The following is a 447,844-nucleotide window of genomic DNA, read 5'->3' as shown; positions in this document are numbered from 1 at the left end:
ACTTGCGAGATAAATGAAGACAAAAAATTTACGTTGTTAATATGTCATTTGGAGTTGAGTACATATGCTAGCGGCAGAGGATGCATGTGACCGGCCGTTTTATGTGTGTCGGTAATTTGCTGTTCAATTCTTTTACCGCGCAAAATTGAAGTTAAATTGACCAATTAACCTGAAAAGTGCTGCACTCTGCTGGCAGTTTTGGGGAACTATTAAATTCATCTGCCGCCTTTTCTGACGATCAACGAATTTAATCAGTCGTGTCACGCGTGAGTACGTAGCAGCGGCGAGAACATGCGTTAGTACAATCGCGTGATTACGAACCAGGCCGCGGTTAATAAGTCATCGGAAGACGTGAAAACTGAAGTGGTGGGGATAAGTTGCCTGTTGCATTCGTGCGAAAGTCAGACAAACGGACTCTGGAAGCGTAAGTATACAGAAATCACACCTAGCGTCTGTACGTTTGTAGCAAAATCTCGTCGAGGTTATGGTTATACTTATCACGCTTTCCATCAATCGAGCCGCGAGAAAGATTAAAGAGAAGACAAAGGAGAGCATCTGTATCAAATATCTCCAACCGCCGACTAGAGTTGGCTTGAAAATTAATTATAACTAAGACCAAAGTCAACTGAGAGAAACGACAGATAGATTCAAGCTGTCGTCCCGACGACGTTGAGTCGAGGGTTGTCGAAGCGTTGCATCATCACCATTTCATTTCGCCAATCTCTCGAGGACCGATGAGTACATAGCCTATACCTAGATGCTAAACACATCACGGCTGTTCTCATTTCGTTATTATTCGACAATGGCCTTGTGCCTCGATCGCGGTCGTTTCGGACGTTTGAAATTTGAGACGAGAGGCACAGAGAGACGCTCAATTTCGATGGAGAGATTCACGGAGTGACAATCTCGCCGCAAAACGTGCTTCTCTCTACAGCACGAAGCGGCGAGTCCCCCTTTCTGTGTAAATACAAAATACTTGCACGTACACGTTTTATTTACGTGCATACCATCCCCACCGTTTCGCACGCGTTCTCGATCTTGGACGCGTCGTATCGACCAGTCGTCTTGATCGCTCTGGGCCACCTGCCAGCGTTGTTCTTCGCGATTCCTCGTCTTGCAGAGTTGAGTGCGGAGAGTTCCTCGATCCCTTGCTTAGTCGTGATCGGACCGTCGGAACGAACGCTTCGCGGATCGTTGAACTCCCGAAAGTTTGCCGACGTGTTATTAGCGCGAGCTGGCCTTTCGAACACGTGAAGAACGTCTATCCACCTCACCTTCCTCACGTTTTTCCGATACATTCTCTTGGTGATATTCGTACAATCGATTGATAGCGAGACGAAACGTGATCTAGATATCGCGGCTGCAGAGAAGTATGGATATTATTATTGATGAGAGAATAATAAGAGTGATAAGACGAATCGTTCACCTGCACCGAGATCAGCAGGATCAATAATAATCCTCAACTGATTATTTTCAAAGATTCGTCGATATTTCAAGCCAGTGTCCCTTTTCCACTTTCTTTTGTTTAACCTTTGAATTCGGGGTACGTCGCTAACCGCTCTCTCAAATCAATTCGATCTCTCGCAGCCAGTCAATCATCGTCACCAATATCTGTGTATCTGCGTGTAAGGTCGAAAGATTGTCGCCGGGCTCTTATTGCGAGTCCGATTGCGAGTCCTTATCAGTTCTGCAGAAGTATAAAGACCACCAAAATCTCATTTTCATTTGTAATGTGTGAGGAACTGCAGCATTGAAAACATCAGGTTACCATGGACGGTTTAGTCGAGCTCTTTTTGTTCTGTGGAGCTCTCTACTACATATTCAACTGGAGGTGAGTTTGGGCCATTCGATTAATTGATCGATTGGCCTTTCGTTTGAAACGGAAATTAAAAATTCACCACAGGAATAGTATATTGTGCAACAAGGAAGTAAATTCAATCTTTTCGGGCCGAGTGTAAATTTGCAATACGAGTCGTAGGTGAGTCCAGGACGAATATTGCAAACACGCGAGTCGAAAAAACCGTTGCCTCCTTGTTGCACACGATTCTTTACATCGCAAGAGAATTATGCGAGTTTTTTCACGACGCACGAAAGGTGAGGTGAGAATCGCGTAATGTCAGATTTATTCACGACTGCGCATGCACGCAGTACAGAAAATACCAATTTTAACTCTTCAACGTATGCGCACTAGCAGACTCACTTTACCGCCGTAGAAAACTGGTACTTTTTGTACGGAAAACACGCATGGAAAAACGCGTAAAACATACTCGCTTTATGTGAGATAAATTTCTCATCGTCCATGACAATAATTTATAATATATATAGTATATATACATAATTTAAGACAAAGCCAACGACGAAGAAATAACGTGCTTGATGGACAGCTTTATTATGATGTAGTATTTTTCACGGACAATTAAATCGTCGAACATCGTTTGCGACATCTTGCTGTTGTATAATCTTATTAACACTGCAGTGGCGGGTGATGATGACATAATGAAATAGGCAAATTACTGACAGCGGAAGAAGACCTAGATCTAATTAGAATTTTTCATCGTTGTTATTCCTATATCGCCGCGGTGTCTACTCCTCTGTAGATACGCTGCATAATCTATTGTATAAACTGACTGCAATCGTCGTTCCCTGCTCTTTTCCCATTAAGCCAATCACATCGATGCGGTGTGCCAGCCACTCGAATTAGATTTACAACGTTTATTTATCTCCACGTACTCGAAACTGCTTTCCTTTATTTTACTAATCTTCTCCTTCGTCGTTCTGAGGTAAAGGTTCACACATAGTTGTAACTTTTCTCCTTTTATTCCTCGCCTTGAATATACGTCAATCGTCTTTGGAATTTATCTTGGAGAGTAAAAAACCAATTAAGTATCGGTTTAAAAATGACATAATTCAATAATTAGGAGCAGCGCATATTTTATTATACCCATATATTATACTGCACGAAACCTTTCTGACCTTTCGATCATTTCGTCTTACTGGAGTGTTACATTTCTTTTTTTCGATTAACAAAAACTGGCATTCGGTGAAAATTTGACGAGATAGCGCAGCATCGGGTCGCTCCAAATACATGCGGCTATCATTCCCCTTTATCGCGTTCTTGTACGCAATTAGGTATAATAACGCGTGATGTCAAAATTGTATCCACCGCATTACTGCAGAGAGACGAAGCGCATCCGATTTCTTTGATGCAATTTATTTATGGTTTGAAGATCCGTATTATTATTGTTGTTGTTGTTGTTGTTGTTGTTGTTGTTGTAGTATCGTAAAGTTATATCGACAGGACATGTCGCGCATTGTTGAAACACGATAATCCGTACAATACGAACTTGCATGCGTGCGACGCACAATTGATTTTTAATTAAACAATATGTACGAGGTTGCTTAGATTTGTTGTTACATGTTTTTGGTTTTTGACTTTTTTTTTTTCATCATGACCTTAACGAAAAAGTAATCGGTGCTTGAGGACTCGGGTGTTATCGGATGGGGGGGGGGCATGATTGCGTAAACAAACAATAAATTACACAATAAATTGGTCGCGAAGCCTTCGGATATAGATGTAAACAGCTTCGATGTACAACGAACGACTTGAGCTAAGCGATCGTATATCACTTCTTGCGGTCGCCAATATTAGTTTGCATTGCACTGCAGGAAATATTAAATTATACAACATGTATAATATATACATGTACGGGTAAAAAATAATTTCCATGTCGGTTTCACCGCATTTGGTTAAAAGTAATTATATGTATTTCCTCCTGGCTGAAAGTTCAATTTTAACCATCCTTCGATCATTCCAAACGTATATTTACTCCGTGTCATGTATGCAACAAATGTGTTATTGTACGGTGCGTCGTTCACAAGCGAAGAAATGTGCTGACATAAATATAGTAAACCGTACATAAGAAATGGAACTTTCATTTTCTTCGCGAAACTATTGCAAGACTATAGTGTATACATGCATAGACGAACGCACACACCACTGCATGTACGCGTATTATTTATGTAAACGAAAGTGTTTCGCAAAGCCATCGATTTCCTGCTTCTCGAAACTTCGAACTGTGTACAATAAACACATTCGATGAGTGTTGAATTATACCAAAGTCATGAACGCGGACATTTCGGGGCTCCGTATTATCTTACTAACAGCGTGCACGTTTAATTTTCCTAATTGCCGTGTCTATATGATATTATGAACCGAGCCTGTAAGTCACATCGTGGAGTTTATAAATTCGATGAACATTATCTTCGATATTATTCTTATCGATATTTTCATTTATCTTTGTAATGCATTTCACGAATGCCGACTGCGTAAGCTCCGCACCTTATGCTTAATGCATACCTCATAATCTCTCGCAACAAAAATGATTACCTGGTGAAATTTATCTTTACCCATCTACGTATGTACACATACATGCGCATACCTATTTGTATACCGATTATTGCTTCCTACCTATTGAAATTTTTGTAAACATAATGGTATTCAGGTGTATAACATGCAATTGATAATTTGAGAGATCATTTGTTTGACATTAACCTTTTGACTCACAGTTGTAAGTATTTTTACTATCTATTTGGTATGCATTTCTTTTTTTTTTAGTATATGTTTAGAGAACCTTTCAACATATTCCTTTGTCATTTTTTGCTATTTCTGATAATATACTAATAGGTTTTCAATGCTCGAGAATAATTGTTGCGATTTAATGTTAATTATTATTGTTCGAGACAAATTGAGTGAAAAAAATGGTGAAAATTGAAGGAATAATCCATATCCGAAAAAGTTATCCCTCTAAACGCATGCATGTTTTACTTAAATTATAAGTTTTTCGGTTCATTGATTACGAGTCTGAAATTGGATTTTAAAAATTCAAGTTGACACATCCAGTATGGGTGACGGAAATTTCAAATTCGATTGAATCTGGAGAATAAACTCTGTTGAAAGGTTTTTCGGGTCGCTGATTACGAATCTGAAGTCGGATTTTGAAAATACAATATGGCGAATCCAATCAACGACCCCGAAAACAAATCAAATTAGCAATTAATCAAATTTAAAATTTTCGTTCGTTGATTTCAGATTCGTAATCAGTGACCCCAAAAACCCCTGAATAAAGGGTTAGACTCATATCGAGCTTCAGGAACCATCATGTTCTTCCACGATCGGAGAAAAGGGAGATGAAAAAAAAGACGATGTATAACAATCTAATAAAAGCCAAGCAACCTTTATAGGATCACACCATCATCATTATCGTCATCATCATTACGAGTAGCAGCGATAGTAAAAAGTTAAGTCAGATGTCAGTGCGTTCTGTTATGCTCTCCTCCCCCCTTCTGTCGTCGACAAATTTTCCATAAATCACGTAACAATTCCAACACGTTTACGCAGTCGCGTATATTTGTAATATGTGCATTATCATTAGTGGTGGTGCACTTTGCTCGTTCGTCTCGTGCAAGACACGTGTTGCTTCTCTCTTTCTTACTTATCGCTCCAAGCTAACGAGCGTTCGATCGTTGATATTTAATATATTTTTTATTCCACCACTTGAGGACTATGTTCCGCAAAGAGTGATAACAAATGAATTAATGACAGCAATTAATTTTGTACGATCAACGCGTTTCGTCGTATCAGAAAGGAGAAGAAATCACGGATCTCTCATTATTTTTGAGAATCTAAACAGGCGTATATCAAATAATATCGCTTCGATCATTGTACACGCTTATAAATTGTTTTCTAAGTCGGAACATATCCCTTTGTATTTATCTTCAATTGTTGCCGAAACGGCTTCGTCGCACTGAATTATACAAAATGATGAAAAAACGCCGTCGATTTGCGTACACGCGCTTGGATTCTTACAAGGAAGGTATCCCAGGTCGATCTCTTCGATTTTATTTCGTTTGTGATGTGTTGTAGTAGACCAAAACTAAACGACACGTATCTTTTTTTATCTGCCGTTAAATACTCGAAGGGTGTGAAACCACCGTTCGAAGTAAGGCACGTCAAGGGGCGGTTTAGCAGTTTTTCTTCTAATTGATAAAATGACATTTTTCATTTCGCGTTGTGAGAAAACTTTTCCAGTCGGATTGGTTAAAAAATATTATGTTCTTGTGGGTGAAACTGCCAAATCGCCCCTTGACATGCCTAACTTTGGAGGACGGTTTCACCCCATTAAAATGTTTAAGGGCAGATAAAAAAAAATACATTTGGCTTAATTTTTAGTCTACTATAATTTATTACAAATGAAATCAAATCGGAGATATATACGTTCCTTGCTAGATACGCGAATGACTGAATGCGCTGGTCGATCGACGACGAGAAGTGAGTGGATCACGCCACTCTGAACAAACGGTACATATAACCCACAGCTTGTAGGTATACCACCGGAGTCTACTCTCTTCGAAATCGCGGTGATGCACCTCCCAGTCCATGTTGTTTCCTTCCTGCAACAGCCTTCTTGAGCAGTTCGCTCGTCTCTTACACGGAAAGAACAATATTACAGATTATACATCTTCTGTGGTGAATATATGGACAGCACGGTTTTCGAGTTAAATCTACAGCTAATGTGGCAAGACTTACAAATCCGATAATAAGAGTTACAAAACCAATGTAGTAAGAGTTACAATATGCTTGGATAGATCTAGCGTAATTGATGTAGATTTGACTCCCAAAAAGAGAATATATATATATGTAAAATATATGTATATGTAAAATATGTACGGCATACATTCACCACACGGATGTAAAATCTGCATAAAATATTTTCCCCTGACTTCCTTTATCTCCTGTCCATTTCGCCTTTCTTTCTCTCTCTTTCTGGTTCTTCGTTGTAGACTAGCGTTCTGGTCTTATATCCTTTAAAATTTAGTCTGTGCTATTTGTCGCACTACTTTCATCCCGGACATATATTATCTGCACTGCGAAAAGTGTCTTGCGTTGGTTTATTATGGTGTTCGTTCCCACCCATCAGCTGGACGGCCGTATAGTATATACGTAGGGGTCAGTAAACCTTGGCGAACATTATCGCACCCACATCATTCAGGTATATTTGTCATACGTATTACAGTCACGGACCTTCGCTAAGGTTTATTGAATTGATGTAAGTAGAAAGCAGGAGTTAGTATAGCGTTGGGGGAGGGGGTACAGTTTGGACGGTATAAAATCATAGGTATTGTAAGGATTTTTTTTCTTCTCTTTTTCCAAGAAAATGGAAACACTTGGAGCAATTTGAGTTTCAGGGCTTTATTATTTATATGTTCAAGAACATTTTGGAATCGTTTCATTGAAATTAATATCAAAATGGTGGCATGGCGCGTATGTTGGTTGATATAAGTTAAATTTACTAAATCTGAGTTCGGTGAGGTTTTATTAACAACAGTTTACTAAATTTCAAGTAATCCTAAAGTTGCAAAACAACGACTTTTTCCAAAGATCGAATCGTTACAATATCGTTACAAACTTCAGCCTGCTGAAATTTCTCTCTTACACCCTCCACGAAAAAAAAAAAAAAAAAATAAATGATTTGATTTACTCCCGGTACAATCGTTGATCGCGTTTAAATGTTTCTCCTTATTTGTTCCAGAGCTAACAATATGGTCGACGTACTGTCTACGCGACTCCAGGAGGTTTACGCGCAATGGGAAGCACGGACTGAAATGGCAACGACCGAAACGTTGGATTCCGGCTCGCGACTCTCCTACGATGGTAAGTTTTCACAATCACGTACGTTAGACCGTATCAAAAGATTCGACTATTTATTTTTTGTTTCAAATGACGAAAAAAGATGCTGTCCAAGTTTCATCTCTCAATATTAATATGTAGGTGTCTCACTGCGATTTTCTATTTCCCATTTAAATAAGATGAGAAATTTTTGTCCTTAACTTTGGAATTGTATAACTCGTTAACTCATTGGTGTACTGATAAGACCGGAAAGCAATTTGTAAGGAATCGAACGCTCTTCAAAAAAGGTCTGTTATCATTTTATGACAAATCTACTCTTTGAAGAGTTATTTAAGGTCAAAAGGTATTTACGGTAGCTGCATTCTGCACTTGATAAAAACTGAAAAAGATAATTTACACCCTAATTGCGGGCCGCTGGAATTGCACATGAGATATACAAATTTGATCTCCTACACGGCAGCATTTATCGATCACGAGGCAAACGCGTGTTCCTATAGAAATGCATACGTATAAAATATGAAATCAAAAACTTAGTCGATGTATATATTGGATTTATAGATCTAATCCATGCGATCGATATTATGTAGGTCATAGTACCGAGAGTCGGACGATCGTTATCAATGATGCGATATAATTTGAAGGTAAAAAAGTTGAAAACATGAAACGTTAAATTATAATCTTCGATCAGAGTTCAACAATTTCGGTTTCTTCATTGGCGAGGCTGTATTATATATATATATACATACACACACACATATATATATATATATATGTATATATCGCCTCTCAGCAGTTTCAAATTGATGCTGTAATAGTAGAGAAAAAAAAAATCATTCCCGCGTCCACACTACGTGTGCGTATAACGTGTAACCTTTTGAGTTGATCATCTTGGAATTAGTAACGTTTTCGTAACGATTCATGCTGAGGAAAAAAATCGTTTTTTCGCGATTTTGGAACTGTTTGAAATTCGGTAAATCGTAATAAAACAATACATACTGAAATTTTACAATCTTATTTCCTTCAAAATCATTGAAAAAATAACAAAAACTATTGAGTTTTTCACCAATGTTTCGTTACGATAACGTTACTAACATCAACCTCGTGTTGATATTGGGTCAGGCGGGTGCAGTGGTTCAAGTTCGTCTCTTAATAGTCGTCGGGGAGGAGTTAAAGCTGCGACGTTTATCACAATTCCTACGAGCTATTAGTAAATATCGTCGATGTCACTAACGTTAATTCGTATACTACACGTTCTCTTGGTTTTTCAAATGAAAAACTCTCCAATGATTATCTTAAAATCGAAAAGCCAAACTGTAATCTATGATTAATAAATAAGCTGTTGGGTAGCTCATTACTTAAATTTTTTTTTTTTTTATTTACTGTGCTACTCGAAAGTTAGTGAGAAATCTTGAAAAAAAATCAAAAACCCGCAGAGCTAGGAAAATATTTAGAGGTCGCTATCAATTATTGAAACATTTTTAATTTGTTTTTACATTTAGTTTTTTTTTTTTTCGTTTCCTAGCCCAATTAATCGTTTACCGATCAACAGCAAACTGCGTCTAAAAATTCCGCTGTTGGCTGTTCTCGTCTTTCATCTGAAAGATTGACCGTCTCGGAGTTTGGATAACAGTTTTTGCTACCGAAAGAGTAGTATCACATCACCTAAATGTCCCCTTTTCGTTTGTAGTACTGATATTTAAGAACGATGATTAAGTGGAGCACGATATAAACTGATATATAAATGTATATAAATCCGTAAGGCGTACACACAAAAGTAACTAGAAAATATTAGATTAATTGATAGCGACCTTTGAGTATTTTCCTACTTCCTCCAGGTTTTACGAAAATTCTTTTCTTCAATATTTTTGTCACAAATTCTTCTAGCAACACCTTACAAAAAAAAAACATTTATAAAATCAGGAACAGATACTATGCGTATTATTTTTCACACGACTCTAGATGAAACGTTTCCTATAATCGTAACACGCAACAACGTTCCTTAAAATAATTTTTCTTTCAGGACTGCGAAGAGCCGGTCAACAATATCAGAAGAGAAAAACTCAGAGTAGAGAACAGGCGAGGAAAGTCCGGGACAATAATCTCTACAGGATCAAGGAGTCTGAACCCGTAGCGCCGACACCTCCGCCCAAAATTGTACCGTTTCTGAATCGCTGCTGCGGACAGTGCAACCCTTCTTCAACGGTCAGTAGCACTCGTCCATATGTTCCTCGGTTTTAGTTAACGGCGTCCAGTGGTCCTAGAAATGTCCTTGAATTTTTTCTCGTCCTTAAAAAGTCCTGGAAATATTCTACATTTAAGGTTTACTGCGAATAATGTTCATTTATTCTTGTTCCCCGATGAACTGTTTTTATAAAGTACATTCCCGCCTCGAATCGCGTTTTTGCTGAAATGTTGTGGAAATCTCCTTGAATTTGTTACGGATTTTTTACCAGACACCACGGAGTGACAAACATTAGTCGAAAAATCATCCGTCTTAGAATCACTGTAGCCAGAACCTCGATTATCCGAATTAATTGGGACCGAGCCTGGTTCGGATAACCGAAATGCAATTTTTATCTTAAGGTATAACGATATGTACAGCACAAATTTAAATCTACAAACAGGCCGTATTATACATCTAAATACATATTAATCCTCTTTCAAACACCGAACGCTTACTTTATTACTTTCGTTTTATATGATCGTCTATTGTCAATTAACGAATGGCTGCTCCACATTTTTCAGCCAGCAACAACCTATATTTCGCACTAAAAATGTACTTTTTGAACCGACGATCGGATAAATCAAACCATGGTTCGGATGATCGACGTTCTACTGTACGTAAAATTCAGCAGAGCTTACGAAGAAACCGAAATTACATCGCCAACGAACGTTTCAACGTAGAACAAAGGTCTAAAGTAGCCGTTGATTCGACGAGTTGTTGTCAACTGCAGCGTACCTAGAATAAATTGAAGGAAAAAAAGGCGTAATTGAAGTCTGCGTAATTGACAATTAGGATTAGCGGCCTCTCCTGCGTTGTCGCTGATAATAATCGGTTCAAATTACCCGTCGCACGCAATGCATGAGCGTGTATTAACACATGTATTTTATACACACACGCACACTTATAGAAAGATAAATAATACAAATATACCGTGATACAAAACGAAACGACTGTCGACATCTCTGAGAATAATCGTGAAACCGTGTGTCAAATTGATGATTTCTATCGAGCCAACCGTTGTTTATACAGATACATGTATACGGTATAGATAATTTTGCTTCCCACGCGTGAAATCTTGACGAGACACTTTGCTCGTGAGTATCCGAACTCTGTAACTTTCTCCGTAGTATATGTATATCGTACCTGCAGACATTATACCGTAGAGCTTCGCGTTATATACCTAATGCGTATTTGTTATGCAATTTGGCTCTCGCTATTGTTATTATTGGCTCTCAAGTCACGAGGCTCGGAGTCGAGGCGCACCTTTCGCGGTGAGATTAGCTCTGCAGATTCTAAAATTAAACTGTATATATCTGTAATATTTGAATCAGAGTCCATGCGTGTAATACAGCTGTGAAGTTTGAAAATATTAATTTAAAGATTCTGCGAATTTCATGAAATGTGACCCCCTTGATTGTACCTTAACACACAAATTTCTCGCATTCACGAATTTCATGACATTTTGCAGCGGGACACGCGTTACGTAAGTTTCGTACGATTGTTATTACGAAACGTCGAGACACCTTAAGGCCATATGTCGTATGTGCCGAATAGTTACGCGTATAATGTAACCAACGCGAACGTGAAAATCGTAAAACGGAATACGGGGGAATAAAGACGATAAATGCGGTGAAAAGTTTTCACCGCACCGTCGCGTTAAACTCGCGTCACTTACTCTCGCTTTAACTTGACCAATCTGAACTGGTTTTATTTGGGATAGGAGGATGGGACGCGTTTAAAAATAAACAGTAACTCCTTCGTGTGGTGTGAATCGGTTCCCAAAAGTGCTGCTGCCGAGGAGACGTCGAAGCATCGAGAGCATGTCTCTGAATACTCGGGTTTTCCACCGGCATTAATTATCGTTATGAAATTGGCAAATTATCCGCCCAAATTATGCACGATGAATCGAAGAATTTTATGTCACGCTGTTCACGCTGGCTCCGTATTGTCGTCGTACACGGCTATCCGGAAAGAGTGAGTAGAAATAATGTTGTTCGGTGTGATGATCATCACGTATCATCGTAACCAGTGCCCGCGTAATTTAAACTACAGGGAGTCAAGTTAACGTTAACTCTGAACAGATTTCTAGGGTGTGTAAATTTCCGGTGCTGCTTGCAAGTAGAATTTGAAAAAGTTGAAGGTGGTGAACACTTTGAACACCGACTGGGAAAGATACGGCTGAAGATGTGAAACTACACATTCCGAACTATAAGAAAATGTTTGGTTTCAAAGCTTATCGCGTTTTCCAAGAACTTTGTACCGCTGTCTACGAACGATTGTGAATAAAACGTTGGGTCCAATGTGATCACGTACGATTCATTACACTACGAACAACTGGGTGGTACCAAATCCTTCAAAGCCTTCTACAGGCCTTGGGATGAGTCTCCGACCATGGGTGTGTTACCTTAAAATACTTGTCTTGGCAGCCCCTATACCTTCTAGAATTCTGGCCAGAGTTAACATTAACACCTTGTATAGCCGAAGTAAACGGGACGCGCGAGGACGAGGACCTAATTCAATTACCAACCCCTCAAATCACTAGTAGAGTGATACAAGTTGTGTGTGTGTATTTGCATTCGTGCAAGTAAGTGAATAAATGAATGAATGAGTAAATGAATGACTGACTGACTGACTGACTTACTCACTGAATGAGCGAATGAACGAATACGTTTCACAGCTGCCTCGTATTCTTCTCTAATTGACGAGTATTGAATTATAGGGGGTCCTGCAACCTGTGCCGTCACACCAATAGTAACGATCGTCAACTGTGTTTCAGAATACATTGGTCAGCAGTGCACAGAAACACTATCAAACTACCGGCACAAACATATTGCTAGTCGATCCTGGGCCCAGTCTAGTCTCGAAAATCTTCTGTCACATAGCGAATGTTTATGCCTTCAAGAAATACGATTATCCCAGAGTAACGCAGACTGTAAGTTTAATTTGTTCTTTGATTTTTTCTAATTTTTCTCAGCATTCATGATGAAATGATTGCAAATTAAACGCACAGGAATAGGAATACAAAATTTGAATTGTCATCAGGTACTTACCGATGAAAGATTAAAAGAAGCGATAAAGCAGGCAGCTGATGAATCGGTCAAGGATGATGGAGTTACCGTACTGGAGGCCTTGGCCAAAGCGGAGGAGAGAGCTAGGACGATACTTGCGCAAATGCAGAGTAGTTTGAGCGACGCGTTGCTCAGGTTAACCGCATGGACCCTTTACAAAGTCTTGCCGTGCTTCATTCAGTCTGCCGTCGTACAACCGATCCAAATAGATATGCTGAAGAAAGCAAACGACTGCGGCTTACCACTGATATTTTTACCTCTTCATAGAAGTCACCTCGATTATGTTATGATTAGTTTCATTCTACTCAGCAATGACATCAGAAATCCGCTCATCGCTGCTGGGGATAATTTGAAGATACCGTTCTTTGGGTGAGATATCGAGATGCATTGTAGTCTCAGATCAAATAAGTATTATTTACTATTGCCCTTTCATTCGTCGTCGAAATGTGTGAGAATATCCTACCTAAATTAGAACGTTCCTTCTCATTGTCAATCATAACGATCCTCTTTGTTTTGTTTCCCTTGCACGCTTCTTTGTCGCAGAAAGTTTTAAAGGTAAATTCGGCGATATTAGTGTAATTCAACATTGGTCCAATGTTTCCCTTTTTTTTTTTTTATGGATGCACATTTTTCTTGCTCTAAAATAGATGGCTTCTGAGCGGCCTGGGAGCCTTTTACATAAAGAGGAGGATCGATCCGGTCCTCGGACGTAAAGACATGCTGTATCGTGCGGTACTTCACACATACCTTGTCGAGAGTCTCAGAGCCGGTCACAACATTGAATTCTTTATCGAAGGAGGTCGTACGCGAACGGGTAAACCTTGCATGCCAAAGGTTGGAATTCTGAGTGTTATACTCGATGCTTATATGGATGGAACTATCGACGATGCGTTAATTGTGCCGGTATCTATGAACTATGAGCGACTGGTGGACGGGAACTTTGTCAGGGAGCAGCTAGGTCAACCAAAGAAAATGGAAACCTTTGGCACAGCTATTAGCGCTTTGTGGTCAACTCTGATGGGAAACTATGGAATAGTCAAAGTAGACTTCAGCCAGCCGTTTTCATTGAGGGTAAGAACGTGAGCTGCCAAAACTCGGAACACTTTAGCCTATAGGTTCGCAGTATTAACGTGTATTTATTGTTTGTAATCAGGAAATGCTCAAGTCTTTGCAAGCACAGCAAAATAAATTGACGGTGCAGTCCGCAGCATCAAGGCCGTTAAAGTCTACCGTATCCAGTTCATCTCTCTATGGTACCGACGTTGTTTCTGAAGAATATCGTCAGCTTGTCGACTGTATCGCGAAACATGTTATTCACGGTGGGTGACAGTCTAAACTTTGATATACGAATTGTCATAAGCAAAGTATCTGATTCTAACAAGTCCCATTGGTGTTGACAGATTGTGCCAAGTCGACACCTATAATGTCCACTAACGTCGTCGCGTTTTTGCTATTGAACAAATTTAGAGATGGATGTACTTTGGACAGGCTAGTAGAATCTTTTGACTCTATTAGGCAGGAGCTGGAATGGAGTCAGAGAAATATTGCATTTTGCGGAGAAAGCATCGACATCATTAATCACGCGGTGAGTTCTTGAACTACCAGTGAAATAAGTATAGAAACTCGTAAATAATTCCGTGGAAATTGATCGGTATGCTACAGTTATTGATCAATTGGAAATTTTTATCTCGCAGCTCGATATACTTGGACCTGGCCTTGTCAAACAACAGAGGCAAGAGGTAACGGACACGGTAGAAGGTCAGGCCATCAGAAATGAAGTTATCGTTGCAATCAGGCCTGTCTCCATTCTACCGAACGTCATCGAATTGTCATATTACAGTAACAGCATGCTTGTGCATTACGTCCTTGACAGCGTAGTCGGTGAGTGAGATAACAAGTGATATCGAAGTCTTTAAGATGTATTGTTATAATGGATTGTACAAAGAATAGAATCAATTGAAATGAAAGTTTCAAACTCCTGCTTATTATTTTCAGTTACCGCGCTGTATGGGAGCTTACATTCCCAGATCAACGACCCTCAGGCAATAGCTAATAACAATATAACTGTATTTCAAGATACTTTATTGGAAAAGGCTTTGAAAGTTTGCGACATACTAAAGTATGAATTTATATTCTGTCGACCTTGTCAAGATTTAGAAACTCTCCTCATAGAAACGATCAACAACCTAACCACAACGAGTATAATTACATTGAAAGAGGTGAGCCTGCTAATTTGATCCTAAATAGTTATATCGCTGTGATATCAATTTTTTTCAAGTACCTATTCATCAATTCAGGAAGCTTACACAGAGGAGGAACTATGGAGCAGAAGATACGCCCGGAATCTAGATGATAGCTCTGATGAAGAATATGCTGTGACTAATAGAACCAAAAAAATTGAATATAAGGTGAGTCTGTTGTTTTGTTGAGCAATAGGAACGAGTGAAAAACAATTATCTTATATGCAACTGTTGAATTATTTTCAGCTAAATTTAGACACTGAATGCTCGAGGCGAATGGAGTTTCTCCACACGTTATTACGTCCCTTTGTTGATACGTACACCATGAGTGCTTTTGCATTACGAAAATTGGTTGGAAGGTCTTTAACTGAAAGAGACCTTCTGTACGAAGTATTGGCTGAAATTAAGACAGGCCTGGATCGTGGTATAGTCAATTACGGTAATGAACGGTATAATGTTATTGATCCTTAGAATGAAATGATGGAAATGACTGATAAGAATAATAAATGAATTGAATTGCTTGAATTTTTTAGGTGAAAGTCTGTGCGTTGATCCGATAAAGAATTCATTTAAACTGTTTGAAAAGTGGGAGGTACTGGAATGCCATCCTCAAGAGAATGTTAAAATTTATTATCTTAAGGAAGAATACGACAACGACAAGGCAGCTAACCAAATATACGAGAGTATCGCAACTTTCAAGTGGACTAGAAACATTGATTAGTTAATAATTGAACATTTGGTGATAATACGATACGATAAGCGTTGTAATTTTATTATTCTCTCTAATATAGCAAATACGACCTCACAGTTTCACTCTGTCCCTGCTAAGTTATGTACAGTGGATTATAAAGATTTGATCACCTTTCTGCGTAACGCAAATTTCCGTATTGAAAGACTTACATCAGGATGATATAAAATCTTGCCTAATTGTAAGATTTCAATTGAACTGACTGAGTGATCAGTTTTTTACACTCCGCTGTGTACTTGAATCCAGAGACGGGGTCACTCTATAATCGTAAGGAATGTTAGACTACTATTTATTTCATAGTTACGTCATATGGGGTCTTTAAATTTTGTTTTCGACTATGCTGCAATCGTCAAACATTTATTTACTGTACAAGATGCAAGGTTAATGTACCTTACAATCAGACAAGTCGGTATTGGCAGCGTCAAAAAATAATGTTCGACATTAAACTGGATATGATGTTACTTTTCTTTTTTGTGTCTTGAAGAAAATGGAAAAGCATTGATTTGTCATTTTTCACTTTCTTCATCGCTCACGCAGGAGTTGGACATCGAATTTTGATACACAACACGTGCAAGTCTTATAAAAAGCAGGAAGGCTGTCCATAGGCCTGCTTAACTTATAAGTACCTTTTACAATAAAGTGTAAACTGTAACGCACGCACACAATACTTTATCTCGGGTCCATTAATCAACGGAACGAGTACACTTGGATAAATCACTTGCAGTTAGTCACACGATATTTTATAAATATTAGTTATGACACCGTTGCGGACATATTGAACTGCTTTATGTTCATTTAACAAAAAGATTAGTGCAGCTTTAAATACCGTTGAATTTTTCCTAAATTATTACTCTGCGCGAAACTAACAGAATGTGCAAAAAAGTGATTAATGACTTGTGAACAGTGAATCGTAATGGTGACGATTCTTTCAGTCTTCCTTCTTTTGTGACTCACGTATGTACGTATAGGTATGCCATGTATACTGTATCTATCGATTTCTTTTAACTTTATAAGTGGGATGAATAATTTCCTGTGTCAAGAAGGATGAAATATTCTCGAAGCATATTCAAAAATGCGGTTGAAAAAATAAAACAATATTGTGATAAGATCTGAGGTATCTAATATAGTTGTAATATAGTCACCACGATATTATAATTAACCGTAAAAACCACGCATATTGTTAATTGTTGAATACAATATTACTATTGCGAAACAAAAGTTTATACATATTATCGTAATGTTAATAACTAATTAAGTTTTGTTATACATATATATTTCACAACGTTGAAAAGGTTAAAATAAATTTATACATTATCGAACTATTGCATGTTCGCGATGTTAGCATACCTACTTGTTTTTTTTTTTTTGCTTTTATCGTTTACTTTCTTTTTCAAAAGGTTTCTTGAAGTTTTTTCCCGTATCGATTGTTGGAACATCTCACAGATGAACAATAATCCGGCCAGAGTTGAGCCAATGAGCAACAGGTAAAACCCCCCTTTGACATTATTTAACGATACACTTGGGTCCCTGTCGAAATTGAATCTGCGCATATTAATTTTTGCCTGTGTAGTTTCAGCATTTCTCGTCAATAGTTCAGCAAAGCCTGACTGCATTACGAACTGCACGAATTTGTTGAAGACCGGCACTGCTGCGTGACCTTTGACATACTGCATTGACACTTGATATGTCAAAGTGGGTGGCAGCTGACGCACATTCTCCACCACCGAAGTCGCCACATCCTTCAACCCGTTCAAATAGTGGACACGCATTTTGTTAGTTGCGACCGCCATGCCTGTGGGAATTTCCTTGTAGCACTCCGTTATGGACTTGCAAGGGACGTATCGCTCCAGTATTTTCTTTTGGATCTTGTCTTCTTCGTCAAAGTATGGCACAGCGGCAGCCAGCATTCCTTGAACATACATCAATGTTGATTTGGGATTGACAAGAAGGTCCAAGACTGTAATTATGACTCGTTTATATTTATTCCTGACAATGGAGAAAATATTACTTTGTGTTGTCGCTCAGTCATATTAAACTCAACTACGGAAGACGAGCGTTTTTCCATTTGGAACAGAATTTTTGACTTGCTTTGACACACGTTATTCATCGTGGTTGCTTCGCTTCGACTTCACATAAACGAAATGTCACGCGACCTGAGTGCTTGACAATATCGTTTCATTACCAAGTTTCAAATCTGTATCAACGAGTTCTTCCTGGCTGTTTATCTGTGCTTTCATCACAGGATTAGCCAGACGCCCGAATAGAGCAGTTTTGTAAGCAGTGGACAAATGTAGGCACAGAAGTAGCCAGCAGCTCCAGATTCCGCGAATCTTTTTCGGCACCTTGTAATCAGCCTGCTCCAGAAAACTTCCCCACACATGAAGAGTCCAATGACGGTGTCCAGCTAACTTCATTGTAATTGCCACTGTGCACATTCCTGCGAACGACAATACCCAAAGTGCCAGAGAAAATCCATCTGCCAAAACAGTAAAGCTGGACTTTTCACCCTCTCGAGGAACGTTCCAGACCAAATCATCCTGTCCCAGACAAAAGTGAAAAGTTTAAGGGAGAATTATCTCTTCTCGCGGTGAGTCGGTCGACTGTAATTCTTCGAAATGTTTACTACTATGTAGGGTGGGCCCTTAAAAACGTCTTTTTTGAATAACTACGCATCTGAACCCAAAATTTGATAATTCAAAACGGCAGATACAACACGGAGAACCGTAATTCAAAAACTCACTCGATTTTAGGTGACATTCAGTACTCAAGGACTCTTGAAGTCGCTGATTACGAATCTATATTTGAAATTACAAAATTTAAAATGATGGATCCAATATGGCAACATCAACTGATATTTGGGATTTTGGTCCACCATTTTGAATTTTGTAATCTCAAGTTCAGATTCATAATCAGCGAGCTCAAAAGTCCTGGAGTACTGAATCTCACTTAAAATCGAGTGAGTTTTGGATTTTGGTGCACAATATTGGATTCGCCATTTTCAATTTTCTGATTTTGAGTTCAGATTCGTAATCAGCAACCCAAGAAACTACCAAATTTTATGAAAATTCATTCGGTGGATTTAATGTGCCCCTGAAAGTTTTGAATGGGGAAATCCACCTTCTTACAGGCACGGGTTGGTGTTAGGGAAAAAATTAATGAAAAAATTAGGGAATTATTTTTGAAGTAGTCGAAACCGATTTGGGGGGTGAGCCGGTCGTAAATCAAAAATTACCTTTTTAAAGACCACCCGAATTGGATGAGAAATAAGGGATTCGATGGGAGGGAAATGAAAAGTACCTCAAAGTATGGTGGCGTGATGTCGTATTTTTCGATATCCGAACGTAAGGGGCTCCAGCTGCCCGCCCAGGCTTCACTCAGCTCTTTTGTCGTGTTCAGGGGGTGATAATTACCATTAATTTTCAATCCAATTTTATCGTAAATCATTTGGATCAAGATAAGCTCAATGCCAAACTGCTGGCCTTTTTCATGCACCTCTGGTGGATAGATGAAAGGTTCCCAAATGTTGAAGCTGACATTGATCCAGCAATTTTCAAATTTTTCTGGCATCATTCCGGGTCGAAGGTTAGTTTCTTTTTCAAACTGTAATGTCCTCGTGAACACACCAAGTCTTATAGTATTCTTTGTTGTTGGAGGTCCGCAATAATTGCGCGGATGGTAGGGCCGCCAAGTGTAAACTTCAGTTGTGGCTAAAATTTTGTTTTGCCAGTGTTATACAACAATTATTTTATGCACAAATGCCACAAGTTTTCTTTTCTGTGCTACCTCCTGTCAAAAACTACAAAGTAGTCGAGTTGTTGCCGGAGGTAGGGCAAAAACTTTATTTAGATTGCATTTACAATTGGTGATAGATATTTTCTAAGACATTTCGTACCTGTTGGGTCGTTAGAAACGACCAATATGACGACTTTGTACACAAACTTCGCCCACAATTTCTTCATCACACTGACAGCCTCCGCTTTGGTTCCAGCAATACTGATGTACAATCCTCTGGGGTTCCACATGCCTCCCGCTTCCCCAAAACTGACCAAAGGTTCGATAAACTTGGACAAATCGATATCCAGTAAAACGTAGACCATTGGTTTTTGAAACACGTGCAGCCTATCAAAATTTCGCGCGCCTAGAATCAGCGTGACGATGTTCCTCGTTTCCAAGTTAAAGACTTCCTTTACAATTTGTCTAAGGTGATAATTATTCACCGAATCGTCGGTGATGATGCACAGCATTTTCTCCTCTGGGATGTAAATCTCTACCAGTTGATCCACTATTATTGCCAAATCTGAACCAAGTCTAGATAATCCTTGAATAGTCTCCCCAAACTCGGAATCTATCCCACGGTTTATTACAAACTCCGCATATCTGGTATCATTGCTTTTCCCAGTACTAAAGAATACTTGAGCAATGGCAATAATCTTGATAATTGTTGCCATACGAAGCGTTTCCGTTCTCAGTACTGTAGTCATTGCGACATCTCGTTACTCGCTCTGGATTCCAAATACAATTTGCAGTGTAAACTGAGCGAGGAATGTTTCGTCCTGAAAGCTTTTCACAACCCCATCCGTCATTTACATACCTATCAGTTCCCCAAATAACTATCGTTTTGGTGTCAGTTGACTGACTATTAATCCCCTAAATCGATCCATTGTGAGCAACAAGCTAAAATACATGGATCATCGCGCTCTATACCTATAATTTGATGCATTTTATTGTACGACAGTTACGTGTTTGATATGGCATGTAGTCGCTAATGGACGTTACAGCTGCGCATAATCGAAAATGTATGTATTCAGATATTGAAATAATAGCTTGGACATATGGCATCGTAAAATCTATACATGCTATCGGGAATGATCTAAGCAGTTTTATCCGACGATTTCATATGGTATTGCGGTTATATTTTCGTTACAAGCTTCCGTTTTTTTTTTTTTTTTATCTTTGTCGCTGTGTGAAGATCGAATCTGTTGCAACCATTTACACACGTATTATCATGCTGAGGATTTATTATTCGAATACACACGTATCTGCTAAGTATGTGCAAATAAGGGAAATTGAAATGTGCTACATTGTTTGCCACGAAGAAAAAGTTCTCAGGACACTCTCGGGAGATTCTGATCGCTTATTTATCAATCTTATTCGGAATTATTTTCTTTGAAAAATAGTGGAACATCTCGTACAAAAATGATAATCCGGCTATCGTTAAACCCACGGCAAGCAGATAAAACCCTTCTCTGACATCGGAAAATGATAACGGTTTCTTTTCCGTAAAATCACGTTTGCGCGCATTAATTATTATCTTCTGCAAGAATTCCGTTTCTTTAACCAAATGTTCAGCAAAACCAGCTTGTAATAACATCAGCACGTATTTGTCAAAGATTGGTGAGACCGCGTGACCCTTTGCATAAATCATCGAGACTTTGTACGTGAAACGACCTGGTATGTAATGAATATTCTCGATCATTGATAGTGTAACATTTTCCATTGTGTTCAAATAATTTGCGTGCATTTTATCGGTCAATACTGCTCTGCCTTCCGGGATTTTCATATAGCATTTTTCGATCGTTTCGCAAGGGATGTACCGTGCCAAGATCTTCTTTACTGTTTCATCCTTTTTGTCCAAGTATTCTTCCATGTCAGTTAGGAAGCCTGAAATATATATTGAAAATAATACGGAATACTATTGCAATAATCGCACATGACTGGAAAATATTGTCAACAGTTTTTCCGCTACGAAAGTTATTCCCTGTTTTTCGATTTACCGAGTTTCAGGTCTGCATCATCAACGAGTTCCTCTACACTGCTTATCTGGTGTATCAGGGGATGAGTCAAAAGACTGACGAGCGCAGTTCTGTAAGCGGCGGCCAAATGAAGACAGAGGAGTAACCACCAGATCCAGATCGTCCGGGTATTTCGAGGCAAACGGTCAGCCGACTGTTCCCAAAAGCTGCCCCAAACGATCAAAGCCCAGTGTCGGTTTCCGGCTGCCATCAACGTGACCGCAACTACGAGCATGGCTACTCCTGTGCTTCCCCACAGAGCAGGCGAGAATCTACTGATCATGCCTTCCAATCCGTGACTCTTGCCCCGGCGAGGGACAATCCACGTTGATATACCCTGCACCAATCGGCTGGACATTACGGAACCTATCGAGCCTTTGCTAAGGGTAAGTCTACGGGAATGATATTATTACAGTACCTCAAAGTATGGTTGCGAGACGTCCCATCTTCCGAGAATCACGCTCCTAGGCATATGGCTACCAGCGCTGGCCTCGCCATCCATTGAATTTAATCGCGCGGGGCGATAATGGCTTGTTAAATTCAAACCAATTTTATCGTAAACCATTTGAATCAATTTCGTTTCTATCCCCACACGCTGTTTTTTCTCGGATTTCTCTTGCGGGTAAACGTAGGGTTCCCATGGAATAAAGCTAACGTTGATCACGCAGTTACCAAACTTTTCAGGGATCATTCCAGGCTGCAGAGCGGTTTCTTTTTCAAACTTTAAAGTTTCCGTGAACGTTCCAAGCCGTACAAGATTTCTCGATATCGGAGGTCCGCAATAAGTGTATGGATAATAAGGTCGCCAAGTGTAAGCTTCGATCGCGTCTGGAACGGAACGTATTTTTTTCACTTTGTCAATTAGCATGTATTTGGCTGTGAACAATTTGGTGAAATTCCATACCCGAGGTATTGCCACGAATAACCAAGACGATCACCTTGTAGACAAATTTCTCCCACAAATTTTTCATTAACCGCGCAGCGTCCTCTTTACTTTCGGCAACACCGATCCACAATCCTCGAGGGTTCCAAGTACTTCCTATCTCTCCGAATTCGATTAAAGTCCCTAAAACTTCGGACAAGTCTACGCCGAGTATAATGTAACCGTTTGGTTTTTGGAAAATATCCCGCTTGTCGAACTTTCGCCCACCTGCGATCATGACGATCACGTTCGTCGTTTCCAGCGTGGAAATTTCTTTCAGAGAATAGTCGAGATTGTAATTCTCCGTCGAATTTCCGGCGATAATACATAAAATTTTCTCTGTCATGTAAATCTCTGCTATTTCGTGCACGATTGTCGCAAAGTCTGGACCAAAATGGGGTACATATTTCATTACATCTACAGGTGTCAAATTTCCGGCATAATTCGTCGAAAATTTTCCATATTTAGTGACGGTGTTTCCCTCAATGGTTGACACGATATTAGAGAAAGAAATAAGCGTATTAACAACCGTCACTAAAGAGAGTAATCTTAATCTCGGTGAAACCATGATGTATATTCGTCGATTGTGAAACCAACGGTGTTCAAGATCACTGCCGGTACAATCACTTACGGTAAACTGTTCGAACAGTTTTTATTCTCGAAGCTTTCGTTATTTAAGTGGGCGATTCTTATAAGTTTCGCATAAAACATGTCAATGATTTATTCAAAGCATCATAGCCTTTCATATCAGTTAACGGACTGTTTCATTAGAATATCGTGAGTCGACTTGATAGATCTACGATTGAGTTCAATTTGGTTTTTTCGTTAGATATAAGCAAGTTTTCGCAGAATTAAAGTGTTTCAGGTAGAACATTTATTAGTGATATATTGTTGCACAACCACACACACTGTCATGATATGCGTGTGCACAAAATCTGGATGAGTTTCATAATAATCTCGTAAAAAAGAAATTTACAACATGTTTATTACTACTTTATGAATCAATCCTATCGCAGAGAGAGAAAAAGAGAGAGAGAGAGAGAGAGAAATTCACCAATATTAAAAAAGTCAGCCTTAAATTTTAAAAAATGTGGAGAATTGGGTTCTGATTGAATTCTGATTGACAGTACTCTAGTCTTATTATTCGAATTCAAAGGTATCTACGAAGTATGCAATGAAGGGAAATTGAAAAGTGCCACATTGTTTGCCTCGAAGAAAAAGTTTCCAAGTCATTCTCAGGAGATTCTTATCGTTTATTTACCAATCTGATTCGGAATTATTTTCTTTGAAAAATATTGGAACGTCTCGTAGAAGAATGACAATCCGGCCACCGTTAAACCCACGGCAAGCAGATAAAACCCTTCTCTGACATTTGCAAATGATAATGGTTTCTTGTCCGCGAAATTACGTTTGCGTGCATTAGTGATCTTCTGCAAGAATTCCGTTTCTCTGACCAAATGTTCAGCAAAACCAGCTTGTAATAACATCAGCACGTATTTGTCAAAGATTGGTGAGACCGCGTGACCCTTTGCATAAATCATCGCAACTTTGTATGTGTCATGAGTTGTTAGGTGACGAATATTCTCGAGCATTGATACCGTCACATTTTCCATTGTGTTCAAATAATTTGCGTACATTGTGTTGATCCATACTGCTCTGCCTTCCGGGACTTCCATAAAGCATTTTTTGATACTTTTGCAAGGGATGTACCGTGCCAAGATCTTCCTTTGTGTTTCATCATTTTTGTCCAAGTATTTTTCCACCTCAATCCGCATGCCTGCGATACATATTTTGAATAATGCGGGACTAATATTTGTACGTGTCTCAAGAATACGTTCAACAGTTTCTCTGCTATAATAGTTATTCCCTATTTTTCGATTTACCGAGTTTCAGGCCTGCATCATCAACGAGTTCCTCTACACTGTTTATCTGGTGTATCAGGGGATTTGTCAAAAGACTGACGAGTGCAGTTCTGTAAGCGGCTGCCAAATGAAGACACAGAAGTAACCACAAGATCCAGATGACACGGGTATTCCGGGGCAAGCGGTCAGCCGACTGCTCCCAAACGCTGCCCCAGACATTCAGAGCCCAGTGTCGGTTTCCGGCTGCCATCAACGTGACCGCAACTACGAGCATGGCTACTCCTGTGCTTCCCCACAAAGCAGGCGAGAATCTACTGATCATGCCTTCCAATCCGTAACTCTTGCCCCGGCGAGGGAGAATCCACGTTGATGAATCCTGCATCAATCGGCTCGACATTACAGAATTTGACGAGCCTCAGCTAGGATTAAGTCTGCTAGAATGACATTATTACAGTACCTCGAAGTATGGTTGTGAGATGTCCCACCGTCTGAGACGCGAACTCGAAGGTATCTGGCAACCAACGAAGGCCTCGGTGTCCATTGTATCCAATGCCACGGCAAGATAATAGCTCTTTATTTTCAAACCAATTTTATCGTAAACCATTCGAATCAATCTCATTTCGATGCCCGCATTTTTATCTTTCTCGTATTCCTCTTGTGGGTAAACATAGGGTTCCCATGGAATAAAGGTTACGTTTATCGAACAGTTGGTTAACTTTTCAGGGATCATTCCAGGCTGCAGATCGGTTTCTTTTTCAAACTTTAATGCTTTCGTGAAGGATCCGAGCCGTACAAGATTTCTTGATATTGGAGGTCCGCAATAAGTGTATGGATGATAAGGTCGCCAAGTGTAAGCTTCGGTCGCGTCTGGAACGGAATGATTTTTTTTTTCACTTAGTCAATTACCATGTATCTATGTATTTGGCTATGAACAGTTTGGTGAAATTTCATACCCGAGGCATTGCCACGAATAACCAAGACGATCACCTTGTAGACAAAGTTCTCCCACAAACGTTTCATTAACCGCGCAGCGTCCTCTTTACTTTCAGCAATACCGATCCACAATCCTCGAGGGTTCCAAGTACTTCCTACCTCTCCGAATCCGATTAAAGTCTCTAAAACCTCGGGTAAGTCGACGCCCAGCAAAATATAACCGTTTGGTTTTTGAAAGATTGCGTGTTGCATATCGAGATGACGTGCACCAGGGATTATGGTGATCACATTTCTGGTCCCCGACTTCATGAAGTATTTAATGATACCGTCGGAACATTTATTGCCCGTTTCATTTTTGGCAACAATAGACAAAATTTCTCCGCTTTGCGTGTAAAGCTCCACTATTTGGTTTAACATTGTCGCCATGTCCAGGCCACATTGCGATTCACGTTTCCCGATCCATTTTGAAGCTGCTCTCTCATCACTGTCCGTCGCAATTTTTTTTACGCTACCATTTACGTCGATAGCTACGACAACACGAAGGAAACTGAAAATCTCCAACATTATTGTACAGAGACAGACTGATCCTCCTTTTAATTTCATCGCGAAAAGAACTCCGTGTCGTTTCTTAGACTCGGGAATTCAATTTTGCCAAGTAAACTGTACGAACAATAATCCATCCTCCGAATTTTTATATATACCAACAAATCCTCGAAACTTTCATCATTATGCGTGGATCAATTATTCAAGGAACTTAGTGTCAACATCGGCCACGAAACTATTTGTTTTCAGGGATAAGACAGCGCGTGTGAGTATAGTAATGGATGGTAAAAGCCACCAGCCATGGGCAAACTTTGATTCGTACTCGGTCCTTACACCGTGATTACTGATTGTAAAATACTACACAAAAGAATGGTAATTGAAATTTAAGATTCAGCATCCGCAGCAATTCCCATGTAAAAATGTATTTTTCTCTGCCATCCGTTATAAACTCCCGTACAATGAAACACAATTACAAAACACGTGTACAATGTAAAATATCTGTAAAACGAAGGCGTAAACACGCTATTACATCCACTTCGGACTCTTCGGTGTACATGTCGGCATTCTTTAATCTGTGGTCATTTCAAATGCCAATCGCAACAGCAGATCTTTGGGCCTTGAACATGCGGGCGTAATTGACTCGGAGCAAAAGAGGTTTGTTATTTTTTTTTTCATTGCATAAGGTGAAAAAATTATAACAAAACACATGGTGTTCGAGATGATAATTTAAACATCTGAAAAGTGTAATTTGCGTTTGTTGTTCACGTTTCGTTCTTGAGTGCGATCAAAATAGTAAAAATAGAAAGCCCCCTCCCCGAATACGAAAAAGTAAATCAGAAATTTTCCTCGGGTTTTGTTAGCAAATTCCAATAATGAAATGAAAAGTTGAGCTCGAACGCATTAACGTACCACGTATACTAATATTTAATTCACATAACTTGAGTGCCGACTAAAATCGAGGAAACGCAGAAACTTTTAAGTGGTGGCAATAAGTGGGAAAAGAATAATCACCGAATAAGTGCAAAGTGGCCTAGTACTTGACCGTCGCAGATATCGGATAGCTCCGTCGCATTCCCATGCATTTTTCTCTGTCCACGAACAAGGCGTCCACTTTAGCCTTCAGGTCGGACTCCAAATTGGCTCTCGTCCTCAGGAGTTGTTGGTGCTGGGCTTCGCTTTGCTGCATCTTCATGTGCATACCGCCAATCATTCCATTAATCGCCTCCACCTCGCTGATCATACTGGAACGTGTTTATCGGATGATCGTGAATTATGAAAATCAACAACCACTGTAATTGAATAAAGGTAGTGATCATTTATCGATCGTTCACCAACCAGAGCTGGGCGTAATCACGGCAAAGTTCAAGCTCGGGCCGATGTGTTCTTGCCTCGAGGCGAGTGTGGGCCACCTTTAGAGCCGAACTTTTGTCGGCTATCGCTTTACCCATGAGCTCGAGGTTTTTTTCTATTTCAAATATTTCCCTCTGAATCTACAACGTGTAAAGCGAGAAAACGTAAGCATCCTTATTGTGACAATTAATTGATATCTACGAACGTGTTTAATACCTTGTGCAAATGTATTTGCAGCTTGCTCTTTGCCTCCAGCATTTCGGCCGATCTACGCGCCAACGCGTTATTCGTGTTGCTCCACGCATCCCACATTTCCTGCGCCACCGCGTTTATGGTGATTTCAATTTCACTTCGGAGTTTACAGGACCTGGACCGTTCAGCCTGTGATCTTTTCACCGTACTGTTCGAAGCCTCGGCCCAAGACTCAGCCTCGGTGATACTGCAAAATCGTAATTGCGGTTGTGCGCTGCTTTTTCCAATGAAGGTGCGTGGCATTTTCGAGTCCTTACCATGGGTCATATTTTTCAATCCCACCGTAATACTGCAGGCCTCGGCTGAAGTTATTCAGCTGATGACACATGGTGTCTATTCCAAGAGCCCCTTCCTTGTTCTTTATGTCCACTTCTAGCTGATTCTGCGACGCTCGGCCGTTTCTTAACTGCGTGAAGAAAAAATCGGATCGGAGATTCAAGTTTTTGAATTCTCTTATCCTTGTTTCAAATTCTTGTCAAGGCCATACCTGGTCAATGCATTTGTCCGTGAATTGTTCGAGCGTTTTTTGACCATTTCTCACCGTCTCGATCTCCTTCAATAACGCTTGTTCAGTTTCATCGTGAACCAACTCTGTCCCTGCGAACGTAGAATAGGACGTGTTGATCGCGAGGATACGCCATATATTTCTTTTTTTTAGAACGGAATTACCCATACTTAGTGCTCACCTTTTCTCGACTCTCTGTGATAGAGGCACTCTTGGGCGATGTGTAGCTGACCGTCCAAGTCTTGAATAGCCTTCTGCAATACCCTGCGACACTCTTGCATCCTATCGTTTTCCATAATCAATCGCTGAATCTCCAAAGCAAGTTCGTTCCTCCAGAATGTTACGTCAGTTATCCTTTCCCCAATCTTCCGACCCGTGTCTCTTTGTCCACCTTGGACCTTCTCATCAGCCAGCCTGACGCAAAATCGCATAATCCCATGAACGGATTACCTTTCATATTTCCATGACCGTACTTGATCTATACTTACCTCATGAGCTGGACAGTGTCGGCTCGAAGTTTTTCGGAAAAATTCTTATTGGAATCAGCCTCGTTGTAAAACCTGATTTGATTTTGAACCCATTCGTAAGGTGTGTATCTAGTGTAAAGCGCCGCACGTGCAGCATGCGCAGGGTTCCTTTCAAACCCTGTGACCAAGTTTGGAAAGCGAAGAGGTTCGGTTGCCATTCCATTCGGGGTGTAACACGGGTCGACCATTTGACTCGTCAGTGGTTGACTAGGTCTGATCGCAACAACTTGGAATTATTCAGTGCGCAATTTGGATCACCTACGGAAATTATGTTGATGCCTATGCTGCGGGCCTCAGAGATTTTACTAACAAAGGCATCACTTCGATATTTTCGTAGCCTAAAGTTGGTCGCCACGGATGTGGCCTTGGGGTTCTGTAATATTCTCCGGTTCGAACAGGAATCGGAGGCCCAGATATTTGCTCCATACAGGGCAGTGCTCTGACTGAACTCCATGGTTGGAGTTGCTGTTCGGAAGAAGGTGAAAAATACGTTGGTTGCTATTCTCCGGTTATAAACTAATTTCAATTCGAATAGAAGCATAGTTTTATGTACCGTGTACATCACCGTTTCCTGTTCCTTTTTTGGTTCTTCCTTAACAGTTGCCATTGCGTTGAGTTTTATTTTACTTCTAAAAGAATAACTTGTAATTTGTCACTCCTTTTCCGTTCCAGCCTGATCGTCTTGTATACTTCACGTATTTAACATTGGCATGTGTCGGAGATTACGATGATGGCAGAAAAAATTCCAACTTTCATTTATTCTCTGACAGTCTTTTCGCTCAATTTCATAGATTCATTTCACTTTTCTGTGAACTTCATTACCAGAAGTGTCAACCGGTCCTTTTCAGTTATTTCAGCACAATCTCCCATCCGACATGCAGACAAACGATGAAGGCGACGATATTAACGTCAGTCTCGAATGCAAATGTATGACAAACAGACGTGATGATTTCCTTTTCTTCCATAGATCACAGTTGCCGAAAAAGTTTCGAGCACCGTGAAAAGCTCGAGGAGCAGAGCATTGACTAGGAGCGTTATCGGAAGTGCGGATAGGTCTACAGATGTACATTCCAACTCAATAGAACACGACTTCGTGCGGATATCGCCGAGTTATATAGAATTCAAAGATGCCTGCGAGGGGATGACCTTTCGCCAACTGATAGTCATACAAAACACAGGCAAACATTCCGCCCATGTTCGCATCTGTTCGCCGAATTCAATAGTAAGTGAGATTACACAGAAGAGCGCAAGTTTGGTTAAACTGCAATTACCTTTTCCCACTTGCATAGGCATTCCAAATCAAGACGCTCCAAGGCGGTGTCTTTCTGAGCCCTGGATTAAGAATATTGCGGTGGGTTCATTATTCATACAAAAGGAACTCAGTCTTGCATGCCATGATTCCCATTTACATCAATTGGACTTACATCGATTACCACGTTATCTGCACCTTGGCGAAAGAAAACTTGTCCATCGAGCCAATTTCCTTGGACTTTGGTATCGTGGACATCGGCTCCACATCGGGCATCAAGATATTGACTCTAAAAAATGAGGGTGGAAAAAGTACGAGGTATTATAAGTTGACGGTGTGTTCGAGGAAAACGTTTCATCGTCTCGTGCTAAACTCTCCGTCGGTTGTAGTTCACGAAAATCAATTTGTCTGTCTTGACAGGTTTGCAGTTGATTTGGGACCCAATGAAATGGAGCTCTCGGTTAGACCGTTGAAAGGTGTAGTGCGAACACGGTCAAAAATGGCTCTTCGCGTCGAGCTAATCGGTGTAGAGGAAGGATCTTTTTGCGGAGAGTTCTGGTGAGTATATATTATGAAATTGAAGCTATTACGGCTTTGAGTCAACTGTTTTCCTCTGCAGGATCAAGTCGACACCAAATATACAGGTGCCGGTACGGGTGAATATAATTATTCCACGTTTGGTAGTTTACCATCCAAACACAACCGGCGACTTTACTCTGATAGACTTTTCACCAACATTTACCAATACCGTGCGACACGATACGCTGATCTTGAGGAACCATTCGGCCCAAGTATCGAATTTCGTTGTCCTTGGAGAAATAGAAAATGATTTGATACCTATTAACGTGGGTATACACCTGAATAACTTTTCCTGCTCAATCGTATCATAGTTAGTAGAATGTAACTACTATAAATCCATTTTGCAGAATATCAATTTGAAGAAACATCCAGAGTTCGAAGTTTTCAAGATACATCCACTTGAGGGTAGAATGGATCCATTTGAAGGGCGGATTTTCAACATCACGTAAGGGTACCTCCAATCTTTATTCAGTTACATACGATTGATGAATTTTATTCCCTGACCATCCGTATAGATTCTCGCCGACAAACAAGGTTCTGAAAAATGTAGACGAATTTCGAAAAGACGAGAGCAGAGACTTCATGATCTTTGTACGAATATTCAGAATTCACTGTACCGAAGTAAAAGACATTATAAGTATGCCTATTCTATAGTTATATCGTGTAAAATTTGAAGAAAAAAACTTACAAAGTGTTTCCCGTGAATTTCATACAGGAGAAGAAATTAGCTTGGACGACCGAGTGGAGGAACCTCTTGAGAAGGTGCAGTTACGTAAGCGACCTGATATTACGATTAACCGAATACGGCATAAAACCTGCTTCATGCGGGATAAATTTATTTTCTGTCTAGTGGAACCGAGGTCCGCGGAATCTTTGGCAGTATCGGATAACGAACCTCTAGAGCCATCCGGATACGAAACCGTCCGCCTGTGTCTCTATGGAGCAGCGGAAGAAGCTCGCTTGGATTTTGTACCCAACGAATTGCACTTTGGAGATGTAACATCAGGAGCAGTTGTACATCGAGAGCTTACGATAATAAATCCATCTAGATGGAAACCTGTAGTGTATAAGTTTGCGACAAACTCTGCTGTTCGCTGTCAACCTCGGACAGAGCGCATAGGGCCGCAAAAAAGCTTGCAAGTTTTGATCACTTTTACTGGAAATTATGGTGGTATTCTTATTTCTATTCTGACGATATCTTTCTAACTAAGAACAACGCATCATCGTTTCGCCTAATTTTTCGATTTCACATTGCAGCCAAAGTTCCGTTCAGGCTCATCTTTGAAATAGCTGTAGAATCCTGCGATCTGACCAAGTTAAAGTATTCCTATATCGCTGGAAAATCCTGCTCGATACTAGCTTGGTATAATTCAATTATTCCGCCAACGAAAGATGTAAAGAAAAAACTTTGTCAAGGTTCGTCCGAACATGATGTTGTCAGTTATACCGGGGACATTTCTCTGTGTTTATTGTAAAACTCTACAATGATCTGATTTTTTCATGAACAAGTCTATTTTATGCACAGAGCATACTCCAAAAAATCATGCAATTTCGTTCAATTTCCATGCAGGTCCCACGTCATGTGAAATTATTGGCGACGGAGCATTTTTGAATCAAGGTCCGTTTGAATACAAAGTGGAATATCACCGCCAACTTGAATTGTATATGAAGAATGATCTTCCTCCTGAGTTGGACAATAAGTACGCGTTAACTCCAGCAGAGGCTGCATTGAAGTCCTATCACCGGCGTTATTGGACTAATTATATACAGTCGAAGAGAATTGGAAAAGAGAAAACAGATTCGAAACGTTCGACGGCAGGCTCGAATGGCCTAAAAGATTGTAAAAATTTGCTTACGGCTAAATTACCGAAAATAAGTGAGCAGTCTGTAGCTCTGAAAATGTTGAACCAGGCAAAGCTGCACAAGGTTAATAAGGCTAGAGACGAAATGCTTGTCCCACTCTCGCCGTTGCAGATTTACAATGTTAAGATTGCTCCGACTGTCCTCGGTTATGGATTGGTTAGTCTGGATTTTACTTTTAACACTTGAAGTAACGGATTCCGGATTCATCCAATCAATGCAACCTTGATAACGCAGGTAGCTCCTAAAAGTACAAACTATCGAACTTTACGCATAGAGAACTTGAACGACTTTCCAGTAATGCTACGCCTAGTCAGCCTGGTATCAAAGTCGATTAGTTTTCCAAACGGTTCATTGATAATTCTTCATGCTGGTGGGCAGGTTACTAAGATAGTTGAATACCGAGCGCAAAGAATCGGGAAGTTCAACACGTATATTAATTACATCATCAACGATAATCATTCGTTCGCAATGACTGTTACCGCCAATGTTATCGTCAAGTTTTTGAGCCTTAATTTACGCGATATAACTTTCGGCCACCAATATTTGCGACAAGAGGCCTACCAACCGATCGTTTCATATGTTGAAATAAGAAACAAGTTGGATGCAACGACAAGTTTCAGGTAGACTTGCCGTTCAAATTTTCTAACTCAACCAAGATCTGAAATACCATGCTGGTTAAATTCTGGAATGTATTGCTTACAGCTGGGACATACATTCGAACACTGGATTTACGATATATCCATTGACTGGAGAAGTTCGAGGTAATCACACATTGTTTGCCGAAGTGTCTTACGAGTTGATCTCTTCGAAATCCAATAATACGGAAGCTGTGTTGACCAGCGAGTCTGGTACCTGGATCAATCTCAAATTGAATGCCATACTGAAGAAACCAGATGTTGCATTCATAAATGATACCCTCAACTTGGACCCAATACCGTTAAATGTAACCACTACCGCCGTTGCAGTTCTCCATAATGCTGAGTTCAGCCAGGTCGTATTTCAAATCAACCCGTCGGCATTAATTTATGGCTGCGAAGTTTACCCACAACACGGGGTTATTTCGCCACGCGGCATTGTTGTCCTGGAAGTTAGTGAATAGATATAATTATCAATAAAAAAAAGTACTCGCGTATATTATAGACATTAGAGATTCGAATTAATCCGTTGATCTCACCGTTTCTTCGTGAAGATCAGATTGAGATTCGACGCATGCTTTAAATTCTCAATTACGATTGACGTTCTCGTACAAACGTACATAAAACTGGAGCTAAAATTACTCGGTGAAGTCTCATATCCGATGCTGAAACTTTCCCCAGAGAAAATTTACATGAATCGAATTAGTGCAGACGCGTTTGCTAGTCACTTACTCACCGCTCGTAACTACGGAAAAACTCTCGCCAAAGTACAGTTCCTCTTGGACGAATACCCTGAATATTCTGTTTCGCTTTCTCCGTGTAGAAGAGATCCTTGTATAGGTATTAAACAAGAAGCACACCCACCTACTACGGTGGTCCTTAAAAAGGTCATTTTTGAATTTCTCACCCCCTCCCCCAAATCAGTTCAAAATAATTGAAACGTAATTCCCTCATTTTTTCAGTTTCTTTTATCTCAATTCCAACGCGTGCCCCAAAGGGAGTGAATTTTCTCATTCAACTCTTTCAAGGGCACATTAAATCTAGCGAATGGATTTCGATAAGATTTGGTATGCGGGGAGGTTCTTGAGTCGTTACGTTGAGTCGAATCTGAACGTAAAATTTGAAAATTCAAAATGGTATATCCAATATAGTAACTTCAACTGATTTCTGGGATTTTGGTCTGCCATGTTCGATCCGCTATTTTGAATTTTCTAGTTTCGAGTTTGCATTCGTAATCACCGACTCAACAACCCCCCCCCGTACCAAATTTTGTAAAAATCTGTTCGGTAGATTCAATGTGCTTCTGAAGGGATTAAATGGGAAAATCCACCCTTTTGCGGACACGTGTTAGAGTTGAGATGAAAATTTGAAAAAATTTTGGGGGTGAACTGGTCGAAATTAAAAAAAGACATTTTTACGAATCACACTAATACCTACATACTCAAAATATAGAAAAGATGAGAAAGAATGTGATATTCTTTAGATGGCGAAGGATTGACTTTATTACCTGGTGATTCTGTGTCATTTTACCTGCACTTTGCACCGATTGATCTGGCCAGATATGCTTTTTACCTACCGATTGTAGTGAACGAAGTATTAGGCCCCGTTTTGATTGAGAACCCCAAGTCTATCGCACCCTCTGAGTTCCTGAAGACACGTGAGATGTATTATGTTCATTACCCTGGAATACAGATTACTGAACTACCACAACTCATCCCAACAATTTTCATTGACTGTACTGTTTCGGAACATGTTTTATCATTCAGTCAACATGTATTCCATTTCGATACCACCACAAATAAGGTAGCATTGCCAATTATCATTAATTGTCGCAATATTCTGGGGATCGAGCCGATTGAAGTTTTTGTTACAGGTAATGGAACAATTACGAGTTTTCAACCAGACTCATGACGATGTTTCCTTCCTTATTCGCATCGACGAATTCTCTCAGCCTAACTCTCCCTTTTCCATCGCATGGCTGTCTGGTATCGAACCAACAATCACGCCTCTGTCAATTGTCTCTACTTTGCCTCCCAATAAGGAGATTATATTCCGAATTGAGTTCAAAGCTGTGATACAGGGAAATTTCGAAATTGAAGCTCCTATATTCATCAGGGGCGAGCTAGAAGGCAATATGTTCAATAGCCTCCTCATCGACGGAAGCAACATTGCGAACTGCATGTTTCCTGACAAACCCGATTTGTACTTTGCCCCCTTGCCGCTGTGTACTCAAGCCGAGCAAAAGTTGACATTAAAAGTCAGAAAGTGTCAAAACTGCTTTGAGATTGTACCCGCTGTGATGAAACCCCTAAATGTAGTTGGAACTTATGCTGTCGACTGTATTCAGGTCAAGTTTATCGGTGGAAAGATTGTGGACGGTAAAAACAGGTACATCATTACTGTCCCCTTGTCCGCCATAGTTCAATCTTACCCAATATGAAATATGATTGTCTCATTATATCATTAGCAATGAAGATCTGAGCGTTTCTGTACAGTTCCGTAGTGAGTTTCCAGTGGCTTTTACCACAAGAATAGAATTTCTTATAGAGGAAAGAGTTGTTTGTTCGGTTAATGTCTGCGCCACCGCTGATAACTGCATTCTAACAACTTATGGCTTTTTGCGAGGCACGCTTAAGCACGATGGATTAACCAGTCTCCAAGAAAGAACTTCGGTCCCTTCTATAACGTCGCGTAGCGATGGAAGCTCGTCGTTAACGAAACAAGAGTCAACGTTGCCTCGAAAATACGTGCGTGTATCTTGTAAATTGAAAACGAAAAGTCCAAAAGCGGTTCAACTTTTTTGGTAATCGAACTAGTACTGCGACTGACGTATACTGCTTACATAATTTCAGATGGAAACACCGTCGACAAAACTTAATCCCAATCTTCACTCCAGCATGAATGCTGTGAGTGAAAAATCGTGGCGAGTTTATGGACCAAAATTAAATGCTGTCCGAGGCGAGGATGAGAAACCTGCATTGATGAATGACGACAGCAGCGATCTGGCTTCACTCAGCTCAAAACTCTTAGGACCCCTGCTTCCACTTTCGGATCGGCATGTCAAATTGTCCAAAGATCTGTACCCTTACTTTCCGATGCCGAAGAAAGCAAAGTCAGCCCAATTATGGATTTTGTCAAAAATTGGAATTACCTTTGCCAAGTTTTTAAGATTATTACTACGGTTTCATGCATTCCATATGTTGTAGTGATAACGACAGTCACATGCAGCGAACCCTCACTGCAACGGAACAATGGATGTATTCTGGTCCGTTTAAATTCAATTTTTATGCAAGCATCGTCGATGGTACTACTGCGGTATTGTCCGGTGTATGTACAACGACATCTAGATTTAAGGATAAACGATCAACCCATGCGGTCAATCAGTCATTCATAGATTTGTTAATATCACTCGCCGGACCATGCGTTCTGAAATACATTGGGGACGTGTAAGATATGATCTATAATGCATTCATACTATTTATAATGCTTAGTTTTGAGGGAGACAAACCGCACTTTCACTTTGATAATACATTCTTATTTTCTTGTTAGTTCTAATATACCTGAAGACCCCGTGAAAAGAGTTAACTACGTTCTTAAGCTGTACACGAACGTTTTAGACTTCTTGGCTGTTCAAGGTGCGCTTTTAGCCCATGTAAATCCCCAGTTCCTACTCAGTTTCAATGATTATTTACTATACGATACCTGGAGTGAACGAAATTCGGTAAGCTTCAATATTCAAGTGACTCATAACACGCTGTCTTGTATTTTGCCCAATTGTTATGGGTTCTTTGAAAATTTCAATTTTAACATCACTCAGGCTGCAGCTGAACCACCGTCAGAAATGGCAAATACATTACAACGTGAAAAAATTCCGAAAGAATTATTCCAATCTCGTAGCATGCAATGCTGGCTTGACGTAGCCTTGCAAACTTTCAAGATCCTGGTCTTAAAGCGAATAAGTGTGAGGGATTCTGAGAGCAAAACCGTCAGTCCTCAGAATCGAAGTAATTCAGGCACCGTAACCTTAGAATCGAACACTGTGAGGTACATGATGCACTTGATGTCATTTTAATCGAATATCAAAGATGCCGAAGGCCTGTCATATCTTAACGTGTTCCAGCGTACTCGAATACCCCACAAACAAAACGAGTTTTACAGGGGAGTCGAAGGACACCTCTCGATACACAGTCGAAGAAATCATTCTATTGAACTGGCTGCAGCATCATTTCAATCAGCAAAGATCCGAGGAATGGATGAAAGATGACAAAGCCAACATGAACCCTCGTCAAAGAATGGATGTTCTCCAACCGCGAACAATATCAAACTTTGAGAGCGATCTTTCCGATAGCCTGGTGCTCATTGCTGTTACCGCAGCTCACTGTCCATACCTTATTCGAGACCATTTTAAAAATATCTACATCGCTCCACAAAATATGGAAGAAGTATGTAATTCTTTTTCACTTTGCAAAAGTGTACATAGACAGAAGAGGTTTTTCTTGCAAGGCATTACTTTTTGGTTTCACGCGCATCATAGAAGAGATGACTTTTAAAAAATTTGCTCCTCACAGCTGACATTAAAATTCTGTCACCTTCCCAATACAGATATTTCATAATGGCATCTGTCTCACTGCTGCTTGGCGAAGAGTTCGTATCGGATTTATGATTACCGCTGCTCAAATTGTCAACCCAAACTGTGTACAAATGGTGATGCTCGTCACCCATCTTTATTCCATTCTTCCAACTCTTCGGCCCAGTAAGCAGGTACTGAACAAAGAATTTCTGTATCACACCGATATGGAATAATTTGTATACTTTAGTCTATACGTTTTACAGCTACAGTTTTGCTGTCCGTTAACGGAAACCATCACTCGTCAGATAACAATTCAGAATGCATCGGATTTTCCTGTTAGTTACATCGTTGAGTTCATTGGCAACGAGATGAATTTCTTTACCGCCTTAGTCCAAAAATCAATAATCAGCATTAACAACCAGGCCTCTGGAAAATTGAGAATTCGATATCATGCTAGGAAAATTATTGAAACCAGGGGTACATTGTTCTTGCTCATAGCAAAACTGCAAATTTTTATATTTTGATAACGGTGGAATTCTATTTCCCTAGCTTTTCTTATTCTGTGCGGTTCTTCCGTCGCGCCGCACTTTGCACAGAATCATGTTTTCGAATTAGAGGGATGCACGAGCTATCTGGGCATCACAAATAACTACGATATCGAAGGAATACTTTACAAAGTCTGCGAGGAGACTTTAAACATTTCCGTCCCTTTTAAAGAGGCAGCTGAATACAATATTTCATTTGCCGAGGAACAGCCTACAGTCCCCGGTTAAATACTGCGTTATATTAATTTTCCAATCGCCTGCTAATAAGTCATTTTAACAACGAACAATATATTTAGCATCTCTGAAATTGAGTGGGTGGGCGGATTTGAGGAACAGAAAAGTACCTCGTCGCTTATTTCTCAATCAGAAAACTATTATTGCCAAGGAGAATGCATACCAAGCTCATTTGTCAATGACTGTCGCGTGTATCGCCCCGACTAAACGATCTTTCTGGATTGTTTTCGAATCTGGAATCGGTGACTTTATTATTCAAGTTGGTTCTCGTAAATTATATCGATTAATGATTTGAATATCAGTTTTTAAAAATCGCTACGATAGAAAAACAATGTTTGAATACTGGATAATATTTAATTTTGCCACAGATAAATTCAACTTCGAAGAAATCAACAACAGATTACGTTGCTGTTGAATGGGAACGTGAAATATGTGTGTGCAACAATTTACCTCAGGAATCATCCAGCAGCTGCCCATTGAATATCGAAGTAGCAATACCCGTTAGAAATGTTCAGCTATGGAAATGCATAATCGAAATGTTCCAGAAAACTTTAGATTCAAAAGAATGTTTATTCTGGTCTCATCATTTAGGTAATTTGCCGTAAAGAAAAGACAATCGTTCAAGCTATTTCATTTGAAATTATTTCCTGAAAAATCAGATACCGATATCGGTTTACGACTAATTCACTGGCTTATGGGCGATTACAATGATTCAGCAGCAAAAGAGTTCATGCACATATTCAATACATCTGTGGTTTACGATGTTACGACCACGGATGATGGAAACCTCATTGTCCCCAAAAAACTTGCTGTACAAGGTTTCTGGTCGATTTCATTTTATTTACACATTCCCAGTTTCTCGTTGAAAATATGTCCTTTAAATCTCGACTATTCGTGTATTTTTGCAGATGTACGAACTCGTGGAACAGAAATTAATATGTCAGTTCATATTTCGGAAACTACGCCTCAGTTCTACGAGACATCGATAAGACTGTCTTCTCCCGATGGCATGGAGCACCGTTCTTATAAGATTGACTTTCTTTGCAAAACGCCATTACCAGCTTCAATTGATCTCAAAACAAGCAATTATCGCAATAGAAGGGAGAAATAATTATTTTTTCAAAATGCGCACATCTTCCTCCATCAGTTTTCATTATTTGCATTTGCTTTAACGTCGCATCTTTGAGAAAAGTAGTATACTACTACTATTATATGTATGTACGTATAATTACTTCAAGTCAATAGTAACACGAAAAGGAATTATATTCAGTATAGCATTGGAGTTATAATTTACGAATCGACTAATCTAATAATTGTGCCATTACTTGTCCTCCTCACTGGTTCCTCCGGCATGGTTTAAATCCCAATAGTGTTCTCCGTAACCGCCATTCGTGTTTCCCCATCTCACCTGCAGCGATGAAAAAAAAAAATATATGATACAACACAATTTTCGGTGACTAATCAAGTACGCTTTTTTAATACTCATCAATTAACTCTCACTTTTCCCTGATGACGATTATTCTTCAAGTCCTTCTGCTCAAATCGCTGTTCCCATTCACGCGGATTCTCACAAACATGTCCAAATTCTATTTTATTTGGAGTTGGTTGTTCGGAAAAAATGTCTCTACACGGATCGAATTGTTCAATCCCTTACGATTAGTCTGGCAATCCAAGAAACATATTTATTGTGAAATAGGTGAAAAAAACTTACTGAAAGAATTGGCCTTTTTGTAGAAGATAAGCAATTGCGTTTCTTGGCATCTCAACAGCTGCTCCTTTCTGCACCGCATCCATATCTGTTTTGCATTTTTTTATCTTTACTATACATGCTCGTTTCTAATGTATATAACTTGCTAGTATTCTGAATAAGTTTTTCTCAATTGACTTTTACAGTTGTGGAAAGGTATTGTTATTACTGATCACCAAATACGTCACATAGTTATCACGCTACCTGATGGATCAACTTCATCCGGATCATCTTCAGCAATAGGTTTGCCACTAATTCGAATTTTGGTGTTGAAAATGAAAATTATCAAGTAAATACACACAGATTTTTCGACGATTTGCATTTTGTAAGTAAAATTTACTGGGATAAATTGACAGAGATCTGTTCCGGACCAAAGTCGGAATAAATCTGAGGTATTTTTCTTGACTCGTAGCACTAAGTTTTTGTATAACATGCTCTACTAGGCCCGTTATTGTGAAAGGCTATGCCACTTTGTATATGTGTGCTTATGAAAGGAAGGAAAGTAATTCAACAAGAAATTGATCTTCTGAAACTGGGTCTTAGAGAGTCCTGACAATATATTTTATAATATCACGTTTTGCATTCATGGAGTACATAATAATGTGTGATTTGATCATTTGTGTGTTGCATTATAAAAAGAACAATAACTCCCGAACTTAACTCTTAATTATATATACGTATGAACTCATTATATAAAGTACACAGAAAATTCAGTGAATAAATACAATCATACAAAAAAAACTTTATAAACATATTTTTAAGCAAATTAAAACTAAATTCACAAACTCTAAGTGAAAATTTACCTACAAATAGTTTCAAAATATCATATTTGTGATAGTTTTCATTGTCAGACCCGGTTAGTCATCATATACAAAGTCGTTATTAACATTACACATAATATTTCAACAATCTTTTCGCACTCACTTTGCGACTCTTTACGGTGGGCTAATAAAGCAAATTCATTTTTAAACTTTTGAAATATCTAATTGCAAGGATTTCAAACTATTTTTCAAACAATACTGGATGGGTGTTCTTGGCGCATTTAACCATTGATTGAATCAACTTAACAAAGCCGGTATCTTTTGGCTTTTCCAAGCCACGTAGAAGCCTATTTTTCATCACTGCCACAAACTCTCGATTGCTAAGCTGACCATCCACTGAATAGGGGGGAAAAGAAAACAATTAAACTTTTGCAAGGTTTTATCTTTAATTTTGCGACTCCGTTACTCACTGTTTTCATCGAATATCGTGTAGACAACCTGTATAACATGATCACTCAAGTCGACGTGGGCAACCGTCTTTGCGACGTGTTTCAACGTTGCTAAAATTTAGGAGATTAGTCACTCCGGGATGTGATCTATTTACAATCAATTCACAAAATTCGATGTGATAATCAAATTTTCATACCTTGATCTATCGATGCTCCAGCTATGTGATAAAATGTCAAAGCGGTATCAACGTCGTTAATGTTGTTCAAAAAATGGAAAAAGCTCAGATAGTCTTCCTTACTTACGCCCTTGGGATTCTCTCTGAAACTAAGATACATCAAGGTTTAATTGATTTTCAACAGCAAAATCATTATGAAATTAGTATAATTGATACATACGTTTTTTTAACTCGTTTCAGCATCCGTGCTTTTTTCTTTTCCGGGTAGCCTGCGTACGCCAAAAGTAATTCGGTAAAATCTACCTCGGAAATATTACCATTCTCATCAGGATTTCTACGCTCAAACTGTAAGTAAAGAAAGGATAAAGTCAACGAGCAGCTGCTTTCATTGATGAATTTGCGCGACCGTTTAGCGAAGAAGAAATTGTTCCAAATACCTCGAGACTGAGAATTTCTTTCTGCAGCTGTTGCTGAAAATCCAAAAACTTTTCTATCGTCAACTTTTGCTTCATGTTAGGACCAAAGAAGTACGTCGTCAATGCAGAGTTTACACCCTGTTTCAAGAACCAGAACGATATGAGAATAACAATTACTGCTGAACATTCATGTTCCATTCGTTACCTTGAATGTATTGCCGGTATTTGCGTGGTCTCTGTGACGATTGCCAATGCTGGTCTGCTGGCGAATTAATGTCGCAACTTTTCCAAACTCCTCTGAATCAACATCACCATCTCCGTTAAGATCAAACATCCGGAAGGCTATTTCAAAATGACGTCTCGAAGCTGCGAGTAAAATATGATAGAAGTTTACAACTTTACATTTTCCTAGATACGCGTCTGAATAATCGTGAGGTGATTAAATCATCGTTACAAGTAATGCCGATAGTACTCACTTGATAGCACTGTTAGGAGAAATATGTAATCGGAAAATGTAATGAGCCCAGCACTTCCCAGTTTATAAAAAATACTGTCCTCATCCAATTCCAGTTCTAATTTCGTATGAATATTCTGAGAACAGTAATCGATATCTCAGTTTATTATTCAGAGGAAAATTTGAAGGGATTTTACTTTGTTAATAAATATTCTCTATCATCAGTTCAAAACTTCATAACGTACCTTAGGGTCGTAACGTTTATACTGATCTAACCCCAGGCCTGAAACATGATGCCATAATGCTTTTGAGGATACAAGACCAGAGTGTAGATTGAATAATTACATATATTAAAGCTTATTATTAGAGATGTTAATGCTGATAAGCGGTGTTCATGCAGACATTGAAATTTTATACAAATCGAAGGTCCCCATGATCTAAGGTAACATAAGCACCAAAGAAATTCTCTTGACAAATTGGTAAAAAGAATTGTAATAGCATTTTTAACATTCTTTTTTTAAGTAACGTGCAAGGAAAAAGAATTATATTCAAGGAGGTAAAATAAAATTCAGGTCAGCCTACAGTGTATATAACAGTGAGGTGAAAAACATTTTGTTCGATCGAACAAATGGTACAGATCGTCTTTTCCCGCAACCTTAGAATACGCAAAAATAAAAAGAAGTATAAATTGTGGAAACGGTAATGAACAATAACTTGTTAATTACCATCGGGTTGCTTAAGGCCGGGTGTCATTGACCTTAGGAAATCGTCAGGGGTCATAAACACCTCGTGAGCATCGTTGGCTGGATTTGTGACTTGGAGGGTAGCAAAATACCGAAAGACCTTATCAGGTGTAGAAAAATGCCTCATGCGGTTTTCATATTCAATAATCTGTTCATTAACAATACGACTTGATTTTAATGAATAGGACATATTTTTTAAACGTGATTATCATTTACAGATAACGTATACCTTTGAGTACAAAAATTTGCGTTAGACAAAGGATGATTACAGTGTCATTTCAAAAGTAAAAATAAAAATTTTAATACGAAGAAGCTATCGTCAAATAGTAGTTACATATTTTTTTTTATTCGCAGATGCATTATTATTCTACTTTCCACAAAGGCATTGAAGTGAAATGACTCAATTCACCTGAAGCATTATCTGGAAGTTATCTAGCTGCTGAAAGGAAGTGGTAGGTATGTGATACCGATCATTGAAAAGAGCGTAGTATATCAAGTATAAGTGTTGCAATAGTGTGGTTAATGCATTTCTTGGTACTGTTAGTATATTATAGAGCAAGAATGAGCTTAAAAAGTGGTTCAGTATCTCAATGCAAGACATAGATGAGCATTGATCATTGAATGCACCGTTTTGTTGTTCCAAATGACAATTATATATCACTTTACAGGGTTATTGTGTATCATTGCAGAACACCTTTCTTGTTATCTTTGAGTACGCAACATCGTGTTGAGGGAAATTGAAAACCATGGCTCGAGAAAAAGAAGAAAGAGAGAGAGAGAGAGAGAGATATCTAATCGTCATTCGAACACAGCTCGAAGTTGTGTCAATAATAAGATTTTCAAACTGTTGTTTTTCGATGTTACCATCCGGTTGTTTCATGCCGGGTGTAATGGCTCTGAGAAAATCGTCCGGAGTCATGTAGACTTCAGTGCCTTCTTGACTAGTAACTCTTACTGTTGCAAAGTATCGAAATATCTTATCTGGAGTTGAATAGGCACGCATCCTATTCTCGTATTCTATTATCTGCAATACATTTCAGCGTCGGTCTTAATATCCATTTATAAACGGATTAGACGATTGAACAACAAAATTAAACCTAATTGGTAATTGGTGAAGAAAAAAAAGTTGATAAAATACACTTTTACTTGAGAATTTGAATTAATATATTGTTTCAAAAATGTCCATATAATTCCAGCTTTGTCGTGGAGTCCAATATGTAATCCCCCCCCTAATAGAGTTGTATCCTATACCTTACGATCTCTGAAACCAACTTTTTCCCGCTTATGTTTTTTCTTTTTCTGATCTTCTTGTCCACCCTGTTCAATACTTGTGCTCTCATTATTCTCAGTCAAAGCTTCGGCAGCATCCACCTTCGGCATCTTGGGAGTACTGAAGCTGTAATATTGCAAAGAAGACGTAAGAATCAAGGGTGTAAAAATCCTGTCTATCAATGGTTAAAGATTGGAAAAAAATTCGCATTCCCTTACTACCCCCAATCAATTGCGAATCCTATGAATCCAAATGTCAGAAACGCCATCCAAAATGACTTTAGCCATGGCATTGGATCCTTTTTGTGGCCAAAATTTCTATACCATCTTTGATGGGTGAGGTTGATGTCGCGCATTTGACTCTGGCATATTTGAGTCTGCGTTGGCTGATGAAATGAGGAAAAGGCATAACGTGAAAGTCTTTGGACGCCACAACGTCCCACCGACGAATTCATCAGCCTGAGAATAGACATTCTCGTTTATTCTGATCTGTAAAATGAAGAGATATAAGAATATTGCATCCTGTGTAACTGATTATAAATTAGGTGAAATGAAAACAACCAGAGACCGAGGAACGATAACGCAGTATAGTTTATAAATATGATGTCAAAATCGATTTTGGTGTTATCAAGTTTTGTCGACCTACAATCCGCTGGTTTATTGGTTATCAAGCGAATATTTCACAGCAGTGTTTCATTTCACAGGCAAGGTGTCATTCCCGCATCAGCTGTCTTCATCCACTACCAACCTTATGGCCAAAATAACGATCGACGATATGCAGAATATTGCTAACCTGCTGGCTTGCAGAACCACGATGCAGAACCCTATTCGAAACAGAGAGAAACCTTTCGAAACACCTCGCCTTCCACATTTCCCACCATCCAACCATTTTGATTGGTATTGCAAAGCATAGCCAATCAATCAGAATGCTTGGATAGTCGGAAATGTAAAAAGTGAAATTACATGACTGATCCCTGACCTTATATACAACATAACACCAACTACACATTGATGAACCGTTGAGATAAACGTATAAATAAATGTGGCGGGTCACGGATCACATTTGTTACGTCTAATGCTCTAGTCTCCATGGTCTTATGCGTGACAAACGATTCTAACCTACCTCTAAATCTTTCAACAGTTTTGAATTGACCACTTGTTGTGACGTTAACTGGCGGAACTTTTGTATTGGTTGGCTACGAAAAGCTGGGCTTAGCACACCTTGGATTTCAGATACCGATCTTTATGCACTATTCAGATCAGTGTCTATGTACAACGTGTACGGAACTGCGAATGAATCGTGCCGGGTGCGACGCACGTGGTCTTGACTTCTAATACTTTAGTAATTATTGCAAGTAAAACGTGATCAACGCGATGGACAATTGCAAGGTTTGCCGTGGTACGGTATTTTACAAAGAAGCGGGTTTTTATTTCTGCAGTGAATGCCAAACACAAAACGAGGTTTGATTTTTTGCCACATAACCTAGACATTGTATAGAATCAAACAAAACGGCGTACATGATTAACTCGCACCCACATGACGAAACCCTTGATTTGCCATTATAGAAATATGACATCTGTACTCAATATACGTCAATTGAATTTCAGGAAAGAAGAGAAGCAATCCTAGAGCAACGTTTCGAAGGAATACGCGTAACGCAACGTAAAATAGCCAATGACAATTCCGAGAAAACAGGTGAACAATCAATGAAAATGAAAAAATTGAAATAAGCAGCTGTAAATTCATTAGAATTAAAGAATTAGATCGCATATACATGTAATGCATTTCTTTTATTATTGCACAGACCAAAGCGCTCAGTGGTCGACGTGGGAACTGTACAATTTTGTGCTAATTGGTTTAACGGACGAGTTGATCGAGCTGGGTGCATCCTCAGATATTAAACTTACAGTCCTCCAATTGTGGGCATTCTACTTGGGGAAAGTAGAAGTGGCTTTTACATCTAAAATTTGTCGAAAAGTGCCCAAACTTGCCCGAAGATATCACAAAAGGTAAGCGTGTAAGGTGCTGGTGAATATCCTAGAATATCTATACTGCATTTGAAAGTAAATATTTTAATAGCTTAAAAAACTTCCCAAAATGATGCACATTGTTTCTGTGTTTTCAGGGATGCTGATATTATATATGGAAAGTTGAAGTCGCGCAAACGCAAGCGTAGCAGAGCAAGTAGCGCATCTTCCATCATCTCAAGTCAACTGAGTGAAGGTAGTTCCAATAGAGAGCTTTCCAAACACAAGGTAATTACTCAAAGTTTCTCAGTATAGTAAAAACTTATTTCTCAAGTCGATTGTCATAATTCTTTTTGAAATTCTAGAGGCTACTTTACAAGGCGGAATATGAAAGATTAGTGTCTTCACAAACTGGCTCGGAAAGTGATGCTCTCAGCCTTGTTAGCCAGAGTTTAGCCAGTATCCGATCAGGTGGTAGTCAGTCGTCCGTCTCTGTAGAGAAGTATGCTTTTTTCTTCATCAAGAAAGCCGTTTATCGATTCATGATTCTATCAGCATTCGCTGGAATATAGCTAAATAACGATTCATTTCACAGACTGAAGTACAGCAAGCATGCAAAAAGCGAGGCTAAGAGGGTTAAGCAATTGTCCAAGAAGCTTCCTAGAGCACAGAGAGTGAAGTATCAGCAAACGCATGTAACAACGAAGTATCGGACTGGTCCGTACGTTATAACGCCAATGAAAATTTGGGCCATCCTATATTTGGCTCTGAGAATTCACGATCAGAGTATACACTTAGCAGACATGTTAAGGTGAGTTTGGAATTGTTCATTGTAACAACGGACGATATATAAACTTATGTCTTCAGGTACAGTAGAGAAGGCCACCTGTCTTATTACAGACTTGACCATTTGTTACCGGCAGAAATTGCTTTAACCGAAAGCGATGTAAAGTTTTTAACTCAGAGCAATGAGATAACGCATAAAGGTATGCGGAGAACTTGCGCAGAGATGGCCAAGTTTTTATTTGTCTCTGAAATGAGTTGTCCCGACTTTCCACCGTTAATTCAGCGTTACTGCACGGATCTGAATTTACCAAGTAAGCAACCGAGCAAGTTGTAGGATCAGTGTCAGTCTGTTTGTAAATCTAGTGGTATGCATCACTGTTTAAAATATATATTTTACTCTTCCTTTCAGAGGGAATTCTCATTTACACTAAAAGGCTGGTCGCCCTTTCTGCTCCAACGATGGTTTTTACCCATTCTGATTCTTTGATTCCAAACTATGAAGGACGGGCAATGGCATTTATTATAGTTGTGCTAAAGATTCTTCTTGGAATGGACGGAATTACAGAGTATGAGATAAGCAGGATAGCTGAAAAAATCAACAGGTAAGATAAAAAGAGGAGTATAATTCAAATTAAAAGTATAATACACCAATAGTAATGGAAGCGCCGATGTACTAACATGATTAAAATCATCACATAAGCCATGGAAATATGATCAGTCAATTTTTATTATATTCTGATCACCAAAATCATGTTGTTTTCGTTTAAAAAATGTTGTTGATTAGATATTAAGACAATCTATAAATTAAACTCAAAATTTCTGTAAGCTTTGCAAAATAATTTGTTTTAACAAAATATCAAAATTAAAAAAAAATCTTTCAACAATGTTCCAACCTGTAAACTGTGCAATCCTCATTCCAAGCCTTTGGTGGAAAGTTTAGCCACATCCATTTGTGAACCAGCAATTGAGATGTCAGATTTAAAGAAAAAGTGTTGTATAATTGTACACGGCGGTTGCGGACAGTGCAGCGATACGGTGATGTGCGAAAAGCTTGATGGTTGTAAAAAAGCAGTCTGTCGTGGTTACAAAAAAATGATGGATGGTGGAAATGCTCTTGACGCGGTCGAAGCTGCTTTGTGGTGGCTAGAGTGTGACGAATTTTTTAACTGTGGATATGGTTCGGTCTTGAACCAGCTAGGTTTGTAGCTAACTTTCATTCTGGCCTGGTTACACGAGTTTAATATAAATTGCATTTCTTTGACTAAGGCGATGTTCAAATGGATGCAAGTATCATGGATGGGAATAGATTTGAGATCGGTTCCGTCGCAGCAGTATCAGATATCGAACATCCAATCAGTTTAGCTAAGTTTGTCCTTGAGAATTACCCAAACACTATTTTGGTCGGGGATGGTGCTAAGAAGTTGTCGAGGTGTACAGATATGCATTGGATTTCGGGAGGCAATATGGTTTCGCCAAAGGCCATTTTGGCTCTGCATTTATCTAATAATTGTAGTCAGGACCTGAAATACGATGTCGAAGATGTTCAAAGTGCCGATTTATTGAAAAGTAATCACTGAACATGGACGGTCAACTCGCTTGCTCTACATGTTAAATAAAACACGGTCATGTCTGCTAGAAAGCTGGGGGACCACTGGCTGCGTAGCATGGGACGGACAGTCGATGGCAGCAGGCACAACAACGGGTGGATTGAATGGGAAAATGGTTGGGAGGATAGGTGATTCGCCGTTTCTTGGCTGTGGAACATTTGCGAACAATTTAGCTGGCTGCTCAATGACTGGTCATGGAGAAACTATCGCTAAGCTCGGACTGTCCAGGAAAATCGTAGAGGAAGTAACGGCAGGTTCCTGTCCTGAGGATACTTTGAAGCTCAATATCGATGCAATGTATCACGAAACTAATTGCTCATCCGGCGGAATTGTTCTAAAAAAAAATGGTTGTTGGGGGGTGCATTTCTCCACGCCGAGAATGCCCTATGCTGTAGCAAAAAAAAATGTTGTTACATTCGGGGCTAAACCAAGCGAACGAAAAACTGTAAAGTATTTTGATCCGGACAGCAGGTTGCCATGTAGATGCAAATGAAGGAAATAAATCATTTTAAATCATGTGATTGTTTATTGAAAGATTTAGCATCTGGTCATGTTCTCGTGTATTCTTGCTGAAACGCTTAACATTACATCCATTAAAGTTTTCATCAATTCTATTTTGGTTGCAGCAAAGCAATGGCTGAAGATGAGCTGAATCCAAAGTTGTTCAGCTTCGGGGAGTGGCAGCGGTACATAGAATGCCGGTGCAATGTTTTGATGAGCAAACATTTTCCAACTAAATTTAAGAACGATTCAGATGCGTTCGGAGACACTGGGGTATACGTGAACTTCATAAAATCTGCGCTCTCGAGGAGAGAGGAAAAACCTGAGATTACAGACTATAAAAATGCTATTCCCAGAGAGCTAGCCAATGCTATGGAACAATGCATTACCAAACTAGGAGAAAACAGTCAATACTCCAAAGACGCTGATATATTTGCACCATCTTCTACTCCACAACATTCGTACCTAGAGCAACTTTTACAACATCCTATGTACGATTTTCCCGATATATTGAGATGCAATTTCAGTAATACTAAAGTTTACTACATGACTAAACCCGAAAAGTAAGTAGGCATGAAACGCGAGCAAGGAGGGTTAAAACAAAACTTGTGCCAACGTCGATTACTTTTTTTTACAGAATCGTTAAAATTGCCGCTGAATTCGGAATCGGGCTGCGGATTGTAAATTGCAGACTCCATTTCGTGCATAAACTGGTATCCCAGTTCGAGAAACAAAGACTCCCAAGCTTGGCCGAGTTGAACAAGTCTGTTACAGTGACGAGTTGCAGTGTAGAGAAAGAGAAGCATGTGGAGAAAAGTGAAGATTTATCTTTTTATTTAGAGAAGCAAAATTCGCAAGCATTCCGACTGAGTAGAGTAAATCAATCTTATTACGACAGTGTACAAGCAATGGTAGCAACCAACAGTCAGAGAAGACATTCCTACGAGCGAAAGTATGTAACAAGTTCTGATCTTCAACAAATTGACGAGTATGATCTGGACTTTGGATTTCGAGACGTTACACACGATGGAAAGTTACTCGTCCCTTCTGACCGGTATTCAGACAGCGATAACGAATCTGTAGATAATTGTGAGCAAGAAACCGAGAAAACATTTAGTGAGAAGTATAATTTAAATCTTTACGGTTGTGTTAACACAAACGGTAGTTATGATTGTCCCGACGAAGAGAGTATTAGAGTAGAAAAATTACAATCAATGTCTAAAAAAACGGAAGACCTCGTACGCGATTGTAAGGGCAGATTCGTTCAAGAGAATTCACCCAGAGCTATAAAAAAATCAGCGATTTGTAAATCACCGAGAGGTGTATTACCAAAAATGCAAAGTCACGAGTCAAAAAGCGTTGGGATTGGTCATGTTCCATCCAAAGTAAGAGGATCTCAGAGCTTTGAAACGTCGGGTGTTTCAGAAAGTGATTTGGACTCCTCGGAAAAGTTGTTCATACCCTCGAAAGATTACTGGATGTATCACTGTGTCTTCAGTCGAGTGAAGCCTAAAAATTTTGATCATTTCGAAACGGAATTGCCGGTAAGTTTTCAATGGTTGTTAAACGAGTGCTCGGATGTTGTTGAAATGTCAACGGAAGACTTGTACGAGCAGGTATGCTTGATAGAGACATACTTTGCCCATCTCCTAAGACCTGATAACATTGAGAAAAATTTGCACAGTGCTAAAGGCAGAGGGGAAAAAATCCGTCAGTGTAGAAAGAAATGGTGAACATAGGGTAAAACAAAGTTGATTATTTCAAAAATGTTCCGCTCTTAGCCAATAATGACCAATTGTTAGATTTTATTACGATCTTATGTAAATATAGGTATGTAGCATTCTCAAAAAGAATACACATTTTTGTACTTGTAAATACAAAACGTGGTATGAGGAGAAGAGAAAGAGAGAGATGGAGCGAAGAAGGTAGATTAAAAATAAGAGAAATCATTTTCAATCAATATCTTTGTTTATTCTTTCTATCAAAAGTCCGAATTATGTATTCCAATTTTTTCCCAGCAAGCGGCATGAGTGATCGCTAGTGATCGGTGTACAGTAGAACTTCAATTATCCGAACGTCGGCTCAAAAAGTGCATTTTTTGTGCTAAATATACATTGCTGGTCGCTAAAAAATGTGGCTTAGCCGTTTGTCAATTGACAATAGACGACTATATAAAACGAAAGTAAAAAATAAGCGTTCGGTGTTTGAAGGAGGATTAATACGTATTTAGATTTTTAGTACGGACTGTTTGTCGACTTAAATTTGTTTTGTATATATCACCCAACCTTAGGATAAAAATTGCATTTCGGTTATCCGTACTAGGCTCGGTCCCAATTAATTCGGATAATCAAGGTTCTCTAATTACTCCGGTGAGCATCCCTCAAATCCCCCCTCCTGATTGGTTGAGTTTACGAAAGGCAGGTGGCGCCGCAAGCAGGTCGAGCAACAGTTGAAAGTGTGTCCCTGGTGTCGGTCAGTACTCGGTAGCAGTCAGTAGTAAACAGTTACGGTAAGACGGCGGTTCGTCGATCTCTGGCGGTTTTCCGATTCGTGTCAGTAACGCGATATACCTGTGTACAATACCCATATCCACGTATGTATAATATTCGTAAATCTAGCAACGTGCTCCGAATGCGAGTGAAACAGTGCCGCTAATTGTGGACGACTGCGTATTTTTTAGTTCTGCTTCCGCCGCTGTGTTTCTGTGCAACGAGGGATTCACCCCGAGGCATATACTATAAAGGTACGATATTTTGTGATTCGCCCTACGCTTCCATCTCTCTTTCTTACTCTCTCACTCTCGCTCTGATCCGCGCTCCTCCTCGATGGCAACAATTTCATTGCAGGGACTAGCGAAACGAATCTATTACTCTACTAGGTATATACTATGGAGGATAGCTCCATAGTATGTACATTATGCACAAATTTATCGGATTTCTCCCTCGCCATCATCTCCTCCATGTTATGTTTACACTTGTCGATATTTTATATAAATTATATCGATGATGCAACGTCGAGTTTTAAAAGGACCTTTTTGCACTTTGACGTAATTATATACATTGTCGTGCCATCATTTTACTCCGAATTCCGCAAATTTTCGTTATGCTTTAGTGATGTCACGTGTTGTAAATGTCTCGATGCAACCCTTGTCACAAAATCGATCGGTCACGTTCTGTAACTAGAATAATTTTCGCAATTGCATTAAATTGTCGCCAAATGAAAAGAATAAGTACGTAAATATTTCATTTTTTCTATACCTCTAGGTAAGTTCCGTTCGAACGAGAGGTTTGACTCAAGTAAATCATCGTGGCTCTGACAATCTGCAAATCAGGCTCGCGCGTACGTTACGCATCTGATAAAATGATTTCTACGAATTTTTCGGAAAATGGAGACATTTCGTATAATTTTGTATAGTAAAAATTGTTCTCTCACGAAATTGTAAATATCCATAGTTTCGTATAAGAACTTTCGTGAAAATTTGTATCACAAGATACTACAATTTTTAGCGAAAATCAATAACTTTTTACGAAATGATACAAGATTTTTTAATTTTTCAAAAAATTCTTAGTGATAGAAATTTGCACCAGGGTGGTAGTTATACCGCGCATCCTCGTGTCCATCATCGCGTTTGCTTATTTACGCCGGCTGTCAATTTACCTCACTATACTCGCAATCAGCGAAGCCAAGAAAAGCGACTCGACGCGCAGGCCTCGGAAATTCCTTATATGTGAACGTATTTTCCTTAAAGGTGGTCTTCCTGTTCAACTGATCTCGCGAGTTTCCTCCGCACACGCGCTGTATTTTCGTTGGCGTCGTTCGTGCGGTTTGATAATGAAATTTTTAACACGAGGCTAACGCTCTACGTAATAAATAAGACAATGTTATTATTGGCTACCACATCGCGATTTGTGCTATCGGCGAGACGTACGAAAAAATTGTTTTTCGACCATTATCATTCGCCTTCCTCGTTGGAATACCAATCCGTAATTGTTCCTCCTCCGCTATACGCTGCACGCGATCGAGTTGAATTACTTACATTTTTTTTTCTTCTCACTATTCAAACATGCAAATATCGAAACGATAAAGTAAGAAAAGAAAGAAAAAAATCACGAATCCTGGACTCCTTGTTGTTTTTCTATCCTTTTTTTTTTTACCTCTCATTTCTGCTTGTAGACTAAAAGAGACGACTTTTACAGCCGTCTATACTACCAGATAATTAGCGTCGCTGGATATAAGTACGACGATGAGACAGTAGGTTACATGTTAAAACAAAGTCTAGGAACTTTTTATCCATACGTACGTATTGTACAAGTTAATCACATCCACGAGTATTTTCAAATTACAGCTGACTGTTATACCTGTATTACAGTTTTGTTTTCCCTTTTTTTAAATTTTTTTTTTTTTCTTTATTTTACATAATTCTTGCTCCGTCTATTATTTTAACGGTACTTACCGCTGCTGCCTATACAGTACTGAACTGTATACACATACCTATGTAGTTCGTTGAGTAAACGTTTGCTGAATGTCAAATTACACGACCCTGAAACTAAAACAATTTATACCGCAGCACGTTCGCGCTCTCTTTCTCTTTCAACACCCTAACTCCACCAACTTTTCCCTCGCTTGTTTTTTTAGCAAGTATATTTAGGCGGGTGGGTGCGAGGCAAAGTGTACGTATGTACGTAAGTACGTACCTACCTGCTGCAATTAGCTACTCCGTTGCTCGTTCCTCTCCTCAAGTTCGTTTTCACTTCAGTGCCGAGGTGACGGCTTGCAGGTACTTACATGAAATAGCGAGGAAAAAAGATTTGGAGAAAAAAAAAAAAAAAAAATCATCTCACGTAATCGAAAGAGAAAAGATTTAACGAAAAGAAGGAACATGTGCAGAAGATAGAAAAATAATCAATGAAACGTTATATTTATATGTATAATTGATTATTATCGGCGTTTTGAGAAATGTTCCGAACGTAATTATTATTCTTTAGTACTTTCATGTAATAATATTATGTTTTACAGCATCGTATATCGCGTCATTTGTAAAACAGACGAAATTTCCTACGACTGTAAACGAACCATGGTACATACAATATGTAGACACAGGTGTAAAAAAATGTAATGTTTTTTTTATTGATTATACAAATAAATTTCTTGCGAATGAAAGTTTTACGTAACTGTGGGTGTTGAACCGCACGTTATAATCTGCACACGATGTAGAAATATAGAGAATTTAGAACCGTTACCTTATATTACGATCCAAGCATAGAAAATCGTAAAAGACATGGATATTTTTTTAGCATTCAAGGCTTATTGTTAGCTCTCTGTGACACGTATATACCGTGATTCACGTATCGATGACGTCTATAGCTTATTCGTTTCGGAAGAAGCACCGTCCAATTAACGCGTGGTTGACGGTTAGTCGATAGTAACGATATTAAGCCGGACACCGAAACTGTAGCGAGTTGGCCGCGCGTGGCATTTTCTCGATACAATGGTATAAACTCCAATTAACGCTTGTCGTTCGTAATAAGTTAATCTTTTCAGCACGCTGAATCCAGCGTCGAGTCGCGTAGGTATACGCGTACTTACAGATTCGCGCAAATTCCGAACTACATATCAGCAATGAATATATCCGGGGACTGAATAACCGTATCATTTGTATGAGATGACGAAAAAAAATGTGCACGCACACACGCACACACAAATGACACGGTTATTCAATACATGTACCGCATATGTATTGACTGCATAGAAAAGGGAGTCTCCCCGTAAAAAATATTGTTCGGCCTGATTTCAGGCTCTCGTTTCTCGTCCCTTCGTATCTGCTCCAACAGCTCCAGCTTCTTGACTCGAAATACCGGGGTAGATCCAGATTACACGTATCCTCTCTATTAGCCAGACTTGTACGTACAGGTTGTGCATACACACGTAAATACAGTCCAGGGTAACCTGCAGCGTTACGGCTGTGCGAAAAACCGATGTCTTTATTCGCGGGAGAGCGGTATAATCAATATGAAGGAAGGGTCGTGCTCGTTTCTTGTTATACGTACCTGCGGCATATATATACACATACCTGTGTCAAAACTTGCACGTGTTGTGCTTCAAGTTCTTGCATATACGTAGATGTATACGTGTGTGGCAATTTAAACCTGCGATCAGTCACACATTATTGTGCTGAGTTAAGTTTTATTAAAAGATAGAATTCTGTGATTTTTGGGGTCGCTGATTGCGAATCTGAAAACAGACTTGAAAAATTTCAGGTCCTGGATCCGATATGGTGCGCGAAAATTTCAAATTTGATCGAATCCGGTGAAAAAAAGCTGTGCAGGAGTTTTTGGGGTCGCTGATTCGATTCGTCATGCTGAATTTTCAAAATCTGATTTCAAATTCGCAATCAGCGACCCCAACTATCCTTGGACAGAGTTTCTTTTCCGGATTTGATAGAATTTGAAATTTTGGTCCGCCATATCGGATCCGCTATCTTGAATTTTTTAAACCCGATTTCCGATTCGCAATTAGCGTCTCCAAAAACTTATAACTTATGTAAAATACGTGTATGTGTAGAGGAGTAACTTTACCGAAAATGAATTACGCCTTCGTTTTTTACGATTTTTTCCAATCAATTTGTTTCTAACAATAATAACTTAGATTATACCGCAGCAATTACTCTAGAGTATTGAAAACCTATTGTAGTATACGATCAGAAATAGCAAAAAAAACCGCATAGAAATATGTTGAAAAGTTTTCTAAATATATAAAAAATGGATTTAAAACAGATGGTAGGAATACTTACCACTATGACTCAAAGGGTTAAAAGACTCGATTTATATGGGAAATTGGAAGAATTATGTAAGAGAAATTGCTATTCACAAGACATTTAATGTAAAAGAGAGAAAGAGAGCGAACCAGAAGCTTATTAATTTGATTATAATTACACCAACAGTGCCGTGGGATTCTAATGTGCAAATGTTTGCGGTATATTTAATTATCATCATCATATTGCTTCAAGGATTTATCTATCCGCCTCCCTCTATTTACCGTATACTGCACGGGATTATTTATTTATTTTTTTCTTTTCCGCCCTGTTCTCAGCCTCGCATTACAAACACTCTGACGACCCTTTTTATTAATTGTTCCGCCTCGTGTCTATTCGTACGATTAGAATATTTCTCAATCATGTGTTTGGACTTCTCCTCGAAAGCATGACCTTTTTTTTTTTTTTTTTCGAAACCTGTTTAGCGTGTAGATTTCGATTATGTTGCATTATACGAGTACATACTCGCACGACAAGCACGCGCAAAAGATGTCTGATCGTGAGCGTGAACCTTGACGTGGATGTCCACGTGTTGCAACTTATAAGAGAAAGAAAGAATTAGCGACCAGTGGTGGCACAGTTTGAGCATCGGGGATACATGTTACATATACGGGGATCGCCTTGACCGAGTCAAGAACATAAGTAAAACGCCAGCCTGCCGTGAGCCTAGAGCGCATGTTAAAAATGATAATAACTTTTGTATATATACCTTGTACCTGCCGAAAGTGCTGCCCCCCCCCCCCCCCCTCCTCTCTGCCCTCTCCTCCCGCTCCCTCCGGACCCTTAATTATACACTTCACCTATTGCCAATTGCCGCGCGTACCAAGACGTGTGTGCCAGGCACTTACAACTAACTGACCCTCGTAAGTTGCCCGAGACACATACCTCATGGTATGTATTGTTCGAAACGGCTCAAACTAGGTCGAATAATTTCCTTCGCACCTTTTTATTTCACATATTGTTTGGGCACGTTCACCTTAACCCTTTGAGTCGTGGTGGTAAGTATTCTTGCCGCCTATTTGACATTCATTTTTTGAATTTATAGAGAATTTCAACATTTATTTTTGCGGTTTTTTGGTATTTCTGACGGTACGCTGACAGGTTATCAATACTCGAAGTATTGGAAGTTGTTACTGTTGGAAAGAAAGTGATTGAAAAAAAATTTGAAAATTGAAGGAATAATTCATCTTTGAGACAGTTACATCTCTCTACGCATACGCACGTTTTGCATAAATTACCAGTTTTCGGACTCGCTGATTACGAATCTGAAATCGGATTTTGAAAAATCAGTATGACGAATCTAATCGGCGACCCTGAATAGAGTTTTTCGATCGAGTTCGATCAAATTTTCAAATTAGAGTGCATCATACTGGATCTACCATCTTGAATATTGAAATCTTGATTCCAAACTCCACAAATTTTTATACTATCTTGTTATAAAAGTTGACTGAGCACAATAATGTGTAACATTTTTCGATATCTCTTTTCCTTTGTTTGGGTGTCGTAATTGTTCAATTAGATTTCATGATTTATGTAATTATAACTTAACTCCCAACGAATTCAATCATTGAATCACGTCGTTGGTGCAAAATTGATTAGCGTAGTCCTGCGTAGCGTATCGTATCGCGTTAATACTACATGTGTATATACACATATATATAGGTATACAAATGTATAACAGAATACGCTTAGAATCCGAACAAGTGTAAATTATATCTATGATCGTAAGTCTTCGCGCGTGTTTTCTTTTTCGCATTTATTCGCAGTTTTGCGGCAAGAAACTCTGCGCGTAAGAGATACATATATATGTGACGTGTATTACGTGACATTCGGTATTCCCATCGTTCGTTACGTCACGCCATGGTGATTGAAAGTGCATTAAACTCCGCGCATGCACGAGGATCACAGGCAGGTACAGAAAGACGACGAATGTAGCGAGAACTTGGCGTCCTCATACTCGGATGTACAAGATCATGTACAAGTTGGAACATAATATCAGCCTTATACCGTGAATGATATCGATTTAAAAGCGTCTAGACAAACGCGGATCACGACACCGTAGACTAGAAAACCGTGCTTATAGAGCCGAAGAAAATCGTTATTACAGTTTTATAACCCGCTAAGAGGTCAAAAGTCGTTTCAGGAACAGTCGTTCATTCCTCTTCTTATATCCGCTATCCGACATTGTACCGTGCGCGATTTAGATATTGTCCCGTAAGTCGGGGTGTCTCGCTGTCGCGTAAATCTGGGAAAAATTGGGCTATTTTAACCTGCGACGTAAACATCTGACGTCCAACTTTTAACCAATTTGCATGAAAAGGGAGGTGAATTTGTGAGTGAAGTTAGGTTGAAATCAGTTCTGAAAATATGTCTATTTTCGTTTGGAAAATCGGGAAATGTCAGGGAATTTTACATGTAATTGACGCGAGATCCGGGATCTGAAATCTTCTCGATACAGCGCGGCGATATTTCCGTATATACGGCTAGCTTCTTTCCAAATCGAAGCATCTCCTTCGGTCGACGCATGTAAGATTTCATTCGGATTTCGGATACCGGCTGCGTTATTCTTACGCGTTGGTCACTCTTCGTCGTTATAGCCATAGCCACGCAAACTATACGGCCGCGTTCAATTGACTATATTGAATCCGAATTCAACCGGATTTAGCTCTGCATTATTTCATCGCACCGCTGGCGACACAATAACAAGAGAGAAAAAATCTTCCGCTTTGCACACTCACTCTTTCCTCTTCTTTTTTTTTATTTTCGTCTTGCACGCAAGAATTCGTTCTTATACATATACTAACTTTTAATACGTTACGAAGTTATGCACGGAATTGGAAAGAACAATTCCCAGTCGATGGGAATGTAAATTCGTTATTTAACGCAGTCAATCTTTCCTCGAGATCAGTATTTTATATGTTGGACGGACGGTTGATGGCGCCTAATAACGTTTTACACATTATTTACAACACTTTGTTATACTCCGTTGAAAACAACTTTACTTACACCTCGGCGTGGTAATCGGCAAATCTAGGGGCAAAAGTGTAAGCAAGTACGTGCGTATATTGGAAGGCGCTGGCGCGATGGCGGCAGCAATCAAGCTCACGCTGTTCGCTTCTTCCGATGTATAAAGGGATGCAGGATGAATTATTCATCCAATTTCCAAGACTAAATTCCGCTCTCACAAGCCTTTGGCATTTTAGATCAATCGAGCAGCTGTATATAGGCATGTCATAGGGCAGCCAGAGTATTTCCTCCAGCCCTGTATCGCTACGTACTCATAACTCTCTCTCTCTCTCTCTCTCTCTCTCTCTGTCTTATCTATCTATCTATCTGTCTATCTGTCTATCTCCTTTTCCTGGAAAACCTTTTAAATGAAAGTTCCTGCAAGTCAAGACTTGTATGAACTTTGAGACCTCTTTTACCCATATCGAGCGTCAATTACGTATATCCGAAACCAGTGCCGTAATACAACTCTGTCGATTCACACGATCTATCAAAAATTAACTCACATGTCGAATCTAATTTGCCATCATTTCTTGACATGCTGGATATTTTTAGCCCACTCGTCTTCGCGTGATCACCGCGACAAAAATACAATTTTGTTTGTTTTCCTCTTCTTTCCAACGCGCATCTTCATTTCATAGCATAGCGTGTGTGGGTGTGTGTTTATGTGTATATATATTATATGTATATGCATATATATAATGTGGTGCAATAGAAATATTCGAGTATAAATAGCTTCCATATAGCCCGTGCAAAGTGGGGGGGGGGGGGGGGGGGGGGTGGTTCTCCTAGAATCTGAATTTAAGAAAAAAAAGCGAAGGAGAAGAAAGGAATTGTAAAATACATCGTGTAAAGAAAATGAAAAAATAGAGACGAGATGCGGCCAATTCTACTCTTAATGCTTCCCGTCAAATTGTCTAAACCAACCTAAAACCAGCTGTAACCGGTACATGTATTGTGTCACGACAATGTCAGTAGAATATAGGCGTCTAGCGTAAAAATAATTTTCCAAGCGTTATTTTTATCCACGTGCATGTAGTGTTGTATACAACCGTTTACTGTGTATGATTCATTTTTACCGGTTGCCTAATTATCGCGTTACAGATTTTCCAGCTTGAAGAGCAGCCAGGCTTCGAGCTTGAAGGAATTACCGTTCCTCGTAGGAATTACCGGCTCTACCGCGGCCACCCTGAGGATCACACAGCCGTTTCGAAAGGGTTACGTACAAAATATGACGCCTGGATAATACACAGAGACTGCAAGGTGAGCAGGTGGAAATTTGTTTCTTCCAAACGTCCGCATATTTAAGTAAAAACGTAAAACGCCAGAGAAATAATTAAGATATAATCAAAGGATACACCTTTTTCCCGCGTTCGTCGTGATCCTGTATTATAATGACCAGAAGTACCTACGCGCGTTGTAAACCGTGCAAAGAACCTCTTACTCAGCTCGTTTCCCCCCCTTTTTTCATCTCTTTCTTTCTTTGTCTTTATTTCGCTTACACCGCAGGCCCCATTACCCGATCCTTTGAAGACTTTTCAGAGTCTATCGAGCCTCTTCGCTACTGCACGGAAGCACGAACGAACGGCACTTGTATAAATGTATGCAATAAGTTCTTGCCAAGACCTTTTCAGTCTTCCCCTCTTTCTTTCCCCTCCTTCTCTTTCCGTGCTTACTTCCGCTGGCTCTTCCTCAACCTGTTGCTGTACAACTACGTCGTTGCTCTCTGAATCGACCACAACCGCAATAAAATGCCCAGGTTCTGTGCGCACAGTTTGTCCTGGACTCAATATCGTTATACTTATTCGCTTACGTAGCGAACATTTTTATTTTTTTTAAATTCATTTACAAAACCTACGTTCTTTTTATTTATTCGTTTATTTTCATTTCCCGATATTTGCCCCACGTACGTTGCGCTTATGCCATTTTAACGTTTTTGTGTACTACGGGAAAATTATTATCGGCAAATACGTATACACCTAGGTTATTTATACAATTTTTGAGATTGCGGTTGCCTATGCACAGGCGAATCATGGACAAATTAGCCTATACGTAGGCAATTTGTACGATTCACGCGATTGCAGTTGCCTGAGCACAGGCGGCTTTCGCCTTCCTATTCTATGGTGTATGTAAGCGTGGGCGAAAAACTGTCGGTAATGTGGTGAATTATTGCACAATATTGATGAAATTTATACACGTTGTCGTTGATTTTTGTCACAGGCACGATATAAGCGGAGAATAGTGCCGACCGGAAAGGGGAAAATTCCTCCCACGGAGGGACGGAGAGATCCGATTGTTTCAAGACGCGTCACGCGGGCGTTGTCGGCCTTTGGGGGGCCCCGCCGCAGCGGCCCCCCAGCACAGGGCCGAATACGAATTGTCGGAGCGGAGCCTTGATCGGTAGATCGAAGACCGCACCGGTAACAGCGATACCGCCTCCGTCTAAACACAACATGAAGAACCCTTCGGGAATTATGAGACAGTCGAGCCTCACGAAGCTTGGCTCGATGATTAACACGGCTGTGAATAAAAGGAGTGGTAAGTAAGCCATCGTGCGTAATTTTTTCGATACCTTCTATTCGCTCTTTTTTTTTTTCCTCCGTCGATAACGATTATACCGCGGTACGCAACGTCAACTTCGGTTGTCTACTGCTTAGGCGTTGTCACGAGATCATTTATTATTATCACTTGCGCGCTCGGTTACGCGTTTTATTACCTGAGGCGAGTACGATCCGTGATAAGTAATACGTATACATAGATTAAATTTACCGGCAGATAACGCTTGGATAAGTATTGTCAATTCGGCGTGCGTAGTCGAATTATTGTTAGTTAAAATATGGGATGCCAGATCGGCATCATGTAATGTAAGTTGCCTATGAGCAGGCGAGGCACTGCGTCACGCATCAATTATACCTATGAAACGTAACCGCGAATACATAATACTTATAATTACATGCCCATTTCGTTTGTCATATAACGCACGCGTGCATGCGTGTGTTTTTTTTTTTTTTTTTTTTTATGAAGTTACGTTTGTGCGGATCAAAAGCTTAAGACTTTTCGAGTCGAGTTTTTGTGGATGCGCAACAGGGGTCCCCTAATTATGGGCAATTCAGGATACAAGTCCACTCTGTGAGCAGATCCGAGTTTCGCATCAGCCACGTGCTAAAAACTGAACAGCAGAGCTGCTCAGAGTCGATCTCATGGTGCGCATTCACGAAAACGCACGATATACGAATACGTCGGAGACCTTGTATGGATATCCTGTTAGCACGATTGCACCTAGTGACCACTGTGTGTTTACATTTTGTCCCGGTTTTAACACGTTTCAAATGAAATATCGAACGTATATAACGTATTGCGTGCACGAGCGCGTGCATATGTGTGTATGTACGCACGCATCTGTATAGATACTATGATTCAATCGTAGGTATAAAAAAAAATTAAAGATAATTTTTAAGTAGACCGCGAAGAGGCGGAAATACTTTGGAATATCGCGTAGCAAACGTTACTCGGTCCGCAATTTCTCCACTCGTCGGAGTAAATTCTTAGCGTCACTTACATCATGTAATCACACGTATAGTACATATTTCTTAGTTGGTATAAGAATGAAGATTGAGTCGCCCTCTTGAAAGCGAAAAATTGTTGTTATCGTCACTATTGTGTTGATATTGTCATGTTCAATTTGCCTGAAAGTTCGGGGCTTATGTATACACATACGTTGTCTGTCCTGGCGGCGTGTATTACTGCTATTATCATGTATATGTATGTGTATAATATGTCGGAAACCATAGCCTTTGAGACTCTCGTAAGGTCAAATCGCGTGCGCTGACTCTGATCGCGGTTTCAGAACGTGTTCTCGGTGGTAAAGATGAACACTAGAGGCCGTTTAAGATCCGTTTCAGTAGATCATTCTAATTGTTGTGACGACGTAAGTGCGGGAGCTTCGTTCAACCGTGGACCACCAATTAAAAATCCAAAGATTTCACATGACACCGAGAGAAATTTTCGTGAGTAATTGTAACTATTATAACAGTGTACGAATCAGGATGCTTGTCTTTTTTTTCTCTCCCTCCCTACTACTTTTACATTCTGAACACGAAGGCGTTCGATTTGGAAGGGTTTCAAATTTTTCTCATTAAATTTGTTCGAAAGTTTATAAATTATCGTGTTCGGCGACACCTTATCGGTATAACATAAATGATCTCCTATGTGATTTCGTATTTCGTTTTCTAACTACTCGTCTATACGCCAACTGGGAATAGCTTGGTTCGAGGCATAGGTAGGTAGGTAGGTATACATATAAGGTAAATAAATAACATGGAACATGGTTCGACGCTAAGTCGCGCCAAGTCTTGTTGTTAGAGCTTTGATAATTAGCTGATATTTGCTAATTTCTTCGGTAACGTAAGCGCCTCTACCGATCCGCAACTCGAGACAGATCGTGCCTGGGTTACCAGTCGGTCCCTGGACCAGATCCATAATTTCACGAACATCAGTCGAAAACTGCCCGTAAAAGAAAAATCATATACCGTAAATTATAAACTAGAAACTTGTCGAATGAATATAGAATAAATTTAATAATGATAATAATAATTGTTATTTGACGTGGGTGGTAACGATCTCAACTATTGATATTTATATGTAGTACATAGACAAATGTAGGAGCTAAAAGTGTTCGAAACGCATTCGTATTTTTATTGTACTCGAACAGTTTCGACGAATGGAATTGTCATCCCCTTGAAAATTGGTTATATTTATACACGCAGGACAATACACGATAAATAAGATATTTATCGTTGTATATGATGCATCTGCCAATGTTCATAGCACGTGTTAAAAGACAATTTTTCATAAAAGTGCTAAATTATCACAATGTAAAGTGAAAGTTTTCCACATTCAAAAAAGTTCTGCTGACGCGTGAAAAACTTGTAAACAAATTAGAAAAGAGAAAATTGGTTTTCTTGGAATAATTCAGCGATAATAAACGTATCATACTGTTATTCACACATAAAAGTCATGGAAAGTTTTCCGCACGGTCTGAAAGCCCCGCTAACAAGAAATGGTCCGTTATTTTCATCCCTGGAGGAGTTACACGAAAAATTGACACAGTTGTTAGGTTTGTCACTTATATACCTACAGTTTTCTTCGTATAACTGATTCATCAACTGCTTCTTTTGCATCATTACTATAGTTATTATTATTGCCTATTCAGAAATGTTGCGTGACAAAACGATCGGTGAGAATACAGAAATATAAATCAAAGATGTCAGGTCCAAGAATTATTTTATTTCTGGTAAATATTAGCATTGTACAGTTAGCTGTGAGCAGTGCAGTCGAAACAAGGAAATTATGACCTGTAATTAATGGTTTATAAGGTACGTCGATAACGAATCGAGTTCCATTTTACTGAACAACATGTTATCATAATTTAAGGTTGTTCGGACATTAGAGCAATGTAACGATAAAAAACTGAATTAATATGTTATTCATTGGTAGTAAATACTTATAAAATAATTTTCTGAAAAAGATCTGACGTGTAGTTTTTGTGTAATTAATTATTAAAAATTAGATATTTACCATGAAGTTAATATGGAATCTTGTTTAAAATGCACGTTATTGATACAATTTGACCACAACTGCTAAATATAACAATACAATAAATTGTAATTTATATTAATCTCCTCTCGTTGATTACGCAAAAAATATACAAAACGTATACTGGCGTGGATTTTGGTAAATATTTTAATCTAAATAATCGAAAATTCACGACAATATCAGTCATACTTGAATGACATATCTGAATCGTAAAACTGTGGTAACGTTGGATAAAAAAACGTGCCAATTTTTAAATTCAATCATTCAATCATGTGTTTTGTACCATTTCATAAATTTTTACCATTACAAATCGTCCGTTGCGTCGAAATTAAGTTGTTTCATTATTCATTCACACTAGCAACAATAATGTATAGCAGTTAGATGCACTGTTGCCGGATTTATTTTATACGGAAAAATATCGAGTCGAACGACATTTATTTAACATGTATATTTAAGTTATTAACTTACATGTTCCAATTTTTTATTTAATAGAAAAAAAATCTACATTTTATTATGACTTACGAAGTACTGTCCCAACAACCTTAAATTATAGCTTTCGAACCATTCGTTTGATAATATTGTTAGTTTCGTCAGGTCGGACAGGTTGCATTCATGGCGAAGTTGACGGAAGAATTTCAAAACTTTTACCCCTGGAAGCATCTTTTTATCTATTAAACTACTTTCTTGGTAAAAACTACAGAGTTTTTTGGATCCACATCGTCCCTGAAATATTTTTAGGCCTAATAAAGATATAAAATTCATTTATTTATGCATTGGAGAAATCGGAGGTGTAAGGAAGCGAATGAAATTTGTATTTTTTTCACGAAAAACAGCATTTTCTGCTAGTCCATCATGAGAATTCGATTGCCAATTTTAGTCCAAACTTAATATACGTAAAGAAAAAAATGTCGCATGTTTGCCTGCCACCTTAGATCTGGCATATTGAATTTTCGAATTTCAAGTTCATATTCGTAATCAGCGACCCCAAAAGCACATGTGTGCAAAATTTCAAGTGAATCGAATGTAAGGAAAAATGTAGGCATGAAAGGGTTAACAGTCTTCGGTAAACGGTGGCGATAACGCGCATTCGGTTCGAAAAGCGCGGGCTGACGGAACCTCGTGAAAGTTCGTGAAAGTTCGTGTGAAAAAAGTGAGGATGAGAAGATGGCGCGAGTGGTCGAAGAACACCGTGGTTTGGCCCGTGGCAGCAACAGCAACAGCAGCAGCAGCGGCGGCGGCCGAGGAACGAATAGAACGAAGGAACGAATCAAAGGTGGCGTGACGTCATCGTACGTACCGATAGTTGTTATGCACACTCGTGAGTTCCGCCATTGAACGTCGTTGAATATTCGGCACCGTATTAATATGTGACAGGGATCCGCGAGCATCGGGTTATTATCGAGTGATTATCGGGTATACAGGCCGCCCTTCTGTCCCAACAATTGTAACAAATAGAATACGCGTGTGTGAAAAAAAATCCGGTTGCCGAAATGGCCGGTAAGTAGATAGGACTCACTCCGTCTCTCGGAGCTTTCACGCAGGGTTTTTTTCCCTCCGTCACCTTATCGCCGAATGTTGGAGAGAGAGAGAGAGAGAAAGAGAGCGAGAGAGAACGCTCGGCTGCGCGTTTAATACGCTGTTTTTAAATAGTAAACTATAATACAGGAAATATTTTCAGGTGGTGCGTTGCTCTGTCGCGTTTGTTTAAATAGTAATAAACCACTGGCCGAAATCCTTGATGCAATCGTCCCGTCGCAACTCACGAGAAAAACCGCGTTTTTTGCATAACGGGCCTGCCCTACTCGGTATTTGATTGTAACCCGAGAAAAATAAAAAAAATTTACCATTTGACGGGCGCCTGTGCTCGCGTGTGTTGACGCTGGTGTGCCGCTTCTGCTGCTGTTGCTGCTGCTGCTGTTGCCGCTGCTTCTCCTTCCTCTTGTTCTTCTTCTTCTACTACGCTACTACTACTACTACTACATAATTCTCCGCTTGCATCCGATCCAGATCTTCCGCGAAACTAAATGTTTTCGTCGGCTACGCCACGAAACAAATAAAAAACAAAAAAATAAACTACGGAACAGACGAAAACGTGGTAGAGAAACAAACAAAAATAAACAAACAAAAAAAAAAAATGGATAGCGGAGAACCGTCAAGTAGGATGATTGTTGTTGCTCTTTTCTTTGATTATAGTCATTTTCATACGTATTATATATATGTGTGTATATAGATTTTTTTTTCGTTCCAATTTCTCTTGATGCTAACTTACCATCGCATTGTAAATATTCCATTGTTACATTTGAAGAAGGCAATTTTCATATATTTTTTTTCATATTTTATTCTCCATTACAATTTATTGCTAATACAAGAAACTCAGTCTCCGGATCATTATTACAATGCCTATACAGAGAGCTAATGATAATGATGCATATAGATACACGTACAGTGCTATGTAAACAGAAGTTGTTCCATACTCATGCAAGGTGGTTTTCTTTGATACATACATGCGCATGCTCCATTACAGGCAACGGTGATATACAGTGGTGCTTCTCGCAAGTCAAGGGAACTCTCGAAGACGACGTTACGGAAGGTGAGTGATACCGTCGCTAGAGTTTATTTATACACACTTATATTATTATCCCTCCTTCTCTTTTCATTTTTCGTTTGTCGCATCTCGTCGTCGCACTCACTCAATGACTATTGAACGCAAGTTCGTTCCGTTGGCATCTAACGAAATGTCACATCTGCATGTAACGAGCCTTAGATTTGAGAGATACAAATAATCCGATGTTAGGATGTCGCTTGTACCTACGCGCGGTAGGTACTAACGTTCATTGTCGGTTGTTTTCTAAAATTTGTATATCTATCTATGATACAAATTGTTTTATCTCCCTGCTTAACTCTCGTGCCACGTTGTCCACACGTACGTAGTGCAAGGTTATCGTGATTATTTTTTCTTCGCTTTCTTATTTTGTATCTATGTTTTTCAATCGCGCAGTTACTTTTTTTATTTTTCAGTCTATCGCTTTTATCTTATCAAATTTGGTATGCGAAGCGACTCTTATCTAACTTGCACAATACTTCATCGGGAGTAATACAAAAATAGAATTAAAACGTGTGCACATTACTTGAAATTCAAACAAAATGATAAGCAATGTCCTTTGTGCAACGATTCGGTTTATAATATTTCACTTGTTCACTTGTTCTGAAAAAATTCTGCTGCAAACGACCATGAGAGTACAAAAACCTTCATTATGATATTGTTGTTTTCCAGCTGACATAATCTCATGTGTCGAGTTTAATCACGATGGGGACCTTCTTGCGACCGGTGACAAAGGAGGACGAGTCGTCATTTTTCAGAGGGATCCGATTGTGAGTTGAATATTAAATGTTCATATCCGTGTAAGATATTTCGATTCTATTATTGTATGTAAATTTGACCATGCTAACATCCGCACTTCTCAGCTCGAAATAAAGAAAAACGATTAGACTCACCTAGCTCAACTTACAAAAACTATAATAAATTGTACCGATTATTGGACTGCGTAATTTATATGACCGATGTCAGGTGAAAAAATTGAACAGTGATCCGCGAAAATGTACTAAAATCAGAGTGTTTCATCATAACCAGAATATCGATATGTAACTCCAAAATAAATCTATGAGGTATTTAAGCTTTTTCTTCATATTTTTATGTAAATACATGCTGTTCCACTAATTTCAAATTTGTACAAAATAATGGCTTAACATATTTTCATTGTTCCGTGTGCAGGATAATGTACCAAACGATCAGAGCAATAATACCACTATTGTATTTTCCTGGAAAAAAAAAAAAACTCCCCAATTTATCTTTTACTTGGTATAAAAGTAATCAAAATTCCGCCCACCTGAAATCTTGAATTCCATTCAACATCTACTCCTTAAAAAGTTTATACACGTACTTTTAATGTAGCAAAGCCATTCAGAGAACTGTTTGAAAATATACCAACACCTTATTACCGATTCTTCATTGTCTCATTACACTCTTGAAATAGTAGGACCGTAAAAGATACCGTTATCCTTACCGTGGCACTAACCTGTTCAATCATCACTTATAGATTTTTACAATCAAAGAACTGCGCTACATCGATATAATAAGGAAGCTGACATCGGAATATAGACATTAGTTTTGCTACAAAGGTTCCCTCATTTTGCATATATTTTCTTTTCTCCTTGGCAAGCCGTGACCTTCTTTTTAATATTACTATCCAACTATAGGCGCGCGAACCTGAAGCTAGCAGCCAGAGTTAACAGCCAAACGTGTTAAACTTATTGGAATTGGAAAAATGCAATTTGGTTTTATCTCCGTAATTCTATAAAAGTATTGTTGGTTCAGGGTATTGCAAAAAAATTTTGTTTTTCTAACATCGCCTGCTTATTCGAATGAAAATCAGACGTTTGGCTGCTAGCTTCAGCCTCGTTATAAATACGATTTTATAATCAAAATGATCAATCGTTGAAAGTTGTCTAATATTTTCTTTTTTTTTTTTTATTAATGTGGTGTTTGTTCTATTTTTGTTCATTCTCCGATGTGCAGAGTAAAAACAGTATACCTCGAAGAGGCGAGTACAACGTATACAGTACCTTCCAAAGTCACGAACCTGAGTTCGATTACTTAAAATCATTAGAGATAGAAGAAAAAATAAATAAAATCAGATGGTTAAAGAGGAAGAATCCTGCACACTTTCTACTATCAACAAACGACAAAACAATCAAATTATGGAAGGTCAGCGAGAGAGACAAGAGGGTCGAAGGGTATAATACTAAGGAGGAAAATGGGGCTATTAAGGATCCAGCTTGTATTACTGCTCTCAGGGTAAGAATTCAACCTAGTCTCTTTCTACAAGCTATTATTTTCTTTTCATTACTTTCTACGGTCCAACCGAAAATTGCTTTCAGACACATCGCATAATTTCAGTTGGGGTTGTAAAAATAAATCGGCATTCCGTTCGTGGGCCAGAAATGAAAACTTGCCAAAAAAAACTAAAGTATACACATGCCAGCGAACAATTGAGTGAATAGTCTTAATTTGTCGACTGAACGTTAATTGAAGCAAGTTTTGTTTTTTTCTTCTCGTTATCACAAGCATTGATACAGAGACGAAAATTGGAAAACTTTAAAAACTGTTCTCTTCCGTAGCGACATTCTGGTAGCTTGGTAAAAAGTACTTGCACGTTATGCGATTTTATTAAAATCTTTTTAGTCATGTGCATTTAAATTAATTTTCTGTAACGACATTTACATGTTAAAGCCAAAGTACGAAAAACAAAACAATAACTGTCACAAAGTCTTCCTGCATCTAAATTCTCAGTATGACAAATTATGAGACATCAGGATGTAGGAAAGCGCGTTTGCCTGGCACGTGCGCAGAGGTCAAGTATGCGCATCACATTAGTATAATATAAATACGTTACACCATCATCTTATTCCAATTAAAAATAATTCTTTTCATGCAGAATTATCTCCTATTTTTTATTTTACCTATTTTTAGAACGTGCATAGTACTTTCCAAACATTGTAATATCGGATTAGCATGTAATTCGTCTTTCTCAACTCATCATCACGCGATAAAATACTGCATCGGCATAATGTCGATTGAGAAAGGAATGCTCGTTTGATAATGCGAAATCCTCGCATTAACAGAATAATTGATCGTAAATTATAGAAAGGTAGATATTGTCCAACGATAAGCTGGTGTATAAACGTGTCTATTTTATCAAAATAGTAATTGACAACAAGTATAGAACAAAGGAATTTCACACTTTTCCTGAGGTCAGATTTCTATTACAAACCATCAATGAAGTGATAGATTTTATGCAAGAACATAAGCACATAATTGAGACATGTGATTTAATAAATTTTTTTCCCCAGGTACCTACCATAAAACCAATGGAGCTAATGGTCGAAGCATCACCTAGACGGATATTTGCTAATGCGCACACCTACCATATAAACAGTATCAGTGTTAATAGTGACCAGGAGACATATCTCAGCGCCGATGATCTTAGAATAAATCTCTGGCATCTTGAAATCACCGATCAGAGCTTCAGTATCCTTTCTTTTTTCCCACGAGAAAAACAAAAAAAAAAAATTACCGTGACAGCAGATGTAAATTTTAAACCGTAGGAGCAACAAATCAATATCAATCTCTAGTATTTTTTCCTAACCACACAATAAACAGACATCGTAGATATTAAACCGACCAACATGGAAGAGCTGACAGAAGTTATAACTGCCGCTGAATTTCATCCGGCCGAGTGCAACCTCTTAGTTTACAGCAGTAGCAAAGGTACCATTAGGCTATGCGACATGAGAGCAGCTGCGCTATGCGATCGGCACAGCAAACTTTTTGAAGAGCCTGAGGATCCAACAAACAGGAGTTTTTTCTCTGAGATAATATCCAGCATCAGTGACGTCAAGCTTAGCAATTCTGGTAGATATATGATCTCCAGGGACTACCTTAGTGTCAAGGTCTGGGACCTGCACATGGAAACGAAGCCAATAGAGTGTTATTATGTACGTTTATTGTCGGTTATTTATTTATTCATTTTCTTTTATCTAATTTATCATTGTATACTTCGACAATCTCAATATAACCCTCTGTCGTTTTGAATCTTTATTTATTGCGTGCTTAGTTCTATACTCATTCGTAATTGTTCTTCTTTTGTTTAGGTCCACGACTATCTCCGGTCTAAGCTGTGTTCGTTGTACGAGAATGACTGCATATTTGACAAATTTGAGTGTTGTTGGAGCGGCAACGACTCAGCCATCATGACGGGCTCCTACAATAATTTTTTCAGAGTATTTGACCGCTCTACGAAGCGAGACCTAACATTGGAAGCAGCACGAGATATAGCCAAGCCTAAGACACTGCTCAAGCCACGCAAGGTTCGTTTTGTAATTCAATGTTTAGTCACACGGTGGTAAGTTCTTTTTCATCGTCCAATAGAAAATTATGTTAATAACGTGGGAATATCTGTTACAGGTATGCACCGGTGGTAAACGTAAGAAGGATGAGATTAGTGTAGATTGTCTGGACTTTAATAAAAAGATTCTTCATACGGCGTGGCATCCGTCTGAAAATGTTGTCGCAGTAGCAGCCACCAACAATCTCTTTCTATTTCAAGACAAGCTTTAGCACATCTGCATGCAGGTATATATCAAAACTGTATACATTTATCAGACCCCCCTTGAATATTCCTTGTTTAAAATGTGATCGCTTTTTTCTTTTAACGGAAATGGTATAAAAGACCGTTGAGAACGAGTGTTGAGTAACAAATATTGCATTATACAGGTAGCGTTCACTGATTCTTTATAAAACGGCACTCGTATTCTTGTGCCAGCTTTTCATTTGTCGGGTTTCAAATATGATTGAAAAATTATTCGACAGAATTCATTAATCGTCAACAATTTGCCAGGATCTCTTCGAATGTGTACTTAGATTTTCGATACTGTCATGGAGTATTTACCAATTAGATTCGATTTTCATTGTTTTTCACAATTCTGAATTTTCGTTTTCGTACTATTCCTTTTTTGCTCTCTCTTATTTTCTAGATAATACAGCGCTACATACTGACGTGAGAAAGTGTCACGCGGAGTCGAATTTTGTGGCACGGAGGAGCAGTGTGTGCGTGCGCCCGACGCGTGCCTCTCTTGGCGTGCAAAACGCGGTGTTGTGTGCTTTGTGTTTAATAGCACGAATTTGCGCGGACAAAAGTTGAATCGCCTTGCCGATGGTTGACCGAGACTGAAATATCGGATGTAAATAGCCAGCATCTATCCATCCATCCATCCATCCCTGCCTCTCGTAGCGGCTCGCACTTATCATATTCGCAGTAAACGACGTAATACTGCGCGCTCAGTTCCCTGCAGGTCAGCCAAGTCTGCCAGCTCAAATTACAAATTTTACACGAAGGAATAAAATTTAGAGAAAAAAAAACGTGAACTTTTTCACATACCCCATATAATTCATCTGTCAACCAACTGTCTCTCTGTATTCGACGTACAGCTGCACATTATTATTATTATTATTATTATTATTATTATCACTATCATTATTATTATTAATATTGTTGTTTTTATTTTTTTATTAATTTCGATTCTTTCATCGTCGGAATAACCCAGGAAATGATTACGAGGTACGAATCTGCAGTATTGCTTTGTCTAGTTTACTTTACACACAACACACACATCCACAAAATAAAAGCGTAAAAGAATCAATCAACACAAATGCAAACAATCAACTTGAGGTTTAAATAGATTGATTTATATAGGGTACAAAAACATTATGTATAATTTGTTAATGCGTCGTAATAGAAATACTATTATATGTATAGTCTAATTTTTCGTATTGTAAAGCATAATTTACTAGCGTGAGATGGCGAAATAATACGGTTATCCAGTTTTTCCCCGTTACATCGTTCGTACCTATAAATATTGACATATAACGAGGATAACATTTTATTTCAACTACTACTGCATCAAGTCAATCAAATTCGATTCATTTCATCTTTTTTTTTTTTTTTTATACGTACGTAAATCAACCCGGAACATGTCGTGAATTCATACCGTGTACACTGAACATTTTCCTTGTATATATGGTTGTAATTGGTTAACCATTCGACATCAGTCAACTTGCGCGTCATCTCGCAAATGTCGGTTATATATATATATGTACATGTATATGTGTGTATGTATATATATGTATATATATATAATTATATGTGTTGTCTTTTTTTCGGACAAGAAGGAACAAGAAACTGATTGGACACTCGAGATAATATGACCAAGCGAAATTGAAAGAAATCCATAAATATTGAGAAACGCTTTACGTTTGCAGATATTTTTTGTTAGGATGATTTTTCGGGAGAGGGAAAAATCTGAAAAAAGACAAAGTAGAACAGTAAGTGATCTTGAAACGATGTTGAGTTTCAAACTATGGATGGATTTCACAGTGAATGATTCGTTATTAAAAGAAAGAAAAAAAAAAGAAAATCCATTTCGTCTATAAATACACCGCATAGATATTTTACCCCAAACGCGATTGTGAGAATGAAAACCAGACAAAACTAATCCTGCATCATTCCGGATCGGTAACTAGTTATTACATATATTGCGAAAGTAAACGGGTTAATTCTCGAATTCGTAATATAATATGTGTACCAATATTGAAGGCAAATGAGATGAAAAATTGAGATGACTAGAAAGAAACAAACGAAACGCACTTTCAAATGAAAAATAATAAATTAATGAATAAATAATACGTAAAGACACTAGAATTTATGCATTTGACTTGTGTAAGCTGGACTTGCAAATGATGAAAAGAGCATTGTGTATGATAGAATGGTTCCTAGTTGTTGTTCATAATGTCCTGTGTTTCATTGCGTTATCAGTGGGGCACCAGTTTAAACAATGTTAGTACCTGTGGATGGGAATAAGAAAGACAGAATTGAGAAAAGTAAACCGGAAAGAACGATAGTTAGTAATATTCTTCACTTAAATTCTCCAAACGAGTTTTGGCAACTTAGAAGGAAACAAAATGCTGAACCTCAAATTTCGGCTGTCAAAAATTTCTGGAATACGAAACTTTTTCTTTGATCAATCACCCTCTTAGCGGTTTATTAGTTTTTTACAAAAATTTTGTTAGTTTCCACAATTGTGATTCATATTCAAGTACATACTTTCAAACGAATTAACACCAATGCAATTTTTTCATCAAAATTGGCGAATGGGAAATGATCGGCAGCTTGAGTTTAAAAAAAAAAAGTGCAGATAATGCGAATCACGTCCTAAATTTTATCGAACAAGTCGATTTCATCAAACTATTAAATACAGTACGAGGATTTGAAATGGTACTGTGATGTACCTGTACGTTAAAATGCGTTTGAAATTAACTATGTGTTTCAATTGTATAACATCAAAATTAATGTCTCAAACTGAGAAAAGAAGACATAATTTGAATTAGCATACCAATTGAAATTTATTCGACGTGTTTTTTTTTTTTGAATAATTTTCACTTGTAGATTATTTACAAGATGTTCCCAATTTCACCATTAATAACTTTTTTCAATTATACAGTGGTTGATATGCGATCTTTTCTTTTTTCTTATTTTTTTTTTTAATTGAATTAAATAAACCGTTCATTTTAGACCAACCAATGTGACTGGCATTCTTGAAACCTTTGCTCCATTAATTCACATTCATTTAAGTATTCCAGTAATTTCGCATAGCTTTACATTATTGTAATCACTTGTTGTTAAGATGTATTCGTTGCTTTGGAAATCCTTGTTTGGACTTAAATTTTTTAGATTGCTCTACCGCTGCCAGCTTTTCAGCAGATCTATTTGTCTGTCTGTTATTTGTTGTAAAGCGTTTGAATGAATTTTTTGTTTCAACACAAACGCATACATCCTCGTGGTTAATGAAATTAGCTCGATATGGACTAACAATAATCAGGTGTACCCAGTGATATTTAGCGACGAAAGTGGAAGGAAACAAAATCCTTAAATGGTGAAGAACGTAGATTACAATGAAAAGGCAGTCGTGTACTAAAATATAAGTAATCGAATATTGTAGGGAAGAAAAAAAGAAATGAAAAAAAAAAAAAATAGAAAAAAAATGAAGCAACTGGTAAAAAATCGGTAATTACTTTCTAACAATAATCATTGATTAAGATGTCCAAGACAAGATCGCAAGACTCTCACCTACTTCGCGTAATTGTTAGAAGGTGGAGTGCGGCGATATTTTTGTATCAGGTATTATTATTATATTTTGCTTTTCTTTTTTTCTCTTATTAATTTTGTTAACTGCTGTTCAGCAGGCCTAGTTACAGTAATAATGATCTGACTGGTCGTCTGTAGCCAAAATATGTAAGTAACTGATTAACTAATTAATTAATTCATTAGGTATGTAGATTAAATAAATTGGGCTAACGTGAAAGAAGGAAAAACTTTTATTCGCAGTGTAGGTCAGAATTGTGAAAAATTATTTTTTTTTTATAGAAAATCAATTCTGAACATATTTACGTTTGCAGTAAAGGATTAAAAAAAATTTTTTAAAAACTAAACCAAGTAAAAAAGTAACGCTGATGATAGATATTGAATTTAATTGACTGTAAGAATTTTTTCCATTGCAACAATTTAATTTTCAGTGTAAATATAGTATGGAACGAATGAGGTACAAAATTGATACTATTCCTTTTTCCCTCAGTCGCAGTTTTATGAAGCAATGAAAGTAATGTGATGAACTTCATCCATGTCGACTGTGTTTGAAATTAAAGTCTTGCTTCTGCACCTTGTGTCTGTTTTAACATTTTACACACACACACACACACACGCTCATGTATATGAACTGACTATCAAGGTGGTGGGGAAAAAAAAATTCTGTAACCTCATGCCAGGTTGGTCTTCAAAATATTGATTGGCACATTTTTTCCGGGCCCCACCCCCAAATCAGTTTCGAATAAATAAATAAATAACACATGTATACACAAGAGTTTATAAGGATTGATTGAGAGAAAATATAGTGTTGAAAATGCAGCTAAATGAGACTCAAGTAGAACGATTATCGTTTTGCCTTATGATAATTTACGTAATAAAAGAAACATTGAATAAATGGTCGCAAAAGTAATGCAAATAAATTATTGGTAACTACTACTACCAATAGTTGCAATATTGGTCAATATTTTTAGCAAAATAATTGTGTACTTTATTAATCAAATCAAAATCCAAAAATGTGTAAGAAAATTAATAAATATGGGAACGATGACAGTTTCATGAAACAAATATCGATTGTAAGTCACAATAATGCTCTGTAGTTAGCTTCACAAGGACTTCAATACAAAGGCGAAAATAAAAACACATGGAAAAAGTCGCAGCAGTCAACCCATGTATGAATGAAAATGAAACGATAACGATGATGAATTATAATTTTGCGTGAAATTGAAAATTAATACAACACCGACGCATGGGTACAAAAAGGAAATAATCATAAAGAATAAGTAAATAAAGAATTGGACAAACAGATACCCCAAATCAGCTGTTGGAATCATTTGGAAGATGTCAGTCATGTTAATGTAATCTAAGGTGTTACAAAGAAAAAACAATAAATCTTCGTAAAAATAATGAAAATAACTTTTTTTATACATCTACGTTTTATTTCACTCTTATTATTGTTTCTTTGTTGAACTTTTCAGTTCTCATATGCTTTGCGACAAATTTCATTCGGGGGTAATGTGTTGTCATATTTTAATTATACGTGAATAATGATATATAGGGAGACTAAAGATGAATAATATTAATAATAATAATAATAGTAACAACAACAACAACAATTGATACCCTTCCTGCCATCGGCAAGGCAGTCGTCGGCAGTCGTTTATTGAAACATAATACTGTGTACATGCTGCTTAGAAATACTTGACGATCTTTTCACAAAGATTAGTGTTATTTTTTGGTGCACGTATACACATGTGTACGTGCATTCTCGTATCATCTTTTACTTTAGTTGATCAAAATGATTAACACTGCGACAAGAAAACTCTGAACACCGACTTCTTACGACGCCGATACAAGTTTACATATGCGCGCATATATTGTGTAAAACGTGGATTTGTATAGGTGATTGATAAAAGTAGAAAATTGATGAAAGGCGCATATCGCGAAAATGACAAATAAACTTGTGCCATACAAACAATATGTCTAACGAGTGATATATTCTTATCATAAAGTTTCCATCATTTGTGTAAAATACTCCAGATTACCACACGTGATGATAAACTCCGAATGCAAAGAAAATTAAGTGAAAAATTGTAAGTCGATCGTTTTTGTTATCTGCGGTTTTGGTTTGCGTTATCCATTCTCAAGTAAATTGTACAATAATTTGGATTTCAAAAGCTTAATTTATCAGTATTAGATTATTTCAAATGGCAAGGTGGCTTAAAAAGTGTATTTTTGGAGAAAAATAATTAAATAAATAGAATAACGTAACAATAAAGATAAAAAGAAATTGTAATAATAATAAATTAAATTCAATTAATCTTCTAAATTATGTAAGTAGTATAGGCTTGGAAATAAGGTTCGACGATGGGAAATTTCAAGGAAATACTATTACACATGGCTATCACACAATTACATATTATCATAATATTCATACATAATTTTAGCATTATTATTATTATTGTCGACTATAGTCAAATAGTTGAATAACATTATACTAGGTGCTCCAAATATTTTGTTACATGTATCGATGAAAAAGAAAGATGAAAAATGTTGCTGCCACAGTTTACTCGATAAAACATTTAAGGTAGATGAAAGTAAATGAAACTGTATAATTAAAATTTGAAAAATAATATAGAGCTCCAGGTAGCGAGATTTTTGGGACACCCTGTACAATGATTATAACATATACATGTATGCATAATTGCAGATTAAATATTAGGCATACGCAGTTAATGAATGCAGTGTCAAAATTGAAGATAATTATAAGAAATCTTTCTACAGAGACATGGAATTTAGCAAAAGGTAAAAGAAAACAATCCAAAAAAAAAAAAATCGCTAAAAGTACTGCAACCTGTAGTAATACGTGTAATAATAATAACGCCGATTGATTAATTTTAATATGCAAGTATAAAAGACATTTGTATCATAACAACTACACATATATTATGATTATAACAAGATGCATTTTTGGATGAATTATTTTTGCTGAATATAATTTAAAGGAAAAAAGATTAAGAGAATTTTCTGTACTCTCTGTATGACTATTACCATGCCGTTAACTGGCTGGGGAAATGTCAACAATAACGTTGACTATACTTATTGTTAAGTATATTTATTTTTCGGTCAACGACACTGAAAATAAATTTTCCACTAGAAACAAGGATTATTTCCTGCAGGGAAATTTGAAAAGAAAATTGGTCGATCTTTCAAACAAGTTTCCCGAAATAATTTTTAACAAATCTTATTAATTGTTATAAATACAAAAATTGAGACGTGATAATAATAACAAGAACATAGTCAAGTCTACGAGAGGCCGGATATTATTTGTTGTATAATTGACGATGATTACAGCAGAGACAAAAGTTCGACGAATAAAAAAAAAAAACTCTATATCAACTGAGTGTTATACGAGTGGGACGAGTGGGTAAAATCACGGGGTAAAATGCTTCTGTCTGTAAAATATTTATTTTAAATCATATGTTGCATAGCCAATCGAAATAGATTCAACATTAATAATGAAATTGCGAATTTGCATAATAAAGCAACGAATAAAATGCGGCTACCGAAATTTTTCAATCTCAATATTGATTGATTATTATCCTATACGTATATTGTACAATACAGGCAGATGGTTCGTGCTGCGCACAATAAATAAATCGGGAGTGCACTTCTGTCATTCTCGGTCTGCGCCGTGATTGGACGGAGAACACGCTCAGCCGATCACGGTCCAGAGTAAGAGAGACAGAGTACCCGAATTGCCTTTACCCCGGCCGCGCATGCGAGCATTGGATGCTATCCCTGTGTGTAGAACAGTGTTGCCAGACGACTGTCCCACAAATCTCCTAGGGTAATTGAAATCCTTCGAGATTCTCCTAACCCACACAGAAAATCCGCCTAAAATTATTAACCGTCAAAACGAACTTGAATCAAGTTTGTACAATATGACGTATATAATTAGCATGTAGAAGTAAAATCCACCTTTCAGAATAACCTTTTCCTATACAGGTGAAGCAGGAATAATATCAAATATATTAAACAAGAAGCGATAAGTTTACTGACAAGCAAGTAGCTGAAGAGTTGGCGATGCAAGTACGATAAATGCGATAATTAACAATAGTTACAGCCAGAGAAAGGTTAAGCCAGAGAGTTAACAATTAACGGAACGTTTTCCGAATAAGCGGGAAATATGAGCAAGCTCGCGATACTAAAGGTAATGATTAACACGGTTTTACGATAGATAGGCAGAGCAGAAGAGATACACTGTACTTAAATTAAGCGGTAAGCAAATAAATCATAAAATGTGAGAAGCGATTATAACACATGCGAAATACAACAATTGAAATAGTTATCACATTACCAGAATAATCAGAAATAGGCAGACAAGGAATTATGAATTACAAGGTAGATTCAAGCGACAGGTCGAATAGAAAATTATTATAAAATATAGAGAATAAAAGATAATACGTAGTCTATAGTTTGCGGTAAGTGCGAGAGAAAGATAGATAATATTCGGTACGATAAAAGGCAATTCAAGATAAGACAAACAATATTCAAGATAATTAATAGGCAACGTACGGCAAACCAAATAGACTACGGACAACTACGATCAGCGATATTAGCGAAGAAAATAGTGAAAAAGATGTTATGCGATACGGCACAATACTCCAATGTCAAATGAACGACGAACGGGACCGCGCAGCGATATAAGATCGCTCCCGCGGTACTCTCACTAAGATACAATAATCAACGATAATAGGTAAAGAGACAGATAGAAATTAATCAGAGAAAATATAACAAAATAGCAATGCTCAATAGCTAAGATAAAAATTGATCCTTTAACGGAACGCGCTGCTAGACAGCGATATTAGACATTCAAATATTCTAAAAGAGAAAGATAATAAGATAAACAATAGTCACTACAATGCGTAAGTAATAATCAACCAGTCGCGAAGTTACTTGCAATAAGACAGAGAAAGGGACAGGATAAGAGATACGAGAGAATAAGGTACGAGCCCAGGTGGCTCAAGCAGACCAACTGCAAGGCAAAGCGAAAAGATACGAGCCCAATTGGCTCAAGCAGACCAACTGCAAGGTAAAGAGAGAAAGAGATAAAGGTAAAGGTACGATATATTGCAAGTAATCTCGTGGTTTCACAAAATAGAAAAGGAACCTCACTTACGTAAAAGAAGATCTAACAGGTGCGAGAGAAAGCGATGCGATAGCGGTAATCAAAGCGATAATGGGAACACTGGTACAATTAACAAAGCTGAAGGTCGGATTAATAAAGGCGCTAGTACGAAACTGGAAGTCGAGTTACAAAAGGCACGTCTGCTATGTTTGGTAACTGAACGTAGAGTGTGACGAGATGAGCGATGATCCTGATTTTCGTCGAGCTGCTGTCACGTGATTCTTCCCAAAATTTGCGGTATTTTAATTGGACCAGCAAGTCGCGTGGCCTGGTCCACGGATAGGTGGCGATAATCCCTCGCCGCTTGTTTTTCTTTTCCCTCGACGACAGGTATCGAGGTATCGGGACGTCGGAAGGTGGTTAGAGATGTTTTCCTTCAGCTATGCGGTATCGTTGGTGAGAGGGGGGGGGGGTCGTACTGCTCAGGTATTGCGATATTGAGGTGTGCGGCAATGTTACGTCACCGGTCTCCTGGACTTGCGACCGACTGTAACTCACTCCTTGCTTTACTGGTACTCCCCGTTGTAGCTATTTCGTCGGCGCTGCATCCCGGCCCTCGCTCATGGAAGCCTTCATGCCGGAACGATCTGGTGGTGATGGCCCTCAACCCGGATCCCCACACTAGATCCACCAGATCCACGTGGTCAGCATATCATTAGCCTATTCCACGCCGCAGTCCTTCGATAAGACGGTTCGTTAAGAGAAAACCGTCTTCTATTGGATAGTCAACGACTTAGTAGATGTTAGGGTCGGTTCAGCTCCAGGCTGATAAGTATCGTCGACGGGAGGCTTCGTTGTGTTTTTGACGCACAGCCCTGTACGCCGCCTGACGATGCATCCGAGCGGTAGAAGCATTCGTTCGTGGTTCGGCTCCTGGCCGATAAGTCTCAAATAGTTGGAGGTGCTGTTGTGCATCACGCACGACCCTTTTCGACAACTAGATAGGCATCCATCGGGAGTGGTTTCAGCGGTATTCGTTCGTCTGTAGTCGGTGGTGTTGATGTTGAGCTGGTACGTGACCCCTGTCAGGCAGTGTCCTGGTATCTTGACGTGAAGGTCTCGCGGATGGTTCTCGAAGAGCATTACAGAATTAGAAAATAGCATACAATTAGCTTAGTAAAGGGAAATCAACTTAAAGATAATTAGTCGTTCATTTTTGGAGTATTGGCCTCAGACGTGCTTTCGTTATTTTTAGCGATATTTGTACCTAGGGGAATGCGATAATTAAATAAAGTGACGGGGTACGAAATACCTCGTCACAACTCCCCCCTCCTTACGGAGGACCGAGGAGGTCCTTTGCCATTAGGAAACCATTATGTTGACTACTTACTTTTGCATGTGACTAGATGATCGTTAGAGATGTTAGAGATAGTTGCGATAGATAGGATTGAAATGGAAAATCCATGCGATACTTGACTTAGTTGAGAGACTTTGGAGTACGGCCTGCTGATTCTTGGCGAAACATAGTTTTCCAAGTTCTACTGTTGACCTGATCGGTTGTGAGTGAAGGAAGCGAAAGGATGAGCTAAATTTTTGCGAGAAGGTAGAGAGTTGATTGATTCGATTGCTTGGTTGAAGGGTGTTGTTGCAGAGGAGTTCAGACAATTTATGCGGTATAGAGCGATATTGAAATATTGGCCTCATGTAAGATGTTATTCTGGGTAAAGCGACCAAAGAAAAATTTGTAAGCGTTATTTTTAAGATAATTGCGATACAAGGGGTTTTGACCCCAAGTTGTCACTGCGTTATATGACTAGACATCGCGACGATGACGCGGTAGGATTTAGGCGTTTATCTTACCGAACGCGGGGTTTTAATTGTTGGACGTTATTTTGTAACCAATTTACGAGAGGGGGTTAATTGATCCCGTAACGATGAATATGACAGACTTCAGGAGTGGATCGTGGGCGCACCGTGAGTGATAGGATATAGGTGATAAGACGGTTCACTGTTACTATAGCAACGAGAAAATAATTGTGTAGCGGTAATAGGATAGTTTATTCACAAAAGCCTAGCGGCAAAAAAAAAGAAAGAGAACAATTTTTCGATAATAATAAAAAAAAATATGCGACAAGAAGAAAAAAATTTGCGATAATAATAAAAAAATACTATGCGATAAGAAAAAAAAAATTGCGATAAAAAAATTGCGATAATAAAAAAAGTTTGCGAGAGAAAAAAAAAACGGTAACCCTGACGAGAGGTTGCGGTAATTGCGGTAATAAAAAAAATTGAAAAAAAATTTTTGCGGTAATAAAAAAAGTAAAAATAAATTGCGGTAATACAAATAAAAAAATTGCGGTAATGAATTAGCGAGAAATAACGAAAAATTAGCGAGAAGAAAAAAAAATTTTGTGGAAGCTAAAGAGAAGACGGTCTTAAAATAGTCGGAAATCGCGGTTCCCCTTTCGTGTGGCTCCATCACTGGTTTCCCGCACACCGATTCGGGCACGTCACCTTAGTATATCCGACTTTGCCACATCGGAAACAGTATAGACCGGTCGCGGATTCAGGACAATTCGCATATCGGTGACCGGATTTTCTACACCTGTAACAGATCAGCGTACCTTTCGGGCTTGGCCGAAAGGGGTTACCGGCGAACTCAGGAGAGTTATTCGCGATGCTCGCGGTATCCGTCTGAGCCGTGGTAGCAGTAGGAGTGGTTGGCGCACTGGTATCGTTTCGACTATTGAATCGAGGTGCCTTAGCACGCGGTTGTGCACTTCGACCGTTGGGTCGGTTACCCTGTGTGCCACGATTAGGTGTTGATTGAGCGAATTGGGTCGCGTTGGCTAGTCCCGTCTCGGGTTCCGGGCCTTCCTCGAAAAAGTTAAGTGCTGAGCAATGATTGCGAGAAGGCCTAGGATTTCTTTGCCCGCGGTAAGCTAATTCGGGTAATACCGATCGTTCCGGGGTTGGCGGTGCTTGATAATTATTTGCTACGCGGAAGCTGATTTCTATCCGACTCGCAATGTCTTCTAATTGACCAAGGTCCTGTAATTCGTCTCGTCGAATTGAAACCTGTAATCGCGGTAATAAGTTGCGGTATGCGTAATCTAGCTGTTCCTCTTCCGACCACGCGGGCCTCAATCTGTCGAAATACGCTCTCATATATGTTAAATAATCGGCGACTGACTCGAATTCGCCCTGGGTTCGTCTACGAATTTCCTCCCTCAATGCGAACTGCAATTCCGGATTGACAAATCTACGGCGCCATGCGGCCTTAAATTCTGCAAAGGAACGCCACGTTTCGCGTTTGTTGCAGAACCAATAAATTGCGACACCTGATAAGAAGAAGGGGATACTATTCAAAATATCCTCGTCGCGAATGTTAATGAGCGATCGGCCCTCGTCTATACGTGCGAGAAATGCTTCGGCGTCCTCGTTACGCGTTCCCGAAAACTTGAGATTCCATTTCCTCATAACCTCATACGCGGCTAACGCGGTCGGTCTGGACGGTGATGCGAAGTTGCTGTTCATGCTCGGTCGCGGGAAGTTATATTGGCCGTCCTCGAAACCCTGGTTGCGGAAGGCAGGTCTCCGCAGCGGCGGTGCGTCGCGATATTCATAAGGGGGAGAATCCCCTGTGCGGTAGTCGAATGGTGGCGGATTCACCGGATGATACTCCCGTGATCTCAACGGCGGCTGCTGAACGGGCGCCGGCTTAGCCGGTGCGTCATATTAATTCAATTGTTTCACAAACCATTTTCTTGGTAAAATACACTTATATTTTATTCACATTGACATTGATTTTCAGTCACCGGCAATACAGTAAATTCATATTTTATCCACAAAAGTGATGTTGAATCTCATAAGATGGTGGAATTTTTGTACAGTACAGTTTGGATTAAAGATTATGAAGAAGCTAAACAGCGTACAGCTAAATTACAGGAAGTAATTCAGCAGGAGCGGCAAGGAAGTAATTCAGAAGGAACACCAATTTTCAACCAACGAATGGAAGCTTAGATTGATGAAAAAAAGAAAAGTAAGCACAGAAGGAATTGAAGTGGACAGCAAGTGCAGGACCTGTCATTAAATCAACATGAAGGAATTCGCCTGTCTACTAGACAATGTCTATATATATATAGATACTAGGGGCTGATTTTGCCAATGTTCATTAAAATGTTAGTAACCTCTGTGTGATTTGCTTCGTTCGATTTACACATGGCCGTAAATTGATTACATAAATTCTCAAATTCCTCAAAATATGGTATATCATATATATATATATGATATACCATATTTTCAGGAATTTGAGAATTTGAGAACGACACTTTGCACACGAGCTAGAGGAGTGGTGTGCGTTTCCCATATTTTTCTCGACTCCGAGACAGTGCTTCGAAAAGTGCTCCGAAAGTGAAAAATAATTACGACGTTTGAAATAACAAGTAAGTAAGTTGAATTTTGCAGTAATTAGGAATTATCAATGCAGATTGACTTCAGAAAAAATTGTAGAATAGATTTCATTATTTTCTAAAAAAGAATAACATAACCTGTAAATTGTAGTGTTGCTCCGAAGAACCCACAAAGTTGCTTCCACAAATATAATTATTCATTAATTTCATTAATAATTCATTTCTACTATTAAGTCTATTATTTACGCTGTTTCACCGGATGATACTCCCGTGATCTCAACGGCGGCTGCTGAACGGGCGCCGGCTTAGCCGGTGCATCATTGCCGGGAAGGAATTCTGGCGGTATATTTCGCGGGCTAATTCGGCTAGGTTGCGGTTCCGGTGGCTGCTTCCGAATCGCGCCGGTTGCTGACGTATCGGGGTTACGGTTCGCCGGTCGCGTCACGTCACGAATTTCCTCGTCGGTATAAGACGCGGGGTTGATCGGTTGCGTCTGTGTAGGTAACGTCATACTGTCGCTGTCGTCTGTCGGTGTAGCCATACAATCGTCGTCGAGAGCAGGGGGGTCGTCCATGCTTAGGCCGTGTTGTTTACAGTAATTCGTCAGCCGCTGACGACGGACCGGTAATATGCCTGCTGTTGACAACGATCGTCCTTCTAGTGCGGTGTTTAACTCGGCGTCGGTCAAGGAGTCTACCCACGCCTTAGCGGACGTGTGTATTGACATAAGAAGTGTTGACTAGCGATAGGTGACCCGAAGAGAAAGAAATTGCGGTATTGTCAGATTATTGAATTGCCATTTTGTAACCAATATTTTTATATATTTGAGGGTAAGAACGATATAACGATAATTGGTTACCCTACGGCGCAGTCGCTAACCTAAATAATTAGATAGAGAGAGATACTAAGGGAGAAAGATACAATTGTTGGGCGCCAGACGCACATGCGTCAACAATAGATAATTAGAGAAAAAGACAAAGGTAAAGGTAAAGGTAATAGATAAAGGTAAGGTCAGGTTCTACGACGGTTTTGCACAGTTCGCTCAGAGAGACAAGATAATGGTAGAGGGGCGGAGTCGAATCCAATAGATAAAATAAGAAACAGGTGAAGCAGGAATAATATCAAATATATTAAACAAGAAGCGATAAGTTTACTGACAAGCAAGTAGCTGAAGAGTTGGCGATGCAAGTACGATAAATGCGATAATTAACAATAGTTACAGCCAGAGAAAGGTTAAGCCAGAGAGTTAACAATTAACGGAACGTTTTCCGAATAAGCGGGAAATATGAGCAAGCTCGCGATACTAAAGGTAATGATTAACACGGTTTTACGATAGATAGGCAGAGCAGAAAAAGATATACTGTACTTAAATTAAGCGGTAAGCAAATAAAAATTGGGAGAAATGTCTACATACATTGAAATTGCAAAGAAAGATATCTCTCTATCTAATAAAAAAGTTTCAAACAAATGAACGTAGAAAAAGATTATAATAACAATAGTAAAAAAAAGATTATAATAACAATAGTAAAAAAAGATTATAATAACAATAGTATACGCATGAAGTTGGCGGTGGGCCGAGATCCCGAAAACAAAACAAAAAGCATCTAGGAAACCCTTTGACAGCTGTCATCGGCTGTTTATGACAAATATCTTCATAGGTATCTGTTAACGACGCGCAAAAAATGACAATGCAAATGAAAATTATCAAGATGATTCCCGACGGGAATTGTCTTTTTCGCGCGTTGGCGTATTGTGTACACGGGACTCAAGATCGACACGCAGAGGTGAGACTAAGTATCGTTTCAAATATAGTGGATAATTGGTCTACATTTGCGGGTTTTATTACAGGTAATGAGTCAAACGGTGCTGTGATTAGGTCACCTGGTGATTACAAATCACACATAAAGAAAAATGGAATATATGGGGGAGAAGCAGAATTAGCTGCAGCTGCGGACATTTTTAAAATATGTTTAATCGTGTATCGCGAAGAACAAATTCATCCACACCGGATCGGATCACGAAATGGAACACAATTCTCGCTACTCTTCACCGGCGACGGAGACAGTGGACACTTTGATGTCTTGCAGAACCAAAATAAAATTCAGATAGTGAGTAATAAGTACGAAAAGTAACAATCAAATAATAGTAAATCTAAATATATCACCAAACAGTCAAAAGGACAGCCAGGATTTACAACGACAATGGAGAATTTCAAGCGAGTTTCAACAGGAGGAGTTTCAAGCAGCAGACAAGGCGATGAAGATGGTGGATGGTCGGAAGTATCAAAAAAGAAAGAGGAAAATAAAATTGTAAGTGCGAAGAACCAAATAAGCCATAGAATAATATCCATCAAATATTCGTATAACTAGGTAAGAGGACAACCAGGATCGATATTGACCACAAGAGAAGGAGGTGTTTTGCGGAATGAACAGCAACGCAAATATAGAGAAAAAAATAATATAAAGAAGGTGATTTTGGAGAATAACCGGCAGAGCGGTAGTAAAAATAATTCAACGAAGGGTGTAGAAGAATTGGAAGAATCGATTGTGATGATTGATAAGGAAAATAAATCAAGAGGACGACCAACCAATGTGATGGACATAGAAGAGCGAAAAATTAGACGACGAGAACAGCAGCGAAAATATAGGGAAGCGAACAAAAAATATCATACTGGCTTTTCAACCAACGAACAGAAAGGAGGAGTTTCAACCAGCAGACAAGGCGATGGAGACGGTGGATGGTCGGACGTATCACAAAAGAAAAAGGAAAATAAAATTGTGATGATTGATTTGGAAAATAAATCAAGAGGACGACCAACCAATGTGATGGACATAGAAGAGCGAAAAATTAGACGACGAGAACAGCAGCGAAAATATAGGGAAGCGAACAAAAAATATCATACTGGCTATTCAACCAACGAACAGAAAGGAGGAGCTTCAACCAGCAGACAAGGCGATGGAGACGGTGGATGGTCGGACGTATCACAAAAGAAAAAGGAAAATAAAATTGTAAGTGCGAATAACCAAATAAGCCAGAGAAGAATAATAAACAAATATTTCTATAACCAGGCAAGAGGACGACCAGGATCTATGTTAACCACAAAAGAAAAACGTGTTTTGCGGAGTGAACAGCAACGCAAATATAGAGAAAAAAATAATATAAAGAAGGTGATTTTGGAAAATAACGGGCAGAGCGGTAACAAAAATAATTCAGCAAGTCAAGGAGATAGATCGATACCAATAGAGAAGGAACACCAATTTTCAACCAACGAATGGAAGCTTAGATTGATGAAAAAAAGAAAAGCAAGCATAGAAGGAATTGAAGTGGATAGCAAGAGACAACGAGATAAAACGACAGACGAAAACGTGTGTCGACGACTTATAAGCAAGAATAACGTGTCGGAAATTCATGTTTGTGATGAAATATTAAGGGACAGTGATACGTTGAAATCGATGGAGAAGGAACTGTGTGTATTCAGCCAAACAATAGAAGATAACAGAGACAGGTTGGAATTAGACAGAAACAGAGAACGAGTGGAAGCAATGAACAGTGAATCAATCATTGCTGAGCATCGTTACAACGGGGATATTGAAAAAGGCACTTTTAAAACTGTAGAACAACTACACATGGGTGAAATGAACGTAAAATGTAAACATTGCAATGCAGAAAGGTTCAAATATGAAACAGGAAGGGTGGCAAATAATTGCTGTCATGGAGGAAAAATAACATTACCACCATTAACGGAATATCCTGATGTACTTCAACGTCTGCGAGAAGGGAATGACGAAGTATCAAGACACTTCAGACAACATATACGATCATATAATGACGCGTTTGCGTTTGCATCATTTAATTGTACCGTGGCAGATATGGGGAATTCAGGACCATATGTGATGAAAATAATCGGGGATGTGAGTTACAAAATATCTACAAGTTTAGAGACCGCAAACAATAACCGACCGAGATATGGACAAATTTACATCTACGACGTACAAACTCAGCTAGCGCTGAGAGAAAATGATGCAAGAAGAGCAAATCTGTTAGAAATTATTAGTAGACTGATAATAGATATCAATCCTTATGCAGCAAATTTTAAAACAACGTACGAGCGATTTGTTAAGGGAGAAAGCCTGGTGAGATTAAACTTTATAGCACTCAAGGAAGACGATAGACGGCGGTACAATGCGCCACAACGGCTATCAAAGAACGTACAAACGTGAAGGCGCACGTCCGAGAAATACAAAGTAAAGAAAACGAGATAAGGCAGAATTGGAAATCATTCAAAGGGGTTGGTTGACCATATACAAATATATTGCTTCGCGATTCTGCTTGTTTTGTGATTCTCATATAATATGTTCAATTATGATGTCTCTCTATCTAATAAAAAAGTTTCAAACAAATGAACGTAGAAAAAGATTATAATAACAATAGTAAAAAAAGATTATAATAACAATAGTAAAAAAAGATTATAATAACAATAGTATACGCATGAAGTTGGCGGTGGGGTGAGATCACGAAAACAAAACAAAAAGCATCTAGCAAACCCTTTGACAGCTGTCATCGGCTGTTTATGACAGTCTTTGACAAATATCTTTATAGGTATCTGTTTCTGACGCGCAAAAAATGAACATGCAAACGAAAATTATCAAGATGATTCCCGACGGGAATTGTCTTTTTCGCGCGTTGACGTATCGTGTATACGGCACTCAGGATCGACACGCAGAGGTGAGACTGAGTATCGTTTCAAATATAGTGGATAATTGGTCTACATTTGCGGGTTTTATTACAGGTAATGAGTCAAACGGTGCTGTGATTAGGTCACCTGGTGATTACAAATCACACATAAAGAAAAATGGAATATATGGGGGAGAAGCAGAATTAGCTGCAGCTGCGGACATTTTTAAAATATGTTTAATCGTGTATCGCGAAGAACAAATTCATCCACACCGGATCGGATCACGAAATGGAACACAATTCTCGCTACTCTTCACCGGCGACGGAGACAGTGGACACTTTGATGTCTTGCAGAACCAAAATAAAATTCAGATAGTGAGTAATAAGTACGAAAAGTAACAATCAAATAATAGTAAATCTAAATATATCACCAAACAGTCAAAAGGACAGCCAGGATTTACAACGACAATGGAGAATTTCAAGCGAGTTTCAACAGGAGGAGTTTCAAGCAGCAGACAAGGCGATGAAGATGGTGGATGGTCGGAAGTATCAAAAAAGAAAGAGGAAAATAAAATTGTAAGTGCGAAGAACCAAATAAGCCATAGAATAATATCCATCAAATATTCGTATAACTAGGTAAGAGGACAACCAGGATCGATATTGACCACAAGAGAAGGAGGTGTTTTGCGGAATGAACAGCAACGCAAATATAGAGAAAAAAATAATATAAAGAAGGTGATTTTGGAGAATAACCGGCAGAGCGGTAGTAAAAATAATTCAACGAAGGGTGTAGAAGAATTGGAAGAATCGATTGTGATGATTGATAAGGAAAATAAATCAAGAGGACGACCAACCAATGTGATGGACATAGAAGAGCGAAAAATTAGACGACGAGAACAGCAGCGAAAATATAGGGAAGCGAACAAAAAATATCATACTGGCTTTTCAACCAACGAACAGAAAGGAGGAGTTTCAACCAGCAGACAAGGCGATGGAGACGGTGGATGGTCGGACGTATCACAAAAGAAAAAGGAAAATAAAATTGTGATGATTGATTTGGAAAATAAATCAAGAGGACGACCAACCAATGTGATGGACATAGAAGAGCGAAAAATTAGACGACGAGAACAGCAGCGAAAATATAGGGAAGCGAACAAAAAATATCATACTGGCTATTCAACCAACGAACAGAAAGGAGGAGCTTCAACCAGCAGACAAGGCGATGGAGACGGTGGATGGTCGGACGTATCACAAAAGAAAAAGGAAAATAAAATTGTAAGTGCGAATAACCAAATAAGCCAGAGAAGAATAATAAACAAATATTTCTATAACCAGGCAAGAGGACGACCAGGATCTATGTTAACCACAAAAGAAAAACGTGTTTTGCGGAGTGAACAGCAACGCAAATATAGAGAAAAAAATAATATAAAGAAGGTGATTTTGGAAAATAACGGGCAGAGCGGTAACAAAAATAATTCAGCAAGTCAAGGAGATAGATCGATACCAATAGAGAAGGAACACCAATTTTCAACCAACGAATGGAAGCTTAGATTGATGAAAAAAAGAAAAGCAAGCATAGAAGGAATTGAAGTGGATAGCAAGAGACAACGAGATAAAACGACAGACGAAAACGTGTGTCGACGACTTATAAGCAAGAATAACGTGTCGGAAATTCATGTTTGTGATGAAATATTAAGGGACAGTGATACGTTGAAATCGATGGAGAAGGAACTGTGTGTATTCAGCCAAACAATAGAAGATAACAGAGACAGGTTGGAATTAGACAGAAACAGAGAACGAGTGGAAGCAATGAACAGTGAATCAATCATTGCTGAGCATCGTTACAACGGGGATATTGAAAAAGGCACTTTTAAAACTGTAGAACAACTACACATGGGTGAAATGAACGTAAAATGTAAACATTGCAATGCAGAAAGGTTCAAATATGAAACAGGAAGGGTGGCAAATAATTGCTGTCATGGAGGAAAAATAACATTACCACCATTAACGGAATATCCTGATGTACTTCAACGTCTGCGAGAAGGGAATGACGAAGTATCAAGACACTTCAGACAACATATACGATCATATAATGACGCGTTTGCGTTTGCATCATTTAATTGTACCGTGGCAGATATGGGGAATTCAGGACCATATGTGATGAAAATAATCGGGGATGTGAGTTACAAAATATCTACAAGTTTAGAGACCGCAAACAATAACCGACCGAGATATGGACAAATTTACATCTACGACGTACAAACTCAGCTAGCGCTGAGAGAAAATGATGCAAGAAGAGCAAATCTGTTAGAAATTATTAGTAGACTGATAATAGATATCAATCCTTATGCAGCAAATTTTAAAACAACGTACGAGCGATTTGTTAAGGGAGAAAGCCTGGTGAGATTAAACTTTATAGCACTCAAGGAAGACGATAGACGGCGGTACAATGCGCCACAACGGCTATCAAAGAACGTACAAACGTGAAGGCGCACGTCCGAGAAATACAAAGTAAAGAAAACGAGATAAGGCAGAATTGGAAATCATTCAAAGGGGTTGGTTGACCATATACAAATATATTGCTTCGCGATTCTGCTTGTTTTGTGATTCTCATATAATATGTTCAATTATGATGTCTCTCTATCTAATAAAAAAGTTTCAAACAAATGAACGTAGAAAAAGATTATAATAACAATAGTAAAAAAAGATTATAATAACAATAGTAAAAAAAGATTATAATAACAATAGTATACGCATGAAGTTGGCGGTGGGGTGAGATCACGAAAACAAAACAAAAAGCATCTAGCAAACCCTTTGACAGCTGTCATCGGCTGTTTATGACAGTCTTTGACAAATATCTTTATAGGTATCTGTTTCTGACGCGCAAAAAATGAACATGCAAACGAAAATTATCAAGATGATTCCCGACGGGAATTGTCTTTTTCGCGCGTTGACGTATCGTGTATACGGCACTCAGGATCGACACGCAGAGGTGAGACTGAGTATCGTTTCAAATATAGTGGATAATTGGTCTACATTTGCGGGTTTTATTACAGGTAATGAGTCAAACGGTGCTGTGATTAGGTCACCTGGTGATTACAAATCACATATGTATAAAAAACAATAAATGTTGTTGCGCAAGAAGGTTAATATGGTAACCTCGCTGAAGAAACCAAAACACAGCGATCTAGCGAATCAATAACAATTTTGATTACAACAAGGGATCAACCCTGCCACACACTAGACTGAGCAGTTTATAAGGTCAGGATGTTTAGGTCGTCTCGTATTATCCCTGAGTTTTTCTATTGTTGCTATTCGAGAGGTACGTCGGTTAATCCCTGCGGTATCCAAGTGTTTTTATGTTCGCGATAGTTATGGCAGTTATGTTGTGCGATATTTAAATATTTTTCGACCTTGCGTTATGGATGGCGGTTAAGCCGTGCGATATTTAGATAATTTTCAAATTTGCGTTATTAGTGGCGGTTAAGCCGTGCGATATTTAGATAATTTTCAAATTTGCGTTATTAATGGCGGTTAGGCCGTGCGATATTTAGATAATCTTTAAATTTGCGTTATTGTTGGCGGTTGAACCGTGCGATATTTAAATAGTTTTCAGGTTTACGTTATTGATGGCGGTTAAGCCGTGCGATATTTAAATAGTTTTTAGTTTTCGATATTTTAATTTAGCGATATCTAGGCTGTATTCGGTCGCAATATGGAATTCTAATATTCGAACTTTGGTTTATATCCAATCTTGGTCGCAGTAATCAATTGATTTAAATATGTTGCTCAATTTGTCTGAGTTCCTCGCAATTTTGTTAATTTTTGGGGTTTCTGGGGTTCGTGTTCGGTCTCTTACTTTTCTCTGGTGCATTGACAGTATACGATAAACTTTGCTTTCACCACTGAATAAGATAATCCCTCTTTATTGGCGTGGCCCCACGTTGGGCGCCATTTTGTAACCAATATTTTTATATATTTGAGGGTAAGAACGATATAACGATAATTGGTTACCCTACGGCGCAGTCGCTAACCTAAATAATTAGATAGAGAGAGATACTAAGGGAGAAAGATACAATTGTTGGGCGCCAGACGCACATGCGTCAACAATAGATAATTAGAGAAAAAGACAAAGGTAAAGGTAAAGGTAATAGATAAAGGTAAGGTCAGGTTCTACGACGGTTTTGCACAGTTCGCTCAGAGAGACAAGATAATGGTAGAGGGGCGGAGTCGAATCCAATAGATAAAATAAGAAACAGGTGAAGCAGGAATAATATCAAATATATTAAACAAGAAGCGATAAGTTTACTGACAAGCAAGTAGCTGAAGAGTTGGCGATGCAAGTACGATAAATGCGATAATTAACAATAGTTACAGCCAGAGAAAGGTTAAGCCAGAGAGTTAACAATTAACGGAACGTTTTCCGAATAAACGGGAAATATGAGCAAGCTCGCGATACTAAAGGTAATGATTAACACGGTTTTACGATAGATAGGCAGAGCAGAAGAGATACACTGTACTTAAATTAAGCGGTAAGCAAATAAATCATAAAATGTGAGAAGCGATTATAACACATGCGAAATACAACAATTGAAATAGTTATCACATTACCAGAATAATCAGAAATAGGCAGACAAGGAATTATGAATTACAAGGTAGATTCAAGCGACAGGTCGAATAGAAAATTATTATAAAATATAGAGAATAAAAGATAATACGTAGTCTATAGTTTGCGGTAAGTGCGAGAGAAAGATAGATAATATTCGGTACGATAAAAGGCAATTCAAGATAAGACAAACAATATTCAAGATAATTAATAGGCAACGTACGGCAAACCAAATAGACTACGGACAACTACGATCAGCGATATTAGCGAAGAAAATAGTGAAAAAGATGTTATGCGATACGGCACAATACTCCAATGTCAAATGAACGACGAACGGGACCGCGCAGCGATATAAGATCGCTCCCGCGGTACTCTCACTAAGATACAATAATCAACGATAATAGGTAAAGAGACAGATAGAAATTAATCAGAGAAAATATAACAAAATAGCAATGCTCAATAGCTAAGATAAAAATTGATCCTTTAACGGAACGCGCTGCTAGACAGCGATATTAGACATTCAAATATTCTAAAAGAGAAAGATAATAAGATAAACAGTAGTCACTCCAATGCGTAAGCAATAGTCAATCAGTCGCGAAGTTACTTGCAATAAGACAGAGAAAGGGACAAGATAAGAAATACGAGAGAATAAGGTACGAGCCCAGGTGGCTCAAGCAGACCAACTGCAAGGCAAAGCGAAAAGATACGAGCCCAATTGGCTCAAGCAGACCAACTGCAAGGTAAAGAGAGAAAGAGATAAAGGTAAAGGTACGATATATTGCAAGTAATCTCGTGGTTTCACAAAATAGAAAAGGAACCTCACTTACGTAAAAGAAGATCTAACAGGTGCGAGAGAAAGCGATGCGATAGCGGTAATCAAAGCGATAATGGGAACACTGGTACAATTAACAAAGCTGAAGGTCGGATTAATAAAGGCGCTAGTACGAAACTGGAAGTCGAGTTACAAAAGGCACGTCTGCTATGTTTGGTAACTGAACGTAGAGTGTGACGAGATGAGCGATGATCCTGATTTTCGTCGAGCTGCTGTCACGTGATTCTTCCCAAAATTTGCGGTATTTTAATTGGACCAGCAGGTCGCGTGGCCTGGTCCACGGATAGGTGGCGATAATCCCTCGCCGCTTGTTTTTCTTTTCCCTCGACGACAGGTATCGAGGTATCGGGACGTCGGAAGGTGGTTAGAGATGTTTTCCTTCAGCTATGCGGTATCGTTGGTGAGAGGGGGGGGGGGTCGTACTGCTCAGGTATTGCGATATTGAGGTGTGCGGCAATGTTACGTCACCGGTCTCCTGGACTTGCGACCGACTGTAACTCACTCCTTGCTTTACTGGTACTCCCCGTTGTAGCTATTTCGTCGGCGCTGCATCCCGGCCCTCGCTCATGGAAGCCCTCATGCCGGAACGATCTGGTGGTGATGGCCCTCAACCCGGATCCCCACACTAGATCCACCAGATCCACGTGGTCAGCATATCATTAGCCTATTCCACGCCGCAGTCCTTCGATAAGACGGTTCGTTAAGAGAAAACCGTCTTCTATTGGATAGTCAACGACTTAGTAGATGTTAGGGTCGGTTCAGCTCCAGGCTGATAAGTATCGTCGACGGGAGGCTTCGTTGTGTTTTTGACGCACAGCCCTGTACGCCGCCTGACGATGCATCCGAGCGGTAGAAGCATTCGTTCGTGGTTCGGCTCCTGGCCGATAAGTCTCAAATAGTTGGAGGTGCTGTTGTGCATCACGCACGACCCTTTTCGACAACTAGATAGGCATCCATCGGGAGTGGTTTCAGCGGTATTCGTTCGTCTGTAGTCGGTGGTGTTGATGTTGAGCTGGTACGTGACCCCTGTCAGGCAGTGTCCTGGTATCTTGACGTGAAGGTCTCGCGGATGGTTCTCGAAGAGCATTACAGAATTAGAAAATAGCATACAATTAGCTTAGTAAAGGGAAATCAACTTAAAGATAATTAGTCGTTCATTTTTGGAGTATTGGCCTCAGACGTGCTTTCGTTATTTTTAGCGATATTTGTACCTAGGGGAATGCGATAATTAAATAAAGTGACGGGGTACGAAATACCACGTCACAATACATAATACACTAAAAGAATTTGATTTATCGACTTGAGGCTGTTGCGTGTTAACTTTTTTCTTTATTCCTAAATACCTGTAGGCTTACAACTGAGAGTACAAAATACAGGCATCGACACTACAATTCAACATATCTGTAAAGATCTTGTTAACAGGCAATCTATGGCAAAGTCATCTTTAATTGAACATACAGATTGTTCTGTGAGTATTTTGGTTACAATAGAAACTCAACTGTCACGTCCGAATTCAAGTTAAAACAATTTACATTTTAAATAAGAATCGTTTATTTTCTAAAACCTTAGATAAAAGGATCAAAACTTTTGACCATCGACAATGTGTACTCACAACTTATAGTCTTGTCATTTTGAATAGGTCATGTACTATATAGTATCTATATATTGTAACGTGGCAGTTTTACTGCGCGTTCCATACGGCTCCCCGAACTCTAGACGGACCACAGACTTAGGGAGCACGCGAAGTAGACCGCGGCTCATTTCGAAAAAGAGCGCCAGGACAATAGTCACGCATCCGAGACTCTAAGAGGGGACCATCGCCGGTTTAGCGAATAAGACTTTTCAGGATTTTTGTTTATTTTTTTTTGGGTGGCGAGTAAATGCGGCTTCGGACAGGGGATCGGCAGCAAATTCGAACGATGTTACCGGATGGCAATCGCGGCGGATCGCAACGAAAGGAGGGCCTCGCGCGAGGCTACGGAGAGAGCGTCAACGGAGAGCTCTGCCGCGAGGGAATCCAAGGCGGACGAGATTCCCGTTGGTGGCCGGCGAGCCGTAGCCCCCCCCTCCGTCGCCCAACTGACGACAGGTGCCCTCGCGAAGTCATCACCCCGCCACTGTCAAGCTACGGGGTACACGAGACTGGTCAGCCAATCAACACCCCGCGACAGCGGAATCCAACGATAGCGATACGCTAGATTGTAAGAATTGCGTAACGAGAACCCCAATGCGCGCGGGAAGATTTTGACTAGGGTTGACGCCTATGTTCGGGGCATGTTCGAATTGCGGCTCCGATTTGCAGGACCCGGCACTTGAGTCCTGGCGACAGTTGAGGTAGTAGCGTGGCGAGCAAATTTAAATTAGAAAAAAAAAGAGCAAAGATAGCGTGCGACTGTTATGGCGGAGACGGACGTCGGTGGATTTTTGGTGTGGCTGAGGAGCGGTAAGCGCTTATAATTCTTTGCGGGCATATTTCGAGCGCCAGTTAAATTGGCACACCGATAAACGGTCGGCCCACGCAATTTTAGAGTTAGAGTAGCGCTCGAAATCTGTTTGCCGATCTCCTTGAGGATGACCGTAGCCTGAGTTTCCGCGATAACGCGTAGAGTCACGGGTTCGCGTGGGGAACAATTTCGGAGTGAAATTGAGTGTGGCCAAATTCCGCTGCACAGGGTCTCGTCGAGTCTGCGTACGTAAAAAGGGTGGTGAACTTAGAGGGAATAGAGACTTCGACTTGAGCTCGGATGCGTCATAATACGCTATACACTCGCGCGATTAGAAAAGCTTTCTAGAGCGATTAATTTGGTCGCGATTAGCGCGTCGAGGCACGTCCTTTTTGATTTAGTTTATGAATTATAGTGCATCAGCAAAGTGGCGACTAGCGCCCGTAGAAATAAGATACCAGCTAGATTTAATCAGAACTGCGATTAGCGCGTCGAGTACGATCTAGATTACGTTTTTGTTTAGCAGTTTATAATTAAGTGACGATTAGCGTCGTAGTTGAGGCCGATCGCGGGCAGCGCGTCGAGTCCGATTTTGTTTTTGGTTTTTGCGAGTTAAGATATTGTTAAGACGGCGACTAGCGCAAGAAGGCCGTAGAGGTCTCCTAGATTTATTCATTTTTTTTAATTTTTTTTTGATTTTGTTTGTTTCTCCCTTTCTTATTTCTTTTGGATTAAATTTAACACGTTGTATTTGGAATCGCGAAGGACGACTTGCGCAGTCGTATGATTATTTTTATTTTTAATTTTTTTTTGTACCATCGCTAACGAGAAATATATTATTGGAATTTTATAGTGATTTGGCCAAACCACGCATTGGCTTATTTGTGTTACATCTCCCTCTACCCAAAATTTACCCCTCCCCTCTCCGCGGTACTGAGCTATCGAGTATATGGTCGCGATATTTCGCATTACCGATTTCGAGGCGTGTTACTCACGCCAGGCGCCCAACAAATCTCGCGGTATTGTTTTAGGTCCAGGGTACATCGTGGACGCCGATTTATTGTGTACGAGGTAAGTTCTCGGTCATTTTCTCCGAGTGATCGAGGTGCAGAAAAATCCACGTCACAATATATATGATATACCATATTTTCAGGAATTTGAGAATTTATGTAATCAATTTACGGCCATGTGTAAATCGAACGAAGCAAATCACACAGAGGTTACTAACATTTTAATGAACATTGGCAAAATCAATGACAATATTAATACTGATGCAATTGAATCATGTCAAAACGTTGTAAAAAGTGAACAATGCTATGAGGATAGAGTCAAAGAAGAAATTCACGTTGTCAAGAATGAAGTACAATTTGGTGTTAATGAGGTAACACTTTTTTTATAGATGTTACAAAGTACTTTACGTCAAAATGAAAATATTAACCCTTGCATCATATGCTTAAAGGTCGTATCGATAGTAGATACTGTTGCTGCTCATCGGTATAAATTAGTAGATGAACTACAAACCCAACTTCAAGACAGCAGTACAGTTTGGATTAAACATTGTGAAGTAGCTAAACAGCGTACAGCTAAATTACAGGAAGTAATTCAGCAGGAGCGGCAAAAAATATTGTCAAGTGCTCAAGTAAGCCAACTCAATTTGAAAAATCATATATTTTTGGAATTATGGAAAAAAATTTCTTTTTTTATTTGTGAACATAACAAAATTGAATTAGAATATTCATACTGTTGTTAAATTTGAATTGTAATAAATGTATTTACCAGGTGTTAGAACAATTAGTTGCAAATGCTAGTGTAAATCATGATGAATTTTTGGAGTCCCAACGAAGTAAATCCAGGCAATTTAATCATGAATTGCAGCATAAACTTGAGGAACAGAGTTTAAGAGCCACTCGGTGGGCAACTGATGTCGCTGCTAAATTACGCATAACACTACATCAAGTTGATAAATTCATTACTGAAGACGTCCAGAGAGATATTCCCACAGGTACTGCAGGATTAGTGAAGCACTAGTTACGTTGTCAATAGCCTTTTTCACATCAATTTTTTTTAAATTGAGCTAGTTTTCACAAGTTGAAACGATGTTTTGAATTAGATCTCTTTAATCATTATTCTATATTCCAAAAGTAGTTAACTTGTGCTTTAGCTAGCTACAATAAATAACATTGATGAATACTAATCGTAGGAAGTACACCAGTGAAAACGGAGTATCGCTATCCAAAAGAGCTCGCTGAAACCTCACCCCATCAGCGAATAATTCAACACTTTCGTGCCTCAATAAACGACACCGTCACCAATAATGAGGTCAGTGCTGTTATGTCATATTAATTCAATTGTTTCACAAACCATTTTCTTGGTAAAATACACTTATATTTTATTCACATTGACATTGATTTTCAGTCACCGGCAATACAGTAAATTCATATTTTATCCACAAAAGTGATGTTGAATCTCATAAGATGGTGGAATTTTTGGAAATATTTGGCTCCTTTAAAGACCTGCCACAACGAAAACAACAGAGAAGAGCATGTAAAATCTCGAGTTGTTCAACCAAAGCGGATAATACTTACATTTAAGTCGTCTGATCTACTCGATCGAAGTGTTTTTGGGACGGATAACTAAATGAAGTCCACCCTTTCGATTGTTGTGTTTATTATTCAATTTTATTTGCTTAGGCTGGCCAAAAGCACACTATCAGGTAGAAATCTACTTCTGATAGCTTTGAATTTTATAAATCAGATATAATAAGACTTTGTTTTTAGCATATATAAAAGATTAGTCAATTAATTTTATAAATATTGTGTGTAGGGTAAAAGTGTTTGAGGAAGGTGTGGCAAGTAACCGATTTATACATATTTGAAAAATTTCCTCTCATCCTAGTACAGTGTATCTTCAAACTATTTTCATTCCTTCCCCCTGATTACCACATCTCGGTATAAATATGAGAAAGTAAACTTGGATCATAAAAATAATATATTATCAAGCTCTGTAAATTTTGAACGCAATATATGGAAAGAAAAATTTTATAAACATATCGTCAAAATACCTTCAATATTACCATTTCAATTAAACTACGCTAATCTGATATAAGAGAAAAAGTTTCATGTTAATATGTCAAAAATTAGTACCATAAATATCATATATATATTGATTTTATGAAGGCAGTTGTTCATTATTATACCTTCATAAATAATTTTTCTAATTGTAAATCTGATATAATGTAAATTGCAACCTTCTTTTATGCATGCAGAAAGATATTGTTGTTAAGATAAATCACATTAAAAATATATACTTACATGCGCAATGTCTCTGAATTAATCATTCGGTCGGCTCGTTAAATGTTAATGGTAAATTTTTTAAATAACTGGCGGGATCGTTTTCCAAGCCAATCAGTAGCGCGATTCTGTAACTCGTTATGCTGTCGTTATGGACTCATAACGACAAGTTTCGTTATGCTACCGACCGCGTCGCTATTATAACGACAAATGCGATTCTGTACACTATTCTTAGCGAGTTTTGTCGTTATTAATAACGAAAAGTGTCGTTATGATGTCGTTACGGTGCGAGCGGATAGCGAGGCTCAGAGACCCCCTCGTTACGCTATAACGACGATTATAACGACACTTTGCACACGAGCTAGAGGAGTGGTGTGCGTTTCCCATATTTTTCTCAACTCTGAGACAGTGCTTCGAAAAGTGCTCCGAATGTGAAAAATAATTACGACGTTTGAAATAACAAGTAAGTAAGTTGAATTTTGCAGTAATTAGGAATTATCAATGCAGATTGACTTCAGAAAAAATTGTAGAATAGATTTCATTATTTTCTAAAAAAGAATAACATAACCTATAAATTGTAGTGTTGCTCCGAAGAACCCACAAAGTTGCTTCCACAAATATAATTATTCATTAATTTCATTAATAATTCATTTCTACTATTAAGTCTATTATTTACGCTGTTTCTTTGATTATCTTCAATCTCAAAGGATCATGGCTATCGAATACCTTGCTTGGGATGTATTCGTTCTTGAGGAAAGATTACGTCGACTCGAACGTCGTGTGGAAAGAAGGCGACTGAGAGATGCTCAGAATCCTTTTCAGCTACCACGAGAAGAGTTTCTCAGCCTTTTTCGCCTGCCTCAAGAAGCTGTGATGAATCTTGGTTAACACCTCAGCAAAGCAGCATAGGTTCAGTTTGAGTTTTATATACATAATATGCAATAGCGTACCGAGGGGGTCTCGGAGCCTCGCTATCCACTCGCACCGTAACGACGTCATAACGACACTTTTCGTTACTAATAACGACAAAACTCGCTAAGAATAGTGTACAGAATCGCATTTGTCGTTATAATAGCGACGCGGTCGGTAGCATAACGAAACTTGTCGTTATGAGTCCATAACGACAGCATAACGAGTTACAGAATCGCGCTACTGGTACGGTCAGTCGATTTCCGAACACGCCCTAAACTTGTACAAAAAAATAAACAAAGGCAGCAAAAATTTTTGAGTTGGCGAGCGACGCGTAAATCCGGCAATTTCTTAAATTTCTCCTGAAAAAACTCCTGGATACTTTTTCCGCCAATTTTTTCTCCATAAGCTTCAAATTGCTCCGAAATTTAGGAGGAATTTATCTAATCTGGCAACACTGGCTGCCGCAATATTCGCCGCGCGTGGCCGAACGTCCAGCGAATCACGGCTCTGTGCAACGTTGCCGGTTACTCGGCATCTGACGCCGGGACGCGATGTTGACGAACTTTTAAACTACGAACAAAAAGAAAAATTGAGAGAGAATGCGGCGTTTGCCGGCCGGCTTCATGGCGTTCGCAGTGTGTAGGTATACGCTTGGTATACGTACGACGTACTTGCGTTTGTGTACGTAACGACATACGGACTCACATGCGTCGCATGGGTTTCGTTGTCGACACCTTCACTCGATATACCCCTACATCCATACCTACATCCTCACAGACTTAGCTAAGCCAAGCCTTTAGCTACATAACATAAGGTTACGTAACGAAAATACAATCAGTTGACCGGTACCGCAGAAGTATCGCGTTTTCATTCTCCGTTGATTATCAGTAGATAATTTACACTTGCCAATACTCATTCATACATACGTTACACGCACATCTTGTTCACTGGCTGCACTCCACGTTACGGAGAGCTTCGATTGTCTCTTGAGCAGGCGACGCGCGGGTAAGAAAAATTTCTCCATAAACGGGTGAATCGATGTGAATTATTGAGAGCTCACACATTGCTTACATACGAATCGCATCAAAATAGATGCAGGACATATTCCACATTGCATATCTGGAGAAATCCTCTCACGCGTAGCTCTACGTACGTACGTACATGCATATACTTTTTAAAGTATTTTCACACCCACGAAGTATAATACGTGCATGCATACATATACGCAATGCTTGTGCGATGTTACCGTATGAAGCAAACCTTACTGATAAAGGGTTCGCGTCGTTTTGTGGTTTGTCCGCTTCGAGCTAGTTTCTGATATCGGCAGTGTGAAACTTTGCTCGCAAAGCGATTGTTCCATTTTCGTTTTTCCATGTTCTTGATCATATTATCGCTCTCTCGATTAATTGAATAACAACACGCGTCGCCTACCCACCCATACTCTCTTGTCGGTTTATTTACGTGTGTTTTGTGAACGTAGAAAAGGAGACGCCACCTCCGACGAAAGTACATCTTCCCCCTTGAAAAACTAACAAGTATAAACTGTCACTGTAAAGCTGTCGTCTGGGATTCAAACGCGTTCGAGCAAATGGGAATAGTTAAAGGAATGAAAATTGAATAATAAAACAATCGTCTCAAAAAGGGGAACACGAGAGCAATACGCGAATAGAGAGATATAAAGGTTAGAGATTCGGTTTATACTGCGGGCAGCGTCGGTCAAGGGCGTTCTTTTTAACTCACCTTGTGATTGATATAAACCATGGGTAAAACGCCGAAGAAGGCGGTACCCGAGGGTGATGAGAGGAATAGGTACGTTCGGAGATTAAAAACGGCATCCGCTTCGTCGAGACAAGTTGATATCGCTGTGAATTTACCCGCGGCGCGTTCCGTGCAGCCTGAATACGAGAATACGAACAGGTTTGTAAAATCCAAGCCATCAACAAAACCCAACCTGTACACATAATTCTCTGCTGATTATACCTTGTCCAGGCTTATCTTCTCCATTTTTTATGGGAACAGACTTCCAAACTTTTGTTATATACCTTTTCCACACCCCAGTTGAACTGACATCGTACAACTCATCGTCGTTTAATATCGCTTTCCCACAGTGTCGTTACCCGTAGCACTCATTCCAGGATAAAGACGAATACGTATTTAACTATTTGTAAAATTACCTATCGTTTGTTTTGCATTTCCATCCTTGTATCTATCGTCGTATAGAATTATTGCATCGAACGTTTGGTCGATACAAGGAAGCCTTTATATTTATGGCGGCTGTCTGATGATGTTTCAACACATTGATTTCCATGATTATCGGTAAAGGCAAAGAAATTCAATTTCGATCTATGTGAAATACAAAACCTTGGTGGTACAGATATAATTTTAAACTATGACCTCTCATCCCCTGAAATCGAATGACGTAGTTCACGCATTCTATTGAAAACTGTTTTTTTTTTTCTGCCTCATTACTTATCGAAATCCACATACGTTACAGACAAGATTCATCTAAAGGAATTAATTACTGTTTCAGAGGAAAGCAACAATCGACGAATGTTCAGAAAAGTTTCAAAGCAGCTGGCACTAGCAAGACTTTCAAGGTATGTCAGTGAATGACAATTTTGTCTTTACTTTCGTCATTGTTCTCACTGTCCTAAGAAATGCTAATTTTAGTCTGAAATTTAACAGTCCCATTCTTCGATATCCAAGCGTTGATGGAAGTTTCTTAATTAGCCGGGGATACCGAAGCTATTATTGTAACGAATAGTGAAATATATAATCAGCTCAAGGAATGCAAAGTTCTGTCTTACAATGAATGCCAAACATACAAAGTGAACAAACTTTCCTCGATAATAATTTATGTTAGTGAAACAGCAAGTAGCATCAGTTTGACTACCAACGTGGAAAGCTCAAAGTGTGTAGAATTTAATTTTTTTTAAAATCGTCTGATCTACGTAACGATTTTTAAGGTACTAATTGAGTATGTGATTGCTGTTTTTGATAAATTGAAAAATTTGGATTTTTTTAGGAGAGAAGATCACTACTAATCATGGATCAATGTCAATAGCAATTATCAAATATATACGACCTACACTTTGAGGTCAACCCGAACACTGTATCTAAAGCCTGATTAACAACTGAGCATGCTTATCTATATCCATTTTTATTATACGTTTCACTTGTCACACGTGGTATGAATGTGCCAGTACACTTCGGCCGGTCTTTGGAGTACGTTGTAGTACAAGTTTTATTAAAGTGATATCCAAAACGTTTCATTCTTGATTGATGTATTATTCACTGTTAACGATCTCACAATATCATTTTTCTAAGTATAGCTTGTGCAAGACTTATTACATTTATTGTTATGATTTAATTAATTTGATATTACTTGACCTCTTCTTGCTCGTTTTTTACTATAGTTTATCGATCTATCTTTTTATAAATAACTTCACACATTAAAATATCTCTGTTTGGATACGAAACGTTTCTCCCAACTCCACACAAGTACAGCTGTGCAAACAACCGTCAGGTAGATTAATATTGTTGAGTAATAGATATTTTTGTTGCTGAGTGTCTAACTGAACCTACCAGCCGCAAGTTGATATTGATCTGGCGTAGGGATAAGAGGAAATTGTCCTACGCACGGTCGCAACTATTTTAATTTCATTTGTTACAGAGCAAGCTTCGAAGTCCTTCTGTCAAACTTTCGATGTCTCGTTTGCCAAAATCTACGAACAAGCCAATATCGATTGAAAAAGAAACAAATAAAACCGTGATTTCATCGAAAAACCTAAAAAGCCGAACTATCGTTATGCAGCCGAAGTCGGAAGAAAGCGAGTCACAGACGAGTGAAAATGTCAGTGAGCAGTACATCGTTGATGAAGTTGATTTTACTGTAAAAGGTAAAAGAAGTGGTTCAGTAGTACAGGATGACGCAAATGAAGAAAGCACTGTAGACGAATCACATGCGCAACAAATGGAAAAAGAAAATGAAAAGAAACAAGATAATGAAAGTGTGAACATTAGCCAAATGGAGAAGGAAGGAGAACGTGAAACTGAAAAAGTAGCCGAAAAAGAAAAAGGAGATGATATTCAAGAGGAAATTGGAGAACATTATTCAGAAAATTGCAGAATTAATGAACGCGAGATCAAAGCGCAGCTCACTGATGACGCAATCAGCCAGATATTAGAAAACGATGATTCTAAGGAGGAAATGGAGGAGTATGAAGCAAAAATGAATTTGTCGATAGATAGCAGTCCTCTTAAAACAAATTTGAAAACGGAATTGAATAGTTCATGTGAAGAGCCTCCAGCAATTGATGAAGAACCAACAGATGCCGATAAAGAGAATGGCCACGTTGCAGCCGACGATAGAGAAGATCAGAGCGAAGCTCCTACCGAGACAGAAAATTATTCCGTCGATGTAGTGGAGTCCACAACTTCAGAAATGTCTGAAGCATCGGAACCAGCCCAAATGGAATCCGAGAATGCGAGGACTAAGGAGAATCAGTTGCTACTGAAAGATGATGTGTCTTTTGTATCCTTTGATGCCTCAATAATGCTGAAAGATGTTCAAGTTCGATTGAACGATTGTCTGAAGGACAATTCCCAACTCTACGAACTGACAAATGAAGAACGTTCAATGTCCGAGCCGCTGTGCAAGGATTCATCTTTTGGGAGAACTCTCAGAAATATTTCTGGAAGACATTCAATCAATCGAATGCGTCACGTCACACTAAGAAACAGACTATCGCCTAATAGTTCTCTTTATGTGAACATGTCTTCGGTTTCCCTACCCGATGAAGATATTCGCGATCACAAGATAGTTCGCCATCGGGCTGGACTAACGCAGAACACTTTGACTTGCAACGGTGGCACGCCCTCAGATCGAAAGCGTAAACTCGAACCGGAAGTCTCCAGTGAACCTAAGAAAGTTAAAACTGATTGCGAAAGCAGCTTGTTGAATACTTCGATTGGTATTCTTCAGGGATTGCGCAGGCCAATTCAGGTCTCAACGCCAAATGTTGGGGGCTACAAATTCAAATCAGATAAGCTCGATGTGAGCGGAATTGGAAGTAACGATGAAAAGATCCAAACCCAGGAAGGGTCGGGAATCGTGAAACAGTGGTGCAGTATAATGTAGAGGGCTACATATCTCGTAGAAACGGAGATTTTTGTTTTTATAAAGGTCATGAAGAAGCCGATAAGATATTTTTTGAACCTTGGTCAAATTATCTGTTATCTTTATGCAGTAGAAATATTTTTCACATAAAATCAAACTGCTACACACTGATGATACGAGGAATTAAGAAGATCTGATGTTGCATATTTCATTATTTGCATTTAAAAAGGATTTTGTTTGTCAGTGAAATACACACCTTTGATTTAAAGCAACAAAACCTAAAATTCTGCGCGTAACTGTAAATGTGGAAGTTTTTTAAGGTACGTTTAGAATTGACACAGAGTTCAGACAAGTCAGTTTCAACCATTAATTTAAGTATCACTGATAATCAAAATATATACAATCATTTTCACAGAGTTTCAAAACAAGTTTATTTTAATGAGAGGCCTTGGAACCACTTCAAATTTCGCAATTCATACAATCATTTGTGCCGTGATATCTTTTTGGAAACTGAGTTTTTATCACCACACGTTATTTTGCCAAAATCGAAACAGAATGTAAAAATCATGCTCGAGTACTTGGAATGCAAAAATGAGATTTATCCGTACCTGCCCAAAGTCCTACATATGCCTTGAGATGGCTAAATAAAAAATGAATTACATCTATGTGGATGTGGTGCAAGTATAATACATAATACTATTTGGCCAATGATCTTGGATTTATGATTTAATTCGAAATTTACATATTAAATATTAATATTACTTTCTATTTTTTTTTTAAAGGAATAAGATTTGTCAACCATAATCATTAATCTAAACAGATATTTCATTTCCTGCGTTTCATCTGCAATTACTTATTTTAAAAGTCATATCTGATAGCTGGCATCTACATATATACATACATTTTACTATTTTATCACCATGACATTATAATAATTGCATTTATTACAATTGATACTGATTAAAAATTATCATTTTAGTTAAAACAATGAGAGGCTAACTGTAGAAATTCTTTTCAAATCTATGTCATTTGATGAAACATTGTCACGTAATTTGACATAATACAAGACAGTAAATGAGCAGGACGATAATTTCATTTCATTGAAAGCTGTTGTTTCATTTCATTCATGTGTCCAAATCTATATTGTATGCGTGCACAGTCTTCATCATACACTTATACAGTCGGAAATTTGTAGTTACAAATTTTTTTAAACATCGCCTTGGTATAACAAATTAATAGTACCATATTGCACCACAGCTCGTCAAGTCTTCCTACCAAAAGAAACTCATAAGCGTGTCAACGCGTGTTATAAGAACCCTCTTAATACTACTGCGATATTTAAAGAAAATTCAGGGCGTGTAGAAAATGCAATTTACATGCTGTTATTATTACTGCTATCAAGTAATAGTAAGTTAATAGTATACGCTAGGGTGGTTCGTTTAAAAAAAAACTTTTTTTTTTTTTAAGGTCCCTTCAAAAAATTTGTGACGAATACTGAAAAAAAAAAAACAGTCGTAAAACCTGGAAGAAGTATGAAATTATTTAGAGGTCGTCACCGATTATTATAACATATTTTTATTTACTCTTATGTGTGTACCTTGCGGACGTATATGTATATATTAGTTAATTTTTTTTGTATCGTGGTTCAATTAATAGTTCACCATTCAACAGCAAATTGGACCTAAAAATTCCGCAGTTGGCTGTTCTAGTTTTTTACCCGAAAGATTGAGCGTCTCTGAGAAATTTGGATAACAGTTTTTGTTACCGAAAGAGGAGTATCACATCAACTTAATGTCCCTATGTCGTTTTCAGTACTGATTTTTGTGAACAATGATTAATTGGACCACGATACGAAAAAAATTAACTGATATTTTTTAAAGCTTTAAATATTTTCATGCCTCCTCCGGGCTGTACAATAATTTGTTTCTCAGTATTCGTCACAAATTTTTGGAGTATAACGTTGGAAAAGAAAAGTTTAAAAATAAATCACCCTAGTATACATACAAATATGTATATATATATATTTATATATATATATTTTTTATACTACCTACAGTGCTTGTAGAAGTTGGAAAACTGGAAGAGTGATGTGGATCGGCACGATGGTATTATTATTAGTATGGGTAATACTAAAAATAGAATGTGAAATGTACGCGGATTTCATTTTCAAAATATAGAATAATAATACATAATTATCGATTAGTTGATGCATTGTATTACGTGTATTTTCTTTTTAAATTAGCCACCTTTTATTTGTTTATTGCTAGGTTAATATCCAAGTTCTTACTTAATCAGAATATTCCCTAGTTAACGTTAACAATTTTTGACAGTAATCATTAGCTCCATAAAATAGCAATTACTCAATTTGTTTATATTTTATATCATTTGCGTAAAAACATTACACGGTCAAGAGTAATGTTTGTTTCACACAGAGTGATTGGAGATATGTAAGAATTTTATCGAACTAAAGGTCAACTTTTGAAAGTTTGACATCTATTTAAATTGCATGTTAAATTTTATATCTATACGACAGTATGGGCGGTGTCAAAATTTTCTGTTTTTATACTCTCTGCTTTCTTCAACTGCATTTTCACTTTAGGTATGCCAAATACTAGTGGTCTAAGATTTTTCTATGAATTATTATTAGCAGGTATTAGCAGAGACTGATATTATAGATACATTTGCCTGTTTTAGATGCCGAATAACATACCTAACCCAGGTATAGATACAATATTGTACGTCTCTGAATATTATATTTTATACTCGCTCCGATATTATTTCTTTTTTCATTCGAATAATTAAGGAGCCGCAGTGTAACGAAGGGTAAAAATAAATTATCTGTAAATACAAGTTAAAAGAATGCTTTCATTTTTCGTAAAAAAAAGTAGGGAACAATAATATTGAAAATTATTATGGTTCATCTCATACATCTTGTTCGTCTTATGTTACATACCTATATATGTAATATGTAATATGTGTATATATATATATATATATATATATATATATATACATAGATATAAAATTTAAGTTACTTTCTCTATAAATTTTTTTTGGACCGCACGCCAAGTCAGCAAAAAAATTTAACAAAAGAAGAAATCTTGGCGTGCATTTCACTATAACGCAGTCTCTGGTAAGATGGGATAAGCCGATGAATGAAAGAATAGCGTCGCCACCGCATTCGTGTCATTTTAGCGTCACGTGACACCTTGCCAAATTCCGATCATGCCGTGTCTCTCCGGTAACCAGAGGCCGCCACTCTAGTTCAACCAACCCCAAACTGTATCAGCGGACGGATGTGTGTGTGTGTGCAAGTGTGGCTGTGTTAGGATAAGCAAGAAGGATGCTTCGCTCAGTTTAGTGTGCGAAATGCGTGCCTTCGACGCTTGCCGTTTTGCAGAGTAGACAGAGACAGAGAGAAGGAGATACGTACGTACGGACACATGTGACGGTGTAAAATAGAATATCGGTCGGGAATTATATATCAACAAGTAAGTAACGATTGATAACGTGCGAAATTGATACCGTTCAACGTGACTAAGATCGGTGAACAAAGCTCAACGGTGTTACGTGATCTCGGTTTATTTATACCAAAGATTGCGGGGCTAAATATGTGAAGCCTGGAAGAGGTAGTACGGTGCTGCGGCCTGCTGGGGCGGTGATCTCTTTCGCAAGTGTGTGCGTGCTTTTGTGTGTTTCCACGCGGTGTGAACTGTACAACATACGTTGATACGCGTACGTTTCGCATCACGGCAGCGTTACTTTGTGGGGGAAATACGCCCTGACTAAACTACATACCTCGCGTCGTTCACCCTTCCCATTGTAAAGTACCTGCAGTTAAGTGGAAATACTCGACCGATCACCGTACCAAGGTTCGCTCGTGGCCTTAGCGCGAGGTGAACGATACAAATTGTGCATACATATTGTACATATGTCGTTACTCACACACCTTCGTACGGCACGCGATTTCTTTATTCCACATTCGCTAATCTAGCTGTGAATGAGCGATTCTTTTACACGTGTACGCAGAGGCGTCGTAAATACGCATAAATCATCGCGTCGGTGTGAAGAAAACAGCTCTGCGCCAGTGCATCGGCATCCGCGTGAATCAGTGTCCGAGGCATGCCGCGTCCCACAAGGATTGTTAATTCACCGTTAAAATACACAGTATTCACCTCGATATTCGGCAGGATTTTACCCGACGATATATAACGTACGTATTTTATTATCTATGCTCGGAAAACGCCTCGGTATTATAGCGTAAGTATTGCATCTGGAGACTTGCGCTAGCACCGACCGACCAACCACTTTGCCCGTCAGCATGTTACGTGTGCGAATTTCTGATCTAGCCAATTTACCGAAGAACTTTTGATTTTACAACGGATTAATGATCTTGCGAATCAGTCTATAGGGCCGCAACCGTTTGCAAATTCTTGATGAAATTCGCGTAGGTGGGACAGGTATCCTGGGAACTGAACCGGGATTATACCATAAATAATCGAAGCGGTGCTAAACATAACCTCTAACTTACCCACGCGTGCTATGCGTACACACACCATTTTATCTTCCTTATCGAGTCATTGGGAAAATTGTTAACTTACTGTTGTAGGTTTAGGATTAATAAGATGCCTGTTTAGTCATTAGTCGATGAAAAAGAATGTATAACAAAGAAATTAAACCTAACCCACGTTACCACGTTTTCTATCCTCGTAGTGTTGTCTTTCGCATCACGTGCAAGAAATTCACCCGAATTTCCTTATCGCTGAAAATATTTTCTCCAAAGCGGACAACGATCTATGTTACGACTATGCGTGTTTACAGATATACATATGCTCGTTATTTGCGGTATACAAACTGAGGTATCGTATAGAAACCTTGTAATTTGTAATGCGAATCAACGCTTATGGATAAAAATAAATGCTACACAGTTGGTGCGGTTACTTAAACATTAAATTTAAGCAAAGATGTCTCGTATTTTATTCTGATCAAGGAATTTAAAATATTTTTTCTTACCGCAATAAAAACCTTGGTCGTTTTTTTTGTAGATTACTAAACAGAGTGCAGTTGCATTATAACAACAAACCTGGACGGGTCATGGAAACTGGATTTTTAAATTTTCGCGACGAGGAACACTTCTCAGGTTTCTCTTTGCCACTTGATCAGGTGAGATTAATACATGCGGGAATTAATATTTCTCGTACGTTAATGGTACATTATTTGTTGACATTGTATAAACATGTCGCACGATTTCGCAAGTCAAACTCATTTGTCTTACGTATTTACCCGATTGTCGTTTTAGCATAGTTATCGACAGTATTAATCCATCCCCGAATATGTTTAGCGAACAGTAACTGAATCACCATGATGATGATTATAATGATGGTAATAATACTTATATAAATAATTTTGCAGCATGATATGCTGGAAGAATCACACAGCTCACTCATGGAGTTAATGCAAGATGACTTCCACTGTAACTTAGACTCGCGCATCGATCCTTCCGCAGTTCTTTGGGGCACCGAGCAAGAGTAAGTAGATCATACATTGTTCTGCTTTTCCACCTATGGGGCTTACCGTTAGGACTGAAACATTTTTTTTCTTATTGTCATTACTTTTTTCATTTATTTCTGAAGCCATATTGTTTAAACGGAAAGACTTATTAATCGATTAATACTCATTTGAATCAATTTCAAGCCATTTCAAATACTTGTAAAATCTTCGTATTGTCATGCTTTATTTGCTGATGTATCACTATTCACATTCAGATTGAACGGCGACATGGCTGTATTGCCCGACTCTGGGGTGGCAACAGTTTACCCAAAAATGGAACACATCAAGGAAGACTTTGCCAAAATGCTAACCGATTGGCAGGAACATATAGGTTCACTACAGGTGAATTTATTGTTCAAATTAATTGAATCAAAATCTCAAATTTCAGTAGTAAAAATGTATACGTTTGATTTTCTCAGGCCTCAGATCTGGAGGAAGATATGGATGTGAAAGATATGGTGGGGCTCGACATAGACGTGCCTAAAATAGTGGCTGTTGATGTTCAGGATAACATTTTCGAAACTGAACCATCAGTGTTGAAGATAAGCAAGGGGAAAAAAAACCCCAGCTCTTTTGTTAAAGTAAAAATCGAAAGACCAGACTCTCCGCAAAACGTAGACTCTTACCCAACAGGTTCGTATTTCCACGGTCGTTATCATTACAGTATAGAGTGTACTGTAAAGTGCCACCCATGATAACAATTCACTTGGTCTCCGTGTGAATCTTGGTGATAGATGAAAATAATTTCTATTCAATGTCGCAGAGAATACGAAGGTCGAGAATTGGGTCTGTCCGGACTTGAAACAGCCGAAAATAGAGGGAAACACAACTATGGAATATAGTTGTCCTGTCAAACTCAAAACAAATGTGGATAGGACAGATGTTGTGTTGAAATACTTAAAAGTCGAAAAAGAGGAAACAAACCACATTGGAGAGACTGAGATGGAAGACTGCATAGACGTGGAAACTGTGTCTGAACAAGTACCCGGTAATTATTGCACATGTCAAAATAATTTCTCTGTACCGAATATTTGGAGATTTTAGCACTTCGATGCTTCGCGTAGTCTGGTCAATAATCGTCCTTTGGTTAACCAGTACTAGAAGCTGGAGATGTAAAGAGTCTTCTGGAACAATTCGAGGCATCAGAGGCTGTCACTCCGAAGTCATCGGTAAGCGGGTATGGAAAAGGAGGGATCTTGCCAGGCGAGACTTTGGCCCCCTGCAAAAGTAAATCTATCACACCTGCTGGCAGGTCTCTCTTGTCACCGTTAAAGAAACCGGCAGAAGTCGTAGACTCGACGCTACATCAAAATATAATGGATTCCTTACCTAAGGAAGTGATCGATAGGATAAAGGTAAATTAGTCTAACTCTCGTAATTGGCAGATGTACGAAATGGTGCATATCTGCTGCTGAATTATCATTCGTGGTCAAGAGGTCAATTAACAGATGAATATATTCAACAATAGGCATCTGGACGCAAAAGAGTTATACCTTTGATTCCTGCAATACCAACAAAAAAATGTACTCGAAGTAGCGGCACTCGTATGCAAGATGCAGCAGCTACGCTTTCTCGTAACAAACTACTGAAAATCGTAAGTGCTCCAAAATTCAGCCCCAGCCAGCGTAGTACAAAAGATATTTCTGAGAAAAAATTTCGATCTCCCACAGGTAACTTATAATACAAATGGAAATGGTAGAGTCGATGGTTCGGTTCAATTGGATCACGATTACTGTAGCAGCGTGGGCTCAGCATTGAGGAGTTTAGAGAGTAATGCCGAGTATAATGGACAATGCAACAGCGAAAGTGATAAATGTGCGTTACCAACCAAAGACGAAAGCCTGAAACAAACGTCGAATAACCAAGCAAGCGTTTGCGGTAACAATTTAGAAACTTGTCGAATTGTGGCGGGTAAGAAAATATCACCTAAATATCATGGTGGAGACAGCTGGATTGATCAGAACTCTAAAAAGGACAGTGGCTTAGAGTCAGGGGACGTGAGTGATGCTAGTGAAGAATCACCACCTACGACAAATCTCTCGAATAAGGCTAAGAGCAATGAAGGAACTATAGAACGACAGAAGGAGCAATCACAAGACAGCGTCCTGAAGCAGAGCAATAATGTTGTTGTGAATAAACTAAGTACAAGTAAGTCTGTGATTAAACCATCTCCTGTACATGAGATGAAAATACGTTCTGCGTTAGCGACAAGTATTCTGCAACTGCGAAAAGGTGTCCTGACAAAGACAAAGCCTGTCCTAGATATCGGAAATGGGAGGAGAGCTGGTGCATACATGTTCGGAATTGAAAGTGGTAATCCTAAGGTGAAGCAGATGGTATCGGTGTTGAAGAAGCCACCCGTTTCAACCTCGACTCTGATTAGTAATGTGAACGAAAGTATAGTCACTACTACGAACAGTTCTAACAATGAAGTGCAGAACATTATCGTTCAGGATTTGGAACAACAAGGAAGTGGAGAGGAAGAGATGAAGAAACCAGCACGAAGAAAACTTAATCTTGCCGAGTATCGCAGTAGGCGAGACAAAAATCGCAGCGACAATAGCAGGACCAATTCACCCATTCAACCTATGACTCTGATTTATATTCATCATGTATCTACGACTACAGAACCAATAAAAGACGATCCGGAAAATCCTGTGTGGTCAGAAAGAGAGATAGTCTCTGTATTGAAACCTAAAGCTGAAATTGAAGAGGCGAAAAATAGGCCTAAAATGCCTACTGAAGATGCTGGAATACAGACAAACGAAACAGTCTTTGAAAACCCAGCTAAAACCAATAATATTATTAACGAGAACAGGTACATTTTGCTTGAACTTAAACGTTTATCATGTAATTTCAAAGTATTATGATAACCCTGAGTCTCTTCAATGTCTGAGACACTTGTTTAAAATGAAATAATGAAAATGTTTTTTAAGAGATAGGTATTTCCAAAGTTTTGAGATTAAGATTACATTCCAAATGACAAATAATCTCTGTACCTATTCTATCTTCTGGTCGGAAAAAACTTGAATCACTTCCCTAGTCTATTTTAAATTATTAATTTTGGGAATTTGGAAATTTATATGCCTCCCAAAAAAAAAATTCTGATTAAAATTAATATAGATCCGGTATCTCACACGTTGCAAGGAGTAAGTGGTATGGTCAAGAAAATTCATGACAATTCTTTTGATACTATTTAATTTTGATATCATCCACACTGCCGTACTCTTATAACTGGTGTGATATCAAATATTTTCAGGACAAGTCAAGTAAGAGACAGAAAGAATCGACAATACAGGCGGCGAAGGAATAGTTCTAGCTCAAGTCGTTCTAGATCGCGGAGTAGAAGTAAAAGCAGAAGTAGAAGCACGTCGCATAGACGAGGCGCCACACGAAGAAGAAGATTCAGTCACAGACGTAGCTCGGTCAGCTCCACTAGCAGCTGGTCCTCTCGTTCTCGATCTAGGTCTAGATCAACATCGCGATCTCTCTCCACGTCTAGGTCACGCTCCAGGTCATCCAGATCCAGGTCTAGGTCTAGGTCCAGATCTAGGTCCAGGTCAAGGTCTTCAAGATATTCGAGTTGCTCAAGGTATTTTTAAAGGAACCTAAAGAAAGTAGCCAGCATGGCAGTTTAGCTTTAATTCCACGGAATGTAACTGGGATCTGCGGTATTGGTTTTCAAATCTGAAAGAAAATTTTTATGTACCATAATTTTACCACGGAAAAACAAGATTCTGACTTGTGAACATAAAATGGCGATTGTAGGTCTTCGACTCCGTCGAATTCTGGAAAAGGTAAAAGGTCAGGTCAACGAAGACAGCCAATGCGCAATCATGGTCCGAGTTATTATAGACACAGGCGGAACTCCTCTGATAGCAGTCACAGCTACCGAAGCTGGAGGAGGTAAACACATTGTTTCAATTCTGTTGTGAAGAGTTCCGAATACCAAAGTGAGGAATCAAAATCTCCTACCTGTTTTTCTAATACCCATGTCTGTTCGTTCTTTTATCCTATTTATAATATAATCTTGGTCTAATGCGCTTAGAATTAAATAATTGTCTCCGGCATAGCACACGTGTATGCTTATAGTCATCGAGTTTAAAAAGTTGGATGCCAATATAGTTACGGAAAAAGGAGTAACGACAATCAACGTCACTACAACTGAATGCATTATTGCTTTATTGACGTATTCATGGTTTTTTTCATACAAGTTAGGTCATACGATTGAAACATGTACGTGTGGTTAGAAAGTGGACACACTTTTTCGAACAAGAATCATAAAAAACATAACAAAATTTTTCATAGAAACACAAAGTTTGCATCATACATGAATATCTTGTACATCTGATTCAGAGGTACGAAACTGGTGTGGTAGTATACTTGGGAGAATTGATGTGACGTAAAAGCCATCAAATTGGTAGTGGAAGGTTTGACCGTTATATTATTCATGCTTTCGATTTTCTCACAATTGAGTGAGCATGTAACGTTGGAAGAATTTCCTTGTCAATAATATTCCCGCTACCGGTGTTGCTTTGAATTTTGTATATTGAACAATTGTTTAAAATTTCAGCTTCTAAGCATTGCCTAGTCATTACACATCCATTTATAACGCAAAACTCTTCAATCATCCAGGTCGTCTTCTACTCTTCGAAGAAAACCATATGACACATGGACTGACAGAGAGAAACAGAGGCAAGTAGAAGAACGCCGAGTCATTTATGTCGGCAGATTGGAAGAGGGTGTTTTGAAGGCTGACCTACGCAGAAGATTTGAACAATTTGGTCCAGTTGTTGATATCAGCGTACACTTTCGGGAACATGGGTAAGCCTCTCTAATGAACTATTTGATCAGGCATTTTATTAATTTGAAATATTGACTTATCTATGGCACATATGCTGGTCATGTTTCACAATCACTTTCGTGATGCAAATATGATTTTTTTTTTTTTTCACCTCACAGAGATAATTATGGATTCGTCACATTTGCATACAAAACCGACGCGTATGAAGCTGTTGAACATGGGAATGATGACCCGATGCAACCTAGTTATGACCTCTGCTTTGGTGGCCGTAGAGCTTTTTGTAAAGTTAAATATGCAGACCTTGGTAAGAAAATTTTCGACTAAATGTTGCAGTTGGTGAAAATCAACTTAAGAAAATATCATTAATAACTCTTGTTTAATGCTGAGTACAGATGGGATTGCGAGCAATTCGTTTGGCGGAGGAAGGAGTGGCTCTAAGTTAGATCAGGATAACTCGTTTGATCTTTTATTGAAAGAAGCTCAGGCTAAGCTACGCAAAAGAAAGGTTTGACACACGTATCATTTATTCATAGTAAGTTCTAACTTAGTACACGATGATAAACATATACCGCAACAACTATTATGATTGTATAAAAAGAATAGAGGAACAAAAGGTTCCAAGAAAAAAACAAAAATATTGAAAAAACAAAAAAAATCGGGAAAGCAAGAAAATTATGAACATAATTCATATATGATAGAAATGTAGGTGATTGTAGTATTTAAATGAAAAAAACGTGCGCACAGATGCGCATGTAATATCGCCAAACTCGCGTTTCTGATATACTGTATATTTAATCATTAAGCACGCCCTTTACATTTATTGCTATGAACGGAAACCATTTTAATAGTAAAGGTTTAAATGTGTTTTAGGTAGAATTTTTAGGTACACAAGTAATTAATTATTACCGATACTAATGTGTACTCATCGGTTCTCTGTCAGACTACACAATTTGTTATACTACTACTCTATATCTTTGGTTGACTTAGACGTTTTTACCACAGGACTATGTATCGGCCATTTCATTGCAATACTGCAATATTATCTTGAATTGACTTTCTGACCAGATTCATCTGCTAAATTTAATACACGTGCACACGTATGATTAAGGAGGTTGAAAGCCTCTGCAGTTACGGAAAAAGGAGTGGTTCGCTCTCATGTGATGTTGACTTCCTAGTCATCCGCATTACATAACTTTTTGCATATCTGTTTACATCTTGTCAATACGTTTCTTCGCGATGTCTCTGTCACAAGATGTCAGATGGGTTGCAACTTTAATTCTATTTCATCTGGAAGCACGTTGACAACTTCTTTAAAATTTCAAAATTTCTACATATTTCCTGTTATCTCAACTTGAGCAATCAATCCCCGCAACAGTCCGCGAACCTCTAGTTAGAATGATGTAATTTATGGTCTACTTTAGAGATTCAAATTAACTACAAAAATTATTACATTCTAACAGTTATTTTGCATATTTTGCATTATTGAAAATTTATTTACAAGCGTGAATGATGTTAGTCTTACCTAGATTAGAAATTTTTTATTATTAACAGCCCGTAAATGGCATGAATACAAAATGCTCTGTTCACGTATTATGTTTACGATATTTTTGCCACTATTTATTTATCAATATCGCCAATATTATTATTTTTTTGAGCACCTTACCGGAAATGTGTCCTGCTGTCGATGTATTACAAAGAATAATCATATGTATATGTGAACACGTGGCATTTCACCAATAAAACGTATGTATACATGCCGTGCAACTGTTCTTGTATGTTATTATCGTTAGGTAGATATGGATTAACTGATATCGTATTGGCGATTGAACGTATTTATTGCGTAGTTATAATTGAATCATCGATCGTCAAACCCCCAGAAGTAACGTCAGAAGATTATAGTTGTAACCATGAACTGGTTGAAGTGTAAGACGAAATTTAGGCAAATAAGTAGAATTTAGAGTGATAATAAACGATGAGGATAAATTTTGCCATGACTCATTCATCGCGATATCTCATCGTTGACGATTACTTGATAAAAAAAAAAAAAAAAAAAAATGTAAGTTAATAGAAACAAAAAGATATCCTATTAATTGCTCCGAATCGTGAACCTTTCAGTGGTACAATTGATATCTATTATCACAGGTTTGAAGTTTTATCGTATGTCGTAGAATCGTATTTAACTGATTTCTTGTTGAAAAATACACAGAAAAAAATAAAATAAAATCAAGTAATTAAGAAGTACTCACAGTCTGATTCACTGCTACGTACAAACTCAAGAGTCTAGCTAATCTTAATCTTATGATCTGTTAAAAGAGACACAGATTATATTTGAACTTACATGCAAATGCTCATCTTATTCCTTATATTACAATATTCTCAGAGCTGAAGACTACATTTATATTGTAGATGAAAATAATAAATGAAGTAATGTATCCGTTTTTCCTCTCCTTTATTTATTTCACTTTAGTTACATACACCCTGTGTATACCACTTGAAGCCGGGTCAGTCGCTCCGTTTCAGGCGACTTCACAGGTTGTGTTAATAATCACTGTAACTTGGCTTTTACCGCGCGTGCGAGTCGTGCGTTACATGAAATATTCACAGTATAAATTAGGATATAAAATAGTATAAAACAGAAATAGAATACAAACTACAGTATTGGACAACATAAATAACATTTTAATTTGACAATCGTAAACAGCGTTAGGGCAATTTTCATTTGAAGTATGCTGTGGAGAAAATTGGGCTAATTTGTTTATTCAAATTCCGAAACTGATGTCGGTCATTTTTTTTTCCATGACCGATACGCCAAAGGGGATCTCTATCTTGCAACTGTTATTTTAAAAAATAAAATAACTTATTCCTCCCACATTATTTCCTCAGTTTGTCAATCAGCATTCACTTTCAATACTGTCTTTGTATTTTTGCACGCCCATGAATACAAATAATTTTATTTAGGATTAGGTACAGAATTTTTTTTGTACTATTTAATATCAACCATTTTATGCAGTAGTAAATTTAGCCTAAACAAAGTGGAAGCAAATAAAGTGTAATAATAAAAACTAGCTGACTGCAATGCTGTACATTGAAGTGCGGACGAGCCAATAAATACATTTACAATAAATATAAATTGCAATGACTACGAATAGCAAACTCTAGATTTTAACGATTTATTTATTTCATATGAATAGTACAAAACCCTAGGCTCGTAATTGCGAAGTCACCAAGGGTAATTGTTTGTTACATTTTGTACAATGTTTGAATAATTACATGTAACATAAACACACGCATTAATACTATATACACGTGCGTATGTGTATGCATATATGTAATCACGATTGGAATAATTATACGTTTCGTTTCCTTTTTGAGACAGCTGTATGTTTTCTAAATTATATTTCGACACAATAGTAACGGCGCATCTTACAACTTCAGACTTCCTATCGTCTTTGCCTGCTTATCCAGGGCTTGACATTCATGAATATCTGGATTCTTCGTGAACGTAAAATTTCAAAGGCTGGCTCACAAACCAATTCTTTGATTAGTCAAAAGCATGGCTCAACTATTTTTCAATATATACAGCTTGGTAGCAATCTTGAATTTCATTAGTTATGAATTATGTAATAAATAATTTATCTTGTCGCGTTGTCAATTAATTCTATACACACTGACAGACAAGAGTAAGTGACTTCCATCTAGACAAGAATCTATGTCAAGAAATATGATTGGAATTCATTTCTCTTATACGTTTTCTTACTTTCCCATTCATGGCACAGTCTGGAAACCTGTGTGTGTGTGTGTGTGTGTGTATATATATACCTATGTATATAATTATTATTAGGAACGTCGTCTTATTGCTTAGAAATTTTTTTTTTTTTTAATTTGTAATGTTTCCTAAAACACGAGTTTCAGCGAACATTCGAAAGTAATTGACCAATTTTAATTTTCGCAATTGATTGATTCAGATTTACAAAAGTTCATTGAAAATTGGATGGTTCAATATGCTCGAGCGAATACTTAAAACTTTCTATTTGGATGGTAGATCCCTGACTCATTAAAGTGGGGAAATGTGTTGCACCTATATTCAAACGTTGAAGTAACATTTTGAAACTCGTTTCACTTTAAATCTCGCCCTGCAAACTGCAATTTTTATTAAAAATAATATCGTATGATATACTTAACATTAATGATTTTAGCGTATTATTTCCGAACAATCAGACCTGGGCATTGAAAATAAAAATGCTGGTATAATACAATTATAATGTGATCATACTCATGAGTTTTAGTTGCTGCTTTAGCCCACTCAGAGTGCAGGTTGGTAAAATTTACCGGTATTTCTATTCGGCAAAAACTAAAGAATAGCACTTGAGTGCAGTAAATCGCAATAGCCATTATTTGCCTTTATAAAATGAATGAAAACTTTGAAGGGAATGGTTCACAACATAGGAAACGTCACTTCTTTCATAGCGGTTTTACTTATTTCGTAGGAACAAAGTTATTTTTCGATAAATAATAATTCGTATATTGTCACTACCGCCTGTACATGCAGTAACAGTATTATACTGTAAAGAACGCATCCCGTAAACATATTCTCAATACGTTAATTTGGTCGGTGATATGGCACGGTTACAATTTTATGTAATATACATATATATATATATATATATATATATATATATATATATATATATATATATATAATATTAATCAAATTTTACAATAAATAATATTAACGGGAAGGTTTTTTCTCCCAATAACACGTAAAAAAGGAAAAATATAATTAACACAATTCATGTTCTCGTTTAGCATACAGCTTTTAAAAACGATGGCTTGTAAATTTATGGCAGAGAGTAATTTTCCGTGTTTTTATTGCGGCAAAGTGCAGCTCTCCATCATTTGACTCTCATGAGGTATGGAAGCTTTTCAATGATGATTATTGACGCGAGTTCACAACCTACATAAGTGATACATTGAACTTAAGACTACTGATAAAATAAATCTCAATTCACGGAACCCGTTAAAAAATCTTCTTCAGCGTGATTAAATCGTAAAAATCTAACTATAAGACGCATAGTTTAGGCAATGAATATTTGTTATCGCAGTATCGTAAATAAAGTTACGCTTCTTAACTTATGCACAGAATCGAGCATATGTATAAAAGGAATGATTTTTCTGTATTCTAGTTTTAACCATTCATCAAGTTTTAGGTAGAGAGCATTTTTTATGTGTCCATTTTGACAACGAAATCGCGAGTGTGATGAAATAAAAGAGAAAGAAAACTAAATCCGTCCAGAGTTCTCATGACAATTGACCATATTACTAAAATGATCTGATCTACTGTACACACCTCCGTAAAACAGAATAGGAGAAAGTTTTGTAACCATTGCCAACTGGTCGGTAGTGTTGCTGTAATTATATTATTATTGTTACTATTATTATTATTTTCTCGCTTATGCTGTAAGTCGATCAATACGGTATAGGAAATTCGCTGATTGAAATAATGCATTTATTATATTCTTATAGGGTATATTTTGTTGTATACTTGTGTAACGATGCAAAAAAAAAATCTCATTTTCAATGCTAATTACTAACAAGTTCGATCTGTCTATATTTTTTACGCAGGTTGCTCACGGAATCTTTGAACAAAACCGGATCAAGCCTCATATTCGAGCGCAGCAATGGCATGTACCCAAATACAGCGACGAACGTGTTCATGCACGTTTGTCTTTGTATAAAATGATCTGGGTCGTTCCAGGGAGATCTGCGAACAGGAAATTAAGAAAAAAAATTTGGAAAAAAGGATTAAATACTGATAGAGTACTACTGAGGTTAAATAATAATAACATTTGTATTACAAACCTGATTCCGGCAACTGTTGTATCCTTGTATAGCTTACGTTGCGTAACTTTAATAGGAGGTCGTCTTGTCACATGACTGACTAAAAAGTTCATCAGTATATCTTCACAATTTTGCGACTGTGCAACAGTTTTGTGCAATGTCGAGCTCAACAGCTCGGTATATAAAGTGTTATAATAACGATGGTAGAAAGCTGCCCCTGTTAATACTATACTGTAGTCGTTGGTCCACTTGCTGGTGTAACCCCATGATCGCTGAAGAGAAAAAGATAATAACAATTCATGGTTTAAAAAACGTATAACTATCGCACTTGTGTTCAAAGTATTAAAAATGCAAAATTTCTTCATACCTTGGAGTCGTCCCAGTAATGCGACCTTGCAGGATAACCTACGATCCTTTCAGGAAAATACCGCCAAACGGTAAACGCAAAATCAATTTCATCAGTGTTGAGAGTAGCATCCTCATCTAAGGATAATACAGCACTTGTTGTCATCAATTTCTGTGGATAAAAACGGTGAGATATTCCGTTAGCTGCCACGACGTGTATCGAAGCTCTTATTCCTTGCCAACGCGGCCTCCTTGGAAGAGGAATATCCGTGTTCCACATGAGTATGATCTGGAATCGATTAGCAAAAATAGTCGTAATGATAAGAAGAAACGGCAAATAGAATTAGTTCATCTCCTTCCCAATTAAAAAAAATCATTCACGTTATGCCTCACCTTGTCCAAGTATTTACTCTTAGCCACGCTTCTGAGTAGGCGGTATAGGACTGCTGTAGATCCGAGCTGAGAGTATATTATCGCAGTGAAAGTGTTGCCGGGTTCACAATTGGAAAACGGAAGCTCCTGCTGGCTGTCTGTAAACTGCGGTAGCGTCACCAGAGCTCCGGGACTCGAATTCCATACCGATCCTTCTCGTTTCCCTTCCCAAGGTAATCTTTCTCGGAGAGTCTGCAAGATAAGTAAACAATCAGTTTGTTGCATACTTATGAGTATGGAAGTTGGGCGGAGCCATTTATAAAGATAACATTATTTTGATTTGAGCATTTGGAATAAGTTCATTCTTTTATTATTGGATAAACTTACCTCAAATACAGTGAAAATGATTTTTTCAACAGAAGAGAAGTAACGTTCCCATAAAAACTGAGTTTGTTGTCTGTACTTCAAGATATCTGCATTCGAAACGGATCTCACAATGTCTGGGATCTGTAACCAAACGTGAATAGTTTGCACCTAAAGCTGGTGACAAAAGAATCCCTATGTCTATAATAATGGCAATTTGTACAAATATTACGATAGTTTTGTGACTAACCTGAAGCAAGAGGCGTTCGTCAGAAAATATTACTGCTTGCTCCCAATTAATGCGCTCATGAAACGGAAGAGCCCATCCATTACTTAGTATTACTGGAATGCAGCCTGCTCGGAGAGCTTCTAGAAATCTGAAGCTGCCCAGTCTTCTTCCGCGTGGGACCAGGCAGAATGTGGAATTCATCAATAGTATCTCATAGTCGTACCTGTAAGTGGAAACAAATATATTCAAATGTGGTAAGTATACGAATGGTGATTTAGAACACTGTCATCACTTCTCCAGGTTTTGTAGTACCAGAATTCAATTGTTTCTAGAGTCAAGAACTCGAAATGTAATGAAAAATTATACTTACATGTCATACTCTTGATTATCCTGCTGGCAATGTTCATCCTGTAACTCCCTCCAAGATTTGCCATGCCTACACGTTGTTACAAAGACTAAATCTTTCCCATTGTGAAGATGATATAGGGCATTTCGAGTTTCCGAGCCGATACCATGGACGTATCGCTTGCCTTTGAACGCTGCTACGTATTTTTTATTGGTAGGAAAATGGTTCTCAGGTGCTTGACCAGGTTCGCCACCTCGTTCCGGATGTTGTTTACCAAATAGTGGAATTGATATGTCGAAATTTGGTCGTAATTTGAATTGCGACATGCTAGCCTTTGCCAAAATAGCATATCCAAGATCAAAGCTGAGCGATTCCTCGGCATAATCCGGCCATGTCCCAGAATATAAGTTAAAAATCAAATGATTCCTTCCGTTGTTCCAGTAGGTCAATCGCAACAATTTGGACGGAAGATTGTGAACGAATTCTGCGGATAGCGGATCCCTGTCGAGGGTATCGAGACCTAATACAAACAGGCAGGCTCGAGAAGGATCTGTTGTGTAGTATCGAGACTCAGTGATGACATTCAATATCTTCTGATAAAGAGGACTGATATTGTCTTCTATGGGATAAACGTAAACGGTGAAACCTTGTCTGCACCTTGTAAAGTCGAAGCAAGTTTCCATCCGACATTGATTGGTGTTACGAGAAACAAGAAGTAGATTATTAATTCCCGTTGATTTCAAGTCTTTGTCGTAAAACTCCTCATTCAAAGTTAAGTACGAAGGCAATTTTTCGTGAGGTTCCTGTTTTTTCACAGTCCACTTTTCACTTTTTAAACGATAACCACCAAAGTAGCAATAAGCAAGAAATGCACAGGTAATGAAGAGCAGTAAATAGCGTTTTTTTGCTTGCATTGCTATGCCACACACATTCACAATAAATATATGTATAATTTCATTTCACACTCTGTCCCATGCTTCATTTGTTGATGTACCAGAAGTGACAATATTTTATTTTATTATTGCTATCAATTCAGCAATAAACCCAATGTTTAAACGTAGAGTGGTTAAAGAGCAGGTTGCTTAAGGACATCGCTGGAAACAGAAAAAAAATCACAAATTATCATCACTACTATAGGTCACAAAAGAATTTTCCAAATGTGAAGCGAGTAAATAGAATTGTTTACCAGTCATCTTTTTACATTAAAAAGAAACACTAGGCCTAGGAGAGGATTTGCTCTGGTTACGCATCAACAAGACTATCTTGAATTTGTACAATAGTGCCGAAGAAAGGATGTCGTCAGCCGCTGTGCGTTTCCGGCATTCCTGGTAAGAAATTATAAAAAACAAATCTATATTAAAAATTATCACAGACAGTGAATAAAAAATACAGATTTCGAATTAGGAACGTCTATATATCAGATTATTTGTAGACACGTAGAACAGAAATAAAGGCTAACCTCATAGTACAGCGTGTCATTTTTTATTTTTTTTGCAGATCCAATGAAGAATTTAGACAGGAGAAGTTCGTTGTATCACGGACATCAACTTCGCGAAGGAAACACGGTACGAGGAAACTTTAAGGATGATGGTAATGATAGGGATTTGCGGTTTCGACTAGGAGGTTCCTTAAACATCTCGGTGATCAAGATATTGGTCAGAGTGTTTACGAAACTCAAAGAGAAATGCCGAGACGACGATGAGGAAAAACAAAGGTAATTTTTGTTTTAGGTTAGAAAGTTCTTGACTTGGATAAAAATATACAAATTTTGACTGATCACCAAGCACGGTGCAAAGGCATTTAACCATCGTATATACGCGCGACGATTTTTGACGAAGCACTTTCATTAGCCAGCATCGAACAATACAGTCATCGGTTAGTTACATGCGTTCGTACGAAGTGAAATTTATTGTCATACGTTTAGTAAATTTAGAAAAATTTCTTCTCTGAAGGGAGAATGACGATCGGCCTTACATTAAGAGGTGGGAAGTTTCGATTTTAGCAGTCGCGTTTTTTACAAGACCAAAATTCATCTCTTTGCAATTTATACTTTCACGTTAAAAAAAGGTCAACTTTCTACTAAATGCACGGTAATTATTAATCTGATGATGTTCCGCTATTACAGATACACGGATAATTGACCAAATTTGGATACAGTGTCGCTGACTGACTATGACTGAACTCTAGAACTGAGTTTAACCGATGCGCGGAGATGCGAGTCGCCGAACTACGTGTGGCACACACGAGAGCCACGAGAGGTTAAATTGTGTTGACACATCTAAACGAAATCAACGCCAGGCGAATGGGTTCCAACCGTCGATAAAATATATCTTTACTGGCCGATAACGTAGCGGCGAGCACAGACGCAGATGGAGAGATTCCAACGTCAGGCTGATATAGAAGTTAGTAACGTTGTTGCGATTCATGCCGTGGAAAAACTGTTCTTTCGCGATTTTGGATTTACCTGAAATACAGTAATCCGTAATAAAACTGAACACACTCATATTTTGTGATCTTATTTCGTTCGTAGTGATTTCTTCCCCAATATTTCGTTACGATAACGTTGCTAACTTGAACATTGAGTGTCAGGTTCGAGGGACAGAAACCCCATTCATTTTAGAACGGAATCGTGCAGGACATTGCAAACACACCAGATGCTTCTTTTCTACGTATGATGATTAATAATGTTTGACTATATCCAATACAAATATATGTCTGGCAGTATTTGATACCTGATCTCCGAGTGATAAAGCGACATACACAAAATTTCGAAAATGAAAATGATATTCAGAAAGCGATTAGCAGTCGCTTGCAATCCATAGATACGATGAATGCCGTGACGACGGCACAGTGCTCGAAATAGTGATGATTGATTCAAACGCGTTCGGCGGTCGGATTCAATCTATGGCACTGAGTATATATGAGAAATAATCGACGAAGGACTTTTAATTCGAGTTAGTCTGATTCCGCATGTATTTTTGTACTCGTTCGAAACGCAATTCAATCGGTATCGGCATCGATTTGAAAGACCCTTCCGAGGCTAAGAAAACCCCGAGGAAGCTAGAGAAAACATTTGAAGTATTTTAGAACCAACGGCTCAGAAGATACGAAGGAATTTCTTCGATTTTTTGGGGTAATTCATGTTCGATGCTCGCCGCGCCTCAAGACTTCACGGATTGGGTTCCTCTCGAAAATTATTTCGATATATAACATCAAACAATCGATTCTAGCATTATTCAGAATCGTCGAAATTTTAGAAAAGTATCTCGGTTGATCTTGCTCTTTTTGTGAGCAAATAATTTTTCCTCTACAATCGATTTGTATGAGCCTTTACAGATTGATTGGGATTTCAGGAAAGCGTAGAAGACATCTTGAACGGCAAGAGACCAAAGACTAACAAAATGCGAAGGAAATATGGGGAAAAAAATTGATTCTTCATTCGTTTTAATCCTCGTTACATCAAATGGGATAGATACTAACATAAATCAGACATCATACGTCGTATTCTACAGAGGTGTGTTGGACCTGTACGAAGGTCAACACCTGAGCTGTATTTGTAAACTACGATAATCACTAACTGATATAGTATTTTTCGTATTCGACTAAAGATAATGTATACTGTACACCTAGTTCTTCAAATTATGCTGAAATATCTTAAGAAATGATTATTCATATTTTCGTATTTATTATTGTCTTCCAATTTGATTCTGCTTGTGAACATGTTGAATTGTTACACACTGACACCACGACACTTATAATTTCGCAATATTGTACAAATATTATATTGAATAAACTGCACTGAACTAGGTACGAAACTTAATGACTATTAATTTGAACTATTTTACCCCACCTCAGTGGAAGTCCTGTGCACATTTTATGTGTTTCAAAAGTAACTTTCGATACAATGCTAGCTGCGAGTCCACACTGCCGACGATCAATTTCTCTCGCAAGCTCATGTCGTTGGAGTGGTACAAAACATTTATTACGGCAGGTTTCAGAATCAGCAAATTTTGACCTGATATCCATAGGCCTTGCTATTTTTTTGACCGCAAAATTTCTGGTCTGAGATTCGATTTGTTTGAACCTTCCCTGACTAATTGGACCACCAAAAACTCAGAAAACGCATCGAAAAGAGCGTGGGATCAACAGGAGAGAAATGACGAAGGCAAAAGCACCTGCTGAAAAATGTCGAAAACACGGGATCTCGTTTTTCGGCTCTAACTTTCGATGCGTTGACGCAGCGTATTGGGACTGCGCCCAATGGATTTCTCTAGCAAAATTACGTCGGAATAGTGCCACAATTAATTTATTCCAGCACTTTTGAAAATCGCGAAAATTTTCGCCAAAAATACAAAGGGGTCAACCTTCCTTTTTTTTGATCAAAAAATTTTTCGTCCCAGAATTCATTCGTATGACTCTTTCCCGACCAATTGGACCCCAAGGAACTCAGAAAACGCAGCAAAAGGAGCGTGGGATCAACGGAAGAGAAGATACAAGGAAAAAAGCACCTGCTGAAAAATGTCAAAAATTCAGGTTTTCGTTTTTTGGCTGTAACTTTCGATGCGTTGATCGCAGCGTATTGGGACTGCGCCCAATCGATTTCTCTAGCAAAATTACGTCGGAATAGTGCCACAATTAATTTATTCCAGCACTTTTGAAAATCGCGAAAATTTTCGCCAAAAATACAAAGGGGTTAACCTTCCTTTTTTTTTTACCGAAAAATGTTTCGTCTCAGAATTCATTCGTATGACGCTTTTCCGACCAATTGGACCCCAAGGAACTCAGAAAACGCAGCAAAAAGAGCGTGGGATCAACAGGAGAGAAATGACGAAGGAAAAAGCACCTGCTGAAAAATGTAGAAAACACAGGTTCTCGTTTTTCGGCTCTAACTTTTGATGCGTTGATCGCAGCGTATTGGGACTGCGCCCAATCGATTTCTCTCGCAAAATTACGTCGGAATAGTGCCACAATTAATTTATTCCAGCACTTTTGAAAATCGCGAAAATTATCGCCAAAAATACAAAGGGGTTAACCTTCCTTTTTTTTTGACCAAAAAATTTTTCGTCTCAGAATTCATTCGTATGACTCTTTTCCAATCAATTGGACCCCAAGGAACTCAGAAAACGCAGCGGAAAGAGCGTGCGATCAACAGGAGAGAAATGACGAAGGAAAAAGCACCTGCTGAAAAATGTCGAAAACACAGGTTCTCGTTTTTCGGCTCTAACTTCTGATGCGTTGATCGCAGCGTATTGGGACTGCGCCCAATCGATTTCTCTCGCAAAATTACGTCGGAATAAGACCACAATTAATTTATTCCAGCACTTTTGAAAATCGCGAAAATTTTCGCCAAAAATACAAAGGGGTTAACCTTCCTTTTTTTTTGACCAAAAAATTTTTCGTCTCAGAATTGATTCGTATGACTCTTTTCCGACCAATTGGACCCCAAGGAACTCAGAAAACGCAGCGAAAAGAGCGCGCGATCAACAGGAGAGAAATGACGAAGCAAAAAGCACCTGCTGAAAAATGTCGAAAACACAGGTTCTCGTTTTTCGGCTCTAACTTTTGATGCGTTGATCGCAGCGTATTGAGACTGCGCCCAATCGATTTCTCTCGCAAAATTACGTCAGAATAGTGCCACAATTAATTTATTGCAGCACTTTTGAAAATCACGAAAATTTTCGCCAAAAAGACAAAGGGGTTAACCTTCCTTTTTTTTTGACCAAAAAATTTTTCGTCTCAGAATTCATTCGTATGACTCTTTTCCGACCAATTGGACCCCAAGGAACTCAGAAAACGCAGCGAAAAGAGCGCGGGATCAACAGGAGAGAAATGACGAAGGAAAAAGCACCTGCTGAAAAATGTCGAAAACACAGGTTCTCGTTTTTCGGCTCTAACTTTTGATGCGTTGATCGCAGCGTATTGGGACTGCGCCCAATCGATTTCTCTCGCAAAATTACGTCGGAATAGGGCCACAATTAATTTATTCCAGCACTTTTGAAAATCGCGAAAATTTTCGCCAAAAATACAAAGGGGTTAACCTTCCTTTTTTTTTGATCAAAAAATTTTTCGTCTCAGAATTGATTCGTATGACTCTTTTCCGACCAATTGGACCCCAAGGAACTCAGAAAACGCAGCGAGAAGAGCGCGCGATCAACAGGAGAGAAATGACGAAGCAAAAAGCACCTGCTGAAAAATGTCGAAAACACAGGTTCTCGTTTTTCGGCTCTAACTTTTGATGCGTTGATCGCAGCGTATTGGGACTGCGCCCAATCGATTTCTCTCGCAAAATTACGTCAGAATAGTGCCACAATTAATTTATTGCAGCACTTTTGAAAATCACGAAAATTTTCGCCAAAAAGACAAAGGGGTTAACCTTCCTTTTTTTTTGACCAAAAAATTTTTCGTCTCAGAATTCATTCGTATGACTCTTTTCCGACCAATTGGACCCCAAGGAACTCAGAAAACGCAGCAAAAAGAGCGTGGGATCAACAGGAGAGAAATGACGAAGGAAAAAGCACCTGCTGAAAAATGTCGAAAACACAGGTTCTCGTTTTTCGGCTCTAACTTTTGATGCGTTGATCGCAGCGTATTGGGACTGCGCCCAATCGATTTCTCTCGCAAAATTACGTCAGAATAGTGCCACAATTAATTTATTGCAGCACTTTTGAAAATCACGAAAATTTTCGCCAAAAATACAAAGGGGTTAACCTTCCTTTTTTTTTGACCAAAAAATTTTTCGTCTCAGAATTCATTCGTATGACTCTTTTCCGACCAATTGGACCCCAAGGAACTCAGAAAACGCAGCGAAAAGAGCGTGGGATCTACAGGAGAGAAATGACGAAGGAAAAAGCACCTGCTGAAAAATGTCGAAAACACAGGTTCTCGTTTTTCGGCTCTAACTTTTGATGCGTTGATCGCAGCGTATTGGGACTGCGCCCAATCGATTTCTCTCGCAAAATTACGTCAGAATAGTGTCACAATTAATTTATTGAAGCACTTTTGAAAATCACGAAAATTTTCGCCAAAAAGACAAAGGGGTTAACCTTCCTTTTTTTTTGACCAAAAAATTTTTCGTCTCAGAATTCATTCGTATGACTCTTTTCCGACCAATTGGACCCCAAGGAACTCAGAAAACGCAGCGAAAAGAGCGCGCGATCAACAGGAGAGAAATGACGAAGCAAAAAGCACCTGCTGAAAAATGTCGAAAACACAGGTTCTCGTTTTTCGGCTCTAACTTTTGATGCGTTGATCGCAGCGTATTGGGACTGCGCCCAATCGATTTCTCTCGCAAAATTACGTCAGAATAGTGCCACAATTAATTTATTGCAGCACTTTTGAAAATCACGAAAATTTTCGCCAAAAAGACAAAGGGGTTAACCTTCCTTTTTTTTTAACCAAAAAATTTTTCGTCTCAGAATTCATTCGTATGACTCTTTTCCGACCAATTGGACCCCAAGGAACTCAGAAAACGCAGCGAAAAGAGCGTGGGATCAACAGGAGAGAAATGACGAAGGAAAAAGCACCTGCTGAAAAATGTCGAAAACACAGGTTCTCGTTTTTCGGCTCTAACTTTTGATGCGTTGATCGCAGCGTATTGGGACTGCGCCCAATCGATTTCTCTCGCAAAATTACGTCAGAATAGTGCCACAATTAATTTATTGCAGCACTTTTGAAAATCACGAAAATTTTCGCCAAAAAGACAAAGGGGTTAACCTTCCTTTTTTTTTTGACCAAAAAATTTTTCGTCTCAGAATTCATTCGTATGACTCTTTTCCGACCAATTGGACCCCAAGGAACTCAGAAAACGCAGCGAAAAGAGCGTGGGATCAACAGGAGAGAAATGACGAAGGAAAAAGCACCTGCTGAAAAATGTCGAAAACACAGGTTCTCGTTTTTCGGCTCTAACTTTTGATGCGTTGATCGCAGCGTATTGGGACTGCGCCCAATCGATTTCTCTCGCAAAATTACGTCAGAATAGTGCCACAATTAATTTATTGCAGCACTTTTGAAAATCACGAAAATTTTCGCCAAAAAGACAAAGGGGTTAACCTTCCTTTTTTTTTGACCAAAAAATTTTTCGTCTCAGAATTCATTCGTATGACTCTTTTCCGACCAATTGGACCCCAAGGAACTCAGAAAACGCAGCGAAAAGAGCGTGGGATCAACAGGAGAGAAATGACGAAGGAAAAAGCACCTGCTGAAAAATGTCGAAAACACAGGTTCTCGTTTTTCGGCTCTAACTTTTGATGCGTTGATCGCAGCGTATTGGGACTGCGCCCAATCGATTTCTCTCGCAAAATTACGTCGGAATAGGGCCACAATTAATTTATTCCAGCACTTTTGAAAATCGCGAAAATTATCGCCAAAAATACAAAGGGGTTAACCTTCCTTTTTTTTTTACCAAAAAATTTTTCGTCTCAGAATTCATTCGTATGACTCTTTTCCAATCAATTGGACCCCAAGGAACTCAGAAAACGCAGCGAAAAGAGCGTGCGATCAACAGGAGAGAAATGACGAAGGAAAAAGCACCTGCTGAAAAATGTCGAAAACACAGGTTCTCGTTTTTCGGCTCTAACTTCTGATGCGTTGATCGCAGCGTATTGAGACTGCGCCCAATCGATTTCTCTCGCAAAATTACGTCGAAATAGTGCCACAATTAATTTATTCCAGCACTTTTGAAAATCGCGAAAATTTTCGCCAAAAAGACAAAGGGGTTAACCTTCCTTTTTTTTTGACCAAAAAATTTTTCGTCTCAGAATTCATTCGTATGACTCTTTTCCGACCAATTGGACCCCAAGGAACTCAGAAAACGCAGCGAAAAGAGCGTGGGATCAACAGGAGAGAAATGACGAAGGAAAAAGCACCTGCTGAAAAATGTCGAAAACACAGGTTCTCGTTTTTCGGCTCTAACTTTTGATGCGTTGATCGCAGCGTATTGGGACTGCGCCCAATCGATTTCTCTCGCAAAATTACGTCAGAATAGTGCCACAATTAATTTATTGCAGCACTTTTGAAAATCACGAAAATTTTCGCCAAAAAGACAAAGGGGTTAACCTTCCTTTTTTTTTTGACCAAAAAATTTTTCGTCTCAGAATTCATTCGTATGACTCTTTTCCGACCAATTGGACCCCAAGGAACTCAGAAAACGCAGCGAAAAGAGCGTGGGATCAACAGGAGAGAAATGACGAAGGAAAAAGCACCTGCTGAAAAATGTCGAAAACACAGGTTCTCGTTTTTCGGCTCTAACTTCTGATGCGTTGATCGCAGCGTATTGAGACTGCGCCCAATCGATTTCTCTCGCAAAATTACGTCGAAATAGTGCCACAATTAATTTATTCCAGCACTTTTGAAAATCGCGAAAATTTTCGCCAAAAAGACAAAGGGGTTAACCTTCCTTTTTTTTTGACCAAAAAATTTTTCGTCTCAGAATTCATTCGTATGACTCTTTTCCGACCAATTGGACCCCAAGGAACTCAGAAAACGCAGCGAAAAGAGCGTGGGATCAACAGGAGAGAAATGACGAAGGAAAAAGCACCTGCTGAAAAATGTCGAAAACACAGGTTCTCGTTTTTCGGCTCTAACTTTTGATGCGTTGATCGCAGCGTATTGGGACTGCGCCCAATCGATTTCTCTCGCAAAATTACGTCAGAATAGTGCCACAATTAATTTATTGCAGCACTTTTGAAAATCACGAAAATTTTCGCCAAAAAGACAAAGGGGTTAACCTTCCTTTTTTTTTTGACCAAAAAATTTTTCGTCTCAGAATTCATTCGTATGACTCTTTTCCGACCAATTGGACCCCAAGGAACTCAGAAAACGCAGCGAAAAGAGCGTGGGATCAACAGGAGAGAAATGACGAAGGAAAAAGCACCTGCTGAAAAATGTCGAAAACACAGGTTCTCGTTTTTCGGCTCTAACTTTTGATGCGTTGATCGCAGCGTATTGGGACTGCGCCCAATCGATTTCTCTCGCAAAATTACGTCAGAATAGTGCCACAATTAATTTATTGCAGCACTTTTGAAAATCACGAAAATTTTCGCCAAAAAGACAAAGGGGTTAACCTTCCTTTTTTTTTGACCAAAAAATTTTTCGTCTCAGAATTCATTCGTATGACTCTTTTCCGACCAATTGGACCCCAAGGAACTCAGAAAACGCAGCGAAAAGAGCGTGGGATCAACAGGAGAGAAATGACGAAGGAAAAAGCACCTGCTGAAAAATGTCGAAAACACAGGTTCTCGTTTTTCGGCTCTAACTTTTGATGCGTTGATCGCAGCGTATTGGGACTGCGCCCAATCGATTTCTCTCGCAAAATTACGTCGGAATAGGGCCACAATTAATTTATTCCAGCACTTTTGAAAATCGCGAAAATTATCGCCAAAAATACAAAGGGGTTAACCTTCCTTTTTTTTTTACCAAAAAATTTTTCGTCTCAGAATTCATTCGTATGACTCTTTTCCAATCAATTGGACCCCAAGGAACTCAGAAAACGCAGCGAAAAGAGCGTGCGATCAACAGGAGAGAAATGACGAAGGAAAAAGCACCTGCTGAAAAATGTCGAAAACACAGGTTCTCGTTTTTCGGCTCTAACTTCTGATGCGTTGATCGCAGCGTATTGAGACTGCGCCCAATCGATTTCTCTCGCAAAATTACGTCGAAATAGTGCCACAAATAATTTATTCCAGCACTTTTGAAAATCACGAAAATTTTCGCCAAAAAGACAAAGGGGTTAACCTTCCTTTTTTTTTGACCAAAAAATTTTTCGTCTCAGAATTCATTCGTATGACTCTTTTCCGACCAATTGGACCCCAAGGAACTCAGAAAACGCAGCGAAAAGAGCGTGGGATCAACAGGAGAGAAATGACGAAGGAAAAAGCACCTGCTGAAAAATGTCGAAAACACAGGTTCTCGTTTTTCGGCTCTAACTTTTGATGCGTTGATCGCAGCGTATTGGGACTGCGCCCAATCGATTTCTCTCGCAAAATTACGTCGGAATAGGGCCACAATTAATTTATTCCAGCACTTTTGAAAATCGCGAAAATTATCGCCAAAAATACAAAGGGGTTAACCTTCCTTTTTTTTTTACCAAAAAATTTTTCGTCTCAGAATTCATTCGTATGACTCTTTTCCAATCAATTGGACCCCAAGGAACTCAGAAAACGCAGCGAAAAGAGCGTGCGATCAACAGGAGAGAAATGACGAAGGAAAAAGCACCTGCTGAAAAATGTCGAAAACACAGGTTCTCGTTTTTCGGCTCTAACTTCTGATGCGTTGATCGCAGCGTATTGAGACTGCGCCCAATCGATTTCTCTCGCAAAATTACGTCGAAATAGTGCCACAATTAATTTATTCCAGCACTTTTGAAAATCGCGAAAATTTTCGCCAAAAAGACAAAGGGGTTAACCTTCCTTTTTTTTTGACCAAAAAATTTTTCGTCTCAGAATTCATTCGTATGACTCTTTTCCGACCAATTGGACCCCAAGGAACTCAGAAAACGCAGCGAAAAGAGCGTGGGATCAACAGGAGAGAAATGACGAAGGAAAAAGCACCTGCTGAAAAATGTCGAAAACACAGGTTCTCGTTTTTCGGCTCTAACTTTTGATGCGTTGATCGCAGCGTATTGGGACTGCGCCCAATCGATTTCTCTCGCAAAATTACGTCAGAATAGTGCCACAATTAATTTATTGCAGCACTTTTGAAAATCACGAAAATTTTCGCCAAAAAGACAAAGGGGTTAACCTTCCTTTTTTTTTTGACCAAAAAATTTTTCGTCTCAGAATTCATTCGTATGACTCTTTTCCGACCAATTGGACCCCAAGGAACTCAGAAAACGCAGCGAAAAGAGCGTGGGATCAACAGGAGAGAAATGACGAAGGAAAAAGCACCTGCTGAAAAATGTCGAAAACACAGGTTCTCGTTTTTCGGCTCTAACTTTTGATGCGTTGATCGCAGCGTATTGGGACTGCGCCCAATCGATTTCTCTCGCAAAATTACGTCAGAATAGTGCCACAATTAATTTATTGCAGCACTTTTGAAAATCACGAAAATTTTCGCCAAAAAGACAAAGGGGTTAACCTTCCTTTTTTTTTGACCAAAAAATTTTTCGTCTCAGAATTCATTCGTATGACTCTTTTCCGACCAATTGGACCCCAAGGAACTCAGAAAACGCAGCGAAAAGAGCGTGGGATCAACAGGAGAGAAATGACGAAGGAAAAAGCACCTGCTGAAAAATGTCGAAAACACAGGTTCTCGTTTTTCGGCTCTAACTTTTGATGCGTTGATCGCAGCGTATTGGGACTGCGCCCAATCGATTTCTCTCGCAAAATTACGTCGGAATAGGGCCACAATTAATTTATTCCAGCACTTTTGAAAATCGCGAAAATTATCGCCAAAAATACAAAGGGGTTAACCTTCCTTTTTTTTTTACCAAAAAATTTTTCGTCTCAGAATTCATTCGTATGACTCTTTTCCAATCAATTGGACCCCAAGGAACTCAGAAAACGCAGCGAAAAGAGCGTGCGATCAACAGGAGAGAAATGACGAAGGAAAAAGCACCTGCTGAAAAATGTCGAAAACACAGGTTCTCGTTTTTCGGCTCTAACTTCTGATGCGTTGATCGCAGCGTATTGAGACTGCGCCCAATCGATTTCTCTCGCAAAATTACGTCGAAATAGTGCCACAAATAATTTATTCCAGCACTTTTGAAAATCGCGAAAATTTTCGCCAAAAATACAAAGGGGTTAACCTTCCTTTTTTTTTGACCAAAAAATTTTTCGTCTCAGAATTGATTCGTATGACTCTTTTCCGACCAATTGGACCCCAAGGAACTCAGAAAACGCAGCGAAAAGAGCGTGGGATCAACAGGAGAGAAATGACGAAGGAAAAAGCACCTGCTGAAAAATGTCGAAAACACAGGTTCTCGTTTTTCGGCTCTAACTTTTGATGCGTTGATCGCAGCGTATTGGGACTGCGCCCAATCGATTTCTCTCGCAAAATTACGTCAGAATAGTGCCACAATTAATTTATTGCAGCACTTTTGAAAATCACGAAAATTTTCGCCAAAAAGACAAAGGGGTTAACCTTCCTTTTTTTTTGACCAAAAAATTTTTCGTCTCAGAATTCATTCGTATGACTCTTTTCCGACCAATTGGACCCCAAGGAACTCAGAAAACGCAGCGAAAAGAGCGTGGGATCAACAGGAGAGAAATGACGAAGGAAAAAGCACCTGCTGAAAAATGTCGAAAACACAGGTTCTCGTTTTTCGGCTCTAACTTTTGATGCGTTGATCGCAGCGTATTGGGACTGCGCCCAATCGATTTCTCTCGCAAAATTACGTCGGAATAGGGCCACAATTAATTTATTCCAGCACTTTTGAAAATCGCGAAAATTATCGCCAAAAATACAAAGGGGTTAACCTTCCTTTTTTTTTTACCAAAAAATTTTTCGTCTCAGAATTCATTCGTATGACTCTTTTCCAATCAATTGGACCCCAAGGAACTCAGAAAACGCAGCGAAAAGAGCGTGCGATCAACAGGAGAGAAATGACGAAGGAAAAAGCACCTGCTGAAAAATGTCGAAAACACAGGTTCTCGTTTTTCGGCTCTAACTTCTGATGCGTTGATCGCAGCGTATTGAGACTGCGCCCAATCGATTTCTCTCGCAAAATTACGTCGAAATAGTGCCACAAATAATTTATTCCAGCACTTTTGAAAATCGCGAAAATTTTCGCCAAAAATACAAAGGGGTTAACCTTCCTTTTTTTTTGACCAAAAAATTTTTCGTCTCAGAATTGATTCGTATGACTCTTTTCCGACCAATTGGACCCCAAGGAACTCAGAAAACGCAGCGAAAAGAGCGCGCGATCAACAGGAGAGAAATGACGAAGCAAAAAGCACCTGCTGAAAAATGTCGAAAACACAGGTTCTCGTTTTTCGGCTCTAACTTTTGATGCGTTGATCGCAGCGTATTGGGACTGCGCCCAATCGATTCCTCTCGCAAAATTACGTCAGAATAGTGCCACAATTAATTTATTGCAGCACTTTTGAAAATCACGAAAATTTTCGCCAAAAAGACAAAGGGGTTAACCTTCCTTTTTTTTTGACCAAAAAATTTTTCGTCTCAGAATTGATTCGTATGACTCTTTTCCGACCAATTGGACCCCAAGGAACTCAGAAAACGCAGCGAAAACAGCGCGCGATCAACAGGAGAGAAATGACGAAGCAAAAAGCACCTGCTGAAAAATGTCGAAAACACAGGTTCTCGTTTTTCGGCTCTAACTTTTGATGCGTTGATCGCAGCGTATTGGGACTGCGCCCAATCGATTTCTCTCGCAAAATTACGTCGGAATAGGGCCACAATTAATTTATTCCAGCACTTTTGAAAATCGCGAAAATTATCGCCAAAAATACAAAGGGGTTAACCTTCCTTTTTTTTTTACCAAAAAATTTTTCGTCTCAGAATTCATTCGTATGACTCTTTTCCAATCAATTGGACCCCAAGGAACTCAGAAAACGCAGCGAAAAGAGCGTGCGATCAACAGGAGAGAAATGACGAAGGAAAAAGCACCTGCTGAAAAATGTCGAAAACACAGGTTCTCGTTTTTCGGCTCTAACTTCTGATGCGTTGATCGCAGCGTATTGAGACTGCGCCCAATCGATTTCTCTCGCAAAATTACGTCGAAATAGTGCCACAAATAATTTATTCCAGCACTTTTGAAAATCGCGAAAATTTTCGCCAAAAATACAAAGGGGTTAACCTTCCTTTTTTTTTGACCAAAAAATTTTTCGTCTCAGAATTGATTCGTATGACTCTTTTCCGACCAATTGGACCCCAAGGAACTCAGAAAACGCAGCGAAAAGAGCGTGGGATCAACAGGAGAGAAATGACGAAGGAAAAAGCACCTGCTGAAAAATGTCGAAAACACAGGTTCTCGTTTTTCGGCTCTAACTTTTGATGCGTTGATCGCAGCGTATTGGGACTGCGCCCAATCGATTTCTCTCGCAAAATTACGTCAGAATAGTGCCACAATTAATTTATTGCAGCACTTTTGAAAATCACGAAAATTTTCGCCAAAAAGACAAAGGGGTTAACCTTCCTTTTTTTTTGACCAAAAAATTTTTCGTCTCAGAATTCATTCGTATGACTCTTTTCCGACCAATTGGACCCCAAGGAACTCAGAAAACGCAGCGAAAAGAGCGTGGGATCAACAGGAGAGAAATGACGAAGGAAAAAGCACCTGCTGAAAAATGTCGAAAACACAGGTTCTCGTTTTTCGGCTCTAACTTTTGATGCGTTGATCGCAGCGTATTGGGACTGCGCCCAATCGATTTCTCTCGCAAAATTACGTCGGAATAGGGCCACAATTAATTTATTCCAGCACTTTTGAAAATCGCGAAAATTATCGCCAAAAATACAAAGGGGTTAACCTTCCTTTTTTTTTTACCAAAAAATTTTTCGTCTCAGAATTCATTCGTATGACTCTTTTCCAATCAATTGGACCCCAAGGAACTCAGAAAACGCAGCGAAAAGAGCGTGCGATCAACAGGAGAGAAATGACGAAGGAAAAAGCACCTGCTGAAAAATGTCGAAAACACAGGTTCTCGTTTTTCGGCTCTAACTTCTGATGCGTTGATCGCAGCGTATTGAGACTGCGCCCAATCGATTTCTCTCGCAAAATTACGTCGAAATAGTGCCACAAATAATTTATTCCAGCACTTTTGAAAATCGCGAAAATTTTCGCCAAAAATACAAAGGGGTTAACCTTCCTTTTTTTTTGACCAAAAAATTTTTCGTCTCAGAATTGATTCGTATGACTCTTTTCCGACCAATTGGACCCCAAGGAACTCAGAAAACGCAGCGAAAAGAGCGCGCGATCAACAGGAGAGAAATGACGAAGCAAAAAGCACCTGCTGAAAAATGTCGAAAACACAGGTTCTCGTTTTTCGGCTCTAACTTTTGATGCGTTGATCGCAGCGTATTGGGACTGCGCCCAATCGATTCCTCTCGCAAAATTACGTCAGAATAGTGCCACAATTAATTTATTGCAGCACTTTTGAAAATCACGAAAATTTTCGCCAAAAAGACAAAGGGGTTAACCTTCCTTTTTTTTTGACCAAAAAATTTTTCGTCTCAGAATTGATTCGTATGACTCTTTTCCGACCAATTGGACCCCAAGGAACTCAGAAAACGCAGCGAAAACAGCGCGCGATCAACAGGAGAGAAATGACGAAGCAAAAAGCACCTGCTGAAAAATGTCGAAAACACAGGTTCTCGTTTTTCGGCTCTAACTTTTGATGCGTTGATCGCAGCGTATTGGGACTGCGCCCAATCGATTCCTCTCGCAAAATTACGTCAGAATAGTGCCACAATTAATTTATTGCAGCACTTTTGAAAATCACGAAAATTTTCGCCAAAAAGACAAAGGGGTTAACCTTCCTTTTTTTTTGACCAAAAAATTTTTCGTCTCAGAATTCATTCGTATGACTCTTTTCCGACCAATTGGACCCCAAGGAACTCAGAAAACGCAGCGAAAAGAGCGTGGGATCAACAGGAGAGAAATGACGAAGGAAAAAGCACCTGCTGAAAAATGTCGAAAACACAGGTTCTCGTTTTTCGGCTCTAACTTCTGATGCGTTGATCGCAGCGTATTGGGACTGCGCCCAATCGATTTCTCTCGCAAAATTACGTCGGAATAGGGCCACAATTAATTTATTCCAGCACTTTTGAGAATCGCGAAAATTATGGCCAAAAATACAAAGGGGTTAACCTTCCTTTTTTTTTGACCAAAAAATTTTTCGTCTCAGAATTCATTCGTATGACTCTTTTCCGATCAATTGGACCCCAAGGAACTCAGAAAACGCAGCGAAAAGAGCGCGCGATCAACAGGAGAGAAATGACGAAGCAAAAAGCACCTGCTGAAAAATGTCGAAAACACAGGTTCTCGTTTTTTTCGCTCTGACTTTTGATGCGTTGATCGCAGCGTATTGGGACTGCGCCCAATCGATTTCTCTCGCAAAATTACGTCGGAATAGTGCCACAATTAATTTATTCCAGCACTTTTGAAAATCGCGAAAATTTTCGCCAAAAATACAAAGGGGTTAACCTTCCTTTATTTTTGACCAAAAAATTTTTCGTCTCAGAATTCATTCGTATGACTCTTTTCCAATCAATTGGACCCCAAGGAACTCAAAAAACGCAGCGAAAAGAGCGTGCGATCAACAGGAGAGAAATGACGAAGGAAAAAGCACCTGCTGAAAAATGTCGAAAACACAGGTTCTCGTTTTTCGGCTCTAACTTTTGATGCGTTGATCGCAGCGTATTGGGACTGCGCCCAATCGATTTCTCTCGCAAAATTACGTCAGAATAGTGCCACAATTAATTTATTGCAGCACTTTTGAAAATCACGAAAATTTTCGCCAAAAAGACAAAGGGGTTAACCTTCCTTTTTTTTTGACCAAAAAATTTTTCGTCTCAGAATACATTCGTATGACTCTTTTCCGACCAATTGGACCCCAAGGAACTCAGAAAACGCAGCGAAAAGAGCGTGGGATCAACAGGAGAGAAATGACGAAGGAAAAAGCACCTGCTGAAAAATGTCGAAAACACAGGTTCTCGTTTTTCGGCTCTAACTTTTGATGCGTTGATCGCAGCGTATTGGGACTGCGCCCAATCGATTTCTCTCGCAAAATTACGTCAGAATAGTGCCACAATTAATTTATTGCAGCACTTTTGAAAATCGCGAAAATTTTCGCCAAAAATACAAAGGGGTTAACCTTCCTTTATTTTTGACCAAAAAATTTTTCGTCTCAGAATTCATTCGTATGACTCTTTTCCAATCAATTGGACCCCAAGGAACTCAAAAAACGCAGCGAAAAGAGCGTGCGATCAACAGGAGAGAAATGACGAAGGAAAAAGCACCTGCTGAAAAATGTCGAAAACACAGGTTCTCGTTTTTCGGCTCTAACTTTTGATGCGTTGATCGCAGCGTATTGGGACTGCGCCCAATCGATTTCTCTCGCAAAATTACGTCAGAATAGTGCCACAATTAATTTATTGCAGCACTTTTGAAAATCACGAAAATTTTCGCCAAAAAGACAAAGGGGTTAACCTTCCTTTTTTTTTGACCAAAAAATTTTTCGTCTCAGAATTCATTCGTATGACTCTTTTCCGACCAATTGGACCCCAAGGAACTCAGAAAACGCAGCGAAAAGAGCGTGGGATCAACAGGAGAGAAATGACGAAGGAAAAAGCACCTGCTGAAAAACGTCGAAAACACAGGTTCTCGTTTTTCGGCTCTAACTTTTGATGCGTTGATCGCAGCGTATTGGGACTGCGCCCAATCGATTTCTCTCGCAAAATTACGTCGGAATAGGGCCACAATTAATTTATTCCAGCACTTTTGAAAATCGCGAAAATTATCGCCAAAAATACAAAGGGGTTAACCTTCCTTTTTTTTTTACCAAAAAATTTTTCGTCTCAGAATTCATTCGTATGACTCTTTTCCAATCAATTGGACCCCAAGGAACTCAGAAAACGCAGCGAAAAGAGCGTGCGATCAACAGGAGAGAAATGACGAAGGAAAAAGCACCTGCTGAAAAATGTCGAAAACACAGGTTCTCGTTTTTCGGCTCTAACTTCTGATGCGTTGATCGCAGCGTATTGAGACTGCGCCCAATCGATTTCTCTCGCAAAATTACGTCGAAATAGTGCCACAAATAATTTATTCCAGCACTTTTGAAAATCGCGAAAATTTTCGCCAAAAATACAAAGGGGTTAACCTTCCTTTTTTTTTGACCAAAAAATTTTTCGTCTCAGAATTGATTCGTATGACTCTTTTCCGACCAATTGGACCCCAAGGAACTCAGAAAACGCAGCGAAAAGAGCGCGCGATCAACAGGAGAGAAATGACGAAGCAAAAAGCACCTGCTGAAAAATGTCGAAAACACAGGTTCTCGTTTTTCGGCTCTAACTTTTGATGCGTTGATCGCAGCGTATTGGGACTACGCCCAATCGATTCCTCTCGCAAAATTACGTCAGAATAGTGCCACAATTAATTTATTGCAGCACTTTTGAAAATCACGAAAATTTTCGCCAAAAAGACAAAGGGGTTAACCTTCCTTTTTTTTTGACCAAAAAATTTTTCGTCTCAGAATTGATTCGTATGACTCTTTTCCGACCAATTGGACCCCAAGGAACTCAGAAAACGCAGCGAAAAGAGCGCGCGATCAACAGGAGAGAAATGACGAAGCAAAAAGCACCTGCTGAAAAATGTCGAAAACACAGGTTCTCGTTTTTCGGCTCTAACTTTTGATGCGTTGATCGCAGCGTATTGGGACTGCGCCCAATCGATTTCTCTCGCAAAATTACGTCAGAATAGTGCCACAATTAATTTATTGCAGCACTTTTGAAAATCACGAAAATTTTCGCCAAAAAGACAAAGGGGTTAACCTTCCTTTTTTTTTGACCAAAAAATTTTTCGTCTCAGAATTCATTCGTATGACTCTTTTCCGACCAATTGGACCCCAAGGAACTCAGAAAACGCAGCGAAAAGAGCGTGGGATCAACAGGAGAGAAATGACGAAGGAAAAAGCACCTGCTGAAAAATGTCGAAAACACAGGTTCTCGTTTTTCGGCTCCGACTTTTGATGCGTTGATCGCAGCGTATTGGGACTGCACCCAATCGATTTCTCTCGCAAAATTACGTCAGAATAGTGCCACAATTAATTTATTGCAGCACTTTTGAAAATCACGAAAATTTTCGCCAAAAAGACAAAGGGGTTAACCTTCCTTTTTTTTTTGACCAAAAAATTTTTCGTCTCAGAATTCATTCGTATGACTCTTTTCCGACCAATTGGACCCCAAGGAACTCAGAAAACGCAGCGAAAAGAGCGTGGGATCAACAGGAGAGAAATGACGAAGGAAAAAGCACCTGCTGAAAAATGTCGAAAACACAGGTTCTCGTTTTTCGGCTCTAACTTCTGATGCGTTGATCGCAGCGTATTGGGACTGCGCCCAATCGATTTCTCTCGCAAAATTACGTCGGAATAGGGCCACAATTAATTTATTCCAGCACTTTTGAAAATCGCGAAAATTATGGCCAAAAATACAAAGGGGTTAACCTTCCTTTTTTTTTGACCAAAAAATTTTTCGTCTCAGAATTGATTCGTATGACTCTTTTCCGACCAATTCGACCCCAAGGAACTCAGAAAACGCAGCGAAAAGAGCGTGGGATCAACAGGAGAGAAATGACGAAGGAAAAAGCACCTGCTGAAAAATGTCGAAAACACAGGGTCTCGTTTTTCGGCTCTAACTTTTGATGCGTTGATCGCAGCGTATTGGGACTGCGCCCAATCGATTTCTCTCGCAAAATTACGTCAGAATAGTGCCACAATTAATTTATTGCAGCACTTTTGAAAATCACGAAAATTTTCGCCAAAAAGACAAAGGGGTTAACCTTCCTTTTTTTTTGACCAAAAAATTTTTCGTCTCAGAATTGATTCGTATGACTCTTTTCCGACCAATTGGACCCCAAGGAACTCAGAAAACGCAGCGAAAAGAGCGCGCGATCAACAGGAGAGAAATGACGAAGCAAAAAGCACCTGCTGAAAAATGTCGAAAACACAGGTTCTCGTTTTTCGGCTCTAACTTTTGATGCGTTGATCGCAGCGTATTGGGACTGCGCCCAATCGATTCCTCTCGCAAAATTACGTCGTAATAGGGCCACAATTAATTTATTCCAGCACTTTTGAAAATCGCGAAAATTATCGCCAAAAATACAAAGGGGTTAACCTTCCTTTTTTTTTGACCAAAAAATTTTTCGTCTCAGAATTCATTCGTATGACTCTTTTCCAATCAATTGGACCCCAAGGAACTCAGAAAACGCAGCGAAAAGAGCGTGCGATCAACACGAGAGAAATGACGAAGGAAAAAGCACCTGCTGAAAAATGTCGAAAACACAGGTTCTCGTTTTTCGGCTCTAACTTTTGATGCGTTGATCGCAGCGTATTGGGACTGCGCCCAATCGATTTCTCTCGCAAAATCACGTCAGAACAGTGCCACAATTAATTTATTGCAGCACTTTTGAAAATCACGAAAATTTTCGCCAAAAAGACAAAGGGGTTAACCATCCTTTTTTCTTTGACCAAAAAATTTTTCGTCTCAGAATTGATTCGTATGACTCTTTTCCGACCAATTGGACCCCAAGGAACTCAGAAAACGCAGCGAAAAGAGCGCGCGATCAACAGGAGAGAAATGACGAAGCAAAAAGCACCTGCTGAAAAATGTCGAAAACACAGGTTCTCGTTTTTCGGCTCTAACTTTTGATGCGTTGATCGCAGCGTATTGGGACTGCGCCCAATCGATTTCTCTCGCAAAATTACGTCAGAATAGTGCCACAATTAATTTATTGCAGCACTTTTGAAAATCACGAAAATTTTCGCCAAAAAGACAAAGGGGTTAACCTTCCTTTTTTTTTGACCAAAAAATTTTTCGTCTCAGAATTCATTCGTATGACTCTTTTCCGACCAATTGGACCCCAAGGAACTCAGAAAACGCAGCGAAAAGAGCGTGGGATCAACAGGAGAGAAATGACGAAGGAAAAAGCACCTGCTGAAAAATGTCGAAAACACAGGTTCTCGTTTTTCGGCTCCAACTTTTGATGCGTTGATCGCAGCGTATTGGGACTGCACCCAATCGATTTCTCTCGCAAAATTACGTCAGAATAGTGCCACAATTAATTTATTGCAGCACTTTTGAAAATCACGAAAATTTTCGCCAAAAAGACAAAGGGGTTAACCTTCCTTTTTTTTTTGACCAAAAAATTTTTCGTCTCAGAATTCATTCGTATGACTCTTTTCCGACCAATTGGACCCCAAGGAACTCAGAAAACGCAGCGAAAAGAGCGTGGGATCAACAGGAGAGAAATGACGAAGGAAAAAGCACCTGCTGAAAAATGTCGAAAACACAGGTTCTCGTTTTTCGGCTCTAACTTCTGATGCGTTGATCGCAGCGTATTGGGACTGCGCCCAATCGATTTCTCTCGCAAAATTACGTCGGAATAGTGCCACAATTAATTTATTGCAGCACTTTTGAAAATCACGAAAATTTTCGCCAAAAAGACAAAGGGGTTAACCTTCCTTTTTTTTTGACCAAAAAATTTTTCGTCTCAGAATTCATTCGTATGACTCTTTTCCGACCAATTGGACCCCAAGGAACTCAGAAAACGCAGCGAAAAGAGCGTGGGATCAACAGGAGAGAAATGACGAAGGAAAAAGCACCTGCTGAAAAATGTCGAAAACACAGGTTCTCGTTTTTCGGCTCCAACTTTTGATGCGTTGATCGCAGCGTATTGGGACTGCACCCAATCGATTTCTCTCGCAAAATTACGTCAGAATAGTGCCACAATTAATTTATTGCAGCACTTTTGAAAATCACGAAAATTTTCGCCAAAAAGACAAAGGGGTTAACCTTCCTTTTTTTTTTGACCAAAAAATTTTTCGTCTCAGAATTCATTCGTATGACTCTTTTCCGACCAATTGGACCCCAAGGAACTCAGAAAACGCAGCGAAAAGAGCGTGGGATCAACAGGAGAGAAATGACGAAGGAAAAAGCACCTGCTGAAAAATGTCGAAAACACAGGTTCTCGTTTTTCGGCTCTAACTTCTGATGCGTTGATCGCAGCGTATTGGGACTGCGCCCAATCGATTTCTCTCGCAAAATTACGTCGGAATAGGGCCACAATTAATTTATTCCAGCACTATTGAAAATCGCGAAAATTATGGCCAAAAATACAAAGGGGTTAACCTTCCTTTTTTTTTGACCAAAAAATTTTTCGTCTCAGAATTGATTCGTATGACTCTTTTCCGACCAATTCGACCCCAAGGAACTCAGAAAACGCAGCGAAAAGAGCGTGGGATCAACAGGAGAGAAATGACGAAGGAAAAAGCACCTGCTGAAAAATGTCGAAAACACAGGGTCTCGTTTTTCGGCTCTAACTTTTGATGCGTTGATCGCAGCGTATTGGGACTGCGCCCAATCGATTTCTCTCGCAAAATTACGTCAGAATAGTGCCACAATTAATTTATTGCAGCACTTTTGAAAATCACGAAAATTTTCGCCAAAAAGACAAAGGGGTTAACCTTCCTTTTTTTTTGACCAAAAAATTTTTCGTCTCAGAATTGATTCGTATGACTCTTTTCCGACCAATTGGACCCCAAGGAACTCAGAAAACGCAGCGAAAAGAGCGCGCGATCAACAGGAGAGAAATGACGAAGCAAAAAGCACCTGCTGAAAAATGTCGAAAACACAGGTTCTCGTTTTTCGGCTCTAACTTTTGATGCGTTGATCGCAGCGTATTGGGACTGCGCCCAATCGATTCCTCTCGCAAAATTACGTCGTAATAGGGCCACAATTAATTTATTCCAGCACTTTTGAAAATCGCGAAAATTATCGCCAAAAATACAAAGGGGTTAACCTTCCTTTTTTTTTGACCAAAAAATTTTTCGTCTCAGAATTCATTCGTATGACTCTTTTCCAATCAATTGGACCCCAAGGAACTCAGAAAACGCAGCGAAAAGAGCGTGCGATCAACAGGAGAGAAATGACGAAGGAAAAAGCACCTGCTGAAAAATGTCGAAAACACAGGTTCTCGTTTTTCGGCTCTAACTTTTGATGCGTTGATCGCAGCGTATTGGGACTGCGCCCAATCGATTTCTCTCGCAAAATCACGTCAGAACAGTGCCACAATTAATTTATTGCAGCACTTTTGAAAATCACGAAAATTTTCGCCAAAAAGACAAAGGGGTTAACCATCCTTTTTTCTTTGACCAAAAAATTTTTCGTCTCAGAATTGATTCGTATGACTCTTTTCCGACCAATTGGACCCCAAGGAACTCAGAAAACGCAGCGAAAAGAGCGCGCGATCAACAGGAGAGAAATGACGAAGCAAAAAGCACCTGCTGAAAAATGTCGAAAACACAGGTTCTCGTTTTTCGGCTCTAACTTTTGATGCGTTGATCGCAGCGTATTGGGACTGCGCCCAATCGATTTCTCTCGCAAAATTACGTCAGAATAGTGCCACAATTAATTTATTGCAGCACTTTTGAAAATCGCGAAAATTTTCGCCAAAAATACAAAGGGGTTAACCTTCCTTTATTTTTGACCAAAAAATTTTTCGTCTCAGAATTCATTCGTATGACTCTTTTCCAATCAATTGGACCCCAAGGAACTCAAAAAACGCAGCGAAAAGAGCGTGCGATCAACAGGAGAGAAATGACGAAGGAAAAAGCACCTGCTGAAAAATGTCGAAAACACAGGTTCTCGTTTTTCGGCTCTAACTTTTGATGCGTTGATCGCAGCGTATTGGGACTGCGCCCAATCGATTTCTCTCGCAAAATTACGTCAGAATAGTGCCACAATTAATTTATTGCAGCACTTTTGAAAATCACGAAAATTTTCGCCAAAAAGACAAAGGGGTTAACCTTCCTTTTTTTTTGACCAAAAAATTTTTCGTCTCAGAATTCATTCGTATGACTCTTTTCCGACCAATTGGACCCCAAGGAACTCAGAAAACGCAGCGAAAAGAGCGTGGGATCAACAGGAGAGAAATGACGAAGGAAAAAGCACCTGCTGAAAAATGTCGAAAACACAGGTTCTCGTTTTTCGGCTCTAACTTTTGATGCGTTGATCGCAGCGTATTGGGACTGCGCCCAATCGATTTCTCTCGCAAAATTACGTCGGAATAGGGCCACAATTAATTTATTCCAGCACTTTTGAAAATCGCGAAAATTATCGCCAAAAATACAAAGGGGTTAACCTTCCTTTTTTTTTTACCAAAAAATTTTTCGTCTCAGAATTCATTCGTATGACTCTTTTCCAATCAATTGGACCCCAAGGAACTCAGAAAACGCAGCGAAAAGAGCGTGCGATCAACAGGAGAGAAATGACGAAGGAAAAAGCACCTGCTGAAAAATGTCGAAAACACAGGTTCTCGTTTTTCGGCTCTAACTTCTGATGCGTTGATCGCAGCGTATTGAGACTGCGCCCAATCGATTTCTCTCGCAAAATTACGTCGAAATAGTGCCACAAATAATTTATTCCAGCACTTTTGAAAATCGCGAAAATTTTCGCCAAAAATACAAAGGGGTTAACCTTCCTTTTTTTTTGACCAAAAAATTTTTCGTCTCAGAATTGATTCGTATGACTCTTTTCCGACCAATTGGACCCCAAGGAACTCAGAAAACGCAGCGAAAAGAGCGCGCGATCAACAGGAGAGAAATGACGAAGCAAAAAGCACCTGCTGAAAAATGTCGAAAACACAGGTTCTCGTTTTTCGGCTCTAACTTTTGATGCGTTGATCGCAGCGTATTGGGACTGCGCCCAATCGATTCCTCTCGCAAAATTACGTCAGAATAGTGCCACAATTAATTTATTGCAGCACTTTTGAAAATCACGAAAATTTTCGCCAAAAAGACAAAGGGGTTAACCTTTCTTTTTTTTTGACCAAAAAATTTTTCGTCTCAGAATTGATTCGTATGACTCTTTTCCGACCAATTGGACCCCAAGGAACTCAGAAAACGCAGCGAAAAGAGCGCGCGATCAACAGGAGAGAAATGACGAAGCAAAAAGCACCTGCTGAAAAATGTCGAAAACACAGGTTCTCGTTTTTCGGCTCTAACTTTTGATGCGTTGATCGCAGCGTATTGGGACTGCGCCCAATCGATTCCTCTCGCAAAATTACGTCGGAATAGGGCCACAATTAATTTATTCCAGCACTTTTGAAAATCGCGAAAATTATCGCCAAAAATACAAAGGGGTTAACCTTCCTTTTTTTTTGACCAAAAAATTTTTCGTCTCAGAATTCATTCGTATGACTCTTTTCCAATCAATTGGACCCCAAGGAACTCAGAAAACGCAGCGAAAAGAGCGTGCGATCAACAGGAGAGAAATGACGAAGGAAAAAGCACCTGCTGAAAAATGTCGAAAACACAGGTTCTCGTTTTTCGGCTCTAACTTTTGATGCGTTGATCGCAGCGTATTGGGACTGCGCCCAATCGATTTCTCTCGCAAAATCACGTCAGAACAGTGCCACAATTAATTTATTGCAGCACTTTTGAAAATCACGAAAATTTTCGCCAAAAAGACAAAGGGGTTAACCATCCTTTTTTCTTTGACCAAAAAATTTTTCGTCTCAGAATTGATTCGTATGACTCTTTTCCGACCAATTGGACCCCAAGGAACTCAGAAAACGCAGCGAAAAGAGCGCGCGATCAACAGGAGAGAAATGACGAAGCAAAAAGCACCTGCTGAAAAATGTCGAAAACACAGGTTCTCGTTTTTCGGCTCTAACTTTTGATGCGTTGATCGCAGCGTATTGGGACTGCGCCCAATCGATTTCTCTCGCAAAATTACGTCAGAATAGTGCCACAATTAATTTATTGCAGCACTTTTGAAAATCACGAAAATTTTCGCCAAAAAGACAAAGGGGTTAACCTTCCTTTTTTTTTGACCAAAAAATTTTTCGTCTCAGAATTCATTCGTATGACTCTTTTCCGACCAATTGGACCCCAAGGAACTCAGAAAACGCAGCGAAAAGAGCGTGGGATCAACAGGAGAGAAATGACGAAGGAAAAAGCACCTGCTGAAAAATGTCGAAAACACAGGTTCTCGTTTTTCGGCTCCAACTTTTGATGCGTTGATCGCAGCGTATTGGGACTGCACCCAATCGATTTCTCTCGCAAAATTACGTCAGAATAGTGCCACAATTAATTTATTGCAGCACTTTTGAAAATCACGAAAATTTTCGCCAAAAAGACAAAGGGGTTAACCTTCCTTTTTTTTTGACCAAAAAATTTTTCGTCTCAGAATTCATTCGTATGACTCTTTTCCGACCAATTGGACCCCAAGGAACTCAGAAAACGCAGCGAAAAGAGCGTGGGATCAACAGGAGAGAAATGACGAAGGAAAAAGCACCTGCTGAAAAATGTCGAAAACACAGGTTCTCGTTTTTCGGCTCTAACTTCTGATGCGTTGATCGCAGCGTATTGGGACTGCGCCCAATCGATTTCTCTCGCAAAATTACGTCGGAATAGGGCCACAATTAATTTATTCCAGCACTTTTGAAAATCGCGAAAATTATGGCCAAAAATACAAAGGGGTTAACCTTCCTTTTTTTTTGACCAAAAAATTTTTCGTCTCAGAATTGATTCGTATGACTCTTTTCCGACCAATTCGACCCCAAGGAACTCAGAAAACGCAGCGAAAAGAGCGTGGGATCAACAGGAGAGAAATGACGAAGGAAAAAGCACCTGCTGAAAAATGTCGAAAACACAGGGTCTCGTTTTTCGGCTCTAACTTTTGATGCGTTGATCGCAGCGTATTGGGACTGCGCCCAATCGATTTCTCTCGCAAAATTACGTCAGAATAGTGCCACAATTAATTTATTGCAGCACTTTTGAAAATCACGAAAATTTTCGCCAAAAAGACAAAGGGGTTAACCTTCCTTTATTTTTGACCAAAAAATTTTTCGTCTCAGAATTCATTCGTATGACTCTTTTCCGACCAATTGGACCCCAAGGAACTCAGAAAACGCAGCGAAAAGAGCGTGGGATCAACAGGAGAGAAATGACGAAGGAAAAAGCACCTGCTGAAAAATGTCGAAAACACAGGTTCTCGTTTTTCGGCTCCAACTTTTGATGCGTTGATCGCAGCGTATTGGGACTGCACCCAATCGATTTCTCTCGCAAAATTACGTCAGAATAGTGCCACAATTAATTTATTGCAGCACTTTTGAAAATCACGAAAATTTTCGCCAAAAAGACAAAGGGGTTAACCTTCCTTTTTTTTTTGACCAAAAAATTTTTCGTCTCAGAATTCATTCGTATGACTCTTTTCCGACCAATTGGACCCCAAGGAACTCAGAAAACGCAGCGAAAAGAGCGTGGGATCAACAGGAGAGAAATGACGAAGGAAAAAGCACCTGCTGAAAAATGTCGAAAACACAGGTTCTCGTTTTTCGGCTCTAACTTCTGATGCGTTGATCGCAGCGTATTGGGACTGCGCCCAATCGATTTCTCTCGCAAAATTACGTCGGAATAGGGCCACAATTAATTTATTCCAGCACTATTGAAAATCGCGAAAATTATGGCCAAAAATACAAAGGGGTTAACCTTCCTTTTTTTTTGACCAAAAAATTTTTCGTCTCAGAATTCATTCGTATGACTCTTTTCCGACCAATTCGACCCCAAGGAACTCAGAAAACGCAGCGAAAAGAGCGTGGGATCAACAGGAGAGAAATGACGAAGGAAAAAGCACCTGCTGAAAAATGTCGAAAACACAGGGTCTCGTTTTTCGGCTCTCACTTTTGATGCGTTGATCGCAGCGTATTGGGACTGCGCCCAATAGATTTCTCTCGCAAAATTACGTCGGAATAGGGCCACAATTAATTTATTCCAGCACTTTTGAAAATCGCGAAAATTATCGCCAAAAATACAAAGGGGTTAACCTTCCTTTTTTTTTTACCAAAAAATTTTTCGTCCCAGAATTCATTCGTATGACTCTTTTCCGATCAATTGGACCCCAAGGAACTCAGAAAACGCAGCGAAAAGAGCGCGCGATCAACAGGAGAGAAATGACGAAGCAAAAAGCACCTGCTGAAAAATGTCGAAAACACAGGTTCTCGTTTTTTTCGCTCTGACTTTTGATGCGTTGATCGCAGCGTATTGGGACTGCGCCCAATCGATTTCTCTCGCAAAATTACGTCGGAATAGTGCCACAATTAATTTATTCCAGCACTTTTGAAAATCGCGAAAATTTTCGCCAAAAATACAAAGGGGTTAACCTTCCTTTATTTTTGACCAAAAAATTTTTCGTCTCAGAATTCATTCGTATGACTCTTTTCCAATCAATTGGACCCCAAGGAACTCAAAAAACGCAGCGAAAAGAGCGTGCGATCAACAGGAGAGAAATGACGAAGGAAAAAGCACCTGCTGAAAAATGTCGAAAACACAGGTTCTCGTTTTTCGGCTCTAACTTTTGATGCGTTGATCGCAGCGTATTGGGACTGCGCCCAATCGATTTCTCTCGCAAAATTACGTCGGAAAAGTGCCAGAAAGAATTTATTGCAGCACTCTTCAAAATCGCGAAAATTTTCGCCAAAAATGCAAAGGGGTTAGCCTTACTTTTTTCTTTATTTTTGGAGCCGAAAATATTGGTCTCAGATTCGATTTGTAAGACTTTTTCCTGACTAATCGGACCACCAGGAACTCAGAAAACGCAGCGAAAAGAGCGCGGGATCAACAGGAGAGAAATTACGAAGGCAATCTTCCGTCTTGCGCCAAAAATGCCTTACTTCTGCTCCGTGGAAAAAATTTTTAGTCTCAGCTTTGATCCATGTGACTTTTTCTTGGTCACCCAGGATTGCAGAAAACCCACTAAACAGACCAATGGAACAAAAGCAGAAAAATGGACGTTATCTTGATATTTTAAAAATTTTCGTCGTAACGCAGTGTGAAAACTCTGGCTTTGACTCATAGTCTTCAAATTACACACCACTGTCAGCGGTATCGGAATTACCACAAATGCATTTGAGATCGAAGGAGTAGAAACGTTCAACTTGAGCATGCTCATGTACTACTTTTCATTCTCACGCATTCATCTCATGTCATATAACATAATAGCCCCTGAATTGCTGGAGTTACGAATCAAGAGTTGATCCCGAGGCGTACGCATATTGCGCATGACTTTTTGTATTTGAAACTTGAGAGTGTGAGCTCAGGCTGAAAAACGTACTCACAGTAGAGTCGATAGCACACGAAATGGAAAATTTGCGAATCATAGCCACGCATATGTCGATATACGCATGTCGCGACGTGTTTGCCACATGATAATGAGGCTATTGATTGACCGTAGGCGTCGAGGCGGTGTCCCTACGGAAGAATCGCATTGTGGAAAAACGTGGGATTCGTAGCGCATTGAAAAGAAAATTTTCACCAATATTCTGGTATACGATGAATAGAATTAAAATATCAAGAGTTCCCCAAGATCTACCAGCTCGACCGAAGCGTATCGGCTACTGGCAAATACTCGTTGACGTATACAATGAATTCGCAGCAGAGACAAGTATCCACGGTCTAAAATACACCACGCAAAGAAAATTAAAGACAGACGGGTTCGTATAATTTTACAATACAACTTTTGCTCATTTTTATTACTTTTTTTCAAATTTAGCCTTGTAGATCTAACACATGTTCTCACTTTTTTATGTTATGCAACTCAGTACAGATATTCCCAAGGTGAAGCCAAATGATCGTTAAATATTTTATACCACGGATCTGACCAACGTCCGGTAGTTTTTCTTATATCATTTCTCAATACCACGTTGATCGTTCAGCCAGTTGCGTAATCTTTGTATAAGTTATACACACGCGATAGCACAGTATCCATAAAACAGTAAATAAATCTAGCATTACTTTGTGCATGTGAGTTTTGCTTTGATTCGTTACGCGTATGAGCACGGCAACGAAAGTAGAGCTTGATCAAATTTTAGACGGAATGACTGTTGACATCTCGGAACGGCGAGACTTGGTCAAATTTAAAATTACAAATTTTAATCAGCAGAACCCGACCGAGATACAGAAATCTTGGTTCAAACGGTATTTGCAGTTTCTGCAGACGTATTATCATTTGTCGCGATTATTATGTGTATGTATGGCAGTTATTATAGTTATTTTATATATGTATACGATGGCCGATTGAAGGTCGTTAAAATTGAGGTCGCATGTGCGACAGATATCTAGTGTATAACTGCTACTGGCAATACTTATACTCTAATATAAATATGCGTATGCGCCCATGATGACGACAAGGAAGCAACGAAGGCAGGTTCTATTCAGGATCAGATGTGTACATTCATTTCATAGGCAACTATACATATTAACTATAATATTCCAGAACTATCGGTACAATAATTGGTAGGGGAGGAGTAACGTAAATATAACAAAAATAACTCACTGAATTGATACGTTAATAGGTTTCTGAATTAATGAGAATCAACTAAATTGTAGAAGATTTGGTCAAGTTGATTTGAATTGATTTGAATTCGTGTCAGAATTATCTGTTCACAGGGGGAAAAAAATGAAGTGGAATTTAAAAAAAAGTGAATTTGAAATTCACCTGTTATTAAAATAAATTATCGAGAATTACGGTGAAAAAACCTGAAATTCATGAATTGAAATGAATCAAGTTGAATTGTAGAAGTTTACCTGAATTGCAAAAATTAATTCGAAATAAAACAAAAGTCAAGTTGAATTTACACGAATCAATTTAAACGAATTGAACTCAAAAAAATGATATTGTCACTCAAATCTTGAGTTATTTTTCCTTCGGACTTAAAGGCTATAATTAGAGGCAGTAGCGGATGCAGCGGCCGATGTTATACCTATACATATACGTATAGATATGTATAGAAGCAGACTGCAATTCACCTCCGCCAATCTTTATACGTAGTTGAATACCCAACACTTGACCCTTGTATGGGTTTGCAACGACAGATGTGCCGCTGGGGGTCGAGACTCCATGTGGCAGACAGATTAGACGCAAGCTTGCTGCTTCTTCCCAAGAGTGGGTTCTGTACATGATGTAGGCGGCTGCTGTACGACTGGTACATATCAAGGGAAGAAATGGAACAGCGCTTCGTGTTGCACATCTGCGCGAGTTGCAAAAGTTATAACCTTGGAATAAATTAATCGTCGAGTTTTGGTACAGCAGGAACTTGTAAAACTTCACCGTAAATCATAACTGCGTCATAGACGCGCGTGTTTAACAATAAGCGATATCTTGCGATTAGTCACCGGTTCCAGGGACCGAGAACAACGGTCGCGGTAGGTGGGAAGAGAAATCAGTTTTAGTCAATATTTCGCTCAAGTAAATATTCGCGTGACTCATGCGTGTATATATCTTTCGCCGAAAGCTTGAAGCGATATCATCGCTTGAAAGTATTCTATTCTTTGACGAAGAAAACTTATCGCGGAAAACCTTTCATAAAAGGGAAGAAAATATATACGTTACAGGCCAAAGGTGTTATATATACACGAACGATTCGGCAGCCTGTTGTTCTTGGGAAGGTAATAGAAAAACGGTTTCAATGTCACCGTTTTAAACGAACAACGAACTTACGTAACGTACATACAGGGTGAGGAAAAAGTACGGAAACCCCTTTCATTCAAAAATAGTGAACCTCGAAGTTTGACTTCAAGATCAACTTTAAAAGCTAATCAGATCGTCTCGACAAAACCTGACAACTTTTGTGCGAACCATCTTCCGTGAGATGCGGATCCTCAAAACTATCCGAGTCATTGTTACCAACCATACTTTCGGCCTTTATTTGACCCGTAGATGTCACGTTGACTCTGGACACACATTTAAACGTAAAATTTTGCGCTCTTTGGGGGTTCCCATTTGAAAAATCAGAGACGAACGCAAAATTACCTTGATGATGATGTTCAAAGTTAAATCAAGGGTCACCATTGAATCTTCTTTTCACCGAACACCGCAAGATTTCTAGGGGTTTCCATACTTTTTCCTCACCCTGTATACGTACAGCGTAAGGCTGCAGGTTCTGGCATACGTTAAATCACAACTAGCTGAAAGATAAAAAAGTGATTAATGTCAAGACTCGTGCACATGATAATGCTTGGGGTTCTGAAGACGATCAAAATAGACTGAATATGAGTACAAATTATACGTGTTATAGAGCAGACCTCTCGTTGACCCGAACGAATCCTTCTACCCTTTCTGACCCAACTTGCTTGCTATTGCAACAGGTTTATTTGGCTAACAATCGTGAGCATATCCATAGTATGCGCCGGGCTGTTGTCCAGCCGCTTCTACGAAAGACATCACGCGGCTAGCATGAGGACGACCGTTGTGAGCACTCAACATCCTGCATGGGACCTTCAATTGCCCGCCGTAACCTTGTGCCACGGCACAATGGCGACGAGACAGAAGTTGGAAAGTTATCTTAACTCGCATGAAACGTGAGTCGCTCCCCCACTAGTCCCTTTTCTATCATATACTATAACAGTTCCCTGATATCCTCCGCAAGTCTCTCGTTTTACAATAAATTCCTGATGCTATAATATTTCAGATTGAAGCCGAAAGATGTTCCGCGGGAGGAATTGATAAACGCCGTGAGACAAGTGAGGAAGGCGATCGAGCCATCGAATACGTTTCCCAGGGAGCTTGAAGTCATGCAAGAGCTCCTAAACTCGAACGCTCTGCAGATTCACGAATTCCTCGAGAAAGTTGGCCCGAACTGTAGCGAATACCTAATCGTGTGCAAAAGGGCGAATCGCGAGGTGCCCTGCAAAAGCTTAATGTCCCCTTCGCTGACCCCTTATGGGCTATGCTGCTCGTTTAACTACCACCACGCCTCATCCGCAAGGAGAAGGTAAACTTTACTCAGGTGCGAATTGATAGGAATGACAAGTTCTTATCGCGGCACGTCAAACCTCAACTTATACTAATCGATTAACCATATCTTTGAGACAGCGGACTGCCCGCTAATGGAGCTCAGAATTGACCCTGGATATCGAAAGATTACATTGAACGTGTATGTAATTACTACGGTCAGAAGTGGGGGGACGAGAAATAGGTAGACACGTAAAATATAAAACAGAGTGTAGGACATATTGTGTCCCCTTTGAATGACGTAAATTTGAAAAAAAGTAAAAAAACGAACACGCGTTAGGAGAGGAAAGGTTGACTGAGCAGAATGATGCTAAACATTATGCAAAATAAGAGAGGAGAGTATACGTAGTGTGATTATTATTACTCAAAAACTATTACACTCGGATGTAATGATGCAATAGTTTTACTAACTAGGAGCCGTTGACAATCAACTTTAGGAGAGAGACGAACAGAGACAGAGAAAGAGAATACACGTGTAAGTGTGTGGCCGGTGCAACTGGAGAGTGGCGAACGAAACCTAAGAAAGACTTGACGGATTGAATTACGCGGAAAGGCCGGCAACGCGTTACTCGGTTATTAATCTGACGCGTGTTGAATACGTGGTAGAATGTACAAGCATTATTTCGCCGACAAGCTGAACGTGTCCGAAAACGCATCAGAGTTTCGAATTAAAGTTACACTCCGAAGAATTGACTATAAAATTAAAAATCGTTGGAGTAAAGCGGAAGTGTGAGAATTTAAATTAGGATTATAGAAATAAAAAACTACATACCGCTCTGAAATCACATTGATGCCCTGAATTTTCTTTATCGTAGATTCAATGCAGGCTATATTCTGTGAATTGTGAACAACGACTGCAGCAATCGGTCAGCAAGGTCTTTATTTTCTTTCTACGTAGCAGGGCAAAGTTCAAAGAGAAACTCATGGAGCGAACTTGAAAGGAAACCGCAACTCTGATTGCGTATTATTTTAGTATATCGTAACAAGAACAAACAAGAAACGGTGAAGTGTAGCACGACGCGTGGCTAAATAAGTGCTTGCACGGACGGAGAGTTGGTTTCGTTTTGCGAATAGCTGTTATTAGTTACAACGAAGCACGGTATTTCCGTTGACGTAATATATCAAGTAATTATTCCCAAGTATATCGACGTAGTGTAAGATTGTTATAAATAGGGCCCGGATTAATATTTATTTATTTAAATTATTTTCAATCCTGATTTGGTTTTCTACACAAAGTTTGATGTTCGGAGAGATATTTCTGTTTTTCAAGTCTATATTACATGTACATATATTGTAATTTTTAATGCAAATGACGCGAACCAACCGAGCGCAGGTTCGCAGCCGAAGAGTCGAAGGATCAGGAACATCACTCAGTGACTTACGGGGCGCGATTTCTTCTCTCATTCCTGATGAACCCGCTGCAGGAGGATCGACTCTCGTCGGCGTTCTACGGCGACGGAATAAAGGTCCTGATCCACGAGCCCCTAAATTACCCGGGTCCCGCGGCTTTGGAATTCGTCGCGCCGTCGGGCCACGAGACGATCGCCAGCGTGAACGGAAATCGACTAACGAGTAGCAGCGAAGTGCTAAGTATCGGGCAGGATGTTAGAAGATGCGTAATTGTGGACGAGTCTTCGCCCCCTTATCGCAAAAGCAACTGTTACGTGTCGTGCCGCGAGCGCATAATCAGGAACATATGTCGGTGTCAGACCTTCTACTCTCTCACTAACGAGCGGGACTTCAAGTTTTGCAATTTTTCCCACATGATATGCCTGTCGAAGAATATGATCGGCTCCAGCTCTCTGAAACCCAGCGACCCCGAGTGTCGGTGCATACCGGAATGCGAGGAGACGAGCTACAGCGTAGAGACGACGACGATACCGCTCAACGCCCCGGAGTTCGCTCCTTCTCCATTCTAGTGAGTGGATTAGCATGGTTGCTCATTTGAATTCGCCGCGCGGAAAAATAATCACATACCTAGTACACGCCTCATGGGGATATATCAATTTTTTTTTCTCCATCTACAATTCAAACAGCAAGGACGTAAACCGAATCCCGAACGCAACTGCGTTGCACATAACGCTCGCCTCGCAAGTGATGACGCTCCAGCGCAGGGACGTAGTTCAATCTTGGATCAATCTACTTTGTGAGTAACTTACGATAAGGCGAAAGGTCTCACGCCTACGCACGTTCTCTAAACTCTTCAAATTCCTGCCCTGCAATATGCTTTTTCAGCTTCCCTGGGGGGAGTGTTCAGTCTCTTCTTGGGCTGCAGTTTCATTTCGCTGGTTGAGATTTTATACTTCTTCTGTATCTGCTTGCCGAACAAACTGAGAATGAGAAGAAATCGCAATCCAACTACTAAAAGGTAATTTACTAGGATTACTGCATCTGGGTATCTGCGAATACTTTTTTCAAGCCTACTATGCAAGGTAGTATTGTAAGTGCAACGAGGATGGAATTCGTGTTATAATCTTACTATCGCCAAGGTACTACTTATGTCAAGTAATCGCGATGTCCAAACCTAACTTCGAGCTTGCAATAATTATTTTGTAACACCGTCACTTTGAATCAACGTTTCTATCTAATCTAACCAATGCTGGTTCGTCTTTATCTAATTTTGATAGATTCGTAGCAGGAAATCAGTATCTGGCACTTAAATCGCTCAGGTACTATCATTTCCTGGAGAATTTATATTTTATTCAATTCCCCAATTATTTCCAAGTATTTCTATGTACCAATAACAATCGCTTTGATATACAGAATAATCATTATTTATACATTTCCCGGTATTGATAAATAAAATTTCACGCAGCATGTATCACGTAAACATGTGTAAACATGTTTTTTTTTTTTCCTTTCATTGTCTGGAAATATATCTGTGTGAAAACTGGTTGGTATTTCATTGAGGTATAATTATTAGCAATAAAAGAGTGTTGATGGAAAATAATAATTTCATTCTTTCATACAGCAAGTCATCATTTATAAAAGTAGCATAGTACTCCCTTGGTTAACGAGTTACATACGTCATGACCTGTTTCATGATCCTCACCCGTTATTCTTCAGAATCAGTTGTGTAGGTTTAAAGTTTAACGTCAATTAATTCTTTCAATACAATTATAATTTACGCACCGTTTCAAGCTTTGAATTTCAAACCAAGCGCCTGAAGAATGAATGATAAAATGTCTGTGCTTTCTTCGATCTGCAAAAGAGGTATAATTGCATCAAATATTGAGCTAGTTTTCTATTATTATTTAAAATGACAGAGTTGTTTCTTTAATCGATTCCGTACAAATTTGCGTAAATTATAGCATTGTCCACTCACCACCTTGGCTGTTGGTTTGCCACCTCCATGTCCAGCTTTGGTCTCTATTCTAGCTAGAATAGGGTTCTCTTGTTGAGGTAATTTTCCCAACTCATTTTGAAGAGTCGCGATGAGTTTAAGGCTATGCAAAGGTACAACTCTATCGTCATGGTCGGCTGTAAGCAACAAAGTTGCTGGATACTGTTGCTCCTTATTTTTCAAACTGACGTTGTGCAGAGGTGAGTATTTCAACAGATTAGAAAAGTGTTTCTCTTCGTCTGAACTACCATAGTCAGACACCCAAGCATATCCGATGGTAAACTTATGAAAGCGCAGCATATCCATCACTCTGAAAGAAAAAACATATTCGTTCAACGAAAAGCAGCAAAATATTACAAGGGATAAGAAGACGATGACTAGCGAAATGAAATTTTTGGTCACGACAAATTGACTCCTACCCGACTTGAGCGATGGCTGCTCCAAATAGATCTGGTCTCTGATTAATACATGCTGCGACCAATAATCCTCCATTGCTGCCACCTTGAATAATCAGTTTTTTCGATGTTGTGTATCCATTACTGATTAAATACTCAGCTGCAGATTGAAAATCGTCAAACACATTTTGTTTGTTTAGGAATCGACCTCCATTATGCCACTTTTCACCATATTCACTGTAAAATTATACACCATCTATGTATATTGTCACAGGAATCTTACATCCGTTCTTACATGTGTCTCCATATCAGTTGCTGTTGTAATGACAATATTATTCACAAAAAAAAATGTCAAATTGTATTACCCGCCACCTCTGATGTTCGGAATCGCAAGCACTCCGTTCATGTGCTGGACAAATACCAGTCTGGTGACGCTGAAGGTTGGTTGAATGCTAACGTTAAATCCACCGTACCCATAGAGAAGAGCAGGCATTGAGCCGTCCAATACGGCACCCTGGAATAGATGGTAAGAAGTTTCCCAAAAAATTTTTAAATAATAAATATTTTCGTCAAAAGTAAGAGGAAACTGCAGATATAAAGAATCAAGAGGTACTTTATTACCTTTTGCATAACAATGAACATGGGCACTTTAGTTCCATCCTTGCTAGTGTAGAAAACTTGTTTAGTCTGATATAAATCTGGATCAAAGTTTTTCACTTTAATATCACGGTGTATCTGAAAATATCAAGTAAATTTGTACTTGTGAGATAACTTGTCTGTCGTACACGCAATAGACCTGTTAGGATACGACTCGACAGTTCACCTTTGGTTCAGCGTCATCTTTCAGGTCCATGGTGTATATTATACCAGGGGTGAGAAAACTCGTGAATTGATAAAATATTTCAGAATATTTTTTGTCACCAGAAAAGCCAACTATCGTTCCGACATCAATTGGGAAAGTACGGAGTAGCTGTCCAGTTTCCAAAGAATATAATTGAAGTACGTTCTGCAAATAAATGTAGTGCCCGTTGTAGTTCAGGTCAGAAAAATAAAAGTAGATAAAACTTTACAAACCGAGTCAATAACGTACACGTTTACAATTTCAATGATTTATTACCTTGACATCTTCGATATAGCAAGCGACAAACTTATTACCGTCCACTGCGCTAGCCCAATCCAAAACGTTATGGGGATCTTCTGGCAATAGTTCGCCCCATTTGGACTGCTCCCAATCATGCAGATCAATTGTTATCAGCTTGTAATTGGGAGAATTTTTATTTGTGCGAAAAACAGCTTTGGATCCCAGATTGGTGATGTACTATGACATAAATTTTGACAATACGTATTGTAGATGGAAAAAGACTATCAATCGTATTAGGATCAATTTCCAGTATACCAACTTCGTAATCAGCATCCAGCTTATCCACAACTTTAGTGAGCGGTAGTTTTCCACTGATTTTAGTTCCCGGCTTCAGTTCTGCGAAATACACTAAATTGTCTTTACAATCCTTCAGGGGCATAACAATCAACCAATTTCCACAATCACTTACTTCTGCGCCACTAAGAAAGGAAGGAATATCTGTTAATTATTCGTCGATAAATAATACCAATGATCAGTGAACCCACTTAGACTTTCTTTACGGTGTACGAAATAAATACTAAGAGCCACACTGTACCAATGAAGCATGTGCGTTAAAAATTTAGGCTTGTTTGCTAGTTACATTAAAATTATTGATCTACAAAATTCCCCTCACATTCTCCACAAGGGCTGATCTGGAAATTCAATAACCAAAATATCCTCGGACTGTGGAGTGCCAACGGAGTGGTAATAGAGCTTTTGATGCTCAATGCCTTGAATTTCTGATCCATCAGTTTTTCCTTTCTGTTCAGGATATCGGCAGTAGAAAATACCCTTGTTATCGTGGGTCCAAGCTATTGGTGAAAACTTGACCTTTTCTAAAACTTCCGGGTATTTTTCGCCTGAAGATAATATCGGTCAAAATTAAATTGCACTTGATGCACATTACTCTATGCTATTGTTAAAACTTTCAAACTTCTATTAATCAGATGTAATAAGGAGGTGCGAAGATCAAAATAGAGGAAATAAAACCAGCGTAAACTGTTGAGCAGTGAAAGACAACCTGATAATAAGTATATGCAAAAGTCTGAAGACCCATGTGAAAACCAAAAGGCGTAAAATCTGTTACAACAGCTACTCAACCTGCTGCTACAGCAAAATAATAGTATTTCTTTTAAGAATCGATGAGCTTGTGTACTGTACCCGTGACTGTGTTAATGAAATGGATCGTTTTCCAATCCGAGCCACTGCTTGAAAGCCCGTAAGCAAAGATACCACCATCTTCGCTAAATTTACTACTACTTATAGCAACAGTTCCATCTTGGGACAGAGTATTAGGATCTAGAAATACGCTTGGCTCTGCGTCTATTGAGCTTTGCACGTATAGGACGCTGTAAATGGACAATTTTATTGTCTTACTTATAACATGATCGGTCAGGCAACAACTATAACAATGTGACCTTGCGAGATTCATATTCTGATAAACTGAGATCTAATATTCAAGATCAAGTGTTAAAAAATTACATTTTGTAACGACAAAGTATACAAGTGGCAACGATTGAGCATAGTTTGAATATAAAACAATATTTCATCGGCGAACAATGATTTTTTTCACACAAGAGAAAACAACAATACAAAAAATGACATTAACCAAAGCTAAGTCAACTTAGATAAGATGTTGCATGTATAGTACATATAACTGAGAATTTTTACACATCACGAGTATTTGATACTATAGTTTACAATAAGCATACGCAAACTAAGGCAAACCTCTGATTTTGTAATCCGGTATTTTTGTAGAAGTAATATTTTTCTCCGTGCTTAGCAGGGCAGGAATACTTTGGAAAATCCCAAAGCTGTTTCAAACGATCATGTATATTTTCACGTACTGGACAAGCGTCTAAATATGGCCTTGTTATAGCATTTTGAGCTTCTACGAAGGCTTTAGTCTCCTCCGAGTCTGGATCTTCCAGCCATCTGTACGGATCTACAATCTGTAAAAAAAAATGTTTTCAGTCTGGAAGAAGGTAAGGATAACGGACGTTGAATACTAGTCGTGAAAAGAGGAAGAATCATACGCATGATGGATCAAATAACTACTATTGCACAAGAAAAGTGTAGGGTATTGAAGAACCTAACCTTAGTTCCGTGATAATCGTCGACGATACTTTCGTCACGACGAGCTTCGGGATATGAAAACTTTGTCATGATTTTACAATCACGTCGTTCAGTGTACGATGTAAAGTCAGGTTTCACCTGCCGGTATAAAAATTTCATAAATTTCTGCGTTCCCCTTTAATAAGAAAGTGAGTACCGTTACCACGCAACAGTGGAGCAGCAGTTTTCGATGTTCGAAACTGCTGAAAATAAGGTTAGGTATATCTAACAAGTTACATCTGACAATAGTAAAAATGGTACTTATGTACCGGCGAATAGAGCCTATCTGCTTTCGCGATATGCAGGGATCGTAAGTGATTCCAGCTAACTAGGGCGGCCTCTGCTCTTCTATTTATAGCTGTACCGATACTACTTTTTATAAAGACTCGTGTACGCGACAATAAACACTTAATCCCATCGGCGGCCGGCAGCTGGAGCGGGGCGACCATCGCGAACGGGAATTAATCACTTTTCGCGTACATCGATGCGCACATACTTGTGTGTAGGATATCAGATGAACCGAGCACGGAGTAAAATCTCTGCAATCAGCAATGAGGATCCTATCTTCGTTAATTGAAGCGTATTGCCCTTGTTCTACAGTACGTGGTACCCTGGTGAAAATTTCAACTACTACGAATTTTTACAGAAATTGGAACATATATTATTTTTTACAAAATTGTAAATATGCGTAGTTTTTCGTAAGGAATTGTTAACTTTCGTTAAAAATTCTACCAGCTTGTAGAATTTTTACTGAAAAGGTAGAAATTTTCTTGAAAATCTACAAATTTTTATGACAAAATATGCATATTTATTATTTTTTATGAAAACAATTTTTTGACGCTAAATGTCCCGATTTCCCTAAAAACACGTAGAAAATCGTTGCAAATGCATACGACTCATAGCGCAGCGAGAAACGTAATTCGTATAGTTTCTTCACCTACAGGATAACGGCTATGAAACTCACCTCAGACAACACCAATCAACACGAATTTTGAGCATGATCTGAATCAACGCTTCCTCATCACATCGAGGCGAAAACATCAGTAATAAAACAAAACATGGCAAAAAAAAAAAAAAAGTAATTCCGAATGAGGATGGGGCGAAACGATACGGAAGAAAAGGCTAGCGCTGATAACGCACTAGCAGTCGGGTACCCGATGATATTGCGTAACGCCCCGCGATTATGGTATCCCTCCATTAAATTACAATCTGTTACATTTTGATTGTACTTATACTGTACGCAAATTTTAGATAAAATCAGGCTAGTGGAAGGGATAAAATTATACTCCTATACGTGAAAATGATGTATAATTATTATAAAAATCAGCTGCAGAATAGGTAAATCTTTCTTTAAAGGTAGTACGTATGCATGTTTAATACATGTTTAATACTAGCAGCCCGTCGCGCGCGGCTCCGTTCGCTAATATTTTCAAATGCTTATCGTGACAAAATTATTAGACTTTTTGAGCCGAGACGTTGGAAACTCTTGATCATGAATTTCTTCTGTCTGTCAGAGTTCATTCGGCGTTCGCACAAGTGTGTGATCCTCTTCCGACTTGGCTTGCAAACATCGTTATATCGTCAAAAGTATTGATCTCGTTGTAACGACATACAGCCTAAAACCTACCCAAACGTTGCACCTATCTACAGAAAAAAAAGAATCAAAACTGGTTCACTAACTTTTGGAGTTATAAGCGAACATACGGACAGATAGACATTTTTATTGTATACATATTATATGTAGATAAGAGATGTAGAAACGAAGAAGATGAAAATATACGCGTATATGTACACCGAAGAATCTCGTTGGCATGTAAACATTTGTACGTGTGGTAAATTGCGAGAGATTACTGGGGTAGACAGTATCGCAATTTACATAGACGGACGTGTAGCTGTCTCATTTTATCGCTTTGCATGCGCTCGTCTCTGTGGCCTTTGGCACGCATTTGGTTCCCGCACCTCGGAGTTGAGCCCCCCGCGAAAGTTCCGCGCAGTGTTGCCAGATTAGGAGAACTCCTCCTAAATTTTGGAGGATTGAAAGCTTCCGGAGAAAAAAACATGAAGAAAAAATATCGAGGATTCGCTCGTCAACTTTGCAGTTTTTACTGCCTTTGTTTGTTATTATTCTGTGCGACAAGTACGGTGTGCGAAAGACAAGTTCTGTCGGTATAGCAAATGCCAGAATTGCTGGTAGGGTTGAGCATTTCAGATAGAGCGGGCAGCTTATACCGAAAAGTGGATTTTATTTTTACGTACCAATTATACACGTCGTATTGTGCGAACATCGTTTAAGGTCGTTTTGTCGGTTAAAAACTAAAGCAAGATGTAGGAGAATCTCGGAGGATTTTAAAGTTATCCTGGGAGATTAGTGCGACAGCAATCTGGCAACACTGGTAATCATCCGCGGGGTGTTCGAACGCGCCGCGTTGTGTCGAATGGCACAAAAAATGAAGCAGAGTCGAACGCAGATTCCCATTGCGGTTGCGCAGCGGCCACGCGCAAATCAGCTGCACTTTGCGCCCTGTGTTCGTGCTCCACGAGCGAACCTAGATAACCTCTTTAAACGGCTCCGCCCACAGGGCAGGTTAATATAACGGAGATCGAAAGGAGCTGAGAATACATTATACATGTGAGAGTTCGAAAAGCAAGGAGCGAATCTGCCGACGGCAGAAAATCCACGTTCTAAACGACAAAGAGGAACTTGGTTCTTCGCGCAAAGCCCGAGGAGCGTTATTCTGGGATTCCTGGGACATTGACGCCGGCGCTCGTCACAGATCGCGGATCGATCTATCGAATTAAGGAGTTCCTACCGACGCTTCGTTGCTTCCTACCTTCAATCTGTCAGCACACGGAGGAATGCAAAAGGATTGCCGAGACTGTCTGGGTATCAGGTACCGTATCAATACGTTGGACCAAACCTGGAAGTGGCTGCACCAAACCATAGCCCTGCATGATTACCTGATCGCAATAACGGCCACCCAGTCGGACGTATCACCTGCGCCCTGCGGCTGCTAGGTCTGCGCAAATCCATCATCACTGCCCCAATCATCCATCCTACATCTCTGCGCGGACCTTGGATTCATCGCTGTGAACGCCAGCAAATCATATAAATACACTGTACTCGTACAACCCCTCAAAGACTAAGCTGATCTAAAGCCCAAAAAGACTGAAAATATATAAATAAATAAACAAATAAATAAATAAATAAATAAACAAACAAATAAACAAGTCAATAATTAATACAACATAAAGAAGATGTTTATAAGTACAACCTGACACGTGATCAAGTCTAAGTAAATAATAATAAAGAGTATTGGTGTAAGAGAAATTCGGACAAAGAAACAAACATGAGCTTCGTCATAAAAAACGGAGCAGCCGCTGCAAGATCTGTGAGGCTGGTCGGTAACTTGATCAACGTTTGCGGCTCGTCGGTTCGTTGCGCTTCTACTCAATCTGGGAATGACATTTCCGAAGATGCGATACGAAAATCTGTATACATTTCGCAGTCCACCGATATATTCACAAATCTAGCCCTGGAGGATTGGTTCTATCGCAACTATGACTTCGCCGATAATCACATACTACTTTTATGGAGAAACGAGCCGTGTGTAGTCGTAGGGAGACATCAAAATCCTTGGCTGGAGTCCAACATGGCAGCGATAGACGAAAATGGAATATCTTTGGCAAGACGCAACAGCGGAGGTGGCACGGTTTACCACGATATGGGCAATCTTAATTTGTCCTTTTTCACCCCGCGTCAACGGTACAATCGTCGTTACAACCTGGATGTCATTTGCAGAGCATTGTACAGACAGTGGGGCATCAAGGCTAACGTTAACAAGCGCGAGGATGTCGTCGTTGACGGTGAATTCAAGGTACGATACTTCTGGCTGGAAACAAAAAAGCCTAAACAAATGAAAAACATATATCATTCGCTACATCTTTGTATATAATTGGAAGTTCTTATATGGAAGATTTTTTCAGCAGCTAATTCTGACCCTCGATTTGTACTCATTTCTTTTCCATTTCGAAACTATAAACAGCTATAGCTATGTTTTTTCCAATTATTTATGTTTCCCTGTTTCATTCCCAAAATTATTTTAGCAGGTTTCTGGCTCCGCTGCCAAACTGGGAAGGCCTAATGCTTATCACCATTGTACATTGCTGGTGAACGTGAACAAGCCCAACTTGAGTTTGGCCCTTGAGAAAAAAGAGGTAAAATTAATATTAAAATATTTAATTTATAACAAATATGTGCAAATTGTTGAGGACAAATACCAGTTGCAATAATTTATATTGATATTTGCAGTCGACAGTTTTTCAGAAATCCTACTACTCGCAGCTTCTTATTGACTTTCAGCAAAGAACATATTCTTCATAACATGACATACATTATCAATAAACTCTGACCCACTGATTATTGTGTTATATCGTAACGACGCAGAGCAGGTTTAGAATCCCGCAACTATTTCATAGTAGATATGCAGGCCAAAGCTATTTGTGCTCATAGAATTCTAGAAACAACCGAAATAAAACTGAATGGATTCAAAACCGAGCGCCTCACGTTTCACTTCGTCACGAAAATATCTGCTACACCGTTCAAGCTGATCTAATCACGATTTGTTATATCTTTCGAGTAAAATTTCTAGATGTTTAAAGAAAATTTGATTTACTTGATCTGGGTGTCGTTGAATGTGAATCTATTCCTTCAGGGGTATTGTGATTGATCAATTTCTCAATATTAACTTCATCTTTTTTAGTGTTAAAATTGGTCGAGAAAACTCGTACTCTATTTATATACAAGGTTGAATTGCCTTCACAGGCATATTTTAAAAATATTTTCTGACTCCAAGTGTAAAATCAACAGTCGTTTCACGTAAAAGGTCAACTTGTAGTTGGTACATTATGTATAATGATACTTTGTAATAATTCTTGCTATGTATGTACGCAACTCTGCTCTTAAAATTAGTCAAGTCTTACATAATACACGAAAGAATAATTAGACCTACGAACAGCTGTTAGATGGTTATCTCTGAACTTGCAAAGACCGTTGAATAAACAACATGATCCTGTGTCTAGACCGTGGTGAAACTTTTGGTCAGAAAATGAAATAAAAGTGGAAAAAAGTGTGCTGCGATTACAATTTATCACGTACGCATATGTTATCTTTACACTGTTTTGTCTCTACTTAAGTAAACACAGTTGTAGTTCTGCTTTATAAATTTCAATGCCTTCCAAGTGCTAATGTTGTTGAGCCTTTGCTAACAAATTGTTACATTTCCATATTCTCGGTGAAAAGCTGATGTTACAAATTCAAGGTGTTCGTTGATGCGGGAATGTGGAAGATTTGGAATGATTGTTATTGCGTTGGCGAGATCTTACCTAAATTGTCCTACAATAAAGAAATGTTCTTCGACTAGTTAGAAATCTTGGTCGCGTTTATTGCTCATTTTTATGATTCTCATGCTTTATGTCCTGAGTGAAATTCCAAATTCCATTACAGATATTTGCCTGTTACTATAATTTACTTTGTAACAATCTTTTATATCGTTTATTACTTGGTTGCAGAAAGGAATAACAACAAACGCGACAGAGTCTGTCCGTTCTTTTGTGAAGAATTTAACCGACATCAACATGCACATTCATCCAGATAACTTACTCAGCGCTATAGGCTGGGAATATCTCAGAACGCGAGCAGTGACCTTAGAGGATGGGGGCCAAGATCTGGTACAGCAACAAAAAGGGTTTCAGATGATCAATCCCACTGAGGATTGGTTTCCAGGTACAACGGAATCTCAAGTTTTCCTTATCACGAATGAAACTGGCAGGCAAACGGATCTTTAGAGTATCAAGCTCCTCATACATTAATGCTGCTGGGCCAACAAATTCGTTTCAACTTTATATAACAATAATTCCTTGGGTATTGCGAGCCAACCAATGTAGTCTAAAGTAGGCAATAACAGAAAATTGAAAGATAGAGTTGCCGGTTGTTTCTCAAATAAAGACAAGTTAAATATATCACAGCACATAACAAGAGAGACACTGAATTGCCTATTACCAAAATTCTACTTTATCTTGTGAAATCTTATTGTTAATAAATGACAGATATCGCCACCTGACGCTCTATAAGTATGTATTCGTCTTGGACGAAAAATCACGGCAATCCCTTAATCTTGATCTTATGAAAATAATATAGACGGGCAAAATTTATCTCCCTTTCAGGTATAACAATGCTACGCGACGAATTTGCTTCGTGGGAATGGACTTTCGGAAAGACACCGAAATTCAGCGTAACCCAACAACTGGAGCTGTCAACGATACACGGAGAGGTGCACGAGCTGACATTGACATTGGACATTGAGAATGGTATCGTCGAAGAGATTAAGATGAGCCTACCGACTAGCTTGAAGGTAGCGAATTTTCGCGAAGACGCCAGCGTCGTGACTAGCTTAAAAGGTTCACGATATTCCGAGGATACGGTAAACAGAGTTGCTAAAGCTATTGGTTGTAAAAAAATAAGGCAATTACCGCAATCGATGAATATGAGCAACATGGCTGCATCTCAGTAATAATAGTTTGCCTCAGAATGTCTATATTGTACTGGTTACATAGGTAATAACAAAAATAAAAATGTACACAGTAACCATCGGAACAATGTTGTTTCTTCCAAGGGTCAAGGAACTGATTCGTTGTAAATATTGTGAATGATTAAGTATTGATCTACTTTACCGATTAGTGGGTTCTCCTTGCGATTACGATTATTTCAAAGTATTTTTGTCATATCTGTATAACTAATTCGGGCCTATGACGAACATGCTAATTTATTAAACTGCATAATCATTAAATTCGTTTATTCGTCCGACAGTGGATTTTATATCAATCGTTATTTTGCTACTTGATTATTAAATGATATATTAGAGTTGTTCGACAAGTTTCGCTGTATAATATTAGCAGGAGTTCATGTATAATGATTTAGTGTATCGTATTTGCAATAATATTACGTATGTTATGACAATAATAAATATATTTACCTAAACCGTGCAGGTATTCTTTTTTTCAACGAAAACAAAATGTGGGAATAGCTAAACTCTTTTCATCCACCTGCGTTACGCACGAGGTAACTGTTTGGAATACCGGACTCTATAAGAATATGACGGTAAATTTTTCCACGTAAAGAAGTTATGGCTTACACAAGAAAAACAAATTTTCAATCGAAAACTGCCGGATTCAAATGTCGGAATTCCTAATACGTATATCGATGGCTTGTAACTCTGCGGTTCCTCGACTACATTATCATTTCCCACTCGTGGATATATCATTAAAGTGATGCAATGGTGATAATCAGAGTTTGCACGTCAGTCACCCGAAGATTAACTCTTCGTGTTTTTGAGGTCGGCCACGAAGAAAGCCATTCATTTTTATTCCTATATACGGGCATAGATACAACGGGTGGCAGCTGTTGTACCACCGAGTAACGATGAATAATTAATTAGAAAAGGTTACGAATCAGTTGGGACTACAAAAAAAAAAAATAAATTAATACCTTTTGTCGGGAAACACCTTTCCAGCTTGTTTCGCTTTATCAAACCCGATTGCTGCTGCGTAAATACACGAATACGTACAAAGAAAACACGGTAGATTGATGACACGAATAAAAGAGGCGTGAATACAGATGCGAAGACGCTGAATAGACATTACCATTACGGGCAATATCAATGAATTTAAAGCACAAGCGTCAACCCTAGTAAGATCTTATCAGAGGTCGAAATTAGTTACGTTAACGTAAGGAAGTATTGGGGAAATATTCGTTATTGGGCAACTTTAGAATAACTTTCGGAAAGATCGCTTGTCGGAGTATCAGTATGTTTCCTTTATTATGCTTTACTAAATTTACGCGATTCTAAAGGTGCGGAATGACTATTTTTAATGAACACGCATCGTTATGGTGATGTTACTAACTTCAACCTCGTGATTTTATGCGCTACGTGACATACATGACTACAAAAATACTCTGCGTTTTGAATCGATGGACAGACATATAATTTACATGCATACTGAAATTATACATATAGTTCGAAAATTTATTGCATTTGGTAGTAGCATGTCTCGTTATAAATTTCTTGTCAAATTCAGAGTATGTAAAAACGATTCCAAAGAACGTTCTGAATGAAGAATGAATAAAAAAAAATAAAATAAAATAAGGAAACCAGGAAGCACTTGCAGATCCTGAAAAAAGAGGTATAAAAAAGACAATTAATAGTAATGAAAATAAAAAGTTTCACTTGCAGTAAAATTCAATCATATAATCATCAGCTTTACTTGCGTGTGAACAAACGTTTGAAATGAATATAAACAAAAACTCGACATTTGACTTATCAAAAGTAATTAAACCCTAACTTCCTAACTAATCGTCAGCCATAACGACGCTTCGAACGAGGATAAATAACCAATTAATATGTTACTTCTTTCTGAAAACTGAAATGAGATATTATCTTCTTTGATAATACCTGGTTTAACGAATCGTTAAACTTTCGATTCCAACCTGCACCCTTACAATTGATTGCGCGTCGCGCGTCGTATCTGGATATCGATATTCGAAGCCTCTACTCGGAAACTAATTGGGACACTAATTGCCGCATACGTATACATAGTTATATGTTTGTATAAATGAAGAAAATACGTGAGAAATCGTGTACGAAAAACAGTTCAACATCGTAGTTCACCCAACCTTGGCTGTATATTTATCTATAAAAATATAACGACATGATTTTAATGTGAATTTTTATTCACTCCTATTTCATTGGCTATTATATTATAGGTACAATAACATGCTTTTCCTCGATATTCCTGTGATCAATGAAATTCATGTAGTCAGTAGAAAACAATTTTATTCTTCATTCTTCCGTATAATTTTTCGCCAACGTGACTACTGTCACGCTATCCTCAACCCAATGACAAAAGCGAGCAGTTTTAAGGCCGAGAAAACGACACCGAACCTCCTTGATGATCGGTTTATCCGTACGTTGCTCCCTTGCAGTCGATTAGAAGAGAGTATCATTGATGTAAAAAATAATATATGCATATATAAACGTCTAGTCAGGCCTCTCAAGCAACGCGCCCCTCAAGGTTCCAATCAAAGTCCAATCCTTCAAAAAGTCAACAACGTCGGTCAGATAAACGGAAGTGATGTAGGCAGGCCAATGTGCGAGTGAAACGGATCACTTTGCAAAGCCTTGATACCACGTACATGGTATGCAATCCTGATTATCCGAAACTCGCAGCGGTGATGTATAGTAATTAATTGATAATGAAACTTCAAATCTCCGGGGTTAGTAACGTTAATTGTGACATGAAAATCAATGACGAATGAGAAGAGGCACAATTTCTACCTTGAATAAAGCTTATAGGTATGTATCTGGTTACAAAAGAAGAGAAATAATCGGTAAAAATGTATTTCATAGTTTAGTGAACGGCAGACCTTCGCCCACTCGGCGGCAACCTTAAAAAAATATCACGTATAATACACATATACAGGTATCATTAATCAACGAGAGGGCATCGACCATTTGGCGGAAAAATTTCATCTCAACATATCATATCTTTACATTATGTAGGTATATTTTCACGCCCGTTGGACGACGAATAATGTACTTGAAAGAAACGTGAAAAATATTTGAGAAAATTTTCAATATATTACACAACGTGCGGTACGTATAAATACGCGATACATTCGACTGCGGAGTTCAGGGTTTACCCTAACGTTCCTAAAACAGCTCACCGTGAACATGTTCGACCGAAGGTTATGCATATCATATACCTGGTAGCTTGTTCGACGAGATTCCCACCGTACGTAGCGAGAAAGTGTACACAGGTAGGTTATATCCATGTATGCACTTGTACGTGTAATACATTGGGTCACGGCTTTCCACAATTACAGTCCTTGTCTAGCTTCTACGTTCTACCCAAAGTTAAATTCTGACTCGACAAGCCGGGGGTCAAGTCCCGCACAGACGGGTATAAGAAGATTATCGTGATTATTGCACTAGCTGACAGTAAGCCGTAACGAAATAACAAATATATAGGCTCAAATCCCGAAAGTCGTTGTAAATATAAGAAAATAGTCATGGTTTCCCCAATGTTTCGTTGCGATAACTTTACTAACTTTAACCGCGTACCACAGGAGATGGTTAATTAAGGAGTGTCCTGGTCGATTTCGACGTTGACGTATTGTATGTAGGTGGGGATTCTCACAAGGAAGGTATCCTAGGTAGATCTCCCCGATTCGACTTCTTTTGTAATATGTTATAGTAGACTGAAAACTAAGCGACACGTATTTTTTTAGTATCTGCCATTAAGCTCTTTAAGGGGGTGAAACCAGCCTCTGAAGCAAGGCGTGTCAAGTCAGTTAGGGACCATTTTATTCAAGTGTAGTTAAATGAAAATCGGAATAATCAAGAGCCAAGATGCGTTGGCGACCTGTTGCTGGAGAAGGTGGCGGCAAAGAGGAAGACCGTGATGAATTGAAAAGTGAGAAGGACGACTCGGTGTCATGACGAATTCTAGGGGAGAAGGGACACGGAGGAACTGACGTCGTCAGTCGTCGGTAAAAAAAAAACAATATTAACACATTTCCATTTGACGCAGAAACAAAGAAATGGGACGAATGGATTCTAGAAAATCCCAAAGGTAAACCCGTAGAATTCATGCCATTTCTTTATTTCTGCCTCGAACGAAAACGTCTTGGAGTGTTTTTGTTAAGAATTGCGTATAGGATAGGGCTGTTGCGCTTTTTTCGCGCTTCAGATACCTGAACTTCGATATCTGGAGATACATACGACAACGTCGAAATGAAGTAAGGCATTCCCTAAATGTATATGTATAATATACCTATGTAAATACACAGAGATAAAAATCTAGCGTGTTTAGGTGAAATACGCAAACAGAGCGTGTCGCTGTTACGTTATCATAGAAACGATTGTTGTTATTGTTGTTGTTGTTGTTGTTGTTGTTGTTATTGATATTTTGTCAGTTCAGTGAACGTGATATAGTGGTGAAACTTACAGGTCCGTAAGCGCGTTAATTAAGCATGTATACCGTATGAGGAAATACCGGCGCCGTTATCATTAACGTGAGTCGACAGGCACTCAGGCATTCGCAGATGTTTAAGGATGATATAATTGTACCTAGCCGTATAATTTCGATACATACGTCAATGGCTGCTCTGTGGCGGAAATTAATCGCAAGTATATTATACATACGTATAGTTATCTCATTCGGGATGCTGCTAGACGAGTTTTCGAGATATTCTGATCTTTTTCATATACTACGTCGCATCAACTCACACGTAACAGCTCGTATAACCCACGCGTGGTGTTTATAAGATAGTCACCGTAGTAGATCGTTATCACGGTAGTTCCCCATTGCATTATACGTCAGCAGCAATATTGTAGTATACACATAAATATCTATATATATGTGTACATATTTTTTTTTTCAGTGCGAATCCCTCGTAAAACTGTTGTTCACGATGAAAAAAAAAATCCCCTGAAAATTTGATCTCGATCGGATAAGATTTATAGGTTCCCCTTTCGAGTTTTCGTTTTTACATTGACATAACACGTAAAAAAAATGCTCACCTCAACTCCCCGTCTATTTCGCGTGAAAATATAGAAGAAAATGAAAAATATCAAGAGACCATTTTTGTAGGCGACAATATTTTATCTATAATATATTAAATCTTATCCGATCGAGAAAAAATTTTTAAGGGATTTTTTTTTTTACATCATCGGCACTGAAATAAAAACACTTGTTTTGGTGAGCCACTCTAATATATATATTATTAGATATTAACCATCTCATCTGACAATCAGACTACAACACTTGGAATATTCTCGACTGGCCACGCCTGTAACACGGGTTATGTCTATTACATATACATACCTATATACATTTATATAGATATATCTGTATGCCTATAACGCGTCGTTAGACGAATTTGTCGTGACGTACATGGGCTACCGTCGCACGATCGGCGGTTAATTACAGTATTACATGCCCATAAGCACCTGCATTTAAGGTATACAAGCAGCATGGTATGTTTAATGAAAGAAAAGACGCGGCATGCGGTTGCAATAGCGTTTCTTCACTCTAAATTACTTCTCGAGATTATGAAACTATATACATATACATGTTACATACACACGCACGGGCACGCACAGGCCGTATATACCATATTTCTATACATTATGCCCGATATACGTCGCGTGTCTAATGGCATGAGGTCGGAAGCACCGTTTTGTGGCTCTTTGCTGTTGAAAAAAGCAAAAGGGCGTATGTTGTTGTTTTTTTTTTTTTTTTTTTTTTTTCTTTCTTTTTATTGTGTATCTAAGCTTGAAACATAAAAGTATGGTCGGAAACGTTGAAATTGAATATCGGTTTAATTAAGAGCAAAATAGCAAAAGAGCAAATTGACGATTTGGATAATCAACGTTCAGAAAATCGACATCCTCATTCTATAACTTTGTTTGTTTCAATTTTTTGTGCATTCTAGTAGGCTTTAAAGCGTTTGCATATTGAAAAAAAAATTGCAGTTACAATCTTCTGTCTTTATCTTCGAGCATTTTATTCCAAGACTTCTGAATTTTTACAGATTTCCATTTATCCACGCGTCTTGATTGGCTTTCAGAGCATTTGCAAAAATAAGACATGGCGGTTACGAGTTTCTGTTTTGATCTTTTATTAATGCATACTTATTAATGGAAAAAGGTTGCATCTGCCTAACATATGACCTTTTGCCTTTATTTTTTCAAGCGTTTGATTTCAATTGAATTATACGTTTTGAACATTTTCCGAGCTAATGGTGAAAAAAAAAAGTGACACGTCATTTTGCTACTAAACTCACATTTTTGGTTGGTACCGCCTTACGCCGTTAGACAGGCGATGTAACTATGTATGATATATTTAAAAGACAAAACTTTCGTTTTTCACGTATATTTTTTCTTACAACAATATTACATTATATTACGATATTATATGCAGTATAACGAAACAAAATCTTACAGAGCAATATATTATATTCTACAGGGTGTACCTCGTTTCCGTCGAATCAAAGAAAGGGCAAAAGAGACGAAGCTGAAGTTGGTAACGTTACTTTCACGGAACATCAGCGAAAACTTCATTAATTGTTCAATTTTAGAATAATTTTCAACAAGCTGTCTTTGCAAAATATGAATCTGTGTTGTTTTTTGTGGTTTACTAAATTACCGACAGTGCCGTAGGTATGAAGTAACAATTTTTCCTAATCACGCATCGTTACAATAACGTTACTAACTTCAACCGGCTCGTCAAGAGAGAGAGAGAGAGAGAGAGAGAGAGAGAGAGAGAGAGAGAGAGAGAGAGAGAGAGAGAGAGAGAGAGAGAGAGAGAGAGAGAGAGAGAGAGAGAGAGAGAGAGAGAGAGAGAGAGAGAGAGAGAGAGAGAGAGAGAGAGAGAGAGAGAGAGAGAGAGAGAGAGAGAGAGAGAGAGAGAGAGAGAGAGAGAGAGAGAGAGAGAGAGAGAGAGAGAGTGCAAAGATGAAGAGTAGGTATCGTCGAAATTATAAATACATGTACCACGTTAATTGATTTTCTTTACTGGCCGTTCTCAACCGATTCCGTACGATTTCCATTTCCTACACCGCGATAGGTGCTTACGCAACTATCGGTTCTTGCGGAACTTCGTTCAAATCGACACGACAGAGGGTGCGGTGGGATAGGAGCTCGAATTCAGGATGACGTCCCTGTAGGGTGGGGGAGGAGTACCAGGGCAGGCAGGATGACCTCCGAGAAGCGATATCCTCTGGGAAGCGTTGTCGCGGGTAGCGCCAAGGTTGCGCCTCGGTATTTTCGGGCATCTCCAGCATCCTGAGATCATGCCGGTCACCCAGATGTACGTGAAGAGCATGCTGGTCACGAAGCCGACGGAGAAGCCTACGGCGAATATCCATAGGGGGGAAACGTCGGCTAAGGCGTGAAGTAACCCGTCGCGGTCGATGATCGTTTCGCTCTTCGATTTGTTTCCAGCGCCGATCACCGGAGGCGGCGGATCCGTTATCCACGTGATCGTTGGACTCAGCATGACTCCGTATTCCCGATCCCGGTCCTGATTTTGATCCTGTGGCCGCGTCGCGTCGATCATCTTTTCAAACTTCTTCATCGTTCGACCTGCCGGTTTCTCGCCCCCCGTTTTCCTCGATCTGTTGCACGGCGAATCGAAGACGATGCTCCGATCTTCGAGGTGCGATAACAGCCTCTTCATGTCCCCGCAGGACCAAGGATTGCTGTTTGTGTTATTCGTACGTTATACAGAAATACACGTTGTACGTAACTTACAAGGCAGGTATCCCAGGTCGATATCTCCGATCTGAGTTCTTTTGTAACACGTTATAGTATACTAAAAACTAAGCGACGTGTATTTTTTTTCGATCCGCCATTAAACACTTTAAGGTGGTTAAACCACTCTCCAAAGTGAGGTATGTCAAGGGGCGATTTCGCAGTTTCACCCACAAGAGCATAACATTTTTTTAACCAGTCCAACTGGAAAAGTTTTCTCATAACGAGAAGTGAAAAATATAATTTTTTCAATTAAAAAAGAAGAAAATTGCCAAATCACCCCTTGACATACCTTACTTTGGTGGGGTTGTTTCACCCCCTTAAAGTTTTTAATGGCAGATAAAAATATATACTACATACTATAATATGTTACTAAAAAAATCAAATCGAAGAAATCGACCTGGGATACTTTCCTCGTTAGTACAGGTACTTGAATTATTTTTACTACGAATGTGTAATTGGAAAAATTGCAATAAATTACAACCGAGGTGTTGTACGTATCGTATGCTGATCGACTGCGGATGAAAACAAAAAGCTTACTTATTATTTCAAAGAAATTCAATAAAAATTACCAAGCATCATTTTCCCAAAATAACGAAAATTCTATACCGAACATGATCACAGGAATTCATCTTCTCCGATTCGTGTAATTATTTTCCGATACAGAAGTGACGGTATGTACCTACTTACAGTAGCGCTTTGTTTGGTTCTTAAATCGAAAAAATGTCACGGTTTTTAATTATCTGTTCCTTGAAATGAACGGAAAACCGCGTAGTACTTGATGGGCGATATTTCATCCGGATATACGATATATCAGCTAAATCATTCAACTCAATCAGAAACTCATTAGTACCTCAGGAATTCAGGATACAATTATATTGGAATGAACTGCGCAAGCGTATAGATATACAGGTACACACATACATAGATGTAGAATAAATGCAGGATCGTCTTACTTGTCCAAATTGATGACCTGCAGCGTGGGTAGAATTTCAATTTCCCGATAGTCAATTTGCATCATAAAGTTGTTCGAAAGATCAAGCTTCCGGAGATTTTTCAGCCCCGCGAAAGCCTGCCGGTTTACATGGCTTATCTGGCAATCGCTGAGTCCCAATTCCTGGAAATAATTGAGAAACTCTCATCTTATCATTCAGTCGTATCATCTGCATAGCGTGACGTGATACAGGGTGTGCCATTTTAAAAAATATGCTCAAATATGTCGGAAACCAAGCATTGTTTCTAGAAATAGAAGAACAAAACATTTGAGCCCAGTATGAATGTCCTAACTTGATTTTTACCATCCGTTGTAACGATGCAAAGTTTTCCATTTAAAATGCACGTAATTTATATCTTCGGATATTATTATTTTACTGAGACATCTAACCTTTGACGAAAGAAATTGATTTCACATAGAATTGACAATGGCCGACGGTACTTTCGAGGGGAAAAAAAGAAAAAATGTATTGGCCATTCCGAGGCATTTTTACCCTGCGAATTTTAATATTTCTTTTTCTATTAATTCAATTAAAATGATGGAAAAAAATTAAAGATATCAATCGTATATGACGTTTATTACGTATTCAGGTTATTTAGAAATATAATATCAAGAATCTTAGGTTCTATCGAAGTCATCAAAGAGATATTAAGGTAACAAGGTAGCAATCATCCGCTATTAATTTAAAACAAAGAATAATATTCAAATCAGCAGGATTAAAATGCCTTAGAACGGTAAATACATTTTTTTCTTTTTCCCCCCCTTGAATGTACACTCGATCCCCGTCAACTTCGTGTAAAGTTAATTTTTTTCGTCTAAGATTAGACGTCTCAGTAAGAAACTAAACATTAGAATATAAAAATTACGTGTATTTTAGATGGAAAACTTGGCGTCGTTACAGCGGATAGTAAAAATCAATTTAGGACATTCATACTGGGCTGAAAATTTTTGTTTCTACATTTAGAAACAAACGAGGGGGCGACAGAATCGAAATTCGACCATCGGGCAAATAAGATCTGTGCCGATTTTTGAGTTCTTAAAATCTGCAGCGTCGCGCACGGTGCGTGATTATACGTATATCGATATGTCTAGTTGATTGTTGTTGTTCTAAATCTGCGATCACTGATTCACTGGCCGTGTGATCGCAGGGTGTTTAATCGATACCGACGCCCATGCTTCCCGGCATAGCGCTAATTATTAAAACACCCAACATCGGTAAGTAATATCACCTTGAGGATTTTCCATCTTCATAATATTTATACTTTTGTACGTGATTTTTTCGATTACCGAACGGCGATAATGACGACGATGATAATAATTAAGCGTATATAAAATGCAACGCAGCGCCCAAGCAATTAGAAAGAAATTTAAAACGTTATCGGTTGAATTGATCGTCTGGAAATGACGAGCAAGAAGATATTAATATCCAAATGCGGCCGGTCCCCTGAAATGCGAGACTTATTGTTAATTCCCATTGGAATAACTTTTGCCACTGCAATATGTATCGTGCGGTGAAAAACATTATCATATATACGCGTATCGTTGAGAAATGCGTACACCTATAGACGTATACTGTGTATTATTGAAAATTGACACTTCGAAATCACCAAATTTTCAAATAGTCAACTTTCGACAATACTCCTCTCGTAATTAATGATTTGCACATACGCACATCATTTATTAGACGGCTTTGTCCGTCTTACGTGGCTTCTCGTCATAAGCAAGGATTCAAAAGGGTAAACACATCATCTACACATTACATTCCCATACATACACTGTGCGTTATTAAATATTATATACGTACATGGGACATTCCAACTCGAATTTGCAGCCCATGTACCTCACCCCCTTAGATTTTGATAATTTTTTAGTACGATGTTGCAATCGGAATTTTTTTGCATATTTTTTTGGCCACCAGTGAATTTTCGAAATATTTAAAAACAATTCCGAGACCCTTTTCGGTCGGTTGCGGCATAGTACTGAAAAATTATTAAAATCTAAAGGGGTGAGATACATAGGTTTCAAATTTGACGTGGAACGTCATGTCCACTTTATATTTTTGTTACTTGTTACATTTCTGACGATGATTACGACACAATTTTTTTTTTTTAAACATTAACACTTAAATTGTCATATCTGCATTTAATTAGTAAATTTCATTTTATTTTCACTCGGTAATACGTTTAAAAATAATGGCTGAATCAATTCAACAATTTTAGTGGATCTGCTGGGACATCTTTTTTTAACCGTGCATACTCACCGAAATGGAATTTGAGTGTAAGTCTGGGATCCGGGTGCCAAATCGATTTCCATTGAGATGAAGAATCCGCAAACTTCGGCTGTCGACGAACGTATCCCAGAGAACGTAATACAGATGATTCCTGGACAAATCGAGGACCGCGAGATCGTCGATATTCGCGAATGCAAACGAACCAATTTCACTTATCGAGTTGTCGGACAAGTTCAAATACTTTAAGTTCACAAGGCCGGTGTTCTAAAAGTAGCAAAAAAACATAAATAAAAACCCACACCGCGGCCTTCATCATCATAATATAGGCAGAGTTGATTCATCTGGGATATTCCCTCGATATGCGACAACTTGTTACAGGCACGTTTGCCCAAATTTTCGACAATTGGTTGTCTGCGTGACGCATAACTGACACCACTCTAAACGACCACAAACCATAACGATCCTTAACTCTGGGAAACATCGTGGGTTAAATTTCGTCGTCGTGCAATCAAACAAAGTATAATGTAATACGAACAAGTTTTTCAAACCGTGGAATTCTAAAGTCAATTCACAGACGTCGTTACAAGAATACATTACATGGTTTGTATAGGCTATACACGCCTGTATGTACTTTGTACTAAGTATACACCATTCGTGCAAATTTAGCACAGAACGGACAACGCGTCTCGATTCATTTAAATTTCGTTACTCATTTTTTTATTCTCTTTGTTGGAGTGCATTATTTTATCCCCTCTAGTTCCGAATACACTATTATTAGCGAGTGATAGATTCTTGCGGTGCTCTTCCTAATTGTCTTCGCTTCGAATGTCAATCGGTTATAAGTTAATAAGGAAACGTAAAAAAATAAAGTCTACGGGTCGTCATAGATATCTCGAGAATATTTCCAAATTTTATGTACACATGTATTAGGATATGTTATACGTGTATACTTCCGTGCAACGGTTGACATTTAGGAGAAAATTAATACAAGCCTTGATTTATTTGCGCAGTAATTGAAAGGCGGGAAATAATATACAAGGTGCTTCGTTGTAGGTAAACGTGGGTGTATAATTGTAGGAAATTGATCGATCTGATTTATAAACGAGTATATAATTGTAACATACGTTGCGCAAAGGAATTGTATACCTCGACTGTACGCGAAATTGGGAAGCGGAGGATGATACGCGATAAAGATGACGAAATCTTTGTATCATGCGAACCTGATGAATGATACAGGATGTTAAAATTTCGAAGATTTGACCCTGAAGTTTATCGTTTAAGCGGGTAGATGGAATGTAAAAAAAGAAAAAGAAGAAACACGAAAATAAATTCACACGACCTTACGGCCTGCGACTCATTTAAATCGACGTTTCTTCGATGATGATGGTAATAATTATACGCGAAGATAGAATTAGAAATGAATTTGCTCGTTACTTGTTTCACACCTTTTGTAAATATATAGATACGAATGGCAAATACTAAATACTTTATACCTACTGCCGTATTTATACATGCATCGAACCGTGACCGTCGGCATCAAATTGTTTCTAATTGTTGGTTGAGCATATGACAATAGCTAATATTCACACGCATGCGTCGATGGTAAATATTGAATCGCTGACCTGTGTTTAAGGGTGAGGTGGAGGTTAATTAACCCTTTCAGTCATGGAAGCCCCTATATTGCACCCTTTCTTTTTCCATGTAAAACCCTGATTTTTTAATGCATTTTCAGGTGAAAAAATACTTAATCTTTGGAATGCTTGTTATTTTTTGCGAATCCATAATTGTTTGTAATTGTTATAAATAAACATATACAAAAAAAAAAAACGTATTTTCGTGAATGTAATTCGTTAGCGGAAAAAATTTGTCGGTAAACGTACACTGAAAACGCTTGGAATTCATCGGTTGACAAACAGAGATCTCGGAATGACCATTACAAAATTCAACGCATAGGGGTAGTTTTCACCCTCCTTAGTTGTGCATGTAGATAGTATCGGGGTTTGCACCTATTCTCGGTCTAAAATCGTATTGTCTGAAAACAAATATTCATATAAATCTGGTTCAAGACACTGTCTAGAACAAAGATGATTCACCCTATTTTTACACCCCATTGTAACGGTTGTTTTTAGTTTTATTACGTTTTAAAAATTGACCAACAGGACTCTCCTTTCACAGGAATTTGTTTTAGCACGCAGATCAACTTGTACTACCCACCGCAGAAAAAAAAAAATTGTTTTTATTCGGGCCAGACTAATACATAATATTATTATACAGACAGCACAAGTAGTTTGTTCGATAATGGCTGTGAGGCGCCACCGTCGCTTTCCGAGCGTTATCGGTGCGTCAACGAAATTCTGCGTCCAACTTAGAAACCTGCAAGCAACCAAGTATTATTGACGCGATGCGAATCGCTCGGAGCCTGCTCACCTTAAGTTCGTAATTCAAAAGCGCCGAGATCGAGTTGTTCGAAAGATCGAGGGCCTGAACGGCGTTAGAGACGCCAGTTTGCACGCTGTACAAATGCCGAGAGGTACAGCTGGCCCGTCTCAGTCTGTACCACATGTCGCAAACGCAAAAGCTACTGCAAAACGCGTCACTTTTTACATCCGACTTGACACCGGCGATACCGACGACGATAATGTGACCGATCAAAAAATACAACGGCGCAACCTTCATTCTTGCCACACTGCCGTCGATATTGTTATTATTATTATTGTTGTTGTTTCTCTTACAATTTTCCACAAAATCGCGTTTCGCTTTCAAATTCCGCACCTATCGACGACCGACCGCACAGATATGACACAAAAAAGTAGGTGAACGCACTTCGATGTCACACGATTATTTCTCACTACCTGTAACAATAACCACCGCCAACTTCCGTCGGTACGATTCACACGAAAGCGCGGATGGACAGAGACGGAGAGGAGCAAAAACAGAGACAGCGAATGCCCCTGTAATCTTATCTCGGTTAACAGGTCCCCCGTATCGTCAGACCTATGCGTCACACTCTGAGAATACAAATACAGTAACGTCGGAGCGGTGTTACGGATATTTGGATATTTCTACCGCAAAATCTATCTATATGCATAAATATACGCAGACTCTTTTGCCGAATACTTATCGCAATCGTAGAATACGCGACTCTTTCGCTCGTGAATCGGGTGGTCAGAGTAGGGTGGATCGAAAATCAACTTTTTCAGAATCTAAAATTCCAATAAGGCGCAAAAGTTGTGTTATCTCACAACTAGAAACGCAGTATTTTTTTGTTTATTTATTTTTGTGGAGAGTTTCGGTCTCCCAACCTTGGCTTGAATGTTTTACTCTTTATTTATAAAAGGAAATTTTTCGTAACTTGATTTAGTCGCTCCACAATATTTTCATGCGTAACGCTACTTAATCGTCAACGATCTTTATACAGACATATGTTTAAAAAAAGCTTGAGATTGTCAGAACGACGTTTGCTTTTCTTAGAATAAGAATAAAAAATAATCAAATTGCGCAAGTTTTTGCGAATGCGCTTATGCAGTTTTTACTTCCTTTTCGCACACATCGGAAATCATCCGGGACTTACCGCGTGGAGTTTGCTGCACATCGAATCCGACCCGTTCCCACACAACCATCCTTTGAATCCACGCGGTGGATCCTGGATAATTTCCGACGTGTACGGAAATGAACTAATTGCTACACAAGCGCATTCGCAAAAACTTGCCCAATTTATTTATTTTTTATTCATATTGTAAGAAAAACAAACATCGTTCTGATAATCTCAGACTTTTTTTTTTTAACATATGTCCGTATAAAATTCTTTGAAAATTAAGCAGTATTATCCATGAACAAAATTCAGAGCGACTAAACCGAGTTTAGAAAAATTACCTTTTACAAATATATATAAAAACATTCAAGCCAAAGTTGACAGACCAAAACATCCACGAAAAAAAATAATTTTTTAAACAAATACCGTGTTTCTAGTTATGAGCTCCTATCGCGCCCGATCAGAATATAAAGTTCTAAGAAAAATTAATTTCGATCTACTCTAGTTCAATAAATTACCCTGAATACAATTTTTTCAATCATAATTATAGACATATACGTACAACAAATGCAGTTAGGGAAGAAGAGGGGACGGAGGAGGAGGAGGAGGAAGGGGAGAAAGCAGTTACAGCACACCGTATCCTCGTTCATAGCTATCATCATCGTTAGCGTATATCGTCGTAATACGCTGCGGCATAATTATACTTTTCGTTAGGCGTGAAAAATATTTTTCGGACGAATACCGGCGAGGAATCTTATTCGTTATTTTTTACATTTTTTCTCGAACCGAACGAACGAAACATGTTGTTCATCTTCCGTCGCATATTAGCTATTCACGTACGTAACTATGTATGTATGAATGTATATATATACGTACATATCGCATCGCATCTGCGTGCAGCAGCGTCTACAGGTATAATATAAGCACTCGTCATGCCAATACTAGCTCGCAATATTGCACGGCGCGTATGCGCAGGGAACAGTTTACAATTAGTTGCAGTGACGGGCTGCAAGGTCGAAGTGAAGAATCTCATATCGTCTCGCAAAAAATATTTAATACACGCAGGTACGCGCTGTATACGTACACATATGCTCGTAGAGAGTATACACACACATGTTTGTCAATATATCTTCTATTCTTCTCGTAATGAGTGTTCTTGATGGTGATTGGGAAATCTGGAGTCACTGATTAGTAGACATTCTAATTGTAATCGGTAACAATTTCGAACAATTCATATTTCGTTATTCTATTTTCGCATGATTGAAATTTCGGTATATCGGCCGTTCCAAATACTGACCCTTTCATCCTTTAACCCCGATCCCGTCATAATTGGTGCCATTTCGTTTTACTTTTGAGAACGAAACGTGATACGCAGAACCGATGAATGCTGATCAGACGTATTTAACGTTATGTAAATTTTCTTTACACGAAGCGGATACAATAATTATGCATACACTGTACATACATCGGTATTTTTATATACGCAGGTACGCAGGGTATATGATGCACGTATGCACGGAACCTTCGCGTTGATTCTTATCGAACAGCGAACATTTCGACCAGCTGCACGGGAGAGCTGATTGTGCGAGAAAAGATGCAAAATTTATTTATAACGTGTATATAAATATCTATACGTGCTATGCTACATGTACAGGCTATATATACAGGCTGTGCGTACCGAATTGAAATGGCCAATGAATGATTCAACGAATGATAATCCCCTGGCCTTTGGCCCGTCCCTATTTACGAATTTCTCTAAATACATACTTACCCACGACGTACAGGTATATCGCTATACAATGCAATACGCGAGCTCGGCGTGATCAATATACCCGGCATTATATGCATGTATCGATAGACGGTATAATAGCTGCTTATATGCGATACGATTTACGTACACACACGTATGTTTCTTTGTACGTATCACACGGAGAAAAGACACATCGATTATGCAAATTCCGGTTGACCAGGGTGTGTAGGGAAAATTTAAAATACGGTGGTGTCATCGTTGCGATATATTATACCACGTACACGATGCGTCGCGAGCGAAACCGTCGCACAGGTGTGTTGTATTATGCGTGCATGCAGATATATAGATATACATATACATATGTACACACACACACACACACACACATATATATATATATATATATACCGGAAAACAACAAGCACAACATACATGAAATACAGTGTATATACGTGCATATGTAACACTAGCTTAGCTGCGACGGACATTTCACTCCAGATTTTAACGCAGTTACTGAATTGCAACAGTAGATGAATTATAAAAAATTGTCATTTCATTAACAGAGGTCGTCCGGCTCACCGCACATTCTGTAGGTATTATGCATACACACCCATTACGGTATGCTGAATGATACTATTTTACATTCGCGTATTGTAGGCTTGTGCGTATTCCATCACATATATTATAGCGTAAAGTGTAAATACGGAATAATTGACAATGAGAGAGACTGTAGCACGATGTTGAGGTCCGAGTTCCTCCGCTCTTTTCCATTTATAATACAATGTGTATATGATATGTGTGGTTGTTCGACAGATTGCACGTCACATTCTTGATGTCGACGCAAGTGGAAAAATTACAAATCACATTTACGAGGAAAATCACATTAATCGTTCAACATCTTTTTATACATGCATATAATATATTTCATATACATGCACGTGTGTGTGTGTGTGTACATATAATTATTATCAAACTAACCGTCGAGTTAATTGTCACGCGTCATCAAAAGACAGAGGACGTTATATATTATACCTGTTGTACACATATGGACTTTAATTCAAAGACGGCCAGTTTTCATCGGCCGGTTCGATTACGTTGGTAACGCAGCTCGCAAGAAAGGTGTCCCAGGTCGATATCTCCGATTTGATTTCTTTTGTAATATGTCACGGTAGACTAAAAACTAGGCGGCATGTATTTTTTTTTTTTTATTTCTTATCTGCAATTAGACAGATTAAGGGGGTGAAACCACCCTCCAAAGTAAGGCATGTCAAGGGGCGATTTGGCAATTTTTTTTCTTTTTAATTGGATTATGACATTTTTCAGTTCTAGTTGTGAGAAAACTTTTCCACTTGGATTGATTGAAAAAATGTCATGTTCTTGTGGGTGAAACTGCGAAATCGCTCCTCGACACGCCTTACTTTGGAGGGTAATTTCAATCTCTTAAAGTGTCTGATGGCAGATAAAAAAAAAAAATAATACATGCCGCATAGTTTTTAGTTTACTACAACACATTAGAAGAGAAATCAAATCGAAGATATCGACCTGGGATACCTTCCTTGTCAGCCTGCGTTGCCACCGTAATCGACTCGACCGAAAAACTAGTCGTATGTGAATTAATTGATGTCCACGTTTGTACGTTTTACGGCAAACTTTTTTCTTTTCTTGACTTTTTTTCTGTATCTAATTCACGAAGCAGTATATTATTCGCTACTATACATACGTGATAAACTCATAAGCTCGATCGTGTGGTGCAACGTGTATTGTGTTACATGCACACGATGTTGCCGCATGATATTTATCCTCCAAATTGAGCATCTTTGTTGACTAAGCTGTAACATCACAGATTGGAGTATCAAGATTGAGGTATTCCCACTCTCGTTACCGCTTTTAAACTCGACCTTGTCTCGTAGAATATTCAAACCACAAACTTGAGACTCGAATCTATCATACCAGTGCCAGCATTAATTAGGTGCAGATGTACATACACACATAAATACGTGCAGAACAGTTGTATAAACCAGGTTTACACGGGCATGCGGGTTTTGGGATTTTTTACATCGGAAAATCATGATCAACAAAAAATATAAACTAAAACGCATCGCAAAATCTCGTGCAGCGAGCTGTTTCGAGCGTGCATTACGTCACATACGACATCCGTTTTAATGGTAAATAGCAAATATTTTCGAAGCATGTAAGCTTTTTTTCTTTATTTGTTTATTTTCGTTCATTATGTAATCGGAGGAAGCGATCAAGCCTGTTCGCATTTAAGTTCAGTCGTACGTACATACACGCGCATAATTATACGTATAGGTATATGGGTATACGTGTGCATGCGGTGAACGTGGTCAATCCTCGTAACAGGCATAACTCTTTCAGTGCATATCGATATTATATTAGTATACAGCAACAAAATAAAAACAACAACAACAACAACAACAACAACAACAACAACAACAACAACAACAACAACATCAATAGTAACATGAATCATCATAATGACGTCGGGTCTAATTGCAAGAAGTTATAATGACTTTACAACCATAGGCTCTCAAGGGCAGGAGACCGCTTCAACGAACAGGTCAGGTTACAGATATCGTCCATGCCCTGGGTACTTTAACACATACCTACAATATACACCGCGTATGTATAAACCGGCAGTGAAAATTGGTATGAGCATAGAATTTCTTGGCAAGTGACGAAATGTCTAGAAAGGAGGGAAAAAATACTCCCTTCGTATGACACATAATTTTAACTATAAACGTGCAGGTATGCGTCTGGTCAGCGGATGAATATTATGCACCGTATCGTTATGCATACGATTTACTCGTGGACAGGTAAATACAATATACGTTTATCGCATTTGCGCAATTCACACAAGCAACAAACCGATTGTTATGCCTAAAATAATATTTACACACCATCGCAGCGTAAGCCACGGTACATACGAATACCTATACGCGCCTGCATATATATGTACATACATATATATGCATATACATATGCATACATGCGCATATAAGTATTTGTATGTACTGCGACACATATAAAATCAGCAGTGTATAGCATGCGTCAGCAGTTTGACTCAAATTCCGTAACGATTCCGTAACACAAGAACGATGATAATAATATACCCTTGATTCGTTGTTATACAAACGTCTATTAAACCTTGAGATATTTTTTTTCGGACATTTCTCGTACAAACACAATAGTTGTAATCATTGAAATAAGAACTGTTGCATGCATTTCAGAAGAAGAAAAATATTAATAATAATAATAATAATAATGACAACAATGATAAAAATTATAAAACTAATAATAATGACGATTTTGTCTATATTTTGCTGATTTTAAAATGCGTCAAGAGAATTTGCGGTAATAGGCTGACAATGAGTCATTTATTAACTATGCAGTCAATGCGCCCGATCAAACTGACAATCTCAAATATATACATACATTGGACGGAAAGTTCGAGTAATTCTGTATATTTCCTTGACGCATTGACCTAACTAATTAGCATGCAGGTATATTTGAGGTAAACCCATTCTCCATAGAACTATAAAATCTGCGAGTATCTGAACACCGAGCATATTCAACGAATAACAAAAGAGAGTGGCTATAAACCAGATGCGTATAACGTGCGGTATAAAGAACTGGGTACTTATGGGTGTGCGTGTATACGACTATGTATAATATCAAGGCACAGTTTGCAGACGATCAACCGCGAGTAACCGGTGCCAGCGACCTGCAAGTCATCGAGAGAGCTAAACTTGAACGGATCAACGTTTATATTATTAAACGTTATGCTCGAGCCGCGGCAAGTGTCTCTCGATTTGCAACAGAAATAGATATGCAAGGAGAGTTCTGGAGACAATTTTCTATTACCGACACGTACCGACGTTTCGCCCGAGGCTCAAAACCCTTGCCGCGCTGACAGAGGTGATGACGCTGTCGCGGAAAAGGGTTTGGGTCTCCGGCGAAATGTCGGTAAGCGTCGGTGTTAGAAATCTCTGCCCGGAACTCTCTCTGTACGTCTACTAACCGATCCGCAGGCTTTCCTAGTACATTGTAGTAGGTATGAATTACGTAACACGCATCCGTTTCGCATTTCCAGCGTGTACGCATAAAATATACGATAGCAGATTAGACCGTCGGGTGACCGAAGTTTAGTATTTATGCTATGCGACACACGTGTGTGTCAAGGGTTGCGCGTTTTGCAGCTCACGGCACCTGTGACTTCCCTTGTATACAATAGACAATGCGATCGGACTCATGCATATTATATGGGCATATACATCACAGACACTTGGATATTCAAATTTTTTACACGTACGTATCGATGCACGCGCGCAATATTTACAATAAAAATACGAATATCAACATTTCCGAAAACAGGATAGGCATTATGAATAATATACGTGTACGTGATTGTACGTACGCCAAGACTTGTACATAATGATAACAACCAGTAAATGAATCGTACAGTGCGGTATGTAACTGAAGTTTATCCGTATTCTACTCACGTGTTATGATTATAATTACATGAAGTAATTTGTACGGTGTAATAAAATTTGATAAAACTACAGAACCAGCGACGCGCGTCATTACGTACAGGCCAAGACCTTGACGTTCCGGTAAAACTAAACAACACTCACCAATTTCCGCAATTCTGAAACCATTTCAGTCATTTAATGGAAGGCATTTTTCCCTAGCGAACTTAATCAGTATGGTATAGCAGAAAAAATCATTCTTTCGTATACGTTTATGGAACTATAATAACGCATCGTACCTATGTTACGCATAGCCTAAGCTGTTTGTGTAACTGATCAAAAAAATATCCTATGAAATGGAAATAAAAAAAAAACCAATCGATCGAAAATTCTTGAAGAAATATCGCGAAAAAACGTGTGACCTTTGAACATTTTTGTGCGCATAGTATAATAATCACGGAAGTTTCGTATATTTTTTCACCAAATACCTTTTATTTGGCACGGAGTCGCACAATGAACCACGATTTCAAGCACGTATATATTATGCATAATAGAATCATTGACCAATTCGAACTTCAGTCGCGAATTGACGTACGAGAATTATAAAAGGTGAAGCATGGGTGAAGCGTCGAAGAATGTGACGATCGTATTACGTATTTGTATCGGCATATGAAATTATACGTGGAATACAAAAAGAAGAACGATAAAGCGAAAAAAAAGGAAACGAGTAAACAAAGATTTACCATAACGAGTAGATGGCGATAAACTGACCAAAAATGTTGGAAAAAGAACAAATACGAGAAAGAAGTATCTGCTGTATCCCTGTTTATATTAACAACAACAACAACAACAACAACAACAACAACAACAACAATGATAACAATAACTACAATAACAATAATAATAATAAAGCACGTCTTCGTGTTAAAAATTACTTTACGAAATCGTCCCGTTAGCAAGTTATTGGACGGGATCGTCGCACAGGTGTGTGCCTGCATCATTCATCTAGCTTTGTACGTACGTACATAGATAGACGAGTGCTTGTGCACCCAGAGAAAGTACAAGAAACCCGTTCGGTCGCCGTTCAAATTGACGACTGGCAAATCGAGAGACGACAAATTCGCGGGCATCTGGCAAGTCCGCGTGACGCAGACCGACGCATACCGGGTCATCGAGTGACGGGATTGACGGGAGTGACGGGAGCAACGGGAGTGGACGAGAGTCTGGCGTGTTTCGCGGGAGCCAATGAGAGCGGTGGATTGTGGTGTGACAAGTGGGGCGGTCGGGGTGGGGAGGTTCATAGACGGTTTGCGATTATCACTGGCTGGATGCGTGATGAATAAATACCCTAGGGAGCGTTTAACGCGAGCGGAACGCCGCGAGATGCGCGGGGCTAACGCGATTCACTGATTGACGTGGGAGAAACGAAGTTTCAGGTAGAAACAAAGATGGGGCGGGAGGGAGAGCGAGGCGAGGAAAGAAAGAAGGAAAGAGCGGGGCGCATGGGGCGGCGAATTTTTTCCAAAACTCTTCAGCCCCAGCGTATCTACCTGGATAATTCGAATTCTGGCACGATGACAGGCCCAGCGAGGCGCGACGCATGCGCGTTAGACCGAAATTCGTTCAAAACGGATTGTTAGTTCGCAAAGAGAGCGGCGCGTGTCGATCGCGGCTGCCGGAGCCCCTCCGCCTCCACCATTGTTGATATAAGGGAGGCGATTCGGCGAGTCTGGTCACCTTTCGAGTCGCAGTCTCACAGCGTTCACCTCGGCGCCCGCACAAGTCGCCGCGTTGCGTTCATTCACAGTTTTCTCACTTCGACGCGTATGCAGTTGTAGAGAGATATACGGTAACCACCGCATCGATCGAACTCGATACGAATATACGAACTTGCGGTGTCCAACAGCGATAAACGCCCACCTACGTGTGTATACCGTGCATGGAAAGTAAGAGAAGTAAAAGTGTGATTTGTACGGTGTGTGACCATCCTTCGATCAGTATAATCGTCATGAATTCCTACGGAGAGCTGTCGAGCAACGTGGAGACGAGCAGGTCAGTTTGTTTCTCAAGCCTTGATAATTTCCTTCGAAGATCGAATCGACGACATCCTTCTCCACCACCGCACCTAACTTCTCTTGGTACATAACTGCTCCGCGGCATCGTTCTCTCTAACTTTTAACCAACCTCGTCACCGAATCCCTTGGGCAAATCGGAACGCTCGGATAATATCGGCATAAATCTTACGCGTCAGACGCCACCATCCGTCATCCGTAGGTTGAGGGGTTAGGATAAGGCCAGTAGTAGTTCTGCTACTGCAGCCATTTCTCTGTCTCGTATTTGTGTTACGAAGCTGTCCGAGCTTACGTGTGTTGGCCTTTTTTTCATACCGATGAAACATTTTGATCGGAACGCTTTCGTTCTACGTACGTACGTCAAGTAGTTATTTATTTGTTTTCTTTTTTTCTGCTAAAATTTGTACCCTACATGGATTGACTGCGACTGAAATTGTTCCACCCAATGACCAAGGGCGGTGGTAACCGGAGTGCGTCATCGTCGTCGACGACTGATCGCATGACAGATAAGTTTCCACGGTTACGTTTTCTCACCGCAGACTTAGCTCAACGTCATTCGGATCCTCGAGAAATTGGAAATCAACGTAACGCGTCTCCTCACCGTTGAAAATTTGTATTGTAACGATCCGTTCCCTCTAATGCCTTTTTAACTATCCTGTAATTAACGCAAGGTTAAAATTCAATGTTTTATAGCCGTAAAAAAAAGGATTAACCCCCCCCCCCCACTTTATTCATATTTTTACCAATCTCTTAGTATCATTCTCGCGACTTTTGACGCCACTATTTTCAGACATTTCGTCTCAGTTCTCTTTCCGCATTGCTCCGTCACCTTCATCCTCTCCTTTTCCCGTAAACAAAATCTAGTCTCCTCTTTTTTCCTCTGCCTCTCGGATCCAGCAGCAGCAGTCTTACAAGAGCAACGTGGCTATGAATTACACAAGTGTAGGAAGTAATTGTAGCAACGATGTGACAGATCCGCGTGTATGAATGGAGGGGTATATTTGTAAATTTGAATATAATATCATTTCGTTATCCTCGGGCCGGTTTCATCACTTTGTTTTTCTGCTTATTTCGCACACACCTACGAGCCTCAGAGATCTGGGATAATCTCCACTTGCGAGATTTAATCATCAATCGCCTCAAAATATACGTCAGCGTTTCGCACGCGTGTAATAATCTCCGTCCAGCGATGGTTGGTTCATTTTTTCTCCTATTTCTCATTTTTTCTGCGAACAGTGACGTACAGTACGCGTAGTTTATAGCAGCGAGACCCTCGTGCAGTTACCGCTCAAGTATCGATGTCACGTAGCCCAGTTGTTAGGGGCAGCAGCCTACCTCACGATCAACCAACCAACCAACCAATCGTTCGTTCGCTTACAATCAAGAACGACGACGATTATGTCATATCCAATGTCGAAACGAACCTCTGCGTCTCGACGCTATCTGTGATTATCATCGACTGGTATGGCCAATTTTCGAACAATTATTACATACAACGACGCGTTTGTACTTGGCACTTTCTAGAAAATTACTAATTTCATCAGTTACAATCAATGAATCGTAGGTGTTTCAAGAATATATCGGTTAATAAGAATATATCAGAAGGAATTCCTGCATCTTCAACTTCTTTACGTACCTGTGACGGAAGAAAAGTAATTATCCGCAGCTGTGCGGATGAAAAGTACGTAAAAGCACACGGCAAATGAAACCGTAGAATAAATAGATATAGAATACGCCATGATTCGTGACTGACGTAGTCGTGACACACTTTGCAGTTCGCTCATCCTCAGCTATAATGGCAAACTACATACTACGGCGGTGCACGTGTACTTTATTACAGTATTATATCCGTTATACATAATATTGACATTTTCGCTATCTTCGGCGACACAAAATTTTGCTTGATTATAAGATTTTTGCATCACGTGCCGTATAGCTTGGAATTTGACTTGAACGATGTGCATACTTGAAGCGGTATCGTGTCTTCGATCAAGAGAGTGAAGTTCGTAAGGTTCATGTAACGATTTTTTTTCTTAATTATTATTTCGAAACTGTAGGATCGTCTCAAATTGAGTAATGTACTTTTAAAAAGCAGCGTGTATTTAGATTTTAGAAATTAAACTCGTTTAAAGTCGTTCTAAATATCGAGAAACATGATTTTAGTTTCAATATTTCATTACATTAACGTTACTAACTTCAATCTGGTCGTCAATTGTGATTGTACACGAGCCGACGGTACGGCAGATGTATTTTTAAAAAGCAGCGTGTATTCAGATTTTAGAAATTAAACTCGTTTAAAGTCGTTCTAAATATCGAGAAACATGATTTTAGTTTCAATATTTCATTACATTAACGTTACTAACTTCAATCTGGTCGTCAATTGTGATTGTACACGAGCCGACGGTACGGCAGATGTATTTTTAAAAAGCAGCGTGTATTCAGATTTTAGAAATTAAACTCGTTTAAAGTCGTTCTAAATATCGAGAAACATGATTTTAGTTTCAATATTTCATTACATTAACGTTACTAACTTCAATCTGGTCGTCAATTGTGATTGTACACGAGCCGACGGTACGGCAGAGAGATTGATAGATCGATCTTCGATGTCTAGCAGGTGTAGACTAGACGTGGCTTACAATTAGACTGATACGACGACAGCTATAACGATAATAATCCCCGATGATATCCTTTCGTTTCAACCGCTGCCCACGGGATCATTACGTCTGTGGACCGATGATCAAATTTCTTCATTTTATTTATAAACTTCTTCGTGTTTTAGTTTCATAGAGAGACGCATGTGTTGTTATGTAACGCACAGGCACACATAGATACATATACGTATGTTCACGCGACAAATTATATAGATTCCCGTAGTGTTGACAAAAGTCGCGACTTGTTTCCATTTTGTGTACATATATTATACATTGATATGTGTACATATAAGAGAGAGAGATAACAATACCTAAATCTCGGGTGTGTAGTAAATGGTGAGGCCCTTATTATCCGTAACAATAACAATTGTCAGAATATGGAATTATTACTCGATACAGGAACTCTCGGTTTTTTAAAGAATCCATCGCGTATTGCGTGGTGTGAAATGACGATGGGGAATATATCGCCCGTTTGTGAGAAAAGAATGGGAAAAAAGTCCGTATATAACATATAATGTGAATAGAAAGAAAGGACGAAGAAGCTTTCTCTTTACACTCTTTTGTGTAACTTGATATAGCACGAAACTCTTTACTATCCCCCCCCCCCCCCTCCCTCCCTATCGGGCCATTATGCGGTACCGACATTTCTAAATTAGTTTCCATACATTTTCTTCTTTTTTTTTTCTAACAATACCTGACCGTAATTGTGTACATCAGAAATATAATCCTCAATCAACGAATGCGCCGTGTCACGTCTTCCAAAGAGAACAATCCATTTCAAGCCATTTGCACTGCTCTCACATACGAATTCGAAGACCCGCGAGTTAATGAGATGCATATTTATTTATCCGCATCTAAATTGAGGACAAAGTATATAAAACTTGATTCTCTTGATTTCCACGCAAGTATTAGGAAGGGTATATGTCATAATAAACAAAGACGATCATCGGATTTTACGCTGCCGGCCACGTGGATATAAATAACAATCCCGATGCATTTTCACTCGCGCTCGTTTGAGTATTCACGGAATCAGCTGAATACATGTGTGGAAATGAACGTAGCCGTTGACTTTACGTGGACAAAGAAGTTTTAAATTTATTTTCGGGAAATTTCACCGCAGTATAATCCCGGACATCTTTTTTCCTTATAACGATATCCGCGTGTCATTATTATTACACAACCTCTTTCCGCGAATATTGTTACGCCTGATTATTGTAGCCTTGATATCCGTACGGCGAAATATAATAAATTGGGAGATTAAAAGAGAAAAGGAAAATAAAATGTCAAGTTGCACGGGTGCCGTGCATGTTGTTAATGCTAGGGTACGTTCACTTCGCTGTATTTACTGGCGTCGAGTCGTTTTCTGCGTTGTTGAGAGTCGCTTTTTTCAAGCGGAGTGAAAGGAGTAGAAGAAGGAAGAAAAAACGACGATAAAAATGAACCAGGTTATCGACGAAAAGAAAATAGAAAACGTCACGGGGGAACGCGGGTGGGGAGGCCGTGTAACGAACCCCGATAATCCCCCTGAGAAATATAGAAATATTTCATAAAGTGACGAGAAAACTCGCGACGATATTGCAAAAAGAAAGCGACAGGGTGGAAGAAAAAACGACGATAAATAGTAGAACCCACGTTTTCTTTCTCCCTTGCATCAGATTTCGTGGAAATTGTAAGCGGTCATTTTTCGTCAAACTGGAAGTTTGGTTGTGTACATACGTACGTACATGCATGAAATTCCCGAAATTGGAATAACGCGCGAATCACAAGCGAGCATCCTTCCTTAATTCAACTAATTGTACAACCTGATTGAGAAAAAAAATCTGCAAATACTCACAAGATCAAAGAATCAACTTCTGCTTCGTTACGCGATACTCGTAATTCATTAACGGCGAGCCATTATAGGTTAATCCATAGCCTTGGAAATATTAGAGTTGCATGTAGTGGCCATGAGAGGATTTTCGCACATGGCATAAACGTGTGTACGATATAATTATATTCACAGACAGATTTCACTACGCGTAATTCACAACCAGAGTCCCGTAGGCATGCATATGAACACCGTAATGAACACAAATTCCAGCTTCCGTTAAAAGAGCTACACAGCTTCTGCGAGTATAAGGTATACCTATTTATGCCTATAACAGTACATACCCAAGGACCGAAGACGCCGAGTAGTCCGTGACTGGCGGCGCTTCGTCTCCACAGTTTTGTAATAATTATCGATATCTACACGTTGAAAAACTCGCGTTGCATAAGGCGCCGGCCGTCTACCTACCTACCTTCCTATCGATCTATCTATCTATCTGTTCGCGCTTCGTTGTCCCCACGTGTATTCATACATATAGGTAGGTGTTCAATGGTATATCCATTTCTGGTGTACACCGCAGATTTCTATTCGGTTGCCTTGCGACTTTGGGAAATTTTCACTGCCCGTTTCATGCCGCCGTCGCATTAGTTGCGATGTATAATTGAAAAGAGTTACTCGTTTAGGTTTGTTCAATAAGCACTAATGTGTGTTGTTAGTATTATTATCATCAACCCCTTAGGCCTGTATACGCATAAAATAGTTTGTTACTCATGATAATCAACGACTCCTCCGACCAGGCATAAACGATAAATTGTTAACCAAATGATTTACGCAAGAAATTTGCCCTTAAGAATTTAAGGCTATGCATACGGGGAATGACGTAAGTTATGATACGCACTCTCTCATCGTCAGGCAGTACGTGCCCGCTTTGTAGACTAATGTTCACTCAAAACCAGCCTCTCTCTCTCTCTCGCGCCTATATTTTGGGCAAACCATGGTGCGTGCAAATATCACTCGACCTTGCATTCATCGGGCTTCACTCACTCGCGTGTGCTCTCTCTCTCTCTCTCTCTATCCATGGGGTAAACGAAGGCGTGTGCCCACTATTCACGTACTCTATTCAATATTCTATCTACGTTACACAGTGCAGACGCTATGACAACACAAGTACAAGTTGACAATTCGTAGGTATACGCAATAGCATCGTCACCGGCACAAATACAATAAACCCTTTGAGTCACACATTATTGTGCCGAGTCAACTTTTACAAGAAGATAGTATTATATGGTTTTTCGGGTCGCTGATTATGATTCTGAAATTGGATTTTGAAAATTCGATGTGGCAGATCCAATTACTTGTAATTTATACATATGTATACGCGTAGAGGGGTAACTTTCTCGGAAATGAATTATTACTTCAATTTTTGCAATGTTTGTCAATCAATTTGTTTCTAACAATAATAATGTACATTATATCGCAATAATTACTCTCGAGTTTATTACGATATAATCGATATCAAAGGGTTAAAGTCAACTTACACATTATACGTACATACATACAGGTTTTTCGAAACTGAACTCGATAATCGATTAAAGAATAGAGGCAAAATAAGGTGGCATCGTCACCTTGTCCTGATTACACGCTCACGATGGTAGTAGTTTCGGAAAAAGAAATTGAAAACGGAGGACGGGAATCACCTACAGCGGACAGCGGAACTGTATCGAGGACTTATCTGTGCCGTTATATCGCGTTGGTGTCATTAGCTGGTCAGACAAACGTAATCGCATAAGTCGTGAGCTCGTCGCGCAAAAGTGATAACTCACAATCAGCTTTTCTCGCATTACATCTGCCATGTACAGTGTTGATTTTATGACTTGCGCCCCGCCGTCTGAATACAATCTTTAAAGTTCTAAAGGCCACTGTTACACGCGGTCAGTTCGTGATGGCGATTACACGCGCTGATATGACATACCTGTACGAAAATCTATGTAACGTTGACGCGCATGCACAGGTGTGATGATAAAATATCGTGAATCGATAGGCCGACTTCCTTCCATCCAGCTATGAATGCACCCACTTACTACTAGAGCGTTGGAGTACAAGACTTCATCCATGAAATACGAATAATGGGTATCTCAAGAATTAGCAGTCATGGATTTAAGTTACCTCGTTTGTTTAGTTATTATTTAATTAATCAATTAAGGGAGGTTAATTGGCTGCGATAAACTATGACCTTTGCCTGAATAACGACTCGAACTCTCCAGTTTTCAATCGTAATCTAACGTTCCAGTACCAGTAATTTCACGTATCTGTGGGGCCATTTTAATAATAATAATAATAATAATAATAATGTTTATTCGCGGGAAAAATCCTTTTAAAATTAAATATAATATATATATATGTGTGTGACACTTTTAACTGATTTTATAAATTTTAATCATTACTGGATGTATGAGGGATTCTACTCTATACACGAATCATTGAGCGAAAATGAAAAATTCGGACGATCCAGAAACGAACGTAGATATTAACATAAGCGGTTGCATTCCAATTACAACCGATCATATTTATTTTGAAATTGTAACTTGAAAAGATTTAAGTAGGGAGAGTGTTAGAACTGAAATTTTCCCAACAATTTTGTTACAGGACAAGTCTGCGACGCCTGGCGAGGCATGAAGAGACGGAATTCAGCAATGCCAGCATCCTAAACAGTATGGAAAAGTTTGTGAGGACGGTGAACGAGATGGAAGAGACGATCCTGGTGCCAAGCAGGCTGCTAGACTTAGCGGTCGGGGATTCCAACGACACCGTGTCGATGAAGGGAAAGGGTGGCTCGTCGATAAAAGATGCGATGGCAAACACAGACCTCTATCAACTTTACAACATCGTGAACAAGGTTAAGGTGGAGCTTTTGTGGTCCCAGGAATCCCAGGAAGAATTGAAGAACGCAACTACAGCTACCAGCGAAAGACTAGCAGTTGGTCACGTACGACGTCCCAGCACCACATCTATGCAAAGCATCCACAGTGCAGCTTCGATAATCAGCTCAAGCTCGGACTCGGATTCTGATACAGGTATAGAAAATGATTCTGGTATGGAAAGCGAAGAGCCCAGCGATCGTCTGGCTAACATCGCCGCGGACAACTTCAGGCGCCATTTGAGGGGTCTCCACAATAGCATTCACCAAATGACTGAGGCTGCCACCTATCTGACTCTCCGTTACCAAGCCGATGTCGGTGGGGCAGTTTGATTCTCTTAATATGTTGTTATTGTTGTTGTTGTTGTCATTATTATCATTATTATTATTATTATTTCAATTTTAATATTATTCGTCGTTGTATCGTATGAATGTGTATGTCTACGTAGTTGTATCCGATGGTGCTTGAAGCACCAGTACGTATGTACGGTAGATGGTTCATTTCGACCGTCAACTCAAGGCATTCGCTGTTTTACAACTTTTGAAATATCCACCATTGAATATAATACTATAATTGGATGAAAAAAAGAGGGAAAAAAAAAAGGATTTACAAAGATTAGTTCGACATTATAAATTCCAATGATTTATTTTTTATATATTTTCTATTTATTATTTCATATAGTCTTTCACGGATCTTATCCGATGTTGAATTGTCCAAATTTTATCATTCGGTTTATTGTTTTCGTAGATATTTCATCGCTCCTACTTAACAAGTTGAACACACAGACATGAGTTCAATTTAAAACTTGTAAAATCGTTAGTGCCTTTGCGAGGATATAGTTGTTCTATGTTTGCGTTATTTACAAACAAAAATTAGCTTACTATGAAGAGAAATTGTTTACTGATGAAAAGCAAAGAAAGAAATCGGAAAACCGCACACACACACAAACACACACCAAAATGCATTAATTTATGAAGAATAACATGTATATCAAAGTTTCATAAGTCATACGTGCAAGTCATGCTTTTGAAATCTGTCACGTTGAGATCATTGAAACAGAACTTCTGTATTCTACCCTTGGAGCTGTTTTCATTAGAACCTGTCAATATAATCATAAAATATACAATTTCCGCTTTTTTTTTCTTTTCTTTTTTTATATCTCATTCCATGTTAACGTTTATCAGTCAACTCAAGTTCATACTTGAAAAATGATACCAATTTATATAAATTGGGAGAAATAAAAAAGAGTTATGATAAGAAGGAAATCCATGAAACTTTCATATTTAGCCATGTTTGTTGCCCCATCTACCTCAAGCTTATAAATCAGAGGTTAAAAGCCTAATAAAAACAATGAAATAAAGTCTAAAAAGTTGTCCGTCAATATTTCTGTATCTATTGAAATGCATATTTAATATCGATAATACAAGCTGTATGACTTTGTTTCTTCTTTTCGTCAACTTCTACCTGTACATGATGTTCTAAGAAAGAAAATAAAATGAACAATTCCGATTTGGACTTGTGAGGAAAACAAAACTGTCAAAGTTTGAATTTCAAGAAAATAATGCGTAGCACAGGGTTGGTGGGTCTAACAAACTTTCAAATGTATGCAATTCGTTAATTTTCACCTTTAGGTTTTGAATGTATGAACGACTACGTAGATTTTGAACAACTGCATTTCATTCAACTGCAAGCAGTATATTGACATTTCCATTCAGTTATTTTACTCCCCAATGAGCAAAATATCGGCTTTGTTGAATAATTGAGTCAAGATCTCTATAAACCATAAAAGGAGGGTTCCGTCTCATCGATTGATTTTCACAAATTCCAACCCGTTGTCAGTACATGCTATACATATACGTTATTAAATCAAATTCTTCATGTGATTATAATAATAATAATTTCATAAGTGAGAGAATTAACGTATTGTAAATAAGGTTAGGGTATATTATTATAATATGATCATTATTTATTTTTTATCGCATTATTATTTTTTAAGTAAGAGAACGTAAATTGTAAACATATATGTATACACTATATGTATACATTATATGCTTATAATACGACTATTGTTTTGCGCAGGCATTCTTGCATATTGATATGAAAATTTGAACTTCGATCTTTTACGCAAGCAAACATGACATATATATTCAAAAGCATTTTTTTTTTATATTCATTCAATACTTTCATTTATCATATTTCGTCAACCTAATTGTAAGCTTTAATTAATTAATCATTAACTATGCTTGGTGTCAATAATGACAATGACGTTATTTAAAATTTATAATGTAAAGAAAGTTTCGGATTACCGTACCAACTACTTATATTTATCATTTTCTATGTGAAAGCCTGTGCATAAAAATTTATATTAGAGCAAAGATCGAACTGTTGTTGCAGCATACCGTTATTTGATTTTATTTATTTTCTTTTTGTTTGATTGAAATATTTATGACCTCTTTCTTTTGCTCTTGTATATAATTTGTATATATGAACATGTAATATATAAATCACCTAAGTAGGTACATTACAACGTCACACTATTCTACCTTTTATACAAATTTAATTACATACACGAAATTCTGCTTTTCTGTCAAATGTATAATTTAAAAAGCAAGAACAAAATAAAACAGGGAAAGAACACCGCATATAAAACAGCATCCGATTACACGTCGAGAGATAAAATATGTGTAACGATTATCGATAACTACATGCATAAATGTGTCCGGTACTGTTCGCGGTGAGACGAATTGTCAAGTTTTCTCTAACAATTAAAGTTAAACAAAATATGTTCATTTCAACACGAATTTTAAAAGTATAATAAATGTTATGTAGATTTTACACTATGACGAAACTTCATTTCAGAATCCTACTCGTCTTTTACTTATGTCAATTTTCCATATCATTATTTCGCTGACCTTCGCTACAGCTAAAAGATCTCTTGAAGTCTTACTTAAATATTATAATTATAAGATTCAGTATTACATTCATCGTTGCATGCTTTTAAATAGCTTGCCAGTGTTATTTACTCTACAGGATCAACATCTTGCAAGATTGAAGTTAGTAACGTTATCGTAACGAAACATTGGGAAAATAATCACTATTGTCTTAATTTTACAATAATTTTTAAGGAACTAAGATTTCTTAATACGGGTGTTTTATTTTATTACGATTTATTGAATTTGAGATAATTGCAAAATCGCGAAATACCGGTCTTTCTTCAGCATGAATCGTTACGATAACGTTACTAACTTAAGTATGATAAGATCTCGTCATTAGAATGTCGGAGCGTTCTTGATCAATCGGAGCTTCAGGTACACTCCGTATTCGAAAAAATTTGCTGGCAATCATTTCATTTGGCTCTGTTCAGCGAACGAGGCCGACTTTCGAGGATGACATACGTCGTCTAGTTAATCGTTCACGTATGTAGACGGATAAGAGGCATAAGCAGTTACGAATCATGCGACTTACCGGAGTCGTAACTCGTCGATGATCCTGCATCCTCAACTCCATGATATTCCGTAATCCATGCGTAATCCATAAATTCACATTATCATTTCACTTCACGCACACTAGCAAAAACTAAGCCTGGACTTGTTCTTTTGTCTCTTTTATACAGGCGAACAGAAACAAAGCACTGTCGATATGACGCGGCAGAATCCCGCCGAAAGTGAATCGTTGCAAGGTTCAGTCAATAGATAGGTCGATACCTAGATTATTTTTATCATTACTCACATGCAGTTAATGCTCATTTGCATAAAAACCGCCTATCATCAACCTCACAATTACCCTCAGTAGCAAATCTCTGAAAAATGACGAAAATTAACTCGGAATCGAGTCGTAAAATAAAGATTACCACGTTATCGGTCGATCATTCTAATAATTTTTTCCGAATTCGGTCGTCACGCAGCAAACGCGTACACAAGATGTATCCTTAGGTGCCTTCAAAACGTCATAAACCCTTCAATACAATAGAATCCGATATTTCGTAGACAAACATTGTCGGAAAGATGTCTTATTACCCCCGAAAAAGATTCGAGATCGTTCTATTGCGCAACTCTTTCACGATTCGAAAACTCTCATCACATGCACTTTAGTCACACCAACCACCCAAAACTTGTGTATTAACTCAGCTAACGATTTTTTACACAGTATTTCACGTGGACCTGACGATAACCATTTTTATACACATACAATTAAGGATTTACAGCGAAGCGGACAGGGAAGACGGAATGCCCGGGTGTCGGCTACACTAACACTGATTTCAAACTACATTCGATGCAACAGTGTTTTGTTTAACGTTTCTTCCTTCGATATATCGTTCGGCCACGTTAAGACGCATCAATCCGCAACTTCTCTCCAATGAATTCAAACTTCAACAGTTCAACCATGAATCAGACATACGTATAAAAATAATTACCTCACCCTAGCTCTAATCATTGACTGGCTGTAATTGAACTGATACATTTCATTTAATTTCCTTGGGATGATGGATACACTGTCGAATGAAACAATACAAATCAGAAAATCGATCAAGATGGCAGAGAAACAGTCTTTTATTTTACAAATTTTGTAAAATATTTAGATGAATACCATCAATTAGTAATTTCTCGCTTTTTTTTAACAATTCCTTTTTTTTTTTCCCTAACGGCCAACTTCACTTTGAAATAAGTTAGCACTTGTTATTAAATTTATATTTTCAGCAATACCACTATCGCTTTCAACTTAATTTATAATTCGAGAAAGAATCATTTGAATACAAAGATTACAGTCTTAAAGAAAGTATAGAAAATTTTAGGTCTTATATGGCATAATGTGTACAAAGTTAAAAAATCGTCTAGTAATCGTCAGATTACGTATCTTATTATTTACAAAACTATTACACGTCTGATAGATCGTCTGAATTAAACGCTTACCATTTTTATAACTGCGTGGTCTCATATTTTACTGCAAAATCGACCTATTGTCGTATAATATAATTAATATAACGTTAAAAATACATAGGGCTAAAATAAAATATACTAATTTCTTCCGCAAACATGTTGAAATCAGCTGATATCGACAGCGGCAATAAGCTCTTTGATGTTAGTGTACTCGGGATCACTGCTAAATATTTCCAAGAGTTCGGCAAAGTTCGGGCGATCCGCGGCTGAGTATGACCAGCAGCGTTTCATTACCGTGTAAATATGCTCCGGACATTTATCCGGTTTTTCAAGACGTTCGCCATTCTCGACCAGTTGAATTACCTACAACCATGGAGAAAGTAATAGTCACATCAATTTTCTTGAACGATCCTTTTTATCGTTTAATGAAAGTAAACTTACATCTACTCCGCGTCGATCTCCGTACGGCTGATCTCCGTAAGAAAACATTTCCCACAGCGTAACCCCAAAACTCCATACATCGCTTGCGTTAGAAAATGTACCGAAGTTGTATGATTCCGGGGCATACCTGGTGATGGTCAAAATTTCAAAGAATTGAGATCAAAGGTAAAAAACTGGTGATCAATATTTTATATTTCAGTAGAAATAATAAATACAGATACACGAGTGACCATATCGTCATCATCGTCCAATGACTTTTGGCACATATTTGTATGTGTAAGGCATCAGAATTTTAAGAGTTACCACTTTATTGGCCACTTTCCACCCTCGCTAGCCCTGTAGTAATCGTTGGAACCAAACGTTCGTGAAAGCCCAAAGTCACTGATCTTGGCTTGATGTCTGGAAGCAAGTAGAATATTTCGTGCAGCCAAATCCCTATGCACAAGTCGGAGTTCCTCCACGTATTTCATACCTGAAAGAATACTATAGCGTTTAAAAGTCGAGACGCCAACTGGTCGACAATTATACCAGTGAAAAATGCGTTTCCTCACCACAAGCAATCTGCGATGCCCATATTTTCAATTCGTAGTTCGGATTTACTCGGTCGGGAAATTCTAGAAGATATGCCAGCATCGAGCCGAGTGGAACTAATTCTTGAACCTGAAATACAGGTAAAATTGTTTCCACAACTTGCTAGTGCTACAGATATCAGGTACAAATTAATCAAAAATTTAAATACATTCAATTATACCATGAGCAAGGGTGGTCCTAAGGAAAGCCCGATGAGCCTGACTATGCAATGATGGTTGAGAGACATCATAACGCGCGCCTCTCTCAGAAATTCGGCACGAGTGGCTTCGCTGTGAGATTCATGAAGTGTCTTGATTGCAACTGGTTCCCGAACACCTGTCGGAGCATCATACACTCCTTCGTAGACTGATCCGAATTCACCTTCGCCAAGGACGCCTCCAAGGATCAAATTTTCTCCCGGAATGAACTCTGCGAATATAAATTCACTTGAATGCATTGGAATACATTGCTGTATGCGAAAAAAACTACGATCCAATCACTGGAATATGCATTACCTTGGATTTCCCGTGCTTCTGAATTCAAATTAGCATCAAAGTTTGTCTCATTAGCCGTGACTGGGATATTGTAAGATGAAGATTCGTCAATGTCAATATTTTGAACAGAGTCAGGCTGAGTTGAAAAAGATGTGGTCTCTAGTAGTGTTGCATCTCTAGAAAATTTGCCTCTCTTAGCCGTTGACTGTCTCGATTTATTGAGTGTGTTCTATCAAAGAAAACATATTTTCACGAACGAAGAGACAATACAAAACGCCTGCACGCTCTTCCTCAGTTAATTTCTACTCACCCCATTAAATATAGACGAAGGCATTTCAGGAACCGGTGGTCTTGGTATTGGAGCAATAGGATGAAGCAGAGGCCCAGGGAGGCCATCGGGCATACACTGATAATATTCTACGACGTGTTCCAGGGAAACGAGGTAGGGGCCATTATCAATAAACAACAAGTCCCCCTGTACTAATGCAATAGAACATTAAAATAACGTGAAGAATGAAAATGGGCGAAAACACAAGCCAAGGTTACATCTAAAACTGCGTAATGATAAATACTTTAATTAACTGTCTGCATAGTGATTGATTTAATCATTTTTACAAGAATACAATGTACGTGCAATAAGCATGGCTGACCTTTCTTTGTATTTGGAAATGGTACGCTTGCTTGTGGTACATAACTGTGAGTACGTAACCACCGCGGTGACGATCGCTAAACCGAACTAAAAATGATCCGTCAACGTCACCATGTTTGTGTAAAAGAGCGACTGCCTCGGTTCTATCTAGTGTTCCGTGGTACCAATTGCAGCGTTTTTCTTTTGGAGCAGGTCCCTGATAATCGCCTGAAGAAAATAAGCGGTAACCAAATAATTTATGGCTAACATTGTTGACTTTTAAGTATTTCTCACAATACCCTAACAACTTACACAACAGCTTTGCACATTCCACATGACCGTTTCGCTTAGCAAGATCAGCCGGTATATCATCTTCCATAGTGCGAGGATTGACAGGCGCGTTCATGGAAAGTAATACTTGTATCACCGTATTGTGTCCCCTACTAGCTGCTTCATGCAGAGGAACCATACCTGAAAAATATGCTAATAGAGTGGAGTATTTCGATCTTTCTATACTTGTTTTATGAACAAAACCGTCCTGATCAGTGTTATCGAATAGTCAATGAAGTATTTAGTATACATGCCACCAGGACTTACCTGTCTTTGTGTTTCTTGCCTGAATATTTGCTCCACCCGTTATTAGTATTCGAACGGTACTTGGTAAATTACTTTGACATGCATACTGAAACGCAACACAAAAAAGAAACCAAGAGTAACAACGTGAGAACACAAAATAATGAACCAGGTGATTTGGAAAACTATTGAAAACGAACATCAAGTACTGAGTGTATAATGACACAAACTAAAAATCACAATACCAATATGAAATTTATTGAACAAGAGGTAAAGTGTGAATATTCACAAAGGTACAGTGTAAAAATGTATAATAACTATCTTGGGATGGTAAGAATCGTTAATAATTCTTATCAAAATTGTGACGGAAATGAAACATGTAAGGGTGACAACAGCTCTACAGATGAAAAAAAAAAAAAACAATCAAATCCCACTCCACATTATTTCAGACTCACGTGTAGGGGTGTATAGCCAGCAGAATCCCTGCAATTAACGCTGGCTTTATTTTGAATCAGTTTTCGAAGAATTTCATCCGCTCCATTCATTGCTGCTAAATGTACAGCAGTTTGACCCAGTTGATTTTTGGCATCCAGACTTCTATACCCGCACTTCAGCAGCTCTGAGACTATAGTGTAATTTCTCTGTACGGAATTTATAGAAGTGTTCAATATCATCGACAAGCACTGATAAATGAATAAACTAGTAGTAGCTAGTTAATTCTACCTGAACAGTCGCTCTGTGAAGAAGGTTCGTTCGTCCATGCCGCCTGGTATCGTGGGGTGGCGGTTTACCAATGCGAGGGTTGCGCAAAACCGTTTCAAGACCATGATGACTATCTTGATAATATTCGATCAGAGTATCCAACCCATGAATTGTTGTTTCATCATCTGTTGGTGTTTCATAAAAAATTAACCAAACTGCGACAAAAATTATAAGAATACATATGGAATGTGTAAATCGGTAGGTAGATAATCTTTACGATTGTCGAGTCGCAGCATGTTACTTACCTATTGAGAAAAAAGCATCCTCCTCATGTTTCCTAATTTGATAATGAATCACTTCACCATTGTGGAGAACAGATAAGACGTAATCCCCCAAGGACGAGCTACTGTTTCTTACTAAAAATGTGCCATCCTCTGTTCCTTCTGAAAAATTAATATTATCAGAAAAGGGATAAGCACAAGACAACTTCTTTTTTCTTCTTTCACTATTATTCCAATTTCAATAACCATTAACACATTATTACAATTAAAACTTCAAATCACACAAAAGGATTTTATAAAAACAAACAAAGTTGATACACTGTTCTTTTTATTGAATCTCTCAAAAAAATATCTCTTTGAACACTCACTATGATTTATAACATACAAAGAGGTGCAAATCATTACGAGGTTCGATACTGACACATAGAATAAATGGAATAAAAGATGTTCAGTGTTCACGGAACAACAGGACGCCAAATGATGACCATAAATCACCAATAAATTAACTAAGGTACCACATGCAAAAAGTACAATTACAACATCTATCGATTTCAATACAACAAATTGCTAAATTCTTTAAATGGCATCACTGAGGGTGTACGTACATGCGAGTGTTGAAAAATTGTTTACAAACTTGGTTAGAAAATTGACTCAGTGGCAAGGGGTATTTTCAAACAAATTTTGTCGATAACTACACATGGATAATCATGAAGTATATGACATTAGGTCGGAAGCTTACAAAGTCGAAGCCGTCTCAACCAAGTCTGACATTAGTGTTTCCGAGCTTTGGTACTCTGGGTATGTTTCAAGACGCCGGAAAGCTAGACATTTTTCACAAGCTGTAAGTGAAATTTGAACGTAAGAAAATGAGACAGAGATTATAAAACGCACCGGGTCTCGTTCCTTCTGTTAAAAATGTTTCGAGACGAGCAGCAAAGTATCAAACATTCAACAAAACAGGTTAGAAGAATAAAATATATATATTAAGTTGCGTGAGTTTAGTTGAGGAGCAAATAAATAATATCCTGATTCTGAATTAAGCTGAAACAATAGTGTAATATGGAAGATAAAATGGCCAAAGAGCATTGTTGTGACATATCCAAGGAGGGCGATCGATGATGCAAATCGATGCAAATCACTATCCGTTAAATGCCGAGTAACGTTTTACGCACGTAGGCATAAAAACGTATGCACACTTAATAATCCACAAATAAATTCCGCATTACCTTCCTTCAACATATTTTCCGCATCTTGACGAGAAAGATCTTCGTGATACCACGCTATGTTTTCCTCGCTGCCCATTCTTAGGGTGTTTTCCAAGTAAAATAATACTACACACACGCATGCACGAACGACGGACACAATATGATGTTCATTAATTCATAACGCAGATCGTATAGTGTTACGACGGTGGTAATGAACAAACTGACAAACGATCCGTTCAAATATAATACATACGTAGCGTGAACGGTAACATTTTACACCAGTTGTCCAGTGATTCATCGAAGTAACAATGATTAATTTGATATTTCAGTTTCGATACTCATGAACCTCATGAACAAGTAACGTCGCGTTTATCCAACACAGTCCATAGGTATGAACGTGTCTACTGCCAGCCAGTTAACACTGAAGGCTGAAGGAATCTGTATGTATGCACGAAGGTATGCACGCGGGTGTGTAAGAATACGCAAATGCGTCCGTACAGTCTATGAAGGCTTACTTCGTGCCTACGTGAAGTAGCCTTTGACCTTCGAATTACTTGAAAACTTTCTACGCCAAAAATTGCTACCGATGCTATTATTTATTACTCACTTCTACTCGGTTTTCGAGATAGGAAAATTTGATAATTGCTACTAATTGCTCCTGAATCGCTAGTAAACGCTCCGCAAATCTCGTAATTTGATCTCTCATAGTTTTCGAGAATACTGGGACAAGAAGGAGAGACTGGCTTGGAAGTTACGTCGAAGAGCGGCGGATTCGAAATAGTATCCGGAACAAATTATGTTGATTCGGTCCAACCGACAATCGCATCTCAAGTTGCTCCTCGATTTCTTTTCAATTATCTACCAATTTCGTCATATGCTCCCTCACAGTTTCTAGAAATGTCGGCAAAACGGCACGAACTCGTCGCGTGACAGAGGGTTGGCCGGGCTGAGTTCAGAAGCCTTACCCGAGTGAACTCGGATATCATACTGTCTCTGTCTAACACATCAGATTACACAAAGGCACAGCGATACTCGAGTCATTCGAGTAAGGTTTCTGAACTCTGCCCTGAAGTTCTAGCGGGTCGGCTGGATGTTATAAGCAGTGTTGCCAGCGCGGATTGCCGTAATCCCGCCAAAAACCGTTAGACTCGTCTGAATTATTTCTCATCAAAAATCACCGGACCAGCTACGTTTTAGGCCAAAAAGAAACACCGAACTTCGAAAACCGAATTTGACAAAGCGATCAAGAGGCGTACATACAACCCAACTGGAAACGACCAGATTTAGCGGGAATACCACCAGGTTGGCAACACTGCTCTCTCGTTCTTCTTTGGTTCTTACCACGTCCTTACTTACATCGGGGTCGTATTTCAAATTTCTGCAAATTGCGTTCGGACGAGCTTGTAAAAATATAACAATCAATATGTTATTTGAACATCTGGGGCGACCCATTAAATTCCACCTAGTGAACGTGAGTGATAAAGAGAAACTTGAATTAAGCCGGCTCATAACGGTGAGTGTGTTTTGCGTAATACAAAATTCAATGATAAATTCAAATGTTCAGCAAAAATTGAGCATCATGTTGCACTTCCCAAGTAACTTTTCCCCGTACAGCGTCGTAGCTCATTATTTTGACTTGTCCAAATCAACACTTGACTCGATTCAGAAATCTCCTCAAATTCGCAACCGTCAGATTGTATAAACTTTCTACAACAGTAATTATCGTACAACAAGCACATCTTGGACATTCGGAATTATTTTGGAATATGTTCAGCTTCAACAGTTGCTTCCGCAATTGTCACATAAATCTAACCGTCACAAATAAATCCGAGGAACAGTTTCCAGTCAGCGATTACGTTCATCGGTCAATGATCATTTGCAATTTTAGTCCCAAACTTCAATTAGTTCTAAGATATGTCGGAGGACCCTTTGGAACTCACCGCATCAAAACAATGATAGAAACGCTTTGGCATTGGTAATAGCAAACCGTAATCTTCCATCAAGGAGCTTTCCCTGAATCTGAGCAAGCTACTTGTAGATGACTGACACTGATTTCTGGACCAACGTGAAATCTGTTGTGTATCATTTAATTGTTAAGAATAATCACGTTTATAGTGTATTTGGAAGTCTAAATTTCTAACACGTAATGGAATTTATTGAGGATACATTGCGAATCTTTCTGTTCTAAATGTTGAAATTTTGATGCAATTTTAATGTTTTTGTAATCATTTTGCTCGTTGATCTGATCCCTATGAATTGATGTACAAATTATGCTGGAGAACATTAGAATCAGATCAAAAACATGAGAGTTTAACCATTTAGAAAGATCCAATTATAAAACATTTTCTCAATTTGGTGGTACGTTAGCTTGTGTTGGCTAAAGTTGCTCGGATTTATTCTCTTACTTAGTCAGAGTGTTGTTTTATTCGTGTTTACTATCATCGGCGCAAATAATGTTGCTGGAGATATTTTAATTGATCTTTTTTCTTTTCCTAATTATTAATTTGATTCATCTAGTCAACACATCCTTATGAATGCATCGTTTGAATTGTTTATACAAGAGTCCTTGTACTTTTCTTATGATCCTCAGAGAGCCTCTAGAAAGGGACATTTTTTTCCTGTTTTTATCAGTTACAACCAAATTCAAATAACAATGAATACAGTTTTAGATCACCTGCAGTGTACTTTTCTTAAATCATGCTTCAAGCATAACAATGTTTCAGGCCAATGGAGGAGTCGTATCTGAAGACTCATTGATAAAATTTACTATCAGAAATCCTCATGTAGGAAACGAGGAAGTATATCATGTGAATTTCATACACAATTGCGTGAAGCAAAACAAGATCTTGGACATAACAAAATATAGGTAAATCAACTGATACTGAATAATTTGTTTTTTCCAAATCCAAGTTCCATTTTTATCCTTTCCAAGAATAGATAATGCGTGCAAACTGTCTTTTCGGTACAGTTTCCTCATACAACTTGTACATTTTCTATTATGTTGCATAATCTAGGCACGGAGCCATGGGGATTGGGTGTCCAATGAGCCAGTTCTTGAGAGGAAGCACATCCTGCATCGTGTAAGTTGCTATGGGGCAGTTTTTTTTACATAGTCAACGGTTTTTGAGTACAATCATAAAGTGGAGTGCCTATTGTATTTGTTACACTGAAAAACGTTGCTACGAAAAAAAAAAAAAAATCTCACATATACATTTCAACGCATTCACCGACCTTTTCTACCATTTTCCAATAACGCTGAAAATGTTGCACTCTGAATTACGTGAAAACGGCTTCATCGATTTGGATAAAAGTTGAATGAAAAATCGAGCATTGACTAGAGACGATCCGTGCAATTTTCTAAACCTTTAGGACTTCTGGTTATTGCATAGCAAGTTTTTCAAATTTGTAAGCATTATTTCATATAACTAGTAAATTCCAGTGAAATAGCTCGACAAATTTCAATGAAGTTTTCATGATAAATCAAGTATTTGGTAGAGTGTTGGAAAGTCCTGAAACTCATACCAAGTCTGGTTACATACGGAGCAGTAGTCCATACCATTTTGACCTGGGTCTGAACCTTGACCTCTCGGATTGGGCCCGCGATTTTTGATATGATTTTTCTCACTTGGAAAAGCACTCCGTAACTTTTTTTAGACTTTTTTTTACTTGGTTTGAATTTCCCATGAAATACTCCAGTACACAGGTTTGATCTTCTTTATCGCGAGACAGTACTTACTGGAAATGATTGGATATTAAGATATTAAGTAAGATCTGCGCTCAACTGTCGATGCTTTGTTCGCAATGATTTTGAACTTGGATAAAATAACTCATTTTCAATTTATCAGTCCTAAGTCGGCACGATTCATCGCCGATGACACAATGGAGCCATCTGTGTAATCTCTCTGGCAGTTGGCAGTCTTACGCTCGTTCTCGTTCGTTTACGCAATACTGCGAGTTGAGCATCGTGAGCAGGACCTCTGAGGTAACTGCGCAGATGGGACGCATCCTGACTCAAACGAACTGCAGACTGCGCCGCAGTCGCTTTCGCAGGCGGATTAAACTAACTACATTTGTTCTAGTCACTGCGTAAACGAATACACCCAGCAGGCATATGTGAAACAATGACGATAAAATTCCATTTGTTCATTAAGGTATTTTTCTGAAAAGGCCCGCTAAGTATACCTAACTCCGAGTTTTGTTTTATTTTGTCACCAACCAAGTTTAACCGAATACGTAAATATAAATTTAAATTTCGCAAGACTATTGGCTATGTATCTAGCCTCATCGAGAGTTCCGCAGTTCATGAAACCAATTTGAAATAGTCTAATAATTATGTCTAATTTGTATGTTTTTACTTATTTATGACTATGGAACACATGGCCGTAATTTTCATCCATTATATTATACGAAATGAATCAGTGTCCAAAAAATTTCCTTCACAATGTGACTATATACAGTTATATTTATATTGTAACAAAACAGTTCTTTTCTCGAAATTCATAAATTTATGCTGAAATTCATATCGCCGACATCGCTTGTTGAAAAATCTGTAAGAAACAACAATTTTCAGTTCTTTCATGTTTTCGTCGAATATTGTAGGAATTATTTTTACCAGGGGAATTACTGTTCAGCATGAAAAGTTCTGCAGGAGGAGAATAAACCAGACAATATTTGCTTAATAATTTATGTTTCTGTCCTTGCAGTGATTCTGATGCGTCAGAAGATAACAGACTAAATCAGCCAAGCTGCTCCACCCGGACAAGAGCTAGAAGATTTGTATCCAAGAGTAAACCTTTCATACAAGAAAGACTGACCAGAAAGAGTGAAAACGAAATAATTTCGTTGACTGACAGGTACGTTGAATTTTTCATGAATCTTTGAATAGAGAATTCAAGAATGGAATCTGTTTCCGGGACAGGGAACAGCAGAAATACATCCGCTAGCTGGAAAGGGTCAAAAGTAAAATATAGTTGGACCTATCTGTCATCTTGCGACCAGTTTTTTAAGATCAAAATTTTTATCTGTCTCCGATTTACCATTTACAGCAAACACGTTAATTAATTTTATCACATTATGGCATGAACCTCTGTCTTCAATTTTAATATTTAAAAATATGCCCTGGCGTGGCTTTGTATAAAAAAAGGAACAATATTTCCGAATATGAAGTGGACTGTAAGGTAGATTTTCAAGATATTTTATTTATTTAAGGGGAATTCCCTTTACACCATAAACAGTAATATATGTAACACAATACACATCTATGAAAAAGCAAAATTTGAATAGCAATGGGCCAATATTAAAATAGGTGAACAACCGCGATATCAGACAAAAGTAAGCATTTTGCGCTTGCAATAAGTTTTAATGGAAAATTCATTGCAAAAATAAGAATGAAAAATTCCCGGTTAGTTGTACTTGACAAGCCTTTTTGAATAAAATGAAGAATGAACCACAGTGCACGTCGATTGCTGTCAAAATTCGTTGCCATTGGACTTCTGAGAAAGTCTATTTAATTGAGGGACTTTTATCTTGCCATTTCTGCAATATTTCCATCCAGTAGGCCAACGAATAATTTCTCCCATGAAATACTCTAGTATACAGGTTTGATCTTCTTTATCGCGAGACAGTACTTACTGGAAATGATTGGATATTAAGATATTAAGTAAGATCTGCGCTCAACTGTCGATGCATTGTTCGCAATGATTTTGAACTTTGATGAAATAACTCATTTTCAATTTATCAGTCCTAACTCGACACGATTCATCGCCGATGACACATTGGAGCCTTCTGTGTAATCTCTCTGGCAGTTGGCAGTCTTACGCTCGTTCTCGTTCGTTTACGCAATACTGCGAGCAGAGCATCGTGAGCAGGACCTCTGAGGTAACTGCGCAGATGGGACGCATCCTGACTCAAACGAACTGCAGACTGCGCCGCAGTCGCTTTCGCAGGCGGATTAAACTAACTACATTTGTTCTAGTCACTGCGTAAACGAATGCACCCAGCAGGCATATGTGAAACAATGACGATAAAATTCCATTTGTTCATTAAGGTATTTTTCTGAAAAGGCCCGCTAAGTATACCTAACTCCGAGTTTTGTTTTATTTTGTCACCAACCAAGTTTAACCGAATACGTAAATATAAATTTAAATTTCGCAAGACTATTGGCTATGTATCTAGCCTCATCGAGAGTTCCGCAGTTCATGAAACCAATTTGAAATAGTCTAATAATTATGTCTAATTTGTATGTTTTTACTTATTTATGACTATGGAACACATGGCCGTAATTTTCATCCATTATATTATACAAATTGAATCAGTGTCCAAAAAATTTCCTTCACAATGTGACTATATACAGTTATATTTATATTGTAACAAAACAGTTCTTTTCTCGAAATTCATAAATTTATGCTGAAATTCATATCGCCGACATCGCTTGTTGAAAAATCTGTAAGAAACAACAATTTTCAGTTCTTTCATGTTTTCGTCGAATATTGTAGGAATTATTTTTACCAGGGGAATTACTGTTCAGCATGAAAAGTTCTGCAGGAGGAGAATAAACCAGACAATATTTGCTTAATAATTTATGTTTCTGTCCTTGCAGTGATTCTGATGCGTCAGAAGATAACAGACTAAATCAGCCAAGCTGCTCCACCCGGACAAGAGCTAGAAGATTTGTATCCAAGAGTAAACCTTTCATACAAGAAAGACTGACCAGAAAGAGTGAAAACGAAATAATTTCGTTGACTGACAGGTACGTTGAATTTTTCATGAATCTTTGAATAGAGAATTCAAGAATGGAATCTGTTTCCGGGACAGGGAACAGCAGAAATACATCCGCTAGCTGGAAAGGGTCAAAAGTAAAATATAGTTGGACCTATCTGTCATCTTGCGACCAGTTTTTTAAGATCAAAATTTTTATCTGTCTCCGATTTACCATTTACAGCAAACACGTTAATTAATTTTATCACATTATGGCATGAACCTCTGTCTTCAATTTTAATATTTAAAAATATGCCCTGGCGTGGCTTTGTATAAAAAAAGGAACAATATTTCCGAATATGAAGTGGACTGTAAGGTAGATTTTCAAGATATTTTATTTATTTAAGGGGAATTCCCTTTACACCATAAACAGTAATATATGTAACACAATACACATCTATGAAAAAGCAAAATTTGAATAGCAATGGGCCAATATTAAAATAGGTGAACAACCGCGATATCAGACAAAAGTAAGCATTTTGCGCTTGCAATAAGTTTTAATGGAAAATTCATTGCAAAAATAAGAATGAAAAATTCCCGGTTAGTTGTACTTGACAAGCCTTTTTGAATAAAATGAAGAATGAACCACAGTGCACGTCGATTGCTGTCAAAATTCGTTGCCATTGGACTTCTGAGAAAGTCTATTTAATTGAGGGACTTTTATCTTGCCATTTCTGCAATATTTCCATCCAGTAGGCCAACGAATAATTTCTCCCATGAAATACTCTAGTATACAGGTTTGATCTTCTTTATCGCGAGACAGTACTTACTGGAAATGATTGGATATTAAGATATTAAGTAAGATCTGCGCTCAACTGTCGATGCATTGTTCGCAATGATTTTGAACTTTGATGAAATAACTCATTTTCAATTTATCAGTCCTAACTCGACACGATTCATCGCCGATGACACATTGGAGCCTTCTGTGTAATCTCTCTGGCAGTTGGCAGTCTTACGCTCGTTCTCGTTCGTTTACGCAATACTGCGAGCAGAGCATCGTGAGCAGGACCTCTGAGGTAACTGCGCAGATGGGACGCATCCTGACTCAAACGAACTGCAGACTGCGCCGCAGTCGCTTTCGCAGGCGGATTAAACTAACTACATTTGTTCTAGTCACTGCGTAAACGAATGCACCCAGCAGGCATATGTGAAACAATGACGATAAAATTCCATTTGTTCATTAAGGTATTTTTCTGAAAAGGCCCGCTAAGTATACCTAACTCCGAGTTTTGTTTTATTTTGTCACCAACCAAGTTTAACCGAATACGTAAATATAAATTTAAATTTCGCAAGACTATTGGCTATGTATCTAGCCTCATCGAGAGTTCCGCAGTTCATGAAACCAATTTGAAATAGTCTAATAATTATGTCTAATTTGTATGTTTTTACTTATTTATGACTATGGAACACATGGCCGTAATTTTCATCCATTATATTATACAAATTGAATCAGTGTCCAAAAAATTTCCTTCACAATGTGACTATATACAGTTATATTTATATTGTAACAAAACAGTTCTTTTCTCGAAATTCATAAATTTATGCTGAAATTCATATCGCCGACATCGCTTGTTGAAAAATCTGTAAGAAACAACAATTTTCAGTTCTTTCATGTTTTCGTCGAATATTGTAGGAATTATTTTTACCAGGGGAATTACTGTTCAGCATGAAAAGTTCTGCAGGAGGAGAATAAACCAGACAATATTTGCTTAATAATTTATGTTTCTGTCCTTGCAGTGATTCTGATGCGTCAGAAGATAACAGACTAAATCAGCCAAGCTGCTCCACCCGGACAAGAGCTAGAAGATTTGTATCCAAGAGTAAACCTTTCATACAAGAAAGACTGACCAGAAAGAGTGAAAACGAAATAATTTCGTTGACTGACAGGTACGTTGAATTTTTCATGAATCTTTGAATAGAGAATTCAAGAATGGAATCTGTTTCCGGGACAGGGAACAGCAGAAATACATCCGCTAGCTGGAAAGGGTCAAAAGTAAAATATAGTTGGACCTATCTGTCATCTTGCGACCAGTTTTTTAAGATCAAAATTTTTATCTGTCTCCGATTTACCATTTACAGCAAACACGTTAATTAATTTTATCACATTATGGCATGAACCTCTGTCTTCAATTTTAATATTTAAAAATATGCCCTGGCGTGGCTTTGTATAAAAAAAGGAACAATATTTCCGAATATGAAGTGGACTGTAAGGTAGATTTTCAAGATATTTTATTTATTTAAGGGGAATTCCCTTTACACCATAAACAGTAATATATGTAACACAATACACATCTATGAAAAAGCAAAATTTGAATAGCAATGGGCCAATATTAAAATAGGTGAACAACCGCGATATCAGACAAAAGTAAGCATTTTGCGCTTGCAATAAGTTTTAATGGAAAATTCATTGCAAAAATAAGAATGAAAAATTCCCGGTTAGTTGTACTTGACAAGCCTTTTTGAATAAAATGAAGAATGAACCACAGTGCACGTCGATTGCTGTCAAAATTCGTTGCCATTGGACTTCTGAGAAAGTCTATTTAATTGAGGGACTTTTATCTTGCCATTTCTGCAATATTTCCATCCAGTAGGCCAACGAATAATTTCTCCCATGAAATACTCTAGTATACAGGTTTGATCTTCTTTATCGCGAGACAGTACTTACTGGAAATGATTGGATATTAAGATATTAAGTAAGATCTGCGCTCAACTGTCGATGCATTGTTCGCAATGATTTTGAACTTTGATGAAATAACTCATTTTCAATTTATCAGTCCTAACTCGACACGATTCATCGCCGATGACACATTGGAGCCTTCTGTGTAATCTCTCTGGCAGTTGGCAGTCTTACGCTCGTTCTCGTTCGTTTACGCAATACTGCGAGCAGAGCATCGTGAGCAGGACCTCTGAGGTAACTGCGCAGATGGGACGCATCCTGACTCAAACGAACTGCAGACTGCGCCGCAGTCGCTTTCGCAGGCGGATTAAACTAACTACATTTGTTCTAGTCACTGCGTAAACGAATGCACCCAGCAGGCATATGTGAAACAATGACGATAAAATTCCATTTGTTCATTAAGGTATTTTTCTGAAAAGGCCCGCTAAGTATACCTAACTCCGAGTTTTGTTTTATTTTGTCACCAACCAAGTTTAACCGAATACGTAAATATAAATTTAAATTTCGCAAGACTATTGGCTATGTATCTAGCCTCATCGAGAGTTCCGCAGTTCATGAAACCAATTTGAAATAGTCTAACAATTATGTCTAATTTGTAGGTTTTTACTTATTTATGACTATGGAACACATGGCCGTAATTTTCATCCATTATATTATACGAAATGAATCAGTGTCCAAAAAATTTCCTTCACAATGTGACTATATACAGTTATATTTATATTGTAACAAAACAGTTCTTTTCTCGAAATTCATAAATTTATGCTGAAATTCATATCGCCGACATCGCTTGTTGAAAAATCTGTAAGAAACAACAATTTTCAGTTCTTTCATGTTTTCGTCGAATATTGTAGGAATTATTTTTACCAGGGGAATTACTGTTCAGCATGAAAAGTTCTGCAGGAGGAGAATAAACCAGACAATATTTGCTTAATAATTTATGTTTCTGTCCTTGCAGTGATTCTGATGCGTCAGAAGATAACAGACTAAATCAGCCAAGCTGCTCCACCCGGACAAGAGCTAGAAGATTTGTATCCAAGAGTAAACCTTTCATACAAGAAAGACTGACCAGAAAGAGTGAAAACGAAATAATTTCGTTGACTGACAGGTACGTTGAATTTTTCATGAATCTTTGAATAGAGAATTCAAGAATGGAATCTGTTTCCGGGACAGGGAACAGCAGAAATACATCCGCTAGCTGGAAAGGGTCAAAAGTAAAATATAGTTGGACCTATCTGTCATCTTGCGACCAGTTTTTTAAGATCAAAATTTTTATCTGTCTCCGATTTACCATTTACAGCAAACACGTTAATTAATTTTATCACATTATGGCATGAACCTCTGTCTTCAATTTTAATATTTAAAAATATGCCCTGGCGTGGCTTTGTATAAAAAAAGGAACAATATTTCCGAATATGAAGTGGACTGTAAGGTAGATTTTCAAGATATTTTATTTATTTAAGGGGAATTCCCTTTACACCATAAACAGTAATATATGTAACACAATACACATCTATGAAAAAGCAAAATTTGAATAGCAATGGGCCAATATTAAAATAGGTGAACAACCGCGATATCAGACAAAAGTAAGCATTTTGCGCTTGCAATAAGTTTTAATGGAAAATTCATTGCAAAAATAAGAATGAAAAATTCCCGGTTAGTTGTACTTGACAAGCCTTTTTGAATAAAATGAAGAATGAACCACAGTGCACGTCGATTGCTGTCAAAATTCGTTGCCATTGGACTTCTGAGAAAGTCTATTTAATTGAGGGACTTTTATCTTGCCATTTCTGCAATATTTCCATCCAGTAGGCCAACGAATAATTTCTCCCATGAAATACTCTAGTATACAGGTTTGATCTTCTTTATCGCGAGACAGTACTTACTGGAAATGATTGGATATTAAGATATTAAGTAAGATCTGCGCTCAACTGTCGATGCATTGTTCGCAATGATTTTGAACTTTGATGAAATAACTCATTTTCAATTTATCAGTCCTAACTCGACACGATTCATCGCCGATGACACATTGGAGCCTTCTGTGTAATCTCTCTGGCAGTTGGCAGTCTTACGCTCGTTCTCGTTCGTTTACGCAATACTGCGAGCAGAGCATCGTGAGCAGGACCTCTGAGGTAACTGCGCAGATGGGACGCATCCTGACTCAAACGAACTGCAGACTGCGCCGCAGTCGCTTTCGCAGGCGGATTAAACTAACTACATTTGTTCTAGTCACTGCGTAAACGAATGCACCCAGCAGGCATATGTGAAACAATGACGATAAAATTCCATTTGTTCATTAAGGTATTTTTCTGAAAAGGCCCGCTAAGTATACCTAACTCCGAGTTTTGTTTTATTTTGTCACCAACCAAGTTTAACCGAATACGTAAATATAAATTTAAATTTCGCAAGACTATTGGCTATGTATCTAGCCTCATCGAGAGTTCCGCAGTTCATGAAACCAATTTGAAATAGTCTAACAATTATGTCTAATTTGTAGGTTTTTACTTATTTATGACTATGGAACACATGGCCGTAATTTTCATCCATTATATTATACGAAATGAATCAGTGTCCAAAAAATTTCCTTCACAATGTGACTATATACAGTTATATTTATATTGTAACAAAACAGTTCTTTTCTCGAAATTCATAAATTTATGCTGAAATTCATATCGCCGACATCGCTTGTTGAAAAATCTGTAAGAAACAACAATTTTCAGTTCTTTCATGTTTTCGTCGAATATTGTAGGAATTATTTTTACCAGGGGAATTACTGTTCAGCATGAAAAGTTCTGCAGGAGGAGAATAAACCAGACAATATTTGCTTAATAATTTATGTTTCTGTCCTTGCAGTGATTCTGATGCGTCAGAGGCAAGACCTGACCTTCTTCTAAGATCGTAAGTAATACTCGTTCGACATGAAAAACATCATTTATTCACCAGTGATTGTTGTATTTTTCAAATTTCATTTTAGTAAGAACAAACTCCGTCCCAGTAATAAAATTTTGCCATCGAAAAGAAGACGACGTCGTTCCAAGTAATTTGATACTTGACATTTTATAATTGTGTGGATTTATTTGAAATTAAAATTTGCCAATTGTTCGCTTCACTTTATGCCACGTTAGTAGAGACCAGAATGATCATATTCTGTCCTGAAAGCTGAGAATTTGGAGTGCATCTCTGGATTATTATGTTTTTTTAATTGGGTGGCTGAGCTTCATTTCATACAGATTCGTTCTTGTAAACTCCGGATTGACCTGTTTATTAATAATTATACCATTTTCATTTCTACATAAAACAGATGATATGCAAAGGAAATGAAGAACACGATGTTGTACCTAAGTAATGCATAATTTCACTTCATTCCTACCATCTTAACTGTAAAAAAAAAATTATCATTAATCTGCATTTTCATTTTGTACCCAAAGCTGTGTATTTCCGTTTTCGTAAGAAATGACATAGGTGCGGCCTGAAATTTTTTTCGGCACATCATTTATCAGTTTCAGAATCAACATCACCGACCAAAGTATACTGCATATAAAGATACATCCTGATGCTTGTGCGATAGAAATCCGTTGATTTGACAAAGTTTACTTTATAACGTGTTTTTTATTTTTATGTTTCAAGCAGAAAGTACAATTTTCGGACCTGGGAAAAGCAAAAAATGGTGAATTACCTAATCGAAAACAACTTGATCAGCCAAGCACGCGGCAATAGAGTCTGGAAGCAGATGATCGATAAAGGGGTGAGCAAGGAATATATTGTTCGTCAAGTGTTTCCCACTATTTTAAGTAATAATCTGTGTGGTAGGATCAGATTCTGCCTGTGATAACCTCAATCGAAAGTACCAGAATTACACTTGGCAGATATCATGTTTTGAAGATATAGTAATTTAAGAAGTAAGCAAATACTGATGCCTGCACCAGATAAAAATAGGGCGATAAATTTACACACGAAACTAATGTTTCGGGTTTAAAGAGGTTCCGCAGTTTTGCCGAAGGTTATACCAAAATTCTCAAACAACAAAGGCTTGTTGATTAATTTCAATCTCAGCAAGTTGATGTTAAAGTTTCACGAATCTCAGAGATTTTGGTTGCAAATCTAATTCAAAGCTTATAGTGCCGCATTCGAAGAAGCTCCTCTCCCCAAAATTTTATGAGTGATTTTATAACACCTTTTATACTTTTGTACCTTAGTGATTAAGAGTCTACAAGCTTGGGCGGTATTGCCGGTTTGTTTAGTGATCACTTCGCAAGTGTATATGATGCTAGAGCTCTGGCTAATATCGAGCAACCAATCTGGTTGTCTCCGACCAGTATTTTCACAAGTACAAATAGAAAAGAATTTTCAACACTGGTGATGGTGATAAATTTAAGATTACGTTTTATGGCGATAAGAATAACTCTGCCGTGGGATTTTTGACTCGTGAATACTGATCTATCACACCTGACTACGTTATAATTTACTAAGCCTAGTTCAGAGTCTTGATATCGTCGGTAAGCCAGGTTTTCCTGATTCGCAGATATTATTAAGAGGGGATTTGATCACAAGTTTCAGTCTGACTCTGTATCTACAGATATGGTCAAGGCATTCGATAAAGTTAACCACTCACTTTTGCTAGGTAACAAACATTTCAGGACCCTGCTGCGTGCTGCCAAGATTAAAGAGTTGACATCATGGCTCGTATACGTTTTGTTCGTGATCGAACTCTGAAGATAATACACTTTGTCACAACAATAGCTAAAGACTTTGAAATGCTGATCCATGCAAACTGCAACAAGTTCATTACGGACAGGCTAGGGAACTTGTCCAATGATCACTCTGACAGACTCTACTTATTTCGATTTTCTATCTGTAGGTTCAAAAGCACTCTGCAGGTGCAGGGTGTTGACTTTCGAGTAGGCTTTGACTTACTGTTATGCTAATTTATAATATTCGTTCGGTTATACTTACTTTAGCTTTGATCTTTAATCTCTCTTCTGTAGTATTGATATCTTTTATTTTCCAAGTCTATACTGTGGCCTTCGTCACTTGTTTCTCTTTTTTCTATCGTCTTTGTAAGTGGGAGAAATATTGTGAACAATGAGTAAATAAATAAATAACTGATCTTCTCCACCGATAAATATTCTGGTGTGCTTAGATTGAAGTTTTCTTTTGAACGGAGTGAATTATACGAAATAAAATTTTTCGCGGGTATCGAATCTCCTTAACTTGTGAACGATGTATCTTATGTCGAAAATGCAATAGGCATAATGTTTTAGAATTTTATTCCCGACAAAACAGTCAACTTAAACATTTTTCACACAAGCCGTTATAGTTATCAAGTAATTAACGCCGAATTACAATTAAAACAATCAATTTATCGAACCAATTTTATGTTTTTAAATTATTTCCTTAACGCTGTTTCTGAAGAAAAATTTTCGAATAATAGAATCGGTCAATGAAACTAAATACTCAAGAATATTAAAATGCCAACTATTAGCCATTGCTACATATTCTACATTTTTCGGCAAACTATACACGATATTTCTTTTACATTGTGATCATCCTAAATTTGGTATGTGTCAAACGTTGTAGATATCTAGACCATTACAGTGAATGATTAAGTGTATTTTGGGTTCAGCTGCTGAAACACAGGACCTTTCACTCCCTCAACAACCACTTTCGGAAATCCATGCTGCCAAACATTCATCTCTATAAAATGGATAGCAAGAGCCTCGCAAAGTTCCTACGTCTTAAAATGTAGCTTTCCTCGTATCCAATAAAAAGACTTGTCTTTTTTCTACGTTTGAAATATATTTGTTCATTCTTTCTAAGCAATCCCCCAATAACAGTGGCTGCGTTCCTCATGTCCATGTTTTAAATGCCATCTCAGACCAGACACGACTTGAATTTTCATCATAGATTTCTTGCGTTTTGATTTGATTCTGGAGCTGAACATGAATTATTATGTCGCTAGAATACACCTGGCGAAAATTTTAGCATGAACACACATTTCATTTAGTTATTTGCATGAAAAATCTTTATTTAAGAAAGACGATCGACGGGGAAGGTGATTGACTGGAAAATTGCAAAATTATTTTCTTGCAATTCTGCACCGTTTCGACTGAGCCCAGCCAGTCATCATCAGGCTGATTATCTATATGTTGGCCTGCGATCTTCGAATTTCTTGAAAATTTTGCCACCAACAAACTCCTCCCAAATTACTCATAAATTCCTCTCTATTTTTTATTATTTGTTTCGACACGATTTTCGAGAAAATCGAATGGTCCAAGATTCCAAGTTATTTCCAGAGAACTCGGTCGGTACGTAGCGTTTGTATTTTAAATTCAAACTCTCCATACTGGCTAAGAGATGGCGGCTAACACACCGAAAGTCGTAGAATCACTCGCTCCAGACTTCATTCCGTTAGCTGTCCTTAGTAACCTCTAATCAATGACCGTTAGCTTCTTTCCATATGCCACCAGGAATTGTACATACGTGTGTGAATACCATACGTGTCAAATATCTGTCAGACACGTTGGATGCGTGCCGCGCTGGTTAGCTGACATATTTTGGACAATTCCAACTGATTATCGGTAAGAGAAGAGTAAATAAACTTTTTTCAACTTGACGATTATATAGACATGGAGTAATGGTCAATGTTAAGTACATGAGTATTAGTCGGTAACTAATTAGCTTGTACCAAAGTAAGGGAATATACCTTACCTTTCGTTACAATTAGCAGCATGGTGTAGAGTATTATTGAACAGTATGTTTGTTGAAAGTTTTACTAACTCCTGTTTAGTCTGTAATTGAACAGTAGACCTTTGTTATTTATTTTTCCATTTAATTACAGGTAGAAATGCGGCAACTAAAGGGAAAAACTAAAGAAACTAATAAGCAGAAGAAAGAGCGAAGGAAAGAATTCGTTGAAAACAAACAACGATTATTCACCATTGTTCTACCGACGTTTGCTGCAATATTTCTACTCATCGTTGTATATGTGTATCTGAAAACACGTCCAAAGCCCGTAGACTATTAAAATTATGATATCTACAGAATAATAACATTATCTAAAATAGCTCTAAGGATTTTTTAAAAGGAACTTACAATTATAATCAATCTGCATCTCATTACACGATATGCGGTGTAACGAATGAATACATTATTTACATAATTTCAGAACATGAACGTATTTGAATGCTGAAATATCGATAAATATCAGATGTTTGTAAAAGATGTTTTGTGGATTTTAATAACCTGAACGATAGTAATATAAAATTGAAATTCCAAGTCAACTACCCGGATCTTCTGTCTTTACATATTCTCGGCCTAAGCGGATATCGAATTGTGAAATGAAAAGAACCGTCGTCAGCACAGTATTTTACTATAAATTTTATACGTAACCTTACAGGGTCCAATTTAAATTGTAAGCATGAAGATTTAAATACAAATAAATTATTTCCCTACGATTTGATTTATTAAAATTTTTTATATATTAACTGAATCGGTACTTTACAAAACGATTTTGTACCGAATCTTTGTTCGATTTCGTTCAACGGAGAATTGTAAAAAAAATCCGTTTTCAAGGGCATAAAACCTTACGTTAAAATGTTGTAACGTTCACGATGAGTGGAGAAATGATGGTATAAAAATATAATTCTATCTGGCCGATCCTTTCATAAATTATAAGAATGCGGAATGGAGAAATGATGACCATTTAAATTTAGAGACGAAAGCCGCGCGTGAGAAGAGAAGCGCGCATGCGGCAATTTAGCGGCAATTCCGTGTCGACTGACAAGTGGCGCGCTCCGTGCGGCAATTCGACGTAAAATTCTCGTCTAGTGATGTGAAATCTGCGAAATCATTAGATTTGATCGAAGGTTTAGCTGGAACAGGGTGTGGGTGAGATTGCACGGAATAGAGGCTAAACATTGTAAACAAACGTATGTATGCATGTACCATGGACCTAGTATACCTATGTACCTACTCATCTCTGATATGTATGTACAGCCGACTGCCCGAATAATGGATTCCAATAAGTCAAACGCTTCGAGGGAAAACCTGAAGCAATTACCTCATGGAGAAGAAAAAGATGCGGAAAGCTTGTCTCAGATTTACGACGAAGGGTTTGCCCTGTTCAACAGCATAAATAAATCCCAGGAGGCAACAAATAGCCCCAAAATACAAGTAGGTTTTCCTACGCGGCGTTTCCCATAACCTACGCAGATGCGGTCTTAAATTTATTAATGTTTGTTATTGTTGTTTGTTTTGTTCGAAAAAAAAAGTCTGAAGTTAGGAGGGCGATGAGCATGTTCGAAGATGCAACCAGATTGGTATCCATGACGGATATGTTTAGCGTCAATGAGAGTTTCGAAGAAGTGGCGACGGCAAATATCAAATACTTTCTGCTGCCAGCTCTGCTTGGAACTCTGACGCTAAAGATTTGTGGAACGAGCGACCGATTGCACATTGTTGACGTAGCGGAGATCTATTACAACGATTTTCTGAAAAGGCTAGAGCATTATGGACTGATTGATTTTGTAATACCTGAGAAAAAGTCGAGCGAAGAAAATTCAGTGAGGAAACCAATGTCCAACGCCGAATTAATAACGTCCATGGTTTGTAATCAATGAGGAGTTTCTCAAGGGGCCTATTGTTTTGACTCGTCTAACCTTCCTGGTTTGTAGGTGTCGACAAGAAATACAAAACTGCAGAGGTTCAAGGAGCAGAAAGAGCTGGAAAGCAGACTGGAAACATTAAGTGAGAACATGCGCAACCCAAATATAGATGAAGAATCGAAGAGAGAGTACTACGTTACGTTAATCAAGTCGTATGTGAACCAAGCGTTGGATGATTTAAGTTCAATAGCTTCGGAGAGGCCAATAATAGAGCACATGATTAAAGTTGGGCACAGCGACCCCTTGGCTGCTCAAAACCCAAGAAAATCAAAATTGCCTGGAGTTAAACTGAAGCCGATCATTATTACGAGAGATGAGCTACAAAAACAAGTTTATGGAGCTGGCTATCCAAGTCTACCCGTTCTGACTGTGCAAGAATTTTACGATAAAAGAATCAGAGATGGCGAGTAAGTCGTCCAATATTAAAATAAATTGCTTCATTTTAGGAACGATAAAACCTAAGTACATCAATCTCAAGACTTGAATCTCACAATATTTGGTGCTTTCAGCTGGCCAGATCCGTCGCAGAGAAATCAAGTGAGTGGCAAGTGCCTACAGAATATTCCGCCCAACACGGATGAATTGAAGGAAGAAGATATTGAGGAGGAGCAAAAAGAAAACCAAGTCGAGAAAGACGATCCGCAGCTTCTTGCCCAAGCTCGTGCCATGGATGAATATAAAGATACTCATAGACGAGGTTGGGGGAACAGAAGCAACAGAAGCTAAATCCATAAAATATTCAGACTCTTATTTCATGCAAAGTGGTCCATCGGAATTGACTTTTCTATTTAGTACTGAACCATATTTATGGAAAGAATTCCAACGGTACTAACTTGAGGTAAAAAAAATGGAGAACATAATACCACGTCTTTATATGGAAAAAGTTAATAATTGTCAGTTCTGTAAGGTAGATTCAATTTGAGCATTACATTTTGTATGTGGCTTATAATATTTTTCAATTTTTCACTGCTGGAACATTTGTTTTGACAATCACTGTTTTCAGGTACTTAATAGCTGAATTCTGGATGCTTTCAAGATATCTAACTTATTATCAGACTGTTGGAATCACGTAGAATACTACTTGGATTGTACGGGATTTTTTTTCTTGTTCAAAATACGTACTAGTTGGAAGTTTGACACATGGAGAAATCAAAACATTTCTAGGAGAAAAAATTCGTGTTTGAGTAGCAGATCGTCTGAATCAATCATGATTTTTTATAACGTGTATCGATGTATGTACATTAAGAATATACCTTCTGATCTTTGATATTAAATGTGTGGTGAAAATATTTGAAACATTACTGTTACTACATTTGTTCTTGTTGCTTAGTATCGACCGGTTCGTGGAGTGAACGTTGTGAGAAAAGCGCACATTGACTCTCGCGAGGGAAACACAGGTCCCATGCATTGTAAGAAGAGAAGATTTTTCCCTCTTATCGTCGAATTATAATCTTCCTCCGATACTTTGCCGTCTCGATCGATATCAATTTTTTTCAGCAGCAGGTCTATCAAGTCCTAACATTAATAGAATAATGAGGCAAGATTGTAAATTTTTTCTGTCTCTAGTGTTAACTAGTATTGAATTTGAAGTATCGTTTAAAAATCACCTTCACTCCTTCGTCTGGATCGTCATCGGCTTGTTGCTTGATCAAACAGCCTCTCATCATCGGAAATATGGACTCTTTTCGTATCTTTTTCGTCCTCATGAAGTCGTAAACCTGACAGCCAAGCAAAACTGGTCTATTATGACAAGCGACGACTAAATAATATCTAATTACAGATTCATAATTAGATTCACCTTGTATCCAAATTTTATTTTCTCATCCAGCGATCCTCGCAAAACTTCTGAGAGTCCCAAATTCCACGAATCCATTGTGATCTGTATTTTGATTTCTTGCCATTAAGAATACACTACGTGTGTTACTATTAGGAGTGGCAACATAATTATTCAATATTATTCACCACTAGATCATTTTTCTTGTCAAACGCCGAGAATATTCTATCGATTAGATAATTTTCTGTAAAATCTAATCCAGCGTGTAGAAGATCTCGAAATCCCAACCTGTGTATGCAGCCAATTTCATTTGAAATTTTCCAATGTATCAGAGACAGAGCTGTTGAATGAATTGCAATAGAGTTTAGATATTGTTCATTTATCCAAGAATCTCGTATCCACTCATGACGTACACCTCACCTTCTACCTCCCTGGCATTAAAATGTGATTCCTTGTTGAGTTTTTTGAAAGCGTCAATGTTTTTTCTTTTAAAAACACATTCCTTCAAGGAATCATTTAGCATATCGCAAGGAAGTTCCTTAGGCATTCTTACGGCCGATTTATACCGCTCCTGAACGAATGTACAATTATTGACAGATGTTTTTATGATTGATTAAATATTATTTTTTCTCTCAGTCGGTGTAATTCTGGACCAAAAAATTTAAAACAAACAAATGCATGAGTAACAGGCATCAGATAAGGTAATTTGGGTATAAGATCTGTAATTAAATATGAACTAATTCAATCCAATTCTTTTTAATTTTATGTTTTTCTGGGTATAAGAAGAAAATTGCCATCAGTGTGGATAGTTGGATGCTGCTGTTTTGAATAAACGCTTTTTCCCACGATTTTTATACATCTAATCACACAACAACTCCAACGGCCCATTAGCTCAGTTGGTTAGAGCGTCGTGCTAATAACGCGAAGGTCGCGGGTTCGATCCCCTCATGGGCCATGATAATTTTTTATTTTACTTATTCATTAATTATTATCTGCGATTGGTAAATTGAAATATCATGTGTGTATATTTTCCCTTGCTATTGATCGGCATTAAGTGTAAATAGAAACATTACTTTCTGACTGAAATCATAATCGCATATCTCCTACATTTCGACCAAAGACGATGAGATTCGATCACATGATTTCGACTTGCAGCGTTCACTTTGAGAGTTCGTTATTTTTCAAACGCCTTGTCAAACGGTCCGCTAACCTCAAAGTTGATCGAAGAATAGCAAAGATACAACGGTTATCAGGATCTGCCATCTGAATCCTACAGAATAATTATTATAATTACCGTTACCAATATTAATGAAGTCGGCACCTCATCAGAGATTAGTTATGGTCGGCGATCGAGACGCGTAAGTAACCTAACCTAACCTCGAAACTTCCTTGAATAAGAAACATCGAAGATGCAATGAATAGTAACGAATGAAAGTAACTTTATAGGTTGAAAGAATTGTTACGATTGCGTCTAGTCGAATGCGGATGGAGAGATCAAGTAAAGATCATCTGCAAGGACCTGATAAAGGAAAATGGACAGGACATCGCGTACGACACATTGCTTTCAACGGTCACAAGTAGAGCACGAAGTCTTGTTCCTGATTCTGTTAAGAAAGAATTGCTGCAGAAGATTAAGAACCATCTTATGGCACAGGAAGAAAGTTTGAAAAGTTAACCACTATGATTAGTGCTTTAACAAAGCCGAGATTATTGGCTAATTCTGTCAGTCACAATTGAAAATACGAGTTTTCCGCTTTATCTCCAATATTTTTACCCAATCAACATTTTAAATCCAAGTGAAATATAGGTAATAATTATAATAAATTAGTTAATCCATTGACCTTGTTTCATATTTTATTATCCTTAAGATTCACACAGCACAGCTCTTTTTTTTTTTTTTATCAAATATATAATATACTACTCTGCAGATTTAAGCCCTAAAGTATCTATTATTTACAATTTTAACATTTCGCGAATATACGTAATAATTTTTATCGCACAAAGGTATCACATTCTGCATATCATATAGTATTAAATGTATAAGCGTTTTTGTGAATATTAATACGAACGCTATTTACAATCCCAGATAATGACTCTCCTGTCTCGGCTGCCAGTGACAATTTTTTTCTTATTACTGGATACCGTTAAAGTTGTAATTGATTCTGTGAAAATACACATATTATCATGGCAAACCAGAGTTTCAGAAGAAAGAGTAACAAGTGAAAATTTACAGGACTCAAGGTAATAACAAAATCCGAATGATATTGTATGATTGTGGTTACCATTATGGCAGCTGAATTTCCCAAGAATAAATACACCCCTCAGGTCCCACATACTGAGATACCCTTCAGCATCTCCAACCAGAAGCAGTTCAGTTCCACGCCAACATAAAGACGTCGGCTCCTTTTCTAGAATTGAGGAGTATATTTCCGTGCCAGTCGTCACATCCATGATTTTCAATGCATGGTCTTTTGTGCACGAAACTAACTGTTTGGATTCTGGATCAAATACCACAGCGTTCACTCTCGCCATGCGCCCTGAGATGGGAAGCACGATGTCGTATATTTTTTATGTAATATGGCTAGCCAGTAAGAGACAAATTACGACGAATAGAGATATTTAAATTAATTCACCCTTTACGGTAAACTGCAGAGAAAACTGTTCCAAACACCACAAGAAGAGTTCACCGTCTTCAGTTCCGCAGGCTAGCAGCTTGTCATCCCTATAACGCGAAGGAAAGTACTGTAGAAAAAGCCATTGTGGAAAATTCATAGATGTCGGTGATTACCACAAGTTTTTGAAAATATTCTTGTATAATGTTTTTACCCCGATATGTTGATGCATGTAATTTTTGCATCATGATCTAATTGAGCAAGCAGGCACTCTGCAGGTTTAATTTTCTTCCCTGAGCTACAACTTCGCCACACTTTGGCCGTGCAATCCCATGAGCCGGACACCAATATGTTACGTGACGAACTCCATGCTAGGCAAGAAACAGCATCCTCGTGCCCAGGCAGAGTATCGACTATTCGGCCGAATTCGATATCGTAAAAGATTCTGTGTCAACAAATCAAAAGAAGAACAAAAAAAAAATACAGTCAAAAATGGTTGACCGGAGGTGAGAAGTATAGACTCATTTCTCTTGTGCTCAGAGCAAAGACTTACATCGTGTTATCCCAACAGCCAGCGACAAGGATGTTGGATTGTGACGGAACTTTGTAAGATATACAAGATGACAAGGGCAGTGAGGAGAGAGGGACGCTGCGTGTTAATTTACTGGTTTTCATAGAGTACAACTTGAGCATTCCGTCGTGTCCTACGGAAATAAGATCATCTCCTGTTTCACCATCCATGAGATTTACACAGCTGACAGAGTCTTTATGAGATTGGAATACGACTGATTGTTGGAGTGTGAAAATTTCAGAGATCTTGGTTTCTACGGATAAGGTATCGTATTATACTTCAATACATATACTAGTAGTCAAATGAGAAATAATACATAACGTAAATAAATTCTCACCGGTGAACCGGCTTCCGTCATGCAAGCCTACTACTTTTTCACATACAACATGAGGTACAGACAGCATTCTTTTTGGATGTGGTAAGTCAAAAACTTGTTTAGGTATCTGACCAAATTCCATTATTTGTACCTCTAAACCGTGCCTGTCATTTATATCCTGAATAGTGTCTAAATCAACAGCTCCCTCATAACACAAATGGAAGAATACTATATGAAAATGCAAAATCGAAATATAAGTTTCATCCTGATGGATATTCTGTTATTCAATAACATGTGAGACAATGGGCGACTTGCAAAATCTTACCATTATTTGCTTCCACTGCTTGCGGACCTCTTTGTTTATATCCAAATACTAAATCAATCCAAGAATGGAGATTTTGCGACACGTATGGGCTCTCTAAAGCATCTCTTAATTGACGGACGAAATCCGCTGGATCTAGACGTTGGTAGGTCAAAATGTATCATCATAGAATCATTTTTGAGATGAGAATAACACACATTCAAAACGTGAAGAAAGGAGTGAGCAACAATACTGCTAATATTTTACCTTTAGCCCATGGGGGCAGTTGAACGTCATTAACTTTAGAACCGTCATGTCGATAACCAAAATCAATTCCGTAAATGTTTGCTAAAAAATCGCCAGCAGTCTCTGTATCATAAAACTCTGGGACCAGTTCTTTAAAGTCAGACATATTCACCAATACATTTTTCCACACATCAGCTACGCTGTCAGGTTGTATTAGAATACATGGTCATTATAAAGCCTTGCAAGTTTAGTGTACGATTGTTATCGATATGATGTAGGTATACGAGTGTTTTTTACCTAGACAAAGATTACCTCAAACTGTAAGTGCTTGCATTTATCTAGTATACAATAATGCAAAGCGCAACGTCGAACATATGCCGGGAACAGTGAATAAACTTCAAAAATTGATGGATCACATTAGAAAAAATAAATAACCTATCTGTTGCATAAAAAATTTGATTATTGACTAATGAAAAGCAGCTTTTGGCATGCTGCTGCTTCTCTTTGGTTTGGTAAGAAGTATGTTTTCTTCTAAAATGGTCTATTCTTCAAGTCACTGAGGAATCAATGGTTCTCATAAGTAAATTTTGGTAAATACCAAACGCAATAAGTATAAAACTCACGAATATTCTGACTTTGTTGTATTTAATAAATTTTTAGATTATAATATATACCTGTTGAACATTCTGTCGGGATGATCGAATCTACCATTTTGAAGACAGAGCATGTACTCTGGATATTTTCTTACTAAATAGAAGAGGACAAAACCCGGAGCACTGTAGTGAGATCCGTACAAAAATTTTGGTTCTGCCATTTCCAGGTATCTTTCCTGACGAAAATGAAAATTCGTCATGCACAAGCATGTAGGGATCTTATTTTAGAATACGTCTCTCTGGAGTACGCGATATGTACTTGCCTTCAGTCTTTCTAATCGAGTTGGTTCGAGCGCTCCAATTGGCTTTGTTAAATCTCTGTAAACAGCTGGATCGTTTAGATTTAAAAAACTTGAAGTATAATCTTGAATGATCCAGGGAAATACTGGATATTGCGTCAGATCGTGAAATGTTCTGTCTGCTAAACTGTAAAAATACGCGCGATAAAGAATAATTGAATTGTATAGCAGTACTTCTTGAAGAGTAGTGTATAGCAAATCCGTAATTTTCATATCTCTTTATCCACCTTGTTTAAAATGCTAGCTATTTGTATATATGTACCTGTTTATGTATATAAGATAATCGTAGTTAGACAAGCACCCATTTTGCCACTGCATTGTCATCTGGTTCTGCTGGACTGTTTCCAGAGAGACTTCCGACTGATCTAACAATCTCCGATACAGATTATCTCTGTCTATGTGAGATCTCATGGACAAAAATAGGTGTTCTTTCTTTGCCTCTGGCCCTCTCATTCTCCATACGATTTCCAGTCCCTAAAGAACGCAATACGGTTAAGTTAATGAATTACAATCGCATGTCCAACTGGGAATATTACCTTATTTCGCCTATTGATTTGAATATAGGAAAATCACTCACCACTTGCCGCAGCAAGAACCTTCTCTTGATTATCTGGCTGATATCTTTGAGTTGAATTTTCAAAACTGGATGCTACAATTGTATAACAGTATGCTATGAGTAATATTATCACCACGGACAATTAATTTTATGATTCTGAACTTTGTATTTTCACCTGATCCATGTTGTTGTAAGGTTGAAAGTAAATTCTAGATGAGGTCAACAAAACTCTTCCCGGATTGACGACAAGCGGTGATATTTTATCAGCTTGTAATTCAAGGACGGCTTGCTCGTAGAGATCTTCAAGCCATGACGTATCGAACGATACTCTCGACTGTCTCGAATGCACAATAGCAGTGATCTGAGAGTATAAATTCGATAATCATACGAGGCTATGGATCGAAAACTGAAAAAGTCATTAGGGCAATTTCTATTTAAAAAATACAGATCTCGTTACCATGGCATTCTGTTCCGCCGTAGGCAATGTAGTGGCACGCAATAGTTGCAATATTTGCGGAAGGCAATCCTCAATCGTTGCGTAATTGAAGCGAAACAAGAAGTGATTTTCTTTGTGGATAAACTTGTATGGTGCGAGGATGTTGCCCTGTAGCATCTCAACATACTGCTTACATTTCACAAAGAGAATATTGTCGTCGCTGAAGAAAGAAACGAAACCATACTAGTTAAAGCAAGAGTAATATACGCATATGTGTTCATCGAACATACAACGGGCAATGAAAAGTTACTAACCCGTGACTCCAGTCTTTAGAGCTCCATTTCTCAATGTTAATCAGTTCTTTCAGTTGGACTTTAATAAGCGGCTTGGTCAACTCCTTATTTACGAATACAAGAGATTTAGAGCACAGTTTCAGCCTTCCATCTATCCACTCATCGTAGGTCTCGCTCGCAGGAGAATTTACAATGGATTTTGCCGCTACGCTGTAATCTTCGAAAAATATCTCTCCTGGTTCAAGGAGGAGCATTGTGAATCTGTAACGAATGGAAAGATTCTGTTATTTTTGATCTGCGAAATGGTGCAATTTTTCATTCAACTTTTTTGACACGTATCCAGTAAAATAGACGTGCTATTTTGATGGAAGAAGTGTGAAATTTTTGATGTCATGAGTCAGAAATATTATCTACCTTTCCTTGTCCATTATATTATACGTTGGATTGTCATGAAGAAAAAAAATTAGCCCGAGTTATGTCTCTTTACGTTGTTATAAATTTTCGATTCGTAGTTTGTTGTTAAGTGAAGTCGCAGCACTTAAGTTAACATTTTGCATTCGCTTTGTTCATGTGTCAAAATTTCGTAGTAAAACTACCAGATCAACAGTTGGAGATGAATCAAGTTAGTCGAGTAACTTGGAGTAACTGTTTCCCTGCTTTTAGACTATTTTCCCTCTCTCTCTGTTTCTCAGGAGTGAAATAACTGACCTCTATTGGAGTTTAGTATAACTTTATTTGCGGCTGTTACTCGGTAAATTTGCCCCGACAAGGATATTCTACTAGTTGCAAGTTGGCCCCGTCGTTAATGCAGAATGCACATTGTTCTCGCTGCGCTCGCCTTGACAGATCGGCATTCGGATTTTGAGTCGTGAACCTCCACAAAGCAGGTCTTCCAATTGGGTGTAACAATGGTTTAAGCAGCAGAGGTCCCCCCCCCCCCCCCCCCCCTTGCTGTCGAAACGTGAAAAATCATTCATAAATCGGTACAACTCCGAGATGTTACGCAACCGACGCGTACGTACTACTACACACGGATGTCGAGTTATTGAGCGATTTTGAAAGGACGTTGTGCTGTTTTTGAAACCTGGGAAGTTTCCGCAGTTTACAGACATGCGACTCGGATTGTCGGAAAATTATACAAGTGTCATGCAACATTACAAGAATTATTCTCGACTTCGTTCCTTGTGATTAATATTTCCTGCACTCTTCGCACATGCTGTTTCCGTAATTTATTGATTCTGACATCGCGCCTGCCCGCATTATATTTCAACCGTCCGTTCTTCGGAATAGCCAGCAAAAAGCAACGGCAGTAATCCGCGAATAAAGTAACGTTGACGCGGCTAAACGAAAGGAAAATAATTAACCACCTTATAATTTGTAAACGCTAATCACTGGGATGAACCACGATTTAGTATTCCATCCATCGTAAACTGCACCTCTGGTCAGGCGTGATAAGCTTTCCAAGGCCCATGATAATAGGGCTTGTAACACGTGAGGAGTGCATTAGTACATTCGTACACACCGCGATCTCTGCATAGATACATGCATACATACGTACGCGTAACGTGGTTACGGCAGGTATGCATAGGTACGTATGATCGTAAACGTTCGGGAAAGGCTGCGCAAGCAGCGTGAGTAACCAAGAAAAGCGAAGTCTGAAGCATCTTCGCGGCGGCGTCGTCCGTCTCGCAGACACGGAACTGTAACAACATATATACCGGAGGTACGGAATCAACTGGCTAAGCATACGACAATCGCAGAGAGTACAAGTGATTCACTGCCATTCACCTCCGATACTTTAATAGCTATCTGTGACGGGTGTGGAACACGCAGCCCGAAACGGAAGTACACACATAACCATATATGCTCCGGGAACCGACGCCGACGCCGAGGAGGTCGAGGTCGACGAGGAATACCGAAGATAGCAGCAGCAGGGGACTCCTGAAAACTGTCCACAGAGTTCAAAGCGGGTGGATTTCGACTGGGGTGATGCGGGGATGTGGATGAGGATCGCCTCGGGAGGTGGTCGGGACGGCTGGAGTTCTTGCAGGATCTTGTTTGTACTGTTTCTGCTGCGCCCTCCGGCTGTTGGAAAAGTTGGCGCAAATCGTACAGATGCTGTCGTTGGTGGGTCATCGGTTGTTTCCCCCGATCACGTCACGAACGGCAATCCTGGGGACGCGACGTCGCCCACGGAATCTGGAAACGACAAGTGCCACAACGCTACCAATCTTGTCACAGGTGCTGTGAATAGTGAGCAATTTTTGACTTCCAATTAGCTTGGTAAACTTACCTATCTTTTCTCATTTCTATCAAGACGATTATGACATCAATAGTAACTACCGTTCCGTGGTATTGTTGAAACGAGGATAAGAATCTAAGGGAGCAGTTTCTTTTGCTTGTTGGCTGGTGATTTTGGTTTGTTCCTGCAGTACTTGGCCAAGTTATAACGTGTATTTTTTTTTTTATCAAAATTTCGTTCACACCAAAGGTATAAACCTGTGTCAATGGCTTTTCAGGCAGTGGAGATTTGACGGGGTTAAATCATGGGACGTACCCATATCCACCTCTGACCTCGGCAACATTTTTAATCGGTGCTTTCACGTGCCAACCGTATCATGGAGTTCACATCAATCACATCTACTTCCAACTGGCCAATGCGTTCTTCCTCTTATCGCATCTTGCACCCAGCGGCATACACGGTGTCCTGTATCTGCGGTGCACCCTCCTTATTGGGTGTGCGTTCTTTGCTCTCTGGGGCTGGGCGATCGCCTGCTGGCTGGATGCGGCTCTGTGGAACGCGACATTTGTAGCCATAAATTTTCTCCACATTTGTATGCTTCTCTACAGACTGCGACCGGTCAAATTTTCACGAGAAGTTGAGGAGGTCAGCATTATAATTGTACAATTTACTTTCATCAATGTGTGCTAAAATATATTATTTAAGTTGCAATTTTCTCAGAATGAAACATTCTCACTTGCCTATAGCATTGCACATAATTAATCAATCAAAGCTTGTAATACGAATGTGATGATGTTTCAGGTCTATGTTGCGGTGTTTCAACCGCTCAGGGTGTCGCGGCATCAATTCAAAAAAGTCCTGAACTGCATGAAAGGAATCCGTCAACTGAAGTATCAAGAAGTTTATGCTCAGGAGAAAGTCACCAAGGTCGACTCGCTTTCGTTGGTACTTTCTGGGAAGTAAGTATCTAAAATCTCACCAAGTAGTATCGTGCGAATGAGTTGTGTATAAGTTTGCTTTGTATTTTCATCTCTGTATTATTCGCACACAGTATAGAGTGCAATTTTTTATATTTTGATCACTCTTTCCAGACTGGTCGTCTCACAAAACGGGAGAGCGTTGCATATAGTTTTTCCACATCAATTTCTGGACTCACCCGAATGGTTTGGAGTTTCCACTGATGAATATTTTCAGGTAAAATATGCATCTATGTGTACCACGATTTCCTAATTAAACCAACTACGTTTGGTGCTGATTGTTTTCTAAATGGTTTGGCATTGGTAGAATCTTTTCGACTGTACTGTTACGATATAAGTGAGCGGAATATATCAAGAATGGATCATTTCAAAGGTGGTACCATCAGTAGCGAATATTTTTAAACACAGTACTTGAGTAAAGTAGTTTGATTCTGTAAGGTTTATTTGACTTTGTTTTTGAAACAGGTATCGATAACGGCAATGGAAGAGTCGAGGATACTTCTTTGGCACCGGGATAAACTAAAGTTGAGCATTATCACTGATCAATTTCTTCAAGCTGTGTTTGATCATATCCTAGGAAGAGACGTTGTCAAGAAATTAATGCAGGTAACTACTATTTATACACTGAGAGAAATGATACTAGGCAGGGAAGTATAGGTTACCAAAATTTTGCTATATACCTGGTAATTGTGTGACATACTGTCACAAGCAAATTAAAAAGACTCATTCAATACGTTAGCATTTGCAATTGAGATATATTTCTATCGGCATAAGTCAAAAATTTATCTAGTAACGTCCGTTCTTGAATCGGAAAAATTGTGATTGTGCAAATATAAATGTGAGTACTCATTGCGAGTGATAGGTGAGTGAGACAATGGCAGCTAGCAGTCTTCACCAGTATCAAAATGGACAGGTAGTCAATCTAGCCGGAGTGCCCAGAGCAGGAACAGGCTCTACGACGACTGATACCAATGATCTTGACACCAAACTCCAGCTGGTAGTGAAAAACACTGGGGACGGCAGCCAAGGAATTACTGCGCTTATTAACCGGCAGCTACAAGGTATGTATTTCTCTCCTTTTATCATTATTTTTCATTATTCACCAAGTTTGTTGTTTTCACTGTTTGTCAATGACGGAAGAAGTTTCTGTGAAATGATTGTTGGAGTAATTGAAAGCACTTCAGCCAACAATGCAAATAAGCTTCAAATTATGCCTGGAATGTACTGTTAACGATATTCTTTTCAAACAAACTTTTATATCTCTTTGATGGCCAAGTATCCATACATACATAAATACGTACAGGACACATATACACATATGTTTATGTACAGATATATGCGTGTAACTAAGTACTAGATGATCGTGGTATACTTATGTGTACAAGTTGTACACAGGTTTTTGAGACAAGTTGCGTTATCTGCACAAATATACTTTAGTATTACAAGTATAAATTTAATATCAACCGTGGACGTTCCCACGTGTACTTGATATCTGCTGTTTTGTTGGATGTACAAATCAGACACGTAATGACTGTAAGTATTTATTACGTAATACGTGATAATTCAGGCCACCAATTATTTAACGAGCTTGTGGCATTTTGACTTTGTTGCAATGCATTTTCATACACTTGTACTACGATCTAGTCGTGTGCATACCTGCACCTATAATGAATCACACAGATGTATATAAATTGAACACTCTCATCACATGCTTTAAGTAGGTGTTCATTTGAAGCTTGATGTCGCATCACTCTGGGGTTTGGCCTAGAGCTGAATTATTAATAATGCGGGTTGGTTTTTACAGGTCAATATTGAATATTCACAGTTTATTAAAATTTTTTGTCCATGGTTAATATCAAGGTAATTTTTCTGCCAACTTTCCAAACGTGATTCTTAATCCAGAAGAAAAGCTACCGGCATTGAATTGTACAATGTTTGTTAAGTAGACTATTTGTTTGGGTAAAAAATTGAATTCACAAAATTTTACAGAAGGTCAAACTGGAAGAATGATAGCATATCATAGAAGTAAATGCCTTGAGAACATTACGTGTTATCCACATTTCACGCCCCATTGAATCATTTCCACCTGTTATCATTTTATAATTTGCACCTGTTTTTATTTGGTTTCGGTATAGAAGAAAGAGTGCCGCTGCTGTATACGAGCCCCGAAGTGCTGAACAACGCCCTTCATCATCCTAGGCACCTTCACGCTCCGTACGTTCTCCCGTTGTGCCCGATTCGCAATAATAATTCCCCAGCAGAATCCCCAACACACACGTGTGGCACGTAACCCTGCCTCGCCTCATCACACCTTATGGTTCTTATTTTTTACCCGGTTGTTTAATTAGGTAAGTTTGCTGTTCGTTTTATTACGTTTTTGTCATACCCGCAACGCATATTTGGTTCATTCAAGATATCGACAAAAAGAAAGGTTTGTTGTATCATATTTGCATACTTATACATAATCTGTACTGTATAAATTTTTAATCAAGGAGTGGTTGATCTGTTATTGTACCGCGGTAGGCTTGTGCATTATATCCTTACATCTGGAAGAGCGTGGACTCTACTAGGTTCTTATAGATCCTATCAATGTCATAATGATGTTTCTCTTCTCTCCCTTTAGGCTTACCACGGATCAAATACTACTACTGTGGTAAGTTTTCAAGGAGGCTACCAACTAACATATACCAAATACGCATAGATTTCGCATTAAAACATGTGCCTATACTAATTTTCTATCTGGGTATCACTCCGAGTTACGGTATAAAATTTCTGGCATAGCAAAACATAGCAATCCCATGATGGTTTACAGCGACGACGGGTGATCCAAATGCCTGGCGATTGGGGAGGATTGAAGAGACTGATCACGAAACACCCGTCTAACAAGAGATGTCCAACCCTGGCAAGCCTGGTAGAAGAAACCAACAAAAAACCCGGTTACCAGCCCCCTCATGCCCTACAATGTGTATATACTATCTCCATTCTAAAATGGAATTAGTGTAATACAAGTGAAACAAAAACGCTACAGTGTTCAGATGTGCCTGGCTGCAGATGTTACGCTGCAGGCTATGGAACCGTGCGTGTGTGCGTACATATGTGTGTTGAGTTTTCTTGTTATGTTTATATTCTGAGAACTAGTCAAAATTTTGTGATCCAACATTATTATTCAATCGGCATACAGCTGTCATTGCGTTTGTATTATTGTAAATTACATTATATGTCTGTGCGTGTGTGACTACTTGATGCTTCCAGTTATTATTTCATATGTTTTTTAGTCAATTAAAGTGTATGATATCTCCACATTGTGAAAACGGTAATATGAATGATTTAACAGAGATTACATGGTATTGCTATTTTTGGTCTATCGGAACAGACAATGTGTATAAATAAATACATCCAATTGTTATAATACTCCAAAGGAATAATACATCGTTATTCATTATAGATACCCATAATTGAATGTAATGAGTCAAAGACTGGGTCGCATCCATGCTAATGAAAATTCTACCAACCTTGACAAACCGTAATCGACACTCATGACGAGGCAAATTTTTTTTTTGGGAACCGTAATGCACCTTGGCCGATTTGCACAACATCTGTCAACGCTTTTGTAAAAATTTACTAGTCCATCTTTTATGTATGATTCTGTGAATAGATGTATATAAATATCGTATTTTCTCTTGCGATCATTCACGAGTATGATAAACGGTGACATTGGCTAGTGGCAACCCTCATTTGTACAATTTTGTTACTTCGAATTGAGAGGTGAAGATTCTATTATTTAAGGCGCATGTTTTACAGGCGAGCCTGTTCTTAGTAAAGTCGAAGTCAAAAGCTGGATGGTGCGAAAGTTGATTTATTAGTAATCAGTTCGACAGCCATGGTTTTTTGGATTAAAAAAACCTAATATTTCCACTTTAAGAAAATATACCTATATCTTATTCCACCTATAACTCCGTTCAACGAGAGAATACGCTTACTTTGCGCATCGGCGAGTGAGGTAGGGAGAGAGTGGGTAGTGCGTAGCGCGCTCCCCAGTATCGTATACGCTCCCGGTCAGTACGCGGGACCAGATTCCGGTACGGAGCGGGCGGAGACTTGAACGAAACGGACGAGTTTTCTCGCGATCCTAAGACTATCTTCTCGTTGGATGGAATAGAGTAGAACTTTTTTTTCTTCTCACATACCTGATTGTTGCAGGAAAATCGTGAGGTAATTAAAAATGAAGTAGTAGATTGTGTACCAAGAAGGCAAGTACGGCTTTTTGCGTTGAGCGCAAAGTTTACAATATGAGTTATACGCGTGACAAAAAGACTCTGCCTACATGGTGCTCACAATACTTGATGTAACAAAAGTGTGGTTTACAATTTTTTTTATAGCAGAGTACAAAAAAGTACTTTTCAGTACAAGGATGTAACAGTGCACTTTTCTGTATTCTAATGCTCTTTTTGTACTACCGCAGAAACGATTACGTACGGAATGTAGGCGAAAAAAAAACGCGTAAACCATACTGCGTTACATTAAAAATATTAACGAATTTCATAGCTTCCGTTTAACATATTCATATCATATTTTATACCGAATTTTCATGGTTTCTGTAATCCAAGCTGACCTGTGAAAATCAGTTTTTATTGTAGAAACACAGATTTGTTACAGCATTCTCTATTAAAATTGAATTATACACTGTGGTGATGTGACTGCGATTGTGTTCTGCTGTCTTCTTTCATCTATAATCAGCAAATAAAATATCCTATGCGTATGCAGATTTGACACGTGTCAAGGCCATGTAATTCTTTGCCGCTTTTTACAACCTAACGGTTCTGGTGAAATCTGAAATTACAATTACATTTAATGAATAAACTTTCTCAAAATTACTATTAACTAGTCGTCCATAATATTACCGTTGAAGTTTAATGCGATACTCATACAGGTCAATGCAATTTTACCTTTCCTTACCTCTTTACGTTTTTGTTTGGTATTTTGGCCAAGTGCCTTTGGAGTTATCGGTGATTTAGACAGACGGATTTTCTTCGTTTTACTACCTATAATCTCGAGTGGTGGTTTCAGTCTGCTATTAACGTTCCCAGCGTGCATCGAATTACAATCATTATTTCTAAGTGTTGATCCAACATTGGACGGACCATCAGACGTTGAGGTAATTTTTCTGAAACAAGATAATATCACAAGCTTGTGGATATCAATTGATTTGGTAAAATTTCGATCAAAATTGGTGTCCACCGATTGGGATATAAAAAAACACATACACCGCACTCGCTCCTCGCTTATCCATTCTTTTCTGCAAGCTCATTAATTTTCTGCCCATATGCGTGCTGTTGTCAAATGTTCTTTGCGGTAGCGGCAGAGCGACTCGTTTGAATAATTCAACGAGTTCATTCCTCGTTGCTGATTTTAACTGAGGTTCTTCGACGCATCTCTGTGGGTTAAAGGAACGGTAAAGTACACAAGATGAGTATTTGTTACCGAAAAAAAACTTTGAGAATTGAAGACTAGTGAAATAATCGCAACTTACTTCCTTCAGCACTTGAATTAGAGCGTCCTCCGTCAACAACTCCGGGTGGAGCAGTTGATAGTTCTCCAAAGTTGTCATGATGCGCGTTTACGTACGCCGGGTTCGTATGCGTAGAGTATCACGGTATGTTATCAATGTTGGCATTCTTCCAATTTGCAGCGTACCGCGCACGCAGCTTTCCACTCGGTTAAATAATAACTAATCATAACTACGGCGGTCAACGTCTATGGTTGTGACAATGAGTTGTTACCAATGCAATATTGTGTGGTTGCACGACTACGGTGTGTTCACGGCACGGTCTTACATAGGCCTTGCACGACTGAAATTTCAGTGGTGGGGGTAGCCGCGTTATTGTCCAGATTTTTTTTGCCACTACTGACCACTACGCAGCGCTGTCAGTTATTCTATGAAAATCAAAAAGATTGGTTAGGATTCCGCCAAATAATAATTATAAGCTTATGAATAACTCGTAGCGCCGCTCTTGTGGCCATAAGTTGTACTTTTGTTTCGGACGTGAACTGACAACCCCCCACCACGTTCGTTGCAAGACCTGTATGTAAGACCGTGGACACAAGCTCTGATCTCCGGCGGGGTGGGAGTACTGGAGAGAGAGACAGCTCGGAGGTGAAGTGCTGTCTCTTACTACTAGTCACTGCGCGGGACAATGTAAACAAAAGTCTAATGTCACCGATTTGTAAAAAACACGTGCGAAAGAGACACTGATATCCGGTGTTCAAGCTTTTCGAAAGACTGCACCGGTGCAAGAGAGATGGCACTTCCACTAATCTCTCATGCCCGTGACAGGTTAGCTGACAAGTCGTCGCGTCAATTACAGCCGTCGCAGCCTGACTTCGCGATGACTACTCTGGTTAATTAAAAGGACTCGACTGGACGGTGGGCCATACTATACCGGTCTTCTGAGCCACGTCCAAGCTCTAAGAGGAAAACATTTGGCAAACACAAGCCCCTGGTTATCCGTAAGACATTTCACACCGAAATGTCAAGATGACGTTGGATCAAACAAGAGCAAATTTCGCAGTGCGATTGGTTTCCGCGGAATATTATCAGGCTATTCCGATACCCTCCTTGGATCCCGTTTATTCGGAATATCGCGGTGCCGAGATCAAACATGTACCTATTGTCAGAGTATTTGGATCGACTCTGAATGGTGCGTAAATTTCGTCGTAAGAACCCAGGAATCCAAATTGTTCCAATTCTTACTATACTTTCTGTTTAGGAGTGAAGACATGTTTACATGTGCACGGAGTGTTTCCATATTTTTATGTGCCGCACACAGGAGGTGATGACAGCGACAGGCTTGGCTATCGTTTGGCAGCATCTTTGGACGCTGCTATAAATGTTTCCCTGGGATCTGCATCTTCTCGGAATCAACATGTATTCAAAGTTCAACTTATATCCGGCATGTAAGTCTTGTCAGCTAATTGCAAAAGCATAAAAGCAAATTGGTCATTCTAATGTATTGGCTGTATTAAATTAATGCAGGCCACTCTACGGTTATCACGAAAAGGAACACCAGTACTTCAAGGTCTATTTCTATAATCCCACAATGGTCAAAAGAGCAGCTAATCTATTACAGGTACTTAATTGCAAAAATTAATGTGTTGAAATTTCGTATACTTTCCTATCAATTTTGAATCCATTTTTCTAGTCAATTACAGTCGCCTATTGTTACACTTTTGAAAGAAGAAAATCGTTAAAAATGAGATATTATACATGGTAATTTATTGAATAATGGCCATATCAGCGCTCCATTGTTCAAAAATCAGGTGGCCAGTATTCAATATGTGACCCTACTTATCTGGGTAAAAAAAGGGTAGCTTTACATGTATATATAAGATTAACAGCTCTGTTTAATAATACTGTAAATTTTAGAATGGTGCTGTATTTAGTGATCGCCTCCAGCCACACGAAGCACACATCCCATATGTCCAACAGTTTATGATAGATTACAATTTACACGGCATGAGCATGATAGAGCTGCGTCACGTCAGATATCGGTTGCCAATTAGAGCAGCATCTGGAACATACTCTGAAAATTGCTCTGAGGCCACTTCTCCATTCACCAACGAGCTGGATTACATGCCGCATGAAATCACACCACAAAGTACATGCAAGTTCGAAGTAGATACCTTGGCTTCAGATATTCTGAATCGAGTAGAAATTGAGGGGGAGCTGGCGCTTAATCCGGGATTGATGGCTATATGGGAGGAAGAAAAAGCAAGACGGGTGCAACTGGGTCTTAGCGGCGGTGATTCTCAGCTTGTCCAACCACAGAGCCCGACCAGACCAGTTTTCAAAGCCACTGAAAATGACATATACCAACAACAAAGACTAGCTCAAAGATTATTGACACTTTCACAGGTTATTTTCCAAGTATTTACATCTAGTCAATGTCCGTTTTCGTTTTCAACATTAGCTAACTTAAGTGAATGGCAAATTTGCGTCTAATGTACATTCTGTCCCACTTATCAAATTCTTTTGTCCGACTTATTCAAATTCAAATGTTGTACACCTTGCGTCTGTAATTGCAGATGGACAATAGCTCAATAACAGAAAGTGGAAGAAATCAGAGTTCATATCCTCTCGAAACAAATGCGGATAGTAATTTACTGAGTGCTTCTTATCTTGAGCACCACGTGGGGCCGCGTAGTAGAAGTATCGACGAAGAGTTGTCTAAGCGTCGAAGCGAACTAGTTTTTGATGACCTACCATTGGGCTCAGGGTCACTAGCGTCATTAACAGAGACTTTTACCCCATCCGCTGACTGTAGTGTACGTGAGTAAAGCTTCGATATTTTTTCAAAATTTAAACAGGCCCAGACTCACAATTCTCATATATGAGAATTGGGCCAGCTTCTCAGAACAGTATACAGATGGTTTTTGATCTGAGATTGAAATGTCAGTATTTTGCACTTAGAACATTAGCCAGAGTATTACATTTATATATGCTAATCTATCTAAATATATTTTTTAGTGGATCCCACAGATGTCCCCTTGTTGGATATATTGAATGAGTTGGCGGATGAAAATATCCCTGGCTTAAAGGTGGATGACGACAGTCTGCTGGGTTCACAACATACAATCAATGAAAATCATGGGAACAATGATTGCTCAGACGAAGACAAAGAAGATGACAATAACGACTTGAATCTAACGTTGTTGCAGTTAGATTCATTGAGTTGGTCACAAGGTGATGAGTGTTTGCAAAAATCACCAAATTCAAAAACAGATAAGGACATGTCTGACAAGTCGTCCACGTTCGATTATCTTCGTGATTTGTCAGTATTTGATGTTGATACTGACAATAATTCGGATACTGGTTCAACTTGTGACAATACAATTCCTCAGTGTGACGGACCTGCAGATTTCAGTTCGGAGGATTCGGACTTTGAACAGGACGTTACGCTGCAAAGACAAGAGAAACGTATTTGCGACTATAAATCTAAAGGTCGTAGCAATCAAGAAAAACTTGTGAACGTTACTCCTAGCAAACGAAGAAATGAGATTTGTGAAACCCCGAGATCACCTGCAAAAAGTAGAAAACTGAGTCTTCTATCATCCCCAAGGAATCAATTGCCAAAGGGCTCACCAATGCTAAACAGCCCAGGAGGTCGTCCATCCCGGAGTTACTCTCCGCTTAGTATAATTTTTACCTCTTCTCGCAACTTGACAAAAGTTCGACAGGTAAATCTTATGGCAACTATTGATGGAAACAAGTGTAGCAATCAAATGCAAGAAGTGCAGCAACTGAAGATTCCTGAAGTAATGATGAATGTGAGTGAAAACCAGAGAGAACATTGTCATTCAAGCTGTGGTACAGACCAAGAAGATATTTGCAATGTAACGTTTACACAGTACTTGGACACACAGCGGAAACGAAATGCCAGATTGATTTCAAGATGTGAAAGTATTGTTGAAGACACGATAAGAACTGGCAAGGAAGTTATTATCGTGCCTAAATTCAATCCTCCAAAGTTCGACAATATTGTTAAAACAATGGAGACTTATGGTATACCTGTATGCAGGAATAAAGATCCATTCTTTAGCAATTATATGGATGTGACCAATCGTAAGGAAGTCGCTCACAAAATACTTAAAGTACCAAGCAAAAGAGTTGTTGACCTGCCACAATTTGGACCAAATTTAGAAGGTGTCACCAGCATCAGATTCTGGCGAGCAATGAAAGTCGAAGAGGTTTATCCTTCCGGAGCCAATATTGAAAAATCCAAAGTCAGGCAAAACCTTGCTAGTCAAAATAAAACTGTGATCGTACCACTGGCCACGGCTCCACTGCCGCAAAGAGTAAAAATATGGTCAAGAGGAAAAGAATACTTGAAAAAAACATCGGTAACTAAAGATTTCAGTGACAGTGGAACCAAACTTGCTGTTGAACATTGTTATCACTCTGCATCATCAAAACACGACAAACACTCCACGTCTCAAGAAAGAATGACGAATGCCGCGAACCAGAATAATTACCAGCCGAATAAAAAAGGAAAAGATGTGACTGGGATGGATGCTTCTTTGCCGACTCATGATGTCGAGTTATCCAGACTACTTGGTATCTCTTGTGGTCAAATTGAAAGTTCCTCACAGACAGACCATTTTAAAATACCATGTGAAAATTTACAAGATATCAAACCACTCACTTCCGTGAGTATCAACATTGTCATTTTTTCTTCAATCACACCTTACCGGGCTGTTAATTAGTGCTAAATTTCTCAATTTCACCTTTTAACTATTTTCAGCATCAATTCTTGACAGTACTTTGCTTGGAGGTCCATGTAGCTACTCGCGGAGATCTTTTACCTGATCCCCAACATGATCCAATTCGAGCAATATTCTATGCCATTCACAATGACGCACCTGCTGCATCAGATTTTACGTCTACTGATAAAGGTGATGTATCAATTTCAATTTACAAGGCGGTACAAATCTGGAAAAATTACGTGGTATTGAAAGACTAAATTTCAATCTTACCAAACTGAACAATGCAGCCATATATTTGACTTCAATTAAATAAGAGAGTGCACTTGACAAAACTATTAATTTGTGGTATTTGCAAAGAACAGTGTCGATCGGGCATTTTTTCATTGTGTGTATTATTGCAACATGGAATGCAATTTGCACTATAGGTGTTCTGGTGAGCGATCCATCATACGACCCTTCAAAATCATCAGAGTACCTTAAAAAGTCTGGGGTAATGCATTCAGTTTCTTATGCACTCAGCGAAGAAGGTCTTTTCGAGAATCTTTTGACTGTTGTCAAGAAAACTGACCCAGATATTCTAGTTGGATGGGAACTGGAATCTTTGTCGTGGGGATACTTATTCCAGAGGGCGGCGAATATTGGCATCAATTTAGCACCGAAGGTCTCCAGAATTCCTGGCATCCAACGTGCATGGGAGCCACAAACGACCGAGTTGAGCATCTTGACGGAAATAAAAATGCCAGGCCGTATTGTGCTAGATGTTTGGAGAATCATGAGACATGAAATAGGTAAGGGGAAACATACATACGTTCATCCATCAATAAAGCTTGTTCACCGACAACTTGTAATACAAAATGGTTAGAAGTAAGAATGAGTATCCCCTAAGGCGAATTCAAATTTTAAAGTAACACATTGCCAGCTTTGCAGAGTTATACGTTTGAGAACATAATGTATCACGTGATGCATCAGAGACTGAGCCGTCCATCGTTTGCAACATTGACGCAGTGGTGGGAGCATCGGACAATCAAAGCACGATCTCTTGTTGTTGACCATTACATCACTAAGGTGGTGGGCATATTGAAAATTATCGAGCAACTCGATATCATTGGTGATTACTTTGCGTGTCCTACTTTCAAGAATATTAATGTGCAATAATGATATAATCGATACATTAAGGGCAACGATTCTTGTATGTTAGGCAAAACCACCGAATTCGCACGCCTTTATGGGATACAGTTTTTCGAAGTCTTTTCGCGTGGTTCGCAGTTTCAAGTCGAGTCCGTCATGCTAAGATTGGCAAAGCCGTCCAACTATGTACCGGTATCTCCATCTCCGCAACAACGAGCTACCATGCGTGCACCCGAATCCCTGCCACTTATAATGGAACCAGAATCTGTATTTTACAGCGACCCATTGATCGTACTGGACTTTCAAAGTCTTTACCCTAGCATCATCATTGCTCACAACTACTGCTTTTCAACATGCCTCGGACGTATTGAAAACATTGGCCAGTGAGTGTGTAACCCATGAATATTGAATTGCAGATATCGTCATGGATTGAAATTTTTCCCATGTCAAGGAACGTCTTCATTAACAGGGTCGATTGATTTACAATAGACTCCAATAGCATGAAAGACTTAACGATTAAAGTGTAAAATCGAGCACATCTGTCTGTTTTCCGTTTTACAACAGAGCTTGTCTGTTTGTAAAGATATAGACATGGGTCCTTGTTATATTGATATAGTTTTTTCTTCCAATAGGTCTGAACCCTTTGAATTTGGTGCAACAACATTGAAAGTAACTAAGCGCACAATTCAGAAATTGGGTAAGAATATAAACTTTTCACCCAGTGGCGTTGCTTTCGTCAAGCCAGAAATTCGAACGGGAATACTTCCTCGAATGCTGACCGAATACCTGGACACTAGATTAATGGTGAAAAAAGCCATGAAGGATCACTCACAAACCGCTCACACACTCCAAAGAGCTCTTAATTCTAGACAACGTGGATTGAAATTGCTTGCTAATGTAACGTTTGGATACACACATGCTAACTTTAGCGGACGGATGCCTTGTATCGAGGTAACATGATTTGAAGTGATATTTGACCCAAGAAGTGAAAATGCACACACAGCTTCTTTTACTTGGCATTTATATAGCAGAGCCTTCTATTCTGACAATAACGAAAATTCGCAAATTGATAAACACATTTCAATTGTTTACAAAGGTATTCTTTCTAGTGGACTTTATTCCATTCATGATGGGGGCAAATTCTCAATGATTAGGCTAGCTTCAAGAGATCTTGACCATCTGTGCATGTATTATGCTTTAAATGTTCTGAAATTTGCAGATCGGTGACAGCATCGTCAGCAAGGCGAGGGAAACCCTAGAGCGTGCAATAAAATTGGTAGAATCTACAAAGCGATGGAATGCCCGTGTCGTATATGGTGATACCGATTCTTTGTTCGTGCTATTGCCGGGCAGATCACGAAGAGAAGCATTTGAGGTGGGAGCTCAAATTGCAAGTGCTGTTACCTTGGAAAATCCGAAACCAATGAAACTGAAACTGGAAAAAATCATGCAGCCGTCGATATTGCAGGTTTGTCAGATCTCAACGATGCCCGTGTGTTCCGTTTACAGCAATGTTTATATAATATGTACCTGAAAAAATATTATCTTTCACACCTCAGACAAAAAAGCGATATTGTGGATATATGTACGAAAGTCCGGACCAAGAGAAACCGATTTACTTAGCGAAAGGCATAGAAACTGTTCGCAGAGATGGTTGTCCAGCAGTTTCCAAGGTAATTTCACTCTGCGCAGTCTTCGGCATATATTTTACATCAAAATTGTAGGCTTACGTGGACCTGTTGATTGTAAATATGTCGCTATCATTTTTCCAAGATTACTGCATATCATCACTTTTAACAGATTCTTGTATACTTTGACACAGATATTGGAGAAAAGTCTGAGAATTCTATTTGACACACGAGATGTATCACAAGTAAAAAGCTATGTGATACGACAATTAGACAAGATCCTTTGTGGCAGAGTATCCATTCAAGACCTAACGTTTGCCAAAGAATTTCGTGGCTTGCAGGGATACAAGTCAAGCGCGTGCGTGCCAGCCTTAGAGCTGACCAGAAGACTCACGATAAAAGATCCTCGTGCGATTCCACGCACCAGCGAACGTGTACCCTACATTATTGTTGCCGGTGCACCGAATCAGCCCTTATTTCAATGTGTACGCTCCCCATGGGAGTTGATCACGGACACAGGATTGCGACCCAATGCTCTGTACTACATAACGCGAGTGATCATACCACCACTAAATCGATGCTTCAATCTTCTTGGCGTTGACGTCAACGCATGGTAACAATGTTTTGTTATTCTATCTTTTGTAATTAAATAGAATTGTTGTACATACATACATTATGTCACATTATATCAAAGCATTGCCACATTATCATAATATGAAATATGCATGTATCTGGCAAAATTTCTCCCTGGCCTTGAGAAAAGTACATTTTGCAAGATGCAATAATAATGTATCACTGTCTCATTATTCTTCGTTTTTAGGTTTGAGGAGATGCCACACCGTCGAACGATATATAGCAATCCTGGTGGCACGTTGAAAGGAGAAGCGCAGAAGTCGACAATTTCACAGTATTTTGGAACAATGGCTTGCGCGGCGTGTGGACGTCCTTCTACCACAGGAATTTGCACAGAGTGTTCTGGAATACCAAATCAGACAATCGTTATCCTCCATGATAAGATACGCCAGCTGGAAAGATCCCGCTGCATCATCACAGCGGTAAGTGTGTTATTCTCTGGATTAGAATTAATATGCGTAAAATTTGATTAATTGTTTTTCGACGGCGGTGAAATTAAGACTTGCCACCATTAGCTGTTATTTCGTTGTTTCATTCACATATATTTGTAATATCTATACGTTTGTATGTACATACAATTTGTGCAACTTTTTATTGTAGATTTGCCAGTCGTGTGTCGGGAGAGCTAACTACATTGAGTGCGCGTCATTAGATTGTCCAACTTTGTATCGTCGGGTCCTATCAATCAAGGATCAATATCAAATTTCTAACGTGCGGGAAATCGTTGAGAAAGGAAACAGTCTACAACTTTAATTAGTTGAGCTCCATTGATTATCAGGATTAACTTCGACTACAGCATATTTAGAAAGCGTCGCATTCTTGTGTTTCTGTAGAAAGTGTTCTTAGCCAGAAAACATTTGGCATATCGGTATCGATATATATTTTTTACCAATAAAATACCTACGAAAAAAATCTGACATTGAGTTGTTAAATGCAGATATTTAATGTTAATATGCAATTACTAAAATGAAGGAGATATTAAAGATATAACGCCATAAAATTTTTGTACTAAAAAGTTGTTTTATTTACTTTGCTTATTTCTAGATACAAGATTGTTCGAGATCGCCTTTGCATCACTAATGCGAATGCAGGCCTATATTACACGTATTTATAGTGCTGTTCGTGTGTGTATGAGCACTGTACAATACAGTCGACACACAAGCTTGGAATAAAATACAGTAGTAAACATCGTTCAGCGACAGTTTCATATTTATTGTAGTTATCAAACAAGTGGATTATAGTTCGACGAAGTTCGCAACACAACACTGATAATATCATACTTTTTGTCTCTGGTTATCCGCGAAGTATCCATGTGCATCGTAAATAAAAATCGTCAATTGTTCGGTGATCGCGACTTCATTTAAATACAGAAAATATTTTATATCACCAAAAAGAATCTCAATTCAACAACTTGCGAATATCACTGTGCAGTGCAAGATGATGTCGTTGTCAGTACAATGGCAGCGGCAACAGTCATTGGATTTGTCGTTTTTTGAAAATGCGGGAGCATACCGCGGCAGGTTAATACGTTAACACATGCTGAACAGCAGGTTCGAGGTATTGTGGATAGGTAGGTATTCACTGGAGTGGTCCGTCGCACAACTGAAACATACATTATACTATTAATTTATGCCATCAACCATTTACCAATCGTCCTGAAAACTTTATACATACAAAACTGAAAAGAGCAATCTACAGGCGTACTGCTCATGAATTCTTAAGCTGTTATAAAAAAAATTGCGCCAACAGATTGAATAAATGTGATTTCCTCCATCAGTGGTGGGTGATGAAACTGACAACGTCATCATTTGTGGCTAAGAGAGTTTACTCATCACGCGGAGGTTCTGTTGTCAAAATTGTACTTGAATAGGATAATAGCGATATGAACAAATATTATCAATATCTGCCATGTGCAAATCATTGAACATTGGACATTGATCTTGTGATTGTAAAAAGTTTGATATCATTAACATCATTCGATTTAACATACTTACATCAAAAGATCAACCATCAGCCAAAGTGAAGCTGATGACAAGAACCGCTCCTTTATCGTCCTTCAACTGTTCAAATCAAAAATGAAATTAACCAAGGCTCACAGAGGATAATGGATAATTAACAAAGCAAACGTGCTATGTCTTTTGATCAAACAGAAGTAAGCGTGTACGACATGTATCCAACAAAATTTGTACAGACAATTTCTGAAATTTCTGAAATGTCTAAAATTGCAGGAAGTTTCAACATGGACTTAAAATACGTACCCAAGTGGAGAGAGATTCAATGTTACAGGTTTTCAGCGGTTTTTTTTATTGTTATTAAACACGTTGATTCACTCATGACAGGAACCAGTCCTGTATAATGAAAGAAAGAAATTGCAAACTTACTGTATGAGGCGAGATCAATTTCATCCGGAAGTTCAGTGATGTTGACGTCGAATCTTTCTTGAACGTCGTTCAAAATTTTTGCATCTCCTTCATCGCTGACTAATGTAATAGCAAGACCCTGTATCGCAACAAGCAAGAAGAAAACTGTCACCACAATCATAATTGTAAAATGGAAGGAGATTCTGAATCGATCGCGTTAAAAAAATTCCGCATAATCAGGAGAGAGTTCAAGAGTATATCATGGCGTGAATCAGTTAGAACACATGTTTCATCATTAAGCGGAAAAATTAAAAGGTTCAAATCTACATGATGCGATATTATTCGACTTACTTTTGTACCAAATCGTCCTGCACGAGCTACCCTGTGAAGGTAAGTGTCGGAGTCTTCAGGCATATCGTAGTTGAAAACTATGTTGACTCTTTCAATATCCATCCCACGACCAAATAAATTTGTAGCAACCAAGATACGCTGAGTACGGATAAATATAGTCAATATCAAGTACGATAAAGATTGTCGGTATTATCGCTATTTATCGATATAGTTCTTGCGAATTCACAATGGATGGTAGATAAATAGATAGTTATTTTATCCAGTTCAATATTTAATATGAAATATTTCATTAGAAGGAAGCAAAAACTGTTTAAAAAAAATTTTACCTTTTGAAAATCTTTGAATTGTTGATATCTTGAAAGCCGTTCCTCCTGGGTCATTCCTCGATGAATACCAATTGCTGGAAAGTTTTGCTCTGTCAGCAATTGAGCCAGGGCCATGCATCTTTGCACGGATTTCACGAATATCACAACCTATCATAAATGAAATTTTTAAATTGAGTTAAAGTGTAGAAGGTGAACTTAAAAAGGTTAGAGTATTTTGCCACAGCAAATTTTTGCAATTCAGAAGTGAAAAATAAACAACTACGTTTACTTGACTTTGTATGAGTGATGCATCATATCACATTATATATCTGTATTAAAATACATATTTACATTCAGTGAAACGGGCTTTTTACGCTAATGTAGGGGACAACCTGCAGCACTCAGCACAAGACACCAGTCCCCTTAATCATGGTGTCCAGTAAAATATCCGTAATATATTCGAGGACTCCCAGAAAAAAAAAAAAAAAAAAAAAAAAAAAAAAAAAAAACGAATGTAGAGGGCAGGGGGCACTGTACATATAATCAGCGTGACGTATGAGATATACGTTATTTCTGTTACAACCTGTTAGTAGGGGAAAATGAAAAATGCGATTCAAGGCGGGAATTGACATTATAAAAACAATTACTCAGTGAACACAAATAAATATATCATTCACTGGCACACTTCAAAAATAGTATATTTCCAGGACCACTGGACACCATGTCAAGTAGGTCAATGGGGTTGCTTCACCGAATCTCTACGGGATATACAGGGTCCATCAGTAGTGGGTGATGGAATGATGGAGTCATCATACTTGGCTAAGATAATTCACACATCATTTGGACCCAATAGTAAATCCGCCGTACGTGTATCAAACATGTCTAAAGAAGTTACTCAAGCGATGCAGGTGTAATTTATACAGGTAAATGAATGCGTATGTCATGAAAAGAAAACAATCGTACCTGATTAAACTCTAGAACATCCAACAGTTCAAACAATTTCTTATTCTTCTCATTCTCCTTCAGCTTGACATAATGCTGTTGTAGACCGTGTAAAGTGAGTTTGGCCTCGTCGTCCACATACACCTCCATCGGCTGCGCAAACAAGGTATTTATAAGACAACCTACACTAGCCTGATCTAATTCCAGCGCATATGGATGCTCAAATACTTCACAATCCGTGATCCACGGATCTATCGATTCAGCTTGAAGTCTGTTTCTCTCTATCAAGCTACGATATCAAGGTAATTATAGATACGTATCAGACCTCGTTAATCTCACCGGACAGAATCTTTTTAGCGTTCCGGTATCGCAACATAGAGAAAATGAATTGGTCTTTTCAAAATACCAATATAAGTCAAATATGTGATTCTTGAAGAATGAAGATTAAAGTGAACGTGGACCATACCGAAGTTATTTAATGTCGCGCAATTATAACCACTGTTTGAAATCAAAGTAGAATATATGATCTGAGATGAGTTTGTGTCCCAATATAAGAGAACTGAAACCACTTCATCGCCCCAATGGTCAGGTATCTGAAGTACAATTATTTACATACAGGCTCTGGGATAATCTGGCAGTTGGGTTTATCACACTAGTTACATACGGTCAGGCGATTCCATCTCTCGGCATTAGCGCCGACACAAATAGAGTGCGCACCCAGGAACGCTCAGCCACTCCCATTGCTGTAGTCTCCTTCCCGTAAACTTTCACTTCTCAAGCACGTGAACGGCATATTGGCATTCGCCAATGGCATTGGCCCATACTGTAGGGTTTTGTGGTTGACATGCTCGCTGGCTCAGAATCTTATTCATCAACTTTGAGCCATGAAAATAAACTCGAACGTTTTCTAACCGCGACGACAAAAACAACGCAGCACCATGTTATGTTTTTGGAAATTTAACGCGAGATTTGCTCCGACGAGTTGCTGTTTTGTAGTACCAATCAGTAATGCCGGACAGATACTAAGAGTCTAAAGTTATCGAGCTATTGGGTGAAGCCTCCGACATTAGACTTTATCCCTATCTAGGCGCGGTTGTTTCCCCAAGTGTCCTCTTGAGTCTTCTTTCTTGCTTTCTTCTATCTTGGAAGCGATGTCTTGAGGTCTTCTTGGCCCCCCACCCCACGAACCCGTGCGAGATCAATATTTTTCTTATGTAGTAAGAAACGATCCATGTGTTGACATCAGCACACTTCTGTTGGTTGTAGCGCGTTACAATTATGACAGAGTTATCATCTTTCCCGTGTTACCTAACGTGGTATTGACGTTTATAAAACCATAACCCGAATGCGATTGAACGTGACGAGATGGGATTCACAAATAGATGACTATGGGAGCAAAATTCATTGTTTCCAAGGTTTGAAGGATTGTTCTTATGAAGGATGCATGGACTTTGGAGGTCTGTTGATCAAGATTGATTTCTAGGACGTTTATGCATCGTCACGTCAATTAACGGTTCAACGCGACGATTTTTTAGATTCAACGGAGGCTTCTCCTATTCGCTGATGATCGAGGAAATATTTTTAACGAAACTCTGTTGCTACGACTGTGCGCGAGCGCGTCGTCAATCAACGGTCGAATCTGAGTGGAAATTCTCCTCAGACGTTCGTTTGGACGAGATCAACAATAATTTGGTCTGCCTAGCTAGCCTAACTCGCGGATGTGCGCAATAGAATATTCATGGCACGGTCTGAGCTCAGTCCTGGGTAAACGCAGAGCCAACGAAGAAGCGATCGAAGATCGAAGAGAGGAGGAAGTTTTTCTAATTACATCTTGCATGAACTTCTTGCAGACTGGACGTATATCCTTGGACAGGGTTGCGCTGAACATCATCACTTGTTTGCCGTGCGGAGTGCTCCTGAATATCTCTTGAACGTCACGCCGCATATCTGTGGTAAAATCGACCATTAGTATGCTAAAATTGTCTTCTAGTGTTAAAGAGTAGATATGGCTAGCAATTATTGTCAGAAAGTGGAATGCTTATTAGGCAATTTTTGACGTATTACGCAAATAGGTTTCAAAAATCAGAAAAGGAATAAGCATAGCATAAAGAGTCAATTCTCACCGAGTAATTCCAGCATCTTATCACACTCGTCTAAAACGAAGTGTTTCAGGTGTTTCAGATTGAGTTTCTTGTTGCGCACAAGTGCGAGAATACGCCCAGGTGTTCCCACCACGATATGAGGACAAGTATTTTTTAGTACCTCTTCATCTTTTTGTATCGGTAATCCTCCGAAGAAAACACCCACCTGCAAGTTAAGAATTTTTTGATGTTATTACACACTTATGTTAGAAAAGGGTGGGGGAAAAAAAAAAAAAAAAATTTATAAAACCCATCCTGTTTAGATTGTGCTTTAGAATCACCTTGACAGCTGGCATGTATTTACTGAATCTCTCGTACTCCTTGCTGATTTGAAAAGCCAATTCACGGGTGTGACACATGACCAAAACGTAAACCACATTCTCCGTTAGTTCCAACTGTTGTAAAGTTGCGAGCACAAAAACAGCAGTCTTTCCCATACCAGACTTGGCTTGGCAAAGGATGTCCATGCCCAGAACTGCTTGTGGGATGCATTCATGTTGCACTGCAATACAATAATTTTGCAACAATTTGCTTGTTAGGCCATGGTCTTGTATGGAACTTTAGAAAGATTAAGAGTGCTAAATCGAGTCAGAATACAGATAGATCGTTCATTACTAATCAGATGTCCCTATCTATAATATCATCATTCAGACTACAAAGTATCTCCCAACCGCTACCCCCTTAAATTGTTAAGTTACGGATTGAATTTGGGAAGGAGAATTCTTATGTAAGTTACTTGTACAAACATTCTAAAAATGTAAAATCTTCTGACCGACATATATCTATAAAATTATAATACCTTCGGATGGATGCTCAAAACCACAGTCGACAATGGCACGAAGTATCTCTGGTTTGAGGAGGAAATCACGAAACCCGCTGCTATGAATCGATACATATGTACCTTTGACTTCTTTTTTTGCAGATATGTCTCCGCTACCATCTACCACTTGTTCGGTTTGCTCATCATCCTCGTAGTCTAACAAGTCTTCATTGTCTGCCATTTTTTTGTATTATATTGATGCCTCCTGTATAAATTTTCTTTTATATATATAGTCCATTTTGTGATTAGAAACCAAATGCATCCTATAATATTTTTAGACGATGTATGTACCATTCAAGTCACGTAAAGTGAGTGAAAATCGAGTTCGATGGGTAAAACAAGAGTCTCTTTGGTAGAAGCAGAACCATTAACCAGAGCAATGTTCAAGCTTTAATTCTCGGATCTCGCATATAACGTCTGAATAATTGGAAATAATCTTCTAATTTAAATAACGTTTAATTTACTTTTCCATTACAGAACACAATTCTGTAAAAGTTTCTTCGTATAAAAAAAGTTTTATTGAATAGTTAGGAATTATAACATTTCATTATCTTTCCCCGTTCTAGCCACGTACACAGTACATGAATTTGCATTCGCCATCTTGTGTACGCGTCCGCACCGCCATCCTTCCATAACGTAGTAGACGAAAAAATTTGGAATTACGACCGCGAGCCACGTAGAAAAATTCATCGCAGTAACTAGGGCCAACATATCAATAATTGATGCACAAATATCCGTGAAACTAATCGCTAGTTTGAAACTGAAACATTATAGGAATATCGCCGAAAAGGAACCTTGTGAACGGAAACCAACTTGGGGTGACCGGCACCTGCCGGCACCATTTCAGTGATTCGACATTATTCGACATACCGCCATTACCGTCGTTTCGCTCATCTTCAGCAAGGTGGGCATATCAGAATATATTTGATTGAATATTGAATGGCCGGAAATATGTTCAGATACAAATATGATCGTTAAGCCTTCAAAATTAACAGCTAAATCAATTCAACGGAGATAATATTACTATAACACGCAGAAGACACAAAACTGGTACGTAGTATCAAGGATTAACGTTAAACAACCGCCGCGAATGTTAGCGTACAAATATAGTGTAATTTCAAAGAAACAACAATATCAGCTAAAAATTAAACAATTATTTTTTGCTTGGATCAAAGGATCGCGTGTTTTAAATAAGATTACAGTGATGAGAACCGGGTGTGATAACTTACCTCAATTGAAAATGCAAACTATGCAGGGTACGAGCATCAACTACGAAGATCAGGAAACGTCCAGGAACGGTGAGCTCGGCCCAGAGAGTGGGAAAACGGATGACGCGACAAGGGCGAACCGCTGTCCGTAAAGTATACAAACGTACCGGAAGATAACTGAGCAACGCCGGAACCGCTGTACTGCGGGGCAAAGAGGATTACGATACGCGACTTGTGTCCCCCGACTCACTAGATGACGCTCACGGCGACGGCTACGCAAACCTTCCACGGCTTCCAATCTGCCGAATCCTCTTTGCTGCGCGGCATAGATTGGATTCACGAGGCTCGCTGTCTTTAAAAATTCTTAGTCAGTGGTTTCCTATTGGCTATCCCGGCTATCCGCTATACATATTTATTATTACCCCCACTCTCCTGTACACTTGGTATACATTTATACCTATGTTGATCACTGATGTTTATAATCCATTTGTTATAAATTCATCGCGACGACTCCGAACATCGTTCACCATCGTTGTCATCGGTGCCGAAGCTTTTGGTTTGCTGTTGACTGCTGTTATGTTCCAATTGTCGTATAATTTTTTCTAATTTCCTACAGTGTTGTCCTATACTGCATTGCCCATCGGTCACGCAGATCCCCGCAGACTTTTATTGACAGACAGGAATACACTAATTGTAGAATTGTCGAAAATTGCGATGGCTGGTGCTTGCGGAATTAAGTCATCCACTCATCAGCACTAGGAACCTAAAGATACAACGTTCATAAATAAAATTGTCTGTGGTCTTGGTCAAAGATGGACGAAGCAAAGTTTTTAAAAAGGTAGAGTTTTTACTGGCTGATCAGCCTTCTATAGATTATCCTCCGATGCAAAATTATATGACAATGACAGCTGTTTCTGGAACATGTCCGGATAGAATAGGTGAAAGAACAGGAATTATTGTTCATTTCTTCCTTGCTCAGGCTGAATTTTTCTGTTTCAGGAAAGTGAGATCCGGCAACTTGGATGTTCATCCAACTGAAAAGGCTTTGGTAGTCAATTACGACGTGGAAGCATTGATTTTAGGAGAACTTGGTGACCCTATGCTAGGAGATCGCAAGGTATCGATACTCCACCTTCCCAGTCTATCCTCAACATAACCGTTGTCGACTATGCCCACACTGGACATCTATTGCATGTACCGACTCCCATGGAACTAGATTTGTGTTCTTTCATTGATTTCTTATTCGATGAGTGCACGGTATTGATGTGTGTACCTACTCATCAATTTGATCGATACATGGCAATAGTTATATATCTATTACTTATTATGTATGAGCTTGATCAAATACAAAGCGTCCTGACGGTGTGAACATGGTCGTCAATGATAAAAGTACAAGGGTAATCACCTTGTTAGTTACAGGTAAGATTATATATTCACATATATCGACTAATATTTTAGGAATGTCAAAAGATAATACGCTTGAAAAGTTTGAACGCTGATACAAACGTAGCTCTCCTCGCCAAAGAAGTTATGGAAAAATGCAGTTTGATTCATGGGTCCAAGTTACGAGAAGTTGAACAACTCATTTATTATCTGCAAACTCGTCGGACCAATGATGAAGGTAGGATAGTTCAGTGGAGAAATTTTTTATTCATATTCGTATAATTTTATTGATGAGTTTCTTTTAAATTGTTCTAGTTGAGGATGTGGGTATACAACTTTCACGGCCAGCATCTTCTCATGCAACAAACGCAGAGCGCAATGTTGACATCGAGAGAGCCATTATTAGCAACATTGACAGTTATATTGAACTTATGTACGAAGAGATACCAGGGAAAATTAGGGGTTCGTCTCTAATTCTACAGCTCGCCAGAGTTCCGGACAACTTGTTGGAATTGACAAAGAATGGTCAGTAACATGAAATGAAAAAGATATCAAATATATCGGGTATTCCCCCTTTTACTTTGTACTTTTTTAATACATTGCAAAACAACGATACAAAACAAGAGAGTACAATCAACAAGACTTGTGGGAAGTGATTTGGTTGAAAAATGTATCAAGCTTCTACAGATTTTCCTAGTGGTATTTACAAATTCCTATTTTCTCTTGTTCTCAGAATCCCTACTGAGTGCACTAGCGAGAGTTCTGAGAGAAGACTGGAGACGCAGTATCGAACTATCCACTAACATAGTCTACATATTCTTTTGTTTCTCAACTTACAGTCAGTTTCACAGCATAGTACTAGAATATAGGGTAAATTCAAAACGTTCTTCTCTCTTGTATAACGAGCAGCTTGTCCCGTACGTTTCAGATTTATAAAATTTTGGATCTATTTCATCAGATCGGCTCTCTATGTATGGACATAATTGACTTCGAGCTTGGGCGTTATGACCAGTGGAAAGAAGACATGGAGAAACGGCGTCGTCATTTTGAAAGTACAACAGGCCTCTCACTTTTTCCTACTGAAATTGGTAATAACTTGGATAAAAAAGCAATAGTCGGCGATGAGATCTGGAATGCAGATGGTCCCCTTGACTTTGAAGTTAAAAGAAGATCCGTCGAATTGACAAGTTCCGCTACGGACGTTGATGTTAATAAAATGAAAGAGGACATTGAAAAAAGTCGTAAAAAGTTTAAAAGTTTGACAAGAAAACAGGAACAGTTATTGCGAGGTAGGTGACAATGCTTTGTTCTTAAAGAAACAAGCTATTTAAATATGCATGTACTTTATGTTTAGTTGCCTTCTACCTATTATTGAACATTGCGGAGAACACAGAAGTGGAACGCAAAATGCGTAAGAAGAACGTCATTGGGATGCTCATCAAGACATTAGACAGAAGCAATACGGATTTGCTGATATTGGTTGTGACTTTTCTCAAGAAGTTGTCTATATTCCGCGAGAACAAGGACTTAATGGTATATCTTAACACCTGTGGCTCACAATTTTAATCATTCAAATATCCTCTGTGTTCTCAATTGCCAAAGTTGCATTGAACTTCTGTAATAATTTTAGGCGGATCTGAATGTAATTGAAAAATTACCGAGGCTACTACACAACAGTAATTCTGATCTAATTCAAAGCACTTTGAAGTTATCATTTAATCTTTCATTTGACACAAAATTGCGGTCAAAGATGATACGGGTAGGACTGTTACCAAAGCTGGTCACGCTGCTGATTCAAAGTAAGTTGATTGAAGCATCATACGAAAGTGTATCCTACGTTCTATGCGATGCGTCTTATAACAAGTCTGCTTTAATTTCCTTCCACAGGTGAGATCAAAAACAAAACTACAATACTCGGCTTGCTCTATCATCTCAGCATGGATGACAAAGTCAAGTCTATGTTTACATATACAGATTGCATTCCTATGGTACGTAGTAGGCAGTTACTTCAAGTCACTACTAATCGGGCCAAGGTACAGATCTAAAACATTGAATCTTGATATGCATAGGTTACCGACATGATTTTGGTGTCTAATGATAATCAAATAAAGCCGGAGTTGACTGCATTATGTATAAATTTGGCCGCCAATAAACGGAATGCTCAGCTAATGGTCGAGAACAACATTTTGCAGGGGTTGATTCGTCGTGCATTTAGAACTCAAGATCCGCTAGTGATGAAAATGATACGAAACATATCACAGCACGATTGCACCAAGGAGAGTTTCATTGTGGGTATTCCGTAGGAAATGTATGAGTATTTAGCCATCCACTGCCTTTTATATGACAGACTTTGTATGTTACAGGAATTTGTTGGCGACTTTGCAACGGCTCTGACTCAATCAGAATCGCAAGATTTCGTACTGGAAATTGTTGGAGTCCTTGGCAACTTGACACTTCCGGATCTTGACTATTCACAAATACTACGACGATGCAATCTAATACCTTGGATAAGGAACAACCTTGTGCCTGGTAAACAATTTCTGTTCCGTACAGAGTCTAAAGAATTAAGATTTGGAGAGCGTTTTTATGTGATTGTCAAACGCCAAAGTTGACATGCTTGTGTACTTCTTGGTAGGTAAAGCCCAAGACGATTTGGTACTGGAAGTAGTAATATTTTTGGGTACGGCAGCTTACGACGAAATGTGCGCCCGATTATTGTGCAAGGCCGATATTTTACTGTCCCTGGTGGAATTACTCAGAGGTTTGTTTCAGCCAGAAGGCAATAATTTAATAAATTTATAATTCATTCCGTCTACGCTTATGACTACAAAAAATTCTCTTCATAAACAGCAAAACAAGAGGATGATGAAATAGTACTACAAATAATTTACGTATTTTATCAAATTGCTAAACATGATTCTACAAGAGACTATTTGATTCGAGAGACTGGTAATGGTAAGTATATTTATTTTCTATTGATGCTTTCAAGTATTGTCACAATCCGTGATTGACTCGTTCGTCATTTATTTCCAGAAGCCCCTGGTTATTTGATAGACTTGATGCATGATAAAAATCCCATGATCCGAAAGGTATGCGATGCCTGCTTGGACGTTATTGCGGTAAGTTGTTTGTCGAAAGTTGTTCCCTCTTGTTCAAAGCTAGGACTAGGATTACACCAAAATAATATACTCGATTATTTCAGCTTTGCGACGAAGACTGGGCAGCTCGAATTAAAGTTGAGAAATTCCGATCACACAACCAACAATGGTTGGAGATGGTAGAGTCTATTACATTGGACCCTACAAATCACCTCATGCCAGACGAAGACGATAGCCTCCCACCATTTGCTAGTGGAGATCTTCTCAAACATACAATGCTCTTTCCAACCAGTAAATAATATTTACAAGCATTAAGTATATTTATCATATTGTAAAGCGTGGAAACAAATTATTTCAAAATATTTCCGGCAATTGATTTGAAACGACGTTTAATACATCTTCTTCCAGGTAATGCTGCTTTGTTTAATGCAGACGATGTCGATGTTGTGGCTAAAAGCTTATCGGAAGCTTCGGAGAATCCTAGCCGACCAGTCAGTCGGTAAGTTAAGAAAGATGGGCAGCTAAACAAAAGTAGCGCATGGGTAACCTATTATTTAATTTGTAAACAATTAACCGCAGTGATTTGATAATTACTGAAATACAATTTAGGTACACTAGAGATTTAGATGAGATGGGTGAACTAACAGCTGCCCGCTCCAGGTCCCGACTGTCCATTGGCTCTGGGATTGAGGACTTGTGTGTCTCGAAAATGAAGTGTAATGAATTCAATGCCTCTCACGTACTTATATAATGGCTGGTAATTTGAATAAATTTCTATTGCTGATCTCATTACATTATCACGTATATAGGTAGATATACAAGTAGAAGTAGCGATACGTTAAATTATTTATTCATACTTAGATATTGTACACACACACACGCATATACATATTGATTTATTTATTCCCTTTAGAATAACATTGACATTTGCAAATGTTATAAAATATGCAGACTTGCTTTTCTCTTGTTTTCAATAAAGCAATATTGTTTGAGAAATGAGGAAAATAACTATCTTACGATCATAGGTCCAATCAAGTTCCAGGTGATTAATCATCATAGCAACAATAAAATGCCCATGGATGTTTGGCTTTCGCCAGAAACCGGAGCTGGAATTGATCAGGTTTAGTTGTTACGGCAATCAAAGCTCAAAATTTGACAGTGTCTGTTTGCACGGTAGAGCGATTTGCAATATACAGAAGATGAATGTGATAGAATTGGAATCAGTCAGCAGCCCACTGTACAAGCATAGCATAGCTCCACGTTTTGATGATTTGCTGGCTAACTTTAATTCAACTCCATTGGGATCACTCTACAGTGCAAATAAGAACAGAGCAGAAACTTTGAACTCTGTTGATTGTGAAATTAAACTCTTTTATCTTACAGCATGTATCTTACAGTTTTAAATAAGTTTAGATTACTTATTACAATTATTTTGGACACATTGATATTGTCTAAATAAAAAACATTCCGCCATTGCAGAGCTGAGGCCGCTTCAAGAATAGCATATACGAAGATTTTGCTGTATTGACTATTGCCATCGATTACTATTTAGATGTGGAAGCGATAAGACAGAGATTCAAAATTGTGAGAAATTTCAATCGATGACAAGTGAACACGTGTTTGCTGACTAAAGCGCAATTCTACCGGGTTAGTAAAAACAAAATACAGGATAAATGGTTGATGGTAAGGAAATTATACATGTTTGGTTTTTCTCCTATCTAAAAATGATTAGTTGACAAACCGTGTCCAAGTGCACAGTTTGTAGCACGACGAGGCATTCAGTCATATTGAAACAACAGGTGTGTCTGCCAAAGTGAGATTACCCTGCTAAGAGGAGATCCCGAGACTGGTTGTTATTCAGCTTATAGAATGCTGCAGGAGCTCTTCTCGCGGAAGGGGTTCGACTTTTGTGAAGAGAATCCGACTAACAGGCAGTCCTCTTGCTCGTGTTCCGTGATATATTTCATTATATCCTCGACGGCCTTGCTGACGGTGATTCGCCTGATCGCAGCCTCGCGACGAAGCTGCTCGGTAACCTGACGTTGCTGTTGTAGATTCGTAACCATCATGTCCATAACAGCCGTATCGGACAGGCCTATTGTTAGGGCGTGGCGGTACACTCGGGCGATGAAACACGGCCTAGAGGCCTAAGGGTTTCGCAACGGAGACGGTTTCACGGCACCGATTCCAGGGGTGAGACTTTACGACTTGGTTCTTGGACGTTGTTGCGAACTGCGGGCGTCGGTCGACGGAAAGGGTTGAACTCGATCTTCGGTAAATTGCCGAATCACTCGCCACTGAACGAGTATTCTTACTGCCGTTGGCTTAGTGAAATTTATACGGAATCCGACAGAGCTTGCCGAATATGATGGATCTATGTATGCATGTGCCTACACACATATGTACGTAACGTACAATACTAAACACTTTAAAATAGCTCCGGAATGAATATGTGTGTACAAGATTATCAGCAATCGCGAGTAATGGCGGCTTCCTGCGGCTTCGTACAAAATGTTCGTTTGACGCACGAAGTTTGACGGCGACACGATGGGGGTTTTTAAAAGTGCAGCGGCACTGACTAAAGACTATTAAAGATGGTTTACCCTAACGGGATTTTATGTATCTTATGGGATTGCTTGTCAAACGGCCTCCACCGATAAAAAAGTTATCGGATTGCCACACTGTTATCCTCATACTTCTATGCATATTACTGACGTTCACACATGCATTTTTTGGCTTTTTTTACCTCGCAAGCCAGAAACAGATAAGGGAAGTTCCCAAACTGGCACGAAATCACAATCACGAAATATTGTTTATAGCTGGCTTTCTTTAGTAGGATATGCAATGGCTTCTCAACGCTTCCGGTTTCCATTCATCGCTGCTAGATATTCGAAACTTCTGCGCGACTAAATTCATAAGCAGAAGTTCGTTTCATTAGGTAAAATAAATATTTCTCAAATGGATTCTTTCCATGCTTATGCGTGGAATTAAATTTTTTGTTTCTCCGACGGCGGACAATTTGTGCAGTTGGTATGCTGCGAGCATTGACCAGAAGTTGTCTGTTCTTGCAGTTTCGAATCTATCGCCGGGGGTGCGAACGTTCCGCAGTTTCAGTTACACCAAATTTGCCATAAAAATCATGCCATATAGCATCTTGACGGTATTATATTGAGTACATGCTGATCTAAGTGATTCACATGGCGATTTCAGGTGACTAGAAAGATAATTGTGAGTGTAAATATTCGTTATTTTAATGTACAAATCGGTTGAAAAAAAAACAAACATCACGATGCCCGTTGCCCGGTGTAATACCGAAGGATGGAAATTGCGTTCGTTATTTACACATGTATGTATGCTGTACAGAATAAAGATGAGAGTATTTTGGCGCAATTTTGTAGGAAATTTGTCGGCAATAGCTACAGCGCATTGTAATTGGCATTCATCATCAATGCTTTGTCAACGTCTTACTTCGTGGTCAACGGACTTCGGCGGGATTCGTGATTTATAATGGCGGCGTTCTGGGTATAAACAACTGACAATCGGTGGAAAATTTCTCTTCTTGCCGCCAATTTAACGGACGGGTTTTGGCGTGCCGTTACCGTATCGTCGTTAATTGTAGTTATTGAAGTGAAAGAAGTGTAAAAAGTATCCGTGAATACTCTGTTTTACATTTGCAATTTTTCGCGTGCAGGGATTCAGGCCACAGAGGTATGAATATAGCTCAACTGGCATTGCGAAGTCGTTTAGGCTATGGAAAATTCACCGTGTCAATTTTCAATTGTTGCAAGCTAAACTCAGATAACATTCGAAATCATTTACACAAGTCCCAATCCTCTGTACTCGATCATTTAATCAAAATGTAGTCTCGATGAATCCTAACAAGTGCAGCGCGGAATTCAGAAAGCAGTTTTGTTCTATTTGTGGGGTGAAAAATTGTCGTGAGTTTTGCATCGGTGATATTCTTTGCCGTTTATTCAGTGTTTTCCATAGAACTGTAAAATTTATTCTGTGTCTTCCACGGGAATATAAAATTTATCCAGCGTCTTCTACAGGAATATAAAATTTATGCAGTGTTCTTAAGAGGAATATAAAATTTATTTAGTGTTCTCCACAGGAATATAAAATTTGTTCAGTGTTTTCCACAGGAATATAAAATTTGTTGAGTGTTTTCCACAGGAATATAAAATTTATTCAGTGTTCTCCACAGGAATATAAAATTTGTTGAGTGTTTTCCACAGGAATATAAAATTTATTCAGTGTTCTCCACAGGAATATAAAATTTGTTGAGTGTTTTCCATAGGAATATAAAATTTGTTGAGTGTTTTCCACAGGAATATAAAATTTATTCAGTGTTCTCCATAGGAATATAAAATTAGTTCAGTGTTCTGCACACGAATATACGAATATAAAATTTATTAAGTGTCTTCCATGGAAATATAAAATTTGTTCAGTGTTCTCCAGAGGAATATCTAATTCACGACAGAAAGAATGCACTTCAGATGGTGAGGCTGGACCGATTGTCAAGTTGCAGCATGGGTGAGTCGCATGAATTTAAAATCACCCATTATTTCTGGCTGTTAGCTATTTGAAAATGTTCGGTGGTACCATATCAAAAGTGTTGGAAACTCGCTCTTGTAATTTAGTCACTAATGTCACCTATAGGTCAGGGCGGCAAAAGTTTTTAAGCGTTTCAAATGTTGGCAAAATTCAATTCGGCGACTTTTTAGCTTAGTCTGATAATTAATTTTGTCGAAAAAATAATGGCTTGTAGATTTGAAATAATTTTAAGGTGAACTATTCAGCTGACAAGCAAATGTCCGAGTCAGTGCGCATTAAGATGATTTCAAAATAAATATAGTTTCTGTTGCATTTTTTCCGAATCCAGAAATATTTTATATTTAATTCTGTTGAGACGATTTTTAACACTTAACTTTACAACAAACAGGATTAATTACTCAGCATATACTTTGCGTAATTGAAGGGAAACTAATTAGTTTTGAACTAGTATCTGAATATATAGTTTCCATGCTGGAGCTTTACATATCATTTGTTAAGAACAGGTTCTTTTGTTCCTCGTTTTTACGGTTTTGTTGGAATGTGGGGATAATCTTACGCTATTTATAACATATTGATTCAAGGTGGACTGGATCAGTTAAGATTTCTTTATAATATACATGAACCTTGTATAGACTGTATACTTTATCCCACGGCGTAAAGATATATAGGTGTAAGTTTGTAAAGTTCACTAGCTGCCAATACCGAGTCGAGCTCGGAACGGAAAAATACATTGAAAGCATGATTTTGTTCGCAACTTTTTAATCGGACGACAAAACGTTTGGCTTTGATGTAAGCTGCTTTGATTTCTCACCATCATGCACTCTATGCTCGTGAATACGATGTATGTATGTACGTGAATCAAAATATTGAGACACTACATGGGGCTAAAACGTGGGTCGTCGTTGATGAAATTTCTTCACTGAACGTTGCCAAAGATTCGCGTATTATTTTAAAATGGCCGAAAGAGCGCCGATCTCCCAAGGCACGGAAGTAACAGCAGTGGCCTACACTTACCGACTCAATCAAAACAAGTGCGTAGTTTGTTCGTTCACCGCAAAACTACCGTGGCACTGCTGTCGATCACCGAGCGGCACGAGCAGGCACGAGGTGTAGGACGACAACGACAGACGACGATCTACGCTTTGTGAATTGGTGTAAGTTGTTAGTGAAAAATTGCGTCGAAAAAATGGCTCTGCACGTTCCACAAGCGCCCGGAGTGGCTCAGATGCTTAAGGATGGAGCTCGCGTAAGTATTTGTAATTACGGTAGTATTTTTTTTACTTCCAGTAATCGCAACGCGATTATAAATCGGCCGGGTCACCGGTGATGCGTACCGCGTGTGGGCGCGGAGGTACCGACTCCGAGAACGTTCCATCCGAGATTCGTCACCATTTATGGGCAAAATTTATTTTCAATCACATAAAATCAGTCTCGTGCCAGATAATTTATTTGTTTGACGCCCGCGTTAGATATGCTATTTTTAATGTATTTCTGCTTTTCAAAGTATTTTTCAGGTTTGGAAGAAGCTGTTTATAGGAATATATCTGCCTGTAAACAATTTGCGCAAACGGTCCGTACCGCCTATGGGCCAAATGGCATGAATAAAATGGTGATAAACCACATTGAAAAGTTGTTTGTCACAAGCGATGCTGCTACTATTATTAAAGAGCTGGAAGTCGAGCATCCGGCTGCAAAGTTGATGGTTTTGGCCTCGGAAATGCAGGAAGCAGAAGTAGGCGACGGAACAAACTTTGTCATTATCTTTGCTGGGGCCTTGCTTGAAGCAGCTGAGGAACTTCTCCGCCTGGTAAACTTCTTGTTCTGCAGCTACGTCAGATCTGTTATGCACATGCATGAGATTCATTTCAGTTTAGTTTCATATTGTCAAGTGCTTGGTGTTTGAAAATAATATATTAAAAGTTGCCTACACATTGTGATTATATTTAACAAACAAAAATTTAAGCAACAACTCAAATATGAGTTCCTTGAACTATATTTGTTGAACCCATAATCTCCTTTTCCAGGGTGTAACAACATCGGAAATAGTTGAGGGTTACGAGGTTGCATTAGAAAAGGCACTAGAGATCTTGGGGTCGCTAGTTGTTTACAAAGTCGAAGATTATCGCGACAGTGCTCAGGTACAGAAGAGTATAAGAGCGGCAATAATGAGTAAGCAGCTAGGGAATGAGGATTTTCTCACTTCTCTCATCAGCAAGGCATGTATATCCATTATACCGGAGAAAACAACATTCAACGTAGACAACGTTCGTGTGTGCAAGATATTAGGCGCAGGTCTGAACTCCTCCCAGGTCGTGCAGGGGATGGTTTTCAGAAGGCAGGTAGAGGGTGACGTAACAAAGAAACTGCGTGCGAAAATTGCGGTATACACTTGCGCCATAGATATTATACAAACAGAGACGAAAGGAACTGTGCTTATCAAGTCAGCTGACGAACTAATGAAGTTCTCACGAGGTGAGGAATCGCTTCTGGAAAATCAGATTAAGGCTATAGCCGATTCAGGAGCCGAAGTTGTTGTTTCGGGAGGGAAATTCGGAGATATGGCTCTTCATTATATAAACAAATACAATCTGATGGCTGTACGACTGCCGAGCAAGTTTGATCTTCGTCGTTTGTGTAAAGCCGTTGGAGCAACAGCTCTCTCCAAACTGGTATGCATCTTCAAAATTTGACTCACAAGATCATCTATCAGTGAAAAATAGATACTATTAACGAGAATCTATAATTGCCACGCAATCTTATACAATTTTTAATTTTATCCATAGACTCCACCTTGCAAGGAAGAACTCGGATACGCAGATACAGTTCACATGGACGAGTTAGGGGATACAGCAGTTGTTGTGTTCAGGCTAGATGGGAATGAAAGTCGCATAAGTACAGTAGTCGTTCGTGGATCGACAGACAATTATATGGATGACATCGAGCGTGCGATAGATGATGGAGTAAACACGTTCAAGGGATTGACAAAGGACGGACGATTTGTGGCGGGTGCTGGAGCAGTTGAGGTTGAGTTGGCAACCCAGGTTGCCGCTCATGCCGACACACTTCCCGGTTTAGAACAGTACGCTGTAAGAAAATTTGCTTCCGCTTTGGAGACATTCCCAAAGACACTTGCTGAGAACAGTGGTAATCGGGCATCTGAACTGCTGTCGAAACTGTACGCAGCTCATAAGGAAGGAAAACGTAACTACGGCTTCAACATTGAAGTGAGTGTTCCCATTACTCGGCTTGGTGATTTGCTCAGTGATAAAGCATCGAGATTCGATAAACTTATCCATTTTTATTTTGTCCAATTACAGGGCGATGGGCCTGTGCTCATAGATGCCGTTAATGCTGGGATACTGGATCTTTATGTAGCAAAACAGTGGGCGTTGAAGTACGCTGTTGGAGCGGCATGCACCATCCTGAAAATTGATCAGATTATCATGGCTAAGCGTGCCGGAGGTCCGAAACCTCGCGCTGGCGGTCATAATAGTGATGATGAAGATTAAAGATTTTCATAACCTCACGATACAGTGTTCAGGGTAATTTTTTCATACCTATACCCAAATATGTTCAGTGCGATGAACATAAGAGGATCGAGGAAAAACTTATTACACTTACCTTGTTGGTATTGCCTCTAACTTGCAAATCTCATGAGAAAACCAGGGAAGCTTTATTATTTTGCTTCAAGTTATGGGAGACAATGTGTGCCCTTGTAATACCGCAAATAATGTGGTAAAATATTAGCTTTTGCCATTTTCTACTTTTGTCACAGCAAGACACACGCAAACACATTCACATTAGCTTGATTATTAAGATGTATCGAAATATAAATTTAACAAATTTGATATTGTATGCAATCCTTCGATTCGATGCTCTAGTACATTTTATTGAATCATCGCCATTCAACTAATTTTTATTAGAAGCTAATTTCTCACAAAAATCTTGTCGGAAGTGTTATCAGAATTATTTATCTATCTTTATTTTCCATTCCTTTTAATTAAACACAGAGTTTAAGTTATACTGCATAGGTGATAATATTTCCATCGCAGAATTTTCAATCATTCAATTTTATTCAAACATTTACATAATTCTTTGTATGATCACATATGAATAATCACTAGGGGTTATTAGATTTAAAGAAACTGAAGAAATTTAAGTCACCAGACAAACTTTGTAGGTTTGTGAAATTTATTCGGAGAAGACAGCCGCATTCGCCGATTGAATCTGAAATCTATGGATAAGGCTTGTTTTTAAAATAAAGTCATTCTAAAGCATGGCGGTCAGAGTTCAAGAATGAACACTGACGTTGATTAAAATGGGACTAGAGCCAGAGAATAAAAATGCTTGAAAGACTTTGGGTGTGTTTGACGCTTGAACTCGAACCACTAGCTTCAGCTTCGTATGCTATAACTGATGAGACACAGGTCCACAAGGTTTTAAATAATTTCTAACCTGTGTAAAAAATTCCCTGTTGCGGAACCGTACACCGATGGCTCTGATTATGCGGCCCTGTGAGTTTTCTCTGGTAAAAAAAACAGCAGCCACGGTAAAATAATGCAAAGACTAGCCTCACAAATACTTCGAATACCTCCAGAAGCATAAACAGCGTTATTCCCAAATACAAGCTTAGGGCACCTCCGAGAGAGCCGACAAAACTTTGCAACTGGACAAATATGGTGGATAATCAACATGTTATTGACGGAATATGAGAATATTTACCTTGTAAGTTGGATGCTGGTCGATAGATTGAACTCTGAGGTTTTTAAAAAATACGTCTATCGTTAAAACGTTCTGAAGAAGAAGTTGTTTTTCACGGACCCGATAATCTGACCGATATTTCTCATACTTGCAGGCTCTTGCCATACCAAAACGTTGAGCTACGTCACACTGGTAAAGAGCATGCTTAGATTCTTATTAAATTCACACATCTTACTGGCTAGGTTAAATGGGTTACCCAGTGCCAATCTTGGATGGTTTTAAGTTCATACATCTATCTATGTCTCACCCAGTTATTCTCATTCGGCCATGCAGCTTGGGAAATTTTCATATTGTAAGTAATTTCTCTGAAATATTCATACAAAGAGGTATAAGGCAATTAACTTTGTCATTGTTCAATTGAGTAACGCTGAAATGATTCTACTGTGCTAGCAGCAACACAGGTTTGACTACTAGCATTGCATGTTAGTTTCCGTGTCATTTCAATTATCTGTTAAAAACCTGAGATAGGCATAAGAATATACTGTTTACAACCTGCAATCCATATTGCAGCTACACTCGCGTGTTCGTGTTTCAAATTCTTCGAGCACCCGGCCAACACAGGCGTAATCCCGATCTGTTGACAGTTTTGCACAAAGTTTCAATTCTATGTTAATACAAGTAAAATTGATAAACCTGTTTGATGAGCGGCAAAATTTCCAACTTTTACTGTATTCATACTCAAGTTAAAGGTCCTGGAGTTGGAACTTACTGTCAGATGTTAAATTGCAAGGCGATACACCTGTGGATATATCCATGTAAATTGGATGTGTACATGAACAGAAATCTTCAAATGCAAGCTGCAAGCATATACGTTGGCACTGCTGCAATATTTATTGATTAAAGGTTAATACTGAAATCTTTACTGCAATTTATGGGTAAGTGAAATACTTTATTCATTGGTATCTCAATAAGAAATCCAAAATGTTTGAATTTTCAGTACAGGTATCTTTAACATACCTCCATCGAATATCTGTAAGCATCTCCAACCTTCGCTTCGTACCACGTTCGTTCCCATCCTGAGGTGCAGTTCGTTATATACGGAAGCTTCTCTCTGGTAACTTGGACCTGTTTCATCGGTTGGCAGGTTAGCATTTGTTGAAAATTAATGTGAAACTCATATGCAGAACACTATGAAGTGGCAGTTGATTAATTGTTACCAACCTGTACGAGAGCAGTGCTGGTGGCCGTGTGCGGTGGTATTGTTAATCCATTCTCATTTGGTAGGGGAAATTGGGAAGGAGGATGCACAACAACCCGTGCTCCAGCTCTGGGACTCAGTCCTCCTCCAATATAATTTGACTGGTCCAGGAACAATTCCATAGAGAGTCCTAGGCATCATTTGATGTGTTTGATGTGTATGATAAATAGTCAGCAATGGGTACTTTGTGCTGTCTGCTTTGCCTTACCATAGTCTTTGCCTGGCATTACTGTCCTCCTTGTTGTGGTGAAAGTAAAACAATTACCGTAGCTAGTACTCGAGATGGTTTTGAAAAATCTGTGGAAGGTCGTATGTTTGTATTGCAAATACAATAACTGTTTGAGTAAAACTCAAACAAATTACGAGAACATTGTATTATATGAATTCTATACACGCACAATGTAATGTTACTGCAGGACTTGCCGCTGAATGTACAAGCTCTTATAAATCCTGTAGCATCATGACCCATTGCGATGCGATCTTCTTCCGTAAAGTTTGCATATAAAGCTAGAAAGTTCATCAAGTCGTTGAATGATTGAGTTTGATTTATCTGGGGCTTAATCTCTTCTTCGTCCGTTGCACTGACAGTTGGTGTTGCTAGACTGGTTGGAGCTTCCGAGGTCTGTAGGCTTGCAGAATTGCGCAACATCGTGCCACCAACCAATCTTGGGGATCATATACCAGCACGAAATCACATAATATAGAAGTACTGAATTGACTTGACACTAAAATATGTACTTCATACATAGGTAGTTTAGCAACATCAATCATACTTATTGGCTACATATTGCCACGACAGAACTCTATTCATGCAATCCGAAACTAGTACCTACCTCGAGGACTTGGTTCCATTGCTATGATTTTCTGCAACAGTGTTCGCATAGCTGTTATCACCTGTATATCGATAAACTGTTTCCATTTTTCCCTGAGGCAGATACCTTAGTGCATCATTGTCTATCCACAATTCACCTACTCCTGTGTTCACTATGAGTAGCAATACTGAATGATATTGTGTATGAAATTAGTTGTGGGTGTAACGTGTTCCAATAATTCTTACAAAACTCCGAGTTTATCTACTACAGATTGCGTTAAAATATTTCTAAATCACAGCGTACAAAAATATTCTTACCGTGATTATTTCCTACATTGTTACCATTGTCGCTATAATGGTGGTTACTCCGGGTCATTCGACGAACCACACTGCAACTTGTCACCTGGTACAGTCTAGTAAAATCGATCGTATATACTTATAGAGTGTACAACTGTAGATAAATATTGACTACCCTTGATTATTATTCATTACTGGCCCAAAGACTAAGATATAATTATCTGTACAGACCTTTCCAATTGATTGCCAAGTTCGGTTCCTCGATTTCGACGAAAGAGTCTTCTCAAGTTAGTGCAGTGAACGCGATTCAAATTGCATACTGTGACAGCAGGAAATGGCAGGGCGGTGGCCTGTTTCAAGTTCATAGCTGTTGTTACGGGGTATGAGAGGTAATCCATGCAACTTACGTAAACGTCGCGAATTGTACATGCCAACCCGATCTAACCAAGGTAAGTAGAAAGTTTGTGTTATGATTCGTTTATCAAGAGTATTTGACAATTTTTAATGGATACTATGGTATTTAGAATGGATGCATAAAACTAATGGTATATTCTAAATTGGTGATACATGTGATTTCCAATAATAGTATAATAATTTTATTTACACTCACTGCGAACAAAATTGACCAAACAAATGTGAAAAATTTTCCTTGAGCATTGTGAACACTTTGCAAACCAGGAATCGTCGTGAGTCCCAAGTATTTGTGCCATGTCAGCCAAACAGGCCTCCAATAACCGATTAACGTTCGACATATCATTTTCCACTGGCGTTTTAATCTTGCCTGAAAATATTTCATTGTCTTCTAATTTTCCGTAATGTCTTTTTTGACGCAGTTCTTGTATCAATCAAGTTTAGCTAAGAACTAAGAGTACAGATTGTGTGCCAAGTTTCGGTAGGATGTTGATGGGTCAACATGCCGATCATCTACTGTGTTTACCAAGTGATTTTTCAATCTTTAATCTCTACGCCACATTCAGGTCATAAAATACACTCCATGTGTTTACCTGGGTAACTATATATGATATTGCATTATTATTTCAGCAGCATCAGCTTGGATGTTAGGTGTTACGTAGCTGAGGAAGTTGCTAAATGAAACAAATATCGTTAATTCTGCACGCTACATTTATTGATCTGTTTTGACATTCATGATCAACTCTTAGATCCCTTTCTTTTTGTTACATAGTTACATGTGCCATTTGGATTAAACGAAATTCACGAATAGGGAAAATGTGGAAATAATTTTGGCACTACAGTTAATAGGTATGTACCATTGTACAGTGTAATTATTCATTAAACGTTTCATCAAATTATGTACAACATGTTACAAGTAAATTGAATTATAATATGAATGTCACTGACAATCTATAGATTCGAATATGAAAAATGAATATAAATAAGTTCATAGCGACGAATATTTTACAAACGGTAAATCTCATTGTTACTTGACTTGTACACAAGTCAAAGTCGGGGCAACGACGTTTCCTTTTCCCGGAACATGGAGCGGGAGACCTTTGTAGACTGCTTGCCTTTCGTTATCAGTCATAAGATCAGGTGCACAGGTTTCGAATATTTTTTTCTTAGAGTTTAGAATATTGTCAGGCGCACGGGGATAGCCGTCAACATGGACCAAGTCTCCCGGTACAGCGCCGAGCGGCGGGACAAGAATCTCGACTTTATCCGATGTAGAGGCACACATGACCATTGCCTCCGAAGTCACCCCACGCATCTTTGATGGTTTTAGATTGCACAAGAGTACGACCATTTTGTTGTTCAGCTCCTCGAGAGGCACATATTTTACCAATCCACTGACCTAGAATTGTGTTAATATACTTTTGAATATCCATCAATATTTCATTGTAATTTAATGTGCATGATTTCAGGGTATGGGTATGCGAATGTCTAGGACAGAACTTGGTATTTCTACAGAGATAATTACATTGCACGGCAGTTCTCTCAAATTGGATAATGTGCGATCGGTTGTTTTGTGAGCTTTAGGCTTACCACGGTTCTGTTTTTTTCCTCTCCCACGTCAACCTCCTCTACATACAGGGTGTCCGCGTCAGGGTGTTTTTTAGCATTTACAATTCTTCCGATTCTGAAGTCAAGCCTACCAACGTCAATTGGCGGCTCTTGGCTTTCAACCGTCGGAGCTATTGGCTTCTTTACCCCTGGCCCCTTTTCCTTGGACGCTTTTTTCCCCTTGATTGCCTTAGCATCTGGTTTGTTTTCATTTGCTGTTGAAGCGGCAGTTTCTACCACAGAGATATCCTTCGAATCAATTTTTACAGAACATCTACCATTGGCTTGCGGTATCTGAAAATGGAAATTTTTTTCACATGCCTAAGTTCGCTGCCGTATGCGAAAAGTTACTATACTTGCACTAAGTTACCTGTTTAACCCCGCGGTTCATTTCTAATCGAACAAGTTCATTCTTGTACTTCTCTATCTCACCTCGAAGAAGTTGATTTTCCAAACTCAAAACATCGGTTTCATTAATGTACGTCTCTTTCGTACCTTTTTTCAGCTGATCAACCTATAATTTATTAACGAAAACTGTAAATGATTTCTTATCAATATCAAGGTGTCCACTACACGTAGGTATGTAACCTGACAATGAGTTGGGTTAGGTTAATCTAGGTTACAACATACTTCTCGTTTTAATTCTGCTATTATTTGTTCAGCAGCCGATGCCTTTGACTCCAAGCGTTTAATAACATTGGCCGATGCCATACTCGAAGTCAATAGATTGTTTAATCTAACGCACACCGGTAATATATTCTTCGCGAGGATCGGCATTCGATACCTCCTACCGAAACAATGCGGACAAGTGCCTCGTGTTGTATTATAGTCTCCCTGTTTAGTTCAGTCTGGTTCAGTAACCCCGTCCTAGGAATGACCAAAGATAATCGATTTTCGATTAAATCGATGAATCGCGGCAATATCAGTGCGGTGTTCCACATGATCGGTTACCCATGATCGCCTGCACAACGTGAAATTTGCTTTCCAAAATGACAGCTGTGGACTGGGACGAAGTAAAACGCCTAGCTGCTGATTTTCAAAAGGCGCAGCTGAGCTCGACGCTGCAAAGGTCTAATTTTCACTCGCTCACTTATTTATAATTCAACATTTGCTAACCTTTTTCTTAATTTCACAACTATAGCACATCCGCACATAATTTGTTCAGGATTAAGTTAGGTTAGGGTAGGTGGCTCAGAATAACCTCGTATAAACATAATAATGTAATTTAAATAGTCAAACATTGGACAGTGTTGATTGATCGTATTTTAACCAGTTTTCATAATTGATATTTCTTGCAGATTGTCGGAGCATAATTGCGTGGAGATTGTAACGAAGCTGTTGGAAAGTAAACTTTTGGACGTTGTATTCACAACAGATGGCAAAGAGTACGTTACGCCCCAGCAACTCGTCAGAGAAATCAAGGATGAGCTACAAGTATGCGGCGGTCGCATAAACCTGGCTGACTTGGCTAAACTACTTAACGTTGATCTATCTCAAGTGTCAAAAGCTGCAACCGATATCGAACGACATGACAAGTCTGTCAAGCTAGTTCTGGGCCAACTAGTCGATAAAACCTACATGACCAAGATCACCGGGGAAATAAATGACAGGTTGAGCCAGCAGGGCCATGTTGACGTTGCTCAGTTGACCCTGTACTATGATCTTCCTGCCGAATTTTTACAATCCACTGTAGAAAGAGAACTCGGGAAAACTATATTTGGAAGGCAGGATAGACAGGACCCAAGAGTTTTCTATACGGAAGGATATGTGGCTAGAAACAAGGCAAAGACGAGGGGGGCATTGTCCGGCATCACTAAACCAACCCTGATTTCGGCCATTCTTGGCCAGTGCTCTGTGCCTGAAAGGATATTTTCGTGTGAGTTGTATTTTCTATTATTCGTAATACATTGTTCACTGTTTACGTTTTACCAGAAACCTGATCAAAATTCAAGTGGCTTGCTTAGTTGAAATTAATTATCAATACTAATTAGTGATTTATTGCAGCAATTCTTGACAACTTGCAGGAGATGAGGCAAGTACCGGGAGTTGTGACGGGGAAACAGGGAGGCAATGGGATTTATGTACCTTCGATTTATTCAAAGAGCCAAAATGACTGGGTGGACAATTTTTACAAGCAAAATGGCTACCTTGGTGTGTGTGCTTTCAAGTTTTCATTATCATTTGTATTTCTCGCTTTTTCATGGTTACATTAGAACCTTGTCGCGATTGAACTGCTAATATTCAAGTTATTGCTCTTTGTGGCTGATACTGTCGAAAAACCTCCATACATGTACCAGTTCTAAGGACTTACAGTCTTGACCGAAATTCATCGTTTAGCCCTTACCTTGTTAAAAAAATACGATATCGCCATTTTTTTGATTAGTGTATAAATTTTCAAATACTATTTTCAGAGTATGACGCTCTCTCACGTCTAGGATTTTCGGACCCACAGAATTTTGTGAAGCGTCATTTTGCGAATGAAAAATTATCTCTGCTGGACTCAGTCGCAGTGGGTCCAGCTATTACCGATCAAGTCGATGCAAACGTGGAAGAGGTTGCAGCTACTGGCTCGTTTACTGATATCTATCCGCTCTTGCCGTCTGTATTCAGTCCTGAAGATGCTGAGACTTTATTGAAAGATTCAATGAAACGAACAAATTCAAACATCCATGTCTTTGCGAATACTGTTGCTATATCAGATGCATTTCTTCAAAACTTGGTGTTGCGATTTGAGGGAGTTGCTGAGAAAAAAGCTAAAGAAGCAGTAGACAGTGGAAAATGGTTACAGTTTGTTGCCGAATCGAAAATAAAATCTAAGCTTGTTGATCCTGATGAATGCAGGGTGGATAAAAGGGAGGAGCGACGAAGAAAAGCTGTCGGCGGTAAAGCTGGGGGTGGTAGCCAAGGTCGTGAGACCAGGACTAAGTCTACAAAGAAGAAGAATTATCGTGGAAAAAATACGGTAGACGCTGATTCAGATGATGCGCAAGAGTCACAGAATTCTGTAAAGAAAGAATTCGTATTCTTCACAGTTGACGATATTGCAATTGAGATCGGTAAGGATGAGAATCTGTCCGATATTGAGGGACTTGTCAGAGAATTGGCATCCTACTTACAGCCGAACCTAAGTAAACAAGCAGTGGCAGCTGCTGAACAGCTCGCACAAATGACAAAGACAAATAATTTGAATGTGGTTGAGGAAAGACTAAATGCTTTGGCAACAAGCATACGAGTACTTGACAAAGGTATAAAGCAACTTGACAAAGGTATACAGGTCGGCCTTACTAAGTATCTGATGAAAACATTAGGTACCGATCTTGTTAGCGATGTTTTCAAGCTGGCTGCGCAACAAAATTTGATTCAATGCCCGGAAGTAATAACAACCGAAGCGAGACTAAAGATTATTACCGAGCTACCATCTGACGTTAAGGACCCTCTAAATAATTTGCATAAGGCAGTGGCGGGATCTTCGGTAGAGGAGTTTTTGATTGCTGCTGAACCGGCGCTGGCTGCTTGCTGTTTGGTACTGCGAAAATTTGACAAAAAAAAGGAAAGACCTGTAGTGGTTGGTCACCGTGAAGCCTTGTTGGAACAGTTATCGACAACTCGGGATCCAGCCCTGGCATTACATCTAACAACCAGCATCCTTTTTACAGCTACTACACAAACTGCACTACACATGTCCGGCAGGCATGTGTTATCTGTTCTCGAATTCTTACAACCGCTGATCCAGTCTCATGTTGCTTCTACTCTCTCGAGATATCACGGTTGGTTGCAATTACTTTTTATCACCATTCCCTTTAATTGTTTAGGCCAACACATTTTTTACAAGAGAGACGTGTGTTTCTATTACAGATCTGGTTCTGCAGCTGCTCAGTTCAACTGACGAGAACGTGAAGCATGAAGCTCAAACTGCTTTGGACGATGGTTTAGACGAAATCAAGAAGATTGCTATTAATTTTAAAAAACAACTAAAACCTGACAACTCGCAAGATTAAGCAGTTGAGTCTATCGATTATCTTATCATATAATACATATTTTAAAACCAATCGTTATTCATTCAACGTTGAATAAGTATTGAATACATACGATCAGGGGTGATTCCTTATACCGAAGAATACGATTACATTTACAAGTTTTTATTGGGGTTCTCTACACGGTGTGGTCGGTTTTAATCGCCCCAGGTAAATATTTTGGAATTGAAAAAGTATATAAGAAAAAGTCTTACACAAAACCTGTAGGGTTTCAAGGGATAAGGATTATGGTCATACCTACAGGTCAACTTGTAAATTGTCTCATTTTTCAGATTTTGCAAGTTTTTTTTCTCATCCCTTATTTAGTACCGTTCTTTGTTGCGAAATAGGTTTTAGAAATAATTCTCGAGTTACCTGAACGGTAAATACATGTTGGGAAAACTGTGACGGGAATCGAATGTCGGTAATCGATTTATACTTACTCGATGTACTGATAGTGAATAACACCACCGATAACCGTCGCGACGTTTGTAGATACCTTAGCAAAAATCCGATCAGAGGGCGTTAATCCTCGGGAGATACGAAAAATATTAGCACCGGCCTTTCCTTATAACCTTTCGGAGTACAAGTAAAGCACGACACAGTACGGGACGGTAATCAACCTGAATTTACCGTCCACGCTGTATCAAAAAGTGTTTAAAAAATTGATTTTGTGTCAGATCACGCTGCCAAATGAGGTTCAGGAAAAACGAGAGTATGAACCCTATCAGGCTAATCCGGCTCATCTCCGGTCTAGTGAATTAGTCATGGGAAAGCGTATCGGCAGGACGCCAGTCGCCACGTGCCAAAATAAACGTGACCAAGATATACGTCTTCATCGCACTCCCAATCCGGTGTCGGTACTCTTGGAGCTACAATCGCATTGGCGCAATCCTACGCAACGCTGCAACGATTGGCCAACCCTTTTCGTGAATCCAGATTTAACCGTGCGATGGAGGCAGATGTATCCGCCGATTCATTAGCTGACGCGTTGCGTTGCAGAATATCACCTGGATAGACTGCGGTAGTGTGAACTTGCATACGGCCAGGGGACACGGATATCATTTGTGCATACATCGAATTCGGCCATCTGGACATCACTCGAGTGGAGAAACGTTTATCTCGGTATGGCATCCAGTTGTTCCCACGTATCCCGGGGACCTCATGGCTGAGACCTTTCGCAGGCGGCAAGTTCAAACCACGCGCACGCTTTATATTATAGGTACACAAGTATTATACAGTATTGTATGTATTTCGGTGTAAATACGAATGCAATTGCATTTCTCCCGGTACAGCTGATAAGCGCAGGACGTTGCGCGTTCATTGTTTACGTTTGACAATATATACGAGTAAATATTGATGGACCGAAATAACATTGCAATTCAGTTTTTCGTGTCACCAGGCCTCGATGACTAATTTATTGTTTCTGTGTATATAACACAACAATATACAATACACGTTTTATGATAATATAGATCAATTTTTCGGAAAACTCTCGTGAAAACATATCGAGTCTACTACAATTTCTCTTTCCAACAAAATAATAGAAGTAATAATAATAAAGTGATTGCTTGGTGTAGATCGATCCTATGTTATATATCTACCTATATCGAATTACCTATTGGCAAAATGCAGGGAATAATATTTCTGCGACAGAAATTTGTTAATAAATTTTGCAGAAAGGTGAAATATTTAATTTAAAGAAAAAAACAAACAAAAAAACAACCCATTGCATCATCGAAGGACATTTTACATGTATGATTCCTAACGTTCGTGAGCGATGCACGCAGTCCTATGTGAAACGTGCGGGGTTGCTGCGGTTTCGCGGTTTCGTGATTTTTCGGAACTAACTGTGGCTGGTGGAAGCGAGCAACGCTCCATCCTTTTTCGGTACCAGCGTGGTTTTCTTTGTTCTAAAGGCGTGGTATACTACCTACTCGCACGCTGTAACATTTATACACACGATGCGTCCAACGCGGTAATTTTTTTCACAAGCCTGCGTCCTCTTACGAGACGCAGCCAGCGGGTTTCTAATTTTAAGGAGGTATCGCACTCACTGCGTTACTGCGCTTGTTGTACCGACTACATGATACACGTTTCATTTCTCTAACAATAAGATGAAAAATAAAGATTTCGTGGGTACAGACGGTCGGAAATCATTTGTTTTAACGGCTAACGTTTCGGTCAAAGCTAAGGTCGACCTTCCTCAGAGTCTTTGACGGATATATAACATGCGGTAATTAATACATAATCTAATAATGAAACTCGACTATCATCATCGTGTGACTCACATGTTTGTAATTTTATGTACATGATTTTCCTTACAAATATGTAACTCACATGGTGATGATAGTCAAGTTTCATTGTTAGATTATGTATTAATTACTGCATGTTATATATCTACCATAGACTCTGAGGAAGGTTAACCTTTGCTTTCACCGAAACGTTAGCCGTTAAAACAAATATTTTCTGACCGTATATACCGACGAAATCTTTATTTCCCGTCTTGAATCAAATGACGGTCAATAAGTATTACACATCTACAAATAAGGGAAGATATAACTTGTGATAAACCATGGCATACAATCACGAACGGCTCGGACAACTCTTCCGCGTAAAGCGATAAATGTGATAACACATATATTTCTGTCATACACGGAGAGAAAAATCTGAGAAAAATTGCCCTGCAGTTTTTGTTGATGCATGTTACAAAAATTATAGGTTTTTGTGAAAAAAAATTACTATCTTGCTTAAAAACTATGTATTTCGGCGGCACAAAATTTAAAATGTGACGACGCATTTTTCTGACGCAGCACGGTAAAAACTGCATTAGGTGTGTTTTACATCACGATTATAGTAACAGCAGGGTAATTTTTCTCAGATATTTCTCTCCGTGTACCCACGCTTATACCTTATTTAACAATGCAACGCTAGAGTTGAACTAAGAGATGCGAAATGATTATATACGAGTACCTATATCTATCATTTACTCCCGAGAGTGCTTTAAGTTAAGGCGAAAAACACTAATTCTCGTCCGCCAGCTAGACCGTATTTACGAATTTGTTGGTTAAAAAAAAACACGGACCCGGTCACGCTCTGCATAGTACAAATATCGTGTTGCAGCAGTATGCGTGCAAGTTGCTGTGAGCACAACACCAGATACTTGTAGAATTTGCGGCACCGTGAAAGCTGCAAATCACGTACAACTCAAAAGCTATCGAGTGTCGCCGATCCGCGAGCGATTGTGGTCAGTCAGTGGACCGAGGTCCGTGGCTTGCGACGCAGTCTTCTCCCAGCCGTCGCGTACGTCGGATGGGAATCTCTCCCAACTGTCGTAGCTTCTGTAATAGCTCACCGGTGTCCGCGTTGCTCGATCCGTCCCCGACAAAGGATCTCCCGTTCCCGCAGGACCGATGATAAAGGTCGTTGTACATACACCGTCGATCACCAGCACCACATAGATTAAAATTGCCGCCTGTTCGACCGATACTGCCTGTAACCCGTGAGATACAATGAGCATTAATCTGAAATTCGCGATTTCAAGATAAACTGCTTTGCGAGTACTTCCATTAATTCAAGTCTTCACATGAATTCGCATAAATATTGCAACGCTTTCGCTGAGGTTTGCTACTTACACCGGTGCGGTGTAGATCTGGGGACATATTCTGTAACTCATAATCTGTACCGATGACAAAGGTGAAGAAAAACTCTATTTGGAATGACAAGAAAAGCAGTTTTGAACAAAAAAAATCTTACTCATGATAGGCAAAAAAGTTACAGAATAAGGACCCTGCACTGAGACAGTGGCCGCAGCTTACCTCCGTGTAATCTATACGCTATATCCGCTCTGGCTCTGCAGAAGCCCTATCCATAAAGGTAGACGCGGGGTCGGATACTTGGAGGACGGTCAGCTTCTCACCTGCTGGCTGTTCGGCATTTGCCGTAACTCTGTTTCATCTGGCGATTAAAGTTGTAGGTGGTCCCAGAAGGCATTTCGAACACATTGACGCGCGGACATTAATGAATTTCGATCTCTTTGACAGGCGAGACGCTAGCAGCAGGAGAATCGGTATCCAGGATTAGCGGTAATCCAGAGTGACATTCTCGTCAGACTTCTACCCGAGACTCAGGATGACCGTGACGGAGAGCGGAGAGGGTAAACAGGCCTCGGTTCCGGACCTTTACTCCCAGCTTCGAGGTGCCGCGGCCGAAATTGACGAGCGCGCCTCCAGCGAGGAGTCGCAGTCAGCTGCGGTGAACGCGAACGGGATCGCCTCACTCCCTCGGGAAATCGGTCCCGCGCCTACGGACGCCGAGCGGGGTGCTGCCATCCCGTCGTCGTACGGATGGTCAAATCCTCTTTCGAACGACGCGACGGTCGTCGGGGTTGCAGAGGAACTGGCACCGTTGAATCAAACCGCGAACCCGACGGTACTAAACGCACATGGCGGTGGTGCCTTGAAAAAGATGGTCGGCCCGATGTCGGCTGAGGCCAAGGCTGAGCCTCCGGACGGTGGGTGCAGAGCATGGGTGATTATGGTTGCCAGTTTCTTCGTTAATGGAATCATCCTGGGCGTGATTAATTCCGCTTCCGTCATCCACATACAGCTGGAAGGAATGCTCAAGAGTAGGAATGTGACTGGAGCGTCTTCCAAGGCCTGTGAGTCGTACATGTATAATATAAATCTATACTATAGCATATAGATCCCCGGTGCATCGCAGGGTAACGACCAGCTAAAAATAGTAACGTTTTTTTACCCGCCAAACAAGTAAACACATTTGGACATGCAAGCGTTCATTGCGTATCATTGCATATTTGTGTATATCTATCAAGTGTATCCAGAGATGTTTTAAAAGGGGGTGCCCTGGTCGATTTCGACGTCGTCGTACATATCTCCAAATATCAAAGTTCACGCATGTCAAACGCGAAAAGGGACTTAACAGCCCTATTTCATACGCAATTCGGAATAAAAAGACTCCAATAAACTTTTCTTTGTTGCGGAAATAAAAAAAATAAAAATGGCGCGGATTCTACGAAATCGCGAAAGTAAATTCGTAGAATTCATGTCAAGAATTTATTTCTGCGTCAAATGAAAATTTATTGGAGTGTTTTGTCCAGAATTGCGTATAAAATTAGACTAATAAGCTCTTTTTTGCATTTGAGATACGTCAACGTCGAAATCAACCAGGGCACCCCCCTACACCCTTCTACCTGTCCGCCCTTAGTTGTTTCTTACACTCCCTATCGCTCTCTTGCAATCGTCTACGTATTTAGTCCCGCCCGCTTGCGTTGATAATTGCAATATAACTTAAGCCTTTCCTCGTGATTTGAAACTAGAACACAGACGTTTATTGGCTCTTGTATAACTAATTATAGAATATCGGAATCTGCGGCCTCACAAGAAGCGACAAGTTTTACAAGAGGTACACCCTTCGCTCCTTAATCGTTAATTATTATCAATTCGTAACGCACAAAGAGAGGCTGATACGCGCATACACGCGCCACACACCATACATCTATAACATCACGGGCGGGATCAACGGCCTTGTTTATATTTACGTAATTTATTAATTAACAGTTTAATTGCTGTAGTTTTCCCGTATTATATATATCCTATCTCGATACTTAATGCCCCTCTCTTTTTACGTACCACGCTAACTTTCTTATCGGCAAGCTGAACAAGAGTCGGGTATAGTTCAATGCAAATTGAACGCACAATATTGTTAGGCAATTGTTTGCATTCGTATCTTAATTTTGCCCTGTATTCGTTGTATTCGTCAAAAACATCAAGTATGCGGAAGAAAGAATATTCCACGAAACAGTCGTTCCGTAAATTTTGCATGGGATTGTAATTGGGGAAGAAGATTTCCATCAATTACTTTGTTGCCCACATATAATATTGGTGCGCGCGATAACGAAGCAATTTTATCGTCTCTTGAAGTATTTGGTATAATTCTGCAATTTCGCGGACAATCTTTTATTTTCGACCGAACAATTGCGAACGTTTTAACTTCGGCCTGGTGCAATCTTGGCTTCTAAGTTTTTCACTCGTTACTGCATCCAGACTCTCGTACCCATCGAAAATTTCGTGCAATTTGTATTTTATACCAAGCACGATATAGCTCTCAATCACTTCGATTTTTAATTGCCTACGTAAATAATTATATCCACTACCTGTATAAATGTCGCGACGAAATAGTTACGAGTGTTTTCTGGAAAAAGAAAAATAGAAACAATTAAGCATAGAATATTGAAGTTCGGATCTTCGCGTGGACGAAAACTTCTGGTCAAATTTGGAATTTTAAGGCACGAACGAACGCGTCTGGGACGGTCGTAAACAACATGGATAATATTAGGTGGGGGTGGGGTTTTAAAGTAAAGAGTCCAAAAGTCCATCCGACGGTGAACGACGCCCGCGTTATCATTGAGGCAAATGGCTATCGTCGCATCAATCATACTACAAGACAACGCAATTCTATGTACCTACCCAATGCAAACTAGCTCGCATACACTGTGCATCTTTATAGTTTATTATTATTATCATTATAACTATCATTATTGTACACATTGGTACACCGCGATGATTCGCCAAATGCTGTTACATTACCGAGCAAACGCTGGCAACTTATTATAACTCACCCGTATCTACAACAGATCCTCGACTCCATGTCGACGTCGACGTTGACGTAGGTATACAACAGGAGCCCAACAACTTGTTGATCTTCGTATAGAATCGATCATCGGTCCATGCGTCACGGAGTTATCTCGTGACTCGTGCGGCTTTTCCTATAATATCGTTCGCGGAACATCTCCCACCTACCATACCTACCCTGGTTATTGTATTATATGTGTGCACAACAAAATTTATACATACATACATATATTTCTTCACGAAGGGGGAGGCGTAGTCCATTTGAAAGATTATAATTATATTGTGTTGTAGCTGGTATTACGTTACTCTGTTGGTATCGATTACTGCACTATTACAGTGAAAATTGGGTTAGATGCTGAGTAAATGGTACCTATCGGGACGACCAAGCTCAAAATTAGTATTCCCATAGGTGCGAGTACCTAACAACCGGTATTACGTTGTCAATTTAATGTAGCCGTAGTGGTGGCTTGTCTCCGTTTGAACTATGGGCGATTAGCAATTCCTAGCACCAATTGTGCACGAGTTGACCAGGATATCAGGCGGGGGCGTACTATATAAGCATGCCATGTCTTTATTTATACCGGCTCGGCTTATTATGTTGCCACTGCAGACGGGTGGTGGAATAATTATCTTTGCATAATGTTCGCAAAAACGGTTCTTTCATTACTGTAGTTTAACACTGGCAAATCATTACCGAATAACGACGCGACGAAGCAGCAAGTATTGGGGGAAGGTATCACGGTGGCGTGTGGAGCGCGATCACTTAATGATGAAATATAAAAAATCAATTCATTACTGATACTTGATGTAAATTTATGATTTATCTTAACGATAAGCGACTAACAATGAAAGAAATTGAATTGGTAGAGACATTACTTGACCCCAATTACGATTAACGAACGTTTAATTTACGATTAATTCAGGTCTAGCATAATCGTCATTTAGGACTGCACGAGGCATTCACCCGGCGGCATGAGAATGGCAACCAAATTTAGTAGTGAAATTAGCCAATTAAATAGGCAACGCCCTACCGAAAGAATTGCCATTTTGGATCACTAAGAAGTATAAGGCCTTTACTTCCTTGTATACTTGTCGTTAATCTTGCGTTCCAGATCTTGCTGGTGCCGGATAACTAATTGGCTATGAAAAAATTCAATCACAGTACGTTTCGATGCATTCGAAACTGTTCGCGCCGGATTTATGAGCAAAAGAGAGAATCGCTCTCGAATTCAAACGAGCAGTGATTATACCGATTACAATTTACTCCGTTGCGTCTTTCTATAAATTCTCTAAAGTATAATTACGAAGCTGCGTTTTGTATCCATCCAAATTCAAGGGAGAGTTTAGAAGAAAATTTAACGCATATGAAAAGTTGGTTGCATCGAATCGAAGATGCAAGCGCTGGACGGACACGAATACGTGTCAATAATTTAAGCGCCAAATCCAATCAGACAATCTGGCAATCGTTATCTGCGACAACTTGCGATACATTTTTCGATCTCGCTTTAACAGTCAGTCCCTGTGCTTTTGTAGTAGTATCCGAATAGGAATACTTATTTATCGTCGTATTGGGTATGAAAGATATAGCTTTACTCGTTGCCTGTAACGCGTGCACGCCACAGATATTAAAGTTTATCACGTGCCTAAATCAACTTCCTTCGATCAGGGTCATCGTAAATCTTTTTTGTATCTCATGTTTTACAATACCAACACATGAATGTTACATCTGACTTGGTTGATTTCATTACCGAGGGCTTCGTATTTCCTATATGTATGTATCTAGCTGCAGAGGAAACAAAACCGCGTCTAGATTGGTAACAGAATAAACCGAGCTTAGTGGACACGTATGCATATGTATAATAGATCTCGCCTTGACAATCATGAATTTGTCGTGCATGTATATATGTATATTATGTATACTATGTATACTTATGAAACATTTGATGGACCCGCACCGCATTCTGCAGAGATACGATATTATTTAGAATATATTCCGAACAAGACGTCAGAGTGAATTACGTGATGAAATCACATTGCCTTGGATTTCCTCTCTTGTGATTTTTTTGTCACCATTATCGACGAAACGATATATTAGCTTCCCGGAGACACCCTACGGTGTTTAATTGCCACTTATTGTCTGTTTTCAAGTAGTTATAGCAAATTGCCAGGTCGCCTCCTTGAGACATGGCTGGAGACTCGACGATGACGAAGTATAGAGATATACACAGACGTATGTAAAAACTCCATATAACTAGGCATATGGGGAAATCCACTGACCGAAATCCTGACTCACTCTAAACCGGTTCAGATTTTGTAAAATGTTTTTATTATTTCATGAAAGTATTGTGATTATTGGTACATTTTTTATTCGAAGACGTTTAAAGACGATAGCTGCCGATAAAATGTATGAAAGCGCTTCAGAATGGAAATTTTTGTGCCTTATAGCTTTTTCTGTACAACCTATGGTTTTCGATTTATACTTCACTTAAACTTGGACGTTGGCGATTGCCGAATATTATTATATTTCATCGGCTGCTATCGTATAATCGTTCTTGAATAAAAATTATACCACGTAGAATTTCCCATGTATCTTGTGCCTTACGTTGAATGAATTTCTCATTTGATGAACAGATTTTTTAAATTTCTTTGCAGACGCTCATCCGTGCGATAACTCCTCTCATAATAACTCTATATGTATTTGAGAATTACGAAAGACATTTATGGGCAAGTGATCATTTGTAAATCGTATACAGTGACACTTTTATCGCTGGAATATATATATCTGCAGAGCGATATGCGACTTTGATTGCTCGGAATCGGAGTTGGCCCGGGGTTATCCATGTTCTTGAACTTGAATACGTTTTGCACAAATCTGAAATATTGCATATAAAAATGCTCACTCTTAGTTATGTCTGTCATTATTCCGACCTCACAGTTTTTTTCTTGATATTAACAGCAATTTCGCGACATAGCTTTTCGATCACCCTCTACTCGAGCAAGGATGAGGAGAGGCGGCCCTATTCGGAGGGCCTCTATGCGGACGGGGTACTGTACTTCTATCACTCATATTATGTAGCGATTAGAATTTTTAGGAACACACATATATCACAACATCTTTACATGACGATTGTGGAGTGTGAGTTTCACTTATCATCAACACTTAGATTTGTTTGAGGCACATGTATAGTATACATATTGCATATGTTACACAAATGATGGTGCGACAATCTTGGGCCGTCCAGAGATTATCTCCGTTTCTTCCTCGACGATCGATGGCCTTCTTATCTGATCATGGCTCAAGTGATTACTGTTTACACATGTACTTTCCATCGTCTATACTGAGTAATGACAGTTCAGGAAAACATGATTTTTACGCATCCATATTTGTAAGCAAGTATCTACTGTATATAGATATACCTACTTATGTTTCCTCTGTTTTGCAGCCCTAGTGACTTCCTTGGCGATTGGCATGATGTTCCTTATGTCACCGGTCGCCGGTATTCTCACGGATAAAATTGGGGTACAAATGACGACCCTCCTTGGTGGTGGCCTCGCGACGTTGGGATTGTTTATATCTTCCTTTATTTGGCAGAAGGTCTGATTTCGTTTATTTTATTTCGAAATTCAATGAAAAACGTAGGCACGAGAAAAAATAAATCAAAGTTGTATGAAACACACTGGGACGGTAAATTATCGCGTTTAATTGCAGATAGAGGTCATGTACTTAACGTACGCTATAATGTATGGTCTGGGTGCTAGCCTCGCTTACACACCTAGTCTGGTCATCCTTGGTCACTATTTCAAGCGACGATCGGGTCTGGTAAATGGCATTGTGACGGCGGGTAGTTCCGCCTTCACGGTTGCCATGCCGTACGTCATGCAAGCTCTACTTGACAGCGTTGGCATGAAGGGTTTGCTTATTAGTCTGGCCGCCCTTACCGCGGGTGTCATGGCTTGCGCCGTACTATTCAAGCCTTTGCTACGTGAGTATATAGGAAAAACGTAATCCAATTCCACGTATCATTTAGAGTATATGTAACCCAAGTATTTGGATTCCTCGATTTGAGAATAATAGAAAAAAAAATTTTACGTTCATGCCAATAATCAAACTCTTGACAGTAGCTAAGGATTGCATTGTGAATGTTGTTGATGCGCCCTAAACTGTGCAGCGCCATCATCGTCACCCGAAAGATGTACCGCAGGCCGTTTCAACTTCCAATTAAAACTGAAAGAGGTGATCAACATCTCAATGTGGAAGAGGAAACGCTACGTCATTTGGGCTACCGCAATTCCCTTAGCACTTTTCGGGCAAGTTAAACCTGATTCAATATTTTCATTAATAGAAATAAACAATGTGTGCTGAATCAAAAGAGTTCTGTCATGTAGTAGTTGTAGATCTATGAAACAGCAGAGCGCTACGCACGTGTCTGTTATGCTTGAACCAAGATCCTTGTACATCATCTACATCTGCGTAATTTATTCGAATATTGAAGATAATGTATTAAAGATCGTTAATTATTGTCGACTCTGCAGATACTTTGTGCCATACGTTCACATTGGTGCGTTCGTGAAGAAAAATTTTGCTGGACACGACGAAAAGTTGCCCGTAATGTGCATCGCTATCACGTCTGGAGTGGGGCGCCTTCTGTTCGGATTCGTAGCCGATTTGCCACGTGTGAACCGTATACTTTTGCAACAGGTATGTGCTCACAGTGATATATTCTACAGATCGGTTTAACAGAGAAAGGTGGTTACAAACCAGCCGCCTTAAAAAAGAAAAAATGAATAATTGGCATTTTCTTGGGAAGCCGAGTAAGACAAGACCGAATTTTGCGGCTCTTTACTAGAAATAATAAAAGTCTGCTCCCCGAAAAATTTCAAGTCTCAGGCTTAGCCTCACCTTCCTCTATGATAAAAATGACAATTCTTTTTCCTGACGAAGGATTGATCTGGATTGAGCTTATTGTTAGAGGTTTCTTCTCAGTTGTCCTCTGCCCGCATTAACTTTAGATAGAAGACCAATAAATTCATGAAAGTATCACCTCCCTTTCGACCGAATATTTCAGGGGTAAGAATCATTTTCATTCTTAGATTTCGTTCGTCACCATTGGTCTCCTGACAATGCTGTTACCTGTGACCAATTCCTTCAACCTACTGCTAGTAATTTCTCTTGGAATGGGGCTGGTTGACGGGTGCTTCATTTCTCTTCTGGGTCCAATTGCATTCGATATATGCGGTCAAAAGGACGCAAGTCAGGCAATTGGATTTTTGCTGGGAATGTGCTCTATACCGCTGACTGTTGGGCCACCGATCGCCGGATATTTGTTCGATTCCCAAGGTGAGTAAATTTAATTTTATTTGATTCAAACAATCAGATAGCGGATGTACCGGACATATTATAAATTCTGGGTATAATGGTATTATCGTATCAGTACCGGCTGATTATGCTACTGACCTTTTAGGCTCATACACCTTGGCATTCATTTTGGCTGGCGTTCCTCCGATCGTTGGTGCGATTGTAATGTTCTTGGTGAGGTTCGTCGACGATAACACGACCGGCTGTGGGAAAGACGAAACTGAACCATCCGAATGCTTGCATCAGCCCTTGGCACAACCCGCTTGGCAAAACGGTTAGTGGAACCTATTACTCTCATGGCATGCGGAGTTTACCTTCTCGCTGTCTTTTTCATATCGCTATGCTCAATACTATCATTTATCCCTTTACCATTTCTTCTATATGGTATTTACATGGTTTACGCATGAAGTATACACTTTATGTGCTTATGGGGGCTGCTAGATTAGCTCATGTTTGCGAATGGTTCTAACAGCTGGTATTGAAAACGTGTCTGCACGTCCACCTTCGTGACGAATGTTAAACAAAACTCGTTAGAAACGCTACAACTCAAGTCGTGGGCAAAAGTGAATACTAGAAAATCTGTAATTTACGGTGTAAACTGGGGTGGGTAACGTACCTGTACGGATTTATCTGTCCCTCCGCTAAAGTCGAGCGGTCCAGGCCAGGACGTGAATTTGTTGCGGTGGTTCACTTGATACCTTCGCAGGAAACGGAATAAAGTTGGGCCTGGGCGGAGCTAGGGAAGAACCCTGGAGCTGCCAAACTAACCACATTGGCGATGAGTTTGGGAAACGGATCGACAATAGTGTTAGGAGGTGCTCGTCGTATCGCTATGACCGCTACTACTACTTCTACCGCAATTGCAAGCGGCAGAACATGCATAAAACAACCTCATTGACACCCGATCGTCCGCGACGAGGCTGTCAACTTGTGCCGCACGATATTGCACGATATTCGGAAAGTGAACCCCTACTTCTCTGTACAACGTCTACATCGTGTAGCAATAAGGGCGCGAAGTGGAATTGGTCTTTACATGACTATCGTGACGATTACCGCGACTGGCATTTTTCGGAAAATAGTTTGTGTCAGCGGGAATCCTAGAAATTTGGGATAACTTCGCTTCTTTTGTAAACACTCAGAATTTCGCTACTGTGACAGTCCTTTCAGGAAAGAAGATCCTGCCGAATGAATCTTATAAAGTGCGCACTCCATACGAATAGACGCTGACAAACGTATTGATATTCTCTACTTGTTTTTCTACCTTATGTAAATAAACTGCTTTATTTGTATTTTTATAACTACTTGCCCTTTTTTCCCCATATACACTTTTTTCTACGTATTCACTCGTATTATTGTACATATGTCTGCAGACGTGCGGCGTGTTTGCATAATACGTTTATGCATATACGTGTGTTTTTGCCCGTGTTGCAGCTTACCTCTTGAAATGTCTTTATTCGGCTTTCGATTCTTCATACAGCTGGTAACTTCTTTTTAACAATAAGGCTAACCGTTCTACCGCGTGGAAAGAAATTCCCAAGTTCAGAAATTAGTTAAGCCTTTACATACATGTGCTTGTATCTGAAAATCTGTTTTTCTAATCTAATTTTTACGTCTATCGAGCAGGCATTGAAATTGCCCTAGGTGAAAAGACGCACTGGTTTTTAATGAATAATGAGTAGTAAACAAAACATGAAATTTGGGCTACTTCATTTTGAGGTGAATCGTAAATTTATTTTGATTACAGAAGGAAAGGAGCTTCAAGATATGAGCAGAAATGGCGAAGCTGCAAAATCTCCGTAATTCATGAAGAAACTACCGATTTCAATCTTGTTTCGTCCCTCTTACAGAGTTAGATTAGTTAGCTTGTAATTAGTAAATGATGTTTAAACGCCTATCATTCAACGATAGAAGCAGGATGGGAGATCTATATACTATCGGGATGTGCTTAATATGTATGGGAGAGAGAATTTGAAAATGGAAGATGATTTATGCCGTTTGGCGATAGTTGTAACAAGTACAAAATCCCTCTACGAACATTAGAGCATACTAATGGTAGATAGACAAGATAGGTAGAAAAGGTTTTATAGGTGATCAGACGGAGCTTTGAAAATGCGAAATAATATGAGAATTTCGGTTAGTTTTTAGTCTGCACTCCGCAACCAATGATTTGGTCAGACTGATCGGTTCGCTGACTGAACAAAGCGCCAGCCCGTCTATGGTGCGAATCGGAAAGTAAATTTTACTCTCGATGATTCATTGCCTATGCTTGATCGATGCAAGACTTACGAATTGTCAAGGTGTGCAACTTGCAATCTTGAAAGTACAGATGGATAGTTAATCGTTGGGTAACAATTAGCGTAACTACCGAGCAACAGGATGATTACATGATTGTTACCATTATTTTTTATACCCAATTGATTGCTGTGAAGATGGTTTTCTGATTGGAAAAAAAAACATATGCAAGTTATATATACAAGTTAAAATATTGAAATTATAAAATTTGTTGAATTACTGCATTTAACATTTATTAAACAGTACAACAAGGCGTAACTGCCGATATTGAAAGTGCATTTATGGATTTTTATCTAATGATAATATGCGCGATTCAGGGTGGTCCTTAAAACGGTTATCTTTGAATTTTGATTGTCTCACCCCCCAAATCGACCTTCCCCATTTAACTCTTTTCAAGTGTACGGTAAATCTACCAAACAGATTTCAAAGAAATTCGATACAGGGGGGTTTGCTTGGATTGCTGATTACGAATCTGGACCCGAAATTTAAAAAGTCAAAACAGTGGATCCAATATGGCAATATCAAGTGAGCTTGGGATGTTTGTCCGCCACATTGGATACGCCATTTTTAATTTCGAAATCTCGAGTCCAGATTCGTAATTAGCGACCCGAGCAACCCCCCCCCCCCCCTGTATCAAATTTCATCGAAATTCGTTTAGTAGATTTACTGGTCCCTTGAAACGGATTAAACGGGGAAAACAACCCTCTGGCGGCACGAGTTTGAAGTTGAGATAAAAATCTGAAAAATTTAAGGAATTATTTTTGAATTATTTGGAGCCAATGTGGGGGATGAAACAGTAGAAATTCAAAAATGTCCTTTTTAAGGACCACTCCAATGCGCAAAGTGCAACATGTGTTACGTAACGTAATAGCGATGGCATTTAAAATAGTACCTAATACCGAGGGTAACGATAACGACGATAATGTTAATCATACAGGTGATAGATAATTAATGTAATAATTAGTAGTGACTATTTGGTTTATGTGCATAACACACACCAGAGTATCCTGAAATGCTTTTAGACTATCGGGTCATCGTTTATCTGCAAATTCATAGATTAAAGTAATAATAATCGCAACTGCATAATATTATGTACAAATAACATACTTACAATGAAACTGTGCAGTATATCATGTGAAACCAACGACAGTTCCGACGGCGAGTCGTAATCATTATTTCTACTGTGAATAATTTATTACTTCCCTTACCTCCAAAAAACAACATTTGCTACTGAGTATCTGTGTCGAGACAATAGAAATATTCTGTACATACGTGAGGCGGAACTACGTATAATACATCATTTTCGTGGATCACGCTGAATCGCGTTATACTTTTGTTCTTTCTCTTTTTTACAAGCGTATTTTGCGCCTCAGCCCTGCGATTAATCGAAAAGTACTTAAGCTGTGGTATACATTGAAATTGTGTACATATCTAGATAGTATATGCTATACATATCATTCCAATCGCTTATCATATTGTGGTTGCTGTCGTTATAATAGTTTTCATTATTGTTGTTATTATCGGTGTCATTATTTTCGTCATCTCTGTCGTCGTTATTGTTGTTCTTATCGTTGCTGTTGTTGTCGCGGTTGTTGTTACAATTGTTGTTATTCTTATTTTCATCCTCATGGTTTGTTGAATTATGTCAAAGTTTGAATTGTGTTATACACCTGCATATCAAACTCTACTTATTATAGGTTTATACGTAATATACGTGACAGTTTGCTTACGGGTGAAAAGTGGAGTTTAAAATAATGTATTTTTACTATCCAGCAATAAATATATGTGTCTACCACGTTTTCGTTATCCAGATGAATGAAGAAGAGTATAATATATCTATACTATATGTGCTTGCGTATGGTATAATGCATATAATTAGTTTGGCTATTTGGTTTATGTGCATAACGCCAACGGAATATCCTGAAATGTTTTTAGACTATTGGGATACTGTTGAATGTTTTTTTTTTTTTAACTCAAATCCGGGACAAAAGGAACCGTTCTGCAATCGGCGGGTAATCAATATCGTCATTTTGTCCCGGATGGGTGGTAAAGGACTTTTATCCCGACTCAGCTGTAATAGCTACTTCATTGACCTGAAAAGCGGGACAAATATTGCATACAATTCCCTCTCAAACTTCTTTTTTCCCCGCGTTTGCGGGAAAAAAAGTATCACTTTTCCTCCGCTAAAGGGGCAACCACGTTTCAAGTCAATAAAGGGGCCACTGTAAGTCGCGAATAAAATCCTACATGCACCACGGGAATAAAACCGATTATCCCCTTGTTACGTAATGTATAATACTACCGCACCCCACGGGCCAGGGGCCTTTTTGCCCTCGGATGTTTGGCATTACTCGTTTCCCGTTCCCAATACGCACTCGCTTCGCTCGAACTTACAAGCCTACGAATCGCACTGCAAACTCTACAGGCGGGTAAAAAAGACACACTTCTCGCCCTTGGTAGACAATGTGCCAAAAAAAAAAAAAAAAATTACAGCTGTTATATTTTCAAAGCTTTACATTTCTACTTCCACGGAAATCTCTGACGCTGGCGTACATACATGTCTACTGATATTAGGAGGCTTTACTTGCCCCTTCATAATATAATAATAATAATAATGATGGTGGTAATTGTAATAGCGATAACAGACTGTTTTATCAGAATCAGAATTATGCGATTACCAATGCTACATTCCCGTGCATAATGGCGTAGGAAAAATCTAATCGAATGAACCTCTAGATACAGATATCGCGCCTGCAGCTACCCGGTGTATATTTTAGTACCCTAGTGTAACATATATATAGAGGGTGCGACGGTAACGGGAACATGCGGTTATATTTAGTAATCGGTTTGTTTGCGTTCGCACGGGCTGGAAAGGAAAGAGCAGGGGGGGGGGGAGACTAGTGGCCAACTCGGAGAGTGCCTCGCGTTCCGTTTGCAACGAGATGATTCATTCTTCGCTTCGACTTATCGTCAGCTTATACATACGGTTTACAAGCTGTATTTATTTACTACCCCGTTTGTTGCTTCTCCAGTATACCTGGTACAAAGCGTATGATACCTGTTGTTGTATAGTGTCTTTAACAAGCGTTCTGTAACGGCCAGATCTAAGTTTGCTGTAATTTATACAGTAGTTGGACTGGTTTAAAAGTCTGTCTTAGCGGAATTAGTGAAATTTCTAACAATTTGTTGTTTATTTTGCCATAAGAAAAAAAAAAAAAAAAAAAACTATAAAATAAAAAAGTAAATAAAAATGAAAAATAAAAACGCGGACGATAAATGCATTTATTGTTCAACGGTCCACAATATAAGTGAGATAACTTGCGACCGTACCGTTCCGCGAACAGTAATATCAGGATCACGAACAAATCGCGAAAAAGGGATCGCAACATCAACATCGGTCCGATCGACCCGATGCACGGGCAAAGATAACGCTGCGGTTCATCGTGAACGCACGTATTACACCTACGTATACGTCTTGCAATTATCAACATCCTACTACCGTATGCTACAGGATCTCATGCGGCGTACCGCACACGTCCCTTGTAGTAACCGTAACGTAGGCAGTGAGACGCGTGTACCTAAAAGGCGGCAATCGGCAGTCAGGGATGAAGGCAGCGGGAATAGGACGCGGGCATGGGTATAATAATTGTTATATCATCGGCTCGGAATTTCGCCTCTTGAGGTCGTCGCGCCTGTGGAACACGCGGGCGGTTGGCTCGGGGCGCTAGCGCCGGACTAACGCCGAGCCTCTCCGAGGATGTCCGAGTCCGCGCGGCGCGGGTTCCGTCGACGGGTTGGTTATTTTTACGCGCGGCGCGACGCGGCTCCGCGATCTCGCTCTCGCCCTCGCCGCGAAGGGAGCTCCGGTTATGTTCTTGCGGGCGAACGGTGTCGCGATCCGAAGAGCGTGATTTAGTTCGCCGAGAGGTCAGTCCCGTACCCGAGGTGGTGCATCGAGCCTCACTCTCCGCACCGTACCTACCCACCTACCTACCAATAATTATTCCCTGCTACCACACCTCCGTTATCCTCCACGAGGACCGTCCGTCCCGCGTGGTCGCCCCCCTCCTGTCGCCTACGTGTCCGCCTTCTTATCGCGTCCTTCCGATTCGTCCTCTCTCCCTGTCTCACTCCGATCTCTCTCAAACTTCGCCGGCGTATTTTTACTCACCACCCGACGTTTATTTACCCCTACCCGAATTCCGTAACGACGGGTCAAACCGCGTTCGTAAGAATATACGTGTATTCGTCGCTGCAGATTGACAAACCGATAAAGTGCGGAGTTGTGGTTCGGAATTATAGGCACCGTGGTGAAGTTTTTGTCGAGTTATCCGCGTTGCCGCTCAAAACTGACTACCTGTAAATTTGATGCAAGTGGAGTTGATCCCAAGTGCAGTCGTCACAACGGCGGCTGGGAAGTATAAGCGGGTCTAAGCTGTGTCATTTTCCTCGACAAGGCCAGCTTTCTGGTTCACTCAGTGTTCGTACGTGAAATAGGAGGAGCGGGCTCCAGCTGCAATTGAGCAGTAATAATCGTGAACAGAGTGCGAAGACCGAACACCGAGAGACCACTTATACAGCCCGTTCAACGATCTCGATCCATGCCGTTGCAAATTATCAATCGTTGAACGGACTCGGAACAATTCTCCAGATTGTGCCGACAGAGGATATCTCACCTAATCCAAATAAATATTCGCTTCCCGATTTATTATATCCGCCGGCAACAGATTGTCCCGATGACCGTAATAAACCCGGTAATGAACATGTTGTACGGTACGTCGTACCTACTCACGATTAGAACACGCTACCAGAAACGAAAGCATTCCGACCTGTACTCGCATAATCTCAGGCAGCGTAATTGCGAGCGCGTGTAAATATATCTCGCAATCACAAAGTAATTTGTATTATGGCATGTACATACATACAAGCATACAATGAATACAATAACAATAGTTACTTGACGGCTGCCCGTTCCCGCGGATGACACCGTAGATCGTTTTAAGAAAGACACGCACGAGTGAATAAATCGGTATACTTATAATCTAGTCAGTTGAAAATGTTTGCGAGGGAGCCGAACGTTGGTGACACCCACGGTGATTTGTTGTACATTTGTACGTACGGTAGCTACAGGTGAGCCACGCAACAGTCGCGTGTGCTGGCTGGTAGTATAAATAATACGATATCGTACACACGCGTATGGTATTAAAAAAAAAAACCGTCACGTTGTTGCGTTGATCTACCTTGGCACGCAAGTTGTACCTGCCTGTTTATTTCAGTGCTAATTATTTGGCATATGCGAGTCCGGCGGATTTGGTGATATATTTGGGGAGGCGGCAAGAATCGCGAGGGCGGAGGTGTACCGAATGATGGGTAGCAGGTCTCAGCCGACAAGAACGAGGATAACAAACGACGCGGAGAGCAACGTAAGGAAGACCGCAGGGAAGAAACGATCGGCGAGAAGATCAGTCCTCACTTCTCCGTCCCCGTCCTCGCCCTCGTTGTCACCGTCGCCCAGTTCGCCCTCGTCCTCGGCATCCGCGTCAGCGTCCCCGTCCCCCTCCCCGTCCCCGTCGCCGCCACGTGCACCCTCGGCTCCTGGAGTCTCGGCCGCACTCGCGGCACCCTTGAGGACGACGCCGGCACCGATTCCCGTCCCTTGCCCAGGTGAACCGGAACTTCTGAAATCCCTTACTACGGGGAAGATTAAGCGAGAGGCACCGGATGACGAGATTAAGGTGAATTCAACTTTCGTTACTTCGTGTATAAATTGTACGTTTACATGCTGTTGGTACATACGTCATACAGTAGTGTTCATTGATGCCTTGCGCTTCCGGCTAACTTGTTTGCGGTCCGAAACGAAACGCGGGTCTCGATTCTGTACGAATTGTGTGACAATGCGAGAGATTGGGGGTCATTGTCACATAATTCGTATAGAATCGAGACTCGCGTTTTGTCTCGGACCGCAAACAAGATAGCCGGCAGCCCGAGGCATTGACGAACATTGCCGTACGTATATGTATTGCAGGTTTGTCATAAACTTCAATGAAACATAGTTTAGCGGCACTGAAATTAATAACACAGGGGGCGGCGTCAAATCTTCTATTTTTCAAGCACATGGTTTGATATTTATCACCATTGGCAATACACGTTATACATGTCGCTGTCGTACCTTACGGCATGTACCGTCTGTATAGATATATTTGTCGTTCTATCGTCGGACAACGTTTACGTGTAGCCCTGGCCATCTGTTAATCTGTGCGTAATTGCGTATATTATAACCTACACGCAAGCAGTATGAAGATACGAGATCGAGTAGCGGATCTGGGAGGGAGAGACGGAGTCTCGGGTTACCCTCCTTCATCTGATTTATTCGTAATCATAATAGGCTGAAACACGAGCGGCACCCGGCCGCATCTCGTCATTATACCCGCTGGGTTATATGGCTTATAGGTAGCCGAGTGCTCAGCTGATATTGTACATTCTGTATCTGCGTACATACGTACATACTTACATACATACAGGTGAGAGTTTTATCAGAATCATTTTTACCTATTCTCCGCGCAACACTTGTCTTCTTACCCTCAAACGGTGCTTTATACTACACTCAAGCTACTGCGGCGCGGCGAGTGATTCTGAATCCGGTAGGTGCTACTGTAACCATTCAAAAGGAAGAAACAGATTTTGATACAGTCGAATTGACTTCTCATTATATATCTTATTATCGAGGCACCATGAACATTATACTTGTTTACACTTGGCATTGAAAATGATGCCGGCATATCGTATCAGGTATAATACTCACCGTACCAGCACTCATCGCGACAATGAGACAGTTTCTACCTCAGACAGTGACCTACCTATCCGTAACATCCTCATATTCCGAACCTTCTCCTTTCGTCACAAAATCAAATTCGAAATTTCACTTGCTATGTAGTATAGTAATACCTATATATCAAAAACACGTAGGTACTTAATACACGTAAACGCAGTTCATGTTTCACCCATGCGAAAGTTGAACGTTGCACGAAACAGAAGTTTGCCGCAATGCAGCGTTCGATTGCGGTTGTAGGTTTGGCAAAAGTTTATTATGGGATAGTTGGCTGGCTGAAGATACACCGTGTCCCGAAATTATCGCATAGAGTTTAAGTACCGTAGGAAAAATTTAGGCCTGCGGTAGAACTCCTATATTGAAATTCTAACAACACTTTTTCAACTACGAGATCTAGCCGAAAGCGGATGAAATTGGATTTCGGGATATTCATCAATTTATTATTAACATCGTACAAAGGTGCAGAGAAATGCGAAATTTGTTAGAGGAAAATCAATGATATTATATACAATGATGCAATACGCCGATTCAAGGAGACAGATTATTGAACACTTTGCTTAACTTGCTTACAAATAATTGAGGTAAGATTTACATGGCAAAGAATACCCGGTCATTTTCGGATACCTTGTATGCGAGAAATAGTGAGTATCGTTAAGTTGTACGTAGTAAACGTGCGCTGCGTGGTGTGGGAAAATTCGCAGTTGCGAGCCAGACGAATTCTGTTGTTTTCAGACTGAATGCGTTATCGTTAAACGCGACGGTAGATATTTGTGTTATATCCACGTATGTTTACAGGTAACTATGCGATCCGGTTTGTCCATTTTGGGTCGTATCTCCTTTTCGTAGAAAGAACAATTTTTTTCAACTTTCAGAGACAAGGCATTTTCAGAAACTATTCTTCGCTTGGTTTTCACTTTTTCTCTCTGAAATCACGCGATTACTTAAAAAAGACCGCAGGAAAAAATCTCGCAAAGTCGTGTACACTTTGTCCTGCACTTCGGATGCGGATTCTGCTGAGTTTTGTTACGTCAACGGTAAAATCTAGTTCACCGCCGCAAGTAGTTAGGCGCAGAGATTAAAAAGTAGTACTGGGCGGAATTCTTCCGTGTACGTATGTAACGATGTACCTACAACGATTCCCTGGTCGTATGACATAGAGCGTTGGCTGACCATCGCTTCGTCTCTACTACTGTGTAGAAAGCTCTATTGGACGGCAGACTCTACGCCGAGGTGCAGGAAATATATCGAAAGTCACGCATGATTTAAAAATGTTGATAGTAAATTTGAAGAGAATTGTGTCCGCGAACAAACTCGCATCGCAATTTCATTATTACCGTATAACGTTGAGTTGCGATAGTATACATGTTACGTATCTTGTAAATTTGTAGAACCACGAAACGTTGTATTTCCTGCTCTGTAATTTTTTAACAGTTTTCAGTAATTTTTCAATATTTTCTACCGACATTTCACGAATTAGCATTGCTACACACGTGCGATGTGTGCAATTGAAATTGTGGCAACAGTTTGGCTTTCGGTCGGGTTTGTTTCATATCATCATAAGATAAAGCGACGCCAATGAAGCGTTTTCCGATTCCCGTTTTCCGTGTCCTATTTCGTATCCGTCATATTGTATCCACGTAGGTGTCGGGTAACGCTGCCTCTAATGAGAACCTGACACTCTTCAGTCCAAGTTGAGCTCCGCTCATTGTCGGTCCTGTCTGTAAGGCCGGTAGCCTGTTTCTCATCTTCCTCGTCTCATGCTCATCTCGTTTTCTGGTTGACTCGAGTAGATGTAAGAGGAAAATACTGTCCAACGGTCAACAGTAGTATACACTTACAGTACACTTCGTCCAAGCCCTCGCGAAAGTGATTCAGAGACCCAGGGGAGAATTCGAAACGATGGCACTTGAACCGCGAGTAAATACGTACCCACTATCGTACGATAGCTGGCTCGGTAATATTGAAGAGTCGAGAAAAAAAGACGAAGCATCGTGCAAGGGTTGCCGTTCCCACACGCCACGGGTCAACGCATTTTTGCCAATCGAAATCGTGCTGGTACCACGTCAACGTCGGGATATCTATGCAGTGTGTGCTTTTCGAACTTGAGAGATGTTCCAGGAATCGCGATAAACCCTAGGTTTGCAACATGGGAGCGTATTGTTTGTCCCGTCACACGGCATTGCGTCCGCGGTCCGTTTACCATCGCAGCTTACTTTGTCCCGAGGTATTTTGCGATGCAGGTATTATACCCTGTATAACGCATTGGTAGGCATTCCCTCGCATTTATGGCTGTAAGTGTAGGTACCAGCCTCGTATTTTACCCGAGACTCATGGGAACAAGTCCGTTCACGTACCTACCTGTATTTGAATAAATTTATTTACTATACATATAGCTTTTACGGGTACGCGTGAAAGCTCGGAATTTCTAACTGCGACAGAAACGTGTTTTCAATTATACTATAATCTGCTCGAGGACCCGTCTTTTTACAAATTTCTCAAACTCCAACCTATACGAGGAAAGAGAGTAGAGGAAAGAGAGTAAAAAGTAAGAAACAAAAAAAAAAAAAAAAAAACCAATAATAATAACAATACTTGAATGCGAAGTCAATTAATAGGGTGCATGACACACGTGCCATTACGGTAACGGGCATAGGTAGCTGGTTATGCGTGTTCATGTTTATAATGGGTTATCGTAAGAGAGCTGAAAATTTACCAGTAGCGTACGATAGAATGCAAGGAAATTCAATACGCCAAAGGCAACGCGAGATCTGTGCGTTTGTAATTTGTGCAGTATCCTCCTCGGGAACGTACATAGGTATATACTCGTACATACAGGTAGGTATAAACATACGTCCGATATACCGGCGCTTTTGCATGCATAGATATATCTGTGAACCCATCTGTATTCTGTAACCTAGTACGTGCACACTAATCGTAAGAATAAAGTAGGGGGGTGCGTTTATACCTACATATTTTATACTGACAACAAGCGATCGCCGAATACCCGATCTACTTTGACAATTTTTGGTTACGACAGTGAACGCTAATTCATTCCCAACGCGGCGATGGGGCGACTGGGATGATTGTATTTATGATCGCAGTGTATGTCTAGGATATATTTGCGAATCGCGGGGCGACGAAGGAGGAGCAGCTGTGCGGGATAGACGAACAGGGATTCGTTCCGCCGAATAATACACGCGCGGCGCCCCGGAGTTGTAACGCTACACCCGCGGTAACGCGACTCCGGCAGGAGATCCCCGGCAGTCGTGAAACGACCGGCGTGCATATTATGTCTCGTTGTTATCGTTATACATGCAATTTTCTCGGCTCTTTTTACGTGAAAATATATTTATATCTGCGATTTTCATCAATTTTCACGAATCATCCTTCGCGGCAGTGCATCTTCTGGAATAGATTCTTCTCGAGATTTTCATCCATCTACCTATCGTGTAAGGCGTGTTACACTCGGTGGTCAAGTCATATACTCGCCGTAACACCTGGGCGGAAAAATCGCGCTGATAAGAAATGCCAGATCGATAAAAATTTGGAAGAAATTTTTCGTCAAGTGTACTCCTATCGACGTTGTCATGCCCGCGAGGTGCGATCAACCGGCCGGTCAAATCTGGCCACGTTCTGCAGGTATAGATTTTTATCGAGCATCTGTATCGTATTGTTTATAAAATCGGTGTACCGAGTTACTTGACCCCTGTATTACTGGTAAATAACCTAAAAGAGCGATAAAAAAGATTAGTGTATGTGGGAATAACGTTCCAAGGTACAAGAGGGTAAAATTAATCAAAAAACGAAAGTCATTGATAAGACCCTTAAAACTTGACAACGAAATCGCAAAATAGTTCATTTTCGATGCTCGAATCTTCGTAAATCACGCGACCCCTCGACAAGACGAAGCAAATAACCACAGATCTGCAGGGTAGCACCTTGTTCATGGTATCTGACTATTGATAACAAAGTATCGCGCGTGTTTTTTTTTTTTTTTTTTATTTTTTCTTCAACCATCAACACTCTGACCGGCGTTTCATCCGGCATTCAAGCTTATGCGAAAATTTCGCAGGAATACGCAGCAACGGCGATGAGCGAACTCCTCGGTTGGTACGGATACGACAAGGTGGACAGCGGTTGCACGAGGGGGCTCAACTTGGACCACTTCGCACCTCCGGCACCCTCCCGGCATCTCCATCACCTGCCCCGTGCACTGTCGCGGGCCCTCGCTGCCGTTCCCTTTCCACGATCGCACCATTCGGGTTCGAGGTCACCACCCTCGGTGACCCTCGGGGCAGTTGGATCCGCGGAAACTGGACCACCCCCGCCAACCTCGTCGCCGCTCTCGTTGAGGACGGGACCTGGGAGCCCCAGGGCGCCGGAGAGCAGCGACACCGCGCCCGACACCCCCGGTAAGTATTCGATACAAGTAATACTTCGCCACGATACTCGTACGAATAGTTAGGGGCCGTTCAAGTATTACCTAATGCATTTTTTTTTGCAAATTTTTGCATCCCAACCCTCGTAACAACGATCCGTAACGTTTGCTTGTTTTGCCCGCTATCATGTTTTTTAACGTTAGCTAACGCCTACCGAAAAGTCTATTGGTAAGTCGGTTCAATTACCCGGGAATTGCAAAAACGCCGTTTACAGTCACATACCTTATTGAATATTAATTATTAACACACATTAACATGTTGAATAAAACGTGAATTCATTACGTTAGCTAACGCTTATCTGAAACGTCTACTAGTACGGGGTAACATTTGACAACGTTTCTCCGAATGGCCTACCCCTGTTTTATCGTTAGCTAATACTTGAATGGTCCCTCACGCATCGCGAGTGCTGTATCATTCACCTGTAGACGTACGCGTCTCGTTACAGTACTTGTAACAAACTGGGAGGCGATTTATATTGCACTTATTGTTAGTTTACCGAAGTTGGCGATGACTCGGTGTGGCGTTGCGCTGCGCGCCTCGACAGTTCTTGGTACACACAACATGTATTCTCGTTTGGTTCGAGCAGTTTCCCAACTTCCTTCGTTCTAGGAAACAACGAACCTCTGCGGTATAACCTGCGAGCGAAACCAACAAAATACGCAATTAATATCCCTCTACCTTTTCCTTACAGCATCCACCGCTCCTTCGATCTAAAAGCCCTACGATCACACCGCCGTGAACGTGCGTAGAAGATGCACAGAACCTTATTATACAACCTGGACTCGCTTCAGGGCCGGGGCGATAATTCGGATACCGACAGCAATGTCCTTGGTATGCTATTGGCAATTGATCGCGTTAAATAAATTTCAGAGGATGACCCCCCTACCCGTATTGTACTCGTAGTAAAATCGTTTAGGTATACGCATGTTGTACGGTAAGGTCTGTACGCTTTGTTATACCTTGAACCGGGAGGGGGTCAAAAGTTGGAAGGGTCAGTATTTGGAATGGACAGGGTGGATATATCGAAATTTCAAACATGCGAAAATAAAATAACGAAAAATGACTCGCTCGAAATTGTTCTCGATTTTCGCACGTTCGAAATTTCGATGTATCCACCTGTCCATTCCAAATACTGATCCTTCCAAGTTTTGACCTCCACCCCTTGAACCGATACGTTACACGGGATACACTCGAGTCGTCGAATTCTAGAGATTATCCCCTTCTAGCGTTTCCGATTTGAAGAAATGGTCAGAAACCGAGAACCTCAGTATACCGCGTATCTCGAGTCCTCGTGTACCGTTCAGTATTTATTGCGCTCTCTCGGTAGCCGCGGATGTCCAGGCGAGAGAGAGAGGCCGTGTATAGCGTATCGCGTTACAAAAGCGATTCTATTTCTGTGTGCACGTCGTCCGCCGAGATGGGCACGATTCTTCGGAGGTGCCGACACCGAAACCGAGGTCCGCACCGAAATAATGCTGATTTTCGGATAGGACAATGAACGTGATCACGGCGTGTGATGTGTCTACTTGTGTACCTCTAATTATAGTTGCATTTTGATCGGCTCGAACGAATGGTTTGGAATACGTCGAGCCGCACGTTGTCAGTATTGATATACGTCTACGGGACATAGGTAGACCTAAGCTCCCGTAGAGTAGAGTTTTTACCGCATAGGGCAAGTGTACCGGTTATCGCCACGTTTAGACCTTTTCATTTTTCTAAATTATAAACTCACGGCAAGAATTGCGAATTTCTCGATGACTAAAACCAATTGCTAGAGGGTTACACTAAGAAAATTTCTTTTCTCTGGTAATCTTGGAACTAGGGATTAAACAGATACAATCAAAAAAGGTTAATAATTGGGACATGGTCGATAACTGGCTCACTTACCTTAGGTCAATCGTGTGGATTTGGCTTTCCATCGAGCAGCGCGAGCGTTGTTTGTGGTCGAAACTACTTACCTCGTCAAATCCGCGTTACACACATGCTTCGGTATCAGATACGTACGAGAATAAAAAAATAAAAAAATTGGAGGTAGGCTCGTCTGCAAGGTTTGAGTCGCGGTTGTTAGTTGACGGTCTTTAAACCTCCAATTTGATAATCTCACTTCAAATGTGTAAGTCACAGGTATACATGTCAGTTCGTTCGGCATTCGGCATTCATTGGCGTCATGGTCGTATTACCTTGGCTTGACTCCGTAATTTTCGTAATCTGAAAGTATCGGGTATCATCTTGGCGGTGTTGTTGTTAGCTCCTCGGTTTGCCCGCAGGATATCTTTTCACTGCGGAGACAGAGACGAACGAGCAGCCGCCCTTCTATCCTATAAATGCAGCAGCATGCGCAACATAGGTATAGATATACATGCGGCGAATATATGTGAACGCATCCCACGTGGTTGTGGGAAATACACGGGGCAACAAGACTGCACCTTACCGCAGATGCCGGTATAAGGATATATCTATACCTATGCGACGGTATCGCACATACGCAGGGTTAACCATTCCTAACTATGAAATGATTGACCCTGTTTGTTTAGCGGTATACCTACACTGTTAAAGATTTCAGTATGGAACTTCGTACACCGTGTGGGCTGTTTTATTCGGATACGGAACAGCGAATTCACCATACATTAACTGTCCGCTCAATTTACTAGTACAATAAATTTACCGCTCAATTTAAGGTAAATTCAAATAACTTTTTTTGCGTTCTACCTATAAACTTTCGCAAAATCAAAAGCTTTCGTGGTAAATCTAAGATAAATACACAGTAATTTACAAATTCGTCACTGCGCCGAATTTGTAAATTTGCAACTTGATTTCGCAAGTCGACAACTTTTTTGTACAGTAAATGTCTAGTAAACTCACAATTATTTTTAACAGTGTTTACCAGTGCGGTGAGCCAGCTGTAGTGTACATGAAGGCACCCTCGAACCTTTACATGCCTGTCTAGTGTTTGTACACGGTAGGCTGGTTTGTTTCGTTGACTACTCTCCTGCAGGTCATTGGCGATCTATCCGTCTCGTCGAGTTCGAGTCTCGGATGTCGCGTACCTGTAACACAGTCAAATAATTACGGCTGCATCGTACCCCGTCCAATTCCCCGCGTCGATTCGTCGGCGCCTTTTGTCCACCCGAACCCGTTCCTCGTGGTACTGTCACAGTACAGCTATTAACTAGTTATCCACTACTGTTTCAGGTATTTCTCCTATTAGCATATGTACGTGTACGCTGCGCATATACGAACGTGCACGTTGACTTTAGCGAATACCGCTCAGAATTATATTATCGAACTCGACGACAGTCTGGTCGAGTCATTTTTAAAGGTGAAAATTATTTGTAAGACATCATTTTGCGAGCGCTTACGAGCTCGCTGACCAAGCGATAAGTACTCTGCTGCAGTTATTTGCCGAAAATAATTTTCCGTTTTCGCCGACAAATCGCCGCCATGCGGCTCACTCTTAAGCGTGGCTTGTGCCGTATGCACGCGTGTAGAAATCCGAGAATAACTACAGTTTGAATTATACCTATATTAATACCTATAACGGACTTCACGTGGAGAAGAGCACGGCAATAAGATCGAAGTCAACCACCGCTTGAATCTGTCTGTAAAACATTCCAGAATGAACCAAGCTACAGGGCCGATAGGGCATAATTGGCGTATGTGTTCGATCGGATTGGACGGTGCCCGCATTTCTTTCAGTTGGATCCGGCAGGATTGGGTACAGCCAATAAACGATCGGTTATTTCAATGTATATTATTTATCATTCACACCGCGGACATTTAATTAACTCCCGCTTTTTGCACCGCTACGCGTTTACAGAGGCTTGCGTTTATAATTTGATAATTAGATCCATTCAACTACATTCAGGAATGTTACGACCTCGTGGCTTGCCCCTAATTTGCGAAGCTGTAGTAGTATCAGTGTATTGCATACACATGTAATCTTCAATAGGTACGTAAATCCGTACGTACTTACACACGTGCGTACATACTAGATATGGTCGGGACTCGCTAGCTGGGTCGAGGGAAGAAAACCGAGACTTCGCCGGGGATCAACCATCAACCATCAACCATCCACCATCCACCATCCTGCACCGTCCCTCGCCATCCTCCCGACCAACCTGCACCACCCGGAGACGCAATAGCGAGGGTGTCACGTGGCGGGCACGAGAACTCGATCCTGGCCGCAACCGAACACCATCGGCGTACTAACCATGCGTAAATATACACCAGACCCGGTACAAATACGTACAACCTGGCAGGGATAGAATATACCCACATGGATGCACCTACACCTGCAGTCCAACTACCAGCTAACAGCCATGTAATGCACGCCCAGCTGTAGGTATATTACGTGAGAATATTGCCCGCGTCGCGGCAACGCGGGGGTTAGGGACGCTTCTCGCTGCAAGACCTACAACCTCCGTACGTGTCATATAGTATAAATACAGGCACATAATATTGCGTGGGTATATCGTTGATCATAATACCGTGCGCGATATAAGACGACTTTTGCCTGTCCTTGTTCCACCTACAGGATAGTGGTTTCCCTGCAAGAGACCAAGGCTGTGATACTTGTTATATCGAAAAACTTGAGGCTTATCGTTAGTATACGTATAACCCCGCGTTGTACATGTACGCGGTTTACAAATCAGATGAGATTTAAAACACCCACGTGAGATGCATACCTCTGAATCGAGAATTTAAGCTGCAGCCAGGGGGACGGGAGGGATGAAGTCGCATACGCCTCTGGGAGCGCCCGTAAATTACGTCGTCGGCTGGGAGGGGGGGATTGTCAAATTATGACGGAAAGTAACTCTGAGAAAGGAAGGGGGGGGGGTAAAGAGATAATGACGTCATATGAAAAAAGCGAAATTCACAAATAAAAAATATTTCTATTAACGCGGTCTCGCTGAGGCGCTGCGGCTCGGGAATAGCGTGGCTCCTGTAATCACAGGTATGAAATAAATTTTGTGTAATGCATATGGGGCTTTCCGCGTCAGATCGACCTGACTGAAAGCCTGACCCTCTTCCAATTTGTTCAAGCATCGTGAAAACTTTCTTTTACTTGTCGAGAGTGTTGGTGATTTTTTTTTAGATTCGTATTCGACGACACTTAGACGTTAGCATTCGGTATAATATGTGCGGAAATCGGAAACGTCCAAAGTGTAATTCAGTATTACTCGAAAACTATTGATTGTGTAAAAAAAAAATTAGAGCTTTGAGTGAACTTCAACGTCAACATGTGCAAAAAAAAATTATCGAGGCGGCTGAAAGTACGTAAAAGCTAAAAGAATATTAGTTTTTGAGATTTCTCAAAAGTGGCATAATTTTTGTCGACAAAAATTTCAGAGGATGTTCCTTTCTTACTGTTCAAGAACTTGTGTAAACTTTATCATGGGCCAGAATTTGCTTTTTCGTGCGGATCTGCAGGCTCTTGGTGAGGTCGGTCTGACGTGGAAAGCTCCATGTGTACTTCTTTCCATTGTGATAGTTTAAAAAAATTTTGAATCGAGAAATTGTATTAAACACACCTAAGTAGGAATATATAAGAGGGGGGTTAAAACCCTCAAAATTCGACGACGCAATTTGTGGACGCTCCCTCTGTCTACATTTTCACGTTTGTAAGACTTGGCTGACCTACAGGGATTATAAAAGACGAGGATCGAAAGGGGCTGATCGTATTCTGATTGGATAGCGGGTGTAACGGTGACGGGGCGCAGTCTGGTATCTCGAGTTCGTATTGGTGGCTTCGAGCCTTTTAGTCATAGCCGTTACCCGGGGGCTACCGATGTCGTCGTTCCGGTGCAGAAGCGAAGCGATGGCCGATGCCTGATGGCCCATGGCGATGGCAGCGATGACGGCGATGACGGTGCGACCTGTGCGTTGTATATTTCAAAGTTCGGCCCGTTCGCAGAGCGAGGGTCGTGATTAATGATATGGAAAATAGATCAGCGCGCGATACAATTCTCGGAACTGACAGCCACCGCACTGCACGTGCCAGGCTCCCGGCAAATCTTGGCTCGGTTTGCCCCACGCTATAGACATTATACGTAGATTCTAAGTAATTAGGCTAATACCGTACACCTATCGTTGGCCCGAGGCGTTAGTGCAAATGTATAAGTTATTCTCCTAATTCGAGGCTTCGATCAAGTGAATTAATCGCAATATTTGAAAATTATTCTCTTGTAGTCGCGGAAGGAAGAATTTAGCCCTTCAACGATGTTGGCGCTGACTGCTGAGTCCATTCGCCTCTTGCGATACCTGACAGGACATTACAACTAAGAATCATTTTCTACATTTAGATTTAATGCAGGTTATTTGCAAATTATCGTCGAAGATACTCATGAACTGGTTTATTCTTGCATCACGGGCAGTATACCTACTGCACACCTATAGTATAACTGCATCGAGCGTGGTCCGCACTGAACAGCAACATATTTTCTGTTCATTAATTTCCGTTGTTCGTTCACTGTATATTGTTTTGCTGCACCCGAGACTCACCGCTACTTGCGATCTCGATGAACCCAGCGATATATGTAGTGCTCGTTATTCACAGACTGTTCTTCATTTTTCGATCGGATTGTTATATGATGTAAGTTTCATTCTGGTATCGAAAATTACACAGGTCTGCGATAAAATATTCTATTTCAGTTGCGTGGGGTGTTTTTTGTAATTTAATTATTATGTCAACGAGGGTGCTAAATCCGAAAATGACTTCCATTTTCCTCCGTCACGTACAGCATTCTTGCAAAATACAAGGTGTTTGCTTAAAAAAAGGCATAACAATGACGAAAAACCCAACATTTCATTACAATCATCTAAACAATATTTCTTATAAAATTAAACGAACAACTTGTTCGTGAAATGTACTCAACATTCCGTGCCCACTCTTTTTGCCTATGAAATCTTTTCTTCCTTTTGATTCCTCTCGGAACACGCTTCCGCTTTCCATTTTCTGTTCGCCTGTTTGTATTTATTCTTGAGTCTCGAACTATAATACATATTAAATGGAAGTAAGAAATCGCCTTTGCACAGGATTTTCAGAATCAAGAATAGGATACCAGATTTCGAGTTAAGCGGGAGTTTTACTCTAATTGAAACTACAAACACGAGTACGAGAAAAAACCTGGCGTGATGAATTTTTTTGAGTACTTTTTCCGGTTTCAGTGAGTAAAAATTTATAAGAAACGGTATAATAAATCTGTGCAGTTTTTTGGTTGCAGACCTGTGTTATAACCACCCCTGCCCGTCGAAATTTCACCTTGATTTTAACGGCGAGCCATTTTACGTTATCTATCATTGTCAGTATCCTACTTTGCATCATGATATTTTCAACTACCTATACCTTACACTACGTCCGCAGTGATCTTACTGTTTTACTCAAGGCTATGGTATACTCTTTTATTCGCGCACATATCACGTATAACCAAACCTCATGCCGCATGCTGCTGTAAACTCCGGGCTGCTAGCATTCCCGGTTCATCCAAGTCACCGTAAGTATATCCATTTCGTTTTCAGACGGGCCAACGAATTGTTCTTGGTGCGGACGCACCGGAGATAGTTGGGAACCTGGGGGTGGCTCTGTTTCCGGCGGCGGAAGTACCTCTGGTCAATTTTGCAGCGAGGCCTGTTTCGCCGCGGGCAGACGGGCGGCTTTCAAAAGGGCCCGGACATGCGACTGGTGCAGACACGTTCGCCATTCCGTCAGCTACGTGGATTTTCAGGTGAATTCATCATATCACACACGACTGAGATGATCCGGTGAAAACGGTCGAGTTAAACATTCATTGAGTCTGCGGGTGCGTAAACCCGCTGCCATCCACCCTTGCCGTATTATAAAGACGACGAGTTGGCATAGCCGCAGAGCCACTGGCTGTTACTCTTCACCGTTTATTACCGTGTAAATTTCAGTGATATTTGCTAACATGTGTGTATCTGTGCGCGTGAATGTGTGTTTAATTGCAGGACGGAGAAAGCCAGCTGCAATTTTGCAGCGACAAGTGCCTGAACCAGTACAAGATGAACATCTTCTGTCGAGAAACTCAGGCTCACTTGGAACTGCATGGTTTAACCGGTGCTCCTTCGGTAAACGGTGTAGCTGGTGCCTCGACTGGTTTAATAACACCGGAATTGTGGCTGAAGGACTGCAGGTCGCCGCCACTCAGCCCGAAAGAAGGATCGTTGGTAGTTGAAAATGACGAGGATGACGAGAATGATGATCGGAACGTTGTTGATGAACCTTGCACGGAAGCAACACCATCGGATGGCGGCAGTGACGACAAGGATATAATGACTAAGACGAGTATCAGCCCACCGGCACGACGCGTGGGGATATGCGACATTAGCCATCCAATGAGCGTTTCGTTCACCAGAAGCAGAATGCGACCTGCTGCACATCCGCGACGCACGGCACTCGCGGGAGAATGGAATCAACGCCGGGGACGAGAACGATCCGACGACGAGGAACGGGAAGCTGACGAGGAGCGAAAACGCGACCGAGACATGATCGAGCGTGAAGTGATCAAGGAGACGATCAAAGAGTCTCTAAGGGAAAGGGAGTTGTCGCTGGTAGGATCCAGCCTTGTGCCGTCGAGGCAGGAAGTACCGCCGAATTCGAATGTTCGTCGAGAGGTTGACGCCCCGCTGCTTCCGCCTCCTCTACCGTCAGCGATCGTCCCCAATTCTGGCCCAACGGTGCGGGAGCGTGGCAGAGATCATACCGTCGCTGACATACTCGCTCGCGATCCTAACAGCTCTGTTTACGAATCCGCGATCAAGGATCCCACCGGAGAACGTCGCGGCGCTCGGGAGGGCACGATCCATATCAAGGACGTTAACGAACTAATACGCGATCCTCCTGTATCACGCGGTCGCAGAAGCATACGTTACGGTCGCCCACGACGCGTTCCAAGGTCTCCGCCTTGGGTTCGGCGGGAATCGTTGCCGCCTCCGAGTCCGGTCACTAATAGGATAATTCCGTCCCCCGTAATACTTCCGCGTCAGTCTCAATCTCTGCCTCAAGTTCCACCGCCGCCACAGCCCCAACCTCTACCTCAACATCAACCCCATCTGCCGTTTCGCTTTCCCCAAATGCAGAATGATGATATTTATTCAGCAACCGGTGTCAGGGTTCAACCGAGCATCCCGCGACCTCCAAGCCACCATCCTTATTCTTTAAACCCGCAATCCTCGTCGGTACCGAACTTGTCAAATAACTCGTCCCTCTTGCCACCCGTGACCGTTCTGGTACCGTATCCCATACCAATTCCCATCCCTATACCAATTCCTATTCCGATTCCCATACCACTTTTCGGCGAATACACGGCGGACAAGGTATCGATCCACAGTACAGAGAGCCCTTTACCGGAAGATCTTTCGCACCGACCTGTGACCAGCACGGGACAATCTGAAACTGTCGTGAATTTCGCCTCGATGACACCGGCGGCAACGACGACGACGACAACGATGACGACGACGCCTACCAGTTCGGTAATTTCAACCAGTTCAACGGCCTCGTTAGCCCCAACGATATGTACCGCAAATGTGATCGGAACACCCTCGAGTATGGCTCGGACGAGGGCGAGGGGACGCAGCAGTACGAAGACGGAAAAAAATCCGCAGTCGGCGGTGCTGCAGTTGTCGCCACTGCAGCAACTTTCGCAAACCTCACCGAGGACTGCGAGAACAGTGCAGAGAAAGCGGCGGCGTAACACCGCCGATGCCCCGGAAGTGGATGACGGTGAGAAACTTGAACTAAAACGACGTAACAAGTTCGTCCCGGTCTAGAGTGAGTCGTTAAGGACCCTTGAAGATTGTTGCAGTGTAACTGCAGGACATTATCACCCTAACGATGAGTTGAAAAAGAGACATGTATATCTATACCATGTATAACCATAGGGCAACGGTGCTAATATGCAATAGTATGTGTACTGTAGTTTCTGAACCATTCGACTATAATACGATGATGTATCTTGTACGTATTGAATGTAGTATTGCAACATCGGACCGCGGTGTGATAACAACGGGTCAGAAGTGAAATATTTGAGCAGCAAAAAGTAACGCGACAAAGAAAAATGTTACGTTAATAAAAGCACAAATACTACTAGTCGGCGATTCACGTGTACTCTTTATGGATATGTCGGAAGTCTTCCTTCAAAAACCGCCGATGGCCCTTCTTACAGGATAATATCATCTCTACACACACAGCATACTCTGTTGAAGCTACATGCAGCATTTTGTTTGTAAATTTTTATTTCTACGTGTATTTCACATCAATCTACACACCATCGACGTAGGAACTTGAAATATACGTATAATATACTTAGGTATGGGAGTGTGTTGTGTGGACCCTGCAGCGTCAACCGTGATCACAGTATGCAGCAGGTAAACGTATCCATACGTGTAACGTACATTTGCGCGATAGTAACGATAACAAGAACAACAGTAATTACGACTTTACCGATAGTTCTGATAACATAAGTACAAAATCGAATCGCGAACAAATATTATTGTTATTAGATGGCCACAATTACGGGCGTTTGTTTTCACACATTAATAAAGCGAATCTGTGGCGTTAAAACATGGGCGCGGCTCGTGCAAACCGATTGAAAACGCGTTCTGTTTTTTTTTATTTCGTAAATTCTTCATAAAGCCTTGGTACACTGGTAGATGTATCAGGCTGGGGTTGATTTTTTGTTAGGTGTCGTTGGTATCGGTTATTGTCAATCTAATGTAAGAGATACTTTCGTATAATACTCTTAGCTGCATTATATTCTGTGCCAGGTACTCATACCCGGAATTTTATAACCCACCCTGACAAGGTACCTTTTCGGCTTCTGGGAATCCTGACTGGAACTTGGCTATCGATTCTGCTTCACCTGCCGGTGATGCAATTGACTTACGGAGAATAATGACTAGTACGAATTATAGCTGGCCCCTATTCGGCGGTGATTAATTGTCAGCCGATTTCATTCAACAAATCAGAATTATAGCCTCGTAATCATGCTGTTCGCATTACTCGGTGGAATAAATTGATAAATGGCGTTATTACCTTTCCGCTTTACCATCTGTTTCGACAACTTGAAACACCTGCACGTGTAAGATACATGTTGTTTACGGAAGAAAAGGTTTTAGGAATTCGCCACGATCATTCGAAAACCACGCAATTATCGAGTTACATTATTTCGAGTTACATTACTTCAAGTTTCGAAGGTCTCTGAGAACTACAATTTACCCAGAAGATACCTTATGACCAGTCTCATCTTCCATTACAAATGATAAGACCCTACATGTGGGCCGAATCCCGCGAGAATTTGATAATCAGCTATTTTGGAAAACCTGTAAGGTTCTATGGTACGTATAATTTGCCCTAATTAGTTGATATGCAGAATCGCACAACGTGTCACTTACATTGTACTCGTGAGGAATACGAAGGAAAACGATCGTTTCCACTGTTTTGTTTGATATTCCTATTTGTCGATAGCCAGCGTAAAGGGAAGAAATATCCGCGCTTTCGCGTCGTGAGATTAATAATTTGAATAACGGGACGCAAATTGTGACGAAAAAGAAGCGTAAGTTCCTTTCGATAAATGGTGTAGAACTATATTGCGCAAGATCCTCTGGACAGGTATTGAAATATTTTCAACTTATCGTCGTTCTTGCAAGTATGAAAAGTTGAAATTGGGTGAGAGGGATGAATCGTATCCGGCTGTAGGGCGCAGCATCCCGGGGCGATCAATGCTATTCTGACGCGCACCGCCAGTCAGGGCGGAGAGTGGTCTGTATTCTGGATTCAACGACGCAGCATGCAGGAAACGTGAGTATCTTCTCGAAAATGGACTTTTCTCCAAAAATCTCCGAACCGGTAAATTCCGCATTTCGATATCGATGAACAATAGTAGGCGAAGCTCATTTGCACGCCTTCGAAATCTCGATAATACTTGTACACCGTTACAGTAATTACCGGCAACTGCCACGAAGAAGACGATAGCCTGTCATTGGGGTTGACAGCGGGTGGCAAAACTTGGCCATCAATAATGGGGCCGTTCTACCGATCGGCGATGCTGATCCTGCTCCTCCCGATCATGTACACGAACGGTGGGCTTGCCGCTGGTTCATCAGCTAGCTACAGCAATCCCACATACTTCAACATCGGCGGTGTTCTTTCCAATAACCAGAGCAAGGCCCATTTTAACAACACAATTGACGTGAGTTCGCCTTGTTGTATTACCCAATGATCAACCACCCTTTCGTATAAATGCCGATTTGAACAAGAAATAGACTTGATACGGCTGTTTGCCCTTCGCAGCATCTCAATTTCGATCCTCAATATGTAAAGAAGGGAGTAACGTACTACCACACGGTGATCGAAATGGATTCAAACCCAATTCGCACGGCTCTGAGTGTCTGCAAGTATCTCATCACCCAACGAGTCTACGCAGTGGTTGTGTCACATCCTCTGATCGGGGACCTCTCGCCGGCAGCGGTCTCCTATACAAGTGGATTCTACCATATACCAGTCATCGGTATTTCGTCGCGGGATTCCGCGTTTTCAGACAAGGTTCACCGTCGTTAACAATAAGCCTAGACAGCATACGTTTCGCAACCCTAATAGGTCACTTGGGGTGAATTTCATCCCGAACATTTTTCAAAATGCTTGAAAAACAATGATTTTTTATAAGAAAAACTGATAGAACTTTTTCTGCGATTCTTAAACAATACCTAGACTTCTTGTTTGTTTTTTTTTTTTTTAGATATCTAGAACTCATCTTTGAAGCAAAACATCACCTTTAGGTGAATTTCACCCAGCGCGATCGTTATGCGATTCTACCGAAGTATGACCTACTAGCGTTAAAATCACAAAAATTATTTCCACGCTGTGTATAGCCTGTTCTCTAAGAACTGGAAAACTCGATTATTGTATAACGAATTCCTCGCCTTTCAGAACATACACGTGTCCTTTTTGCGGACCGTTCCACCTTATTCCCACCAGGCCGACGTCTGGGTAGAGTTGTTAAAGCACTTCAACTACATGAAGGTGATATTTATCCACAGTTCAGATACCGATGGACGCGCGATACTCGGACGATTCCAAACGACGTCGCAAAGCCTCGAAGACGACGTGGAGATCAAAGTAAATGTGGATTGTGCCCGCTTATTCGCACGCTTTGCTCCTTATACACAAACGCACGCACGCACGTACACGGCTTAAACCACCCGCTTGCACGCCTAGCGGTTAAAAGCCTGATAAATCGCGAAATTTAAAACGAACGTCGCGCTGCGATCGTATAAGCAACTTTAAATTGTTTTCTCTCGTCGAAGTGTCAGTCGGTTATAGTTATGTACGGGCAGTCACTCGAAAAAGTTTTCGCATCGTTTTTTAAACCGTACGAGAGCTCTTTCGGCTTACTGTACATGTATGTCACTACATAATCGCTAATCACTTTGATTTGCGAAGGAAACTGCCTGTGACATTTATCTCTATGTATGTGACTCTAATTGACAGTTTCTCTGACAACACTTGTGACACTCTTACTTGCTTGGCATCAGTGTTTTGCTATACCTTGCTCTTACGCTATATGCTTCCGTCTGTTCACCGATGACTACGTTTATAAAACACATTATAATAACTTATAAATCTAATCAATAATCTAACGCTCTAACACAGACTTGGTGAGTATTACTAAATTAAATTTATCATCATAAATAATATTAAAAATTAGTGCATATGTACATATACTAATGTAACTAATTTATAAAAGGAATACTTCAAAGTACAAAGTAATAACGAAAACTTGGTTCTGTACAGTTCCGTGTGTTTTCAATTTATCGGTAATTGTGTAAGTTCGGGAGGAAGCAGATTTTTCAACTCTGGCAATGTACCAATTATCTGTAGAATATTCCTGATAATTCAAACCGGGGCGAGTCTGAAGCTTGACGCAAGCTACAATCCCTGAAACTTTGCATTGAAACGATAGCAGCATTCCGCGGTAATTTTACTTCGGAAGCATAAGAAAGTTATTCTCTGTACTTTTTTCCGCAAACCATGCAAAATATTATCTTGTCCACCTATTTTTACTGTATAAAACTAAGATCTGTCAGTCAAATAACCAACCCAACCACTGTCCGATCTGATACACCCTCGAAAACAATTAGGTGCATGTATTAATGTTTGGTTTACAGGAAATATAAGGTAAAATATTATGTGCGTATAGAATAAAGTGGTGATTACCAATTTCTGATAGCTCCTCTTTGCACAATTAGAAAATGTATAGGTTTCGTTAAATAGTGTGATTAGTTTCTGCATTTGGAAATCTTATATTGTGCCTCATTGAAGTTTGATATAATCAGACAATAGTCAGATAATTATCGGTTATAGTTAGGCAATGTTTGGCAAACAGTTGCTCTTAATAATATTGTTCTTAAAATAGGTAGAATCTGTCGTTGAGTTCGAGCCTGGCCTGATGAACTTTACAGAACAGCTACTAGAAATGGCAAATGCTCAAGCTAGAGTCTACCTGATGTACGCCTCGTAAGTATTCCCTGGCATTTGGCTCGCATGTCGCATTATCCATACGATACTGGCTTAAGTTTAGCAATTCAATTGACCGTCATTCAATCTCCAGGAGTACGGATGCGAAGGTAATTTATCGAGATGCGGCCGCTTTGAATATGACTGACGGTGGATATGTGTGGATCGTTACGGAACAGGCACTGGGAGCAGTCAACGCCCCGGAAGGCCTTCTGGGTTTGAAACTGATCAATGCAACCAGTGAAAAGGCGCACATCATGGACAGCTTGTGAGCAATTTGAAAATAAGTTTATCAGTAAGAACAAGAGCAGGTATAATTATGAAAACGTTTTGCTCTTGTGGATGAACTTCTAAAAGTTTTTTTGAAATATCCATAAAATATTGGCATTCGTGCGTGCGTGGTTTTATTCAGTTTCAACTACGATTACACCTATGAGTATATGACTGAATTCATTGTCAGCTGTAATTATTCGTACCAGCACAATTTTCTTCGTTCTAGGTACGTGCTCGTGTCAGCACTCAGAGATATGAATGAAGTTGAGAATATAACAGAAGCACCGCAGGATTGCGATAATTCAGGCTCTATATGGGAAACTGGCAAAAAATTATTTGAGTATGCTTATTTTTACAGTAACAATGACTGTGCTTGAGTGAAAACCTGCGTGCGCACCATGCGATTTAGGATCTAATGTACTCATCTTAATTTAGATACATTCGTCGTCAAGTTCTGCACAACGGTGCCACGGGAAAAGTTGCATTTGACGATAATGGGGACCGTATTTTTGCCGAGTATGATATCGTAAATATCAAAGGGCGAGGTCAACAAGTGTCGGTTGGACAATACTTTTACTCGGCAGGCAGTAATGTTAGATATCCGCAATTATACATAATTAAACATATTCAATTTGACGCACTTGTATTAACAGACGTGTTTTATAGAATTCCACAAAGATGACGTTGAGAGTAGAAGAAGCCAACATAACTTGGCCAGGCCGATTGAGGACCAAACCGGAAGGATTCATGATCCCGACACATTTGACGGTGCTTACGATAGAAGAAAAACCATTCGTATACGTTCGTGAGGCCATTGATAAGAAGCCATGCCTCCCCGATGAAATACCGTGTCCTCACTTCAACAGTTCAGATGACAATTGTTTGTGCCTAAGAATTTTATCATTCTCGGCGTATTCATACGCTAATAGTCTTCAACAGCGATTGAATTCAATTTTTATACTTCTAGCGACTCAGGTACTTTGCTGCAAAGGTTACTGTATGGATCTACTGAAAGAATTGGCAAAGACGATTAATTTCACCTACAGCTTAGCTCTATCCCCGGATGGCCAGTTTGGAACTTACATGGCCAGAAATAACTCTGGTATGTAGTCTAATAATGCTGTAATTTACGATGTTTTACGTTGGTGCTCAGAAAAAACGAAAATAACATAACAACTGTTTCCATTCAGCGAGGCTCCATTCTTTTTCAGTCGGAAGTAAGAAAGAATGGAGCGGATTGATAGGTGAGCTAGTAAATGAACGGGCAGACATGATCATCGCTCCGCTGACAATAAATCCTGAACGTGCTGAATTTATAGAATTCAGTAAACCGTTTAAATACCAAGGCATCACCATCCTTGAGAAAAAGGTACGACAAATATCGTGCGCGATACCTGGAAATATTTCTACTTCGTTATCTTTCATTTACCATTATTATTGCGAAAACAGAACATTTCATACTTTCCAGCCGTCCAGGTCTTCGACTTTGGTGTCATTTTTGCAACCCTTCAGTAATACGCTTTGGATCCTGGTGATGGTGTCGGTGCACGTGGTGGCACTAGTTCTGTACCTCCTCGACCGGTTCTCACCTTTCGGGAGGTTCAAGCTAGCCAACACTGACGGTACCGAGGAAGATGCGCTCAATCTGTCAAGCGCCATTTGGTTTGCTTGGGGCGTTTTGCTGAATAGCGGGATCGGAGAAGGTGAGCATTGTGTCTCTCTAGTGTTTTTACAATATTCATTCGGCCGCAGTGATCCGTCGTCGCTTCATCACTCCGTACTGATGTTGAGAATAATACAATGAAAACTTAGGGACACCGCGAAGTTTCTCAGCTCGAGTATTGGGAATGGTATGGGCTGGGTTTGCGATGATAATAGTAGCATCGTATACTGCCAACTTGGCTGCGTTTCTCGTTTTGGAAAGACCTAAGACCAAGCTTACCGGAATAAACGATGCTCGGGTGAGTTTAAATTATAACGTAGAGAATTTTTTTTTTTAACCACAACCCATCTGATTGAAATTAATTATGTGATCACAGCTTCGAAATACAATGGAGAATTTAACATGTGCCACGGTGAAGGGCTCGGCTGTTGACATGTACTTCCGACGGCAAGTAGAATTATCAAACATGTATCGTACGATGGAAGCCAACAATTACGACACTGCTGAAGACGCCATTCGGGATGTAAAGATTGGGTACGGAAGGATTTTTCATTGTCCTCAATCAGATTATAACTGAAGAATAATGATATTTTTCGAATAACTTTACCGCCAAATGGTTCAACAGTAGCAACGACTTGCAGGAAATTGATGGCGTTTATATGGGATAGTTCTCGGTTAGAATATGAGGCTGCACAAGATTGTGAATTAGTTACTGCTGGTGAACTCTTTGGACGATCAGGGTATGGTATAGGATTGCAAAAAGGTTCACCGTGGGCGGATGCAGTGACCTTGGCTATTCTGGATTTTCACGAAAGTAAGCACTGTAAAGAAGTCTTAATTCACGCACACCTACACAAATGAAAAATCCATCTGCGTGAATATCGTGAATACGTATAAGCGACGCGTGCTTTGCCCCTAGGTGGATTCATGGAGAAATTGGACACTCATTGGATTCTGCAAGGAAACGTACCGCAATGTGAGCAATTTGAAAAAACGCCAAACACTCTTGGCCTCAAAAATATGGCCGGGGTGTTTATACTAGTCGCAGCTGGTATACTTGGTGGAATAGGTTTAATCATGATTGAAATGGTTTACAAAAAGCATCAAATACGAAAGCAAAAAAAACTGGAACTCGCTAGACACGCGGCTGACAAATGGCGCGGTGCTATTGAGGTAAGATATCACATGAATTTCATTGCACGCGATTAAAATTGCGATTGAAGTTAAAAATGAAATGAAAAACATTGCCGTTAAATTGTCTTTCCCTGAATTTTCTTCTTTGCGACCAGGGTGTCGAGGTATCCAAGTAATAGATTCGATTCGTAACCTTTCTTCGTAGCACCGATATTATGACTGCAAAATAGGCACATGACGCGATTTGCTCTTGAGACTGATTGTGAATGAATTTGATTCGAAAAAAGAAGTTGGAAATCAAATAAGATTTCTTATTATCCTACAGTTGTATGATTAAATATTAGGTCATAACCGACAGCTGGCACTGCGTGATTCACAAATATCACATACAAACGTTTCGTAATTAGCACACGTTCACATTGTACATACATCATCGGCATTATTATGTGACTTCATTTTTCTGCATACTTCCATCTGAACATACGTACCTATTCGTATTGGATGAGTGTAACAGTTTGTAAACAGAACATTGACGCTCTGACGGCTGACTGCATTCGGATCAAATTTCTGTAGCTTATAATGTTATTGACGCCTATAAAAACTTAGAGCTTTTGGAAATGCAAGTGTTAGCTAGGGCGGCAGGCTCTTTAGAAATAACTGACAACAGCGTTAATCATTGAGGCAAAATAAATGGAATCGTTCAAGTTTTTCTTCTAGAAACGCAAAACACTGCGGGCATCAATGGCAGCGCAGAGAAGGCTGCAAAGCAATGGCGTGAACGACCCTGCCACCGTGAGTCTGGCAGTTGACACGATAGCAAGAACAAGTCGGGCACCATGTAGCCCAGGTCGGGCTTGGCCGGGCAACAGTGACATTCGTCAACGTCCGTTATCTCGCACCGAAGATATTCGCCTTTCACCCGCAGCCTATACCGCGGACGTTTCGCATCTCGTTGTTTAAAGGGACGAGAAGGTTGCAGGAGTCAAGAGAACAAGCCTTATTCATTCATGTCAACCTTACAAGAGGGTCAGACGATCGTTTACGATCAACAAAATACTTATCCTCGAATGAAAATTATTTGATACGGAAGATCGAATAACTTTTTTTTTTAGACTAAAAATGTAGAATAAACGTGATAGTTAATTGTAAGAGAATTTGTTTTATTTTACGCATCACTAGCAGTAATCTGCGAGAGCGTAATTTGATGCACTTTCAAGATTGCCAAAATATTGTGCGCCGATTAATGGGACTTACCGAACCAGTATTATGCAGGTTTGTTATGCTTAAGATGTATGACAGATACTTAGTATTGAAGTGTAGCAAGCGTACCAAATAATTAAACGATAAGAATTCATATTATTCACAAGTGACAGAAGTCATTTCTGACAAAACAGTCATGTTAAACGGTATAGTCGAATACTGAATTGCACACAGTGCACGAGTATGTTTAAAAAATATGCCTGTTAAATGTATCTAATCGTGTGGATGAATAATGAATTTATAACTCAATCTAAAAAACAAAAAATACATAAAATTGGATTCACTTGATAGCATGTGCAGTCAGGAACGTCATTGCTTGATACACGCATCGTTATTGGTTCGATTTGTGGTGTGGTATGACGAGCATTTTTTGAAGTTTTCAACTTGTATCAAAAGAAAGGCAAGTCAAGGTATCTTAATCCCTTTTGTCAACAATAAAAGTAAGTTTATTCGAAAGAGAGTACATCATACACATACAGATTGCATTCTGAACTGAAAGCAGAACTTTAGAATCGCGTTACGCGGCCACGTACCATTCTCTTAATGCTCAAACGTATGTATGTACATACATATAAATTTATGTATAAAACTTGTCGACGTTACTCACCAGTAGGTAGATTTACGAACGCATTGAATAAGAAAATACATAGCGTATAGAAATCGAAAAAATTACTTTCAAAATTATTTGGACAGCTTTTAAACCTTGTATGTAATGAGCAGTGAGTAATAACGCAATGATATACGCGCACCTCTTCAGTTTATAATGGGAAAAATAATTGGTCAGCACAGTGTTCTCTGACGCATCATATACATGTTTATTGGTCGATATCGAACCATCGCGTATACAAGATGGAACAAATTCAAATCAATATATTTATTCCCGTAATTTGTTCATGTTGGCCAGCTCTTTTGACCTGAAATTATACATATCATAATGTTTGAATCCATCACCATGTTATAAAACTTGAAATGTATAAAATGAATGCTATGCTGAAGAATTTCCAACTTGAAGTGATAAACACGCTGGAGTTTTGTTATCAATTAGGTGCAATCGGTGAGCTGTGTTTCCTTGTGCAGTTGTTACAATTGTTACTTATGCACTGTTCGTTGAATCGAAATATAGAGTATTGTGAATATAATGAACGAAATGAATTTTCCCTTTGAGTGTATCCGCATTTAACAATTACCTCATATACAAATCGTAAAATACTTTATGGGATATACAAATTACGGGTTAAAGTGTAGTATATAGTGTAGCGTTCTTGCTTCCGACGGGCATGATTCGCAAGCTTTATTCCTCCAGGAAGAAGTATTGCCCCGCTCTCTTTTGTTCCATATCCTAACAAAGAGCAGAAAAATTAATGAAATCACTATCGAAATACCTATATGAGTACAGGTAATTCGTTGTCGAAAACCAATGGAATGTGGGTACCTTCACAGATTGACTTTTATTAATTCGCGGCCTAAAGTTGTTGGGATCTCGCCTGAACGTGATGCCAAGGAGTTCCAAAAATCGGTTCATGCCGTTCAGCAGGGACTGAGGACAGTGGGCTGTTGTGTTCAGGGATGGCGTTCCAGAAAATACGATGACACGGTCTGCCAGATATGTAGCCATTATGAAATCGTGTTCAACCACGAATCCAGTTTTCTTGGCATGCAAAATGAACCTGAAATTTCAATGCAACATTCAAGTGCCTTGAAAAAAATCTCGTTCCACTTTGAAATTATATTAATATCCCTTAACCACCAACAGAAACACCTCAAACCATTTGACGAATTTCCATCTAGTTGTAATGGGTGTAAACATGCCTTTTAATCACTTTCGCAGCGACTAAACGCTGTTCAGAATCGAGATAGGCTGATGGTTCATCAATGAGGTAAACATCGGCAGGTTTTCCCAGGCACAGAGCCATAGCAACTCGCTGTAATTCTCCTCCAGACAAATTCTGGACCTCCTGATCCATTATATCATCAATCTTCAATGGTTTCATGACGTCAGTGATAAACTGAGGATGTATGTACGCGTCCCTAATTTTTTCATGAAGCAGCTGCCTCACTATACCTTGAGATTTGGGACTGATTTTCTGCGGTTTGTAACTGATGTGCAAGAGCGGGATATTTCCTGTAATAAAAACCCAACTTATGGTACAAAATTCATTTCAATTTGATCATCTTCTAATTTTGTCACTGCGTTTCTTTGTGGCTTATGGTTTACCTGAGCCTTCGTCGGCAGGCAAATTACCAGCAAGCATTCTTATAAAAGTGGTTTTGCCAGTTCCGTTTTCCCCAAGTAGTACTAATATCTCGGAGTCTGTAAACTGGCCCTTTTCAACCGCCAGAGTAAAAGATCCCATGGTTTTCGTCATTTTCGGATACTCGTAGTGATTCATTCGTTTCACTTCCTCTTCGGTCGCGCTCTCCGCGACTTTGAACACGAGCGATTCCTCCCGGAAGCGCAGGTTTTCCGTTGGCACAAATCCGTCCAAAAAAATGTTAATTCCTTCCCGTACTGAGAATGGCATTGTGACAACGCCGTAAGCACCAGGGACTCCGTACAAGCAGCAGATGAAGTCAGACAAGTAGTCCAGAACTGACAAGTCATGCTCCACAACGATTATAAACCTATAAGGTTATATAATAGAATAGAAATTATAATGAATAACTTTGGTGATAATAATTTAATTGGAAGGAAAACATGCCGGGACCTTGCAACATACTCAAAAGAAATCCTGTACGAATTATCACATTGACTGCCGAATACGTAAGTCAGCGAAGGTAAGCAACAAACTATTGCACAATGAATAATCTAATTATTGATTTTTCAGATTACGCATGTATGTGAAACATACTTGTCGGGATGTATGAGGGAGCGTATGGTGACAGCAGCGTTTAGGCGTTGTTTAACGTCTAAGTAAGAAGATGGCTCGTCAAACATGAATATATCTCCATCTTGGATACACACCATTGCACAGGCAAATCGTTGCAGTTCACCTCCAGATAAAGCTTCGATACCTCGATCCCGTATGTGGGTAAGATCTAAATTCAAGTGAGATATGAAATGAATCGTTTATCAAAAAATGGTCTAAGCCATTAAAATGTTAAAAAATTTGGTGTAACTCCTAGTTTATTTAAAATTAATCAACCGATTGCAGCATAATCGTATTACCCAACATCCGGCAGATCTCCATCTGATTTTTACACTCGTCTTTCTTATCCAACAATTGTTGAACTGTGCCTTTGACAGCTTTTGGTATTTGATCAACATATTGGGGCTTGATCAGCGCCTTTAAATCATCCTCCAAAATTTTTGTAAAGTAATTTTGAAGTTCGCTACCCCTGAAATGGCTCAAGATTTCTGTCCAGTCTGGTGGATCCTAGAAGAATGTGTATCGTAAGTCCGGCTTAGTCGGATATCACTGGAACTAGTTCGGTAGGAACATGTATTTACAGTGAAACGGCCGAGATTGGGCTTCTGTTTTCCAGCCAAAATTTTCAGCGCGGTTGACTTTCCAATTCCGTTAGTACCTACTAATCCTAAGACTTCACCTGGGCGTGGAATCGGAAGTCTATGCAGCTTAAAAGAATTCTTGGAGTAACGATGTGTGGTTTCTTTCTCGAGATTGCTCGGTAAATTAATGATGGAAATAGCCTCAAATGGGCATTTCTAAAACCAGAACAGATTGACAATTACTGCTTTCTGAAAAGACCAACTGCGAATAAAGATAATACAATAAAGCCTAATCTAACCTTCACACAAATACCGCACCCGATGCAAAGTTCTTCAGATATCGACGCAATCTTGCTATTGGGTGTAACTTCAATACAAAGCTTTCCCATGCGCACAACAGGACATGATCGTTTGCATTCTTGCCGGCAACGCTTGGGCTTACACTTGTCGGAATTCACTATGGCTATCCGTGTCAGCCGATCGGTTTCTTCCATTGATTTTTTGGGTGGCATCTTGGCTCAATATTGGGCTAAGATAAGCCTGCAATTTTAATTTCAATATTTGAACAGTTAACGACACGGAAAATAACTATCTAACTATGCTGAGCGAATTATAAAAAATTGCAACTCTGTGGATAACTCGTACGAAAAAATTAAAACCCTACCGGACACTGACAACTTTCAATTGAATAAGGCGAATGTAAATTCGAATAGTACCGCTGTTATGACAAGAACAATGTGCTGATCACCCGTAATTATAACCTCAACATTGAGGTTATGATGTGGCAACATATGCTGGAAGATGACTTCTCTGGCATCACATATCATGTTCAGGCAACAATTCGTTTAGCTGATATTGATTCGTTAAGTACGATTATTAGAGTTGATCAATGTTAGCTAACTTACCTCGGAAGAACGTGAAATATCGAGGTGATGGCTTCGCACCGACCTCGCTCTGGCACGTACTACTTTTCTAAAGGGTGATCGTTCGTACGGCGTTGACGCACGCGCGTTTCCGTTCTGGAACGCATACCGCGGAAATGGGTATATTGTGCACGCAGTATAGCTTGTGAGAATGACTGAAGATTTCAATTATGGGAGCCCAGAAACTGAGCAATTTAGATTTTTTACGGCTAAGGATCCTACGATGTCCCAGATATCCTTTAGTACGGACATACTTATACATGGTGCATTCCAGGCCAAGTCGACCTGGGTTCGACCCATGACCTCTCTGATTTAGCTTGCGCTGTGTTGTACCGTTGTTCTGCTTCTCGAAGACGCTCAGTTGAGACGAACGCAATTTAAAAATCTGAAAACATTCAGGAAAATCCTGGCACATGAATCAAGACTTGTTAATTCGAGCCAAAATGACAATCTGACTATCCCGAAGTGGAGAGTTTTTGTTCAGAATGTTCTTGTTCAACGACGTGAGGAAAGTGTTATACAGTGAACATTTTTTTTTTTACTCGCGTTTTTCTTAGTATTCTCTCACCTGTTGATTCTACGATATTCTGATTGTATTTCTTGGCTTCCTCATGGTTCACATGTTAGTCTAGCGAGGATCCTCGCAATGGATTGTAGGACAAGATTTATGGATTCAGTAATCGCAAAAAAAAAGCGAGGCCGACTTTAGATGTTTTCAGCCGGAATTTGGACGATTTTGGCCGAAGATAGAATTAATTCTTTGATGCACTAGATCGGCGTTATTTTGCGAAAGGAATCTATTGCGCACAGGTCGAATGAGCCGCGAGCAATGGATCAAATATTATGTCTGGAATACGTGAAATCAGCGCAGAATTTTTACTGAGGTGGGTAATGAATCAGTCATAGCCACACAGTTTCAGACTCATTCCAGTATACTTTATTCAATATACCTTAATTCTGATACAACTGTTGAATGTCAGTGTGTAGTACTTTAATATAAGTTGACGAATAGGATTAAAGTGACAAATAGAAATGCACAAATATGATCATTATGTATGATATCTTATTGTAATATAAAAGAATAGCTGTACAGTATACATAACATTATTTTAAGCAGAATATGGACGATACTAGATAAAACATTAATTATCGTAGTTGATAAATATATGGCTTGAGTTTCGGCATCCGTAGGGGTGCGACACACCTCTGCGAAACACCATGTATGACGCATGACGTACAATTGTCACTATCTCATGTAACCTGGAATAAAATAAATTATAATTAGATTTATGCGTACTTTTTTCATATTTCCTGGAATGCTGGTCTTCTCGTGTTTCCAGATGACTACTTCACTATGCGGTGGAATTTGTTAGTCTGGCATTATACATGCACATCAATATCGGTTTGAGGAAGTTTTTGCCTCAGAAGCGAAGTAGTGCTGGCCGCTTTGGATTTTGAGTGCGAATTTCACAGTTTCGAAACGTGCTGGAAGCAATTTTTTGATGCACTGTGTCGATGCTGGGGCAAAACATTCTTTCATGCGCTGTTCCGACGTGATTTTGCGAGAAAAATCGATTGGGCGCAGTCCCAATACGCTGCGATCAACGCATCAAAAGTTACAGCTAAAAAACCAGAACCTGAATTTTCGACTTTTTTCAACAGGTGAGTTTCGCTCGCCATTTCTCTCCTGTTGGTCCTGCGCTCTTTTCGCTGCGATTTCTGAGTTCCTAAGGGTCCAATTGGTCGGATGAGGATCGTTTAAATCGAATCTGAGACCAAAAGTTTTTTGCCAAAAAAAAAAGTAATGCTAACCCCTTTCCCTTTTTGGCGAAAATTTTCGCGATTTTGAAAAGTGCTGGAATCAATTATTTGTAGCGCTGATCGGACGTAATTTTGCGAGAGAAATCGATTGGGCGCAGTCCCAATACGCTGCGATCAACGCATTAAAAGTTACAGCCAGAAAACCAGAACCTGAATTTTCGACATTTTCCAGCAGGTGCTTTTTCGCTCGCCATTTCTCTCCTGTTGGTCCTACGCGCTTTTCGCTGCGATTTCTGAGTTCCTGAGGGTCCAATTGGTCGGATAAGGATCGTTTAAATCGAATCTGAGACCAAAAGTTTTTTGCCAAAAAAAAAAGTAATGCTAACCCCTTTCCCTTTTTGGCGAAAATTTTCGCGATTTTGAAAAGTGCTGGAATCAATTATTTGTAGCGCTGATCGGACGTAATTTTGCGAGAGAAATCGATTGGGCGCGGTCCCAATACGCTGCGATCAACGCATTAAAAGTTACAGCCAGAAAACCAGAACCTGAATTTTCGACATTTTCCAGCAGGTGCTTTTTCGCTCGCCATTTCTCTCCTGTTGGTCCTACGCGCTTTTCGCTGCGATTTCTGAGTTCCTGAGGGTCCAATTGGTCGGATAAGGATCGTTTAAATCGAATCTGAGACCAAAAGTTTTTTGCCAAAAAAAAAAGTAAGGCTTAACCCCTTTCCATTTTTGGCAAAAATTTTCGCGATTTTGAAAAGTGCTGGAATCGATTAATTGTAGCACTGATCGGACGTAATTTTGCGAGAGAAATCGATTGGGCGCAGTCCCAATACGCTGCGATCAACGCATCAAAAGTTACAGCCAAAAAACCAGAACCTGAATTTTCGACTTTTTTCAGCAGGTGCTTTTTCCTTCGTAATTTCTCTCCTGTTGATCCCACGCTCTTTTCGCTGCGTTTTCTGAGTTCCCGGTGGTCCAATTAGTCGGGAGAGGGTCATTTAAATCGAATCTGAGACCATAAATTTTCGGCCCAAAAAATGAAGAAAAAGTAAGGCTAACCCCTTTGTATTTTTGGCGAAAATTTTCGCGATTTTGAAAAGTGCTGGAATAAATTCTTTCATGCACTTTTCCGACGTAATTTTGCGAGAGAAATCGATTGGGCGCAGTCCCAATACGCTGCGATCAACGCATCGAAAGTTGGAGCCGAAAAACGAGAACCCGTGTTTTCGACATTTTCCAGCAGGTGCTTTTTCGCTCGCCATTTCTCTCCTGTTGGTCCTACGCTCTTTTCGCTGCGATTTCTGAGTTCCTGAGGGTCCAATTGGTCGGATAAGGACCGTTTAAATCGAATCTGAGACCAAAAGTTTTTTGCCAAAAAAAAAAGTAAGGCTAACCCCTTTCCATTTTTGGCAAAAATTTTCGCGATTTTGAAAAGTGCTGGAATCAATTAATTGTAGCACTGATCGGACGTCATTTTGCGAGAGAAATCGATTGGGCGCAGTCCCAATACGCTGCGATCAACGCATCAAAAGTTACAGCCAAAAAACCAGAACCTGAATTTTCGACATTTTCCAGCAGGTGCTTTTTCGCTCGCCATTTCTCTCCTGTTGGTCCTACGCTCTTTTCGCTGCGATTTCTGAGTTCCTGAGGGTCCAATTGGTCGGATAAGGATCGTTTAAATCGAATCTGAGACCAAAAGTTTTTTGCCAAAAAAAAAAGTAAGGCTTAACCCCTTTCCATTTTTGGCAAAAATTTTCGCGATTTTGAAAAGTGCTGGAATCAATTAATTGTAGCACTGATCGGACGTAATTTTACGAGAGAAATCGATTGGGCGCAGTCCCAATACGCTGCGATCAACGCATCAAAAGTTACAGCCAAAAAACCAGAACCTGAATTTTCGACTTTTTTCAGCAGGTGCTTTTTCCTTCGTAATTTCTCTCCTGTTGATCCCACGCTCTTTTCGCTGCGTTTTCTGAGTTCCCGGTGGTCCAATTAGTCGGGAGAGGGTCATTTAAATCGAATCTGAGACCATAAATTTTCGGCCCAAAAAATGAAGAAAAAGTAGGGCTAACCCCTTTGTATTTTTGGCGAAAATTTTCGCGATTTTGAAAAGTGCTGGAATAAATTCTTTCATGCACTTTTCCGACGTAATTTTGCGAGAGAAATCGATTGGGCGCAGTCCCAATACGCTGCGATCAACGCATCGAAAGTTGGAGCCGAAAAACGAGAACCCGTGTTTTCGACATTTTCCAGCAGGTGCTTTTTCGCTCGCCATTTCTCTCCTGTTGGTCCTACGCTCTTTTCGCTGCGATTTCTGAGTTCCTGAGGGTCCAATTGGTCGGATAAGGATCGTTTAAATCGAATCTGAGACCAAAAGTTTTTTGCCAAAAAAAAAAGTAAGGCTTAACCCCTTTCCATTTTTGGCAAAAATTTTCGCGATTTTGAAAAGTGCTGGAATCAATTAATTGTAGCACTGATCGGACGTAATTTTGCGAGAGAAATCGATTGGGCGCAGTCCCAATACGCTGCGATCAACGCATCAAAAGTTACAGCCAAAAAACCAGAACCTGAATTTTCGACTTTTTTCAGCAGGTGCTTTTTCCTTCGTAATTTCTCTCCTGTTGATCCCACGCTCTTTTCGCTGCGTTTTCTGAGTTCCCGGTGGTCCAATTAGTCGGGAGAGGGTCATTTAAATCGAATCTGAGACCATAAATTTTCGGCCCAAAAAATGAAGAAAAAGTAAGGCTAACCCCTTTGTATTTTTGGCGAAAATTTTCGCGATTTTGAAAAGTGCTGGAATAAATTCTTTCATGCACTTTTCCGACGTAATTTTGCGAGAGAAATCGATTGGGTGCAGTCCCAATACGCTGCGATCAACGCATCGAAAGTTGGAGCCGAAAAACGAGAACCCGTGTTTTCGACATTTTCCAGCAGGTGCTTTTTCGCTCGCCATTTCTCTCCTGTTGGTCCTACGCTCTTTTCGCTACGATTTCTGAGTTCCTGAGGGTCCAATTGGTCGGATAAGGACCGTTTAAATCGAATCTGAGACCAAAAGTTTTTTGCCAAAAAAAAAAGTAAGGCTAACCCCTTTCCATTTTTGGCAAAAATTTTCGCGATTTTGAAAAGTGCTGGAATCAATTAATTGTAGCACTGATCGGACGTCATTTTGCGAGAGAAATCGATTGGGCGCAGTCCCAATACGCTGCGATCAACGCATCAAAAGTTACAGCCAAAAAACCAGAACCTGAATTTTCGACATTTTCCAGCAGGTGCTTTTTCGCTCGCCATTTCTCTCCTGTTGGTCCTACGCTCTTTTCGCTGCGATTTCTGAGTTCCTGAGGGTCCAATTGGTCGGATAAGGATCGTTTAAATCGAATCTGAGACCAAAAGTTTTTTGCCAAAAAAAAAAGTAAGGCTTAACCCCTTTCCATTTTTGGCAAAAATTTTCGCGATTTTGAAAAGTGCTGGAATCAATTAATTGTAGCACTGATCGGACGTAATTTTGCGAGAGAAATCGATTGGGCGCAGTCCCAATACGCTGCGATCAACGCATCAAAAGTTACAGCCAAAAAACCAGAACCTGAATTTTCGACTTTTTTCAGCAGGTGCTTTTTCCTTCGTAATTTCTCTCCTGTTGATCCCACGCTCTTTTCGCTGCGTTTTCTGAGTTCCCGGTGGTCCAATTAGTCGGGTGAGGGTCATTTAAATCGAATCTGAGACCATAAATTTTCGGCCCAAAAAATGAAGAAAAAGTAAGGCTAACCCCTTTGTATTTTTGGCGAAAATTTTCGCGATTTTGAAAAGTGCTGGAATAAATTCTTTCATGCACTTTTCCGACGTAATTTTGCGAGAGAAATCGATTGGGCGCAGTCCCAATACGCTGCGATCAACGCATCAAAAGTTACAGCCAAAAAACCAGAACCTGAATTTTCGACATTTTTCAGCAGGTGCTTTTTCGCTCACCATTTCTCTCCTGTTGGTCCTGCGCTCTTTTCGCGGCGATTTCTGAGTTCCTAAGGGTCCAATTGGTCGGATAAGGACCGTTTAAATCGAATCTGAGACCAAAAGTTTTTTGCCAAAAAAAAAAGTAAGGCTAACCCCTTTCCATTTTTGGCAAAAATTTTCGCGATTTTGAAAAGTGCTGGAATCAATTAATTGTAGCACTGATCGGACGTCATTTTGCGAGAGAAATCGATTGGGCGCAGTCCCAATACGCTGCGATCAACGCATCAAAAGTTACAGCCAAAAAACCAGAACCTGAATTTTCGACATTTTCCAGCAGGTGCTTTTTCGCTCGCCATTTCACTCCTGTTGGTCCTACGCTCTTTTCGCTGCGATTTCTGAGTTCCTGAGGGTCCAATTGGTCGGATAAGGATCGTTCAAATCGAATCTGAGACCAAAAGTTTTTTGCCAAAAAAAAAAGTAAGGCTTAACCCCTTTCCATTTTTGGCAAAAATTTTCGCGATTTTGAAAAGTGCTGGAATCAATTAATTGTAGCACTGATCGGACGTAATTTTGCGAGAGAAATCGATTGGGCGCAGTCCCAATACGCTGCGATCAACGCATCAAAAGTTACAGCCAAAAAACCAGAACCTAAATTTTCGACTTTTTTCAGCAGGTGCTTTTTCCTTCGTAATTTCTCTCCTGTTGATCCCACGCTCTTTTCGCTGCGTTTTCTGAGTTCCCGGTGGTCCAATTAGTCGGGAGAGGGTCATTTAAATCGAATCTGAGACCATAAATTTTCGGCCCAAAAAATGAAGAAAAAGTAAGGCTAACCCCTTTGTATTTTTGGCGAAAATTTTCGCGATTTTGAAAAGTGCTGGAATAAATTCTTTCATGCACTTTTCCGACGTAATTTTGCGAGAGAAATCGATTGGGCGCAGTCCAAATACGCTGCGATCAACGCATCAAAAGTTACAGCCAAAAAACCAGAACCTGAATTTTCGACATTTTTCAGCAGGTGCTTTTTCGCTCACCATTTCTCTCCTGTTGGTCCTGCGCTCTTTTCGCGGCGATTTCTGAGTTCCTAAGGGTCCAATTGGTCGGATAAGGACCGTTTAAATCGAATCTGAGACCAAAAGTTTTTTGCCAAAAAAAAAAGTAAGGCTAACCCCTTTCCATTTTTGGCAAAAATTTTCGCGATTTTGAAAAGTGCTGGAATCAATTAATTGTAGCACTGATCGGACGTCATTTTGCGAGAGAAATCGATTGGGCGCAGTCCCAATACGCTGCGATCAACGCATCAAAAGTTACAGCCAAAAAACCAGAACCTGAATTTTCGACTTTTTTCAGCAGGTGCTTTTTCCTTCGTAATTTCTCTCCTGTTGATCCCACGCTCTTTTCGCTGCGTTTTCTGAGTTCCCGGTGGTCCAATTAGTCGGGAGAGGGTCATTTAAATCGAATCTGAGACCATAAATTTTCGGCCCAAAAAATGAAGAAAAAGTAAGGCTAACCCCTTTGTATTTTTGGCGAAAATTTTCGCGATTTTGAAAAGTGCTGGAATAAATTCTTTCATGCACTTTTCCGACGTAATTTTGCGAGAGAAATCGATTGGGCGCAGTCCCAATACGCTGCGATCAACGCATCGAAAGTTGGAGCCGAAAAACGAGAACCCGTGTTTTCGACATTTTCCAGCAGGTGCTTTTTCGCTCGCCATTTCTCTCCTGTTGGTCCTACGCTCTTTTCGCTGCGATTTCTGAGTTCCTGAGGGTCCAATTGGTCGGATAAGGACCGTTTAAATCGAATCTGAGACCAAAAGTTTTTTGCCAAAAAAAAAAGTAAGGCTAACCCCTTTCCATTTTTGGCAAAAATTTTCGCGATTTTGAAAAGTGCTGGAATCAATTAATTGTAGCACTGATCGGACGTCATTTTGCGAGAGAAATCGATTGGGCGCAGTCCCAATACGCTGCGATCAACGCATCAAAAGTTACAGCCAAAAAACCAGAACCTGAATTTTCGACTTTTTTCAGCAGGTGCTTTTTCCTTCGTAATTTCTCTCCTGTTGATCCCGCGCTCTTTTCGCTGCGTTTTCTGAGTTCCCGGTGGTCCAATTAGTCGGGAGAGGGTCATTTAAATCGAATCTGAGACCATAAATTTTCGGCCCAAAAAATGAAGAAAAAGTAAGGCTAACCCCTTTGTATTTTTGGCGAAAATTTTCGCGATTTTGAAAAGTGCTGGAATAAATTCTTTCATGCACTTTTCCGACGTAATTTTGCGAGAGAAATCGATTGGGCGCAGTCCCAATACGCTGCGATCAACGCATCGAAAGTTGGAGCCGAAAAACGAGAACCCGTGTTTTCGACATTTTCCAGCAGGTGCTTTTTCGCTCGCCATTTCTCTCCTGTTGGTCCTACGCTCTTTTCGCTGCGATTTCTGAGTTCCTGAGGGTCCAATTGGTCGGATAAGGACCGTTTAAATCGAATCTGAGACCAAAAGTTTTTTGCCAAAAAAAAAAGTAAGGCTAACCCCTTTCCATTTTTGGCAAAAATTTTCGCGATTTTGAAAAGTGCTGGAATCAATTAATTGTAGCACTGATCGGACGTCATTTTGCGAGAGAAATCGATTGGGCGCAGTCCCAATACGCTGCGATCAACGCATCAAAAGTTACAGCCAAAAAACCAGAACCTGAATTTTCGACTTTTTTCAGCAGGTGCTTTTTCCTTCGTAATTTCTCTCCTGTTGATCCCACGCTCTTTTCGCTGCGTTTTCTGAGTTCCCGGTGGTCCAATTGATCGGATGAGGATCGTTTAAATCGAATCTGAGACCAAAAGTTTTTTGCCAAAAAAAAAAGTAAGGCTAACCCCTTTCCATTTTTGGCAAAAATTTTCGCGATTTTGAAAAGTGCTGGAATCAATTAATTGTAGCACTGATCGGACGTCATTTTGCGAGAGAAATCGATTGGGCGCAGTCCCAATACGCTGCGATCAACGCATCAAAAGTTACAGCCAAAAAACCAGAACCTGAATTTTCGACATTTTCCAGCAGGTGCTTTTTCGCTCGCCATTTCTCTCCTGTTGGTCCTACGCTCTTTTCGCTGCGATTTCTGAGTTCCTGAGGGTCCAATTGGTCGGATAAGGATCGTTTAAATCGAATCTGAGACCAAAAGTTTTTTGCCAAAAAAAAAAGTAAGGCTTAACCCCTTTCCATTTTTGGCAAAAATTTTCGCGATTTTGAAAAGTGCTGGAATCAATTAATTGTAGCACTGATCGGACGTAATTTTGCGAGAGAAATCGATTGGGCGCAGTCCCAATACGCTGCGATCAACGCATCAAAAGTTACAGCCAAAAAACCAGAACCTGAATTTTCGACTTTTTTCAGCAGGTGCTTTTTCCTTCGTAATTTCTCTCCTGTTGATCCCACGCTCTTTTCGCTGCGTTTTCTGAGTTCCCGGTGGTCCAATTAGTCGGGAGAGGGTCATTTAAATCGAATCTGAGACCATAAATTTTCGGCCCAAAAAATGAAGAAAAAGTAAGGCTAACCCCTTTGTATTTTTGGCGAAAATTTTCGCGATTTTGAAAAGTGCTGGAATAAATTCTTTCATGCACTTTTCCGACGTAATTTTGCGAGAGAAATCGATTGGGCGCAGTCCCAATACGCTGCGATCAACGCATCGAAAGTTGGAGCCGAAAAACGAGAACCCGTGTTTTCGACATTTTCCAGCAGGTGCTTTTTCGCTCGCCATTTCTCTCCTGTTGGTCCTACGCTCTTTTCGCTGCGATTTCTGAGTTCCTGAGGGTCCAATTGGTCGGATAAGGACCGTTTAAATCGAATCTGAGACCAAAAGTTTTTTGCCAAAAAAAAAAGTAAGGCTAACCCCTTTCCATTTTTGGCAAAAATTTTCGCGATTTTGAAAAGTGCTGGAATCAATTGATTGTAGCACTGATCGGACGTCATTTTGCGAGAGAAATCGATTGGGCGCAGTCCCAATACGCTGCGATCAACGCATCAAAAGTTACAGCCAAAAAACCAGAACCTGAATTTTCGACATTTTCCAGCAGGTGCTTTTTCGCTCGCCATTTCTCTCCTGTTGGTCCTACGCTCTTTTCGCTGCGATTTCTGAGTTCCTGAGGGTCCAATTGGTCGGATAAGGTCCGTTTAAATCGAATCTGAGACCAAAAGTTTTTTGCCAAAAAAAAAAGTAAGGCTAACCCCTTTCCATTTTTGGCAAAAATTTTCGCGATTTTGAAAAGTGCTGGAATCAATTAATTGTAGCACTGATCGGACGTCATTTTGCGAGAGAAATCGATTGGGTGCAGTCCCAATACGCTGCGATCAACGCATCAAAAGTTACAGCCAAAAAACCAGAACCTGAATTTTCGACATTTTCCAGCAGGTGCTTTTTCGCTCGCCATTTCTCTCCTGTTGGTCCTACGCTCTTTTCGCTGCGATTTCTGAGTTCCTGAGGGTCCAATTGGTCGGATAAGGATCGTTTAAATCGAATCTGAGACCAAAAGTTTTTTGCCAAAAAAAAAAGTAAGGCTTAACCCCTTTCCATTTTTGGCAAAAATTTTCGCGATTTTGAAAAGTGCTGGAATCAATTAATTGTAGCACTGATCGGACGTAATTTTGCGAGAGAAATCGATTGGGCGCAGTCCCAATACGCTGCGATCAACGCATCAAAAGTTACAGCCAAAAAACCAGAACCTGAATTTTCGACTTTTTACAGCAGGTGCTTTTTCCTTCGTAATTTCTCTCCTGTTGATCCCACGCTCTTTTCGCTGCGTTTTCTGAGTTCCCGGTGGTCCAATTAGTCGGGAGAGGGTCATTTAAATCGAATCTGAGACCATAAATTTTCGGCCCAAAAAATGAAGAAAAAGTAAGGCTAACCCCTTTGTATTTTTGGCGAAAATTTTCGCGATTTTGAAAAGTGCTGGAATAAATTCTTTCATGCACTTTTCCGACGTAATTTTGCGAGAGAAATCGATTGGGCGCAGTCCCAATACGCTGCGATCAACGCATCGAAAGTTGGAGCCGAAAAACGAGAACCCGTGTTTTCGACATTTTCCAGCAGGTGCTTTTTCGCTCGCCATTTCTCTCCTGTTGGTCCTACGCTCTTTTCGCTGCGATTTCTGAGTTCCTGAGGGTCCAATTGGTCGGATAAGGACCGTTTAAATCGAATCTGAGACCAAAAGTTTTTTGCCAAAAAATAAAGTAAGGCTAACCCCTTTCCATTTTTGGCAAAAATTTTCGCGATTTTGAAAAGTGCTGGAATCAATTAATTGTAGCACTGATCGGACGTCATTTTGCGAGAGAAATCGATTGGGCGCAGTCCCAATACGCTGCGATCAACGCATCAAAAGTTACAGCCAAAAAACCAGAACCTGAATTTTCGACATTTTCCAGCAGGTGCTTTTTCGCTCGCCATTTCTCTCCTGTTGGTCCTACGCTCTTTTCGCTGCGATTTCTGAGTTCCTGAGGGTCCAATTGGTCGGATAAGGATCGTTTAAATCGAATCTGAGACCAAAAGTTTTTTGCCAAAAAAAAAAGTAAGGCTTAACCCCTTTCCATTTTTGGCAAAAATTTTCGCGATTTTGAAAAGTGCTGGAATCAATTAATTGTAGCACTGATCGGACGTAATTTTACGAGAGAAATCGATTGGGCGCAGTCCCAATACGCTGCGATCAACGCATCAAAAGTTACAGCCAAAAAACCAGAACCTGAATTTTCGACTTTTTTCAGCAGGTGCTTTTTCCTTCGTAATTTCTCTCCTGTTGATCCCACGCTCTTTTCGCTGCGTTTTCTGAGTTCCCGGTGGTCCAATTAGTCGGGAGAGGGTCATTTAAATCGAATCTGAGACCATAAATTTTCGGCCCAAAAAATGAAGAAAAAGTAAGGCTAACCCCTTTGTATTTTTGGCGAAAATTTTCGCGATTTTGAAAAGTGCTGGAATAAATTCTTTCATGCACTTTTCCGACGTAATTTTGCGAGAGAAATCGATTGGGCGCAGTCCCAATACGCTGCGATCAACGCATCGAAAGTTGGAGCCGAAAAACGAGAACCCGTGTTTTCGACATTTTCCAGCAGGTGCTTTTTCGCTCGCCATTTCTCTCCTGTTGGTCCTACGCTCTTTTCGCTGCGATTTCTGAGTTCCTGAGGGTCCAATTGGTCGGATAAGGACCGTTTAAATCGAATCTGAGACCAAAAGTTTTTTGCCAAAAAAAAAAGTAAGGCTAACCCCTTTCCATTTTTGGCAAAAATTTTCGCGATTTTGAAAAGTGCTGGAATCAATTAATTGTAGCACTGATCGGACGTCATTTTGCGAGAGAAATCGATTGGGCGCAGTCCCAATACGCTGCGATCAACGCATCAAAAGTTACAGCCAAAAAACCAGAACCTGAATTTTCGACATTTTCCAGCAGGTGCTTTTTCGCTCGCCATTTCTCTCCTGTTGGTCCTACGCTCTTTTCGCTGCGATTTCTGAGTTCCTGAGGGTCCAATTGGTCGGATAAGGATCGTTTAAATCGAATCTGAGACCAAAAGTTTTTTGCCAAAAAAAAAAGTAAGGCTTAACCCCTTTCCATTTTTGGCAAAAATTTTCGCGATTTTGAAAAGTGCTGGAATCAATTAATTGTAGCACTGATCGGACGTAATTTTACGAGAGAAATCGATTGGGCGCAGTCCCAATACGCTGCGATCAACGCATCAAAAGTTACAGCCAAAAAACCAGAACCTGAATTTTCGACTTTTTTCAGCAGGTGCTTTTTCCTTCGTAATTTCTCTCCTGTTGATCCCACGCTCTTTTCGCTGCGTTTTCTGAGTTCCCGGTGGTCCAATTAGTCGGGAGAGGGTCATTTGAATCGAATCTGAGACCATAAATTTTCGGCCCAAAAAATGAAGAAAAAGTAAGGCTAACCCCTTTGTATTTTTGGCGAAAATTTTCGCGATTTTGAAAAGTGCTGGAATAAATTCTTTCATGCACTTTTCCGACGTAATTTTGCGAGAGAAATCGATTGGGCGCAGTCCCAATACGCTGCGATCAACGCATCGAAAGTTGGAGCCGAAAAACGAGAACCCGTGTTTTCGACATTTTCCAGCAGGTGCTTTTTCGCTCGCCATTTCTCTCCTGTTGGTCCTACGCTCTTTTCGCTGCGATTTCTGAGTTCCTGAGGGTCCAATTGGTCGGATAAGGACCGTTTAAATCGAATCTGAGACCAAAAGTTTTTTGCCAAAAAAAAAAGTAAGGCTAACCCCTTTCCATTTTTGGCAAAAATTTTCGCGATTTTGAAAAGTGCTGGAATCAATTATTTGTAGCACTGATCGGACGTCATTTTGCGAGAGAAATCGATTGGGCGCAGTCCCAATACGCTGCGATCAACGCATCAAAAGTTACAGCCAAAAAACCAGAACCTGAATTTTCGACATTTTCCAGCAGGTGCTTTTTCGCTCGCCATTTCTCTCCTGTTGGTCCTACGCTCTTTTCGCTGCGATTTCTGAGTTCCTGAGGGTCCAATTGGTCGGATACGGATCGTTTAAATCGAATCTGAGACCAAAAGTTTTTTGCCAAAAAAAAAAGTAAGGCTTAACCCCTTTCCATTTTTGGCAAAAATTTTCGCGATTTTGAAAAGTGCTGGAATCAATTAATTGTAGCACTGATCGGACGTAATTTTACGAGAGAAATCGATTGGGCGCAGTCCCAATACGCTGCGATCAACGCATCAAAAGTTACAGCCAAAAAACCAGAACCTGAATTTTCGACTTTTTTCAGCAGGTGCTTTTTCCTTCGTAATTTCTCTCCTGTTGATCCCACGCTCTTTTCGCTGCGTTTTCTGAGTTCCCGGTGGTCCAATTAGTCGGGAGAGGGTCATTTAAATCGAATCTGAGACCATAAATTTTCGGCCCAAAAAATGAAGAAAAAGTAAGGCTAACCCCTTTGTATTTTTGGCGAAAATTTTCGCGATTTTGAAAAGTGCTGGAATAAATTCTTTCATGCACTTTTCCGACGTAATTTTGCGAGAGAAATCGATTGGGCGCAGTCCCAATACGCTGCGATCAACGCATCAAAAGTTACAGCCAAAAAACCAGAACCTGAATTTTCGACATTTTTCAGCAGGTGCTTTTTCGCTCACCATTTCTCTCCTGTTGGTCCTGCGCTCTTTTCGCGGCGATTTCTGAGTTCCTAAGGGTCCAATTGATCGGATGAGGATCGTTTAAATCGAATCTGAGACCAAAAGTTTTTTGCCAAAAAAAAAAGTAAGGCTAACCCCTTTCCCTTTTTGGTGAAAATTTTCGCGATTTTGAAAAGTGCTGGAATCGATTAATTGTAGCACTGATCGGACGTAATTTTGCGAGTGAAGTCGATTGGGTGCAGTCCCAATACGCTGCGATCAACGCATCAAAAGTTACAGCCAAAAAACCAGAACCTGAATTTTCGACATTTTTCAGCAGGTGCTTTTTCGCTCGCCATTTCTCTCCTGTTGGTCCTGCGCTCTTTTCGCGGCGATTTCTGAGTTCCTGAGGGTCCAATTGATCGGATGAGGATCGTTTAAATCGAATCTGAGACCAAAAGTTTTTTGTCAAAAAAAAAAGTAAGGCTAACCCCTTTCCATTTTTGGCAAAAATTTTCGCGATTTTGAAAAGTGCTGGAATCAATTAATTGTAGCACTGATCGGACGTAATTTTGCGAGAGAAATCGATTGGGCGCAGTCCCAATACGCTGCGATCAACGCATCAAAAGTTACAGCCAAAAAACCAGAACCTGAATTTTCGACTTTTTTCAGCAGGTGCTTTTTCCTTCGTAATTTCTCTCCTGTTGATCCCACGCTCTTTTCGCTGCGTTTTCTGAGTTCCCGGTGGTCCAATTAGTCGGGAGAGGGTCATTTAAATCGAATCTGAGACCATAAATTTTCGGCCCAAAAAATGAAGAAAAAGTAAGGCTAACCCCTTTGTATTTTTGGCGAAAATTTTCGCGATTTTGAAAAGTGCTGGAATAAATTCTTTCATGCACTTTTCCGACGTAATTTTGCGAGAGAAATCGATTGGGCGCAGTCCCAATACGCTGCGATCAACGCATCGAAAGTTGGAGCCGAAAAACGAGAACCCGTGTTTTCGACATTTTCCAGCAGGTGCTTTTTCGCTCGCCATTTCTCTCCTGTTGGTCCTACGCTCTTTTCGCTGCGATTTCTGAGTTCCTGAGGGTCCAATTGGTCGGATAAGGACCGTTTAAATCGAATCTGAGACCAAAAGTTTTTTGCCAAAAAAAAAAGTAAGGCTAACCCCTTTCCATTTTTGGCAAAAATTTTCGCGATTTTGAAAAGTGCTGGAATCAATTGATTGTAGCACTGATCGGACGTCATTTTGCGAGAGAAATCGATTGGGCGCAGTCCCAATACGCTGCGATCAACGCATCAAAAGTTACAGCCAAAAAACCAGAACCTGAATTTTCGACTTTTTTCAGCAGGTGCTTTTTCCTTCGTAATTTCTCTCCTGTTGATCCCACGCTCTTTTCGCTGCGTTTTCTGAGTTCCCGGTGGTCCAATTAGTCGGGAGAGGGTCATTTAAATCGAATCTGAGACCACAAATTTTCGGCCCAAAAAATGAAGAAAAAGTAAGGCTAACCCCTTTGTATTTTTGGCGAAAATTTTCGCGATTTTGAAAAGTGCTGGAATAAATTCTTTCATGCACTTTTCCGACGTAATTTTGCGAGAGAAATCGATTGGGCGCAGTCCCAATACGCTGCGATCAACGCATCAAAAGTTACAGCCAAAAAACCAGAACCTGAATTTTCGACATTTTTCAGCAGGTGCTTTTTCGCTCACCATTTCTCTCCTGTTGGTCCTGCGCTCTTTTCGCGGCGATTTCTGAGTTCCTAAGGGTCCAATTGATCGGATGAGGATCGTTTAAATCGAATCTGAGACCAAAAGTTTTTTGCCAAAAAAAAAAGTAAGGCTAACCCCTTTCCCTTTTTGGCGAAAATTTTCGCGATTTTGAAAAGTGCTGGAATCGATTAATTGTAGCACTGATCGGACGTAATTTTGCGAGTGAAGTCGATTGGGTGCAGTCCCAATACGCTGCGATCAACGCATCAAAAGTTACAGCCAAAAAACCAGAACCTGAATTTTCGACATTTTTCAGCAGGTGCTTTTTCGCTCGCCATTTCTCTCCTGTTGGTCCTGCGCTCTTTTCGCTGCGATTTCTGAGTTCCTGAGGGTCCAATTGGTCGGATAAGGACCGTTTAAATCGAATCTGAGACCAAAAGTTTTTTGCCAAAAAAAAAAGTAAGGCTAACCCCTTTCCATTTTTGGCAAAAATTTTCGCGATTTTGAAAAGTGCTGGAATCAATTAATTGTAGCACTGATCGGACGTCATTTTGCGAGAGAAATCGATTGGGCGCAGTCCCAATACGCTGCGATCAACGCATCAAAAGTTACAGCCAAAAAACCAGAACCTGAATTTTCGACATTTTCCAGCAGGTGCTTTTTCGCTCGCCATTTCTCTCCTGTTGGTCCTACGCTCTTTTCGCTGCGATTTCTGAGTTCCTGAGGGTCCAATTGGTCGGATAAGGATCGTTGAAATCGAATCTGAGACCAAAAGTTTTTTGCCAAAAAAAAAAGTAAGGCTTAACCCCTTTTCATTTTTGGCAAAAATTTTCGCGGTTTTGAAAAGTGCTGGAATCGATTAATTGTAGCACTGATCGGACGTAATTTAGCGAGAGAAATCGATTGGGCGCAGTCCCAATACGCTGCGATCAACGCATCAAAAGTTACAGCCAAAAAACCAGAACCTGAATTTTCGACTTTTTTCAGCAGGTGCTTTTTCCTTCGTAATTTCTCTCCTGTTGATCCCACGCTCTTTTCGCTGCGTTTTCTGAGTTCCCGGTGGTCCAATTAGTCGGGAGAGGGTCATTTAAATCGAATCTGAGACCATAAATTTTCGGCCCAAAAAATGAAGAAAAAGTAAGGCTAACCCCTTTGTATTTTTGGCGAAAATTTTCGCGATTTTGAAAAGTGCTGGAATAAATTCTTTCATGCACTTTTCCGACGTAATTTTGCGAGAGAAATCGATTGGGCGCAGTCCCAATACGCTGCGATCAACGCATCGAAAGTTGGAGCCGAAAAACGAGAACCCGTGTTTTCGACATTTTCCAGCAGGTGCTTTTTCGCTCGCCATTTCTCTCCTGTTGGTCCTACGCTCTTTTCGCTGCGATTTCTGAGTTCCTGAGGGTCCAATTGGTCGGATAAGGACCGTTTAAATCGAATCTGAGACCAGAAGTTTTTTGCCAAAAAAAAAAGTAAGGCTAACCCCTTTCCATTTTTGGCAAAAATTTTCGCGATTTTGAAAAGTGCTGGAATCAATTAATTGTAGCACTGATCGGACGTAATTTTGCGAGAGAAATCGATTGGGCGCAGTCCCAATACGCTGCGATCAACGCATCAAAAGTTACAGCCAAAAAACCAGAACCTGAATTTTCGACTTTTTTCAGCAGGTGCTTTTTCCTTCGTAATTTCTCTCCTGTTGATCCCACGCTCTTTTCGCTGCGTTTTCTGAGTTCCCGGTGGTCCAATTAGTCGGGAGAGGGTCATTTAAATCGAATCTGAGACCATAAATTTTCGGCCCAAAAAATGAAGAAAAAGTAAGGCTAACCCCTTTGTATTTTTGGCGAAAATTTTCGCGATTTTGAAAAGTGCTGGAATAAATTCTTTCATGCACTTTTCCGACGTAATTTTGCGAGAGAAATCGATTGGGCGCAGTCCCAATACGCTGCGATCAACGCATCGAAAGTTGGAGCCGAAAAACGAGAACCCGTGTTTTCGACATTTTCCAGCAGGTGCTTTTTCGCTCGCCATTTCTCTCCTGTTGGTCCTACGCTCTTTTCGCTGCGATTTCTGAGTTCCTGAGGGTCCAATTGATCGGATGAGGATCGTTTAAATCGAATCTGAGACCAAAAGTTTTTTGCCAAAAAAAAAAGTAAGGCTAACCCCTTTCCCTTTTTGGCGAAAATTTTCGCGATTTTGAAAAGTGCTGGAATCGATTAATTGTAGCACTGATCGGACGTAATTTTGCGAGTGAAGTCGATTGGGTGCAGTCCCAATACGCTGCGATCAACGCATCAAAAGTTACAGCCAAAAAACCAGAACCTGAATTTTCGACTTTTTTCAGCAGGTGCTTTTTCCATCGTAATTTCTCTCCTGTTAATCCCACGCTCTTTTCGCTGCGTTTTCTGAGTTCCCGGTGGTCCAATTAGTCGGGAGAGGGTCATTTAAATCGAATCTGAGACCATAAATTTTCGGCCCAAAAAATGAAGAAAAAGTAAGGCTAACCCCTTTGTATTTTTGGCGAAAATTTTCGCGATTTTGAAAAGTGCTGGAATAAATTCTTTCATGCACTTTTCCGACGTAATTTTGCGAGAGAAATCGATTGGGCGCAGTCCCAATACGCTGCGATCAACGCATCGAAAGTTGGAGCCGAAAAACGAGAACCCGTGTTTTCGACATTTTCCAGCAGGTGCTTTTTCGCTCGCCATTTCTCTCCTGTTGGTCCTACGCTCTTTTCGCTGCGATTTCTGAGTTCCTGAGGGTCCAATTGGTCGGATAAGGACCGTTTAAATCGAATCTGAGACCAAAAGTTTTTTGCCAAAAAAAAAAGTAAGGCTAACCCCTTTCCATTTTTGGCAAAAATTTTCGCGATTTTGAAAAGTGCTGGAATCAATTAATTGTAGCACTGATCGGACGTCATTTTGCGAGAGAAATCGATTGGGCGCAGTCCCAATACGCTGCGATCAACGCATCAAAAGTTACAGCCAAAAAACCAGAACCTGAATTTTCGACATTTTCCAGCAGGTGCTTTTTCGCTCGCCATTTCTCTCCTGTTGGTCCTACGCTCTTTTCGCTGCGATTTCTGAGTTCCTGAGGGTCCAATTGGTCGGATAAGGATCGTTTAAATCGAATCTGAGACCAAAAGTTTTTTGCCAAAAAAAAAAGTAAGGCTTAACCCCTTTCCATTTTTGGCAAAAATTTTCGCGATTTTGAAAAGTGCTGGAATCAATTAATTGTAGCACTGATCGGACGTAATTTTACGAGAGAAATCGATTGGGCGCAGTCCCAATACGCTGCGATCAACGCATCAAAAGTTACAGCCAAAAAACCAGAACCTGAATTTTCGACTTTTTTCAGCAGGTGCTTTTTCCTTCGTAATTTCTCTCCTGTTGATCCCACGCTCTTTTCGCTGCGTTTTCTGAGTTCCCGGTGGTCCAATTAGTCGGGAGAGGGTCATTTGAATCGAATCTGAGACCATAAATTTTCGGCCCAAAAAATGAAGAAAAAGTAAGGCTAACCCCTTTGTATTTTTGGCGAAAATTTTCGCGATTTTGAAAAGTGCTGGAATAAATTCTTTCATGCACTTTTCCGACGTAATTTTGCGAGAGAAATCGATTGGGCGCAGTCCCAATACGCTGCGATCAACGCATCGAAAGTTGGAGCCGAAAAACGAGAACCCGTGTTTTCGACATTTTCCAGCAGGTGCTTTTTCGCTCGCCATTTCTCTCCTGTTGGTCCTACGCTCTTTTCGCTGCGATTTCTGAGTTCCTGAGGGTCCAATTGGTCGGATAAGGACCGTTTAAATCGAATCTGAGACCAAAAGTTTTTTGCCAAAAAAAAAAGTAAGGCTAACCCCTTTCCATTTTTGGCAAAAATTTTCGCGATTTTGAAAAGTGCTGGAATCAATTATTTGTAGCACTGATCGGACGTCATTTTGCGAGAGAAATCGATTGGGCGCAGTCCCAATACGCTGCGATCAACGCATCAAAAGTTACAGCCAAAAAACCAGAACCTGAATTTTCGACATTTTCCAGCAGGTGCTTTTTCGCTCGCCATTTCTCTCCTGTTGGTCCTACGCTCTTTTCGCTGCGATTTCTGAGTTCCTGAGGGTCCAATTGGTCGGATACGGATCGTTTAAATCGAATCTGAGACCAAAAGTTTTTTGCCAAAAAAAAAAGTAAGGCTTAACCCCTTTCCATTTTTGGCAAAAATTTTCGCGATTTTGAAAAGTGCTGGAATCAATTAATTGTAGCACTGATCGGACGTAATTTTACGAGAGAAATCGATTGGGCGCAGTCCCAATACGCTGCGATCAACGCATCAAAAGTTACAGCCAAAAAACCAGAACCTGAATTTTCGACTTTTTTCAGCAGGTGCTTTTTCCTTCGTAATTTCTCTCCTGTTGATCCCACGCTCTTTTCGCTGCGTTTTCTGAGTTCCCGGTGGTCCAATTAGTCGGGAGAGGGTCATTTAAATCGAATCTGAGACCATAAATTTTCGGCCCAAAAAATGAAGAAAAAGTAAGGCTAACCCCTTTGTATTTTTGGCGAAAATTTTCGCGATTTTGAAAAGTGCTGGAATAAATTCTTTCATGCACTTTTCCGACGTAATTTTGCGAGAGAAATCGATTGGGCGCAGTCCCAATACGCTGCGATCAACGCATCAAAAGTTACAGCCAAAAAACCAGAACCTGAATTTTCGACATTTTTCAGCAGGTGCTTTTTCGCTCACCATTTCTCTCCTGTTGGTCCTGCGCTCTTTTCGCGGCGATTTCTGAGTTCCTAAGGGTCCAATTGATCGGATGAGGATCGTTTAAATCGAATCTGAGACCAAAAGTTTTTTGCCAAAAAAAAAAGTAAGGCTAACCCCTTTCCCTTTTTGGTGAAAATTTTCGCGATTTTGAAAAGTGCTGGAATCGATTAATTGTAGCACTGATCGGACGTAATTTTGCGAGTGAAGTCGATTGGGTGCAGTCCCAATACGCTGCGATCAACGCATCAAAAGTTACAGCCAAAAAACCAGAACCTGAATTTTCGACATTTTTCAGCAGGTGCTTTTTCGCTCGCCATTTCTCTCCTGTTGGTCCTGCGCTCTTTTCGCGGCGATTTCTGAGTTCCTGAGGGTCCAATTGATCGGATGAGGATCGTTTAAATCGAATCTGAGACCAAAAGTTTTTTGTCAAAAAAAAAAGTAAGGCTAACCCCTTTCCATTTTTGGCAAAAATTTTCGCGATTTTGAAAAGTGCTGGAATCAATTAATTGTAGCACTGATCGGACGTAATTTTGCGAGAGAAATCGATTGGGCGCAGTCCCAATACGCTGCGATCAACGCATCAAAAGTTACAGCCAAAAAACCAGAACCTGAATTTTCGACTTTTTTCAGCAGGTGCTTTTTCCTTCGTAATTTCTCTCCTGTTGATCCCACGCTCTTTTCGCTGCGTTTTCTGAGTTCCCGGTGGTCCAATTAGTCGGGAGAGGGTCATTTAAATCGAATCTGAGACCATAAATTTTCGGCCCAAAAAATGAAGAAAAAGTAAGGCTAACCCCTTTGTATTTTTGGCGAAAATTTTCGCGATTTTGAAAAGTGCTGGAATAAATTCTTTCATGCACTTTTCCGACGTAATTTTGCGAGAGAAATCGATTGGGCGCAGTCCCAATACGCTGCGATCAACGCATCGAAAGTTGGAGCCGAAAAACGAGAACCCGTGTTTTCGACATTTTCCAGCAGGTGCTTTTTCGCTCGCCATTTCTCTCCTGTTGGTCCTACGCTCTTTTCGCTGCGATTTCTGAGTTCCTGAGGGTCCAATTGGTCGGATAAGGACCGTTTAAATCGAATCTGAGACCAAAAGTTTTTTGCCAAAAAAAAAAGTAAGGCTAACCCCTTTCCATTTTTGGCAAAAATTTTCGCGATTTTGAAAAGTGCTGGAATCAATTGATTGTAGCACTGATCGGACGTCATTTTGCGAGAGAAATCGATTGGGCGCAGTCCCAATACGCTGCGATCAACGCATCAAAAGTTACAGCCAAAAAACCAGAACCTGAATTTTCGACTTTTTTCAGCAGGTGCTTTTTCCTTCGTAATTTCTCTCCTGTTGATCCCACGCTCTTTTCGCTGCGTTTTCTGAGTTCCCGGTGGTCCAATTAGTCGGGAGAGGGTCATTTAAATCGAATCTGAGACCACAAATTTTCGGCCCAAAAAATGAAGAAAAAGTAAGGCTAACCCCTTTGTATTTTTGGCGAAAATTTTCGCGATTTTGAAAAGTGCTGGAATAAATTCTTTCATGCACTTTTCCGACGTAATTTTGCGAGAGAAATCGATTGGGCGCAGTCCCAATACGCTGCGATCAACGCATCAAAAGTTACAGCCAAAAAACCAGAACCTGAATTTTCGACATTTTTCAGCAGGTGCTTTTTCGCTCACCATTTCTCTCCTGTTGGTCCTGCGCTCTTTTCGCGGCGATTTCTGAGTTCCTAAGGGTCCAATTGATCGGATGAGGATCGTTTAAATCGAATCTGAGACCAAAAGTTTTTTGCCAAAAAAAAAAGTAAGGCTAACCCCTTTCCCTTTTTGGCGAAAATTTTCGCGATTTTGAAAAGTGCTGGAATCGATTAATTGTAGCACTGATCGGACGTAATTTTGCGAGTGAAGTCGATTGGGTGCAGTCCCAATACGCTGCGATCAACGCATCAAAAGTTACAGCCAAAAAACCAGAACCTGAATTTTCGACATTTTTCAGCAGGTGCTTTTTCGCTCGCCATTTCTCTCCTGTTGGTCCTGCGCTCTTTTCGCTGCGATTTCTGAGTTCCTGAGGGTCCAATTGGTCGGATAAGGACCGTTTAAATCGAATCTGAGACCAAAAGTTTTTTGCCAAAAAAAAAAGTAAGGCTAACCCCTTTCCATTTTTGGCAAAAATTTTCGCGATTTTGAAAAGTGCTGGAATCAATTAATTGTAGCACTGATCGGACGTCATTTTGCGAGAGAAATCGATTGGGCGCAGTCCCAATACGCTGCGATCAACGCATCAAAAGTTACAGCCAAAAAACCAGAACCTGAATTTTCGACATTTTCCAGCAGGTGCTTTTTCGCTCGCCATTTCTCTCCTGTTGGTCCTACGCTCTTTTCGCTGCGATTTCTGAGTTCCTGAGGGTCCAATTGGTCGGATAAGGATCGTTGAAATCGAATCTGAGACCAAAAGTTTTTTGCCAAAAAAAAAAGTAAGGCTTAACCCCTTTTCATTTTTGGCAAAAATTTTCGCGGTTTTGAAAAGTGCTGGAATCGATTAATTGTAGCACTGATCGGACGTAATTTAGCGAGAGAAATCGATTGGGCGCAGTCCCAATACGCTGCGATCAACGCATCAAAAGTTACAGCCAAAAAACCAGAACCTGAATTTTCGACTTTTTTCAGCAGGTGCTTTTTCCTTCGTAATTTCTCTCCTGTTGATCCCACGCTCTTTTCGCTGCGTTTTCTGAGTTCCCGGTGGTCCAATTAGTCGGGAGAGGGTCATTTAAATCGAATCTGAGACCATAAATTTTCGGCCCAAAAAATGAAGAAAAAGTAAGGCTAACCCCTTTGTATTTTTGGCGAAAATTTTCGCGATTTTGAAAAGTGCTGGAATAAATTCTTTCATGCACTTTTCCGACGTAATTTTGCGAGAGAAATCGATTGGGCGCAGTCCCAATACGCTGCGATCAACGCATCGAAAGTTGGAGCCGAAAAACGAGAACCCGTGTTTTCGACATTTTCCAGCAGGTGCTTTTTCGCTCGCCATTTCTCTCCTGTTGGTCCTACGCTCTTTTCGCTGCGATTTCTGAGTTCCTGAGGGTCCAATTGGTCGGATAAGGACCGTTTAAATCGAATCTGAGACCAGAAGTTTTTTGCCAAAAAAAAAAGTAAGGCTAACCCCTTTCCATTTTTGGCAAAAATTTTCGCGATTTTGAAAAGTGCTGGAATCAATTAATTGTAGCACTGATCGGACGTAATTTTGCGAGAGAAATCGATTGGGCGCAGTCCCAATACGCTGCGATCAACGCATCAAAAGTTACAGCCAAAAAACCAGAACCTGAATTTTCGACTTTTTTCAGCAGGTGCTTTTTCCTTCGTAATTTCTCTCCTGTTGATCCCACGCTCTTTTCGCTGCGTTTTCTGAGTTCCCGGTGGTCCAATTAGTCGGGAGAGGGTCATTTAAATCGAATCTGAGACCATAAATTTTCGGCCCAAAAAATGAAGAAAAAGTAAGGCTAACCCCTTTGTATTTTTGGCGAAAATTTTCGCGATTTTGAAAAGTGCTGGAATAAATTCTTTCATGCACTTTTCCGACGTAATTTTGCGAGAGAAATCGATTGGGCGCAGTCCCAATACGCTGCGATCAACGCATCGAAAGTTGGAGCCGAAAAACGAGAACCCGTGTTTTCGACATTTTCCAGCAGGTGCTTTTTCGCTCGCCATTTCTCTCCTGTTGGTCCTACGCTCTTTTCGCTGCGATTTCTGAGTTCCTGAGGGTCCAATTGATCGGATGAGGATCGTTTAAATCGAATCTGAGACCAAAAGTTTTTTGCCAAAAAAAAAAGTAAGGCTAACCCCTTTCCCTTTTTGGCGAAAATTTTCGCGATTTTGAAAAGTGCTGGAATCGATTAATTGTAGCACTGATCGGACGTAATTTTGCGAGTGAAGTCGATTGGGTGCAGTCCCAATACGCTGCGATCAACGCATCAAAAGTTACAGCCAAAAAACCAGAACCTGAATTTTCGACTTTTTTCAGCAGGTGCTTTTTCCATCGTAATTTCTCTCCTGTTAATCCCACGCTCTTTTCGCTGCGTTTTCTGAGTTCCCGGTGGTCCAATTAGTCGGGAGAGGGTCATTTAAATCGAATCTGAGACCATAAATTTTCGGCCCAAAAAATGAAGAAAAAGTAAGGCTAACCCCTTTGTATTTTTGGCGAAAATTTTTGCGATTTTGAAAAGTGCTGGAATAAATTCTTTCATGCACTTTTCCGACGTAATTTTGCGAGAGAAATCGATTGGGCGCAGTCCCAATACGCTGCGATCAACGCATCAAAAGTTACAGCCAAAAAACCAGAACCTGAATTTTCGACATTTTTCAGCAGGTACTTTTTCGCTCGCCATTTCTCTCCTGTTGGTCCTGCACTCTTTTCGCGGCGATTTCTGAGTTCCTGAGGGTCCAATTGATCGGATGAGGATCGTTTAAATCGAATCTGAGACCAAAAGTTTTTTGCCAAAAAAAAAAGTAAGGCTAACCCCTTTCCCTTTTTGGCGAAAATTTTCGCGATTTTGAAAAGTGCTGGAATCGATTAATTGTAGCACTGACCGGACGTAATTTTGCGAGAGAAATCGATTGGGCGCAGTCCCAATACGCTGCGATCAACGCATCAAAAGTTACAGCCAAAAAACCAGAACCTGAATTTTCGACTTTTTTCAGCAGGTGCTTTTTCCTTCGTAATTTCTCTCCTGTTAATCCCACGCTCTTTTCGCTGCGTTTTCTGAGTTCCCGGTGGTCCAATTAGTCGGGAGAGGGTCATTTAAATCGAATCTGAGACCATAAATTTTCGGCCCAAAAAATGAAGAAAAAGTAAGGCTAACCCCTTTGAATTTTTGGCGAAAATTTTCGCGATTTTGAAAAGTGCTGGAATAAATTCTTTCATGCACTTTTCCGACGTAATTTTGCGAGAGAAATCGATTGGGCGCAGTCCCAATACGCTGCGATCAACGCATCGAAAGTTGGAGCCGAAAAACGAGAACCCGTGTTTTCGACATTTTCCAGCAGGTGCTTTTTCGCTCGCCATTTCTCTCCTGTTGGTCCTACGCTCTTTTCGCTGCGATTTCTGAGTTCCTGAGGGTCCAATTGGTCGGATAAGGACCGTTTAAATCGAATCTGAGACCAAAAGTTTTTTGCCAAAAAAAAAAGTAAGGCTAACCCCTTTCCATTTTTGGCAAAAATTTTCGCGATTTCGAAAAGTGCTGGAATCAATCAATTGTAGCACTGATCGGACGTAATTTTGCGAGTGAAGTCGATTGGGTGCAGTCCCAATACGCTGCGATCAACGCATCAAAAGTTACAGCCAAAAAACCAGAACCTGAATTTTCGACTTTTTTCAGCAGGTGCTTTTTCCATCGTAATTTCTCTCCTGTTAATCCCACGCTCTTTTCGCTGCGTTTTCTGAGTTCCCGGTGGTCCAATTAGTCGGGAGAGGGTCATTTAAATCGAATCTGAGACCATAAATTTTCGGCCCAAAAAATGAAGAAAAAGTAAGGCTAACCCCTTTGTATTTATGGCGAAAATTTTTGCGATTTTGAAAAGTGCTGGAATAAATTCTTTCATGCACTTTTCCGACGTAATTTTGCGAGAGAAATCGATTGGGCGCAGTCCCAATACGCTGCGATCAACGCATCAAAAGTTACAGCCAAAAAACCAGAACCTGAATTTTCGACATTTTTCAGCAGGTACTTTTTCGCTCGCCATTTCTCTCCTGTTGGTCCTGCACTCTTTTCGCGGCGATTTCTGAGTTCCTGAGGGTCCAATTGATCGGATGAGGATCGTTTAAATCGAATCTGAGACCAAAAGTTTTTTGCCAAAAAAAAAAGTAAGGCTAACCCCTTTCCCTTTTTGGCGAAAATTTTCGCGATTTTGAAAAGTGCTGGAATCGATTAATTGTAGCACTGACCGGACGTAATTTTGCGAGAGAAATCGATTGGGCGCAGTCCCAATACGCTGCGATCAACGCATCAAAAGTTACAGCCAAAAAACCAGAACCTGAATTTTCGACTTTTTTCAGCAGGTGCTTTTTCCTTCGTAATTTCTCTCCTGTTAATCCCACGCTCTTTTCGCTGCGTTTTCTGAGTTCCCGGTGGTCCAATTAGTCGGGAGAGGGTCATTTAAATCGAATCTGAGACCATAAATTTTCGGCCCAAAAAATGAAGAAAAAGTAAGGCTAACCCCTTTGAATTTTTGGCGAAAATTTTCGCGATTTTGAAAAGTGCTGGAATAAATTCTTTCATGCACTTTTCCGACGTAATTTTGCGAGAGAAATCGATTGGGCGCAGTCCCAATACGCTGCGATCAACGCATCGAAAGTTGGAGCCGAAAAACGAGAACCCGTGTTTTCGACATTTTCCAGCAGGTGCTTTTTCGCTCGCCATTTCTCTCCTGTTGGTCCTACGCTCTTTTCGCTGCGATTTCTGAGTTCCTGAGGGTCCAATTGGTCGGATAAGGACCGTTTAAATCGAATCTGAGACCAAAAGTTTTTTGCCAAAAAAAAAGTAAGGCTAACCCCTTTCCATTTTTGGCAAAAATTTTCGCGATTTCGAAAAGTGCTGGAATCAATCAATTGTAGCACTGATCGGACGTAATTTTGCGAGAGAAATCGATTGGGCGCAGTCCCAATACGCTGCGATCAACGCATCAAAAGTTACAGCCAAAAAACCAGAACCTGAATTTTCGACTTTTTTCAGCAGGTGCTTTTTCCTTCGTAATTTCTCTCCTGTTGATCCCACGCTCTTTTCGCTGCGTTTTCTGAGTTCCCGGTGGTCCAATTAGTCGGGAGAGGGTCATTTAAATCGAATCTGAGACCATAAATTTTCGGCCCAAAAAATGAAGAAAAAGTAAGGCTAACCCCTTTGTATTTTTGGCGAAAATTTTCGCGATTTTGAAAAGTGCTGGAATAAATTCTTTCATGCACTTTTCCGACGTAATTTTGCGAGAGAAATCGATTGGGCGCAGTCCCAATACGCTGCGATCAACGCATCGAAAGTTGGAGCCGAAAAACGAGAACCCGTGTTTTCGACATTTTCCAGCAGGTGCTTTTTCGCTCGCCATTTCTCTCCTGTTGGTCCTACGCTCTTTTCGCTGCGATTTCTGAGTTCCTGAGGGTCCAATTGGTCGGATAAGGATCGTTTAAATCGAATCTGAGACCAAAAGTTTTTTGCCAAAAAAAAAAAGTAAGGCTAACCCCTTTCCATTTTTGGCAAAAATTTTCGCGATTTTGAAAAGTGCTGGAATCAATCAATTGTAGCACTGATCGGACGTAATTTCGCGAGAGAAATCGATTGGGCGCAGTCCCAATACGCTGCGATCAACGCATCAAAAGTTACAGCCAAAAAACCAGAACCTGAATTTTCGACATTTTCCAGCAGGTGCTTTTTCGCTCGCCATTTCTCTCCTGTTGGTCCTACGCTCTTTTCGCTGCGATTTCTGAGTTCCTGAGGGTCCAATTGGTCGGATAAGGATCGTTTAAATCGAATCTGAGACCAAAAGTTTTTTGCCAAAAAAAAAAGTAAGGCTAACCCCTTTCCATTTTTGGCGAAAATTTTCGCGATTTTGAAAAGTGCTGGAATATATTCTTTCATGCACTATTCCGACGTAATTTTGCGAGAGAAATCGATTGGGCGCAGTCCCAATACGCTGCGATCAACGCATCAAAAGTGAGAGCCGAAAAATGAGAACCTGTGTTTTCAACTTTTTTCAGCAGGTGCTTTTTCGCTCGCCATTTCTCTCCTGTTGGTCCTACGCTCTTTTCGCTGCGATTTCTGAGTTCCTGAGGGTCCAATTGGTCGGATAAGGATCGTTTAAATCGAATCTGAGACCAAAAGTTTTTTGCCAAAAAAAAAAAGTAAGGCTAACCCCTTTCCATTTTTGGCAAAAATTTTCGCGATTTTGAAAAGTGCTGGAATCAATCAATTGTAGCACTGATCGGACGTAATTTCGCGAGAGAAATCGATTGGGCGCAGTCCCAATACGCTGCGATCAACGCATCAAAAGTTACAGCCAAAAAACCAGAACCTGAATTTTCGACATTTTCCAGCAGGTGCTTTTTCGCTCGCCATTTCTCTCCTGTTGGTCCTACGCTCTTTTCGCTGCGATTTCTGAGTTCCTTAGGGTCCAATTGGTCGGATAAGGATCGTTTAAATCGAATCTGAGACCAAAAGTTTTTTGCCAAAAAAAAAGTAAGGCTAACCCCTTTCCATTTTTGGCGAAAATTTTCGCGATTTTGAAAAGTGCTGGAATATATTCTTTCATGCACTATTCCGACGTAATTTTGCGAGAGAAATCGATTGGGCGCAGTCCCAATACGCTGCGATCAACGCATCAAAAGTGAGAGCCGAAAAATGAGAACCTGTGTTTTCAACTTTTTTCAGCAGGTGCTTTTTCCTTCGTAATTTCTCTCCTGTTGATCCCACGCTCTTTTCGCTGCGTTTTTTGAGTTCCTGGTGGTCCAATTAGCCAGGATTACGAGGAAATAGCGAAAAAATGGAGAAATTCCGTTTTTTTCCTCAGCCGTACATTCTGCGATGTCGGTAGCAATATTTAAACTGATACAAATGATAATCCAAACAGTTTCAGATGATCGAGGATATCACTGTTTGCATACGGTATATGTGGGACTTGAACGCGGTTATGCATCTGCATTTGCGTACGAGTTTGCAGATCGGATCTGCATATCCGAATCAATATTTTTATCCATGGTTTACAGAGCATTTCACTTAGTAGATTAGGTTCAACCAGAAGAAACCCAAAACCATCACGGAATTCTTGTATTTATTTTACAAGTCTCTTTTTTCATATCAAGGTAGATTGTTCCAACAAACTCGTATCCTCAACGATTTGCTTTCAAGTTCCCAAGTTCTCATTTCGATTTTATGCCATACAGTTTGATTTATGTAGGCCTATGTAACATCAATAGTTGTCAGCAAACTTGTAGGACCTCAAAAGGTGGGAATCATCTCATAGGATTATTATAGATTCATCATAATGTTGGGTTCAAAATGTCACATATGTATTTCTCAAAACGCTATTGTTCGATTCTTTAGGTCTGCGTAGTTGAAATAACGTGAGGCCTCGAACAGTGGTTTAATAGTGACAGAATATTTCCCAGTGAATTTTTCAAAGGGAACTACTGCACAATGTAAATTACCATACCTCATGACTCATTCTACATCAGTTACAAAGAACCGTAAACCGCAGAGCACATGAAATAATATTGTCATCTGATTTTGTGGCAAACAAACATAATCAGACCGGTACATCAAATAATGGTAACTACAACAAAAGAGAAGAAAGCAATCAAAAACAAAATAAAAATGATCTCAAGAAAATAATTAAACACGTGTCAAGAAACGGGGATCCAGATTCTTATTTCAGATATTTAACATTTCCTATCAACTCATATTTCACTATGTATTTAAAGTAGTAACTTACGGTAAATCTTTACATCACACATCACGTTTGCACTATTTTGAGCCCAGCCCTACGTTCACCTGTATTCTGCCTAATTTTTCTCTTAAGTGATCTACACTGTTTCAACTTTTCAACAGTGAGTCCTCATTTATTATCAACAAAATTACACAACCGCAACGATACAATTGAACCACTCAACAACATAATTCTTATAGCACACATTATTAAAGGAAAGTAGTACGTAGGGATATATTCCTTCCCGAAATTTTATTCAAACCTATAGACGGCACATCCGAATTGGCTGGTAATTTCAGTGAGATACATAGACAGAAAAATGTGGGAGAATGAGAGGGATGTACAAATAGGGACGCAGCAAGGTAAGGGCAAAAGGAGTGAGAGAGCTAGAAGAGTGTACAACACAAGATTTCGTGGTGTAAATACATTTTTTAGAACCGCATAGTTTCTATTATCAGGGATCAAAACATCGAATCCAGTGATTTCCTACAAAACTTAAAGTATCTTTATCTACGTTTCTTAACGCTGTATCGTGTGCACATTCTATTTTCATGGTGAATAAATATATTGGTATCACTTTATGGTTTGAATTGACTGTATGTGTGTATACAGATTAAGGTTCTTTTAATTTGATATAACTATAAACTTTACAATCGATATCGCGGCTTGTTTTACATATTACAAGCATTTCTTGCCAAATAACAAAACAACAGAAGCGCTTTGTTTTGCAGCCAATTTCATAATGAAAACATTTTTAATATCTCCAACAACTAAGAGGTAAATCGAATTTGAAAATAACATACGATGTTTACAGTTCAATTTACGTATGAAAAAAATGAGTACCCGGAATTTTCAAGATTAATTTAAGAGCAGAGCTAAATCTTGAAACAGAGCGAAGCAATGACATATTGATTGCGTTTCGTTTGACTGAATAAGATACGGCGCTTTCAGCTCTGATCTTGAGACAGTGCCCCATACTTGTTACCCAACGAGAGTTTCGGTGCTTGAGCCTGTGTTTCTTGAACGCTGTATGATCTAGTTCCACCTCGATTACGAACTTCTTCAAAAGATCCTTCATCCCGCCGCCTAAATTCAGTAAAACATTGTCATACAAGAGAATTTCAGTACACCGTACCATAAATTTGTATTGTTATTATTACTGTATTAGGGCAGTTTTTTCTTGGAAATGAGAAATTGATTGAAGCAGAGGTGAAAAAGCAAGGAGGAAAAGTTTCAAGTGCTATAGAAGGTTTATCCTACCGTCTGCCCCAAGGACCGGTGGGTTCGCTATTCTGTTGCTGAGCGGCGCTCAACGTTGGAAAATATTCTTCGCTGTGAATATCCGGGGCAGTATTTCTCATCCTTTGCCTAGGGCTGGCAGACATGGACTGTGCATTTCTCAGATGAGGTGCTTTGTAACTACTTCCTCCAACAGCTGGCTGAGGAACTACAGGTGCAGGTTCGGGTTCAGGTTGCGGAGGCGGCTGTTCAGGTCGTTTCCAAGGTCCGCTATGTCGTGGTCCAGCTTCCCCAGATTCTCCATCAGAATTGTTTTCACCTTCGCCTCGTTCATCATCAGTTTCTGCTTCTTGGGCCTCGTTGACTGTTAAGTTTCCAATTTTCAATCCTGTGTAATCCTTTTTCTCCTCCTCGAAATCCCTCCACTCATCTTCTTCCTATCGATAATAAAGATTTGGCGGTATATCAATGATAATGCATATTACTGTAGTTAAAAGACAGAGCAGACGGAAAACAACATCGAATCGGGACACGAAATAAATTTGGCAGATAGGCAACAGCTGCCGAGACATATGATTTAGCGGAGTTTAATACCGCGAGATATTTGCGGGGGGTGTGAATTTTTACAGAACTTGATCTCGGTTCTCGGATGAACTACACCAATAAACAGATCAATTTCTGGACTTTTTTGAAAAGTGGGGCGGAGGAATAAATTAGCAAAATCATTTCGTAATAAACAGAGAGAAGAGAATGATTAATTCGATTCACCCGGCTACTCAAGTGACGTTTATGCCATTTAACATGGCGGCCGCCTAGATACTCTTAGCCTAGATTTCGAGATTTGTAAAATTGACTGATTCTACAACCCCCGGGATTACGCTAGCTGATTAATATCGGTATTACCTCGACAGGCTGTATCTCCTCGCCCTCTTGGTTAGTCGGTTTCTCCTTTGGTTTCGGTTTCTCAACCTTTTTACCCGTTTCCTCCAGCTTTTTAGCGATCTCTTCTGTCGTCGTGAACTTTTTCCCCTTCGCCTTTTTCCTGTCCTTCTTAGCGAAAAAATCGTCTAGATCAGCCATGGCTCGCGTTAGGTCTAACCCGTTTCACACAGAAAATGTGGAACACGGTATACAATAAATATTTTCACAAGGACTGGCCGAACAGCGATCCACATGTGTACCTTGCCGAGCCACTGGCCACTCCCGGAAATCGCTGCTCTACGCCAGAGTCAAATCCACCCCCTTGGCACCTTGTCGCTGCATCCAACGAAATGAATTTCCGCCAACCAAACGCGTTCCGCTCCAAGATCGTTACAAAATCATATTTTTTCTCACTCAATTACCCTACAGCAGATATCTACGTTTTCTCAACTTTTACACCGTGCATATCACGGGATCTGGCAGAATCGTCAAACGTCACTCAACAGCAGACAGCGTAGAGCGACCGTATTGTTGATCCACTGGACCAATAATAAAATAATATTGCATACAATATCACGGCAGAAAGACGGATTTACCAAACTGCGATTGTTGGCCGATTCTTTTCATGAACACATCAACGATCCGAATTATCTAAAATTTGAAAAAATACGTAATTCATGCATTGCAACCATCACGAACCGCACGGTATGCATGTATTGTGCATACATACAGACACGATACTGATCGGAAGAACAATCTCTCCAGGTTTGACAGACGTAGTAAAAAAAGCGACTATCCACCGTAGTTTTGAAACATGATTATAGATGGCGCGGAGATCGATCTTTTGGCTAGTGCATCATGATCACGCTTGTTCCATGTATCGTATGCATCTCATTATGCTACCCTTCCAGCGCCGCTTCTTCCGGCTCGCCACTAACTATGAACGATATGAACAGAGAGAAGCCTGAGAGAAAAAGTATATTCCAAAAGCCTGTTGCGCGACAGAGGGCGCTGCAAATACGCTCGGCGCTGGGGTGGGGGTCGCAAAAAATGTTGGGCTTTCTAAGTGAAGAAGTATCTTGCTCAGCTTTATCGATAGATGTCACTACATATCCCAGAAGGTCAGCGCCTGGAGCTAGGGGTGACTTTATCTAGTCAGCTTGCGAGGACGAACTCACGACTAACTTACAAGACGGTCGCTAGTTGTTAGGAGTGCAACTGCACTCTGCTTCCGAATCTCAACGCTGCGTTTAAACACCTCTGGACGTGCATAAAACGAACTCCGTCCAGTTCCGGAACAACTGTTTGGGAAACTCGAGTCTTTCGCAAAGGCAGATGTGTGACACAACGAGTGAAGTCGAAAAAGCGTACTAGTAATACGCCCTTGTTAATAATTGTTCAAAAACTGATTTTAATGTGAAGCAGTGATAAACAAATATATACATATATATAACAAAATGAAAATCACACAGAAATGTTTTGGAAATATCACAAAAATGTTGGACTTTTACTCCCAGTTCAATCCCTCGCCGCTCTCGATAAAACAGTTCATCGATTTTGGTGAGTCTCTATTAAACCTCGACCTTATACTTTGCTCGCCTTTCTTCGCGCCCGCGACTTCAGAATTTATCACCTCGGAACTATCATCACGATCATACCCGTATCATACTATCATCACATTAAATTGTTGTGCATACTTATATTCTGGAGAGTTGTTCAACAATTGTTTGATTATACGTATTGCTATTCCATACGTCGAATCGACTAAAAATACTGTAGATGCAGATGGGTACGTATGGATATATCGGCGCAGGCGTGCAGTAAACTACCATACCTGCATACATACGTATCTGTATCATAGATTTATACACCCCCACGCTTACCTAGGTCTAGGTATTGTGCTTATCCGTACCTATTGCCCAGGCCCAAGTACCAACACTTCACAAAACTCCGGCACATTTTGTGCTTCCTAATTTTTAGCCCACAAATTATACAATACAATTGCTTTACACAGTTAATTAATTAGTTGGATACGATCTCGAAACTTGAGTTTTTCTTCCATATTTTAGATACGAGAAATTGAGTTGGTTGTAATTTGGACTAATCGATTTGGCTGCCCTAATAACAATTTGCATCTCAAATCATCAGTTACGACCGATCGTTAATTCGCCTGAATCGATCAATCTTTGCAAATGATAGATCATACGATTGGGAACGATCAATCAGTGGAATTTTGAAGGCAGGCAGCTTTAAAATAATTAAAAAAATGACTAGGAAAATAATAACGCATAAAAAAACACCGTACGGAGAAACGAATTGCTACCACTACATCTATGACAGTATTTTTGTCGCATTATGTTGTTATGCGGTATAAGCAACTCAGAATTGAAACGTGACTTGCACTATTTTATTATACGTATGTAAGTTTTCACGCACACCTATGCATGTCAAATTGATGGCAGCAGATGATACCAGGGGCCTTGAATCAGCGAGAATGCACTTCCGTAGGTGTACGTGCATACACTCGCGTATAAGAATATATACGCACGTGCCTTGTGGATAGTAAATTGCGAAATACATAAATTATCATCAGTGATTGCCCGTCGGCAAACGATGTAAACAGATTCTACGAGGAAATCGTCCGTGGATTGATTGTTCGACGCACAATTAATGCAGTCCGTTATTGGGCCGAATAAAAAATAAAATCAGGTTCTACAAAAGGGTGATTTCATAATGAAAATAAAAAATACTATTAGTGAACACGAATCAAATGGTTTACTAATTATTCCTACATGTACTTAGAAAAGCATGAGATAAGTAGGGTGGTCCTTGTTTCAACGAAAATAAATTGAGAAGTTATAACTTGTATATCAGGCATACGTGCAATCATTCTAAGTATTACGCAACACTTCAAGTTTTACACGTGATGTACTAACATTTTGCATCTATTGACGTCATTTGTCCTAGCGGGGGAAAGGGATTTCGAGGAAAAATATACGTGTGTGCTGAACGTCAATAACATATCGAGTCATTCTCCGTAGAGCGATAAATAATACTTCACACAAATTAAACTGAGAAATTTACACGTACCTACTATTTATACGAACGAAAGTGCTGAGCATCGGCAAGAAGAAATAAAACCAGAACACGCCTGGTAATTCAGAATTGCCGAAAGTACGTCGTCGACGCTGCACGAATACTACTCATTTCCTCGAGACGCAAAATACTTTATATTAATTATACTCGTAAAAGCTGAAGATGAATGCGGAAATAGCTGACGGTTTTTCCACCGTTAACCAAGTCTGTCCATTATACCTATATATGTATGAATGTATGTATTACATAATAATATAGGTATGTGTATGTTTACCTTATACCTGTGCCGGCTGCCCGCTCAGCTAGTCGTTTCCACTGCCGTGACCTTGTTAGAGCAGCTATTTGTAGCCATTCCTTGCCCATTGCAATCACGAATATCGCATATTGTACATGTATAAGATACGTACTAATATACTTTGCATCACTTTTATGTTGGACGATGTTTTCAATGTCGACAATATTGAATACTTTATGATAACTTTAACGTTTGAAAAAAACAACCACATCGAAGACGTTAAGAAAATTAAATTTCAATAATAGTAATGCCCATAACAAATTTACACGGAATGTTTTCTTTTGATCATGTGAAATGAATTCGTTGATTTTTCTTTGTACACATTTTTAAAGAATTTTCTCATTATTTTCAAATTTCCGTTTCGAAAGTTTAAAATTTTGAAAAATGCAAGAAAAACGCTGCACTTTTTATACGTTTTCGTAAAAACGCTGTACATTACAATTAACAATAAACAGTTTCCGAGCTGTTGAACGAATAGTTTTATAAATAGAGCATTTACAAAATTTTCTAAAACGTAAATTTCAAAATAATGAGAAAATTCTTTAAAAATTCGTGACACATGACAAAAGATCATTCCCTAAAAATTTTTTAAACTACGTTTTGTTTAAACGGTTTATTGGTAACTTTTGAGCATTAATATTATTCAAATTTAATTTTCTTATCATTTTTATTGCGGTTGATCTTTTTCCGATCTTTATCTTATCATGAAGTATTCAATATTGTCGACGAGACTCACTTTTGGTTGAGAGTGTGTAGCCAGTACATCCTTAAATATTATTGCATTCCATCGTAACGTCAGCCGTCGACAGCATCCGCTCAACCATTGCAGACAGACAATGCTTTTCTTACTGGGACTTACGTGTTCGTTTGCACGTCACAAACATCTAATTGTAAGAAGAAGCATCTGCACGAGATTATACCTATACAACAGCCTTCCTCGTACCCAACTCTACTTTAACCGGGATAAAAAAAAAACACAATTGCAAAAAAATTCGAGTGAATTTTCAAAAATAAAAAGACATTCTCTGAATCCAACTGGTATTTGGCGTACAGTATATAATATAATAATAGTAGAGGTCAGCTGTGAACTTGAATGAGGTTGGCGAAAAAGTTTATTTTTAAATGTTCGATGGACAAATTAAAACGCTGGCATGAAACCAACATGGTTGCCGTTCACGTCACTTTTCACATATAATTTACAATTCCGATCGCACGATGATCATTTCCAACACTTGCCTGTGCAGATTACACACTATATATAGATTTTACGACAAGCAAAATGACAACAAGGATGACATAATCATGATACATATCACATTCAGATATCACATGAACGTATTAGGGACTGTGTGTGTTGTACATACGTACAACGATACGTTTGCCTACGTAGCGTGTAGAGTTGATTAATCTTCAAGTGTTAAGCACTTCAATGATCTATTACAGCTGTAAACAAAACTTGAAGTTCTTCCATTATAGTAAACTGATACTGTACCGTGCTACGAAATGTTTACCGCCTCATTTTCAAAATATTAAGATCACGCTACATAACATTTATAATATGCATGAGTTTTGAAAGTGTGCACTAAATATACGGAAATTATAGTTGCATAACAATGGAACTGCCACCGGAACTAACACGTTATCCTTTTTATTTCTACCGTCTTTGCGTGTTGTTTTTCGGTCTCACTCATTCACGCACGTCACCCGGGCAAGTCGTCGAGAAAAGGTGAAGGGGATCGCCGGTCGATGACCTTCCTAGATGAAAGGGAAAAACAAAAATAAAAAATTAAAAATAGGATGGGAAGAGAGGAAACGTAGAATAAGTCGATCCGCCCGTATCGTATACCTATGTATGACTATAATAACGGTAATAAGAACCAATCATGGGGAGCGAACGCAGATCGCGTGTTTTCGACAAGGGACATTCGATTCCATCCTAATTGTAAGTGGGGCGTTTTTTTTCGCGTTGATATAGCTATTGCAGCTTGCAGCGTTGCAGCATTGATGCGAGATCATGCGCACAATTACGCTTATTCAGATATATACCTACACCTATAAACGTGTCCCCGTTTACCACAGTCTTAACAGTAGCGTACGGCTGCGCGTGAGCCCGGAGCTTGCGTTGAAAATTTTATGATTTTCTGCCCTGTTGAAATCTTCTTTGTTCTGCATTTGGTTTTCTTTTTTTTTTTTTTTTTTTTTTACAGTAGCAATTACCATGACAATATTTTAAGAATCCCCAAATAACTTGGAATTTTTCATATCACAGAGCCTCCGGCCTGGCTGTATTGTTTGTTATTCACGTAGTCGACAACTGTACAGCTGACGATGGATTAGGAAATATTGTCTGCTTCTGCGTTTCAATATAAGTATAAATTTCCGACCAATTTGCGGAAGTGTGTATCCGGTCTATTTGTAAAATATATATATGTATATTTGAATAGTAAAGGTATGCTTATATCCAGCGCCGGATTTAACTTGGAGCCGCCTGTAATCCCGAACTTATTTGTCGCCCCCCCCCCCCCCTTTCCATTTTGAAAATTGTATTTTATTCTTAGTTTAACGTCATATACTAATTCCAAAAGTTCCTATATTGTTAAACATACTCCAAAGATTATAACAAAAATAAAAATAATTATTTTTTCACTAAATGACGATTTTATTAAAGAATAACCTTAGGTGTCCGGTACTGGGGGACTTCCCCCTATACTAGTTTTGCGGTTTAAAAGGCTACTCATGAATTCACTCCCATCCAAAATTCTCCAACGCCACTATGGAAGTTTCACTTCAAAAAATCCGTTCTACAAGTTACATATGATTTTGATTTACCAAAAAAATTGAATATCCAGCGCCCATTTTTGCCGCCCCCAGAAAATGCCGCTCTCGGGCCTATAGGTAAATCTGGCGCTGCTTATATCTCAATGTAACACCAAAAGAAAGATATTCTAGATTTCAGATCTCCTGTTGTGGTGAATTCATGAGCAGCACTTTTATTGCAGTTAAATCTACAGCAATTGTAGCACGATTTACAAGCCCGATAATAAGAATTACAAAACCAATGTAGCAATGAAAGCGTTACAATATGCTTAGGTACAATATGCTTTCACAATTGATGTAGATTTGACTCGAACATTACATTTTTTTCCGTGAAGGAATATCTGTGAAATGTGACATGAGTCAACCGTAGGTGTATTTCCGTACACTGCCATAGGCAGACAATTAAAAAGTAAAATAGTGAACACACATGGACATTGGAGTCTTGCAATAATGTACAGGTTGAGTTAGTGAGAATTCCAAGAATATAGAAGGACCTTCATTGATCTTTAGACGCAGCCCCGTAACTAATCGGCCGGACCACATTGAAGCAACGTTAATAATACATACTGACGTTGCTGCAGTGAAGTTTCTGTCGTGAGATATTAGCAGCGTATCGCATGGTTAAATATAACTTTCGGAAATTGTTTTTATGGAATCAGCTGGCATTTGAAAAAAGTAATGTGTCAAAACAGACGCAACAGCATTAATAAGTACTAAATATTTGCAGCATTACTAGCATTAGAATCAGAGCGGTCAAGTGTGTCAAATTAGGGTAGTCCTTATCTAGGCTGTTGACGAGTTTTTTCTACCCCATCGCCCAAATCAGCTTCAAATAATTCAAAAACAATTGTCCAATTTTTTCAGATTCTTACCTCATCTCTAAGATAGTCCATATTGTGAGCGTAGTTTCTTATAGAAATAACGTGGGACAAACTTTTTTCTCCGGTATATATTTTATTGTGAAAGTAATAATAATCCAAAAAATCTGTAACTGGAAGGTTTTAGTGGACATTAGTACTACTATCTCAGGCAATAAAGACGATAGACGCTTCGATCACAAAGCGGACTATCTTAGAGTTGAAGTCAGAATCTGAAAATATGTACCAATTGTTATTGAATTGTTTGAAGTTGATTTGGGGGAGGAGGGGTCGTTAACACCCCAAATAAGGACCACCCTAGTACCGTATGGACGAATTCGTGGACATGCTCTTTAGGTTTAGTTACGCCAATGTCAACATTGATGTTACTTCAATGTGGCTTGCCTATTACTCATCCAAGCTCGTCCTATTTACGAAATTTGTATTTGACTCACCGTGTATAAGCCTTGCGGGTAGTCACATGCTGCTACAGCTAATGAGTTACAATTGACGGTTGCTCTCGCTCACTCTACAATATCATGTTGACCGGATGCATCTGCACTCCCCAGCTTCCCAGCCTCGATTCACCGTCTTTCTTCTTATGCACGGAATCTGGATGTATGCGATAACGTGTCGTTAGAAATTCATCAGTCTCACAATCAGAGGCAATAGCAATACTCAAAATTAGACTGGCATGAATTCATTACACAAGGAAAAAAAATGGGGATAGGAAACGAGACTTGATGCTCAATGCCTGTTGAATCACGTTCGAACTTTGGGTACATACAACACGCGTTATGTCACAGTATACCGATGTCAGATGCATACTTGTGTATGTATTTATATATAATATACGTAATATGTATCCTGATTGTGAGAATGAAAGGATGAAAACATGCCTCAGAAAAAAAAGATCAACAATACGTTTCCCAGTGTGATTGAGTCTCTGTCGGTTGGCCTTTTCAAAACTGGTACAAACAAATACATAACAATTTCTATCTGGGGATTTTTTATGTTGCTGATTCTATTCCCGTACAGTCGACTTTGCGGCACTCTTGGAAAATGCACGTATATAATGACACCATTTTCAGGCCACAAATTCAACCTTCATCAAAGTTACTAACAAATTACTATATTTAATGACGCTATTTTTTGAGGTCGACATTTTGTATTTCATCATTCTGGTGGTATATTTGGATAGAGCATCTCAAAAACGGTTGTATACCAGTTGATATGAAAATCGGTTGAAAATTAAGAAGGTTATTCAAATTTTCACATATGCAGAACAGTACCAGAATTGGCACAATTTTTTCTGTGTACACATAATATAATACAATACGATTAATTACATCGACGAAAACCTTATTTTATTTAACTGCGATTAATATAATCGCGAATTAATATCAAGGAGGATGAATATATTCTTAATTTGATTGATTTACAATTTTAAATTCACATGACCAACGATACAAAATAATTATCTTTTGATTTACGTACGAGGTTTTCGTTGCGATGAGCCAATTGTTATTACCAACAATAAATCATGAACTTTTTCACGCGAAAAGAATGATTTTCAGACACGACAAAGCACTCCGTTATCATATTATAACCAAATGAGTGATATAGAATGCTATTGCAGGGAAGCCAGTATACATGATGTGAGAAATACGTGACGCAAGCGTTGATACTAGCGGCCGATAGTATTTCCAAATGATCAGATAAGGTGTCAAGCAAGACCAGTTCTCAGTTTTGCCTGAGCGATACGCCTATCGCTTATTTGTTATTCTGCAACGAGTATTTATGACCTCATTACTGTTTACGTCGACAAATTTTCCTCATACTTATCTACGCGTGTGTGTATCAAAAAAGTAATGATACGGAGAACGGAGAACGTAGTATACGAGTATGTACGTGGCTGCGTTGCACGCGGCTTAATTATATCTACAACGACTGCTCAATGTCACGGCATTCCCACACTATCAAAGCGTTGACTTGTTTTTCAAATAAATTACAATCTAGTGTGGTTAGTATCGTGAAAACAGAGTTGTTTTCTGATAACTCGGTGCTCTCATATACACCTTGGAATTGTGATTATCAGCCGACATATAATGGAATTCCAGAATACATCAAAGCGAAGCAATACGCCACATAAATGACCATGAGGTTCATTCTTCGTCATCATAGAGATTTATTTCATATACATATTGCTTGTCTCATTCTCGTACGATTGATAGAACTGGCAATGAAAAATTCTCAACGATGTATCTGATACATTTCATAGGCTAATGAGATTTTACCGTTTCTTCTTGGTTTTTCACAGGGCTGAGTGCTTGCGAGAGAAAGTCTTTCATCTTCCTCCGAAAGGAGCTACCCGTCCGACTGGCAAACATCATGAAAGAAATTCATTTACTGCCCGATCATCTACTCCGAATGCCCAGCGTCGGGTTGGTGAATAATTGGTACGCGACGTCGTTCGAAGAGATTATACAGTTTGAAAAGGCTGACATCAACGAAAGCACTCTAGATAAGTGAGTTGAAGAACTTTAGAACTGCTGCTGCAGCTGCATGTGAATATGCACTGCATGACATGCATACTAATCCTATATGCATACACACTGTAAAACATTATATTATCTGAGTATATGTTGCGCAAATGTAAAATATATGGACATATCGTATAACTTTATCAATGGTTTTCAGGTTCTGCCAAGCGCTTGTAAAAATCAGGAACAGGCACATGGACGTAGTACAAACAATGGCTCAAGGGGTTCTAGAGCTTAAAGATTCACACGATGTTGATAATCAAACTGAAAATAGTATTCAGTACTTTTTGGACAGATTTTACATGTCCCGCATTTCGATACGTATGCTCATTAATCAACACAGTAAGTAAATGACCGAGAAATTGACGTAGAAACATGATGATATACGCGAATTAAATTCTTCTTATTGTGTCACAATTCCATTATCTGCATACATCTATACTGAATATTTGCTTATCTGTATATATAAGATATATTTCATTATAACATAATTATAAGTATAATTGCCGTTTTTGTATATTTTAATACTCATTGCTCATTTCACGTCCCACAAAGGTGAAATTACTGTACCCTTGTTAATTCTGAAAAACAAACACTTTCCGGACAGTAATTGTTCCTCCTATTACCACTCCGCTCTTTCATTGTTTTCGTTTTATAGCATTGTTGTTCGGTGGACAGCTAAACGGGCAGAGCAGCAGGCACGTGGGTTGCATTGATCCTGTTTGCGATGTGATCGGAGTTGTTCGTGATGCGTATGAAAATGCCCGGTTTTTATGTGACCAATATTACCTAGCCAGTCCTGAATTAATAGTTAATCAACACAATGGTAAGTTTTAAATATGAAAGTTGACTTACGCTTATGGATATAGCATATGAAATTATTATAATTTGATGAGCTGCACTGTCAAATATTCGTGTTATTCGGCGCACGTGAGTCTTTTTTTAAAACTTGTGTCCATTCTCTCGAATTTCAGAACTAGAGAGAGGAAATGAGGTCCGGATAGTTTATGTGCCAAGTCATCTATATCACATGCTCTTCGAACTGTTTAAAAACAGTATGCGAGCAGTTATGGAGCATCACGGCGACCAGGCTGGAAACTGTCCCCCTGTTTGCGTTACTGTTGTTAGAGGCAAGGAGGACATTTGCGTAAAGGTAATTTCTCAACGAGGGCAAGAATAAAAATAAACATTAGCGTAAATCTGGCACTGACCATAAGGTACATTGGATTGGTAATTTCTTACAGATGTCCGACAGAGGTGGCGGAATTCCACGTTCTCAAACGGATCACCTCTTCAAATACATGTACAGCACCGCGCCCCAACCGAGCAAATCAGATGTTCATACCGTGCCCTTAGCTGGTTATGGATACGGCCTGCCCTTGTCTCGGCTCTACGCCAGATATTTTCATGGTGATTTAGTACTACTCAGTTGCGAGGGCTATGGCACAGACGCGATAATATACCTCAAGGTAATCCATGGAACAAAGAAATATTTATAATAAATTAGCAATGTTTAATCGCCATGTTGTGCTGTACAAATACTAATATTGCTGTCATCACGCCAGGTGGTTTCTGTCGTACAGCAAAGGTGATATTGCTATGCATTTTTCTCTCATCGCGTATTTTCGTGGAATTATAGGCATTGTCCAACGAAGCAAACGAGCTTTTGCCCATTTTCAATAAGACGTCTTCAAAATTCTACAAGACCACCATTCCGACTGGGGACTGGAGCAGTCAAAGTACCGGGGGAATGGCTACTAGACAGTTTTGCGTAAGCCCTGGACACGGCCACAGGTTGCCCCACGGTATGCAGGCCAGTCAATGCTAGCAGCAGGCCGGCTCCGACTGCAATCAAGAATTGATGGATTGACGTATTGTAAGCAAATGGGCCAATTTGGTATTTAACCATCAATATTACAGTGTACGACGTGTCGTTTCATTTTATTTTTATTTATTATTACGGACTTCGAGTATACGCCTTGCTACGAAAGCCAAAAAGACATTGTCTTTCTGGGCCTTATTAGTACTATGTTCCAAGACCTATTGGCTTCAAGATCATAAGAATATAGCAGTTATTTGAATGTGTGACGATTTATTCCGGTAGTGAGGTTCCTCTTCATATAAAACTGTATTCTATATTCAGAATAGTAGGCAGAGCACTGACGTCAATCATATTGATTTAATCGAAGTACAAGACAACTACAGTATTGAGAATGAAGCAATAATTAAATAAAATGTATAATGCGCCGCATCAATCAGCCGAAACATCATACATCAAAATGTCTGCTATATCTCCATGACCTTGACACCAATAACCCTGGAAATATTCACGTTATCTGATAATCCAAATTGCATTGTCAATTGGGATTGTTTTAAATGGTACACTTTCAATATCGCAACACATTACAATGTTTTTGACCGGAGAGAAGCATATACGAATTTTACATGCAATTGAAATTATATTCATGTCCATAAAAGTAAGAATTGTGCAATTCTAGTAAGTGAACAAATTCATATTCACCTCCAAATTTTAGTAAGAAAAGAAAAAGGAACGATACATCTGTACTCGATATCTTGAGAACCATTATTTTTTACTTTACTCTTACTTCAACAAAACAATTCATGCTCTTTCTTGGTTCCAAGTTTTTAAACATTATTTGAAACTCTCCGTTTGCGTTGTAGCCATTATTCATATTTAATGAATAGGAATCAAGTCTGTTATCATTACAGGACTTTATCTGCAAAAATCACAATAAAGTCTTAAGAGTGAATGTTGGCTACAAATTATGTACAATCTCGATACGACGCGATACGGCACACATGTATAACAAATGTTAAAAAATGATAATACAAAATGCGATCAGTGAAAACCAAATACTTCAACCATCGGCTCACTCTTCATAAGACTGGATTCATGTCATAATTGTTAGGTCTCGTGTAACACATATCATGCAATGTTTTCAATTCTGAACGCCTGTTTACACAATTTTCTTGAAGTCTCAAGCATGTTTGTTAAACTCAACGCAATATTTCTTTGTAAGACATAAGTATTTACGATTGATTATAACTTGCACATGGAACCTAAACATTTCGGACTATAGTATCAGCCTAGAAGTTTAATCTTCAGCAGTCAGTCTAGTTACGTTTGCATGTAAATGACTAATACACCATGACGTATCGGTGAAGAAAGGAGTTACACGTACTGTGGTATGCTTGGAGCATCTTTATACAAAATGCTATAGGTGAAATACAGTAAGCCGAAAAGAAAGAAAAAAACTTATTCAGAATAAAACGTAACACTGTGATGCAAAGAATGAGTTTTATAAATCATTCATATATGCTATAAGTAACGAGAAAAAAAAAACCCGTTATTGTACAGCACTACATATACATTAGGGTAGTCCTTGTTTAGGGTGTTGACGAATTTTTACCGAAATTCTCCGAAATTCGTCTAGATTGCCTGGTACGATGATGTGTATTTTTTCCCAGATAGTAGCACTAATTCTCACCAAAACCTCGCGGTTACAGATTATTTGGAACATTATGACTCTTGCAATAAAATATATACTAAAAAAAAAGTTTTACCCATGTTAATTTCGATAAGAAACTTCGATCACAATGCAGACTATCTTAAAGTCTATGTAAAAATCTGAAAAAATTAGACGATTGTTTTCGATTTATTTGAAGTTGATTTGGGGGGTGGTCTGGCAAAAATTCGTCGACACCCTGAATAAGGATCACCCTTATATACATATATCTGTGGCACTAGCATATTATAGGTATGTCAATAATGTACTCATTGTGGGGAAAAATAGCTCTCAATGGTTGAGTAATGAAAATAGCCGGAATATGTTATATTTCAAGAGTTAAATGAATTAGTCAAACTGCGAACTATGCAATTATCTTGCGCTTGGTGCGTTTTCGCTCGATTTTAGAAAAATATTTTTGTTTTGATCTGATAAATTGCGTTGCATTTAAACGACACTATATTGGTAACTTTGATGAAATACGGAGGAAAATAGGATAAGTAAAATAGGAAGATGAGTATATTGTACGATGAAATGCATACGAAAATAATAGAATTGATAATTGTGTACTATGTTGAATATTCATGTAATATAAATTATATACATACCTATGGTACTAATGTACACAATATAGTAATGAACTGTGTCATTGGGATTTTTTTTTTTTGCATGTATTCAGTGAACACGGCACTGGATGAGATGGTATGTATATTGCAGATTGAAATCAAAGAGTGAAACTTATTTTAGCGAAACTTGTACAGTTTTGTACATAGCATAATCAACTATTACTATTCATGCGATAAAATGATTATAAACTGTAAATAACGCTGCCCTGGTAAAAGAGATGTCAAACATGATGATTATACAATGTAAATGTATAGTTTTGCAGAAATGATTAATTTTATGACACCACTATTTGGAGAACATGTAATTTGAGGTAGCGAATATAGTACTAATAACAATCTGAACGTAATGAACAAATTTTCTGCACGCCCAATCAGACGAATATTGCAAATAATATGCATCGAGTGATGTACTTAGCATTGTGTAATATAATTGCGACAAAGATTAGTTCATTTTATATTTATAATATCATCTAGTGTCCGAAAGGTGTAAGGTGAAGATTATGCAAGACATTCTTGTAAATATATGCATACATGCATACCAGTATGCAACGTGTATATGATGAAATGTAAAATGTTTTATTTTTAGTCGCTTAGTTATAATGGCCTGATAACGTGTAAACGAATGCAAATAATTTGTTCAGAAATAACTATGGATGAAAATTGTTGATGTATTAAAGATGTATTATTATAGAAATCTGTATTGATCCCTCATTTGTGAGTATTGATTCAAATAGCTTTGAATTCATCCTGAAACGTTCCATCAACCAATTCCAACTGTCCCCCAGTTTGGCAGATTCTTCAAATATTCCAAATTTTTTACGAGATGTTTTTAAATATAAGTCGAGTTGAATGCAGTTAAAACGAGTGTCACTACAGCGGGTGGTAAAGGAGACTGGTTTGTTACGAAAATCAAGTACTCATACATAAATCTGAGAATCCCTTTAAGTAATCCAATCGAACAAGTTGAGGCGATTTCCCTTTTTAAGACTGCACTATGAGTCTGAGAGACTCGTTTCAAAAGATCCTTGCTATATCAATACAACATTTTGCATTTTTTTTTCAATATATTTATTATTAATATTATTATTATCGTCCTGATTCGTCCGTATTATAACACATGGTTTCCAAATTACAGTTATTGAATTGGGAAAATATTTGACAGTGTAGTCAATAATTCATTACAAAATAAGTTTTTATCTATTTACATACCCGGCCTTAAAGTGTGTGCTCTATACACTAGATATAAGAAAATAAGAAATTTGCGTAGATCACAAATAAGCAATGACAGCAATTAGATTAATTGTAAGTCATGGGTGAAAGGAAATTTGTTGTTCCAATGCATTGTCTCACCCCAACCCTGAGCCTATATGTTATGTCTATGTAAAAAAAAGAAGCAAAAAGTCTCGAGCAAATATCATATTATAAGCAATACAGCTATGAGCAGCAGATATAAATATTGAAGTTGATGTACACGCTCACATGATTTCAATTTATTCATCAAAATGTGTTTCTTTCACCAAAATGTTGAATTTCTTATGTTTAAGTGAAACGTTTTCCACCAAACTTATCGCAAAACGAATTTTCAGATTATAGCACTACGAATTATTAGTTTGGTCAATGAAGAAATGAATTTGATGTGAATGACATTCAATTTTACTGAATGCCTCACAAAGATGTAGTTTTACTTAGGAGGAAACAAGGCGTTTTAATGTACATTTTTCTACATTGATACTTTTTATATTCCGATTACTTAGTGCTGTAATAATATTATTTGTTTTACGGTTAGAGCCTGATCAAAAAGTAATTAAATCCGACTAGTAGAATACGTTTGAAATTGGAAATGATTAATAAGCAGAAGTCACAATGATTTACATGAAAATAACAACTTCGAGGTGAAGTTAAAAAACGAGGAGATTCACGACTACGATATTAGTTTAATTCTATCCAAGTTTACGCCAAAGGTGCCGCGACTTATTTAAAACAGATTCTATAATTGCAAACAATCGGAGAATATTAATGAAAAAGAATCTCTAATAATCGTTCACTTCCGTTCAATTTTGTATACGTAGGCTTGTTAAAAAAATGTCAATTTATTTGAGCAGCCTATGCAGGGTTAAAAACCAAGTCTAATACGGCTAAGAACAATAATTGGCAACAAATCAAATGGAAAATTAAGAATGCAAAATAAGAAAATTAATACTTATTTAATATGATCGCGTGCTGAGATCCATGATATTTCATTTCAATAGAACTGCCACTGATTGTAAATTAGAGTAATCACTGTCACGTAAATCGTATGGCAAAATCTGGTATTAAACGTAAAATGAAAGGCTCACTGAACACTATTTCACGTTTCTCGTGGGGGAAAACAGTCCCGGACATATTTCAGCAGAAATCGATCAGACTAATAGTTAAACATGCCAAGCGTTACATCGAATTTAGCACCATCCTGTATACACGATTGATGTTCATATTTATATAGCTATACTATTTATATGTATACGGCAGTGATTGTATATTCTACGTTTAGTCATTAGAGGGATTTCTTAAATATAGAATTATTATAGCACTGTTCAAGATCACAATTTATATTTAATACAACGTCGAAGAATAAACCGAATGATTATTGCCCTGTGAACTAAGAGGATCGATAAATTCTAAATATTTTCTCAGGTTTAATCACAGTAGTTAATCGAAATAGCTCATTTTTCAGTTTCGTTATTTTTCTTAAATATATATTGATAGTTTATTTGTCGATTCTTCACACCACAATGTTGATGCATTGAATGTCAATTTGCTGCTGTACAGGGTTCCAAACTCAACTAACGCATTAAATTAATATATCGTCTCATTTGGAAACAAGTTGGTACACTGACTTATCACACCACCCACCATTACTCATCTATCTACGCCAAACTGTCAGCTGCGTCTCCGAGTAAATATAATTGTTTGGAAGTAACGAAATATTGGTGAAAATGAATTTTATAGGTAAATTCGGAAATATGCGAGTCAACTTTCAAATTTAAAAAATTGATTTATACACATTTCCACAAGTGTCATTTTTAACTAAATCAATAACACATAGGGTGTTTATTTTTGCTAATACAGTATTCCCTTCTATGCAAACTGTAGGTAATATTTGCAAAATACACTAATACAAGCCTTGTGAGAATAAAGATGTAACTAAGATATTAGTAAACTATGAGAACACCAGCAGCACTGTTGTGATTATCCAATTCGTCAATGCAGATTAGTTATATTGTTGTATTATGCTTACCCAAAAATCAATTGCGTTAATAGATATATATGTATCATATCATATGTGTGTGTGTGTGTGTGTGTGTGTGTGTGTCATTATGCTGTACGTATAATATGACTTTGTATGCAGGTGTGAAGATATATGCATGTTTATTCAAAATATTAGTAATATTAATCTAGAAACTACTATGCAAATATTTATTTATCATATATACTCTACAATATATTCATCACAGTGCTAAAGACACAAAATTGTGTAATGTTAATTTATAGGTAAGTATATTATTTATATATATATATATATGTTCACTATGTATAATATATTATGATATACTACATGTATATCATAACAGGCAGGGAGTTGTAGGAGAACCAATTGTCGATAAGAACATTACGATCAATTCTAAAAAGTGTTATGCAAGTAGTATAGAGTAGTATACAGTATTATTATATTACAGTATAGGTGGGCTTTGAGGGAAAGTCAAATCATAAATTGAGCAAATTGAATAGGGTGTGTAATATTATTTAGATGAGAAAAAAAGGTGCATATAAATTCAGGGTACATTTTATTTGTACTCATAGCATATCGATAAAAGGTTCTCCTTCCGTGTCGCATCAACTATATTTATATCACTTCTTTTATTTATGGGAAAGGATGGCGCTGGTTACAACAGTTGCGTCCCACTTCCAACTTTCATTACTTTACACGAGTTTAGGTATATGTATTTACAACAAAGTATTCACACAAATTGATTTTTATAACGAAGCCTCATTTTGCATGTCTATGAACAGTCCCTTAAATTGATTCTGATACATTCAAGGATACTTGTGTCGTTTGCTATACCGGTTAAACAAGCTGTAGCAGACTACACTTGCGATATGAATGTATAGAAATCAATTCAGAGGTGATGTATATGCAAACAGCAATGAGGCACGAATTGATAATGGCTGTTGGTAAACCTCTTTACTAGAGAACGTGGGCAATTTGAATTAAAAATGTCGAAGCCACGGATTCGGTCATATTTCAAGCAAATTTTAGCTCCTTGCGCTTCATGTTAGCTTAGAGTCGTTACATGTATATTCTTTCATTAATTCGACGCCAAATTACTGGCAAGAATATTAAAAAGCTTCACATTTCTCACGGAATCGATCGATCTTGCATATTGGATACACGCGGTAAGTGTTATTGATACAGACGCACAACCTTGTTTTCTTACTACCTGCCATAAAAACAATTAATAATAATGGAAAAAAGTATATCGAACTTCTTACTTTCACACAGATCCTTTCTTCTCGAGTCTGTGAAAATTTATGTGCCGAAGTGAGAATTTACTGTTGATTACCTGCCGTACAACCAAAGGCGCCAGTCCGATACCGTGTATCTAGGACCTGCTAAGAATTTTCAGGAAATTGCCGTATTGCGTTGGTTGAGATCGTTTTTAATGGATCACATACTAATTTTTTATTTATTTTGTCATATATCATAACTCGACAGCTTGAGAATCGTTTTAAATGTAATTTCTCTCATTCAGAGAGGCTTCTTTCATTAGTCACCAGCTTCTGATGTTCAATATTCAAACATCGCTTTTTTGAGAAATGGACGCAATCGTTACACGTATTCAGCGATGGTTTTCTTAATTAATAAAATCAAGTTCGACCTGGTTGAAACTTTAGATTAATTTACTCAATTTTTCCAAGCTCGTGCCTTACAAGACTGAACGGCTGACGGCAAATAGTAACTAACAAGCTGGCAACATCTTCATCCAATCCATATGGTTCAGCATCTTGGTGAAAATTTTGGATTTGTTGGTCCGTGTACAAAGCTTCTCAGTTCTTTAGGTGGCTCAGCACCGAAATCAGATGCGGTATCGACGTCAGATTTGCGACAAATTATCATACGGATGTCCGTATGTAAATAAATCCGTCCTGACTTACCCGACATGAACCTGGGAAAAGATTGCGGTGTGGCAAAAATTTTGCAGGAAAAAATTAGCAACTATGTAAACAATTACTAGGGTTACCAATTGAAGCAATACCTGAGGTGTATAAGGTAACGGAGCGTTTTGTCTCTTAACGTTCGCTGGCGAAGAAAGGTATGAGATCGTGAAGGCATGTCGGACAAGTCGTACATAACAACAAACATTTTCACAACCGTTCCCAAAGGATTCAAAAGAGTTACTTGAATTGTCCCGCTGCGTGGCACTTGATATCCCTTCTTCCCGAGATTAATGTGAGCCTGAAAGTAAAGGGTGAAAATTGAACCCTCCTGGACAAAACTTTTAAAATTATATGACGCGTAATCTATAACACACACGTAAGCGTCATTGCAATGGCAACTCTGTCAACAGGAACGAGGCTTACAAGATATGGCGTTGAAACTTTGTCATTGTCTCCAAGAGTGTAGAAGAAAACAGTAACGGGAAGCTTTCGGTGCTTCGGGCAAAAAGAACCGCTAGCACCGAGCTCGGCGGTGAATCCATGGACCGTGGAAACTGGCTCTAATCTCCCGTTCAAGGCAGACTCTTCAAAACTACCGAGAAGCGCGTGACTGTGCGGTAATCCTCGAGTCGTTGTGCGGCGTTTTGATATCTCTTCACCTTCAAGAGTGTTTTCAGCCTCTCTATCTCCTTCTTCCAAAGACACCGCTCCTGGACTTGGTGGAGTGTTCAACTCAAATAGCGCGCTGAGTCAAATATTAAAATTCATAATTATTTACAAATCTATACAATCCGTGTCGAATCTCATCATTGTCAAGCTCTATATACTGAATTAAATATACATACATTTGCGTTTACCATATTCTGAATGTCAAAGTGCATGATTGTGAGAAGCTAAATGAGTAAATACCTTCGTTTTGACGAGACAGAGTTCAGGCTACTGTCATAATCAAAGCAGCAGCTTCCTCTCCGTAGAGGTGCCGGGCTGGAAGTCAGGGGCAATCCGGTTCGACTGTGAAAAACCATGGAAGCAGCATTCCCAAGAGATCGTCTAAATCGTTCTTGTTCAATGGCTGAAGGTACACCTTTGTCTGAAGTATCACTATTTTCCATATCTGCATGGCTCTGATGCTGCTGCATCGCGATTGCATAACAGTTCATCTGTTCTGGAGAGATGTGTTTTTGAAAATAATCATTTCGAACTGTATCTGAACTGCATTTTTTGTCGGTTCCTGCGTGGCCAAGAGAATTGTTTTGCATGCGAAACGGTATTCCTTCACATCCGATTTGCAACCTCAGATTTGTACTATGTTTAATTGGATTGTGAGAAATATACCCATCTCTTCCTCCCGTTTTTTCTTCTTCGAGTACAGTCAAACTCTGCTTCTTTGTTAGGTCAGGAAAATTATTTTGCAATTCGGTATTTGTCCCAGGACAGGGAGGGTTTTGATATAAGCTATTTGTACTAAGACACGCAGTATTACCAACTTCAAGAGATTCGTTCTGTTTATCAGACCCATGGGCAAATTCGGATGGATTTGAGAAATCAATCCTCCTCTTGACTTTATTTCCTTTGGATTTTTTCGGCTGTAGGTTGAATTCACGCAGGGGGTGAAACTGGGGGTTATTTAGAGACTGGTCAGAACTTATGGCGTAGTTGTCGTAATAACTTTGCGATGACAACGTTTCCGAATTCTGTTTGGTCTGTTCCTTTGAAAATAGCTGCTTGAATAGGCTTATTCGTTTGTTTAACAACAAAGGAAGCGACCCCTCGTCTTTGTAAGATTTCACATCAACATCTTTCTGTATTTTATCATTTGCTATGTGAACATCACTTCTACTATCACAGTTTTGAGCGGAGAAAACGGTTCTTGGCCGAGCTCCGTTTGATATATCGGAAATAACTTTCCGTGAATCATTGCTAGTCCTTAATATGGCTCCTAATAAAACGTCTGCTTTGTTGGTCACGTTATAAAAACATTCGACAGGCTTAGCATCCACTTTTTCGTGCTTTCCGTGGTAATGTTTCCTTTCGTCAGTAACTTCACTCTTGAGTTTTTCATCGTAGATTTGGGACGAGCGTCTTACACATTCAGGCTGCACTAATTCGCGGGGGTGAAAGATTTTTTTCACGTTTGCACGTTTTTCCTGGTGAACAGCAGCACTTCGATTATTACCAACAATATGAGGTTTGAAGTTTCTTAATTCGTCTGCCGTTACAGCCCTGCAAACGTTGTTGTATATTGGATACCGAAGCAAATTTATATCTGCTTGTGTCTTCTCGAGATAAGATTGTTGTGCAAAAATGGCATCGTCTGATTGGTTTTCAACCTTGTCGCGCCTTTTTATCGTACGTACTGGAGTACGTCGCCGCCCTGCTGGAGTTCGCGCACGCAGTACAGCTAACACTTCGTCAAATTCCCATTGACTAAGCTCCAGATTAGAATTTAACTTTGACTTGACTTGATTTGTGTTCTTATATTCCTCTGTTGGAACCTCATTTATTTTAGACTTGTAATTTGTAAGTCCATTGTTAGTTGCCACATTCAATACCCGGCTTGGTACTTTACTTATCCAATCGAAGATTCCACTGCTGTCTTTCATCTTCTCCATTTCTTCTGAACATTTAAGATTTGACATCAACTGCACCAAGTCGTTATTAGATACAGATGCTTGTTGATCGATCGTACCTTCCTGCGGATTCTCACTACGCACATTACGGACTAGAGACCCATCCATCAATTCTTTATCTCCAGCCAATTGACTAAGGAAGGCCTGATCCGACGAATACGTCGTAAAAGGTGTTCCTAATTTCGATTGATTGTCATGACTATACGATGAAGGTCCAGGATTTGATTTGTGAAAGGGGCTACTCTGACTAAAAGGATTGACGACAAAGTTAGCTTTGCTATGAATAATTGGCAGTGTATCAAGGGCATCTAGTGGTGACATTTCTTTCCGATTCTGACCACACTCTGTTTCTTTTCCACTGATTGTACTCGTTGTCCAGTTTATATTCCCCATTGCATTATGATGATCTGTCACTGACGACGAACTTGACTTTAGCGATTTTTCATTCTCGATCTTTTTTAACAACATTTGTTCACTCTCAAAATTCTCAACACATTTTCCCCAACGAATGAGGTAATCTTTTTTATTAAATTTTGGAGATTTCTCGCGTCGAAGACTCAAAATTTTACTATCACAAGGTGATTTACAAGTATCAATATCCATAGGTAGTCCCACGCTGCATTTATAACGTTTTTCAGCATTGCTTTCCGGTTCCTCGATACTCAGCCACGAGGTTAGAGTTTCTCCTGAAATCGCGATTCGATTGTCACAACCGCTTCTCTGCATCTGATTATCCAAGTGATTGCTCACTTTGCTCACTTGCTTGTCACTCGAAAATCCAGTACCCATACTTCGTGACTGATGAATTCTACAATCTGCATTATTGTTTGCAGTTCGAGAGCTTCGGTTTTCTAAATATCGCGTATTGTTGTAATTCAAATCGACATCATCCAAGCCGCTATTGCTATAGATTCTGATCTCAGGCTCTTCTGTTAATAATTCGCAAACTGACGGTAGACCAGAGGTAGAATTTACAGAGTTGTGAGCACTCGCATTTGAGATGAAATCAGGGCCACGTGGTAGCGATCTGCGCCGTTTACGTTCAGTGTTAGTTTTCAGAGATGGCGAAGGCGGGGAGCCATCTTCATCCTCGCAGCGGCAGTGATGTTTCCCTGGCTCATTGCAAGGAGTCTGGAGTCTATCATCTACCAAAGCTGTACGAAATTGGATTAAATCAGATGTACATCAGAAATAGAGTCGTTAGCAAATAATTTGTGAAAAAGAAAAACAAATTTTAATAAATAATTGAAACCACAGTAGATTGAGGTGAATGAATGTCTATAAAACTCTGCTTTCACAATCGGTTCACTGTAATTATTAAAAAACGTATAGGTGACAAAAGTAAATATAACGAATTTGCTGATTACTTGAGGGCCTTTTGACATTTTTTTGACCTTTTGACCTCGTGGTAAAAAAGCACAGGTTTATACAGGACATAAAAATTTTGTTTCGTTTCATAATTACTTGGAAGAACAAGAGCCTCAGGATTGGAGGTTGTTACTGGTGCTGAAATATTTTTAGTTGGTGTCAATGCTCTGGCAGTTCCTTCTTCCTCCTTTTCAGCTGTAGGATGGATTGAGCAAGTCAGAACTGGAACATCTTCCACGCGAGGCAGTGCCCAGACCGTAACCTATAGTTTAGATCAAATTTTTACCGACATATTTTTGATCGACGTCAGATATAATGCACAATTTCTGAAACAGTTTCATTAATTAAAGGTAAACCAAAGGCGGGTACTTTGATATGAAAAAGCCACAGAAATAAAGCAATACCATACCTTGATGGAGTTTCCATCTCCGCAAGCAGCTAACGGAAAGGTGTGTTCCGACGGAGTTTCCCGAAACTTCCTCAGGTTATCTTCGCTGAATGAAACTATTCTGGTTGTAATGTAAGACGGAGCTGCACCTTTGCTGCGCGACCACCATGCTGCAACTTGGCTGAAGTGTAAGCGCGATCTAACCGCTTGGTACAAACTCTGATTGTTCATCATTTCTGGCCCCCTGTAACGTTTGCGTGATCAAGTTTATTATCTCGATTGAGCGAGGTGAGAAATCTATGCATCATGCAAATTATTAATAAAATGTTCCATGGATTCGAGTTTCTTATTTTCACCTACTTGCTGGGCACAACGCTGATACACCAATATTCAAGCAGCATTTCTGACGACTGCTGCCACGGAGTCATGGATATGTACGGTATTGGCAAGACAGGATCTTTATAGGTAGCTTTCGCCAAACCGCATGGACAATCGGTGCACAACAAGACCTCGACACACAGGTATGAATAGGTGGTGACTCTGTCCGTGATTTCACGGACCAGTATCACGTACCGATCACACTGGGTAAGATAAGAAACATTCGTTCAGTTTCCTTTCAGGATTCTTTCTTTTTACTGCTAGCTAGGCGGGGCATGACATAAAAAACATATGTTGCATTCAAGATTCGACAAATAATTAAGAATTAAAGATTAAGAATATCGAATAGTGGACGACTAATATAATCAACTCAAACAAGTTCAATGGCATGGTATTTCAAATTAATCAATGTTATCAACGAGTCAATCAAATTGTTTACAATGAAAGGGATGAACACAACTATCTTATCTGCTACTGTTCCTACACAGAAAATTGAAGAGTTACATAGTACAGGATTCACACAATTGTAATCGCTTTGTCGCTTTCTCTTCGCATTGATTACCGGTGTCTCAATAATTTCTATGTTATGGTTATAAGCCGATGAGCTTGCATTGACTTCACATGGTTGAAAAATGTGCGGTGAGGGGTAGAGCTATGTATCGAGGTAAACGAAGAAGAAGAACTCATTTCTTTTGAGACATTTTACATTTTCATCGCATTCATTGGCCATTAATGCTTGCTATAGAATCACAAAAATCACCATTTCTTACCAGATAGTTATCCTTTTCGCACACATGATTGTTGGTTACTGGTTGTAATGGAGCGGCACAATGTGGACCCTCCATGTACCCTCTTGGAGGACCTTGGACCCTTCCTTCGCTAACAAGAACACCCAGGGCTCGGACCATCCCCAACACACTACCGCAATTACCAGCCCGCTGGGGGCTGGTGGAACCACCCGACACTGCACCGAGGCAATGCATTTCTGAAAAATAAAATACAAACGTAATGTTGGTCATTTACAGTTCCTCAAGTACGTTTAGTGCATAAGTTTACTACGGTTATTGTGGTTTTAGTGGGTATTTACAGATTTCAAGTATAATTCTGACCCAGCATAAGGGGCCTTACTGCGGATTACGATTGTTTACATAATTATTCCGATGGTAGCGGGGGAATTGATATTTACGAGCATAATGTCTAAAAGCGAACGACGAGATCGGCAAATCATGGGTAAAACGGCAATGAGTAAAATAACAGTCTACGTCTACTACTTACATATATACTTATAGCATAATTTTGAATCATGATTTATCAATAGCATTATCACAATTCCAATAGAGCTCGTGCAACGTGGAATTAATTACAGATTCACTTTGCCTGATCTTTAATTCATTTAATTTTTATACCGAGGGTCAAAAAGATCCTGAGAAATTTCATAACACTCCAAGGATTCCGCTCAGTTTCGAAGAGTTCGGCCGATTTAAAAGTTTTATGTAAACTCGATAACAGTTGAGTAGTGAAGTTGAGAATTTATCGTACAGAGTATTATAAGTTATCGCAAACGAAGCGCTGGTAAAGACTTTCATACCAGAAGAAAAAAAGACCTGGCCTAACGAGGTTCCAGGAAAGTATAGACTAAATTTGGTCGGTCGAAAACATGATGGAATTTTCAGAAACAATCGCAAGTGGATTTTTCCGTGCTGCAGAGGAAAATACCAATGATGTGTAACCGAGACTTAAAACGCACCCTTGTTGCACATGCCCCGCACCATGAAACAGTTCCCAACCCATTGCAACAACTGCGCTGACATTTTTTTGCAATGGTTTTGATGAAGCTTCACAGTTAAAAAACTTGCGCGTGCATATCCTCGACGGTAACGAACAAAAGATGCATGTGTGAAAACTTCCAATTTCAAAAAACGAAGTTGAAGACGACGGAAGAGACAACTTCGCAATTCACTCAAGGCATGTTACGCATTTATTTATGCACATCTGACAATGATTATCATTGACAAGCATCACTTGCACTTGGATAATCGAAACACGCAATACTTGTACGTATATACGTATACTCTGCGACAATGCAAATTTAGCAATACTTTTAGCACGCAAGAAAATTATTTCAATCATGAAAAGTTCGGCGAGTTGTTCCAGAGTTGTTTGCCGTCGGGCATGTGGACAAAATTTGAATAAAGAACCGCTCTACTCCAACAGTTTATATATAGAGTTAAGGGTGAGTGGACGGCGGCGCGTCATGCGCATCGCACGAGCTTTTGCAGCCAGCCCCCCCGCCCCGCGACAGCCGGAGAAGAGCGAACATTAATGTTTCGAAACTGCAAGCGCATTGCCAAATCCGACAGGTTTCCCCTCATTTTCCTCAAGGTTTCCTTTCTCCAATCCCTGCCTACCATTCTTTCTCACTCACTCAGTCTGCAGCTTGTAACTACTTATAATTACTACAGAAGCTATACCTGTTTGTACGTCTTACCTGCTCGGTAGGTTTCAGCCCTTCGGTAAGAATTATTTTGCAAAATATTAGGTTGAATTTACAATAACAATAACAATAATATCATATATATATATACGTATACACGATGGCGAGCTTATATTCCCCACGAGTGCCCCACGTGGCTTTATCAACTGTATAAGAGTGTCTGTGGTGCGGAACGTTTCATCCGAGAAAATTTTAACCTTCCATCCATTATGCGTGTACAGAATACGTAAGAGAGCATAAATATATGCTCAGATTTTGTTATCCTCTAAATTTATTCGAAATCTATCCACGATTGGTATCAAGGAAAAATACATATCTAATATCATCAATTGCACGATTTATCGTATCTTGGTCTAATTAATATGATATCGTAGATAATCTTACATCTTCTCACATTCATGTGAATTAATAAATGCATAGAGTCTCATGCGAGTGTTTAATTTCCCATTGTTATAAAAGAAGTTACACATACGCACAGGTACAACGATCGCATAACAATTGTATGCAAGATACATGACTACTCATTGTCAGTCTCCACGACAGTCGCATGACAATTTTTAGAAAATGAAGGTTTCCACATTCTATAAATGGAGTTAGAGATTTAATTCTGAAAGCCGATGAAAGCCAATAATAGGTGATTGAACACGTACGGGCGGATTTTTTCCATAACAATTGCTCAATGTTGCGTACAAAAAATATACTCAACATCATATTATACAAAATTCGAATCAGTTCGAAGCAAGAAATGTACGTACTTGAAGTTTAACCACATCAGGTTGATTGGAGATTTTTCAAAATCAGATAGATGTAACAAGAAAGACCGAAGGAAAAAATCACACGGTTTCAGAGACAAGCAAACGTTCCAACCGATTGTATTCAAAGATCAGCCCAAAAATTAACTCGTAATATCGTCAACTACGGATTATTCTGTTCGTGAAAATCGGCTCCCTTAAAAGCAGAAGTTCGCAGAATCCTAGGCAGGTAGGTGAGAAATCGAATAAAATTCGTCATTAAACGTGAACGAGGCCCTGCATAACCTTCAAGTAGTCCTGGCGTAACTGGGAGTTGTTGAACTCCAACGCAGCATGTGGACCGTCTGGAGCCCCTGAGTTGAACGTCGGATTGCCCGGCAAGGTGAACGAAACTCAGGTCGGCCGACCACCCCGTGGAAGCAAGGGAGAAAGGGAGGAAGGAAAGAAAGGTTATTGTCCAGACTCTAAATGACAATAAGCCTCATACAACGTCCTTGTTTTATACTGTCGGTAAATCCATGGGTGCAGGTCGTAGCGTTATATAGACATCGAAATTAGTTGGACCCTTTTCCGTTGTACTTGCAGAGAAAGAAGAAGAGTAGGAGGCGTGGGGTGGGGTGGAGGGGGGGGGGGGGGGGGGGCGAGGAGGTAAAGGCGACGTCGACCCCGAAGCATAACGGGTCGTCGTCCCACCCTCGAATACCGAATCTTGGCGCGTCGGGATGCCCCCAACTACGACGCGACGGGCGACGGGAGTTCGGGGTCGTTGCATCCAGAGTAGGAGCGTCGGTCTTCTCCTTGTTCCGATCCTCATCCTCCCCCGACTTCACCGAAACCCCGTCGACGTAGGATCGCGACGCAGTCGTCGGCGCAAGGTAGGTATAACCTACCCGACATTGAACTTGGACAAAGAAAACTCTTCTGAAAACATCGCTTAGGTTTATTGTACTCCAACTGCGTACCCGACGTTTCGTGCAACTAACGGTAGGTACTATAAGTACCTACAGAAATTGGTCACTGTAAAGAATTTTATGGATCATATGGTCGGCCGATTACGGAATAAAAATAATAACCGCGGCCGCAATGGTGGAAAATAATGATTACAAGTATAACCTGTTACACATATATAAACCAATTAGTTTGACAGTGCGTTCGAACGGAATTTGCGTCGTTCTTTTGACAGCGGTCCGAGTCCCTATACTTATATTCTCGTTTCCCGTTCCCGATTGCCTTTGTGTTTAATATACCACGAGGCGTGCCAAGTTGTACATATGTACGTTGCAAAGCTACGCTGCGATCTCAAGTCACTGTGTACATCGTATGACGAAGATTACATCGAGAGACTGGCTGGCAGTTTCAGTTTATTGGCCTGGTTGTTTTAAGAATTTTGGTCAAAGAGTTGCAAGTTAATTTGACAACTGACCGAAGAATAGCGCCGGTGGCTAATCAGCTACTGCAGTCCTCGAAGCGCGTTACAAGTTTCGTAGCTGTGTGTAATGACCGTCTGAAAAACATCAAACCTGTTTCTACTCTGGAACGGCTCGTGTTTCGTTTCGTTTCGTTTCGTTCACTTGCGAGTCCCTATACTATAACCATTCTGCAAACATCGCGTTGTAGAATGACAAATTTAAAGGGGAATATTATTAAGGCAATTCTCAACGTGTATTTGAATTATCAGAGTCCATAGTCGCCTCAAAAATATCATATTATGCATACATATGTAAGCATTTTCCAAATGACTGACGGTCGCTCTAGCTTACAGGGTCATCGACTACAAAATTAACCTTCGGAGGTTGTATGATTTGGATTTATATATATTTTTTATTGCAGTGTCATAATCGAATTCCAATACTGTTTTCCACGCTTCCCTACGTGCAGTAATTTTAGAAAATATGCCATTGTAAGATGGTAAAAATTAAAACCACTAACTTTTTCTTGTTAGAACTCCAGCCAGTTTGTCCTGCGGTATAAAATTTCATGTAATACTCGTATCTCGCAGGGGAGAAGAAGACCTCCTGTGATTCTATTTCCAGAAATATGACAAATATTAGTCTTCCTCGCTCACGGTAGTCGAACTCTCGCTACGGAAATTCGTCCGCTGCTAGCGGTTTTAAATGGAGAAACTTTAATTTTTCACAACGTATATTACTATACAGAGAAGTTGAGAAATGCTTTAAAAAAATTTACATTGCATAATAAACCGATGCTAGTTAGCATTTATAGAGTTTGCAATCACTAACGACTATATTACTGGAAATTAACAGTAACCGCAGATCCGGCGATTCATGCTTGTGGATGTGTATTTACAAAAGAGTGAAAAATGTGTGTAACCGCCATACATGCAGGATGTTATAAATATTTTTCATTTACGCTATCGCTAAAACAAACTAAATGTCGGTATTATAATACAGCAACACTGTTAGAAATGATGGTCATCTTCGACGATCTTTACTGATACCAGAGTGCTTAAACATGATTGCCTTCATCTTAGTTCCCGACTGTAGCCATCTCATAATCGTATGTACAGGTACGTAGGTGGTTTCAGGGTTACCCGTGTCGTCTGCCACTCAATTGAGATGGACGTAAGAACACGACACCGGTGGCTTCGAATCGTTTAGATGCAACTTTTGCCGGTATACGTATTGTTAATGGTACTGATGATGTTTTTCCCGTGCACCGCAGGCATACTCTCTACTCGTTGCATATTTTGCGTCAGTACGCGGCGCCGTGACATCCGCAAGTGTTCTGCAAAATCGCTTTTTAATATTCAATCACAAACACGGTAGTAATATCAAAGGTAGTATGGCATTGCGTTCTGGTCCACAAGTAATCGAAGTGTATGCCTATGATAAAACCTATCAAAATCTTTCAGGTTTGGAAGAACCCGACTGACCAGAACTCCCCTATTATAGGCCTTCGCGTCTATGCGGGCATGTGAAACTCTGACAGTTGCTGTGAAAGGAACAGAGCTGTGTCAAGGCTGATGCCTATTGATCTTATGGCAGTACTCTTCCTTGCGCGAGTCATGCACTGTCGTTACGTTTAGCATGTGCACTCGAACGCAGGTTGTAGCTGGGTGGGTGAGTGGGTGGTTTGGTAGGTAGACAGGTAGGTAGGTAGGTAGGTAGGTAGGTAGATCCGCATGTAGGTAGATGAATTGTTAGACGGATAGATAGATATCCATCTATTCCTAGGTGGATATATGGATAGATGGATTGATGGGTAGGTGGATAGATGGATAGACTGCACATTAATGGATATGCTTTGAGCGTATTTTGCACCTGGGCAATCTATATCCATGTCTTTGTCACCACGAGATTTCACTTTCGGGAATGGTAAAAGTGTACCATTTTGACAAACAGACCGAGGACTTTGATTACTTCACGATCAGATATGATTCATATATAGAAAGAATTCCTATCAGAAAATTATGAGATCAGTCATCATTGCTCTGACGGCAAACGGACGCGAAAATTCGAGATGAGCTACAAAGTAAGGTCAATTTCCACACACGGGCAACAATTATACGTTACGCGAGATCTGCTTGCCAAAGGCGTCGTACCGAAATGAATGTTTGGAGTACGTTTCTAACGGTGCGGAAATTATCTCTCCTCTCATATATTTAACAATTGATTGCCCTCTCGCGGACTTTTGGACCTCGTTGTAAACGTTCCTGCATGCCCACTATTTACGTGCCAACATACATATGCGTGATAAATGGCGTTCGTTCTATATAAAAATACACACATTCTATACAGAAGTGGACGCACGAGCTTATCTATAAACAGGGTTATTTATTGAATACTGGTCACGAGTGAAACTGACGGAGCCGATTCTACTCGAAGTTTGCATAAGCGGCTCTCTCTCTCTCTCTCTTATTGAAGGGTGAGGCGGCCAATATTCAATAAACGAAAAATGCATATACAGCATAGAAATTGATTCCGTAACGGTAGCAGTGTAGAGGATACCAATTCAGGTTGCTAACGCAATACAAACCAGCAGCAGCGTCGATCAGGTGAAAGGACTATTTGTCTGTAGTGCGATACGAACCTATATCAGTACTCTACTTCAGTTAATGTACACACTTGTACTTCCATTTCCAAATAAACGGTAGTGTGTTCTACCTATCTGTCTTTGTTACACTACTAGTATTGGAGAGGTATAATAATACGCACGCCTTAACCAGCACGCATGTATGCATGTGCGTATTCATGTATGAACGGTAAAAAGCTGACACGTTTCATAGCAGCAGGTAGTGTGTGTGTGTGTGTGTGTGTTTTCGCCTAGTGGGTATAGCGGCCCGAGCAGGAGATCGCACGCTAAGGTCAGCTGAGCGTCGACTGCGGCACAGCTGGACGAAGCACAAGATGGCCGACGCAAACAGCTGATCATAGGCGGCGCGCAGTTCCTCAGATCAGATGATCGTCGTCTCTCAGAGGTAAAGGAGGAGGAGAAGGAGGAAGAGGAGACGAGCAGGCAGGCAAGACCTAAGCTCCGAAGGGATGGGGGGGGGGGGGGGGGGGGGGCACGGCGCGCGCACACTCAGGCAAACTCTCGAAGGGACTGATAATTCTATTTCAGGTCAGGCGGACCTAAAATGGAACCCCAAGAGCTGCGATATCGACTACAACTATCACGCTGAGCGATAACTGTCCTGCAGGGTTTCGGACTTACCGACAACATACGCCAAAATTTTAATTGCCGCCTTCAATGATCATCAGGTTTCCCCAACGATTGAAAGCTTTCGTTGCCATTAATTAATTGTTGAATATAATTGATGAGCGGGGAGAGTCAACCCCTCCTTAGGTGTAAGTGTATGTCTATCTCTTTGTCTTAAGTGGGTGTTGCCGAGTATTCTGACAACTACAGAAATGAATAATATGCTATTGCGATTCAAAGAATATATAATCACGTAATTTATAACGTATAACGCGTGTTATATGTACTCGCAATCAACGTTTAAATCTCACTAGTGCGTCGGATGTAATTTTCCATGTACTGAATTAAAATCAAGGTCAAAAGAAGATTGGGATTATTTTCCATCACGCATGCAAATTTTTCTGTGCGCGTGTAATGTACGTAGGCACAGTTACTGAGATTGACTATGCCAGCACTCATCGAAATATATACAAAAAAAAGAGTTCGTTCTGTAGCCAATCTATTCGTAGAATAAATGAATGCATGCAAAATCTCACAAAGTCAACTTGCCGTAGGATTCTAGAGTGATAAAGTGGCCAAATATAATCTTGCTAAGTGTACGCATTCTACTACAACGGTATCGACGAAAGTAAGTTAGGCTTACACATTTTGACGGTAGGGAACCTCTAATTTGCGAGGGTGAAAAGCGGAAGGCAGATAAAAACAATGATAACTTGGCAACAGAATACGTAAGGGAGTGGTAAGACTATAATTGATGCAAAATGAAAAACGCAGGATGGTATACAAAAAGATGGAGTGTGATAAAAGATAGAGTTAAAAGTATATACGCGAACACAGTCTTGCGAATGTTAGACGCTGCTGATTGTATTTTAAACCGGCATGCGAACGAAAAACAACAGCAGCACAGGATGGAGGCTACTCTTGGTCACCGCGGGCACCTTTAATATCAGAATTGATTGTGAGAATACGTACCAATACCTGTAAATATACGTGGCGTAGGCTCATTGTACATGCGTTGGACGGTCGAGAATCTTGTTCATGAATCAAAAAATAACTCGCTAAGGTCAGAGGAAAAATACGCGCGCTTTTGTTGCAAAGCGAATATACATGTACAGTTAAACACTAATTAATCCGGGATCATTGACTTGTCTTGGCTAGCCTCTATAGTACTTTCCTATTGTATTATATTACATTGTATTACTTGCGTTACATTATCACACATTAGGGTGGTTCATTTAAAGATTTTTTTTTTTAACGTGCCACTCGAAAAATTTGTGACAAATAGCGAGACAAAAAATTTTCGTAAAGCCTGGAGGAAGGAGGAATATATTCCGAGGTCGCTACCAATTCTTTTAGTATTTTTTATTTATTTTGGTTTATTTTTTTCGTATCGTGGTCCAGTCAATCATTAATCATAAAAATCAGTATTGAAAAAGAAATAGGGACATTAAGGTGATACGATACTCCTAGTTCGGTAGCAAAAACTGGTTATCCAAATTTCTCCGAGACGATTAATATTTTGGATAAAAGAGGAGAACAGCCAACTGCAGAATTGTTAGGCGCAGTTTGCTGATGATTGGTGAATGATTAATTGGACCACGATACAAGAAAAAATAAACATATATATATGTTATATATATTAAAATTTATTTCTGTGTGTACAATTTACAGACATATAGTATATATGTATATGCGCGCGCGCGCGTGTGTGCGTGTGTGTGTGTGTGCGCGCAGAAATAAATTTTAAAAATATTACAATGATTGGTTGCGACCTCTAAATATTTCTCTACCTCCTCCAGGTTTTACCACAATTTTTTGATTATTTTCCAATTTTTGACACAAATTTTTCGACGGGCACCTTAAAAAAAGAGTGCAATAATATACCACCCTACCTACACACGCGCGCGCGCGTTGCATACAGTGTTCTATCTCTCTGAAATCAGCAACCCAGGTTGAAACGCTGCACGCTACATAATATCGTTGAAAAGACACGTGTATAATAATTAACCAGCAAAAGAGACTGGATCAAGATTGAGTTTCACAAGGCGCGAAAGACAAACTAATGATAAACGTAACCCAGGCTCGTGTCAGGCGGGAGTGGAAGAAAGAGAGGTGAAAGTAAGAGGAAAACAAGGCTCACGTCTCGGAAAACTTAGTTTGGAGAATATTACATTAATTACACGCGGGTGTCAATTGAATTATCCAACCAAGTATCCGTACGAAACGTAAAAATAGGAATTTAGCTGGTAAAAATTTCTCAAGCTCCGACATCTACAGACATTCGACAAAGATATAAAGCGACACGGATGATGGTCAGAAATTAGTCAATTTCTCAAATGCATCTGCTGCGATGTCGCGATGATTTCAGTACAAGAAGCTTGATAGTAAAATACCACGCTGGTACCATCAACCAACAACGGTGAAATTAAGTCCGGGCGTTGCGTAAACTAGTTTTCAAACGACCTAAATGCCACTACTTTCATTTCAGTACAGAAGCCAGCGGACCATAGCCGTCCTGTAGGAAGGCCCCACTAATCATCACTTACAGGGCTAACTATAATTTTGAAAACAGTGTGGAATAATAATGAAACACCCAAGCGTAAGAATTGTGCAGGAGATATGAAAAGTGTGGCAGGGAAGTTCGGCGGAATGGCGATCAAAATCAAGTGGCTGCCTGCAGTGCATGCATAATAGGTATGAGTCATTTCACATCAAGTGTGTCGTGTTCCGCGAGAAATACCGCTCGATGACTGAAATTTTACTGATTTTTTTTTGCAGATTCTATGGAAAAAGAAAAAAAAAAAAAACACGTATTCCAACATTTGGCCCCCTTGCTTTGACTCTTGCATTCTTGGAAAACACGCTAAAAATCCGAGCTGGAAACTAGGAAACACGCCTTTCCCGAAACTTTTCACGTCTTTGGATATATAATCATGTATAAAGACTCAAAACTTTGGCTAGTCTCAACCCTTTGAGTCATAATGGTAAGTATTCTTACCACCTATTTTATATCCATTTTTTGTACATTTAGAGAACTTTGAAAACATATTGGTTTGCGGATTTTTGCTATTTCTGGTAATATTCTAATAGGTTTTCAATGCTCGAGAGTAATTATTGCCATATAATATAAATTACTATTGTTCAACGATCAATTGACAAAAATCATAAAAATCGAAAGAATAATTCACTTCCGTGAAATTTACCCCTCTACACGTATACATGTTTTACATAAATTATAAGAAGTTTTTGCGGTCGCTGATTAAGAATCTGAAATCATATTTTAAAAATTCAAGGTGGCGGATCTAATAAGGCGGACGAAGATTGCATATGCAATCGAATTGAATCAAATCCCATATGGAGGTAGTCCAATTCTGCGCGTTTAAGTTGTTTATTGTTAGGAAAACCGTTTAGAAAGTATCATTGTGAGCTCGGCTCACAGTCGTTTCGTGGTTTAATATATGTATAGGAATTTCCGTTTCTTGTAGCAGTCGGATTCAACATCCCCGCAAATCCGTGCACCCTGCAACCTGATTCTGAAGATAGTTAAAACGGATTTAATTGGTGCATAAGGAATAATCAAATTACACCGAATATGCCAAGGAGCCAAATTTTAGAGGTAACATTTATATTAGGAAAAAATTCGGTCATGTCACCACCCTCCAGTGTAAGCCAAATCGAATTGATCACGGCAAAAATAGAATTAACGTGAATTAAAATAAATACAAAATAAATCAAAAGAATTGGCACAGGTCTTTTCAATTCGCTTTAATTCGAGTTAATTCCGTTTTTAGACCCACCTACTCAATTCTATTCAATTCGTTTTGGTTTACTGGGCTGATTAATAAACAAGAATTATGTCAGAGAACGACTAAAACCAAGTGAGGAATAGCTACTTCCGGTACGAGGACTCAAGTTATTATACCGTGTACGAAGGTAGTCTACTTCAATCTCTCTCACTCGCTCTCGCACTCGCACACACACCCCTAGTAAAAACAAGATGTCGACTATAAGTATAATATATGTCGCGTACACCGCACCGACTTGGCAAAACTCACACCAACGAGCGGTTTCAGATTACTATACAATAGATACTATACGCCGTGTATGGACAACTGCAACTATAGACGATAGGTATCGTATAGTTAGAGATTAGAATATGTAACCTAATCTAACCTAACTTACACCTATAATATACAGGTACACTATTCATATCTGTCACGCATTGTACAATTTGCGAATTATACTTGACTATATCATCGTTGATGCGGTTAGACTTTGTATATATTATGCTTACAAGTAGAAACGAGGTCGTAGCTAATCGGACGAATTTAGGACACACGATGGTAGTGATACATGAGCAATTAATGTTACGTATGACGTTGTGTAAACAAAAAAAAAAGTGACAGGCGCGACATGATGTCTGGTGCAGGTCGTCTTCGTCTTCGTCTTCGTCTTCGTCGTCGCAGTCGCAGTCGTAGTCGTTGTCGTTGTCGCATTGGCCACGTCGAAAATGTTTGCGAATACATCACGCATACATGGGTAGCGGTAAAAAGTCAGAATTGCCGATTGATAGAAGGAACAGAATAACGAATTTTCATAGATCTCAAAATCTTATTCGTAGAATATAAATATCTGGAAAGTCCAAGGTTAGAAAATTGAAAACATGAAAGGTCGAAATACGGGAAGACAAAATGTAGAAAGGTCAAAACATAGAACGGCAAAATCGATAATCTGTGTACGATTCATGAAAATAATGTGGTTCTGTAATCTATTTAGATCGAAGCATATAAAAAATAAAAAAGCAAAAACAGTTCCGACATGGAAAAACTAAAAACTTGCGAAAACAATAGTAAATAATGAGATCCCATTATCGTGCGATGCTTAAAAATCAGATGATTTTAAATCATACGATCAGTGTGAATTTTTCATATGTTTAAAAATGGCGTTTTCGGAATTGGTTTTTCAATTTTAAAAAATTTTACTGGTGACTAAAAAAATCCCGAAACCCTTTTGGGTCGGTTGCAACATCATTCTAAGAGATGATCAAAAGCAACGGGGGTGAGGTACATGGGTTGCAAATTTGACGTGGAATGTCCCACACATATATATATATATATATACACATACACACATGATAAATAAAAAGATAGCTATACCTATGAGGCGCGCCAGATACACCAGATACCCAATAGTCTATACTCTATAACTACTTCGAGTGTAGATAGTTTTCACGATTGCAGCAAGCGAGCGTATTCATTAGCAGGGTTGCGTTCGCGGACGCACGTGTACCATGTACTACATTCATATCTCGATCCACGTCGTAAACGTTCAGGGCCGAGTAACGGGTTGATTGGGCCCGTAGGTATACATAAATCCGTTAATTAGTAGTTACAACAATATCAGGTTTGACCCCGACCCTATTGTTTTCCTATTACTGTACCGCGCCAAACGAATATTTTTGCGGATATTCGACACAAATCATCGAGGCGGAGTTCCAGATTTTGTTCCTCTATAAAACGAATATCTTACATTTTATCGCAAAGTTGTAAAAACGGTAACATTGTGAATTTTTTTTTTTTTTTTTTTTTCAACGACAATTCGCGGGGTAAAAAAATATGGAAAGAATTATTTTCAAACATTTTATGGGCAAACAATGTTTGGTTGTATATACAAATTTTGCGATCAACGACAGGGCTTTTTCTCGTATGATAAAAGAAAACGTCCTACGTGCCTTGTCAAGACTTGTAAACGGCTTTTGCGCAAAATCTAAAACAGTACCTAGCTTGTAAACATCCGTTTAGTGTAGCAGCAGCATAAACGGCGGAAAAATCGGCGACTCATTCGATGAGGGTCGGGGTTAAACTTTGTTTCATCATTCGTGTGGGTTAAACCATATAGTTTAAATGTACTTATTGATACCATCTTTTTTTTTCTTAATTACACAAAAATTACTCGTGTGAAGTAGAATTGGTTCAGTCATTTAAAAATTAATTGAATAAAGCGGCAATTGGGGCCCTCTTGGTTGTCTTATATTCGTCCCTGTATACGTTCTATGTACATACGCAGAAATGCGTAACCGTGCAAATGACGCGTGGCAGCCGAAACCGCGAACAAGAGAGGCAGTCGCGCGCGTATTTCACCTGCATTGCCGAACCACATCGCCTGGCATGCTTGCAGTTTATTCTGAAAACTTTTCACGTGACGCGAGAGGTAAACTAATTTCGTCGTTTTGAACGAAATACGTTGTCCTTTTTAAAAGTTCGCTCCTTCCTAGTCATTTCCCCCCAATATCGTGAGTAGCATTGTTCTTCCGACTAGCGCGCTTTAGCAATAATTGTTTCCCCATTCTTATTTAGCCCTTTGAGTCACACATTAATGTGCTGAGTTAACTTTTACAACAAGATAGTATTCTATGTTTTTTGATGTCAGGAATCTGAAATCGGATTTCAAAAATTCAAGATGGCGGATCCAATAAGGCGGTGGAAAATTTCAAATTTCATCGAATAGGATCAAAAAACTCTATGGCAGGGGTTTTCAGAGTCGCTGATTAGTTTCACTATACTGATTTTGCAAAATCTGATTTCAGATTCGTAATAGGCGATCCTAAATGCCCTGGACAGAGTTTCTTCTCTGAATTCGATCGAATTTGAAATTTTTGTCCACCATATTGGAACCGCTATGTTGAATTTTTTAAATCCGATTTAAATTTTGTAATCAGTGAGCCCAAAAACTTATAATTTATGTTTTGCATGTATATGTGTAGAGGGGTAACTTTCTCGAAAATGAATTATTACTTCAATTTTGACGATTTTTTTCAGTCAATTTGTTTCTAAAAATAATAATTTACATCGCATCACAATAATTACTCTTGAGTATTGAAAACCTATTAATATACAACCAGAAATAGCAAAAGAAACCACGACGAAATATGATAAAAAGTTCTATAAACATACAACAAAGAGATATACAATGTTAAGACGTTACATTGGAATTGCTTTATCCATAGTTCATTTCGAAGAATCATCTTTTACTCAAATTCTGCAGATAGGTAATTATATAAATTTATACGAGTCTCGACGGGATATCAAGCCTTGAACGAACTGCCACCCGCGCGTATAAGGTACTGATTGCGAATCGCGCACACAGCACGGTAACAAACAACGTAGAAGTTACTGTAGTGTGACGAGAATAAAAACATGCTAGATTCTGAACTGTCGATAACCGTACGTAACGTCACGAATTTTCGAATATCTTTGAATACAAAATTTTTCCAAATACACCCGAGCCGAGATTGCGGATCACCGCCGTTCAATAATCATAATACCCAACAGGTTATAGAATTATACAAGTTGAAATTTCCAACGCGAATGAAATAATACTTGCACCAAGCGTCGCGTCACTATCTCAAACTCGCGTTTTGTCTACGATTCTCGATATAGTTTGATACATAATGGGTAAACCTCGTGATTGTCGTGAAACAAGCGTGATCAAGAAACACTCGAGGTGACTCGGTCTCTCTTGTTAACCGCTGCAGCTTGGCCCCATCCGTGAGTGCGGTAAGTGCCAAGTGGTCCGCTTCGAGATATTCACGTTTACGTATGTAAGATATAGATATATAGTTTATTTTATACAACGAAATCACAGTTGTTAAAGGAAGGCGCGGACTCACCTCGTGGGCTTAACCGTTACCACATTACATGCTATAGCGTTTATGTATGCGTATACATACTTATGTATTATAGTTGAAACGACATTACGTAACGTTACTTTGGTCAGCCATGCATATTCACAATTAAGCTTGATACACCGAGTTTACATGTGTTACGCATACAAGCCTATAAGAGGCAGGCCGCGGTTGTCGACTGACATTTCCAAACATGCTTGACAATATGGTGCAACACGGAGCCCCGTACGCCCTACGGCATACAGTGTAAGAATCGTGCCATATTGCAGATGTACAGGTGTTGTCACGGAAGACCTGATTTTTCAATCCTATCTGCACCGCATCGTCGTCCTATCTATCTCCGAATATAATATGTAGAAGACACATTGGAAGAATCACGAACGGATAAAGAGTTGACAATCATGAAAGAACAACGTGCAGATGGAAATATATAACATTATTCGTACGGGCATGCATGCGGGTTTCATCAATTCGCGGAGAATGACGGAAATCAGTGTGAATTGAAGTAATTGAAAGAGAAGCAGTTACTCACCACCAAATAGGTTCCGATCACGACAGCACGAAACACCCGAGCCTGGAGCTGATCTCGTGTGGTCAAATGTTCGCCATTTTATACCCCACAGGGTTGCACGGTCGTCAGGGAATGATGTCGGGCGCGTGTTATGCGAAATGCACCACTTAACTATTCGGACAGCTAAGGATCGCTTCGTGTATAAGGAGAGTTGAAGCGGACGAAGCGAAACTGGAACGCAAAACTTGCACACAGCCTAGCGCACCCTCACGATCAGACCGAAGGTCTGTTGCCAACTGAGCTCCGGAGTGCGGATTGACAGCTTGGGTCTCGGGTCAGGGCTGCCAACCCAGATACGGCTCGGCACGAAAATAACACGCGTGTCGTGTGGGGCATGGAGGGTGGGAATTCTCGATTCCTTCCGAATTTCCGACGTAACAACTGAGGAGATGCGGGACTCGTTTTCTTATCTTGGCTGTTTCTTCAGTAATACCTATATGATCCATACGTGATGCATACTATAAATTTTATAATTTTCCAGGAGACAAACTAGATTATCTACAATAATACGTTTATAATATGAAATTAGAACAATTATTCATTTCGAAATGGGATTCTTTTCGACACGCGCTCGATCTATTCCATAACATTAATATTCGTAATTATTCCAACAACTTTTCTTTTGCTCTCTCGATCTTGACTTTTCGTAGGCATAGAATCGAAATACTGTTTCAGCTAGTCGCAATTGAAGTATCTACGTTGGATAGAGAAGCAATGTTGTTTTTCGAAAAGTGTTCGTATGGAAAAAAATTCAGAGTAACTGTAACACATCACGGATCCGCTAATTTTGATGGAGATGTAATGAGATGCTCCGTATACCGGGACAATCTCTTGAAACTATACATAGGTATAATCATTTTGATTTTTCGTTAGGAGTGTGCAGAACATAAGAATTGCTGAATGCTTCGTTGTGAATACCACAATTTTATCGGAGCCTAGATTCGAATGCTCGAAGAGTTCAATTATTATAATCGTACGGTAATTTTCTTTTCCGATAATTGGAGAAATTTACACGTGTTGATATATACCCTAAGTACGATGCAAATATGCGAGAAATTTCAAATCTTAAGGAAAATAAATATTAACTGTTATTATTTCATCATGTAAACCATAAAAAGTCAGTTGGGACGAAATTTAGGTTCTTGAGTCAGAAATATCATTCTGACAAAATGTGACCGCGTATTTTCCAAAACAATGAAAGCTTTTTCGAAGTGATATGTGAGCATAAAAAGTCAAAACCTATTTCTACGATTTTTTTTTCCGAAAGCACCGAGTCATTCAATTTTGTTGCAAAATGAGCGCGCAGCAAACTTGAAGAATAAATATCTTATCTCCGGTTCTACTTGACGTAGAAAAATTATTCACAGCACATTCGCGAGCAGAGAGGATAAGCTTTCGTAGAAAACTTTGGTTTATCCGGAAACATTGAACATTGTAATTGTTATTAACGAACGAATTGTTTAATGGTACCATTTTTTGGCGAGGCTTCTACCATTTTATACATTCTGTAAAAAATCTTTCCGATTACAAATAATCCGTCGGGTTTGACGAGGAATTTCCCATTCATATTCATTCCAAATGACCATACATTAGATATCTGCTATCGGTAGTAAAATATTGAATACGGTGAAATTTAGAGTGATTCGTAAAAAATGAATATCTTAATTTCAAAAGAATTATCTCAACTTTTCGGATTATTCAAGATGATCAAAATTTTTAATCACACTATTCCATTTCGTCAGATTCGACCATTCACTTTTAACATTTTTGGGTATAGTGAGATGGCGCCGACACATGGCTGTAAGAGAACAGAAGAGGACCCATGTATTTGTATGTGTCCTTATAAGATAAGGAGGGGAGGGCACGAATTCTCTGCCAAAGTATATTTTTATCGACAAGTACTAATCATGTTATGGATTCTGCATTGAAAAAGCGAAACAACCAAATGAACACGCTTATATTTTACAGGATAATCCGTCGTAACCGTTGGACGGACGCAATGTCACATGCCACGAGGATATCTTCATGGAATGGTGAACTATGTTCAAATGACATTACTTCGCAATGGATGTTAGAAACTCCCATCAACCGGGAGAAGGAAACTGTTTCGCACAACCCGCAGCTTCATAGTTACCTCGAATCTCAGATACTAATTCCTTGCATTTAATATTTCAGAGGGTATAAAAATAATCCTCAACGTCGATGTCAACAATTGTTTCATCTATCCATAGTAACATGAATAAAGTGTTCCAATATTATATATAATCATTTTTTGAAACCCTTTTCACTAGTAAAATAGCTTCGAACATAACATTTTTTCATTATTGTCAGTAGAGTTGTGTGTAACAAGCGATGTACAATTTCAGAATGATTCCGATACAGTAATACCCCGAAGTTACGCTATGGGTCGTTCCGGCATTGACGGCGTAAGTCGAAAAAATTTTAAGTCGGGGTGCACGTTTTATACAACTGTGTAATGTACATATATATATATTAGACTGGGCCAAAAAAATTGACTATTTTGTTTTTTGAAAAATATATTGAGAATATCATTCAGTATGGCAAAAAAAAAATTTCATGAAATTTTAAGCCCTTAATATTAACTTTAAGAGGTCTATCATCGCGATTTTTGATTTTTAGTAATAATTTGATGTTTTACGTCAGAACTGTCGAAATATTGAAGTGAAAAAATTTATGTTCACTTATCCCTTTATAAAATTAAATTCCCTACAAAAAAGGTCTGATTATAGATTTTTGTCAGACAAGCCGTTTCCGAGTAATTAAGCTTAATAAATTGATACGATTTACCCGAACGGTGGTACGATTTACGCTGCTGGTCGGCTCATGTACACAGGTACAATGGGGGAAGCTATGAAATACGCTCAAGCGAAACAAAGGGGAAATTCTCTCATAACAAGAACTCTTATGACATATTACTTATATACTGGGTGCTGGGACGATGGCGGCAAATGGTTCATTACCTAACGGCTCATGTAAATAATGAAAGATAGCCGTATAACAAGATTCGTTTGAATCCAGTGATTGATTGTTTCTGCCCTCCTTAAAGCCCGCCATATTGGATACGCCATGATGAAAATCACTTTTTGGGCTTTGACCTCAAACCAAGGGTCTGAAAAAGCCCTCACAGACCAAGTTCCGTAAGAAACCATCGCAAAGTTTCAATTAAAGCTTTGTGGAGCTGGTTTATACGGTACTTTGCGTGTAATGGATCCTCGTTTACTCGGAACCATGTGGAACACGAAGAGTAATCGATCAAGGGTCTTTATCAATTTTCTCATGTACTTGAGTGGCAAATTTCATATACTTTGGGCCCATGTCCTTTGAACAACACAATGTATTTATGTCAATTTATATTTTAGGTTATCTAAATTTACGGACGTTTTGCAATATCCACCGAATTAAAATCCGCTTCGCTTCAACCGCAACTCGTGAGACTCGTAGAGGCAAGTATGACTCTGTTCTGTGAATAAAATGCACTTTCGAACAATGCGGCACGGTGCTTGGATGTTATGACGATTATGAATTTTTGTTCGTGTCCCGCAAGGCACGTGCGTAAGTACGCGAGGGTGAGCGGCCGATAGGGTGCGTGGCACCACGCGTGAGAACGTTACTGCTCACACATGATCCACCCCATTATCCCCCGTCGCCGCTGGCAGTGGATGGTAGCTCATTATGTGGAGTATTTTCTTACATACATATATATATATATCGAGTTATCGAACTCAAAGCTGCTCATTCAATATACCCTAATTCACTGGGTAAGTCGTCATCGGCCCTCCCCGCGTTTTAACTGAAAAAATATGTGATTAAACTGACAGCTAATAGTACAGTTTCATAACGACTTGCGCAATAATATTGTCGTCTTTGGCTAATTTTGTTCATTTCATACCTATATACGTATACATCATCCCGTTGCCTTGAAAATAATTTGATGCAATCGTAGCGATGATCATTTCTTGCGTGTTAAACAGATCCGCAACCGCGATTGTTACTACAGTAGCTATTTTGTTATTTGTCATATGAAGACTTACTGAATCGCGATTCGTCTCTCAATTTGTTTACATGGCTCGCTACATTCCCGTTAAATGATCCTCGCCCCCTTCGTTACATAATACAAGTTATTATAATAACATATAAACATACCTTTTTTGATGCTCCACTAATTCGTCGACTTCCAAGTAATAATCAAGGTGCCAAAACATACAGAACCTTGAGAAGTTCATCCCGACCAGCACACAAAGTATGTGAGTTTTCGATTTCGCGGTACTGAGTTGGCAACAGTTGCGATCATATGGTAGTCAGCTGTCTTTCCTTTGTTATACAGTGCCGATGCTGCATGTTCAATTACCAATCCGTGAAAATGCTCGCTCTCTTTAATACCGACGCGGCACAGGAGATCCCTTCATACTTGGACGGATTTATAAAATGGTAATAAATATATAAATCAAATGCTGTCCGTATATCAAAATCAAATTTTAAAATCGGCACGAGGCCAATGAACTTGGTTCTGACGTCGAGTAATTGCGCGATCTTTGGCACATTTCATTTTCGAATGTAGAAAACATAAGGTAGAAGGCGAATTATGCAGCAACTTAATTACTGAAATGCATTACTGCTTCATTAAACTATAGCTATCTCATGGCTGAAGATTTAGCTAAAGTCTCAAATCAAGATACCTGGTAGAAGGCGATTAGTATGTGAGAATTATCAAGTTCCATCAAGGTCGAAATCAAGAACATCCACAACAAGTATTAATTCACACTCAACCACCGTCCTTGTGGTAATATCAATTAACACCGATGCGAGATCAAGTTACGGACTGTATTTTGAGATTGCTACATTATCTCCATAGATTGGCAATTCTACTTCTACCATGACATTTGGATTCGAAGAGTGTGTAGATAATGGAAGTCAGATCTGAAAATAAAACGAAAGAATCAACGTCTTTGGTACCTTGCGAACTTTTGACTATCAGTTATTCCCGTGAATATTCTGAAATGCAAATTGTATCTCTTATGCATATTGATGTAGAGGCTGCCTTACTTTTTTTGCAACGGAAATTGTTCTTGCTTAATGTGGACAAGCAGAAGTCTCGACGAATTGAACGATTAATAAAATTTTCGCTAATAACTCAGGAGTCTGTCGAGTAACATCTTGGTGATTGGCATTGCATTCGATGTTCCGGATGAATTGTCTTGTTGAAGCTGAACTCACGTATATCTTTAAAACTGAAACAAACGATAGGATAGACACAAGGTCACAGATATTGAAAGAACATCCATACACCGAATAGTAAAAGTTTGGATATTGTATGTAAAGTTTTTTATTTGCAAGAGTTTAAGATCCATGAAACTTTGTAGGATTGTAGATAAACGAACGATACATAGAGTTCAGAAATTTCCATTATTGTGATTTAATGATTATTATTTCATTTAGGCAGCTGTTGAGAGTTTTGCAGAGTATTTTCCCAGCAGATGAGTGTGTGGGGTCACTTCTTTCCAGATTTTTTGATGCCACCGCTGACCAGGGGTCCTTTCTGACCTGCTTTCTTTGCGGCCTCTGCCAAGGCCTTTTGCTGTTCCTTCTGCTTTTGCTTGAATGCAACATCTTCCTCATCTAAATCCTTTGATTCTTTCTTGGGTGCTTTCAATGGTTTTTTCTTCCCACCGTCCCGTCCGGACATCCTATAAAATTCAGTTACTTTGTAATGTCGATAGTCAGACACTACTACTTGAGTATTTTAATCCAGGCAGGATATTTCATAAAGGGAACGCACAGCTACAACGAACATAACCTTACTTTATGGATGAGTGAAAGTTTCGATGACTGCTTACGACTTTGCGGGGAAAACGATATGATAGTAAATGATATTACGCTAAAAACGAAAATTTGACAATCTTTTGAATAGTAGAATTCTTACTACGTAGGGAGAAATTAAATAAGCTGGCAATGATCATTGCCACGATCTTTGCGGGCTTACTGTGAAATTTGATTGACACATATTCGAAATGTATTGCATTATTTGTCCGACAGCAAAAAGACAACGAGTATAAATTACTAATTTTTTACCTGTGATCGGTGTTGAAAGATTTTAAATTTTACGATAGAAAAACGTCGAATAATCGACAACCCAAAAGTGGCGTCGGCGATGGTGTCCTCCACTCGTTGACTCCAAGTCAACTGTTTGTATCTCTTTTAGGATCAACTGCTTGAGTAATTTCCCTCTGTACATACGTGTTAGGTTTGCCTTGGGGTCTCAGATTTTACGTCCTTCCTGCTATCGCAGACTACTGCAACTGCTGAATACCGATACTGTGAACCATAGGCAGAATACACAGATCTATAGAATATAGAAGCCATAGCGCATGCGCTATTACAAAAGTCATATGAACAGGGCCGTGTTCGACGGTCTCTTCTTTTTGATGAATTCCTTCAAAATGATACCAGCGCACGCGCAGAACGTACTTCCTGTTGCCCAAGACCGGCACATGCGCAAATTATTACAATGAGAATATAACCTCAAAACCTGGTAAAATGTGTCAACAAGTTATGTGTTTTCCCATAATTTGTTGCTTCTGAGACATCTTTTGTTCTAAGTATAAAGAAAAATCGACATTAAAAACAATGCCGTCAGTGTTTGACACGTGGTTTGACTAATTTACCCAGGTTTTGAGGTTATATTCTCATTGTAATAATTCGCGCATGTGCCGGTCTCGCGCAGCAGGAAGTACGTTTCGTGCGTGCCCTCCTATCATTTTGAAGGAATTCATAAAAAAGAAGACAAGAGTTCGTCCATTGACTGAGGATATAGGTATATCAGTCAACGGGATCGGTAAGTGCAGAGCAATAGAACGAATAGAATCACTTGCGAACCCACCTAGCCGGACGAAATATTAGTCTAGGGCTGAGCGTCTTTATAGTTGTGTTTCCAATGCTCAACAATATCTCTGCATAATCTAAACAGCTAGCTGGTGCCCTCTTGGTCGGTTCCTCTGTAATCGCACGTATGTATGCATGTATATATTACACACGAACTAGCGACTGTACACCTTGAAAAAAGCGCCAATTCACACTTTTGTAAAGTCGGGTCAATATAACTTGTTCGATTCAAACGTATGCACGGTCAATTTTTAACAAGCATTGCTTAACGATTTCCGACACGTGGCAAGGACACGTTTATTACAGAATACATTCGGTATACTTAGGTACACACACCTATAACCGTATTTCCTGGTTCGTACATATACGAACCTATTTCTACCGCGAGTGCCGACGAAGCTAAAAATCCAGCAACTATGCCGCTAAGATTCGATTTAATTGCTGCAGTATCCGAGAACCAGGGTATAGGAATTAACGGACGTCTACCATGGCGATTAAAGTTAGTAACATTTTAAGAATCCTGCATATTCAAGCGTAACAGCGATTGCATTGTTTGTTCTGAATCTACTTGTCACAAATACAATGTTACATCTCTAATTTTCCTCTAGAAAGGAGATGGCGTATTTTACACGTTTAACAACAGAGACTAAGGACCCATCTAAAAAGAATGTCGTAATTATGGGACGAAGAACGTGGGATGTTATGCCAAAAAAATACAGGCCTCTGAGCAACAGAATTAATGTCGTACTGACCAGCAAAGATCTGTGATTATTCCACGCTTCATACAACAACAGTATCGGTTCATAGAAAATGAAAAATAGTAGACTCACTGTTAACAAGTAGTGCTTTGCTATCATAATTATAATGCCTTCATTACTCATTAGAATTCTAGGAGACGAAGCACTTGTGTGCAAAAGTTTTCCTGACGCTTTGGAAAAGTTATCCAAGATCCCACTGACTGACAAAATTGAAAGAATCTGGGTTATTGGCGGCAGTTCTGTTTATAAGGTATATAAGCATTTACAAAAATTATTGATAATTGTTTTAAAATGTCTGTTCGTTAAGGAATCGTTTTCGTGGACCAAAAATAAATCTACACAAGTTGATGATTGTTTTTACAATTTATCAGGCTGCAATGGAATTGCCAAACTTTCACAGACTGTACTTGACTCTGGTGAGGAAGTACTTTGAATGCGATACATACTTCCCACCTATCAGCAACGAATTTCATTTAGTGAAGTAAGTATGCAGAAATAAGCAAATAATATCCACTACTTCCAATAAAAATTTGTTACAAACAGAGACCCTGAAGTACCAGACGGGATTCAAGAAGAAAATGGACTGCAGTACGAATTTAAAGTTTATGAAAAAGCCTGACAACAATCTTTATAGTTTGAATTCACCGCAATAAATTACTTTTATTATAGAAAGGAATTTGATGAGTTTATTTTATCACATCGGATCTGCAGTCACGAGTACTTTCGTATCAAGATTGCCGTAGGAGATAACATACGACGATACTCTCAGGGTACATGGAGTCCGAAAGTATACAATGAATTGATTAACTCTTTATTTCCAAAAGTTTATACCACAGAATTTTATAAGCTTTATCTTTGCCATATACCAAAAGTGCTGAACGCTTTCGGTATCACGAATCGATGACATAAAGGTGTTTAACCAGGAGGCCATTCCATTTGCCTGCCACCAAGTACATGGATATGCAAGTGGTAGACGGATTGAGCTCCATCTTTCCCATTGTTGACCACCAAGCGGAAACCGTTGCCCAAGCCTTGCTGACTAGCAACGGTCTGCGCAACGAACATCAAATGACCTAGGAGTGGTTTATCGGTCTCCTCGGCAAGAGACAGCAGTGCTATTGGTTTTCTGGGGATTACTAAAAAGTGGACCGGAGCTTGCGGGTTGACATCGTGGAAAGCAACGCACTGTTTAGGAAAAATATTTTCTTATTAGGCTCAATTTAAATACAGGTTAGGGTTAGGGTTAGGTTATCCGTCTACTCAGACTCCGTTTGTGAGGCCGAGTTTTGCAATCGGTAAATCAGCAGTGAAATTATAACGTACCTGATCATCTTCGTAGATAAATTTGCAAGGTATTTCCTTTCGCAGTATTTTTCCAAAGATCGTGTCACCGCCGAGAGTGGCGGTAGCACGTTGCGCCTTCTCAACCTCGCTCGCCATTTTCCTCAAACACGAATCAATTGCTCGTCTTCGTGGCCGTAGGCTGGCAAGTTGTTTCCACGTACTTATCGCTATTGTTGAAAGTGCGCACATGTCATATCCCGAAATTTGAATTTTCGGTATAAAAAAAGTATCGAATAAATACCGAAAGTTCACCTTCGCGGCAGTTTCTGTACAATTTACATCCCCGGGATGACTGCAAGTTTTTCGCGCATGTGCAACAGCCTGATCGCGGGAAATAATCGACGATTGACAAGTTTTCAACGCGTACTTTGTTAACATCCATTGTCATAATATTAATCGAAAAAGTTTTCGTACGTGGCTGATTGTGAGTGAGGGGTAATGACTGAGGTTTTGCGCGCCGCTGCATTCGGCGTAGAGAGACTAGGCGGGCATGAGAAACTGACAGCCGTATCAAATACAAAAGTATAAAGTCTATTTATTGATTCTGTATTCTAGCATATCTATTGTTTATGCTGACAATTCTCGACTTATGATTTGTGCTTCTTATGCAGAAAGTTGCGACAATCATCCAATGTCAACATTCCGTTATACCGAAGCAACGTTTATACCTAACAATAAGCGCAATTAAATCATATGACATATTATACCTATGTATGTGTACGCAGTTTATATAATGTGCGTGAAAAAGAATGTATGAAGTAATTTGTGAAGTGTATCATACAATAAAGTACAAAGTTCAGTTGTTACCTCGTAATTATCTTAAGTAATCTCTAACTTACAATTAGCGTTAATTCTTAACGTTTATGGCAGTACTTTTTGTATAACGGATGATACCCGCAGGTATCTCTGATATAGTCCTAACGAGTCAGTAACGACTCCAGTCTCAAAATAATGTGTGTGTATATATAGTATACTACACCTAGATAGATATCTTACTTAAGGTTATTAAGTTTAACATGAGGAATATTTTACGAATTGTACTTTGCGGACGCGACCAGGCGAATAAAGCGTTGCGTAGATTTATAGGCGCAAATCGGGAGCAAATTGGATCTTTCCAGGATTCGTCGCATGAGACGACAAACTCGAGGCGCCAACCTTAAAACGGGTTCTACACTACAAACAAGTGTTTCTTTCAACGCATTACCAAGCGCCAGCCGCGATGAACAAATATTTAAGTGGTATCTATAACGTTTTTCTCTTCAGCGCAGTTTCTCTTAAATACTCGCGTATTACACGTATATTTTCTAAATTAAGAAGACGATAGCAAAACTGAAAAGAATTCAATGGGAAAGGAAAAAACACAAGGATCGAAAAGTACGAACCTACTCGAGCCTCCAAATTTCTTCACAGGCTACTCTAAACAGTAAACAATACTAACCAACATGTCTATCATGTCAAATGAAATATCGGAGATAAAAATTGAGCGTTCTACGACGCGTAAAATTGCGAATCACTGGTCAAGACCCGTTTCAACCTGGATACTTGATATTCGATAATAGAATCTACATTTCACAGATACTACTTATTGTATATTATGGTGTCCGTAATAATTTCTCTACGCTTCCGTGCCCTTGGAATGATAATAACTTTCTTATGAGGCTATTGTTCTATGCTATGAGAGTTAAGCTATAGTTACACGGTGAGAAAGGATTAATTGGATCAACGATAGTTACTTTGCCGCAACGAAGAAAATGTATCACTCGAGGCAGCTAAACGTTTGTTGCCGGAAAAAAATATTTTGTCGACCCAAGAAAAATTTCAATACCTCAAATAGAATATTTTTTTTGCCGCCCACAGAGATGCCGTTGTCGATCCAAACAATCTTTTCCCCCGGTGTAAAGAACCCGTTCACATCTTGGCCAATTTCGGTGGAGAGAATGACCGAGCCTTTTACCGCGTATCATCAAGAACTCTCTGCCGTGAAGTATCGATGATTGAGCGCTTGTGCGGCAGTCAAACGACTACGCTGGTTGAACTTGAGAATTTTTTGTATCAAGTCCAAACCAGGATCGGGTAGATCCGGAATTACAGATCTGAGAGGAACAGGTTGTCGGTGCGGAAACGCTGTCCAACCCAAAGAGACGTCCTCCGGCCATTCTTGCTGCGACGGTGTGCCAATCACTCTGCGGATAAATGAAAACTGCCGTCATGTAGTTGGATTGTGAGGACCAAAAATTTCTTCACATTACTCTTACTCGCTCAAATTAGCGTTAAACGGAAGCGAAGCAGGTCAACAAGTTTAGTATTATAAATCTTTCATAGCGTCGATTAATAAGGCATAGTCGGTCATTTTATGATTTGGAGTATTCGGAACGCTGTAAACTGTTTAGCGGTGGCCGCAGGTTTTCGGGACTAAATATTCGAGCTACATATCTTTCCTTCCACTTTTCTTCAAGCAAGACATGATTTATAGGCGATTAATTATCGTTACAATATCGTATAACACTAAGAAATGTTCTGACGTGCGGATGAACAAACACGAGTCGTAAAATTTACACCTGAGACATCAGAACAACCGTTCGCGATATACCTATGTATGTATACATATATCTATACCATTTATAACACCGTGCTATTTCGACGCAACTTACTGAAATATTCTGTCTAGCTGATCGCCTTCGCTCGTTCCTGGAAAAAGTGGTTCAAGTCTGCTGAGTTCGGCCAGGATGCACCCAACTGACCAAATGTCCACCGGAGTCGCGTACGCGCATCCCAAAAGTACTTCCGGCGACCGATACCACAGCGTTACGACCTGAAATCACCATAAAACACACTCCAACTACTCCGAATTTCGTTGAATACGCGAACAGTAGAAAATTGTTACAAAAGTTGTCAACTATATGAAACGTACAGTGAAGAAAAAGAAGATCGAACGGACGTGTAAGGGATATCGGCACAATTGCGGTAATCTCCGCTATAGTTGTAAGTAATTACCACGGAAGTGAGCCGCATTTCGAAGTCATAAATCTTGGCCAGACCAAAGTCAGCTATTTTGATTCTCCCTTGACTCGTGACGAGCAAATTCTGAGGCTTGAGGTCACGATGAACGATCCTGTGACTATGAAGGAAGTCGACGCCGAGGAGTATTTCCCTGGACATTTGCTTGATCTTGTTACCCGGAATACCGGGCGGAGGGCAGCATGCCATGAACGAGGCGAGATCTCGTTCGACGTGTTCGAATACGAGCCACAACGTTAAGCCTCGGTTCACCGTTTCCGATCGCTCGTCCTCTGTCGACAGGCCCTGACAGACATCCAAAAGTTTTACCTGAAACGAGTTGGAGCACATATACTGATACTGAATTGACATAGGTGTAACGAGTAAAGAAGGATGATGATAATTAGGAAGAGAAAAAGGAGCTAAGAGTTTAACGTGACAAAAAAAATGCTTACAATGTGCGGGTGCTCGAATTGGTCGAGCTGCTTGAGGGCGGCAATTTCCCGCAGCGTCGAGGTCGGTAGGCCATCGTCGGTGATCGGGACGCGGACCTTTTTCAGAGCGACAACCTGCCCGCTCGCGGGGTCCTTCGCCTTGTAGACGGTCCCGTAGGCCCCGTTCCCGATAAGGGACAATTCCTGGTAGTGGGTTGACTCTCCCATCAGCGATGCCTGCACCGTGAAAGCTCCGGCGATGCCGGGCTCCAGCTGCCCGGCGCTCGTCTCCCCGCTGCCCGATTTAGGCAAGAGAGACAAGGGTGGCAGAGGAACGACGATCACGTCTCCCTCCGCGTCCGTTATGCCCGAAGGGCCGGGAACTGGGGACGGAGCCGAGGGCCGTTCGTCTGGCTGGCCTCCCGCCTGATCGGCTCCTCGAGGCTCGGTGTGCTCGCTGCCGACGCTCGAAGTGACCGGCGGCGGGGTTGTTGTTCCCGGTTCCCCGAGTGATTTGGGTTCCACCGAGGATTCACCGGACTCTCCGTAGTCCCCGGAGGTCGTCCTGGGCTTCTTGGCTGGCGGCGGTGATGAAGCCGGGTCTGATCCGAGCTCGGAGCTCGGCCGCCGGGACCTCTCTGCCATCACGACATCCCCTCGGTTCTACCTGCGTCGAGATAGATCGAGCGTTACCGTATTGCTGAGACAATGGGGGTTCGCAGGCCGAAACCGTAGTCACAACTTCATTCGGTATATGACTTTGAACGGGAGGTGGCACGTAGACTCTTCAACTCCATTATACACTGCGTGGATTTGAAAGGGCCAAGGGACGCGGAGCCGCAGCAGCAGACAATGCGGAGAGTAACCACGGTTAAAGCCTCGCTACGTGAAACATTAGCGTCTGCTACTGTCAGCCCAAACGAAGGACATACGAGTTTCTACAACATATCCATGGGCCCCGGCATACTACGAGAGGTTCCCTCCACGCGGTTCTATTAGTTGTCCCGTTATATGTATATAAGTATAGCTATTCCTATACATATATGCGCGCACGCTGACGAGGCTGCAATGTTATATTATTGTTATCTCACCGCTTCTTCTTACCTTGTTTCTATTTTCCTGTGCAATATCGTGAATTAGATATGTATAATACACGCGGTCTATCATGTACACGCCACTTATCGGATCAAAGGTACATTACATGTATAGGTAATAATGCAGTCCGCTCTCTCATTAGGGCCGCTTCTCCGCTTCTCCGCTTTCGTACCAGGCTGCTGTCCCCTACTCCCGCCCGGCTCAAGTTTATCTTTGAAGCAGAGATCTCCAGAGTTCAATAGGTTCGCGCAGAAACTGCAATGGTTCTGTCATTTCTATTACCACATGAACAAACTTATTCCCATTTGAGCACACAATCTTTCATGTAAAACAATTACATGAATAATTGTGTATAAAAAAAAAAAAAAAAAAACTGATGTGTTAATACAATATTGACACACGAGTATTTTTCCAGGCTAAAATAAAATGAAATTGCAGTCTAACCGACGTAAACAATATATACGCGCGTGCATGAGAAGCTCGTCCTAATATGAGAGAGTAGCGATGTTTTCTTGACGCGACGCTCGTGCGAAGATACGTCGTGGGGGTCTTCCGATTCCTAGAAAATCGCTTCCCCTCTTGTACCTATACTGTTGCGGCCCTATTGAGAGAGAGTGCACCCTATAGTGGTTCGGAAGACTCGGTTTCTCCGGCCCTGTGACATCTGCATTGCCGCCATAACACCTGCCGGTAATTTAACTACCATGAGTTTTCATACACCCGAATACCCGTACTTCCTTACACTTTCAGAGCCATTGAAAACTCGCGCTGTACATGGCCCTACCAGGAAGTAACAGAATAAGTACAAACGTTTTTGAGATAATCCGCGTAATAGCTTCAGAGGTATATGTATATGTACAGTGTAAATTCATATTTATAACTTCTCACGCACGTGTGCCTGGTTTATCGAAACGAGAAACGTGATGAACAGAAAAATAAAATAAGTAGCATGAGTTAGGTTTGTGCATTACATTATATGGATAGAAAAACGGAACGCAGTAATTGCACTGTTTCGTATACTCAAGTTCCTAATGAACCTGTTCAGAAAATTATATTTCACATATGACCTGAGAATAATTCAACGGAAAGCAAACTGCACGTACAGGAAGAATGATTTGGTGTCAGTTGTTGAGTCAGAATGCCAAAAGTAAAAACGGCAGTGAGCGAACGGGTGCATGTATGTACAAGTAGTATCTATTTATTATATATCGAGTGCAAGTATATATATACATATATATATTAATCAGGCACGCATGCTTGCCTGTGGGATCAGATGCGGGAGATGTGCGCGCGCGAGAAAGAACGAGAGAGAGAGAGAGAGAGAGAGAGAGAGAGAGAAAGAGAGAGAGAGTGCCATGCAAGGATATCGAAAGAGAAACAATGGGTTATATTAACGTTCAGTTCAATTGAATACTAGGATTAGAATAGGTGGTACGAGCAAAAAGGAGGGAAAAATATAAACGAAAGGGGATGAACGCAATTCTCATTGTTGGTTTGGAAGATCGTAAAGGATATTCGTATAGAACGATGTGTACAGATACAGGATATGTATGTGTGTGTCGGGTGAGGTGCCAACTAGACGACGGTTTAATGAAAATAGTGGTAGAGATACGCGAGTGAAGAGCGCCACGTACCATATGCACGCACGCACGAACACACACACACACACACGCGCGCGCGCGCGCGCACGCACATATGCACAGGTAATACGTGTCGAAGCGGGCAGCTCGCCTCAGGAAAGTGGCGATCCTGCTGCAGCGATTAGTGCAGAACAAAAAGACAACTCGTACTCGAGCGATTTGAGGGGCCCGCTTCAAGGAATAATATTTCCTCTGTAATTATACATAGCCTTTGCATGCTCGTGATAGCGCAGTTACAGCGGCAGTCATACCGCAAATGGAACGTAATGAAAGTGCGTTCCAAGAAATAAGTCGAATGAATCTTACGTACTCCTCGTTACTGATCTATATATGCAACCGCGTATGCGTTTTCTTCTTTTTATTTTTCCTTCTTGGCTATACCCCGATAGGGTAAGTGCCAATACATTGTGTAGTGTCTATAAAATCATGAAGCAGCAATTGCGACCATAGCAAAACATTGCATGATTTTACCACTGTGCGACGCAGCTGCGGTTGAGAACCTCATTGACTAACAACAGCCGGCATTAATGTATACAGGCAACACGTACATGTAGGTATGTACAATACGCAACGGTGGGTAGTATAGGTAGTTTGCCTATTCGGTTGAGGCATTGACCAACCGTCTGCGGGATGACCGTTAAAGTGTTACAGTTGTAAAATTACGAGGATTCGAGGATTATAGGTATTTGTGATTTTTAATGCTAACAATAAGCTAAGGATACCAGCCGCGTCACTCTTAACGGCGGGTCACCATTCGGCCATATATTATACAATTGTTTTGGTTACAAATTTAATTCTCACCTTCGCTCCTTGTAACTTGTCCTGCGCCTTGTAAACAGAATACAGGCCTACCAAGCTATACCTGTGTGTGTGTGTGTGTGTGTGTGTGTGTGTGTGTGTGGATGGGAGGAAGAACCCATACCATCATCTTTGACGACTTTTACTGTATACACGTTGCAAAGGTAAATGGTAAAGAAATCAGAATGTAAAAGACGCAAAGAAAAAGTAAACAAAGTTCAAGTGAGGAGAAAGGAAATGTGACCGAACGCCAGAAAATCTTAATCGGGAGGAAATAATAAACTAAACGTTCTTATCACGGGCATTCAGTTTTTTTTTTCTCATCCCCGTTCGTGGCAAGTTGTACGAGCGGAGGAAAAAAGACCTGTACGCAGTGTACGCATACCACGCACAACTGTACTATTCGTTACTCAGTCTATCATTCGCTTTCAATTTAATTACTATTGCATATGAGGAGCAGGCTTGCTCCTCGACGTACTGATAGCGCGATTGAAAATAGGGGCGTGTCGTAGCAATATGGCGTAAGAAGAACGGGATAGCAGCTGATCGCTTTTGTCCATTTGGAAAAATATGAAGACAGAGAAAACTGCGCGAAAGTAACAACGAAGACGTAACGGCTGTACGGAGTTTTTTTTTTTGCTTGTTTTATTGTTAAAATTCATATAATTTAAGAAAAACAATCATCTGATCTGATACATCCCTCTTCTTAGTTTGAACTTTCAACACCAGTGGGCTGGTGGTAATTTTTTTATTCGGTCCCGATATTTCCACTCTTTTTCGACATGTTGTTGCAACCCTGCACTTCTGGCGACAAGAAATCCAGACTTTGTTTATAAACTATTAAATTTTTACCGGCGAGGGAGATTTTACTCTGAAAAGTTCAACCTAAGCTTCCGTGTCTTGTCTTGGGGCTTGATGTCGGACCAGCCCAATCAGAGCAAGAAACTGGCAGCAAAAGAACGTGTAAAATACGCTTTGAATTTATGATTGAATCGAGACTTGGCCTTTACGTTGACACTTCGCACCGCACTGTCGCACATATTTATACAAACTCTGTATTACGCTCAATTAGGAACACGAGGAAGGTATGTTATACAACTAAAGTCTGCGTAGATCTAACCAGCACGGGCACGTACTTAAGTAGCATTTTACAGTGGAATACAAAAAGATTTTTCTGTCAACGGCAAAACACAGACCAAGTGATTTATTCTACATAGTATTGGTTACCCAAACAGAGTAGATACAGTGTAGATATAGGTATTATTACATCATCGTGCGGTGCATTTCTTTCACCTGTAATTTGCATACTTTGGCAGTAACATTTTTCTTCATTACTCAACGTCCATTTTCGCGCTAGGGATATTTTCCTCGAGTTTTCATCGCCAAGTTTTCTTACACTAGAATGCTATGCGAATACTCTGAAAGCTAACGGCATGATTAAAGGCTCGCACGGTAGCGTCGCGGACCCCCTCGAATATCGGTAAACAGTAAAACCTATATCTCCAGAAGACTTTTGCAATTGCGCAGCGCTGATGTGGTGTTAGTTACATTCCAGCGAGAACCTTGATAGATTTATTCAGGTATAGGCATAGTGCATACGACCGTGTATTAATTAATACATGCACGTGCAAAGGTACACACGTGAGCATTTGTATTCGCAGTCGGAAGTGGGATAGGGCTGTTTCCAGGAATTGCGTATGTAATTCCACCTCCTCGACTATCAATTATCATACGTGGCTGTTCAGTCGGTTAAAAAATACATATACTAAACTAATCCACGTGTGATCGCGACTATAGTTATCACGTCCAAATCATCTAACAATAAGAGCGGAAGAACCTTGGCTATATGGTACAAGGATATGCAAGAGAAATTGGAATCCTTGCAGGTTTTTAAAATACGTACGTATAGTGTGTATTAAACGTGGTAAATGTGGCCGAGAGAATTTGTCATTACCGTCGAGCTTGGTGCAGGCGGTCGATACAAACAGAACAGATACATTGTAGTTAATCAATTTTAACGGTACAACGATAATTGCGTGACGTACAGAAATTTTTTTGTAACGTTTAACTCGATCGGTAACGCTTATGATTAACAATCTAGGCGATCTAGGCACGATGTATAATAATTGTTCATGCTAAACAGGAAACATGGAAGTTCCGTAGGTAAGATAAAAAAAAAATCCAAATGCCGAAATTCGTCCAGCATATCTGCAGTTAGCGTTATCTCTGGTCTTGCCACCTACCAGTTCTCAGAAGGAGCAGCTGTTTTTACCACTCCAGGTAAGAGGAAAAGTGTGGGAAAATATTTGAAGGAAACCGACGACCTGCGAAGGAGCGAGAAGTAAAATACAAGATCAGGAAAATGTTTAACAGGGTGCCATGGTCGATTACGACGTTGACGTACGTATTATATATCTCCAAATAGCAAAGCGCACATCTCTCGAACGCAAAAAGGGGCTTAACAGCCTCATTCTACACACAATTCTGAACAGAAATTTTCACTGCATAACTGCAATGCATTTTCATTTGACGTAGAAATTAAAAAAAAAAAAAAACGAATTCACCTTTGCGACTTCGTAGAATCCGTGCCATTTCTTTATTTCTACGGCAAATGAAAATGCATCGCAGTGTTTCTTTGTTCAGAATTATGTATAGAATAGGGCTGTCAAGTACTTTTTGCGTTGGAAGTACGTAAGCTTCGATATTTGGCGATATATCCGTCAACGTTGAAATCGACCAGGGCACCCCTTTAACAGACTTCGGTATGCGGTGCTTGGGTCAAACGCCGTTAGCGGGGAAATCCGTGCGGTGTGCGGGATATAACCGCGAAACGAACAATAATTGCACAACTACCGCAATTGTGATAATATTGCCGATTCCGAGAAAGTATGCGTGAAGTATAAAAAATGAGAAATTGGTAGAATCACGTTCGTAACGACACGAAGTACCAAGCCGTAATGTTTACACGAAACTATTTAGTATCGGTGATCGAGAATTGAAGTGGATATGTGCGCACGTGCGTATGTACTCGTATAAGATACGGGATACAGAGCTGGGTAGACACATTACAGGTTTACACACGTACCGTGTATATGGTCACAATGTGTAGCTGCCAGGCGTTTAGCTTCGGAACGTAATGTGTACACGCATACATTATATATATATATACTTCTTTTTCAAATAACGCTATTTACCCGAGACAAGTCCATCCGCAATTAAGTGCCCGCAGTTGCAGCCAAACCGTATTCATCCGACCCATTGCAATTACGCTGACTCGATGCGCGGACCTGACTCGAGGTAGTACGGAACCACCGTTTTGTTGCATTATCGCGCCCCGAACGGTAATAGCTGCGTTATTGAGTAATAATAATACGATGCCGGGTGGAGAGGTGTCCTGGGCATGTGTACAACGTGTGTACATACATATAATACACGTTCAGGTTATCGTCGAACTCCTCCGGCAACGAATAAACTTTTTTATCGTTATCTCCCGAACGGATTATCAATTCGTAAACGATAACTAGTTAAACGGTCGAGGTTCGAGGGTTCGTTCGTTTCATTTGAGAAGGCAAATACGTAGGTATAGGTGGGTATGGGTATGGGTATACGGCGTGTCCGTTGCAGGCGGCGCCGGTGACGCGCCGACTAGTTCTCACGGGCGGCGTGGTTCGAAGGAACGCGGCGCGACCCAACCCGAGGCTTATAGGCGACGCGACGCGACGCAGCGCGGAGCCAGGACGGAAGAACCACCTCGAGAACGTCCTCGTTCGGGACGATGCGAGTAGCGTAACGGCTGTCTACGCGAGAACACTGCGATGCAATGACCGACACCGTTCAGGATGAACCGTTTGGGCCGGCTGCGCAAGACGGTCACCGGGTGGTCGGCCGGCCCCGCAGTTATGCCCCCGATCTCACGGGGTCTTGTACGTACGTACGTGTGCATACCTACGCGTCCTCGTATTACGGAACGAGCGTACAGACCGTACGAATGAAGCGCGTTTCGTCTCCCCCGTCATCTGCTCCTTCTCCTCCTCCGCCTGCCCCTGTCGTCACCACGTGTCGACGCATTCACGGTATAGTAATAATATAACCAGTCTACTTACCTACGATAAGCCGGTGAATCCCCGCGAGCACGTGCGGCCGGAAACGAGAGGAGTACAAACGAAAGCCCGAGTGGCTGACTGCCCTAGCTAGACTGTCTCTTCGGTTCACAATCACCCACCACAGTATCACTCGAGTTTCGGTGTTGTCTCGCAGCAGTGGGATGCAGCCGGGGAGAGGTGAACCGCGGTAGATATCGCCGGGGAACAGGCGAGAGTTTCGTATCGCGGTTGAAAACTCCACGGGAGCACCGTACTTTCCGCACTGTGAATATACAACAGAGTTTTAAGGGAAATATTTTTAACGTCAGCTCCGAGCGAAGGTTTACCCGGTGACGAATCCCTTTCGTCCTCTCCTCTCTGCCACTGCCTCCTGAGGACACGGGGACGTACTGCGAGTAGCGGCGTAGCGTGGCTCACCCGACTTACCCGACAACAACCCGGGGTCTCGGACCGAAGCTAACAGAAGGCTGTAGGAAGGCGGAGGCTGAAAGCGAGCGGCAGGCCGAGTGTGCCTCAAACATGAATGGAATGCTTCTCGATGCACGCCAGTCCCAACTCCCAGGCAAGGAGGCGCTTTGCCCAGGAGTGCACTTTCTCGGGGCCCTTGAGGGTCCCTCTCGGGCGCTGTGCATGGAGGGGATCGGGAAACTACGCCGAGATATTTCTGTCGCCCAAGACTCAACCGACAACTAACAAGGTCACAGCCCTCTAAAAGACTTTGAACCGCTCGCTCATCAACCACATTGTGCCCTTACCTTCTCCCTCCTCTATCTCTCTCTCTCTCTCTCTCTCTCTCTCCCGCTTCCGGTCGCCCGTTTCATCTTCCTCTTCCACCTTTCAGAAGGATACGTATGTACGCGGTGTATCCAAGTAGCCTTAATTTCGCTATTTCATTTCCTACTTCCTCCGGTTCTTGCCCCGGTTTTGCCCGACATGCTTGACTCTGAAGCGATCATCCGGGAATGCAAACAAGTCGCTCGTCCCCGCGAATCACATTTTCGCGGGATCTTCGGATTCCTTGAGGTCTGTGAGCTCCGCGCGGACTTCTTACATCAGTTGTGGGTTTCGATGACCCGGGTCATTGCTCGCTAAATTTTTAGGTTCTACTTAGTCTGCACCAAGCAGCTGGGCATCGCCGCTTCAAGTTGGAAACTTCTGTTTGAATTTTAAAATGTAACCGAAAGCCACGGTTCAAGGGCGTAAATGATTGAGGTCAGCGCTATAGGGAAACGATGCTCTGTTCACCTGCGTATCGTCTTTTTTAAATACCTTCGCTTCAAACGCATATAAGCTAGAAGTAACATTTTTCGAACAAGTTTTACTCGCGGTAAGAATTTTTGGAGTTACGATAGCTCGGAGGTTCTTGAATAGGCGTAGAGACAGACGTATACTCCGCGAGGTTAATTATGCCACAGGACGACGTGTTTTCACCATCCAGTTGGTTGATGACTTTAAACTGTCACCGACAAAATCAACCTCGTTGAGTGTAAACGCGTGCTCGCTCTGCACGGAGCGGCGATAGGGGAATTCTATTACTGCGATCTGTTATCGCGCGTCCGTGTAATATAACACAGTAGCATTTTCTGTGGGAACATTTCCTGCGACGATATGCTTCGGTATACATACTGTGCGATATATGTATATCGTATATGTATAACATACCTATGTACTGCGGGGAGCTTTCGGAGATTAAAATTTTTTCCTCTTATGACAAGTACAGAATGCGACTTGATTCCACACGATGCAACACAGTAACTGTTTCAGAGAAGTTAGCCGAGCAGAAAAGACAAGTCGATGTATATCGGTTACATTGTGAGATCGAACTCGAAATGAAGTACAATTTTTCAAACTAGAAGGCAAAAGAAAAATGACTTGGTAACAATTTTTGCGTCGCGTATCTTACACAACGACTAGCCCTGGTACGTACAGTACGAGTAAATTCTTTACAGATGCCATGCGCGCTATACCTATCAGAATTGGCTCTAAGGGCGCTAGGTGTAGTAATTCATTATCTTATGTATACTTACGGCTAAATTTTAAAACCAGTATCTATTCGACCAAACCGTTCTCGTTCACATAAATGAACAATCATTTCGTCCCCTGTCTCTGTCTCTTTCTCTCCCACTTTCCCCCTAGTTTATAATAGTTAAAATTTTCTGTATGCAACTTCTTTGTTACATTCTACGTGATTGGCTGATGTCCAATATTTATCTTTTTCTAAATCGATTTTATTCGAAGTAATCTAATCTAACAATAGGGTGATTCATTGACACCACTGGTGCTCTCTACTGTCTGGTAATAATCTAGCTTTTGGTTCTTTTTCTAATTGCAGTTTCGAACGGGTATGTTATTATGGTTTAATGTCGTATATATTATATACGAGTACCTGGTTTTTCTGATTTTGTGATCTGATATTTATCAATTGTTTATTGTAATATCGACTCGTGCCTTTCTTTGTTCAATTTAAGTATATTCTCTTTGATAATACATATACCTTATATGTAATTGCTAGAGGTGATCCAATCTCACGGCTGACAAAAATCTATATCCATCTATCTATGCCTTTTGGGTCTGCGATACAATTTGAAACGTTTGAATTAAGACACGAAGTGATGCATGTAGACAGAATTAGGAAAAGAGCACATTTAGAGTGTTGATCGTGAAATGAGGTTGGACTGGGTCTCCGAATACTTCGAGTGCCGAAACCTGCCAAACTAGACTGAAGACAGGTTTTTGCTCGGGTTTTTGCTCTATTAGGTTTTTCTATTATTTGGTCAGAGAAATGCAAAATAGTGGAAAGCATGGAATGAATCGAAAATAGTTACACAAGAGATGGTATTAGACACGAGGGTGATGAAACAAAACCTTGCCGGTAAATTATCAGGTACCAATTATATCTTTTAACCGACACACGAATAATCAATTACGACAAGACCAGATCATTTCGGATCGAAAAAAGAAATTGATTGAATCGTGCCATTTTCAGACTCATCCATTGCCACATACTCAAATGTTCTCTATGTATATCCTATACCCCTGTACGAATCACTGCGATATTATATATATTTGTCATACTGAGAAAATGAACTTGGCTCCCGTATCGACTGGAATTATCAAAATTCCGACCCATAATAGTCTACTAGTTTTACTGTCTTTGCGGTTAGTAAAAACTTGTTTTATGACACAGAAAAATAGCCATGTCTCTAGTTTCATAAGCGAAAGCGCCTGTCTGACCGCGATCGGTAAGAAGGCTTTGGGAAATATCGATTGAGAGAATGTGGCGGCGCCACCTCCTGAAGTGATTGTCATCGTCACAACATAGCTGTGCTAGCTGTCAATCGGCTGGCGTGTGTTCTGTAACGCATAAGATAGGAAGAAAAGAAAAGAGAGATACCATAATTACCCGGCATGCTCGGCTCACTCGAGGCAGTTGAGTAGCGAGTGCGGTGGTTGGCTCTTGGCTTGTCAGCGTTAACAAATAGCGATGAACGCGATTCGTCACAGTGCAAATTACGAGTGAATTGCTGCTGCTGCTGCTGCAAAAATAGAAGAATAAAAAAAAAAACAACAACACAACATTGGACAAATTAATGGTGTGTGGAATATTCACTTGGAATAATGTAAACATTCGGTACAATTAGGCAATCGGGCATATTAATCAGTTAACCAGATGCGAATCAGCTAAACGTGATCGAAGGCTCGTTCTCACATGGTAAGATCGTCCTACCGAACAATGGCAAATCTTTTGCGTAGCGTGGATATCACACTTCGAACTCCCTCTGCGTACGGATGTAGGTACATACATAAAATACGTGCATGCATACGCATAAACCGACACATATACGCGGATTGCATACACATGTATGCACCCATGCATGTGTGAATCTGACGTTTCGTTTTCTAAAGCTGAAGGGATCGGCGCGGAGACGGTCAGCTGATAACATATTGGTATTTATAATTATTGACAAATAGCTCGTCGCGGGCGCGTTCAAAATATTACGATCTGTCAACGATAACCTAAATCCTCGGGCCGCTCTGCGTTCCATTAACAAATGTGTCCTTGCGCGAGTCGGCGGGCTTAAGACGACGTTCGCGTGCCGCGACCTGTCCTTTGCCGTCTACGTCGACTTTGTTTATCAGGTGGCGTACCGTTGTTCTTTCACTCTCGTGCTTTGTTACAAGATTTTAGCAGTATTTATCCGTCTATATGTACGACTCTTCTTAACTGCGCATCAGAAACAGGTATATTCATAGCAGAATGCCCCCCCCCCCCACTTACCCCCTCCAACCAAACAACAATATATTTGGACAATACCTCAATCTGATGATAGCGTTTGCACCACGGAGTTCACGTCTTAACATCTTTGAAGATACCTTGAACCCAATCCTTTTCAACGAAAAATAAGAAAAAAAGATAGTAATTGTACTTTTTTAAGAACTATTTGTTTTTCGTTAGCTTTGTTTCATCGTCGAATCGCTGGATTAAATGGATTATCTTTCTGTTGGCTGGTATTTTAGTAAATATGTACTGAAAAACCGACCGAAGTATTTCATGACATGACTATTTGCACGCCTCAGTGACTTTGCTGAAGTCTACAACAGACACATTAAACACACCAGATGTTAAGCGTTCAGGATTTTCGATTGTGTTTCCAATAACTTTAGTCTTTATCATACAATTGCTAGAGTTTTTGTAAATTATTATATTGCGTCATTATCCATAACGAAAACGCTCACACGCGAAATGAACTACGCTGGCGGTAGCTGTTGCTCAGTAAAGATTGCAGATGCGTGTGAATAGACATGCCCTTAATTACAATGCAGGACTACTATTTGACTATGGAAGGGAATGAGTCCGAATTACAATCAAGAGTCGGAGTGTATAAATATGGTATTTTAGGCAGGGGACCAAGTTTCTTTACTTCCACTAGCTGCATTTTTTCCATTTCCAAACAATCAATATTTCAAACAACTAATATTCAACTTGTACGATCGACAGTAATCATGTGCAGACCTTAATGAAACACGTGTATGACATACGAAATTGAAATAAATGTCTATTTTATAATCATAATTTAGTACCGCATTATTTTTCAAGGCTCACATTCGGTGTGTTTCTTCGTGGTGAAAATGACACCCGAATTTTCCTGGACACGTACTCATTAGAGAACCGCAGTGATGATTAATGTCTGTGATATGCTCATGGAGTAAAATAGGTGAATATCTCGAATTAGATGAAACTGTTTGCGCACTGAACTTTTGCCAGAATGCCTCGCTGTTGCCTTAGCCACAGAGTTCAATTATGGCTTGCCATATTAACGATATGCGTCGCATATGCTGGTGCCGATATCCTAGTGTTTTCAACGACAGCTAAGCATCAGATAACTGAATTTCGTGATGCTCCGGCAAGATTTGGTGGCCTCATACCGGTAGAAGGAATAAAGGTAATATCGCAGTATATAATATTGAGAATATACAAATATTCGATTTTCCTATATCACTCCTTCACTCACAATATTTTCAAACTTGCTTTATCTTATCAAACATAGCATAGAGAGAAAGATATTAGCAGTAAAAAGAAAAAGTAAAAACAAGAAAACAATAATCTCTGATATGTCAGGGTTCAAAGTTTTCTCTGTATTTGCAGTTTGAGACACGATGAGTATTTTCCATAAAGGATTAAGAATCTGTGACAACTTTTCACCTTTAAAGTGCCATTTCGTTTTGAAATCGCACTTGCCGTCGCTATTCTTTGCATGACGTATAGTTGATGCTGTTTTGAATGTCGACTGTCGGTATATGTACCGATAACATTGGAAAAGTGAAGAGAAATATAAGTTTCTAAAACCATTAACTGTGGTAAATGATGTATTCGAAAGTGGTTACATTGTATTCAAAACTCTAATCAAAATTCAATCAACTCGGATTTAACCAACACTTTGTTATCGTTCAGCAATAAATATTATTCATTCTTTTTTCAAATCTCATTCTTGTTTCTGCATTATTTTCAATGCGTTTGGATCAGTATGTTGACGTGGAATTTGCAAGTGTGATACCAAAAGTTATGACTAGGCATATACTGTAGGTCATTAATTGCAAACATTTTTTTCTTCATCATCAGGGAATGGTTGTGTATGCAGACCCGCCAACAGCCTGCAATCCAATTGCCGAGCCACCAAATATTCCAAATTATGATGGAAAGTGGATTGTATTGATAGCCCGTTATAATTGTACCTTTGAAGAAAAAATCCGTATGGCACAAGCTGCTAATTATGATGCAGCGATCATACACAACATAGGTAGCAACGAAATTGGTAAGTATATTCAACTATTAACTCTGATCATAGGGTACGACGTGGTACCGGTGCTGTGCAATGTTTCATTTATTTCTGAATCTTGACACCAAAGCTAACCTTGAGTTTGATGTGAGTGAGATTGTTTGATATTTCAGAACAGATGTCAGCGAAAAATCCAAGCGGCATTGGGATTCCCTCTGTATTTGTTGGCGAGGATACCGGCGCTTATCTTCGAAGCGAATATCTGTACGATCAGTACTTCATCCTGATTAATGATGATTTACCTTTTAACATCAACACCCGCCTTTTGCTACCCTTTGCCATTGTCGTCGGAATATGTTTTCTAGTCATGGTCATATTTATGGTAAGACATTTTTACTACAACTCTTTCAATTACTGTGCGTACTTTCGATAGCTGATCACAGTTGGATTGAATAAGCGCTGTGAATAATAGATTAGAAATGAATTAGATTTCATTGATAGTACCATTGGGTTATCGATCAGAAGCAATAAATAGTCAATATGTCGCTTGAGTGGCTGAAGCTGTTGCAAAACTTTTGCCAATGATTGTGCAGGTAATTAAATGCATCAAGGACAGAAGACGGCAACGCAGGCACAGGCTACCTAATTCAAGCTTGAAGAAAATCCCCACCCACAAGTATACTAAGGGAGATCCGTACGAGACGTGTGCCATTTGTTTGGAAGATTATGCCGAAGGTGAAAAACTGAGGGTCTTACCATGCGCCCACGGTGAGATGGATATGAAAAGTCAAAACTAATTTCTATGACTAGCAGCGTGTACCAAGCTTATCACTGCTACGCTGACCTCTATTTTTCTCGTTCCCTTGGACAGCTTATCACACGAAATGCATAGATCCGTGGCTGACGAAAAATAGACGCGTCTGTCCAGTTTGCAAGCGTAAGGTATTTGCGACGGATGAACGCGTCACCGACAGTGAAAGTGACACGGACGTCGATGATTCTACACCACTGATCCGCGACGGGCATCAAGGTATTAGTCAACCTACATGCTGATTAGTTTCAATCTACAAGCAGGAATGCTGTAATTAGCAAAATTAGCAATGCAATGAGTAATTCACAGTTTTGGAAAGAAATCATCGTAAATCTTATACATAGGTACGCAAGGTGGCACCTTTACGCCACAACGGGATAATCCTTTTACAAGAGCCTCCCGAAATCTGAACAGGAGTGGGTCGAATAGTTCGAACAGCAGTTTGAACTCTGAGAGGCAGTTGGTCAGTGCTGACGACGGAGAGAACGGTAACAATGGTGAATCTTCCAGAAGTAAACTGTTTGTGGTCTCGGACAGCCATAGTATAAATGGTAACACTCGAATTCAGTAGTATTATTAAATTAGCGGTGATTATTATGATTTAAAAAAAAATTCTTTTTTTTTTTTCGAAACGTACTCTTATTTTGAACTCACTTCACAGGCGAACCACCGGAGCTCGAACGATCGGCAAGCAGTACGAAGCCCCACACAGTAAATTTAGACACTCAAGATGTCCATCCCGTCATACAAATTGTGCCTGTGAGAAATCCCAGAATTTTAGTTAACCCAGTCGCACCGAATTCGGGCCATCCGATAATGGTACCGACAAATCCATTGCCCATACCGACAATTCTTTCGGAGGAGCATGAGAGGAATGATTACCATGCGTAGTTATTAATTATTGTTTCGATTAAAGGTAAGGCAAAAAAAAAGAAAAGAATAGAAAAAGAGGTAAGCAAATAAAATATAACTATATAATGAATAAATAAACTGGAGTTCCTTGGAATATTTCGATTTTGGTCATTTTGTATAAAGTTTTTCTTCAAATTCTTCCGGTTTCAATATAACATATTGATGTTAAACCTTGGCTGCGAACAATCACTTGGGGTTTTCTGGTACTTTTTAAGTCAGTGGAAAATAGAAGGAATATTAAAATTTGGTAGGTATTTTCTAATAGGGTTCAAGAACGTTGACGATTCTTTGCAGGGCAGAGCTGTCCTGTCTTTCTAGAGATGTAAACACAAAGGCTCAGTTTAAAGTCTGGGGAATCTTATAGTTCTCAATAATTTTTCATCAACTATGTCTTGCCTGATTTTTGGCAGTCCAAACGTTCACGCCAAATAGTTTTTCTCGTCTACGTATCTGCGTCATTGCAATATTTTTCGCTGATCCAAAAATGGATTTTGAACGTTTCAATTCATCAGTTCTTACCTGTGGATTAATATATAATTAGTCTGTGTATTTTCCGATCGATAGTTTCGTCTATTTGAAACGAAATAAATGGAATAGAATGCAAAAGACATGCTATTGAGTACTCTAGCCGTTCCATTAATTTTTAATATCTTTCTAACACAGAGCCTAGGATATTTTGTATGAAAATTTTCTAACCCGGGAACTGTATCGTTTATGTTGAAAGTTATTTGTGAAAATTAATTTTAAAGTGACCCATCATCACTGTCTCAGAACTTAGAGTACCGTGAAATACTAAAGAACAATCTGCGAAGACCAAGGATAAGACATATGAATTTTGCTTCCAACGCAAGACATAGAATTGCAAAATAAAAGTACAAGCACAATGCGAATAACGTCAAGCTCGCAAAAGTTGTCTCGGTTGAATGAACTTGCGCTGCAGCTAGGGCCTGTTAGTAAGAAATCATGCGTAATTAGTAGTTACGAAACAATGAACATTGATTAATATATTTCACGAAGCGAACGAGGGCGCAGTGGGGCGCACAGAGGATTGACGAAGGTTACTTCCGATGGTTGTCTTTTTTTTTTTCATGCATCATCTGCTTATCGTTAGTTTCTCTTCAAACGGACCTTGGCGTATAATGAAGGAGTACTTTGAAAGTGTGCATCAAACGTGCGCAGTCTTACTTGGCATGGAATGGTTCGGCTTTATTTTATTTTAATTGTGTGTTATTGGTTGTATTGCATCAGTGCAACAGTCATTGGGTTTATATCGATCGCTAGTTTGGAAAATTAAAATGGAAGAGGTAGGGTGAAAAAGGCTGTAAATAGCCAGTACAGTTTGAGAGCCTTTGAGACGATTATTTTGTGTAATTTAAAAGTTAATTTTAACTCAATTATCAAGTTATTATTAAAACGCAATTGCACTCTTATTGCTGTTGTTACTGTTTTTCAATTAATTTATATTATTATTATTATTATTGTCATTATTATTATCAATTTTATTAGTAATAATATCACTCTTACCACTATTGCTACCACTGCTACTATTAATAGTATGAGAACTTTCTCTACAGGTCAACATGATTTGCTGAAATATATACCTATATTAAGGGTGGTTTTGATATGGTAATTCTCGAATTTTGTCGCTCGTATGGGCTGAGATACTTCAAAAAAGATTTTTAAAAATACAACTGAAATCCCAGGCTTCATTCTCAATTCTAAATTCTGCCTTAAAACCTTCGAATTCTCCTACCTGAGCAACAGGATTTTTGGCACTTGGCGACTAATTTCAGTTTATCGTCGATGTGTTGTATCAAAAAATGTAAAACTTGATGAAATTTTCATTACTCAGCGTAGATGTTCAATTCGAATTTTGTAGATTTCAGGGCCATGAAAATTGGCCGCAGAATGCTGAAAATCCTGTATTATTCAAATGGGTAAATTCGAAAGGCTCGAGGCATTAGTTCCGATTAGGATTGAAACATACGCCTAGGGGTTCAGCCAAATCAAAAAAAAATTCATTGGAGATATTTCTATTCATGGGGGCAACAAAAATTGATAATTACTTTATTCACGACCACCCCAATATGTATATTAACCCTTCTACTAAAGCTGCACTAGGTTAATAATTTTCAATATGTTCATATCAGTTTATAATTACGTAATCGCGGTATTACATATAATACTGAACGTTTCATTAAAACGCTGTTCGTCGTTATGGAGTAGTAGCACTTGCTTGTCACGGCCACTGTCGGTCACGTTGCACCACGCGAAATTTCCCCCGATTTGTTTCATGTTATTGTTGGTGTTGTAAGAAAAGTAACGGTCGCTTAAATAAACATCAGTATCGCATTGCGGTGCGGAGTGTCGGTGGTCGGGTAGGGACAACATTTAGATTTGTCGTATGCGTTATATAGTGAGATTATTATAGGTATATTGGCATGAATGTTAGTTGAGAAAAGCATATTCCTCAATTACCTACTAGAAAACCGGGTAAACGCGATGATGAACATCATATGGGATCTAAACATTTATCAACGTATTGCCGGTTCGAATGATCGATGTCATCTTCGGACAGAGCGACTGGAGGGTATAATACTAACAGTAGTCTAAATTGTAGGTGGATACTAGGGGGCTGTTCGGTATTTCGATGATTTGTCTGAAAAATATCATGGTATCAGCATTGAAACTCTGACAAACATCCGAATCACGGGTGCATCACACCGAAAATCACACCGAAATATCTAACAAGACGATAATATTTCCGTTCGTAAAATTGATTGAACTCTACGTGGATATCCTTGTTGGCATATGCCCAGATTATTACCCTCATTTTGATATTTCGATTTTCATTAGTTGTATCAGAATTGGGATTTTTTTGCCTTGTATCCGTTTTTAACTGTAACAACGGTAAATGCGGTACGCCGAATGATACAATTGGAAACTTCTTGCTCAAACTCGTCATCAAATTTTCGGCAGGTAACTGAGAGCTATGTTAGTATATGCGTGCACATGTGTGTGAAGGCGGCGTAACTGCACCGGGATCCAGGGTTCCGGCTCCTGGAAAGACTCGGTAGTCCCAACGTGCTGAAAACCGGGGCGGAATCGAAAGGAGAGCGCAACGTCACTTGCGTTTACCAGCCAAGTGGCTGCACGTGATGATACAATGCTGCTCCAGCCCGACCCAACTCCAACCCTCCCTTTAAACTAAACTCTAATACTCCGGCTGCAACACTCACCACGTCTCGCTCTAGTTTACCCCGTGACTTCGCAAGACGTTGACTTATATTGCCTGTCGGCGAAAAATTGCCGAGCAGCGTCACGTCCATGGGCGTCGTTATAACAATCTGTATCACTACATGAGCGTTATTTATTGTTTTCGAACATCCATATAAGTATACAGTTCGTTGCAAGTGCGGTATAAAGGATAAAAATATATCATTACCGTTTTCATATGACGCAGTTTACGTAGTCGCTTCAAGCCCCCAACTATGTTCTACCGATCTGTCTTCAATCACCATCGAAGGCAGGCATCGTTCTCTTATTGCAAAGAACTTCGGATTTACAAATATATCAGTTATCCAAAACTTTCTTTTACTCGCAGGACGATATAATTTGTCGTCCTTCTAATCTCAGACAAACCGACATACTTAGTTTTAGTCCTACTAATTGTAAGATATAGACCCGTGCCTATTCCCGAATTCTACGCTTGAACAGCCACTTTTAATTCTTGTAGAGAAACCGAGATGAATGCCAACCGATTCAAGGCAACCGATGTCGTCTGCATTTCATCTGCAAAGCAGACTACAGGGGCGGACTTGAATCTGTCAGAATCCACTTCGCTTTGTATACCTCTGGGTGGTTTGCTAATAATTGCTAACGTACTGTATACATTTGTATAATTAGGGTGATCGAACTATGAGTACCGCGGATGTACAGAAAAGTTATCGATGAGAAATTAAATTTCCAAAATTCGAAAAATCTGTAACTTGAAATGAATAATTATACCTAATGTGAAAAATAGTAGAACAATCACATTTCTACAACGCGATTGCAATTTTACTAAATAGCAACAAGACCGTCATCAATAAAACACGGTGAGGTATTCTTTCCGTCTAACAAACCAAACCCAGTGCTTTCAGTCAGGGATCCAATCGTGAACTTGTGTATATACACACATTACACATCTTCCGCTATATGCGTAGGTCACACAGCGTCGCAAGTGCTTGAAGAATATAGCGACTTCTCCCGAGGTGTATAAGCTGTGGACTATTAATACTTGTAGGGTGAAACCGCGTCAGACAAGGGATGTGTACCCGAATTCATAAAACTTATTGTTAGTTACCCAAAGCTCTAGAGTGAGAAAATTCGTGAATCCTGGTCATCTCCGACGGAGAATTCTCCCCGTAAGGTCACCTCTGATTGCGCGGTTTTTTTTCTGGACCCGTCGAAATTCCAAGCAAGTGTCGTTGCACGATCGCTCGACACCAATGTCATGAGCGTCGGCAGTGGTCGGTAGGCATCGGACGTCGTCCCGCCCAGACGGGCTACACGGCGGTGTCGGGGGGTGTCGGGGGTATCAGCGTCGTCGTCGACGCCGCGTGACTCGACTGCCACCGCAGTCGGTCGGGAATAATCGATTGGAGAAAATTTCCCTCGGGTGGCGCGTTGACTGCGCGCGCGTCACCCAGCGATCTTCCTTGCGGTTCGCGCCTAGGGCGTGCGAGGGGCGACGTTGGGTGGCAGAGAAGGGGGCTTCCGCGAGACGACGCCACCGTCGTCATCCCTTGTCCAGCGGACGGGTTTGAAATGGTTCACCTTTCGCGAGCGATTCTGCAGCCAACTTCACACGTATGACACGCGATAACCGGAGGGTCGGGTATTCGCCTGACGTTACCACCGCGGCGCGGCGTGGGGACGCGACGAAGGAACGATCCTGTTCGGAGGGGGCGGTAGGGGCACGGAAAAGCCGAAGTATCTCCGTCGGACAATTCTCACTGGACACGCAACGCTGGGCCTTAATATTGGGTCATAAAATTGGCGGTCCGAGGATCGGTTGTACCGATACAGGGACACCGAGGTCCTCCTTCCCGTAATCTCACGTAAAAACGGATGGAGAGGCTACAGCGGTTTGACGGAGCATTCGGCGCGCGCATTGCCGCCAAACGATTCGAGTCTCGATCGAGTAGGAATCCATAATGCGCGTCGTGTAGTTGCGGAGGGCTGAGGAGGGGTGTGGCGCGGCAGGGGGGTGGGGGCAGGCGCAGAAGGGATTGGCGAGGGGTAGGTCGAGGAACGGTAGGTCGCCGCGGCGGGGGGTTTGCGGGGGCAGTGGGTGCTGTGTCGGGTTACCCGGGCGGGGAGCGGCAAAAGTAAGATGGCGGACTTCCCGACGCCAGACTACTGACGGTTAAAAAGGGACGAGATAGAGGATACCCGCGTATCTCGGGTGATCGCGCGTCTTTGGTGCCTAGCGCGTCGATCGGTCGCGCGCGTTCCTTACGAGACGTAACGCGGGGGATTCTGTCCGTTCGGCCCTTTCTTATCGTGAGCGTGGAATAAGACCAGCTTCTCCTGGCTTCTCACTGCTCCCCGTACTGCTATACGTCTAGGACTATCCCTCTGTGGCCAAGTGTTTAGCCGTTGATCGAACCTGTGCGTGGGTGCGTGATTTCCAGTATTCGTAATTCCCTGTGCCCGTGCCTCGTACGCAGTGTTAACATACCTATATAATTCTTTTCGTTTCTAGCGACCAGCTTAGCTCCATCCCCCAACGCACGAACGGACGAATCAGTGACATTGATACAAGTGTCCCGATTTATCGTTATTTTGTGTTTTCCCGTTCACCGCCCCTTTCGTGGAAACATTTACACTTACTATACGTCCACGGTTCTACGCGACGCGTATACAAATCTTACTTCACCGCTGTAAGCGTCAGCGAAATTGTCGTAATACTCGTACAGCCGTGCTATTATTTCTACCGTCTCCGTCGTTATTCATATCATCGTTATCACAATCATCGTCCTGGATACCGCGGTCGTATAATTTGTAGGTTCGTTGCCGAGTTTTGGGGTGCTCCGTGTACGGAAATAAGTGGGCGCTGATCTTCTGCACCGGAGGCGATCGGTAATTCGTTACGAATTTTTCGGGGTGTGCGGAACGTATTATACCTACTTGTACAATTCTTGTCGGAAATAACGACTCTCGGGATTGTAAAGTGTGTGTGCGCGAATATATTGTGCAGTGAGTGAAACAAGTGTTTCAGCCGCGTCCTGATACAGGGATAAAACTCGTACGCCGAGGGCGTTGCTCTGCTTCTTCCGGGTACATATACGGTGCGACACTGTGAATAGGAAATTGCGATTCCCTGAAGAACGGGTATAAATTCGAGACTCTCCGCAAATTAATTATGTTATATATGTATATAGAACGATGCGCGGAAAGTGATGCAGCGTCGTGAAACGCGAGCGCGGAGGGAAAAATCGAGTGCTGTGGATTTCTCCCGAGTTTTTCATCGAGATAAAAACCGTTTTAAAAGTTGCACCGCTTTTCCACTTCTATTAACCCCGAAATTAACCGTCGGTGGCAAAGATAGAGTGTTATTACTCTAAATTGCTAGTGGAACCGATTGCGCGTGGAACGAACGCATCAACTCGTCGCCTGAGGGAGACACACGTATTCTCTGTAACCGCCAAGGAGGAAAATACCTGTATTATATGTATCTAATAATACAATAGTATTAGATATATTCTTATGCTATAGTTAAAAAAATATATACATCTTTACACGCGTAGAGAGAATAAGGTGGGGTGGGGGTGGGTGGGCAGGGGAGGAAGATAGAGATAGGGAGAGATAGAGAGAGAGAGAGAGAGAGAGAGAGAGAGGGGGGAGGGAGAGTGGGAGACTGGGAGAGGGGTATCGAGGTAGTCACATAGATAGAGATGGGGGAATCACACGCAGGTAGATCCGACGTATAGTGTATAGGCGTACGGGTTACAAGTGCATACGGGCAGTGCGTGCATGGGAGAAGGATATGAGACAAGGGAGGAGGATGGTTAAGATGATTTGAGAGCGGCGGAACCTCGAGTGATATTCTCCGCGAGGGACAGGCGGAGGGAGCGGAGAAGAAGGAGGAGGAGGAGGAGGAGGAGGAGGAGGAGGAGGAGGAGGAGGAGGAGGAGGAGGAGGAGGAGGAGGAGGAGGAGGAGGAGGAGGAGGAGGAGGAGGAGGAGGAGGAGGAGGAGGAGCAGGAGGAGGAGGAGGAGGAGGAGGAGGCGAAGAAGAAGAAGGAGGAGCACGAGTGGGACAAGGAGCGGGTGGAAGGGGTGAGGGCGGTGGGTGAGGTGGAGGTGGCGGAGAAACACGTTGTCCCGGGGTGTGTCCTGGGGTCGCACGTACAGCGTTTTCAAGAGTCTGTCGCCGAGTTCAACGAGGTATCGTCGGAAGATTGGTGCAGGCGCAAGGATCAGGGCTGCAGGGGGAGGTCGGCGGTCGAAGGTGGAGGCGGAGGAGGAGGAGGTGGAGGCGAAAGAGCGTAGATTCAGCGCGGTGCCAGAATGCAGCATGAACGGCGGAGTCTTGCCACTGTCCTGCAAGGAGCGTACCATCTGGTTAACCGTGAGGATAAGCTCGAGGTCAGCCGAGGTGCGGGAGAAGAAGAGGGGTTCCGCGGGCTCTTGGCACGGGGGAATTTCGGACTCAAAGAAGAAACGTCCCGCGGACGGCGCCCTGGGTATATCTTACCGAGGAGAGTCACCCTCTCCTCGATCCGGCCGCGTCGTCGGTATCGGTATCAGCGATCAACGACCGCGGGGAAGATTCTGGCCCAGGGGAACTTCTAAGGGCCCCGCCCCGGGTCGTCCAGGCCCCTCCAGGGCTCGCCGGCCCAGGAGACGATCAAGCGGGGCTGAAGCTTCTAACGGAAACTGCAGGCGAGAGCCGCCGCGATCCGCTAGTAAGACAACGAAGCGAGGAGGCATCGCTAGACCACGTGGCCACGCAGTTGGGAGAAGTAGCGCCTGGGCTCACCGACGGGGGTCGTTCTTTCTCGCCGGGGTCGAATTTATTATCAGCAGGCTGCACCGGACCCAAAGACTCGCGACAGTTAGCGGGCCTTTCGGCCGGTCGAAACACAAAAGAAAAGGTTTCGCCGTCACTATCCGCACGCGGCAGTGGGAGCGACGGGGATTACCCTGCCTCGTGGACCTGGTTCCTTGCTCCCTCGCTCGAAGGTTTGCCGCCGGCAGGGGGAGGAGGTTCACGAGTTGGAAGTGGGTGCAAAGTGCAGAACCCTTTCGTTTGGATTTCGCCCACCAACCTATTGCCCCTGCATTGCCGCTGTCGTCATCGTACGCATCGTTACTTCTGCCCTCGTCGGCGGGTTTGGCCTTGGAATCGGATTCATCTTCATTTCCAGTATCACCTCTGTCTACCGGTGCCGTGGGCATACCGCCGTCCCCGCATCGGAAAAGAGGGGCAAAGAGCACCTTCAGCGGTACACCGCGGGCACCGACCGGAGGGCCCGGGTCGTCGTGGCCGCGATGCAGGGCCCCTTGCAGCCCGGCGCACGCGACCGCATCACGACGCACTCGTTGCTCATCTTTCCACATCATTGCTACACACTTCACCGTCATCGACGCCCAAGCATCGTCGTCGTCACGGTCATCGTTACCTCGGCCGAACTCGAGGCCTTCGCCTACGTCACCTGGGAACCTACAGGACCACCACCTCATTCTTACCGGTGGTTGCGAAGGGGTGTCGTCGCCGAGACGCCAAAGTTCCCGTTGACTCCATGTTCATGCCACCTGCGCCGCCCAACGCCACGGGACCATCGGCTAGAATTACCACCGTCTGCAAGACGATTGCTACCACTCCGCGCCGAGTCCACCGACCCGGCGTACAACTACGCTGCTGTCACCGACGCCGCCTCCACCACCACCATCACCACCACCGCCACCACCACTACCGTCGTCGTCGGCGCCGCCGTCGCCGCCGCCGCCGCCGCCGACGACGGCGACGACGTCGACGACGACGACGACGACGGCCCTCCCCACCGTCACGAGCACCAACGTTCGAAACTCGTACTGCTCCGACGTCGACCCACACTCTGCAACCTTCAGTTACAGTGTCCTTGGTTAGTCCGCGACTCGATTCCGTTTCCGGAAATGAATGTAACGAAAACACGATTCCGCACTACTACCGTCCGAATGCCAACTTTCCAAGTGCTCATGCATTATCCCAAGTCTCTGTTGTTTCTCGCGGCAAGTGCTGTACCGATGATCGTTGTTCGTTATTCCGGTGCGGCGTACACGCGGGATACGGAAAGATTCGGCGTACTCGGCCTCGTGGAGTGTCACGGAATTTCTTCCCAAAAGATCGGCCTGACGGTAGCGGCGTTCGTGTTTCTAAAGTCCGTGACCGCGTTCCTCTACACGCTGCTTTTTTTGTGGACGACCGTGCTTTTGACGGACCAGACCAAGAGGTCGTCACTGATGACAATACGGAGAATTATCGGCGTAGAGTACCGCCGCGTAGTAATAATTTTAGCGATGACAACCCCGCGGAGGGCCTGCACCGCGAGCCCATTAAGATACTACCTATCGCAGAGACGACTGCCACTGGACGCATTACCACTGGGTTGTACCGCCACAGGAATAAAAATAATCTCGACGCAGCATCGATTAAATCCGACGAGGACGACGTCGAGGAGGAAGAGGATGAAGAGGAGAAGGAAACGGAGGAAAGGAAGGAGGAGGAGAAAGAAGAGGCGGAAAAGCAGAAAGTGGATGATGAAAAGGAGGCGGAGGAGGAGGAGGAAAAGAAGATGGAGGAACCGAAGAAGGACGAATTGAAGGACGTGGAGGACGAAAAGGTGAATGACGATGATCGTTGTCATAATGGTAATGGTGGTGATGATGATTATAATAATGATAACGATAACGACGATGACGATGACAATGATGATGATCGCGATGATGATGAGGACGACGGCGACACCGATAACGACAACGACAACGACGACGACGACGACGACGACGACGACGACGACGACGACGACGACGACGACGACGACGACGACGACGACGACGACGATGACGACGATGACAATGATGATAATCGCGATGATGATGAGGACGACGGCGACAACGACGACGACGACCACGACGACGAAGACGACGACGATGACGACGACGATGGTCATGGTAGCAGTGGAAGTGGCGACAATCGTGCCAATGATGATGATAATGAGGAAAAGCGGGAGAAAAAGAAGGCGGACGGGGATGTATTAAAATTCCTGCCGAAAGAAAACAAGTCTGAGATTATTAGCCCTGTGCAAAATCCTGGGTTGGTGGAACGTAACCGTGTCGGCATTATTGCGGAGCTCCCGAAGAACGCAGCGCGGGTCGGGAGCCTCGGCGTCGCTCAGGTTCCTTCGAGAAACGGAAACAAGTGCCGGCCCCGCAGACGTCAACCGTGGCGGATCGACGAGAAGCCTTACGGCTTGGTATTAGTCCTCTACCTCCTGGCCCTGCCGATTTTCTGCGCGACGAACGGCTCTCCTCCAGGCACAGAACGCGCGTCACTCTCCTTCAGGCAAAATGTGCCACTCGTCAACTTCCGCTCAGCCAACGCCACGCATCACAACTCATCCTTCGTTGAGGATAGCAAAGGTCATCCTTACCGCGGTTATACGTGGGAGGTGAATCAGATAAATCCTTGGTTGTCGGCCTGCGATCTGGCGGGACCAGCACCGGCCGACCTTCAGGGAAGCTGCGGTCCACCGGAAACGCCGCGGAATTGCCCTGACGCTTGCAGTCGTCGGGCGGACGGGCGCGCCTCCCGAGCCGTTGATTCTTTTCTCGCGGTAGTTAGCCAGGCGATCAGTTACGACGGGAGCGTCAAATCCAAGGTCGGCTCGTTACGGTCGGCTGGGAGTGTGCCGCGAGGAGAACCTGAGGGGCGAGTGACGCCGGAACAGTGCCTTTTTTACCTCGAGGAATCCCACAAGACGGAGATATGCCGAGAAGGTTTCGGTAAGGACAGCTCAGAGGGATCCTTAACAATCCGTGAGAATCGCTACCGGTTTCTGAGCGGCTTGCGTCTTCGGCACTGTTGCGAACACGCCGCGTTGAACGCCCTCGCTCCCGGGGATGGTGGTCCCCTGGAGGAGATCCTCGGGGGTGGGAATGGCTGCCGGAATGCCATTGAAAAGTTATTGGCGGTCGATGCTCTCGCCGCGAGGCTGCACTGCGAGTTTGGCGAGGTACTAGCGCGGTACGACTGTGGACAGCCCTACTCGGTAATCTACAACTGCTCCCACTGCAAGGTAAGCGAAATATAAGAAATCTAAACTGATCTTTGGTCTGATATACCTACTTGAAAAATATTGGTTAAGCTTCAGAGAGCAAAATAAAGCTGTACTAAATCGAAACGCGAGCTGTCATTTTATCTAATTATAACTGACCCCTGGAAAAATTTCGAGGATCAGGTGTATGAATGCATACAACCTAGATTACAAGTGGATCAGGTACAGCACAAAGGGGGTGAAAGGTATCCGTGTAGAAATCCTGACTGATCTCGACCGGTAAAAGTGAGCGCGTTAGAGTTAGTTAGAGGGATTCCCTTTAATGTCAAGGCTATCCGTATTTAACTTTTGATTTTTGTTCTTATGCCATTTCGCCGAAGTGAAGGTGAACCTGTCGCGCCGTCTGCCTCACTAATTGAGATTTGGAAGGTTTGGCAGAGCTTATCGGGAATAATGCGCCACGGGGCACAACACTGGTACCAATTAGAGTTTTACGTGATTGTACGGTGCCTTTGGACCACGGTTGTATACAACGAAAATCCTCTAAAAACCGATACCCAGCACCAGCGATAGGAATCCGAATCAACATTTGAGGTCTGCACTGCTATTCCTGAAAAGATTTGATTTCGCAGCCAATGAAGACTACTCCATCAGTCAGATAGAAACATTTTTTCGGAAATGGCAGTACAGACTTGAAATGTAGCTTTAGGGTTTGGCCATATGCTGGTGCTGAGCAACGAGTTCCATAGAACGGTATATCTTATTATACACAGAGCAACGATCAAATCAGGTCACTCTTTTTGGGGTGCTACTAGTCCGTTGGCACCTTGGAAAATATAGATGAAAATACATTAAAGGAAGGCGTAAATAAATTGACGTTTTATTTTAATTAACAGGATGTACTTACTTTTTGGTCAATAACAATGCTTTCCATTAATTGATTAGGACAAGAAAAACGGTGAATGAAATTCGATCTGAATATTTTTCAGAAAAATAAAACTCTATTAAATGAATATTTGGTTATCGTTTACCACCTCGAATAATGCACTGCATTTGAGTGACGCATCGCGCAAATAATTTCAACTCGCACGGGAAATCGATTCAAGTAGGATTATGATTAGATAGTGTTGGATATACGAGTATTAGCTACGTTCACGAATAATTCCATACGCGAATAACAGTTGAAGGCAAAATAAAGTTCCTACTGCGTAAGAAGGGAGGTACGAGATTTTCGATAGTTATGGCGAGTGTCGCGAAATGGCCATTCTTTAGAATCGGGCCAATCTAGCAACGTTGTGCTTGGATATAGATTACCTTTATAGGTATATAGCGGATTACCGCAGTGCCCTTAATTGGGATCATCTTACCGCGAATAATTGCATCGCCGACCCGACTCCTAGTGTTGGTACGACGCTCGTGCTCCTCGTAGGCCCTTGGGGTTATCATTGCTGCACCACCGTGCTTCGAAGAAGATTGATTTATCTCTTAGCAGCCGGGCGAAATTGTATGTCATATACTATTTAGAAGTGTCATCGCTCTGAGGCCAGCGCGGTTCGCCCGCCGAAGGTTATAGACCTCGATAGCCTGACTGCCTATTCGTAAACAAATCTGATCCTCAGGGCTGGCTGCACCATCTTTGGGGAAACGAAAACAAAACTTCTTTGAATAAATTCAAAACCCCAAGAGGGCCTTGCCGATTTTCTTCCTCCACCTTGCTGCATTGCATATTAAACCTTTCGTCTCTAGAAGTTTATCTAATTGAACTGTATACGGCCTCGCGGAAAAAATATCTATATTGCGCTTTTCCAGCTGACGTTACGGTTTACTATAATAATAAAGATGTGGCGACATTAGACGAGACGAGGTGGGTGTATATGTACGCATATCTACCCATACCTGTGGGCTATTGCGTTATATGTATACCTATGCATAATATTTATACGCTATCTGTTTACGGATTCGGATATAGGTCGTTGGAAGGTGATTTATCGAACTTTGACCGAGAGGCACCAATTTACGGGTTTTATAACGTAATTAATTATAATTCCATATCCTTCGATGACATAGCCCATACCGCACAGAGGAGTTTAGATTAAAGCGAAGTGATGCTTCAGTGGTTATAAACTTCAGGCGTAGCTGGGCAAGTCTGTACCATCTCGACCAATGTCGGATCCTATCTATTTTCGATTCCATTACTAATGTTTATCACATACCTCAGGAGAGAATGGATGTACTAGTGAAATTTTTTGACAAAAACAAAAAAAAAATACCCTTAGAAGCTTTAGCAAAGTCCGTGATCCGAAGGTCTGATGTTGTCCATGTAATTGGCCAAACTGAAATAAATTCAAACTTAATTGAACTGAATTAACCTAGAAGAGTATGGCCAATTTTTTTTTTTTTTTTAATGATAACCGAAAATGTCTATATTATTATATCACCACCTTTTTCCAGCACTCGACGCTGAAAGTAGTGATATATTATACATGTATAAACGAAATTCATTGGATTCGTTGCTGCAAGAGGGATGTCACTTTTCTTCTACTGCAAGAGGGGGGTCACAATTAATCCGTGGTTATTTGTTTTCATGCACTTATCCACGGTGCTGCTTGTATGTCAGAGCCACTTATACCCCGTCTATATCTCGTCACGTAACTTTCCAAGTTGTTCTCAAGTTCCAGCACAGACTTCGAAGATATAGGTGTGCTAAGACGCAGAGGACGAGCGCGCTTGCAAAGGGTCTTTATGCCTGTGGAAATGTATCCTGAATCGCCTTCGTGAACGAAAAACTCGAAATACTTGATCGAGAGAAAATACGAGGTATATTAATATGTAGATCTGTACGTTGACAATTCCAATTTTTCCTCCTCTTTTTCCATCTTCTTTCTCGCTCCTTTTCAATCTCTCTCCCACTCGCTTTTTTTTACCCTCTGCCACGCAAGCCACGGTGGAGTCATAACATAGCGTGCCATACTA

At 39.8% G+C, this 447,844-nt stretch overlaps 50 protein-coding genes, 2 long non-coding RNA genes and 1 other non-coding gene across 134 annotated transcripts in view; 31 read left to right on the top strand and 22 right to left on the bottom strand.

Moving 5' to 3' along the window:
- Positions 1–249: 249 nt before the first annotated feature.
- Positions 250–17,313, top strand: LOC124177624 (glycerol-3-phosphate acyltransferase 1, mitochondrial). 5 transcript variants are annotated; one of them, XM_046560186.1, is made up of 13 exons: positions 250–424; positions 7,590–7,711; positions 9,708–9,889; positions 12,688–12,843; positions 12,954–13,348; positions 13,627–14,050; positions 14,133–14,298; positions 14,380–14,564; positions 14,674–14,860; positions 14,975–15,198; positions 15,277–15,387; positions 15,466–15,658; positions 15,753–17,313. In XM_046560186.1, the coding sequence occupies exons 2-13, from the start codon at positions 7,600–7,602 to the stop codon at positions 15,938–15,940; spliced, it is 2,523 nt and encodes an 840-aa protein (XP_046416142.1). In that variant the 5' UTR covers positions 250–424; positions 7,590–7,599; the 3' UTR covers positions 15,941–17,313. The 5 variants fall into 5 exon arrangements, with proteins under 5 accessions (XP_046416142.1, XP_046416145.1, XP_046416141.1 ...); XM_046560185.1 differs by lacking the exon at positions 250–424 and adding an exon at positions 1,095–1,831; XM_046560189.1 differs by lacking the exons at positions 250–424; positions 15,466–15,658; positions 15,753–17,313 and adding an exon at positions 1,088–1,831 and having other exon boundaries at positions 15,258–15,368.
- Positions 16,143–18,204, bottom strand: LOC124177374. The gene is made up of 3 exons (XM_046559697.1): positions 18,150–18,204; positions 17,350–17,876; positions 16,143–16,226 (listed from the first exon to the last, which is right to left on the bottom strand). Exons 1-3 carry the CDS (start codon positions 18,202–18,204, stop codon positions 16,143–16,145), a joined length of 666 nt encoding a protein of 221 aa, XP_046415653.1.
- A 3,548-nt stretch (positions 18,205–21,752) lies between these two features.
- On the top strand, positions 21,753–31,422 carry LOC124177912. Its single transcript, XM_046560864.1, has 8 exons — positions 21,753–22,145; positions 29,621–29,875; positions 29,943–30,220; positions 30,323–30,460; positions 30,522–30,747; positions 30,829–30,926; positions 30,997–31,253; positions 31,332–31,422. The coding sequence occupies exons 2-7, from the start codon at positions 29,795–29,797 to the stop codon at positions 31,133–31,135; spliced, it is 960 nt and encodes a 319-aa protein (XP_046416820.1). The 5' UTR covers positions 21,753–22,145; positions 29,621–29,794; the 3' UTR covers positions 31,136–31,253; positions 31,332–31,422.
- LOC124177913 lies at positions 23,705–24,989 on the bottom strand. Its single transcript, XM_046560865.1, has 2 exons — positions 24,565–24,989; positions 23,705–24,458 (listed from the first exon to the last, which is right to left on the bottom strand). Exons 1-2 carry the CDS (start codon positions 24,938–24,940, stop codon positions 23,935–23,937), a joined length of 900 nt encoding a protein of 299 aa, XP_046416821.1. The 5' UTR covers positions 24,941–24,989; the 3' UTR covers positions 23,705–23,934.
- Positions 27,050–37,382, bottom strand: LOC124177910 (tektin-3-like). The gene is made up of 10 exons (XM_046560860.1): positions 37,359–37,382; positions 29,207–29,230; positions 28,964–29,118; positions 28,615–28,866; positions 28,308–28,540; positions 28,109–28,218; positions 27,879–28,027; positions 27,586–27,808; positions 27,355–27,509; positions 27,050–27,260 (listed from the first exon to the last, which is right to left on the bottom strand). The coding sequence occupies exons 1-10, from the start codon at positions 37,380–37,382 to the stop codon at positions 27,050–27,052; spliced, it is 1,536 nt and encodes a 511-aa protein (XP_046416816.1).
- On the top strand, positions 35,958–39,439 carry LOC124177901 (cilia- and flagella-associated protein 47-like). Its single transcript, XM_046560830.1, has 11 exons — positions 35,958–36,425; positions 36,529–36,700; positions 36,797–37,023; positions 37,100–37,421; positions 37,582–37,740; positions 37,813–38,026; positions 38,099–38,317; positions 38,391–38,587; positions 38,697–38,919; positions 38,988–39,146; positions 39,237–39,439. Exons 1-11 carry the CDS (start codon positions 36,166–36,168, stop codon positions 39,437–39,439), a joined length of 2,355 nt encoding a protein of 784 aa, XP_046416786.1. The 5' UTR covers positions 35,958–36,165.
- A 24-nt stretch (positions 39,440–39,463) lies between these two features.
- On the bottom strand, positions 39,464–40,508 carry LOC124177916. The gene is made up of 4 exons (XM_046560868.1): positions 40,280–40,508; positions 40,040–40,124; positions 39,829–39,952; positions 39,464–39,736 (listed from the first exon to the last, which is right to left on the bottom strand). The coding sequence occupies exons 1-4, from the start codon at positions 40,506–40,508 to the stop codon at positions 39,650–39,652; spliced, it is 525 nt and encodes a 174-aa protein (XP_046416824.1). The 3' UTR covers positions 39,464–39,649.
- Positions 40,509–40,593: 85 nt separating this feature from the next.
- On the bottom strand, positions 40,594–45,201 carry LOC124177907 (calcium uptake protein 1 homolog, mitochondrial). 7 transcript variants are annotated; one of them, XM_046560850.1, is made up of 12 exons: positions 45,137–45,201; positions 44,563–44,832; positions 44,326–44,470; positions 43,057–43,222; positions 42,577–42,614; positions 42,354–42,468; positions 42,083–42,243; positions 41,899–42,015; positions 41,682–41,806; positions 41,483–41,610; positions 41,307–41,396; positions 40,594–41,232 (listed from the first exon to the last, which is right to left on the bottom strand). In XM_046560850.1, the coding sequence occupies exons 2-12, from the start codon at positions 44,814–44,816 to the stop codon at positions 41,078–41,080; spliced, it is 1,494 nt and encodes a 497-aa protein (XP_046416806.1). In that variant the 5' UTR covers positions 44,817–44,832; positions 45,137–45,201; the 3' UTR covers positions 40,594–41,077. The 7 variants fall into 7 exon arrangements, with proteins under 7 accessions (XP_046416806.1, XP_046416807.1, XP_046416804.1 ...); XM_046560851.1 differs by having other exon boundaries at positions 45,092–45,166; XM_046560848.1 differs by lacking the exon at positions 45,137–45,201 and adding an exon at positions 44,905–45,130.
- Positions 45,202–45,397: 196 nt separating this feature from the next.
- Positions 45,398–49,284, top strand: LOC124177903 (TATA box-binding protein-associated factor RNA polymerase I subunit B). Of its 2 annotated transcripts, none has more exons than XM_046560838.1 (9): positions 45,398–45,804; positions 45,952–46,039; positions 46,149–46,353; positions 46,470–46,599; positions 46,677–46,813; positions 46,907–47,122; positions 47,179–47,408; positions 47,507–47,699; positions 48,738–49,284. In XM_046560838.1, the coding sequence occupies exons 1-9, from the start codon at positions 45,718–45,720 to the stop codon at positions 49,195–49,197; spliced, it is 1,746 nt and encodes a 581-aa protein (XP_046416794.1). In that variant the 5' UTR covers positions 45,398–45,717; the 3' UTR covers positions 49,198–49,284. The 2 variants fall into 2 exon arrangements, with proteins under 2 accessions (XP_046416794.1, XP_046416795.1); XM_046560839.1 differs by having other exon boundaries at positions 45,402–45,804; positions 48,734–48,955.
- On the top strand, positions 47,992–48,703 carry LOC124177915 (isoaspartyl peptidase/L-asparaginase-like). The gene is made up of 2 exons (XM_046560867.1): positions 47,992–48,295; positions 48,364–48,703. The coding sequence occupies exons 1-2, from the start codon at positions 48,067–48,069 to the stop codon at positions 48,672–48,674; spliced, it is 540 nt and encodes a 179-aa protein (XP_046416823.1). The 5' UTR covers positions 47,992–48,066; the 3' UTR covers positions 48,675–48,703.
- Positions 49,285–51,693: 2,409 nt separating the features above from the next.
- LOC124177908 (protein phosphatase PP2A 55 kDa regulatory subunit) lies at positions 51,694–78,215 on the top strand. 6 transcript variants are annotated; one of them, XM_046560856.1, is made up of 11 exons: positions 51,694–51,948; positions 60,127–60,285; positions 61,243–61,560; positions 67,142–67,207; positions 67,892–67,989; positions 69,194–69,472; positions 70,528–70,705; positions 70,838–71,172; positions 71,329–71,544; positions 71,642–71,809; positions 72,211–78,215. In XM_046560856.1, exons 3-10 carry the CDS (start codon positions 61,476–61,478, stop codon positions 71,792–71,794), a joined length of 1,410 nt encoding a protein of 469 aa, XP_046416812.1. In that variant the 5' UTR covers positions 51,694–51,948; positions 60,127–60,285; positions 61,243–61,475; the 3' UTR covers positions 71,795–71,809; positions 72,211–78,215. The 6 variants fall into 6 exon arrangements, with proteins under 6 accessions (XP_046416812.1, XP_046416810.1, XP_046416811.1 ...); XM_046560854.1 differs by lacking the exons at positions 51,694–51,948; positions 60,127–60,285; positions 61,243–61,560 and adding an exon at positions 62,833–63,029; XM_046560855.1 differs by lacking the exons at positions 51,694–51,948; positions 60,127–60,285; positions 61,243–61,560 and adding an exon at positions 63,451–64,138.
- Positions 78,216–89,194: 10,979 nt separating this feature from the next.
- Positions 89,195–100,717, top strand: LOC124177914 (kinesin-like protein KIF11-B). The gene is made up of 6 exons (XM_046560866.1): positions 89,195–89,202; positions 98,624–98,851; positions 98,930–99,109; positions 99,250–99,472; positions 99,671–99,789; positions 99,886–100,717. Exons 2-6 carry the CDS (start codon positions 98,657–98,659, stop codon positions 99,901–99,903), a joined length of 735 nt encoding a protein of 244 aa, XP_046416822.1. The 5' UTR covers positions 89,195–89,202; positions 98,624–98,656; the 3' UTR covers positions 99,904–100,717.
- Positions 100,718–102,403: 1,686 nt separating this feature from the next.
- Positions 102,404–108,993, top strand: LOC124177904 (uncharacterized protein PF11_0207-like). Of its 4 annotated transcripts, XM_046560840.1 has the most exons (4): positions 102,404–102,677; positions 103,153–103,589; positions 104,203–104,269; positions 105,346–108,993. In XM_046560840.1, exons 2-4 carry the CDS (start codon positions 103,432–103,434, stop codon positions 106,810–106,812), a joined length of 1,692 nt encoding a protein of 563 aa, XP_046416796.1. In that variant the 5' UTR covers positions 102,404–102,677; positions 103,153–103,431; the 3' UTR covers positions 106,813–108,993. The 4 variants fall into 4 exon arrangements, with proteins under 4 accessions (XP_046416796.1, XP_046416797.1, XP_046416798.1 ...); XM_046560841.1 differs by lacking the exon at positions 103,153–103,589 and having other exon boundaries at positions 102,406–102,677; XM_046560842.1 differs by lacking the exons at positions 102,404–102,677; positions 103,153–103,589 and adding an exon at positions 102,694–102,825.
- Positions 108,994–109,887: 894 nt separating this feature from the next.
- On the top strand, positions 109,888–119,978 carry LOC124177899 (serine/arginine repetitive matrix protein 2-like). 3 transcript variants are annotated; one of them, XM_046560827.1, is made up of 14 exons: positions 109,888–110,282; positions 111,837–111,954; positions 112,204–112,319; positions 112,557–112,683; positions 112,761–112,974; positions 113,105–113,329; positions 113,437–113,696; positions 113,810–113,935; positions 114,012–115,159; positions 115,601–115,933; positions 116,110–116,247; positions 116,977–117,165; positions 117,304–117,449; positions 117,538–119,978. In XM_046560827.1, exons 2-14 carry the CDS (start codon positions 111,886–111,888, stop codon positions 117,654–117,656), a joined length of 3,210 nt encoding a protein of 1,069 aa, XP_046416783.1. In that variant the 5' UTR covers positions 109,888–110,282; positions 111,837–111,885; the 3' UTR covers positions 117,657–119,978. The 3 variants fall into 3 exon arrangements, with proteins under 3 accessions (XP_046416783.1, XP_046416784.1, XP_046416781.1); XM_046560825.1 differs by having other exon boundaries at positions 109,889–111,004; XM_046560828.1 differs by lacking the exon at positions 116,110–116,247 and having other exon boundaries at positions 109,888–111,004.
- A 2,651-nt stretch (positions 119,979–122,629) lies between these two features.
- LOC124177902 (exostosin-1) lies at positions 122,630–159,602 on the bottom strand. 6 transcript variants are annotated; one of them, XM_046560833.1, is made up of 9 exons: positions 159,480–159,602; positions 125,825–125,963; positions 124,663–125,732; positions 124,314–124,515; positions 124,088–124,207; positions 123,722–123,952; positions 123,351–123,617; positions 123,005–123,255; positions 122,630–122,906 (listed from the first exon to the last, which is right to left on the bottom strand). In XM_046560833.1, exons 3-9 carry the CDS (start codon positions 125,550–125,552, stop codon positions 122,726–122,728), a joined length of 2,142 nt encoding a protein of 713 aa, XP_046416789.1. In that variant the 5' UTR covers positions 125,553–125,732; positions 125,825–125,963; positions 159,480–159,602; the 3' UTR covers positions 122,630–122,725. The 6 variants fall into 6 exon arrangements, with proteins under 6 accessions (XP_046416789.1, XP_046416792.1, XP_046416788.1 ...); XM_046560836.1 differs by having other exon boundaries at positions 159,422–159,541; XM_046560832.1 differs by lacking the exon at positions 159,480–159,602 and adding an exon at positions 158,870–159,436.
- On the top strand, positions 126,215–127,141 carry LOC124177918. Its single transcript, XR_006869690.1, has 2 exons — positions 126,215–126,352; positions 126,764–127,141. It is a non-coding gene; the product is annotated as an uncharacterized LOC124177918 (long non-coding RNA).
- On the top strand, positions 154,549–161,030 carry LOC124177905 (sodium channel protein Nach-like). Of its 3 annotated transcripts, none has more exons than XR_006869688.1 (6): positions 154,549–154,798; positions 157,452–157,664; positions 157,775–158,077; positions 159,431–160,015; positions 160,138–160,243; positions 160,333–160,349. XR_006869688.1 is itself a non-coding variant. In XM_046560844.1 (6 exons), the coding sequence occupies exons 1-6, from the start codon at positions 154,638–154,640 to the stop codon at positions 160,467–160,469; spliced, it is 1,509 nt and encodes a 502-aa protein (XP_046416800.1). In that variant the 5' UTR covers positions 154,549–154,637; the 3' UTR covers positions 160,470–161,030. The 3 variants fall into 3 exon arrangements, 2 of the variants coding, with proteins under 2 accessions (XP_046416800.1, XP_046416801.1); XM_046560844.1 differs by having other exon boundaries at positions 160,134–160,243; positions 160,333–161,030; XM_046560845.1 differs by lacking the exon at positions 154,549–154,798 and adding an exon at positions 156,185–156,351 and having other exon boundaries at positions 160,134–160,243; positions 160,333–161,030.
- Positions 161,031–161,033: 3 nt separating this feature from the next.
- LOC124177900 (prolyl endopeptidase) lies at positions 161,034–165,519 on the bottom strand. The gene is made up of 13 exons (XM_046560829.1): positions 165,340–165,519; positions 165,053–165,169; positions 164,684–164,907; positions 164,117–164,304; positions 163,590–163,815; positions 163,236–163,395; positions 162,953–163,153; positions 162,659–162,841; positions 162,457–162,570; positions 162,201–162,349; positions 161,860–162,072; positions 161,423–161,750; positions 161,034–161,299 (listed from the first exon to the last, which is right to left on the bottom strand). Exons 1-13 carry the CDS (start codon positions 165,517–165,519, stop codon positions 161,234–161,236), a joined length of 2,349 nt encoding a protein of 782 aa, XP_046416785.1. The 3' UTR covers positions 161,034–161,233.
- Positions 165,520–165,532: 13 nt separating this feature from the next.
- Positions 165,533–166,710, top strand: LOC124177917. The gene is made up of 2 exons (XR_006869689.1): positions 165,533–165,669; positions 166,014–166,710. It is a non-coding gene; the product is annotated as an uncharacterized LOC124177917 (long non-coding RNA).
- A 1,381-nt stretch (positions 166,711–168,091) lies between these two features.
- LOC124177911 (lipoyltransferase 1, mitochondrial) lies at positions 168,092–172,106 on the top strand. 2 transcript variants are annotated; one of them, XM_046560862.1, is made up of 4 exons: positions 168,092–168,945; positions 169,178–169,285; positions 170,639–170,852; positions 171,293–172,106. In XM_046560862.1, exons 1-4 carry the CDS (start codon positions 168,418–168,420, stop codon positions 171,637–171,639), a joined length of 1,197 nt encoding a protein of 398 aa, XP_046416818.1. In that variant the 5' UTR covers positions 168,092–168,417; the 3' UTR covers positions 171,640–172,106. The 2 variants fall into 2 exon arrangements, with proteins under 2 accessions (XP_046416818.1, XP_046416817.1); XM_046560861.1 differs by having other exon boundaries at positions 169,175–169,285.
- A 6,506-nt stretch (positions 172,107–178,612) lies between these two features.
- On the bottom strand, positions 178,613–206,385 carry LOC124179034 (leucine-rich repeat-containing protein 17-like). Of its 4 annotated transcripts, none has more exons than XM_046563002.1 (4): positions 205,346–206,385; positions 182,694–182,927; positions 180,396–180,556; positions 178,613–179,387 (listed from the first exon to the last, which is right to left on the bottom strand). In XM_046563002.1, exons 1-4 carry the CDS (start codon positions 205,385–205,387, stop codon positions 178,790–178,792), a joined length of 1,035 nt encoding a protein of 344 aa, XP_046418958.1. In that variant the 5' UTR covers positions 205,388–206,385; the 3' UTR covers positions 178,613–178,789. The 4 variants fall into 4 exon arrangements, with proteins under 4 accessions (XP_046418958.1, XP_046418957.1, XP_046418956.1 ...); XM_046563001.1 differs by lacking the exon at positions 205,346–206,385 and adding an exon at positions 193,368–193,565; XM_046563000.1 differs by lacking the exon at positions 205,346–206,385 and adding an exon at positions 185,091–185,596.
- Positions 194,139–204,715, top strand: LOC124179036. Of its 2 annotated transcripts, none has more exons than XM_046563005.1 (2): positions 194,139–194,484; positions 201,609–204,715. In XM_046563005.1, the coding sequence occupies exons 1-2, from the start codon at positions 194,372–194,374 to the stop codon at positions 202,210–202,212; spliced, it is 717 nt and encodes a 238-aa protein (XP_046418961.1). In that variant the 5' UTR covers positions 194,139–194,371; the 3' UTR covers positions 202,213–204,715. The 2 variants fall into 2 exon arrangements, with proteins under 2 accessions (XP_046418961.1, XP_046418960.1); XM_046563004.1 differs by lacking the exon at positions 194,139–194,484 and adding an exon at positions 196,064–196,185.
- Positions 206,386–206,517: 132 nt separating the features above from the next.
- On the bottom strand, positions 206,518–212,043 carry LOC124179032 (tyrosine-protein kinase Shark). 2 transcript variants are annotated; one of them, XM_046562996.1, is made up of 14 exons: positions 211,905–212,043; positions 210,471–210,608; positions 210,187–210,350; positions 209,919–210,104; positions 209,488–209,572; positions 209,203–209,361; positions 208,913–209,118; positions 208,573–208,737; positions 208,284–208,491; positions 207,950–208,197; positions 207,750–207,858; positions 207,502–207,670; positions 207,199–207,325; positions 206,518–207,120 (listed from the first exon to the last, which is right to left on the bottom strand). In XM_046562996.1, exons 1-14 carry the CDS (start codon positions 211,921–211,923, stop codon positions 206,923–206,925), a joined length of 2,181 nt encoding a protein of 726 aa, XP_046418952.1. In that variant the 5' UTR covers positions 211,924–212,043; the 3' UTR covers positions 206,518–206,922. The 2 variants fall into 2 exon arrangements, with proteins under 2 accessions (XP_046418952.1, XP_046418951.1); XM_046562995.1 differs by lacking the exon at positions 211,905–212,043 and adding an exon at positions 211,673–211,826.
- Positions 211,921–226,875, top strand: LOC124179033. 3 transcript variants are annotated; one of them, XM_046562997.1, is made up of 12 exons: positions 212,045–212,107; positions 212,360–213,164; positions 214,375–214,517; positions 214,666–214,731; positions 216,355–216,504; positions 218,250–218,399; positions 220,145–220,294; positions 222,040–222,189; positions 223,935–223,979; positions 224,056–224,118; positions 224,709–224,826; positions 226,705–226,875. In XM_046562997.1, the coding sequence occupies exons 2-12, from the start codon at positions 213,075–213,077 to the stop codon at positions 226,825–226,827; spliced, it is 1,248 nt and encodes a 415-aa protein (XP_046418953.1). In that variant the 5' UTR covers positions 212,045–212,107; positions 212,360–213,074; the 3' UTR covers positions 226,828–226,875. The 3 variants fall into 3 exon arrangements, with proteins under 3 accessions (XP_046418955.1, XP_046418953.1, XP_046418954.1); XM_046562999.1 differs by lacking the exons at positions 212,045–212,107; positions 212,360–213,164 and adding an exon at positions 211,921–212,040; XM_046562998.1 differs by lacking the exons at positions 212,045–212,107; positions 224,056–224,118 and having other exon boundaries at positions 212,381–213,164; positions 224,712–224,826.
- A 622-nt stretch (positions 226,876–227,497) lies between these two features.
- Positions 227,498–228,535, top strand: LOC124179037 (single-pass membrane and coiled-coil domain-containing protein 4 homolog). Its single transcript, XM_046563007.1, has 2 exons — positions 227,498–227,659; positions 227,920–228,535. Exon 2 carries the CDS (start codon positions 227,926–227,928, stop codon positions 228,103–228,105), a length of 180 nt encoding a protein of 59 aa, XP_046418963.1. The 5' UTR covers positions 227,498–227,659; positions 227,920–227,925; the 3' UTR covers positions 228,106–228,535.
- A 332-nt stretch (positions 228,536–228,867) lies between these two features.
- LOC124179150 (immunoglobulin-binding protein 1b) lies at positions 228,868–231,018 on the top strand. Of its 5 annotated transcripts, none has more exons than XR_006869966.1 (6): positions 228,901–229,020; positions 229,051–229,253; positions 229,352–229,684; positions 229,754–230,151; positions 230,254–230,582; positions 230,748–231,018. XR_006869966.1 is itself a non-coding variant. In XM_046563307.1 (5 exons), the coding sequence occupies exons 2-5, from the start codon at positions 229,092–229,094 to the stop codon at positions 230,468–230,470; spliced, it is 1,110 nt and encodes a 369-aa protein (XP_046419263.1). In that variant the 5' UTR covers positions 228,868–229,009; positions 229,077–229,091; the 3' UTR covers positions 230,471–231,018. The 5 variants fall into 5 exon arrangements, 3 of the variants coding, with proteins under 3 accessions (XP_046419263.1, XP_046419262.1, XP_046419264.1); XR_006869967.1 differs by having other exon boundaries at positions 230,254–230,651; XM_046563307.1 differs by having other exon boundaries at positions 228,868–229,009; positions 229,077–229,253; positions 230,254–231,018.
- A 13-nt stretch (positions 231,019–231,031) lies between these two features.
- LOC124179152 (EF-hand calcium-binding domain-containing protein 1-like) lies at positions 231,032–232,059 on the bottom strand. Its single transcript, XM_046563310.1, has 5 exons — positions 231,939–232,059; positions 231,707–231,858; positions 231,543–231,623; positions 231,352–231,462; positions 231,032–231,259 (listed from the first exon to the last, which is right to left on the bottom strand). Exons 1-5 carry the CDS (start codon positions 232,039–232,041, stop codon positions 231,071–231,073), a joined length of 636 nt encoding a protein of 211 aa, XP_046419266.1. The 5' UTR covers positions 232,042–232,059; the 3' UTR covers positions 231,032–231,070.
- A 340-nt stretch (positions 232,060–232,399) lies between these two features.
- On the top strand, positions 232,400–232,473 carry Trnai-aau. The gene has a single exon. It is a non-coding gene; the product is annotated as a tRNA-Ile (tRNA).
- A 32-nt stretch (positions 232,474–232,505) lies between these two features.
- Positions 232,506–233,710, top strand: LOC124179155 (transcription and mRNA export factor ENY2-like). The gene is made up of 2 exons (XM_046563313.1): positions 232,506–232,876; positions 232,965–233,710. Exons 1-2 carry the CDS (start codon positions 232,827–232,829, stop codon positions 233,191–233,193), a joined length of 279 nt encoding a protein of 92 aa, XP_046419269.1. The 5' UTR covers positions 232,506–232,826; the 3' UTR covers positions 233,194–233,710.
- LOC124179141 (protein FAN-like) lies at positions 233,360–239,297 on the bottom strand. 4 transcript variants are annotated; one of them, XM_046563284.1, is made up of 16 exons: positions 239,169–239,297; positions 237,823–238,062; positions 237,530–237,728; positions 237,248–237,433; positions 237,094–237,165; positions 236,779–236,990; positions 236,481–236,643; positions 236,239–236,393; positions 235,586–235,764; positions 235,343–235,474; positions 235,039–235,245; positions 234,684–234,954; positions 234,345–234,575; positions 234,152–234,240; positions 233,801–234,055; positions 233,360–233,680 (listed from the first exon to the last, which is right to left on the bottom strand). In XM_046563284.1, exons 2-16 carry the CDS (start codon positions 238,053–238,055, stop codon positions 233,589–233,591), a joined length of 2,676 nt encoding a protein of 891 aa, XP_046419240.1. In that variant the 5' UTR covers positions 238,056–238,062; positions 239,169–239,297; the 3' UTR covers positions 233,360–233,588. The 4 variants fall into 4 exon arrangements, with proteins under 4 accessions (XP_046419240.1, XP_046419239.1, XP_046419238.1 ...); XM_046563283.1 differs by lacking the exon at positions 239,169–239,297 and adding an exon at positions 238,532–238,651; XM_046563282.1 differs by lacking the exon at positions 239,169–239,297 and adding an exon at positions 238,510–238,627.
- An 86-nt stretch (positions 239,298–239,383) lies between these two features.
- Positions 239,384–244,445, top strand: LOC124179148 (blood vessel epicardial substance-like). 4 transcript variants are annotated; one of them, XR_006869965.1, is made up of 10 exons: positions 239,384–239,524; positions 239,607–240,042; positions 240,321–240,688; positions 240,845–241,002; positions 241,135–241,237; positions 241,486–241,626; positions 241,883–242,081; positions 243,156–243,368; positions 243,644–243,673; positions 243,833–244,445. XR_006869965.1 is itself a non-coding variant. In XM_046563300.1 (9 exons), the coding sequence occupies exons 2-9, from the start codon at positions 239,799–239,801 to the stop codon at positions 243,901–243,903; spliced, it is 1,326 nt and encodes a 441-aa protein (XP_046419256.1). In that variant the 5' UTR covers positions 239,384–239,524; positions 239,607–239,798; the 3' UTR covers positions 243,904–244,445. The 4 variants fall into 4 exon arrangements, 1 of the variants encoding a protein (XP_046419256.1); XR_006869963.1 differs by having other exon boundaries at positions 239,607–240,054; XR_006869964.1 differs by lacking the exon at positions 243,644–243,673 and having other exon boundaries at positions 239,607–240,054.
- A 1,183-nt stretch (positions 244,446–245,628) lies between these two features.
- LOC124179154 lies at positions 245,629–246,868 on the bottom strand. Of its 2 annotated transcripts, none has more exons than XM_046563312.1 (4): positions 246,551–246,868; positions 246,285–246,454; positions 245,967–246,184; positions 245,629–245,850 (listed from the first exon to the last, which is right to left on the bottom strand). In XM_046563312.1, the coding sequence occupies exons 1-4, from the start codon at positions 246,626–246,628 to the stop codon at positions 245,825–245,827; spliced, it is 492 nt and encodes a 163-aa protein (XP_046419268.1). In that variant the 5' UTR covers positions 246,629–246,868; the 3' UTR covers positions 245,629–245,824. The 2 variants fall into 2 exon arrangements, with proteins under 2 accessions (XP_046419268.1, XP_046419267.1); XM_046563311.1 differs by having other exon boundaries at positions 245,977–246,184; positions 246,551–246,864.
- Positions 246,869–247,119: 251 nt separating this feature from the next.
- LOC124179137 (DNA polymerase zeta catalytic subunit) lies at positions 247,120–256,266 on the top strand. 3 transcript variants are annotated; one of them, XM_046563270.1, is made up of 17 exons: positions 247,120–247,216; positions 247,355–247,718; positions 247,788–247,974; positions 248,054–248,147; positions 248,444–248,932; positions 249,103–249,346; positions 249,545–251,223; positions 251,319–251,469; positions 251,706–252,068; positions 252,200–252,388; positions 252,479–252,791; positions 253,041–253,359; positions 253,628–253,876; positions 253,968–254,081; positions 254,231–254,649; positions 254,857–255,091; positions 255,270–256,266. In XM_046563270.1, exons 2-17 carry the CDS (start codon positions 247,556–247,558, stop codon positions 255,420–255,422), a joined length of 5,361 nt encoding a protein of 1,786 aa, XP_046419226.1. In that variant the 5' UTR covers positions 247,120–247,216; positions 247,355–247,555; the 3' UTR covers positions 255,423–256,266. The 3 variants fall into 3 exon arrangements, with proteins under 3 accessions (XP_046419226.1, XP_046419228.1, XP_046419227.1); XM_046563272.1 differs by lacking the exons at positions 254,857–255,091; positions 255,270–256,266 and having other exon boundaries at positions 247,128–247,718; positions 254,209–254,400; XM_046563271.1 differs by lacking the exons at positions 247,120–247,216; positions 247,355–247,718; positions 248,054–248,147 and having other exon boundaries at positions 247,846–247,974.
- LOC124179149 (ATP-dependent RNA helicase WM6) lies at positions 255,670–262,955 on the bottom strand. Of its 4 annotated transcripts, none has more exons than XM_046563305.1 (11): positions 262,818–262,955; positions 261,568–261,793; positions 261,050–261,270; positions 260,751–260,934; positions 260,456–260,574; positions 258,649–258,780; positions 257,707–257,853; positions 257,381–257,518; positions 257,051–257,168; positions 256,660–256,729; positions 255,670–256,271 (listed from the first exon to the last, which is right to left on the bottom strand). In XM_046563305.1, the coding sequence occupies exons 2-10, from the start codon at positions 261,767–261,769 to the stop codon at positions 256,716–256,718; spliced, it is 1,275 nt and encodes a 424-aa protein (XP_046419261.1). In that variant the 5' UTR covers positions 261,770–261,793; positions 262,818–262,955; the 3' UTR covers positions 255,670–256,271; positions 256,660–256,715. The 4 variants fall into 4 exon arrangements, with proteins under 4 accessions (XP_046419261.1, XP_046419257.1, XP_046419260.1 ...); XM_046563301.1 differs by having other exon boundaries at positions 256,664–256,729; XM_046563304.1 differs by lacking the exon at positions 262,818–262,955 and adding an exon at positions 262,613–262,779 and having other exon boundaries at positions 256,664–256,729.
- A 228-nt stretch (positions 262,956–263,183) lies between these two features.
- Positions 263,184–268,722, top strand: LOC124179142 (kinesin-associated protein 3). 4 transcript variants are annotated; one of them, XM_046563287.1, is made up of 17 exons: positions 263,184–263,634; positions 263,796–263,913; positions 264,255–264,417; positions 264,495–264,704; positions 264,913–265,049; positions 265,138–265,468; positions 265,534–265,712; positions 265,810–265,978; positions 266,067–266,167; positions 266,249–266,467; positions 266,543–266,708; positions 266,815–266,940; positions 267,030–267,134; positions 267,216–267,298; positions 267,382–267,568; positions 267,686–267,776; positions 267,887–268,722. In XM_046563287.1, exons 1-17 carry the CDS (start codon positions 263,609–263,611, stop codon positions 268,026–268,028), a joined length of 2,553 nt encoding a protein of 850 aa, XP_046419243.1. In that variant the 5' UTR covers positions 263,184–263,608; the 3' UTR covers positions 268,029–268,722. The 4 variants fall into 4 exon arrangements, with proteins under 4 accessions (XP_046419243.1, XP_046419245.1, XP_046419242.1 ...); XM_046563289.1 differs by having other exon boundaries at positions 267,213–267,298; positions 267,686–267,808; positions 267,847–267,949; XM_046563286.1 differs by having other exon boundaries at positions 263,185–263,634; positions 267,213–267,298.
- LOC124179156 (guanine nucleotide-binding protein subunit gamma-1) lies at positions 268,106–269,835 on the bottom strand. Its single transcript, XM_046563315.1, has one exon. It carries the CDS (start codon positions 269,350–269,352, stop codon positions 269,140–269,142), a length of 213 nt encoding a protein of 70 aa, XP_046419271.1. The 5' UTR covers positions 269,353–269,835; the 3' UTR covers positions 268,106–269,139.
- A 3,086-nt stretch (positions 269,836–272,921) lies between these two features.
- Positions 272,922–275,682, top strand: LOC124179146 (T-complex protein 1 subunit theta). The gene is made up of 5 exons (XM_046563298.1): positions 272,922–273,080; positions 273,339–273,641; positions 273,859–274,503; positions 274,618–275,058; positions 275,152–275,682. Exons 1-5 carry the CDS (start codon positions 273,021–273,023, stop codon positions 275,341–275,343), a joined length of 1,641 nt encoding a protein of 546 aa, XP_046419254.1. The 5' UTR covers positions 272,922–273,020; the 3' UTR covers positions 275,344–275,682.
- Positions 275,683–276,229: 547 nt separating this feature from the next.
- On the bottom strand, positions 276,230–279,167 carry LOC124179147 (amiloride-sensitive sodium channel subunit gamma-like). Its single transcript, XM_046563299.1, has 12 exons — positions 279,133–279,167; positions 278,923–279,017; positions 278,627–278,777; positions 278,192–278,458; positions 278,002–278,090; positions 277,757–277,923; positions 277,553–277,660; positions 277,305–277,416; positions 277,088–277,169; positions 276,843–276,900; positions 276,557–276,724; positions 276,230–276,500 (listed from the first exon to the last, which is right to left on the bottom strand). Exons 2-12 carry the CDS (start codon positions 278,978–278,980, stop codon positions 276,285–276,287), a joined length of 1,476 nt encoding a protein of 491 aa, XP_046419255.1. The 5' UTR covers positions 278,981–279,017; positions 279,133–279,167; the 3' UTR covers positions 276,230–276,284.
- Positions 279,168–280,005: 838 nt separating this feature from the next.
- On the bottom strand, positions 280,006–281,697 carry LOC124179151 (aminoacyl tRNA synthase complex-interacting multifunctional protein 1). Its single transcript, XM_046563309.1, has 4 exons — positions 281,551–281,697; positions 281,291–281,434; positions 280,903–281,214; positions 280,006–280,711 (listed from the first exon to the last, which is right to left on the bottom strand). Exons 1-4 carry the CDS (start codon positions 281,695–281,697, stop codon positions 280,340–280,342), a joined length of 975 nt encoding a protein of 324 aa, XP_046419265.1. The 3' UTR covers positions 280,006–280,339.
- A 152-nt stretch (positions 281,698–281,849) lies between these two features.
- On the top strand, positions 281,850–285,046 carry LOC124179143 (E3 UFM1-protein ligase 1 homolog). Its single transcript, XM_046563290.1, has 5 exons — positions 281,850–281,989; positions 282,219–282,796; positions 282,925–283,071; positions 283,332–284,687; positions 284,776–285,046. Exons 1-5 carry the CDS (start codon positions 281,910–281,912, stop codon positions 284,916–284,918), a joined length of 2,304 nt encoding a protein of 767 aa, XP_046419246.1. The 5' UTR covers positions 281,850–281,909; the 3' UTR covers positions 284,919–285,046.
- Positions 285,047–285,738: 692 nt separating this feature from the next.
- On the top strand, positions 285,739–301,031 carry LOC124179144 (monocarboxylate transporter 10). 5 transcript variants are annotated; one of them, XM_046563296.1, is made up of 9 exons: positions 285,739–286,155; positions 288,977–289,593; positions 295,030–295,181; positions 295,296–295,569; positions 295,756–295,894; positions 296,120–296,285; positions 296,678–296,924; positions 297,049–297,216; positions 298,687–301,031. In XM_046563296.1, the coding sequence occupies exons 2-9, from the start codon at positions 289,065–289,067 to the stop codon at positions 298,740–298,742; spliced, it is 1,731 nt and encodes a 576-aa protein (XP_046419252.1). In that variant the 5' UTR covers positions 285,739–286,155; positions 288,977–289,064; the 3' UTR covers positions 298,743–301,031. The 5 variants fall into 5 exon arrangements, with proteins under 5 accessions (XP_046419252.1, XP_046419250.1, XP_046419249.1 ...); XM_046563294.1 differs by lacking the exon at positions 298,687–301,031 and adding an exon at positions 297,649–298,231 and having other exon boundaries at positions 285,739–286,058; XM_046563293.1 differs by lacking the exon at positions 298,687–301,031 and adding an exon at positions 297,649–298,231 and having other exon boundaries at positions 285,739–286,120.
- Positions 301,032–303,366: 2,335 nt separating this feature from the next.
- LOC124179140 (sine oculis-binding protein homolog) lies at positions 303,367–320,610 on the top strand. Of its 3 annotated transcripts, none has more exons than XM_046563278.1 (4): positions 303,367–304,969; positions 310,136–310,475; positions 318,021–318,226; positions 318,468–320,610. In XM_046563278.1, the coding sequence occupies exons 1-4, from the start codon at positions 304,598–304,600 to the stop codon at positions 320,286–320,288; spliced, it is 2,739 nt and encodes a 912-aa protein (XP_046419234.1). In that variant the 5' UTR covers positions 303,367–304,597; the 3' UTR covers positions 320,289–320,610. The 3 variants fall into 3 exon arrangements, with proteins under 3 accessions (XP_046419234.1, XP_046419236.1, XP_046419235.1); XM_046563280.1 differs by lacking the exon at positions 303,367–304,969 and adding an exon at positions 307,778–307,855 and having other exon boundaries at positions 310,116–310,475; XM_046563279.1 differs by lacking the exon at positions 303,367–304,969 and adding an exon at positions 308,622–309,702.
- Positions 320,611–320,745: 135 nt separating this feature from the next.
- Positions 320,746–330,862, top strand: LOC124179139 (glutamate [NMDA] receptor subunit 1). 4 transcript variants are annotated; one of them, XM_046563274.1, is made up of 17 exons: positions 320,746–322,317; positions 322,458–322,708; positions 322,810–323,061; positions 323,446–323,634; positions 324,932–325,032; positions 325,127–325,300; positions 325,532–325,645; positions 325,741–325,897; positions 325,972–326,185; positions 326,273–326,407; positions 326,517–326,674; positions 326,774–327,008; positions 327,118–327,266; positions 327,345–327,502; positions 327,610–327,782; positions 327,888–328,141; positions 328,820–330,862. In XM_046563274.1, exons 2-17 carry the CDS (start codon positions 322,538–322,540, stop codon positions 329,060–329,062), a joined length of 2,877 nt encoding a protein of 958 aa, XP_046419230.1. In that variant the 5' UTR covers positions 320,746–322,317; positions 322,458–322,537; the 3' UTR covers positions 329,063–330,862. The 4 variants fall into 4 exon arrangements, with proteins under 4 accessions (XP_046419230.1, XP_046419229.1, XP_046419231.1 ...); XM_046563273.1 differs by having other exon boundaries at positions 326,496–326,674; XM_046563275.1 differs by having other exon boundaries at positions 326,496–326,674; positions 328,808–328,944.
- LOC124179145 (protein Pixie) lies at positions 330,154–333,867 on the bottom strand. The gene is made up of 9 exons (XM_046563297.1): positions 333,716–333,867; positions 333,110–333,350; positions 332,811–333,026; positions 332,529–332,736; positions 332,212–332,398; positions 331,578–331,984; positions 331,172–331,484; positions 330,795–331,029; positions 330,154–330,701 (listed from the first exon to the last, which is right to left on the bottom strand). Exons 2-9 carry the CDS (start codon positions 333,320–333,322, stop codon positions 330,654–330,656), a joined length of 1,827 nt encoding a protein of 608 aa, XP_046419253.1. The 5' UTR covers positions 333,323–333,350; positions 333,716–333,867; the 3' UTR covers positions 330,154–330,653.
- A 29,821-nt stretch (positions 333,868–363,688) lies between these two features.
- On the bottom strand, positions 363,689–366,344 carry LOC124177492 (protein CDV3 homolog). The gene is made up of 3 exons (XM_046559894.1): positions 365,598–366,344; positions 364,716–365,131; positions 363,689–364,541 (listed from the first exon to the last, which is right to left on the bottom strand). Exons 1-3 carry the CDS (start codon positions 365,772–365,774, stop codon positions 364,403–364,405), a joined length of 732 nt encoding a protein of 243 aa, XP_046415850.1. The 5' UTR covers positions 365,775–366,344; the 3' UTR covers positions 363,689–364,402.
- A 386-nt stretch (positions 366,345–366,730) lies between these two features.
- Positions 366,731–380,087, top strand: LOC124177491 (pyruvate dehydrogenase (acetyl-transferring) kinase, mitochondrial). Its single transcript, XM_046559893.1, has 7 exons — positions 366,731–367,175; positions 375,001–375,208; positions 375,381–375,565; positions 375,882–376,049; positions 376,198–376,376; positions 376,468–376,692; positions 376,863–380,087. The coding sequence occupies exons 1-7, from the start codon at positions 367,073–367,075 to the stop codon at positions 377,049–377,051; spliced, it is 1,257 nt and encodes a 418-aa protein (XP_046415849.1). The 5' UTR covers positions 366,731–367,072; the 3' UTR covers positions 377,052–380,087.
- Positions 378,717–410,692, bottom strand: LOC124177488. Of its 3 annotated transcripts, XM_046559879.1 has the most exons (14): positions 410,561–410,692; positions 410,194–410,434; positions 409,661–409,924; positions 409,263–409,307; positions 405,458–405,929; positions 390,107–390,321; positions 389,319–389,539; positions 388,980–389,202; positions 388,667–388,832; positions 386,696–388,356; positions 385,482–386,626; positions 384,996–385,317; positions 384,671–384,870; positions 378,717–384,580 (listed from the first exon to the last, which is right to left on the bottom strand). In XM_046559879.1, the coding sequence occupies exons 6-14, from the start codon at positions 390,317–390,319 to the stop codon at positions 384,412–384,414; spliced, it is 4,320 nt and encodes a 1,439-aa protein (XP_046415835.1). In that variant the 5' UTR covers positions 390,320–390,321; positions 405,458–405,929; positions 409,263–409,307; positions 409,661–409,924; positions 410,194–410,434; positions 410,561–410,692; the 3' UTR covers positions 378,717–384,411. The 3 variants fall into 3 exon arrangements, with proteins under 3 accessions (XP_046415835.1, XP_046415834.1, XP_046415836.1); XM_046559878.1 differs by having other exon boundaries at positions 385,482–388,356; XM_046559880.1 differs by lacking the exons at positions 405,458–405,929; positions 409,263–409,307; positions 409,661–409,924; positions 410,194–410,434; positions 410,561–410,692 and having other exon boundaries at positions 385,482–388,356; positions 389,319–389,600; positions 390,107–390,240.
- Positions 410,693–410,824: 132 nt separating this feature from the next.
- LOC124177496 (translation machinery-associated protein 7 homolog) lies at positions 410,825–411,909 on the bottom strand. Of its 2 annotated transcripts, none has more exons than XM_046559904.1 (2): positions 411,752–411,909; positions 410,825–411,201 (listed from the first exon to the last, which is right to left on the bottom strand). In XM_046559904.1, the coding sequence occupies exon 2, from the start codon at positions 411,198–411,200 to the stop codon at positions 411,006–411,008; it is 195 nt and encodes a 64-aa protein (XP_046415860.1). In that variant the 5' UTR covers position 411,201; positions 411,752–411,909; the 3' UTR covers positions 410,825–411,005. The 2 variants fall into 2 exon arrangements, with proteins under 2 accessions (XP_046415860.1, XP_046415859.1); XM_046559903.1 differs by having other exon boundaries at positions 411,587–411,900.
- On the top strand, positions 411,222–414,282 carry LOC124177495 (dihydrofolate reductase). 6 transcript variants are annotated; one of them, XM_046559896.1, is made up of 6 exons: positions 412,022–412,349; positions 412,844–412,895; positions 413,005–413,160; positions 413,281–413,404; positions 413,526–413,635; positions 413,698–414,282. In XM_046559896.1, the coding sequence occupies exons 1-6, from the start codon at positions 412,220–412,222 to the stop codon at positions 413,771–413,773; spliced, it is 648 nt and encodes a 215-aa protein (XP_046415852.1). In that variant the 5' UTR covers positions 412,022–412,219; the 3' UTR covers positions 413,774–414,282. The 6 variants fall into 6 exon arrangements, with proteins under 6 accessions (XP_046415858.1, XP_046415852.1, XP_046415856.1 ...); XM_046559900.1 differs by having other exon boundaries at positions 412,230–412,349; positions 412,723–412,895; XM_046559898.1 differs by lacking the exon at positions 412,022–412,349 and adding an exon at positions 412,366–412,521 and having other exon boundaries at positions 412,723–412,895.
- LOC124177494 (adenosine 5'-monophosphoramidase HINT1) lies at positions 413,945–414,848 on the bottom strand. The gene is made up of 2 exons (XM_046559895.1): positions 414,478–414,848; positions 413,945–414,339 (listed from the first exon to the last, which is right to left on the bottom strand). Exons 1-2 carry the CDS (start codon positions 414,685–414,687, stop codon positions 414,070–414,072), a joined length of 480 nt encoding a protein of 159 aa, XP_046415851.1. The 5' UTR covers positions 414,688–414,848; the 3' UTR covers positions 413,945–414,069.
- Positions 414,849–415,572: 724 nt separating this feature from the next.
- LOC124177490 (cyclin-dependent kinase 4-like) lies at positions 415,573–429,092 on the bottom strand. Of its 3 annotated transcripts, none has more exons than XM_046559891.1 (5): positions 428,969–429,092; positions 417,951–418,596; positions 417,493–417,825; positions 417,150–417,310; positions 415,573–416,681 (listed from the first exon to the last, which is right to left on the bottom strand). In XM_046559891.1, exons 2-5 carry the CDS (start codon positions 418,572–418,574, stop codon positions 416,462–416,464), a joined length of 1,338 nt encoding a protein of 445 aa, XP_046415847.1. In that variant the 5' UTR covers positions 418,575–418,596; positions 428,969–429,092; the 3' UTR covers positions 415,573–416,461. The 3 variants fall into 3 exon arrangements, with proteins under 3 accessions (XP_046415847.1, XP_046415846.1, XP_046415848.1); XM_046559890.1 differs by lacking the exon at positions 428,969–429,092 and adding an exon at positions 425,566–425,664; XM_046559892.1 differs by lacking the exon at positions 428,969–429,092 and adding an exon at positions 424,657–424,763.
- LOC124177489 (E3 ubiquitin-protein ligase RNF13-like) lies at positions 429,024–437,674 on the top strand. Of its 8 annotated transcripts, XM_046559887.1 has the most exons (9): positions 429,024–429,277; positions 430,664–431,009; positions 431,687–431,879; positions 432,017–432,225; positions 432,428–432,611; positions 432,715–432,873; positions 432,999–433,205; positions 433,316–433,570; positions 437,303–437,674. In XM_046559887.1, exons 2-8 carry the CDS (start codon positions 430,833–430,835, stop codon positions 433,543–433,545), a joined length of 1,359 nt encoding a protein of 452 aa, XP_046415843.1. In that variant the 5' UTR covers positions 429,024–429,277; positions 430,664–430,832; the 3' UTR covers positions 433,546–433,570; positions 437,303–437,674. The 8 variants fall into 8 exon arrangements, with proteins under 8 accessions (XP_046415843.1, XP_046415837.1, XP_046415838.1 ...); XM_046559881.1 differs by lacking the exon at positions 437,303–437,674 and having other exon boundaries at positions 433,316–433,659; XM_046559882.1 differs by lacking the exon at positions 437,303–437,674 and having other exon boundaries at positions 429,032–429,158; positions 433,316–433,659.
- A 4,683-nt stretch (positions 437,675–442,357) lies between these two features.
- LOC124177370 overlaps positions 442,358–447,844 on the top strand; it is an 18,672-nt gene continuing 13,185 nt past the window's right edge. The window contains exons 1-2 of the mRNA XM_046559685.1: positions 442,358–443,641; positions 443,738–444,892. Coding sequence (XP_046415641.1) covers positions 442,358–443,641; positions 443,738–444,892 — 2,439 coding nt within the window. The remainder of the gene's footprint in view (positions 443,642–443,737; positions 444,893–447,844) is intronic.

The sequence above is a fragment of the Neodiprion fabricii genome, chromosome 3 (assembly GCF_021155785.1).
Source record: "Neodiprion fabricii isolate iyNeoFabr1 chromosome 3, iyNeoFabr1.1, whole genome shotgun sequence".
Classification (NCBI taxonomy): Eukaryota; Metazoa; Arthropoda; class Insecta; order Hymenoptera; family Diprionidae; genus Neodiprion; species Neodiprion fabricii.
Note: the sequence above shows the minus strand (reverse complement) of the source record. Positions and strands in the feature narration are given on the sequence as shown.

What these genes read in the sequence shown, in the direction of transcription:
- LOC124177915 (XM_046560867.1), top strand. Translation starts at nt 48,067, where the DNA reads ATGTCAGATTTAAAGAAAAAGTGTTGTATAATTGTACACGGCGGTTGC. An exon ending in TTCGGTCTTGAACCAGCTAG is followed by an intron (nt 48,296 to 48,363) that starts GTTTGTAGCTAA and finishes TCTTTGACTAAG; the next exon opens with GCGATGTTCAAATGGATGCA.
- LOC124179150 (XM_046563306.1), top strand. Translation starts at nt 229,065, where the DNA reads ATGTATGTACAGCCGACTGCCCGAATAATGGATTCCAATAAGTCAAAC. An exon ending in CAAATAGCCCCAAAATACAA is followed by an intron (nt 229,254 to 229,351) that starts GTAGGTTTTCCT and finishes CGAAAAAAAAAG; the next exon opens with TCTGAAGTTAGGAGGGCGAT. An exon ending in AAAAGAATCAGAGATGGCGA is followed by an intron (nt 230,152 to 230,253) that starts GTAAGTCGTCCA and finishes TGGTGCTTTCAG; the next exon opens with CTGGCCAGATCCGTCGCAGA.
- LOC124179156 (XM_046563315.1), bottom strand. Translation starts at nt 269,352, where the DNA reads ATGGACATGATGGTTACGAATCTACAACAGCAACGTCAGGTTACCGAG.
- LOC124177489 (XM_046559887.1), top strand. Translation starts at nt 430,833, where the DNA reads ATGCCTCGCTGTTGCCTTAGCCACAGAGTTCAATTATGGCTTGCCATA. An exon ending in TAGTCATGGTCATATTTATG is followed by an intron (nt 432,226 to 432,427) that starts GTAAGACATTTT and finishes CTTTTGCCAATG; the next exon opens with ATTGTGCAGGTAATTAAATG. An exon ending in GGACAGCCATAGTATAAATG is followed by an intron (nt 433,206 to 433,315) that starts GTAACACTCGAA and finishes CTCACTTCACAG; the next exon opens with GCGAACCACCGGAGCTCGAA.
- LOC124177494 (XM_046559895.1), bottom strand. Translation starts at nt 414,687, where the DNA reads ATGTGCGCACTTTCAACAATAGCGATAAGTACGTGGAAACAACTTGCC. An exon ending in TTATCTACGAAGATGATCAG is followed by an intron (nt 414,340 to 414,477) that starts GTACGTTATAAT and finishes TTTCCTAAACAG; the next exon opens with TGCGTTGCTTTCCACGATGT.
- LOC124179033 (XM_046562997.1), top strand. Translation starts at nt 213,075, where the DNA reads ATGTTATTTGAACATCTGGGGCGACCCATTAAATTCCACCTAGTGAAC. An exon ending in TTGGACATAACAAAATATAG is followed by an intron (nt 214,518 to 214,665) that starts GTAAATCAACTG and finishes TGCATAATCTAG; the next exon opens with GCACGGAGCCATGGGGATTG. An exon ending in ATAATTTCGTTGACTGACAG is followed by an intron (nt 216,505 to 218,249) that starts GTACGTTGAATT and finishes CTGTCCTTGCAG; the next exon opens with TGATTCTGATGCGTCAGAAG.
- LOC124177903 (XM_046560838.1), top strand. Translation starts at nt 45,718, where the DNA reads ATGGACAATTGCAAGGTTTGCCGTGGTACGGTATTTTACAAAGAAGCG. An exon ending in TGACAATTCCGAGAAAACAG is followed by an intron (nt 46,040 to 46,148) that starts GTGAACAATCAA and finishes ATTATTGCACAG; the next exon opens with ACCAAAGCGCTCAGTGGTCG. An exon ending in TCGTCCGTCTCTGTAGAGAA is followed by an intron (nt 46,814 to 46,906) that starts GTATGCTTTTTT and finishes TTCATTTCACAG; the next exon opens with ACTGAAGTACAGCAAGCATG.
- LOC124179155 (XM_046563313.1), top strand. Translation starts at nt 232,827, where the DNA reads ATGAAGTCGGCACCTCATCAGAGATTAGTTATGGTCGGCGATCGAGAC. An exon ending in ATGGTCGGCGATCGAGACGC is followed by an intron (nt 232,877 to 232,964) that starts GTAAGTAACCTA and finishes GTAACTTTATAG; the next exon opens with GTTGAAAGAATTGTTACGAT.
- LOC124177902 (XM_046560833.1), bottom strand. Translation starts at nt 125,552, where the DNA reads ATGCAAGCAAAAAAACGCTATTTACTGCTCTTCATTACCTGTGCATTT. An exon ending in AGAGTAAATACTTGGACAAG is followed by an intron (nt 123,618 to 123,721) that starts GTGAGGCATAAC and finishes AATCGATTCCAG; the next exon opens with ATCATACTCATGTGGAACAC. An exon ending in ACAACAGTTGCCGGAATCAG is followed by an intron (nt 122,907 to 123,004) that starts GTTTGTAATACA and finishes TCCTGTTCGCAG; the next exon opens with ATCTCCCTGGAACGACCCAG.
- LOC124177901 (XM_046560830.1), top strand. Translation starts at nt 36,166, where the DNA reads ATGCATTCCATATGTTGTAGTGATAACGACAGTCACATGCAGCGAACC. An exon ending in CTGAAATACATTGGGGACGT is followed by an intron (nt 36,426 to 36,528) that starts GTAAGATATGAT and finishes TTTTCTTGTTAG; the next exon opens with TTCTAATATACCTGAAGACC. An exon ending in TCGGTGACTTTATTATTCAA is followed by an intron (nt 38,588 to 38,696) that starts GTTGGTTCTCGT and finishes ATTTTGCCACAG; the next exon opens with ATAAATTCAACTTCGAAGAA.
- LOC124177916 (XM_046560868.1), bottom strand. Translation starts at nt 40,508, where the DNA reads ATGTTATACAAAAACTTAGTGCTACGAGTCAAGAAAAATACCTCAGAT. An exon ending in GGATGAAGTTGATCCATCAG is followed by an intron (nt 40,125 to 40,279) that starts GTAGCGTGATAA and finishes AATGCAAAACAG; the next exon opens with ATATGGATGCGGTGCAGAAA. An exon ending in ATAATCGTCATCAGGGAAAA is followed by an intron (nt 39,737 to 39,828) that starts GTGAGAGTTAAT and finishes TCATCGCTGCAG; the next exon opens with GTGAGATGGGGAAACACGAA.
- LOC124177905 (XM_046560844.1), top strand. Translation starts at nt 154,638, where the DNA reads ATGAATAGAATTAAAATATCAAGAGTTCCCCAAGATCTACCAGCTCGA. An exon ending in TATCTTAACTCGCATGAAAC is followed by an intron (nt 157,665 to 157,774) that starts GTGAGTCGCTCC and finishes ATAATATTTCAG; the next exon opens with ATTGAAGCCGAAAGATGTTC. An exon ending in GCCTCATCCGCAAGGAGAAG is followed by an intron (nt 158,078 to 159,430) that starts GTAAACTTTACT and finishes AACCGAGCGCAG; the next exon opens with GTTCGCAGCCGAAGAGTCGA.
- LOC124177899 (XM_046560827.1), top strand. Translation starts at nt 111,886, where the DNA reads ATGGAAACTGGATTTTTAAATTTTCGCGACGAGGAACACTTCTCAGGT. An exon ending in TCTCTTTGCCACTTGATCAG is followed by an intron (nt 111,955 to 112,203) that starts GTGAGATTAATA and finishes ATAATTTTGCAG; the next exon opens with CATGATATGCTGGAAGAATC. An exon ending in AGCTACCGAAGCTGGAGGAG is followed by an intron (nt 116,248 to 116,976) that starts GTAAACACATTG and finishes TCAATCATCCAG; the next exon opens with GTCGTCTTCTACTCTTCGAA.
- LOC124179144 (XM_046563294.1), top strand. Translation starts at nt 289,065, where the DNA reads ATGACCGTGACGGAGAGCGGAGAGGGTAAACAGGCCTCGGTTCCGGAC. An exon ending in ACCGTATACTTTTGCAACAG is followed by an intron (nt 296,286 to 296,677) that starts GTATGTGCTCAC and finishes TTTCATTCTTAG; the next exon opens with ATTTCGTTCGTCACCATTGG. An exon ending in ATATTTGTTCGATTCCCAAG is followed by an intron (nt 296,925 to 297,048) that starts GTGAGTAAATTT and finishes CTGACCTTTTAG; the next exon opens with GCTCATACACCTTGGCATTC.
- LOC124177914 (XM_046560866.1), top strand. Translation starts at nt 98,657, where the DNA reads ATGTGTAAATCGAACGAAGCAAATCACACAGAGGTTACTAACATTTTA. An exon ending in TACAATTTGGTGTTAATGAG is followed by an intron (nt 98,852 to 98,929) that starts GTAACACTTTTT and finishes ATATGCTTAAAG; the next exon opens with GTCGTATCGATAGTAGATAC. An exon ending in CCAGAGAGATATTCCCACAG is followed by an intron (nt 99,473 to 99,670) that starts GTACTGCAGGAT and finishes TACTAATCGTAG; the next exon opens with GAAGTACACCAGTGAAAACG.
- LOC124179151 (XM_046563309.1), bottom strand. Translation starts at nt 281,697, where the DNA reads ATGCCGATCCTCGCGAAGAATATATTACCGGTGTGCGTTAGATTAAAC. An exon ending in TAGCAGAATTAAAACGAGAA is followed by an intron (nt 281,435 to 281,550) that starts GTATGTTGTAAC and finishes AATAAATTATAG; the next exon opens with GTTGATCAGCTGAAAAAAGG. An exon ending in AGGAAAAAAACAGAACCGTG is followed by an intron (nt 280,712 to 280,902) that starts GTAAGCCTAAAG and finishes ACACAATTCTAG; the next exon opens with GTCAGTGGATTGGTAAAATA.
- LOC124179154 (XM_046563311.1), bottom strand. Translation starts at nt 246,628, where the DNA reads ATGACAACTTTGGAGAACTATCAACTGCTCCACCCGGAGTTGTTGACG. An exon ending in TAATTCAAGTGCTGAAGGAA is followed by an intron (nt 246,455 to 246,550) that starts GTAAGTTGCGAT and finishes TTTAACCCACAG; the next exon opens with AGATGCGTCGAAGAACCTCA. An exon ending in AAGCGAGGAGCGAGTGCGGT is followed by an intron (nt 246,185 to 246,284) that starts GTATGTGTTTTT and finishes ATCTTGTTTCAG; the next exon opens with AAAAATTACCTCAACGTCTG.
- LOC124179137 (XM_046563270.1), top strand. Translation starts at nt 247,556, where the DNA reads ATGACGTTGGATCAAACAAGAGCAAATTTCGCAGTGCGATTGGTTTCC. An exon ending in ATTTGGATCGACTCTGAATG is followed by an intron (nt 247,719 to 247,787) that starts GTGCGTAAATTT and finishes CTTTCTGTTTAG; the next exon opens with GAGTGAAGACATGTTTACAT. An exon ending in GGCGTTGACGTCAACGCATG is followed by an intron (nt 254,650 to 254,856) that starts GTAACAATGTTT and finishes CTTCGTTTTTAG; the next exon opens with GTTTGAGGAGATGCCACACC.
- LOC124177490 (XM_046559891.1), bottom strand. Translation starts at nt 418,574, where the DNA reads ATGGCAGAGAGGTCCCGGCGGCCGAGCTCCGAGCTCGGATCAGACCCG. An exon ending in AATTCGAGCACCCGCACATT is followed by an intron (nt 417,826 to 417,950) that starts GTAAGCATTTTT and finishes AACTCGTTTCAG; the next exon opens with GTAAAACTTTTGGATGTCTG. An exon ending in AAATGCGGCTCACTTCCGTG is followed by an intron (nt 417,311 to 417,492) that starts GTAATTACTTAC and finishes TGGTGATTTCAG; the next exon opens with GTCGTAACGCTGTGGTATCG.
- LOC124179146 (XM_046563298.1), top strand. Translation starts at nt 273,021, where the DNA reads ATGGCTCTGCACGTTCCACAAGCGCCCGGAGTGGCTCAGATGCTTAAG. An exon ending in TGCTTAAGGATGGAGCTCGC is followed by an intron (nt 273,081 to 273,338) that starts GTAAGTATTTGT and finishes TGCTTTTCAAAG; the next exon opens with TATTTTTCAGGTTTGGAAGA. An exon ending in CTGAGGAACTTCTCCGCCTG is followed by an intron (nt 273,642 to 273,858) that starts GTAAACTTCTTG and finishes CTCCTTTTCCAG; the next exon opens with GGTGTAACAACATCGGAAAT.
- LOC124179140 (XM_046563278.1), top strand. Translation starts at nt 304,598, where the DNA reads ATGATGGGTAGCAGGTCTCAGCCGACAAGAACGAGGATAACAAACGAC. An exon ending in CACCGGATGACGAGATTAAG is followed by an intron (nt 304,970 to 310,135) that starts GTGAATTCAACT and finishes AAAATTTCGCAG; the next exon opens with GAATACGCAGCAACGGCGAT. An exon ending in TCAGCTACGTGGATTTTCAG is followed by an intron (nt 318,227 to 318,467) that starts GTGAATTCATCA and finishes GTTTAATTGCAG; the next exon opens with GACGGAGAAAGCCAGCTGCA.
- LOC124179037 (XM_046563007.1), top strand. Translation starts at nt 227,926, where the DNA reads ATGCGGCAACTAAAGGGAAAAACTAAAGAAACTAATAAGCAGAAGAAA.
- LOC124177496 (XM_046559904.1), bottom strand. Translation starts at nt 411,200, where the DNA reads ATGTCCGGACGGGACGGTGGGAAGAAAAAACCATTGAAAGCACCCAAG.
- LOC124179139 (XM_046563273.1), top strand. Translation starts at nt 322,538, where the DNA reads ATGGGGCCGTTCTACCGATCGGCGATGCTGATCCTGCTCCTCCCGATC. An exon ending in AAGACGACGTGGAGATCAAA is followed by an intron (nt 323,635 to 324,931) that starts GTAAATGTGGAT and finishes TTCTTAAAATAG; the next exon opens with GTAGAATCTGTCGTTGAGTT. An exon ending in TCACCATCCTTGAGAAAAAG is followed by an intron (nt 326,675 to 326,773) that starts GTACGACAAATA and finishes CATACTTTCCAG; the next exon opens with CCGTCCAGGTCTTCGACTTT.
- LOC124177374 (XM_046559697.1), bottom strand. Translation starts at nt 18,204, where the DNA reads ATGAAAGCACAGATAAACAGCCAGGAAGAACTCGTTGATACAGATTTG. An exon ending in TGATACAGATTTGAAACTTG is followed by an intron (nt 17,877 to 18,149) that starts GTAATGAAACGA and finishes TGTATGTTCAAG; the next exon opens with GAATGCTGGCTGCCGCTGTG. An exon ending in GAAACCTTTTGAAAAAGAAA is followed by an intron (nt 16,227 to 17,349) that starts GTAAACGATAAA and finishes TTACGATTATAG; the next exon opens with AGTGACCCCGTCTCTGGATT.
- LOC124179142 (XM_046563286.1), top strand. Translation starts at nt 263,609, where the DNA reads ATGGACGAAGCAAAGTTTTTAAAAAG. An exon ending in GTTGGAATTGACAAAGAATG is followed by an intron (nt 264,705 to 264,912) that starts GTCAGTAACATG and finishes TCTTGTTCTCAG; the next exon opens with AATCCCTACTGAGTGCACTA. An exon ending in GCGAGAACAAGGACTTAATG is followed by an intron (nt 265,713 to 265,809) that starts GTATATCTTAAC and finishes TAATAATTTTAG; the next exon opens with GCGGATCTGAATGTAATTGA.
- LOC124179152 (XM_046563310.1), bottom strand. Translation starts at nt 232,041, where the DNA reads ATGCTAAATGATTCCTTGAAGGAATGTGTTTTTAAAAGAAAAAACATT. An exon ending in TAATGCCAGGGAGGTAGAAG is followed by an intron (nt 231,859 to 231,938) that starts GTGAGGTGTACG and finishes TTCATTCAACAG; the next exon opens with CTCTGTCTCTGATACATTGG. An exon ending in ATCCAGACGAAGGAGTGAAG is followed by an intron (nt 231,260 to 231,351) that starts GTGATTTTTAAA and finishes TATTAATGTTAG; the next exon opens with GACTTGATAGACCTGCTGCT.
- LOC124179143 (XM_046563290.1), top strand. Translation starts at nt 281,910, where the DNA reads ATGACAGCTGTGGACTGGGACGAAGTAAAACGCCTAGCTGCTGATTTT. An exon ending in CTGAGCTCGACGCTGCAAAG is followed by an intron (nt 281,990 to 282,218) that starts GTCTAATTTTCA and finishes TATTTCTTGCAG; the next exon opens with ATTGTCGGAGCATAATTGCG. An exon ending in GCCTGAAAGGATATTTTCGT is followed by an intron (nt 282,797 to 282,924) that starts GTGAGTTGTATT and finishes GATTTATTGCAG; the next exon opens with CAATTCTTGACAACTTGCAG.
- LOC124177913 (XM_046560865.1), bottom strand. Translation starts at nt 24,940, where the DNA reads ATGTCGAGCCGATTGATGCAGGATTCATCAACGTGGATTCTCCCTCGC. An exon ending in TGATGCAGGCCTGAAACTCG is followed by an intron (nt 24,459 to 24,564) that starts GTAAATCGAAAA and finishes TATGTATCGCAG; the next exon opens with GCATGCGGATTGAGGTGGAA.
- LOC124177488 (XM_046559878.1), bottom strand. Translation starts at nt 390,319, where the DNA reads ATGCATTGCCTCGGTGCAGTGTCGGGTGGTTCCACCAGCCCCCAGCGG. An exon ending in GCGAAAAGGATAACTATCTG is followed by an intron (nt 389,540 to 390,106) that starts GTAAGAAATGGT and finishes TATCTTACCCAG; the next exon opens with TGTGATCGGTACGTGATACT. An exon ending in ATCAGCGTTGTGCCCAGCAA is followed by an intron (nt 389,203 to 389,318) that starts GTAGGTGAAAAT and finishes CAAACGTTACAG; the next exon opens with GGGGCCAGAAATGATGAACA.
- LOC124177910 (XM_046560860.1), bottom strand. Translation starts at nt 37,382, where the DNA reads ATGGTCTCGAATAAGGTATGGACA. An exon ending in TCACAGAGAGTCGAGAAAAG is followed by an intron (nt 28,219 to 28,307) that starts GTGAGCACTAAG and finishes CTACGTTCGCAG; the next exon opens with GGACAGAGTTGGTTCACGAT. An exon ending in CGTGATTACGCCCAGCTCTG is followed by an intron (nt 27,261 to 27,354) that starts GTTGGTGAACGA and finishes AACACGTTCCAG; the next exon opens with TATGATCAGCGAGGTGGAGG.
- LOC124177491 (XM_046559893.1), top strand. Translation starts at nt 367,073, where the DNA reads ATGAAAATCACACAGAAATGTTTTGGAAATATCACAAAAATGTTGGAC. An exon ending in TATGCTCATTAATCAACACA is followed by an intron (nt 375,566 to 375,881) that starts GTAAGTAAATGA and finishes TTCGTTTTATAG; the next exon opens with CATTGTTGTTCGGTGGACAG. An exon ending in AGGAGGACATTTGCGTAAAG is followed by an intron (nt 376,377 to 376,467) that starts GTAATTTCTCAA and finishes AATTTCTTACAG; the next exon opens with ATGTCCGACAGAGGTGGCGG.
- LOC124177911 (XM_046560861.1), top strand. Translation starts at nt 168,418, where the DNA reads ATGAGCTTCGTCATAAAAAACGGAGCAGCCGCTGCAAGATCTGTGAGG. An exon ending in TCGTTGACGGTGAATTCAAG is followed by an intron (nt 168,946 to 169,174) that starts GTACGATACTTC and finishes AAATTATTTTAG; the next exon opens with CAGGTTTCTGGCTCCGCTGC. An exon ending in CACTGAGGATTGGTTTCCAG is followed by an intron (nt 170,853 to 171,292) that starts GTACAACGGAAT and finishes TCTCCCTTTCAG; the next exon opens with GTATAACAATGCTACGCGAC.
- LOC124177492 (XM_046559894.1), bottom strand. Translation starts at nt 365,774, where the DNA reads ATGGCTGATCTAGACGATTTTTTCGCTAAGAAGGACAGGAAAAAGGCG. An exon ending in AGGAGATACAGCCTGTCGAG is followed by an intron (nt 365,132 to 365,597) that starts GTAATACCGATA and finishes TATTATCGATAG; the next exon opens with GAAGAAGATGAGTGGAGGGA. An exon ending in ACCGGTCCTTGGGGCAGACG is followed by an intron (nt 364,542 to 364,715) that starts GTAGGATAAACC and finishes TACTGAATTTAG; the next exon opens with GCGGCGGGATGAAGGATCTT.
- LOC124177908 (XM_046560854.1), top strand. Translation starts at nt 62,891, where the DNA reads ATGAACACTAGAGGCCGTTTAAGATCCGTTTCAGTAGATCATTCTAAT. An exon ending in TTTTTCAGAGGGATCCGATT is followed by an intron (nt 67,990 to 69,193) that starts GTGAGTTGAATA and finishes TCCGATGTGCAG; the next exon opens with AGTAAAAACAGTATACCTCG. An exon ending in CTTGTATTACTGCTCTCAGG is followed by an intron (nt 69,473 to 70,527) that starts GTAAGAATTCAA and finishes TTTTTTCCCCAG; the next exon opens with GTACCTACCATAAAACCAAT.
- LOC124177907 (XM_046560850.1), bottom strand. Translation starts at nt 44,816, where the DNA reads ATGTCTATTCTCAGGCTGATGAATTCGTCGGTGGGACGTTGTGGCGTC. An exon ending in TTGGTTTCAGAGATCGTAAG is followed by an intron (nt 43,223 to 44,325) that starts GTATAGGATACA and finishes GTTAATGAACAG; the next exon opens with ATTATTGAATATGAAAACCG. An exon ending in CGGCCTTAAGCAACCCGATG is followed by an intron (nt 42,615 to 43,056) that starts GTAATTAACAAG and finishes ATCATGTTTCAG; the next exon opens with GCCTGGGGTTAGATCAGTAT.
- LOC124177900 (XM_046560829.1), bottom strand. Translation starts at nt 165,519, where the DNA reads ATGGTCGCCCCGCTCCAGCTGCCGGCCGCCGATGGGATTAAGTGTTTA. An exon ending in ACGATTATCACGGAACTAAG is followed by an intron (nt 164,908 to 165,052) that starts GTTAGGTTCTTC and finishes TTTTTTTTACAG; the next exon opens with ATTGTAGATCCGTACAGATG. An exon ending in AGCTGGATGCTGATTACGAA is followed by an intron (nt 163,154 to 163,235) that starts GTTGGTATACTG and finishes TTTATGTCATAG; the next exon opens with TACATCACCAATCTGGGATC.
- LOC124177912 (XM_046560864.1), top strand. Translation starts at nt 29,795, where the DNA reads ATGACCTTTCGCCAACTGATAGTCATACAAAACACAGGCAAACATTCC. An exon ending in GAGGGTGGAAAAAGTACGAG is followed by an intron (nt 30,221 to 30,322) that starts GTATTATAAGTT and finishes CTGTCTTGACAG; the next exon opens with GTTTGCAGTTGATTTGGGAC. An exon ending in GGGCGGATTTTCAACATCAC is followed by an intron (nt 30,927 to 30,996) that starts GTAAGGGTACCT and finishes CCATCCGTATAG; the next exon opens with ATTCTCGCCGACAAACAAGG.
- LOC124179034 (XM_046563000.1), bottom strand. Translation starts at nt 185,339, where the DNA reads ATGAAGGTTGCGCCGTTGTATTTTTTGATCGGTCACATTATCGTCGTC. An exon ending in TACACTCAAATTCCATTTCG is followed by an intron (nt 180,557 to 182,693) that starts GTGAGTATGCAC and finishes AATTATTTCCAG; the next exon opens with GAATTGGGACTCAGCGATTG. An exon ending in CAGGTCATCAATTTGGACAA is followed by an intron (nt 179,388 to 180,395) that starts GTAAGACGATCC and finishes TAACACAAACAG; the next exon opens with CAATCCTTGGTCCTGCGGGG.
- LOC124177495 (XM_046559896.1), top strand. Translation starts at nt 412,220, where the DNA reads ATGTGCCGGTCTCGCGCAGCAGGAAGTACGTTTCGTGCGTGCCCTCCT. An exon ending in TATATCAGTCAACGGGATCG is followed by an intron (nt 412,350 to 412,843) that starts GTAAGTGCAGAG and finishes TAATTGCTGCAG; the next exon opens with TATCCGAGAACCAGGGTATA. An exon ending in CGTCTACCATGGCGATTAAA is followed by an intron (nt 412,896 to 413,004) that starts GTTAGTAACATT and finishes ATTTTCCTCTAG; the next exon opens with AAAGGAGATGGCGTATTTTA.
- LOC124179036 (XM_046563005.1), top strand. Translation starts at nt 194,372, where the DNA reads ATGGAAAGTAAGAGAAGTAAAAGTGTGATTTGTACGGTGTGTGACCAT. An exon ending in AGCAACGTGGAGACGAGCAG is followed by an intron (nt 194,485 to 201,608) that starts GTCAGTTTGTTT and finishes ATTTTGTTACAG; the next exon opens with GACAAGTCTGCGACGCCTGG.
- LOC124179141 (XM_046563281.1), bottom strand. An exon ending in CCCGACAGAATGTTCAACAG is followed by an intron (nt 235,765 to 236,238) that starts GTATATATTATA and finishes ACAACCTGACAG; the next exon opens with CGTAGCTGATGTGTGGAAAA. An exon ending in TCTGCAGTTTACCGTAAAGG is followed by an intron (nt 234,056 to 234,151) that starts GTGAATTAATTT and finishes TTCCCATCTCAG; the next exon opens with GGCGCATGGCGAGAGTGAAC.
- LOC124179149 (XM_046563305.1), bottom strand. Translation starts at nt 261,769, where the DNA reads ATGGCAGACAATGAAGACTTGTTAGACTACGAGGATGATGAGCAAACC. An exon ending in TAAGATGCTGGAATTACTCG is followed by an intron (nt 260,575 to 260,750) that starts GTGAGAATTGAC and finishes ATTTTACCACAG; the next exon opens with ATATGCGGCGTGACGTTCAA. An exon ending in GCAAGAAGTTCATGCAAGAT is followed by an intron (nt 258,781 to 260,455) that starts GTAATTAGAAAA and finishes TTGTTTGCGCAG; the next exon opens with CCGATGGAGGTGTATGTGGA.
- LOC124177904 (XM_046560840.1), top strand. Translation starts at nt 103,432, where the DNA reads ATGGGTAAAACGCCGAAGAAGGCGGTACCCGAGGGTGATGAGAGGAAT. An exon ending in GAATACGAGAATACGAACAG is followed by an intron (nt 103,590 to 104,202) that starts GTTTGTAAAATC and finishes TTACTGTTTCAG; the next exon opens with AGGAAAGCAACAATCGACGA. An exon ending in GCACTAGCAAGACTTTCAAG is followed by an intron (nt 104,270 to 105,345) that starts GTATGTCAGTGA and finishes CATTTGTTACAG; the next exon opens with AGCAAGCTTCGAAGTCCTTC.
- LOC124177624 (XM_046560185.1), top strand. Translation starts at nt 1,770, where the DNA reads ATGGACGGTTTAGTCGAGCTCTTTTTGTTCTGTGGAGCTCTCTACTAC. An exon ending in ATCCCAGAGTAACGCAGACT is followed by an intron (nt 12,844 to 12,953) that starts GTAAGTTTAATT and finishes AATTGTCATCAG; the next exon opens with GTACTTACCGATGAAAGATT. An exon ending in TCGACATCATTAATCACGCG is followed by an intron (nt 14,565 to 14,673) that starts GTGAGTTCTTGA and finishes TTTATCTCGCAG; the next exon opens with CTCGATATACTTGGACCTGG.
- LOC124179032 (XM_046562995.1), bottom strand. Translation starts at nt 211,748, where the DNA reads ATGGGCAGCGAGGAAAACATAGCGTGGTATCACGAAGATCTTTCTCGT. An exon ending in CTGGCTATACACCCCTACAC is followed by an intron (nt 209,573 to 209,918) that starts GTGAGTCTGAAA and finishes GTTGCGTTTCAG; the next exon opens with TATGCATGTCAAAGTAATTT. An exon ending in CTTCGTCTATATTTAATGGG is followed by an intron (nt 208,492 to 208,572) that starts GTGAGTAGAAAT and finishes TTTCTTTGATAG; the next exon opens with AACACACTCAATAAATCGAG.
- LOC124179148 (XM_046563300.1), top strand. Translation starts at nt 239,799, where the DNA reads ATGTGGATGAGGATCGCCTCGGGAGGTGGTCGGGACGGCTGGAGTTCT. An exon ending in TGTCACAGGTGCTGTGAATA is followed by an intron (nt 240,055 to 240,320) that starts GTGAGCAATTTT and finishes ATGGCTTTTCAG; the next exon opens with GCAGTGGAGATTTGACGGGG. An exon ending in GATCAAATACTACTACTGTG is followed by an intron (nt 243,674 to 243,832) that starts GTAAGTTTTCAA and finishes GATGGTTTACAG; the next exon opens with CGACGACGGGTGATCCAAAT.
- LOC124179147 (XM_046563299.1), bottom strand. Translation starts at nt 278,980, where the DNA reads ATGACCCGGAGTAACCACCATTATAGCGACAATGGTAACAATGTAGGA. An exon ending in TTGCAATTTAACATCTGACA is followed by an intron (nt 277,170 to 277,304) that starts GTAAGTTCCAAC and finishes AACTGTCAACAG; the next exon opens with ATCGGGATTACGCCTGTGTT. An exon ending in ACCAGCATCCAACTTACAAG is followed by an intron (nt 276,501 to 276,556) that starts GTAAATATTCTC and finishes ATATTTGTCCAG; the next exon opens with TTGCAAAGTTTTGTCGGCTC.
- LOC124179145 (XM_046563297.1), bottom strand. Translation starts at nt 333,322, where the DNA reads ATGCCACCCAAAAAATCAATGGAAGAAACCGATCGGCTGACACGGATA. An exon ending in CCAATCTCGGCCGTTTCACT is followed by an intron (nt 332,737 to 332,810) that starts GTAAATACATGT and finishes ACATTCTTCTAG; the next exon opens with GATCCACCAGACTGGACAGA. An exon ending in GCCTGCCGACGAAGGCTCAG is followed by an intron (nt 331,485 to 331,577) that starts GTAAACCATAAG and finishes TTTTTATTACAG; the next exon opens with GAAATATCCCGCTCTTGCAC.